The sequence below is a fragment of the Haliotis asinina genome, chromosome 4, assembly GCF_037392515.1.
Source record: "Haliotis asinina isolate JCU_RB_2024 chromosome 4, JCU_Hal_asi_v2, whole genome shotgun sequence".
Taxonomy (NCBI): Eukaryota; Metazoa; Mollusca; class Gastropoda; order Lepetellida; family Haliotidae; genus Haliotis; species Haliotis asinina.
The window spans coordinates 11,320,073-11,774,010 of NC_090283.1; the positions used below are offsets into that span (position 1 = coordinate 11,320,073).

The following is a 453,938-nucleotide window of genomic DNA, read 5'->3' on the forward strand; positions in this document are numbered from 1 at the left end:
GTCCAGAAACAGATAGGAATAAGGAGCCAAGGTGGCATCCTCGTAGGCTTCTCGAAGGAAAGCCGTCTGTCCTGGAAAGATTTGTCGAGTCAAGTGATCCATTTGAGAGGCATCTCTCGGGTTTTTAAACAGCACCAGATAGTGAGCATTTAAACTAATGGTGCGATGATGAGGTGTTGAGGCAAAGAGGTTTTGAGTCAGGTACAACACGGACGTGTTGCGATGATGACTTTTCTTGGTAAACCATCGCAACACGTCTGCCTCTTCCTCTTTGCTATGATCGCCCAGCAAATCGTCAATGATCAACCAGTGGGGTGCAGGCAAACCACCCCCACCCCCAGCCCCAACAGACCCTGCTGCAGGTAACTGCGTGTTGGCTTCGCTCATGGTTTGCACAAAGGTCAGGGGAAGGTATAACTTTGATGTCAACACTTCCAAATCTTCGTGCATGGGTTGCCATTCACTGTACACCCAAACGATCCCCTGAGGGGGTAGATCGAGAATCCCTGGTTGAAACATGTGTTCCAGCAACGCTTTGACGAACGACGTTTTACCCGACCCTGTAGGGCCTGCAATCAACATGGTAAAAGGATGACGTAATGTGAGTGGGGTGACCATGGCATCCACCAGGTCGTCGCCCCTTAACAGTGTCCCTGACATGGTCCCTGACAGTGTCCCTGACAGTGTCCCTGACATACGTCTTATCGCCCTGCAGGTGACACCAGAAATGACCTCAAGGATCGATGAACCTTGAAGATATATACAACACATTCAAACCATTCACGTTGAATTTTATTGGAACAACACCAACAACTTGTGAACCACAACAACAACAACAACAACAGATCACCACCAGTTCAAATGGTCGTGGGGATTACAAGTCGAACAACGTAGAAAGTCCATTTGTCCAGGATGAAAATGATTTTCATCGTTAAACATGGGAATGTCTGGATAGTCCTCGGGAGGCATCATCTCTGATGCAGTCATCTCGGTTGAAGCCATCTCGGATGAAGTCATCTCGGATGCAGTCGTCCCGGATGAAGTCGTCTCTGGAGCCATCACGGATGTCATCATGGGATCCGTCGTCATCAGACCTGAATGAGCAGACGTGTCAGCGGAAGTCTCCCCTGACACTGTTGTTGTTGTTGTCTGCTTTGTATCAGTCATGGGGACAGTCGACGGTGGCATCTCTGGTGACAGCATCGGTAGTAGATCATACAAGTCTTGTAGATCAGGAGGCAACTCATCGTGGGGTGTTGCGTCGGGGCTAGCAGGAGAGGCTAACTTGTCGGGGCTGACATCAACAGTTTGCTGATCATTGTTCCACAGCACATCAGACGTCATCTGTTTCTTGACACTCTGTGGGTCTGCTGCCTTGGTGGTGGTGTGGGTGGTAGGGGCTTCCTTCTTCTTCGTCTTCTTCGTGGTAGGGGTACCTTTGGGAGGGGTACCCTTGAGAGGGGTACCTTTGGGAGGGGTAGCTTTGGGAAGGGTACTCTTGAGACAAGTACTCTTGGGAGAGACACTCTTGGGAGAGGGACCCTTGTGAGAGATACTCTTGGACACCTTCTTAGGGGATGTCTTGACGGGAACCTTCTCCTCCAACTTCTGTTTCTTTTGTTTTGGAGGAGCCGTGGCCGGGGTATCCATAGGATTAACCAGGGTCTTCTTGGTGGGTGTTTTCTTCTTCTTCTTCTTGCTGACCACCACCACCACCTCCTCCTCCTTCTGTGTCTTCCTCGTCATTGTGGCGGCAGGGGTTGTCCCTGGTGGTGGTATCACCACCCATTTAGGAGGGACGGCCTTGGGTGTCTTGACTTTTGTCTCTTTGGAGGATTCCGACTTACGAACGGTATAAGTGACACAGATGAGGTCCTCATGGATGATGAGTACATCCTTCACATGATAATGTTCATCCTGGAGAAGAGCAAAGTACCTCGAAGGGGATTGGATGTATTCAGCCCTCATGATGTGGTCCATGTTGGAAGAAGGGAGCAGTGAACAATCTCTAGTACCTATAACATGAAATGGAAAAAGAATATTAACATCAACGTTTCGACGGTTGCATTGTGCAAGCATGATGCCCTCGGGCCTACAAATGCTCTGTGCGGTCGTGTACTTTGTTGAGTTAAGTAAGTGAAAACCATACTTACTGTGCTGACGTGGAGATGCTGCCATGCTGACTGAACTGGTACGACTGAAGACGTCTCGATGGATCCCGAGTTTTTTATACAGCAGCTGCACGTGCTATGACGTCACGCATTGACGTCACGCATTGACGTCACGCATGGCGTCACGAGCCTGTTGCTTCTGCACCGCCTCTTGCACCGCTTGTCTGATCTGTTCTAAGAAGTGTCTCTCTTCCAGATACGTGGCGATCACAAACAGCAACGTGAACAACATGATGATGAATGACAAGTCTCACACACAAACTCTTCTTTATATATACACACACATGCGATGACGTCATGACCTTGGATGACATCACTCGGTCGTCTCTGTCACTGTGACTGGTTCTGCATCGCTTCTCTGTCCTGTTCTAAGAAGTGACTCCGTGACTCCGTCCCTCCATAAGATCAGCCTTCTACGATCATCCCAAACATCCTGCAGAGTCAGTTGTCGTCTGTCACTGGGTGGAGCCTCTCTGGGAGTCTCTGTGGGAGTCTCTGTGGGAGTCTCTGTGGGAGTCTCTACTCCCAACACTCTCATGGCGTCTGTCTCGCCACATTCTTTCAACGCTTTGCAAAAGAGGGTGTAAGCTTGGGGTCCTCGCCGGGGCAGAACATCTAATAAAGCTCTGATCCAATTGTAAGAGGTTTGTGGTACCTCCATGATGTCAGCCTTCATGAAGAGGGTAAGGAGTTTAAACTCCACCAATTTGTCGACCACAGCTTCGATATCTTTGATGGCTACGACGAGACTGAGGCGAGTGGTCCTGAGCTTATCACAGTGAACGGACTCCATCCTTTTGTGTTTTTTGGCTTGGGGGTGCCGAAACATACCGAAAACCAAGAGGTGAGTGTGTGTGTGCTCTCTCTCTGACGACTAAAGTCGGAATGAGGAGTTGCGTTGAGGAGGTCTTTATGACGCGTGACGTCAGGACACGTGACTTTATGACACGTGACAACAGGGTTTGACCAATGAGGTGTTAGGAGGGTGTGCGACCATGGACTCCACCAGGTCTGTGCTTAACAAGATCATCATAAAAAAGGGTGACCATGGACTCCACCAGGTCTAACCCTGAAGACAAATGACACGACACATGAATATCCATACATCACATGATGTTTTTTATGACTCTTGATAAACATACAAAGAAACAAACCATGTATACAGTATCACCAGTTTTCTTGTCCATGACATGATCAGCAACCACAACAACAGTCCCTTTGTTGAGTCCACAGGCATAGTCACTCGCCCTTATAGCCATAAGGTAGTGTTTCGACGGGCATGCCTTCGGAATCGTAAATCACGCGTCGCTTGGTGTACACCATGTGGTACACTTTGCTGGTGTCCTTGGACAGCAAGGTGTTGTTCTGGCGGAGTCCTGTCCGTATGATCCGACGTGGATAGGGGACTGTGATGCTGACTCGATCCCTCTTACAGATGAGGTTCTTCATGCTGTCAAAGTGAACGTATTGGCTTGCCCTGTGATTGAGAGTAAATCCTCGGACTTTGCTGACAGCTACTACACTGCCGTCGGGTTGAGGATGTCGTAGCTTGTAGGTGTAGTTTTTGGGCCCTGCCGAGGCAAAGATCTGAATGCTATTGCCCCCTCCCAGCTCGTCGGTGAGTTCTCCCAAGGTATCTCCCAGGGGAGGGTTGTACTGTAGGGGACGATGAATGTAAATGATACTGTCTGTATCAAAGTACAGGACGCGGCGATCCAAAGGTTTCAGGTAGGAGTAGAGCTTGAGACGGGCTTGGGCTGTGACTCAGGCTGCAATCACCACGTTGTGAGCAGGATGTGGGTCGTGAAATTCTGGGCGAGGTTCATACGTGACACAGAGGAGGTCTTCGTTGATAATGTTGACATTCTTTACTTGGCACCGTTCATCCCGAAGGAGGGCAAAGTACCTTTGTGGAGAACTGATGTACTCTGTCCTGTCGAACCCGATACGTTGACCAAACTTGCCCCAGTGGTTGTTTAGGCAGGCTTTCGCGAGGGCACGTAGTCCAGGGTTTTTGGGAATGTGAGCACGATCCAACGTGACTCCTTCTTTTTGCTGAATCTCCCTGATGTACTCCTCGGGGTCTGTACAACCTTCAGGGTATCCGCTGGCCTCTTGATTGATCTGGAAGAAATTGTTCACATACTTGGCAAACAATCCTCCCTCTTGCGTGTCAGGGTCGTAGGTGGTGAGACTGTCAAAATGCCAAGCCTCGTAGATGTCAAGGACTTGATAGCCGCACTCTTGAACGGCATACTGCAACTCCTTGCTGACATAGGTGCCCACCCATGCTCGGTCTTCGTCACCGTGGGGACAGGAGCCAACAAACTCTTCTTCAGCACAAGTGCGACACAGAGGAAACAGCAGCTTGCCATGGACGCGGTAAGGAAGCACGGGATGGTAGAGGTCCGTGGGTGGTAAGACCCGACACTGAATGAGTCCATGTAGGTCAAACAAGTCTGACACGGGAGGATGATCCTTGATCTCGGGATGTCCCAAGGGGTACGTACCATACTTGCAGATGTAAGGGTAGAGAGAACACACGTCCACATATTTGATCTCTTCCTCTTCCTTCGCTTCATAGTAGAGTTTGGTGGCGTTGGTGCGTCCTCCAAAGAAAGCCTCTCTGGGATCCAATGGGTCAGGCAGGTAAGCATGAGGTCCTTGCAGGGTGGTCAGGAACGCTCTCAGATCCTCGTTGTCTTTCTGTTCTTTCAAGAAATCACATTCCCACTGGGTCACTACTTGGTCGATGTCAGGATGCTGTCGTAACACACCGAGCCGGTACATGGTGTGATGGAATCGTTCCCAAGGGGCTGTGCCCAGGGTGGCATGGGGTTCACATCGGTCTGTCTTGTAACATCGAGTACAGCCATGCCAGAAACAACCCAGGTATTCGTACACGGTACGCGTGTTGGCATCGTAACCGTCCACCGTGTAGCGACTGCCATCACCACCATCAAAGCCAGCTTCCCCACCATTACGAGCATGTTGAATGTGGAGGCCAGGGTGTTGATGCATGATCCAGTTCAACCAGTGCAGACACTGAAGAGAGTAACGACGCTGTGGACGATAACCTTGAGGAGGTATGATGGCAATGGTACGTGGTTCCAAAAACAGCTTTCTGAAAGTGAGCATGCAAGCCATGGGGAGAGTCACTGCTTCGTAGAAAGGGTCCACGTCATTCTGCTGAATGAAGATGTGACGAAAGGCAGCACAACCTCGACGCAAAATATCCACATCACTCTGACAGTAGGCCAACAGTCCAGATCAAAGGCGGCCCCTTCAGCCACTCGTGCATCGTACCAGGTCAAGAAAGCTTGACGTTCTGCAGGAAACATACTGTCAGGATCATAAGTGGAGGCGGGAGGATAAGGACCCACATAGCCTTGGTTATGGTCAGTGTTGAAAAAGTGTGGAAAGTATCCTTTCTTGCGTTCCGTCAATCCAAACGTTTTTGGAAACTGTTTGAGAGCCATGGTGAGGAAATTGAGGGAATCCTTAAAGACGAGACGCCCCACAGTCATCTGCAAGATGTGATTCCCTCGTAGCGTGACCTGCGGTGCTTTCACGAGATGGCGGTGGAAGTACTGTTGGAGTAAGTGTCCATCATACCCACGGTAATTGTGAGCCATGACCAACACATCGTCATCGTCAATGGCAACGTTTTCTTCTTGTTCTTCGTCATCATCTTCTTCTTGTTCCACATCAACTGGGGAGGATGGTTTGGCGCGTTTCGAGGGTGGGCGGTTTGGTGATGGTGCCTTCCGTTTCTTTGCAGTTTTCTTTTCTGCCAGACTGAGCAACCAGTCGCCCATGTCCTTCAAGGTGGTCGCCCCTCGAAACACTTTCATGCGGCTAGGTCCTTCTCCTTCTTTACGCCAGGGACACTTTTTGCAAAGTTCGCTCGAGGCCTCGGAAATACATTTACCGCATCCCAGATGCACCACACACAAGTTGGTAACGTGCGTGCCTTGATCTTGGGTGCATTCAAAGTCGTAAAAGATAAACTGACGCTGTTGCCGTTCTTTGTCTTCATTCCTTTTCTCGCCATCGTCGTTGCATTTGGGTGGTTCGATGGGTGTCATGTAACACTGATGGTTGGGTTTCAAGGGCTCTTTGCAGATTTTGCAATCACGATTCGTGCCACACTTGTGATTGGTCATCCCCTGGATGTGTCGAACGTTGACTTTGGTATAGCAACGGTGACAAGTGTGGATGGTGGAGCAGGTGCTGGGATGCTTGGGGGAAGCTGCTTGATGGCGCTGAAAACAGGTGGGGTTGCGAAACCATCCTCCACATTGAAGGCAGGAGAGTCCTTCGTTGACCACGTCACCACAGTACCCAGCATGTAGGCACCAATGGCAGCAAAATTCCCGAGTGCAGCGATGATTTTCTGGGTGATCGTATCCTTGGTCACAGGTGTCGCAGTAATACGAATAACCTGTAAAAGCGGCCATGGAGGTGATGACATCGTAGTGGTGATGGTGATGATACAAGTGCAGGATCTTGGTCGGTTGAGACACTTCGCTCTTGTACAGGAGCCGATTCATGACATCCTGAGAGTAAATTTTGAGTTGATAATAAGGAGCCAAACGTTGACTGAACAAGTCCCACGTGGCATGCCCTGTACACGGTCCTTCGGGGATCTTCAGTTGTCGAAATAAGGCCTTGGCTGCTTTCAGTTGAGCGGGTCTACGATGATCGCGGATGTATCTCCATTGCTGGGTCCATTCCTTCGTCACGGGATCCGGTTGGTGGACATGATGGCTGGCCACGACGAGGGCGCGAGCAAAACAGAGTGGATCGTTTTCATTCTTGATTTGGACAATGCATTGTTTCTTTTCCAGGAAAACGTTCAAACCAACAATGTGTTTGAGACGACCGTGTCCCTCGCCAAGACGATCAGGATCATCTACGTGCAGTAAGAAAATGTCCATCGTGTCGTCGATGTTCAAGTCACGGTTACTCTGTTGCACGTTTTCCACTTTGGCCATGATGTGTTCCCCCTGGAGCTTCTCCATACGTCGAAACGTGATTCGAATGGGTGTATCCAAAGCAGGGTGTTCTAGGGTCAGTCCCACTCGATCCCCATCATGACCATTCACTTCGTTTCTGAGATCTTGCAAGATGGCATCAAATTGATCCCTGAGAACGATGGGTAAGTCTTCAGGTTGTTGACGTTGCAGCCATGCTGGGTTAAACCTAAGCTTGTAGCGATGACTGTCAGTACGGAACTTTTTAGTGACTAGTTTGGACGCCGGCTCCAACTGGTAGGGCTCAGAATCCTCTTCAAGGTCTTCTGCTTCAAGTTCATCGCTGTTCGTGGTCGTTGACGGCATGATGAGAACTGACAAGACCCACGCGGAGCCAGCTTTATATAGACGGTTTATGACGTCACGCTATGACGTCATCGTAGGCTGAACAGAGTGAGCCAGTGCTGGCAGTGTTGGTCTTTATCGGCCAGTGTCAGTCAACCAGGAGTTCGTGGAGTGCACCAGGAGTTCGTGGAGTGCACTAGGAGTTCATGGAGTGCACCAGGAGTTGGTGAAGTGCTTTTTTTTGTTTCCGAGGGGCAGGCCCATGACGTCACACATCCCTATGACGTCGCGTCACACGAGGCCGGTGATGCTGATTGGTGGTTCGCATCAGCGTGACGTCATCGACTCTATATATAAACTCGAGGTGTTCCAGCTTTTCCTCATCAGTTGTTGACTGAAGTTTGAAGCATGCAGACGTCTCCCGCCGTCGCCGCCTCCTCTGTGTCCTTTCGTTGCCGCCTGTGCGAAACAGATGACCACAGTTATCTGCACTGCCCCAAGGTGACCTGTACCGAGTGTGGTGTTCAAGGACATCGCCATTACATATGTCCAAAGAAGACCAACAACGGCAGTACCAACAAACACGATAACGACACGTGTTACAACTGTGGTAAAAACGAAGGTCATCGCAGTTACGACTGTCCACATCCCTGTCGTCACTGTGGCCATGAAGAGCACAAGAGCATGAACTGTCCTAACAAGACCTCGAAACGTTCGGCTCCCACCAACCGGTCGAGTGAACCGCCGAAGAAAGTGAGTAAACAGGAAGACAATCGCCTACTGACTCGTCTCCACGACAAGATCACCCTCGTTCAAGAACGCATGGACACCATGTACACTCTCATCCAACGCATCTTGGAGTTTGTTGAACCCATGGACGATGACGTCTCCAGCGACAGCAGCAGTGGACCACAGTCATAAACCAACCCCAAAATAATATCAACGGCCCTTTTCAGGGCCACCCACATGCTCCCTAAAGACTGCTTGAAACACGATGCATCCCATCCCATCGCCGTCGCCGTCGTTCCACTCACTCTTCCCTCCTCCCCCTCTCCTTCCCTTCCCTTCCCTTCCCTCGTCCCGTCCCGTGCCGTCCGTCTGCCGCCATCTTGAAACACGTTTCCTTCTCGCGAGATCACGCGAGATCACGCGAGATCGTGCACAAACCACCGTTGCTTAGCAACACCCCCGTTGCTAACGACCACGTCACACCCCCGTACACACCAACTCATGACGTCATCCTAGAACAATCGCATGACGTCACACCCCCGTACACACCAACTCATGACGTCATCCGAGAACAATCGAATGACGTCACCATGCGGGTCACGTGACCGGACGTGCCGCCATCTTGAAAAAGACCCCAGAGAGACGCTGTTCACTACTCACATTCCCAGGTGGAGAATCGAACCCGGGCCTTCAGTGTGACGTACAGACGCTTTAACCATAAGGCTACTTCACCTCTTTCCATAGTCACAACAGGTTTCATTACAAAAGTATATTAAATAATGCACTGTTTGATTGTTTTAGAAAGTTTATTACATTTATGAAAACAATGACAACGAAACACTACACGTGCCTACAGTTAGTGCTGAGGCCTCACTATGTAGTTGCAGTCATAGAGGCTGGTCTCAGTACAGTACCGGACGAAATTAGGTAACACTTTCAAATATAATACATACAACCAATCACATAAATTACAAGATGTTTGCATGCGCTATTACTTTCCCGTAACGAGCAACACAACTAATAAAACACGTAATGTGCTTTATCGGCTGAATATTTAGTTTTGATTCAGAGCTCTTCAAAACAAATGCCATTGTATGTTTCCGTCTATGCTGTAAAACACGCATGTGCATCGTGTGCACTCCGTTTTACACGTTTACAATTTCAAAAACGCATATTCCCATTCCTCATACAATATATCAACAATAATATTAAACAATAGTCCGAAATCTGGGACATCGACCAGTGCAATAATACAGCACGCGCCCCGCCCATTCTATTTTGAGTCAGAAACGGATGGTCCGTTTGTGGGTGTGGCCTAGATTTTTAGCTTTAGCATATGCATTTGCTTTACATTGCTCGATTGGCCAATCTAATGTCACGGACTTAAATGCTGTTATATAATAAGTATCAATTTTAGTTCCGCCTTGAATTTGATATTTTATGTGAATTTTAGCAACCCAATTTTTTAATGAAGAAAAGGATACATGAAAAGTATACTTCTATTCATACTCGGTATTGTACACTGACTTCCCTCTACAACGACAACCATCCACCTATTTGGAGAACCGTCCATTTTGAAAATCTGATTTGGACGTTCAGAAAATTTGAATCCTAAACAATTTAACCGATCACATTGAATCACTCAACAGTATGTCTTGCCTATACACTCGATACTAGGCTACTCCGGATTGATTATCTCCGCCTATGTCCTAGATATACGGCTGGCACAATTTGAGATATGTCACCTCGACAGTAAGCATATGCTTATCAACTGCACACTCTAGTATAAACAAAAATATTCACAAAATAGCTGTAACGGATTCATATAAATAGATCATATATCTCAATACGAATTTTTACACATCCATTCCGCGAGACATATACACCTACAAAATATATATTATACACCGTCTATATATACAAAAAGTATAAGCACTTTGATAGATGCACGAGCATGAAGTGCATAAGCCACTACAGGCTGTAGGCGTCTTTTAAAGACATGGCGGCTACATCTAAAACTTTTATTTTCGGTTAAAGCGATACGATTCGAGTCTGCACCCCTGGGGTTTTGTCTGACAATCGCCCTGAAAATGATTGGTTCCACTTGTCCAATCACGACACATGAAAACACAAACTGACATCACAACCTGACCTCACTTTCGGTCACGCGACAATGTAACAGAACTCAATATCCACACAGGTGGGGGCCATTCCTGCCAAGTTGTTACCACTTCCTGTCGAACGAAGCAAAATGTCTGCCAGTCACGTGACTGATATGTAAATCCTTCCTGTCACCAGACCAATGTCATTTCATGGATTAAAGTCGCTTGAGCACTCAACTCTTCTCAGTTTTTATCACACTGCTTTCCAAATTTTGCACTTTTGGCTTTCAGTCTCTTCAAACAACTCGTGATAACTTTCCGCCGACATGATGGCGCGCAGCGTTGCATCTTCTTGCGCAACTTCCGCTTGAACTTCTTGAAGTTTCCTGTGAACAGATACCACATTGACAATACTAGTTGTACATACTTAAAAGTAATGAAACTGCATCGTTGATTGTCTTTGAAATGGTTTTTGTTGTTTAATCCGAACTTAACAATATACAAGCTGTATGACCTTGTACTGTGAATACCTACGTACCTGAGATACCATGATAAACGCGCCTGAAGACACGTTCCAGTAAGTCGGTTGTTATGGCAAGCTAATGTTTATAATGCTTTGGTAACTCCCTATTGTAGGTGTATACCTGTTATAGCTCGGCATTTTATATGTTCTTATTTTCTGCTTTAACGTCCTATACCCTCCAATGATATATCGATAATGTCTTCCTTTCAGTAATGTATACACTCCGTCTGACTTAAACAGATGGAAATTCATACTTTGTCTTCACAATTACGAACCGTGGAAAAGGTAAACTTGTTTCACTGTGGGTCTTTGCATTACAGATCGGGTATGTCGGAAAGGAAAATAATGTCCCTCAAGATGACAGAGAGGTACCTACGGAAGCCCATTAGGGCCGTAATTTATAAAGGTTGTATCTACGATAACTTACATTCTGGACCACTAAGCCGTACCACATGAAAGGGACATCATTAGGACACAAGCTACGTTTTCAACACTTACTCTTGTTTGTGGCCCCAAGCACCTGGGATTCGGCTATCGTGGCACGAACCGGTGCTGCAGGTCTGCTGTCTGTCACCATCTCCGACACTCTCCCTGGAAGCAAGAAAACCGTAAAATGTAACACCACGAGTGAATCAGCGTGTAGGGGCTCACCTCTCTCAAAGCCATATCAAGAATGAGTCAATCACAGAATCTATGCCCTTCGATGTCTTTGTAAAACGTGGTTCAGGATCTGCTATGATATACGAGAAAACTAGCGTTACTTGTCAACGCTGGTCATTGTGTTATTGCATACGTTAAGGAAGTAATAACCTTAGTGTGTATACGATATAGCATTAGCGTAACGACCTTCTTAAGTGCATGTGGATGTTAAAAAGACAGGAAAACGTGTGTATAACGACTTTCCTGGGTGTATTTGATAACATGTAACATCTTGTTTCCTGGTTAATGCCATTTCCCAGAGTCTCCATATGTTGGAAGCCAGTGTATGATCGAACCTAGACAAGACAATCCAGTGATTGACATCATGAGCATCAATCTACACAACTGGGATACAATGACATGTGTCAACCAAGTTAGCGAGCCTGACCACCCGATCATTTTAGTGGGCTCTTGTTTACGACAACCATGTTATAGAAGTGCAATGTTTATTTCAAGTATATACCCTCTTTTGCCCTGTGGTTTGATTTAGGCTCTTCTTTAATGCTCTTTTCAATTATATGTACACGAGGTCCCGTATTTCTATTTTTCATGTTATATACTTAAATTAAAAAGTTACCTTTTCTGACGGTCCACTTCAGGACTTCTACTGAGCTCCCTGTCGGAACATCAAACATTAACGTTATTGAATGTTTCTCTTCGATCTGATAAACGTATCTGTCGCCTCGTTTTGGAAGGCACATTGTGGAGAACAAAGATGGTGGTGGCGTTGAGGGCGGAAGTGACGTAGATACGACCGTAGTTGTTGTGGAAGGTGTCGACTGTTTGTGCTTCTTGCGTTTTCTGCCACCCTTTTTATTACAACGCCGCCTCCGTCGCTTGCCTGCAAAATAGAAAAATTGGTGTGAGTGACTATGAAACTGTCAGAAGAGAGCTGAAACATAGCGCTGAATACCCTCTGCCCATGAAGTCTGTGACAAAAATGAATACATTTTAATTGATCAATCGGAGGTCTCTACGCTATCTCCAACTGTCGGATGACCTGTGAGGATCTGGGTTAAAACTGATTTTCAACAAACCATGTTTGCCCAAATAAAAAACTAACGGGATCGGGTGGTCAGACTTGTTCGCTTGGTTGACACATGTCATCATATCCCACACTGATCGATGCTCATGCGGCTGATCACTGTATTATCTGACCCAGACCCGATTATGTACACACCTCCACCATACAGCAGGAATATTGATGAGTGCGGCGTTAAATAACAAACCAGTCAAATATAAACGGAAACCGCCAAATGATACCGAAACGTGAAACGTTAGTTGGTGGTTTACCGTCAACAGCTTTTGTTTAGCCTTTATTAAACTCGATCTAGATCTAGAGCTCTACGACAACCCACCATCCTTTCCCTTCCGCCTCTTGCAGTTCCTGCTTCTGTCTGTGACTCGTGATCGTTTTGGGCAGGATTTGCAGCATTCCCCTTCCTTCTGAACTGGCGAGGAGCATGGCAGTTTGTTGTCTGGGACACACTTCTTCCGCTTGCAACTGACATTCCCCTCCTAGAACAAGCGAGAGCAGTGCCACCCAATACATAGAAATCGAGCTGTCGCAGCAACACTCACTATGAGGGCCACTGCAAGATTGCACCTTGGATTCAATAATAAACCTCTTTTGTCTCGAACTACTTGTTTCGGGTGCGTGTTTAACCAAGTATACTTTGTAGTTTGGGTCAGTTACTATTTTCAATCGCATCAGCAATTTGCCATGAATAGTGGCGAAGGCTGTTTATTACACCCGGAATACAGTATACTACTATTCAGAATAATGTTCCCCTTAGTCGTGATCGTCTTTCGACCGGATCGCGAACACCTATGTAGGCCTTCTCGCTCTCTAGGGAACTTAGTTTTGATCAGCAATGTATACAATCTGACTAGGTCGCCACTGCGTGAACATACTGTACTTGAGATAGGTCTACTTCTTCAAGCTGGTGTCTATACCTTCTGCCATTAGACAGAGTGTCTTCACTCTAAGCACAGTATTATTAACATGGGGAAAACACACGTTTTAGAAAATGTGCATTCAAGTTACTCTATCTTCACGGGATTGTATAATGATTTTGATAAACGTCGGTGTTAATGAGTGAAGTTCGACAGAATTCAACTAGCACCCTATCCCTAGCTGCCGACACATACAGGATACTGGTCTCGGACGTTCGTAATCAGTGTGACCCTTGGTCGATTGAAGGTTGAGAAACGTGACCAGTTAGTCTGTAACGTTTCCATATTTAAAAAAAATATGCTGTCATAAGATATTCTAAAACATTGTGCGTTCTCCCCATGTTAAGAGTATATTCCTGTTGACAGTAAAACGTAATTACATGTAATCGGCGATTGTACACTTTCAAGTCCTAACTTTTACCGACTTTATTAGGCGCTTAATACTGTAATGGACTGTACCTATTACGGGTACATTACGTACCATCACCATTATCTACGTTTCACATTTGATTTCTAAAATAACGCCGACGGAAGAGGGGAGTGGTGAGTGTATTCTACTTCCCGCCTTATTGAACAACTTCACTGTTCTGAACCTTGGCATTCAGCATGGTGGTGGATTTCTTTCAAGGTGTACTGTAGCCATTTCAAGTTTTAAAATTGTAATTTGGACGTTGTATACTTCAGAAAATATGATTGCTGTAACTGTCGCTATGAAAATGGCCTGCAGCAACTGTTGTAGAAGGCTCTACAAAAAGCAACACTTACCTTACACTTACAGAGTACACACTTGTCGGGGCCATACGTTCCAATCAATGGATGCCACGTCTTGCCGTTCGTCTTTCCAGCAGAACAATCTAAAAAGGAGCATCTCAGGGCTGTTAGTTTCTAAAATGCATAGTTGCACCTGACTTCAATACACACATTCGGATTAATGAAGCGTTTCTACCTTTCAGGCATCTCGAATAAAAAAAAAAATGAATCAGCCATTCAGGAAATTTCTCATTTCCATAGAGGGCAACCGTCAGTACAGACGAATGATGTCTTTAAAAACACGTTGAAACATAAATGTAAATATACGATTATTCTTAGGCGTAAATTATTTCCTATCAGTAAAACGGATGCTCGGCCACACTGTAACATGACAAAGGGGTCATCACCTGAACAGATAGTGAGGACGCTTTTGTAATGAACCCTAGGCTGTACGTAATGTAGACACATTAAGCAGCGGGGTTTCGACAGTTTATCGACTCGTAGTGACGTATATCATATCTAGAAATACAATCATGGGATTCCGTTTATCACCCCACATAATCATCACCATTGTCTTAAGTGTAAAGAATACTAAGAAGCAGATTCAGTATTAAATGATGTCATTCGATTGTGACGTCAGACTAACACGTCATTACAATGGTCTACACAGAATTGTGATGCAATTTGGGTGGTGCCGTAGCCTAGGGGTTAAGGCTTTCGCTCGTCACATGGGTACAATGTGTGAAAACCATTTGTGGTGTCCCCCGCCGTGATATTGTAGTAGAATTATATCCTACTAGAGATAATTTTATCTCAACCACAAGTCACTTTTGGGTGAATCTGCTTTCAGCAATGTCTCAGCTTGCGACCAATATATACAATTACACACGTCATCCTGTAGAGTTGTCTTGAAGATAGTATCGTCAAAAGCATGAGAAAAGGATTTTAGTGTATGTTAAGTCCTTTAAATAATTTCGTCTAGAGAGACCTAAAATGAAAACCATGACTAAATGCTTGTAAAATGTAACAATGTAATGATAGATACAGAATGGGAAATTAGTGTCAAATTAGTAGGATAAAATGTTACACAGAGGTCTAAGAAAGGTTGTGTAACCAAGCAGTTGTTTCCCACAGATATCTATACACATTTCAAGCATCCACAACGATGGGGGAACACGATTTGAGTTACACAACCTTAAAGTGGGTTTAATGAGTTCATTGCAGAAGATGATGAAATAATTAACCCAAAGGAGATTTACTTAGAGACATTTCAGAATGTGGGGGTTGTGCATACACATCCTCGTTATCACTGGGAATAATGCTATGCTGCTATACGCCATAATAGCTTCGTTTTGAGACCGAGTTGAAATAAAGGGCGTTAACAGTTGCCCTCAGCTCAAATCACACCTGTGAGCGAGAGAAATTCTGTGCGAGCTTACTGAGACGATGTAAGAGTGACGTCATCTGAAGGAAGCTACAATGGCGAAGGGGCACAGTGAATTAACAGTACTAAAATGGAGATAGAATAGACTGGATAAACGAGGATGTCCAGCTGAACACGACTGGAATACTTCCCTGACAACCTACAGGAAGCTAAATGAGTCAAGGGGTCGGTATGCTTCGTTTTGAGCAGAAGGCCGACTACTCAAATATTTAACCCAATGATAGATGATTGTAGAGCCGCTTCAAGCTAATGATAGTTTTACTTTTGGGACGACACAACCCCAAGAAAATCATTTGCAGAGTTAATATTAGTTTCACAGTCGTGTTCACTTCAGGGGGATGCCAAGTTCTTAAGCGAATGCTGTTGTAAAATTGGAAGAGCTTTGAACTTTAAGTGATGTACACTTTTCAGAAAGACAACGTACATCCTTTGTGTAGGTTTGAATATATACTCCAAGCAGTGGTGGGTATATGTAATTTCAGGAATGACTGAAGTGGCCGAAATATGTCGTAATGCACAATAGATAAGAAGACAGCCCCATCCAAAACACGTCGTTTCCATCCCCGAAGCCAGTGAATGGTAACGGTATGGATGATCGTGAAAATACAGCATAACACAAGAACATGGTTCCAAAGAAGTGTTAGTCTACAAAATATTGCCCAAATAGCCGTCTTACCAGAATCGGAGACATTGTCTGGTCGCTCACCTGAAAGAATTTTGTTTACATAATCTTCGTAATCGTCCTCTTCTGTAAGGGAAGAGCAAAGAAATCGCTACTAGAGTGGTCTCCCTTTTAAGAGAGTTATTTTTAGAACTACTCATCCTCCGAGACTATTGATATTACTCTAAATAGTTAGTGAAAACTAAATTATGATTTAAATTTAATATTACTTTTTGAAATTATTATATGTAAAAATTGAAAGAAAATGTAAAGTGTCAAATATGAAGCAACGGTTTACTTTCGCTTTGCTTTAAGGTTACTATCAAGTAGCTGATGTTTCTCTGCCGCTTCAAATTAGGGACGGTCCATTTCAGTAGTAGTGGTAGTAGGGATGGAAACTTGGGGAATGGGGTGGGTGGATAGCTATGAAGTGTGTTTAGAGAAACATTAAACTTGTTTTCTCATAAAAAAATCCACACACCTTCTCATCCATCACACGATTAATAGTAAATCTTTAAATGGTCGGTCCCATGTTGGCTCTTAACTAAAATTGTTTTGTTGACACACGTTCGATCTGATGAAACAACTGAAAGGGGTTTTAAATTAATGTCATTATGTGCATTGTGACAGCGCAGGGCCTAATCTTATTGACAGGAACAAAGCAGAATTAGACATTAGACCACTTTGGTCACAAATCGTTTTCTTACTTTATGCTTTTGGCTTGTATCAAAAAAAAAAAAGAAAAAAAAAAAGAAAAAGAAAAAATGGTGTATCATTTATGGTTCGTCTATTTGAAGCGGGAGAAATTGTAGCTCAGTGCTTGAAATAATGGCAATCATTTGTCTCAACAGAACGTTGTACCGGAAGTGACACGGTCGCCAACTTACCTTCACAGTGAGGGCAGCAGTCATCGGAAACATTGATGTATTTTTTACAGCTTTCTTTTTTTTCACACGTTTTAAGATGACAGAGGACCTGGGCTGTCTGAAAGAGTCGAAGTAATTTTTTTGTGTACGATGACACTTCCTAACGCAAAAAAGTACTGAAACAAGTTTCCTTCCCGAGTATATTTAACATCATCTCATGGGGAAACTTAGCGTCACGACTTGTATAAAGTAATGAAAACGAGTTGAGTATAAAGCCGCTCAGAATACTATTCCATCTATGCAACGACATGTCAGCTTAATCGGGGAAGAAAGCTTCAGGTGATGCATGTTTCACTAGCGTGGCTATAGCGTGGTCAAACCTGGAAACGTCCGGGATTCGAACCCACGGTCATCGGTTTCCAAGGCGACGCAACTCTGTACTTAGCATCGATTATTGTAAAGAAATTCATTCGCAATAGAATAGAAGAACACTATGTATGTTAACGTCGGCGTTTAGACTAAAGTAACATTAACCATGAACCATTGAGAGAAACATTATCCATTAACCACTAATTTCCTGGAGATTATTTATTGGAATTATCATCGCTTTTCACAACAGGGCTGTGTCTGTGATGCTTCGCGGAAAGCGCATAAGTTGGCCAAATGTCACGTGACATGTGCACCCACCTGACAGAAGCACATGACACACTGATCATTCCTCGTGGGCTTGAGGCCAGTTCGGTTGGATGGAAACATTGTTCCATCTTCATAGACTTCTCCATAAAAGTTACATCCGGGTTTGTCCATGTCCTTCCCACTTCCGTCACTCGTCTGGACTGTAGGAGGAATGTTGTCAAATGGGTCTAAATAGAACAGTGTCCCCTTTTCACACATGAAAAGGCATAAGGCAAACAAAAGCAACATAAGAAACATAAGAAAGCGGTGAGAAACACAGAAGTATTTCATAATTTATGACATTCATGACTTTAGTCTGATTGACATTCCTTTTCGCCTTTTTCAGATCAAAGCATTTGCTGTATTTTGATGATATCTCCAAAATTGGAAACGAATTTTGGACACACTAAGAGCTTCATACTTCTGAGATTCCTCTTTAGAAATTGAATAAGTTGGCGCTGAATTAATAATTATTGTTAATTACATCTGCATTCAAACACTGTGTTGCGTTACCTTTGTTAATGGGTTTAGTTACAAGACAATTTGCAGAAGATAACGACTGAAAATGAAAAAAACAAATTTTGCACTAAGACAACACTTTAAAATTGGCAGCGCATTCACTAGAATGTATATATAAACTTTAATCAAGTAATGACAACAATTAATCACGTGTGCTGTAACACCATTAAGCTGAATAAAGCAGTGGTCAAATATCAACATTGAACATCATCTGGTCAATAAGCCAGTTACATGAAATTTAAACTAAACCTAAATATCAACTAGCGGAATGTACTGTATAGCCACTTGAGTGCATTTGTGTCTGAAGCGAACAAACCATCTATAAGCATCGAACACCCAGCATTCGGATATAGTAACACACGTGGCTGTAGACTGTGAAGTGCGATTGATCGGGAGCAAGCAAACCATTAATGCGAATCGAACACCTAGCATCTGAGTACAATGACAAAAATGGCCGCATTCGAAAACGTGCGTTTGGATCTGGGTCAAGCAAACCAACAGTGAGCGTCGAACACCTGACCTCGGGTGACAATGACAAACAGCAGCAGTGACTGGTTTCAATGCGCATGCGTTCCAAAAGGACGTGAATCACCCATCGAATTTTAGACGCTGCATAGGCCACTCAAAGCGTATTGCTAACATTTTTACGACATATTGTCATGGATTGAGATAGACTACGGCATCACAAATAGTGCGGGGTATAGTTAAATAAATATATTTCGCATAGTAGACCACGATTTCACGACACAACCATGCTCACTGCTCACGCATTCCAAATATACTTAATATAAAACATACGATATTATCAGGTTCGCAGTCGGGGCCAATGGTGTATACTTCATGCCTCTAATCGAGATAAGCTATCACCTCATTCAATTTCTGATCAATGACAGCGACTGACACAAAGTCTTCTTGCCTTCCAAAACAACGTTCTACATTCAAGGTCGAATGAAACAGAGGCGGGTCGTTTTAAGGAAATTGCATTATACAGCGTCAGGGCTTTGGTCACGTGACGTACCTTGGCACGTGGGGCAACATTTCCCGGGGACAATAATCGGTGTTTTACATTTTGGGCGTGGACATTCCTCCGTCACGCAGTTTGTTTTACCCGTCTGTAAAGATAAAAGATGAAATAAGATTTTATTTCACCACAAGAGATAAACAACAAAGATCATTAAAATATAATATTACAATATAATTATTTTTTTCGGTTTTTGGTTGAAATAGCACAATATCGCATTTTCATTTTCTTCCAACATAAATATTTGCATTCCTACATATAAGAACGTACATAAAACTTCTAGTGGTTCATCCATTGTTGGAGCATTTACTGGTTTTCTCCCCTACACGTTTTTTTACTGAATTTCAACACTTTAATGCAATTCTAGAGCCTTTCAAACTGCTTTTCAAGTACATGTATAATTATAATTCAAACTGTTAAGTATTTGTTTCAGTGCGTTTAGGCATACACCTCATTCAGCAATATTCCAGATATATGGTGGCTATTTATACTGAATATACGGGTATGAATAAACCATATATACGGATGTTTCGGGGTTATATTTTATAAAATTGTGACCTCACAAAAACTATTGTACAAGTATTCTTGATCCCTAACTTGTTTGGTTCACCGTGCCTTAAAAAAAGCAAAATCCGACGCCATGTTTATCCTTGCATAAACGTCCTGAAAAATGAAGTTGTCAAACTCAAAGAAGTTGTTTCAGTGGATTTTTTTTGTCTGGCAAAACCAAAGTAAAGTAAAAATTCACACATCACTGTGGTGTTATTTGGCGACGTCCATGCTCGTTGAGGAGCCATGTCCACCTGCCATGAGGCACTACACCTGCCATGAGGCACTACACCTGCTATGAGGTACAACACCTTCTATGAGGTTTTACACCAGCCATGAGGCACTACACCTGCTATGAGGCACTACACCTGCCATGAGGCACTACACCTGCTATGAGGTACAACACCTTCTATGAGGTTTTACACCAGCTATGAGGTACTACACCTGCCATGAGGCACTACACCAGCTATGAGGTACTTCACCTGCGATAAGGTACTACACCAGCTATGAGGTACTACACCTGCCAAGGGTACTACACCAGCTATGAGGTACTACACCTGCCATAAGGTACTACACCAGCTATGAGGTACTACACCTGCGATAAGGTACTACACCAGCTATGAGGTACTACACCTGCGATAAGGTACTACACCAGCTATGAGGTACTACACCTGCCATAAGGTACTACACCAGCTATGAGGTACTACACCTGCGATAAGGTACTACACCAGCTATGAGGTACTACACCTGCGATAAGGTACTACACCAGCTATGAGGTACTACACCTGCCAAGGGTACTACACCAGCTATGAGGTACTACACCTGCGATAAGGTATTACACCAGCTCTGAGGTACTACACCTGCGATAAGGTACTACACCAGCTATGAGGTACTACACCTGCTGAGTTACTATACCTCCTATGAGGTACTACACCAGCGATAAGGTACTACACCTGCGATAAGGTACTACACCTGCGATGAGGTACTGCACCAGGTACGAGGTACTGCACCAGGTACGAGGTACTGCACCAGGTACGAGGTACTACACCAGCCATGAGGTACTACACCTGCTTTGAAGTACTACACCAGGTATGAGGTACTACACCTGCTATGAGGTACAACGCCTGTGACGAGGTACTACACCAGCTATGAGGTGCTACACCTGTCATGAGGTACTACAGCAGCTATGAGGTACTACACCTGCCATGAGATACTACACCTGCCATGAGGTACTACACCTGCCATGAGGTACTACACCTGCTTTAAAGTACTACACCAGGTATGAGACAACACATGTGATGAGGTACTACACCTGCTATGAGGCACTACACCTGCTATGAAGTACTCTCTGATATTATTCACTAAACCGGTGTCATATACAGCGCCATCGAATCATGATATTCTAGCCATGATCAAGCATGGGTGTGGGCTTTCTTCAGCCTGTAAGTTATACCAAATAAGCTCATTCTTCAAACAACCCGTAACTCTGGCCAGTTGCGAGTTCTCTTTGCTAACAATGTCAAAGTGAATGGCGCAAATCTGTCATCACAAAAACGTGAAAAAAATAAATTTGAAACCACAACGTTCTTTGTTATCAATACTGATGAATTCTGATTGAAAGTCCGTCTAACTTCCGACCGATCTGGATTATACCTGGCATTTCCTATAAATCTCCCATGATGGCCAGCCACACTAACCGATAAACACCACCCAATAACTCATCATTTCAATAAATGGCGTCCAGAGGTGACGCAGGTCGTGCAAAGGTGTGTAATCCGATATCGCTAAGATGTTATCCGTGTTTTGTCACCCCTTCAAATAACCCGTGCCGAAAGAAATTGATTAATGGAGTCAAGTGTTGTCGTTGCATCGAGTATTACTGACAAAAAAAAGTGTGTAGAGGTCAGTTTACTATCGTTTTGATCTGACGAAACTGGGTAACGCCCAGCTGTAGGTTTCGAGTAGGTCGAATTCATCGTGTGAAGAAATGCATATAAATACGCCGGCAATTTGTATAGGATACAGAATTGCTGTGGCATTTTAACTTGTGTGTGTGTGTGTGTGTGTGTGTGTGTGTGTGTGTGTGTGTGTGTGTGTGTGTTGTTTGTGTGTGTTTGTGTGCGTGTGTGTGGGTGCGTGCGTGCACGTCTACGTGAGCTTTACGTTGCAACCCCCTCCCCCTTTTTTTCCAAGGTCATGTTCTGATTCTCAATCAACACCACCCACCCAATCCACCCCCACTTAAGATAAAAATGACAAAAGTGCTTCATGCATCAAAAACGGGTCAATTATTCATTAGGAGAACAATAACACATCCTGCACATAAATATGAATCAAAACATCATAAATATGTACGATCTTTTATGTTAATGTGATGTCAGAGGTTGAGAATAAATCAGTTTTTCTTGAAGAGCTAACAAGTCTGACAGGACAGTCAACATGAAAGGAAGCCGCTGTGGTATTCCCGCTTATACTCCATGGGTCAGACAAACGTCTTGTTTTGGACCGGCCAATGAAAAAAATAAGGTATGAAGAAAACAAAAAAGACTGTTTACTTTCGCTTTTGTCATGTGAAAATAACTTTAATTTTTATCACACATATTCTATTAGCCCGACTATTACAAATAATAAGCCAAGGGGGTCGGCTTAAAAAGGGTCTTCATTAGAGACTCGAAGGGTCATCCTTGCTTCAATGGCTGTCTCTGCACAGGAGACGAATAATTCGTTTTGTCGCTTTTGGAAGTGTTCGGGACATTTGTTCGATAATAAACCATTGATAAGCGAAGGTGCGTTTGAAAGGGATTTTGTGAAATTATAATCCAAGGTTCATCAGCAACTTTATGGCAATAAATCAAGCGACTTACACCAGGGACCATATACCGATCGGTATATGGTCCCTGCTTACACATATTTTTGCTATGGTCCGTGAATAGTCAGAGTTCCATTTATTTCAATATTTTGTCTTTAAATTTTCGTTCATCCTTAACTCGAACATTTTTGTTCGTCTATCGTAAACCCCCCCCCCCCCCCCACCTCCGACCAGGCGGGGAATCTTCACATATTATCTGCTCTAGGAACAAAATGCCACCGCAAATACTATTGCTACACTCTGGTCAAGACATAAACAATCATGAATTGTCGTGGAACATCTCACAGCTTTGAAGATACTTATATGCCTTCACCGTGGAACATCTGTGCATGCCGAGTGTCGTGAATCCCAATGCCTGATAATGTCGGTGAATTATTCTATCGACGCAAGAAGATACTAATCAATGAAAAAAAAGTTATTACACTATTAAACGTTAGAACTTTTGAGACGCCCCCAACACCAGGCAGACTTTGGACGCCAAGATGGCGGAGTGGTCGTCTGTCGGGTCACGTGGTAATGTGTTTGTCGCCAGTTTGTATTTACTCACCTGTTCGCACGTGCAGTTAATGCAAGGTCTAGTTCCATGGTCAAAGGGCCTAAGAACCGGGTGCCACGTCTCGCCAACAGCATAACTACGACCGTTGAAAGTGCACCTCGTGTCTGTCGATAAACAATATAACAGTTATGCCTTTGCCTCATAAACAAAGTCAGGTTTCTTCTCAAGGACCAACGCTCACTTCGAGCCTACTCTTAAGAATTTCTACAGAACCTCATCAGAGCCAACAAATTATTCTGTGCCATTTTGACTTCTCTGGAAGCAATTGCCATCGCAAAAGCAAAATAATGTCGTAGGTATTCATTTGTTAAATTCATATATTTTCTCAAAATTTCAATGTATCATATTTTCTGTAACGTAATTACTTGCATTCTTAAAATAACGATGTTTAATTTTCAACTTGCTAACTTCACTATCAAGATATGAGTTTGAATTCTGAAAATACTGAAAAATGATGTTATGCTAATGGGGTTCCGTATATCCAGTGGGGATGTATCACTCAACACATGGATTTCAAGCACCACTAGCAGGTCTTGGCTTAAATATTACAGACATAATATGCCGTAGTTGAGACAAGTATTTCTCCAGAAGATGACGAACACATTCTTTGATATTTCATTTCCTGTACGTATATTCAGCAAGTATGGCTGCCACGTTGTTTTGTGAGTGAAATCCCTGCCAGCGTTGGACTATTTATATCTCCAACAAATTATTCTCTATAGTTTAGTTTCTATATCCGCTTCTATTAATAGCAATATCACGGTGGGGACACCAGAAATGGTCTTCACAAAGTCATATAGTATCCATATGGGGAATGGAACAAGGTTCTTGAAACATAAGGCAACCTCACCGCACTTCTGCAATATGTAAGTTCAAGAACCGTCGAACAATTAAAAGGTCATACTACTACTACTACTGCTGCTGCTGCTACTACTACTACTACTACTACTACTACCACTACTGCTACTACGACTACTACTACTGCCGCCGCTTCTACTACTACTAGTACAGCTGCTTCTTCTACTGCTGCTGCTGCTACTACTACAGCTGCTACTACTACTACAGCTGCCACTTCTTCTACTGCTGCTGCTACTACTACTGCTGCTGCTGCTGCTGCTACAGCTGCCACTTCTACTGCTGCTGCTACTACTACTACAGCTGCTTCAAGAAGCAGGCATACAGTATAACATTTGCATCTATTAACAGTCACGTGTTTCTGGAAAACAGACTCTCATTCAACACGTCAACATGTATATTATATTACACGTCACCACTTGCGAAGAAGACATAAAAAATAACAAATGAATTCAAAGGCGACGTCTCATACAACGTCGACACACCTTTCACCAGGTATTGAGAAAGTAATGCCCCTTGGCAGGCCAGCCCTCCTGAAGTACCTACACCTTCGCAACTCGCCCCTCCCTGGGACACTGTGGAGCCAAGCGTGAACGCTACCTATAAATACATCTCTTCCCGAATCTGTGCTACACAGACATTACATATCAATCAACCAACGCTCCCCACCAAAACCTACTTAATGCACTCGGTGACCTCCGGCATCTGGTCATTATAGATATTAATCTTCTCCTCTGTCGGCGGGGTGCGCGCCATTGCCAACCCATAGCCCCCTTAAGCTTTCACTAAACCAGCGCCATTGCCAACCCATAGCCCCCTTAAGCTTTCACTAAACCAGCGCCATTGCCAACCCATAGCCCCCTTAAGCTTTCACTAAACCAGCGCCATTGCCAACCCATAGCCCCCTTAAGCTTTCACTAAACCAGCGCCATTGTCAACCCATAGCCCCCTTAAGCTTTCACTAAACCAGCGCCATTGCCAACCCATAGCCCCCTTAAGCTTTCACTAAACCAGCGCCATTGCCAACCCATAGCCCCCTTAAGCTTTCACTAAACCAGCGCCATTGCCAACCCATAGCCCCCTTAAGCTTTCACTAAACCAGCGCCATTGCCAACCCATAGCCCCCTTAAGCTTTCACTAAACCAGCGCCATTGCCAACCCATAGCCCCCTTAAGCTTTCACTAAACCAGCGCCATTGCCAACCCATAGCCCCCTTAAGCTTTCACTAAACCAGCGCCATTGCCAACCCATAGCCCCCTTAAGCTTTCACTAAACCAGCGCCATTGCCAACCCATAGCCCCCTTAAGCTTTCACTAAACCAGCGCCATTGCCAACCCATAGCCCCCTTAAGCTTTCACTAAACCAGCGTCATTGCCAACCCATAGCCCCCTTAAGCTTTCACTAAACCAGCGTCATTGCCATCTATTGCCAGTTGCGGGGTATCATGGAAATAGTACAACCAGTCGCTCTGTTTGGGAACAGAGTTTTTAGCACTTAAACGACGGTACCTCGCAGGGGAGATGCGTTGAAAAAGTCTTCCTTGGTTATTTAAGTCAAGATAGACCGTAGGCAAAAACTTTTTCACATACATATCCTTGTATAATAGTTACGTTAAAGATGAGTCACTGGGTTTTCCTAGACGTGGGTTGGTTCGAAACTCTATTCGAGGTTTGCCTGTACCATACTCGAGATCATGGAAGTTTTTCTCAGAGACCAGTTCGGGTGGCACGACATAACTAAATGTTCAAAGCGGCGTCAAACCCAAGCCACTCTGTCACCCATTCAAAAGGAATTTGGGCCTGAACTGTGCAATTAACAGTATCTCAAGGCACGGATAGTCTTCTCAAGAACGTTGAATTTTTCAAGGCGCTGTGGGTTTACTCGTGTGCACACAAACACCTAGCCATAACCTAGACGGGATGGCAGGGTAGTCTAGTGGTCAAATCAATCGCTCGTCACACCGAAAACCCGGGTTCCATTCCCAGTGCTGGTACAGTGGGTGACATTTTTCTGATGTCCCCCGCCGTGATGTTACTGGGATAGTGCTAAAAGCGGTTTAATACCATATTCGCTTACTCATACACCGGACCGTACAACCTAGAAAGCTGGGTTTCGCAACATGCACACAAACAACGAAAGTTATCAGAACCACTCGCCGAAACTCCCCAAACGTAAATTCCAAACTACATGTATGATATCCGCATATCACCATTGAATAACCACATCTTGTTGCCTTATATAGCCAACATCAGAAAGACTGTGTACTTTCCTTTTCTCTAAAGTCTATATCATTTAAATATAAATTATTTCTTCCGTGGTTAGCAATGAAAACAAATACATTAAGCATGCAACAAGACAATGCCTACATACAAGGCATATACAAGTGGAGAAAAGATATCCGTATAATTCGTGAAACGCTCAGTAACGAACCATCAGAATACGTCTTCTCTTCCATACCAAAGATCAAATATACCCAAATATATTTTAATAGATTACATGGTCTCTGCATTCATTGACATGCCCACTGTAACCTGGAACCTGTAGTAAATTGTACAATAAGCATCATCAGTGCGTATGCAAATCAGCAAGGTGAACCTGTTACTGTATTCCTAAAAGCATAGTCAGAATGTTTTCATCTGCAAAAAATGGCATGGGAATTGAGTTATAGACCCAGATATGACGGTGACAAAGCGTCTCGCGGTGTAAGCCCTGCAGACAAAGGGCCACATTTGATCCTAATCTGGCTATGGGGCTAGAAGGCAGATTCAGCGGACAATGGACGCTAAATTACTACGCTGGTTATATTTTTCGACATGGCGTCTAGTTAGCGGGGGTCCAAACAATCCTATTAACGAGCAGGAGATCCCAATCGCAGTTTATATTTCAAACCTGACAAGAAATTTCCAGCGCTATGACAAGGAGATATTCTGAGACCCTCTCTTTTCCAAAAAATGTTGACAAGGTGTAATATTTTCTTTGGCTGAGGACATATATTCAGATGCTATCACGCAACTGTTTCTAGCACAAGAGTAGGTTGTAAAGAGAGATTTAGAAAAGTGTCTAAACGCTGTCGAAAAATACGGCCGCGACGAGACAACAGGGTTTATGTAGACATCGCCGGTGTCTGTCATGGCCGTTCGACGCGATACCAATCTTTTCATTGTTTCAAAATGGCCAGTACCTGGCGAGATTTCTCATAGTCTGCATAGTACGATTGTATCTACTGTCCCTTAGGATCACAGTGATGGGTTGTTTATGTGAACAGCATTATGAAGGGAAAACGAAGGCAAGGCACGGCACGACAGTGGGTCACCGACGTTTAGACGATTGTCTATGAATGCCGACTTTTTATAATAACCAACAATACCCCTGACGCCGTATCTATTCAGTAAATCCCTCCAATCAAGTCGATGAAATTTTGACAAGGATTCGCAAACCGCCAAGGGCGGCTCCTAATCCGATATATATCGTGCAAATAATGACTTGATTTTGACGATAACGTTTCCAACTATTCTGATTCAGTTTCGTTTATTTCCAGTCCCAGGTTTTGTTATTTCCAAAGACGTTGCGAACAATCTGAAACGAATACTGGCTTAGACTGGGAATGTATATTTGTAACGGGTAGTGTATGTCTAACTACGTTGTCTAGTCGAGTGGACTCCTGTTTTTGAAGAGACAGTTAGTCCTATGAACTTATGTTTCTTTTAACAATCTTTGCCTTTTCTCTTTCGCTGCAAACAATCTTCACATGTGCCAATTGACATGAGTTGTTGACAAGCTTGTTTTCTTTAAAATAAATTGTAGGTTTCCTCACCCTGGAACAGTTTATGAGCCACATCAAATGAGATTTCGCTTAGATTTATCAGAAATAAACGCAATATGGGAAGACCATCCCTTAAAAGTAGAAATTGTGATATATGGTATGATTGGCTGTCTCGCTCATGAAGATTCTCACAGATGGGACGGTCTGCAACATTGCTTCAGATAACAATGGTTATGCGACTTTGATTAACATAACAGAGTAATCACAACGGAGGGCATCATTGGCACTACACAGTGTGAGTGAGTTTAGTTTTACGCCGCATTCAGCAATATTCCAGCAATGTGGCGGAGGTCTGTAAATAATCGAGTCTGGACTAGACAATCCAGTGATCAACATCATGAGCATCGATCTGAGCACTACACAGTGTATTCAAAAGGGAAATCGAACCTGGACCTCTGTGTGACAAGCAAACGCTTTAACCACTTGGCTATCGTTATTTGCTTTAAATTTAAATGATAGATACAGTCTGCTGTAGGGTTGTACATATGTAATGTTTCTCACGAATTTTCATAAAACAGATAGACTTTTCATACGCAAGGATATTCAGAGGACAACCGTGGAAAGTCATCGTGAGAGACATACATTTATTGATGGCAAACGTCACCTGCGATGAACTGAGGTTACATTCCCATTCCTATTTATGAGACAGAAATCATGAAAATGAGGGGGATAAGAGCGTATTCACCTATGGCCATACAAGAAATGAAGAGGTTTAGTTCATGAATACAGGCGACATGGCTAATGGCTTTTTCGATGATACGGATATCACAGTTTGTTTTGGACCTTAACTTTGCAGTGTCTCGACGTGTGTTTAAACCCTTGTAACGCTTTGGTAATGTTTTCACTGTTTGGTCGAATCCAGTTTTCGAGTGTTTACTTCCTTTGGTCCGCCAGTATAGCTTTTGGCTGATGGTTGTGGTTGCTTGATGTGTGCGCATACGAACAAGGGTGTAGATTACGACGAAGGTGGGTCAGTGTCTCTATTAATGAACAGGTATGAGTTCAGATCACACGTCCCCCATGGAACCATATTGCAAGCCAACATAGACAGGGAAGGAAACTCAGGAGAGTAAAAGTTTACAGGCCATAAAATATACTACGACACTGCACATCCTATGTTCACTGAAGTCAAACACGGACTGTAGTTCTATCCATTATTCTGAGATCACGCGTTGAAGTATTAGAAATGATACTCAAAGAGATTCTTTTAATCTGTTGACGCTGAGCATATACCAGTGCATCCGAGTCAATCTAAGGGAGATAACTCCGCATCAAAGCGACCACCCTAGTCACAGATATTCACAGGTCAAATAGCCTTCATATCATCTTGTTGACCGCCGTCAGTGGTGTCGTCTGCTCATAATGTCGTCTGCGCTTCCATTCACCTGTCTCCGCTCTGTCCCGTGTGGGTCGGCTCTGTGTGTCTAACTCTACCAGCTTTATTTACACAACAGAGACAGCTTTAACCACAAAGAGAGTGATACCTTTAAATGCCTAGTAGTAATTGTCGGAACAGTATCTCGAATTAGAGACTCGGGCAAGTTAAACGTCAACACTGAGCGCCTGAGCGGGCGGGGGAGGGAACGCTAGTGATCTCTAGCGCGTGGCACGTGCTACTTCAAAGGCACCGATAGAGGTGTATGTAAATGGCGCTACTGCAAGTCGAGATTAGCTGAATGGTTTACGACAATACGTATTCCGACTTTACGACATCTAACCTCGGTGTGGTTTACCACAAATAGGATTATGGTTACTTATCGTTGATAAAGGCCGATTTGATTCAATATTTACCCGTTTCCTCTTTTGTACGATCGTTCTTTAATGTCGCACAAAGCAAAACGTATCCGAAAAAGAGAGAGCAGCTCGCAAACAAGCAATGAATTGTTCAAATCCCTTTCGATCATGTTAGAAAAACGTGCATAGGCCAAAGCCTATCTCAGGCAAATAATACTGTACCAATAATAGATTACTGAATAGACATCCCAAAATATTATATCTGATCTGAAATTATGTATCAAATATAAAAAAATGTTCTAAACATAATGTAACCCGTCATATTGGTGGCTGTTTACGAAGGGGTCAGATTCAAAGTGTCTCTTCATATGAATGGATACACATTCATACTACCGAATATACAAACCAGAATAACCTCAAATACTCGCTACTGTTGAACATATTGGTCAGAACAGTCTCCAGCCCTTGCTACTATTGAAAATACAGACCGGGATAGCATTATCCGCGCGATAACAGACAAGCTCAGATTTTGACTATCGAATAAACGGACATCCTCTTCCAAAAGAGGTTACTCAGTTCCCATCTTCCTACGCGCAACTTCTGTTTACATACATTTCCCGGTTCATGTAAAATCCCCTGGAAAAAGAAAAGAAAAGAAAAGAAAAAATAAAAAAAATAACAGAAAACAGGTGTTGCATCGACTTGGATCCAATATAGTGGATGACTTATGTTGACGTGACACACTAGACATTTAATATGGCTAGCTTGTCCGTTGACAACGAGAGTGACGGAGACGCCACTGATCCGCCATTACATGAGTTCTGTCTAGAAGAAACGTTTGCACATCGCACTTGGGAAGAGGATTTAGTTTTCCCGAATCATACGGAAATTACCGAGGCTTTGCGGACGATCACTTTTGAAACAACGTCGCTGATTGCACAACTAAATCTGACTGCAACCAATCACGAATACTGAACACTTGCATCATGAAAGGACCGTAGTAGAACAGAGGTTACGTGTGAAGATACGACTTGTGCAAACACTGTGGGAAGAGAATGCCAAACGGACTGTCAATCAGGTAAAAAGTTTGGAATTTGCTTTGAAATAATTTCTTCCAACAACTTGGCGAAGACAAACATTTCCAAACTTGTGCTACCACTTTTCCCTAGAACATTGTGCCTTTCATATATCTAAATGCATAACTTCACTTGTGCGCATTAAATTTTTAACCTGCATTAAAACTGGAATGGGTGAACGCGTTAACTGAGATACAGTGCTATTTTCAGACGACACATGCTGAGAGTTCCATGTCAGCATGTGTAGTTTCTTGATATAGTGTAGTTTGCATGCATCTATTGTTTTAACAGCTCAACTTCACTGTAGTAGCCTGTTACATCTGTGGCTGTCATGGACCTGTGAAGGTCCCGGGTAGAATAGGTCTTCAGCAAGCCATGCTTGCCACACAGAGAGACTATGCTTGACGTCAGAGGCGACTAACGGGATCGGAGAACTTGGTTGTACTTGTAACTTACCAGCAAGAACGCTTGAAGGTCCGGATTCGATCACTACAAGGACCAACAGGAAGGCAAATACCATTATCCTGAAAAATAATGAAAGTACAAATTACTACCAATATCGATATGCTATAGCCACTGATGATCTTTAGCTTCAACAAAATGCTGAAAACAAAAGTCTGGAAAAATAAATTACTTTTCTTTGTTGCTGTTTTTATGGTTGTTGCTGATTCCGGTTTACACTATTACTAGGATGAAAACGACGTTCGTTTCCCTGTCATATCTACGATGTATCCTCATGTATTGTACACAATTTCACAAATATACCCGTGACAATCTGGGATAGAATTTATCATCAGCAACATGCTTGTCGTAGGAGGCGGCTATCGGGATTATAGTTCGGCTAAACTGTCTTGGTAGACAGATGTCATCGATTACGTAGATCGATGTATATTACGTTGATCACTGGATTGTCCAGCCCAGATTCGACTATTTACAGACAGCCGGCATATAGCTGGAATATTGCTGAGTGCGGCGTAAAACTAAACACACACAGTATCTAATAAATCTAATCTAATGAAGATCCCGGGGTAGAATAGGCCTTCAGCAACCCATGCTTGCCATAAAAGGTGACTATGCTTGTCGAAAGAGGCGACTAACGGGATCGGGTGGTCAGACTCGCTGACTTGGTTGACACATGTCATCGGTAGCCAATCGCGCAGATCGATGCTCATGTTGTTGATCACTAGATTGTCTGGTCCAGACTCGATTATTTACAGACCGCCGACATAGAGCTGGAATATTGCTGAGTGCGGCGTAAAACTAAACTCACTCACTAAACAATAAACGTCAGTGCGTCTTAACGAACACGCCAGAGAAACCAGGGGAGATAACTCTAATCGCTTGTCTCACATGCTTTCAGTATTTTCTTTCCTCGCGAGACCGCGTGTGAGCCAGTGGGTGTCAGCAAATGGAGACCCACCGGCTATGAGCTCTCCAAACACCGAGGACTGTCTCGATGAAACGACGTGGTATCTAATAGCTCGCGACCAGTCGGCGCTCACGATATGGGGAAATAAATACCTGGAAAATTTTCTTTTAAAAGGTATTGTTTATTTCCCTGATTTGATTACGAGGAACAAATGGTGACTCGAGCGCACATACAGTTAAAGTAAGAGGCTAACAGGTATCTTCCACAAACGATTCTACAAAACTTTCATGGGAGATCCTTCTAATCTGAGGTCAGCTTTGTCATCAGATCAACAGATCAACAAATATGCTTATTCCCCCAGTAGTAACGTCATAATGAATGAATATGATTTTACACCGCTTTGGCAATGTTCCAGAAATATCATAGCGGGGGACACCAGAAATAGGTTTCACACATTATATCCATGTAGGGAATGAAACCCGGACCGTCGGTGCGACGAGCGGGAGCTTTAACCACCAGGCTATCCGCCGTCACAGCTTCGTTGTAAAGAAACAACGTAATTAATTGTGTATCAAGGTCAACTGAATGTAAACAGGATGCCCGAATCACATTGTTTTCCGAAAGTGTGTCAGTAGACAATAAAAGTTACATCAACCCATGGGCCCCGAGGGACCAGTGAACAACGTATTTATCTTACCGAACATCTCAAAGTTAATTTTGAACTGTTTGAAGCATGGGTATCGGATCGTTCACTTTAGCCAACCCCGGTTCATCACGAATCAAACTATTCTTCCATCTTGCTGTTTTCCCGCAGGTATTGTCTTTGTAATTCTCCTTCTGAATATGCACACAGTCTACATTTGAACTTGAACATTTATTTATTAGAATGGAATCTTTTCGTAACCATCGCTAGCTTTTGCAGACGACACAAGAAAAACAAATTTAGAGTTATCTCCCTTCCGTTGATTTGCATTCACAAAACAACGGTAATGTCCGTACATCATACATGATTCAATGTTATTCGAGATAGAGAAATACTACCACGAAGTACCAAATGAGCAGCGAGGTACTTTGCAACGTACCTCGCTTGTAAGTGGGGATACACTGAAAATAATGGATGGGCGCTTAGCCAATCAGAAAACGACGTGTATGTGTAAAGTAAAATAAATGTCGTATGTCAACCAAGTCAGCGCGTCTGACCACCCAATCCGTTAATCGCCAAGCATGAGTTGCTGAAGACCAACTCTAACCCGGATCTTCACGGGTGTCCGGTTTAACCAGTGTCTTGTATACACACCGCTACATTACCTCTCTAAACAGGCACTTAACTTCTGTGTACGGAATTGGAAGCTTAGCTCAGCTAGCCTGTCTACACGTCTCCAGGGCCATTACAATGTTTTGAAATTTTAATCTTGAATGATTGACGTGGCGGTACTAAAATTAACATTAAGACAACCGGAGATCCGCTTCGTTACAGCACACTCACCCACTGAATTAAAATAAGGTATGTCAACAATTTCCTTATGAATTAAAGAAACACAGACAACAGGATAGAAGCCTGTGAATCCCACTGATCATGGCAGACAGACGCGACTATTCATGTCAGTCGTGTGAATGAATGGAAAACATGCAGGAATTTATTTATTGGAAACTCATGTCATAAACAGTTTGGTACACAAAGAGGAATTCAAATTTAAAACTAGAAAATCTGTATCTTAACCCGTGAGGCGGTTGGGCAGCTTAATGGTTAAAATGTCCGTGGGAGACGCTGAAGGTCCCTGTTTGACTCCCTTCATGAATACAATGGTCACTCGCCGTGATATTGCGGCGTAAAACAATACTCCCTCCCTCTGAACTCATGAAATTAAAAAAAACCAGGATTACATATTATTTTTCTTGTACAACAATATCTTAACTACGTGTCCGCGGTGTCTCTATAGGCGAGTCTTATCTAGGTGTTAACACAGTGACCATCTATCTAAGCAGTTGGAATACGATGCTATGCATGAACCAGTGTTAGCGAACCTGACCATCCGATCCACTCAGACTTTTCATCTTAGTAGAAACAGTGAGCGAGTATGGTTTTACGACGCTTTTAGCAATTTTCCAGCAATACCACGCCGAGGGACACGGGAAATGGACTTCTAACACATCATCCATGGGGAGAATCCAGCCCGGGACTTCGACGCTTTATACACTAGGAGTAGTAAGGCCCCCATACTACTACTCGGCTATCCTACCGCCCCTTGCGGGGATAGTGACTATGGAGTTGTAACTTTTATAATTCCATTTTATTCCATGCATTGTTTATTATATTCAACGCAAATAACAAGGGAATATCTTGAAAATAGCACTAGATCTATATTATGGACGAGCAAAGACTTGTTACGTTAAAAACATATTTTATAACAGAATATTTACAGAGATAACATGTGCTGTGCGGACGTCTAAATACGTAAGTCTGATTTCTGTGCCCAGCTGATAAATTATCCGCCATGTCAAACTTGCGAGATAATTAGTCCTGACAACAAGTGAAAATAGGTAGTTGTTCGGGATACACAATTTAATCCCTCCCATTGAGCGTGTCACTCTGTCGTGTGCTTGATGTACATACTTCCAAACAACTGATTACGATATTTCTTTTGCATCTTGGTAAAGGAGATGAAATTATTTTACAGTCAGAATACGACAGATATAAGAGAAAAAATGGTAAAAGAGAAAGATGCCAATGTTGTGATTGTTTATACAGTATACAGTTTTCTGACAGTGAGATAATACTTCTGAGATAATATACGTTCCTGCTGAGCATGCCTACCGGGTGGTACTCCAATAAACAGTCAGGCTGACCGATCCGGGCGACCAGCCCTCCCTCGTATCATCATCTATCACAATCTTAGTTGGAACGTTACGATCCCCTTGCAACAGGTCGTCTCTCTCTCTCTCTCTCTCTCTCTCTCTCTCTCTCTCTCTCTCTCTCTCTCTCACACACACACACACACACACACGCACACACCTCCTCCCAAGGTAACGACCAAATCCGCCTCCCACCCCAAGTCTAGCTAGCCGGACCCCCTCCTTCGTAACAACCAAACCTGTGAGTTTCAATTCACCCACCCATGCCTCTCCTCACAATGAAGGCTGACTTTCTCTCTCAAATCGGTCCCTTCACCCTCCTTCGCAACATTCAAACTAGCCTGACCCCCTTCTTTCGTTCACAGCCATCAATGTTCCTACATCCTCTCCCTCCCTAGCGCAGTACAACTACCATGACCCGACCCCTCACCTTATTTCTCCAACAAATGTCCGTCATGCCTTTCTACAATTACGCCCCCATGAATCCCCTCGTCCACTAAAACGACAATCCCGCACCCGTCGCTCTCTTTCTCTCCAACTTTCAGCTAGGCTGAACGAAACTGTTCACGATCCATCACCCCATCCTACACGGAGGACCCCGATACCAACCAGACGCGCCGTCCCTCTCCCCATCCCCAAAATAACCACACCATGTCTGTGACCCCTCTCCTTTCCCTCAAACACCACACCTTGCCCGTCGCATTCCCACCCTCATCAACCCAGCTACCTGGAACCTATCAAGTTATCATCAAGTCGTTCACCGATGTTTTTGCAACCGCCCTGTCTCTAATCCCTCTTTAGTCCGTCGCTTCCCTTTGAAGACAACAGTATATCTATATATCCCCGTGCAGTTCTCAGAAAATATACCATACTTAGAAAGTACTGTTTGTCGACAATCGAGTTCTCTACCTGACACAAGGCAGTATCATGTAACGGTAAACAAACAAATCTAGGGTATTACCAGTATTAAATAAACATTTTAATCACAAACGTGTTGCATTCAATGGGAAAATCTGCAGTCTGGTCGAAATTGACCAGGTGTCCACTGGACTGTCATGCACACCTGCATGAACAAGACAGAATGGTTCTACTCCACCTGACATCGAGCATGGCCCCATCTCCTATACCATTCCATACACCTCCGTCAAAACTTCAAATTCCGATGCCAAGCGAATTGACGTCTCCGCGCCGTTACTGCTCGCCCAGCGTGCTCGTGTACTCCCCATCGCACCCCATCTTGCCGTACACTATCATCCATCTTGTCTAATCCCAGTCATAGAGCGCCACAATTCCTACAGTCTTGTTTAAACCAGCCTAATTCAACGCATAAAATGCGGACATCGAAAAACATCCGAATCTGTTTATAATTAAGGAGCCCCGACAGGTACTGCTTGTACACTACTGCAAGGTTGGGTGCAGCTATGAATCGTGTGCCCTCGTTACCGTGTAACGATACCCCCGCTTGTTAATATCCGTCAAAAACACTCATCTTCCACTGCCGAACATCCGTTCAGCAGTCTAGTCTGAGAGCTGGCAATTTCTCCGCTCTAAAACTCCATTACCATATTACCGCACGTCTTTTTATCACTGAAGTATTCAAACAGAATTGAAAACAGGCGACTCCTCAGGTGCAAACCCCGATTAACGTAAATCTCAATCTATCGATCGGGTAATCCATTTGTCCGACTGATCTGTCCGGAAATACAAGTTCAAGTATATACATCATCTCAAACAGGGCAGCGTGAGGACAACAGGTTTATTACCAATCAGTCATAGAGATAATTGACGACGCGTACCAGTCAATTCAGACTTCATAAATTTGTATTTTTTGTCATGATCATTACTTTATGTTCCCATAAAATGTTAAGATCATTAACACTGACTGCCGCTGTATTTTTACGTCAAACTAAAAAGATCGATTATGAATCAATGCTTCATTGATTTGAAAACCACCACTCTGATGTAGGTACTTAATGCCTGCCGTGGAACCAGTGGAGATATCTATCAGAACGATAAATGATAAATGTCTAGCACATAAAGTACAAAGAAAAAGTAGGCACTATTTCCTACGAAACTGATCACGTTTTGTGTATTGTCAAAGACCATTCAGTGGCAAAGGTGTCGCAACGCTCAGTCGCTGTCTGCGCTATCAATCACAGTAAGGTTACCGAAGACGCACTGGCGACTTGTCAGTCAGAATACATATCACATATTTCTTCCACATGCCAACTTTGGATTTATTGCAAAAATATCAAATCCCCGAAAAATTAACTCAGTTGAGTTTATGCGTACTTTGGTCATCACGTTAAACTGACCGCTCAATTCAAAAACGGACACCGTGATAAGAACCTATTAGAGACTTGAGGAAATGTCTTGATTGAAACTAAACATCAGCAGTAGAAACTGATATTTTTCGCAAAACAGTTGTCAAAACCGTTTAAAATTAAATTATGGTGATTTCTTTGAACTGAGGATTGTGGAATTATTTCAATATGAAAGTGTTGAAATGAGATAAAAACTTTTTATAAGGTGTCAATATAAATAAATATTGATACATATAGAATATATCAATAAAACAACGTATATGTTTATTACTTACTGATGGATGATGATATAAGAGTTGATATCTAAGTGAGAAAATTCGGCTTGAAAAGGCAGGACTTGTGTAGTAATCCGTTCTCCGTGTGACTGTGCCCCAGCAATAAATCTATGATATCCGTCGATGTGACCTTTTATATCACAGCCAGTACTGGTGCAAACTAAGATCGGATCGGAGTGAAATTGGAAACATCATTCGTTCATTATTCCAGAGTTGTGTTTTGAATCACCAGTACATTTCCACTTATATCGATAGAGCTTCGCCTCCCATCACTGTGCTAATTATCCGCTTGGCGTATTATGCAAATTTAACGTTGAGAAATCGACAAGGGTTGAAGCTAAACAAATGAGTAACTTCAGCGCTTGACTAAACGAATCACGTGAATCTGCTGGAGAATATACCACAAATCCTTTGAGGCACAGCGTTGACAAACTTGATTTCACTTAAAATATTCAGTGAGTGGAACCACGTGGGTGATATTGTCTGTCAAATCCTTTTCCATAGAACGCTGTGTATCACAGCCACGTGAAACTGATTTAGTGAAATGAGTGACTTGAGGGTCGGGCATCACAGGTAGTGTATCCCGCTTGAAATGCAGCCTTCATGAAACTAACACTCGGTCTTGTAGCTGAGGCAAGTCAATGAAGCGCAAATCCTAAACAATCTCTTCAGCTGAAGAAGGCTGTTCGATTGAGCGACGTACTGCCGCGCACGACGCGCGGACGTCGGAGGAGACAGGACGGCAAAGATCAAACAATCCGGACAGCCTGATAAACCGCCTCGTTCACTGCGAGAAACAAGGAATTAGAAATAAGTACTTCACATTATAAATGTTTTAAAAAAATAATCAGTTTCAGCTTTCTCCTCGGAACCGTATATGAAACCATGAAATAGTGGACAGCCTATCTGACGATCCTATCATTACCAAACAGAAACCAATCCTCATTAAACGTTTGGCTTAAAATCGCGAGAAAACGGTACTGTCTCTATCAGGGTCTGGTCAACTTTCATACAAAAACGAAAGATCGGTGGCTTTTTTTTTCGTTCAAAACATCATACACGTGTATCAGACTTTCATAGCTGAGTCATTTCAACAAACCGTGAATAGAATAATTTAAACATCAGAGTCGCGCATTTGCAAGATTTAATGGCTTCACTGACTGAGACCACGCATCTTTAACAAACGCAATTATGTGGAATACATACTGAAGAGGTTTACATTAAGCTAAGTTCTTTATGATGCAGTTATTCTATGCGTATACACAGGTCTTGATGAGAGAATCACCTAATCGGTGTGCTTATGGCATATTAAGGGATTCTGTATATTGCATAGCGTCAATGCTTGGTGTGTTCTTTTTCTCTGATGACGGACACTGCAGTGTACGAGTAAGGGGACGTGAGACGAGATACGATTAACTTATCGCAACATGTCACACTATGCGATAAATTTGATAATACCGTTAACAACTGGCGGCTTATGAGATCTACTGACTACTTCTTTGCTGTTAAACACAGACGAAAACGTAAAAATAAAATTGTCCTCCATAAAACGCACCGAATTAAATGTTAAAAAATAAACTTATTGCCCACCGAAAACCTTTTTCCCTCTCATATCAGGCATCACTCAACAATGTGCAGTATGTGGTTTAATAAATTACTTTCTGCCTCAAACTATTTTTTTCACTCTCGCTCTCCATGTGTCTGTTTTAGACCGTGTATTATGATTTTAAAAAGCCTCACCAAAATGCAAATAGAACTTTACATCTGTAGCAAGCTTACTGATGGTTAACTGTTTCATGAAATGTGTGCAATATAAGTATATTCAGCTGTCTGTCCTTTAATCTCCCATCTCCCCCCCTCTCTCTCTCTCTCGGTTATGTATAATCTAAAATATTATACATTTTAATGTGACATCATCTGGTAATTTTCTGTCTGGTGTTTAATTTTCAAGGTGTCATTAAAATTAGGATTAAAATTAATTTACCTTATCTCCCCGTTAAGCCTTCCCCACATATCCACCGCCAGTACAAATCATCACTGACTTTGTTAGCCCGCTCCCATTGAATCGACTCCACTCGCTCGGCAGTGTTTATTCTCAGTGGAGACGCAAGCAGTGTTCGTCTAGAGCGAGATATTACCACAAGAAGATCGTGCAAAATATTTATTATTTTAGTTGAAAAGCGTCTCAGCTCTCGCGCCACTGGACTGCATCCTAACGGTTTTGTCGTGTATTGTGATACCCAGTGTATCTTGCTGTGGATGGATCTCAGCTCAGGTGCTTCCACGCCGGCATGAGAAAATATCACCACGTTCATTAATACATGGCTTGTTAGGGGAGCGTCTCAAACATTCATAGTGCATTTTCTTGATATTTGCCTCGGTTCTTTGGATGTGTTTTAATCAATGGTCAGCTATGTCAGATCGGCCTGACTGGGGCGTAGACATACATATCTTTAATGGCGACCCGTGTGTGAGAGAAGACTTAAGTGGTCACGCGTTAGAGACTCTAAGGTAAAAACACATATTAAATGATCATTTCTAAAAAATAATAATAACAGACCGGGGTCCCTTGACTAGACTTATCTCTTCGAAGGATAGAAATGCTTTAAATCCATGGGCTCAGCATTCAGACAGCCTTAAGGCTACTAATACGTGTACATGTTTGCCTATGGAAAGGTCTGCGCGCAGACTAACTTTAAAAAAAATATATATTGATATATCTTAGTTTAAAAATATATCTTCCCGACATGAAAGTGCAAATTAAAAAGGAACCCAAAACAATGTTTCATTTCAGCTGATAGTAATCCAGACCTGAGACGAATTCATCTTAGATTCATTCTCTAGCTTCTGGGAGATGGATAAGGTGATAGGACTGCTGAGACCACTGAGAATAGGCACTTGTATATAATACTGGACGTCGGTATATAACACTGGACATTGGTATATAATACTGGACATAGGACATTGGTATATAACACTGGACATTACGAAACATGTAGACATTGTTACATACATGTACCGTGAACACAGACGCTGACAGGTGTTCTCTAAGCCTATACATCGGTATCTGGACCCGAAACCTTGGGACTGAGAGATATTTCCGACGTCTATTCCTCCATATCTTGGTACTAGATATTCTCAAAAACAAGACTGTATTCCGGAAACCTACACAGTAGTATATATTCCCGAAACTCAGACGTGGGTTCGCATTCCCGAACCTTTGTTTGTTCACGGAGTAATATTTCAGCTGTGCGGCAGTCTGTAAATATTCGGCTATGGACCAGACAATCAAATGATAAATAAGATGGGCATCGATCAACACAATTGGGTTACGATGACATATGTCATTTAAAGTCAGCGAGCCTGACCACCTGATCCCGTTAGTCGCCTTCCGAAAAGCATTGGTTGCTGAAGACCTATTCTAACCCCAATCTTAACGAATACTCAGGTATATATGTATATTCCCTTTGCCATAATAAAATACATTTCAGATTCTTTAACTTTAACAATATTGAATCGAACCAAAGATTATCACAGGATTCTGGCACGCAACTGCATACAGAGACAGAGACAAATGCCTCATGCCCAAAACTGCCCATGAAGAAAACACCATTTGAGACGACCCCTAAGACAGAGCCCAGTCTCATTCCGCAGACGCTATATGGGTGAAAGGTTGGGAAAAGATACTCTGAGAGCCGTTGGTCATATGTTGTGTATACAAGTCAGAGGGATAGGATGAACACAGCGAGACACAAGTGAGAAGTGATTGTTTTCTGAGCGAGGCTTTCCGAGACACAGCGAGACACAACAGTATATACTATAGGTATTAGGTTGTTATTGGGGAGATGTAAAGTACGCATCGGGCTCCGAACTTGAGGAGCTGAGAAGACATGTTAAGCTAACACTCAGTGTAAAAACAAACGAACCAGGAACAAACCCGCGAAACTTGTAAACCACACCTTTCCTTGTACATGTTCGTGTGTCCTATCACAAAAGAATCAATCCCCAGTTAATCAAGCTCGGTTTTGAAAAGAATGCAATCTCTGGACTGGGAGGTGGTGGAGTAGCCTAGTGGTTAAAAAGTTCGTTCGTCATGCCGGAGACCCGGGTTTGATTCCCCACGTGGAAACAGTGCATCAATCCCGTCGTGACATTGCTAGAAAACTGCTAAAACTAAACTCACTGTTTAATGTTCATTTCGTCATTTTTTCGTCATTTCGAACTCGTCATTGCGTACATTTTTCAAACATGACTGACATGTTTAAAAGTGTTTCGTAACATACAAGTCCCGGTATAAATTCGTAGTCTTTCAACCATTTTTTCTAAACTGGGTTTTGGAGGCATGAAGACTTGGATTTGAGACTATGGCGGTCACTGCGACTCTGTTACACTTAGTGGAAGGCATAAGCAGTAGAGGCAATAAGTTGCAAAACTGAAAACTGAGCATTTCTTACAGAAATATTGGTTAGTAGCCATGTTTGGTAGCCATGTTTGGTAGCCATGTTTTAGTAGCCATGTTTGGTAGCCATGTTTGGTAGCCATGTTTGGTAGCCATGTTCAGCGCGGAAAAATAATGTATCACGTCTCAACATTAAAGAGTTTACTATTTCGCGTTGATAGAAAACAATACGTTATTGTCCTTAAACAGTGTGTATTCTATTTGCTGATGACATTTATGTTTATTTTGTTTGATCAGGTTTTTATGCACTAGTGTCCAATAGCCTCAATGGAATGAGGTGTGTTGGGGTAGCCAAATGGTTGAAGCATTCGCTCATCACGCCAAAGACCCGGGTTCGATCCCCCATATGGGTCAGATGTGTGAAGCCGATTTCTGGTGTCCCCTGCCGCGATGTTGCTGGGGTATTGCTAGATTTAATTACTCTCTTTAATGGAATGAATGCAACCTATGTTCAGATGACACCCATCGTTACCTGGTAAGAGAGATATATAACTGAAAACGTTCCGTGTTCTGAATTTTAGTCAGGGCCTGACGTCGGCGTTCTTGTCATTGTAGGTCAGCGAAAGATCCGGTTTTCTAAAACAGAAAGTGGACATTATACTCAGATAACAAGGGCGCAGGCATAATGTCAGGAGGCTGGCGGGGTTGCCTAGTGGTTAAAGCGTTCGTTCGTCATGCCGGAGACCCGGGTTCGATTCCAACATGGGTACAATGTGTCATATTTTTGGTGACCTCCACTATTATGTTTTAGAATATAGGTAAAGCTGCTTAAAACTCATTCTCTTACTCGTTGTAATGTAAGTTGTCTGAATGAAGTGGGGCTAGGGCGATATTCTACTTGGACGGGTATGGGAAAGGGGTTGTTGTCTGTCGGTATGGGTAATCACTAACTGAGCCGAGCAAACAAAACGTGAGTGAGGGCTTTTCAAGGAATGCTTGAAGTCATTTCCACAACGTTTCATAACTCAGGACCTTGGTGCTCTGGAATCTGAATCGCCTATTTGATCCCGGTAAGACAAAGGGGCGCCACTCTGCTCAGAGAATAACAGCTCCTCAGGCAAAATGAACACCGGGAAAACTTGAATAGAGTTTGCTTGGACTGCCGTAGTCTGTCTCACAGTCCCTGAACCACATTAGTTTAATTATTTTGCATAATGTCAAGCCTTGTCTGCATTTCTAAACCCATAAATGCAGCAAGTCTAGACTTCCTAAGGTTCTGAATCTCTGGTCTCCCTGGGGCTACTTTTTAGTTAAAATGGGTTTGTTTGTTACTGTCTAAAATATATATATTCAGAGACTAAGCCTTAGTCTAGGACTGCCACTGAGGCGGAGTCTCAGTGATAAAAAGTACTCCTTGTTTCTAAAAGTGAAACCATGTCCGACAAGAGGTCGTCATGGTTACTGATCACCATTGTGCCATAATGAACTATGTACCATCCCTTGAGCCTAGCCCAAACCATTTGAACCCATCCATCGTTTTATCTGCCACGACATTCTTGCACTTTAGTGCAAATAGTTATTTTCTCATTTCGATCAGACTACGAAGGTCGGTTATTCCATATTCGCGTCTCGTGGTATGCCGCGGTTGACCTCCACACTGTGACGCTCACCTTTATTGCTCCGCCACTGCTGCGTGCGAGGCGGCAAATAGGCGGAAGGCGGAAGAATACAATGGAAACAACAAGTGTTGCGCACTCTCAGAAGAAAGGTCCCGCTGAGAGAACAAATATGAACGGGTAGGGGGGAAATTTGACATGGAAAAGAGGATTTGCATTATAGATATTTGACATTTCCCCTGTGAACCGTTGGTATCATATAGTCTGGAGGATGAACCTAAAAGTGGACGTAGCTGGCTAGTTGTTAAATAGACGCAGACAGACAATATTTTGTAAATGTGAATGACCCCTGGATGAAATTAAAGAAGTGTTAGAGCGGCAAGAGGCTGTCTCCTACCGGAATTACAATGGGAGACAAAGAGGCGAAGCGGTAGCGCGCAATTGAGATAAAACCACACGATTGGTCGAACAGGAAAAATGATAATGAAGATAAATTTCTCCAGTTTTCCGCTGTTCCCACGTAGACCGGCGTTTCACAGACCTTTATATCTCCCCCAATTCAGATTTACAGAAGATGGGGAAGACCAGCCATTATTTCAACACATGTTCATGCCTACTCTGGCAACACCCGTCTGTTGGGGTTTCACATTAGAGTATGCAACCATTATCGGGTATTGGAATCGAGTTACCTGTCTGTGCATACTCCTGTCTGCGACGTCTGGTCTGGTACCATCTTTGTCCACCTGTACCATGTCTGCTGGAGTCTGTCTTTTACTATAGAGTCTGTCCTCCTTTACTGCATTTGTTGGCCAGTGCCATGTCTGCTGGAGTTTGTCCTTAACTATAAAGTCTGTCCTCCTTTACTGTATATGTTGGCCTGTACCATGTCTGCTGGAGTCTGTCTTCCTTTACTGCATGTGTTGGCCTGTACCATGTCTGCTGGAGTCTGTTCTCCTTTACTGCATGTGTTGGCCTGTACCATGTCTGCTAGATTCTGTCCTGTGCTGCATTTGTCTGCCTGTACCATTTCTGCTAGAGTCTATCCTGTGCTGCATTTGTCTGCCTGTACCATGTCTGCTAGATTCTGTCCTGTGCTGCATTTGTCTGCCTGTACCATGTCTGCTAGAGTCTATCCTTTACTACGTGTGTTGGCCTGTTCCTTGTCTGCTAAATTCTGTCCTTTACTGCATGTGTCTGTCGGTACCATGTCTGAGTGTAACTTTACCAAGTCTGCTACAGTTTGTGTCTGTCTGTACCACGAGTGTTTGTCTCCAACAAATCTCCTAGATTGTCTCTTGACATCAATATCTGTCAGAACCTTGTCTGCTGACCCGTGAAGATGCGGGGTAGAATAGGTCTTCAGAAACCCATGCTTGCCACAACAGGCGACTATGCTGGTCGTAAAAGGTGACTAACGGGGTCGGTGCTCAGGTTCGCTGACTTAGTTGACACATGTCATAGGTTCCCGACTGCGCAGGTCGATGCTCATGCTGTCGACCACTGGATTGCCTGGTCCAGAATGGATTATTTGCAGACCGCCGCCAAATAGCTGGAATATTGCTGTTTGCGGCGTAAACCTAGACTCACTCACCCTGTCTGCTACAGGTTATGTGCCTGCTAGAATCCGTGTGTGGTCGAGTCTGTGTCAGTCTGAAACTATCTGTCTGTGTCTATCTGCGAGGATCTATGTCTGTGTGTACCAGAACAAGTCAAAACATTGATTACAACAATCTCGCTCCCTACTGACTGGGTTCCGTCCTTTGTCCAGAATTCAGTCCAGAACTTTTAGACTAATTCATATACCTGGATACATAAAAATTAATCAGTAAAATTTGATAATCTGAGCACTTGTATATTGCAACACTACGCTCGTCCTGAGCCTTGTGTAACAGTGTTTTTATCTGTCGTGTAAAACTATCGCAATTCATTTGTTCCATGTTGTCTGATCATGAGTCTTGCCGTTGACTGCCTCCTCTACACATCTTCGCCTTTTTCATCCTGTTTCCTGGGGCCTTGTCAGCAAGGATTTCCCTTAACTTCCTCTCTATTCTAAGCCAGGTAACCCATTCTTTGGGATTTTCCCTTTTCTATTTATAGGTCACATCAAAGACTTCATTTGATGAGTTACCTATTTCCTCATTGCCTATTGTGAGCTTACTTCCTTTGGCCACCTGTTTTCCACCTCACTCCACTAGCTGTTGTTGAGCTTGAAACACCTTTTTTCTTTTCTTTTTTTCTAATCTGTTTCCATCTGCCTCTTTACTTCATAATTCTCTATAAAATGTTCTTGAATAATAACAGTATAACAATAAAAGTAATATTTAATTTGTACTTATATGAATTAAGTTAAATATATTAGTTAAAAAATTGGTGTAACTTTTAAACATGGCGGAATTTGAATTAATACCAAGTCTTAGATAACGTATATAGCATTATTTACTGTGACATTTAAAAGTTTTCAATATTTGTTAAAATTATTTACTTGATTAGCTGTGTTACGACTCCACTTGCTGTTGAGCAGGAAACACCTTTTCCTTTTCTCAGGCGTGGTTCAGCAACAGCCTCATTCCTCACGTCAATCAAAACATCGCACCATCACCATTAATATTGTTTTGTCATCTTGAGCAGCAGCCCTCAGCCCGACCATAAAAACACGGCTACCCTTGCAAACACGTCGTACGGCGTGCTCTGGCCTACAGCGAGCTTTGACAAACGGAACTTGGAAATAATGGAAATCTCGAAAAATCTAGAAAAGTTCATCGTTATGGTTGGAAAGGGCTCATTGAGATGAAATAACTGTGCCTAAAATAGTACATGGAAATATGTGGCTTACTAAACCGAGACGGTGACTCGAACTGGAACACCTTAGTTCGTGCTATCAACCACTGGGTTATTTTGTTGACTGTAAATATTGACGCCAGTTGATGAAGCTATAACATCAATGTCATAGCTATAATATTGATTGTGTAGCTATAATACTGACTGCATAGTGTCCGGTATGAAAATCCCCATATTTACATACCGAAGACGCCGGTTCGATTCCTAACATGGGTACAATGCATGATTCCCATTTGTGGCGATTGCCCGCAGTGATGTTGGTGACATATTTCTGAAAGCTACGGGATACTAAATTCACTCGCTCACGCAAATCAGATATAGATTGGTACACTAGTATAGGTTTGGTATGGAAGATAAGTAATTTATCAGCGTGCACCCACAAACATTACATCGAATCCTTCTCAAGGGGCCAAGACACGCATCCGTACGCGAGTCGTCTCCCCTTCAGACCAATATATCCATTCCGTCACTGACACGACGCATGCGAAATGCCAGAGAATCCGTCAGCGCTACAAACCCTCCTTAAGAATACCATTTGATAATGGATATCCAACAAACTTAATTCAGAGAGGAATGCCAGGCTTAAAAAATCCCCCCGGATACTTTTTCACACGGCAGAATATCCGGTGTAGTCTGCCGTAGTGGCGACAAGAAGCCTGCTTTTATCTACGGAAGATGTTTGTTATATATTTCCAGAGTCTCGTATTGGCATGGATCCTGAGGTGAGTCTCCGGTGAGCACTGGCGGTCTTCTTGGAGCCCCGGGTGTCGATGATCGTCGCCATTTTTGTTTCAGCTGTCAAAATGGCGGCGGCATAGTGCCAGATATCGGCGGCCATTTTGAATTTACGTTGCTTAACTTAACGAAGGGATTTAATTAATGTAGAGATTTATTTGAATTAGTTTATTGAAAATTTATCTTTTTCACGACTCTTGATTAAGAGATGTGCGATAACACGTTGATAAAGATGCTGAAAATAACATTTAAGCTTGTAGCGTTATCTTTGTGTAATGAATCACATTATGTTGATCAAGTTTGTCAATTTGTCACCGTTTATCTTCGTTGTACATCTGCTTGTGTGGGGTCTGTTGGTGGGGATAACCTATACCGTGGTGAGTGATAATGCCGGCATCTCGGCGTCGATTAAGAATCGATTTTGAACCAGTCAAACCAGTGACTGAAAGCATGAGCAAAGAGTAAACCATCTGCATACAATGGATCGCACAGACCCCTGACCCCGATCCGTCTCGTCCACACTTGCAACAGCTTGTTTGCCTCCGCCAGGATCGAACTCACAGACGTTTTCTTGACATTGTCATATACATTATATCTGAAGATTACGTTCAAGGTTTAGTTGGTTGGTTGGGTAGTCTTGACTGTAAAGGGTTTGTTGGGCCGAAGACCTATGTCTTACCCAACATTGGTACAAACTTTGTATCATTATTTTCACTTCCGCCCAGCCCTTTCTGCAATGCTAAAGCCTTAAAGGAAGCAAGTGGAGATTTCCTCATGTTCCGAAAGTCGCTTCCTTTGATGCATATCATCAGTTGCGTAGATCGAATGGACTAGACCGACTGAAATATTTCTGGAGGAGGGCATTAAACAACAAACATATCCTTCAGAAACAGTCTGATGGTGAAGTTATGTAGTGGAAAACATGGGTTATCAAATCTCTTCATGGGTACACATGTGAAGCCCGTTTTGGAGTCCCTTGCTGTGGTACTGGTGAAATATTGATGAAAGAGTCTTATTCGTACAGAGTCTCGTACCCTTGCAGCTGAACGAGCTGCGCAGAAATATACCGACCAAGGCAAACCAGACAGTTTGATACAGGGAAACGCCGGTCATCTGGGCAGTGTCGTCCATATAACGTGTTCCAATATATGAACGTGGCTGTAGTAATCCCCAAGTCTGTACGTACCTCGGGTTACATACTGAACAAATGCTGTCGGCGGAGTCAGTCAACTTCCTGATGTATTACGTCAGTCGTAAAACCTTGGAATCACCATCAGATAAATATGTTAATGAGTTCTTTCAGTAGGAACTACTTTTAAGATCTGTACATCGATTATTGGACTACAAGCCACGGACGGTATTGTGCCGGTAATGACAACTTGCTGGATAAGTTGGAAAGCTACCGGTTTTGACAGTTTCCACTGTACTTTGAAGTCTATGACTGTGTCGGGAATGATCGACGGAGAATGCCAAACAGTGATTGACATTATGAGCACTGATATACTCAGGTGGGGGGCATAACAGACACCGACCGCATCGTCGTGCCAGACGCCATCCTGTTCATCAGTCGCCTCTTATGACAAGCATGAGTTGTAGTAGATCAGTTCTACTCCGCTTTGAACAAACGCCGTATGATGATTTTAATTCGTTCCATTTCTTACTCATTTCAAGTCCTGCTTACTCCCCAGAGAAGGCTAATGTCATCATACGTTTTTGTGTAATGTTTAGCGTCAATGGTCTTTTGGTCTCTATCGAGTAGTGTTAACACTGAGCTCCTCACAAAGCGGTCTTAGCTCTAAGATAATCGTAACTCGTATTTAACATAGGTTTAAGACAGTGGTAGTGCCACGTGACGTTTTAGATCTTCCAGCCTTTGACTGCCGCTCGATGGCTTCCTCCACGGCTCACTGTGTGTATCACAAATGAACCTGGTTGTTTGGGCCAAGATGCCAGACATGTGGTTTCATCTTTTTCGATGGTATGTGGTATTTTTTTCCAATTATTCTGCACATCATCACCGGATCACCCACGGCCTCGGGGAATATTTCTTGTGAGGCGGAAAATGCGCTGAATTTATGCTGCATGTTTTGCCGCAACGGACCAGGTAGACAGAAACAAAGCCAGGCCCCTTAAATCTTACTCGGGGTTAATTCGTGTCTACCTACAAACCTAAACACTGCCCATAAACCAATAACGATTCACGCAAACACAACCGTACCTTTGTCGCGTCGACATCGCTACGGGGGTAAAATGGGATTCAAAACGAGGCTACTTGCGTTTGTCGCCATCATAGGGATTGTCTCATGGTTTTTGGCGTTCTTTTTTTGTAAGAAAAGATTTTTAACATTGAAAATTAAAATAGTTATGGCGTCTCCACCTGAAGAGAGTAATCAGCGACGACAAACGAAGTCGTCAGCTGTGCGAGAGGCGCGACGTTGCGGCCAGACGGTGACGTATTGTTGGCTTGCTTTAATGTTCCGAGCATAAAGCATCTCCAAGTCAGCCGCTCCTTCATGGCTCTTCAGCACATAGCATTGAAAGCTAAGTGTACTGAAGGAGGTCTGTATGATTTAGGCTCATACAGACAAAAGTACCCGTCTTTCATGCAGGAATTATACATCTCCCTAGGCCCACTTCAGTGAGTTCCCACTGCCTGAGGCATTCATGACCTTGAGAACGTCCGATGACTTAATCGGTCACGTGGATGGTCTTGTATTATGATTTGGATTATTGCGCAGTATGGTAATATTGAAATATGTGGTTTCAAATGTTTATTTTGAAAGTGAGCGAGTATGCTTTTAAGCCTCTTTTAGCAATATTCCAGCAATATCACCAGAAATGGGCTATTGGGGTCACCAGAAATGGGCTCCACACACTGTACCCATGTATGGAATCGAACCCATGTCTTCAGCATGACACGCGAACGCCATCCCCAAGCCCCCGTATTTTGAAAGAGTGAGTATAGTCACACCCAATACAATATCGATGACACACATATAAACAGTATATTTTAATCACACCAGTGGGCCTAAATACCTTTTACAAAAATAACCCCGAAAAAAAACCAAACAAACCAAACGTGAATTTTGAGTGAAAAAATCTTATTTTTCTAAAGAAGCAAAATTATTGGGAACATTTTGGGGATAGTGTATTTATTTTGTCTAAAATCTCAAGAAGTCCTACCTCTGCACGGGGGGTGGGTGGGGTGGGCATCATGTGTAAATTTATCAACATGTTAAATTAAGAAGCTAACTGGAGTCGAGTTCCCCAAAAGCATCTTTTGGAAGTTAACTTAATCTGAAACAGATTCAACCGTTGTCCAACTACTCTGTAATTTCATGCTCGATCTCATCGCTTTGAATGGCTTTTAAGAGTTATCTCCCTTTCCCGTCCTTCGATACTAGCCAATCATATCCCTCATCGGTGCCCATCCGGGTTAGAATTCTTCAGCACCCCAACCCTGGTTCCCGGGCCTCTCGGTAATATAGAGCGATATTAATGAAAGGCCCGGGAACCCGGATGCAGCAACCCATGCTCCTTGTAAGAAGCGGCTAAGGGGATCGTGTGGTCGTGCTCGCCGACTTGGTTGATACACGTCATCCGATTACACAGATAAAGTGCTCCAGATATCACTGGATTGCACGGTCCAGACTCGATTATACGTACTGCCATCATAAGCTTGGGTATTGCGGAGTGCGGCGTTAAACCACCCGATCATATAAGTCCCGTTAAGCATACGTTGCTGATGACCCATTCTAACACCAGATTTTCAGGGTCCCTTCGAAGGGCTTGAGTAAAAAATGCCATTGACAAAACAGCTTAGCCTACATCTCACTCAGTTATATCTATGAATGTAACCACTCCATAACAACGGATATCTACAAATGGCTGATAAATGAAAAATGTAAGATTGATGCTTATAGTGCGGAGTTAGAGATGATAGCGCCGTCTCATTCACTCCCAGTTGGTTTGTGCTGGAGATATCTTCAGAGCCTTGTGGTCTAACCGTTCGCTAAGATTAACAGCTATCCTCTGAAATGACCGTATGTTTCAGAAAAGAAGAATGCTCTGTAGGTCATCTGACCAGCGAATTTCTTACTGAGGATAGAAATGAATGATTGAGTCGAACGCCAATGCCTAAGCTACCCCATCCCCCAGAAACGTAACAGAAAGAAAGCAATGTTGCTTTAGACAAGTGTTGCTTACCGTATCAATTCGTATCTTGTGTGAGAAAGATAGTACGTAAAACATAGGATGAAGCAAGGAGAAAATACAACGAAAGCATGTTCTTCAAATACATTGTAACCACCCTTGCCCAACACAGTGTAGACCAATGCAGAATTTAAACTATGACAGCAGCTTTAAAAAGTGAAAAAAGGTGAAACATGTTTCGTTATGAATTTTAAACCATTAAGAAACATCCAACAATAAACAAAGCAAGATAAAATCTAAAATTAAAATTAGTCTCCATTCCATTATGAAATCTTTAACCCCAAGTCCCGAATAAATTTTGTGTCTGTCACGACAAAATGAACAGTCGAAAACAAATTATTAAACGTCTAAACTTTAAGTTGCACCATGCGTTAGTCTAGACGCTGAAACGACGCTTGTAGTGGCCGCGTTTACGTCGGCGTTGTTTTATGATCGTGGTGGATGTTGTTAAACGACATCTCCATGTCTGAAGTCGGTTTGCTGTCAAGAAATTCTACCATGATATGAAATTTAAACTATGCTGCAAATTATTTCCATGTACCAAAGATTTAATAGTTTTATATCTGAGTTCAGCAAGAGCAGAACATCGGTGAAATACGCCCAGTATTTTCATGTGACGCTTTTATGGTCCGCATGTTTTTCAACTTTCAAATTTCGCGCTGACAGTAAAGAACATTGTAAATATGTTTGTTGTTTTTATTTGAAACGAAATCTAAAGAATGGCATATTTCGAGATAAAGGAACTTCTATGCGTAAACATGCGTGTTTAGATTGAAAGATCATTCTTTAGTCTCAATCAAAACAGTTTCAAAATATTTACAACAGGTTTCTGAAAAATATTGCAAAAAGATCAGGTGTATAGTTCGTTTTAAGCATTAGGCTACATACCATGTAAAACCATTCTGTATCTCAAATAAAGTCGTGGTTTTACAACATTTATAATATACTGACAAACACTCGCTCACAACGCAATGTTTATCCAAAAGGAATTATACACGTGTGTTTTGTTTTAAATTTGCGCAGTGCCCTCTATACCACCCCAAAACCCCATCACAAAACCAGTCACATCGCTCTGATATGATACTGGGTTTAGGGACAAAGGTATTCGTGGTTTTCCTAATCACAAATTTAATGCCTGTAAACAAATAAACACCTCGTCAAGATAAGGAGAATTATAAACAGACCCCTTGACGATTAACGGGTTTGCTGTTGCTGTATAAACATTCATAAATGTCAGACATTGATTGACAGTTTGCAAGGTACAAGTTAATGAGAGATGGACGATAATTATATTGTATGGCAAAACAAATAGGTCATATGTGATAATATTTAACTTTTCTAAATTAAATTGGATTTAATATTTTCAATCACAACTTAGTTCTGTCCGGCACAGTTAAATATAATGTCATCATCACATGCTTTATTTCGCTGATTTTGTTTAGCATCCCTGACATGGGAAAAATATTTTGCTATTATTTCCAATGAATTAATTATAATGGCAGTTTTAATTACTATATTACTCTTAAAATACAACAATGTAAAAAAATTATTTTGCAACAAAAATACAAAACACATAATGTTCTCCTAGTGAAGAAATACAGTTTTATTTCATTCCGTCCAATATTCCCGAGAGTCACTATTCTCGCATAGTTTTCGTCTCGATCCACAAAGAGTGCGGTAATTCCATTCGACAAGGAACTTGTCGTGACTTTTAAGAAATTCCGAAATATTTAAGGCATAGTTTTATCGACACTCGTTTGAAATAATTTTGACATTTTGGATATTGCGTGATAGGCATCTGGTGAACAAAAAGGCGTTGTTGTTACTCCTCAAATATTTTGTACTAACTTACAGATACTGCACTGCGCAGTAATCCTTGAGATTGTGCTTTTTTAACCGAAAACATTCTTAATTGTGTGGCAAATTTAAGAATATCTACGAGGCAACAATATCCATCTACCACATCGTTTGCTATTTTGGTCGACACTAACCGAAATCAGATCGCCGTCAGGTTTGTTTACATTGTGTCACGGCTTTTTCGCCCGTCTCATATCAGCTTTATGGCCTACCAGCTCAATGCCCACTATTGACTGAAAACGTTAAGAAAAATCAATATTGTAGTTACAAGAATTATCCATGTGTATTACGTTTGCGAAATCTTAAACTGGTGGTTGTTGTCATCTAATTGGTAATGACTTTGCACATGCAGTTCGTGCAAATTCTCACCTTCGAGCAGACGTAGGTTTCATGAAGGATGGTGTCGACATTTAGGAGGTCGTGAGGCCTATCGCATTTCTTGACCCGCCTCAGTTTGTTTTGTCTTGACCGTATTGGTTTTGTTGAAGGTGCACAACAAATCGTAGCAATATATAGTAGATGAGGCGAGTGTGGATGGCATAATTCCCCCGGAAATAAGTCTGACAAAACCACAAAGCGCGCCCGGACTGCTGATTGACTGAAACTGACGCATGCGCCAGATCTGATTGACAAACTGGATTGGCCTATTGTTGGATTGTTTAAAATCTTTGTGAAGAGATAAATACCAACTCGACGTCATATCAGCACAAATGAATATGACGTCATCAAATTGTTCTAGACGTCATTGCGATTTTGTTGTGATTTCAGTAGTGGAGTAACAGAATTTGAGAAAGTTCCACACAGTATCGTCAGCGCTGAAACACAGACATTACTAAACGGGAGTCTGTCAGATACCATTTGTCTTACAACGAGTTTGAGATAAATGGTATATACTCACTGACACTGATACTGACAGACACGAGTACAGTAATCTTCTTCTAACACATCATAAGATCACAACATTTTATGGTCGAATAGATTGAACTTTTTTTCTCATCATATCTGCGCAATAATACAGAATGCCACGTTTATGAATGAATGACGTCACTTGGCTCCCTAATCACTACTCATCTCCAAGGTGACCCTCCACAAAAAGGGTTCTACCTCGATTATGATAACGCAAATTAGATAACATCACAGAAAATTGCTTAAACACTCTAAAACGATGATGTCACCATGTAAATGTGGATGATTCTTGCAAACATAAAATATTTCAGAGTGTGACGTCATCGTAATAGTTTGGTGGTTGTTGTCATCGGAAGATTGTTGTGGGTATCTCTACATATTGGGGATCTGTACTTCAACTTGCATGCCAGTTTACGTTCAGTGTTATCCCATCTGCCGGAGCCAAAACTGTTGAGTGCGTGTAATTAGGTGTAACCCGTGTGCTTAAACGTGACATTGCTGAGTATACGTTCACTATCAATGGGGGACTACTCGTCTTCGCTGGGGTTAAGCCTTCTCGCTTTGCAGAGCCAAAAACTGCCAGTTGGAATGTTACGGAATTTACGGAGTTGTCAGTAGGAAATATGAGATGATTACATGCTGTATGTATGTAGACATGAACTTTATTATGCGCGGAACGAATATCTTAAAAAAACATTGACTGACGTGCAGATTAACCGTCCCTGTACATTTTCGATTGAACAGAAAGGACGTGTCGACATTTACACTCATGAACCCTTGGTAACGTTCCATGAGTGAATTTTACGAGCGAGTGAGTTTAGTTTTACGCCGAACTCAGCAATATTCCAGCTGTATGACGGCGGTCTGTATATAATTGAGTCTGGGCCAGACAATCCAGTGATCGACAGCAAGAGCATCGATCTGCGCAACTGGGCAGTGATGTCGTGCAAGCCTGACCACCCGATCCTGATAGTCGCCTCTTACGACAAGCATAGTCGCCTTTTGTGGCAAGCATGGGTTTTCTGAACCTGTTCTACCCCGGATGTTCACGGGCATGTGCATTCGATAGCATTGGAATTACACTGCAGCACGGAGCGGGAAATGAATCTTATCGAAAGAATTATTATGTTTATCAGTGAAAAATGTCATATAATCAATTCATCAAAGAAACAGTGGGGCAAATCGATCTCCCAATGGACCAGCACTAAAGTATATCGTGTCAGGTATTTCTGCAAGATAATTCATATGACATTTGTCTCATCTCTTCAGTAAAAGTACCAATGTTGTACATTTTATATATTTGAAGGGAACCGCGGGCATTATCTCAAACGGCGATTTTCACATAATTGTATACACAGATACATGTATCACTGATCGCTAGAGTCATTGAGAATTCACGACTAGAACCCAAAGTTTAAATAAAAGAAATTAGAAAATAACTAGATTCGGTTGTATTTATTATATATGTGTTTCACAATCTCAACAATAACAGGTGTGAAGGGTTTTCTGGGCAGGAGTAACATGTTCCTGTTCGACTGAAGCACGAGTAACTTACTTATCAATGAATTTTAATCAGAAAAGTAGTCCTTCATAACTTGACCTCAGGTCATCACCATGGAGATGCCAATCACGGGATTAGAAATCGATCTCACACATGTGTGATACCAGTTTTCTCACAAAAAACAAACCCATTTCTTCATAACTATCAGTATTATCAGAGACCATATTATATGGTCTCTGGTGTTATAAGCTTAGTCATTTACTGTATTTGTCTAAATTTTCGAAGGAAAATGGTGCTGAGCGTTCATTTTCAAATCTTGCGGTAATTAATTTCCAAATAAGAAATGTCCACTGAAAACACCCTATGTTAACGTTTACTTCCTAATTAATGTTTTGCAAGTTCACATCATGACACAAGTTTTTAATTATTTTATGTAATTCCGTACGTGCGGGTAAAATAGGCGCTCCCCCGACTAAGCACGTAATTCTTCTTTATTGCATTCCAGAAGCATACAGCCGACTCTTCTAAATGCAAAATGTCTGTTTCGTTCAGTTTCGGTACGACTTTGTGACAACGTTGACGCTAGTGACCTCGTCGACAACGAAGGTAATGACAAGGTAGTCCTAAAACGTATCGCCGATGATAACAGCTTTAATTGTGTTGTTTACGACAAAAGTGACCACGTTGACGTCAAAATGATGTCGAGATAAGCAAGCCAACGTCAACGCCAACGCTGATTACGCCGACAAACACGTATGTGACTAAAACTACACATAACCCACCCTGAAGCATCCTCGGCGACGCTAGAGACGACGACGTCACCAATACAACGGGTGGCGTTGGCGATACTAACAGTCTGAGCGTCCTCGACGACGTCGATGTAACAAATCAAACAAGTCAAACGAGGGAATATCTCAACTCAGTTCTCCAACTATCTGCCAGGTTCACTCAGTGTGACATGCAACATAACCACTTTGTTCATAAACTACAAGTTCGAGCAACGTATTTAATATTTTTTAGAACCCTATATAAACTCCCGCCTCCACTTAGGTGCGTTTAGTTGGCATTTCATCTAGGCGGGAACCAGGTAAAACAGTTTTTCAATTATGCAAATATCATTTTAATGATAGTATTGTATAGACGTCTACAAAGACATATTAGAACAAAGCAGGCGTCCCCGAAGTCTAGTCATAATTGTATTAGGTATTTTTTAAACACGGCTGTCATAAATTCCCCTCCGCGTATTGGCCCTTACATCCGAAGTCGGACCGACTGTCTACCGTTAGGTGGCGAGTAGTCTCGAACATCGCCGACATGTCTACCCGACCCACCCTCTCACCCGGCGTGCGCCAACATGAAGGGGCTCCGTCTCGTAAATTCAAACAGCATGTTATTACAAGGAGCTACATCATATAGAGGGGGCGTCTCAAAATTGTTTGGGTTAATTAGTAATAACTTATAGTGAAAGTAGTCATCTGGTTAGTTATTTCAAAAATGATGAATTGTTAACTAATGAATTATAAATAACGGAGCATAGCCGAATGACACTATGAATTGCTGACCGTTTGGGGGGATCGAAACCGAACTGATCTGAGTAGTATGTCTTTGGTTTACATGCAGCACCGGTACCTTTGCATGTGAGTGTAAAGGTATTTCAGTTACTGATATATGTAAGGCTATCATGTAGCTAGTATTCCAAAATCTAGATAATATTTCATGTATTTCACTGTTATTAGCGACGAGGGTTTTCGAACTACTCTTTGTTTTGAAATACGCGTCCAGTGAAAGCAGTGCAGTTATAACGACTGCAGTGTGCAAAGGGGCTGCTGTACCACCGTGATGTTTTGCGGTCAAGTGTTCCTGTTGGTCCCCCGGTCTATCAGCGGCGATTAATGGTTTCCTCGTTACCTCGGAACCGGACACTGTGGGAGGAATGATCACAAATCACGACCCGCTTCTTTCTGGGTCGATTCCTAGATTCGGTCCGATTATGGTGTCTGGTCTGAAGGCGGTATACCTGTGTTTATGGGTTTCATTAAAGGTTGAAAGAACAAATGCAATGTCGAATGGTTGGTAAAATCTGACATGAGACTTACTGAACATCTCTGCAGTGCGGGGCTTGATCCAACTGTCCCTCACTCACTTTGCGATCTCACACAATGCCGATCCAGTTGATAGAAGCTTCTATACGGGCTTCCATGAGGGCGGTGATTTTGTGTCGGCAGCAGCAGGTAGTAGTAGTAGTAGTAGTAGTAGTAGTAGTAGTAGCAGTGGCAGCAGCAATAGTAGTAGCAGTAGTAGTAGCAGCAACAGCAGTAGTAGCAGCAGCAGCAGCAGTAGTAGTAGTAGTAGCAGCAGCAGCAGCAGTAGTAGTAGTAGTAGCAGTAGTAGTAGTAGTAGCAGTAGCAGCAGCAGCAGTAGTAGTAGTAGCAGTAGCAGCAGCAGTAGTAGTAGTAGTAGTAGCAGCAGCAGTAGTAGTAGTAGCAGCAGCAGCAGTAGTAGCAGCAGCAGCAGCAGTAGTAGTAGTAGCAGCAGCAGCAGTAGTAGCAGCAGCAGCAGTAGTAGTAGTAGTAGTAGCAGCAGCAGCAGCAGCAATAGTAGTAGCAGTAGTAGTAGCAGCAACAGCAGTAGTAGCAGCAGCAGCAGTAGTAGTAGTAGCAGTAGCAGCAGCAGCAGCAGTAGTAGTAGTAGCAGTAGCAGCAGCAGTAGTAGTAGTAGTAGTAGCAGCAGCAGTAGTAGTAGTAGCAGCAGCAGCAGTAGTAGCAGCAGCAGCAGCAGTAGTAGTAGTAGCAGCAGCAGCAGTAGTAGCAGCAGCAGCAGTAGTAGTAGTAGTAGTAGTAGCAGTGGCAGCAGCAATAGTAGTAGCAGTAGTAGTAGCAGCAACAGCAGTAGTAGCAGCAGCAGCAGTAGTAGTAGTAGTAGTAGCAGCAGCAGCAGCAGTAGTAGTAGTAGTAGCAGCAGCAGTAGTAGTAGCAGCAGCAGCAGTAGTAGTAGTAGTAGTAGTAGCAGCAGCAGCAGTAGTAGTAGCAGCAGCAGTAGTAGCAGTAGCAGCAGCAGCAGCAGTAGTAGTAGTAGTAGCAGTAGCAGCAGCAGCAGCAGTAGTAGTAGTAGCAGTAGCAGCAGCAGCAGTAGTAGTAGTAGTAGCAGCAGCAGTAGTAGTAGCAGCAGCAGTAGTAGAAGTAGCAGCAGCAGCACCAGTAGTAGTAGTAGTAGTAGTAGTAGCAGCATCAGCAGCATTAGTAGCAGTAGCGGCAGCAGTAGTAGTAGTAGCAGCAGCAGCACCAGTAGTAGTAGTAGTAGTAGCAGTAGCAGCAGCAGCAGTAGTAGTAGTAGCAGCAGCAGTAGTAGTAGTAGTAGCAGTAGCAGTAGCAGCAGCAGCATTAGTAGCAGTAGCGGCAGCAGTAGTAGTAGTAGTAGCAGCAGCACCAGTAGTAGTAGTAGCAGTAGCAGCAGCAGTAGTAGTAGTAGTAGTAGTAGTAGCAGCAGCAGCAGCAGTAGTAGTAGTAGTAGTTGAGTACTTGAGTTTCAAGTTTCTTGTGAGTCATTAAGAGTGAATGAAATGTCTTCAGCTTGTTCATATTTCATATCAACTATACATTTATTTAGGAAATGACTTCAAATGAGACAATTCAGGGCAAAAAACAATTGCAATAATATTTCAATAAATGGTCTAAATAAGAATATCGCCATCGCAATAGTTTGTTGCAATAGACTATTGCATTGGCTGTAGTTCTTTCCCCGTCAATAGTCACCCCTATAGTAGTTGTGGTGGTGGCGGTAGTAGTAGTAGTAGTAGTAGTAGTAGTAGTAGTAGTAGCAGCAGCAGCAGCAGCAGCAGCAGCAGCAGCAGCAGCAGCAGCAGCAGCAGCAGTAGTAAATATAACTGAAGTATCGTGTAATAAACGCAGCAGAAGCAGATGTAAGATTGTTATCAAGAAGATGGACAACGATCAAACCCACTGGTAACATTTTCACGGGACCTGACAACCCACAGCTGCACTTATATTTAAATCAGCATCGTATTTTGATATCAACCCGCAGATAATGAAATATATACTCCGCTAGAAGTAGATATACCCCTGGTCCCAGACCAAGCCCTCGTAACCCCGGCTGATCGTAATGGGAGCGATAATCGTTACACAAAGGCTATGTTTGTTGGTCGTGGTCTATCAACTGCTGGTATTAACCCACCGTCAAGAGGGGCACTTGTATTCCGACAGTAATCGTTTCTGGATAATATACACCGGCTCACGGGGGCCATTGGGATCTATTGCTCAATTTCATTGGTCGTAAATCTGTTTCCGTCTTTTTAATAATCGTAAATATGACTTTCAACCATAAATGATATTTTTTCAAATAAACACTTGTGATGACGATTTTGTTTGAAATTGGAGTACGCGAGTTGTATACAGCAGCTTGTTCGCTGGCTCAAGGCTGTTTGAGATTTGAGAGAGAGAGAAATAGAGAGAGAGAGAGAGAGAAAGAGAGAGAAAGAGAGAGAGAGGTGGGGGAATAACATAGACAGTGAGAGTGACAGACTCCCTAACATAGACAAAAGAGAGTACAAAAAGAGAAAAAGCACATACTGTGAGTTCATGTGCATGGTTTGTCTGAAACAGTTATCCATTTCAACAGGCATGCATCGTGCCATCACGTCTTGGTTTTGTATTTCAAACTTACATCGAACGACCATTGTCATCTCGAGGGTTACAGCAATATTCCATTTGGGCAGACATTGAACATTTGTTGACTCACAGGTCGACATGATTGACACGTGTCACAAGCTCGTAAGATGTTATCAAGCCTTTCCGTGAATGTCCGCGACTTGGCACCGTCTATTGTCTTCCCTACTGTCCCAGACTGTTATTGTACCCGGTGAAGATCTGGATTAGCTCAGGGTGTACATCGACCCCTGCACGGCTGTAGAGAGACGATGAACGTGCTGAAGTGGTCTGCCATGCATGTCATCATGCACTGGTCTATGGTTATGATTTCAGTCACTGGATTGTCCAGTGCAAGATTGTTCAGTGCAGGATTGTCCAGTACAGGATTGTCCAGTCCAGGATTGTCCAGTGCAGGATTGTCCAGTGCAGGATTGTCCAGTCCAGGATTGTCCAGTGCAGGATTGTTCAGTGCAGGGTTGTCCAGTCCAGGATTGTCCAGTGCAGGATTGTTCAGTGCAGGATTGTCCAGTGCAGGATTGTCCAGTGCAGGATTGTTCAGTGCAGGATTGTCCAGTGCAGGATTGTCCAGTACAGGATTGTCCAGCACTGGATTGTCCAGTACAGGATTGTCCACTGCAGGATTGTCCAGTACAGGATTGTCCAGTACAGGATTGTCCAGTGCAGGATTGTCCAGTACAGGATTGTCCAGTCCAGGATTGTCCAGTGCAGGATTGTTCAGTGCAGGATTGTCCAGTGCAGGATTGTCCAGTACAGGATTGTCCAGCACTGGATTGTCCAGTACAGGATTGTCCACTGCAGGATTGTCCAGTACAGGATTGTCCAGTACAGGATTGTCCAGTGCAGGATTGTCCAGTACAGGATTGTCCAGTACAGGATTGTCCAGCACTGGACTGTCCAGCGCAGGATTGTCCAGCGCAGGATTGTCCACTGCAGGATTGTCCAGCACAGGATTGTCCAGCACTGGATTGTCCAGTACAGGATTGTCCAGTGCAAGATTGTCCATGCGGCCTCATTTGCATATTTATCTGATTGTGATTCCAAGTTCATAAGATGGGTTTATCTCATCGAAAACACCATCCACGATGTCCTGAAAGAACATTCGTAACAACTCCTGCCATCCTGAGAATCGTATTTGCCGCTCGTGTAATTCCGGAACAACACGGAATGTCGTGAGTACTGGCGAATACCTTACAAGGGAAGCATAAAGCTCACGACTAGTTGATCTGATTGTGTATGCATACTTTATTTATGATATTAATTAAATAGATTTTTCAGTATTCGGGAAAATGCATTAAAACGCTGAACCTTTTTTTGCCAAACCTGTCTCCAACTAAGGTCCGGTCACACCAGAAATGAGTGACGAGCGAGCGCTTTAACCAGTGGGCTCCTCCTTCACCCCGTGGAGTTCAGGTATGATTCTACCGTGAAAACGATTTTCTTTCATATCAGAGTAAACTGTCGGTTTAATATTTCAGCGCAAATATACTCATTTATTACTACAGCATCAATAATGCGAGTACGTTTGGAGTACGTTTCCCATAATGACCGCATTTGTATTCACTATTAACTATTAATTCTCGATAGCAAGTGAAAATATTTAATTTATTAAATTCATTCCTATAAAGAAAATCAGCAATGTGTGTGCGTGCGTGCATGTAGGGATGGGACGGGGTGGTGAGGTTGGGGTTGCTGATGTTTAATGGCTACATGGGAAGTCAGAAATAGAAAAACAAATTATGTAATGAGGGATGCGTGGAACCAAGATTACTAGATATATTATGCAGAGAAGAACACCAAAGGCACGCGATTACAATTTTTCAAAAAATAACTTATGTAATGAAGACCACCTTGGAAATAACATTAGTTAAGTTTGTTTGTTTGTTTATTTGTTTGTTTGTTTGTTTGTTTGCACTCAGCAATGTTCCATCTAGATGTCGGCGGTCTGTAAATGAGCCTGAACCAGACAATCCAGGGATCAACAACATGAGCATCGATCTACGGACTTGGGACACGATGAGTCAGCGATCCTGACCACTCGCCTGGTACGACATGTATGGGTTGCTGAAGAACAATTTTAACCAGGATATTAAAGATAGCAAGTACGTAAGTAACTTTGCGAAAGGTTAATACATTCAAACTCCTACCTCGAACTGCCGCTGTGTCTTTGTCAAACGGTATCCGTCATTTTCAGATGTGTTTAGGGCAGAGTTTAGGCAACGACTGCCGCAAGCTGTGGACTTTAGTTACATCGATGTGTGCGACCGATTGCTAATAACCGTGTCCATTACTTACAGCCCCCGCTTCCCCACCCTGTGACGGGTCAACCCATACAAACATATAGCCGCCTACAAACATCTGTCCATAAATGATGGGAAGCTCAGCATGGCCATGGGAAACATGAGTATACCCTGTTGAGGTATGTTATGATTACATACATATTTCCCTGTGTGGGTATTGTGTAAATGGGTATAACATGTATATCAACCGGCAGTGAAGCAGAAACACGCCTTTGTCGTGTATAAGTAATAAACATAATGTACTTGATAACTTCTTCGTTTTTTGAAGAGTTCAATGCGGTCATCGTAGTTGAATTGAATATAGCGAGGCGTGACGGGTTGGAAGCGGGGGTGGGATCAGTTATTTATTAGCGTAATAATTAAAGAACTTTGATCCTTTACTTTACTTTAAACACACCATTAGGTTGACAGTGCAATAATAGTTTTAACCCTAAGAATGCTGGATGGCCACACTCTCTGACCCGAGTTCAGGGTCCACTTGCACAAATCTATCTTAGCGCTACGGTGATCGTAACTCCCATACTTTAATATAGACTTACGACAGTCGTAGCGCTAAGGTGATCGTAACTCAAATACTTTACTTAGATTTGCGATCATCGTAGCGCTAAGGTGATCGTAACTCCCATACTGTACATAAGCTTGCGATCATCGTAGCGCTAAGGTGACCACAACTCCCATACTGTACATAAGCTTGCGATCATCGTAGCGCTAAGGTGACCACAACTCCCATACTGTACATAAGCTTGCGATCATCGTAGCGCTAAGGTGACCACAACTCCCATACTGTACATAAGCTTGCGATCATCGTAGCGCTAAGGTGATCGTAACTCCCATACTTTAATATAGACTTCCGACAGTCGTAGCGCTAAGGTGATCGTAACTCCCATACTGTACATAAGCTTGCGATCATCGTAGGGCTAAGGTGACCACAACTCCCATACTGTACATAAGCTTGCGATCATCGTAGCGCTAAGGTGATCGTAACTCCCATACTGTACATAAGCTTGCGATCATCGTAGCGCTAAGGTGACCACAACTCCCATACTGTACATAAGCTTGCGATCATCGTAGCGCTAAGGTGACCACAACTCCCATACTGTACATAAGCTTGCGATCATCGTAGCGCTAAGGTGATCGTATCTCCCATACTTTAATATAGACTTCCGACAGTCGTAGCGCTAAGGTGATCGTAACTCCCTTATTTTACACAGGCTTACGATCGCTAAAGTTTGACAACGCATGTAGTTAAACTTATAACAGTTGTCAAAGTTTGACAACGCCGAAAGTTTTATGGAAAAGTTGGTGAGAATAAAGACCGATCCTGTTTCTCCACAACAGTTTGACAACTCTGGTGTTGGTGGCGAGTAGTTGGAATGTTCATACTCAACGTGTGTTGTCAAACCTTAGCTTACCCTGTGAAGGCCACTTTACAATCGTATTTTTGAGGTTTAAGAGGTACGATTAACTTAACGCAAGGATCACTTTGTGGAATGACCCTTTATCGTTGAACTCTGTGTTATACAGACACGAAGTTTAGAGGCCTAGGTGAAATAGTTGCATTATTACTGTCTGCGACATAAAATAACATTTACTCAACCCGAGTCTTGTTTGTGTGGTATTTCGTATATTTAGCAAGAGATACACTATGACTCGAAGACACCGATACTCTATTAATTCATTTGTTATTATCCAGACTATGGAATCCTCACATGGTTGAGATGCCCTTCCCGGGTGCCCGTGAAGGTCCGCGTTAGAATTGATCTTTGGTAACCCATGCTTGTTCGAGGACACGACTAACGGGATCGGGTGGTCAGGCTCACTGACTTGGTTGGCTCATGTCATCGTAACTCATTTACATAAACTGATGCTCATGCTGTTGATCACTGGGATGTACGGTGCAGCCTCTATTATTTGCGGCCTTTAAACAACAAACTAACAAACCGACCTTCCCAGGCACTGAGCTGAATGTGCATAGGGGTTGCAGGCTAACAGAGTCCTGACTCAAATAGTCTGTATGAACCAGGTTTAATTGTAAACTGTGCTCGATCGGGTGGTACTCGACATCACACCATACATATTAACCCTTGTTAACTCGACCTATCAGATACATCGAGCAAGATTGTTTTCGATATTCCCGTTATATATTACTGCTAGACACATATTAGATGATCTTGCGCACTAAACGCATTTGTGACGAGAGGCGGTACAACGAATTGGGCGAGTAAACTTGGCTGCTACAGGTAGCTTGACGATTATGCACGTGCAATACATGCTAACCGTGACATGAACTCAACACTGCTACTGATTAACACCCGTCTAACACCTGTGTAACACCTGTCTCGCTACTCTTTTACACCTGTCTCAGTACTGTTAAACAGATTTCGATATTTATCAGACAACCTGTCTCCCTCTTGTTTCAAGTGGATCGTTCTGTGGGGCGTTCCCAAGTATGCAAATTGGGGTCATTTGTCAGGTCGTGGATCATCTTATATGGCTTTACCAGTAAGTAAGTTTCAACGTTGTTTAGTCGACTGACGTTTCGAGGCAAATGAATGGTCGATATGTTGCCCTTGGACTTCATGTAACACCGTCGGAAATGATAGAATGCTTTAAGTAAGTTCGAGTTAACGCGTTTTAATTTATATTTACTTATTACTCGTCATCTGAAACCTTACATACTCGAAATGAGGTTCTTTCAGAGGAAGTGGCTTAACAGATTACTTATGAGTATTATGCTAACATGGTGACGAACATACGCCTGTTTGTGTCTGTTTGTCTGGGTGAAAGTCGATTTTGCTATTTTAAACACTGAAATACAATGCTGCAGTTTAGCAATGATATCCAGTTCTGACACTGTGAGCGGACTCGGCCTTATCCCAACGCCAGGCAGGAGAACATCAAGTACCTTTAATCAACGACTTTGGTACCACGCGGTCGGGGGAATCGGACTGCCTCCGCTCTGATCGACTGACGCACTATCAGCTACACCACAGAGACGGTATATTAATGTCTTCTGTACCTCGGATAAAACTTACACATTAAATCAACATCTAGCTCGGCACGCACAAAAGAATAAATCTGCACCAATTCACATGGAAACCCAAACACATACAAAACAATACGGTCTACTACTAAGATAATGTCCCTTTAAATCTACAACTTTTTTACTACGTTGGCTCTCCGTACTTCCGCATACCCCAGTCAATATCAACAGGTGCGTCTTTCCCCTACACCTACAGTCTGGTCGGCGTTACCGCTGCTCCGTGGCGCCCCTAGCGCCAAATAGCTTCCCCCTGACTCCAAGTCTGCTGCCGAAGTCGCGTTATTGTCTACCAAGATGCCATAAACACAGGCAAACCGCGCATCGTGATAGACGGAATGCTCCCGTATAACATACTGGGCGCGTAAAGAGGGGAATAATATTGTAGTCATAGTTTATGGTTTAGTGAGTGCTTTTTTCCTCGTCCCGGTGCGTAGACGTGTTGTGCAGTTTGACTAGAATGAAACTGGGTGGTTATCACCTGAGTGGCCGTATGTCATCTCACCCTTTCGGCATGGCCATGTACTCATGCTGTCCACCTACACTACAGGCTGGGTATAGCCTTTTGAGAAAAGGGGGGTGAACAGTACTGAGAAAAGGTGCGTGTGTGTGTGTGGTCGTGTGTGTGTGTGCGCGCGCGCGTGCGTGCATCTCTCTCTCTCTCTCTCTCTCGCTTTCTCTCTCACTCACACGCACGCACACACACACACACCTCTAGATCCGCCTATGCATTATTCAGCCTGTCCCATTCAATATACAAAGATACAAAATAAAAAGAATTGATACAAACTTAAAACGGAAACTGACACCGAAACATTGCGAAATATAACTTGATAGCTCCCACAGAAACTATCGGAAGCATGTCCTTTTGATTAATATTTTATATCCTAGTCCCTGTTACAAACAAAACCGGACACTCAGGGTAGTGTTTAGTCCATATTAGATGAGAAAAGATGCAAGACAACTTTAGAAAGCACAAGCAAGGTTAATTAAAATATATGTTACTGAGGTTCACGTTAAAGGTATGATATTTACAGGCTCAGGTATTCAGAAAACAATTAACGCCGACTTTGTGGACAGGCATAAACGTAATTCACATTCAGATTCTCTCACATTTGGCACCGAACGAAACAAAGTCGAGGTGCGGTGGGGAAGCCAAGTGGTTAAAGCGTTCGTTCGTCACGACTAAGCCCAGAGTTCGATTCTCTACATGGGTACAATGTGTGAAGCCTATTTCTGGTGTCCTTCAGCAGTTCGTGATAGCTGTAAAATGTGACTAACAACGGATATGGTCAGGCTCTGTGACTTTGTTGATGCATGTTATTGTGTGCCAGTTCGTATGTGGATGCTCATGATGTCAGTCACCGGATTGTCTCGTCCTGACTCCATTATATATACACCACTGTCGTTTAACTGAATATCATCGTTATTATTTGATGTCAAGAATGTACTTCACACAGTGTAAATTCGCATATCAAACAAATTGATACAAAGGGCGGTGTACCGTTAATTTAGCCTAGAGGCATTGTGTTCAAAATATTTGAGCAAAACAAAAGGGTGTTTCTACTACGGATACATTAAAGAACCATTTGACTTTGTGGACAGGGATAATATGTGCTGGTCCAAAGTGGATTACATGGAAAATTACTTATATTACTCAAACGTATGCACGCACCAGTGAAGGCCCGTGTTAAGGTTGGCAATTCAAGAACAGTAGCGTTTGATACCTGTAAGACAAGGATGTATCCTAAGTTATGTACTTTTTTCAAGGAATTTGTCACTGAAATGTATATGTCTTGTAACAGTGGAGTGTCCGTTACTCAGGATATACAAGATCTATTGCTACTAGTGTTTGCCGACGACATCGTTCTTTTTGTGTTTTTGGTCTTCATCGACAACTACGGCTCCTGGAGCCATTCTGATTAAAATGGGGACTGGAGTTGAACTAATGTAAGTCAGATATCACTGAATTTCGAAATGGCTGAATTCCGGCGAAATCGGGGAAATGGTTCTTCAGTAATAAGCATATGGACGTTGTAACTTACTCTAAATATCTGTGTATCGTGTTTTTATCAAGATTAATATGGACAAACACGTGTGAAGCTCCTGCACAACAAGCAAACAAAGCCTCTCCTTCAGTGTTGAAAATCTTCAAGAAAAACCAGGAAATAACATACTCTACGGCACGGATTACTGCTCTTCTGTGCTGAAATTTGGGGACACAATATTCAGATTCAGCTGGAAGGATTCAGATGACGTATTTTTTAAAGTTTCTCAAGATTGGAAAATTTGTCTCTAACAAGGTTGTCCTCGGTGAACTTCGACGTTGTCCAATGCATGTCCTTAGCCACATGAAAGTTATCAAGTTTTTAGTTAAACTGCTGCCTATGAATGAACAACGTTATCCCGTACAGTGTTATGAACTGCTACACATGAATGAACAACGTTTTCCCTTACAGTGTTATAAGATACTTATAACTTTTGACGACATGGGCAAAATTAAATTGGGTGTCAAGTGTGAGATCTAATTTTCACAAAAACCATGGTGTTTGTGATGTGCAGTCATTCATCCTAACCTTCGTACAACGCATAAAAGCGTTTCTCAGACACTATTCGCAATTCGAATATGACGTTCACTTGGAACTGTACACATTAGTGAATACAAAGACCGAAAAACAAACAAACAAACAACCCCCCCAAAAAACAACAAAAAACAAAACAAAACAAAAAACAACAACAACAAAAAACCCTAACAAACAAAAACTTAATATTTCATACATGTGTAGTGCAATGGACCCAGGACGTATTACTTTCAGCAATACAAGCCCCGTGGTTAAACCTGTATCTCCTCTGGCTTCAAGCTAGCGCGCCGTGGAATAACTGATATTATACACCACGCGTTGGCCTCAGACACTCAACTAAAGAGAAGAGATCGTCGTTAAAATCCTATGACGTAGACAGAATATCAGAATATATCTCAAATCAAAACACGGTACGGATAGCTTACAGTTTACTGCAAACTCAGGTTAACTAACTGATGAACACACTTGATAAAGTCTTTTGATCAATGTAATTTTTGTTAATTTATACTCTGTGGGTTTTTTAAGAACGGTTTGCATTTCTTGGGGGAAATGGTCCGCATGTTTGGTGTGAACACTGTCGTGTATGAGTTTTTGCTAATGTATGTTTTTATCCAGATCATGATATCTCTAGAAGGCATCACGTGCCCTTTAAACGTTCCCCCCAAAAATTAGTGTACTTAATTATTTTAAATATTATCAGTTTATTTTCAGCTATCTAGAAAGGTTCTTACCACGGGCGAAATATTCCTGACCTTTTCACACGGTTTTCGGTCTGAGATGAATTAGTAAAATAAACAGTGGTGACAGGCTATGGAACTCACTTGCATGTAAAAATACGAATGAGGCTTAAAATAACACGAATATTGAAGATTTATGCTAGATTATGTCTGTCATACGGAGTTAATGATTTCTGTTTAGGCGAAACACTGTTACATGACTTTGAGAACACGCTAACTGTCACCCGCACATCAAACGTCACCAGTAGGCAGGCATTGATTAACGTGCAGCTATCACGTCCATCTCACGTCCTCAATTATTTGTTATTATAACAATTTTTATCTCAAAAATGAGTTAATCAAAAACACGTTTCAAATGGGCCTTCCGATGTTGGCATGGCAATTACGTGATATTAGGGGAAATATGAAATATTGAGTCGAGATATGGTTACGCTGACACAAGGTTCGTCAACTCTGCAACTAAATATATGTTAACGCTCTAGCAACCCTGATTTTTACCCTTTGAAACGGCCGAGTCACAGGAAGTGATTTATGTCGTAATTTGAATGAAATTGTTTCATTAAATCATATAATATTTTTTATCGCTATAAATGGATTTTATGGGAGGGTTAACACTGATTGGTCTCGGTATGAAGTGGTTGTCAGCATGGTTGTCAGTCAGTCAGGACATGGGTGTCTGTGTTGTTTAATGTCGCACTTGGCAATACTCCATCTATATCGGCGGTCTGGAAATACTGCCATTGACACAATGGTCAGGGAGTAAGGGACTTCGATGTCCTACTTCAACCAAGTCGGCGAACTTGTCCATCCGACCATCCGTCTCTGATTATCACGGGGCATATAAGCAACCTGACTTTTTTTTGACAGTTTGTTGTCACCTACAAAATGAACCATTTCCACATCCACATTCATATGTTCGAATGAGTGAGTTTATTTTTACTCCGCACTCAGCAATATTACTAGTATATGGTCTGTAAATAATCGAGTCTGAGTCAGACAATTCAGTGGTCAACAGCATGAGCATCGATCTGCGCAATTAGGAACCGATGACATGTGTCAACCACGTCAGTTAGCGTGACCACCCGATCCCGTTTGTCGACAAGCATAGCCGTCTTTTGGGGCAAGCATGGGTTGCTGAAGACCTATTCTATCCCGGATCTTCACGGGCCATATGCGCGAGACCACAATGGATTATATGCTATATGCTAATCCCATTTTTTCTGTTCCTTCGCACAGATAAAAGTGTAACTGTGTTACAGGTCAGTGTGACCCGTACAGGAATATTTTGTTTGGGGGCGTGTTTTGGGGGTAAATTGGTCAAAAGCTAAACCTGCCTTTGAAAATAAAGAAGTAATTGCCAACTTTCCATCAAGACAAACGAACATTGTACGTTGTGGGCACAGACTTACTTCTTTCAGTCCCTCATTAATACATGCTGCAGCGTGTTATGAGATAAGTCATAATCACAGAGGCTAGAGAGTGTTCTTGGGTTAGAAGCCAGAGAGAGTGTTTTGGGGAATATTGTGAGCGTTCTTGGGTTAGGGGCTACAGAGTGTTCTTGGATTAAGGGCTAGTGAGTGTTCTTGAGTTAGGGGCTAGTGAGTCTTCTTGGATTAAGGGCTAGTGAGTGTTCTTGGATTAGGGGCTAGAGAGTGTTCTTTGGTTAGGGGCATGTGAGTGTTCTTGGGTTAGGGGCATGTGAGTGTTCTTGGGTTAGGGGCTGGTGAATGTTCTTGGATTAAGGGCTAGTGAGTGTTCTTGGGCTAGGGGCTAGTGAGTGTTCTTGGATTAAGGGCTAGTGAGTGTTCGTGGATTAGGGGTTAGTGAGTGTTCTTGGATTAAGGGCAAGTGAGTGTTCTTGGGTTAAGGGTTAGTGAGTGTTCTTGGGTTCGACACTAGAGAGAGCGTTTTGGGGATAGAGACTATTGTGAGTGTTCTTGTGATTAGGGGCTAGTGAGTGTTCTTGGGTTAGGGCCTATTGGGTGTTCTTGGATTAGGGTCAAGTGAGTGTTCTTGGATTAGGGGCTAGTGAGTGTTCTTGTGATTAGGGGCTAGTGAGTGTTCTTGGATTAGGGTCAAGTGAGTGTTCTTGGGTTAGGGGTTAGTGAGTGTTTTTGGGTTAGGGGCTAGTGAGTGTTCTTGTGATTAGGGGCTAGTGGATGTTCTTGGGTTAGGGGCAAGCGAGTGTGCTTGGATCAGGGGTTAGTGAGTGTTCTTGGGCTATGGGCGAGTGAGTGTTCTTGGATTAGGGGTAAGGGGGTGTTCTTGTGATTAGCGGTTAATGAGTGTTCTTGAGTTAGGGGCTGGTGAGTGTTCTTGGATTGGGGGCTAGTGATTGTTCTTGGATTAGCGGTTAGTGAGTGTTCTTGGGTTAGGGGCTAGTGAGTGTTCTTGGGTTAGGGGCTAGTGAGTGTTATTGGGTAAGGAGCTAGTGTAAGCGTTTTGGGGTTAGAGGCTAGAGGGGTGTTTTAGGGTGAGAGACTATCGTCAATGTTCTTGGGTTAGGAGCTGGTGTGAGTGTACTTGGGTTAGAGGCTAGTGTAAGTGTTCTTGGGTTCGAGACTCGTGTGAGTGTTCATGCGTTAGAGGTTAGTGTGAGGGTTCTTGGACTAGAGGCTAGTGTGGGTGTTTGGGGGTTAGAGGCAAGTGAGTGTTCTTCTGTTAGACGCTTGTGTGGGCGTTCTTGGGTTAGAGGTTAGTGTAGGACTGGCACGGGTGCCGGGTACTCGAGTATGAGTCGGGTAGGAGCACTACTCGAGTACTCGTCCAAGGAGAGTTATGTCCCCTCTCCCTCGACGTGTAGTTGTGTCAGACCCAACATGGCAGAGCAATCACGCTCCAACGTTTAGTCTTATTTCAAGCTCACCGAAGACAAGCTGAAAACAAGATGCCAGTCATGTGCCATAAAACTGTCATTCAAGGGCGGCACGACCTCAGCTATGAGGAACCGTCTCAAAATGAAGCACAAATCTACATTTGATACGCCCCGACATCCACTCAAAAGCAGACTACCCTAGGTAGGTTCGCTAAAAACGTACAGCACAATATTTCCGAATTTAAGATACATTCATATCGAAAACATAAAGCTCTAAGAATTATCAAACATTATGAAATAACTGAAGATCTAAAATGTACCACAAAAATTATGGTTTATATTCAAGCTAGTTCCTTGCCATCAGTACATTAAAGTTTGGAATTGTATTCAACCTTGTGTCAGTAATTCATATATGCAGATTATGCAATTACTATTTTACTCAGTTTAAAAATAAATCACAACATATTACATGGTGTTGATTTCGAAAGGATTGGTCCATTGTCTATTTCCCATGCATAGCATAAGAGCAGTTGGGTTGTCAGATGGGATAATTGGGTTTGAAAATAACGCACAAACAAAAGTCGTACCTCTCGTTCGCCATGCGATCGCAGCTCACCAGTCTCGAAGACAAGTACTCGAATACCCACGTGTACTTTATTGTGAGTACCCGTGTACTTTGCAGTTGTTACCCATATCAACCCTATCCCTGTGTGAGAGGCTACTAATTGTTATTGGATTAGAGGCTAGTGTGGGTATTCTTGGGTTAGAGGTTAGTGTTTTAATTGTACTTGGGTTAGAGGCTAGAGAGTGTTACAGATAATATGCTCGCGCAAAGGTCACTTCTGTCGGTGTGGAAAAGATAATCATTCAACTAAAGATCCGTTTAGATGACAAACCAAGCGAATCTTCCACTACCCACTTAAACTTATAATTACCAGAAGCAAATCTGTAATTCAGTTTGTTCCTTAAGTCTATAATCAATCTTTCTACCATGACTTCAGTAAATACAGGAATGTCATTTGTTGATAACCCATTCAGAGGTATGTAACCTCGTTTTTAATTTTCCAATACAGTGTGTATATTTCTAAAAAGAAATAAATCAATATCACGGTCATGGTAGAATCGCTCAATAGATAGAGATATTGAATAAAAAAATTACCGGTATTATATTTTTGTTGTATACCTCTAACTTTCCATCACAGAATGTTTCTCCTAAATCAACCAACCAACCAATCAATACATCAGATCTGAAATTTCAAGTAAAGAGATCACAACCACATAAAGCGACAAGGCTTCAGTAACTAACAGACAATGACACTGTGTAGATATATATATTCCGAGAAAACTTCTTATCTTGGAAACTCAACGTATGCATTAGCATTTCATTTAAGTAGACTCAGATTTCGGGTCTGTTGTGTGGTTTTTTTTAATCCCACGTGGTGCTACTAGACTTCCGAACTAATTCAAACAACAGGACTGAAAGGGGACGACAAACAGACCATGTTCTATCTACCTAGCCGCTAACAGCCTTAACTCCACATCGTGTTGTACTAGAGTTTCAACCGAGACCTATCAATACAATCACAGTATTCCGCTACCGTTTCTCATCAGATATAATGGGGCGGTCGACGCCAGGCGACTTAAAGAGACATTCTCGTCGCATCAAATGAAAAGATAAAGCCTTCAGTATGTTCGAGGTATAAAATATAAATCTCATACAGAGGCTACTGCGCATGCCATCTACCTTTCATGTCAGATAAGCTCCGTACAGCGACCGTCCCAGTGCCGACACCTTTATCGCTGAAACCACTCGAACACGAAGTTGGTCCAAACTCTCAGACAGGAGCAATAAAGCTTTCATCATTGTTAAAATAAGACTAATGTAGCAAAGACACTGTGCAGAGCTGATGAAAGGGAAATGTGCCTAGGCATTTAAATAAAGATAAAGGTTATCACGAAAATCCGTCGAATCTTGTTCTAATGCATTGTGCACATTCCTGATGATGCTGAACAAGACCCTCACTGGAGTCTTGCGATGGCAGTATTCTTCGTTATCACACTGAAATTGCAAATATTTCCTAGTGGTTGCGGGCGATGGCATAGCTTTCTGGTTAATGCGTTCGCTCCTCGCGCCGACGACTCGGGTTCGATTCCCCACATGTGTGAAGAAATTGATTGTGATTTTACAGAAATATTGCTAAACGCGGGGCAAAATAAATTCACTTTTTGTAATAGTTTCTCATCTCCAGAGGAAACTGGTTCGAATCCAAAAGAAGTTTGTTTTTTTCGATTTAACATTTTCCTTGTGATATTATGATACAGTCCTAGGATAAATAACAGATAATGTTAGGACAAATCGTGTTAATAGGATGTATAACAGATAATTTTAGGATAAATAATGTTAATTTGGATGTTTTTATGTGATTGTTTCCATTCAGAATTGATACCCGTCAATCAAGTAACAAGACCGACCAATCAGAAAGCCCGAAGCAAAAGACTCATTACGTCCCACAGCTTTATCACAGGATGGATATGTTGGACAATGTACATTGAGAAACAATAGCAAGATTCATTTTCAGACGTATTCAAGTCTCTTCAAAATATCTATGCTAAGTCATCCCTGCTGCCGAGGAGTTATTATATAAACTGTGTTTGTCTGAGATGTCGACAAAAAGTGTGAATAATGGCGACATTGTGGTTCAAGGCAACCCAAGTGAACAGATTTTTGTCAGGAAGCAAGGTGCTCGAGACGGAAAACTGTCAAGTTGTGTTTCACCGGATCGCGCTTATGGGCTATAGGACGAATGGTGCAACAAAATATCGCTGTCCTTCTTTTCAAACAACGTTTGCCGTGTCATCTGCACGCATACAATTACTTTTTTTTAATCAACTTCAGGGTGGACAGCTTTCTCATCTAAGACCGGAAGTTGGGAAATAGTATTCCGTGCTTCTCGGTATGGTTGTCCAGTGGGTATTAGCTGGCCATAGACTGGGTATTGCTTGGACGTAAACCAGTAGGTATTGGTTAGCCATAGATCAATGGGTATTGTTTGGACGTAGACCAGTTTGTATTGGTTAGCCACAGACCAGTGGGTATTGTTTGGACGTAGACCAGTTTGTATTGGTTGGTCATAGACTAGTGGGTATTGGTTGGCCATAGACAGGTGGGTATTAGCCAGCCGTAGACCAGTGGGTATTAGTTGCCCATAGGCCAGTGGGTATTGCTTGACCATAGACCAATGGGTATTAGTTGGCTATTGACTTGCTGGCTGGTATGACACTGCAGTGAAGAGGTTGACGGTACTCACGCTTTCACGCAATGTCTTCCACCGCCGCAATCATTAGCTCAGCCAGCATGGAATCAAACTGACTGGTTGTGTGGAATACTGGTAACGACATGTTTTCGTCACGTTTTGATTACCGACATGCATGAGTGAGTGAGTATGGTTTTACGTCGCGTTTAGCAATATTTCAGAATTATCACAAAGGGGGAAACACCAGAAATGGGCTTCACACACTGTACGTATGTGGGGAATCGATTCACCAGTGCTGGATAACCATGTAGTGTATATTCAGTGAGATGTCTACTCCACGTTTGAGTGAGTGAGTTTATTTTACGCCGCTTTTAGCAATATTCCAGCAATATCACGGCGGGGACACCAGAAATGTGGTTCGGGTATCAGAAACTTGTTAAGTCGAAAATCGAAAAATAACTACTGTTCATTCAAACCAGTTACCTCTGGACTTGAGCAGACACGGCAATAAGGTGGGTTTAGTTTTACGCCGCAGTTAGCAATAATTCAGCAATATTACGGTGGGGGACACCTGAAATGGGCTTTAAACTTTGTAACCATGTGGGGAATCGAAACCAGGTCTTCGACGTGACGAGCAGGCTGTAACCAATAGGCTACCACACCACCCCAACATGCACGGAGTTCATAGTAGTGTCCCACGGTATTGTGCTTGAATCTTGCTAACAGCGACGTTAAGCAACCTTAAGCTTGTGGTAGACAGCGTTGGCATCGTGAATGTGCGATGTGGCCAATACAGGAGTGAGTGAGTGAGTGAGTGAGTGAGTGAATGAGTGAGTGAGTGAGTGAGTGAGTGAGTGAGATGGAAAGTAAATGAGAGCGCTGGTTATCGTCTCTGTGATTGTTATGTAAAGGTCACATGCAACCAAAACACCAAATATATCACTTATTCGTGACATATAATGTACGTTGCTGCTTGTAAAAAACAAATAAACAAAATATTAAGCGTACAATCGCGATTCAAAAGTGCAATATTTTATACTTGGGCTTACTTCCCTCGGGACGAAGCCCTTGGGAGACCGAACCCAGTCGTAGCGGGTTGATGTGCGCTGAAGTGTAACGGCGGCTTCCGATTGGCTGGTTCATTGTGTGTACAGAAAGATGATCTGTTTGATGGGCATTTTAGAAGCATGGAGAGTCACAAGAAAGTACGTTTGCACCATTTTCCGTCAGATCCCAGTCATCCGAGAAAATGAATGTGCATGTAGTTTGTTTGCAACCCACAGACTTAAAACATGTCATATCACACCTGCCTAATTACATAATGTGGCAGAGGCAGGACTCGGGTGCACGAATCATCAGTTTATTTTCTTTATGGCGTATAGCCTGATAAGTGTTAAGTTGAAATTGCATGTGGTCAATGATTGAATCTGTGCATTGCATATTGTCATTGGCAGACAGGCAGGCAGACACATAGGTGTCAATAAACCAGACATCGAGCTTTCTTTGTGACAGAGGCTGCTTACCACAATCAACCAGTTTTTTTTATGTAACGAGTAGATTATTTACTTGTTTTTGTACACAACCAAGATTTGACTACTGCTCACGACCTCATACTCCGGTCATGCATACTGTTTTAGGCTCCGCGAACCTATTCACTGCGCATGCGTTATGAGCTCAGCGCAACGCAGCACAGCTGTTGAAACCACTTTTTCCCCCAGCTCTAGGGGAAATTTAGTGAATCGTTTGAACTCTGATTTCGCGGGCTTTTTCTTCATCATGTTTTTTCAACGTTATAGGTTGAATTGGCATTTTTGATGATTTGTTTCGGTAAGTGCATACCGAAAGTTATCAGAAACTGCAAAGTTGTGTTTTACGTTTCATGTGACCTTTAATATATATGGCAGTTAAATATGGAAAATCAGCTGCGTAGATCGACCATCATCATGTCAGTCACTGGATTGTCTGGTCCAGAACCGAATGTTTACAGACTGCCGCCATATACCTGGAATATTGCGGCTTTAAACAACAAACAAGCAAAGCAATACGGAAATTACTGTACACCAGTCTGATTATTTGGACAAGCGGAGGCTCTGACCCAGTCCCAGACAAGTAGGAGCGTCGACCATCCCGTCTTAAAGGTAGTCAGCCGTTTACAAATCAAGATCGGACCCAGTTAGGCTGTAATTAGTTGAACTATGGTCGTCTACTGTAAACTGTTTACCGAGCCAATTCTCAGAAATTCGAAGAGTCCTAAAAAATGTTTGACATTTCAAAGCATCAAACTCCACAACGTTCGATTTAAAGTTCCTCACTGCGCTGTCGACAGAAGTTGATGCGTTTGTCAATAGAGAAAGGCTGCCGCCAAAGCCGATGTCACTGTGGAGAGTCTTGCGTCAATATTTGCCAGGCCTGGGACCCGCCTCTCTGTTTACCTGTTATGTTTGTGTGACGGGAACCCAGTCCGTCCCGACTGGCCGTTGTCGAAATTCGGACGTCCGTCACTGAAAACAAGCTGTCTGATAGGCAGGTCCGCTTGCACGGGAAGAATGCTTTGTACCGGTTCAGTCATAGGCGGGTTGAGGTAAATATATATCTCGCAGACGAACCTTTTAAAGCAAACACAACAAACTAGAAAACATTGAAAAATTCAACATGTTTTTTTATGTAAAATGTTGTCTCAGCTAATTAAGACGTTCGGGATTTGTTTGTCTTGAGTTCGAAGCCCAGTTTCTAACTGCTTACGATCTCTGGTCTGTCATTACAATGTTTGCGCTAAAACATAACGAAGACATAGGCATACGCGCATGCGCAACACAGACAGGGGCATGTGTATAAACATTTGTTCACACACTAGAAGTGGACGTCAAAACAGTTGTTCAGACATAATTCTCAATATTCAATACACAATTCATATTCGTGGTGGGGTGGGGTAGTCTAGTAGTCATATCGTTCGCTAGTCACTCAGAAAACCTGGGTTCGGTTCCCCACATGGGTACAATATGTGAGGCCTGTTTTGTGTTTCCCATTGTGGTATTGCTAGAATATTGCTAAAAGCGGAGTAAACCCATACTCACTCACTCTGTCGTTTGAATATTAGATTTTCTTTTTAAAAAAACCCAAATACATCAAGACAACACGTCAGCGGACCTGACGCCATTCATGGGCCTATTTCTGAATTTGTTCCAAGACGGCTTCTCTTTATGACTTCATGGACAAAAGTCCGACATAAGCTTCACATTGAGAGTATATATATCATTGCGTAGACGCCAGGATCAGACATTACGATCCTCGGTGTAGATTCAGCTGACATTTGGGAGTTTATGCCGTAATCCTTCCAGGAAGTCACAATTACAGCTGATGGACACATTTTGACAAATTATTATTTTCTTGGCATTTGACGTCATTATTTATTACAGGTTTTTACTTCGATGTAAATTATGTAATAATAAGGCGCACGTCGTGTGAAATTCAAGGTAAACCAAACTCATGAAATTTTACCAAAACGTTACCATTTTCAGAATATATTTAAAGAATAAACACAGATTTAAATCAATGTAAAATCCATCATCCAAGCACAATAACATAGAAGGTGATACACACCGACGACACGCTTGTTGAGAGAACAATGCTAGTCATCATTAACGGAAATTTTACAGTTAATCCTCAGACTGATGACATTCTGTATCCATTCCTATAACGGCTGCCACGTGACGACCTGTATCAGTAGGACAACTGTATCCATGTCGCTAGGGAAAAAACCTAGGTTGTACTTGTGGGAATGTCAATTATATATTGTACAAAGAACCGCCATGATGATCAATTTACGCAGTTTTACCTATATGAATATATAACCTATAACTACTATAGCATGGCAATGAGGATCTGACTGCTCGCATAAATCAAAACATTATAACTGTTCAAATATATATTTGCCAATCCAAAAGATTATCTTAATTATTGCAATTGTTCCACAGCTTCCCATCTTCCTGTTCATGTCTGTCCATCTTGCATAATGATTGTAAATACTACGGAGATGGTGTTCTACGTTGTATAGCTTGTAAACGACCCTTTTCTTATGAAGAAAATATGTTTGGAATAAACTGTATGTTATCACTACCCGCGTATAAGTGGAGGAGAGCTTATCAAGGTGATTCCATCCCACATCATTAATGAACCATCTCTGAAACGATCGTTCTGAGAACGTTCTTAAACGTTTAGAGCTTGAGCCACAATGCTCAGTCTTGTTCCAACATGTCGTCTACATGTAGCCGTTCTTAACGTGACAAACGCCGCGTGTAAAAAATGGCTTGACTTTAAAACAATTTCAGAACAGCTCTCAGTGTGGCTTTTAATCATCAAACAACAAGACACTGACACGTCTCAACATAATTTTCGGATTTTGGCCGACCATGTTCACGTTCGCACGAAATTCATATACAATCACAACACTTGATTCCCAATTAATCTCATTCCACAATGGAATATCGCCTATTTGTTTCAATGGTGTAGTTCTAGTGTACTATCACGAACGACATAGTAGAAGATGCGGCAGACGAAATGGTAGTAGTAGTAGTAGTAGTTGTTGTTGTTGTTGTTGTTGTTGTTGTTGTTGTTTTTGCTGTTTTTGTTGTTGATGTTGTAGTGGTTGTAGTAGTAGTGATGGTAATGGTGACCGTCTTACCGTTTTGTTCATATGAAGTCACATGCTGTGAACTTGTAATGTCGCCTTGACCCCCAAACCAGAGAGGTTATGCATTTAAATAATACTCATGAATAGCCGATGGACAGTGGTTAAATATTTGCGGAAACGCCGGCTTTTGCGAGGCAGGAAAACGCTTTAATGAACATTCACTTCAATGAGCAAGGCGCAGACTCAAGTCTGCGGGATCGTCGTGGTTCGTTTTGATGTCCACAATCCGTGTTTTCACGTAGACGTTTTTGAGGTAATGACACCGCCCGGCAGTCTGAGTTATGCAAATATCGAGACAGGAATTCAATAAAACGAATACGGATTTTCATCTTCTGGCGAGGGATACAAAAGCGTAAAATAGTTTGCTTTTATGTACGAATGTGTGTCAAATGTTGACTACACATGAAATGACAGAGAAACTACAACCTTTCTTATTGAAAATCACGCTAGACAACACAACCACTGGGGAACCTTTGACATAATGCGACACTGACCCAGAGTGAAAGGAAATACATTTGAGTCACTGCATAGGTTTGTAAGGGTTTAACATTTGGTCATCGATATACGAACTTTATTTAATGTGTCTGAGCGACTCCCATACCGACAAAACCAACAGTAGGACCCGCATCATGAGTCTGTGTCACTACAAGCGTGTCTGTGTGTTTGATGTGAAGCCCATTTTCTAGTGTTCCCCACCGTGATATTGCTGGAATATTGCTAAAAGCGGCGTAAAACTTAACTCACTCACTCACTGTGTGTTTGAACCGTAATATTTAGGTGTCAACAGAGCAAACGAACTCAAGCAGTTTGGGGATTTTGCTGTCCTCAAACCACCCTTAAAAGCTGCTTAAAAACGGTTTTCCTGCGTTGGGTGAACCAATTGCTTCAGCTGATGGAACAACATTTAATTTTGTCTAAAATATTTCTGGTATTGGCTGAAAAATTTAAAGAGGTATTTGAGGCGTCAGTATACCTGTTTCAAACATATTAGTCAAAGTCTTGCAAATATTTCCTGTGAAAAAAGGTCAACATTATGTTTGCGTCTTGACCTATGCTTACAAGCTTGAAGTCGGGTTGGCAAAAAATCCCGTTCTAGCGAGACTTAGTCGAGACTACAACGAGACTGTCTCCTCCCCTCCTAACGTTCGCCAACCGTTCGTTCTTATGAAGGCATAGTTGTTTCCAGGAACACAGTAGACCACTCTTCTCTAAATGTCACAAAACATGTATTTGAATAAAAGAGTATATTCTGATCAACATGACACGTACACAAAAGGTCATTGTGAAATGAAGAGTTTAAATACATTAAAGGAATTTAAATACATGTAAAGAAGTTATGATGTTAAAAATCACTAAAACGATCATTTTGACAACTATTATTCTAAACATGATAATAGAAAGTCATATGCCGGAACGAGGCGGTTGTTAGATAAGCGTGTTGGGTAATATGCTGTCTTCTTGTCAGAGTTCATGTCAACAAAACAACATGCTGCCTTTTATTGGGAACTAACAAGCAGAAATAGACAGTATATATCTCCGGTTCCTTATTGTACAGCACAATAAACGTCAAAATCTAAACACACATTATTAAGCATATTTTGCTTTTATTGCATTCTCGACTCCGTCAGCGGCGGCTTTGAGACATCCTGAATAAACAGCTGTGACGTGACGCCGAGATTTCACATTGACGGAAACTGAGTGATTTATGAAAGTCGACTCCCTCTAAACCGACACCGTTCGGGACCGGTGCAAATGTCGGTTTGGAGAGATGTCGGTTTAGAGGCAGTTTTTAGAAACTCAATCCAAAATTAAAACACAAACAAAATTAAACAAACACAGTGACATATATCCCTGTATATCAATGTATCTACAAATATCTTCTGTGCAATAACAAATGATGAAAGTTTTAATAGTATTTAATAACCAATGAAGTCAGTCATATTAGTTTGTTCAGAACGTTTTGATTAGGCAAATACATGAAGATATGCGGTAACCTTTCTTTTAGCCTTAAGTGTATAGTGTATGTAACGATGAATATGTTCTGTTAGTACTGAATTCCTGGACTTAGATAAGTGAGTAAGTACGATTTAAAGCCTGTTTAGCAATATTCCAGCTATATCATGGTAGGGGACCCTAGAAATGGACTTCACACTTATTCCGTGTGTGGGGAATGGAGTGAGTGAGCAATGTCACGTCGGGGGAAACCCGACCGGGTTTCACACATTGTACCCATGTGGGGAATCAAAGCCTGGCAGCCGCTATAGAATCCTTTACGACGCCGACTTGCGCCATTACTACAAACTGAAAGACATCATCGACATCCGTCATTTGTGGAATTTAAAGTACTATCACTTACTCCTATTACCTCACCACGTGACAAGAGACTTACGTTCTTAGCCGTTTATGAAGGGGCTTAAAGCCAGTTAACCGCTACGTACCATGTGAATATTCCTTAAAGATATAAAACTGTCATACAATGCATTTTTTCCACAAACCTATTAATACTTTTGCATAATTTATTTTCTGAACTGAACATCGGTATTTTCCACATGTTAGAATTTTAAATCACACATTGAAATAAAGTGAAAACCACGAAAATGTTTTTAAAAGTGTAGACAAGCTGTCGGCAGATGCTGGGTGCAAGAGAGCATATAATGGCTGTTGTCACGGTTTAGTCCGGCGAACTTCCTGTTGGAGTATTAACGACAAGAACTTTCATATAAAAACAATATATAATCTTTAAAGGTTTATAAGATTAGGGTGGATGACATGTGGCACTGATTGACAGGAAACCTGATATCAGTGTCTGTTTTGAAGTTTTATATTGTCGTAAAAAGGAAAACCGAATTAAAATGTTTATGACCTCGAGGTGGGAAATAGAATGAAAATGTATGAATGAACTGATTAACCATAAATACCATAAAGAGAATAACCTTCAAATACTGACATAAAAGATACAGAGACAGTTAAACGTTGAAAAGTAATGAAATTCAGTTAAAACCAGATTGGACGTGAATGCAATGTGGAGAGCAATCACCATTGTCATTTGAAGAGAAAGAAAACCTGGTTTAGTTGGTTTTACACATGGTGGTGGGACAGGTAAACTATTAAGCCACCAACGAGAATTATCCGAGTCGCGAAAGAAATTCTTGAAATCACTGGACCTTTCTAAGCTGACATTTTTGTACGTCTTAGCATTTCACGTGTGATGTTATTTACTCGGAACTCTCTTGGTTTGTTTTCAGAACATTATAAACTTGAATTTTCGGAACAAAAAGAAAAAGTTTAATTTTACACCAAGTAATGAATATTCCCCTCTTTAGGGAAATTACTGAGTCCAGGGAGTAATCCTTATTTGGAAATATATTACTGATAAATAAACTTGTGGTGTCCGGACCAGTCACTCCAGTGGTTGACATCATGAGCATCGCCCAACGCCATTGGGCGTGATGATGTGCATCAAGCATGAGTTGTGGAAGATCAGTTCTAACCCGGAACTTCAAGGGTGGACATGCAAGGGTTTCTGAAGACCATTTTTACCAGGATCTTCACGTTTGACCAGCATGGGCCTGAAAAATTCACAAACCACATAAACTGGTGTCGAGCATCAGTGACACCACCCGTTATGTTCAGTTTGACAGGTGTACTTGTGTGTTTCAGTGTGTCCGTGTATGCGTCCGTGTGTGCGGCCGTATTTCAGTGTGTCTGTGTGTACGTCCGTGTTTCATTCTGTCTGTGTGTTTCAGCCTGTCTGTGTGTGCTTCCGTGTTTCAGTGTGCCTGTGTGTACGTCCGTGTTTCAGCCTGTCTGTGTGCGTCCGTGTTTCAGTGTGTCTGTGCGTCCGTGTTTAAGTGTGCCTGTGTGTGCGTCCGTGTTCTGGTGTATGTCTGTAAGTGTCTGAGTGATAACACGTTCTTAACTGGAATGCAGGATGTTCGTACTAACGAGGTTTAACTGTACAAGTCCTCACTGATATCTTACATTCCTTTAACCTTTTGATAGCTGATTAAACTAACTGTTTAGTTAACTAATGCTTAAGGCAAAATATTTTCGAAACAACTACCATCTATATAGTTACGTGTGAAAGGTATGAACCCCACAGTTATACAGGTTAAATGCTGAAGGAGACGCAGCACGCCCATTGTGATTCATTCATTCACTTATCCTAATGAAGGCAGGTTAATTATTAGTCGTAGTTATTTGGTTACCTGTTGATTGGCGCTGTCTTTGAAGATTTCTACCTGTCTTAATGAGTCATAATGAGGAGTAGCCAGGTGCGGTTGTTGTATCTTAGAGCCCACCGCGCAGTTAGTCGTTGTGCGACGCCTACAGCAACCCTATCATCATAGCGGTGAGACCGTAAGTCGCGTCAGAAATTCTTTCCCGTTCTGCATGTCTGTTGTGAAAGTCAGTAAGTCTCGGCGAATATATATACAACTCGCAATATATTGCAGAGAAGATTGTATGCATTAACCCTTAAAGAGAAAATCCGTATTATTTCGGTTACATTTCGTTTTGATCCAGAAGTCTTTGAATTTAAGCACACAGGTCAATTGCAACACTTAGGCAAAAGGTTTATTTTATGGTTTTACAATTTCACGTTATGTGTATGTTTGAAAGTCACCAACGCGAGTGATATTCATGTGGCAACACTCCAAATCTCCAAAGATAAGAATGTTTTGAAACGATATGAACTGATTTGACCTCAAATACTCCCTGGGACATGTTACAGTCCTTTTCTCATTCTGTATTGTTCTTACGAGTGAGTGAGTTTAATTTTACGCTGCACTTAGCAATATTCCAGCCATATGTCGACGGTCTGTAAATATTCGAGTCTGGACCAGACAATCCAGTGATCAACAGCATTAGCATCAATCTGTGCCATTAGGAACCGATAACATGTGTCCACCAAGTCAGCCTGATCCCGTTAGTCGCCTCTTACGACAGGCACTGTCGGCTTTTATTGCCTGTTCTACCCTAGACCTTCATGGGGCACTGTTGTTATGAGACACATTAGTCAGAGAGTAGAACGGGTCGGCAGAAAATAGATTTTTTTTGACAAGAAATGAAAAGAAAACATCGCGTCAACTCTCGCATAATTCGCAAAAACAGCATTCCAAAAATACATATTCATGAATTTGGTCACAGAGTTCACGGCTGCAGGATCAGGAAATACCAGATCTGGCCCCGATTTCTCGAAACAAACTTAAGTTGTTACTCAAATTTCAAACTGAGTCTGAAAATTTGAAACTGCTTTATTTTTAACTCAAATGCATTTTTTAGAATAGAAAATGCTCACACACCTTCAGCAATATATTCCCAAAACTCAAACTGTCTACTGTTTTTAAGTTTAATATCAATTTCAGTACATTCTGGGAAATTCATTTTCTCAAATTTGAGTAAAAACTCGAACTTTAGTCAAAACACAGACTTAAGTTTGTTTTGAGAAATTGGGGCCCGGGTTGGTAAACAAACTAAATTCTGCATGCTTATAGCATATACACATAACATCAAAAGTAAGTTTTGGATAAGAATTTATTCGTTATAGGCTTAGTTTGAATCAATTTACTTCAAATACCAAACAAAACATGTTCCTATGTATAAAGGTCTGGATAGACCCATCCTTAATGTCACAGTTTATTAATTCTTGGGTGGTATCTCCACATCTAGTCTAGTCTAGTAACCTCTGGTATCTCCACATCTACTCTAGTCTAGTAACCACTGGTATCTCCACATCTACTCTAGTCTAGTAACCACTGGTATCTCCACATCTACTCTAGTCTAGTAACCACTGGTATCACCACATCTACTCTAGTCTAGCAACCACTGGTATCTCCACATCTACTCTAGTCTAGTAACGACTGGTATCACCACATCTAGTCTAGTCTAGTAACCACTGGTATCTCCACATCTACTCTAGTCTAGTAACCACTGGTATCTCCACATCTAGTCTAGTCTAGTAACCACTGGTATCTCCACATCTACTCTAGTCTAGTAACCACTGGCATCACCACATCTACTCTAGTCTAGTAACCACTGGCATCTCCACATCTACTCTAGTCTAGTAACCACTGGTATCTCCACATCTACTCTAGTCTAGTAACGACTGGTATCACCACATCTAGTCTAATCTAGTAACCACTGGTATCTCCACATCTACTCTAGTCTAGTAACCACTGGTATCTCCACATCTTGTCTAGTCTAGTAACCACTGGTATCTCCACATCTACTCTAGTCTAGTAACCACTGGTATCTCCACATCTAGTCTAGTCTAGTAACCACTGGTATCTCCACATCTACTCTAGTCTAGTAACCACTGGTATCTCCACATCTAGTCTAGTCTAGTAACCACTGGTATCTACACATCTAGTCTAGTCTAGTAACCACTGGTATCTCCACATCTAGTCTAGCCTAGTAACCACTGGTATCTCCACATCTACTCTAGTCTAGCAACCACTGGTATCACCACATCTACTCTAGTCTAGTAACCACTGGTATCACCACATCTACTCTAGTCTAGTAACCACTGGTATCTCCACATCTACTCTAGTCTAGTAACCACTGGTATCTCCACATCTACTCTAGTCTAGTAACCTCTGGTATCTCCACATCTACTCTAGTCTAGTAACCACTGGTATCTCCACATCTACTCTAGTCTAGTAACCACTGGTATCTCCACATCTACTCTAGTCTAGCAACCACTGCTATCACCACATCTACTCTAGTCTAGCAACCACTGGTATCACCACATCTACTCTAGTCTAGTAACCACTGGTATCACCACATCTACTCTAGTCTAGTAACCACTGGTATCTCCACATCTAGTCTAGTAACCACTGGTATCTCCACATCTAGTCTAGTCTAGTAACCACTGGTATCTCCACATCTAGTCTAGTCTAGTAACCACTGGTATCTCCACATCTACTCTAGTCTAGTAACCACTGGTATCACCACATCTACTCTAGTCTAGTAACCACTGGTATCTCCACATCTACTCTAGTCTAGTAACCACTGGTATCTCCACATCTACTCTAGTCTAGTAACCTCTGGTATCTCCACATCTACTCTAGTCTAGTAACCACTGGTATCTCCACATCTACTCTAGTCTAGTAACCACTGGTATCTCCACATCTACTCTAGTCTAGCAACCACTGCTATCACCACATCTACTCTAGTCTAGTAACCACTGGTATCTCCACATCTACTCTAGTCTAGTAACCACTGGTATCTCCACATCTACTCTAGTCTAGAAACGACTGGTATCACCACATCTAGTCTAGTCTAGTAACCACTGGTATCTCCACATCTACTCTAGTCTAGTAACCACTGGTATCTCCACATCTAGTCTAGTCTAGTAACCACTGGTATCTCCACATCTACTCTAGTCTAGTAACCACTGGTATCACCACATCTACTCTAGTCTAGTAACCACTGGCATCTCCACATCTACTCTAGTCTAGTAACCACTGGTATCTCCACATCTACTCTAGTCTAGTAACGACTGGTATCACCACATCTAGTCTAGTCTAGTAACCACTGGTATCTCCACATCTACTCTAGTCTAGTAACCACTGGTACCTCCACATCTTGTCTAGTCTAGTAACCATTGGTATCTCCACATCTACTCTAGTCTAGTAACCACTGGTATCTCCACATCTAGTCTAGTCTAGTAACCACTGGTATCTACACATCTAGTCTAGTCTAGTAACCACTGGTATCTCCACATCTAGTCTAGCCTAGTAACCACTGGTATCTCCACATCTACTCTAGTCTAGCAACCACTGGTATCTCCACATCTAGTCTAGTAACCACTGGTATCTCCACATCTAGTCTAGTCTAGTAACCACTGGTATCTCCACATCTAGTCTAGTCTAGTAACCACTGGTATCTCCACATCTACTCTAGTCTAGTAACCACTGGTATCACCACATCTACTCTAGTCTAGAAACCACTGGTATCTACACATCTAGTCTAGTCTAGTAACCACTGGCATCTCCACATCTAGTCTAGCCTAGTAACCCCTGGTATCTCCACATCTACTCTAGTCTAGCAACCACTGGTATCACATCTACTCTAGTCTAGTAACCACTGGTATCTCCACATCTAGTCTAGTAACCACTGGTATCTCCACATCTAGTCTAGTCTAGTAACCACTGGTATCTCCACATCTACTCTAGTCTAGTAACCACTGGTATCTCCACATCTACTCTAGTCTACTAACCACTGGTATCACCACATCTACTCTAGTCTAGTAACCACTGGTATCACCACATCTACTCTAGTCTAGTAACCACTGGTATCTCCACATCTACTCTAGTCTAGTAACCACAGGTATCTCCACATCTAGTCTAGTCTAGTAACTATTGGTATCTAGTCGCTCAAACAGCTTCTTGAGTCTCCCAGGCTTACACTACACTAGAACCCTCCTTGTGTCTCCCAGGCCTACACTACACTAGCACCCTCCTTGTGTCCCCCAGGCTTACACTACACTAGCACTCTCCTTGTGTCCCCCAGGATTACACTACACTAGCAGACCTCCTTGTGTCTCCCAGGCTTACACTACACTAGCACTCTCCTTGTGTCTCCCAGGCTTACACTACACTAGCACCCTCCTTGTGTCCCCCAGGCTTACACTACACTAACACCCTTCTTGTGTCTCCCAGGGTTACACTACACTAGCACCCCCCTTGTGTCTCCCAGGCTTACACTACATTAACACCCTCCCTTGTGCCTCCCAGGCTTACACTACACTAGCCCCCTCCCTTTGTCTCCCAGAGTTACACTACACTAACACCCTCCCTGTGTCCCCCGGGCTTACACTACACTAGCACCCTCATTGTGCCTCCCGGGGTTACACTACACTAACACCCTCCTTGTGTCTCCCAGGCTTACACTACACGAGCACTCTCCTTGTGTCTCCCAGGCTTACACTACACTAGCACTCTCCTTGTCTCTCCCAGGGTTACACTACACTAGCACTCTCATTGTGTCTAACAGGCTTACACTACACTAGCACTCTCCTTGTGTCTCCCAGGCTTACACTACACTAGCAGACCTCTTTGTGTCTCCCAGGCTTACACTACACTAGCAGACCTCCTTGTGTCTCCCAGGCTTACACTACACAAGCACCCTCCTTGTCTCTCCCAGGCTTACACTACACAAGCACCCTCCTTGTCTCTCCCAGGCTTACACTACACTAGCACTCTCCTTGTGTCTCCCAGGCTTACGCTACACTAACACCCTCCATGTGTCTCCCAGGCTTACACTACACTAGCAGACCTCCTTGTGTCTCCCAGGCTTACACTACACTAGCAGACCTCCTTGTGTCTCCCAGGCTTACACTACACAAGCACCCTCCTTGTCTCTCCCAGGCTTACACTACACTAGCACTCTCATTGTGTCTCCCAGGCTTACACTACACTAGCACCCTCCTTGTGTCTCCCAGGCTTACACTACACTAGCAGACCTCCTTGTCTCTCCCAGACTTACACTACACTAGCACCCTCCTTGTGTCTCCCAGGCTTACACTACACTGGCACCATTCTTGTGTCTCCCAGGCTTACACTACACTAGCCCCCTCCTTGTGTCTCCCGGGGTTACACTACACTAACACCCTCCTTGTCTCTCCCAGGCTTACACTACACTAGCACTCTTCCTGGGTCTCTCAGGCTTAGACTACACTAGCGCTCTCCTTGTGTCTCCCAGGGTTACACTACACTAGCACTCTCCTTGTGTCTCCTAGGCTTACACTACACTAGCACCCTCCTTGTGTCTCCCAGGCTTACACTACACTAACACCCTCCCTGTGCCTCCCAGGCTTACACTACACTAGCATCCCCCTTGTGTCTCCCTGACTTACACTACACTAACACCCTCCTGGTGTCTTCCAGGGATACACTACACTAGCACCCTCCCTGTTTCTCCCAGGCTTACACTACACTAGCCCCCTCTCTTTGTCTCCCAGAGTTACACTACACTAGCACCCTCATTGTGCCTCCCGGGGTTACACTACACTAACACCCTCCTTGTGTCTCCCAGGCTTACACTACACTAGCACTCTTCCTGTGCCTCCAAGGGGTTCACTACACTAGCACTCTTCCTGTGTCTCTCAGGCTTACACTACGCTAGCACCCTCCTTGTGTCTCCCAGGCTTACACTACACTAGCACTCTCCTTGTGTCTCCCAGGTTTACACTACACTAGCACCCTCCTTGTCTCTCCCAGGGTTACACTACACTAGCACTCTCATTGTGTCTAACAGGCTTACACTACACTAGCACTCTCCTTGTGTCTCCCAGGCTTACACTACACTAGCACTCTCCTTGTGTCTCCCAGGCTTACACTACACTAGCACCCTCCATGTGTCTCCCAGGCTTACACTACACTAGCAGACCTCCTTGTGTCTCCCAGGCTTACACTACACTAGCAGACCTCCTTGTGTCTCCCAGGCTTACACTACACTAGCAGACCTCCTTGTGTCTCCCAGGCTTACACTACACAAGCACCCTCCTTGTCTCTCCCAGGCTTACACTACACTAGCACTCTCCTTGTGTCTCCCAGGCTTACACTACACTAACACCCTCCATGTGTCTCCCAGGCTTACACTACACTAGCAGACCTCTTTGTGTCTCCCAGGCTTACACTACACTAGCAGACCTCCTTGTGTCTCCCAGGCTTACACTACACAAGCACCCTCCTTGTCTCTCCCAGGCTTACACTACACTAGCACTCTCATTGTGTCTAACAGGCTTACACTACACTAGCACTCTCCTTGTGTCTCCCAGGCTTACACTACACTAGCACCCTCCTTGTCTCTCCCAGGCTTACACTACGCTAGCACCCTCCTTGTGTCTCCCAGGCTTACACTACACTAGCACCCTCCTTGTGTCTCCCATGGATACACTGCACTAGCACCCTCCTTGTGTCTCCCAGGCTTACACTACACTAGCAGACCTCCTTGTGTCTCCCAGACTTACACTACACTAGCACCCTCCTTGTGTCTCCCAGGCTTACACTACACTGGCACCCTTCTTGTGTCTCCCAGGCTTACACTACACTAGCACCCTCCTTGTGTCTCCCAGACTTACACTACACTAGCACCCTCCTTGTGTCTCCCAGGCTTACACTACACTAGCACTCTTCCTGGGTCTCTCAGGCTTACACTACACTAGCACTCTCCTTGTGTCCCCCAGGATTACACTACACTAGCACTCTCCTTGTATCCCCCAGGATTACACTACACTAGCAGACCTCATTGTGTCTCCCAGGCTTACACTACACTAGCACTCTCCTTGTGTCTCCCAGGCTTACACTACACTAGCACCCTCCTTGTGTCCCCCAGGCTTACACTACACTAACACCCTTCTTGTGTCTCCCAGGGTTACACTACACTAGCACCCCCCTTGTGTCTCCCAGGCTTACCTTACACTAGCAGACATCCTTGTGTCTCCCAGGCTTACACTACATTAACACCCTCCCTTGTGCCTCCCAGGCTTACACTACACTAGCCCCCTCCCTTTGTCTCCCAGAGTTGCACTACACTAGCACCCTCCTTGTGTCTCCCAGGCTTACATTACACTAGCACCCTCCTTGTGTCTCCCATGGATACACTGCACTAGCACCATCCTTGTGTCTCCCAGGCTTACACTACACTAGCAGACCTCCTTGTCTCTCCCAGACTTACACTACACTAGCACCCTCCTTGTGTCTCCCAGGCTTACACTACACTGGCACCCTTCTTGTGTCTCCCAGGCTTACACTACACTAGCCCCCTCCTTGTGTCTCCCAGGGTTACACTACACTAACACCCTCCTTGTCTCTCCCAGGCTTACACTACACTAGCACTCTCCTTGTGTCTCCCAGGCTTACACTACACTAGCACTCTCCTTGTGTCTCCTAGGCTTACACTACACTAACACCCTCCTTGTGTCTCCCAGGCTAACACTACACTAACACCCTCCCTGTGCCTCCCAGGCTTACACTACACTAGCATCCCCCTTGTGTCTCCCAGGCTTACACTACACTAACACCCTCCCTTTGTCTCCCAGAGTTACACTACACTAGCACCCTCATTGTGCCTCCCGGGGTTACACTACACTAACACCCTCCTTGTGTCTCCCAGGCTTACACTACACTAGCACTCTTCCTGTGCCTCCAAGGGGTTCACTACACTAGCACTCTTCCTGTGTCTCTCAGGCTTACACTACGCTAGCACCCTCCTTGTGTCTCCCAGGCTTACACCACACTAGCACTCTCCTTGTGTCTCCCAGGTTTACACTACACTAGCACCCTCCTTGTCTCTCCCAGGGTTACACTACACTAGCACTCTCATTGTGTCTAACAGGCTTACACTACACTAGCACTCTCCTTGTGTCTCCCAGGCTTACACTACACTAGCAGACCTCCTTGTGTCTCCCAGGCTTACACTACACTAGCACCCTCCTTGTCTCTCCCAGGCTTACACTACACTAGCACTCTCCTTGTGTCTCCCAGGCTTACACTACACTAGCAGACCTCCTTGTGTCTCCCAGGCTTACACTGCACTAGCAGACCTCCTTGTGTCTCCCAGGCTAACACTACACAAGCACCCTCCTTGTCTCTCCCAGGCTTACACTACACTAGCAGACCTCCTTGTGTCTCCCAGGCTTACACTACACAAGCACCCTCCTTATCTCTCCCAGGCTTACACTACACTAGCACTCTCCTTGTGTCTCCCAGGCTTACACTACACTAGCACCCTCCATGTGTTTCCCAGGCTTACACTACACTAGCAGACCTCTTTGTGTCTCCCAGGCTTACACTACACTAGCAGACCTCCTTGTGTCTCCCAGGCTTACACTACACTAGCATCCCCCTTGTGTCTCCCAGGCTTACACTACACTAACACCCTCCTGGTGTCTTCCAGGGATACACTACACTAGCACCCTCCCTGTTTCTCCCAGGCTTACATTACACTAGCACCCTCCTTGTGTCTCCCAGGCTTACACTACACTAGCATCCTCCTTGTGTCTTCCAGGGATACACTACACTAGCACCCTCCTTGTCTCTCCCAGGGATACACTACACTAGCACTCTTCCTGGGTCTCCCAGGCTTACACTACACAAGCACCCTCCCTGGGTCTCCCATGGATACACTACACTAGCACCCGCCTGGTGTCTTCCAGGGATACACTACACTAGCACCCTCCTTATGTCTCCCAGGGATACACTACACTAACACTCTTCCTGGGTCTCCCAGGCTCACACTACATTAGCACCCTCCCTGGGTCTCCCAGGGATACATAACACTAGCACCCTCCTTGTGTCTCCCAGGGTTACACTGCAATAGCACCCTCCCTATGTCTCCCAGGGTTACAATACACTGAGCTTTCCCCGTGTCACTGAAGGTTACAAACTGGAATGCTTGACCATACATTAATAACCTCTTTGTGCGTCCGAGATTAACTATCTCCCCGCGACGAAATGATCGACCCAATGATACTTGCCTATGCTTGACTTGATAACAAACTTCTCCAATGATCAATCACTAACAAACCTTCCTAGCCAAAGTCAACAGGGCTGAAGCCTCTCCCTGCCTACAAACTCATACTGGTAGTGGTTATCTGTGATCTGGCTGTCGCTTATTGACGTGAAAACGTCGTTGCGATGTTGCTGGCGACAGCATAGTGACCCACGCCGTGCACGAATTGCCAACTTCATTCAGACTAATGAGTATCCAGCAAACGCTTCTCCTACTGACGAAGCTGGTCGAGCGTGGATGTTCCTGAGTCAGTCAGTGTCGTCTGCCCGTTCAGACAGTCCGGCCTGAATAACACATGGCAACAGGTAACACGACATCAAAACCTTAACAACTCAAATATGAAAGTATCAAAGAGAGGTAACTGTAGATGAAAGTGTTTGATCACAATTTCCTTAAGCTGTTAGTGGATATGTCAGACGTAGGGGTAAAACTGACCAATCACGAGTCGACTTTCTCGCCGACTTCATTAACGTGGGGCAGTCGTCACATGTGACACGTCACCGACAGTAAATTATGACTCTCCGAAACCAACGCCACTCTAATGTCGGGCAAAGCCCATTAAGGGTTTTTATCTGACAAACGTAGGTAAACGTTTTGTTTGAAGTCGGGAACAGCGGCGTCCCTGCATCGCCATGTGATCGCTGACGAGATTCGCCGGAGTTGGTCAACGCCACTATACTGTCTGTGGAGAAAAAAATGGCGCGACTATTACTGTACCCGGCAAGAAGAGCCCGTATATCGGGTGTAACGTAATCTTCCTATTGGTCCGATACGTACAACTGTGGCGACTACCCAGGGATATTAGCATGGAAGCCCAGACACGAGGGTTCCCGGATGACAATGAATTTACCTTCGATACAAAAGACTCGGGTTCCGTTACAACGCGTGTCAAGGCTAAGTCTCGGATAGTCTCGTTGAGCCTCTTTCGAGACTCCAACCTGGAGACATAACTCTCTACCTGAGAGACGCCATGTCGGGGTATATGAAGTTATCATAATAAGTTTTATTGAAACCCACGTCCAAACCAGACTCTCGGTTATGCTACTTGCCTCGAGGGACTATACGTCAAATTGCAATATTTAATGTAACGTATTAATTGTGTGGCCATAGCAACCTGTAGGAACGTTCTCAGGTACTAAAACAACTGAAAAGAATGTAGTCGACCTGAAGCTTGACGCCTACTAATAATAAAACATTCCATAGCCGGTGTTTTCTGACTGCATTTTCGCAGTTTTATGTAAAAAGTCAAAATCTCTTAATAAGAACTCTTGTTAACACGACTACCCTTTAGTCGATAAGACGTTCCAGGGAGTTAAGCAGTCGAGGGGCGGAGAGGACTTCGTAATGAAAGGAAACATTGTATTTTGCAACATATTTTGTGTCCAGCAATCAAAATATTTAATCCAAACATTTTCCTGCTTGACCTTTCATTAGAAAATTATATGGTCATCACAAAGACAATGTAATTTTAAATCTCAGCATAATATTCATCAGCGTACCAGACCGGACACTGCCACAGTTTCACTTCCTGGCATAACGCGTCCAAGATCGAACCATCAAAGTCACATAGAAAACCTCTGATCAGTTCCTCCTTTCTCACCGTAGTGCTGCCCATCAGTATAACAAGTGCTGTAATTAAACATCCTGACATCACGCGCCCAAGATCGAATAATCCAGTCCGGACCAAACAGTCCAGTGATCAACAGCATGACCACCGATCAATGCAGCTGAGACACTATGACATGTGTCCAAGTCAACGAACATGACCACCGAAAACAAGTTAGTAAGTGAATATGTTTTTATGCCTTTTCTCAATGTTCAGTAATCGCGGTTTAAGGGGCTTCAAACAAGCTGAAGGCCAGGGTTCCATCCCCAACATGGTGATAATGTTTGATCCCCCTTGCTGGTGTCTCACATGACTTATATTGCCCGGAATATTGGGGAAAGAGTCGTGAGTTTCCACCCATCTACTGTGAAGCATGTCTTTATCTGTAATAGAAATTGAACCGCATAGCTGCTTGTGTTTTTCAGTTGTTCCTCGGGTTCCCAATGAGCTTGTTGAATATCTCAGAATATGCTCAAATGTCGAAAATTCACTGAGTGGCAAAGTCTGTGATGATAATAGTTAGTCTAGAGTATAGTGCTATTGTCCTAAACAAATAAGATATTTGCCCAAAATATTTAAATCATTTGAAAAATGCCTCGGGGTTCATGCTTTCTCGCAGATCACTGATCCTCGTGTAACGGGTCAAAGGTAAATCCGTTTTCCACCTTTTTTAAATGTCATCTGTCGTCTCCAGTCCCACTTTTGGAGCCGACCGGAATTGTTGATAAGATCTGTAGATTGCATTGCCTGTCAACACAATTTAAAAATCATTGTTCGCTGTCAGTTGAAAGAGGCTAACAATTGCTATCAACTACTTAATCTTTCCATTCCACAAGTCTGCAGCTATTCTGTAACATAATCTCTGTAATGGCCATTTTTTCGTTTGTCGTCACGTGGTCAAGCCGCGATGGGCGTATCAGTAGAGACATTCTTGTGGCTGACATTTGATCAGTAAAATGCAGAATTGGGATCTAGAAGTTTAATATCGGGACGTAAAATCAAAGAAAGCCCCAAAACAGATATGTTGAAACGAATGATGTATGACTGTTGTTTTATGCCACAGTTAACTGTGTCCAAGCTGAAAGGGTAATCGAATAAAACATAGGCAAGCCAGTTTGCCTTTTGCCATTATGTAATCGTTATCAGTAAGCTGCTGTCAATAAGCAAGTTTGTACTATACATATTCACTAAACTATAAATATTTTTTACTGAAAAAAACTTATTTAACAAGTGACTGGTCCTCATCAACCTATGCTTGCTTGTCGTAAGAGGCGACTAATGGGGTCAGTTGTTCGGTCCTGCGATCTTTGTTAAAATAGGTCGAAAATAAAATGTTTAAAACTATGAGAATAACTATTTCCGTAGTCATAAATGCTTTGAAGAAACAATGAAGCTAACTAATGAATGAAGAGAATACACTGTTCATGTAACCAAGGTAAACATGATGACGGAATGACGTTGTCGAGATGGAACGACTCTGTCGACATTTCATGACGATGCTTTCGCCTGTGAGCTCAGGTTGCTCGTGCAAACTTTGCATTTCTATTGCATTTCGTGTTCCGATGTTTAAACGTGCCTAAGATTTGTTCATGGAGAAGTGGATGCGATATTCTCATCTCACAATAAAATTACTTGGTACATGAAAGTGATGAGTGAGTGAGTTTGGTTTTACGCCGCTTTTAGCAATATTCCAGCGATATCGCGGCTTGGGACACCAGGAAAAGGCTTCTCATGAGAGTGAACGCTTTAACCACAAGGGTACCCCAACGCCCTCGTATATAAAAAGTATCACGGCGCAATCCGTGATAAAAATGATCTGGTTAAATGCATGTATATATATATATGTATATCTGATGTAAGTATTACCCGCCATGTGTATGAGAAAGAATCACCTTCAAAAAGATGATTTTTCTAGCAAAACCTAACTTGATCAACATTTGTTTAATTTGGTCTGTATATACACGTGAGGATAAAACAGTGACCCCGCCCCTGTTTCTGGTAATGACATTTCATATTTGATCTGAAATTGGTTCGGTCTGTGTAGAGGTAAACAGACACATTTGGCATGTATAACACATAGGACCCACCCCCGCCCACGGGTATTTGGTTTAACTAAACACACCACCAGAATAGCTTAAAGAATCGACTTTATCCACGTCACGTAATGCGTTCTCAGGGGCTGGTACATGACGTCAGATTGACGCTGGGTTCTGGAAACGTAACCTTTCATCATTGATAGATATAACATGGGCACCGAGAACCCTTTACAGTGAGGATCACATTAGGTCCCTCGGTTCCAATTAGTCCCAATAAGTGAGGATTGCGGTTGTTTTAATTCCCGACATGGCTGCCCCAATGGCGTTTGTCATCGGGACCGAGTGGTGTGTGTCGGTGTTCATGCTGTCAATCACTAGTTTGCCTGTCCCGATTGATATCTGTGTCAGCCTGCCTTGGAGAACACACTCATTCACAGATTCCGTCTGTTATTGGATGGAGTATCACTGCATCTCGGAATCCTATCGCACGCCAACTGATAGTCATGACATCACCCACTGGTTGGAATGACGGAATATTATTTTATAACTAGCTTTAAGCCACAAGTATTACAACGGCAGAGGACACGAGGAATGACATGGGAAATCGGAACGTGTGAGAGGAAGGTTTGAAACAGTGGTCTTCCCATCACTGTATCGGTTTGACTTGTCATCGTGGTTGAGTTCTGGATGAATGAGTGAGTAAGTGAGTGAATGAGTGAGCACGACCTTGTGCCGCTTTTAGCAACATTCCAGCAATATCAAGGACACCACGAATAGGCTTTACACATTGCAAACATGTACAGAATCAAACCGGGATCTTCGGCATGACGAGCGGACGCTTTAACCATTGGGCTACCCAACCCAACCGAGCTATGGATAAGGATAAAGTGTAACTTACCAGCAACCGCCGTTACTGTTCATATTTCTCCCGACGGACCTCCTATAACAATACTTCAATCTCTGTCATAATGGACAAGCTGTATTAGATGACTAGAATGACTGCTGTGTATCTTGTAGTGGGTACAGTGAGGCGACATGCGGTTTAAATATTGAGTTCAAGGGCATTGCCTTCTATAGCGACATAGACTGACGGACAAAAGAAAGTACCCATGTGATAGTTTTGGATAACATGAACTTGCACGATGTACGCTAACAGTGTTTGTGACAAAATCTATTTCATGTGTTCTTGAATTCAATCCCAAAGCTGTGTAAGTGTATTTTCTTTTGTGCGTCAGTATGGCCAGCAGGAACGCTGAGACCTGGTGACGTGTTCCCGGGCCGAAAAAAGCTGTGAAATGGCTAGATTTTATGTCTGCTTTACCTGTCCTATTTAGACTTGCGATTATGTTCCATTTGAATACTTGAAGATTGCATTGCCAGTTAGTCTGTCGTACAGACCCTCAAGTATATGTATCCAGGAAAGCCCACGCAAGTCTAGAAAATGTGGCAAGTCTAGACTTCCATAGCTTCAAGAAAGTCTCAGGGCTCCATTTCATTATATTATATTTTTTTCACTATGAACGGTTTTTTTTCAGTAAATTATGTTCATTTCAGAGACTAGCTGTTAGTCTAATTGCCAGTCAACGCGATTTAATATTCATTTCGCTATTAACTGAAAGAAGCTGATTAATTTCTCATGTTTCAGGTGTACACCTGTTTCGTACATTTATCAGTGTAACTGACCGTTTTGTTCGTCGTAGTCATGTGGCAAGATGGAGAATTGTTGTTGAGCAGCGGATGACGTACAGCTTTTGTATGCTCACGGAAACAAGTAGGAAACATGAACATACAAGTGTTCTTTTATATGTGTCATGATTTTCACCCACAATGCTATGTAAAGCGTAACAATTAATCCGGAAATTAATATAGAAATACTTGAACGTTCGCGTGTTCCTTCATCCGTTTCCAAGAGTATGTATGATCGATAAGATGTATTGGAAATTAGAAATTTATTAAAACCTGTTATCAAGGAACAGAGATCATTAAGGAATCGTGTATAGCGACATTACAGGTGTAGATAGATACCTGGGGTACTTGGGGTACATACATGTAGCACCATGACCCCTTCAACTGTAGTAGTTACCCTGTAGGGCTATGATAATAAGTCGTCATCCGAATATGCTGCAGTACTAACAGAATTTATCTTCAGCAAATCGCTTGTCGCATGAGGGGACCATCGGGATCAATCGTCAGACTCGCTGGTTTGGTTTAAACAAGTCATCGTATCTCAGTTGCCAGGATCAATGGCCATGCCGTTGATCGCTGGATTGTCTGGTCCAGACTTGATTTACTACAGGCCACCGCCATATGGGTAAGAGTGACGTTAAACAACAAATTTCCATGTTAAATGTGAACTGTACAGATTTTATATCTGCTTCGCTTAACGCTGTTGGGTATACAGCATTCCTAATGTTTTTAAATACTCGAGTCAAGACTAAAATCTACATCGATCTACGACACTGGGATACGATTATATGCAAGCCTGACCACCAACTTTGTTCAGTTACCTTTAGCACTTGATCCTGTGCATAGAATTCAGGCCACAAATCATGTGAGGTTAAGCAACGCTGGACGCAGAGAGTTTGACTCAGTCCTGCCCCTCAACGAAGATTATATGATACATGTGGTCTCACTCAGGCAAACAGGTTTGTCAAACAATAATGACTCTGGTCAGCCAGCAGAAAATGGGTACTCGGTGGGATAAAGACGTGACTCAGCCTCCAGCGCCTAAAGTGCAGCTTGGCTTATCCGGGGTAACGATTACGGCCCAGATTTTCGTAGTTCTCTTAGCGCTAAGATTGTCGTAAGATCCATACATTAATATAACTTTACGACTATCTTATCACTAACGCTTCGAAAACCCCTAGGCCCTGATTGTTTAGGCGCGTGGAGTATGTATTGTGCGGGGAGTAATGCACATGGTAAATGGGCTGTTAATAACACAATGATATACAAGGATGCTGATGGACCAATTCTAACACGAATCTTCACCTAACGCGCAAACATCTCACGGAACGGCATCATGCTTTCTCATTTTCAGTGGATATCATTAACGCGAGAGGACAAAAGTTTCATATAAGTGAAAAAAGGTCAACACTACATTTTATTTGAGACGGAAACAACGGGGCACGTTGGAATATTTTATGATCGCTTCGGTTAATTTTTCATCCATTGACATCATTCTCTTCCCATGCGGGAAGATGCGACTTGAGTAACCCCTGTGGCTAGAGAATGGGGGTGGCCATTCATAGTGTGGACTGGGACACTGTTTGCAGCACGAGTCCACCAAACAGTGTTCGCCCCGGTGTTGTTGGACAGGTTACACTGCAATACTCCAGCTATATCTTGCCTAACACTGGAAGTGTGGGCCAAACAGTCCAACCTTGTAGTGACAGAGTGAGTTTGTTTTACACCGCTTTCAACTTTATACCAGCAATATCACAGTGGGGAGGCCAGAAATGGGTTTCACACGCTGTACCCATGTGGGGAATATAACTTGGGTCTTGAACAAAATGATGCTTAAACCATTAGGCCATGTCGAGGTCCATTCATGTCAGACACAAGGTATCCTGCAAAGGGCATCAAACTGCTTGATGATTCAGTCTTGTTGACTCTTATAGAACAGGGTAGTAGTCATTAGATCGTCACAACCAACACATATTTAAACAAGGCACATGCTGTTCCAGCTGTTGGTCCATTAGGTAATAGGGCCACTGAAGATCCGTGTTATCACTGATCTTCAGTAGCCCATGTTTGTGATAAGAGGTGACAAATGGGATTGGACCTTTCGACTCCCTGACTTGGTTGACACGTCATCATATCCCAATTATGGTCACACTGTTTACCACTGGATTGCCTGGTCCAGGCTCAGTTAATTTCAGATTGTCACCATATAGCTGGAACATTGCTAAGTGCAGCAAGGCAACCAACCAACCAACCTTAGGTAATAGACTAGTCCAGTCAGTGGTGTCATTAACATACAAGGCTTTTTAGGGTTAGTTGTTAAAAGAAAAACATAACATTTGGATTTCAATACATTTCTTTAATCTATAGAAATGTCAAATAGATAGGAATTATAAATCCTCACTAAGCAATATTCAGCACTATCACTGCTCGGGTGCCCACGGATGAACCTAACACCATGTTCCCATGTTTAGAATCAAACCCATTATGCATCAAGGGCAAACACTGTCACAACAAGGCTACCCAAAACTAACAGTTTGATATGAAACCACTCCTGCAATGTTTGTCAGTTTTCATGTAAATATTGTCTCAGTGCGTCTTTAATTCAAATATGTACAAAATTCAGATAAACAATATCAGATATTTTCAGACATGATGAACAGTTTTATTTCTTCTTGAAGAACGACATGAGCGATGTTTGGTTTTTCGGTCCCTTTGCAGGGGATTTCTTCTGTGGGGAGGCTTTCTTTGCTGGCTGAAACAAAGATGAAAATACTTGAAAACGTACGAACCTAGCAATGCCGCGTGAGTGATTGGAGTGTCCCTTACAACACACATATAGTTACAAAGCCTGAATCAGACAAACCCATGATAAGCATGAGCACCATATCATGATATCAGTGTTGTGGTATATGCTAGAACCAATGGAACTCAGGCTTACAGGGGTTGTGCCCCAGAGAGTGAGAGAGTGAACGTATGACAGTAGCAATGCCTGTGAGCTGTGTGAGTGGGTAACTGCCCAAACCAGTGGTCTACAGCACAAGAACCGAATATGACGAATATGCTGTGGTATTAGCTAAATACTAAATGGGTCCACGCCTTTTATGGGCATCAGTCGCAAGACAGTGTAAGGTTAAGTCTCCCTATCAGCCTGCAGCATACAAGCACATGACACAACCATGACCTCCCTCTTAAATATACTGAACACAGGCAACCTAGCTAATATCAAAATGTAAACATGGACCTTAACACATTCTCAAAAATTGTCCACAAAATGTCACCAAATGGTAATTTTTTTATAAGACCTTTCCCCCAACAAAGTCTGTGATATATTAGGTGACCCTCCCTGATTTCCCATGATCCATCAGCATATATTATTAATGACCACTCCCTTAGAACAAAAGTGAAAAGAGCCAATGGGTTAGATCGCAAGTCAGATAATTCTTGGTTCTAACAAGTCACAGTACAGACGATTATATACAATAACCCTGGATCTGCTAAGTTCACATACCTGTGTTTTGGACTGTTTAGCTGGTGATGGTGCCTTCTTTGTCACTTCTTCCTCCCGTTCTGAAGCATCTGTTGAGTCGCTCTCCCATACCTTCTCAGTCACTGCAAAAGCAATCATCATGAACAATCAGCAACAAAGTGGAATAAAGTCACTCTGGTGATATTCCAGCAACATTCCTGTGGATATTTTTTGTTTGTTGTTTAATGCTGCACTCACAGTATTCCAACTGTGGCAGCGGCTGGTAAACAGTTGAGTGTGGGCCAGATAATCCAGTGATCAACATCATGAGCATCAATCTATGCATTTGTAATACAATGACAGGTGTCAGCCAAGTCAACGAATACAATGACAGGTGTCAGCCAAGTCAACAGCATGATCTACACAACTGAGATGCGATGACAGGTGTCAGCCAAGTCAACAGCATGATCTACACAACTGAGATGCGATGACAGGTGTCAGCCAAGTCAACAGCATGATCTACACAACTGAGATGCGATGACAGGTGTCAGCCAAGTCAACGAATACAATGACAGGTGTCAGCCAAGTCAACAGCATGATCTACACAACTGAGATGCGATGACGTGTCAGCCAAGTCAACAGCATGATCTACACAACTGAGATGCGATGACAGGTGTCAGCCAAGTCAACGAATACAATGACAGGTGTCAGCCAAGTCAACAGCATGATCTACACAACTGAGATGCGATGACAGGTGTCAGCCAAGTCAACGAATACAATGACAGGTGTCAGCCAAGTCAACAGCATGATTTACACAACTGAGATGCGATGACGTGTCAGCCAAGTCAACAGCATGATCTACACAACTGAGATGGAATGACAGGTGTCAGCCAAGTAAACAGCATGATCTACACAACTGAGATGCGATGATGTGTCAACCAAGTCTGCAAACCTGGTCAGCTGATCTTGTTAGTTGCCTGTTACGACAAGCATGGGTTGCTGAATACCAATTCTAACCCAGATCTTCATGAATTATCAAAGAAACTGATCTAAGATTATGCATCAAGTCCATAGATGAACAGACATCAAGTGGAATTGAAGGATTCCTGGTTATATCAGTGAAGCCTGCCACATATTTACCCATAAATCCATCTGCGTCCATGGAGGTCTTGGGCACTAGTTTCCTTGTCCTCTTTCTTCGTTTCTCTCCACCGTTTGTCTGACGAACAACAGCTGGTTCATCATCAGACTCAGGTTTGGATGTTTTCTCCGATATGGGTGACTCCGGTTCTGGGCTGGGCTCTCGGACAGGACTTGGAACCGGACTCTCTTCCAAGATCTCCATCTCTGTAAATTAGAAAGTAATAAATCATCACGACAAAAAGTACTGATCAATGTGTTCCTAAAAATAATCCACTCATTCATGCTACAGTGAACTGAAAACTCTCCTACTGAAATCCTCAGAGAAACTTTTTTTGAAAGATATATTTAGCTGTCTCTGACAAAAGAAAAACAGATTTAGAGTTATCTCCCTTCCATCGATTTCCATTCACAAAACATCAGTAATTCCCGTGCAACATGTGTCATTTAATGTTATTTGAGGCAAAAAAGCAACTACCACGAAGTACCAAATGAGTTGCCATTGGCAGCAGGGTGAATTGTAAGGCACTTCGTTTGTACATGGGGTGCATTGAAAATAATAGAACACTCCGCCAATGAGACAGTGACATTTATGTGTGAGGTAAGATATATTTAGCTATTTCCTACCCACCATCTTCACTACTGCTGCTATCAAACAGATCATTGCGAATTCTTCTCCTTCTCTTTGTGTCTGGTTTGTCCTCGTCTGCACAACACAACAAAACACTGACGTATACAACATCGTCAGCAAATTAAAACATCCAAAAATGGCTTTCCTAACAACAATCAACGTAAGCAACAGTAAGCTGTAAATCCCCACAACTCCACTGAAATTACCTGTAATGACGAACATCTGCATTAAGCGTATGCATGAAACATCACATGAATTACACACAGATGTTTCTAACAAGAACAACACAAATCAACTAGAATTCCATGTGTCCCTCTTAACACTGTTAATGGTTTCACTGATTTCTTAAAGTTTTGTTTTTAAGGTGTTCAGTAAAGTTGTAAACTAATAATTCTCTGGCCAGATGTAAACATAAAAACAGTGGAAGCCCTCTAACGCCCTGCGTGTATTGGGACTGGCAAAATATGTTGCCATCGCGAGCATGCCAGTTTAGCAAACTTTTCCCTTTTCACCCAGAGAGTGATAACAACATACTGATAGTCATCAAAGAATTCATCAGAATTTTCTGTTCAAGAGTTAATTCTAATCTTGCCCGCTTGACTGGTTTAGCCATTTTGACAAGGCGAGCAGCTGTAAAATTGTGACACGTAAATTAATTTAGAGTACAATCAACAAGTTTCACTCACCAGTTTACCTCACCTAGTCAGGTACAATCCTTAACCATATTCCAACGCAATTGACCGTAATCCACTGTGACAGTTTTGAGAGCTTCCACTGTATGTGTGTAATACTACAGCAATATTCTGTAAATAATTGAGTCTGGACCCTGTGGTGAATATCACGAGCACCAAAATCATGCATGCATGATGTGACTCCCTCTCATAGCTCTCGCCGGAATAGCCAGCAGCCGAAATTATCATCAAGGTACATTGACAGGCATTACACACATTTAGCAAGATTACACATACGACGTTGCAAAATATTGTTGTATTGTTATCACCACATTCGGCTACATGCCAGTCTGTAAATTATCCGATCTGGAGTTACATAATATCTGAAACCATCTGCTCTGACCAACAGGGTTCAGCCTTACTCTGTGTCCTACCTGAATCTGAGACTCTTGTAGATTTCTTGCCCTTACTGGGACGACTCCTGAAAGAACAAAATTATCACAATCTAAATATTTTAGATATTGAAATACTTACCTGACAATATGGCACCAGACAAATATTTTCAAATCAGTTGCACCCAAATTTTGTTACAATTACAACTGCTCCATACTAATTTCTCAACCCACCATCAAATTATAGGCCTTCCTTGAAAGTGGATTCATGAAGTACAAATCAACGCCTCTCACAATAATATTTCAGTTGTATGACAGCCATTCAAGTCCGGATTAGACAATTCAGTGATAGATATTGTCAGCAATGAACAACACTCTCAGGGTGTAATGACACACTCTCGTCTCACCATTCAATCGTTCATTAACACTAAAAGAATAAAAAAATCAACCCACTTCTTCATGTCTGTCTTCCTTTCCTTCTGAGGTTCTGGATCGGTTTGATTACTCTTCACAGGTTCACTCTTCACGGTTTCACTCTTTACTGTTTCACTCACGACTGATTTACTGCCTGTGGATTTACTCTCTGCTGGTTTGCTTGGCTTTGCTGAAAAACAGAAACATTCACTTTCATGTCAGGACAATCAAGAAATTACATACCAAAGTGTTGAATAAGCCTCAAAAATATTTATTCATCATTTGCTGCAAACATGGCCTCAGGTGTTTTGGCACACAAGTAAACAAAGTAAGACTAGTAGGAAGGTGGTTGAGCCCATAGCTCTGTGACAATATCCATTTGACATACCTGTCTGATTGGAGAAGAAGGCCATTACACCTCCAGCTTTGCTGCCTTTCCCTACTTTGCCACCTTTAACAGGAACCTGACACAGAAGAGGACATGGTCAGAGTGTTAGCCCTAAGGCATTCATTAAGATGTTTATTGTGCCCTGTGGAACATACGGGTGCCAAAAACAATATCATTCACTCAAGTTTCAAAATAAAAAAAAAGCCATTGAAGTTTGTGACTGACATTGTGGCAAACAAAGTTTCATTTCTGGCAAATTATGCCACACAAGGTGCCAAACTTCACTTTCCATATGATGTTCATTTGTTCGTTGTTTCACACCACACTCTATATATTCCAGCTATATGGTGGCAGTCTGCAAATAATGAAGCCTGGACCAGACAACCCAATGACCAATATCATGAGCAAAAGCTACAACTGGGACAGGATGTCATGTGTCAACCACATCAGCGAGCATGACATTCTAACCCCCTTAGTTACCTAGGCATGGGTTGCTGGTGACCAATCCTAACCAGTATCAAATGAATGAAAATATACAAAGTGCCGACATCCCATCATACAAGCCCCTCACAGCACTGAAATTATACACTGAATCAGAACAGTCCACAGCTCATTTGTGTCAGACTTGTGTCACATATAATAATCAGATCAGGAAACAAAAAGCCCCAGTGGACTTTCATCAGACTCAGTCTGGTGCGACTAGTGACTGCGACTCTCATAATCACTTCCACTTGGCTGAGCATGACTGCAAGAGTTCCACCCATAAACAGCCATGATGGATTTGGCTGCCTTTTGCAGGGCGCTTCATATTTCTCATAGGTTTTCTCTTTATTCAAAGAAAAGTAACAGTTAAGTAAATTTTCAATTACAGCAAGTACCTGCATCTTTTTTGTTCTTCACAAATGATTTTGAAATAGATTAACCACTACTTTCAGTATATCAGCATGTTTGTGAAGATGAAAGATGTCTTACAGATGGTTTCTCTTCATCTTCTTTCTTCTTTCCCCCGGCAGAGAACATGCTGGCGATGCTGCCCTTCGGTTCTGTCTTCACAGGTGCACTGCCATTGGCTGCTGCCTTGGTTGCCGTTGACAAACTTCCCTGAAATGGACACATATTTGCACATCACTGATCCATGGTGGATTGGGGAGAAATGGGATGTTATGTTCTTTTCATGATGAATACATTTACATATATGCATGGGACATATATGCATGTTTGTTTGTATGTCAGTATCGAGCTATGCAATTAGGATACAATTGTTTGCATGTACTTGTGAGGCAGTTTATATTTATCCAGTTTATAGTGAGCATGGTTTTACACCACTTTTAGCAATATTCCAGCAATATCACAGCAGAGGACACCAAAAATGTGTTTCACACATGGCTAACTAAACCCAGGCCCTTTTAGCAATATCACAGTAGGGAAGAATAGAAATAGGCTTCAACTTTGTACCCATGTGGGAAATCAAACCCAGGTCCTCGGCATGATAAGCTGGTGCTTTAACCACTAAGCTACAACACTGCCCCTTATCCATTCTAAAGCCACCACAGAAAAACGGCAGGTGATCTGCTGAGATAATTCACTGAACACTTATCATAAAGTAGCTCAGATTCATTGATGCTTGACTCACGTTTGTCTTGGGCGAGTCTGATGATGGCTGTGACTGTTGAACGCCAAGTCTGGCCAGCTCTTCTTTGGACCTGGCCTTAGCTTGTGGGTAGTTTATAGCACTGTAGCTGGAACAAAAACAGTAAGAACTGAAGATGTCCGCAACAAACTCAAATAAGTAACCAGTTGGGAGTTATCTCCCTTGATGATTGACATACTGACCTCGCAGTCGAATTGTAACAAAATGTTGGCATAGTTATGACCTGAATATTACCGAATCCAAATTTCTCAGAAACGAACGGTACTTTATCGACCACAGATTGTACAACACTGTCCTTTTTATCAGGTCTACAGTCACCTCTTCACGAGCAGGAAAATCTAGACTTACAAAGTTACATCCAGTCTCTGAAATAAACATATTTTACAGAAAAACATGGTTCCTAAATTATGTTCATACATGGCTCCAGATAAATTTCAACATGAGGAGTATGTACACCTTATATTTTCACTATAAGAGTACTGGAAAAAGTTAAGGATACATTTAGAGTACTGAATAGAACTTAATGGTGTGTGTAAGTAGTCTTGTGTTTCATTTCATGCATGCACCACCTTGTGTAAACAGGTCAGTAAACAATAAAACAATACTTTTCTCTGATAAATATGTCCGTAAGCGATTCTAACACTGTACAGAATTGCTGTGGTGCGCATCTGCTACATTTTCTGATTTTTTTCCTACCATATCGTGCATAATTTTTCTCCATACATACACAAAAACGGCCCTTATCTTGAGCCCTGTTCTTAAAATCCAGAGACGTTCATTTTATGAAACAACCTTTCCTGTAAGGCTGTATTTTAGACTTACATACGCTGTATTGGGTATACTTGTTTCAAGGCCTCTATGAGAGGCCTCTATGAGGTTGTATTTTAGACTTACATAGGTTGTATTGAGTATACTTGTTTCAAGGCCTCTATGAGATAACAGTAGGCATCTAGAGTACAGATACGATTATTTACAGACATAAGACATGGGAGATGGACTAATGCATGTGCTGCATTGAACAACTAACAGTACTAACCACCTACCTGCTGCAGGTGTGTAGATTCTCCTTTGTGCTGTCATAGTCGGCCATGTACAACGTGTTAGAATCCTGAAACAACCATCTACTCTATCACACCCGTCCTTCCCATTCTACATGGACATTGAATAAGGAGCAAAATACAGCCAAAGGTTCTGCAGCTCACTTGAGTTATTAAGATCCAAAAAGTTAGTCATTAACATCTCCCATCAAGCTTACAAATCTCAATAAACAATCTTAAGTATCTAACGCTAAGCACTGGTTCTAACAAACCATTTGCAAAGTTTCATGGCAAACTAATAAATTGTTTGGCACTAGAGTATTTGGTTGTTAATTTTAGCAAAATTTCAGCACGCTCCTGCCAGGTTAATCTATAATAAGCAACCACTTCAACCACAGGGCTACTACACTACCAAAATGGGTTTATGAAAACTACCATAGGTTTTGATATAATATGTTACGTCATCCCATTTATCAGGTTAAGATAATACGGAAGTTACAGAGGCACTCATAGGCAAATTGTCCCAGAAATAACACAATGAGGGGGATTGATCCTGTGGGTCCCTTCCCAGTTTGCAGTTAATAAACTGATCATGAGTGGAGTCTGACCTTCAACTTGACTTTCTGGACACTGTAGATGTGGCAGCTGGTCACTGTTGACAGTGTTGACTTGAATGCCCCAAGCTCCTCCTCCGCAACAACACAACATTTGTGACCCTGAAACAGACAGTTTCCCTCGAGAGCCAGGCTTCATACAGTGTCACCATAGTAACACAAAATTCCATTACCCATATTTAACATACGGCTGTTTTTCATACAAGACAATATGGGTATTTATAGAAACTATGGTCCCTCCCATCAATATGCATGGTCAAAGTGCTCTCTCTCAATCGATTATTTGATGTCAATGTCAGCTGCACAATGCATGCAGTATCTCAACTTCCTGGGATCATTCACCTCATGCAGCACTAGGCACACCCAAGTTATTGTGGTTTTCCCATCATCAAAAACTTCTTGTATGTTCATGGACATTGGATGGTACTGACCATTTAAGCGTCAACCTTTAATTTTGTCTTTCCAGCAGAGCACAGCAGGACCAGTGTTGTAACTGTGGTTAAATCATGGTCATTTTATGGTCGCTTCATTCTGATCATGTTTGCAAAGATTGGAAGCAAATGTTCCGAATGCTAAGTTCCGGTTGTACATGCCCCCGGTGCAGGACAGAATGTCTGTTGCTTGTTCCATGCATTTATGACATTTCTCATCAATTAAAGTGCATTGTGAAAGAAGACAGCGATTCTTCCCACTCAGACACCTAAGTGGGTGTCTATCATGTATAAACACTTGATCAACAAGAGTCATCAGAAGATGACATACATATCCCCCAGGCCCCCACATATTTGAAAGGACAAATCATCTGACAGTTACTTTATGTCTTTTTAGAAACGAAGCCCAACCATCTTTACAGGTTTTTGTGATTTATTATTTTCTCAGTTTCCATGGAAACACTTCAGACTTCGTCTCAAAATGGAGAGATGGACTTCGTTTCCGGAGCAAAACTAAAAAAAACGTTCGATATTTTTCTGAGAAACTTGTTACATACATCAGTCAGAACCTAAAGTGGTGCCTATTGCTATTTACAGGTTTTTGTGATTTATTATTTTCTCTGTTTTTGAGTTCTGCTCCGGAAACAAAGCCAATGCCACTATTAGACTAACACCAAAATGTTCCATGGAAAAACAAAAAAAAAGTAAAAATGCCAAAACTCTGTTAATAGCAAAAGGCACAACTTAGGAGACAAACATTAAGTGTGGCCAATTTCCGGGTGTTATTGAGTATTTGAAGCACAGGCATTCATTTGGAACCAACGGCGTCAACTGGAGGTTTCAAATTAAATATTCCCGTGCTTCAAATACTCAATAACACCAGGAAATTGGCCAACACATGATGTCTATCGACATTGTAAACAGAAAAGTAAACCAAAGGGTTTTACTGTCAGCACTCGCGATCGTTTACATCAAGTACCGGTACAGCAGTGAAGTGTCATCAGCTGGCTGCTTCAGCTGGTTCCCTTGTTAGCATCTGGAGTTGCTCATTTGTGACGTCATTCTGACTTTACGTCACAATATGATTTGAATGATGTCACCACTGTTGATGACTCAACAAAACAATTGTTTGCAAGATTTCTATGTGTAAATACACAGTGAATAGTCTTGCAGTTTCCGGGAATCTAATGCCATTTGATCATGTTTTTCAACCAATCAGATTACAGAACACAGTGACTTTAGGTTTACAATATAGGTTGAGATTATTATACATATCAAGTTTGGTTTAAAAATATTGAACACCCCCACCGCATTACATGACATGGCAATAAAATCCAGGGAACAATTATTGAACATTTTTGAAAAACAATTGATACACTACTCAAAGATGTTAAGGAATAACATAACAGATTAAATAGAGTAATATGAAGAAAACATTTTTGAGCAGTATCAGTTCATCAGAATTAACCAAAATGAGTGAATGTTTTTTAGCCCCCAGGCAGCAGCGTTATTGGAATGTCAAGTTAACTATCGGCAGTTAATGACTCATTCTGGACAAAACAAATCACAATCTTGCACATGGTTGTACAGATACACAGGTCACAGATTATAAACTTCACTTTCTCATTACATAAGCTAGATCTGAAAAAAGCAGAAAATAAAACTAGAAATTTTCTTACCATAAAACCATTCTTTGTTTTTGGAGTTCCTGCGACAAAATATGTCACAGTTAGCTTGTCATTGTCCTTTTTATTTCTCTCTTGCTGCACAAATGCATACAGCATTCTGAAAAGAAAACAATAATCTGATGAGGTTATGTGGTTTACTCGCCTTTAGAGGTCTACTTATTCATGTTTTGTTGGGACAGGAGGGGCAAATTTCCGTTTTAACACAGGGCGAATATTAGTAATACACTATGCTTGCCATAATCATTTAAGATAACACAAGTATGTTTGCTCACTGTTTTGCTTGGTTGACATGAACCTTCAGGTTGGTGCTCAACCACTTGAACGTCACCTGTAACAGACAGTGGTCAGCAATCAAGTCTTTTGTAAGAAGCAGCTAAATGGTTCAATAAAACTGGGTGACATGTCGAATTACTTGATTCAAAGCTTCTGATAGTTACTTCAGAGCCAGGAATGGATGAGTGATCACATTGACAGTGGTCATGACTAATGAATGGTTGATATAACCATGATAACAAAGATAAATGCTCTTGATATGCTGTAGATAAGCTATCTGCATTTTTCTGCATCCATTCTCAACATCTGTACATACAGGATGGAGATGTATAAAACCCTGGTATTGTCTGGGTCAGATTCCGCAAAATGAGTGTTATCAACAGACCACAATCATATATCTGAACCTCAGATGAGCACACCAGAAATATCAATTACCTATTTTATACATTAATAGAAATACGAGCACCTTGAGCAAGCACTAGTTGCATGGATATGTACACTAAAGAAATATCCTTTAATAAATAATAATAATAAAGTATAAAGCAATTATTTGGTAGAATTATGATGATAGATGATCTGACATCTATGATGAATAATGTCGTTATCATCATGTTTGTTGGTCCAGTATCAAGCAACATGATGACATCCTGTAACCTGGGCCAAACCAGGGATTAATATTATGAGCAATGCTGTTGGGTTAGGGTAACATACAATCAAACATGTCAGTCAGTCTGACCACATTTCAATAATGATCAAATTCAACAATGATCCTCCCCTGTTGACAAATGAATTGAGAAACACCGGTATAAGGTGTGATTGTGCTGAATGGCACACCTTACAGGTCATACACCTGGACTATCAAAAATATAGTTTACTATACAATATTCTGAATAAGCCTGATGTTTAACAGCACTCAGCAACATTACAGCTATATGATGGCCCACTGTAATTACTGAAATTCAATACCTGATATCATAAGCATCCATCTATGCAAATTAGATACAATGACATGCATCATCCAAGTCAATAACAGTGCAACTTTAACATGTGACACTTCTTCACAGAGCAACTTAAACATGTAACATGTCTGAACAGTTCAACTTAAACATGTTACTTTCAGCCAGATAAGAGATTAACTTGTTGACTAAAACAGTACTACTTGAACACAGTGAATGTTTTTCTTACATCACTTCCTTGTTATGAAATCACTGATGATATTGATAAACAGAAGCTTGCACACGTCAATTGAACAGGTGTTGCCAAAAGAATGGCTGATAATGACTATGGGGAAATATGTGCATGCTCCATTCATACCCATCTACAAACATGCCGTGTCATGATATTGACGTAAGGCTAAGCACGGTGATGTAAGTCATACAAACAAACACAAAGAAGCTTGAAATTTTCATTACAATCCCTCACAATACTACAGAACCGATTGCATTCAATAATGACAACAATGTGCAGTGGTGATGAGCAGTTTGGATACACTCACTACTTTGTTTTCATCGTTCACAAATTCATCCAAATTTTCCATGTAGTATTCGTCTACCGCCATGTTTACTTCACTGGATACAGAAAGTAGAATGGTCAGGTAAGACGGCCCATGCTGTCACAAGATTCGTTGTCAACCAAATGATTAGTTATCGTCCCTTTTTGTTTCTGTCGACTTTCTACAGCTGAATCTCCATCCAAAAGTGGATTTCGCGGGAATTTCCGCGAGGTTGACAGGCGTGAATGTGGAACATGAACTTGTTAGCTGAACCGAACCGGCATGTACTTAATAACTAGAACATGGAAATATTTGTCTTAAATTAACATAATATTTATATTGTGATATCATTTTAAGAATTATGGACATTTCTTTATATTCGCTGGAAGTTATATTGAAAATAAACATTATTGATGAATGGTTTATTTCGGATTTAAATGACGTCCAACTTTGAATAAATCCCAAAACAACATGGCGACGAAGTGTCATTTAGGATTTCCTTGCCAACAGTAAAAGGACTTGAATCAAGTATTTATAGCAATGGCATGCGAAGATGCTGTCATTGCAACAAATGACGATGCAGCCCAGTGTAAAAGATTTGCCGTGGAGAAGGGATACTGGACAGATCCATACATATCACAAATTATTCCGAAAGGATTCAGCACTCATGCTCCAGAAATCAACAGGGGATATTTTGCCCGCGTCAGATCAATCCAGATTTTGATGGAAAAATTCCTTAAAGTATGCTGTCTAAGAAGTATAATTTTGTGTTGTATATGCTCAACACTGTCATGTAACCAGTGGTAGCTTCTGACATGCAGAATGTATCCATTATTTTCCATATTTCGAAAGTGCTAGTTTTAAACCTAACCCTAACCAAACATAAACTTGCTTGCTTTCAAAGATGACAGAAGGTGTCCAGTATTCTGTAATCTTGCAGGTCGCTTTAGATGCAATAATGTGCTTACTTTGGCTTGTGCAATTGCCATATTCACATGTACTGCTCAATGTCAGTTAAAGAAATAATGAAACTTAATGTTTTCTGGTTTATCAAAGCATGTTTGTAGATGACACATTTGAGAATGTTCTGGGTTATCGAGGTAACTGAAATTACTACATTGGTTATAGGAAAAAACAAAATATCTTTGAATGTGAACTTAGATGTTTGTGATATTGTCAGTGCCAATACAGAATCCGAATTGGACTCCCTAAGCATTATGAGGAATGAATTCTGTCATGGTTATCTGACACAATTGCTCATAGGTACACAAGGGCATCTACAGCTTGCAGCATTAACAACATGTCTTCCCAGCCCACAGAATGGAGGCCATTTTGTTAGTATTGCCTGGCCTGTCACATGATTTCCAAGGCTATTTCATGAACCATACTATCAAATATTTCTATCACAATTTGATCTGATCTGATCCAATTTCACTCCAACATTGACAAGTACAAGTTTAAGTATCAAGTAAAGTGATAATTAAGTTGCATTACTTTTTTAGTTTTGCTTAGTGATGTTTTGTCACCTACAAACCCATCACACATTCAAGAGCATGGCAGTTGAAACAGCAACACTTTCCTTGGTTAACATGGTTAAGTGCATGTGCACTTAATGGTTGCACTTAATGCAAAATAGGTGGTGGGGTAGCCTAGTGGTTAAAGCATTTGCTCATCATGCCGAAGACCTGGGTTTGATTCCCACATGGGTACAATGTGTGAAGCCCATTACTGATGTTGCCCGCCATGATGCTGCTGGAATATTGCTAAATGCAGCATAAAACAATACTCACTCACTACTTATGCAAACTATATGGTGACCCACATTTCATACTAGGAATAATGCATCTATGGATCCCAAGTCCAGTGTTATATTGAGGGGCAATAGCACATATTTTACAGATTGTGGTGTCAAGGTTTTCAGATTGTCACATTGACAACTTATATGAGAACATAACACAGTGTATGTGAATGTTGCAGAGCACTCAGTGTAACTGCCAGATCGTCAACCTGGGGGCAGGTTTCGACACCACATACTGGAAGCTGAAGGATGCAGCACTTTCACCAAAGAGTTTCGTGGAAGTTGACTTCCCTCCTGTTACCTCAAGAAAATGTCACTTCATCAAAACAAAGAAAGCCCTTATAGAAAAGATATCATCTGAAGGTTATATGTTGCTTCTGAAAGAAAGCAAAGTTCTTATTCCTGAGACAATTACTAATATTTGTATCTCATCTTTTTCTTTCAAATTGTTTGGACAGTGGGGAAGCCAAGTGGTTAAAGCGTTCGCTCGTCATGCTTAAGACCTGGGTTCAATTCCCCACATGGGTAAAATGTGTGAAGCATTTCTGGTGTCCACCACCATGAATGCTGGAATTTGCTGAAAAACATTGTAAAAGGAAACTTTCAAGCTGTCTCCTAAAATTGCAGAAAAAAGTATATTCATTGTATATTATCCCTCCAGTACTTATTGTCATCTCGGCCCTGATAAATAAAAAAATTATTTATATCCAACTTTATCTAGTCATTGACATTGTTGATACACATAGATAGATGTTCATGTGACTAACTGAATTGTCACTTACAGACTACTGTTGTGTAGATGGAATATTATTATGTGCTACATTAAACAACAAACACAATGTTGATTACTTTCAGATGATGAGATTATGGTGAGCAAGACGGAGATGCATGCAGCAGATTATCACATCGTTGCAGCCAACCTGAAGAATATACCAGAGCTGGAGAAGAAGCTGGTGACAGAGTGCAAGTTAGATAAGGATTTGCCAACTCTCTTCCTGGCTGAGTGTGTCCTGGTGTATATAGAGACAGAACGATCTCAGCAACTTATCCGCTGGATCTCAGACACATTCAATACAGCATTCTTCATCAATTATGAGCAGGTCAGATAGTCATGAATGGAATGTTTTTAGTTCAAATTTAATTTGCCTCTTTAGTGTAAAGTATAGTAAAAGTTTGGTAAGGCCCGCAAAGTATGCTTAAGTTTGACATCATTGAAACAATTCATCGCAGTGTAGTTATTATAGCAAATGTGTATTTATGACGGGGGAGATACTAATGTATTAGTGGAAGAGTTATGGGCAGAGTTGGTGAGAATACCTTTGTATCATGTGGGTACCTTTGTATCATGTGGGTACCATGTGAGTACCCTTATATCATGTAGTTACGTTGGTATTATGTGGATCCCATGGTACCATGTGAGTACCCTTATATCATGTCGGTACCTTAGTATTATATGGACTCCCTTGTACCATGTTGGTACCCTTGTATCATGTGGGTACCTTGGTACCATTTCAGTAACCTTGCATCATCTGTGTAACCTCTACTGTACAGGTGAACATGATGGACAGATTTGGACAGGTGATGATGGACAACCTGAAGACCCGAGACTGCTACCTGCATGGTGTCTCAGCTTGTGCAAGTCTTGACACACAGATGAAGAGGTGCGTAAACACATGTTTTATTGCCTAGAACTTCATATTTCCAACAAACTTGCACAACTTTCATCAGATACATTACATCCAAAGTTGTATACCATCAGGCCTTGGTAAATAAGGAGAAAGAACCACATGCTATATCAAAGTTGTAAACAAACACAGGGAACTGAATCCAAGAAAAGCAAACACTTACACCACCAGACTACCCATCGCCCCTATATCTACAGAGACCAAGTGTCATGGCCTGCTAGCATTAAATGCCACTTTCAGATTGGCACTGTGCTGAAGGACAAAACATTTGTGATTTGCTCAATGTGTTTTTGTGTGTGTGTAGTTTTTGTGTGAGTGAGTGATTTACAGTTGGATGGGAATGTGAATGCTATTTTGGTGGGTGTAAGATAGAGTGAAATGTTTTCTCCACTTCAGTCAATATTCCAACAAAGGAACAAATGTTTTTCTCAAGCAAACACCTTAACCACTTGCCTATCCAACCCTCCAAATCCTACAGAGACCAATCACAATGGTCTGTCAACATTCACTCTCACACGCAGACACACCCAGATAGCCTTTGGTGATACAAGGCCAGGTTTGGACTGAACCCTGGCAGTTGTAAAGATATGACAGCTCATGTTAACACCAGACATCTTGCGATTGAATGACGTGTATTTTAGTGAAATGTGAGATATTTAACTACAGGTTTACTTCTAATGGCTGGACAAGTGCTGATGCCCTTGAGATATCCACTGTGTACAACTGTCTTCCACAGGCCGAGATACAGAGGTGAGATTGTTTATCACATGATCATCACAAAAACAATATATACAGTTCTTGTGTGATTTGCCCTGATGCACAAATTGGTTTTAGTGAAACTCATTTGAGAGTAGCAAACTTCAAACAAAACATGATTGGCTAAATGATAAGCTTTTGGAATCAGGGCATTAATACTGATATGATTAGAGTGTCTGTCTGTCTGTCTGTCTGTCTGTCTGTCTGTCTGTCTGTCTGTCTGCCTGCCTGTCTGTCTGTCTGTCTGTCTGTCTGTCTGCCTGTCTGCCTGTCTGCCTGTCTGCCTGCCTTTCTGTGGATCTCATCATCATATATGATCCCGGTTAGAACTAATCTAAGTAACCCATGCTTATAAAGTAAGACTAATATGATTGGACAGTGAAGCCTGCTGACTTAGTTGACACATGTCATCGTATCCCAATTGTGTAGATCGATGCTGATGATGTTGATCACTGGATTGTCTAGGCCAGACCTGACTGAAAACTTACAGATCACCTCCATTTAGCAGGAATATTGCTGATGGACGGTAAACTAAACCCACTCACTGATCATCGTTGTCCTCAATACTCCTGTCTGTGTTGCATGTGTGTTATCATCATCATCATCATCATCATCCGTATTTGCCTGCAGAATCGAGCGTATCGAGATGATGGATGAGAGGGAGCTGATGCACCAGTTATTCAGTCATTACTGTCTCACCTGGGCCTATCGAGACTTGAAGGACGTGGGCCTGGCACAGATTGGCCTCACCTGAGCACCACCACAAACCATCTGCAGCCAACTCAGTGAAATGAACAATCTCTGTAGAATGTGAACTTTTACTGTAACATGATGTCTCTTGTGTGAAGATCTCAGGTCACCGCTGTAGCAGGTCCCGTCGAACTTTCTAACCAGCCAATCACAGGCATTAAGATTCTTGGTGCGGAGAGGCAGCATATCTAATTTATGTGTCTCAAAAACATTGTTCATTGATGTGTGCCACTTGAAATTGAAATGTTGGTCAAGATATTCTTGTTGATATTTTTACATGTTGTACCTGACTTTTAAACTTTAAAATCCAGATGGGAAAGAAATATCAGGTATCATTGATTTAGATTGGTCAGTCAGAGTTTGCTCAACATCCACCTAAATAGAGCATCTTTGGTGGTGAGCTCAAATGTTGATACAGAGATGTATCATGTCACAGTGAAGTATCCGATTCTTCTGAAATGAAAAAAGAATTATGTGTTCACAACAATACCATGCATAACAATATTTATTTTAAAAATATTTACACTGTACATGTTCACATCAAATCATCTCACCTAGACAAGGGAGTTATCTCCAATAATAGTCCAGTTACCTCCCTTGACACTAGCCTGGAATTGTGGGGCTATATTTTGGCAGATATAACAGTCTGTGCGTTGTCCAATCTAAATTCCCAGTGAAATTGGTATTTGGCTCCTACCATGCTTTGTTTTTTTGTGATTGCAAGATTTTGTTAGCATTTGTACTGTCAACTGTGCATTAATAGTTTTTTTCCAAATCCTTTTCTAGATGCACGCCATGAGGTAGACATGTTTCATTTCAGTCTTGAAATAATGGTAACCATCTTGCTTGAGTAAATTCTAGCATTATGAGAGGTTAAATCTGATTGGTCAATGATAGGTGAAGTCTGATTGGTCAATTAAGGGTTATTACTTGTACTTATCACTAGTGGCTACCTATCGAGATACAAAACTCCAGGCTAGTTAGTGAGGGGTGGAAACTGGACTTAATGGTGAGTTGTCTCCCTTGCCCTGAATGGATGACATCAAACAGACAAGTCACATTCAACACAATTTCAGAGTAATAATTCCACCGTTGGTAATACTTTGTATATCTTTTGATACATGTGAAGAAAATTTTGAACAAATCATATCGGTTATTGAAGGACAATTTCTTGTCTGCCTTCTGAGCATTATGTTGAAACTGCCATTAGGTTTTATGACTTGTATTTCAGTGTTGTGTGAAGTTGTTGACACACTGCGGTGGATGAGGGGCTGGATCCTGCTGCAGGATGGGATTTTAGTGCTAAGTGTTTGTTCCACAATTTAACTTCCTATTTTCGTCACTACAGATACAGTATATATATGGAGCAGTGTGGTAGCCTAGTAGCTATAGCACTTGCTTGTCACACTGATGGCCCAGGTTCGATTCCGCACTTAGGTATGATGTGTGAAGACCTCATCTGGCGTAAAACCCATCTCACTCATGTATTTATATATAGTTGTCAGATGGAGACGTATGTAACAGTCTCTACACTAAGGTTACTTAAGGGGGTCGGGAAAAATGGCAGCTTGTGGGATTTTGTGTTCAAGATTTAGATTTTAAAAAATATTAGTATGGACCTGGAACCAAGGTAATAGCTACATACCAACTACAGTTGTTACACATATATCCGTAAAGTTGGAATCCATTTCAAGAATCAAATTTTTTTCTCATGGCAGAATTTTATCATTGAGAATGAAATTCTCTGTTCTGAAAGAGTCTTTAAGTTACCACAGTCATTAGAAATTCATGATAATCTGAATTCCAGAGAAGTCACTAATTTGCCATTTAATTACATTCTTTTTGACATGAAATTATAGGTATATTTCTTCTATATGTAGAAAAGATAATATTATTCAGAGATGATAAGTATTCAGAATATTGAATATTTTTATACAGATATATATTCCAACCCTTGGAAATTATGCATGTGGCAAACTTAATACTTCATAACTGTGAAATTTGTCAATGAGGGTTTGTGCATCTTAAAGTGTACTTGTGAATACAATGCAAACTTTCAAAATTTCTTTCAAAGAAATTATTACAGTTGGTACCTTGTTTAAATCATGTTTATCATGCTGTACTAGTCACTGAAATATTGTAGCTTTGCCAGTAGAATTCATCCAGTGTAAACGCACAGCTGAGCAGTTAATGTGTTTGCCAGTCTCACCTAATGTGTGTTCATGTCCCTTCATACAGTGTAGGTATGCAGGTACCAAATTCTGTTTGTCCTGGCTGAGATGTGCCTGCATAACTGACAAAGACAATAATATTATACTTATGTTAATCTATGTTTATTGCTTTGTTTATGGATCCACTTATCCAGAAGACCTTGAATGTTTAAAAAAAACAACTTTTGTTTTAATTTTAAATAGCTTTGTGAACACCAAGCGTGATAATCACATTCATGACAAAATTTTACCAAATGTTTTACAATCTGAAAATTGCCAGGCCCATGCTTGTTGGATGATTCTGTAAAGACCACATACTGAGCTCATACCACCGATGTATATAGAGGATACTAAATCATCTTCCATGTAATATCAGTTTTATCATACGAGTTCATGATTTGGTAACAAATGACTGAAAGCGAGCTTGATACTAAATCTTTTGTGAGTTTAATAAAAATGATATTTCAAGGAAGGGCTTTTAGTATTCTGTTGATTACTGTCCAACATAATTTGATAGAAACTTTGATGACTCTCAGCTTTACGCGAGTCAAGCAAGGTCTCATACCATTGCCACAGAGGCATTGTCACTGTGACCTCAAAACTCTAACCTTTATGACGCCATACATCTAGTGTTATTACATTTGTGTAATGTTGCCGGAAAATGTTACAAATCTTCCACGGGTGAGTAATATAAATTGTTTGTTGTATGTTTATTTTTTTGTTTATGCCTCTGCCGACCCTGATAATCTGGAATGTCAAACTGGAACCAAAACCATTTCTGTGTTGAATTTAGTCCTTCTTATATAATAATAAAGAGTGTGTGAGGCAGTCAAGCGGTGAAAGCATTCAGTCATCACACCAAAGTCCTGTGTTTGTTTTTAAGTGTGAATTCTGTGTGTGAAGGCCTTTCTGAATTTGCTGTACAGTGATACAGTTGCTACAAGTTGTTATGAGTATAATTTAGATTCACCACATACCATATTTAAGAGGATATTGTCCAGAATCAGACAGGGCGATGGGGTAGTCTAGTGGTTAAAGAATTCACTCGTCACACCAAAGACCTGGGTTTGATTCCCTACATGAGTACAATGTGTGAAACCCATTTCTGGTGTGTCTGTCGTAATATTGCTGGAATATTGCAAAAAGCAGTGTAAAACTAAAGCTCAATCACTCACTCACCAGACTAATGTTGGTTTGATTTGAAATCATAACTGTTGGTTGTTGCATGTTTCATTGTAGTGATATTCACACTTTACATACCACATGATCAAACAGTGGACTGAGCATTTATACCAATCATGCACAGATGTGAACATACTGATTTCAACTTTGGGAGGACCTTCTTCTATATTATTTACACAATGTCTGTGGGCTATTTCTTGCCCTTTCATCATCCACCTGACGAAGGGCAACAAATAGTCCAGAAACATTGTGTATGTAATAAAGAAGAAGTTGACATCCAGAACATTTTGTCATATATTAGTATACCAGCTTCTAAATGCCTCTCAGGAACCTTAGGGAGGACCATTTCATATTCTTGTGGGTGAAGAGCCTTGTCCAACCAAACACATCGTTTTTTCCCATCACTTTTTAGGATTTATCAGTCCAAGAAGCATTTCTGTTCTACTGACCCTGAGGTGAAAGGCAGAAGTGTTTTCTTAGATATTTCCTAAAACAAGCTTGTATTTCAGACATAATTACCACTGACAAGCTAGAAAAACACAAAGAATAATTGAGCCAGGTAGGCAGCATCATTGTGTTCATACCTGATGTCATCAAGGCCAGATGCTTCACCCAGCTTACTAGACCATAAAGTCGTATATGTTTTAATAAAAATAATTACTATGTTAATAAAAGAATTATTTCTTACTGTGTGGACCAGTGAAGTTACGAGTGAGAATTGGTCGTCATCTACTCATGCTTGTCTCTCCGTGAAGATCCAGGTGGAATTGTTCTTCGTCTACTCATGCTTCTCTCCCCGTAAAGATCCAGGTAGAATTGGAGTGCAGCAACCCATGCTTGTCTGCCCTTGAAGATCCATGTAGAATTGGTCTTCAGCAACCCATGCTTGTCTCCCCTTGAAGATCCTGGTAGAATTGGTCTTCATCTACTCATGCTTGTCTCTCCATGAAGATCCTGGTAGAATTAGCCTTCATCTACTCATGCTTGTCTCTCCATGAAGATCCAGGTGGAATTGGCCTTCGTCTACTCATGCTTGTCTCCCCATGAAGATCCTGATAGAATTCGTCTGCAGCAACCCTTGAAGATCCATGTAGAATTGGTCTTCAGCAACCCATGCTTGTTTCCCCTTGAAGATCCTGGTAGAATTGGTCTTCAGCAACCCATGCTTGTCTCTCCTTCAATGTCTTGGTAGAACTGGTCTTGAGCAACCCATGCTTGTCTCCCCTTGAAGATCCAGGTAGAATTGGTCTTGAACAACCCATGCCTGTCTCCCCCTTGAAGATCCTGGTAGAACTGGTCTTGAGCAACCCATGCTTGTCTCCCCTTGAAGATCCTGGTAGAACTGGTCTTGAGCAACCCATACTTGTCTCCCCTTGAAGATCCTTGTAGAACTGGTCTTGAACAACCCATGCTTGTCATAAGAAGTAAGTAGGGGGATTGGGTGGTGGTGAGGACTGTGAAATAAACAGTTTAGAAGAATTGTGGCCAAAAATAATCAAAATACACTTTTTCAATAACTTGAAGACTCAGAAACTATGTTCTGTGTCTTGAATAATGACTATATGCATTGCCAAGTATTTCAGAAGCCATAATTTTAACCATTTGTGACCATGAAGGTCAGTCAACATTTCTGAATCTATTTTTGAATAAGTAAATTTCAACTTTTTGTTAGTATTTCTGACCTAGCTTGGCTTTATAAACTTAAATTCTAGCAGTTGGGACTATTCAACTTTAAAAAATGTATATTTTAGTAAATCTTTAGAATATTGGAGGTCATCAGAGTCTGTGATATCCAAGACAGATTATTTATTCTTGAATGAGCCATTTATCTTTTAGACGTACGTTGACAGAGAGGTATAATTAAGTCAGCACAGAGGGTTCAACATCCAAGCTGCAAGTTGTCCTAAGCTGTACAGTGAGGATGCACCATATGGGGAAAGCACAAAAGGTTGAACACCTGATTCAGCTAAATCTTTCAGCGTTACGTGCGAGTCAACACAGAGTGTTTAACACCTATGCCATCGGTGTTTCTACAGACTCACATAGAAGATCATCATATTGGATTTGTTACAGGGGGTTAAATTAACTCTAGTGTCAGCAGTTTATCTTTAACTGTGAAAGAATGTATGGGGCACTTTCTGAAGCATCTAGTGTACACAGACTTTTACATTTAACCAGCACTGTATCTTTAGCCAGAGTCATCTTGGTGTTCAAACAGAGGGATTAACACATATGTCAGCAATTTGTCTTTAGCTGCATTTTGACAAGAGTCATATCAGAGTGGGTGAGTGAGTGAGGTTAGTTTTACGCCACACTCAGCGATATTTGAGCTGTATGGCAGCAGTCTGGAAATAGTCGAGTCTGGACAAGACAATCCAATGATCTGCAAAACTGAATCGATGACATGTCAACCAAGTTCACAGGCCTGACCACCTGATCCTGTTAGTTGCCTCTTACGTCAAGTATAGTTGCCTTTTGTAGCAAGCATGGATTGCAGAAGACCTATTCTACACCAGATCTTCACTGGTAGTCATATCAGAAACAGCACAGAGGGTTCAATATACCCAATCAGCAACAGCTGTACAGTGACAGTGCCATAGTGGAAACTACTTTGTTCACATCAAGAAACTGAGTCAGTCATAGAGTAAAGGCGTTTCATATCTGAGCAGGCACAGGTATATATTTGTCCACCACATTCAAAACCATATTAAATTTAACAAAGAGTCTGAATAAATTTATTGCTTAACTCGAATACTTTAAACACTTTCTTGGATCCCAACAAATTTTGATATTCCATGGAACAGCACATCACAATTTTCATATATTTTGGAAAATAACGTATCAAAAATGATTTGAAGAAAACCAGCAACTTACAAATAGTTTTTACACGTTTTAATGATATAATAATGGCTATTTATAAAGCACCTGTTTCCAAACAGTGCATGCTGAAGGTGCTCATATTATTACCCATAGCGGCCTTTGGGGGCTTGAAGGTTAACACACTTGTGACATTTTATTTTAAATCAACGAACATCCAGCAAACATGTAATAGATCATTTACTGATAGACTGATATATGGTACAACGTTTTGAAAGACTGATTGAGTACCTTATGTCCATGTTAGCTGTTTCTTTTCAAGGATAACTTGTGTTGTGTTTTTTATTTTCTTTTAATGAAACTTGTTTTTGAAAAATAATCTAGAATGAGCTGATGGACTCTCAAACAGACTGGAGCGATTATTGAATAAAAAAGGCGAATTTAATGTAAATAATATGTTTTGCCCTTGTATTGGAATCGAACCCGTTCAACATATTGTAAATGGAAAAAATGAAACGACCGTTGGTAAGGAGTTGCTTCCCCTGAACTGCCGTCTGCTAATGTAAACAACATGGCGAAGGCAAAATTTGGGAGAGGCAAATATTCTCTCATTTTTTTAAGGAGAACCAATACGTCTTGGGGAGAATCAGCGGTCGTTTAGTGATCCTAGCATGTTAGGTAAGTACAAAACTTTGTTAATCAGTTTACAGAATATTCTTTTGGAGGGAGAGCCTTTTCGTAAGTAAAGCCTCTCGTTATTGCCTGTGATTATTTGTCAATGTGTATGAAACGATAACAATTGCTGTTTTTGGATCGGATGCGTATGTTGCTATCGCCGATATTGAATTATGGTTATCAATCTATTTTTGTGAAAAATATTAATATAGAAGTTCCGCAACACCATGAGGTTGTTATGAAAACATGAAAAATTGAAATTATGTTAAAGGGGCACTGATGCGGAGCGAATAATGTTTCTCGCCAACGGTCGAATTACGAAACCAAACCGCAAATTGGTCAGCGCCCGCTCCTTCGACCGTGACGGACAAAGGAACTGGGCTCCTGTCCATATTAGCAGAATTTCTTCACCTTAACAGTCAGGAGGCCGGATGCCCATCATATGCCATTTGTTCAAAAATATCCATGGTATTCCTTGTCTGATCGTAACAAAATATCCCAGCAGTGTAGTTCTCTTCGGATGCTTGGATGGTATAGTTACTGATCCAATTTGATCCTATTTCTGTGTTTTTAACCTCGATATTTAATCATGTTACATGAAAATATGATGTCTACAGGCACGTAGCAAGCCATTTGTTTCAGTATGGAAGATTGCAAAGCTTTATATATATAGGTAGTTTTGAGTGTTGGTTCAGCTGTGATAGCAAATATCATACGTAAATTTTGGTAGCTATGGTAGCTACCCTGGTTTATTATTTATGATAATAAAAACACACAGTTGATTTATTTGAATTCGTAAACAAAAAACGATGACTTTGCCTTTGGTAGAGAAATCTGAAAATTTTCTTACGTAAAAAAAACCCCCTTATTTCACCTATTTACCCAAGTACACAGCAAATGCCTGTGTGTATTCCTTATGTAACGAAATTCCGTTGGTATCCTCAAAACAGTTTCGGCCCATAAGTGTTTTCAGGCTGCATGCGACACAGAGATTACATCCTCCTTGCTGTAACTCGCGTTTGATGGTGTAAACCTACACGTGTTATTTGTCATCATTCTCTGGATGGTCAATTAATGAATTTATAACAGGTATAATTAGTAGTAGCACCACTTCGGTTACTCAACAAAGGTTCCCATTTGGCATTTCTCCTGTCTGGAGTAAATACTCAACATTATAAATTAAGGTCTGTAATGGCAAATGTATTGTATGTTATGTAATATGTGCATGTAAGTGATGCAAGAGGGTTTATCAGCTGAGTTACAAAAACAAACATCGATCAAAGGATTAACCGATAACACACTGATTGATTAATTACTGTTATCTTCTAGCGGATTTGTCAAAAGGCAGTGTGTAAAGAGTGAGTGCAAAAACAACATCCTCCCTTCAAAGAATTAACCACCCTTGCGTTGATTGATTGATTGCTCATTATTGGTTAACTAAATTACTTAGAATAGTGGACATCATACAATTAGTTGCCAGGTGTGCTATCTTGGGAGACCAATGAGAGGTTTATCTGGTTTTCACCAACGAAAGACGTGAAACGATGTGTTACTTTTTCGCAAATGAGACAGTTGTAAGACACGCGACACAGAGCAGGATTATTTACCAGCTGCAGATGAATGGAATACGATTTCTTTTACGTGGATATTGATGGATACATTCCTGAACAAGGTAGTAGCCTGACATTGTTGCTATAAAATTAGTCTGTTTTACATTCATTATTTGCATTTTGTTTTAATTTATTTGTTGTAGCATTCAGCAGAATCTGTATGACAGAAAACACACACTAGATCGCGTATGTGTGTGAAATAGGATCCACATTGGCAATCTATACAATGTATAAATGTTGCTGTTATGTTAGAAATTTACTATGGGTATAAGCAGATCGTGTGTTCTTTTATTAATTTTCAGAATCATACAAATATGACAATAAACCAATTAGGGTTATGAGACAAAATATAGAGACGTACATTGGCTTCGTTATTTTTCCGTCCTAATAGTTTTTTACCATTTCTACCACTGGCAGATGATTAACCTTCTAAGTGTTTCATTTGTTTTCAAAATACATTTGTTATGAAGTAAAAATGACTTCACCTAAGTTGATCTGTCTATAATTAAACTATCAATTGCGCTTACGGAATGCGCAGCAGAGGTCACGAACCAGTCACGAATTCTGGGATATCATCCGGGTACGCACGGGAGAAAAACAATAACAAAAGTTTACACCAGTCCACGGAAATTGCTCCGCATCAGTGCCCCTTTAAGTCTTCTACGATGGAAAAACGGTAGATCTATGTTAGATAACACAGAGACATGTAACGGACAACACGTCGACAGTGGTATAACAGTGGTATGTATAACGTAGAGACACTTCTACCATAGCATAACAGTTGTATATATATATATATATATATATACTACAGACAGGGGTTGGGAAAGAAACCTTTGACAGTGGGTTATTTACAGGATTATTAGCCATTTTCTGAATTTAGAATGGACCATTGCCTTTGTGTCTTAAGTAAACTTCAAAATTTTTCATTCAAATGGCCCATGGCCCCTGTCTTTTCTAATAACAGTACAGAGAGAGAGAGATAGGTCTACAATGATGTAACAGTTGCGTATGTTACACAAGATATGTGACAGACAAAATATCAAACATGGTATGACAGTAGTGTATACAAAGCAGAGACATGTGACAATTACATCTACCATGGTATAATGGTATTGTATAGAGACGTGACGATTAGCATTTCTACCATGGTATATAAGAGCTCGATGTATGAATAATGGTACTGGCTATCGAACAATCGTTGCCATATTTTAGCGGTATTTACAAAATTACTCTGTCATTCGTTAAATTAGTGATACAGAATTAATTAGGATACTTAATTAGCCATTCAAAATGTGTCCAGTCCATTCACTGCCATTAATCATAATTTTATATAACAGAAGGGAATCATGGCAGTATAAATGGTCCTCACTACAAACTGTAACAGTTAACACAAACTTTTCATGCCATTCATGTATTTTTATGATGCAGTAACCAAGAATAATTGATTGTGCGACTATTTTAGAGTTTCTTTTAAAGTAGATTGATAGAGAATAAAACAATTAATGACTTGTGAACTTGATTTTATTGGTTGTGAGACATCCCAACTAAGTTATGTGTTTTTTTTTTGGGGGGGGGGTGGTGGTATTTTTAATTTTTCTCATATGTTGCTTACCATGAAGAATTCTCTTTTGCTGTTGCTTGTTGTCAAATACTGTGGGAAAATATACAGGAACTGAGAGGATCTGTGTGTGATACTGATGTACTGGCCATGACTGTTCACTAGCCAGTAATGTAAACAACGCAGAGACATGTGGCAGACAATTATTTCAACCATGCTGTAAGATTTGAAGATTTAAAGTGAACATAATGAACAGACAGCAACCCCGTATTATTCCCTTTTGTCAAATGTATTTTCATTTTGAGAAAAGACAAACATGTCTGTATCAATTTTTATTTTTCCACAGTGCCAGAAACAGCTGTTGAATGAACCATGGTGACTGGACAAGGCAAGGAAAGGCTACACTCCAGGCGAGGCGTCACCATGCAGTGCATGGAATGGCACTTATTGCTGGGCTGGAATCTCAGCCATTGGACCCCACCAATGAACACAATCCTCTATGCACATATAGAAGTCTTTCAGCGATGAAGTCACAGTCATTGATTTATCATTCAGTTTGCTTGTGATTTATGTTCACAAACATTGATCATTAGTTTGATGCTGGACTGAATGGTGGGCAACGACCTTATCATAAAATCGTGGCAACAGACTGGCAACAAACTTTTTATCCTCATTTGACAACCCCTTTTGTTTAAATGTGTTTTTACTTTGCTGAAATGTTGCATCTGTGATGTTATGTGAATCGCACAACAACTGTCATGTTGAAAATACCGCACATCGAGGAGCCGTCCGTTCGGATGAAAACAATTAAATATTTTGTAACTTTATTCTGTGCCTTGTACTTCATCCAAGGCTTTGTCACAGGCATTGTTTCTGTGTGGATCGCGTCACAGAGGATATATTCCTGTAACTACATGGCGATGTACTTCACGCCAAACTATTTATTATTAACTGCTGCAGTGATAACTACTGTTGTCGGACTTGTTGGGATATACAGGACCTCATGTGGAAACAACGAGCAAGTGTTTCGGGCCTTTTTTATTATTTTGACTGTTATACTAGCAATGGAGACAGTATCAGCCATCGTTGCACACATCCATAATTCAATACTTTCTGAAGGGGAACTCAAAACCAAAATGGTACAGACATTTGCCTCATATCCAGATCCATTGGTTCAAGAATGTGTGGCAGAAACTCAAAAGAAATTCCATTGTTGCGGAGTGAACAATTTTACTGATTGGTTAAGTCATAATTTTTCACAAACTCAATTTCCAGAGAGCTGCAACTGTGATAAGAAGCAGAGATGTGTGGATCATCAATCTCTGATCTCCAACTATTCAATCTACAAGTCATCATGTTATGACAGAGTTTTTGACAAAATCGGTTCACAGTTGTCAGTGTTCCAGGTGATAGGCCCGGTACTAGTTGCCCTACAACTGCTTCTGTTCTGTCTTGTAATGTACATCGTCACCAGGATTCAGAACAGCAGTACTGTTGCTGCATACATTGTCAACTATCGTCAGGGATCTCAAAACAATTCTGAATCAAGTCTGTCTGTTTCGCGTTCTTCCATGAGCAAGTCTGGATGTTGTAATATTCTTCAAGAGGAGTCGTCACACATGTAGCACGCTGAGGAAGTTGTTGGGACCCTCATCCCAAGATTCAGACCCATGAAAACAGTTCTTCTTGCTGGCAGGGATTGGGATAGAGAACTTTGACAATGGGCCATTTTCAAGATTTTTAGCCATTTTCTGAATTTAGAAGGGGCCAGTACCCTGGTATCAATAGTAAGCTTCAAAATTTTAATGGGCCATTTTATATTCTAATGTGCAAAATGGCTCCTGCCTTTTCCAATCCCTGTTGCAGGTCACAGGTCCCTTCTATTTTGCCAAAAGACAATGTTTTTCTTGTTTTGTGTTCTTCTTTAGATGGGAGAGCAAATCTGTGCTTTGCAGGTGAAGCATCTGTTTGGAGATGAATGGAGATAGTGAGTATTATAAACTGTATAGATGATACTAAATGTCCTTCCATGTAATGCCAATGTCATTAAACGGGTTGATGATTTGATGTCAAGTGAAAGCGAGGTTGATATTAAATCAAAACATGTTTAGTATTCAGTTTATAACTCTAGAAACATAAATTGATAGAAACTGCTTACAGTGTGCTAACTCTCATATCAAATTTCCACAGGTCAAGCAAGGTGTAATACCACTGCGACAGAGGCATTAGTTTTGTGATGTCATAACTGTAACCATTATGACGTCATATGTATAGTGGTATTATGCAAGTGTAATGTTTGCCATAAAAATATAACGCTGCAGTATCTTCCACAGGCAAGTAATAAAACATTATATTAAATATCATTTCACATCACATTCTTGTCAGTTGAGGGAGTTTGTATGGGTCTAGAGATACACAGAAATCTAACTGTGTAAATTGTGGTTATTGTAGAATAGAAAAGCAATGAGAAGATTGTTATAATAGGCCATATTTTTGCAGTGAGAAGCGTTACCAATGATAGACAATTGTAGAGTTGCATAGACCAATTAAGGTTTTCTTGCCATGTTTGTATTTTGTTTAAATATAGGTGTACTGGCTGACACACTTCTACTTTCACTTGTTGGTAAAGGTCTGCTGAACATGTGTCTCATTTTGCCACCATTAGATTATTTACTTAAAACTTTTATTACAATTCCAGACTTGAAGTAAAATGCAAATGTGTGTATATGATAACAAGAATTTCTTACACCATGTCAACCTGGTCTTTCTTCCGCTGTGGTTGTTAAATGTTTGCAAAAAATAGGAACCAAATGTGTTTAAATTTTTGCCACTCCAAAAACATGTTACTGGGTATCTGTTTATTGAAAAAAATAACCATATTCAAAAACTTGATATGATATATCAAGATCCTCCTTTCCCACCTGTTCTCTTTCTTATTGGGACTGGAGAAGTATGGATGCCCATAGATGGTTAAATATGGGTTTCCTCGGCCATAGTGGTGTATAAGTTAGTTATACACCTTTTGTGCACAGTCAATACACTGACAGTTCACTTGTGTCAGTGTGTAGCGACAGATCATATTGCTAACCTCCCTGTTCACATGATCAAGTTTAGCAGTGTATTGAAGAGAGTTACTTACGTCAGTGAACTCATTGTAAGCATGTTTATAAATAGATTGAACAGTACATACTGTGAAAGTTTAATATGTTTGTGTGAGTTGTTTCTTAGCAGTAAAAACTGTTTTGAGAACCAGATTGATGATAATAAAACACTTTTCAAAACCAATTTAGTACAAGAAATATTTTATTCATTGTTATGTATTTTTTGGAGGGATATGATAGTTGTGTTCTACACTGTGTTTGGAAACATTTGTTAGTCGAGGTACTTTTTTGTACTGATCTTATTATTATGTCTTATTATTCTTTTGTCAAATTCAATTTGCATGTCTAAACTTTCCTTAGTTCATTACAGTATGGGTCTATAAGGTGAGTTTGTTGTATCAATGTGTATAAACATGCTGCATATATATCAGTTTTTGGAATATAGTGAAATGTCTGAAGGTAGATGCAATGTACTATACATGTTATATACCATTCCGAAAAAGTAGGGGATATTGGGTTTACAAGATTGATAAAATGTAAATGATGAAGCCAAGGAGGAAACAGATGATGGAGAGAAATTAAGAGAAAATGTGACAATTTATTCCATTCCTTTGCAAATGTTTCATCTGTATGGATATATATTACTTTTTCTCATATGCATTTGCATTGGCTAGTGGTTTTCTCAAAAAGGAATGTCCCCTACTTTTTGTAATCATAGATTTGCATATTTGAAGATTTTGCCAAAAAGAACCACTGTAGTTTATGTGAATATACTGGGAATGTTTTGATTAAAATCTTTTATTTGACAGTAAGGTGGTGAAGGCCATGTAAGGGTAAAAACAAACATTACATATTTTTTTAACCCACAAATCAAAACTACGCCAAATTTTTTATGGATTACCTTTGTTGTTTGTGATAATGACTGGGAGTAGTCCCAAAACTTTGAAATGGAAAATGTAGACATTGTTATCGGTCAGTAGATTTCTCTCTTCGTGATCTTCCAAGGTCTGAATGCCTGTCTACTAAAGATGTCATAGCAATTATCTGATGTCATGCCAAACTTATCATTTTGTTGGTATACAGACTTTGGCCCTTGAGTTTGGTCGTAGGATTAAAGTGTTTTTTCTTTCAAATTTAAGATATTATTCAAAAAAGGTAGGAGATTTGTATGTAAGTTTGGTTATGTTATCTGAAATAGTTTCAGACACTGAAGATGTCAAATTTCAAAGGAATGATGATGTAATGTAGCCATTAGATACTATTTACCTTCAGTTCAGAGAACTAACAAGTGGCTTGCTTCTGTACTATCAGTTAGAAGTTACTGGCATAACATGCTAGTTAAAGTGTTCGCTCATCACAGACAAGGCTGGGTTCAGTTCTCACTGTGGTTACAGTGTATGAAGCTCATTTTCTGGTGTCCCCCACTTTGGTTTCTTTGGAATATTGTTAAAATTGACGTAAAACCTGACTTACTTATTTTCTGTAACATGTGTCAACAGCTTGGTTCATGTTCTGTTGTGTGAGATCATTTGATATCTCCTAGGAGATATTGTTTTGACAGTAGATTTTGTATAATGTTCTGACAATGCTATGATGTCATGAACTTGATGATGTTACAATGCTATCACATGACTGCACTGCAAGGCTGATGGTAGTACAGTGTTGAGAGATGTACATTTTCACTGAATACTAATGAAGAATGATTTTTGATGATAAATAGAATCTCCCCCTGGTGTCTACTGATATCAACTGTATCAACACTCATTGATAAATACACCTCTATCAACTCAAGTTGACATAGTCAATATCCATAGACACTTTGATGAGAATCTCCATATATACACCAGCACTGAACTCATGCACCCCGCTGCAATATTCTGTACAACTGTTACATAGATGTGTTATTTTTCATTTTGCTTTGTTGTTTTCATTTTTTTGGCTTTGTCTATCTGTGGTATAATTTGTAATCAGTTTTCAATATTTTGTTACAATTCAGTATTGTGTGAGATTAAGTATAAAGGACAAATTATCTCTTGTTTGAGAAATGAATACATCAGCTCCTTTAGACATGATTATGATGTCATCATGCACATTTCTGGCTCACCAATATTTTTTGGTGAATGTAAATATATTTTTGTAGATCAGCAGTTTTTATTATATTTTTGGGCACACTTGTGCTAGTCATACAAGGCGCCACATTTTGCTGTGTGGAGTTATCAGTTATTATGGTTTTTGGCCTGGTGAATAGGGTTGACAGTAGCCAAATGGCTAACCACAGTTTGTTCAAGGGGTTTGACTGTATCACTGACTGCTTTAAGCAGTAAGAGTTACCATATTTTTAGTACTTTCTACTTCTTTTTTGCATTCATACAAATTGTAGTGGTTGGGCAAATGTATTGTCATACATTGAGTATATGATAATTTCCTTTGTTTGAATTGCCAGTATGTTTTGTGACTGTGTTTTGGTGCCAGTCCTCTCAATCTGTAAACTTAAAAACCTGAATATTTTTTTTAAACAGATAGTTTAAGTTATCAGGGTATTGTTCAGTATTTCCCAGTATGTTCTGACTGTGGGTTTAGATGCCAGTCCTCTCAAGCTGTCAACTAAAAAACCTGAAATTGCTTTGACAGGCGTAACTTGTCATCAGCTAAATTGTGATGCATTTCCCACTTTATTTTGTGATTGTGGCTATTAGTGCCATTCCTCTCGATCTTGAACCTAAAAACCTGAAACAGCTCTAACATGTAATTAAAGTTGTCCTCAGGTGAACTGGGTAGAGGCCAATATTTAGTTGCAATACTTTATTTTTCACATTTTAGCATACTGTTTATGGTTTAATGCTTATATAATATACAAAGTTATAGCAATATGAGCATCACTTCATTAAAAGACACCAACTTTAATAAAGTGTTTACCAGTGCTAGAACAGAGGTATAAATGTACAGGTCATTTATATCAGTATGTAGATTTGTATTGTGCTGTTTTTGGCTAGTGAAACCTTGTTTCCCAGATGATTTACTGACGTGTTTACATGACTGAAGTGACTAGGTACTCATTTCTTTTATTCATATATCCAGACAATTGAGATTTCAATGGAAATAGAACAGTCCAGGTTGACAAGGTTTGTGTCTCTGCTGTTCTGCAATCTCAGTATTCAAGACTTCTGCATTGTATGAGGGATTTACCTCATCCAGCTGATTTATACGGACAACCTTGTTACTATTCTTTTTTTTATGTGAAATATTCTTTTCACGGAATAAAGAGTGGAAATCAATGCTTTCAGTATTGTTTTGTCTTAAATTACAGAGGGCAGGGGCGGTAGACGATTGTCATGGTTTCTGACACCAGACTGATTTCCAACAGCAGGTTTTTCAGCAGCAATATTCAGAAGAATATTGGAAAAATTTTGCCCTGTCCTGGGGCTCCTTCCATGAAGAAACCTGTACATAGGTTAATCTTAAATCCCATTTATTAATAGTGCATTACAGTTAACTTTAGTGACTTATGATGACCTTAGTGCCTTATGATGACCTTACTGCTTTGTGAAAGTAATGAGACAGTACCAGCCATGAAAACCATACCTGAATTAAAAGCTAAACAGGTGAGTATTTGAAAAGGTTTTATTCTGCATTAAAACAGTCATACAAATAATAATTCCATTTAAAATAGGCGAGTGCTTATGATCTGCATGAAGTGATTGGTGAATGAATGTCTTTGGCAACGCATGGATGGATTTCTAAAGGCACTTTTACTGTACTTAAATATCAAGTACAGACCATTATTACCTTACAGAGTGGTTTGCACAACAACACTTGGAACATGTACAGACTTTAAGACAAACACAATCTTTGTTACACCCTAAACACAATTAACAATACTCACAATAATTTCTCATTTATATCAAATCTTGTTTTAACAGTTATATCTCATTTGTATGTGTAGGTCAAAATTGAAATTTGCCTTGAGATGAATATGATTTTTAACAGATTTCTAAGCAGGGCACTCTCAAGTGCTATATTATTGAAAAAAAATAATAATGCACATGCACCTAGTGCAGGTAAACAAAAATTTCAATTTATGTCTCAACTAACCCATACCTGTCAACACAAAATCAATCTATCAACACACTCAATACGTCCATGGTCTATTTACCATACCCCTTAACTAATCCCTGTGTCCGATATATATGGTCTTGTTCTTTGCCTTGACGTCATCAACCGAGGATACATAAATACGCTGCAATTAGGTGTCATGGCAATATGTCACTGGTTTGCATGTAAACATGCACATGCCTGTAAGTTAACACAAGCTCCTTAAATCAAGCTCTGCTAAGTGAATCTTGACACACAATAATTTGTTATCAGAGCATTCTTTCACTGAATTGTTTTGTCCACTGATAGAATGGTTTACCTTTACTGGTACTTCAACGAAAGACATGGGAAATATGGTACCTACTTACTATAACTGGATCAGTCCTGCGTTCAAATGTGATATTTATAATGGGGCTCTGACCATAAAAATATATCTACATCTTCAAGAATATCTTTACATACGCCTTGTTATTTTTAATATAAGTCTGTATACAATTTGTTTCAAATCTCATCTGTAAGGATAATTTATCTGAAATAAACCTACTATTTTATTAACATAATGCTGGTAAACTGTGATGCAGTCAACAATGATGATGTCATATCATTGTTTGTCATAATACAATTGTTATCGTTTGACACAAGGGAATGCTAACATATTTTGGCTGTGAACTTAAATATGGACATGACACATACTGGTAACTTGTTGAATACCAACATATAAATCCAACGTCCAATATATCTGATATTCCAGTTATAATATATTTCAGGAAACGCACAAAAGTTACAAAATAGTACATGTATATCATATTAAAACCTTCAGTTACTGCATATATTAATATGAAGATTTGTTAATATCTTTTAGGTTGGCATATTGTTCATTTTGTGCACAAGGATAAACACTACTAAATAACAACTTGTACACAGGTATGACCATATAGAGTGTATTATAAGAGTTTCCATGTCATAATAAATTTACGACATAAGTGCCTAAATGTTGGCATTTCCTGAGTGAGAGCGAGGGATATACCGATATTTAGGCAGGAGTGTTGTACACAAAGTATGTTATGGGGACGAATATAATATTCTGTTTATTACCGAAGATGTTAAATTGAGGAAAATATATCCAAATCTACTTTCAAAGATGGGCTGGCTACCCACCATCACCACATGTAGAATGCAACTTCACAGAAGAACAATGACGTCATGGCATTGTTCATGATGTCACGTCACTATGACAAAGTGATATTTTGCCCTATAGAGTCATTGTATGATAAATATGAACCCCGATATATTCGCCCTCTTAGGTAATAAATAATGCTTTTCTTTTCAAAACTTTCATAAACAAAACTTCTGCCGAAAGTACATAAATTTTAACACTATTCTTGATTGAATGTTATGTACAAGTCTTGAAACATTTACCACACACAAGAAATATGCTATTATCACAAAACTGTACAACAATAATTCAACAGATGATGAAGATCTCTTGCTGATAAACTGTTTTACCAACATTCATCCTGCTTGGACAGCATGCCGTGTTATTAAATATTGGTAATATTTTCTCAAAGACTGGTTAAATGCCTCAGGATTATTGTTTACATCACTGAATACTGTTTTAAGACATTGCAGGGAGTGTGTGAGTGAGTATGATCTCAAATTGCTTATAGCAATATTCCAGTAATATCACGATGATTTGCATCAGCTTCACACATTGTACCCATATGGGAATCAAACTCGCATCAAAGTCTCATGACAAGTAAATGCTTTAACCACTAAGCTAAACCACTGCCTTGGAATTGGAAATGTGTAGAAAATACCTTCACTGACTATATACTGAGAGAAACTAATAAAGGAAAAGAAAAATTCAAGTATTCCTTTACTGTTTACCAGTTTTCATTGCAAGTTTGGAATCGCCCTCTGAGAGGACATATGAGAATAAGCAAAGGAACACTGCCATGGCGTGGTGCCACCTTATTTGTTTCCCTCAGTATAAGACAATAAATGTGCTCTGTTCACATGTGGTTGTAGACTGGAGTTGAACAGAACAGTGGATGTTCATGGTGAAAACAAAGGTCACATAAGTGCTGGACAACAACTCATCAAACAGTATAGCAACAATACTCATAAACTTGTACAGTACTTGCAAGGTGCTTGTACAATACCAGAGGATGTTTACTACCTCATCAAAATGACATTTTTTCTCTCATAAATACCTCTCTGGACAAGGATTTGAGGACACCTCCACGGATTTCTTCGCTGCTTTGGCGTTTCTCAATTCTTGGTATGAATGAACAAGACATTAATTGTTATTTATCTGTATAAAAAATTATCTTAAGTGCAATTTTGAATGCAAAAAGACACAGCCGTGGTTGTCATTTGTAATATCTGAGCTCTATGATATTTTCTTCCATAAGGGCACAGGGGTAGCCTTATGGTTAAAGAATTCATTTGTCATGCCAAAGACCCTGGTTTGATTCCCCACACAGGTACAATGTGTGAAGCCCATTTCTGGTGCCCCCCACTGTGATATTCCTTAAATATTGCTAAAAGCTGTGTAAAACCATACTCACTCACTCACTCCTCCATACGGGTGCAGTAGTATCAGTGGTACATTTCTACTTTGAATCAAGCTGGTAACGAATGAGTGAATGAATGAATGACTAAGGTTTTATCCAACTTTTAACAATATTCCAGAATATCTCAGCAGGGGACACCAGATACCGACATCATACATTGCATCTACGTGAAAATAGAAATGGATCTGGACACGACAAGCAATGCAGTAACCACAAGGCTAGGCTATGCCGATTAGTAAGGAAAACTTACACCTTTCAGTTAAAGGTCAAAGTTCACTCTTTATCACCTAATGTCACTTTGAATGAAGATGTCTTCAGGTGTACATGCAGAGAGTTATCCCACTGCAGTAAAAGATCTTTCACAGCCAGTAATACCACTGAGTTATTACATAAAACCCACCGTAACATACACACACAACATTAGGTTCACCATGCACCATGTGAGATTCATTAAACTGTACAAAGGATATGTGTAAATATATGGTGGGTTTAGACCAATGAAACATTTGTGCAAAAAGTGTGCGACTGAATTATATCCCCTTGAAATAATCACATGACTGGAACTTTTTTCAGTCATACATACCAAAGATATTGTCTGGATACAAAATATCATCTGGATGTTTTAATTATTAATTCTGAAGTAAAAATTGAATCTAAATTTTACACAGCATTACATCGCTTTCAAAAATATATCCAAGGGAAGAGAACTCAATGCCACATGGAATAGTCATGCCTGCTCTCGGCTGATTGAGGTAAGGAAGGCAATGTGCATGTGATCGGGTTTTGATTATCTGATGTAAAATGTTGAAACCATTACATATATAAACAATGACTATACAAAACCAATGTCAGTAAAGTGAAAGCAATAACAGCTACTAGCCTAACTACATAACACAAAAACAAAGTCTTCATCATCATTGTGCTCCAACAAATCAGAATGCAATGTTCATTAAAATAAAAATTAAATATTAAATTAAATATTATTTTTTTACTTTGACATATGCTATTTTGAAATAGCAAAAAGTGAAAATATGTAATTGATGAATATATACTGAATAACGTATTTAGTATACTAGTATTTTTTCATATAGACTTCTCTAAAATTAATCTCAAAAGAACCATTAAAATACTTTTGGACTTGTCCTGTATCATCAATTATGACCAGGAGAATCTAAGTTACAATTCATGATACAAGACTGTTCAAGCCTAAGTTGATGACAATGAATCAAACAGGCTATGCACAACTCTTACTGTAATTAAAAATTCTTCCCAGTTAATCGGATAACTGTTTCAGGGTCACACACAAAAAGTCTCTGATCTACTTCATAATTGGATCTCAACTTTATGATAAAAACAGAAGATAAATAGTAACAAATATATATTAATATCTTCACGGACAGTTTCACTTTTAAACAGATAATGTAATATCATGGCAGCAGGGCTACAGTATCTAGTGTGATTACACAATGCCATTCAGAAAGTGGTCAAATGCAACATATGTCATATTTGGGATTTCACTTTCTTAGTAAAGTACAGTCTAGACTGCACACTGAAAGGAAGTTGTGGTGGCTGAGCGGGCTAGGAAGCTGACTTTGTGTGCTGGCAATTTGGTGCCTGACTCTGAGGGTGTGGGTTCAAATCCCAGATGGGACTCAACCAAAAAAGTACTACAATGTGTACTTTACAAAGAAAGTGAAATCCCAAATATGACATATGTTGTATCTATTGTGGTTGTAATGCTGCACGCAGAAATATTCACAATATAACACTGGGCTCAAAATAATTCAGCTGAATACATACTAAAGTAATGAATTCATGCAAGACCCCATAATACCATCTCGTATTGTTGCACAAAGGATCAAGCACTATCTGGAAATTAGTCTCCATGGTTTTCAGGGTCTTAGAGACACCAGTGTATCACCAATGTGAAACTAATAATATCACAAGAGAAATGCAGCTCCGGAATCTCAGAACAGTACATTTATATACAACTATAAAAATTTAAAGTTTTTTTAGAAATGACTTTAACATTTTTAGAGCTCATTTTCAGATACAATCATGAAAAAAGAATCACACACTTGGCATAAATCTACATAGCTAAGAATGTCTTTTTGGTTTTTAACTCCCCAAAACAAAACATATATACTGACACTTATTTTAATTAGTTTAATAGATAGTCAACAAGTATGCGGACTGCCTATTTGATAATAAACACAAAGAAATGAAGACAAGAATATGAAATCAGTGGCATCGATCTGCATGAAAACATCATACAAGCCCTGCCCATTTCAGTATATACCCATCAGGAAGCAGCGGTATGTTAGTTGGCGTAGTCTTAATTGTTTTTGGTTATTGGAAGCATAAAGGAAATAGACTTGTTAATTATTGAATGACATGGAATCTCTTGCAATTTATTCATAATATAATATTCACTAAAACAATAATAGACAGACCTCAAGCATTCCTAAAAAAGACTGATTAATAATCACCATATAAATAGCACAACCTTTGGAAGACGAGTGACTCAAACAGTACACACAACAACCTGATCAGACCTTGATAATTTCACTCACTCACCCATTGATCTAGAGGAACAATAGTTCTTCTATGTACTACACAACACAAAAATATACACTTTGTAAATCAAAAAGAAATAACACCTCTAATGTTGCTGTATCGACAAACTGTATTGATTTGAAAATGTTCAAACAGATGTTTCTCTGTATGTTTTATGTGAAATGATGAATGACAATTGATAAAATGTTTGAAACAACAGTTTTTTATATCCTCAAGTACAAAACAAGAAATAGGAAACCTTTGGAAACAAATTGCCTTTTTTGTACAGTTCTCATTCTCTTAATCTCAGCTGTACTTTATGACCGCATCACTGCAATAACGGAATCATCTTCTGTCATAATGGCTTGTCAGTTTATGGCAGTCACTGGATTGTCTGGTTCCGCCATCATCAAATATATATTACTGATTAAGCCAACCCACAAAATTAGCTGAAATTAAACATATTTCCACTATAACAAAATTATTATTATTACAAAATAAAGCAGATGCCATCCATTAAAGTATCTTGCTCAAACACTGCTCTTTGGCAGGAATATGTTCTATTCTTTTTTTTAAATTTTGAACACATCAGCACATACAAGTCTGGGCCAAAATACACATACAAACATATATCTCTGCTGTATTACCTTGCACCCTCAGCATGTATTATAATGTTTGATGAACATGGGAAATAGTATTCAAATCTTGAACAAATCTGTCAATGCAGAAGAGTTAGTTTAAATCAACAAACAGATAAAACAACCCATACATATATTCTTAACAAGAAAAAAAATCTATACATCTAGTATATATCTATACTCCAAAACCTCAATATCCATACTTCAAGTTGTTCATATCATCACTGACCTGCTCGTCTGTTCATGAAGTTTGTGATATCCTTCCCTCACCCCTAAAACCCATACTTCTTTTTTTTGATATCACCCACGACCTGCATAATCATACTTCTAGTTCGTGATATGCATCAGTGACTTCAGTCAGAGTGTCTGTTGTAGATCTCACAAACATCAGTTGGGAGGAAAATAGTGGTTATGCCTCAAAAGGCACTCTCTTCTTCGTCAGCTGGACTGGGCCTGCACTTCTGACGACAATAATAGAAATGCTTGTCACCTTCACCAACAGTAATGGAATGGCAGGATTTGTCAAGGATTTGTGTCCTCATGCTTGAAGTCAGTTGATATGGAGAACTCTGGCTTGTGAATACAACCATCAAGTAATTCTACTTATCACACCCCTAATAATGCCAGACATGTAACCATAGCAGTCAGAGACAAAAGTTTCAATGAGGCTACTTGTTGCAGCATATTGTCTAAAAAGTCTCAGAACACACCAAATGTCTAGTGTTTACGTTTCGTTGGAACTGCCAAAATTTGAGAACAACTAATCTTTAAAACAATGGTTAACGCAGTTGGGTAAAATACTGGTCACATGACATTATGTTGTTATCCATGGACAGAATGGTTATCCCACACATTGATCTAACATGAGAAGCAGGACTGCATGGCTCCGGGAAGAGAAAGAGCAGTTATTGTTGTAGTTCCATGTTCAGGTTGACCTGTATTGCATGCCAAACACTGTGAAAGACTGTACTGGAAGATACTAAAAGGCATACCTTCATTTCGTAATATAATGAAATAAAATACCAAACGTCGCTTAAGAAGGTCTTGACAAATGATAATGTTCACATCTGGTGACAACGTTCGACACTTGAGCAAGAGGGGGGGTACTCCTCTAATGAAGGACTAAAAGTCTGCGAAGATGTCCTTCGTTTCTTGATCAACGGCAGGAGCATCCTGCCAGTTGTCATCGGAATAGTCGTCAAAATTTGTTGTATCACCTGAGTAGGCAAGCTTAGGAACGATTGGGGGCTGAAACAGAGAGAAGCACATGTTGAAGGAGTGACACAAATGATGTGAGCAGCTTCTGTTACCAGAAGGGTAGGGCATGATTATCCTCAAGTGAGTGAGGGAGTTGAGTTTTACACCACTTTTTGCAACATTCAAGCAATATCTCTTCAATGGAAAACTATAAATGGGCTTCATGCAATGGACACATGTGGGGAATCGAACCTGGGCCTTCAGTATGATGGCCAAACACTTTAACCATTTCATCACTAGTTCAGTGAACACCTGATGTCATCCCTGAAAATTAGGGGCAGTGGGGTAGCCTACTGGTTAAAGCGCTGGCTTGTCACACCGAAGACCCTGGTTTGATTCCCCACATGGGTATTACATGTGAAGCCCATTTCTGGTGTTTCCCACTGTGATATTGCTGGAATATCTAAAAACAGTGTAAAACCATACTCACTCGCACACTCTGGAAATGATCTATCCCAAAATATAATACTCAGTGGTGTTTTACCTTTTATAACAAATGGAATATGTTCATGAATTAATGACACACAGGGGCCGGAAATGTTATATCTCCCTGCTACTGAATATTTGTATGGCCAGGACACCTGCACTTTACACGTTCCTAACCATAACTTCTGGTGACCTGTAAACTGCAGTTTACCCTTTGTAACTAAATAACCAAATAATCACACATGTTCAGATTGTTGACACTTAGCCTTTGGCTTTCTTACACTTAAAAGTTTGTAACGTCTCCTTGCTGATACTAAGAGTAATTTCACCATCCAACTCTCTGCAGTTCAGTACAAAAGCTGAATGCATGTTTGTGTGAGTATCTAGTCACTGCATCAAAACTCTAAGGTTTTGAAAGGAGGTGCCACACAGGAATATACTTTTCACACTATATAGTTACAAGACATAAGGATGTAAAGATATGCATTTTGGATCGCTAGGGCCTCAATACAATTTTCTTTTTCTCAGTTTGCCGCTCGGTCAGTTTGTGTTTTTTTCTAAAATTGCCTGCCACTCTCCCTTGAATATGGTGGGTTTGTATACTATCCCCATTATTCTTGTTCCAATTTGAGGTCAAGTGTGAAATCTGAATGGGACAATTCCGTCCTTCTGAAAAGCCTCACCTTCAGTTTTCGGTTGAAGACATCGTCCCAGTTGATGCCCTTGAACCATCTGTGTCTCTTCACATCCTCTGCCCCAAACTGGAAGGGACAGTTCACCATAAATACCAAACAACATGCTGATGCCATCACAGTTAATGGTTTGCTAGTTCACTTTGCTAGCATATGGGAATTCTGGCATAAACCAAATCCCCAGCAACCAATCCTTGCATACAACTCCAATTTTGTGAGTACATTTTGTATCTTTCCAAGATACACAAAAATGGTTCCAATAACATGCAAAGTGTATATCTAGATATAAAACTTGCCCATGGAAGATAATGCAGTTTAATATTTTTATGGAAATATTACACTAGTGTAATACTGCTAGACATATGACATCATAATGGTTAGAGTTATGACATCACAATGTTAATACCTCTGCTGCAAAGGTATTAGACCTTGCTTCACATGTGGAAAATTTATACGAGAGTCATCATATTGTAGGCATTTTCTATCAATTTATGTTTCTAGAGTAATAAACAGAATACTAAACTCACTTCCACCATTTTTATTAAACTTCTGAAAGATTTAGTATCAAACAAACTTGATACGAAATCATTATCCCGTTTAAAAAATTTGGTATTACATGGAAGGTCGTCTAGTATCCTCTATGTATCTTACATATCACACACAAAGTAGTACAGTGTGAGGTCAGACCACAAGTGCATTGATACGGGTCGTAATGACAATCACTGGCCTGTCTGCTCCAAATTAAATTATTTATCACAATGTTGGAAAGAGATGATTAAGGGTTCCACAAATAAACTGCAGGGAAAGTTGACTGTTCATTAAAGAATAACGAACAATTAATCCCCAATGGTCTTACATATCTGAGAATATGGCAAATGTTTGTGCCTCTTAACTTAAAAACCTTTAGAAACATCTCCATACAAGAAACTTGCCCTTCCTGCTGAAACTGTTGTATTATTCCATCTACGTAAGCCATGTATATACTTGCTGGTCCCATAATACAGTTATATCCCAGCACTCACTGCTCAACCTAGTGACATATGTGATAATCAGCATATACTCTACGCCAAGTGAACATCAGGGGAAGCAACTCTTGGTGGTCTTACCTTCATATTCCCCAATCTCCTCGTCCTGTCATGAACAAGAAGCTTCTTAATGAGATCTCTGAAACAAGAATAGTGGTAAATAAATACAAGAAATATAAGATAACATTTGCGTATGACACACAGTTTGAGGAATGACATCACAAAACTGAACATTAACCTTACATAAAGAACATTATGGATAACGTGTTATTTTCGTGAAAATAACTTTCAACTACATTTTAGATATCCACGTACAGCAGACTTTAAATCCCAAGAAGTTAACACCTCAGCATTAACAACATACTTACGATTCATCTAAATACGAAATACTTGTACCATAAATAAAATATACAATTGCTCACTTGGCAACAGGATCCAAGGCCTTGGACCACTCTATCTTCCCCGCAAGGATTTTCTGGTAGATTCCAAAAGGATTTTCATCATAGAATGGAGGGAACCTGAAAGGCGAACAGTTCATGAAATTCCTTTCCTCGGCGGATTGGTTGGTTGGGTGGTTGGTTGGTTACACCACACTCCACAATATTCCAGCTACGTGGTGGCAGTTTGAGAGTAGTTGAGTCTGGACCAGATGATCAGGTGATCAACAGCAAGAGCATCTTTCTACACAACCAGGATATGATGACATGTGTCAACCAGGTCAGCGAGTCTGACCACCCGATCCTATTAGTCTTGCGATAAGAATGGGTTACTGAAGACAATACCAACCCAGATTTTTGTGAGTATTCCTCAGTGGAACATGTCAAGTATTCGGTGAATACAAACCTCCAGAGAGGTTGTGCAGGAGATGGTAACACTCCTGTGTGATACTCTAATCCAGCAGATATACACAAAAGCAAAGGGTATTGTGCCATAGTTAAGCACAGATTCCAGACTCACACAGGTTCATATGGTGTTCCCCACACGCTGACTCTCAGGTAGGGAGATAACAAGAACCATCTTCTAATGCCTTTACTAACGAGTGTCCTGGGAATCAAACCACTGACCTCCAGTTCTCTGGGCAGATGCTGTATCTGCTGGACCACTGAAGTGGTCCTACAACTAGAGTGAGTGAGTTAATATTTAACTCCTGTAACCAGAGTAACTGCTACACTGGCATCAATATTAAATATAGATCTGTGATAAAATGTGTGATACAACTCATAACTGCACTCCACTTGTGAAGGACTTGGCATCATAGCGGAAGGTGGCCGGGTTAATTAGGAAAATGATACACTGTCATATATATACATTAAAGTTTGATCTGTGTGATATGACTCATAACTGCACTCAACTTGTGAAGGACTTGGCATCATAGCGGAAGGTGGCCGGGTTAATTAGGAAAATGATACACTGTCATATATATACATTAAAGTTTGATCTGTGTGATACAACTCATAACTGAAGCAAGTGGTACCAAGTTGGAGGTTGGGGTTGAACCAAGGACATACTCACCCAACCAGCATTTCATATATAAGAACACCCAATGACCACCAGTCCACGGCCTTGTTGTGGCCTTTACTCTGTATAATCTCTGGTGCCAGGTACTCTGGAGTGCCACACAGTGTCCACGTTCTGAAACAAGGAACATAAGCAACCTAGTACGTGCAACCATCTTGCTCTCTATTTAACATATTTTCAGCTTATTCAGAGATTTATGATAATCAACAATTGTGAGTCTTTTAATGACATAGTTATGCACATTTTGCAACACTTACTGTCACATCAGTAGATTCACCTGGCCCTGTATATAACACTTAAGAGATTTAGGATAACCAACAGTTGTCAAGTCAGTAGATTCACCTGGCCCTGTATATAACACTTAAGAGATTTAGGATAACCAACAGTTGTCACATCAGTAGATTCACCTGGTCCTGTATATAACACTTAAGAGATTTAGGATAACCAACAGTTGTCACATCAGTAGATTCACCTGGCCCTGTATATAACACTTAAGAGATTTAGGATAACCAACAGTTGTGAGTTTCAATAACTTAATCATACACTTTTTGCAAGTATTAGAGTCGCATCAGTGGATTCAAAGCAGAGATCTAGCCTATCTAGCCATCTGGCTCCATATATAACACATTTAGTCCTATTAGGAGATTTATGGTAATCAACAATTGTGAGTTTTAATGACTCAGTTATAAACTTTTTGCAACAATTAGTGTCAGGTAAGTTTATTGGAAGCCTTGATCTACCCAATCTAGCCATGGGGCTCCATATGTAACATATTTAATCATATTAAGAGATTTACGATTATCAACAATTGTGAATTTCAAAGAGATAGTTACCCATTTTTTGCAACATTCAGTGTCATGGAAGTTTATTCAAAATGGAGATCTAGCCTATCTAGCCTATCTAGCCATCTGGCTCTATATATAACATATCTTCCATGAGACTGAATGAGATTGGCACTTATAATACACAGAACTATAATTACCAACTGTGAGTATTAACAGCTTAATTAAACAGTTTTGCAATTCTTTTGTTAGATGAATGGATTCAAAGCAAAGATCAGTTGCAACAAATGATGTACCTGAAGGGGGCACCACATTGCTACATCAGTTACCAGTGTACTTACCTGTCTATCACCTTCTTAGCGAAACCAAAGTCTGTTATTTTCATGTGTCCTTCTGTGTCTAACAACAAGTTTTCCGGTTTTAAGTCTCTGTACACAATTTGCTGGGAATGAAGGAAGTCCAATGCACAGACAATTTCACATGCATAAAAGTTTGCATCTGAGTTTTTGAAAAACCCATGTGTGCGTAGATAAGAAAACAGTTCTCCTCCAGGAACATACTCCATCAGCATATACAAGAACTTCTCATCATGACATGACCACAACCTGAAAATACAATGTCAGTGTCTTCATTTTACAACATTTATTCAAGCGACACTAGGATAGGGAGAAAAAAGTGTAATCAGTGAATGCTTAAACCATGAAGCTACCCTGTAAGTAAAGAGAAAGCCACACATTTAATGGAAAACACAAGCCAGGTCACAGCTTTGTTCAACATATAGTAAAATAAAAGACACTTTCTTACAAAGAATCAGTGTACAAAACTGCTGATGCAGCTTTAAGCAATACTCACTTGCTTCCTAATGTCACAGCCATAACTTTTAACAGGCTTACAAACTGAATAATAAATACAGACAACAAATGTAATCTGTGACTAAAATCTTTTAATATGAAGCCAAGGTCTTGAGTCTGATGAATCCAGTTTTCAATGAGTGAGTATAATTATTAACTGCCTTTTTCAGCAAAATTCAGAAATATAGTCTGGTTCATAATTATTGAGAATTTTTCTTCTTACTTTGAGTTATCCTAACACCTCAACTGATTCACTGATACTTAAAACTAAGTAATGGTATAAGGGAGGTAACTCATCTTGGCCTACTGAGTATAGTACAATTAGAGTTACCTCCCCTGAATTTGTAGCAGACGTCATTTTCCTCAGCACTGTCAACAATGTCTGCTGAAGATAAAAGAAGGTTGATTTTTGAGTTGTGTAATCAAGGAATTGATGATGTAAATACACTGGCAGAGAGAACAGGAACTCCTCTTTCTACTGTGTATAGGATTAGGAAGAATTTTAAAGAGGGAAAGGATTTTGGGCACCAGAAAGGAGCAGGGAGACCCAGAAAATTGGACTTCTCAGATCGCGTCCGGCTGGGAATTTTAGCGTCTAAAAAGCAAAGGGCAAGCATCTCCAACATCAGGTATGAAATGATAGAAAGGGGATCAACAGTTGCATCAAAATCTACAGTTAGAAGAAATTTGATTGATCTTGGATGGGAGAAAAAGACTGGAATTCTTTCTCCTCTCATGAAACAAGAACATAAAGACAGGCGTGTTGAGTGGTGTTTGGCACATGAAAACTTTGACTGGGAAAATGTGATTTTTACTGATGAAAGCTCAATATGGGTATATCCCAATAATGTGAAAATATGGACAAAGTCTGCGTCAGCACCGTTGTATCGACGACCTAAATACAGCCCAAAGTTTCATGTATGGGGAGGGATATCCTTATTAGGAACGACCCCGCTGTGTGTGTTTGAGGGAAATCTGACAAGTCAACGCTACACTAACATATTAGATAATTTTCTGCTTCCAAGTGCACATGTGTTTTATGGAAATGACTGGATTTTGCAGCAAGATAATGATCCTAAACACACCGCAAAACATGCCAAGCAGTGGTTTCAGGAGAAAAATGTGACTGCATTACCATTTCCTGCATATAGTCCTGACTTAAATCCCATTGAGAACATTTGGGGGATGATGAAGGAATGTGTGAATCAAAAGGGGTTGACAAAAATTGAAGACATGAAGAGAGAAGTGGTCCGATACTGGGACAGCATAACTCACGAGACACTAACCTCTCTGATAGGAAGTATGCCTACCCGTCTTAGACTGTGCCGTGAAGCTCAAGGAGACTTGATAAAATATTAAATTGTTACCTACACAACATGAAAAGGTCAGTTCACTTTCACAATACATTCAATTTTATCTGATTTGTTCTCGTTTAATAATATGAAATGCTTTAGCTATTCTCAATAATTTTGAACCATACTGTATTTTGCCTGGGGACTCAAGAAAGGGCATGTAACATGCACAGTTATTCCCTCCTCCAAGTGTGGTACATAAATAGTATCCAATCACTATGTTGCCGGTGACATTGATAGTATGTATTACAGTAATACACTCTTCAGAATACCAAACCGTGTGTTAAGCATAATATATGCAAATATTGCCTTGATAAACGCCTGTCACCTGTAATTACATGTACCTTTGAGAATGCAGGCACTTGTAAAATCTAACTTGTATTCTTCCGGAAAATAAAGAAACAGCTTAAACAATAGATGAAGCATTTTTGTTTCTAGTGTCATGAATTAACCCTGCTTTTGTCTTTGCAAAAATAATGTTTATATGAATAATGTTATGTTTTTGTCTGAAGAGTGGGGAGATAAGTGTGTATCAATATCACTGTTATTTGGGTTTAATGTTACATCTATATCACACATCAGCTAGGGAGTATAGGCCCGTAATTACCATAGGAGCCATGTTCATGTACCTGTTAACCGTTTTCTAGCCTTATTCATGTACATGTATTGATCAATCAGTGAATGTGGAACAGAAAAATTCAAACAAAAACAACATAAGTCCAACTCATGATTAAAGGATGTTACAAAATACTAGTAGCAACAAATATGGGAACATATGATACCACAAGTGTTCCTTTCTTTTTCCAGGTTTCTTCACAAGGCATGTATTGCATTGTGGGTGAAAATCTGGAAAAACTTAAAGGAACACTTGTACTTTCATATGTTCCCTTATTTGTTTCCATGAGTATATATGTAAACATTTCAATGTCACAAGACTCAATATCATGGTCAAGGAGTGAGTATTGTATTATACCACTTTAAGCAATACATAACAATCTCATGGAAGGGGGCATCACGAAATAACTTCACACATGTGGGGAATAAACCCCTGGCCTGAGGCATGATGAGCGAACCACAAATGCTAGGTTAAGAAAACAAATGCACTCACAGATTCACAATAAATGGATGATGGCTTTTGGACAGTATCTCTTTCTCACTCTTGATGTGATCAGCCTGCTTGAGGCGAATGATTTCGGCCATGGCCATCACTTTGAGAGCCAGGTATTGCTTCGTGCCCTTCTGACGCACCTGGATAACACGTCCAAATGTACCTGTGCCTGAAATAAACAAAAAATCTATGAGAAAACAGTACTAGAATTTCTAGCTCAAACTAAAAATATCAGAGCTGTGCCAAGTCTTGATTACAGGTGTGAACACAATTTGATTACAGGTGTATTATTCAACACATTATACCATGTGGGGAATTGAACGAAGGTCTTTGGCATGACGAGCAAACACTTTAAAAACATGGCTACCCCAGTGCCCTGTTGAGGCATAGCTATGTTATTGCAACCATTTTTTGGCAAGAACACCCAACATGTACAGCAAATGAATATATTTAGTGAGTAAACAAATCAGCAATTCTTTTCCAGTACTTCCTGGAACAAATTAAAAAACATCCAGCTTCCTTTCCCCCAAATTCAACATGTATTACTGAGCATAAATGGAAACACGTTGGAATCATGTTCCCTGAAGCTTGAAGCAGTGCACTCCCATTAGCATTACATATTGACATTGATAACACAAAAACCTCATCAGTTTCATGGGTTTTTACTAAATGTGATTCTCTTAAAATTAACGGTGCACAGTTGTAACACCAACATCAATTTCAGCTTTGATTCGCATCTTCAAAGAACTGTGGGAGGCATCCTAAAGCAAAGAGTGACCTTTTGTGTAGGATGGAGTAATAGGAATACTCTTGTTTAGTTAGAAATAATAAGCATGCTTGTATTTGCCCGGTGCACTAGGTGCTTTAGAGTGCATTGTGGGGCAGGTGCTTGATGCAATAGAACTAGTGTGAACACATTAAATTGTTTAAACTATCTCTCCTGGGCATCGTGACCCTGATATATGAAACAATTTGTTTTCTAGACTGTTTTAAGATAGTGTTTTTACTTGGTACTAGTTTGTTTTAATTCAAGCAAGATGGAAATGGAATATGATTTGTACAAAATATATTTCAAATGTTCGACTCAACCTGATACCCATCATATATGTTATTGTAATTCCTTGATATAAAACATAAAGCATTCATGAATATATATCTTCAATGAAGATCAGTGACCACATGAAGATTCTGCTTAGAACTAGTCTTCAACAACATGTGCTTATCTTCCCCTGAAGATCATGGATAGGTTTGTTCTTTGACAATATATGCCTGTTTCTCCTGAAGATCATGGTTACAATGGGTCTTTGACAAATAATACTAGTCTCCCTTAAAGTTCGTAGTTAGGATTGTTCTTTGACAACATATGATTGTTTCCGTGTGAAGATCATGGTTGGAACTGGTTTTGATAACACATGCTTATCTCTTTGTGAAGATCATGGTGAGACGTGGTCTTCAACAACCCATAAGAACCTAATAGCACAGCATGAGTTATGCGTTTACTGATCCCGATTGTTCAGAAAGTCTCATAGCCATGGTGTCAGTAGTGCTGGAAGACTGACTGAACAATCTTGTGTCCGGAATTATCAATGGTGAAAGAGTGAGTTGAGTTTTACATCATTTTTAGCAATCTCCAACAATTGCACTTGAGAACACCAGATATTAGACTAACAGCTAGTCTCTGAAATGAACATATTTTACAGAAAAAAACGTTCATAGTGAAAAAAAAATAATATAATGAAATGGAGCCCTGAGACTTCCTTCATTTTCAGAAGCTAGGGAAATTTAGACTTGCCACATTTTCTAGACTTGCGTGGGCTTTCTTGGATATATGTACTTCAGGGTCTTTACGACAGACTAACCAGATATGGACTTCACTAGCACTAGATGCCAATTGCTAGATCGTCTGGTCAAGAGTGGGTCATTTACAGACCACCATCACTGCACTGTAATACTGCTGACCATGGCATTAATCAAATAACAGTGAGATGCATCTAACGAAAAAATGGCCCTGACAGGTGTATGTGTGTAGTCTTCAATCCCCTACAGATCCTCTTGCACTAACAACCAGCAACCCATAGAACTCAACATTCAAAACAGGCATGTTCAAGACATTGCTAACATCAACAGATTACTGCATTTTCAACACCCTGAGGATCACACAACTGCAAAGCTTCCATGGTCATGGATCATTTAAACATAATCCCACGGGCAAAGTTTGCATGTCTGACGTGGCAGGGGCAGGTCAGGTAAACACTGGAAGCATGGGTGATGCAACACTTTGATTACCACAAGACAGATGGAACGGGGAAAACATGAGGAGGTACACACTGGAAACAGTTGAACCAGGCGCATACACGACCTTGAGAATTAATGAGCCAAACCCTCCCATAACCATGTGAAGCATTTATGCTGCTGGTCTCAATCTTATCAAAATTCCTATTTAAACCTGAGAAATATCATCAGTGACAAGGAACTTCAGAATGACTGTCTTCAGAATGGTATCATTTTTTAGACAGTTGGGTAGCAACATGGGAGAAGTGTTTCATCACAGACAGCAAAGGTTTGATTCCTATGGAGTGGTGAAGCCTGCTCTGTTTACCAACATAGTGATAATAAATATTCTAACATTCTGCTAATAGTGGCACAGAAAATCATTCTTATCATTGCAATCTATAAGTGGAAATACAGCCCCAAAATACTTTAAAATGCGATTTGGCTAGAATTGATCATTTTATAATTTTCTTCCTCCTCAAACATATAACTCTTCATTCCAGTACATATACATAGACTAGTAAGTAAATATACTATTAAATATGGCAGAACTATCCATGATGATGCTGATGCGATATCTTAACTCAGTCACTGTGATAGCATGATTTATATGTCCCCTTACTTTGCTTAACAAGCAATGTTTATTACATGAAAATTGTCATGAAAATAGTTAATACACAACCTTAGCAAACTGTAAGAAAATCAGCTCCTTTCCACAAAGCCAGACTGACAGAGCAGTGAATATTGCTTTGTTCCCAGAACCCAAGACTGGGACACAAAAAGCAAACAACTACAAAGGTCTGCTGTCACCTGTCTATTCAGGCCACACACAATTCGGTCAGTATGTCCTCGAAAAACCTCTTAACTATGACCAGCAAGCCCTAAGAGTATTCCCCTCTCAAGTGATACAATGATCAGTATGTTAACACCACATGTTATTTCTGTACATCTCTTACCAAAGAGATCCGAATCTGTAGGGCACCTGTCAACCATTAATCATTGCTATATACCGCCATGTCATGCCGGATAGTCCATATCTACCATAAAAACTCGAATCTGAGCATTAACCTACACGTTACCATGGTATATATGTTTCATTTCATGTTTACTGAAAGTTGCCTATCAACACATAAAAACTCAAATCTGAGCATTAACCTACACGTTACCATGGTATATATGTTTCATTTCATGTTTACTGAAAGTTGCCTATCAACACATAAAAACTCAAATCTGAGCATTAACCTACACGTTACCATGGTATATATGTTTCATTTAATGTTTACTGAAAGTTGCCTATCAACACATAAAAACTCGAATCTGAGCATTAACCTACACGTTACCATGGTATATATGTTTCATTTCATGTTTACTGAAAGTTGCCTATCAACACATAAAAACTCGAATCTGAGCATTAACCTACACGTTACCATGGTATATATGTTTCATTTCATGTTTACTGAAAGTTGCCTATCAACACATAAAACTTGTAAGTCAAATGTTTTTTCAGTGGTTATTCTTTTTCTTTGTCATACCGGTAATATTACATGATCATAAACTATACATGGTATAAAACATGTTCCAGCACAGCATATGTTAATACTATTCTGGAATATTAGATTTATACCTTGTTGTATATAAAGTCACAACCCACATGTAGAAGAGGTAAATTTCTTCAGCCTTTTTTATCACAGCACATCCATAATATCTGTTATCAACAAAACCAAAACCAGACCTAAATCTCATACATTTACATGCTCTATCTGTCACATTCCACGCATGGTACAAATGCATACCTGCAATCAACATGTACAAGTGATCATTAAGTCTCCTGATATTTGTTTGACATTCATTTTGCTCTTTCTCCCTCAACACATGTGGAAGCAAGAATCGGGCTGTACCAACACCAAGCAGGCCAATGTGTTGACATTTCCAGGACATGTATCTGTATGCAAGAATAGCCAATAACAGGCTGGTGTTGATGAGTACTTGAGGAGTAGAATATGAAAGTGTCACAGTAATTATTGTGTATGATTGTATTACATTCTTGTGAAATTCCCTGGTAAATATTGTCTTCACATGTCTCACATATTGTTCCAGATCTTGAAGAAGAATAAGGCCACCTGTTGTTGCATGTACAGATCAGGATCCATCGCTTGTGTTACGAGTGTGTATTTTCTATATATTTTTGTTATTAATTAAGTAATTATTATTATTGGGTCACAATGTTTAGTGTTTTGAATATTAAATATGATGGGTCACATTTTGTTTTAATAGCTGGTCAACACTTTTAGCATTCTGGTTTTCCGGAATTTATCTGTTCCTAGTTTTCGATGTTTACTTCAGGGAGACTTATTCTAGGGCATTCTACAGTGTTGACGATGTTCGTTTGTGCCCAAACTTTCGGGAAATAACTTAGTGTATATATAAATAGGCTGGTTGCCGTGTGGAGGGGGACACTCACATTCATTCATATTTTACTGGAGTTACTGCCAACACGCTTGATCGTCAAATCCCTTCAACGCCTGAATCTACGTTATCTGCTGTCGCACCGATCGCTGTGTTGACATTCTGCCATAGTTGATTCTCTCTCACACCAAGACTTTGGTGAGTTTGCTATATTGTATTTTGTGATCCATTGACTTGATTTTGTCTCTCTTGAAATGTATTTGTAATCATCATCGTTATATTGACTAGTGACTTTGTATACCTTGCTCTCGTTGTATAACAATACAGAATTTGAACGTAAACAACTTGTCTTTGTCCTGTTTTGCTGGTTTACAAGGGGATTTCTTAAATTGTGTTGTCACGGTAAATTCTTAACCGTAACACTTGCAATGTCTGACCGGTCTCCCATACTATCGACCCATTATTTGAAGATCACACTATCACGTCTAATACTTATGTGGTGCAAATTTGTAACGGCTTGTCTTGATTCTTGAGCTTGAGTGTGAGGGAGATTAGCTTAAAGCTGTTTTCAGCATTATTCCAGCAAGGAACACCCGAGAACAAAAATGGGCTTTACATATTGTGCCAATGAAGGGACTTAAAAATGTGTCTTCAGCATGACAAGCCCTGATCCTTGAAAGGGTATGGATGACCAAATCATTCAACGTATCTCCACTCCTACCAATCTTCTGGACATCTGCTTCTTTCAATTTTGATGATAACATAACAATCACTAGCAACTGAAAAATCAGCTAAAGGGGCACTGATGCGGAGCGAATAATGTTTCTCACCAACGGTCTAATTACGAGACCAAGCAGCAAATTGGTCAGCACCCGCTGCCTCAACCATGACGGACACGGGGACTGGGTTCCTGTCCACATTAGCAGAATTTCTTCACCCTAAAAAGTGAGTAGGCCAGATGCCCATCACATGCCGTTATTTAAAAATATCCATGGTATTCTTTGCCTGATTGTAACAAAATATCTCAGCAGCGTAGTTTTTTTCTGATGTCTGGATGATATAGTGACTGATCCAATCTGATCCTATTTCTGTGTTTTTACCTCGATATTTAATCATGTCATGTGAAAATATGATGTCTACATACATGTAGCAAACCATTTGTTTCATATATGTCCGAAAGATTGCAAAGCCTTACATTTAGATAGTTTTGAGGGATGGCCTACCTATCATAGCAAACATCATACGTAAATTTTGGTAGCTACGACCCTGGTTTATTATCTATGATAATAAAAACACACAGTTGATTTGTCTGAATTCATAAACTAATAATAACGACGTTGCCATTGGTAGAGAAATCTGAAAATTTTCTTACGTAAATAAAAATGATTTTACCCATTTACCGAAGTACACAGCAAATGCCTATACATATTTCTTATATATGGTATCCTCAAAACAGTTTCGGTCAATAAGTGTTTTCAGACTGCATGCGATACAGAGTCCTTGCTGTAACTAACGTTTGATGGCATAAACCTACACGTGTTATTTGTCATCATTCACTTGATGGTCAGTTACTGAATTTATAATGGGTATAATTAGTGGTAACACCACTAAAATTACTCGACAAAGGCATTTCTCCTGTCTGGAGTAAATACTCAACATTATACATTAATATCTGTAGTGGCAAATGTATTGCATGTTATGTAATATATGCATGTAAGTGATGCAAGAGGGTTTATCAGCTGAGTTACAAAAACAAACATTGATCAAAGGATTAACTGATAACACACTGATTCATTAATTACTTCCACACTTTTACATAATCTATACTAAATAAACCCTGTCGTAAAGTACGTGTAAAAACAACATCCTTCCTACAAAATATTAACCGCCACTACCTTGATTGATTGACTGTTGCTCATTATTGGCTAACTAATGGCGGACATCATACAGTTAGTTGCCGGGGGTGCTGTCCTGGGTGACCAGTGAGATTATGTATACACCAGTGTGAAAATTTCTCAAACGATGTGTCACTTTTGGGCATATTAGACTGTTGAAAGACACAATACATAGAACAGGATTATTTACCAGCTGCTGATGAATGGAATATCGTTCTTTTATGTGGATATTGATGGATACATTCCTGAATGAGGTACAGTGGAAGCTGTCTTACTCGGACCCTAAGTAACTCGGTTTTCTACATAATTAAGACTGAATTGTTGGTCCCGGCAGAAATTAACTTAGTAATCATTACATATGGGCTAACTAATTCGGACTTCATGTAACTCGGATTTCGGACTGAAATCTCAGCCCTTCAAGGTAATTTACTATGAAAACATCGCTAAGTAACTCGGACTTGTAGGAATGCCTGAGGCGGAAGTGCTTTGTAGTTAGCTGATTACCAACTTCAAACGGATTATCAGGTGTGATGATAACCATTTAACAAAGGAATTAACGAAGTTTAGCAAGCTGACACGACTACGTACTCACTCAGCGTCATTTTGATGGTATGCGATTTTGTTATAAAAATACGATACTCCAGTTATTTCTCATCAGTGACAAAATGCCTGAACCATTGATACATTGTATTTGTTGATTTCTGTGGAGAAGATCGAATCACATGCACTTCCGTACAAGGGCGTTACCCCACGAAATAGCGAGTAACACGAAAACATGGTACGTTGCTTCTAGTGCTTGTGCTTACGGACAAGACACGAAATGTTTGTTGCATTGGAAACCACCGGACGACAGAGCATTCTAACAATAAATTATTTATAAAAGATGAGGTGATATTTATTGACAGAATTACAGTTTTGATAATCTACTGAATACGCAATTATGTCCATGATCACCTTTTCCGCTATTAACACGAAAACATGTTACACCATGGTAAAAGTACCATGCATGCGTATCTCAAGGTCATGGGAGCTACCTCTAGACTCTCACCAGTCCAATTCGGACTCCTCGTAATTCGGACACAAAAGTCGGTCCCAGTCGAGTCTGAATTAGACAGCTTCCACTGTAATAGCATGACATTGTTGCTATAACTTTCGTCTGTCTTAAATTCAATATTTGCATTTTGTTTTTATTTATTTCTTGTAGCATTTAGCAGAATCTGTATCACAGAAAACGTGCACTATGTCACGAATAGGAGGTGTGTGAAATATGATTCACGTTGGCAATCTATACAATGTTAAGATACTGATACTAAAATCATGTTAGAAATTCACTGTCTATAAGCAGACCGTGGTATTTTTTTTATCAACTTTCAAAATGCATACAAATGTGATAAGGAACTAATTAGGTTTATAAGAAAAAATATAAAGACGTACACTGACTTCATTATTTTTCAGTCCTAATGTTTCTTATACCACTGGCAGATGAGTAAACTTCAAGGTGTTTGATTTGTTTTCATAGTAGTGAAGTAAAATGACTTCATCTTTGTTGATCAGTCTACACATAAACTATCATATGGGTGGCGCAGCAGAGATCACAAACCAGTCACGAATTCTGGGATATCATCCGGGTATTCACTGGTGAAAAACAATAACGAAAGAAACAACCAGTCCACGGAAACTGATCTGCATCAGTGATCCTTTAAATCTTGATTAAGTCACATGCTAGCAGCTAAGCACTTTTCTACTGGATAGTCTTGTAGTATTCATATATTATTATTTGTTGAACATTTCCTCAATACATTGGGAAAATATAAATGCCATAATCCATTTGTGATACTGTTCTTTGTCGACAGATGATATTTATTCTGTTCACAATGGCAGAAATACTGATGTGATTATAAATATCAGCTCCCTCTCCAACCATTTTTTCTTTTTCCTCAAAGTTGAGAGAATGAAACCAAAAGGCTCTGTATCATACATTATTTCAAACTTACACTAAACAAGCAATATACCACTGTCACCCTTGCTATGTCATGACCATACGTATGATGCTACAGAAGTGTATTTTGTGTAAATTGTAATACTGATTAAGTGATAATTATTATTGTGTCACAACGTTTAGCGTTTTGAGTGATAGTTGATATCGGTCACATTTCGTATCATAAATGTTCAGTGCTATTAGTATTTTATCAACAGGCCTTTGAGGTAGAGTTACCTCCGTTTGAGAATGTTTTTTGAGGAAAAACGAGACTATGAGAAGGTTCCGAGTTAATGGCGATGGTCGCATCGTGCTCAATGTTCAGGAATCAGTGACTTTGTATACAAAGCCTGCTTATTGTATTGGACATGGACACACACGCAGATAACTGGAGTACATCAAACTGCCTACCTCTGTCAGTTCTCGACCTACATGACCGCTGCCTGACCGATCGCTGCATTACATTCATTTGGTGAGTTGATATTATACTTGTGACCCATTACTTTAGTTTTCACTCAGTTGCATTGTACATGAAACCACTATTGTGAATCTTTGTATCTTGCTCCCTGCTCAATACAAAAATATTGGACCCGTGAAGGTCCTGGGTTAGAATAGGCCGTCAGCAACCCATGCTTGCCATAAAAGGCGACTCAGCTTGTCATAAGAGGCGACTAACGGGATCGGGTGGTCAGACTCGCTGACTTGGTTGACACATGTCATCAGTTCCCAATTGCGCAGATTGATGCTCATGTTGTTGATCACTGGATTGTCTGGTCCAGACTCTATTGTTTACAGACCGCCGCCATATAGCTGTAATATTGCTGAGTGCGGCGTAAAACTAAACTCACTCACAAAAATATTGAATATTTAATGACTTGTCTGTGTTACATTTTGCTGGTTCTGATGGGATTTCTTATACCTTTTGTCACAGCAAAATTACGTTAACCATAACAATGACATTCAAGTTCTACAGTTAGCAGCATGTCACTGTGTGATTGTGTGATGGCTAGCGTAAAAAATCTGATTGTCGACCTCTGGTTTACACGCATACATGCACACACGTACGGTCAATAAAAAAAATTATTGAAAGATTATAAAACTTCATTATTAGTTATTAAAAGACTATTGAACTTATTTTTCAGTTATTAGCAGGTTACGTCACTATCTAAACTAGACAGGCTTTTCTTGCTGGCTCTATGTGATACCCCAAACAGCTACTTACACATGTACCATGTCCACTGTTATATTTAGCTGGCATCAAGACTCTACACTCAGATGTTATTCATTTATTCACTTCCATAAATACTGACACGAGACATGTTGTTAGGATAATACTACCCACACCTTTCCTCAGTGATCACAGTTTGTAATAGTATCCTAAGATGCAAGAAAAGTATTCCAGAGATACCACTAAATTAGACTCATCTCCAAAGAAGACTAAGTTTTTCTGGTTGCTAGGTTACCCCATTCTGATCACAGGCAGATGTTCAAGAATTGTGCATGTGTAAATTAAGCTTGTAATTGGGTGTGCGCTCAGCAATATTCCATCTGCATGACAGTCTGGACCAGACAAGTCAGTGATTGACATCATGAACAACAAACAAGTGAGTGAATGCATGAGTTAAGTCTTCCGCCACACTCAGCAATATTCCAGCTATATGGCAGCAGTCTGTAAATAGTCGAGGCTGAACCAGACTATCCCGTGATCAACTGTATTAGCACTTATCCATGCAACTGGGAACCAACGATATGTGTCAACCAATTCAGACCACCCGATCCTGTTAGTCGCCTCTTATGACAAGCATGAAGATCACTTCTGATTTCTGACCCAGATCTTCATGGGTAGCTACAAATGATATCACCTCAAGAAGTAGAAAAGACATCAGCCAAAGGTCAATGAGTCTGACAACCGGACTGTTTTCCTTTACCTTTGACAAAACCCGAACAAACCATACAAATCGTAAAAGATTCCATGACACCAAATGTTCATTAAAGGTCACATGCAACGTAAAACACAACTTTGCAGATTCTGGTACCTTTCGGTATACCGAAACAAATCATAAAAAATGCCAATTCAACCTATAAACTTGAAAAAAACGCAATGAAAAAAAAGCCTGCGAAATCGGAGTTCAAACGTTTCACTAAATTCCACCCAGCGCTGGGGGGAAAACTGGTTTCAACAGCTGTGCTGCGCTGCACCGCGCCCGTGACGCATGCGCAGTGAATAGGTTAGCGGAGCTTGAAACAGTATGCATGCCCAGCGTCTGAGGTTGTGAGCAGTAGTCTAATCTTGGTTGTGTAGACAAACAAGTAAATAATCTACTCGTTACGTAAAAGAAAACTTGTTGATTGTGGCAAGCAGTCTCTGTCACAGAGAAAGCTCAGTGTCTGGTTTATTCACACCTATATGTCTGCCTGCCTGTCTGCTAAAGACAACATGCAATACACAGCTTCGATCATTGACCACGTGCAATTTGAACTTAACACCTATCAGACTATACGACATAAAGAAAATAAGTTGATTTATGACTCGTGCACCCGAGTCCTGTGTCTGCCACATTATGTAATAAGGCACGTGTGATACACATGACATGTTTTTATGTCTGTGGGTTGCAAACATACTACATTCATTTTTTCCGGATGACTGGATCTGACGGAAACTGGTGCAAACTCTTGTCAGTTTCAAGTCCTTCTTTGTACTTGGACGAATGACAGATTCCAGCCACACAGTAGTTTACCATCTCTACTGACATGACTTTTGATTGGATCGAGCGCAAATTTAGAGAACATGTATTTTCCAAACCCAACATCTCTATATACATTCTTCATGGATAACGACTTCTTTTAGTGTATATGATGTTGTTTGACAACAGTATATGAATCCATACTGAAACGACGCATCAAGTACACAAAAAGAAGTTGTTAGAATCTTACTTTCTTGTGACTGGCTATACTTCTAAAATGCCCATCAAACAGATCATCTTTCTGTACACACAATGAACCCTCAGCATATCAGCAAATGAAACAGCCAATCGGAAGCCGTCGTTACACTTGAGTGCATATCCACCCGCTACGACTGGGTTCGGTCTCCCGAGGGCTTCGTTTCGAGGGAAGTAAGCCCAAGTACAAAATATTGCACTTTTGAATCGCGATTGTACGCTTATAATTTTGTTTATTTGTTTTTTTAAAAGCAGCAATGTATATTATATGTCATGAATAAGTGATAAATGTGTTTTAATTATGTTTGGATTTTTGGTTGCCTGTGACCTTTAAGGAACACAAAAAGGAAACATTACATCATAGCACATTTTTATTTTAGGCCAGCTAAAACCTTTTACATGAAGAGAGAGATGAATGAAAATAATCACAAGTTTATTTTGACTGAGCATAATAAACAAACTGTTCCTTACAACTTAAAAACAGTACAGAATCATATCTTTGTTCACTCACAACCCTAACTTACTAACAGCAAATGAAATTTCAATCAAAAACCTTGACAGCCGGTACAAGTACAAAATATTGCACTTTTGAATCGCGATTGTACGCTTATAATTTTGTTTATTTGTTTTTTTAAAAGCAGCAATGTATATTATATGTCATGAATAAGTGATAAATGTGTTTTAATTATGTTTGATATTTTGGTTGCATGTGACCTTTAAGGAATCAAAGTGAATACAGCTTAAGCAGGATCACATGCTAAGCCTAAGTGAGCGAGGGAGTAAATGGAGTGGATGGTGAGTGAGTGAGTGAGGGTGAGTATAATTTTACGCTGTTTTTAGCAACATCCTATCAATATCATGGCAAGGGACGCCAGAAATAGACTTCACACATTGTGTTAATATGGGAAACTGAAGCAGGAGTCTTCAGCATGATGTCATGCAAGCACTACCAGGCTACCTTCATGGAAGACATGCTTGTCATGACCAATGAGTTACCATAGAAACGTTTGCCAGACACTGTGGTTTTCTGACATGCTTATGATGTTAGCAACTGGTTTTCCAGAGCATCATAATTACAGGTTGTGGGACAATCTAGTGGCACATGGAACACATGTACAAAGAAGCTGATGGTGTCCACCTCTCTGATATTGCTGGAATACTGCTAAAATGGCATCAAAACCCAACTCACTCACTCACTCATGTAAGAGGCAACTAATGGGATCAGGTAAGAATTCATTCACTTAACAGGGTGCCATGGCACTATGAATACTGCTTACTTTGCATTAATGTTTTCAATCCACTTCCTCAGTCACTCTTGGCATCAATGTGCACTATGTTGAGGTGAAAAACAGAAAAAAATACTGTTTTCCTTCATCTTCTTCTGCTAGGCTTGTCTGATGAAATGTGTTCATTAAGCTACAACTGAGGAGACTTGTCAAGCACCCCAGTAGTCCCTGCACACTGCACTAAAATAACCGTTATTACACGCTAGATCAGCATTTATTACAGCAAGATGCATGATTTCTGTAGAGTGTTCTGACAATATCGCATGTTCTCCACACCCTCGGAAGGAGCATGCATGTACTACAAACATGACGATAAACCTTGGAATGCTGGATCTTACAATCATGGTGGAATTTCTGAAGAATTTCTTGATTAAGCATAATTCTCAAGCCATATCAAGCCAAACAAATATGAATACTCAAATTGAGTGCATCAAACAGCATTGTTTTGTGACCTTACCATTTTCAGACCTCATTAACAACCATGTAATCACACCAAAAAAAGTAAAGCTATTACATGGCTTGATTTTAAACAAGTATTTTCACTGAATTTTATCTAAAATTTTGACAAAATAAAATAAGTTAAAAAATCCCCAATAAAAATGTAAACATAAATATAACTGATAATTCAAAACACCTATTAGGTGCTGGTATAAAACAAAATATTATGGATGTCAAGTTCATCTTTATTGTATACATAAGTTAAATTATGTTTCTAAAGATTGTTTGGAAAAAAAATTCTTTTTCATAATGTAAACACATTTTCAACAGGAAAATTGTTGCATTTCTTTTCAGTTATTGTGTATGAAACTAAAGCATTATAATAAATATTTTTTTAAGCAGGATGGTGAAAGAAATGAAATTTTAACATTTTGTTCGGCAAATTAAATAGCTGGGTTTTTGTTCACAATAAATTTCACTGAGATGGCAGATTTGCATGCAAACCAGCTTTAAAATGCTGAGGTCTTGCTGAACTTCAAATACTAACCAAGACAGTCTGTGAACATTGATCTTGTCCCATCAGCGTAATGAAAAACCTTCAGATTTCACCATGAAGTTTTCCTGACCAGTCAGTTTCTGCTCATTTCTATGTAACATTTCATCCGAAAGAATTCATGATCAAGAAAACGTAAAATTTATCATCAATGCTAAAACATGTGCCCTTTCACTCATCAAGCTTGTCTAAAACAGTCAAAATGGTGTTTCCCACAATGCACTATTGCTCAAGTACCCTACTTCTCACTCTCACAACTCATTACATCATCGGATGGCATACATCACCAGAAGAGCCCCGTACATACAGGAGCATTTCATAAGTATAAACTGGATGAAATCGGACCCATGCTACCATGGTTACAACATGATGTTTCAGGACCATTAATTACACCATGGAAACGACTACTCAAGTTCCATGAGTTCAGAAGCATTCATAAGTACTGACTGGGTTAACTATCTGATCCATGGGTTCATGTCCTGCCCTTACAGAACCATTTCAAAAGTAATGCCTGAATGAACATAGAACCAGGTTACCGTGGAAACAAACACTACTTGATCCATGAGTTCATGTCCTGCCCTTACAGAACCATTTCAAAAGTAATGCCTGAATGAACATAGAACCAGGTTACCATGGACACACCCACTACTTCATCCATGGGTTCATGGCCCATACCTTCAGAAACATTTCACAAGTATGATTCTATAATGGAAACACCCACTACTTCATCCATGTATGAGAAATTTATCTAACATTATTTCAAAGTCCTCACGTATGTATTTCTATTCCATATAAGGAGAGATCAATTTTGTTTTTTGTTTAATGGACTTTTGTCCTCAGAAAATCTAAAGGCAGGGGAGGGAAAAATATAAAAATGAAATCACTAATCAAAGCAATACTCCTTCTAAATACAGAAGGTATTTTACTATTGGCAAAATGTTTATGAAGTTTATATGGGCCAAGACAGAATCTAAGAAAGATTCTTGAAAGTTTACATTTTTGCAAAATTTAAAAAAAAAAAAAGATTTTAGTTTTTGAAAGGGCAAAGTTATTTTTTAATTTATTTTCTTATTCTTGAAAAAATATAACTGGAGGATCCAAAGAAGAACTTAAACTGGTCTGGCCAACTTGCAGATGTCATGGATTTGAACAATTCCAAGGCAGGGAGGTGAGATTCTGTCGAAGTGATATCAAGGAAATAATTTGTTCTCTCCACATACTTTTGTCCTGAGGAAAATGCTAAGAAAAGGTTTTTATTTTTCTGTGCTTTCTTCCTGAGAAAACCACAAGGTTTTTGAGCATTGATTCCATACATAAATTTTGCCCCATAAATCTAAGATCTTCAACAACAATAGCAGCAATAGCAGCATCACCGCAACAGCTACATCAATATACTGATGGAAAAACAAATAAGCGATCACATTAAAGCACAATCCACTATTTTCCAGGTTTCTTAGCAAGCTTTGTATTGCATAGCTTTTGAAAAAACCTAGAAAAAAATTAAAGGAACACTTGTCATATCACATGATCCTTTATTTTTTCCCCTCAGCATATATTTTACTGAAGATATTGGCTGCTGACTGTGGAAAGATATCACTCCATGATATCTTACATATATCAGACGGTAATGTGCTATACAGAACCTATTTCTGTATCACACCAAACTTCATTTGGGTAGCAGGCAATGTCGCCTCTGTTAATCATTTAATTAACTCTTGGACTATCATAAATTGTGCTACCAGACAATGTACTGAAAGTGTCTGCACGTAAATGTCAAGATGCTTGCGTCCCAGCACCTAGACAACGCACACATCAGCACATGTTTGAGGAAAGTCTATCATGGACCTGTTCACTCCCATCATGCTCATCAGTCATCGCGCGTCTGAAAGTGATCATAAACAACATTTTTTATGTTTACACATAGTGCTTCAACACACACCTTTCGACATGCCATGCTGGCCTGATCCCTTGCATCGTAACAGACTCCATCAAAACTATCATGTTGATAGTGTTTATGTTCATCAACAAGCCATTTTTCTAACCATAATGAGGATTCAAAAGTCCCAGGGGACATGTTTGGGGTCACTGGTTCAGTTTGAGTACATTATACACCTCTTGACAAAACCACACTGCTCCAATCCCCTTGATTTAAAAAGATTATTACCATGTTTCAACAAACTATCATGTTGATCATGTTTATGTTGATCAACAAGACTATATAGAGACCGTTTGTGAAGACTGTAATGAGCATTCAAAGTCTCAGGGGAGATGTTTTGCATGTTTGGTTCACAATTTGAGGAGAATGTGGAGATATACCGCGATATGCTGACCCTTTCCTCACAGCATGTATCTGTTTTTCTCTGTTGCTATCGGTAACCACAACTGATAATTCAGATCCTCTTCTTACATACTCCAAGTTATGTACATTTTCAAAATGTTTAAAAACATTTAAGAAATCGGATACAAAATGTCAGTCTGATTTAGTTACAGTTTCCAGATACAAATATTTTTGAAAACATTAAAAAATATTTAAGATGTAGATTCCTACATTGCTTAAATATTTGTAAGCATAAGTGTGATAATATAGATTTCCAATCTGATTGGTGAATTACGAAAATATCATGTGGAGGTATCAACAATTTAGTATGTTACAGTCTGTATTGTTGCATCACATCAACCTTGAGTTTTCATACATAACTTTTTTCATTTTTTTTTACATTTTACTTTTTCCTCCAGTTATTATCAAATAGTCAAGTCTCTTTAATCCGACCTCCGTTTATCCCACAATCAGCTTTATCTGACAATCTTTTAGTAACAAATTTATTCAATGCTACCTGTATAGTCCAACATCCTCATTAATTCGACAATTTGCTGTGCAACGGACGATGTCGGATTAACGAGACTTAACTATATCTCCATTATATTGTTTTGCTCAAAATGATAAAAATACTTTGAGCATCAGACAATGGATCAAAAAGAGATGAATCATCACCTTTTACTAACATAAAATCTGGGAGTGAGTGAGTGAGTTTAGTTTTATGCCGCACTCAGCATATTCCAACCATATGGTGGCAGTTTGTAAAGAATCGAGTCTGGACCAGACAATCCAGTGATCAACAACATGACCATCGATCTGCGCAGTTGGGAACCGATGACATTCGTCAACCAACTCAGTAAACCTGACCACCCAATCCCATTGGTCACTTCTTACGACAAGCATAGTCGCCTTTTAGTTGGTAAAGAACTATTCTACCCCGGGTCTTCACAGGTCAATAAAATTTGGGACTTGTGAGAAGAACTGGTAAGATTTTCAAGCAAAAAGTGAATAAATTTTCCCTGATAAAAAAAAGTTGAAATCCTAATCTTTTATATTGATTTAGATTGTGTTTTTAACACTTCATAACAGACTAGTAAAATATTTTTACCATATAAAAAGAAATATCACTTTGGCTGGTGTTTATTTGATATTTTTTCCTCTCCCCCCTCTAGTTTTTCTGATGACAAATACACATAAACCATGAAGAAAATGGGTCTGACCTTAATGGAAACATTTAATTTCTAATTGCGATTTTTTATTGACTTTAGCAGGAGACTTAGTGTCAGATATTGACTTATGAGCATGTGTAGTCCAATCTCTGCAATGTATCGAAGACATTCAACACCGGACAACAGTAAAAGCTTGATCAAATATATGTTCCCACTGGATTATGTTCTGCCATGAAAGTACCCTGTATGGCTCAGTGTTCTGTAAGTGTGCCAGTGTCAAACCCTGACAGCCTGAAGAAGAACTGACAATGCGAAAATCCATTACTTGATACAAATCGGCCTATTTCTGTAACTACCAACCAGGCTTCATGTGTGTGAAGAGTTTTATTAGAGGCAAGTAATCCTCTTATTAAATGCCTCGGCACACAGAGAACAATACCACGGTGGTCATGTTAGAGAGGGTTAAACAAAGACGCTTGCCCAACACAAGGTTCAGGTTGTGGAAACAGAATCGGTTAAATATGCAACCACTTAATGTATGTTGTGGCTGTGCTTTGTAAGGTTTTAAGATCCTGGGTCTGTGGGGAGCTTTGAACACTATTGAAGTCACGTCAGAAATGTGTTCAGCGTCTATTCAAGGGGACATCATGTTGACTCAATGGTTCAAACTGTTTGGACGTAGGCAATAAATGGCCTAAAGATGTGGCACATGCAAGTCCCAGAGGTGCTCTCTGTTTGTATACACTTTCCGAGAAGCTTGAGGGAGGTGCCAAACTTACGAACATTTGTTGACAGAAGTCTTATTGAATTATGGTTATTAATCTTGCCGAGCAGACAGGTGAATTTTTAAAAGAGTTTTTTGAGAGCCATGATTGAGAATGAGGTTAAGTGCAACATGAACTCGCTTACACACGAGTGTTTATACTTCAGATACATGAAGGAGCAAAGTGGTTTTAATTACCTGCTGGGTGTGGCCATTTCTACCTAATGAATGAAGATACTTTTCACAATAGTACCTACATAACCTCATTGACAGAAACTTTTTCTAAACTTACAATGTCAAAAGTCGACAGCTTGTGTAGAAAATATGTATTTTAGTAATAATATATTTCGAGCGCCAGTTTTTGAGAAAGTGAGTGAGTGAGTTTTTGGTGCATGCCTGCATGTGTGAGTGAGTTAGTTTAGGTTAGCACTGATTTGAGGGGTCAGTGGGTTTGCCTTGTGGTTAAAGCATTCACTCGTCACATCGAAGATCCAGGTTTGATTCCCCACATGGATGCAATGAGTGAATGCCCTTTCTGTTGTTCCCCGTAGCGTTAATGAGGGAAAGCTATTTCAGTAATATGTCAGTAATAATAAATTTCAGCTTGCCAGTTTAGTAGAGGTGAAATGCAAAATGGTAATACCACATTTTGGTTCTGAGTGTGTGAGTGAGTTCAGTATTGTATTGATTTAAACCGAGGGAACAATAGGGTAGCCTAATGGTTAAAGCATTCACACATCATGTCAAGATCCAGTTCCCAACATGGCTACACTGTCTGAAGCGCATTTCTAGTCACCCAGCTGTGATATTGCTCGAAAATCGCTAAAAGCGATATATCATTTAACCCACTCACTCACTCCTGGAACATCCACACTGGCATCCAAGGTTGACAATAAACTTGTCTTAGTCAATGCGTGAGTATGGTTTAATGCCTCTCTGGGTTCTGAACACAGAATCAGGTGATATTTACTTTTGAGTGAATCCAATCTGCAACAACTAATGTCTAGGTACTGTTGGAAATATAATTTTTTGTAAAAAAGAGGCTTTTATATTGTAAACCAAAAGTCAGTGTGTTCTGCAATCTGATTGGTTGAAAAACATGATCGAATGGCATTCGATTTCCTGAAATTTCAAGACTATTCGCTGCGTATAAATATGTTCAAATAATCGGTACTTTTTTCGCTTCCACCATTTTCAATATGTGTTCCACAGCACCTGAAAATTTGGACATTCCAAATTTCAATGTTGGCACCATTGAGGACGTTTTGGGAGAAATAGACGAGAACATCTTGGAATTAATAATGCAGGATGATTGTAAGTTATTAAATTGAAATGACAATAGATCAAGAAATACATAACATGTTTGGAAGCAGATTACTTGCCAGTTCTTAAAATAAACGTTATTATTTTTTATGATACAATATGATACAATCTTATGGCACACTAATTTGCATAAAGCAATAGTCTGTTCCAAATAAATCGCTCTGGAAAAAGAAATGCATTGCTCATATTTGCAGTTATCTCCCCTCAATAAAGTTTTATTTTGACCTTTCCAATCTCCCTACCAGTGAAACTGTAGTTTAACCAAGCTTAGTATTACAGATATTTCACACTTTCACATATTACCTTCAGAAATTGTAGACATAAAGAGTGAAAACATTATTTTTTTCTATTTCTGGCCATACTTTTTAGGTGAATAAATGTTTTTATTACTCACCTGTGGAAGATACTGCTGTGTAATACCGCTTGACGTATGACATATAAATGGTTAAAAGTTGTGACGTCACGATGCTAATGTTGCTGTCGCAATTTTACTAGACCTTGCTTGATTCGCGGAAAGCTGAGTCCCCATACTGTAGTTTGGTAGGTAGTTCACAATTTGTAAGAATAGATGCCAATGTACTACTATGCCCTATCTGATACATAATTTAATTCTTAGATTCCCATATTCTCCTGTTTGTGTAGATGCATTTTGATTAATTTTGCAGTATCATTAATGGAGCAACAGCCACCTTTTCAAATGTAATGAAATAACTGAAAATAATGCGACATTTTAGTTGACATCATGGCATGTTTTGTGCATTTTGTGACATCAGGAAAAAAAATGACACTGGTTTGCTGATTAGTATATATCGAACCTTATTTCCAATCAATGAATAAAAGGCCTCAGCTTCTGAGTCAGAATTCAACACTTTTTAGACAAAACATAAAATGAATGGTTTTACCACTGAAATAGTGTCCTGAATATATCAACAATTAGATGGTTTTACTACATATCATATTGTGAGCAACACGCGTACCTGTCTGGCATCAATTTAGCATAACTGGAAATTTCACAGCACCTGAATATTCATTGAGTATTCATTTAGGATATAAACTTTTCTTCTCATGAATATATAATTATTTCACTTCATAAGTATGCAATGAAAGATAAAAGAGATCACTTTTTTAAGAATGGTACTATTACAATATGGACGTATGATTGCATTGTATCTATTTTTAATTTGCTATTTCTTGCAATGATACTCTTCCCCTGAATATTCTACACATATTGAGCCATTGTAAGCAATGAGTACATGTCTGGATGTTGGAAAATTTCCCAAATTGCTATGCAGTGTAAAATAGGAATTTATTTGTAGAATTTCTCTTTGTCTATATTTCAAATAAGCACTGGACAGCGTTCGTTTTCATACCCAGTATCTTTCATTTCGTTTTATCTTGACAGTTGGTGTTGGTGACAAAAACCATTTGTAATTTGATTCCAAGATGTGTGGGGACATCATTTGTTGCAGCTGACATTTAAATATACATGATGTCATATGCATCTCAATACTGGCCTTCTTGAAATGTGATTTTGTAAATACTATGCAACATTTCAGAAAGCACACTTCGGCGTTTGTGAATGTGTATTTTCGAAAACATCCCAACTGATTGTGGGTTCATCGGCGACATTTCAGAATTATCATTACTGGTTACATGAAAACGTATCAGATATCAGTGATCATTATTATGTTATTTTTGAAATTCAATACTCCCAGTAATTATCCAATTTTCACATTTCAAAACATACAGCAAACAAAGCTCTGAATCGCGATTTTGTATAGTGTGCAAAATGGTAACATTTACGATGAAGCCTATTTTGAAAGGCAATTTTAAGTACTTTAACTTGGTCTGAGATAATAGAGGATGGTATCAAGAAACAGGGAATTTTCCACAGAATTAAAAACTGTGAAGTATATATATGTGCGTGGTATATTAAGAATTTTAATGGACTTCAAAGTGAGGAGTGAAGAGGAAGGAAATATATGTCCCTGTGGCATCCAGTGGGTTAAAGATTTCGTATCAAACTCGCTTTTGCTCATTTGATACCATATCATAATCTCATTTAATAAAAATGGTATTACACGGAAGGTTGTTTAGTATCCTCTATGACTCAAACACTTGTTCAGGAAAGTGGTATTCAACTGTAGTAGAGGTGCCTCAGTGTCAATGAACTGAGGTGTGCATGGCAGAGTAACCATCCTTCACCAGCTACAGGACAAAAGCAGATAATTGTGGTTACCCCACTACAATAAAATACTACTTAACAACACAGGTCTGCGTTTGTGAGGCAATAAATTTATGACAGATAACACACTGCACTCAGTGTTCGAAATATGTGCCTACCTGTGGGCCTGTGTAAGGTAGATCTTGTGTCAAGCCAGTTTCAAATGGGGTCCAAGATTTTATGTGGCTACCTTTTTGTTACATTATTCTGAAGGGATTTTTTTAGTGAAGGCCTGGGTGCCGTTTTATAAAGCGATTTTAGAGCTAAGGTGACTGTAACTTCCATGCCTTAACATAGACTCACGTAGCCTTAGTACTAAGGTTGTTTTGTACAACAGAACGATGAACAGTTATGTCATATGGATCCTGACAGAACTCTCACAAAATTTACTTTATCTCAAAGACTGACTGTTTGCTTATACTTGTACATGCTGTAGTTCCTTATATTATTACAAGTGAGCTTAACAGGGAATAATGCACCTCAGCTGCTCAGATGCTGACCTCTCATTGGCCCAGAACCTACTGCTGCACCTAAAGCTTAGGGAGATATACAGGGATAACCCTGACTCACCATGCTTACACTAGGCCCTGCACACAGTATACACTAACCTGCTATGATATAACCAGATTACTGCTCTGCAATGCTGGACAAAAGCCCAATGAAGTTGCGAAAGATCAGAATTTGTTTTTCAGCAAACAATGTTAGTTTTAAAAATATGCTTGAATTAGTGAGTGAATGTCATTTTACATCACTGTAAGCAGTAATATATGCGTAACATGGAAATCAGTTTCCTTATTACTACACAGACAAATAAAGGTGTTTGTTTAGATGATACACTAATGCCAACTGTTACTTCTACACATAAAAAAGGGTCAGTTCAGGGCCAGTGATTAATGTGCCAGTTTACATATATCAAGTATCATTTATACTATTCAAGTAAGGCCAGAGCAGTTTTAATTCTTGTTTACAAAGTTTTGTTTTCAAAAAACATAAAAGCAGCGGGTGATTTTTTTTAATTCCCCAGTCAAAGTAGCATTCCATTTAAATATTAAAAGTATTTTACATTTTGCATTTTATGAAGCTTATATGGGATAAAAAAACAATCTTAAAAATTGTGTTTTTTGTAAGCTTACATTTTTGACTAATAAAAATATTTGGATTTTATTTTTTGAGCAACGAAAATTAATTTTAATTTCAATTTTGTTTCCTTATTTTGGAAAAAATATGACTGACGGATTTGTAAAACAAGAAATAAAACTGGTCTGGCCTAGAGAAAAAAAAGCCCTGAATATTTCATATTACTACTGTGAATCTGCCATGTCTTTTGAGCTGTATACCAGGAATACGAAATAAATTATATGATACATTGAGATAATGTCCAACTTCCACAATGGCACTTTAACCAACATATGTATTCCACTTTTTCAGGTGTGAAAATTAAAACTGTGAGAAGAAGATCTGACAACACTTCACAGATTAATATCCCCTTTCACAATACTGTTTCCAAAAATACCCTGAAACACATGCCGCCTCTGGTTTTAGCTTCCTGCTTTAGTGTACACATAAAAAAAACACACTCAAGGTTCCCGATTCTGACAAAAGTGTAAAAGGATGCTATAAATACACAGAACACCTGTCTATCTGTAGCTGATGGTCTCCTCACTGGTAACTATGTCAGGGTTGCAGGAGGACCAGACTTGCTCAAGTCTCTCAGGTAAATAATAACTGTTGAAATGATAACCACTACAAGAATAGAAATAACAAGTTGGCCCTCTAGCAGATGCCATCCATAGAGTGAGTTAGCTTAGATTAATGCTGCACTCAGCAATATTCCAGCTATATGGAGGCGGTCTGTAAATAATCTGATCTGGACCAGACAATCCAGTGATCAACAGTATGAGCATCAATGTGCATAACTGGGAACCGATGACATGTGCCAAACAAATCAGCGAGTCTGACCACCTAATCCTATGAGTCACATCTTACGACAAGCATAGTCACCTTTTATGGCAAGCATGGGTAGCTGAAAGCCTATTCTACCCCTGGTTCTTCATGGGTCGCCATCCAGTGGAAGTTGAGACAATGATCAATAGTACAATAGGTGAAGAAAATGAGTAAAGAAACCACATTTTCCTTTCAACAGACTGGCATCCTTACACTTGCACAAGTCATTAAGGTAATAAATAATTTTCAAAATGATAATTTCCAATCTTCAAAAATAATTTGAGTAAAGTAATTTTCTTTATAAAAGACTAGCTTCACCATCCGCAATCTAGACTTGCCTCTTTAAAGGATCGAAGTACTGTGCATCCACAGGCTTAGCATTCAGTACAGCCTTGAAGCAAGGCTATAACAGGACCATCAGCTTATGCTCCATGTTCATCTCAGTTTCTTACAGTCTATAGTGTGTAGACCATGCACCAGGTTCTATTGTAACAAGTCACCTCCATTGTACACTGGATTCTTGTAATATCTACGCTAGTTTATGTTGTAATATAATCATCTAAGCTCCTCATACGCCGTCCTGACACAGCGCACAGGTTCTTCTTAAAGTTAACCTTAACTCCCATGCTTTAACATTGTACTAAGGTTACCTTAGTGACTTATGATCATACACCAGATGACATAACAAAACAGACGAATGTCTTATCAGCATAATGGTGAAGGTGTTTTTAAATATCGTTTTCTTCAACAAAATGAAAAGGTAAGGATTTGTGCAATGTCCACTAATTTGAGGTACTACATGACAAGCATACGTAGTGTGTTTGCTGTTGAGCATAAATCAGTGTTGATACACTTACTACGGTATGGTGATGTAAACGTTACAATGTTACAGACACAGCACTAAGGATACATTCATCATTCTCTCCCATATCTCTAGATACTTGAACTTAGTCCTTCTGAGGATTTCTGCCCCTGTACGAACAACAAGCCCTTAGTTTAAAGTAACCTTGACATGCTAGATATACTGAACTGAAAGTAGGTTTATTTCAGGTATAAACAGTGCTCAGTGATATTGACGTCAGGTGTGGTTACCTGTAATCCAGGCACAAAGACAAGTCGTTATCAACAGGTAATATGCTTGAACTAACAAATGTTTTAAATATAAACAAAAACATGCTGAGTGACATTCATGCAGTTCAGATTTCCATTCAGGAACATGCAGTCAATTCACTGGATTACTACAGGTGCTGAATACGACTGAGACTATTACAGGTGTTGAATACGACTGAAGAAACAGACTGTAAGTGACGGATTCACACCTTCAGTATGACCCTCAAGAAACATGATATGGTCTGTGCACACAGATACTTTTAATGACTGTCTGGTGGCTGCTCCAGTCAAAAGGAATACACATGTAGCCACTTCTGGAAAAATAGTTCTAAAAATTCCAAAGAAAGTAGTGTTTCTGAAGTATGAATATCACATATTGGCAATAAAAACTGTATCATGGAATCCTGTCATGTTTACAATTCAACAGCATGATGGCAAAATGTTTATCCAATTACGTCATTCTTAAAATAATCACTAGTTAAAACGCAATTTTATTCAATAAAGTTTTTTTTAGAAACTGTTTGCAAGAACCACACTATCTATGATAAACTGTTTACGGACCTGCAGCCATGGTAAACACTCTCAGACATGAAATTCTCAATGTAAATATTTTCGAATGTCTATCAGAGCAGACTGTAATATAAGGTACACCAAACTTTAACATAAGGTACAACAGCCTTAAACATAAAGAACACCAGGCTTTAACATAAAGAACACCAGACTTTAACATAAAGAACACCAGGCTTTAACATAAGAGCTACCAGACTGTAACTAGATTGTTGCTTGCATCTATAGGTGCAAGCAACATAAGAATAATGTCCCTGTTTGGTCTTCTGGACTAGGCTGTTGAACAAACTCAAGTGAAGTTGGGAAAACAGAAAAAGGTAACAAAAACGGAAAAAATGAAGTTAACAGGTATATCCAACATAAAATCTTGGAACAATTTTGATTCCTGTATGCATAGCAGCAAACTTTCTGTTCTTACGACAGTTGTGATAATTACTGATGGACTTCATGGTTAATATTGAGTTCAGTCAAAATATTTCAACAGTTCAGAAAAAAGACACTTCCACTGACAGTGTAGTTCACGTTTTGGTTTTACTATCGGTAGGCAGGTGACTTTTCAGCTTCATAGCCAGTTTTGTCTGAGAGATGGATTATAAAGACAAAAACAGGCAGCAGCCACACGTAAACACTACCAGTCAAAAGGTCTGTTTTAACTGCCAGATGGTTGTAAGAAACCAATTTAGTTTTAAGCATGTTCAAGCTGAAAAACAACCAAAATGAAATGGTTTAAGATCTAATCTTGAATGATTGCTGTTAAACGCAAAATTCAGTAATATTCCAGCTGTATTGCAGTGGTCTGTAAATAATAGTGTCTGGACCACACAATCCAGTGATGAACAGTATGAACAGATATCTGTAATTGTGATACCCTGACATGTGTCAACCAAGTCAGCGAGTATGTCGCGCCGATCCTGTCAGTCTAAACAAGCATGGGTTACCAAAGTCCAAGTTTAACCCAGATTTTCAATGGTGAAAGAACATGTCATATGGAAGGGAACATACATAAAAAAATACAACTAAACTTGTGTCACTACACATCCATTGTTATATTCACATGTGCTGCTGCTTGCGTTCAAATAGTAAATACACCCTTTGTCCACATACTCCCTGACTTACAGATCTCAAGGTCACTGCCTTGAACCATACTCAATATCATGTTTCTAACAAACAGCTTTGATGAAAGTCTCGACAACAAACCAATAAATGTGTCTATCTTGTGTTTGTATGGAAAATAACATATATTTAATGTTAAGATATCCTAAACCTTTTGACCCCTTCATATGTTGATATAGTTTGTATCACCTAGCACCTGCCAGTCAGTGCCATGATGTAGAAGAAACATGGCAGCCACACGTGGGACAGACATCTGCATAAAACCAGTTGAGATATAATTAGTAGCATCAATTGTAGGCACAGAGAAGACACAAAAGTCTAAATGTGGCCTAGCATGTGTAGATATACACTTCTAACAAGCCTGGAGACTATTTATAGATTCTTGTAGTCAGTTATACCATGACCCACCTGACCTTTTACACTCGGCTCTGACAGCTCATCAATGCTCTTCTGTGCAGGTTTTACCAGGGGAATAATGAGAGTTACTGTACTGGTTTAGCCAAAATGAGAACATATTCAGCATTGATGGGGTAAATGAGAAACGTATTTCTAACAGATGGAGGAAATAGGAGATTTATTCATTGGGGAATATGAGAATTTTAGCACCTTTGAGTAAAATCAGGAATTAACACTTCCTGGAGTGTACATGTTTTATGTAATGATAATAAAGATAACATTGCACTTTTTCAACATAGATATACTCTATGTTTAGAACAATGACACATGATCATTTTAGAACAACATTGATACAGACATCATATTGCATGCTGTTAAAGATATGAATGATCACAACCAGACATCTCGGAAGGGCTCTTCAATTAGCTTATTTTTCTATTTTTAACTCTTAACCTTGACCTTTCTTTTAAAGTGTGAAGGTTACAACATGCATGTACAGATACACACCTGCACAATGTCAAACTACCATGACAACAGAACAAACATGTGATAAAAGACCTGTATTCCCAACCATTATCGCTATGGCATAAGGGTTTTTATATCTACTGCTTCAGAAGATGTTGTGGTTATCTGAATAGGTCCCAATACAGGCATGCTCCATGGATAACTGGATAATGATACAAAGTTCTCTGTTTCTCTTGAACAATGTTGCAAAGTAAGTGGATATCAGAAATAGTAAACAGTCATGCACAGAATGTAAAAATACGCCTTTTTAACAGCCATTAATAAGTTGGGTTGTTTTGCACATGAAAACAAGGTCATTCTGCATCTTGCTGTAATTAGGAAAAATGGGGAGATCAACAGTTCAGAGTGGAGTTAAGTGGAAGTGAGAAGTAAAGAGCAGTGGCATGATGATCAAATGCTTAAACCACTAGACTACCCCACCGCTGCCAGTATTGTAGAGCAGAGCTGAGTGGAATAGAGCAGAGCAATAGTGTAGTGTAGTGGAGAAGAGGAGAGGAGAGAAGAGAAGAAAAGAACAGAGCTGAGTGGTTTGGTTCAGAATGGAGTGGAGTGGAGTGGAGTGGAGCGGAGAGGAACAGTGCAGTGCAGTATCGCATGAACCAGTGTGGTGAAAAGCACAACAGACCTGAGTGGAGAGGAATATGTGTTTGTGAATGCATTCAGACACATAACAGTCACTTGGTCACCCTCCTACATCACTTAGACTTGATACTTAAAACTGTAGGTACACTTGATACTTAAAACTGCAGGTACACTTGATACTTGCTGCTGCATGTATACTCGATACTTGCCACTGCATATACATGTGATACTTGCCACTGCCTGTATACTTCGTACTTGCCACTGCATGTACACTTGATCCTTGCTGCTGCATGTGTGCTTCATACTTGCCGCTGCATGTGTACTTCATACTTGCCACAGCCTGCATACTTGATACCTGCCCCTGCATGTATATTTATACTTGCCTCTGCATGTATGCTTTATACTTGCCATTGCATGTATACTTGATACTGCATATATACCTGATACTTGCCACTGCATGTACCCTTAATACTTGCCGCTTTAAATGTGCTTGATACTTGCAGCTGCATGTATACTTGACACTTGCCGCTGCCTGTACACTTGATACTTGCCGCTGCCTGTACACTTAATACTTGCCGCTGTATATATGCTTGGCACTTGCTGATGCGTGTATGCATGATACTTGCCTCTGCATGTATACTTAATACTTGCCTCTGCATGTATACTTGATATTTGCCGCAGCATGTACTCGCAATATTTGCTTCTGCATGTATACTTGATACTTGCTGCTGCATGTATACCCAATAATCCAACTAATGATTACTTTGTCTGGGCAGCGTTAAGCCTGGTCAAATAACAGTGAAGTTATGACAGTATTTATGCTATCAGGGATGACAGACATGAAGCAGCTCTAATAATCCAACTGCAGGGCTAAGAATGTCAAACTGCTAGTACAGCCCTAAATTGAAGGTATTTCAAACATGCCTAGCATCTACCATTACAATGCCATGACAACAATGTGATCTGTTACCGCTTGTACCTCTCTTTACATTGTTGCCTTCTGGTGCACAAAGTAGGCAAGTTGACACAAGTTCAACATGACATCTTTTGCTATTGTTAGGTTATGCAGCCTGTGTTACTTCTACATCATTTCAAAGTGTTATTTCTAAATGTATAATTAATTTTGCAGATAGACCCATCATAAACTTAATGCTAGATATGGCTGCATAAACCCATTCAGCAATATTGGATCAGGTGGGCTCATGAACACTCATGAGTGAGTGAGTGAGAGTGAATGAATGAGTGAGTGAGTGAGAAAGTGAGTTGTTTCGCAGCTTATGGCAATATTCCAGCAGAAATGGGTTTCACACTTTGTATCCATCTGGGGATCAAACATGGGTCTTTTGTATAACGAGGAGATACTTTAACCACTAGGCTACCCTACAACCCCTTAAACACGGGAACTTCACCCAGCTTCTTTAATGGCTAGTATTAAAATTTTGCCAAATTCATTTATTGAAACTATTCACGTTGTTAAAATTATTACACTTGAAATATCTCTTTCAAGAAACTTGTTTTTACATGTTAAGACTTACAAATGAAAATCCTGAAAATATAATGGTAGCCTTCACCAAACAAGTCTGTGCTTCATTACACATGTATTCAGTGTCCACCTGTCTGGGCTTGCCTTCTGCAAGGCTGAAATAAGGGAAGTCACATAAATTCTTTCCTTTAAAGAAGTAAGTCTAGATAATAAAAGTGAGGATGTCTATCCTTCACAGACACTTGTTCTTTTTAGTTATCAAATCTAGAAATGATGATAATTATTGCTTTTTTTTAATTAGTGCCTTAAAGACTTGTGCAAGTCTAGACAGGTGCTTGCCCCCAGAACATGCTCCACACATGTAACCACTTCCCCTAGAATGGATCCTCCATGTTAGCGAGATAAGGCAGGAGTTGAAGTGCATCTGTGTTCTCAAGAACCCTAAATATGCTGTAGATTCTTTTGAAAAGGTCTTTGTACATCACAAGCAAACAATCCTGCCCTGTTTTACTGATAACACATAATGAAACACAGACACCTAGCACTGAGACCTCATGACATGGAAACCACTTGCCATATTTGCAGTGGCCACAGTAAAACTCAGCGAATGGAGACTCAGATCATTGTTGAAATTGCCCTCAGATTCAGTTAGTTTGATCTAACATCCACACGTTGGTCCAAGTGAGTGAGTGAGTGAGTGAGTTTAGTTTTACGCCGCACTCAGCAATATTACAGCTATATGGCGGCGGTCTGTAAATAATCGAGTCTGGACCAGACAATCCAGTGATCAGCAACATGAGCATCGATCTGCGCAATTGGGAACCGATGACATGTGCCAACCAAGTCAGCGAGTCTGACCACCCGAACCCGTTAGTCGCCTCTTACGACAAGCATAGTCGCCTTTTATGGCAAGCATGGGTTGCTGAAGGCCTATTCTACCCCGGGACCTTCACGGGGCCGTTGGTTCAAGTAAACCAGTGGTGTATCAATGTTCTATGCTGTGAATGAAACAGAGGATGACAACTGATCCTCAATTCTGTCTGGTTTTTATCACAGGCATATCACAGCAGAGAGTACCAATGAAGGGTTCTCCAGACAATGGTCAAGGACCAGATATCGATATATTAATTATGAGCAACGTTTAACCCAATGTTCTACCTCGCTTCCTGCAGTTATACGACTTTGCATTATAACACAGACATAATCTGTGTTAACCACTGCACCATAAATCTGATACGATCATCTGCTAGTCCTTTGATTTGTGTCGCCCGTATTTAAGACCAAGTTATTGAAAATTACATTAACCACCAACAAACATAATAGCTCAATAGTAGCCCCCTTAAACTGCAAGTTCCAAATAAGAAACAGTGGAAGGACAAGTACAAAACAACTCTTTTGTTCTTGTCTAAATGTCTCTCCGAGATGACATATTTATCAGGACACATTCTAGCAATGTTGACTGGTGCCATGTTTCTAACAGTGTATAGTGTTTACAGAAACTTTATTTACAATTCAAGAGGAGCCCCTGTGATATTGTGCAGACTTAGGAATCAGAGGGAAATGGAGACTTGGGAAAAACATTAAGTATGACAGAAGCAAGTCAGTGACAGTAGTTTCACACCACACTCGGCAATATTCCAGATATATGGTGGCGGTCTGTAAATAATCAAGTCTGGACCACATCATCCAATGATCAACAGCATCAGCACTGATACGCGCAATAGGGAGCAGATGATACGTGTCAACCAAGTCAGCAAGACTGATCCTGTTAAAGACGTCTTGCGACAAGCAAGGGTTACTGAAGACCAGGTGCTTTTATCATGAAGCAACCTTTACTAAGATCAACCTTAACTCCCATTCTTTAACACTGTGCTAAGGTCACCTTTGTGACTTACAATCAAATTAGCGCTTTGTTAAAGGAGGTCGCGTGAGTTCTAACCCAGACCTTCACAGGTCAGTATGACAGCAAGAGCCAAGAACAGGCCGACATTAAGTAAGTGTACCATTCTGTGTCTGCCTGAGGACACCAGCTGAATGTGTTAACCAGCCTTACAATATTCTGGACAGGTGCCTGTTGCCACGACAACCAGACATACTGTCATCTGGTAATGAGACAAACCTGATAGGCTGCTGGGTGGCGGACAGGTTACTTTTCAACAGAGCATCACTGGTGAAATGTGGAATGTCGTATGTTTCTGTGTTCTTATGACTAAGCAAACATAGTCCCCCAGTTTATGTATTTTTGACTAGATCACAATGTTGATTCGTTATCATTGACTAAAAATAGCATGGATTAGGTGTCTGAATCCTTCTTGTTAGATGAAGTCACTGTTCTTGCACCCATCCTTGGCACTCCAGGGATATTTATTCCTTGCTCTGTTAACAGTAGCTGTAGCGTAAGACAGAGCTTCAGTGATGTGGTGTCCTTTGAAGCAAACATTACATTTGTGTGCCAACATACATAAGTGCTCTACTAAGTGGGCACAGATCGGAGATCTCTAAGGCTGCAATGAATCGATTATTGGATTTTCATCTCCTACAGTCTTGCTACACAAAAACCCACATTACACAAACTCACAATAAAAGTTCAAACTTCAAGCGAATAACATCTGCTGCTTATTACAGTTCACAGCTGCCTTAAATACTGCATCCTGAACAAAATGACTTGAACTTTACTTAAGTTTACAGGTTCACTGGCCTGAGTGCCACATGCTATTATATCCCAATCGCCGATATCAGTGCTCACTGGAGATCACTTGATTGTCTGATTAACTTCTTACAAACTGAAACACTGCTGAAATTGTAATAAAGATGGTGCCATCTACTGTCATCATTCCTCTGGATTGTCCTGTTGTTGATTACTTAGACACCAAAGCCTCATAGCTGGAATATTCGTGAGTGTGGCATTAAACAAATAAATTCAGAAAAAAATCTAAAATCGATTTAAATGGCAATTGCCCGAGTAGCTTTGTAAGTATACTGTTGGGACATACTTGGAAACCACTTAGGTGATGGTATCTTGAGGTTTGATCTCTTGACGGGTAGAAATGTTCATTTTGTCACACCATGGTTATGATAAGGAGTGAGTGAGTGAGTTTAGTTTTACGTCGCACTTAGCAATATTCCAGCTATATGGCGACAGTCTGTAAATAAACGAGTCTGGACCAGACAATCCAGTGATCAACAACATGAGCATCGATCTGCGCAATTGGGAACCGATGACATGTGTCCACCAAGTCAGCTAGTCTGACCACCCGATCCCGTTAGTCGCCTCTTACGACAAGCATAGTCACCTGTTATGGCAAGCATGGGTTGCTGAAGGCCTATTCTACCCCGGGACCTTCACGGGTCGTTATGATAAGGAACAATTCATATTTATGATGAATACTTAACACTGATTAGCAGATTTGTATGTCTTCAAAAGGTTTTCATGATACAGGTCTAATATGTTGTACATGACAACAGCTTGCATTCCTTCACGTTTCCTAAACTACACAAAGAAAGTGTACAGCCGAAATCTGCACAAGAAACAAAATGTGGATAATTACTGATACTTAACGACTGACAAATACCATGAGTGTCTAGATAAGGATGGAATATGATTGATTGCTTGTATGAAACAGACACATTTTCAACTTAACTTTTAACAAAAACACTTAGCAGTATGTCTATCTAACTGTGATTTTAAGATTCTTTTTTAAATGTTGTGTCATTTACTAATCTGTCTGAGATCAGAATTTGGAAATGGTCTGTGCCAAAAACTTTGGGTTTACCATCCCAAACTTGGCTCTCTGCATCCTGATCTGCAGTGGATATATTATTGTTATTGTATAGAGTATTTTCAGCTGAGTTTTCCATGTCTAACTGAATATTTCTACACATATTTTTTCAGCAGCAGTGGCTGAAATTGACTTCTGTCAGACCATTATTAATACAAACATAATCATACATATCTCAGGTATGCTATTGTTGGATCTAGATTACTGGATATGTATATCATGTATATCACACTGGGGCTATGTAACTAATGTTACTTTGTTCCACAATGTACTCATGATTGAGACACATCTTGTGGTATAACAGGAATACATCACACCTTTATGTCCTTTATCAGGTGGGTGTAGTTACACCTGATTCCTAAAATGGACTAATGAGCAGTTACTAATCAGCAACAGGTGTCATGAAAACTAATTAAAGACACGGATTAAGAGTATTTATTACAAACATGATTTTCTAGTTAAGGCTACAATTACTGTAATACTTCTTGTATATTTAACTTTCAGCCAACCATATCTCTTGTAGTGAGGGAGAATATTGGCTTTAAGCCTCAACAAACTAGACAAACATGTTTATGTGAGCCTATTTCTTCCCTGAATTTACAACAACAGTATTTTGGCGGTGCTGTACAAAGGGTCCAATCTGATGGAAATGCAATAACAGTGCAGTACTAGAGCAACTACCAAACTGACATTGCTCAGTACTGTCTATTGGTCAAGGGAACTGCAAACTAACACATAATGCATTCTGTAGGATGTCTCATCATCCCTTCATTTGAGTCCAGTTGACACATAACAAACAGTGTTTGCAGCAGAGGAAATTACACTGAGTAAGTGAATATACTGTTACTTGTATCATTATTCAAGCAATATCATGGTGGAGGTATAGGAAATGGGTTGCGCACACTGGACTCCTGGGGAATCAAACCCGGACTTTAAGATTGATGAGTCGGTGTCTGAACCACTTATATACTCACCCATGCAACAATTCCTGGCACACGGATTCACAAAAACTCTTTCAGTTAGAGGAATGAACAAAATTTTAAAACAAAGTTTTAACAGCTTTTCCAAAACTTCAAGCACAGGTATCAATCAATGATTACTGATCCAAGTAACAGTAATAGTTAAAGTTTTTGGGATGATGTATCACTGATCCAAGTTAAACCCCTATATAGTAATACTTCTCCACATTCTGACGTTTCACTACCAGTTTTTATGGTAATATTATGTTCAACCTCCCCTAAAAATGGTATTTATCATCAAAAATCAGACTTAACGAGCAGACACAGCAAACATAAACAACATACAGACAGGAGATAACCATCTATATCACTTCACCACCAACTGTTTCTCATTGAAGCTCTGAAGATGAAGTATTATTGGTCGAGATTAAGGGACTTTTCTTTCAGTGGCGTATGACCCACTAATCATGTTTTTGTAAACATACCACAAACATAGATTTCACTGGAAATATGATTGGGCGATCAACTTGAGATTAAAGGCACATAATTTTGTCAAAACATTTAGAATCTAGTGGTGCAGAAATAGAAACCATCACCTTGGAAATAAATCTTTATGGGTAATATGAGTAAATCATGAAGCTGCATTCAGCAATATTCCAGCAAATCAAGGCTAGAGACACCAGAAATGGGCTTTATACATCAAATCAAAATTGTGGGGAATCAAACCCAAGTGTTTGATATGATTGGCAAATGCTCTAACTACAGAGCTAACCAACAGCTGCTTTATGGGTAACTAAATAGCCCCTTATGGGTAGCTAAATAGCCCCTTTATGGGTAACTAAATCGCCCCTTCATGGGTAACTAAATCGCCCCTTCATGGGTAACTAAATCTCTGAGTGTAACAAGAGGTTTTAATCAAGATGTACAAATATCAGTTTTCTTCCGGGTTGTACACAAAGGCTTTATAAATACTAGGAACTGAACCAGGATTTCTCATATTTAAGACCTGGGCTTCATAACACATACTGACACCTCTCTTCAACACATATAAACCCCATGTTTAAGCCCAGATCTTACACTCTTGAAATGCTTGTAACTGAAGAAAATGATTCTACGACAGTAAAATGGAATGTACTCTAATATTACAAAACAAAGGGATGTCATTCTAAACAATATTTGATATCTTGATTTATGCCGATGGGCTTGATAATGGAAAAATATCAGGTTTTTAAGCCCTGGATGTAATTTTGAGTGAGCTTGAATATGGGAAATTCTGAGTAGCTGAACTACCCGAGTCATTATCATCCTAAAGCAATGAGTGTTGCAATCCAATTCTGAAGCAGGAACACCAGAAAAAGGAATTGAACCTGGGCCTTTGATGTGACGAGAGAACGCTTTAACAACTTGACTATCATCCTTTTTTTCCTTTGGATATACTTGGGAACAACAAAATGAAATTATGAAGCACATGTGATTGTTAGGCTGGCGAAGATGAAAATCTTATATTTTTTCTATGTTCATTTCTTGTAGAACATCAGTAAATTTTCCAGTTTCCCACACACATAACATCAGCACAGGAGCTACTCCAGCCATGAGGTAAGTGAATCTGTGTCTCTCAAAGAAGCATTCATAGTGTAACCCACTTCAATTGACAAGCTCCTTTAAGATGCTTAGAGCTATCAACAGGGCAGTGAACCGTCTTCCACCTGTGATTGTAGCTGTGAAGAGATTACAACACCGTATGAGCCTGTTCTCTACATCTACCACAGGAGTCCTCCTTACACCCACCAGCAGGGACATGTGAATCCTTAACACACACAGAAATGCACTTCCATTATAATTCATGACTGGGAAATTCGTAGCAGTGGTTTTTGAAATGCTGTGCAGACATTCAGACAAAAAGTAAATCAATCTGAAAAGTTTCAAAGCTGTTCAGATTTGTTTTTGAACTTCTGAAACACCTAACAGCCAAGAGTTTGCATATAAAAGCACCAAAGTTTCTTTGTTTCATGGTGGGTAAACTAAGTTGAACTATGCTTTTATTTGTATGGAAATCTTTGAGAAAAACACCTTTCTGATGATGAAAGAAGTTGTGTTTTGAAGTTGAGTCATGAAAGAATGTCTTAAAATGATGGTATCTTTAAATTTTCTTAAACAAAAAGGAAAAAAATAACAATAACAGAAAACAACATGCTAAAGTTTATACAGTCTAGAGTGTGTTTACACGCTAAGAGAGCATGGGTACTCATCATTTGACAGGCAAGCTGTTATCTTCTTTATACACTTTGGGGACAGTGGTATTCATCAGCTGACAGGCTAGGTGATACAGCACATATACAGCTGAAGGAAATACTAATTTTAACAACTGATTAGTGATTAATTATATAGTAACTCGGGAAACATTAGTATTCATCATTTGGCTGTTCCACTGAAGTCCTGGTGATGATGTCATTTCAACATGGAGAAATCAACTGTTGTGATTTAAATTTGTCAAAATACCTTTGGTTGCAGTATGGTCTTTTATCTGAACTAATAATTTTAGGCTAATTGGGGGATTGATATGAAACACTGCTTTTTCAGTAGAGGAGTAATTGCCTAGATTAAAAATATGAATTAATTACATATTATTAACAGTAAGAAATTTTGAAAATTTATCTTGCTACACTGAAATAATACAGTTGTCAAAAGAGATTATTTGAGCCTACAGGTACTGATGCACCTTGACGGAGGGCAGTTATGTAGAACAGACACTGTTCCTTGTTCTGTCACAGGGCTGAATAACCCAGGTGTACAAAAGCAGTTTGTAACCCTTAATCCAGCTTTTGATACATGGCAGCTGGCCATGACCACATATTTCCTAACAACACATCAATAAAAAGGTCCCCAAATAACTTGTTTTCCTCATTAAGCAGCTAAATTTTCCAGTTGTGTTATCATATCATACCTGTAACGAGTTGCTCTAACAGGTAAATAGCGTTATACCCTACCTATTGCCCTACATGTTATTGCATTGTGAAATATAAAAGCAAGGTCAACACAACAAACATTACCCTTCAGCTAAACAGCTCCAAACCGAAACCATGTCAATAAATTTGATACCAATGTGAGAGAAACGGCTTTAACGAATAACAGGTAGGAAATAAGATCAGTTTATCATGCACAAACACTGGCCACAATAGCCAGGTTCCTTGGTAATGTGTGTATATAATATTTCAGGAACTAAGTGATGTGGCATATCATGGCAGATGTAATTGTAAATAATTAAGTAAATCTGAACCAGACAATCTAGTGATCAACATCATGAGCACCATTTTAGGGTGAATCATATCATCACATCCCAATTACAAAATCAGCAAGTCTGACCATCCACACCTTACAGTTGCCCCTGATAACAAGCATGTGTTTCAGAAAATCAGTTCTTTACATTCTCATGCATGTCCAAGGTAATGGATCACATGATCTATCAGTATTTACACTTTCAAACAACCAACAATAAACCCTACGCAATGCATTAGTATCAATAATTATCAACCCATTGATCACTTCCTTAGGGGGCATTTCCTTGATAACAGTGTTAGTATCTACACTGAAACATCGCAACCACTGCAATAAAGAAGTTGTCTATCCATAAAAAGTGTCCTTCTTCACACTGATCACGGCCATGATCCCACAAACCAGTATGTACTTTGTCATGGCCTATATATATACCATGGTAAAGGATGGCAGCATGCTGACACAGTTTCAGGCTGTTTGATGATCAATCCCTGGGTTGTTTCACCAGACTGCTTCATGTTTATACAGCTAACCCAAGGCCTCCCTTCAGTGAGGACATCACAGAAACAGTGCCATGTTATTACACAAACCAGGGGTTACCTGCACAGGTAGTACACAACACATATTGTTTAAACTAACCCTCGTTAGGAGGTGAACAGAGGCAGACATTGCCATGGATTTCTATGACATCCTGCAGGGCCTCTGGGGAGAATGTCAGTGCCTAGCTGCACTTATTAAACTAACCCTCGTTAGGGACTTAATGAGGTCTAGTCTCTTAGGTCCCTATAAACTACAGCCCACTGAGAATACAAGTGTTCCATAATTTTTTTAAAAACATTATCAGTAGCAGTAAGTGATTTGGGGATATGATATATCTTTTATATTTACTGCCAACTGGGGGTTAATATACCATATATACAATACTTCCTAATGCCAAGGTAACATTACTAACTAACCCAACCAAATCCTGAGGAACAAAGCAGACGACTTCAAGAATCCCCAAATTTGTCTCCAACACTGATGTGTTCAGTTCACAAAACTTTGACATAAAGATGAATACCAATTCTAACCTTCAAAAAAATGTACTAAGTGACTATCAAAACAGACATTGACAAAAACATTCGAAAGTGACCCTAATCCAAAATCAAAACCAGGTAACGATTTTTCCACATTATTCCACAAAACCAACTGTGATATTGTTTCATCTTTATTGCTGAGGGGATATAAATTTTAGACATTTCCATCAAGCTTGTTGACAATTCTACAAAACGTTGCTATAGTTAGACACTTTTTAATTTCCCTCAAAATGTGTTTTGCGAGAAATGAGTTGTGAATATTCCTTCCTACTAGCTCTGTGAATCAGCAAAAAATTGCTTTGCTTTAAGGTTTTAATCATTCTTCAATATTTCCTCAAAGCCAGTTGTACAAACATGTGAGAAGCTAGGTATATATAGATATATATTGCTGCATCACCTTCGGCAATGTTGCTGAATCACCTCGGCAATGATGCTGTATCACAGTGGTGATGTTCGCTGACAGCAGCGCCAAGAACAGATCTTGTCACCTGCTGCTTCAGCACAGGCAGGGGTTGGAAGATTAGATTCACAGTGATATGCAATTCTCAAGTTTGGTTACATGGTCTCAATTTAGTCCACATTACCCTCGATCTTCTATCTTCATACACAAGCACAAGGAAATGTGTGAAAAGATCAAAGCGGCCAACACATGCACTTCTGGATACCACATTTAATAATATCCTATGTTAGAATTATAGGAGCATACTGGCCTGACTTTGTCTACATCATTATTGATACATGTATCTAAGTACTGACAGTCATTGATTTATGAAAGGAAAAAGCAATGTGTAAACTGTATAAAACATGTAGCCTAAGTTTTCACTTTCATTGAGACATAGATGTGACATGTGATCAGATCAGCTGATCAAGAAGCAGGAGGAACAAAGAACAAACAAAAATGTTAGTTATTGTCATAACCATCAGTGAGTGAGTGAGTTTAGTTAAGTTTTATGCCACTCTCAGCAATATGGCGGCGGTCTGTAAACAATTGAGCCCGGACCAGACAATCCAGTGATCAACCACATGAGCATTGATCTGCGCACATGAGAACCGATGACATGTGTCAACCAAGTCAGCAAGCCTGACCATCCGATCCTGTTAGTCGCCTCTTACTACATAGTTGCCTTTTATGGCAAGCATGGGTTGCTGAATGCCTATTCTACCCTGGACCTTTACGTTTGGCCATGCCCATGAAGAGAAATAACCATGGCAACCCACAAACAACTTTCTACTTATCCACCACTGTGTATGATTTCCTATAGCTGCATTCTATACAGTATGTTGGTCACAATTGTTTTACTTTCTATAACAGGAATTAATGGTGAATTTCACAATTTCAATTTAAAGTGCCCATAAGATCAAAATAACACTTTAAAATATATGGGTATTAGAAAACCAAGATTTTCATTAATTGGTAATAATACACACTTCTCAACTCTGAAGAAATTCAAACCTCAGCACTTTCTGATATTTTCTTTATATCTGTATAAAAAACTGTAATTTCTGAAATCAAGGTAGGTAAGTATTCTGTCAACTTCACCCAACCATGTCTGTGAAAGGGTGGCAACTCTTCTATATCAGTGATATGGTCAAAAGGGTTTTATAACTAACCACTTTAAATATAGTGCTTTGAAAAGTTGATTAATTTATTCCAAATGTGACATAAAGTGAGTTTTACCCCATCACACAGTACTGGACCATATATCACACTTGGGGTCCCGAACATTGCAGGCTTACTTCTACACTGTTCATCCTTGTGTGTGGTATATAACATGGGGCCTTTATAACAATATACAACATTGTTGGAACTACAGAAACACCTACTTCAAGACAAGCACCTGTTGAGCAGGACAGTAACCTTTTCCAAGTACATCTTTTTCCTTTGTTGCTTCTAAATATTTAATCCCTGGGCTGCAAAGAGCCCCTGAAGACACAGGTTACAAACACAAGGAAAAAGTTCCATGTTTTTGTCACTGAGGTCAAAGAAAGGTAGTTGTTTTGAGAACGTAAAACATCAGTGTAATTTCACTCCACTAACCATGTTAAATACATCTTTATGAATTATGTATGAAGGTGTTATCAGATTGCTAAAAGCAATGAATACGATACAATATAGCCCACACGCAAAGGTTGATATGAGAGGCCATGTACAAGAGATATCATCTTATATACTCTCTTACCAAGTAAACAAGAATCATGTATATCATATTAGTATCTACTTTGTGTGAAATTAATGGTAATGACATGAGCCTGATATCAATCATATAGAATGTCATACCCATTTCTCTCTTAACATACATGAGAAACAAGGCAAATAAAAACATATTTACTTTAACAAATAGACACTCGATTCTTTAGCTTTCTTGCTAAAAAATAACAGCCGCAATAAAGACATGACAAGTAACTCATTAGTTTCTAACAAGGCATGAGTGAGTGAGTGAGCGAGTGTGTGAGCAAGTGTGTGAGTGAGTGTGGTTTTACACCCCCTTTAGCAATATTCCAGCTATATCATGTCAGGGGACAACAGAAATGGACTTCACAGACTGTATCCTTGTGGGGTATCAAACCCTGGTCTTCGGCATGATGAGCAAATGCTTTAACCACTGGGCTACCCCTAACGATGCATGAAATGAAATACCTGAGTACCATACAATTATAATAACATGAAAGCGATGTGTTGTAACATTTATCCTTCAATCCCGGCAGGAGCACATCAGTATATATTAAGACTTCACATATACTATAGTCACCTAGGTGATATGACGTGATATGACGTGATGTGAGTTAATGAAGAAATATATATTACCTACCTGCTGGTCTGTTTGGTTTTTTTTGTTTTGTTTTTTTAATAAATAATACCTATCTTCTTTTTAGTAATTTGTTTATCAAATACCTTGGACATAACAAAAGATATTCCAGATTAATTTGTATGATTTCATTGCATGCATATTACTGTTTTAGGAAAGGCAAAAGTTGTAAACTTTAAATAATATGCATCAATCTGTCAAAATAACTTACAAATTGTACAAACTCTGTGTTCTCAAAAGAGACCTTTGTTGAGACAAAGTCATAACCTTAATGAAAATGAGAACCACATATGCTTTATTTGTGACAAGTATAAAAGCCAGGAGTCCTTATCTGCAGAAGCTGGAATCAGAGGACTCTCACAATTCTGGGAATTTTCATTTCAGCAATGTACAGTATCTAACAGCTTCCTATCTCAATGAAATATTCAATATGAGATCTACATGAAACTCATATGTTTATGTACACATGTAATTTATGTCGTATTTGTCAACTGTATCACAGGCCATCTGGTCTGAATACTACAGAACAAACTTCTATTTTACGACACAGAGCTGACAAAAAGAAAGAAGCTTGTCTACTGAAGGTATGGAGAGTCACGCACACAAGAAAGCATGATGTGTACACAGTGCTGTTCCTCAGTCTTTTCCACACAAGCCCTGTGTGAGAACACAGTCCTGCACTTTCTGCTTGTTTCCCATCCCCCAGACGCTGTTGAGCACAGCTACAGACGCATAACATTAGCAGCGTGTAATACAATCTCCCACTAATTGACTATAGCATGTTAAGTATTAATTTCATCTTCCTACTGGTGTTTCTGCTTATATACAACGTACTAGAGTTACCAGGTTGCCATATCTTCAGGTCATATATCAATAACAGGAGAATTGTTATTACTGTTAAAACAAATTGCTGTTTCCTGTTCACATCACTACATAATCAGTGATACTGATGTTTAACGAAAGATAGTGAAAAAGAATTTAGCCCTTATGACCTATTGGTGAAATGTGAGGTTTATCAGTTCAGTGAATCCAGACATCTCATTAACATTCTTCTATATAACCTCTGTCATGTGTTTTATCCTTACTGTTATTGAATTTGCAATCCAAACTACCAAAAGAGTGGATGATAGTTTATATCTTCATCCATTAACACACGAAATAAATCATTCAGAATTATATAATTTCATATCAGCAAGTATTCACTTTGGGGGAAATCATCATTGGATAATAAGAACCACCAACCACTATTTATAGTATCTACTTACATGGGTTATACATGATACACCTGTTGAATAAATATCATGTATCACCTACCAAGAATACACTTTGCTAATATGTTCCAAACTACACACATTGGCATGATGACGATGAAGCAACAACGTTTAAAACACTTACAAAATATATGACTGTGATGTAACTATGGTTACACCTTGCTTAATAACAGAAGATAAAACAGTACTATTCTTTCTGGGACTTCATTAATGTCATCAACTATTAATTGTTTTTAAAGAAAGCAATCATTTAAAGATTTCCCAATGTCTTCACGACGCAAATTACCAAATTAACAAAACGTATTTAACCTGTAAAGTACTAGTGAACGCTTCAATAAAAACAAACAAACAGGCATAATAAACATCTATTAGAGTTTCTCTGCAAAAACGAAGCGCCACGATTGTGACACTCATGTATGTTTGTCAATATAACATCTGTATGACAGTTTTACTAAGTATTTCACCACACAAGCAAAATCCAGTGTATCTTACTCGATCAGAATAGTAAAAGAAATGGAGAGACGCTGTTTGACATTGACAGCTGCCGATGGGTGACAGAAACTTTGTAGAAGTTTCCATAACAACCAATATTGTTGACAACCACCACAAACAAATCTTACCTATAGTTTTCAGTAAATCCAAGTCTTCCAACTTCGGTGCAGGTTTGTCATCCTCATTTTCACCCAAGGGGCTGTCTTTTTTCATAGACGACCCATGACGCTTGAGATTAGCAACTTTTGCAGACGCCATTTTGGAGAGGAGCGACGCAAGATGCTAACTCAATTGACTTCAACTCGTGCCAAAGTTTCCAAACCGAGTCTAACTTATGTCATGTCTGCATCCGGCGTCACAAACAATGGTTGTACGATGATTTCATCGTCGTAAGTGTCTAAGTTCAGTCAGTGCTGAGCGGGAAAGTTCTGACACTCCTCACTGTTAGATCACTGTGTTTGCGAACTCTCGTGTTTTGAAGGTAAATCATGCGCCTTTCGTCGTCTGCTCGAACGGCTCCGTAGCCTGAACAATCTACATTAAACGCCCTCCTGTGATGGGTGTTGGTATGTCAAAGGGAGGTAACCAGAATGGTGTACATGCTGACCGATAATCCGAAATCGGGCTATACGCTAGGCAATAAATATCTACAACATTGATAATTGCACAATAGACGTCAATAATAGAACTTGGAAGGTATTTCCACTAATAGTATTGGATAAGATATCGTAACAAGAAATATTGATACCCTTGACGAAACCAGCCAAGTCAAAACTGTGTGAACAAGAAGACTTGATTGGAACCCAGAGGGTCGGAGATGGAAGATATGTCAGGATGAAATGAAACTCAGTGTATTAAGTAACCAATCACACTTCAGTTTGTTACATTAACGAGCTCCGAGTTCTATTTTAGATGTTATGATTCTGATAGGAATGGATGAATTTAAACACTGAGACAAACCAAAACACCAACGCCTGTTTTTTTCCAGTAAACACATAAATTTGAACGTGATTTATTACGCTTCCTATTCCCATATATATATTTATTGGAGCGCATGCATCAAACCTGTAAATGAGTGGGTGGTAGTTGGGAGATCGCCTAAACAGGGAGAAGATGCAACGTTTGTTTTACTACCTTTTCCAAAATGAAGATCAACTTTCGCTGTAATTTCAATACTGTAGTTTCAACATAAGTTCAGTCTACAAGCTTAATCTGTTGATGGTGTATACGGTATATTTGTGTTTCTAGACTGAAGGTGTGAGTGAGAAGTGCATTACGTTATGTAACAAAAAAATACACAAAAAAATCCCATAGAACAAAACAAAACAAGAAAAAAAGCACACATACACACACAAAAACCCAGCAGATCAAACAAAAAGAAACCAAAAAAAAAAAAAAAAAAAACCAAAAAGAAAAAAGAAAACCCCAAATGATGTACTGCTACTCACATGCTGTAATGTATATTCTTTGTATACCATGGGGTTTCTTGGCGGTAGCATGTTTTATGTAATACATTGTTGTTAATTTTTGTAATAATCCATAAAAGAAACAAAAACGTCCTTTCAACAGATGCTCCTCTCAACAGATGCTTTAATCTCAGATGAGAATACACGTTTCAAATCAAGTGAGTTATAACGTAGTCTCGCGTTTCCAACGCACCTGTTGGGAGGCTTTGCTCAGACGTGCATACAGTATGACTGCATGTGTGATTAGATCTCGTTGAAACGCCTTTATGCGTTATTTAGAGGGAGGGAAACGGGCTGCCGGACCAGCACTTCACTTGTTCATTCAAACCCTTGTATGCAAAGAAGTTAACGGGGGTGGGGGTGGGGGGGTGGGGGGGGGGAGGGAAAGAGTGAAACGTCCATAAGGATCGAAATGTAAAGTGTTAGCGAGTTTGGTCTTACGCAGCCGTTAGCAATATTCCAGCAATATCACGGAGGGGGATACCAGAAATGGGCTTCAAGCAGTGTACCCATGTGGGGAAAATAACCGTGTCTTCGGTGTGACGAACGAGTGTTTTAACCACAAGGCCACCCCACCACCCCACCACCCCACCACCCCTAAAGAGTAATAACCGTCCATTAGCTGGGCACATGCTGACCCTCTGATATCTAGTCACCTTGGACCGGTTCTGCATGGTGTCGATATGGGGCGGTAGGGTAGTCCAGTGGTTAACGAGTCACACTGAAGACCCGGGTTCGATTCTCCACATGGGTACAATATGTGAAGCCCGTTTCCGGTGTTCCTCGCCTTGATATTGATTGGATATGGTTATAAACAGCGTAACACCATACTCACTCACTCTGATGTTCTAATCTCAGACGATGTGGTCCGGTTCCCTTGTTTATTGACCAACGGTCTGTATGATGGACTCAGCGATTCACAAACCGTATAATGAAACCTGTTTGTTTTCCGTTTAACGCTGCACTAAGCAACATTCCAGCTATATCACGACGGTCCGTAAATATCGATAAGCGATTCTGGACCAGACAATCCAGTGACTGACAAGAACTTCCATTTACAAAATGGTACGATGACATGTGTCCAGCAAGTCAGCGAGCATGACCACCGGATCCCATATTTGTCAAACATGGGTTGTTGAAGACCAGTTCTTAGCTAGATTTCCATGGGTTAATGATCTGTACTAGTGAGTGAGTGAGTGAGTTTAGTTTTACGTCGCACTCAGCAATATTACAGCTATATGGCGACGGTCTGTAAATAATAGAGTCTGGACCAGACAATCCAGTGATCAACAGCATGAACATCGATCTGCACAACTGGGAACCGATGACAAGTGTCAACCAAGTCAGCTAGTCTGACCACCCGATCCCGTTAGTCGCCTCTTACGACAAGCATAGTCACCTTTTATGGCAAGCATGGGTTGCTGAAGGCCTATTCTACCCCGGGACCTTCACGGGTCTGATCTGTACTATTATCGACTGTTTCATTTTGACAAATTAACCCACGGGGTTGTTGAAGCAACAAACTATTCGTCGGTTAAGGCAACCAGTGTCTGCCGAAGATGCTTGTGAACACAGACGTGCCCCACCCAGGACCCGTCTACGCTCCATGTATATAGTGTCACTTGCCAAGCCTCTACAGCACCAAGCTTCAAATCTATCTATATCCACGACTCCCTGAGGGCCTAATGCCATAAAGGCAAATCCTCTAACAAGGGAAATCAGGCTAGCTTATGTCCATGGCAAATGATATAATCTGACTTGATTACAGACCTGACTGGGAGACCAAAGTAACACGGGGTCTAACTAAATACATCCGCAGGCGGATTCGGGATTTTTTAAAACGGGAGACGTATATAATACCCGAGTCACGAAGAGACCTGACCGAGGAAGGTAATGTTCATATATGGTGTCTAAAACCGCCTGTGGCTGGTAAATAAACACATTATTCCACCACGTGTTTTTCCTCTACTAAGCCTTAACCCCGACCGTGAAAATAAATTAAATTGCCCTACTCAAGTCCATATTGTCTTAGCTCAAGACGTATTGTTCAGAGCATCATTATCATTGTTCCGTAAATATCTATATGTAACCTACATTTTAAGTGAGATAACTATATTTCTGGGAATAAATAAGTGTCTAAGTGACTACGTATTTGGACACTTGTCTAGAGCATTTAGGTGTGTTTCACTGCACAAAACACCAGGTGTATTAAGTATCACCCGTGGACCTTCAAGAAAGGGTCCTGTTGCATACCAGTCGTGCTTTTCGTATGAGCCGAAACGGATATCGGGTTTCCATGCTCTATGGCGGCCTTGGACAATGATGTTTATAGATCACGAGTCTACAGAAGTTGGTTAGTTTCGTACAGACCCTGAAGTATATCCAAGAAAGCCCACGCAAGTCAAGAAAATGTGGCAAGTCTAGATTTCCATAGCTTCTGAAAATGAAGAAAGTCTCTGGGCTCCATATGGCGCCAATGGAGGGGCTCAGGGGGGCCGAACCCCCTTCTTTCTAAACCGATGGATCCACACATGGCATGCATCACCACAAGAGCACATGGATGGCGAACGCCAAACATAATTTTCCTTTGTTCGTTTCGAGGAAAAGACTGATCAGAGACCATGTAATCTATTATATGGTCTCTGGACTGATTAATTAAGATAACGTGTAATCATCATTTATGTTATATTTCTTACATCCTTTATCCTTTATCCATGGAAGTAGAATATTAAACTTGTATTAGTTATATCATATATAAATGGAGTGAGTGAGTGAGTTTAGTTTTACGCCGCACTCAGCAATATTACAGCTATATGGCGGCGGTCTGTAAATAATCGAGTCTGGACCAGACAATCCAGTGATCAACAACATGAGCATCGATCTACGCAATTGGGAACCGATGACATGTGTCAACCAAGTCAGCGAGCCTGACCACCCGATCCCGTTAGTCGCCTCTTACGACAAGCTGAGTCGCCTTTTATGGCAAGCATGGGTTGCTGAAGGCCTATTCTACCCCGGACCTTCACGGGTCCATATATATAAATGGAAATAAAATGCTAAACATGCATATCAGTCTAAGTAAACTTATCGTCAGTACTTTTCGTTACACTCCACTACTGTGGTGGAGTGTAACGAAATTCACTGAAACTAGTTTTACTTAGACTGACATGCATATTGAATTATTATAATAATAATAACATAATAATAGTCCACCTGTATAGCGCCATTCCAGGATGCATATCTTGCTCAAAGCCCGAAGAAGGAAAGGGAATGTCATTGCACCATAATATTTATATTTGCCAGGTAGTATGGGATGGTGCGACTCGGTTGAATCGGTAATGACTTAGGCTTTTAGAATTTTGAGGTGCTTTTTGTATTCCGGTTATCAGTCTCTTCCAGGTAGCCTTGTGGTTAAAGCATTCGCTCGTCACATCCGAATGGTCATGTTTGATTCCCACCTTGAGTACGATGTGTGAAGTCCATTTCCAGCGGTCTCACTCACTCACTCACTCTGCCGCGTCTCGCAATCGTTGTTGTCGCTGATGAATACCATCGAGCGATAATCAAAGGGACATAACCCTAACAAATAGGCTTATATATATAGTAAGTTTGACGGACCTTTATTTTAAAAAACATACCGTTCAGCATTTCTCTTTAGGTTCAACCTATTTCCACTTAATAGATACAAAATGTCAAATTCTAAGAAATGGGCCTAAAGAACTAATAACTAATGATAGCTGAAACTTCTAAGCGAGCTGTATTTCAATGTGAAAGATCGAAAACTGTCGTCCATACTACCGGTTTGAACATGGCTAAGATGGGTTCCTGCCACCGGTGAAACCTTTGAGTAAGGCTTCATATGCACTGGTTATAAGAGTCCTCTAGCTGCTCTGAGGTATAATTGATATACTAACGGAAAAAGTAACATAAAATTGCATAACATTTAAGTTATTTGAACAGTCACAAAAATAACCCTAAATAAAAATGGAGCAGGAATTTGATGACACGTATCGCGCGTGGCACGTGCACTTTCTGCACAATAAACTTATTCACTTTTTGCATGCTTTCAGACACCTGAAGTTCACGCACCTGATGTTGAAAACTGAAGAACGATTGATTATTCTCTATAACCTTTGAATTTTGTGAAAAACACGTTAATTTCAACCTAAACTGCGCGTACAGAAAATTAGCGTCCCCGCACCGTGGGTATGCTGGAGACTGGAATTGGCCTAAAGAGATCTTTGTGTCCATTGAAACACGATCTCATCTCCATGGAGATTTTACAAACATGATGGCAACACGAGAGATTTCCCTCGGACCTGCCATCCACACGTGACGTCACGTCAGCAAGACAACCACATTCGGCTGACCGATTTAATGAATCGATTCCAGTCACAAGTGTGTATGGAATCGAAAACAAGCCTATAGCTCCTGATAAGGGTTTGAACCAACAGGGCACCGTCTGTTAGAGTGATGTTTATATGCTTTAGAAAGCATTTAACGCATCAAATACCAGAGACTTGAGCAAGTCTAATCAAGTACGTGCATTGCACTTAAACTCCTCATTGCAAGTACATGCTGAACCTATCCTACACGGTATACACATATAGGTTAGTGAGTAAGCTTTAAAAAATACTAATACGTTTAGCTAACGTGAGGAAATGCGTTAAATGTTCATTATGCAATACCGAAAGAACGTCCACACACAAGTACAAGCAGCCCATGCCTACATATGCGTCTTTAGAAATCCCCGTGTTTTCCCTCGAGTTCCTGTATATTGTGAAAACGTCATCAGTTTAACGCACATGTGTGAAGCAATAAAACACAAGTCAAAACACATCACATCACACGTGGCCTTCAGAATAGTCTAACAAAAATAGATCTGTGATCCCAACTTCCTATTTTTACCCCCATCTAACAAATATGTCAAGACCTGATTGTATGCCCCTCTGCCGCTTGGCCTCATAGTTCATACACCGAAAATACGGAACTGCATCGAAAATAGACACCCTCTCCTCCCCATGAATATCCGAGCGAGTGATTTGTGATCGGAAATATAGGTCTGCGGACAGGTTGAGTACGATGGGCCTTATTTTTAAACACTCGTGTTTGACGTCCGACGGAGGGTCTATTTGTTATTTGTTGCCTCACGTGTCTTATTATATTTTACGACGGTTGAAATAAGACACGGTATTTATTGGTTGAGTACAGATGTTGGAAACACTTTGTAAGACAACACTGGTTATGTTTCAGTTGTACAATCAAGAGTGAGTGAGTGAGTGAGTTTAGTTTTACGCCGCACTCAGCAATATTACAGCTATTTGGCGGCGGTCTGTAAATAATCGAGTCTGGACCAGACAATCCAGTGATCAACAACATGAGCATCGATCTGCGCAATTGGGAACCGATGACATGCGTCAACCAAGTCAGCGAGCCTGACCACCCGATCCCGTTAGTCGCCTCTTACGACAAGCTGAGTCGCCTTTTATGGCAAGCATGGGTTGCTGAAGGCCTATTCTACCCCGGGACCTTCACGGGTCTGTACAATCAAGACGCGTGGCAGAATTGTTGTTAGTGCGTAACCAGGTGTTAACACTGCTGACAGTTTTTGTTACATCACGGCTCCAGTAAAGATCAGGGTATAGATTTCCGAACCTCTCTTACCGTTAATACGGCAAAGTGGCATGCATTAAGTTTGTGAATTAAATTCTTTTAGCAATATTCCAGCAATATCACGGCGGGGGGACACCAGAAAATGGGCTTCACACATTGTACCCATGTGGGGAATCGAACCCGAGTCGTCGGCGTGACGACCGAACGCTTTAACCACTAGGCTACCCAACCGCCCCCGGCATGTATTAAAAGTAAGTTACGAGTATCATAGAGATAAGAGAGCTTCGAAAATCTAGGTCCTGGGTTTGAACTGGTCTTTGCTTTGCGTAAGAGGCAGCTGTCGGAAGGGGCAGGGATCAGGTGGCCAATCTCGCTGCTCGACTTCGTTGATACATGTCACCCTACTCTGTACGTAGATGATAGTGATAATATCAGGGATGTCTGCATTCAGATCACCGTTTCACCAAACTATTGTAAATTCCATATCTAATACAGACTTCCGATCATGGTAGACTTAGTAGAGTCATATGCATTGGACCGTGAACCTTAACCTTCCAGGTCTAACGTACACTGACAAACAATTCCTCCATGGTTCTGGTATGCGTTAGAGTAAAATACCTTTACCACGAACACGCTTATATCGGAATGACGAGCATGCATAGCGAATGTTTTCGGTTGTGGACAAGTGGTGTGTAATTGGGACGAAAAGTAACATAACCAACCACACATATTGTACGGTTCCATCGAACTAGAATGAGTGGTCCTTGGAATTTGATATAACCATAGTTGACTGCATTACCTATTCTGTCCCAGGGATGATGAACAAAACAAGTTACATTGAGTAATTGACTATAAATGTCGGTAACCGACGCGATTTTTAAAAATGGCGTTATCCATATTACAGTGGTTGCTTATACCAATGCGGGGAATCGGACACGGGTCTTCGGTGACGAACAGGATCTAACAGTTGATCGTTATTTGCGTGCATCGATGCTGAGTGAGTGAGTGAGTTTAGTTTTACGCTGCACTCAGCAATATTACAACTATATGGCGGCGGTCTGTAAATAATCGAGTCTGGACCAGACAATCCAGTGATCAATACATGAGCAACGATCTGCGCAATTGGGAACCGATGACATATGCCAACCACGTCAGCGAGCCTGACCACCCGATCCCGTTAGTCGCCTCTTACGACAAGCATAGTAGCCTTTTATGGCAAGTATGGGTAGTTGAGGGCCTATATATTCTACCCCGAGACCTTCACGGGTAGAATCAATGCTGATGTCAAATAGGCTTTAAGTCGGTTTAGCTGCCAATCATGCTTCGGCCTTTTGTTTAATTGATCAGGACCAGGTTATTTACAGGGAGTCATGGTATAGTTGGAGTTTTACTGTTCTAATACTGAAGGAGAAACAAACCACTTAGGGAAGGCTTCTCGAATCCGGCATTCATATTTTATGACACTTCAATCACAGTAAACTGTTTAAGTAAGTGAGTGAGTTTAGTTTTACGCAATTGGGAACCAGTAAACTGTTTAAAGGCCAATTAAACACTATTTAGTAATGTACTGAACAGCAAAAGAAACGCAAGTTTCGAATAAAATAAAATCTCATAAAAGTAAGTGTTTGTGTTTATGTCTTCTATTTGAAAAAAAAGGGGGGGAAAACCAGTTGCGTTTCTTTTGCTGTCAGTATTCTTGGGCGTGTCAGCCTGATGTTAACAACGGTCGAGCGGGACACAAGAAATGAACTTAACACACTGAAGACATCTTCACGTCAAAGACTCGGATTTTATTCCCCGCATGGGTACAAAGTGTGAAGACCATTTCTGGTGTCCCTCGTGATGGTATTGCAGGAATACTGCTAAATGCGGCATAAAACCATACTCAATACCGAAGTATCTGTTACCAGACAGATAATCGTGTTATGCAACTTCTGTCGGTGTCACTTTGACACGCGGCAATTGTGACGTCATACACATTGTGGGCGGCTGGTTCAGGTCGTCGACTCCACTGACTTAGTCCGCCAGTTGTAACACGTCCTGGTTTCCTTCACCAGGATTCGAGGAGATTGGCAGCGTTTTACAATCGGGCTATTCGTGTAATAACAAATCTGGGGTAAGTGGTCACCTCATTCCGTAACTACTTCTACGACAATGCTCTCACATCGTTGACGTATTTATGCCCGTTCATTACATACGAGGTAAGCACTATTCGCGAAAATCCTTTGTACTGCTAATTCTATCTTGGCATCGATCCACTTTCTTTGTTCGTCAGGGGACAATCCGCCAAGCTATACTAACCTGTGCATTTGGCTGCTTATACAGTTATCTAAAGTGAAGTCATTGGCAATCACCGAGTGGGGTATTTCGTTTATCCTAAACTTACCAAATTACGTACTTCAATTAAATAACAAGAACTTAAACAAACAAATCCGAACAATCTATTTGGTACGTTCATGTAAGAGGTGGGGCGACCCAGTGATTTGACCAGAGTGCGTGTCAATGTTCGCAACGGCGTTGATCGTTTCACGTGTGAGTCACAAGTTTGTCTGGCCCAGAGTAGATTGTACAGGTGGCTGTCATGAAGCAGAGTTATTTCTGGATGATGTGAATGACAAGCAAACAAACATACACGCAATGTAAACCGGCACCAACATGGGCCCGGTGGACAAAGGGTGTCGTTGAAAATACGAGCATGAGAATGTTGACCACGAACAGCCGATGTGTGTCCTGCAGCCTTCGCGAAAAGCCACATGACGGCATGAACCAAAACGCAACCACCTGAAGCGTAATAAAATCATCCGCTGCGACCTGATAAGAGTGTAGCCGTATCATACAACACAGTAGAAGATTTCGGCAAATAAATATCGTTATAGTTATCGACGATGAAAGGTACTAAATCAAATCAGACTTGTTAAGCTATTAAAAACCCTTATACACACGAAAACATTAAGGAGAGAGACACGCCTTCATACCTCAGATGACCGAAGTCATGTATTCCTTAAAACAGGATTCACACAAAACAGTCTTTAGTAACTGTATAGCGTTGAAGCATTGCTAGCAACATTTGCCCATGCTGTTACGAATGTTGAAAGAACTGCCACCCAAACAGTATAGTCGTTGAGCTATTTCATGGAGATTGACGACGGGGACCTGGTGATGCCGATTTGTTTTGTTTTAGGCCGCACTCAGGAATACTCCAGCCGTTTGGCGACTGTCTATACAAAATCGAGCCTAGACCAAAAAATCAAGTGACCAACACTTTGAGAATCTATGTTATTGTGATAAAGCTCAGTTCCCAAGTGTCAAGCTAAGTGAATATGCAGGGTAATCCACACGTTTGAACTTTTTGTTACTGTGAAATAGACGGCCATCGACCGATGTGTCAAGCTGATGAAGAAGCTGCATTTCCAGAGGTCTAATAACCTCACTTACGTAACGCAAATCATTCTAATTTCCGTTGATAATATACACAGTAGTTCGAGCAGTTCACTGAGATCCATGACTCTTCCACCAAGCCACCACACTTCCTCATCTGAAAGGCCAGTGAATGAGTTTAATTTGAATATTCCAGCTATATGGCGGCGGTCTGTAAATAATCGCGTGTGGACCAGACATTCCAGTGATCAATAGCATGAGCATCGATCAGCCCAGCTGGAAACCAAGGACATGTGTCAACCAAGTCAGCGAGCCTGACCACCCTATCCCGGTAGTCGCCTCTTACGACAAGCATAGACGCCATTCTGGTCAAGCATGGGTTGCTGAAGACCTATTGTACATCGGATCCTCATGGGTCGCCTCTGAAAGATAGACGTTGAAGAAAGTCCACGTTTGCATATCCCCCACTTTCACGATGGCGTGACCATCGGAGTAGAACTAGGAATTTCCTGATCTTATTTGGCATTAAAAGACCTACCAAAGTGATAATGTAGAATTTTCACTTGACCGTAACTTCATTTGAGTAGCTTATATTTAAGGGCACGTATCTTGAGATACAACAAGACAGGGCCTGGTAAGTCTATACTAAATCCTATCTCGAGATCACCATTTCAACCTGTAATACCCATCAGTGGCAGGTACTCGCTGAATAACAATGACCTTGCCTCCTGCCAGCGCACTGCTGGCTGTCACCGTTGTCAGAGAGTAGATCGTTAGGCGCAGGGGTCAAAATCCGATGTTACATCACTGTCGAAATAGGAATTAAAAGGTAACTGTTACGTTTTAGCATAAAAAAATGAAAGATTCAGCTGACAAGGATTCGCCATTCAAGATGTGAAAAGATGGTCGGGTAGCCTAGTGGTAAAAGGATTCGCTCGTCACACAAAGACCAGGGTTCGAATGCCTACATGGGTACAATGTGTGAAGCCCATTTATTGTCCCCCGACCCGTGAAGATCCCGGGGTAGAATAAGGCCTTCAGCAATCCAGGCAAAGAAAAAATGTAGAATTAATAGTACATATAACGTGAAATCAGAGAATAAAACACACCGGGGGAAAGAAACATGTATCCTTAGCTTGTGAAGAAACCTGTAAAAAAATACGGGAACACTTGTGAATTCGTGTGATCTCTTAGTTTTTCCCTCATATGATATAAACAGCTAAGGAACAGTCGATTCTAAACAAATATGTAAAAAGGAATTAATCCAAGCTTTAGGTTATATAGTGCTAATATGAACACATGCATATCGACGCTGAGTTAACGGGTGCCGAATGTTTTGAAAAACATAATGATAAAAGCAGTATTACACTTGTATAGAACTTTCATTTTCAAATCACCTATATGTGAATACGTAAGATCGGGCGTCTAGACGACCTCGGCTGACACAAATGCTTTTCTACGGGGGTATCTTTGGGTGTGGACAGCAGCCTCAACTCATTCTTACACTTCACCATGAATGCGGAGGGTTATACTATCCCCGCTACTCGGAACATATTGGCCAGCAAAATACACCCCCTATATCTACTGACCACATTCTTCACAGGGAGAGTCCAGCATAGCATGACTTTCTGGAAATTGAGCCCATGTGACCACGGACAATCGGACAGTCGTAGTAACCGATGTTCAGACATCTCGGCCGTCTAGGGATTTAGTCTACTTTGGTTCACGTTTGTTTATATGTAATTTAGTTTTCTCGGGCTAGGTGAAACCCCGAAAACCTTTTGCTGGGACAATACAGCTATATCATGATAATTAGTATATAAAGGATTTATTTCCCTATTAATACTACTATTTAAAAGGTAAACTTCCAATTTGCTGAAAAGGCCAAATACAGTTATAGCGACCCACTGCAAGAAATGGATACCCGTTCTTCTTCCAGCTCTCCGTGAACCCACCCCAAATCATGACTGAGCGAGAGAACAGTCTTACGTTGACGACTAGACACTACAGAAACTGTGAGTAGAAACGCCATTGACGTTCCGCAGGTAATTTCTGGGTATGTAGGCAGTTACGAAATGATGACGTCATGCTGCATCCAGGAGTTCTGTCTTGTCGCCAGGTGGTGGAGTGAGTTTTACGCCGCACTAAGTAATCGTCCAGCTATTTGACGGCGGTTTGCTGAAGACCAGTTCTAACTCGGCCCTTCTCCGATCGCCATATGGAGGAAATCTGTCGACCATGAATTCCACGACCCATTTGGCTCACACACGTTTGCTACAAAACACAGTTTCTTGCATGTGCCAAATTCTTCTATTGTCAAACGACATCCCATGGGCCCATGGGGCGTAAGTGCCAGCATTTAATGGAGATCTTCCATAGGAATGTTGTGCTCTCTCATAACGACGTGATAACAATTCTGTCAGAATCGGGCATATCGTTCCCCAGATTGCAGTTCGTTTATTGTGAAACTGAGAACCCCTTTGGTTTACCCAAGCACTGTGCATCGGCATATGCCACTTTCTACTTGTGGTATGGTGTTTTTATGCTTACAAAATCCTAGTCGTGTTCTGAATAGTATACATGTATATGACTATATTATGAAGGTGTTGATAAACTGAAGCACTGTTCACAAAGTCACTTCGGTTCTGTGATATCTGGAGTTGGTACACAGACCTGTGGCTGAGTAGGTTGTTTTACGCCGCTTTTAGCAATATCACTACGGCGGGACGCCAGAAATGGGCACATGAGGGAAATCGTACCGGCGTCTTCATCGTGACGAGCGAACGCATTAACTGCTAGGCTACACCATTGCGCCATACACCGACATGTGTCGCCACGTTAGAGGTTTTCAACCTATCAAATGTACGCTAATATACGATTCGTCAGGTAATTCGTGATAAAAAGAACCATACGACATCTAGTTTAGTCTGTTTGGTGAGACATGTTATTACATTTACTCGCAGTCTGTCAGTCAATGGAATCAATTCTGTTCAACTGACTCATTTCATGAGATGAGGAATTCAGAAGATTGTTTCAGAAAGCACATCGTCTTTAATAGGCTGTCATACACACCGTGAAGGAAATATGTCCAAGAAAACCCATGCAAGTCTGGAAAATGTGGCATGTCTATAGATTTCCACAGCTTGAAAATGAAGAAAGTCTCAGGGCTCAATTCATTTTATTTTATTATTTGTTTATACTATGAACTTTATTTTCTGTCAATTCACAGGCTAGTTGTTAGTTTGCGTCTTTACCAATGGATATGAATTTATCCTTTTCCTATTTGAAGTGAGTGAGTGAGTTTTACTCCGCACTCAGCAATATTCCAACTATATGGTGGCGGTCTGTAAATAATCGAGTGTGGACCAGACAATCTAGTGATCTACAACATGAGCATCGATCTGCGCATTTAGGAACCAAGGACATGTATCAACCAAGTCAGCTAGCCTGACCACCCGATCCCGGTAGTCGCCTCTTACGACTAGCATAGTCGCTTTTTATGGCAAGCATGGGTTGCTGAAGGTCTGTTCTACCACGTGTAGACCTTCACTGGTCTAATTTGATATGAAACTGTTCGGGTTAGAAAAATATTATATTCTGATTGAGTTGTTATGGTTCTTGCAGCAAGAATGTTGATTCGTTTTACGTTCAGACAATATATAGACTGTACGGTACATTCATTCGTTACGTTTTTATTGTGCTTCATGTCAAATTCCCACGTATTTCAGTTGCCTGCTGACCATAAAATATCCTACTTACGTATTTTCTGAATCGAAAGAACGGGTGAATCACAGACCTTTAAAGAAAACCATACTTTTTCACTGGTGGATTATTTCACGTGTCAAACTATCAAAACACATTTTAAAAAGCTGAAAACATTTGACCATGAAAACGTGCTAAGTCAGCAGAAAACGTGCTAAGTCAGCGGAAGGTGGGTACGTTCTCTAGAATGTGTTGTTTATACTTCAAGGACTGATGTTTGGGCAAGACACGGCATTGATGAGTGAGTATGGTTCTACGTCGCCTATAGCAATATTTCAGCATTATCATGGCGGGGACACCAGAAATGGGCTTCACACATTGTCTCCATGTGGGGAGTCGAATCCAGGTCTTCAACGTCACCAGCGGACGCTTCAATCATTAGGGTACCCCACCCCACTCCTTTTGATGAATGAAGACCATATTCACTGAGCGTTGCTTCCAATGGGTACAAGAACAGAAATAGAGAAGTGATTTTACATCCGCTTCAGGACATAACTTTTGCATCTCAAGTCAGCATGACAGAAATATATTTATGGGGTAAACCTCGGGCTATGTCAACTTTCCTTCTTCATGCATTAGGCTAAATAAGATTGTTTTTTCTTGGGCATCGGCGCGTCACCATTATTTGTGCGCGTAACAATTTTTTTATTGCCATTTAAAAAAAAAATACATTGCCGCGTCCCGATCATCCATTTGTCCATTGTAGGAATGAGTGTCTGTAAGAATGAATGTGACTGAGCCTACAGCTCGTTAACATCGTGCTGAACCTTCCAAGCTGTATATGTGAGGGAAAAATTAAAATGTGTACCTCTCTCTATAAAAAAAAATATTAAAAAATATATAAAAGTCCTATCGCCCATGTCACTTTTGAAAAAGATTTGCCAGAGAAACAATTATTTTTTATCTCAGTATAGGTATCGAATAAGAGTTTGAATGCGAGAAGCGAAGCTTAAACCACATTTACCTGAAGGACCCCCGCAGCAGCAATATGATTTGAATAAAAATTGAATACACAGTCAATGATTACTGTCATTGTACAAAATCTGTCTCCTGCAGTACACGGTTTTGGATGATAAATTGATTTACGTACCTTATCGTTGTTTCCCCAGTCACAATTCCGATGACCCAGTGCATGTTTATCAGTTAGTACTAGTTCCCACAGAAGCCTAAATGGGAATGGACTGTTGCAGCTGATTTGTTGTAACATATTGTCCAGGGCATGTTTTGTTTACAACATATTGTAGTCTAAATTCAAATTAATCATGACTCAGTTGATAAACCTCGCAAGTCGCAAAAAACACGAAGTGTTCATGATGACTTCAGCTGCATTGGGTACATGACATCTCGATAGGTGTTAAGCCGGACATTAATAAAGCTGCATTGTCTTATGATATGTCACCACGTGGTTAAAGGGTTTAACCAGGAACGTACTTCGTTTAGTTTTCTAATCAGCTTTCTGCTGGAAATGCAACACCTATATACAGATATATCGCTAAGTAGTCAGAATTTGATGGGAACACAGTATGAATTTTAAAATATCCCAACATGTCATATTTGGGATTTCACTTTCTTAGTAAAGTACAAATTCTAGTACTTTTTTCGTTTGAGTCCCATCCGGGATTCGAACCCGCACCCTCAGAGTGAGGCACCTAATCGCCAGCACACAAAGTCAGCCGCCTAGTCCGCTCAGCCACCGCGACTTCGAATCCCGGATGGGACTCAAACGAAAAAAAAAGTACTAGAATTTGTACTTTACTAAGAAAGTGAAATCCCAAATATGACATATGTTGCATTTGACCACTTTCTAAATGGCATCGTGTAATCTTAAAATATCCCAGTCAGACGGGAGGTTTACTACATCCGGGAAATCTAGACATGTCCAGATAAGATACATGTAATACTATGATTTGAGACGCTGCATCCCTATGAATACATAGGCTGTGCTGTGTTTAAAAGGTTGTGTGTTTTTTCTATTTGTGCATTCTTTTTCTTTTGTATAAACGTTTATACTACAACTGCATATCATGAAAAAGGGAAGTAAACTTCTCACTAGTGTAATTCAGCTTGCATTTGTTATACTCTACAAAGCAGTGAAAAGTTCTGTACCATGTTGAACTGCAAGATCGAAAGAGACAAACACGCACATTGACTCTGAAATTCTGCGCGAAGCCGAGAAACCAGCGACGTTGGTCAGTAATATCCTAAAACGTGTGATCAATGGTAGAGGAGCTGCCCTGAATAAACCAGGTGTAAACAACCAACAAAATAACAACAAAGAATATTTAAATATATATTTTCCCACGTTTCTTTACCATTCACGTGTAGTTTTCATTTTTAATATATTGTGATTTGATTCTTGGCATTAACAATAATGTCATGAATTATACGACTAGACTAGACTTGTCAAATAATAAATATGGTCCACGGATGACAGTTTTACACCAAGTTGTCTCATGTGACTTTTTCCATTGTTATCCACATTTCAGTTGTTTATTGATTGGGCGACAGAAGGTCTTAATTATAAGATGCTTTCCGGGGCACCCACGTGCAAATGATATCTATTGCACACACAAACTCTCGACTTACATTTGACAGTGATTGTCGTAGATGGAAAAGTTGCCAAGACATTTTACGGCCGCTTCAGCGTATGTATCGCACTTTCGCGTTTGAATTCGATCGATACACAAGGGCTGACATGTTGAAATGGGGTAAAAAGTGTTACTAGTGATTTTCCAAGTGAACTAAATCAATTCAGGGGAATCACGTACCAAGGAAAATTATAACGTGAGTCCAGTTTTAGTAACTGAGTGAATAGTTTACACCGGTATGTTTATGTCAAATCCTTATGAATCATTGTTTTGCAGTTTTATCAAATGTTTTCACGGGAGGAATTTGTACGCTGTGAATGGCCGCCCTTTCCAGAATGTTTAAACATAGTTTTTAGAGATGTTTTGGTATAAAAACCCACCCACCAATACCTATCCTGAAAAAAAGGGGGAAAGAGTTCTTTCCGTCACCCCATATGCTTTCTGTAGCAGCTTAACTGAGGTAACACTAAGTGGTTCAATCCTATATATTGTACTTAATTTGGCGGGGGAAGGGTCCGTTCTTTTTGTGAGTCCTCCAGTAATTGTGGTGCTGCTTTAATAATTCCAATACACATCAATTTATGAATATTATTTTGGATGGGGGAATGCTAGGAACTCTTGCCTATACGTTAGAATGGCAATTTGGGGTTATGTTGTACAATGTATCTACACAACGATGTTATTTGAATATAGTTACACTGTCGGTATTTTCAACCACACCTCAAAATTCACGTGACTTTCATAATGACGCACGGCCCTGACTACATTTTAAATTTAACGTTAACTGTAGGGTGTAAGTTGTAGGCATATTAATAATAAGTAGCCATAGTAATATATCCTTACCCGTTGGTTGTATCCGATTTGAAATGTACGGGCCAGCGTTCTAATACTCCTCACGTCTGCTTCCTTTCTGAATAAACGCGCATGAAAAACTCGTGCACCGGAAGTGAGTTCCTATTGGTTCATATTCGTAACCATGACATCGCGTGACAGAATTGGCGAACACCAGCTCGAAATGCACACCCATTCAAACCCGATTTCACATTTGTTTGTACAAATAACTTATATTAAAACGACACATTCCTGTTCAGGTGAGGAAGGAATAGTGGTGCTAGCCCATCACACCGAAGACCTGGGTAGGATTTTCAAATGATTGCAGAATGCATGTGCGGATCGAGCCTTTTGAACAAGGGGGTTGCACTCCGATGACTACAGGCCCGCGTTGACATTACAATTGTTAATGTAATGGATATAGTTAATGGAATACATAGGATAATAATACAACTCTGAAATGAATTATTCAATAAACAATGAGCCTACCCTGTGGGTGATACTGGGGTGATGACACAACGCAGCAACAATCTGTATCCCGAATATATCTGAATAAAATATAATGAACTGTTATATGTGCATATTGTATACACATACCTAAGCAACAGAATTAAAATATGACTTTTCTACAACACATTCAGACTTAAATATCTCATGCACGCAAGAGTAAAGATATAGAAAAGTTGTTAGTAGTTACCAAAAAAACCTTACAACTGCTAAGCTTGGTTTTGCATATTTATGTTTATAGATAATAGATGACATTTAGACAATATCAAACGCCTAGTTTACTTTAGCAGAACATATTTAACGTATCACAACATATAGGTGCAATGATATAAATATACAGAGACATATTAAACTAACCTGATTTGTCAAGTGTCTCTGTGAACATGTCTGTGTAGTGACTGTGCAGAGTGCAGGCTGTTAGACAAAGGGTTTAACTTGGAAGGTTAGCTTGGCCAATCAGTTGAGCACGTCATGGCCTGGGTTTGTTATGGGCTTGAGGGACACATGATCTATTAAGTAGTCTACAGATATACATATACAGAACAGAAAACATTAAAATAATAAAATCCCTATGTACATAGCTGTGTCTGACACAAATGCATAAAAGAAAAGACACAAGAATTTTTCCACTCCGTGCGTTCACGCCTGCTAAGCGGCGTCTCCTCATGGACTATCGGAGGCGTGTCAACACATTATTTGGGAGTCGGAGTCATTGTTCCTGCAAAGCAGCACGGAGATCCTGCAAATTCTGGGGTTGGTTTCTGATAGTGTACAGACGTATGCCACGTGCATCCCAGATATGCTCGAGTGGACTGAGATCAGGTGACCTTGATGGCCAGTAAAAACGTCGATTCCTGCTTTCTGCAGGTACTTCCTGGACAAGGAGGACCCGTATGGTGTCTGGCGTTGTCATGTTGGAAGTGCACACCTGGACCATGTGCTGCCAAGAATGGAATAGCTTCGGGGACTAGTACCTGATCGTTTTAACTAACCTGCAGCACTAGGGTTCCCATGGATATGGAGAAATAAGGAATGTACAATCCCACAGAAAGCACCCCAAACCATGACGCTTCCGTCCCATCAACTTTCTGTACGACACTTGGCACAACGTTCCGACGTCGCCAAGAGCCACTCTCATCCTACCATCAGCGATTCTGAGGGTAAATCTAGATTAATCACAACAAAGGAATTGTCGCTTAGTCACTCGGTTCAGTTACTGATGTTCCCACACCCAGCGTGCCAACGGCACGTTCACATATCCACATTTGGGAGGCACGGACATATGTATGTTGACATATTTTCCGCGTATCCTTTTTGACTGATTATTAAATATCTTTTCCATGATCCAGTACATCATGGTCAAGCTGCTGAGCTCCGTACATGCTTCCACCATCAAGATACCCGAATACCCTTGCATGCATTGATTACGGCTATGCTATGGCTTACTTCAGTGCGTTGATATTTTACGACGCTTCTCTGCTCTTGGCTCCTTACATCTTCACCATTGATTGACAAGGTCACTGTTATAATTGTATTATGTTACAGCAAAGCAAGAAAAAAATTGACAGATTCGGATACTTTTCGGTATAGACTTAGAGGAACAAATCATCCAAAATGCAAATTCAGCTTGTAAAGCTGAAAAATAACGCGATGAAAAATACAGAACCCACACAGAGCCAAAGTCAGTTCTTGGCAAAAGCACAGATTTTCTCTTTTGAATATTTTGCAAAAGTTCTGGTGCACCAGTACTTTGTGGTCTTTCTTACTGTGGACAACCCTCCCCACCCCCAGTCGTGCCCGATCGTCCACCATTTGATAACATTCACAACGTTCGATGTTAAGCAAATATTCGGCTTTTAAGCTGGTAGCTGGCCACGCGTGTACTGCCAGCGTGCGTGTGTGTGTGTGTGTGTGTGTGTGTGTGTGTGTGTGTGTGTGTGCGTGCATGTGTGCATGTGTGCGTGCGTGCGCGTCAGTATCTGCCCTGTACTCACTGAGCCTTACCCCCCACACCCAACTGGTCTAGTGTTAGTTACAGACAACATAGCTTCCTCGGGCCATGCAGTTCCAGGGCGGTGGGGGTAGCCTAATGGTTAAAGCGTTCGCTCGTCTCGCCGAACACCCGGGTTCGATTCCCCACATGGGTACAATGTGTGAAACCCATTTTCTGGTGTACCCGCCTTGATATTGCTGGAATATTGCTGAAAAGCGGCGTAAAACTAAACTCACTCACTCATGCAGTTCCAACCCGGAATCACCCCCGATTCCCAATTCTTTTACCTGTAACGCAGAAGTATAGTTGAGGGCTGGGATTTACGACTGTATAGTTAGCCCGAATCTCCTTTCGGTCTCTACTTAAAACATATCGCACTATAATGGAATCTGGCGCAGGAAAAACAGTGAGTATTCTAGTTCAACTGAAGGTGATTGTTACCAGGGACTCAACGTTTGGTCATAATTGTCTTTGTTAAACTATGAAATCTTGCAACATATGTCATATTTGGGATTTATGAAATCTTAATCCGCTAAATTGACCTACACTTGTGCACGTGTCATCGTATCCCAGTTGCGTAGATCGATGCTCATGATATTGATCACTGGATTGTTTCGTCCAGGCTCGATTATTTACAGAACGATAGCTGGGATACAGTAGAGAGAGGCGTAAAACTAACTTACTCAGATAGTACGAGTTTATTTATTTGTCAAACATATAAGTAGGACTAAGTACTTCGACACCACTGCTCCGTTGTCGATTCCAGTGGTAGATCACCGATTACATTATGTGTATTTTGTTGCCTATTCACTCTTTATTTACTCTTGCCAATTTCATATTTGGCGCCATTAGATTCGAAACTACCACAGGCACCTGCTAAGAAACATTAGCTCTGCTTGTCGTTGCGGTAAGTCAGCCATCGTTGTTGTCATTATCATCGCGACCGTTCAATACACACGTGCCCAGTTGACAGCCGAAGCTGGAGAATAGACGCGGGTTTGTATGACATGGTTTTGTCGCATTTTAACACATATTATGAACCAAAACAACCAGAAAGTGCTATTTGTGATGAGTCATACAGCGGGTTTGTTTTTGTGGTTGGTAAACGGTGGAATATTTGGGATTCCTTGGCAGGATTCCGATGCTGAGTATAGGAACTGTTGTCAACAACCGTTCTGTGATGCTGCCCCCGACACAAAGACAGATGTAACATTGTTTGTGTCTCTGATGCTTTAGGATGCCTGGGGTGTTCAGAACATATTGTCACTCACGCTGCGAGCGTGATTGAGAAATACTCGGAACAAGTTCTCATAAAAAACACATGACAAGATAAATGCATATTTTCATGGCGAGCAACCCTGGGGCTGTGAACTGAACCCTTCTTTGTTATAAGTTGTAGGTATTTTTCTGAATAAGTAAATACGTGTATCTATTCGATTTTGGGCTTGTCATTTGTCAGTTTTAGGACAGGTGAATTAAAAGAAATATTTTAAATTGTGGTTGAGGGAAGTGACGTAAAAACGTGAGAATAGTTTTTAATTTCATCAGTTTTTGCATTATTTATTGAGTTGGTATTTATTCTGTTGAGGTGTTGGTATTGAAAAAGTCGGTGGGGTGGGGTGTCAAAATGTGAAACTGTCTTAAGACCAATCAAACAAAATCCCCTCCCCTCAAAAAACAGTCCCTCAGCATGTCAGCCAATTACGTACTACATCTAGCCTCATGTAAGAATGTCGAGTTTTGATTGGTCCACGTGACTCTAATAAAATACGATGTACATCCATCACGATCCGCGAGCAGGAGTATAAAAGTTGTGTACTCCTGCTACAGTCATATCACCCCGCTACGCCTCGGTGACAACGCGAAGTCTCAAAATCCATTGGCATAATTTGTTCATTTATTTTTCATATGTCTTTTGTCGTCTACAAGTTACATGGACATGATTTTTGTGTGTATTAAATACTTTCTCTTTTTATCCTGAATAAACTAAGTGGTATACAATCAGATTTTATCAAAAGATCCATACAATATAAGTTATCACATCATGTCGAGGGAAATACAGGGTTTTATCAGTCCCTCGTAAGGCTGTATTCGCCGAGCCTCTTAGTTTATTTCAGGATAAAAAGGGAAAGTATTTAATACACACTTGTAGATGAAAAATAAATGAATAAATTATGCAAATGGATTTTTGAGACATATACAAATAGGTAACAATATACATTCCCACATCAACAGAAATATGTTGTATAATATGAAGAAATAAAACATGACAGGGAAAGACAAAGAGGCAGTTTTTGAAGAGACTTGTCTCATGATGTCAGTTTGGGGAGAAGTAAGAGCCATCTGCAAGAAGAGGACTACCAACCATGGTGACTTGGCTTAGGTTGGCATGGCCGAATATTGTGTCCCATCATTCATGTTTTCAGTCATTAGTTTCCCTCATCCAGACTTGATTATTTACAGGCTTATGTGATATATCTGAATTGTTGCTGACTACTGGGTTTAATACCAAAAACTCAATATGCATCATTGCCAAGGTGTACAAAGTGTTACAATTGGCTGTGCAGAGTTACCTCCCTTGGCCATGTTGGTTCCAGTTAAGTTGCACAAAAAAATTAAATTTTTTTGGGCACATTGTTTTAGGAAGTGACAAGGGCAGAAGGACTTTTTTATGAAAAATTTTGATTGAAAAAAGTGATGAGTATTTTTCTCTCTCAGAAATACAGCTTGGGAGGTTTAGCACGTGTTAATGAGTTGTAGGTTCAGTCACACCCTTCCTTCCAGACACTCATTCTGATAGTGGACATATGGATGATCGGGATGCAGCCAAAATCATTCTTTTTAAATGTCAATAAAAAATTGTTATGAGCACAAAAAAGTGATGTCCTGATGCCCAAGAAACTTTTTTTATTTAGCCTTATGTTTCTAGGTTTTCATTAGCTTGTGGGTTTCATCAGTGTTGGAACTAAGATATGCCTAGGGCCAAGATAAATGCAGCTACTCAGTGAAAGGTTTACTGGATGCACATTACCCTGAAAAAGCGTTTTATCTCTCCCTGTCATGAAGAACGTCTTTAGTGATGTTTCTGAAAATTGTCTGTGTAATATTTCAATGGCTCTACTTCCAGTTAATACATGTACTCAGAGTCCTTTCATTTAAGTTATTTTTTCAGATTTAGCCACATGGATATACTAGTGGAATACTAACAGGCACTTTTGAGTGAGAATGGCGGAGTTGTATCCATCCCTGGACATGGGTCCACAGCCAGAGCTGGACCAGCCAGACTACCAGCAGATGAGGGACGATAGGATGGGCCGCAACAGACGGGCTATGCAAGTAGGTATCTTGTCCCTTGTCCTTCTATGAGATTTTTGCTGAACATTGTTCCCTGGCTGATCGATGGACATTATGGTTTGAATCGATGGGAGCATTGTATGCATGTCATCAAATCCAAAGGATGTAGATTGATGCTCATGATGTTAATCACTGGGTTATGTCTGTTATGTACATGCTGCCATCATATTGTTGAAAGAGGTGTTTAACAACAAGTGAACAACAATCAGTTTTACGATGTTTGCAGGGTGTTGTTATTTGTTATTTTTGTGTTTGTGGCTTAAATTCAACAAGCCCAAGCGGTCAGTCACCAATTATAAAATACTCATTGTTTATATTTGATTTTGTGATCCTGAAAACCTTTATTTTGTGGATTTGAATAATAACAGAAATGCCAACAAAATTTAATTAATGATTGACTGTGTGTTTCTTTCATTGCATTGAGGTAGGAAACTGAAAACCAATGTGCAAACTGTATGAATCCGTGTAGCGGATTCTTACAAAAGTTTGCACATTGGTTTTTAGTTTCATACCTCAGTGCAATGAAAGAAATACACAGTCAATCCTTATAATTAAATTCAACAACAAATACTACAGGCTTTCAACAATACTTTATTTAAACATAATCAAATTCATCGAAACATTTATCTTTGTTACCACTAATTAACATTTTCGGTGTAAGAATTCGGTAATGGCGTGACATGACTCATTTACATAAAATGACACGCCTACCAAACCATTAGCCAATCACCATACAGCACCCTCAAACAGCTGTCAATCAACCAAGCTAACATCGGGTGGCGAATCAGAGCGGAACATGATGCGTTCCGGTACTGGCAAAGTTTCAAGTTCAAACATTTGAATTATTACCAGCGAATTGAAAGACACAGTTTGAAAAGTTGAAGTTAGATGACATGAAGTTAGTGGAACTGAGATTGTTAGTGGCAGCAGTATTTGCGCAAGTGGAAAGAGGTTGTGATGTGACTGGGATCGCGATGCCATGAAATGATGTGCGCATGCTCTTGTCGAGGCGTTACAACGTTATTACCGTTCACGAAAAAAGTTTGAGTTATTTGTTTATGTTAACCACAATGTATCACTTCAATGTTTGTTCAAAGTTCATTAGGGTACCCGAGTGCAAGGGAATTCCATCTCTGTCTAAAGGAATTCCCCGACATTCCTCAGGTCTGAAAGTAGTCCGGTTCGGTGGGAGTGGCTTATTTTTTTAGATTTAGAAATCAAAAGAAATGTTCCCAGTTTACCAATCAGACTGCCAGAATTTTAATGAACACAATAAAAATTTAATTATGAGAAAATAAGTGTGAAGTGTTTAAATAATAAAGAGAAGATGGACTTTCTGTGTAGTCTCTGGTCTCTGCAAACATGGAGGCCAAATGTTGTTTATGTTGTTGGTACCGTAACATAGATTAATAGATTTCACCAAAGTGGATTCGTCTGATATGTCAGCCTGTCATCCAGTATGAAGCATGCACAGTGTGTAGCATGTGTTATATTTGTGATTACACTTTCTGAGGAAAGTACAGACTGTAGTACTTGATTTAAATGGAGTCACATCCAACATTCAAACACACATTCATTCACCTAATCACCAAGGTGCAATTGTGCAAGGAGATCTTAGCGCTAAGGTGACAGTAATTCTCATACCTTAACATTGACACAAGGTAGTTTTAGCGCTCGGGCTGGTACTGGTAAAAAACTCTCTCTTTTAGCTTCCAAGCTGAAGAATAAATTGCCATTTGTTGTAAATTTGATGTCAGGAATTAAAATATCAGGTATCTGGGTAGTGTAGGGTAATAGGGGTTGTGGTTCACGGGTTGAAAATATGGACCCCACCCAGCCCTATTTAGTGCTGATCTCACTGACTCAGCAACTGTGTCTTCCAGAAACTTGTATTGAAACACCTGGTGGTCCAGGTCATGTATTTCTCATGTGAACCTTCTAACTATACAATGCCAAAAATGACATGTTACATTTGTCCAGTTTTTAAAAGTCATTGTGATTCTTACGCACCAGATCAGTGGTGTAGCCTAGTGGTTGAAACATTTGCTAGCCACACTGAAGACACCGATTCATTTCCCCTCATAGGTGCAATGTGTGAAGCCCTTTCCTGGTGTCCCCCACGCTGATATTGCTGGTATACTGCTGAAAGTGGCTTAAAACCATGGTCACTCACACAGTCTAACATATTGTGATTCACCTTCAATACTGGTAAACCTAATTCATTTAAAGAGGCCACCTATTACAACATGATGTGGACAAAAGCCAGTGTACCTTGCCAACATACTATCATTCATTAGAGTTATGTAATTTACTCATTGAACCACTTGTGCTTAGCTGTAATTGCTTTTTGTTACCTGTAATTAGTTAATTGCTATTAATTAACCTGTACTGGATCATTTGTAATCAGTTTGATTAGATTTGCTTGATTGATTTGTTTGAAATCTATGGTTACCTAATTGATGTTTATTAACTTGTTGGACAGGTTGGACAGCAGGACCAGTGTTTCCTCTAAGAATAGAAACTTTTAATATATTTACTGAGTGGTTATGTGACAATGTGTTCAGCAGAACATAATTAAATATTTGTTTTACAAAGATGATGATACTCCAATTGACAAGTACTGCGTGAGAGAACTTCCTCAGATCCTTGTTAAAATGAGAGTTCTTTGATCAGCATCACTGAATCATTCATCAGATATGGTGAAAGTCGAAAACACTTTCTCATCAAACATCAAGGGACCAGCTCAGTTTCATTATATTTAGGCTCTCTGTTAATTGTTACTCTGCTATACATGTCTAACAAGCCCTTGTAGAAGGTGCAACATTAATTTTACCAGTTAGAACATGACTTACCAAATCACAAAAGTAAACATTTGCATGTACCGTTTGAACTTTTATCTCAAAAAGTTTGTATTTCAACGATTCTGAATGTTTCTTTTCTGCACAATCACTTCTGAGTGATACACATGCGGGACACCATTATTCATAATAGTGAGTAAACAGTCATGGAAAATAGTATTTTTAATGAATATTCCAGGATGATGTATTCCAGCAAGGTGGTAATAGTAAACGGGTCAACGGAAAGCCCTAAGCATATATTGCTTAGGTCAAATGTCTGTATTTTACATGTGTTTTCATTTTTGAGAGTCAGCGACTGGGTAATTTTGTAAGTCCCACCGAACTCTAAATAGTATCACGTCATTGTACCAGAGTAACAAGCGAACAGTGTCAGTTTAGTTTTGTGCAGTGTTTAACAGTATTGAAGCAATATCATGATATTAAGATGCAGGACACTAGAAATGGGCTTTGCATATTATACTCAAGTGGGAATTGAACCTTGGGCCCTGTTTCATGAAACTCTCGTGAGCCTTAGACCTTGTAACTTTTTTCGAAGCATTCGTACCTGCTGTGCTCTAACACAGGATGTAGGAATGCTACAAGAAAAGTTACGAGACCTCAGCCTTACGAGAGTTTTGTGAAACGGGGCCCAGGTCTTCAGCGCCACAAGTGAATGCTTTAACCACTAGACTACCTCACCACCTCTGCTACTATGTAAACGCTAATGACAGTACTCTTGTCTTGCAGGCACTAGACCCAGGGGTGTTGAAGGAAATACTGCCCAAGGTAAGGCAAGGTTTTCAACTACAGGCAGGATTTGCCACACATTTGTACACCTGTCATTGATATTGTTGTTTTGACATTACTCTTTTCTCCATAATAACCTTTTAAGACAGTAAAACCTCACTCTAAGTAATGGGTTGCATATTTTCCAACTAAACAGGTTTTATATTGTCCTACATAGACATTGTATGAACTTTTACATTTTTCTGCGGAGACATTGTATAAAGTTTTACTGTTTCCTTGTGAGTCATGATGGTTTTAGTAACCAATGAACTTTTGACTCAGTGTTCAAAGTGTCAAAGGTTTTTATGTATGGATAAGTTATATGTGCAGACATCGGCCAATACAGGGGCTTGAAATAATGTGTGCTTTAATGGAATATTAATATATTGCCAGAAAGAAATAAGGGTATATCTAACAATATGTGTATTATGATACTGTCATGTGGACTTCAGTAGAAGTTAAGATGAATATTCTCCTCAACATAAATTAGTGAAGATGTTGCAGTCTGTTTTCAATGTGGACTCTAGTGTAGGTTATTTCTTATACTGCTGGAAAGTATTAAGGGAACATGCATATTCTATGATAACATGATAAGATAAATTTATAAATGCTAAAGTTACAAATAAATGTAAAATGGTACATGTATATTCTAGAATAATATTATTACATGACCTATGGTACAAGTTGATAACATAAAGCATAGGTTATCACATATGAGTATGTCTTAATATGAAAGGGCAGTGTTTGTTTGATATGGAACATAAACAAGTGATATTAACAGAAGAGGTACTTGAAAATAATACAAAGTGATGAGTCAGAGCAGTGTCGACTGAATGACCTTCACCTTGCACCCTTTCTCACATGCCCTTATTTCCCACACTGAATATTTGACTGTTGCAGTGTTGATTGTTCCTGTTCCTGTTATCGTCCCACTTAAATATCTGAGTGGTTGTCATTGATTATTGATTTATCCAACATGACATGGAATGCAGTAGAAGGGAATAACAGTAATAGCACCCTGCATGGATTAACTTGATTATATTTCCAATACTCCATCCCACAGCTTCGTACTATAGGATTGACAAGATGTCAAGCCTAGATGAATGTGTGGTAGCGTATTAATATAGCTTGATGTATGGGAGGGGGCAATTTGGGCTAAATTGCTAATATTTTTGTTGCTTGAGGATTTATTGCACGAAGTTCACATTTATCATGTTTATGTATCTTCTTCTGCTGATCAGTGGTATACAGAGCTGACATAGAGTCCATTGTTTGGTTGGGTTGGATGGCATTTTATATATCAATGGTTTAGATAGAGTTTAGGCCTGTTGATTAAATGTGTGTGACTAACTCTCTCCTCTGAATCTGTCTTACATACAAAGGGTAGCCCAGTTGTATGCAGGTTTGGCTGATGGCTGAGTTTGATTCCTGATATTGATGCAGTGCATAGGACTTGTTATTCATCTGGAGCCTTAGAGATTCAAGAAACGTCTTGATAGATCATAGGTGATACTGCAAAAAATGAATGTCGGCTTGCTTTTGGGTCCACTACTCATTTACCTGGTCCAGATTTTATCATGGTATCTGACACTGGTTCACTTGGTCCAGACTTGATCATGGTATCTGACACAGGTTTACCTGGTCAAGATTTGATCATGGTATATGACACATGTTTACTTGGTCCAGACCTGATCATGGTATCTGACACTGGTTCACTTGGTCCAGACTTGATCATGGTATCTGACATATGTTTACTTGGTCCAAAGTTGATCATGGTATGTGACACTGGTTCACTTGGTCCAGACTTGATCATGGTATCTGACACATGTTTACTTGGTCCAGATTTGATCATGGTATCTGACATATGTTTACCTGGTCCAGATTTGATCATGGTATATGACACATGTTTACTTGGTCCAGATTTGATTGTGGTATCTGACACATGTTTACTTGGTCCAGATTTGATCGTGGTATCTGACATTGGTTCACTTGGTCCAGACTTGATCATGGTATCTGACACATGTTCACTTGGTCCAGACTTGATCATGGTATCTGACACAGGTTTACCTGGTCCACATTTGATCATGGTATCCACCACAGGTGTGCCTAGTCAAAACTTGATCTAGTGTTGTTTTACCAAAGGTACATGTAAAGTTAAAATGTTTGCTTGTTGTATAAGACAGTGTCAGATGTAGCTATGACAATGCCATGAATCTTGTGTATCACTTGATCATCGTGCAAGCAATAAAAAAATCATTTTTGGATCACATACAATAACTTTGAAGCCTAGAAATGTATTTTCTGTTTCTTTTAATGACATTCCTGTGCTTCTTGTCTATATTTAAGAGGTCTGGGAAAGTTTTTACAATCTCAGGCCTAAATAGATGATGCTTCATGTCTTTGAACATTAGGAGTCAAGTTAGTTGCCTTTCCATTTCAGTGGAATCCATTTAAAACATGCAGTAAGACCGTATCTCCCACACACAAGAGTTGAATACCCCTGTTAATTCAGACAATAGAGTTCTGTAAGGATAAAAACATGTCTGAATTATTAGGCCATTGATTCTCTGCACGTAGCTCACCTGACAAGAAGCATTACGAACACGGTGTTTCCAGATTAGCAGTTTCCAGTATCAGAGGGTTTCACTGTATTTAACTCAGCATAAATGTCATGGGGACCTGGGTTAGCCTAGTAGTGAAAGCGTTCACTCATCACGCTGAAGACCTGGGTTCAATTCCCCACATGTGTACAATGTGTGAAGCCCATCCCTGGTGTTCCTGGCCGTGATATGCAAGAACATTATTAAAAGTGGTGCAAACCAAAACTCACGCACGCACGCATGCACCCCAATCACGTGCATGCACGCACTCATTCATGTTTCTTTGGAAATCAATGTTGAGTTTTACAGATGGCGTAAAGTAATTCCAATTATTTCACACTTGCCACCTTCTAACCACCTTCCTCAGTTGGCGCCACAAGTGTCCGACGCCAGCATGTGATTCCAGACCTTCACTACTGGAACTATTGTGGGTATTGATTCTGGGGCGCTGATGTACGAGCATTAATTCGGTCTTCACCATCAAGTCCAGCGCTGGTTCACAAGAACACCATGAATTGATGAATATTGTTCACGAAGGCTCACTTAAATACCGAGAAGAGTTGCAGCAATTACATGCATTTGGGGAACTTCTGCTAATGTATTTTAAATGATTAAAGAACTCTGCATCTGCCTTCCATTTCATTTGATCAATACTTGTGATAGTGTCTTTTCCATGTTTGAAAGTGTTTGTCATTTACAGTTTATCAGGTTTAGAGTTTTGTTGACATATTCTGTGTGTTGAGCTTTATCTGTGTGATGTACATTTGACAGTCTCTTAACATCAGCTTTCTCTTGGGAGTCTATGTTTCAAGATTACACTTTAACCTGGTTGTGGTTCGTCATGAATATGTAGGATGTGGCTGAATGTGATGCTCACGTTTCAGCTAAAGTTCTGTGTTTTAAGGAAGTCAATAATTATTGATTGCTCTGATTATTGCAATTTCTAAGAAGTCCTTAGCATCTTGTTCTTGATGCTGTTTATTGTTGTTTGTTTTTGGTCGTTTTTTTTTTGTATTGAATTTAGTTGCCTGTTTCCTTGATGATATGTCTTTCCATACTATATGGCTTATGTGTGGAGCAGTTAAAGGGACGCTCGTTTCTGATATTCAGCTGCCATGTGTGTGTCTTTTTAATTCTGTCTTTTGGTTCTGTTAAAGCATTGGCTTTGTATGTTTTGATGCAGTTAAAGGAACCCTTATATGAGACAGTGTGTACTTCAACACGACTGAAAAAATTCAGTGAGTTTTAGTCACAGCCTTCTTGTTGGTTCCAAGTCCATTGTAATGTCCATCCTCCCAGTGATGACATCCTGTTTGTTCAATAGCTAATATGAAAACTGCAAACGCCATATTGAAACACTGAAACATTGAAACACTAATTTATGGTTTTGTTTCTTTTTGTCATGATCCTTGATATGAGATCCTTAAACTTAAGTAAACCAGCAAAGTGTATTTCCATGTCCTATTTTGATAGATGCTATGAAGATGTTTTCTGTAGAACATTTTGAAAACCGTATTTCACACTTGTTATCTTGGACTGAGACATGAAAATCCTTGCCAACATGTGACAGTTGTTTCTTTAATCAAAACTGCGCGAAAAAAATGAGTTGGATGTTATACAGATATAATTTGGAGCTTTTGAATGTGTCAGCCTTCTGTGTCATACCACTTGGGAATTGTGGGATAGACATTATGGAAACTACCGATTCCTTGATTCCCAGAATCATGGTATAAGTGGCATTGGTAGCACTTGCTCAGTGATGGTGAATAATTCATGGCAGTGTGCAGAGGACTTGGTACAGAGGCCTGCTTCCATAAACTCCTTAATACGAGTGAATCAAATTCAACATTGCTCTTGATTCATGTCTGCTGAATTTAAATGAATATTTGAATTGGGTGAGCATGGATTTTTTGGATACCATTTTGTGGTGTTGATATGTTTGCTTTCAAGATGAATTTTTGAATATTTTCAATGAAAATTATAAAATGATATTTTAATTGAATGTTTGGCATCAGGTCTTTGATAGGAATTTGGAAGATGGTAGAACATGAAATTTTGAACTGTCTGTCGATTGATTTAATGATTGATTGTTTGTTGGAAGCTGAGCTTAGCAATATTCGAGCTATAGGGCTGTCGGTCGATAACTTTCTTTTATCTTAAGTAAGGCTGGACCAATATTATTTCTTGTTTTACAGAACTGCCCGTTGATTTTTCAAAATGATGATAAGAAAATAATACATTGTTTTTCCATGTTTTTTTGTATTTAGAAGGAATATAACTTTGACTGGTGATTTTATTTTTATTTTTCTCCTCCTGTCTTTAGGTTTCTAAGGACAAAAATCCATAAAACTAGAAATAAGATTGGTCTGGCCTAATGTTGTTTTGGTAGTTAGAGGTTTGTGGAGTGAGCGAGTTGGTTTTATGCTGCTTTTAGCAATAATCCAGCAACATCATTTTAGGGGAATACCAGAAATTTAACCGCTCGCTTCCCCACCGCCTCTGATGTTTGTGGAATATCCAACATCAGAATGAATACAATTACACTTTCTTTGCAGACAGAGCTTCCCAGTTCACTTTATCATGACAATGGGTTTCATTGCTTAGTTTTATACATTAAAACATGCATTCTGAAAATATCTGTGAATAGGAAACTGAAGCAATGAGAACTTTATTAATCTTTTTGTTTCTGTATGTGAGTGTGTGAGTATAGTTTTATAATATTTTTGGCAATATTCCAGAAATATCACATATCTGGATGCCAGAAATGGTCATCAGACATTGTACCAACGTGGAGAGTCAAATCTGAGATTCTGTCATTACTGGCAAATGCTCAAACCACAGCACCACTCCTGTTCTAATTTGTGACATGTTTCCTACAGTGACACTTGAATCCTAGTTCGAACCATATTCTGTAAACTGGAACACTGTGTATTCTCAAGATGGATCTGATGATCATCAGCCTTTTACACCATGTGCGAAATGGAAACCGAACATAATGCTGTTTTATCCACTGAGCTAGCTTCCTGTCTGCTGGAAGTTTGTGAAAGCTACACACCAGGGTCCATATTCTCGAAACCTCATAGCCCTAAGAATTCGTAACTTTGATTGTAGCCATTGAGTTAAGAATGGGCTTAAGAAGTTCGTAAGGCTACGAATGTTTCGAGAATAGCTAGACACCAGATGAACATGAGGACATTTTAAGATAGTCAGTGTATTAGTTCTGTCACTGGTTTCAGTGTTAATAGTATGATGTCCAGTGAGTGAGTTGAGTTTTATTCCGCTTTCAATAATATTCCAGCAATATCATGGCACGGGACACCAGAAATGGGTTTCATAGGTGGTACTGTGTCCTGACGTCCTACGTTGACATGCAGCATGGTGGAGTTACATAATGTTATACACCCTGTACGAATAGATCAGTGTGTACAAGCCAGGTTGGTCTGTAAGGTGGTAAAGGGTTTAGAGTCACATTAACCTATCATCCTACCAGGTACCCCTTGACTGCATTTATGAGAAGCACCATTTTAACACAGTCACACAACTGAGGACAATTTTTAAACTTGATCAATCATGATTTGTAGTTACTTGGTGAGTAATATTGTAGTTCACAAACACATTCAGGAGATATTTATATAAGTTTGTGCAAGTTTCCTTTCAGCTGCTCAAATTATGTGAGACCGCCACCATATATGATAAATATAATTATGATAATAATTCACTTATATATCGCCTAGTATCCATCTGACTAGTTGCTCACTCGACGCTCTAATCAGAATCCGATTATTATTACCCCAGATAACCCAAGAAGATTATAGTCACAGGACTCTATCTCACCGGGTACCCATTTTCTGCTGGGTGAACAGAGGCAATATATATAGCTGGAATATATCTGGAATATTGCTGAATGCGACGTAAAACTAAACTCGCTCACTCACAATATGTGGACATCCAGGCTGGGCAGTGAGAGCCTGAGTAGTGCCCCAGTGGATGCAGATCTTGGTAGTGGAAGCAAATATTCAGTGTGAGGCCCTTGTTAATCTCGGCCATGGCTCTCAGATATTGAACTTTCTCCCACTCTGTCTTCTAAGGGAGATTATGAAAATTCTCCCACTCATGGTTTTGGAGTGCTTGAGATTGGGAGTGTAAGTCCAAGACTTCATGTGTAATCCCCAGACGGTAGCCATTCTCTGTGTGTTGGCCGCCTACTAGACAGTATGGTCTCAGCAGTTTGAATTACAGAAAATCTTAGTAAATCTTCAGTCTTGGAAGTACCGCATGAAGTGTCCTTGCAGGGATGGTGTATTTTTTTTTTTGTCAGTAATATGCAAACTGACATTTTGGCAAATGTTGAATTTAAGACAGAATGTTTTGTGTGAACATGGTTCATGCTATTAGAGGGATGGTCTGGTGGCCTAGTGGTTAAAGCATTTTCTTGTCACACCGAAGATCTGGGTTCGAATTGCCACATGTGTGATGTCCATTCCTTGTGCCCATGCCATGATATTTCTGAAATATTGCTAAAATTGGCGTAAAACCAAACTCACTCACTAACTCAGGCTTTTACAACTTGTTCATGCATCTGTGCATTAACTGGGTACATTTATTTGAACGGGTGCAGCTTAGTGTTTTCTGGGTTTTCATGTCATGATTCACCTGGTGCAAGTTTTGTCAAGTTTCTTAAATTAAGGCCAGACCAATTTTATTTCTTCTTTCGTGGATCCGCTTGCTCAAAGTCAAAAAAAAAATTCTGTTTTAATTGGCTAAAAATGTAAACTCACAAGAATATTATTGTTAGCTTCACTTCCTAAATTGCCTAAAGTAAAATACTTTGAGTATTTCAAAGGAATATTATTTTAATAGGAAATTTTATGTTTATTTTTTTCTCACATGCCTTTAGGTTTTCAGATGACAAAAATCCGTAAAACAAGAAATAAAATTGGTCTGGCCTAAGCAGTGGATATAAGTTGCAGATATCCGTAATACTGTCTTTGATTTCACAAAAATACGTAGGTGAGCGTGCCAAAAATATATAGGTGAGCTGCAGTATCTAAACCTGTCTTTAATTCTCTATTGATTTCGATGTGCATTAGAACCAGTTTATCTTTTTACCAACACTAATTATTAGATTTTCTGCTATTTCTTGTAAAAACCATCACCTAGAATGACAACACTGAAGAGACATGAAGTTCACGGCTAGCCTGTTTCCGGAGTCCTACTTTCCTCACACCTCAAACTCACTTGGCCATGTGCCACTACATAATTTTAGCTTAGATGTTATAACTTTCCTGACATCGCAACATTTGTAGAATAAGGATCCGATAATTAGATTTCTTGGACGGAAGTGCAACAGAAAACTTGTCCCAAATAAAGTCCTGGTTCAGTGATCTTTTCTTTTCATGTGTGATGATTCAATACCCTGCCCGTTATGTTGACTTACATCAGTATACCTGCACATCTCAGACACACTGCTTGAAGTCTATAACTAGATGTCAGCATTGAGTGCGGGGCATCGATCTGGCAGATAACACAGATATTGATTATCTGCTTGAAGTTTTTATCTGGTGTTTGTGTATTTGAATGATTGTCAGTGTCTTAATGGACAAAGTGTCAGAATGATTGTTGTTTATTCCACATGTATCTGTGGTATAATTAGCTGGGTGGCCTAGTGGTTAAAGCTCCCACTCCTCGCACTGATGACCTGAGTTCCATTCCCCATATGAGTGTAATGTTTAAAACGCATTTCTGCTGTTCTTGACATGATGTTGTTTCTAATATTGCTAAAAGTGGCATTAAACCACATGAGGTTAAGTAGCCCGGTGGTTAAAGTGTTCATTTGTCACCCCGAAGGTCTGGGTTTGATTCCCTACATGGGTACAATGTGTGAAGAACATTTTTGGTGTCCCCACTGTGATATTGCTAGAATATTGCACCACAAACCACACTCACTCACTCACTCACTCACTCACTCACTCACTCACTCACTCACTCACTCACTCACTCATATGATGAATCATGGGTCAGGAGCTGGTTAAGTGAACTACAATATTTGACATCAGTTCGATTACAGACATACAAATTATACAAAAATAGTTGATAATTAAGTCATTGTTTTCTTTCTGTGGCAGTAACAGTCTGTTCCATTCCTTTGGAATGGTTCATCTGCATGAAGAGGTATTACTTTTTCTCATATGCATTGGCATTGACTAGTGGTATGCTTGCAATGGAGTATTCCCTACATTTTTTTTATGCATTTTTAGAGCACCACAAAGTATATCAGCACACATTTTTAGGTGACATTGATAGAAACTTTCTCACACTTGTATTTTCATGGCACTTAGTAAATGTTGTAATCCACTGAAATCATGCTCAGGGGTGATACAGTCTTGTTTATGCCTGTTTAAACCAAGCTTTGCTTCTTTAAATGTCAGCACACCTTCCATCATGGAAGCTTATGTGGTATATGGTTGGGATCAAGTTTTTCATTTATACTAAAAAGAATCAGGTTGCGTCGTCTGTTGACTGATGAATACAAGTTTAAGTGCTAGACGCAATGCTTGTGGAACTGTCTGGAGGACACTTGCTGGGCTTGTCTTAGACTTACTGCATTGTCAGGAATTAGATTACAGACTCCTGAAAACTCTTGACGAAAGGGTTGAAGTCATGGTCGAACATTGATGGAGCCTGAAGCTGGTGGGGAAGAACGATTGATCATAGGAGGTGAAGTGAATTGAGCGGTGATATGTACATGCTGTTTATGGATTGGTCAGAATATTTTGATGATGGGTATGAGTTGCGTAGGAAAAAAGTTATGTACTATTAATGAATTGGGAAAGAATAACTGGGTGTGAACTGGGCAGAAATAATAGGATGTTTTTGAACTGTGAAAGAATAAGGAGATGTTGTTTAAGAATCAGATGGGAATACTGAGGTATTGTTTATGAATTGGGAAGAAATATGATAATATGTTATTTATGAATCAGGCAAGAATAATTAGATGTTTATTTGTAGCAGTTAATCATTAATTAACAGATTAGCACTTCCAACTTGACTTCCTAGGTGACATTTATCTAATGCCCCTAGTGAGTAGTATGTTTGTATATAGGCTGCTGCTGCTAGACTCTAAATGCAGTGGTAATGGGAGTTTCACAGCTTCGATATGGAACATTGCCAAAGTGGATTATAGGAATAGTCTCCCGGCTACTTGAGTCATGGTAGGCTTTTTCTGAACACAGGTCTGTTTAGGAACTTCACTCATTATGCCATTGTTGTGTTACATTATCCATAATATTATTACTAGAAAAGTCATAATAGTGTTTGTTAAATATTGGGGTTTTTTTATCAGTGGTATGCCGAGGTTATGAAAACTGTTAATTTTCAAATCACCTAATATGAAAGATTCATCAGGTAATGTTGTAAACAGCTGTGATGGTAACGATGTTGCAAGGCTGACGCAGCTGTGGCTGTACATGTTTTCTACATTGCTGTAGGCACCGGCTGTCAAGGTTTTTGATTGAAATTTCATTTGCTGTTAGTAAGTTAGGGTTGTGAGTGAACAAAGATATGATTCTGTACTGTTTTTAAGTTGTAAGGAACAGTTTGTTTATTATGCTCAGTCAAAATAAACTTGTGATTATTTTCTTTGATAACTTGTGAATTCATCTCTCTCTTCATGTAAAAGGTTTTAGCTGGCCTAAAATAAAAATGTGCTATGATGTAATGTTTCCTTTTTGTGTTCCTTAAGGAATACACCAGACCTCACTACTGAGACATTACATAGCAGATCCTACCAAGAGTGTATGGAGAAATATGAATTTTCGTCATGGCCGCCATATCATAAAATATCACTCTTGCCTACTACGTAGTTGAAGCACATTATTTTCTTTTTGACACACAGGAATGCAGGGAAGACCTATTCACAGAGGAATATTTGTCCCTAAGACAATCGAAATACTAAACTGAACTAAGAATATACTGAATCCACTTACTGTAGTGATGTTTGATGTTACAGCAGAACAGGGGCGACTTTTCTTTAATTTACACAGGACTAACAGACGCTGTTTCAGTAATATAGATGTAATAATAGACTTATAGAAATAACGTTATAAATGACTGAACTAAATGAGATGTAAAAATACTGCTGAATTTAAGAAAGTACGAACTTTGTTCAAAATTGAAGAAAATCCCTGGAATATCAAAATTAATCCAGTACAAGTGTTGAAAGACTATGCCCAACTAAACATTTAAAGTGTTTAGGTTAGTGTTAGTAAGACTCTCTTCTATGTTTGCCATTAATCTGTAATTTACAAGTCTCATGGGCTTATCAGGGGTAGGGGGCGTGGTGGTGGTGGTGTGTTTTGTAGGGATGCGTGTACCCCCACTTTTGTCCTGAAATTTTGTGAAATGACCCTTGAAACTTGGGTGAAAATGAAGTGAGCATCATCCGACCTTTTCTCAATAGTGCCTATTAGTGTGCAGCCCTCCCAATCCCCCTCCCCCTCCCCCCATCCACTCTCAAAAAGGTGTATCCGCTCCTGAGTTTAAAAAATGAAAAATGAAAGGGCATAGCTAGCTTACAGTTAAGTAGACATTATGCTGTTACTGTAATTTAAACTTCTGTGTAACTTTATTATCTGACATTTCCAGTTGTACAAGAAGGTTTCTGTTTAATGCTTTGGGTGTTTTCCTTTACTGTGTCATTTGGAAGCCAGCTGATATTATTTCATTCTGAAAAACCTTTGGATTGCTTTGTGAGATGTAACAAAAAAAATCATTTGAGATTTCCTTTTAGTCAGATATTTTGTTGTGAGAATTTTCCAAGAATGAAAGGCAACCCAATCACAGCTACACCTGAATATATTGATATATCCTTATCTCTTTCATTAAGTGGTTATAACAAACCATAATGGTTCCCCAGAGATGCTACTGTCTTTGCAACTATCTACAGGAAAGTACCTAATCAAACGGTCCTCCAGTTGGCATTGACAGTATTACAGAGTGGTTCTCAGTGTGCATACTTACATAACACAACATGAATCTCATAACCGGCTCGGCCAGGCTATTTCCATGATCATTTGACGTAATTGAGGGAAGTCCACCAGGAGACTGTGCTATCAGACTACTAGCCGTGAGTTGGACCAATGATAACAGTGAGGCATGACTGGAAGACTGAGTCACCGAGATCAGTCACATCACCATAGCTGAACACTGGGACATCGATGTGTTGATTCTGTGTGTCTGATTGCCACTGCGGATATAGCACAGGCGTGTTTTCATTCTGATACTGTGGATATTTGGGCATAAAAGCAGGTAGGAACTTGGTGGTAGCAAGCCTGCTCATTTTGACAGTTATATTTACAGATATTTTGTTCTTGAAGGGAAGTGCATGTTTTGATCCATTGGCATGTTTTATGTAAAGGGTATTTTTTGTTAAGTTATCAGTTGTGTAGTCTTCTGATATAAATTTGTAAAATGATGTTGATATTAACTCTGATGATGAAAGATCAGTAGCCACAATGATGAAATATGAAACAATTATGATATATTTATCAGTAATATTCCCATACCACTCAACTTTTGGTAGGGATAGCCAGTTAAATCATTCAATATAAATATTCCCTTTAATTAGTATGATATAATCTGCAGTGATATTATCATACCACTCACCTTTGGGTAGGGATACTCAGATATGCCATTCTGTGTCAATATCCCCTTGATGTAGTATGATATAATGAGAAATGATATTGCCATACCACTCGACTTTCAGTTGGGATGCTCCGCTATGTCATTCTGTGTCAATATCCCCTTGATGTAGTATGATATAATGAGAAATGATATTGCCATACCACTTGACTTTCGGTAGGGATGCTCCGCTATGTCATTCTGTGTCAATATCCCCTTGATGTAGTATGATATAATGAGAAATGATATTGCCATACCACTTGACTTTCAGTTGGGATGCTCAGCTATGTCATTCTGTGTCAATATCCCCTTGATGTAGTATGATATAATGAGAAATGATATTGCCATACCACTTGACTTTCAGTTGGGATGCTCAGCTATGTCATTCTGTGTCAATATCCCCTTGATGTAGTATGATATAATGAGAAATGATATTGCCATACCACTTGACTTTCAGTTGGGATGCTCCGCTATGTCATTCTGTGTCAATATCCCCTTGATGTAGTATGATATAATGAGAAATGATATTGCCATACCACTCGACTTGCAGTTGGGATGCTCAGCTATGTCATTCTGGATGTAGTTTGGGAACCAGTTAGTGTATTATGGAAAGTTAGTGCTGTGCTATAAATCAGTTATGACATTCCCAATCTCTGTACTGATACACAGCACTCCTTGTAAAAATATTAGTTCAACCACAATATGACAAAACTTGATTATCAAGACAGCATATCTGATAACTGTTTGAGAGACATTCTCTTTATATCATTGTTTTAAACCCATTTTATTTGAAAATGAAATGGATTGGGCACAAGTTATCCAACTAAGGAACGCCCTGTTTATATCATTATAGATATATCCCTAAAATAAACCTCATCTTATTTTTCTGTGATTAGTAAGCAGTTGGTCCAAAGCAGGACAAATCTCACTTTTGTACATATGCATATCAGGAACGAGTTTCTAAACATTGTTGTGGATACCATATGCTATTTTTCTCTGGTTAGTAAACAAACTCTTGAATTTTGCTCTTCTTTGAAGCCACCTCTAGAATGGGAGAAATGTTTGTTAAATATTGAGTAGATGTAGTCAGCTGTCGTGTAATTAGTGTACATACGCTGTGTACATTAAGTGGAAAAAAGACACTGTTTCGCAGAGTTGATATGTTTGAAGTTTTCTTTCAAAGAGGTGAACTGTGTGCTCTGGAATGTTATGTATAAGATGACTCGCATGGCCTTGACACTCACTTGAGCATACGTTTAGGAATGAGGTAAAACTGACCATCTACCAAGCTGTCAAACGTCTATTTCTCTCATGTGTTAGTTTTCGTAGAATTTTTTTTTAACATTTCCATGTAGAGAGTGATAACCTTGGCTATTCAAAGAAAGTAACACCCAATTCTTATATATTACTATAGTCAATCAATATCATATTGTGTAAGAAATATGTCTTAAAACCCCCTAAATGCCACAGTGGTCAACCTTTGATATTAAAAAAGCTGACTTTTATTTTGTTGGAGAGATATCGAGATCGCCTATCCATTGATTTGACAGTGGCATGTAGTGTAAAACTTGAGTTCATGTGGGTTAGCTCAAGTGGGCTTATGTGACATCATGGTTGTTCTCTGTGCTACATTTTCACCTCAAGAACCTCTTCACTAGAGAAGGTCAAGCATATTACCATCAATGGTGGCACCTAATGAGAATCTGAACAACCACAGCCTTTGAAAAATAATTTTCTGGCATTAACTCAACCATTTTTGTTGAAGAGGTCATGTTCGCTCTTTGTTTTGTTGAACACTTGGACCATGATTTTAGCAACAAAATATTCAAAAGTAATGACTTTAAACACAAGGCCATTCTTTAACATAAATGTTCTTTCTTTTCTTTCTTTGCGTTGTCAGGGGCACTGGGTGTAGGTTCCTTGATAAATCCCTTGATAATTTTAAGCAATTTTGAAATTTCCTACAAAGAAAACATAACTGTGGAAGAAGAGAAAATCCTTTTAAATAATTATTCTGTTGTTGTATTTTGTGTAAAATCAAATTTGTTATTTTGTTTGCCTTTGAGAAGATGTCTAGTGGTGATGAAAGTGTTTCTGTAATGTTGTACCGATCCAGAATTCTTCAGATGTAAACACCATCAGCTTCTAAAACATCCAATCTAAGCAAAACAGTTGTTAAGCAGATAGTATGCAAAGATTGTTGGTAAGGAGCAAGTGCATTTAATAAATATACAGGTTAGACTGTGTGAGTGATGGTTTTGTAGTCTTGTAACTGGTCCAGGTACTATCTTCCTAGTGACTGCTTCTGTATTGTAAACAATCAAGATCGGCTGTTGGCCTACAACAAGGACTGAATATTGCTGAAGTGTAGTTACAAGGGCTGTGTGATACTGCAAACTAAACCAAGCGTTTGATGGAGAGGGTTTTCTATTTCTATCGGAACGTTTATTGACATTGCTTGCCAGGGAAGTCTAGTTATTTATGCTAATGCTAGTTCATTAGGCCCATTAACTTGAATAATTTTGTTGGTGCACAGGTAGCCTAGTCACCTGACACAGTAATTTGCCATGCAGAGTTGAGCCTCTTTAGTGTGTCAGAACCTGCTTATCGTGGGCATGATGTCTACCTGGGGTCACAGGCATCAGAAGATAGTAGCCCAGTGAAAGTCTGGGTTAGAATATTGGCCTTCAGTAACCCATGCTTGTCGTAAGAAGCAACTAATGGCATCAGGTTGTCAGACTCGCTGTCTTTTTGACACATGTCATTGGTTCCCAGTGGCATAGATTGATGCTTATGCTGTTGATCATTGGATTATCTGGACTGATTGCTTACGGACCATCCCCATATTGCTGGAATAGTGCTGAGTGCAGCGTAAAGCTAAACTCACTCACTCAGTTGGTAACAAATAGAAGCTGCCAGAAATCCCTGTTTCCCTGGATTGATGTTATTTCACCATAGTCTTGACTCATGGTCTAAACACTCCACGGCCTTCAGCTTAATCTTTACATGAAGAATGTAATACAGTTGCAACATTTCATACATAGTGCAGTGATCTACACTCCTATTTATCAACCCTGAAACACAAAAGGGTTTCCTAAGAGATTATATATAAATGAATCAGCAATAATTACTTTGTAGACTGCCCTTAAAATGATTAGACGGCTTCCACACAGCAAACTAAGGTTTGACAACACATGTTGTAAAACATGAGTTTGAGAGTGTGAACATTCCAACAACTTGCCACTAACACCAACCTTAGAGTTGTCCACCTGTTGTCAAGAAATGGGGTCGATCTCTATTCTCACCAACTTTTGATGTTGTCATACACGAGTTGGTGTGTGAAGTCTTGTCAGACTCATGTGTTTCAGAAACAACCAATCACAGTCAACAAACTTGATGTTTTGGTGGCCTGGTCAGCTGCACCAAGAAATGGCATTGCTCACATGACAGGGAAGTTTGACAACATGTTTCACTCGTAAAAACTCGAGTTTGACAACTTTTAAAGTTCTAGCAGCGTGTGAAGGCAGCTTAACACACAGACGACACTACAAAATCATCACTGTAAATATTATTGTCAAACTGTAGTTTGCCGTGTGAAGGCAACCTAACACACAGACGACACTACAAAGTCATCACTGTAAATATTATTGTCAAACTGTAGTTTGCTGGTGAAGGCAGCCTAACAAACAGACGACACTAGAAGGTGATCACTGTAAATATTATTGTCATGCAGTTAAAAGAAACATTAGTCAATTGTGGGATGGAATGGGAAAACAATACTTGTATACAGTAATACAGTACAAATCAAATGTCATGGAATGACGCGTTTTATTTATTCTAATATAATGGAATAACTGCAGCAAAATTTCAGCTTAACCCACCGTAAACATACCTGCTCTTCTTAGTTCGGAATTTCATCATAACTCTTTATACCTGTCCAGTCTTGTAAAATAAAGGGAGGTACCTCAATGTTTTGTGTGGTGTTGTGAATCTATAGATATCAAACACATAAATATATCATCAGACTTTAACAGTTTTCTGAAAAAGAGCAAGTTCACTGTCAGTCTAAGAACAGATCTGATTCATGATTGTCTGGCAACATCAACACATTTGTTGAATTTAATGTGACAGAATATCTATACTGAGTCATGAAAAACCCGATATTTTATTAGCATCTTGTTTATTACCTTCCCTTACATGGCTCTGCGGAGATATATTAATCTCACATCCAATAACTTGTGTGGTAGGTCTGTGACATCTCAAGTTGGCCCATAGATCATATTTTCCTGACAACTCTACTGTATAGGTGTGATGCCTATTCATATCCTCATATCACATTCTCCTTGCAGCTGGTTACATATGCCTTTTAAGTAGTATATATCAGAGTGAAAGGTTAGTGTGTGGTTTGGTTTGTGATTCAATTTCAATATCAGATGAAATAAGATGAATCAGTGTAATTAAAAAAGAAACACGATTAAGTTAATCTGAATACATTTAATTATTAGATGTTAAAAGTTGTGTGGTTTGAGGTCCGAGTAAATTGCAGTAGTTAGATATCAAATGGATCAGACATTAAATTCAGATTCTTTTATTAAAATCAATTGATTGTTATTATTTACCTCAAACCAGAGGGTAAGAATAAGTACCAAAATCCAGTGCTTGTCATATGCTCTTCTCCTTTGTGTGTGTCTCAGGTAAGACAATATAGTGATTGATAGGGTTGTTACAACGATGCATCAGACTGTTAATGGATTGCAATTGTTGAGTCTCCAATAGCAATTAATAGTTGGTGAAAACAAAAAACTGTCGATAGTATGTGTGACTGTCAATAGTTAGGAATTGACTTTCGTTGATAAATGTGAGGCACAAACTACAGGAAGTACAAGATTTGTTCACTTTGATTTAGAGTTATCTGCCCCTGGATTTCAGATTTCTTCTCAGTTATGAAAAGAGACTGTAACTACTTCAACTTGTGTTTATTTCATATGACAAGACATTTATTTGAGAAATGACCTTAAATGACACGATTCAAGAAGAGAAAAACTGTTGCAATGGTATTGCAATAGTTGGTCGCAGTAGACTATCAGTATTGCAAAAGTATGGTGCAATGGCCTAGGTCTATCCCAGTAGTTGCTTCCCCTGAATTGTTACTCCCAGTGATTGGTACTGTTTATTATAAGCAACAATTCAATGTTTGCCTTGCCTTCAACCATACTACAGGGCCTGATCAACCCATTCATTTCGTTGCCCCTTGCCAGTGTACAATTATTTTCAACAGCCATGAAGCAGAGTTTATGTAGCTAACAATCTCATTGTCTTCATTAACCATTTCCAGCTATTTTCTTCTCAACGACATGTCCATGTCTACCGTTACATAAATCAGACGTGATTCAATTAGAAATCTTTCACCAGAGTTTTCGTCTCTTTATTAACCTATTTCCATACATGTTTTTGTCAGATGCGGGAATAAAAAGCTAATTAAACTACAAATGATAGGAAGTTGAAGGGAGATAAACTGGAAAATGAAGGAAGCTTGAAGCAATTGGAATTGATTTCTCATTTTGGCACACATACAGTATTTGTATTAGTGCAGCAGGGAAGGGACGAGTTGGAATTGCTGATCAAAGTCTGCAGGCCAGCATGTCATTGAAGGGATCAGTAGGCAGTAGGCACAAGAAACTTGGGTTTGAGTTTTAAGGATAGGAAACAAATCTTGTCTAATTTTAGACTCAGTTATGTACCACAGCTTAACAGCTTCTGTGTTTCATCAAGATTCCTCATAAAATGCTATCATAAGTGGTTGATGACTGATAACTGATTGATCAGCTTCCATAAATAAATTGCCCAAGAACTTGACAAAGAGAAGAGGCCACATTTAGCCATTTTACATAATTTGTTATCAGTGTTGTAATGTATGTCTTTGGTTTCATGCATGGTTTTGGCAACGACATGAGAATATAGTCCAACATGTCCTCGTAAAATGAGCAAGCGACACTTTATCATTTCCATTTCATTATTGTATTAATATGATAATTGCTTCCCAACAGTGGCACTTGACGTGCTGAGGTAGGCCATTAGTGTGCTGTTACACAGGGGAGTAATTGGCGATAATTTATGGTGCGAATCTGAAGAGATCCACACGTTGTGAAGGGAAATCAAACAGATGTGGTGGTGTGACCATGTACAGGCTTATTTCTTTTTACTGGACCAATTGTGTGGATCAGTGCTGATGCTGTTGATCATTGGATTGTCAGTTTACAAACTGATGCCATATAGCTTTAGTATTGCTGACTGTGGAGTAAAACCATACTCACTCACTTTTTAGTGAAAGATTGTTTCGCACTGATTCAAGAACAAGTGGACAAGTAAGATTTGGGGATATTTTTGATTGAGCCATCATTGACTTGTGATCCAATGCCTGCAGAGTGCGTGAATTGTGATGATGGATTGTAATGATGGATGTTTCTGCTGTTCCTTTTTCCTTGTGCTCAATCTTGTCGCCTGCACTATACCACCTACACTACAACAGTAACAACCACCAGCACAACAGCTACAACTACAACTACAACAGGACCATCACAACCGTTGCAGTTATCACTACCGCCAACAATTCAGACACTACCACCACCACCACCACCACTACCACTACCACTACCACTACCACTACCACTACCACTACCACTACAACTACTTCAACAACGGCCACTACTGCTGCCACTACTGCTTCTGCTGCGACGGCTACTACTAAGGCTACTACTAAGTGAGTGAGTGAGTTTAGTTTTACGCCGCACTCAGCAATATTACAGCTATATGGCGGCGGTCTGTAAATAATCGAGTCTGGACCAGACAATCCAGTGATCAGCAGCATGAGCATCGATCTGCGCAATTGGGAACCGATGACATGTGCCAACCAAGTCAGCGAGCCTGACCACCCGATCCCATTAGTCGCCTCTTACGACAAGCTGAGTCGCCTTTTATGGCGAGCATGGGTTGCTGAAGGCCTATTCTACCCCAAGACCTTCACGGGGCGCTACTACTAAGGCTACTATTGCTAGTAAGAGGCAACTCACAGAATTGGTGGTCTGGTTTGCTGACTTGGTTCATACATCATTATATCCGAATTGTGAAGATGAGTGCTCATGCTGTTGATCCCTGGATTGTCTGGTCAGACTTGAGTATTTGCTGACTGCTGCAACCACATACTACTACTGAGATCAATTAATTGCAGCATTATCATTAGGGGTATGCAGGGGGTTTATGCCTCCTGTGTAGAAAGATCCGGCTACCAATCGAGTAATTCAGGTAAATTCAGGAAAATTTACTCTATTTATGTTTGTCTTGTAATTAATATCTGTACGTTTGAAATTATCTGGATATTTTTTTATAATAATGTTTATTTTTGTATGTAGTATTAATGAGCTGAATATTTTTTCAGTTGTCCCTTATTTAGTGACGCCCTGAGTGTTTGAAATCACCCACCCTCTTATTCAGCGCCTTATGCTGAAATTAATTCAGCAGGCTAAAGGTTAATTGCAGCATTATCATTAGGGGTATGCAGAGGGTTTATGCCTCCTGTGTAGAAATATACAACCAAGAAGTGACAGATAAAACCCAGAATACCCCAAATCACAATGCTACAACTTATGTAAACCCTCCTCAGAATACAGATTTCACTCACTCACTCACTCACTCACGCACGCACGCACGCACGCACGCACGCACGCACGCACTGCATACAAAGCCAAAGTAAAATGCAGTGAAAATGCTTTTGAGTACGTTTGCTTAAAATATACAATTTTACTACTACTACTACTACTACTACTACTACTGCTGCTACTACTACTACTACTACTACTACTGCTGCTGCTACTACTGCTACTGCTGCTGCTGCTGCTGCTGCTACATTCATCTATTCCTAATACAACTGCTGCTGCTGCTGCTACTACTACTACTGCTACTACAGTCATCTATTCTGCAACTGCCACCACTATAACATAACTCTGCAACCACCTGTTGTATTAGCTCTCAATTCAAACCTGAATCCGTGCTCTCTAAGACAACCGAAACCCCTGTCTAGAACCAGGTCATGACAATGATGTTCCTTTAACCCCTTAGCCCTGGCTTAATGAGGCCTTGTCCTGCTGACTGCTACAAGCCTTGTGGCATTTCCTGGTAGCTCTGAAGAGTTTGGTTGATGCTGCAGGGTGGCTGAGGATATTGTTTTCAGAAAAACACTATATGATCACATCTGTCCCTGGTGAAGCAGCAAGGGATATCAGCCTTGAGATTAACACTGTCGTCTGATTGACTTGTACAAGCTGCAGTTTCCTTCAGACTTATAATAGCTGGATTCTATTTGAGTGGAGGATTCCTGCTACCCGACTCCTTCTCTCATGTTTTGTTTGTTGCATGTTATGTCATGTGTTATGGTATGTTTGTTCTGTGTCAGGACTTGAGTCAGTCACCTGTTTTAAAAGGCAGCATAAGGAATTCAGTTGTCAGGCTCCATTACCTTCATGGTCTTATAGGACCCGTGAAGGTCCTGGGGTAGAATAGGTCTTCAGCAACCCATGCTTGCAGTAAAAGGTGACTATGCTTGTCGCAAGACTAACAGGATCGGGTGGTCAGGCTTGCTGACTTGGTTGGCACACTGTCGTGCAGATCGATGCTCATGGTGTTGATCACTGGATTGTCTGGTCCAGACTCGTTTACAGACTGTCGCCATATAGCTGGAATATTGCTGAGTGATGCGTAAAACTAAACTCACTCACTCACTCATGGTGTTACATGTTGTATAAGTAGGAAAGAGTTATTTGTGTTTTTTTTCTCACCCATTTTTTATTGTTGGTTGGAGGTGAAAACACAGAGATTACAGAATCTGGATGTCAAGCTTGCTGACTCAGTTCATGCATGACATTGTAACCAAGGTTCTTTGATGCTCATATTGTCAATCACTTGATTGTCTGGTTGGAATTTACTCTGGAAGAGTGAGTATGCGTTTATGCTGCTTTCAGCGATACCATGGCATAGGGCATACATTGTATCCATATGGGGAGTTGAACTGGGTTTTCAGGTGCCAAGTGAACATTTTAACCATTAGGCTACCCCAGTGCCACAGACAGCAGGAATATTGCTGTACACAGCATTGAACAAAAAAACAGGTTAAAAAAACCCTGACTGGAACTCAATACGTTTTGCTGTGTCTCTTGTGCTGACTCATGTACTGTGTACTTGGTAATTAGAAACCTAAGCAATGCCAAATGAGTATTTTTTCGGGTAATTCTGATATGTTGGTATTGTTTCTGTAATGTACATAAATCAATTACGGTCAGTGCAACCAGGGAAATCTCGAAACTAGGGTCATCGTCCGTTATTGTGATTTTATGCCCGGCAGCTGTATGTTATTGTGGTTAGATAAGCACAATATACATCAGCAAATGTTTCCATGGAAACTAGATACCTGAAGCTATACTTCGAGATGATCTAGCTTAATTGTGTTTAAAAAACTGGAATGTGGAAATGTATAAAATGAGGAATTCCAACTCTAATCAGTTTTGATATTGTCAATCTATAAACAGTTGAGTCTGGATAATACAATCCAGTGACTGACATCTGCAAACAGTTAGGTCTGGATAATACAATCCTGTGATTGACATCTGTAAACAGTTGAGTCTGGATAATGTGATACAGTGACTGACATCTGTAAACAGTTGAGTCTGGATAATGGAATCCAGTGGTTGGCATAATGAGCACCAATACGGATAATGGAATATGTTGTTATGCATCACCATGGTGATTTTAAATCTTATACCTTAACTTAACATGGAATTAAGACTTCATTGCTGAGAAGCAGGTAGAAGCTGGGGCTCTAAAAATGTACTAAAAATGTACTTAAGAGGCCGACCTTGCTGATGACATATATGGGTCAGCTCCAGGTCCTTGGTACTCTTTTTCTTTCCATTGCAGCTCAGTGAACCAAACATTATATGATTTCAGTACATTGATTCAGTTTATACTGCATTTCAAAATATTTTAGGACACAAGTTTTGCAAGTGGCAGACTTATGCCATTTTGGGAAACTATATGACACAGAGTATGACAATTCAGAGATTCCAGCTATATCGCAGTGATCTGTAAATAATTGAGTCTGGATTGGGCAGTCCAGTGATCAACAACATGATCATCAATCTGCACAACTGGGAACCTATGACATGTGTCAAGTAAGTCAGCAAGCCTGACCACTGATCCTGGTAGTCGCCTGTTACAACAGGCATGATGGCTGTTTATGTCAAGCATGGGTTGCTGAAGACCTTTTTTGTTCGTAGCAGGACAATAAGGGTGTTCATATCAGGACAATGTGGGTGTTCACATAAGGACAATGTGGGTGTCCACATCAGGACAGTGTGGGTGTCCACATCAGGACAGTGTGGATGTCCACATCAGGACAGTGTGGGTGTCCACATCAGGACAATGTGGGTGTCCACATCAGGACAATGTGGGTGTTCAATTCAGGACAGTGTGGGTGTCCACATCAGGACAATGTGGGTGTCCACATCAGGACAGTTTGGATGTCCACATCAGGACAGTGTGGGTGTCCACATCAGGACAATGTGGGTGTCCACATCACGACAGTGTGGGTGTTCAATTCAGGACAGTGTGGGTGTCCACATCAGGACAGTGTGGATGTCCACATCAGGACAGTGTGGGTGTCCACATCAGGACAATGTGGGTGTCCACATCACGACAGTGTGGGTGTTCAATTCAGGACAGTGTGGGTGTCCACATCAGGACAATGCATAGGTTGCTGATGACCTGTTCTACCCTGCATCGTTTAATCAAATGAAGCGAGTAGATTTGTGTCTTCTAGAGTAGGTAGTAATAACGTCATGTTTCATTCAGTATTGAATATCAAGAGGTTGATGAAAATCCAATATTCTGGTTGAAATTTTAGTGTAACGTCTCAGATTTTAATTCCAACAACATTTACTGTTCAGATGTTGAGCATAAATGTAATTTGCAACATTTGCTGCCAATTTTATTGTAACCATGGCAACACTATTCTGTCAAATGAGGCTTTCTGTTTCATTACAAGGTTCAATGGAGCTTGTTAGCCCCAAATAAGATTATTTCCCTTTCTGGGTCTGTAGTGTGTCTTGACCCTTTTAGTGCAGTCTGGAGGTTGAAATAAACCTGTGCTCAACTGTGGGAACTTAGATCAGTGGACGTAAATTTGAGGAAGCCCCTCAGAGCATTGGAGGCTCTGTGCTAATTAGATGTAAATAGATGTATGTATGACCAGGTAATGTGTGGGTCATGTTTGTTACTAGATAATATATGGGTAATGTTACACAGCAAGTCAGTGTAAGTTTTCATAGCAGGTCAATAATGGGGTTCACACTGGGCCAACATAGGAGCGACCCGTGAAGGTCCAGGGTAGAAAAGGCCTCCAGCAACCCATGCTTGCCATAAAAGGTGACTATGCTTGTCATAAGAGGTAACTAACAGGATACGTGGTCAGGCTCGCTGACTTGGTTGACAAATGTCATCAGATCGATGCTCATGCTGTTGGTCACTGGATTGTCTGGTCCAGATTGTTGGGTAATCAAAGCAGGATGGTAAGGGTGTTCAAATTAGGACAATATAGATGTTAATATCGGACAATAAGGATGTTCATTGCAAGACGATATGGATGGTCACATCAGGACAATAAGGCTGGTCACTGCAGGACAATATCGATGTTCACATCAGCACAATATGGGTGTTCACACCAGGACTACGTGTGTTCATATCAGGACAAAATGTACATTCACATGAGGACAATGTAGATGTTCACACCAGGACAATATGGTTGCAACAATATGGTCACCCACAGATGAACTTCCTCAAGTAACCGTGTGTTGAATTATTTCTATACAGTAACACAAAGGTCTTGTTTCCTAGTATTTCTAATAATTTATAAATACTTAAGAATCTTAAAAGACTTGAACAGCAAGACAATATGGACTTTCAGGTAAGGACACAAACACCTTTTATGAGCTGAAGCGTATTTAATCTTTTTACAGCCTTTTAAAGTTTTACAGTATTTTTGAGCATCAGTGTGAAACTTTTGAAAGTAAGCATGAAACAAATGCAAGAAAACATATATTTGCTTGTCATCTGATCTTTACTTTGTATATATGAAACACACTCTGGGCTTAATGTAGAAGTACTCCTACAAATAGTAACAGTTGTCTAGAGACTGGTTGTTTATCTTTGCAAGTTGTCAGTACATAATGGAGAAAAATACTTGCTCCAACGAAATCATCTAAAACAAGACTTGTTGCTCAAGAGATAGGCCATAAGTGTCACAGAATCCTGGTGGGAAACATTTGTCTTCTCTTGATGCTTTTCGTAACAGGTTTTCTTGTGTGATATTTATTTTGGCCAGACTTTGACAGGTTGCATAACGATGCTGGTGCTGAGGGCTATCAATAATGTAGCACATTTCACGAAGGTGATCTGAGGGCTGACATTTGCTAGTTGTTGAGCCAGACAGGAACTTGACACCATTATGAATCGGAACACCATTACTGAAGCTCACCTGCATGTCTGATCACTTTACCTCTTATTGCTGGACACTTAGCTCACCTGGATGTCAGATCACTGCGCCTCAGATTGCTGAACTCTTAGCTCAATTGGATGTCCGATCACCTCACCAATGATTCCTGGACTTTTAGCTCGCCTGCTTGTCTGACTGGTGGACTGTTAGCTCACCTGGCTGTCTGATTGCTAGACTCTTAGCTCCACCTGGATATCTGATTACTGGACTAGCTCACCCCGATGTCTGATAGCTGGACACTTCGCTCACCCAGATGTCTGACTGCCAGATTCTTAGCTCACCTGGCTGTCTGATAGCTGGACTCTTAGCTCACCTGGCTGTCTGATTGCTGGACTCTTAGCTCACATGGATGTTTGATTGCAGGACTCATAGTCCATCTGATGAAATGAACCTAACTGTAGGGTTTTTGAGTACTAGGCTTTCCGCACACCTTACAAACATCTTGTGCACCACATGATACTCATGACATTGTAGAATATATTTCCATTATGGCTTCAATTCATGTTTCAAATGTACATTTTCACTATTTCTGACCTTTAACCTTCCTCTCTTCCTAATATATGCCTAATGAGGATACTGGGAACAAGAATCTCCCCAGCACATGCTTGTCAGAAATAATAACTGATAAGGACTAGATGGTTACAATATTTGGTTCTGCCATGTGCCCAGATGGCCGAGATGGATGTGTACAGACCTGAATGATATTGCTGGAACATTGCTGATTGTAGTGAAAGAATATATTTACTAGATCACATGCTAGCACTTGTACATCTGTAATATACCTCCCGGGGCTATCACCTTGTACCAAGGCAAGGTGTCTATGCAGGCCCTACATTTGTATAGCTCCAAAGGGAGATTGCTTTGCAGGCACAGCTAAAAAGGGAGATGACTCTGTAGGGAATAGCTCTAGGACACTGCAGGTGTTTGACATCAGTGTGTCACAAGGCGTTGACTTTGCTGAGGCTTTAGTCACTTACATCCATTACTCTTTGAAACGTGTCTTTTGTCTCTGTGACCAGGCTCTAAGGCAACTGTGTCAGCCCTTGATTCTCAGGAATGGTACCAGTGAATGATGGTGGATATCAACAAGCTCAGTCACTCTAGGCTTGCCTCCCACATGAGGCTATCACCATGTGATATTTCTGAACAATGTTCAAAGCTACTTTGCACCCACTCACTCAGTGACAGTTTTTCATGAAGGATGTTGTTTATTAACCTTATTTAATGTTTTCTCTTAAAGAAGCAGTTGAGAATGTTTTCATAAAGTCATGAAAATGATCTGCTGTTGATATGAGCAATGAGACCATAGCTGGAGATGACAAGCTTGACAGTCATGGACACCCTTACTATTCATTTGACAGGTTAAGAATTCAGAACTTCTTCAAGCAGCCAATTGGTGAATTATCTGTACACAGCAACACAAAAGGTGTTTTTTTTCTGGTATTTCTAATAATTTTCAAATCTTATGAACCTTAAAAGACTTAAAAAAAGCTTTTTGATTATAGTCCAGAATAATTTGGGACCTGAAGGCTGTTTTGGATCATTTTCTTTAGAAATCCTTATGAAAAGTAACCCATACTATCACTTTTGGAATACACATTTGGAATATCACATTGGATCATTTTCTTTAGAAATCCTTATGAAAAGTAACCCATACTATCACTTTTGAGCAGGTAGCAGTTAATATGAAACTTTGAGATTACAGATAAAAAAAGCCAAATTGTAAAGGAAACGTTATGCTCGGTTTTTTTTATGTAAAAAAAGGGTTCAAAACAAGATCATCAGGTAATCAGTATTTCCAGAATAGTAGCATTACAACAAACAGTGTTTAACTGTAATGCCAATAATCTGTAACCATGGTAACCCTTAAGTGATATCAGTGAGTAGATTATGATTCTTGGATGTAACTAGATTATGGAATAAAAGGTTTTTCTGGAGTGAGTATGTATTTGATCCCAACGATGGAGAATATCTTCTTCTTCTAATTTATTCGTGTTACATATTCATGAGATATTTCATTCCTCAAGGTCCACTTGGAATGATGTAGAATTAATTCCTAATGGTTTCAGCTGTCTGTATTGGTGGCCTGGGGAAGCTTTTATCAAGACGTTATAGTTGTTCCTCCGATGCTCCAGATCATCTGATATTGATGACTCAGTATCTGACCACCAGTGTCCACTCACTGACCTGATTTTGTCACCTGTAGGTGTTGTAGTGTCTGGCCAGTCTCAGATGTGTTGTGATGGGTTGACCAACAGCTATCAAGGCCTTAGGCAGTGTGGCAGACTTGCTGGGGAGTTTTCAGATTCAATTTTCAGGGTCAGTTAGAATAATCTGTTTAATACTGCATGAATAGATGATGAATTTTTTGTCAGTGTATCTTTGAAAGATGAGACTGTTCAAAACTGTAAAAACAGATGAATATTGTTTTTTTTTAAGGGCAAGTTAGATAAGCATGCCTAGAGTGCCTAAGGAATGATGAATATGTTTTTCAAGGTCAGATTTTCAAGGTCAGATTTTCCTTGACAGATTAGCTTGTCCAGTACTGTAAAAACAGATGAAGAGGTGATGAATGTAGATGTTTTTCAGGTTGTGTTAGATTAGCATGTCTAATACTGTAACGAGTGGATATATTTGTTTAGGGTTCTGTTAGTTGACTGTTCGTGTGGGGAAGTGAATGAATGAGGCTGTCCTCTTCTACAAGGTGCCACTATTAAAAGCATTCTGAGCTCAGTTTCAAGCAATTTTTCTATTTTGGACAAGAACATGAATCCTAACTGATGGTAATGTAAAGCTGCTTGGCTTTCAGACATAACCCCATCATTCTTGCTTCCATTAGACATAACACTTGAGGTCAGACTGGCAGGCTACTGAATCTGAAGTACTCTGTGACTTAATTGCCTGCAATTCTTGATCAAGAGGATGTGATATTGGAGATAATGTAGAATTGATGTATCATGGAGGTGGCACTACTGTGTGTCTGGTCCACTGTGATGGGAACAGAGATAAGGGGGTCTCCAATGTTTGAGAGGGGAGGGGAGGCTGTAGATTCAAAGGTAGATACTGAATTCCCTGGCAACTTATCTTTTTGTGACAAAACCTGATGTGTCCAGCAATAAACAGACTAGTGAACAAATAAACAAACCAGAATGAGGGACCTGGAAACCATGGACTATGTTTTACCAAAGATTGTCCTCATAGTTTGTCCAACCAATCCTCATTTTATGTTGATGGGCCCTGATGGGTCTGTAGGTGGCAGTTTGATAACTATGCAAAGTTATATATCTTTGTCAGAGAGTTGATTGAGGTGCCAAAAACCCCATTTGATGCGCAACTTGAGCAAGCCAGTTTCTGCTGAACTTTACCATGACTGTACTAGAATACTACTAAGATCAGAAAATCACATTAGCTAACTCATTTGTACAATACACCCCTGCAATATTGCTGGAGTATAGATAGAGGATATTGTATGAGTGCACATGTCATACTATGTTTATGAAACAAGTGCCTAAATGTTCGTATTTCCCAAGAAAGAGCAAGGGATATACTAGTATTTAGGCACAAGTGTCATAAACACAGTATGCTATAGGCATGAGTATAATATTCTGTTTGTTACCAAAGTTGTTAAATTGAGGAAAATAAACCCAAATCTAGTTTCAAACATGGGCTAGCTACCCGAAGTCGACACATGTAGAGCGCAACATCACAGAAGAACCGTCATGCCATGGCATTATTCATGACATCTCGTTACCATGACAAAGTGATATTTTGCCCTAGGTCATTGTATGTAAAATATGAACCCTGATATGTCTGTCCTTTTAGGTGATAATTTTTTTTTTTAATTGCAGTGTTGTTATTGTCCAATAGTCCCTGTTATAGATTTGATGATCACCTTCAGAGTAAGCGTGACAAAAAAAAAAAAATAATAAAAAATATATAAGAAACTCATTGATACTCATACTGTTGCGCGTTTTAAGTAATCTGCTGTCTTTTACCATGTGTCTGGCTTTCACTTACACTTCAGCCAGACTAACTGAAAAGTTGATGATTGAATGCCCATATTGCTGGAATATTGATAAAAGCGGTATATATTAACACTATATACTTGTCATGGATGCTGTTGTACAAAATAACCTTGCCGCTTAGACTACCTTAAGTCTATGCTAAGGTAGAGGAGTTACAGTCACCTTAGCACGAAGACTACCTTAAGTCTATGTTAAGGTAGAGGAGCTACAGTCACCTTAGCACTAAGACTACTTTAAGTCTATGTTAAGGTAGAGGAGCTACAGTCACCTTAGCGCTAAGACTACCTTGAGTCTATGTTAAGGTAGAGGAGCTACAGTCACCTTAGCACTAAGACTACCTTAAGTCTATGTTAAGGTGTGGCAGCTATGGTCACCTTAGTGCTAAGATCACTTTGTACAACAACACCCTGGTGAGTTTGACCAACACTGAAATGTCTTTTATGTGTTTGCCTTTTTTCTGTCGTACTAAGTATTTATCATGTTTCAGGAATACTGTTAAAAGAAGCAGTAAGTCTCTGCTGATTGTTTTTCTTTCACATTCTTTCCCACTTTTTAGTGTCTTCATAACAGTATGTATTGATCTACTGTCAGATTAACGATCCCAGTGTCCGTGTATTGGAAATTGACATCACGTCCATGTGAATTTCATATTTCAGAAAGGAGAGGAGAACAACATAAATTGTCCCTGTTATAAACACCACTACATCCAATCTAGTGTTTGTGTACACTTGTCTGATACAAGCTTGGTATTGATTCATAACATTTTGTACATGAATATGTTTCAGATCTCTCATTTTGAAAATATGTTAGGAGAAGAAGTTGGAAGTCTTTGAAGTCAACATGACTTTATGCTAGAACGGCACAGTAATAATCAAAATTGGGTTATTTTTGTCCTGTTTTCAAAATCAAAATGGCTGCCAAGGCAGTCATATTGAAATCCCATTTGTAGGTCTTAATCTTTAAGAATTGAAAATGAAATTTGTTACCTTGTTGAAAGGAGTATACCAGAGGTTAAAACATCCCATCACCCGATGCTCGGGAGAAATCAGTTTTCATTTCAGGCAATCAAATAATGGTGTGTTACTTGTCTGTTGGCTACTGGATAATTTTCATATTGGTATGGATATTGTGAAATTTAATTAAACTTTTCTTATTGATGTATGTGCTACAGCAAACTCATAGGGACACAATTCTAAAGATGGAAGTGAATTATTTATTTTTTTTTTTGACTGGGCACTTGTTATATCTGTAAGTAAATGGTTATAAGATTTATATAGAAAAGTGTATCTGATAATACCACTGATTGTAAGGTTTGTTGTCGTCATAGGATCTTGATACAAGTAAGGGGTGCAACTCTGTATTAGAAATTGTTGCTCCATAGCAAGCTATTGAAATTTGATATGACTGTGTTGTTAGAGTAGTGCTGTAGCAGTGAATTCTGTGTGGTCTATATATAACACATAGCTGTCATTATCACCATCTATATCTGCCAGTATCAGCCAATGAGAACTTTAATATAATGGCATGGAATAGAAGCATTAATGCCCTCCGTGTTTACCGGTGGATGAGTTATTGCTTCACTAGATCTCATTAGTTTATTCCTATTGCTGGCTCACACAAATAGATATCTTTGTCAAACATGCTGGTTTGTGTTGTACATTATGGAAGACAATATGCTATGAAGTAATTGGGGGGGGGAGTACAGCATTCATTCTGTCCATCCATCTGTCCAACCATCTCTGTCCTTCCGTCCATCTCAAAAGATTGTCAAGGATATGTTTCTTAAAATTTACATGCTAGCTTCACTAAACTTCACACACACATTAATCATTACCCACAGATGTGCCTTTTGCTATTTTGAAGTTTTTCAGAATTTTATTTTTTGCTGTATCCATGGAAACACAACTTAGTGCCAAATGTGTTTGATGGTTTTGTTCAGAGCGTATCTCTTAAAGTTTACATGCAAGGTTCACCAAAATTCAAAATGCAAAATGTGTTTGATGATTACCTGGCCACAGCATATCACTGAAACTATACACGCTGGGTTCACCAAACTTAATGCATAAGTTAATCATGACCCACAGATATGAGATGGGTTGTTTTGTTCATGTCATTAATACATATGTAGTTCTGATTGATTCAAAATAGTTAATTTCTTCAAGTAAAGGTGTACATGGCAAAACTGTTATCTAACATGTATATAAAGTTTAGTAGAATCAAGGAATCAAGAATCAAGCTTTGTGAGCTGCTGATCTTTGTCACATTATATCAATATCAAAGTCGTTTCCATGTCCCAAAGTGGAAAGTGGGGTATGTGAGCTGTGCTTCTTCAACTGTGATACTTTCCAGAAATGGTACAATTTTGCTGGTCAGTTGTTACAACTGTAATAATTATGTTTTGTGGAGGGTTGGTTTGTGTTGGTGTATGTGGTGATTATGGGTTAGAATTGGTCTAAAAAAATTGTTTTGGAAGTTTTTTTAATGGTCATTCATCATGATTTGTGAAAGTCATTCACAGTATGATGTTCTGCTCATATAATTTATGTCTTACTTACTTCAGCCGGTGTAACCTTTCTAATCAATTCTGATGTTGCTAAACAAAGTTAGCATCTTGAACAAACATACAGCAAAATCTGGACATTGTTCTTATATTTTGGAGGACAAACTTGATTCATGCTGTATCATCCTCTAACTTGTGGTTTGGGTTCATTTCAATTGTGTATTGTGAGATTCTTTGAAATCTTTCACTTTTTGGAGAAGGGATGAACAGCTTTGTCAGTTCTCCATAGGATTAAATCAGTTTTGAGTTTATTTGGAGCACAAATAACAGTCACAATATTCACATAGTTTAAAAAATAAAAATGAAGCATATTAAAAAATTGCAGAGACAAACCTGAAAATCAAACAAATAGATTTTGAAAATTAGTCTTCAAGTAAAAAATCTGTCACTGTTTTAGCAACAGATTAATTAATTTTCCAATCCAAATATTTGAAACTGAAAAAAGCATGCAAGAAAATAAATGGATAAATTCATAAGATAAAGAGTAACTGAGCTGCTTGAGTCTTCCACAAACACTTGTAGTGTGGAAGATATCACCTTGTTGATTCACAGGGGAATCTAGTCAGATGTATTCAGTATCACCTATTCATCGTCGTCTTTCCTTCATCCCACTTTCTATTACAAGATTAAGCAATCGTAAACAAAAACATGTCTCTGGTGACAGAGTTTTCAGCTCAAGGCAAGGACATAACCTGATATATATTGATATATTCTGATTGGCTGTCAGCCACACCAGGAAGGCTGTTTTATGTTTCTGTCAGGATATAAGCTGGTTATAGAATGGATGTATTTGACCACTTTAGAGTGTCATATTCCAAATATCAATATGAAATTATTTCCTGCAGGTTTTTAATGAAATCTCTGAACATACATATGTCATGAGTTGCTGACTTTCACCATCCATTGTTTCAGTTATTTCAAAGAAGAATTTGCAGGAATTGTTTTAATTATTTTTCAAGTGCAGTTTGTGTTGAGTTTGATCTTCATTTAGAACATCAAGAAAGCATGATCTGTTGAAAGCATAAAGAGGGCATAGTCTTTGGAGAGCATATTTAGGGCATGGGTTGTAGAGGGCATATAGAGGGAAGGATCTGTGGAGAGAATTAAAAGAGCTCAAAGTCTTCAGGGTGCATAGAGTTGGTATATGGAGAGCATAGAAAAGAAGATATGGTCTGTGGAGGAGGGCGTGGTCTGTGGGGAGCATAAAGAGGGACTGGGGGGCATGGAAAGGGCATGGTCTTTAGGAATTAAAAAGAGTGAGTTGTAGCAGATCATTTTCCAGGAGTTGATCATTGTACCAAGAGAAGTTTCTCACTGTACCAGAAGGGAGTGGATCATCCATCTCACTGACCCTCACTGACTTCTTTTAGTTGTTTATGTTTCAATTTGAGATGAACCACGAAAAAAAAGAATTTATATAAATATAGGTACTTGACAATGTCCACAAAAAGTTGGCCACACATAGGTCCCCATCTGAAAACCAGAACCAGAACCTACAGTTGAGCTTCATCCTTGTTTTAACAAAATTTAGTGTCCCTGTGGTCAGGTGATTACAACTTTATATGTTATCTGCAGGACTTCATGAAGACTTCATTTGTTCATCCTGGTATAGATGATCATAGAAAAGTGCCATGACAACCAGATCAGGAGATGCCCAGATAGTTGGCGCCAGTGTCTCCAATTTCAGCCATGTTTGTGCAAGCATAAAATTCAGTTTCTCTGGCAGTTTAAGCCAGGAGATTATTGACAGCATAAGAAGACTCTCTGAGTGGAATGCAGTATTAAGCTAAATATGCTAGACTATTGCCATGTCAGTGTTGGCCAAGATGGCGTCAACGGTTGAGAAAGCAATGACAGCTGGCTGTGTTATCATGTGGTTATGTCACAGAAAAGAGTCTGTGTTCCAGTAATTATTGGCATTTATAGGATCCAGTTGATATAGTGTATTTATTCTGTCCTATTGGGAATGTTGGTGGAATTGGTACTGTGTGAGCTATTCTTATAAGGCTTTATGACTCAGCTGAGAATCTATTTCACTGTGCATGATTCTGTTGCTCAGCCGATTGTGTGACGTGTCCTGATTGTTTTAATCAGCCGATTATATGTCATTGTTTCCTGATTGTGTTACTCAGCCAATTGTGTGACATGATGTCCTTATTCTGTTGCTCAGCTGATTTTATGTGCTTTTCAGTTGACTGTGCTGTTTTGACCTGATTATGTTGCTTAACTGATTGTATGTTATTCTGTCCCTCAGCTGATTGTGTACAGAGTGTGTAGCATCCTGTTCAGTTAATTGTGTGACATTGCGTTGTGATTGTGTTGCTCAACTGATTGTGTAACATTGTGTCCTAGTTGTGTTGCTCTGCTGATTGTGTAACATTGTGTCCTAGTTGTGTTTCTCTGTTGATTGTGTAACATTGTGTCCTGTGTGACTCCCAAAGGAGTTTAGATTGACAATACCATGTGATGTTGAGACTGGCATCCAATGAGTGGCATTGAGTGAAACAAATAACTGCACCTTGAGCAAGCAACAGTTGCTTTGATATGTGTGTTATATAAATATCCTATAATAATGATAATGACACACCTTGCACATGAGATGTGCATGTGGTCATGTGCACTCATACATGCTCATAATACGGGACAACTGTCAGGTCGATGCTCAACTTATCCTTGTTTGCCAGTAAGTACACTGAAGCTAACTGTCTGGCACTGAAATAAATAGCCCACTAATGCCACTAATACCAAAGTCTATTTTTACAAAATGTCAAGTGAAAAAGAGACCATTAGCACCAACCTTCTTTCATATTTGCTTTCCTTGTTGTCGGTGCTTACTGAAATTGGCGTACATGGTGATTTCTAGTAACTGACTATATAATCCACGAAACAAGGTGACGTCACATTTTGTGTGCAGACGTATGGGTAATGATTGCAAATGGTATCAGTATACACATGTTGCATTTATGACTGGAATATTAGGTAATTTATATTTGCTGAATCAATAAAATAATCATGAGTGTTCAAAGTGAAATCATGGATTAAAAATATGATTTCTGCCACACTTTCCTTGTATCCATGAATAAAGGTTACGTGAGTAAACTGCTGCTGCTGCTGCTACCATGTGTCTAATTTCTGACCTTCACCTTCTGGAAAACAAATCTTTGGAAATATTGACTTCCGTAACGAAATTTCTGACCCCTTCCTCAGATTATAACTTGTCCCAAACTACTGTACTGGTTTGTAGTGTATGTATGAGCTGTCAGTGGGGACAATAGGTTATTGATTAGTACAACCTGAGGCCACAACTTGGAGACCAAGTTTGGGTTTATTGATTAGTCTGTCCTGGGAGAATTGAGTGAGGTTTGTTCCACCCTCAAACATTTTAGACCCTCTCATCAAATCTTCGGTTAAACTTCATCCATATGGATTCCTTTATCAAGAAAAGAGCCATTTCGATCACAAAAGATAAGGTCATTTCGTTCTGAAGAATTAACTTTCCCTCTTCTTCATCATTGGACTTGACTTGAAGTTCCTCCTGGAAAGCCTTCACTTTGAAGTGTTTTTACCATCTGTGGAGTGGATTAGAGTTGGAGTGTCTGTTGATGGCAACTTGAAGGTAATTTCCTGATGTAAATTTATACTTGCTGTTTTAATGGAATATCTTGTCAGTCGTCTTTCAGAAGGAATTAAGGTTTATCGTTGGTGTATTTGCAAATGCTTGTTTTGAAATTGACTTTAAATGGAGTAAGGCAAGCAATTTTAGGATTTTATGGTTTTTTGTTTCCGTGGATTTTTTCATTGTTTGCTTTGAGTTTCATGTTGATTTAACTTGGATGTGTTTAAAATGTTTGAAAGATGCCATTCCATTCTTTCCTGAGTCCTGAATCCTGTCAAATGTTTCACTTAGAACATTTGATTTGATGTTTATTTATTTAGAAAAGTTCGCATCAGAATATGAAGTACAGTTTTATCAGCTTCTCTTGTACAACATTACTTCAACCCCCCAAAAAAGGTTTTATGGAGGTCATGTCGAAAGTTTATAAAGTTTATAACGTGCAGTGAATGTTTCCCCCCTTCATCCTTGATTACTGAGTGCATGAGGCATCTGCAGTGGGGACAGAAATTCTCAGACACTTAAATGACTTACTTAAATGAAACAAGTTTATCCAAGAGATTATTGTCAAAACTGAATTCACTAGTTGATGTCTGACCCAAATTTTGTTTTTCAGAGTTACTACCTTGTTTCCTGTTTTATATTTTTAACGTACAGAGTTACTGCCCTTAATCTATGCTATCATGAATAGCACAAAGTGTCTACAGAAGGGAGTGATATTCTGAGAAATTACTGAAGTTACTTGAATGAATGAATGAATGAATGAATGAATGAATGAACACAAGGTATTCCAAGAGCAATCCTAATAACACCTTTTTTCAAACGGCTGTCCAGGCATTTTGAAGTGTTGACTATAAATGCAGGTGAGCTTCAGTACAAAGGGATGGTGGAGCAGGCTAGTGTTTAAAGCATTCGCTCATCACACCAATGACCAAGGTTCGATTTCCCACTTGTTGTGAATCTCAGTTCTTGCATTCGCCACAGTGATATTGCAGGAATATTGCTTAGAGTGGTAAAACCAAACATATGATGTGAGCAGGCCTGACCACCCCATCATGTCTACTGACTTTTATCAAATCAGGAAATAGTTCAATAGCTCTAGTAACAGCTCCTCTCATTAAATGGTAGAGTTCATAGGTGACGCCAGATGCAGGTGAACTTCAGTATACTGGCATCGCTCTTTAAGGTGAATACAGAAGATGTATTTCAATAGCAATACCAACAGTACTTTTAGATAAATGGCTTTTTTTCTCACCAGCGTAAATGTTTGACTACAAATGCAGGTTATCTGTAGAGCTGTGGTATTTCCTTTCAAGCTTATTACACACTGGGAACATTTGATAAGTGCACTCACTACAAATACAGTAGTGTCAGCGATAGAATAACATGAAGAGGATACCTGACAAGTTACAAACCGAGCAGCCCACAAAACAAGCAGTTGAGAAGCAATGAAGCACTAGCTGGCATTGATGAGCCCTCTGATAATAGGCTGGGGATGTGGACTGTATACTTAGTGTCTGGTGTCTTAGTCTTGGTAAGCCTAATGAATGGGGCAGGGCTGTCTCATCTAGAGAGATTGCTCTGCCGAAAATGTGATCCATGGTATTATAAGATTGCAAGAAACACAGTTCATCAGCAGTTTTGCTTTATGTTTGGGGTTCAGGGACATAGATACACTGGTAGTCGTTGCAACCAGTGTTTACATTACAGAGTTGTGTCCCTCACCTGTGGCAGGATTGGCTGATCGTTGGGTTTGGATATCAGATATGGATCCTGGTCTGTCAATATCTACCAGTGCTTCTGGATTGCAGCAATGTAATGATCATATTTAACTCGAATTTGATGATGATGATGATGATGATGATACCTAGTTCTGTGAAAATTGACATTGTGCAGCATATTCTCTGTATAAACAGAAATACATTCTCTCAACCCCAAAGGTTTTTAATGATCATAGCAACTGCAGGTTGATAATGATTCATTCTTTTGACAGTCATGATTTCTTTAAATGTAATTATTGGTATATCTTATATAAAAAACTATATCTGTGTGAAAGTGAGTGTACAAGCATTGGAAGAGGATGTAGTCTGCTTTGACAGCAGGCGAGGACTTAATGTCTAATGGCTGCCGTAATACAGTAAGTATATAAGGAACTCTGGCAGACAAATGCAGTGATCCCTCTTGAGCTGTACATTTTAGGGATAGTCCCAGCAATATAGGATGGTTTAGTTTCTGTCTCCAATGTTCAAGATGTCCTCAGGCTTTTTTCCTCCGCTCTGGAAGCCAAAGATGTGTCGCTGACTTCATCTCAGAAACCAGCACGCGTTTGTGTTTAACTAGGGCTTTGATTTCTGTGAAGCTGTTCATAAAAGCCTGTTTCTGTCAACAGGTTTGTAGTCATCTCATTTACAGAGTGGTTCCCTTGCATCTGACAAAGTTCATTTTGATTGCTATCCTGTTTTGTTAAATATATTGATGGTTGATTCTTGAGTGAGATCTTTTATTTGAACATGGCTTGTCACTGAAAGGTGCTTCTGTAGTCATTCTTAAAATTAGAAAAAAAACTATTTACTCTTTCGTATATCAAAGAATGACTGAAGAAGAATCATGTTACAAGCAAAGGTCATTGTTTGCCTTGAGTAAATATCATGTTGATGTATTGTTCAACATTGGCCATATGTGATGCTGTTTGTAATCTGGAGTTGAGAATTGATGACTAGGATGTGTTGTGGTACCAGATCTGTTTGTCTTCATCTTCAAATACCAGCCTGGGTTTGTCGGTGTCAAACAGTCCTCTTGAAGAAGAACCATGCCCAACTTGGTACAGGCTAATCAGATGAAGTTGTAAGTGTTGACGTTATCAGGTCAGTGGTGGAATTGATTGACCTTTCTTTGAGGTCTTGACATCCTGACTGGCTACTGAAATGTTCCTTCAGGACTGGCACAGACTTGCAAAGGCCTTGAGGCAATAAGGTCTGTTTTGAAAAGGCTTTGAAAGTCCTTGTTGCTTTTGGTCTGTCTCTAAGGGGGTTTGAATTTTAAGTTCTGTCTGGATATGACTGGAACTTTAAAGTCCATCTTAAAAAGCCATGTTGCTTCAGGTGCCCCTTCCACGAAGCACCCGTTACTAAAGTAAACCTTAATTGCTGTTATTGAACACTGCACAGAACATGATTGCTGTGGTGACTTGTGATAACCTCAGTGCTTAGTGAAAGCAGGCCCAGGTCTGTCTCTAGGAAGTTTTGAGTGATAAGTTCTGTCTTCTGGCTTCAGGGTCTTCTTTCACAAAGCAGCGTTGACTAAGGTTAACTTAAGCCGCCTTTCTTTAACACTGCCCGAAGGTTTGCTTAGTGACTTCGAATACCTCAGTGCATTGTGAGAGGAAGCCTTGGTCTGTCTTTAAGAAGCTTTGAATCATAAGTTCAGACTGGACATGTCCTCAAGTTTAGCCAAAGCTGCAACCAAACATTGTTGTGCCCAACTTTAAACAGGTGGCTGTCGTGAAGTTGTAGCTTGGTGCCCTGGTCGTCCATCTTTGTCCGTATGTATTCCACATCAGGTATGTCAGACTTGCTTTCAGTCTTAAAGTTATATTCCAGTCTGAAACACGTACTTTCCGTGATAATATGGTTGTTGTTTTGCTCATTGGTCATCACAGTTCAATTAAGATGACTTAACTAGAAACGTATAGTCCATTGAGTTAGCCTCTCAAAGGCCAGCTGTCTTGGTAGCTACACTCAGTCACACCTAACTTCATTGAAACATTGAACTGATGTGTCCATCAGAGATTACCCATTAATTGATCCATGCTCAGTGCAGAAGTGAATAGAGTGAGGCCATTGTCATGTGTTAATACTGTAAATACAAATCTTGGAACGTGCCATGGATTATGATTTGCATTGATAGTCTTTTTTGTTTCGCTAGTCTCAGAAGACTGACAAATTGACTTTATTCAGTGCAATACTCCAGTAATGCTTCCTAATTCAGTAATATTAGTCATTTATTTCATTTTCCCTGTCAACTAATATGAAGTAAATATACTGAAGAGCAAAAGTAACGCAAGTTTTTAACAAAAATAAATCTTAAAAAAGTAAACCTTAATTCTTATGTCTGAAAAAAAGGACGAATCAAGAGTTGAGTTGCTTTTGCTGCTCAATATATCATTACATTATGTTGTACAAAGTGAGACTGATGCAAGATAGATGTATCATAAATAAAAGCAAGCATTAAAAATGATTCTACACTTCTTCAGTGTGAATTAACTTTCAATATAATCTCATTTTCCTGGTATATCGTCTTTTTTGATACAACATCATACTATATCTGTCACTCCTAATCATTTTCGTATCAACAGACCCAAGACTGAATGAAAGTCGCCTTCAAATGTCACCCCTCTCCCGTCTACATTAAAGGCCAACTGGTCAGTGAGCTTGTCAAATCAAATTATTTGGTCGAGATGTCGCAGAGTGCACACCCATCAAAGCACTGAAACATATTACTGGATACTTTGAAGCAAAGGTCGTACGACGTGTTTAAACGCGAGGGTGCCCTTTGTTGCAGCAGAGCACCAATGACCTAACCTTGTTTCATTCAGTGATAACGTATATTACACGCTCGTTATCATGGAATTCTTGTGTTCAGTTAGCTGTTAAATATGGAGAAGAATTCTGATATAATTTGATGAGATTGTGTCATATGTTTGATTAAATGTGGGTTCTTTAACCACAGTCCGAAATATTGCTTCTCTGAAACTAAAAGTTCGTTTGAGGGCATGTTTGATGCTGAAACATCAGTGATTGAGATATTTGTGTTCCCATCATTTTAATTTTTTATATATTTTTTATCTTTTTGTAAGATTAGAAATGTAGTTGGGGAAATAAAAAAATGCTCAGAGTTTTCTTTAAAGATTATCCTCAGAAGTCTCAAGTTCCGACACTTTATGACTTTTTATTTAGTATGGAAATGTCATCTCAGAATATTTAAACTTGGTGTCCATCATTTGTGTCATATTTCTATGACAACAGCTATGCCTTAAGGAATGATATGGTCTTGCAGTTTCACTACAGAATTCCTCTGCATACCTTCATCAAACTCAAACCTCATCTCTTGTGTAAAAATCTGTCATGATGTTTCACAAGTACATTTTGTGTTCAAGAATCAATAACCGAAGTCACATTTTGCATTGGATGTTATTGTGGTGAGGAAGTCCAGTGGTAAAAGCGTTCAATCGACACGCCAAAGACCTGGGTTGATCCCTATATGGGTACAATGTGTCATGCCCATTTCTAGTGTCACCTGCCATGATATTGGTGGAATATTGCTAAAAGCAGAATGAAAGCCAACTCATTCACTCTGTTTATACAGATGAGTGTCAGTGAATTCAATTCCATTACTTTACTCAGAAGACATATTCCAGTGGTGTCCTCTGTGGTTCTTGTTGAGACAGAAGGGTAGCCAAGTTGAAGTGTCCACCTGTAGCACCGAAAATACAGGTTCACTTCTCTATATGGCTTTGATTAGTGAAACCGTCTCCTGGTATCCCTGTTGTGATGTTGCAGGAATAAATGAACATGGCATAAAACTATATGCACTCATCTGCTTAGATCTTGTTCTTGGGAGATTTGAAGATGTCTTGCGGTGCTTGATTCTGACGTTCTCCAACAAACATTCACCTCACAGAAATAACATGAACATTAGCTGAGTAGCGATGTTACGAGTTTGTCCAAACGTTGAACTGGCATTACGACTGGTACCTTATGTTTTCAGTAAATATCACCTTCCACCGGATCCATTGTGATCAAATCAACTCTTTCAGAGGTGGTTATCGTGATTTGAAACCTGTGACAGCTCAGAATTGAGCATATTACTAGTTCATGTCAGAAGATGTAAGAGAAATTCATTAATTGTTCACCATATTGTCACAAGGATGGCTGTTAAGTAGACACTAGCTTCACATACCAGCTACTGTCATATCTACTGTGTCAGTGTTACTGGTATTTGAAACCTCTGACCAGTAATAACTGAATATGCTATAAATTTGTTTCAGAAATGGACCAAATATTTCTAGTTCTTTTTGGAAGTCTATGAAATCTTGACAACCATTAATGGATTGTTAACTGATATCGAAGGAGAGGTTTGTTATTGTTTGATGTGTGTTTGTTTGATGTTGGTGTTACAGAACTGTGAGCTGAGTCAAGTAGAGAAGGCGGCTTTGTGTATACAGAGATATTTCCGTGGATACAAGGGGAGACAACTCTACAGAGATCTTCTGTTTGAAAGATTTGAAGAGGTAAGACATGTCAAGCATTCAAACTTCAAACACTTGGAAAAATTGGGAAATTTGTGAAAATGACAGTATAATTCGAATATTGTAAAATCTAAACAAATATACAAAAGACACAGTGATGTATGTGATGAATATATATTTAGCCACTAGGCTACCCCACCGCCTGGAAAAGCATGCTTCGGTGGTTTTGGAAATATTCGGGCTATGTCAGGATGTATGTTTTCGATAAACTTAATGTGTAGATTTTCTCTCTGATTTTTTTAAGAGATACCATTTCTTTCGGAAATGTAGTTTGAATCCTGTCTTAATTATGTGTCATTTCTGTATATCTGTTTTCATGCAAAATACTTTCGGAGACCATCGGTTTAGGGTAAAAACCAGGTCGTACTTGGTTTCTGTTGAATTCAGTTTTTGTCGTGAAACTTTCACCTATACCAGGTAAAAAATATCGCTTAATAATGATTAGATAATAGACACCAGAATCTGTGCTTAAAAAGTACAGCAGAGACCTTTCCTTAGTGTAGACCTTGTGAAGAAATCATTGATGACGTTCAGGATGTCAGTTCTGATGCTTGTGGTTATAGACCAGGGGCATACCTTTTCCTGATTACAAAACACCTACCTATTTTGAGTGCTTTTCGTGGAAGTCATTCTGATGTCAGGTTATATACAAGTCTACCAAATCTGCTCATATTTGCACAATTTTTACTGACAAACCTGATCTGATTAATGTTTCAGCACTTAATGAAACATTTGCTGACCATGTACAATAGGATGTTTAATTGCCCTTGCTAATTTCTATTGAACATCAACAGACCAGTTCATCATGTTGTTTTGTTCTTGCAACTAGAGATTTACAAACAAAACAGAATTACTTTCACAAATAAGATCTGATAATGCACTTACTAATATCATTGAATCAATGGAGGCATGGATTGTTTGGAACAATGGCGATGACATCACAGACAGTGTGGCAAGTCATGTGTGTAACCAGACTGAGGTCATGGTTTACTGAACACAGCACCATAGACAGTTGCTGGTTCAATACAGTGGGGAATAGAAAATGAGTTTGTGATGTTAAAGTGTTACACAGAGCAGTAAGCACCTGTACACAGAGTAAATTGCAGTGAATTGTTTATCAATACCTTTATTGTTGTGGTTTTCTGTTTACATCAATTTTTTAAATGTTAACTCCATTTAATTTTTGTTATGGATTTTCATGGTAAGTGTTGACAGCAGTCTGAGTTTAACTATTTAGCAGGATTAGTTTGGGTCAAATCCCTGAGGAAAGGTAATTCAGTAAACATTTAGGCATACACTTTGTATTTAGAAAGCAACCAATATTTTACAAAATACGCACTTTAAATTAAATTATTGCTTTTGCATTTAAAGATTTATTGATAAGCCAGGAAGTAGTTAAGAACATACAAGTTCCTACTTGTTGCAAGATAGTGAAATAGCAAGTGCTTAAAGTATTTACCTGAAGAATTGAAAATGAATGTTCAGCCTCTTATTTTGACCCTTTGATATAATGTCAATTTGACTTGGTTCTGATGCAGTTTTTCTCTCTTATCAGGAGGAGAGGATGAGACAAGAGAAGACAATGCAGCAAGTGGAAGAAGGACAACTCTTGGTGGACAAGTAAGTCTGTGTGATATTGATGGTAACTTACCAGCTGTGGAGAATCATGGATTGTCTTACTCAATGAGTGGATAATGGATGACATCACTGTGTGTTGTTCTCTTTGATATGTGAACATAATGGCATGAATGATTGAGTGTTCTCTACAATACTACAATAGGAAGACACAAGCAATGAATGAAATTGTTGAGTATTGTTTTCTCAACGTTGTTGCAATATGAAGACAAAACAGTGGATGATGTCTTGTATTGTTCTCTATAATACTGGAATATAATGTCATAAACCATGAGGTGTTATGATTATATTTTCCCCACAATACTGCAGTGTGACAACACAAACAGTGGATGACATCACTTGGTATTGTTCTCTATGGTATTTGAATGTACTTTCATGAACACGTTTTATGATTATGGTTTTTAAGTTTCTTTCAAAGAAGGTACAATAAAGCAATATGACAAAACAAACAAACAAACAAAACAAACAATGGATGACATCATTGTGTTATTGTGCTAATATCAGATTGTGTTTACATCAGATTTGTACCTATCTCTCGAACTCAATGCCTAGCCCACAGCCATGAGAATGGCTACTGCAACAAGTCAAGGTAAATTATGTATGTTTCAGTAGTGTTTATCTGATGTAGAACACGCTACCATACTGTTTTTAGGTACCAAATGATGCTCATGAATGATGTAAATCATGAATGTGGGCTACAGTCTGCAGATATACAGTAGGACAGCAGGCAGACTTAAAATGTTGATCAGTATTTTCAGATAATCATTTGGTCACCAGTTTTAATGTGTCACAATTCGTGAACAGAAGGCAATAATGTGTGTCTGCTTTTTATATGTTTGGATCAAATGTTAGCTTTACTTTCTGGAAATCTTTTGAAAGGTTTTAAAGGAGAAGCTTTTAGTGACAGACTTGGATGGGGTATTTGTACATCTTGGACACGAAACTGTGGATTAGGTGCCTGCAATGGCAGATTACTTGCTTGTTGATTCCTGTGATGAAGTGACTGTTGTCACAGCTGGTGCTTGACTTAGCCATGTGCAAGCATTATAATGGAAGATGATTTTGCACCATCATATCAAAACATGTCATTGAGTACCGTGGCATGAATGGCAACACTGCTTCTGGGAAATTGTGAAGGTTTGCACGTTCTGTACTGATAAAATTTGGTGCGCCTTGTGGGTTGTATGATCTGGGAGTTGAGATTGATAATACGATGTGCCAATGATTTATCTTATATTTGATTGTTTCATTGTAAAACATCTTGGATACCTAAATGACAAGTATTGAATTGCCATTTAAATCCCTTTGTTCTGACACAAGTGAAGGAGTATGATATATTCTCAGTCTGGCTGTTGCAAGGATTTTACAAGTGCTTCTTCCAGCTGTTACAAATCTTGATGAAGACTTTTTTTTTCAAACTTTATTGCTGATATCAAGTTTCTTGGCACTCTTATAAAATAGGGGGAGAAACACCTTACACAGACTATAAAATAATTAATCTTTCATAATTAATGATATTTGTAATAATATTCTAGTTCTGATTAGAATACAAAAAACTTGTATTAATGCTTTGGTGTATGGACAGAGATGTTTAAAGGGGAACAACTCATACAGTCTTCACGGAATGGACACCCTTGAACATATAGTGAGTGAGTGAGTGAGTGAGTGAGTGAGTTTAGGTTTTTGCTGGACTCAGCATTATTGCAGCTACATGGCAGCGGTCTGTAAATAATCAAGTCTGGACCAGACAATCCAGTGATCAACAACATGAGCATCGATCTGCACAATTGAGAACTGATGACATGTGTCAACCAAGTCAGCGAGTCTGACCACCTGATCCTGTTAGTCGCCTTTTATGGCAAGCATGGGTTTCTGAAGGCCTATTCTACCCTGGACCATCACTGGTCCTTGAAAGTATATGACAAGTGTATCGCGTTACTGGTCTCATCTTAAGTTATGTCATTTTTAAGATGTATTTTTGGATGTTTACGTCTATGTTGTTTCAGGTGGAGATGGTTTTATATATTTTTTATCGTGTTGTGCTGATTTATCCAGTCCTCACAATGGGGTCCTCATTGTAGGATTCTTGAAATTTGTCAGATTCTCTTGCAAGTAATCTTGCATCTTTATCTCGACATTGAGATGGAGGGGATCAGTTGCACTGTTGTTGTCCTGACAGACTTTCATCTGCATTAGTTCCTGATGTTGTTTGTTTAATGTCTGACCTAGCAATATTGAAGTGAGCAGACAGCGATCTGTAAATAATTGAGTGTGGACTAGTCTGCCTCACATTCCCTGAAACATTATTTTCCCTTCCACGTTTCTAAATACTAAATTCCTAGAGAAGCAAGACTAGATTTTCCTTTGATTCTGAATCTCCCATCACATTGGGCCATTGGAGTGAGTGAGTTTGGCTACACACTGCACCCATGAGGGGAATCCAAACTAGGCCCTCAGCATGGTAAGGGATGCTAGGCTACCCTACTGCCCCTTGATTACTTTGGAGACAGTAGAGTGGAAATGTGTGTTTTAAGCTTTGTTTAATCAGAAGAGAATATTATGTGTTAGTTTTATATGAAAAGAAAAATTATTTCTCATTCAGACATTTAGCTGTAGTTTCGAGGTTGAGTAGGATGTGAATCAAAATTTGATCAGAACAGAGAAAGGTATTGAAAAGGTAGTCATCATGCTCTCATTCTAGGAACTACCTGTTCCAGCTCAAGGCATACATTATAATATCTTGTTTTACATCACTGTGTGTTGCTACGCAAGTCCTGACAGTTATAACTATGGCGTGTTCTGCAGAAAGGGGAATTCCAGGCTGCATGTACATCACATGTTACTACAGGTCTGCCAGCTTATCAGTCTTGATGTCCTTAAAATGTAGGCGAGTAAGAAAATAGATAAGAAACATGGAGTTGTTATAGATAATTTGTGGTGTCATGCCCATGGCTTGTTGCTGATTCTCTCAACCACTTGTCCCACTGTGCTATTTGCATATTTCAGTTTTTTAACTGGAACACTTTGGAATGTAGAGTGAACCAACACTCACTCACTCACTCATGAAGGTCTGTGTTAGAACTGATCTTCAGTATTAGGCAACTAATCAGGTCCGATGGCTTGGCTGACACGTGTCATCGTATCCAAATTGCTTAGACCAATGCTCATGCTGTTGATCACTGGACTGTGTGGTCCAGGCTGGATTATTTACACACTGCCACCATATAGCAGGAATATTGGTGAGTTCACCACAAAACTAAACTCACTCATCTACTCATACTGAAGATGTGCGTGCTATTAGAGGAGCTCGGTTGATGCAAAATATTTTTGTTATGAATGAAAAAAGAGGTGAAATGTTTGGTAGAGGATGTTTTTCAAGGGTGGTGATATGGAATGATGTGCGCATTTGTATTTTTAATGAAAAGTAGTGAAATGAAGAATTAAGAAAATGATGGAATTGTCTTTTACAGTTTGGAAGGCTTAACTTGCAGGATGCAGTCTTATACTGATGCCCAAAAAATAGTTAACTGGAATTGGATCTTGTTTCATTTATTTCTTTTATCGAAAGGGAGAGAACTCTGCAGTGACATGTGTATGTGAATGGTCTTTTTAGACAATGCATAATTTGACAATGGTTACATGACTAGTGAGAAAATGTGTTAGTTTCTAATGAGGAAGATCACTATTTGATTCCCCTGTGCATATATTTGATTTATGATCAATTCCACTAAACTTTCTTCCAGAAATATGCTTATATTATTAAAAAATGATATCTCCAAAATAGGAAATAAAAAATAATTAGAGCATGAACTATTTCACCGCTGAGGCAATCTTTACTTGTCCGTCCAATCTTGGCTTACGTTTAATGAAATTCTTAATTTATTCTCTTTCATCTAGAAGACAGTGAGTGAGTTCATTTTTTTATGTTGCTTTTAGCACTATTCGAGCAATATCTAGGCAGACGACTCTAGAAGACAGACATCCATTCCACTTCCATTCCATGTAGTTTGTACTGTTCCCCTTTTCTTCTGATTGGTTTATTGTATGTTCCCTAAGATAAATGTATTATCCTCATTAGGTTTGCTATGAATTTTAGGGTAGTTTTTTAAAACTTCTTATGTTCATGATTATTTTATGACAGTTTCTGAAATACATTTGTTGTATTTAGTTTAGATTTTATTTAAGTGTATATTTGATTCTTCATGATTTAATTTGAAATAGAACTGTGAAACTTCAGGTTAGAATTGATCTACATCAACCCATGCTTGTCGTAAGAGGCAACAAATAGGATCTGGTGGTGACTATTTTTTTTGACTTGGTTGACACTTGCAATTAGTTCCCAATTGTGCAGATCAGTATTAATGTTCATGATGTTGAACACTGGATTGTTTGGTCCAGACTTTGTTTACAGACCATGGCCATACAGCTGGAATATTGCGGAGTTCGATGTGAAACTAAATTCACTCACTCACTACGAATAGCTATTATTTTGTTTTGTATTGAAATTAATTTAAATAAGTGATTCGCATGCTCATTTATCTCGGATGACATCCAGGGTCAGGTCTGAAAACAGCAAAAACGTAATCGTAAATTGTTGAGCTAGCTTTTATCAAATCAATGGCCTAGCCATCAAACATTCGGCATGCAATACAGAATATGCTTCTCTGCTTGTTAGAATTGATGACAGGTCAAAAACATGCAAATTTTCCTGTTAAAACTGTGTAATTCACTATTATTAAACTGATGGTAAATCTGTCAAGGATACAATGTAAGAAGTTGTAACATTAAGCCATTTATCAAATCACGTAAGAGATAAGAAATATTCAGACCGCTGTGGGAAACACAGATGATTTACTTTTCATATTTCCTTATTGGAAATGTCGCCCATGTTGGCATATATTGAGTTATCTCTCAATGATGGGGATCCCAAACCTTCATTTACATGACGAGTGATACGAAGCAGTCTTCGCTGTGAGGACCTGGTTCATGTTGCAGCCTAAGGGCATGAAGAAATTCCATTTTTGATAATGGGATCCAATGAATCCTGCCTCGGAACTATTGATGTTATAGCTGTAGTGAACTTGCTGTAACTTTTCATTTAATTGTGTATTGCTTGTGTAGAGTCCATTCAATTGTAGCAGTTCTTGTATCAGGTCAGGGTGGTCTAACTTTGGCGGACTCTTTGATAGGCAGAATGCTTGGCAGTGGTCTGTATCAAGATTTGGCTGTTTTGGTGAAACAGGTCTTTAGAGTTCCTCAGGCTTGTCACTTGTTGTTACTTAACATGAGAAAATTGATTCTCCATCAAGTAACATGGCTCCATGGCTCCATGAGAGTGTGAACCAATAAAAGACTTGCTGAGATGAAGATTGGTTGTTAGTTTCGTGCAGATACGTTTGATGTCAGTTCAATGGCAGTGATTCAGACGTCATGTCGAGCTTTGATCAGTGGTGAAGCTATTAGCACGACTTCATTCCTGTTTGGTTTCTGACTAGAGTTGGTAAACTGTACCTGATGCTTCTCATACAGAAGATCCCTCCATCTTATACTGCTTTTTGAAGTAGGTCCCTAGCAACCAATGCTGGTCCTCAGAGGACCTCATATCCACCTCATTATGGTCCCTAGAGTAGGTCCCTAGCAAACAGTGCTTGACATTAGAGAAGGATCTGATGTCCACCTGATCATAGTCCCTAGAGTAGGTCCCTTGCAAGCACTGCTGTCCATAGAGAAGGACCTGACATCCACCTCTTGATGGTCCCTAGAGTAGCTCCCCTCCACCTCATACTGGTCCCTAGAGTAGGTCCCTTGCAAGCACTGCTGTCCATAGAGAAGGACCTGACATCCACCTCTTGATGGTCCCTAGAGTAGGTCCCTTGCAAGCACTGCTGTCCATAGAGAAGGACCTGACATCCACCTCTTGATGGTCCCTAGAGTAGGTCCCCTCCACCTCATACTGGTCCCTAGAGTAGGTCCCTTGCAAGCACTGCTGTCCATAGAGAAGGACCTGACATCCACCTCTTGATGGTCCCTAGAGTAGGTCCCTTGCAAGCACTGCTGTCCATAGAGAAGGACCTGACATCCACCTCTTGCTGGTCCCTAGAGTAGCTCCCCTCCACCTCATTCTGGTCCCTAGAGTAGGTCTCCTCCATCTCATACTGGTCCCTAGAGTAGGTCCCTTGCAAGCACTGCTGTCCATAGAGAAGGACCTGACATCCACCTCTTGATGGTCCCTAGAGTAGGTCCCTTGCAAGCACTGCTGTCCATAGAGAAGGACCTGACATCCACCTCTTGATGGTCCCTAGAGTAGCTCCCCTCCACCTCATTCCGGTCCCTAGAGTAGGTCTCCTCCATCTCATACTGGTCCCTAGAGTAGGTCCCTTGCAAGCACTGCTGTCCATAGAGAAGGACCTGACATCCACCTCTTGATGGTCCCTAGAGTAGCTCCCCTCCACCTCATACTGGTCCCTAGAGTAGGTCCCTTGCAAGCACTGCTGTCCATAGCGAAGGACCTGACATCCACCTCTTGATGGTCCCTAGAGTAGCTCCCCTCCACCTCATTCTGGTCCCTAGAGTAGGTCTCCTCCACCTCATACTGGTCCCTAGAGTAGGTCCCTTGCAAGCACTGCTGTCCATAGAGAAGGACCTGACATCCACCTCTTGATGGTCCCTAGAGTAGGTCCCTTGCAAGCACTGCTGTCCATAGAGAAGGACCTGACATCCACCTCTTGATGGTCCCTAGAGTAGGTCCCCTCCACCTCATTCTGGTCCCTAGAGTAGGTCTCCTCCATCTCATACTGGTCCCTAGAGTAGGTCCCTTGCAAGCACTGCTGTCCATAGAGAAGGACCTGACATCCACCTCTTGATGGTCCCTAGAGTAGGTCCCCTCCACCTCATACTGGTCCCTAGAGTAGGTCCCTTGCAAGCACTGCTGTCCATAGAGAAGGACCTGACATCCACCTCTTGATGGTCCCTAGAGTAGGTCCCTTGCAAGCACTGCTGTCCATAGAGAAGGACCTGACATCCACCTCTTGATGGTCCCTAGAGTAGGTCCCCTCCACCTCATTCTGGTCCCTAGAGTAGGTCTCCTCCATCTCATACTGGTCCCTAGAGTAGGTCCCTTGCAAGCACTGCTGTCCATAGAGAAGGACCTGACATCCACCTCTTGATGGTCCCTAGAGTAGGTCCCCTCCACCTCATACTGGTCCCTAGAGTAGGTCCCTTGCAAGCACTGCTGTCCATAGAGAAGGACCTGACATCCACCTCTTGATGGTCCCTAGAGTAGCTCCCCTCCACCTCATTCTGGTCCCTAGAGTAGGTCTCCTCCATCTCATACTGGTCCCTAGAGTAGGTCCCCTCCACCTCATACTGGTCCCTAGAGTAGGTCCCTTGCAAGCACTGCTGTCCATAGAGAAGGACCTGACATCCACCTCTTGATGGTCCCTAGAGTAGGTCCCTTGCAAGCACTGCTGTCCATAGAGAAGGACCTGACATCCACCTCTTGATGGTCCCTAGAGTAGGTCCCCTCCACCTCATTCTGGTCCCTAGAGTAGGTCTCCTCCATCTCATACTGGTCCCTAGAGTAGGTCCCTTGCAAGCACTGCTGTCCATAGAGAAGGACCTGACATCCACCTCTTGATGGTCCCTAGAGTAGGTCCCCTCCACCTCATACTGGTCCCTAGAGTAGGTCCCTTGCAAGCACTGCTGTCCATAGAGAAGGACCTGACATCCACCTCTTGATGGTCCCTAGAGTAGCTCCCCTCCACCTCATTCTGGTCCCTAGAGTAGGTCTCCTCCATCTCATACTGGTCCCTAGAGTAGGTCCCCGCCACTTCATACTTGTCCCTAGCAACCAGTGCTAGACCTTAAAGATGGACCTCATATCTGCCTCATGATGGTCTCTAGAGCTGGTCCTTAGAGAAAGACCTGATAACCACCTCACAGTGGTCCCTGGAGTAAGTCCCCTCCATCTCCTACTGGTCCATAGGGTAGGTCCCTTCCACTCATTCTGGTCCCTAGAGTAGGTCTCTTCCACCTCAATCTGGTCCCTAGATTAGGTCTCCTCAATCTTATACTGGTCCCTAGAGTAGGTCCCTAGCAACCACTTCATACTTGTACCTAGAGTAGGTCCCCTCCATCTCATACTGGTCCGTAGAGTAGTCCCCTTCATCTTATCACGGTCCCTAGTGGACCTGTGAAGTTCCGGGGTAGAATAGGCCTTCAGCAACCCATGCTTGCCATAAAGGGTGACTATGCTTGTCGACTAACGTGATCGGGTGGTCAGGCTTGCTGACTTGGTTGACATATGCCATTGGTTCCCATGTGCGCAGATCAATGGTCATATTGTTGATCACTGGCTTGTCTGGTCCAGACTCGATTATTTACAGACAGCCGCCATATAGCTGGAATATTGCTGAGTGCAGCGTAAAACTCAACTCACTCACTCAGTGGTCCCTAATGTAGGTCCCTTCTACCTCATACAAGCCAGTACAGTAGGTCCCCTCCATCTCATACTGGTCCCTAGAGTAGGTCCCCTCCACCTCTTACTGGTCCCTATTGTAGCAACCAGTGCTGGTTCTCAGAGAAGGACCTCATATCCACCTCATTCTGGTCCCTGGCGTTAGTGCCCTCCACTTCATGATGGTCCGTAGAGTAGATCCCCTCTACCTTTCACTGGTCCCCAGAGTAGGTCCCCACCAGCTCATACTGCTCCCTAGAGTAGGTCCCTTCCACTTCATGATGGTCCCTAGAGTAGGTTCCCTCCATCTCATATTGGTCCTCAGAGTAGGTCCCCGTCTTAGCAATATTTACACGAGAAAACATCAGAAACTAGCTTGATGCATTGTACCAACATGGGAAACTGAGCCCAGATCTTTGGCACTCAAGGCTACCCCACTGGCCAGTTTTGAAGACTACTTCTTCACATCTTGAGCATTTCAGTTTATAGCATCTTGGAATCAAACTGGAGCATGTACGTTACAATATTAAGCCAGTTTGATCCTTTCTATCAACAAGTGACTGATTAGGATCTTGTCTGACATCCAAGCTGTGAACAATAGTATGCTGTTTTGTGTTTGTATTTTACTGCTTCTTCTAATATGCATGTCTGCAGTAGACATGTTACAAGCCTTTAACAATACATATTGAAAAAGTAACAGAGAGTACATTTAATCATGCATTGAAACTGTTCAAAGCCCTGAGAGATGAAACATCGAGTGACTGGTAATGACGATAACTCCTTTCATGTTAATTCTTGTGTCAGGAACCCTGTCAACTCTGGCCACTGTGGACGTGGATGCAAGGAGCACAGAAACTTTTTCCTCTTAACTGCTGAGGAGAACGTGCTGAAATTTCAGTTTACGTTAATATTTGTCTATATGATGGCCTTTGATGATATATGTTGCTCAAGGCCTCAAAACAGAACGTTATGGATTTGACGCTCTTGCCAGGATGTTAAAACTTTACTCAGACGAAGTCTGGCTGCGTTCAATGCATACTTCTCTTCAGCAGAATAGATGTTTTTTGTAATCTGTGTCCATATTCGGCAATGGTGGACATTCACTTAACCATGTGTATAATACGTCCCCAGCTATTGGCTTGTTACTTCTACTGGAATCTGTCCGTGTCGAGACTGATGATTCCGTGGTGTTAATGTTTTATATTTTGTAAATAATAGAGTTTGATAGGTGTGAATGTGTTTTGCAGTGTCAGCACGATTCTCCATCAAATTCTCGTGGAAGTGTATAAAGGTTCGACATCAGCTGAAATATTTTTTAAGGCACTTTTACAGCTATCGTTTATTTACATATTTTATTGTGATTTAAATGGAATTTCAGTGTATTATTTGCACAATATGGGAAGATTGAAAGCCCTCAGTTGGAAAGTCATTGACATTTGTCAACTGACCATTAAACATTTTAGTGGGCTGACATAAAAGAATAATGGTTGGTCCAAGAAATACTGTGAAATAAGGTTAATTGTCTTCAGTAAAATTCAGAAATATTCAGAACAATTGCAAATTGTCTGCCTGCTTTGCTACCTCTCACGGAAACTCAGCTGCCTGTGACCACACAGAAATATCATATCCCTCCCAGTTCGTTTCCCCATCAAATGAAGACTTAGTAGTATATCACCACCTAAATGCCGGTATTGGTTGCAAACATGTAGATTATTCTTTCATGGCTAAGGGAGGCAACTCTCTACAACATACTGTGGACTTTTGACTGGTTGTCTGTCCTTGATTACACTTACCGTTATAGCAGGATCACTAGTGGTATATGAGGTCTCATATATCCTGCATCAGGTTTTATATTACCAGCTTTAGAATACAGCCTAAACAGGTACTAATACCCACATATCCCCCAGGTATTACAGCGACATGACTTAATTCAGTCTGCCATTGTGGAAGATTTAAAAGAACTTTAAAAGTGATTAAAAATATTTTTGATTAGCTAAAGTTCACTGGCTCCTGTGGGTTCTTACTTGTGGGGATTTCTGTTCCTCTTCAGACATATGCACAGCCTGTTATCTTCCATGCAAGGTGAAAATGGAGTTATTATCCCACTGTAAATTTTAGATCCTTTCCAGTCAGGATATATAGTACTTTCTCAAGATCAAGTGAACCAATGACAGCCTGATATGGAGGTATGGTAATATATGTTGTACTTGCAACAACAGGCCTTCATTTTGGCCAACATCATTAATTCATGAGTTTTATAATAAAACCTTCTAGACTGATGGCATTGATGAGTCTGAATCAATAATTTACATCCTTGCTTCTGCAGTTGCATGAAGAAGACAAATATATCAGAGAGTCAAGTGGACCTCTAACAGGTCATGATCAATTCTTTAACAGATTTTCAGAAGAACCCTTTTGATGCCCCTGTGAATCCCTTATCAGTGGAAACAGGTTGAAACATGTTGTTAGAGATCAGAGGATGGGGAGTGGGTAGTTAGAATTTAATGTGCTTGGTGCCTCAGGAACTTTATTACTCAGTTTCACTGTGGATGGACACTTTATTGCAGTATTCGCACCCATTGGACATTGGAAATCGGGTGGACGTCTTTGAAATTCATGACAGTTTGGCACGCACAGGTCATGGCTCTGATGTACATTGGCTGTAAACTGCATGTAATGACTGCATGGAAGTGCACATTTGGATGATCCAATTTTAATGATTTTTCATTTTGGTGTTTATGGTGGGAGAATGTTTGGGCTGAGGTTGCAGGACAGGTATGTCTTTGTCATGTTCCTCTTGACGCCTGCGAAAATCAAGGTTAGGTTCACAACCACCTCTCCTGGTTGTGAGAGGTGACCAGTTGAAGGCTTGCTGACTTGTGTCCTTGTGCCCAGAGACTACGGATCATTCTTCAGAATAGAATGTTTCAACTGGGTCGTCTGGGCCAGACTTGGGCCTAGATTTTCGAAGCTCTCTTAGATAGTCTATCTCCAGACTTGGGATAGATTTTCGAAGCTGTCTTAGATAGTCTATCTCTAAGATAGTGGCATGTGCCATACATTAACATAAACCCACGACTGTCTTAGTGCTTAGAATCTAGGCCATGATTTTTTTCAGGTCACTGTTAGGCGGTCATCTATACTGAACAGCAAAAGAAATGCAACACTTACTTTTTGTCAAGTTTTTAAACAAAGATATAAACATGAACACTTACTTTTATGAGATTTCCTTTTTTTTAATTGTGTGTCTTTTGTTGTTCAGTACACCTATAGTGTTGCTGAATGTGATGTAAAAACTCAGAAATGATAGTGATGTTTGTGACTTTAAGAGTGCTTTGTGTAGAGGCAAGTTTGCACTGTTTAATGTTATAGCTTTACTGACCTTTTCACTTTAGTCCATTAATATGTTTTGAAGACATTTGTAATTGAAAAGTGTCAACAGTGTGATAAATTTTGGTGAATTCACAAATTAGTACAAATATGAAACAGTGGAAAGGAATACACTGGGAGACTATGAAAACGCACATTGAACTTTCTACACTGAGCTTGTTCTAAATCTTTAAGGGGCATTGAAAAGTGGAATGCAGAAGAAAAGCAAGATTTATGGATGTCAACTTTCTTACTGTGAATAACACAATGTTTCGTATGTTTTCTGATGAAGGAGCAAGCACACATTCTGAAACGTGTTATTCACAATAAATAAGTTGACATCCATAAATCTTGCTATTTTTAAATTTGTTTTAGAGACATTACTGTTTCCAAAACTACAATATACAATATAATCCTTGTGCTGTAATTATAATACTTCAAGGCAAAACTATACTTTATTGTTCTATACTTTATTACAAAACACACTGGGGTAGAGCGAACTTTATTTCCTAATTCATCTGCACCATCAGCGTCAGTTACCAGTTTGATCATGTCAGGGAGGAACTAGACATCCACTTTTAAAATACCTGGCTTTACCTTATGTTTGTGATCTTGTGGATGGTAGTTGATCACTAGACTGTCTTGTCCAGATTCGATTATTAGATCATACTTTTCACCTGTCCCTTAAACAGAAAAACTTGGTTTCCTAAAAGAAATCTTATACAACAAACAGATTATGCCTTCACATTTTCCCTATTTTATCAAACAGTTGGCTAATATTAGGTTTCCAGCTTATACTCAACAAACAGCCACACTGTTTCAAGATTAGTGTTGTTGTAGCTGGTGTTGAATGGTAAATGACAGCAATGTTTCCATAGAGATCTTGACGTAGAAGCTGGCGCCCAGTATTAAACTACAACATCTCTGTATAATTTGTGTAGCACTTATCATTAACTCTTTGACTCCTAATCTGAAATTTTTGTTAATGTTAATGTAAAATGTAGTTGGGATGACTTGAATCAAATTTGCTCCAAATACCAATTTGTCAGAGCCTAGTTGCCTTCAAGTCAAGTGATAATTGAAAACTCTTTCATTCTTGAGGTGACAATTTCTAAAGGTCAAACTGCATGTTGCTGAGCATGCAGAAGAAACTAATTTCACATGGACATGATCAGATGTGGATATTCATGATAAACACATGCCCTTTACACAGGCCAAGATGACCTCAACATGGTCAAGTACCTTTCAGAGGCCATGATGACCTTCAAGATGGACACTGTGACCTTCATGGCAGTGTAGCCACAGACAGGGTTGATTGTTCTGTCTGGGTGTCTGGAGAGTGTTGAAAACATTCATGGACGTAGGGATGACATTTTGGAACATACTTGCTTGAATATCTCCCATATCTGTATCCTCAGCTGTGTTTTATATTCTGAATATTCCGTAATCTTGCATGCAGGGCTGTTTCTTCACTTTCTTTTTCAATTTTAACTTTGAAGAACTGTTGATGTATTAAAACAGAAGTAAGATGTAAAACCATGTTATGGTTTTTTTTATTTTACAAACCAATTCACCTTTAGAAATGTCAGGTCAGTTTTATGACGAGCTTGAAACTGTTAATTTTGGAGATCTTCAGAGAAAATCAAACAACTGCTGTATTGAAGTGATTGCATTTCATGGATGGTTTGTAATTATGTGATTTTTTTTTTAAAAAGATCTTATGAAGGAAATGTTTTTTCTGTAGACAGAGCTGACGAGTTTCATTTGATGTTTTTGAAGAGGTGTATATGCATGGGACACATCATTTCAAACGGTCCTGAAGGTGATTGCATCAAAGGACATGTTCATTAAAGTAGTTAATCGAACTTGAGTACACAGATTTTTGAAAGACAAAATTGATGGTATTGGCTGAAGGTAAAGAGCTCATAATTTCAGAAAAAAAACCAAATGCAATCATCCAGTTCAGTCAAGTGAAATACCTTTATCCATCCTGCAGTGTTCAGATAAGGCAGAAGTGGTCTAGTAGACAAGAATCTGCTATTCCTGTGTTTGATTCCCAGATTTGCCCTAGTAGTAATTCCTCATTTGTGAACACTGTACAGTTTTTGCTTCGGTTTCTACAGAGTGGTACACGTTTATAACCTGCCAATCTTTGCTTTATTTATTAATTGGGTTGCCTTGGTAGAACAGATGAGTCGCATGTGAATCCAACCCACACATTATGTACCTCTATCATGAAAATCCATTATCACCATGGAAACTAATAAGATCTACTTTCAATGCAATACATCACCACTGTTGTCTGATGTTTGCTACAAAAGAAATTCTGCCGAAACATTGTGGGAGGTTTTGAAATTGTAAATGTTATTGAATGTTTGATGCCTGGAAATATTACAATTTCTTTCAGTGCACTCTTAAATATTGTTCATGAAATGTTTTCCTGAAATGTAAAGGTGGTGATGCACAAGAGCAAGCTTTGATGGTACATTGTTTTAAGACCATTCATGGAGTTCCAGGACATGATGTGGGTGAATACTTCCACCAATGTTGTAAAGTCATGCTAACTCTGTTGGATCACCAGTGTAATGGTCCTGTGATGATATCATCCTCCAGGTCATTGACCTGATGTAAGGGTACTGTGATGATACCATCTCCCAGGTCATTGCCCTTATGTAAGGGTACTATGATGATATCATCCTCCAGGTCATTGACCTGATGTAAGGGTACTGTGATGATATCATCTTCCAGGTCATTGCCCTGACATAAGGGTCCTATGATGATATCATCTTCCAGGTCATTGCCCTGACATAAGGGTCCTATGATGATATCATCTTCCAGGTCATTGACCTGACATAAGGGTACTGTGATGATATCATCTTCCAGGTCATTGCCCTTATGTAAGGGTACTATGATGATATCATCCTCCAGGTCATTGACCTGATGTAAGGGTACTGTGATGATATCATCTTCCAGGTCATTGCCCTGACATAAGGGTCCTATGATGATATCATCTTCCAGGTCATTGACCTGACATAAGGGTACTGTGATGATATCATCTTCCAGGTCATTGACCTTATGTAAGGGTACTGTGATAATATCATCTCCCAGGTCATAGCCCTGATGTAAGGGTGCTGTGATGATATCATCTTCCAGGTCATTGCCCTGACATAAGGGTCCTATGATGATATCATCTCCCAGGTCATAGCCCTGATGTAAGGGTCCTATGATATCATCTTCAAGGTCATAGCCCTGATGTAAGGGTACTGTGATGATACCATGTCCCAGGTCATTGCCCTTATGTAAGGGTACTGTGATGATATCATCTCCCAGGTCATAGCCCTGATGTAAGGGTACTGTGATGATACCATCTCCCAGGTCATTGCCCTGATGTAAGGGTGCTGTGATGATATCATCTCCCAGGTCATAGCCCTGATGTAAGGGTCCTATGATGATATCATCTCCCAGGTCATAGCCCTGATGTAAGGGTCCTATGATATCATCTTCAAGGTCATAGCCCTGATGTAAGGGTACTGTGATGATACCATGTCCCAGGTCATTGCCCTTATGTAAGGGTACTGTGATGATATCATCTCCCAGGTCATAACCCTTATGTAAGGGTACTATGATGATACCATCTCCCAGGTCATTGCCCTGATGTAAGGGTCCTGTGATGATATCATCCACCTGATCATAGCCCTTATGTAAAGGTCCTCTGATGGTATCCTTCAGGTCATTGCCCTGATGTAACAGTATTGTAATGATATCCTCATCCAGGTCATTGCCCTGATGTAACAGTACTGTGATGATATCATCTTCCAGTTTATTGGTGATGTAGAGGGCGATGACCCTGTATGGAAAGCTTAAGGCCGTCAGTGAAAGGTCAGTACAAGCTGTGCCAAAGTACAACGAGGACATGCACCTGCATCTGGTTCAGAATTACAAGTATCATTTCTGAAGTGGCCATAGTGAATGAGTGTCTTAATGTATCCATAGCGGATGGTCTTACCATTCTATGTATTATCAATGAAAGCATCACAAATCTGTAGACACACCACTTCAGTTTGACCCTGTAAGCAATAGGAATTTAATATCTGAGTTTGTTCTGTATATTTTCTGTAGTGACAATTTGTTTTGATCTTCACTTCAAGACAATCCTGTAAAATCCAACCTGTATGCTATGAAAAGCATTATTTACCAGTATTTTCCTTCATAAGGACCAGACACTCCATCACCCCCCCATTCCCTAACAGTCATCTAATATATCTAAAATCATAATATTTCTCAACTTCAGATAACTGACATAATGACAGAAACTCCAACCATACCACTTTAACATGAAATGTTGAAAATCATAAAACATCTTTTACAAATATTGTTTCATCATCGTCATCGTCATCGTCATCGTCATCATCATCTTGTTAAGAGCATATTTCCCAAGGTTGAAAAACAACCATGGCTGATGAAGTAGAATGTCTTTTACAAACCCGCTGCAAAGAAATGTAAGTACCACATCTGTTGGTGAAGAATGTGCAATCAATTTGCTCCCCTGACCAAAGAAAACAGCAGTTATTTGTGCATCCCTATCTTATGACCAGTGACCACAATGGCAATGGTAATAGAACCAGGATTCTCGCTGCCATCTTTGGTGTAAAAACAAGGGTCAATACAGACATTTATTCCCCAGAACACTGATAGGCCATCTGGGAAGAAGCTGATTGGCTGACACGTTACAGATCAAAGTGGATGTCTTTAAGTTGTGCCAGGAATAAACATTACCGGACCACATTTCAATTATGGCTTGAATGGTGGCATAGAAAATCTTTCATCGGATGTTTTGATAATGAGCAGAGCTATTCTAGTAGGATAGATGTTACTAGAAAAGCTTTGTGACATTACTGGAAGAATATTTGACTCATAATTGGAAATTTAGGGACTGAAGATTTTTCCTGAAACTCAAATAGATTTCTTTGCATGACATTTTGTCAGTTTGAAAAGAAACTATTCCATGCAATATTGTATGATAGTGTGATTTCAATCAAAATAAATCTGTGTATATCTTGGTTACAATATGTTCCAGTATACGAGAGGCGATAGTTAAAGCATTCACTCGTCATGCCGAAGACCCAGGTTCGATTCCCCACATGGGTACAATGTGTAAAGCCCATTTCTGCTTTCTCCCTCTGTGATATTGCTGGAATACTGGAATATTGCTGTGTGAAAGCAGCATAAAACCCAACACACTCACTCACTCACTTACTCACTCTTATGACATACAGAGTCTGATCTGTAACCAATGAGCAAGTCAGTCAAAGGTGATATTTGTCTTCTGTTTGAGAATGAATCAACTTAAGTGGACGCATTTAGTGTCCTCATGCCAGTTTGAGAGGCCCACTGATTTTCAGTTCTGTCCATGTGTTAACCAAACTGAGCCATTGCTGGTCTGTCAGTGCTGTGATGTTTGACGTAAGGTCAATTGTTGGAGGTCAGCAATCAAAGTACACTGTGATTCAGGTACTCCTCTGACAATAAGATGCATTAAGGTATCCATAATGGATGTCGTGTGTCCAATTGTCATTATGTCTGCTGACCTTGTTTCACTTCTGCTGTCACGACTGATGCAGAATCCAGAACCTTGTTATGCAGAGCATGTGCCACAGTCCGCATGTCCCTGTAGGAGATTTGATATTAAAACGTACCAGTGCAGTAGATATTAGGTTGTTAATTACTGGACTGTAGGGTATACTTCATAATTTGGTTCTTAAGCATCATAAAAAGAATTCATATGCTGTAAAACAAGTTCAAGGATGGAGTGTCACCTTATGTTTTGTAACCAATGACATTGCAGGGCTGACTGTTTTCGAGCATAAAGTAATTAAAACCATCTGAGCATTTATCTGTTTCACATTATGTCTGTTTGTGTCAAGCACTTATCATTTTAAAAAGTTATTGAAATTATTACAACAGATGAACATTTTAAATGACAGTTTGTTGTTCAGTCAAATCTAGGAGGGTCTAGTCATGTTCTAGTATGTCAGTATGTTTGACCTCCTCTGTCGCCCAGTAGATGGAGTACACAAGATGAGGGACCTAGACAGGTTCTAGTTTGTCAGTATACCATTAAAGTCACACATATGCACGCACACACACGCACGCACGCACGCATGCACACACACACACATGCACACACACACATGCAGTTGCACACAGACACATGCACTCTCACACACACATGTACACTCTTGCGCACACATATGCTTACACTCACACTGACATACATGCTGACAGTGCAAATTAGTGGAGTAAAGATTCATTGATAGTATTGTTTGCATCATCAACTACACGATAATACTACATCAATATAAAACACATTTAGGCAACATATCAGGATATTTGTGTTGTGAGGGTTCGTGATATATTGACAGATGATTTATCACGATACAGCTTAAACACTACTTAAAGTTGTGAGGAATTTCTCTCCTTTATCTTTGTTAAAACTGCTTGGTGTATAAGTGACAGAATGTGAACATTTTACACTCTGTGAACTGAAGGTGTGTGCGTGCGTGCGTGCGTGCGTGTATTTGATCAAGGCATACTGAATATGTATGACTGTACTTTCTTAAGCATATAATGCTGAAACTTTATTAGATGAACAGCTGTGTGTATGAATGTAACACAAGTTCTGCTGTATAACAAATAAAATTTCAATCATTTTATGTATCATATATGTTCTCTTGATAGTATTGTAAAGTACTGGGACATGTATTGGGATATGTATAATATCGCCGCCATGGTATTGTGATGATAATCCTCTTGCAGGTTCCTTGCCAATACTTTCATGATATATCGTCTCGCCTCATTAACTGGTATTTGGATATATTGTCTCGTCACATGGGCTACGGTACATAGCTCTAGTGCACATACTGACACACACACTGTCTATGAAACTGGCATTAATCTGGTATGGTAGAAGCAGCACAGATGCACAAATTATATCTTCTCACAAATACACATGCACGCACACTAACACATGCAAACTCACACTCGCTTGCTTATATGGTGCCGGCAGTCATATACATGCGCACTCACACTCGCTTGCTTATATGGTGCCGGCCGAGATTTAGACGTGAGCTTGATCTGTTTATTATATTTGTCTGACCAATGGACGATGGCCACCAGAGTTTAGCATTCAGGTCTTCTGGCAGTCAAAGGAATGAAAATAAATCGACTGTCTCCTCCTTCACTACAACAGACTGATCCTTCGATGGCTTCAACATCATCAGACCCTGATGCTTCATCATCACTCTCAAATGTGTGGAATCAATTGACATTTTCTTGGTGGACAGACACAAAGCTAAGAGGATGTCCATCTCATGATTTAACTCTTCAGACATGGGAACTAGGTTAGCTCTGAATGGCATATGTGTCGGTTGGTGTTAAGGTGATACTCCGATCAGGTGTTGGTTGTTGGTGAGTGGGTGTCTTGGTGTTATAAATATTTCTCGTGGAATGATTTGTCTTTGTAATTATCAGTGAAGAATACATATACAGTCAAACTCTGTTTACCTGGACCCCTTATACCCACCCCTGCCTTACATAAAATGAAACTTACCTTCAGTAATTGTATCCTGGCGTAATGTGCTTTCGATCAGATAACAATAACATATTTCGTGAATGAAAAATAAATACAATCTTTTAATATTGTTGAACCTACCCTCAGACAAGATAAAGTTTATTCCAGAAACTGTTATATTCCCATGCATGTCAGGCATTTTCTATCATTAATCCACCACTGCTGTTGAAGCAATCTCAAAGTTGCGCTCCACATGACATCATGTGTTTTCGATCCTTTCATTGGCTGAATATTTTTAGCAGTGTTGTGATAGTACAGCATGCCCTGTATCAAAAACTTGCACAGTACAGTCAGACATTTCAAATTTGCAGAGATAATAAAGAATTTCCCTTTCCATTTAGAAGTTGCTCTAAAACAGTTTAAACTGTAGCCGGGAACAAAACACCTGCGGAAGTAGATTTCATATGTCATTTATTGTGGTGAGTATAATGAGATGGAACGTCTGAGCATCCCTGGACCAACTGCAGCCTACCATCATTATCTGAAGCCTCATAATTACACTCTCGGTAACTGGCCTTTTTGGCGTTGATAGCCTTCCATAGACAAAATAATTTTAACGGCTCTAGTGTCTGTTTGGAAATTGATTTTTCAATTCATTGCTGACTTTACATAATCAATTTTGCGATTTTGTTGTGAAGTTAAATCTATCAGCGTAGTCATGTGACTATTTAAGTTAAGTGATCTTGTAAGGTAGAATGCAAACTAAGCAGGTGAAACATTGATGGTATCTTTGGAGTAAACATTTAGGATTTTTATACTTTTGGTCATGAGGTAGATAATGATTCCCAAGTTAAAATTAATCTTTTGTTGATTTATAACTGTTGTTGATGCATGAAAGTTTGATTCGTAGTATATTGAAGTCCCACCAATAGCAGGGATCGTGTTGTTGACATGCAGGTTGCTTTTCATGGATTCTGCATTCTTGCTTGAAAATGGGAATTGTAATGGCTCATCGAAAACATATGATGATCGTAAATGTAAGACATCACAATACTGGCTTAGCCTGACTCCTCGCTTCTGGACGTGGACAGAGAATTTTAAAACCATTCCCTTAGATAACCATTGAAAAATGACCATGTGTCACATTAGTACTGTTTATGACCAAGTGTATTCATTGTTAATCTCTCAGAGTGTGTCACTGATACAATGGTATCATCAGGAACTTTAAGGCAGTTTGCAAGACATCGCTAGTAGAACACTGCATCACGTGCCGAGAGTGGGCGTATCCTGTCTGTGAGGGAACGAGATGTGTAAATGCGCTAATATGACATTCAGATGTCAGTGATATTGTACATGGTGACAATCATATCTTTATTCTTCCCTTCCGGTGGGGAGTCGTGGTTCAGAAAGAAATGGTTTGGGTGGTTATCTATCTGAACATGCAATCACACACATTCACTCATGAATATGCACACACTTGCACACTCATGCATATACATTTGCAGGCATGTGCATGTGCACACACAGCTCACAAATGTATGCACAGACAGATGTTCAGATGCATGCACCTATGCTCAGACACATGCTCAGACACATGCTCAGACACGCAAAGATGAAGTGGTTGGTTTGTTTACCAAAAAAAGTATTTCTCTTTGTGAGAACAGTATTTATCTTAGAAACTTACAGTGTTCATGACTAACTGTTCTATTAACATTGCTGAAGTGCTCATTCACTGATAAGTATTTTAATCTAATGACTACTGCCTTTAATATCAGGGCAAGTTCAGTTAATGCTTGACACTCACATTTCTCAGTAGTACATTAATTTAATTATTTTCTGAGATTTGCAGTCTGTTCTATTTTGAGGACACGTACAAGCTGCATCTCATCATTTTTACAGTTCTAATTTGGTGTTCACGCCCATGGAGTTTGTTTCTGCAGGACGATCAAGTGCAATGACTCAGTGATGATGGCATTTTACATCAACAAACACATACTTTTTCAACGCATGTCGTGTGAATGATGGGTACCACTGCTGGCACAAGACATGCTCACCGTTTTCATTTACACCTCATGTTGGCAGAGACTTTCCAAGATCCATTCATGTAAGTTTCACAACTGTTTTGCCTTTTAACACTCAATGAAGTCTGAGTCTGGCAGATGATCAAGACTGATCCTCCTGTGGTGTTGATGTTTTATATTAAATTAAGAAGGTTTCAGATTATCAACTGTCCAAGTGCTGAGTAAAGTAATTAATTTTGTGAAAATGCCAAATTGATGAAAATTTAATGCCTACAGATTCTGAAAAAAAGAATGTGTATGTCTTAAAGTGACTAGTTATTACCACACTATAATTTAAACGAATACTGGAGATAGCATTATGGGTGATATATGCGTTATAGACTATGACTGGCACCAGCTGTTACCATGACACCATGTGCTTCTCAAGATGGTAATTGGGAAAGAGGCATATGGAAAGTGTCTGAGAGTTACTCGCTCATTCACTGATACACTCACTGATGCATTCAATCACTCAATACCCATGCAAGTCACCTGCTCACTCACCCTGCCACTCATTCACTGACACTCACTTACTGGCACTCACTTCCTCAATAATCTCCTGCTCACCCACTCACTCATTCAATACCCACTTACTCAGTACCCACTCACTCACTCATGCACTCTCTCACTCCCTCACTCCCTCAATAACCTCCTGCTCATTCACTCAGTACCCACTCATGTACTCACTCCCTCCCTGAATAACCTCCTGCTCACTCACTCAATACCCACTCATGCACTCACGCACTCACTCCCTCAATACCCTCTTGCTCGCTCACTCAGTACTCACGCACTCACTCACTCCCTCAATAACCTCCTGCTCACTCACTCAATAACCTGCTCACTCGCTCAATACCCACTCATTCACTCAGTACCCACTCACGCACTCACTCACTCCCTGAATAACCTCTTGCTCACTCACTCAATACCCACTCATGCACTCACGCACTCACTCCCTCAATGCCCTCCTGCTCACTCAGTACTCACGCACTCACTCACTCCCTCAATAACCTCCTGCTCACTCAATAACCTGCTCACTCGCTCAATACCCACTCACTCACTCATTACCCACTCACTCACTTACGCACTCACTCCCTCAATACCCTGCTGCTCACTCACTCAGTACCCACTCACTCAATACCCTCCTGCTCACTCACTCGATACCTACTCACAACTGCAATGATACCCATAGCCCATGAAGATATGGCTTGTTGATGTAAGACGTTCACTGACTTAGTTCACTTTTCATTGTGTCCAAGTTTTGTAGAATGTTGCTCATACTGTAGGTCACTGGATTCTTTTGTCCAGACCTGATTATTTACAGGCTGGCACTTATTGGTTGAGTATTGCTTGGTGCAGTGTTAACACTGGTAATACCTTTTTGTTGCTGTTGGCTTTGTAAGTAAGCTTTGAAAACGACAGATGTGTTTCAGCTAACAAATATTACAGTATACAGTTTTGAAAAGGCTGTTATATAGGAACGTCTAAAGTGAAATGATTAATGTTTCCAAGGTATATATGGATTTATATCTTGATCTGGAGGCTTCAGAATACATCTTTCAAAAGTGATATGGTTGACAAGCTGAATCTGAACACCTGATGGTATTACAGTACTGAAGGTGTTTCAAGATGTAATCTTGGAGTTAAACCACAAATCACACTCCAAATGTTCATGTTCAAACTATGCATGCATTGATACACTTTATTCCTATCAGATGATCCAACCATATCAAATTTCATGTCCAAGATCATCTCATTCATGCATGATACCATAGTTCATGGACGTGACCCTCAAACAACAATCCCAATGTTATCATACTGATCATCGACATAAAGCCAGCATTAATTCATTATACATCAAGCATACGATCTGAATAATTACATGCTGCTGACCTCAGGGTCACAGGTTGTAGGTCATGGGTCACCGTCAGCTGACAGTCTGTTTATAAGGTCTGTATAGTTGACACACATGGTTTACAAGCCCATCACTGTTGGCCATCTGCCAAATCCTCTTCAGCTGGGAGAGAAGGAGGGAGCCGTATCATTCAGTGTGCATTCACTGAACTGTAGGGATAAGGAACTAGGCTCACAGAGAGGATATACCTGTGGTGGAGGCAACTATGCTAAGATACTTCTTCACCTGCATCATCAGGTGTGTTTTGCATTAGAGTGATCTGTAAACATTGATTCCTTGGAATTAGATTTCTGGCATTCAGCTTACTGTGTCAGGGCCCTCATCATCAAGGTAAGCTGGGCTTCTTTGTGTTCTCATTTTTCCTTTCAGTGAAATCTTCAATCATTGAAATTGGATTTCACCAGAGCATTATTAATGTTTTGGGGGGCTGTATTTAAAGAAGTTTTGCAAATCATGACCCAGTATTGGACATATTATATTGGAATGTCCTAAACATTTTGGTTATCCTTTACATTAATCCTTTGAATGGGATTTTCTGTAAGAATTAGTGATAAATTTTGCATACTTCTTCCTATGTTCAAAGATTGTTGGAGCCGTTGGTTTCTATGTTATGCATGTTTTTCCCGATTTTTAAAGATTACAAATCCGTCTGTTTTAATGAGAAGTAAGAAAATTTCACCTTTGAAGCTTAATTTTGTTATTAGTTGAATGAATATATACAATCATTCTCATGGGGAGTTTGTATAATTAAGAATCCTACTGTATAAATATGTTGTGGATATAAGAGAGAAATTGTCAACAAATTCTTAAAAATATTTTTGTATGGATGTCAGATAACTTGAGCCTTTCAGTGTCAGGTTTTTGGGATGATTTGTGGCAATGGTAGCAAATTCTGAACTGTTAAGCTCAAAATAGCCCGATTATTGTTTTGCCCTGGCATGCTCTATTGAAAGTGAAGTGTAATCCTTGCTGCATGCTCATAGGTAGAATAGCAGTGCAGATGTTTGTGGTTTTTACAGCTTGTACCTTGGCTCTGAGTCAGTATTGTTTCAAATACAAGTGTTTTTACACGTAACTGTTGCTTAACACTGATTTGTGTGGAGCTAGGTTTGTTAGGTTTACCGGTGAAGGTTAATTAAGGTAAGTGGTTCTTCTGTGGAAGTGCACAGTGAATGTCAGGTATGTGTAGAAGGTTTGAAGTCAAGTTTACTTTCATCAGGGCTTGTAGTTGTGGATATTTTTATTTCAGAGGCACTTTACCTAACCTTTAAGTGTTTCAAGTGGATCTCAACTCACAGTTTACGGAATTTAAGCTTTTGTCAGTGAGTAAGTGAATGAGTTGGATTTGATACCTCCTTAAATCCAGCTATGGCAAGTTGTACCACAAAATTTTGGTGTGAGTGAGCGAGTTGGATTTGATACGTCCTTAAATCCAGTTATGGCAAGTTGTACCACAAAATGTTGATGTGAGTGAGTGAGTGAATGAGTATGGTTTTACTCCGCTTTTAGCAATATTCCAGCAATATTATTGCCGTTTATATTATGGAACTCGTTCATAAGGTGAATCGTCATCAGTCAACGTAACCTATAGTCAATTGCATGTCATCCGAACAAGTTGAGGGACTTAGTAAATGGGCTTCACACACTGTACTCACATGCAAAATCAAACCCAGATCTTTGGCATGATGAGGAAAGACTAAGACCACTAGGTTACCCGACCACACTTAATGCAGGAAGAAAGCCTGAAATGATGTTGATCTCAAATGCTTACTGATGTATTGAAACCCACAAGCACACTTACTATGAAGGCTATCATTGAAACATTCATGTTCCAAATCATCTTTCATACTGCTGTTTCTGCCCAAAGCTTTGGAGTCGCTATCTAACTTGATTCTGATTATAATTTTCTGTCAATTTATGTATTTTATTATTGATTCATTGTATTTTATTTTATAATTATTAGTCAGAATAGACAAAACAGACTGTAGCCCCTAGCATACTCTCCGACTACTCTCACCTTATTAAGACAAGAGATAGTACAAGGAAAACTTTATTGTACCGTGCAGGAAATATTTTCTTGCATTCAAAGAACCAATATAAAGCAACAAATAATATGCATGATGCACTGACGAGTGATAATCAAAGTATGTACATAATAATGACTCGTGCCACATCATTGATTTCCCAGTTACAGTTTTGGAGGAACACTTAGAAGTTGTATGCTGTATGGGACAAATGATTTTGAAGTTCTATTAGTTTTGTAATGCATGATTGAATGGAGGAAAAAGAGACGGTAGGGATTGTGAACCACATTATATTTCCCTACCGCCTAGCCCTCTCTGCAATACTGCAAAATGTTCTTGAAGCAAGTCTAGATTCCCTGAGATTTCCCATAACACTAGGGCACCTTTTCAGTCTAAATGGGTGTGTTTGTGTCCCTCAGTTATATATATGTTTAGAGACTAAGCAACAGTGAATGATTGCGTTGAAGTATGTTTTCTGTAAGTGTTTAATGTAATGGTTATGTGCCAGGATGTGAAGCTGGTATTGTTGACTTATTTACATGCTGACTTTACTGTTTTGCATTTATTTATTAGAAAACATAAACAACTATAAAATCTGCTCTGAAGAGCTTGTCCATAAGTATGTGCCACCTCATGTTCTTGTTTAAACATTGAAAATCTAAAACAAAAACAAAGTGAGTGTAAAAAATACCCAGAAACACATTTCTACAAGCAAGACATTGCGTACTTGTTTATCCATGATAACAAATATATAAGGTTATGGTTAAATTCTTAAGTAGGAATTAGTCTTGCCTAATGGCAACAATCTACATAACCCTAATTGAACATGTGTTTATTATTCAGGTGTACTGTCAGCATCTGGGATGTGGGCTAAAGACGAATAATATCCCAGGTGTGCATTTCCTTATTGGTTTTTTTTAGAATATTAATTAATTTCTTATTCATGGTATGTTCTTTCAATTGCCTACATATATCTTCATTTAAAAGACAAAGGTTGTAAGCACCAAGTGTTTAGACCAGGAATGTATTTTTGATGACTGTGCCGCCATTGTTTATTTGTGACGTGAGTCAGTGTACAGACAGGAAATCAGATTCTGCAGGAATATCTGCAACATGGCTTAATGTACAAATCATCGGCATTGTGTAGACGCAATAAGAGGAAATATCTCATGCATCATACTGAATATGTCTACGTGGTGTGGATGTTTATATTGATTTGTCGTATGGAAAGCAGTTTCAACAGAACCGATCCTTGAAGCTAAAGACCATGAAGAAAAACATTAAACCGCTTTACTGAATTGGAAATTATTGTTAACATTTGGACAATTCAATAGAATTATAAAGCCATTATAAATAAATAGAACCATCTGCTTGAAATGGAAACCATTATGAAGAATTGGAGTCATTCTGTTGAAGTAGAAACATTTATGAACAGTTTTTACAATTGTATGGGACTGGTGGGTAGCCAGATGGGTAGGAAATTCTCTTGTCTCACCTAGGCTCAGGTTTGATTCCCAACACTGGTACAATGAATAGCAGTCAATCTTAATTTTTAAATAATTGAATCCAATAAACAATTGAATTCCTTTGAATTAGCGAACCATTATACAAACTTGGAATGATTCTGTGGAACAAGGAATCATTATGAAAAGTTTGAACCATTCTGTAGAATTAGGACCAATGGAAACCGTGTACAATAATGAGAGACATTCTGTAGAATTAGGACCAATGGAAACCGTGTACAACAATGAGAGACATTCTGTAGAATTAGGTCTTTGAGAAATAAATAAAGAAAGAAAGAAATTATGTAAACTGTATTAAATTGCAGGGAAAAAAGTTTATCTTTTTCATGTGAACTTTTAGAAATGAATTAGACCTTTTTTGTAAATATTTGTACACATTCACTCACACTTTGATGAACCTTAGGTAAATCTTCATTTTCCAAGGTTCTAACTGCAGTCAAGCATGACATTTATATTTAGAATTAGATAATAGTAATGAGTTTGACGATCTTTTAAAGGAAGCCCTTGCATTAAGCCACCCTTGACTGTTTAATCCCTAGGGAACAGGTTGATGTGGTGTATCTGTCTTCAAAGTGGCTGTGAAACATGAGATTATGTTAGTTTCTCCTAACCCTCCCTGTGGACAGATGCTGCCACTGTACAACATATCAGCAGCCATGGGTGGTCTTGTCAGATAATGCAATCCATTTCACCATTTCTGTGCTTAATTGCATCCCTTAGGCTCCCCCAAATCCTAAATTTCTTGCAAATTATCTGACTATATTATGTCATTGTCCTAGGTAATGTGTTCTTGCTGCAATCTTCAGAATTTTTCAGCAGAAGTCAGCTACACAAAAGTAGGTGTCAAGATAATAGTGTTGCCATTTGCCAATGCTCTTAAACTTGGGAAGGCAAAAAAATCAACTTCTTTCCAAACATCTATCCCCTGGAGACAGAAGACTGGAGAGGAAGATGGGAATACTTCTGATGTCATAAAACTAAAAATTCATCTCAAAACAGGTGAAAAAAAATATCCTTTTGCTGGAATGGCATTTTCAAAGACATACACATATTTTTATGTCTTCGTTTGGGCAGATACCTAAATTGTCTGCTTGTAATTTGTAGCAGATATGATACTGGGAGTGTGATTAAAGGTTACATTGAGTGAAATGTTTCTCCATTGACTTCAATAGCAACATTGTATATTTTTTGAATAATTAACTAAGCACTCAACAGTTATTACGTGTACAAGTGTGCATAGCCTAGCTAAGCCTAAAAGCGACAATAAATGACAAACAGCTCCTTACAGGAAGCTAAACAGACCAATCCTAGTTGTGGACAAAATGTCAACTGTTTGAAAATATTTATGGTCACATTTGTTCTAGGTCATCATTTTAAAATTGTCAGTTTTAAATACTGAATGGACATACATTACAGAAAATAAACATGTTACTCAAAATCATCCAATCACAGCTTTTAGAATATTCAGCCTGCAGTGATATAATATGGATACTGATTTGGTGTTGTCTAGCCCAAAGCACCATTTACTGCAAAGGAGATTGTGCATAGTCATCACAGGGGAGATCACTCTCGTGGTATTTACCCACAGTTTGTATTAATCAAGACAGTATTGTGTAAGTAATTAATTGACATATGTATTGTTGGTTCACAGTTTCATATTGTTTTGATAAACCCGGCGTGTTTGTGTCCACTGATGTCTTATTCTATTCACATTCTCTGTTTCACCCTGAATATACTTGTCTCAACCATGAGTCTCTGATATTGGCATGTCAATCTACATCATTGTTGAGAAATATATTAAGTCAGTCATGGTTCGTGATATCAAAATTGTCTCCATTACATCATGCCTGTGCAATATTTATCTTCGGTAAAGTTTCTCCATAGGGTGGACATTGTGATGCTGTTATTTCCTTTTCTCTATTCAAAGGGAAAATAGTGTAGCCTAGTGGTTAAAGCATTAGCTTGTCATGCCCAAATCTGGGTTTGATTCCCCACATGGACACAATGTGTGGAGCATGTTTATGGTGTTCCATGCCATGATATTGCAGGAATATTGCTAAAAGTGGAGTAAAACTCACTCACTCACTCACTCACTCACTCACTATCACTGAAAACTTGGGATTAGTAACATTCATTCTCTCGTTACTGATTTTCTCAAATTATCAAAGATCATTGGTTGTGTGTTATTCTTCTTTTTTTTAAATTTGTCAGTTTTAGACTAGTAACTCAGATATTGCCTCGGTTTGGACAGGCATCCCATGATGCCTTATGTCCTGAGCCCAGAATTTCGAAGTTGTCTTAGTGCTAAGATAGTCGTAAGTGCCATACGTTAACATAGACTTACGACTGTCTCAGCACTAAGAGAGCTTTGAAAATCTAGGCCCCGGTTTCTAAGTCAGGTAGACACAGGCAGGTATCAACATATTGACAGACCAATCCCTTGAGCCCAGCTAATACACGCTGGACACAACCTAGCTTTGTGGCCTACGATAGTGTGGACACTGGCAGAGCCTGTGTGATTGCTGACATTCTTGTCGGGCAATAAATATTGTGTTACTTACATTGTTGTAGCCTGTTTACCTGGGAAGTTGACATGGTAATTGACAGGTTTGTCTTTGTGTGACGAGTGTCCTTTACCTTCATTGATGGTGTACCTGGATGTAGAATTAATGAGGCAATATTATGTAATGTCTAACAATAGGGTTGGTTACACCTGTTCAGAAGCTGATATTTGACCCCAAAGTGAAAATTCCCAGATTTGAATTTATGTCAGATTAAATTTATCAGTGATCTTGATATAAGTACTGTAGTAGTACAAGGACAAGTGTAGAACAAAGATATTTTAATCTTCAGTATTTTAAGAAAGGTAGATTCATTGATGTTTGGGATTGGGTGGTCAGACTCACCAACTTTGTTGACACGTGTCATCAGTTCCCATTTGTGCAGATCAATGCACATGATCGTATGGTCCAGATTCGATGTTTACAGATGGCCATGCTGTGAGACTAAACTCACTCACTCACTCACTCACTCACTCACCTTCCAATGCGTCCACACACCTAAACCAACAAGTCACTCACTCACATGTATATTGCTGACAAACTTTGACACAGTGCCTGTTAACAATCAGGTAAAGATCTGTTGTGGGTAGTTCACTCATCCATCAGTGGCTGAATTAGAAATAGGATCTCACAGCTGACATGCAACAAGTAGTATTTATGCTGGCTCAGCGTGTGATGAAGCCTGCATGCTTGAACAAGACAATTATTTTGTCAGTGAGCAATTTTCTTGCTCATGGACACTTTTTGAAATTTACTGGGTATTTCATAGATTTCCCCTATCAAAGTTTAGTAAAGGTCTAGAATTGGGAAAATCTTGTCAATATTTCTTTGCAGGAAAACCCAAGACTGTATTGCCTTTGGTCAGCGAGGTGTGATAAAATGTGTTATATCTCTTAGTGGTTCAAGCCACTGCACTTTTGTTCCTTTCAAGATGTTACTTGTTTATTTGCAAATCTGTAGAGGGAATATTTGGCAGGAATGCCTGACATGTTATTTATTTTTTATGTTTCTAAAATCCTAAAGATTTTGAAAAATAGATTTCTTAGTCCTGGATAGTATTCTTAATAACCCTGAGGTATTGAATCCTCAAAAAGGAATAGAAGATAATGACCTGAAAACTTATTCAAGAAAGTCGTATTTCTTGTCCAATAGTGTATCTCTACCAGTGCTATTCTTGTTGCCATGACGCCACTGTTCCTAATAGGTTTTGATCATCCGTTCCATGATCATTGTCTCCTCCTGAGAGAGATTGTCTGGACCGCAGCGTATCCATGGATATAAATAACGTGGCTTTCACGTGTGGTTTTTTTGACATTCGGGATAATGTTTCTTGTAACTTTCATGATGTTCCTTCTAATATGTCTGCTTGTGAATGAGACGTGGGCGCAGACAGGTGGCGCTGTCAGGTTTTGTGCCGATCAAATGCCATGAAATAATTTCTCCCACTTTTAATCATGTATCCATTTCTCCCATGCTTAGGTATGATTTACTTGTTGCACTAAGTTTGATGAATTTCTGATGATCAGTTTGGACATGTTTCTCTATATGTATAACTGTGTATGTAGGGAGCAAACATTGATGACTGTATTAGTACCGATTCATGGAGCTGGGAATGTCTGGACAAAGTTGCTGCAGTCTGTCAGATGGGATACTTTGGCTCATTGCTGCTTTAATCATTGATACTGGGTGCTCTGATGAATTCTGGTGAACGTGATGAATGCTGATTGTTATAAATGATCCCTGATGAATGCTGACAAATGTTAATGAATATGAATGAATCTTGTGAATACTGATGAATTTTTAAGAGTTTCGATGAAAGTTGATGAATGTGGATGAAAGCTGATAAATATTGATGAAAGCTAATGAAAATTGATGAAAGCTGATGAATGTGGATGAAAGCTGATTGGTGTGGATGAACACTGATGAATATTGATGAAAGCTAATGAACATTGATGAAAGCTGATGAATATTTATGAAAACTGATGAATGTGGATGAAAGCTGATGATTGTGGATGAAAACTGATGAATATTGATGAACACTGATGAAAATAGATGAAATCTGATGTATATTGATGAAAGCTGATGAATATTGAAAGCTGATGAATGTGGATGAAATCTGATGTATATTGATGAAAGCTGATGAATATTGAAAGCTGATGAATATTGATGAAAACTGATAATTGTCAATGAAAGTTGATGTGATGAATGATGATGAATACAGGTAAGAATTCTGGAAAATGCTGATGAACATTGATAAATGTGCTGATGAAGCGCTTTTCCCTCTTCTATGTGCGATGTCAAAGGGAAATGCTTTATCTCCATGTCAGTTTAGTCCTTGCAGCTATTCTGATTCTTCTTGTATATTTCTTTTTATTTTTCCCAACATATAACCTTTTGTTTCTTATATTCTCAAAATAGTGAGACATTACAGTTCTAAAAGGTTGAAATTTCACAGACACAGATGGGGGCGTATTTCATGTACGTTGTGAAAGCCTGTGAACAGTATCGTAGACATAGTATGATGGTACTAACATTTTACACAGCTGCAGTCTGAAAGTACTTCCTGTTTCCATTCTTTAGGGGGAAAAACTAAGAACTAGTTTTTGAAGATACACTGGATAAAATTATATTGCTTTGCTTTTCCATGAAAATTCCCCAAATTGGAAGAACTGATATGAAGTGCTGACTTTATTTTTGTCTTTCTTTTGTGGGGGGGGAGGTGGAGATTTCCATGAGAAGATAGACTCATTACAGCTACCTTCAGATCCCACTAATACAATGTACAAAACCGCTTTATGTCTGGTGTTACTTGGCTAGTAGAAAGTGTGAAGTTTGCTGTTGTCATGTCAACTTTCGTGAGTTTTAGTTAATGACTACTACTGATGATGATGATGATGATGATGATGATGATGATGATGATTGTAGGTTTTGTTCCACACTGATGAAACCCTAAATGACTGTTACGTCAATGTTTTCTGCAGTTTTTAGATGTGTAGATGTTAAACAAATTTTTCCATTTTTGCACTAACAATAGAAAAATAAATGAACCTCAAACAAAGGCTTATCTTTTCATACAATACACAGCAAATATGAAATATGTTAGCATATGGCTAGTGGCAAAATAGGTAATTTGTTTTCATCCTGTTGAACATACTGAAAAGATGAAAGTCACTACGATGTCAGTTGTTGAATGAATCCTTTTTTCATGGTTGGATAGGCATTAGTTAATGGTCAATATCCTGCTAAAGCGTATGTAAGCCACATGTTTGCTGTGATAGTACAGAAATGCTTCTGCTGAGGGAGGATTGCTAGGAATGTGAGTTATGTGTTCATTTTGAAATGGCATGTGCAATAAAATTGCCTTGGTTCTTATGTTAACTGGGTGGATTCTTAGAAGTTGTATAGAGTTGTGTTGGATAGTGAGACTTTTGTGAAGTTTGCCTTCATGGGTTTCTAAAGTGCATTTGTGTGTTATTTATTCACACAGATTTATAGAGGTTGTTTATATGACTTTCGTGAGTCTGGTTCATGGCTTCCTGAAGTACATATGTGTGTTGTCCATTTCATGTATAGCTTCCTGTAGTACATATGTGTGTTGTCCATTTCATGTATAGCTTCCTGAAGTACATATGTGTGTTGTCCATTTCATGTATAGCTTTCTGAAGTACATATGTGTGTTGTCCATTTCATGTATAGCTTCCTGAAGTACATATGTGTGTTGTCCATTTCATGTATAGCTTCCTGAAGTACATATGTGTGTTGTCCATTTCATGTATAGCTTTCTGAAGTACATATGTGTGTTGTCCATTTCATGTATAGCTTTCTGAAGTACATATGTGTGTTGTCCATTTCATGTATAGCTTCCTGAAGTACATATGTGTGTTGTCCATTTCATGTATAGCTTCCTGAAGTACATATGTGTGTTGTCCATTTCATGTATAGCTTCCTGAAGTACATATGTGTGTTGTCCATTTCATGTATAGCTTCCTGTAGTACATATGTGTGTTGTCCATTTCATGTATAGCTTCCTGTAGTACATATGTGTGTTGTCCATTTCATGTATAGCTTCCTGAAGTACATATGTGTGTTGTCCATTTCATGTATAGCTTCCTGTAGTACATATGTGTGTTGTCCATTTCATGTATAGCTTCCTGAAGTACATATGTGTGTTGTCCATTTCATGTATAGCTTCCTGAAGTACATATGTGTGTTGTCCATTTCATGTATAGCTTCCTGAAGTACATATGTGTGTTGTCCATTTCATGTATAGCTTCCTGAAGTACATATGTGTGTTGTCCATTTCATGTGTGGAAGTATCATGTAAAAGGACATGTTTATCTCATTAAGTGACCTGTTGTTTTGACACGAGATGAGTTCTCAAGAACAGTGGAGTTATATATGTATCCTTATGTACTTCAGTCATCTTTATTTGATATTGTAAAGGTACGTCCTCAAATACTTGACTTATTTGAGTAAATTGAGTCTGAAAACATAAACAGTTGTCTGTGCCCTATATAGACTTGATGAACAGGCTGTTATCACGTAGTTCTGTTAGTAATATTACTGTGTATGACCTTTGACAACAAACAGAGTGATAAAAAATGTTTATCAAATGGCCAGTCAGTAGCAGGTTGTTTCTGACTCACTGTCTGGAGACTTATGAGACTCGTCATATCTCTGAATGAACACCAACAATGGGCTTTTAGCAACGTTTCAGTAATATCTTCTTGTGAACACCAAAAATGAGCTTTCAGTGACATTTCAAACATGGGCTTACACAAAGTGACCATTTGGAAAATTGACTCTCTGACTTTGACATAGATATCATAACCACTCTGCAAACCCACCTCCCCTGTAGTGAGGGACCAGGTTACAAACTGACTATCAGCCGCTGATTGTTGTCTGTCACAGGTATCGCATGACAATTACACCAGCAACCTGTCATTCACGTAAAACAATGCCACATTCTGCTATCATCACTACAAAGTATATTTGAGATATCCAAACTTGTAAAATGTGCATGTTGTTTATTTTACAAGATCTGATCCATTTTATCAAAGGTGACAAGAAACAGGTGTTGATAGCTCATCCTGCAAATTAAACTTGCACCATATGGGATTGGGACAAGCTTGACCTCACCGGAGCACAGGTACACACAGATCTCACTGAGGATGGTAATTACTGCCTGGATAGAGGGGATATGTCAGAGGTCATTATGTCCTTATATCTAACATCTTTAAGCCTGAGTAATCCCAGACAGACCCCCATTGATGTTGTACTGTGTAGGGTTTATTGCCACAACTGGTATATAAGGGGATTATCTCACAGGGGACCATCTCAAACTGTTTTAGTTTAATTTGGTATAGGGTATTATTGTAGGTGTGCTAACGTATTGACACATTCAAATGATTTTTTGACGGGTTAAAGAATGTCAGTACAAAAGAATATCCAGTCTTGATTATCACAGAAATATATTACGAGTGATGGAAAATGAAAAATAGCTGTGGAAAATGTGTGAATGGGTCGCTTCAAGTGCTCCCTCCATCATTTGCTCACTCACTCACTCACACACTCACCACTCGCCCACGCCACCCCATAAACCTGAGCCATCAAGCAACAATTAGACCAGGTGCCACAGAAAAAACTGAAACATTATTATCCAACTTTCCCTCATGTTGTCTTCAGTCTTCAAGGTGTTTACAAACTAATTATTTCCCCCCAGCATATCCCCCCAGCATATCCCATCCAACATATCCACTCCGGCAACAAAACCTGCAGGAAACAAATTATGTATGTATGAAGCCTACTGGTTGATGTGATTGAATTACTTGCAGGGATGTTTGTTGACAAATTGCTTCATTACTTATCTACTTCAGAAAACCTGTTCTCAGGGCTAAATAGTTTGGAAGGGTCACTGTTGCAGTCAAATGATACATGGCAAGGAAAGTTCAAAGAATACCAATCCCTGGCGTATATGCCAAGAAAAACAGATTCAAGTTATACAACTTACATTAAAGTTAGACAGGAGTTAGTTCTCGAAGTAGAGGAGACTTGTAAATAATGACAAGACTTTCTCGTAAGTTACAAAAATATTTATGATTCCTATGAACAAGAAACTTAGGACAGCTTGTTAATGCTGTTTCCATACAACTGAGGGCTTGTCTTTGAACAACATTATTACAATGAATTCCTAGGTTATTGTGGAATGAATCATTGGAGAGTCCATGTCAGAACTGGTCTATGTATATACTGGTATAGTCTGTATCACAGTCCCTGAACTGCACTTATTTCCCTTACTGCCCATCCATTTCTGCAATGCTAAGTCCAGAATTAAGCAAGTCTAGATTTCTTCAGGTTCAGAATCTCCCGTCTCTCAGGGACTCCTCATCAGCACACAAGGAATTATTGAGAATTATCAAATATATACTTATATGTATTTTCAGAGTCTAAGGGTAATGATGGTAACAACACGTGACTTGATGGATGGTATGGTCAGATTTGATGGTTTGGTTGATTTCATATCACCATAACCAATCATCATGTAACTGTGCTCATTATGTCTATCACTGCATTGCTTGGTCATGCCTTTTATATGGCTGAGTTTGGTATTAAGTTGCAAGTAAACAAATTAACATCAAACAAACCTCACTCACTCCTTTCTTTTTGCAAACCATTCGCACGTAAGTGTTGGTGTCATGTTGGTAGCCAATGGATGAGTATTCAGACAATGATGCTTCTCACCACCCAGATTTTCAAGTCCCTATGAACCCACTCTGACTCTACCCATCCATTGCCTGAGGATCATTTCATTATCTCTACACCTGTATCATTTTACCCCCTACAAACAGAGCATGTGTGTTCCTCCTCATGCTGGCCTTCCTCACCCCTCACCATCTCATTCCACCCCCATGGCAGGTGCTTGTCCTGTTGCCACATCTTCCATTACTGGCAACTCTCCTCCTTCAGCCCGAGGCCCTTACTCCAAACCTAGTTACTGATGATTTGCACCACCTACTGCAGAAACTATTCCAAACCCCTTCAGATCTGCATTCTTCTTTCCCCCTCGCCGCCGTCGCGGTTGCCTTCAATATAACTTTCTCACCTACAGAACTTTTTATTTTCTCCCACCCCCTATCACAGGTGGTTTAGCTGACACATATGATAAAAAGATTCTGTCTCTTTTCAAGCCCTTATCTTTGTAGGTAAAGACCTAATGCTGACGTCTTGAAACTTTCAGAACTTTCACCCACCTTCATCCCAGGTGGTTTACCATACATCCAAGTGCTGTAAAGACCCTGATCCCCCTCAGCCCTCATCCCTGACCCCTACAACAGGTGCCCTACCAAACCCCTGTTGCTACATCAGATTCCAACATGTCTCATCCAGTCATCAAACGAAATAGATGTTGACAACCCTGACTGATCCCTCTTTGAAGGGCAGTGGAGTGTTGGATGGATAGTTTATGGATGGTTGACTTGGTCCAGTGAGATGTTGAGAGGAATGGTCAGGAATGACTGATCCATGAAATCTGTGGTGATGAGTGTATTGATGAAGCTGTGTGATATACAGTTTATACCCTGGTCTGTCAATATTGGTTCTAGGTGGCTACACCTGGTGAAGAGGAGGAGCTTGTTGGTGATATTTCTGTGATAACTGTTTGAGTCTCTACTCATGAATAATACTGTTGGTTTGTCCCTGACATTTTTGTATCTGGGAAAGACTGTAATCAATATAGGCCATCAGAAAATACTCAGTTATACTGCAGTAGTTGTCCAGGGACCAGTTTAGACTAGCAGTCTGTAAAATGGAAATTTTTTAAAATTTGATTTGTCAGATTATCTCATATATCACAAGGAGTCCAGATAACTAAAGAATGTAGCTTTGATTGAATAGACTAGCATTGGATTTTTGAATGTGTATGTCTCAAAGTCTGTATGAGAGACTGTGGATGAACTTGATAAATTGTGTCCCATTGTGTCCCATTGTGTCCCGTTTGACTATGACATCATAGTGCTGAGAATGAGCAGTCATGATCGCAAACTGACTTGTGTTTGTTGTAAGTCTTGTGCTCTAAGATAGACATACACTTGTACTCATAACTCTCAAACATGAACATACATTTATTTGCAGAGAATATACGTAAAAAAAACAAGGAAACAAGATAAAAATGGTCTTTATTTCGGATATTAACAGTTACTTCGGACTAAATGCGAAGTTTTCTTATTAAGTGCCTGGATGACTATCAAATGCCGGTTGACATCATCAGTGGAAAGTGAAACAGCTGGAAAAACGTAAGATCTTATACCCCGTGTATAATGCGACCCCACTTCCTGAACCCCTCATTCCAGGTACAAAAAACTCGCATTATACGCGGGTATACACGATATGACAATTGTAACCCTTACAAAGATACATGACAGTTATAGTGGTGGTGTTGTCAAGAGTAGGGCCATGGTAGTACCTGCTTATTTGAGAATATTCAGTCAACCATCTTAGAATCTGTTCAGCATAAATATGTCTGTCAGTTTAAAGCCTGCTCAATTTCCTGTTTTGTGGAGTTTATTGATCAATTTATCAATTCCAGTGAAGCCGTAACTCATTCCAACTGAAGATATGTGTAACAAAATAACTTTCAATTAGCTGCAGAAAGTTATTTTATTGTAAAAGATATCAGTGAGACGGGAACATGTACTGAGAGCACCTTGTTGAGGGTTGTGGGAAAATGCCAAGGAAGGAAAGTGTTTTAGAAGGTTTATGTTGTGGGTTATGAACGATTATTGACTTGTTGAAAGTTTGATCACATGTGGCATGGTCTTGTTTGTAGCTGTGCTGGATTTTAAAGTTGAATTCACTCAGAATTTCCTAAGTGATTTTATAGTCTGTGGGCAGTGTTCATTGGTTTGTCTCATGGCCTTCATACTGACACAACGAAATGTACCAATGGACACATACACCTTTAGACCTCACTAACGTTTTAATCAGCTGTTGTTTTGGAGTTGTAAATGGCAAAAATAAAGTTGCTTGAATAATCATTACATCACTCTTTCTCACTGACTCTACCACTATCCCTATCACTCGCTCATTCACTCAAGCCTGTTCCTGTTGAACCACAGGTGTCTGTGTGTAGTCTACACAGACTAGATGTCAGCAGCGTGGGTCGCTGTTTGACAGCTATATACACTGTTGTCAGATATACAGGACTATTTTCACACCAGCCTATCTGCTGAAGGTGATCACAGCAGTCACAGGTGCTGAGCTGTTCATGCTTGGTGATATTCCATTTATTTGTTTGCATGCATTTATCATGTACTGAATTAAATGAATGTGATATGAATAGAAAAACATGTCCTGGAGGTAGTGCCAACCACTGGGGTTCAAATCCCTGTTGGGACAATAAATTTGAAAAAATATGAAAATATATGAAAATATGGAGTTTTGCTGTTGTATAGTGTTTCTATTTTATGATTGACATATATACAATTTGAAAGAACTGGCCCAATGAGTGTATGTCATGAGATTTGACTGAATCACCTGTAGTTGTGAAGACAAAATATTGGGGCTTTTGTTGGACATGAAAGTTTCTATTCCAGGAGGTTTATGGTTAAGTCATTCGGGCCTCTGGTCTTTCTCACAGTCTCTGAACTGTATTATTTACTTGTTACTATAAAAATTTATACATAGTCAGGGACTAAGCTTTAGTCTAACTGGGCCCATGTAATGAACAAACAGCCATTTATCCTTGAAAGATTCACTGATGAATTTTAGAATGTCTCTTATACTCTGGAAATTAAAACAAAAACTTTATGTCTTTAGACCTAGTTCAGAATGTTGGTCTGTTTCCTTAAACACTGGAAAAGGATGTGATAACTAATGATAGCCTTTGATGCATGCAATAGCTACCTGACTGGTTAGAGTTGCATTTGGTGTTGTGTCTGTATCAGCCAATGATGGGAAGACTTTCACTCTTGAATTTAATTCTGGTCAAATCATATCACCTGAATATATGCATTCCTTGATAAGTAAGAGTTTTAACATGTTTCTTTAATTTATGCGAATATACTGAAAGACATATCCAGCTTCCGAAAATGCCACTCAAAGAAATATTTCCTCACTGTTAAAATTTAGAGGGAACACAGGGGCAAGTCTTACCCGTGTGACATTGACACACTGCCTCTCTGACTGATATAAAATGACGTTGACAGTTCTGACACCCAACTGTTGAAGCTGTCGCTGGTCACTACGTACATAAGAACCTATAACAGCCAGCCTCACGGCTATAAATATTTATAGGTATTTGGCGTCAACATTGTCCGAGACAGTAATGAAGGGAAGTGTAGGTGGGAGCCCTCCAGGCTGTCTGGTGATGCATGTTGTTGGATGTAGATCACGATTAACCTTTGAAGGAGCAGTTCATAGCAGTCACACTCTTACCCAGATTACACTGTAGCGTTTGCCTAACTACTAGTCTCTGAAATAAACATATTTTACAGAAAAAGAATTATAGTTAAGAAAAAATTGTAATGAAAAGGAGCCCTGAGACTTTCTACATTTTCTGAAGTTGTTAAAATCTAGACCTGCCACATTTTCAAGACTTCCTTGGATACGTTTGATGATAGAGTAAGTTTTGCACAGATTACACTGTAGTATATGAAGGTGCAGTTATTTTGGTGTATTGCTAAGAAAGATAATCTTGATAATAAGTTATTGATTTGTATTTCGCCTTCCTTCCAGCTGCTGAATGCTGCTTAGTCGGAAGTCACTCTGTGGTATTTGATAGCAATATCAAGCTGTTATTTTTGCAATTAAGAATTAACATCTTAAGATCTGTTTGGACCAAAATCAAACAAACAAATCTGTAGTATACAACCCAAGCTGAGATATTGGAGTGAGTTTAGTTTTACGCAGTACTGAGCATTATTCCTGGGAAACAATGAGTGAGTTTATTTTTGCGCCACATTTCAATGCAGTTCAAAGTACAACTCATTAACAAATTGTGTACAGGTGATCTCATTCCCCCATGGACAGATGATGTCAACCAATTGGTTGTATGGTTGGTTGTTTAGTGCTACATGTAGCTATGTGCCAGTAGTCTGTAAATAATTGAGTCTGGACCAGACAATCCAGTGATCAACAGAATGAATATTGACCTATGCAATGGGGACATGATGACAGCAGTATGGTGCCAGCCTGTCAACAGAATGATTATTGAGTCACATAATTGACTTTGGACCAGACAATCCAGTGAACAGCACGAGCATTGATCTCTGCCATTGGGATATAAAGACATGTAATATGCTATAAACATGTGTATACTCCAAATCATATGAAAATTTACCCTTTAATAATTTAGATATTGACACCCACTCTACTTGTGGCCAGTTTTTAAGGTGTTATCACAGGGACTTCTTACATAAATCTGGGGGTCAGTTCGAAGAGGAACATGCAGAGTTAATCCACTATCAGTTGGTGTGAAAAGGAAAACAAATAAATGCTTTGGTAAAGCCTGTGTCAACAAGATGCGAAAGATATGGAGGGTCTAGTGAAGTAACAGGCATTCTTGGAGACTGAAAACAAATACTGCATTGATAAAACACAACACTTTTGATAAGCTTGCCCTACAGAAACAAAGGGAGACAAGGACAGAGAGTGGGATCTTGAGTGAGTCTTTCAGTGTGTTTACCCCAAGGAACACTGCTGCTTGTCATGGAGATTGTCAGTGTGACAGGGTCTTAGACTGTGGGTAAGTAATTCTTTGAGGGGCTCTCAACACTGGTGAAATTCCCCTTGGGTTTGTGTTTTTCACTTCAAGCCGTGTAGATTGTCAGTGTTGTCTGACCCTCAGAAGTGGATGTGTGAACAGGTAGGTGTGTGGCTTTACTGAACATCACTTGTGATTTAGTCTGTCTTACAGACCCTTAACCACATTATGTTCCATTCTCCCGGTCCATTTTGCATTGTTAATATCTGAATGAAACAAGCCGAGATTTCCTCCTTTTCAAATTATATTTAATTAGTTGCTTCTATCCAAATTAAATGAACTCAGAGACTAAGCTTTTAGCATAGTTGTGGTGGACTGTAGTCTTTAGTTTTGGGTCCCCATCAGTGCTTCATGAACATTTTTCAAAACAAGAAAGAGATTATTTGTCATAAATGAATTGTATTAATCTTATGACTTTTCCAATGGAATTCTGATGGTGATTACAAAATTACAGAACTTCCATAATTATAAATTTTTACTAGTTTATTCTATATATGTTACTCAGGACAAGCCGTGAAAGAAATGAAAACACATGTCAGCTCTAAGGAGAAACTTCACTGAAGGGTGCTTGTTGTCCAGATGTCGTCATATAATGACTTTGTGATATCATGAACAATTAATGTTGTCATACCATGTTTTTGTTCACAGTAAACCATTGTGATGTCATATGGCTTCGACTGACCAGTCAGCTGTAGTACTTGAATGTTATCACACACCACTATTCTCCCTGTTTGTGCAGTATTTTGTCAAATTAGTAGCATTAGATCTGTCCTGTTTGTTTGTTTTTTGTTTATTCAAGATCAGTATTCCTCAAATTAAAAGCACTTTTTTAAGCAGGATCGAGTATAACTTCAGTCTAAACCAAAACACCCTACAGGAAAATTCTTGCTCAAATATCTTGACAAAATTGTGGGGCAAAAACGGCATGTTTCCAATCTAACATCATATTTTGAGAGAGATTGGTCGGGAGGGACATTTACAGACATAGATAAGCAGATGTTTCTCAGTAATATACTTAAGCATTTGGGAGATTTATCACGACTGCAATATTAATACACCTCTTGATTGGAAGATCACACGTGTTTACATTGGCAAGGTGGATGTGTTTAGCCATGTTCTGAGATTGTCGAAACTGAAAGTGTAGATGAGGTAAAACCTGTTTATTTTTCGACTGGAAGTAGCAGCACCATGGAGCTGTGATAGGAGATTCTGTTTTTTAATTCCAGGTCTTTGTTGTGATTAAATGTTAATTTTTTTAGGTTTGTAATGTAGACTTCCATATGTAGACTCGCATATTAGATGTTCAGTAATTATGCCCTGCAACTTCATTGTTGCAGGGTATATAGAAACAGGTTCCATCCATCCATCCGCGTGTCTGCAAACTTTTGCGAAGCAGATATCCTTAACTATTTGTGATGTATAGGGGAAAACACAACCCCAATGGTTTTACATTGTCTACCAAAACCAAGGAGAAGTGTTTTCTCAATCATATTTACCATCAATGATGGGTAATTACAATGTAGATGACCATTTTATGAAGCTACATAACACTAACTGAAGCGTGCGTAAAATCAATTTAATGACAGTAACTATAATAGGTCATATAGATAATTGAACCCCTCAGCATTTGTAGGTCCGGTGGCCATGCGGTAGAGTATCTGCTTATGGATGAGAGAATTGAGGTTCCAGTCCCACTTCGGAAAACCTTTGTATTGTGACTTTAATCTTGAACGATATTTTTCAATTGATTTCAAATACTCATGTATCAATTGAATGTTGATGTTCATATAAAGTTAGAAAAGTAAAACCTGGGAAGCGGTCTTACTAATGAAAGTAAAACCTGTCCCTCCAAAACAAAAACCTCAAATGTGGTTATTCTTGGAAAACAAGAGATAACCTAATATATAGTGCGAAGCAACTTAAGGTTTATATCGGTTAACCAAACTGGGTGCACATGGCAGCCATTACCCCGAGATGTGCCTTTTGGCATAAGCATGAGATACATGGCCAGGGCATCAAACCACAAATTTCCTCACTGTATAAGAGACTCCAGATCACCATCTGGAATATTGCTATGACAGACATTAGGCATCAACAAACAATAGACCTGCTTGCTTGAAGTTGTATATTGGTCTGGTATCTGCTTGTTTAAAGGATCCTCAGCCAATGTCAAGCTATGTGATATGAGTCTGTAATACCCACAGGGAATGTCTACTGATTTATAGCTGTATTTATTGTTAGGTTATGTCTGGCTGGTCTGTGTGACCTTGGGTCTTTGTTCATGCTATTATCCATTAGGCACAGGTTTGATTGTATGGCTTAAACTTTGCTGATAACCAGCGTCATGCAGAGATACTGACATTGGACTGGGATCCCAGCCAGTCGTTTGTCAAAAGTGGTGCCAGACATACAACTTTGACTTTGTCTTTCTGTCCATAATGTGAGGATCAGTTGCACCTCGAAATAAGTTGAAGAAGCTACTTGTTTTCATACCATGAAAGGTTAACAATATGATAGTAATGTGAGTGAGGAAGATTAGTTTTACGCTGCTTTTTGGCAATATTCCAACAATATCACTGCAAGATACACCAGAAATGGGTTTTACACGTTGTACCCTTGAAGGGAATCGAACCCAGGTCTTTGGTGTGATGAGCAAATGCTTTAAGCACTATACTACTATACTACCCCACTGCCCCATAGGTACATGAACTTCTGTGTTACAGTGAATGTTGTGAATTGCTATAAAAACAATGTATATCCATAGAATTGTCTTGTGTGTTACTGTACCAACTTGTAAATGTCAGGTAGGAAGGTTCTTTAATTGCTTTAGGTATCGGATGAGGTTGCAATTTATCACTTTGATGTTTTTATTATCAGATTTGTCTGCCATGTACAGTAACAAATGTGACAAAATATGATCTTTTTCTGAATTTCTAAAATCCAAATGCTTCTGCTTATGATGAAGGTCGTTTAACACCAGTTGAAGGTCGCACCTGTTTGTCAGATAAGAAACTGCACTTTGATGGACACAGAGATTTAGCCCAGACTAGGGAGATGACAGATTGTAGATAATTAACCCTGTAATTTCCCAGCCATTATGAGGGTCTTGTAGTGTTGACTCACATTGTCCTCGGAATCGTGAAGAAGAAGCCTGTTAATCTCCCACTGATGCAGAAAGGACGTTTTATCATGCATACTGCATATTAATAGTCATACATACTGACAATTGATCAATGAGTATACTATCAATTTCTAGATAATTGGGTTCTGATCTGACACATATTTCACTAGAGTTTGATGAAGGGGCAAAATTAACTTTATGTCAGTCTGCCATATAGAGTTGTGTTAAGTTAATCAAAAAGATTGATTTTGTGACAAACTTGAAACACAGTGTGCTGCAAGGCTTCTGCTCCACGCAGCAATCATAGTGGTAAAGTGATGATGACTCCCATACTGCAACATAGGCTTGTGGTCATCACTTTGTGAAACAGGATCTTGGTGGTTTGGTATTATTAATATATAAGACATTTTGATATCGCTGATATCCAGTTCGCCAGTTCAACTGCTCATGGGCATTTTGTTTTTCCCCCCGATCATTGGATATCTATCACAACAGCACACATTTTCAATCTCATGCCACTGGTTCCCATTTGCGCAGATCAATGATAATGTTGTTGGTCAATGGATTGTCTGGTCCAGACATGATTATTTACAGACCACTGCCATATAGCTGGAATATTGCTGAGTGAGGCGTAAAACTAATCTCACTCACTCACTGATTCACTCACTCATTAACTCACTCACTCACTCACTCACTCACTTAGGCTTTGCAGTTAATGTACTGGCGCTGTTTAGTTCTATAAAATGCAGTCAAAATTTGGTATAGACTTGTGGGAATGTTTAAAATAAAAGTTCAATGTCTCCTAAGGGTGCAATATGTAAAGGCTGTGTGTGAATGTCTGAAATCCATTTCTGCGGTCCCTGCTGTGATATTGCTGGAATATTGCTAACAGCAGTGTCAAACTAGACTCACTCACTCACTCATCATCTTCAGTGTCTCATCCCACATCAAGCTGACATGTTGTGATGTCACTAGCATACCAATTAAGGGTATGATGATGAAACTGAGTCAATTTTTCTATTCTATCTTGAATACACTGGTTCCATGTTGTACTTGAGCAGCATCACATTTATGATTAGCAGCAAAACATGCTCTGGTGTTCTATTTCATTTGATCATTTGGTATTTTAATATCTTTTTGTATGGCTTGGTACAAATAAAATTCTGTTGTGTTAATTTCCTCCATTTATGAATGAAGTCCAGTGGTTTCAAATGAAACCATTGTGTTAAGTTCATATAAAATGGTAGGAGAAAAGGTTCATATTTTCATATTAAGCTGTATTTTTTATAAGCAATAAGACCTTTCATCTGGAGCTTTGATCATCAAAATAGAGTCAATAACAGTTGTCACCACAGATAAAAATACATGGATTGGGAAATGTTTAATTTTGGTGTCAGATTTTTTTTTTTTTGACTTAAAAGCTCCAGAATTGGTGTCAAATACTTTCGTCTGAAAATGTGGGGGATGAGATTCCAAACAACAGATTTGGATTGAGTGAGTGAGTGAGGTTTTATGCTGCACATCGTCAATATTTCAGCTATATGGAAGGCTCGTCAACTTGTGTTCCAGACCCAGAATGACTGTACTTGATTTTTATGCTACTATTCATGATGCAGTTATTCGTACAAGCCAGAATGTTTTTACATCTAAAGAGATATGTATTTCTGAAAAGATGTCTTTGATATGTTTGATCTGTTTTTGTGAGCAAAATTAATCCCGAAGCTGATTTACCTAGACTGACAGTGTTAATACTTCTGTATCACCACATAACAGGTATTCAGTAACCTTTGTGGGATATCCTAGACCTTAACAGAAAGAATTAATTAACTTCATGATCAGATATGAAGGGAGATAATGACGAGAACAAGTTCCACATGGAGGCTACTTGAAGCTCATTACAGAAGATGAAGAAAAGCGGATCTCCGTCCGGCTAGTGCAGGGGATTAGCTGGATATATCTGGCCATCGACAGACCTGATCCTAAAGCTTCTCATGTCAATCATGATGAAGTCTCATCGGTACCAGCTAATGGTTATACAAACCTGCTTATGTGAGGTTTGTGTTGTAGTGAAAAGAGTGTAACAGTTTTGCTGTTCTAATCTTTTGAGTTACCTTTGTGCAGGGCATTTTTAGAGTGAGTGAGTGAGTTTAGTTTTATGTCGCTTTTGGCAATGTGTTGGCAATATCACAGTGAAGGACACCAGAAATGGGGTAATTTTTTAAGTTGAGGAGTCAGATATGAACAAGTTCTTTATTCAGATGTGATATTTCGATATTTGTGTATCATTATCAATGCCTGCTTGTCAGTGATATGAGAATCTGTACTGAAAAGTTTCATCACCTGAATAAAGAATTTGTTCATCCATAAAGTTTTCCTCATCTGAGTGTTTTGAGGGTTAAAATGAAATCAGAAGATCAAATTTGGGAATTTCTGCATTGCGATTGTGATGGCTGTAGAACTGGTAGTCTGTGAAATACTGGAATGGGGTGGGACAACAGTGTGCAGAGGAGTGGCCTTTGGGGTAGTGTAGAGGTAAACACCACCTGTGTTTGTCTGGGTTGCTACACCCCATTTCTGGTATAGTGTCCTTCTGTGACATACATGTCACTCGCAGACTCACTCACTCATTCACCAAACCCCTTCCAATCATTCATTTCCGCAAACCCTCCCAATCTCTCACTTACCCAAACACATTCATTCATCCAAAAACTTTCTCACTCACTCAACCCCACGTATTCACCCAAACCCTTCCAATCATTCATTCGCTCAAACCCACCTGATCACTCACTAACCCAAACACACTCACTCATTCACTCACTCGCTCTTGTGTCTACCATGCTGTATTACTCATTACTATCACTACCCATGAGTATACCTGCCCGCATCACTTCATTCCCACTCGCAGCTGACACTGTGTTACATCACTGAAATACTGTTCAAAGTGGCATTAAACACAGTCATACACATGGCGGATATTGAAAACTGAGCAAAATTACTTCCACATTTTTCTGTTTGTTCCATCTTGTCAGTTGTAACATTTCCTTATTCCACATCACTGACAGATTTAATCAAAATCTTATTAACTTTTATGTGAAATTGTAATTTCATAAAATAAACTGCCCTTAAACACACCTGATGGAAGATGATCCTGTCAGCAGTGATCGTTCCATCAATGAGAGCTTGTCAGTAGTTGGTGCTATGACTATAAATTTGCTATGTTTTTACCATTTTGCAAATAACTTTCGAAAAGCTAGGTTCTGAAGGAGAGATACTGACAAGCTGCCTGCTTCTTCATAAAAGAATTCCAGATTTCTGCTGTAGTGACAAAATCTGATGATTCCAAAGTCCTGTGGTGAGTGAGTGAGTTAGGTTTAACAGTGGTTTTGACAGTATATTTCTTATATCATGGTGTTCCAAGTAAGAATGGGTCCCCAGCAGCTAAAACATAAGCTTGATTACATGTCTTTCAATATTTCTTCAGCAAACATAGGTAGGTCTAGGAGTGAACTGGTGCCTTTTGGAAGTTTTGGATTTCTGAATTAAATATTTGTTTTATGTTTCCATGGCAACAAGTTAAACTTTTACTAGAATTGGTGTTGGTGCACTTTTCTGGAGCAGAACATAAAAACTCTTCAATATTTCTTCACTAAACTTGGCACATAGATAGGTCTTGTGGTGTACTGGGTTTTTATTTATAGTTTTTGACTTCTGAATAAAATAAATTTTGTTTTTCCATAGCAAGATGTTTTTCCTTTGACTGAAATTGGTAGTTGTGATAATTCTCGGAACAGAACCTTAAAACCTTTTATTCCTCTCTTTCCACTTATATGGGAATCTAGGAACCTAATGGAATAAACCAAGAGCACTACTCTATTTCTGGTATCAGTACTACTGAGGTACATCAAACTGTACATTTGACATAGTCATAACTAGTTGACATGTTCTTAAATAGTGTTTTATCATTGTGTAGGATATTGATGACTTTGTCTCCTTGGTTTGCTTGTCCTTGCTAATTCCACAGATACTTGAGTAATTATATTTAGATTCACAGTTCAGAAATGTGATTATTTGTAAAACCATTTGTGATGTGTAATGACAAAAACCTCTTGAGATTATAGTCAACATCTGTGATTCTTTTACTTATCATTTTTTTTAAGAAACAGATAATAGACCTCAAGATTGCTGATAACAATGAAAGCTTCTAAAGCTTTCAATGTGACATACAGAGGCTGTCGAACCATTCTTTACAGGTTTACCCCAAAAGTGTCGTATATTCTGTTAGGTTGATATTGACATTCCCTGAAGACATGTTTGTCAAGTTTTAAACAGCTGCATAATAAATCTGTCAGATGAACAGACAGGGCCTGAAATCCAAGAATGTAATAACGCTGCTTACCACTTGCATAATGAGGCCTTTTTTCATACATTGTACAGTGATGGTGAAGACCAAGTTGCTACCATCTCTAAAGATGCACATTCTGCCTGCATCTTCATACAGATGTACAAACTCGAGATCTTCTGCTTTAGTTCTGAATCTGGTAATTGAAATGCCCTTTAAGAGCAAATTCAAGCATGATCAAACAATAAAATGTTGATGGCAGGCAAAAGAACTTTTTTTTCCAGTTTTATCTGAAAGTAATTGTATACCTGATAATATGTAAGTAGGACAGCAGTGCAGCTAGTGATGATGCTGATGTTGTTTTTGGACACATGTCAACTGTGGATATTTGATTTGTGTAAACAATCACATACTGCAGTCATATTTTCTGTGATGGAACATGTTGGGTGAACCCGCATTGAATGGATACTGACTTCATGTTAAATGTTGTTGATTTACTGTCACTTGATGCTGGTATATACAATACACATTTTTAACAGTGCACGATCTGCTGCAGGGTCTTGGCTGTATTGGGTATCACAGTAAGAGGACATTTAGCAGGTTCAGTGTTTATGCTGTCAGAAACAAATTGTGCTCTAATTTCCTTGTTTTCTGATAGTTTACTGTGATGAGAGTTGAAGTTATGTTTCTATCTACATGTATGTTTCATGTGCAAAAGATAGTAGTCAAGTATTTTTTCAAATCATTTGATTTCTTTCTCCTTTACTGTAATCAGAAAAGTGGCAAGTTGTATTTGTGTGTTTTGTATTACTTTGATCTTGACCTTGAAATGTAAGAAAATTTACATATCATTTTGTTTAAATTCAAACATTGACAGAGACATTTTTCATACATTTAATTTAATGCTGACACTCCATATAAAAACATTGCTTACAACAAATTAAGTATATTTTTTCTGAGCATACTGAACTAGAAAATTATAGATTTTTTGACACATGGAAACAGTTTGCAAGAATCTATGTGTTTTTTAGAACTGAATCATTTACAGCATGATCAATGACTTTTCTGGAGATAAAGTCATTCTCATTACCAGTGAACAATTTATGGATTTACAAATTTAATAAGACATACTTCTGAACCTGTAACAACAAAAATATGAGTATTTCCAAGATACCTGATGAGAATCAATCAACATCCTATAAAATGAACTGATCCGAAACCTGCCGACTTTGCTCAGCGTATTTGAGTTTTTTACTCTGTGTTTACTAATGAACAAGGACTGTTCTTGTACAACACGGAAGGTGTGAACTACTACGGTGGTCCTTTGTTTGCTGGCAGTCATCAGCGGTTCCAGACCTTTACATTATTGAACATCGTTGGATAGCAGCATTGTGATGCAGTCACTGCAAACATTGCAAACTGTGAGATCATTCCTGTCTGCTAATTAGTGTGTTGCATCTCCCTTGCCAGCTCTTCTGAAATGATGACACTGGGAGGAAAGATGGAAGCCTCAGGTAAGCAAGGGGTGGTTTGGCTGCCTTGTGGATAGTGGTAGTTCATTATTGCAAAGCTAAGGGTTTGATTCCAAATATGGTATCATTTCTGATGACAGACATATTAAGGTTGTTGTGTGATAGTGTAGTGGTTCATGTGTTGACTCATCAGGGTGCCAACCAGTTTGAATCCCATCATGGTCATATTTCTGATGACAGACATATTAAAGTTGTTGTGTGATAGTGTAGCGGTTCAAGTAGTGGGTCATGTTTTGCTGAGTCCCAGTGTTTGATTCTCACCATGGCCTCTTTTTCTGGTATAAGACAAGTGAAGGTGGACATGGGGTTTAATGTGTGAGATTAATGTGGGGGATTATCATGGTGAAGGTCTGGGCTCTTATTCTCGAAACGTTCGTAGCCCTAAGAATTCGTAACTTTGATCGTAGCCAATGTGTTGAATGTTTCGAAATTAGCTAGTCTGGCTTTGGTTCCTGATATGGTCCCTGTCTTGATGTCTACATTTAAAAGCTGCAGTGTTTATGTGGAGTCATTTGATTCCAAACAACGTGTGAGACCTATTTGGGTGTTGGACATAAGTGAGTTGAATGCGGTCACCTTGTATAACATTATCTGTGCTGGTGATTCCCATGATATGTGAGATGCATTACTAGTGTCAGACAAACGAAAGGAACACTTCGGCAGAGTAGTGGTTCAGGAAAAGTGAGAAATAACATTGTGCTGAAGATTATTTGACTCAATGACAGTGCACTGTTTGACCTAGACCAGACGTCTACCAATTTCATAGAGTTAGTTCTGTCCGGCTCCCTGCAATGCAATTTCCTGTTCTTCAAAGTGGCAGAGCTTTAGATGTCTGTAACTGTTCAGTTCAGTGATGTCATCCTCAACACACTGTTCAACACCTCTGAGGTAGTAGTGTAGTGGTTATGGTGTATGCCCGTAACACAGAAGGTCTGAGTTTGACAGCCACATGGGTACATGATATGTCTGCCTATTCTTTTTCTGTGGTACTGGTAGAATATTAATACAGGACAAATTTTATGGATAGCAACTTCTTGAGTTTATTTTCACGACGGTTCAGGGCTTATCCTAGCCCCCTCATCAGGTTGAGCTGAACTGAACAGAGAAACAAACTCAAGAAGTTGCTATCCATAAAATCTGTCCTGTATTACTACGCCAACTTGAACTAAATGCCTTTGAAGAATCACATGCTAGGATATTGCTTGTGAGTGGGTTTAGAATTACACTGCTTTTAGTAGTATTTCAGCAATATCATGGCAGGGAACACCCACCAGATATGAGGTTCACATATTCTACCCATGTGGAGAATGGTACCCTGGGTGTTCTGCATGACAAGCCAATACTTCAACCACTGGGCTACCCCACAGTCTCTTTACTTGATGAAATATGTCCATGCACCCTGTTCATAGTTAAAACAAACAAACCTTCTTCGTTTGAATAACATTTGTTGAATCTTATTTACATACCTGCCAAACAATATTTTATATAAATTTGAATAATTATGTAAATATAAACTCGTTGAGACCTTAAAAACAGAATTTTTAATACGTTTCACATTCTTCAGTTTTTGGTCAAAGGTGAAACATTTGTAGCTTTAACTGTTAGAAATATGAAGTATGTGAAATTGTTTACACGCTGTCTCATTACCAGATGTAAATTCATGGACTAGCTGTAAGAAGCATCAATCATTGAATATATAAAATTTGTATAAAATATCAGGCTTTGGGACCCAGCCTTCAACAGATTACACAACACTAGATGTTTGTCAAGTGTATTGGTTTGAATTCCTGTATAGACCAGAACTCTAAAGGAGAAAAAATGTGTTGACATCCATTTAATATACTTCTTTGTTAAAGTGGCCTATAGGTTCATGATAAAGGTGTCCATTAAGCATATGTACCATGGTTGAGTCAGGAAGGTCACATACCAGTGAAGCATGTTAAATTGATGTAATGTACCGTACCTGTGACGTGTTAATGACTATTGATTGTTAAATCTGCCCATCAATATTTGATACCTCTATTAGTCACACTGAGTTACTCTGCTCTGTTGAGAGGTGTTGACTTGTCACTACTAAGTGACAGCAAGTAACATGCCTGTCACATGTCTTTCACATGTCTCATTGGACAAAATACTGTGACTATGCGTCCCAGTACACCAGCAGCAAATGTACAACTTTGTGAAGAAGAGACTGCACTGGTTTTATAATCCCCAGGGAGTTGAGTTGGTTAAAACAATGCCAGAAAAAAGGGCATCCATTGATCAAGTGAACACTTCAGCATCTTGAGCATGAAGCAGTTGCATCAGTATGTGCACTAAATAAATATCCTGTGTTAAAATAAAATGTCTGTCACATGCCTGTCACATTCACATAGTGTTCACTTTAAACTTGGTTCTTTTCTTAAAACAAATTGTCTTTGGACAACATTAAGTTGTTCCTGTTTGTACTATTTGTACCTTGCCACAAACTTTTGTGATGTCAGATATATATCACTTGAAATAGCCAACAGTAAGATAAATTTGTTATAGCCTTATCTCCTGGGGTATATGGTCTGATGTACCCTCGGTGTCCCCCTTGCCTGGTGGCAACACAGATGGGTATATCAGACCATATACCCCAAGGGATACAACTAGTACTACAGCTTATAATATGTCATATATGTTATATGTTCTTATAGCTATATATATATGAATATATAGTTGTGAAAAGTAAGCACATATATTTATGTGTCATATATGATATATGTACTTACAGCTAACAGGGCGATGGCATAGTCTAATGGTCAAATCGTTTGCTTGTCATGCAGAAGGCACGGGTTCAGTTCCCCACATGGGTACAATGTAGGCAGACCATATCTGGTGCACCCTGATGTGACATTGCTGGAGTATTGCTAAAAGAGACATAACACTACACTCACTCACTTGTAGCTAGATATATGGGTACCGTATATACCCGCATATAATAATACCCGCATAAAGTTTTTCGTACCTAGAATGAGGGGGTCAGGAAGGGGGGTTGTGTTATACACAGGGTAATATGATTTATCCTCGATTTTGAAGGGGTGCAGAGGGGTGTTGCATTATACGTGGGGTCGCCTTATACGCGGGTATACACAGTATGTAGTTTTGAGGACGATGAACATATTTGTCTTTTGCGTAAACAAGTGAGGGAGTGAGTGAGTTTAGTTTTACGCCGCACTCAGCAATATTCCAGCTATATGGCGGCGGTCTGTAAATAATCGAGTCTGGACCAGACAATCCAGTGATCAACAACAGGAGCATCGATCTGCGCAATTGGGAACCGATGACATGCGTCAACCAAGTCAGCGAGCCTGACCACCCGATCCCGTTAGTCGCCTCTTACGACAAGCTGAGTCGCCTTTTATGGCAAGCATGGGTTGCTGAAGGCCTATTCTACCCCGGGACCTTCACGGGTCTCGTAAACAAGTATGAGAAGGGGAAAAGGATGTGACCTAAAGCTATTAGATAGGTAGAAAGAGGAATCATAGCGATGTTCTTATGTGGTGAGACCAGTAAACTACATGTATGAAGTTGTCAGAATTGATTTTCTGTAAACTGAAATGGAAACAGTTTGAAAGTGCTGTTTAAACTGTGTGAACCTCAGAACTGGTGTGCACTTCTGTTATCCCATCCAAACTCATGTTCAGTTCTTAATTATATGGAAGATTTGAACTCACTGATCTACATATCAACAGCATAATAACACTGATTAATTGTTCATCTAGGAAGCATTCTCATGAAGATGAATGTAGCTGTATTTTGTGAAAATTAGAAAAAAAGACAAATAATTGCTGTTGGAGAGTGGGCTTGGGAGAACTCTCCTTTCCTCTTCATACACACACACGATCTCCTCTCACGTAATCAGCCTCCTGTGTGGAGATGTAACATCTATTGATCTGTCACCTCATGTACATATTTAATGATGTAGTATTTCTGTGAATGGATGGGTGTCTGTGGCTTGTTACGGAACTTTGAATATTGTCTGGGACTTAGTAGGGAGAGATGGTCCAGGGTCACCTCAGTTCAAGTTTGATGGAAAGTGTTTAGGGCTTATTACTGGTTTAGCTGTGACTAGTCGGTGTTAGAGTGTAAAAGTTACGATCATTTTAGATATATGACAATGGATAATCTGTGTCAGAGTTTGAGAGTTACGATCATCTTAGATCTCCAACTGTTGTTAGTCTATGTCAGAGTTTGAGAGTTGTGATCACCTTAGATCTCTAACTGTTGTTAGTCTGTGTCAGAGTTTGAGAGTTACGATCATCTTAGATCTCTAACTGTTGTTAGTCTGTGTCAGAGTTTGAGAGTTATGATCATCTTAGATCTCCAACTGTTGTTAGTCTGTGTCAGAGTTTGAGAGTTACGATCATCTTAGATCTCCAACTGTTGTTAGTGTCAGAGTTTGAGAGTTACGATCATCTTAGATTTCCAACTGTTCTTAGTGTCAGAGTTTAAGAGTTATGATCATCTTAGATCTCCAACTGTTGTTAGTCTGTGTCAGAGTTTGAGAGTTACGATCATCTTAGATCTCTAACTGTTGTTAGTCTGTGTCAGAGTTTGAGAGTTATGATCATCTTAGATCTCCAACTGTTCTTAGTGTCAGAGTTTAAGAGTTATGATCATCTTAGATCTCCAACTGTTGTTAGTCTGTGTCAGAGTTTGAGAGTTACGATCATCTTAGATTTCCAACTGTTCTTAGTGTCAGAGTTTAAGAGTTATGATCATCTTAGATCTCCAACTGTTGTTAGTCTGTGTCAGAGTTTGAGAGTTACGATCATCTTAGATCTCTAACTGTTGTTAGTCTGTGTCAGAGTTTGAGAGTTATGATCATCTTAGATCTCCAACTGTTGTTAGTCTGTGTCAGAGTTTGAGAGTTACGATCATCTTAGATTTCCAACTGTTCTTAGTGTCAGAGTTTAAGAGTTATGATCATCTTAGATCTCCAACTGTTGTTAGTCTGTGTCAGAGTTTGAGAGTTACGATCATCTTAGATCTCTAACTGTTGTTAGTCTGTGTCAGAGTTTGAGAGTTATGATCATCTTAGAACTCCCAACTGTTGTTAGTCTGTGTCAGAGTTTGAGAGTTATGATCATCTTAGATCTCTAACTGTTGTTAGTCTGTGTCAGAGTTTGAGAGTTATGATCATCTTAGAACTCCAACTGTTGTTAGTCTGTGTCAGAGTTTGAGAGTTATGATCATCTTAGAACTCCAACTGTTGTTAGTCTGTGTCAGAGTTTAAGAGTTATGATCATCTTAGATCTCCAACTGTTGTTAGTCTGTGTCAGAGTTTGAGAGTTATGATCATCTTAGAACTCTAACTGTTGTTAGTCTGTGTCAGAGTTTAAGAGTTATGATCATCTTAGATCTCCAACTGTTGTTAGTCTGTGTCAGAGTTTGAGAGTTATGATCATCTTAGAACTCCCAACTGTTGTTAGTCTGTGTCAGAGTTTGAGAGTTATGATCATCTTAGATCTCCTGCTATTGTTAGTCTGTGTCAGAGTTTGAGAGTTACGATCATCTTAGATCTCCAACTGTTCTTAGTGTCAGAGTTTGAGAGTTATGATCATATGAATGCTAGAACTATGGTTATTTTGTGTGTGAGTGTGGGAGTTACGATCATCTTAGAATTATAACTACTACTAGTCTGGTTATGTTTGGGAGTTATGATCATATGAATGCTGGAACTTATTATGTGTCAGAGTTTGAGGGTTATGATCATCTTAGAATTAGTGGTTGTGTTTGGGAGTTACAATCATCTGATCACTAGAACTATGGTTATTTTGTGTCAGAGTTTGAGGGTTATGATCATCTTAGAATTAGTGGTTGTGTTTGGGAGTTACAATCATCTGATCACTAGAACTATGGTTATTTTGTGTCAGAGTTTGAGGGTTATGATCGTCTTAGAATTAGTGGTTGTGTTTGGGAGTTACAATCATCTGATCACTAGAACTATGGTTATTTTGTGTCAGAGTTTGAGGGTTATGATCGTCTTAGAATTAGTGGTTGTGTTTGGGAGTTACAATCATCTGATCACTAGAACTATGGTTATTTTGTGTCAGAGTTTGAGGGTTATGATCGTCTTAGAATTAGTGGTTGTGTTTGGGAGTTACAATCATCTGATCACTAGAACTATGGTTATTTTGTGTCAGAGTTTGAGGGTTATGATCATCTTAGAATTAGTGGTTGTGTTTGGGAGTTACAATCATCTGATCACTAGAACTATGGTTATTTTGTGTCAGAGTTTGAGAGTCATGATCGTCTTAGAATTAGTGGTTGTGTTTGGGAGTTACAATCATCTGATCACTAGAACTATGGTTATTTTGTGTCAGAGTTTGAGGGTTATGATCATCTTAGAATTAGTGGTTGTGTTTGGGAGTTACAATCATCTGATCACTAGAACTATGGTTATTTTGTGTCAGAGTTTGAGGGTTATGATCGTCTTAGAATTAGTGGTTGTGTTTGGGAGTTACAATCATCTGATCACTAGAACTATGGTTATTTTGTGTCAGAGTTTGAGGGTTATGATCGTCTTAGAATTAGTGGTTGTGTTTGGGAGTTACAATCATCTGATCACTAGAACTATGGTTATTTTGTGTCAGAGTTTGAGGGTTATGATCGTCTTAGAATTAGTGGTTGTGTTTGGGAGTTACAATCATCTGATCACTAGAACTATGGTTATTTTGTGTCAGAGTTTGAGGGTTATGATCGTCTTAGAATTAGTGGTTGTGTTTGGGAGTTACAATCATCTGATCACTAGAACTATGGTTATTTTGTGTCAGAGTTTGAGGGTTATGATCGTCTTAGAATTAGTGGTTGTGTTTGGGAGTTACAATCATCTGATCACTAGAACTATGGTTATTTTGTGTCAGAGTTTGAGGGTTATGATCGTCTTAGAATTAGTGGTTGTGTTTGGGAGTTACAATCATCTGATCACTAGAACTATGGTTATTTTGTGTCAGAGTTTGAGAGTCATGATCGTCTTAGTGAAAAGATTGCTGAGTTCAAGTGGACCCTAATCTTGTTGTATGTGAAAATGAAACTAGTTTGATTACTTCCTGATAGAAAAGACAGGATTTCCTTAGTACTGCTACTCACAGTCTCACTGACCTGTTTACTTACATGTACCTAACCTTTCAAGCCAACCTACATTGCCATCATTAATGTTTGTCCATTTATTCTGTCTTTGTTGGCAATGTACTCACGACAGATTCGTTTACGATGGACTGATAACATGGACGGATGTATCAACTGGACATAATATCATTGCTTGTGTGCTTATTTGGTCTGGAAGTAAGTCTTTGAAGTCCGAGGAACTGGAGTAGGTTGAGAAATTGGTTTTCAAAGAATTCTTGGAAAACGAGATTGTTACCGTAATGATTATGGACCTCGGACACATTACGAAGAAATTGAAACTTGCACGGTTTCGAAAATCGATAATGAAATATTTTTTGTTGCCTTCTTTGGAGTCTTGACATGTGTTTAGTTTGAAATAAGTGGGAAAGTTTGTGAATTGAATATTGTGGAAGAGCGTGCTTGTGATTAAGTGTTAGGTATTGACATAACGCCTTCCAATTTTAATCATTTGCATGATATTCTCATTTATTTTACTTTTTCATGGTTGAAATTTTTGTATTCATGAGGTAAATTTATATATCAACCTAGATTTTTTATTTGTTCTGACATGGAAGTAGGCAGAATGTTTATTCATGTTACTGTAATCAGGGAATATCATGTAGAATTTAAAACATGCTTTCAGGTAATATTTTCAGAGGCATTAGAAACATGTTCTTCAAAGCGTGCACTCTTGAAGTGTTTCATTGATAGTGCTTCTATACCACTATTGGATAGAATCAATGTTGTTTCAGATTTGACCAGAATAAAACATACCACACACAGTTAAGAACTGAGCTGTAGCAATAATGTACAGTATGTAGAACTTTAGATGCCATGCTTAACTCAGTGCTCTGGCAATATTTTCAAGAGGAACTGGCACATGCATGCATGCACACACACAGCTTTCTGACTTGTCCACGCCTTGAACATTAGATCCAGGTGCAGCATCATCCTTTTATGTGTATTTGATTTCAAACAATTTAATGATGTCATACCATTGTACATGCTCAGGAATAACCTCTTGAAATGGCTTCACAAACAAACTTAAGTTTGCAGATATAATTGTACTACAGAAGACGTGGATGTTCTGTTTGTACGTAAGCTGATGTCACCATCATCTGCCCAGCCTAAGTGTCAAGTAGACAATCATATGTTTCCATGACTTAGCTGTCCTGATAATTTTCTTACCAAGAAGTCAAATCTTCCTTGTACTCTTTGACTTGTACTCTCTAACAATTGTCTAGTGCTCAAACTTATTTTTGATTGTTGACTTTGTAGATGTCACATGACCTGTTTATTTCATCTGCTGCAAAATGTCATCACTGTTAGGAAACAGCCAATATGTTTTGGCACACTTAGGTATGTGAATCTGCCGTCTTACATTTTGTAGAGATTGGAAGTGTAATTCTGAAGTGTAAGAAAGCATGTACAAGAAAGGAAAAGTCAATTGCATGTGAGGTGCAGGTTACTGATATTATTGATTCGTGTCCTGCATGAAGTGCAGTGTCAGTTCTGATTCATGCTCAGTTTGTATGCATGTATGATGCAATATTTTGTGTAATTTAAAATCCAGTTATTCAATATCTAAACAGTAACAATGTTTCAGGAACATTGGAATACTGTATATGAGTCAACATGTGCACCGTAGCAATATTTTCCCTTACATTACTGAGGTAACTTCAATAAACAGCCTGGGGAATTAGTTAAATACAGAATGCTGTGCAAGCATCATTGTTATTGGCCATGATCAGGCATAATACCATGTGATCAGACTGATGTGTATAACTGCAGACTACCACCCCACTCTTCTGGGAGTGTCTCTATTCTGGAGTCATCTAGACTAGTGTTTGGGTGTCGGGCATATTCTCCGGAAAGTTCATGGTGGGTTTGACTAGGCAGTGTTTCCTGGAGAAAGGCCTGTTGGCTTTCTGGGCTGTGTGTAGATGGGGTATTAAGGGCCCCAAACTGGTAATGAGTCTTACTAGTCTGACTGTGCAGGATCACCTGAACCCTCTCTGCTGCCTACAATTTTTAATCTGTTAAACATTATTCATTTGTGTAGCGCCTAGTATCCATCTAACTTATTATAAGTTGCTCACTGGACACTTTGGTTTTGATTAGACCATGATATTGTTATGTTTAGAAACAAACCCACTGTATCTGTAGTCTGTAACACATACCAATCTCATTGATTTTTTTTTCATCATGGTAGAATTAAGAATTAAACAGACAATTTCTTTCCCCTGTATTTGCAAGCAATTTACCAAACAGTTGATGTGTTCATCCTGATAGAATTAAGGAATAAACCCACTGTCTGTACTGTCTAATGACAGATATCATCCAATCGTCTTGATGTTTTTATCATGGTAAGAGTAAGGAAATAAACCCACTTCATCTGTGCTGTGTAATAACAGATATAATCCAATCATCTTTATGTATTCATCATGATAGAGTTAGGAAATAACCTATTGTGTCTGTACTGCGTAGTAACTGATATCATTCAGTCACATTCATATATTCATCATGGTAGAGTTAGGAAATAGACCCACTTCATCTGTGCTGTGTAATAACAGATATAATCCAATCATCTTGATGTATTCATCATGATAGAGTTAGGAAATAACCCACTGTGTCTGTACTGTGTAATAACCGACATCATCCAATCATGTTCATGTATTCATCATGGTAGAGTTAGGAAATAAACCTGCTGTACCTGTACTCAATTGTAGATACTGACCAATCTGAGCCATGCATTCTTCAAGGCTAGTGCAGAGTTCAGGATATTCCCTTCACTCCAGTCATGATTCAGAAGCAGGCTGTTTTCCCAGGAGAAGAGATAACACGTGATGAAGCACCTACTGGAACCAATTCCTATAACTGCAGGAACTTGTCAAAGAGTGATAATTTACAATATCACCTTTCCATTAAATCTCTGCCGATACCAAAGACATATCTGTTACTCCAAGAACTTATTCAAAGGCTGTGAAATGTTTGTTGAGATAATCTTTTTCTCTTGTTAGTTTCTTTGATTTTTAAACCATGTTGCAGTTGCAGTGTTAACTGTCTGTTGTATACATTAATCCTAGAAGGGATCAGTACTTTCAGTTCTGAAGAATTATGTGTCTGTGAGTTTATCTGTTTCTTTAGCAGATCCACTGTAATCAGCATCAAAATCTGTTGGGCCCTGTAGATTTATCATGCAGCTCGCTTTGATGTGGCAGGATCTTGTTTGTGCAATAATTTATCAAGTTACAAACAATTCTATTTAGACTACTTCCTAAGGGGGAATAGTTTTCTGAAAAGGATTCATAATTATGTCTTTGTGATTGCCTTTATGTTTATGGAGACTATTGAATTTAGTGTTGTATGGACTATTTATTCCAGTATTTTGAATTATCCAGAGACTTGATGGCTATAGAAGCTGATAGCATTGATATATCATATGACTGGCCTCAGATGGATCTTTACAAGGTTATTACATCAACTCTGAGGAAAGAGACTCACCCTTGTCACTCCAGTGTCCTTGACCTTTTGCAACAGAACATATAGGCTGAAAGTAGGAACTGGTAGCCTATCTCAATATTTAACGGATAAAAAATCATTTACATCAGCTTTGTCTGTGGTGGGATTGTCATGTTGACAAATCTGTTTTGGCGTCTACTGCAAGTTAACTGTCGTCTGCTAAATGGCTCTGGTGGCTTCTGAGAAATCCCTGTCTTACTCTGAGAGACACTAAGTAGCATTTATGTTTCTCGTACACAATAGTTTATGCTTCTCCAGGAGTTTTGTCACTTGCTTGTCATCTTGAAATGTTTTTCACTTTTGAAGGTTTTGCTTAGCTGGTGTTCTTTATGAGTTTATCTGAAAATTTTAAAGGTGTCCATTGCTCAGGTTAGATTTTGGTTGAAAGTTTTGAATGGGTAATGTTGACATTTACCATCATGGTCAAAACGTGGCACAGGCTTAGTTTCTGAATATATGATTTTGATTGTAACAAATGAATTCATTACGTTGAAAAGGAGCCAGATGGAGACCAGAGATTCAAAACCTGAGGAAATCCTGAATTTGTTTAGGGCTTTAACATTGCAGAGAAGGCTAGGCAGTAGGGAAAATAATGTGGTTCAGGGACTGTGAGACAGACCATATTGCAGGGAAGAGCTAGGCAGTAGAGAAAATGATGTGGTTCAGGGACTGTGAGACAGACCATATTGCAGGGAAGAGCTAGGCAGTAGAGAAAATGATGTGGTTCAGGGACTGTGAGACAGACCATATTGCAGGGAAGAGCTAGGCAGTAGAGAAAATGATGTGGTTCAAGGACTGTGAGATAGACTACTACTAGTCAGTTTTAGAAAGTCCTAAGAGATACCATTTTGCGGTCTGATATGAATACCCCACTCAAACACATTATACTGTTTCCAAACAGACACACCTTGTGTTCCTTCTTTAAACAAGTGCTAGGCAAGTACCATCTTTCTGTTATCTTGTGTACAGTTGCTGGCAACTGAACCACAGATATTTAGCTTTGGGCAGACATTACTTGAACTGTTGTGAAAATGCTTTCATTTCCCATAAGCAGGTTTGATTCTCACATAACATCCTTGAATAAATCCCGTTATCAGTGTCTCCCACAATAGTGTATGTCGTTCATGTTGCTGAATGTGTAAAATATATTTCTAAGACCCTGTTTAAACATCTAGTCATGTATATTTTTTTTATAAAACTCTTCTCTATGTTATCTCTAAGGGATGGTTGGGTAGCTGAAGGGTTAAAGCGTTTGCTTGTCACACACAAGACCTGGATGGATTCCAAACTTTGGTAGAATGCGTGGAGCACGTATCTGGTAACCCTTGCTGGAATATAGTGTGACTTCAAGATAATGTCTAGAGTGACTTCAAGATAATGTCTAGTGTGACTTCAAGATAATGTCTAGAGTGACTTCAAGATAATGTCTAGTGTGAATTCAAGATAATGACTAGAGTGACTTCAAGATAATGACTAGTGTGACTTCAGGATAATGACTAGTGTAACTTCAAGATAATGTCTAATGTGACATGTATTTGCACTTAGATATATTTCAGGCACTTTTAAAGTGCTTTTTTAGTATTTAAATATAATACTTTGTGTATAAATAATTGTAAACCAAAAGTCACTGTGTTCTGTAATCTGATTGGTTGAAAAACATGATCAAATGGTATTAGATTCCCGGAAACTGCAAGACTATTTACTGCGTACTGACATGTAGAAACCTCGCAAACAATTGTTTTGTTGCGTCATCAACAGTGGTGACGTCATTCAAATCATATTGTGACGTAAAGTTAGAATGACGTCACAAATGAGCAACTCCAGATGCTACCATGGGAACCAGCTGAAACGGCCAGCTGATGACACTTCACTGCTGTACTCGTTCTCGATGTAAACGAGTGCAGACAGTAAAACCCTTTGGTTTACTTTTGTGTTTACAATGTCGATAAACATCATGTGTTGGCCAATTTCCGGGTGTTATTGAGTATTTGAAGCACGGGAATATTTCATTTGAAACCTCCGGCTGACGCCGTCGGTTCCAAATGCATTCCCGTGCTTCAAATACTCAATAACACCCGGAAATTGGCCAACACATGATGTTATCTCCTAATTGTGTCTAGTAGCAGTTACTGCTTTGTTCAAATTCAAAACAACAGTGAGCCAGTAACAGGCATTTTCACCAAGCAGTTCATATTATGGTCTGAGGTAGAATAGGCCTTCAACAACCCATTCTCGCCATAAAAGGGGACTATGCTTGTCATGAGAGGCAACTAATGGGATCAGGCTCGCTGACTATTCCATAGTCTGTAAGACTCAATTACTTACAGGCAGACGACATATGGCTAGAATATTGCTGTTGTGGCATAAAACAAAACTCACTCAATCATTCACTATAGTAACACTGGTATTGTTTTGATGTAAGTCAAAAACCCCTTTAAGACAACAGATAGTGTGTGATAAGTTGTCACCAAGAAACACATCTACATGACAATGAAACAGAAACGTTTTGTTGTAACTCTAAGACCCCCTTTAGACAAGGGTAGTGACATGAATTTACGCTGAGGTGCTCATTTGCCTTAACCACCATCTTCATAAACTGCTGTACTGAGGTCTGACTTCTTCCAACATCAGAACTCCATGAAGTCAGGCAACTTGTGCTTGTCTCCACCTTGCTCCTGTGCACACACCACATCATCATGCAACATCTCTGTCATTGCGTACATCGGTGTCTACTCAACCAATAGTATGGAACCAACTTACGTGATCAAAACATTTCCCTGAATGGAAAATCTGATGCATCTCTTCAAGCCAAGAAGCTCCTTGGCTTATTACAAGGCATAGAAATAGATCCATCAGTTACATCAACGATTTGCCAAACATCATTCCATAATAGGTACATAAGAGGTAGATGAGGACAATAGTACGTTCTGCAATGCCACGTACAAGACGCAAGTATTGATTTCTCGGAGGGAGTTCTCATTATGTAATGGCATCGTGTGCTCCCGCCGCCGATCAATGGGGCAGTGCTATCAGTGTAGAATGATGTCCTCGAAACGACAGCACAGCACCAGGGCATCCTGGGTCACAGTTTCTTTCATTCATATGGAGATTGTACGATCAGCAGTTATCACCCTTATTAGGGCAAGCACCTGCAGCTACCTCTGAGGGTTGGAACCAGGTAGGTCTATTTAATCCTTGCTGGAAGCATCTTCATTATGGATTATCTCCGGTAAATATTTCACTAGGTATAGTATGGTTATTGTTCAGTAGGCGATGGTTCTGTGAGGGAGCGGTCATTGTGTTGGGATGTGGCACTTGAGGGTTTATTGATGGGGTGAGATGTACAGGATGTCAATATGAATTGAGGCAATTGATGTAGATAGCAAACACGTGTTGAAGTCACAGGTTGTGTTGTGGCTTGGCATGTAGGAGACATGGTGGGCTGGTTTCAGAGTCACTGTGACATAGGTTATGCTTAGGTTTTTGAGGATATTGGATGGAGACTGACTAGACATTGATACGAGTAATTGATTCTGATTGCTTCTTTTATGTGGGGTATATTGCCCGGACAATTTGGAGATGTATGTGGACATCATTTTGACATGGGTGGCTGGGCATGCTGAGACAGTGTCTTGAGGTATGTGAGCATAAAGATGACATTGGCGTATATATTTATTGGCAGGTGTGTGGACATTACTGTCATAAAGGTGTACAGGTGTCGACAGGCATGTGGACATTTCTGACATACAGGTGTTGATAGTTGTGTGGACTTTACTGACATAAAGATGTACAGATATTGACAGGTGTGTGGACATTCCTGACATGAAGGTGTACAGATGTCGATAGGTGTGTGAACATTACTGACATAGAGGTGTACAGATGTTGACAGGTGTGTGGACATTACTGACATAAAGGTGTGCAGATGTTGACAGGTGTGTGGACATTACTGACATATAGGTCTACAAATGTTGACAGGTGTGCGGACATTACTGACATAAAGGTGTACAGATGTCAACAGGTGTGTGGACATTACTGACATAAAGGTGTAAGGTGTTGACGTGTGTGAACATTACTGACATAAAGGTGTACAGGTGTTGACAGGTGTGCGGACATTGCTGACATAAATTATTGTTTGCTGCTTTAAGCAGTGACGGAAATCATATCTTGTCTCTTACAAAAACCCATGGTTGTTTTGTCTTGGCTAAATCTCAGTTAAGGTTAATCATCTTTTTGTCAAGCCTTTACTTATCCTGGTCCTTCTCTCTATTAACAATATGGATTATTTGGTGAAAGCCGATATCTGGTGTATTTTTGTGTGCATTTGCAGTATTGGCTGTTGTTTGTTTGGTGATAAAGAATATTGAACACTAGTGTGGCAGGTTTGGTGTTGCTGATTATTGTGTTGGTTGTAAGGCTACTGGCCTATGTGTGGGTGGTACATGTGGGAGGGTAGGAATGGCAGGTTGGGTGTTGGGTATCACTATTGTCGACTATGTTTGATGATGCAATATTGGTGATTATATACGTTCAGTCATTCAGTATTGGTGATTATATGTACTAGCAGAATACAGTAACTATGCTTTATATACATGCCTTTATGGTGCAGTGTTGGTGATTATATACATTCTGTTGTAGGTAAGGATTTATTATTTTGTGCTTATTTCTTGTCAACAGTATTTCCGATTATTTATTCATACCATGCTTCATAAGAGCTTGCTGTCTAATACACTTGCTTGCTCAAAGTCATCCTGTTACAGTAGTCTCACTCAAGCCTTGAATTGCAACACCAGCAACCACAACAGTCAGGATATGGGACTGTGGAGTAGACGAGTGGTTAAAGCATTCGCTCTTCACACTGAAAACCGGGGTTTAGATTCCCTGTATGGTACAGGGTGTGAAGCCTATTTCTGGTCTCCCATGTGATGTCCCGGAATATTGGTAAAGTGACATGAACTAACACAATCTTTCACACTAACAAGCACTAACTTACACATTTTCTCACACACCTGCTGGTAACCCTTTCTCACAAACATATACAGTTGCTTGTAATGTGCTACTTCACTCTTATCTTGGCTGTGTTGGAATCACTGCTTCATGCAGTTCACTCCAGGATAAGTCATGACCTGATTGAACGTGGATTGATTATTATCCAGCACCACTGTCCACTGTGGGCCTCAGCTGCTGGTCAGCGATGACCTGACCCAGGACATTCCCAGGAGGAATAACAGTAACTCCTGCCAGGTTGATGGATAGTGTGGAACATACTGCTTGGGGTTGTGGTGGTGGGGGACAGTGTGTTTGATGGTTTATTAACGTGACAGTGCTATCGCCCACTAGAGATATACAGAAGAGTACTGAGTACAGAGGACAGAGTGCAGAGATTCATCCAGTATAGCATGCAAAACATTACTCTGTTGGTATTGATTAAATTATTACAGAAATGCACTAACAATGTAATCATAGTGATGGGGCAGTGGTAGAGTCTTCACTTATCATGGTGAGGTACTGGGTTTGATTCCCACATGGATGCAGTATATGAAGATCATGCTGATGCCTACTGTGTGTTGTGGATGAATTTATGCAAAACATGGTATAAAACAATACTCGTTCACCCAGTTATGGCCAGGAGGAGGAAACTGTACTGGAAAAAATATGGCTTACTATGGAAATTATTATTGAGTAGACCAGTATTTTAGCAATATATGTACAGAAGGTGTAACTTACAAAGACTGAAAATGTACATGGCAGTCAAGTGTGTCACTTAATGTTTTAAGAGAAAACAGCTGCACATAAGTTGCATGTATAATTGCCTTATTATTGTCAACAAGAAGGTTCTGTTTCACCGACGTTTGAACACTCTGTACTCACCACTCAAAAGGGGCAGTGGGGTAGCCTGGTGGTTAAGGTGTTGGCTTGTCATGCCTAAGGCAAGGGTTTGATTCCCCACATGGGTACAATGTGGGAAGCCCATTTCATGGTAACCGTACCATGATATTGCTGGAATATTGCTAAAACCGATGCAAAACTAAACTCACTCACTACTGTAGATTCTCTGAGAATGCATTTGGTAATTGCCAGTGTTTGTTTTAATCACCCAGGGTGTTTATAATGATGATTATGGTACCGGTGATTGTACACATAAGATGCAAGGTACGTTGATAACCATGTTTCTTTGGGCAATGGTTGTCCTTGAACGTTATACCTTGATCCAGTCATAGGAGCTGGGGAAGTCTGCTGGTTAATACACTTGATTGTCACAACGAAGACCTGGGTTAGATTCCTCACCTGAGAACAATGTGTAAAGACTATTTCTGGTGCCCCTTCCCATGATATTGCATTAACCACTGCTCACTCACTCACCCTTGAGTTATAATACTTTTTATGAAATACAACATAATTTATTACCTTGAACCACAGACAGAATGTTTATCTCCCCTCAGAGTCAGGATTATGTGATCTGATTGGTTCCACCCATGAAGGTCCGGGTTAGAATATTGGCCTTCAACCCATGCTTGTCATAAGAGGCATCTAACAGAATAGGGTGGTTATGGCTTGCTGACTTGATTAACATGCCATTGGTTCACAATTGCACAGGTCAATGCTCATGCTGTTGATCACTAGATTGTCAGGTCCAGACTTTATTATGTATAGGCCGCCACCGTATAGCTGGAATATTGGTAAGTGCAGCGTAAAACTTAACTCACCCACTCACTCTGATTGGTCCTATTATGCTGATTGATAAAACACTACATATCATGTTTGGGAGGGGAATAAATGTGGGGGTGGTAGAAGCATTCCTTCTAGCATCCTTTCCTAGCAAAAGGCTTCTGGTTATTAACGAGTCGATGAAAGTCACATGTTACAGTGAAAATTAAGTTGAGCTCAGTCAAACAGCTGTTTTGTATCAATGTACAATTTGTTACAATTCTTTTACATTGGCAGATTGAAATGTCACTGAGACAAATTGCAATAGAACTTGTTTTTGTGGTTTTGTGCATCGCAGCTACACTGTTTTCATGTGTTGACGTGTTTACTTTCAGACTTCAAGGTGAAATGAAAACACATCTGAGAGCACTTGTTATCTGTAATACTACTTATGTTGACCTCTACCCTTGGCTTGTGTGTGTGCTATAGTGCTTCCTTGACTGTTTCGCTTGTACAGTTCTGAAAAACATCTTTGATTGTGTTCTGTTTGATTAGTTTCCATGACAACAATGGAAATTCTTATTTCAGTCATTCGATCTTGAAGGAATTCTTAGCTGGACTTTTTACGTTTCAAAAGAGATTGGTTACACAATATTCATAGCTGGTGTGAACAAAGGCAGGAAGTAGTGATAGCATCCAGACTACTGGAACTGATTCCTTGGTGTTGTTGGCAGATTGTGTGCCTGGAGAGTAGACATCAGTGGTTGGAATACGGAAATCTTAACAACAAAAGTCAGTAAAAGAGATGCTACTCTTTGTTACCTTGCCTGTATCCTGCATTAAGGGGATATAACTGGCATCGGTTGGCTTATGTTTGGTTGTATCCTGTGTGTGAGTGGGTTTCTGTGTTACACTGTGTTACATGGAGTGGTTATCTGCCTGCTCCTCAACAGACTCTGATGCTTCTTTGCATTCTATAACATTCAGTGTTTTTTTACAAACATTCGATGAGATGTATATTTAATTTCAGATTTCTGTAAGGTACATTATAAATCAGGATATGTTATGGTAAGGATTTCTTGCTTAGAGGGTTAGGGAATTGGGTTTAGTGTCACTTTTATCATTGTATATCAGAGGAAGGTCATGCAGGTCTGGTTATATCTTTGGTGAAACCCACAGATATGGTGCTTACAAAACCTGGAAACATCAGACCAAAGCAGTATTCGAACTCATGGTGCTTGGGTGAGTGAGTTTAGTTTTGTACCACCTTTAGCAGTGTTCTAGCATTATCCTGACAGGGGACACCAGAGATTGGCTTCACAAATTGTACCCATGTGGGGAATCAAACCTGAGTCTTTGCCATGACGAGTGAACGCTTTAACCATTAGGCTAACCCCCAGTGTTTGGCATGAATTAGGGACACTGTGGCTAAGTCACTAGTGTCTCTGGGTTGATACTTACATTGTTTTAGGTGTTGGGTGTTGGTGCTATTGCTCATATTTAGATTCAACCCTGGATTTTAGGTTTTTACTAGCCCTGAACCACCCATACTGGTTTTAAGTGAGTGAGTGAGTGAGTTGAGTTTTACACCGCACTCAGCAATATTCCAGCTATATGGCGGCGGTCTGTAAATAATCGAGTCTGGACCAGACAATCCAGTGATCAACAACATGAGCATCAATCTGCGCAATTAGGAACCGATGACATGTGTCAACCAAGTCAGCGAGCCTGACCACCCGATCCCGTTAGTCACCTCTTACGACAATCATAGTCGCCTTTTGTGGCAAGCATGGGTTGCTGAAAGCCTGTTCTACCCCGGGACCTTCACGGGTCTCCTGGTTTTAAGAGCCGACTTTAAGGATGTGGTGGTTGTGCATGTTGGCTGCAGGACAGCTGACCAATGTTTTGGTTTTGGTTTGGTTGTTGATTGACACCCTACTTAGCAATATTCCAGCCATACGGCGAGTGTCTGTAAGTAATTGAATCTGGACCAGACAATCTAGTGATCATCAGCATGAGCATCGATCTACACAATTGGGATATGATGACAACCACTTTAGTAAGCATGACCATTGCGTTAGTTGCCTCTTACCACAACAATGGGTTGCTGAACACCAATTCTAACCCGCATCTTCAGGGGTCACAGATTGATGTATCCGGACAGCATGGATCCTATAATATCTGTGTTACGTACATTCTGCCTTCATATCCCTGGAATACTGATGAGAGTGGCATTATTATATATATTTGTTTCATTTTTTATCAGTTTGTCCTTTTGACCTGCTGACATTAGAACTATTTTATGTATGTAGGCTGAGACTTGCATGATAGTTGAATAATTCATCACTCCATAGAGAATTTACAGCGTGGAGAGATCAGAGATGTGAAACAACTTAGTTTGTGTAGAGTAGTGGTGCATGCTGAGATTTGGGATGTATGTCAGTCATAAAGACACAGGTGATCATACGAAGTCCCTGATCTCCTTCCCGGACATTAATGGACATGCTCAGGTAACATACCTGCTTATAAACATGTTACTTTGTGAGGCTGGTGATTGACGTCAATTGTCTAAACTTAGTACAGGTAATCTTGAACATACTCTTCAGCAACCATGATTGATGCAAATATTGGGCAATTAATTTTGACTCTTGTTAACTTTTGATGCCAAAATATGGAAAACAATTTGTTTGCTAATTATGTCTTCTGGTTTGTTGGTGTTTGAAGCTGTGCTGAGGGATATTCCAGCTTTTGACAGTGGCCTCTTAATAACTGATTCTGGATGAGGCAAAAGGTGATTGATGTCATGAACATCCTCCTTCATCATCCAGGTTCAAACCTGACCTTCTGTCAACTAGTCTGACCACCCAAAAGATTACATAGCTAAGTGTAAGTTTTGCTTATGTAGAAATTGTGGATCTAACCCCCACATGGGTACAAAGTGTGAAGCCCATTTCTGGTATTGCCCGCTGTGATATTGCTGCAATATTGCTTAAATGCAGTGGAAACTTGCTCGCTCACTACATTGAAATGGGTAAGAATCTTTTTTGTTTAAGAGTTTGTGTAACATTAGAAATAATTAAAGCAATACCCCTTTTAACTTTCAGTGCAAATATGCGTGAATTTACTTTGGTCAAATTCTCATGAAGCCCAGGTAACTTGCTATAAGAACTTTGGGCATTCATTTGCTGTGTGAATATGTGCAAGATACGAAAGCCATAGTACGAAACATTGATTTACAACTCACGTGTGTTGATACATGGGTTATATGATGTGTCATGCTGGTGGAAAGACATGAATACTGATGTAATAATACACTATTGAAAAAACCAGCTTATACAGATTCTCTAGTTCCAGTTGACAAAAACTAGTACACTCTCCACACTGCTCTCACGTTTGTATATAGGCCCTGCAATGTCTCATATCTCAGAAATGTAAAAGTCTGTTATGATTTGCTTGCAGAGAAAATTGGGATACAAGGCATCATATTGTTTCATAATGTGTGGAGTATCACAGCTGTTGTGTTAGGACACATAGCGAATCACCTCTGTTGTGTTAGGTTATGTAGCGTATCACCTATGTTGTATTAGGACACATAGCGTATCACCTCTGTTCTGTTAGGTTATGTAGCGTATCACCTCTGTTGTATTAGGACACATAGCGAATCACCTCTGTTCTGTTAGGTTATGTAGCATATGAGAACATCACCATTTGATACCTCGTGTGTTGTGACACTGGAACAACCCAATAATTGGTCTATGTCAAGGTCTGAGCAGCAACCTTCACCGCTCACAAAAAAAGTAAAAAAACAGGACCAAGAATGGCTCTCATTTCTATTTAGAGAGCAAATTTGTCTGATTGACTCAATCTCACCTTTCAAGGCCACTTACAAATGTTTTTTCTCTGTATCTTAGTTCCTCAATATAGGTTGGACACAGCTGATGACTAACACCTCAGTGTTTCAATGACATTTCCAACAGGAAACTGCTGTCTTTGAAATTCATCTTCCTTGTCTGAGAATTATTGACTTCCATAGAACGCCAGAAATAGAAAGCCAGTTGGCAGAATTCTGATAATGTTTGGAAAGATGGATTTTTTTCTCCAAAATGTTGGCTTCATTGAGTGGGTGTATTGAAGCTAGAGCTATGATTACCGTGGAATGTATATAATCTGCTGAAAGAAAGTAGCTGTGTGTTCGTTGGCTGGTGAGAGAGTTAGACTCATACCAGTATTCTTGCGTCACTGGGTATAAGCCCACTCACCTTCATTGATCCAAGGTCTGGATGTGTCTAAATTGGAAACATAATTGTGAATGAAGCTGAATGTGGATTTTGAATTAATGGGCAGCTACTGCTTGTTAATGAAAGGTTTGGCAGGAAATAGATACAGACAGATCATGGAGTTGATTGTGGGTGGGGTTGGGTCAGTACCCCATGCTTTTTCCTAAGTATGGATCCTTGGACCGAAGAAAAGCGTTATTTTATATCTGTGTTACAGGCAGCCCCCACTAGACAGTTATGCTCATGTAGAAACAAGGAAACACTGCATGCCTGAAAATATGGTATTGTCTAGACATTTGTAAGAGGCAACTAACAGCATTGGGTGGTCAGGGTTGCTGCCTTTGATCACTGGGTTGTCTGGTCCAGACTTGATTCTTTACAGACCACCATGCTAAATCTTGAATATTACTAAGTGTGACATATACAAATAAACTTTATAAACATGCACACTTTGACAATTTGGCACTTCAGGGAGACATTTACCAGAACTCATATCCGCATGCCTTGACAATTTCTTCCATATTGACTATATTTTCTCTTTTCTGTTCATCGTACCAAATAACTTGTTTGTATATACGGTTACTTAGTACATGCAAGCATTTCTCTTCCTGTTCTGTTGTCTAGCTACTGGTATAATTTCATGCCTTAGTATGGCAATATAAAAATCACTTTCTGTATGAAATGTCAGTCAGTTTGACTTTAACCCTTTTGCATCTGTGGTTTGACCGACCAATCCCTGCCATGTTTGTTTTGTGCTTCAAAACTGAAATGATGATCTTAACGATGTTGTCTTATGCTGTGTAAAGTAGACAATCAATAAGCCTCCAGGCTTTTCAGGAGAGAATATTGTCTGATACCATCTTGTCCTCTGCTGGGAAGGTACTGTAGCGTTATTTTGTTGCAGACTTGCTTCCTGCTGTCTGGAGGAAAGCTGCATGTCTACACTGACATCTTGATTTGACATTTGTAACTTATAGCTTCAACACAGTGAAGGTCTGGCTGGACAAGATGGTTGAATTTATCATATTACTAGATGCCTATACCTGTGGTAGAGGTTGTCCTCTGTAGGTAGGGGTTGCCTGTGGTAGAGGTTGTCCTCTGTAGGTAGGGGTTGCCTGTGGTAGAAGTCCTCTGTAGGTAGGGGTTGCCTGTGGTAGAGTTTGTCTTCTGTAGGTAGGGTTTGCCTGTGGTAGAGGTTGTCCTCTGTAGGTACAGTTTGCCTGTGGTAGAGGTTGTCCTCTGTAGGTAGGGTTTGCCTGTGGTAGAGGTTGTCCTCTGTAGGTAGGGTTTGCCTGTGGTAGAGGTTGTCCTCTGTAGGTAGGATGTACCTGTGGTAGAGGTTGTCCTCTGTAGGTAGGGTTTGCCTGTGGTAGAGGTTGTCCTCTGTAGGTAGGGTTTGCCTGTGGTAGAGGTTGTCCTCTGTTGGCTGAGATAGTCCTGCAATAGTATGTGTCCTCAGCCATAATACAGTCAGCTTGTTTAAGTTGTCTTGCTTGCCTCAGTTAGATCACTGGCCATTCAGCATTATTCCATTGATGATTATCACTGATTATGTATATATGTAGCTAGCACAACACAACACTTTTTATGACCCTTTCGACTGTAAACAATTCAAAACATGTTGAAACTCAATCAGAAATGTCTTTTCATGGAAACATTTTATGATGTGGAAATTGTCCGTGTCTTATATTGGTATGGAAACAGATACAGATGGAAGGCCTTGTGTTACCTTGTCTTCATGATGCATACAGATGCATATTGGAACACATCAGTTACATGTGATATTATTTATGACAATCCATGATGATTTCTACCGGAATTTGTACAATCTATACTAATGATACATTATGGGACATCTGGGTTTCTTTTCACAAAGCAATCTGAATGCCAAGACAATTATAACTCTCATGCTATGATGCTTACTCATGACAAGGTAATAATAAGATCGCTTGTACAACATTAAGGCCACACATCCCGGTCAGTAATGTGATCTAAGTACTCTGGGCATGTCTCTCACAAGTCCAATAGTTAGGAGTTAAACATAGTGTGTTTGAAAATTAGACACATGCATTACTGAATTGATGGTGATTGAATTTTGGTTGGAATCGTGAGTCTACCTCAAACTCCATAGAGTTGTTGTTATCCGACATTGTGGTCAGATGGAAGTAGATCTCACAGTAACATTTGTTACTGCGCAGTGAATTGGCCTAAGATGAGATGAGCATCAATCCAGAATTGATGCCATCTGATTATTCTGGACAACCAATCAGAATCTAGTATTTTCTTGGCCCTAGAGAGTTTCATGTATTCCTCTAACAGCTGTATCACTATGATGGCTTGATCCATAAGATCAGGGTTTGAACTGGTCTTCAGCAACCCATTCTCGTCGTAAGAGGCAACTAACAGGATCGGGTTGTCCCACTTGCTGACTTGGTTGACTCATGTTATTGTGTCCTAGTTGTATTGATTGATGCTCATGCTATTGATCACTGGATTGTCTTGTTCAGAATCAGAGTCAGAGTCATTTACAGACCGCCACCATATCGCCGGAATATTACTGAGTGTGGTATTAATCAACAAAGAACAAGCCTAAGTTGATGACTTGTTCAACAAAGGCCCCAAAAACCATTCCACAATTCTGTCATAGTGCTATGACAGTGGTAAGTCAGTGTTCAAGCCGTGGAGTTACCATCACCATGATTGCTGTTTGGAACTAGTCTTTGATTCAATCTCATAACCAGAATGTGTGCAGTGCACCTGCACGCATGGTGCGAATGATCTGGAGATCTGTTTTGGATTAATCCAGAATTTGCGATTATTTTTTCTTTCCATTTCATTCAATATCTTTCATGTTATGGAATAATTCAGTTTTGAATGTGTGATGTTTATCTTGATGACATTGTCATGAATGAAGCATCGAATCTGGCTTCATTTTTTGGCTTTGCTGTATCTTTTCATCACTGGATGTAAGTTAATATAGAGTTATTGATGATGTGATGCATCATACACACATTCGTAGTGGGGTAGTCTAGTGGTTAAAGCATTCACTCGTCACACTGAAGACCAGGTTCAGTTCTCTACATGGGTACAATGTGAAAAGCCCATTTGCTGTTAGTATGGAGTTATTGATGTCACACTGAAGACCAGGGACCACTTGCACAAAGCAATCATAGTGCTACATCTATCTTAAGCCCATGTTGGAGAATGGGACTTACAATCATTGTAGCGCTAAGTTTGCTTTGTGCACGTGGGCCCAGGTTCAGTTTTCTACATGGGTACAATGTGAAAAGCCCATTTGTGGTGTCCCCTATTGTGATATTGCTGGAATGTTTCTAAAAGCGGTTTAATAGCGAAACTCAATATTGAGCAAAAAGCAGATGACAATATCTCAACTTGTTATTTTCTGTAAAAAAGATGGGGGGTCGGGCGGAGTAAATTTTATAAGTAAAATGTAATTTAGATAAACTGAAATTAAGTAATTTAAAATGTAAATGAAATATATAAATCATAGATGGGTAGGTGGGTGGATGAGGGATGACTGGATGGGCGGATGGAAGGACTAGTGTATGGATGGGTGGATGGGGGAAAGTGGGGAGATGGGTGGATGGAGGGAAGAGTTGATGGATGGATGGAGGGAGGGAGGGTGAGCAGATGTACTGGGAGGATTGTCTCTTTGAGATGCTTGACTCGTCAAAGCATTTGCTGCTGCTCTCGCTGCTATTGATGACCCTTGTGGTTTTTGTTTCAGGATTATATGACAAGTTGTCATCTTTGATATCAGATCTGCTCTACTGGTGGTGATACTCAGTATGAGGGAATTACGTGCTGACAGACAGACTGTCAACTTCATTCCATAATGATAATCCATGGTTCCCTAGCTGGTCTGTTTCAGTTTTTTGTTTGTCTCCCCTTTGTCTTTGATTGTAATAGTTTGACAAAGTTCTTGATGTAAGTACCCAATATATTGTTTGAATTGATGAATTGTTTGTGAACGGAACCCAAGAGGTAAAAGTAGATACTGGAAAAAACAAATAAACACTTATTGAAATACGGGAATGTGAAAATATTTGAATGAAGGGTGGTGAAAATGTGGAAAGATGATAAAGGTAAGTTGGTAATGTGGAAGTATATGATCGTGGATGCGTTAAGATATGGAGAAAGTGGAAGGTGGATATGTAGGAAGGCAGGTTTATTGAAGTGTGGAAATATAAGCTCCAGAATGTATAGTGACTACCGTTGTGATGATGTTGCCAAATTTACTCACTCATTTAATTGGCATCATGTATGATCTCAGTTCTTGGATCATCAGAGATCTGTTCATCATTGTAGGTTCACACCTGACAGTGTTGTACATAGATTCAAGCTCAAATCAGGATCTTTCCAAATCAAACATGTTCTTAATCATATTTTTCACTCGTCTTCAGTTTTTTCACTGGCATTTTTGACAGCTTGACATCATGACCAACCAGGATTCCAAATACAGGTCATTTGTAGATTTTACTGGTCCTTATCAATGCCACTATTTTTGGCCTTTGGTTTTCCCAAACTGTTATTTTTCATTTGACAACACCTCAATATCATTGTGAAAATTTAGTCTTTTTGGAGGAAAATAAAATTGACAAAATTAATTTGAAAAATTCCAAGAGACTTTGTACCAGTCAAAATCCCGTATATGCTGGGTAACACAAACACTGGCGTGTCAGCATTGTTAGCCTTGTACTGCCAGGAGAGACTGTAGGTTGATCCTGACATTGCTGAGTGTATACAGACTCCCTGGTTGTAGTATGGTCATGGACCCAGTGGTGTTTAGTGCATGGAGGGATGAATCAAGTCAATCTGGTTACTAGGCCCCATTTACCACCCTACTGTCAGTTCCCGGATTAGTTGAAAGGCTGGGGTAGAATACACCTTCATCAATCCATGCTTGATATATCTGATTGTGGTAAGAGGCGACTAACTGGATCAGGAGGTCAGACTCGCTGACATGGTTGCCACATGTGATTGGTTCCCAGTTGTGCAGATTGATGCTCATGTTGTTGATCACTGGATTGTCTGGTCCAGACTTGATTATTTACAGACCGCTGCCTTATAGCTGGAATATTGCCGATTGTGGCATTACATACCAAACCAACCAACTACATGGGGTTTTCCCTTGGAGTCATGTACAGTGAAACCAGCAATTAGAATCCACCAAAATCATATTGCTGAGTTTGGGGTAAAACTAAACTCACTCACTCACCCCATGAGTAGATGCTGAATACCATATCTCACATCATGATGTCTCGACGTTTGTGATGGTGCTGTCACTGACCAGCTGGCTCACACTCACAGTCACCATGCAGGAATACAGTGGTGAAGTGGCATTATACCTTGAAGTGCATATGTGGTTGTGTTGCGCAGGTCAGTGCTCATGCTGTTAATCACTGGATTGTCTGATCAGACTTGATTATTTACAGAAAGCCACCATATAACTGGAATATTGCTGATTGCGGCAACCAACCAACTACGTGGGGTTTTCCCTTGAAGTCATGCATGGTGACACCAGCAATTAAAATCCACCAAAATCCTAAAAATATATTACTACTGGCAAACAAGGATAGGTTGAGTACTTGGTACAACTGGCCCTAATTAACATGAGTTATGCCCACTGGCTTGCCATTGTGAGTGAAGGGGGCAGAGGTTGTCCGCTATCAAATCTAGTAAAGCACAGGAGTCTTATGAGCAAGGTGTGTGCAGCTACTTGCAGAGCAATTTCATTGTCATGCACTGCATGTGCACTACCTTTCACAGACCACATGGGTTAGCCATTCAGCTCCTCCTTTGTGTAAATGTATGTGAGTGCAACTTACCCTTGTTTGCCAGTAATGGTAAAATAATTTCAGATGATATATCTTTTTATTTTTTTCCTTTTTGTCATTTCATCAGAATTCATCAGTGTTATAATATTGGTTATAAATGTACGTCCCAAGTACAATGTTTGACCTGTATGTGTTTCCCATGGTATAGAGAGGGTTGGAGTACACTTTGTTGCTTAAGGATCAGTAGTTACAATTTACAAGCTGGCTGATTGTGTATGCACATGCCCCAACAGGACAATTAACTGCACAATCTATCAAAGTCTGGTTTGCGCGACCAAGCCCTGATTATTTCTGGCTGCCGTGATATTGCTGCGATATTTCTGTCTGTGGGGTAAAACACAATTCACCCATTCATTCCTCATGTGCTTCATGATTGAAATCATTGCCTTCCAATCTTGTTGAGATCAATTTTGGCTTCAGGCTTGTGAAGAAACTGACAGATTTCTGATCCCCTTTCCAAGCAGGGTGAGACTAAATCTGAGCCTGTTTTGTGGAAATGTTTCTGTTGTATCAGTGACATTGTCAAGCAAAGCAGCTTGACTTACCTATTGATAAATTAGACAAATTGTTTGTGGCAATTACATCATTAAAATAATTTCCTGAAAACTATTGTCAACAGGAATTTTTTTCATCACAGTTAATGACCCATGTCGTTGGGATGCATGTAGTTTGTAATGGGGTTGTTTTTTAAATAGCAATTTTTGGTATCTTTATTGTAAATTTTTAACATATGGAGATTTAATTTCTTTAATTAAGATATTCAGAAGTGCTTTCTGAAGACTTACTGTCTGGGTAATATGGAGTAATTTGATTTCTATCTTTGAAAGTATATTTTTATGTTCTGCTTTTTAAAAGCAACCTGAAGGAAGAGCATTTCTTCTTCTTGGAATTAGATTTGTAATGATGTATTGAACAAAGCTGACTTTTATAAACAAAAGAAATGAAGAAAGACGATTTTTGTCTGTTGGCTTAGCGGCATTGTGGCGCCCAATTTGTTTGGGCATGTGTGGCTTCATTATTGTTATGTTTGTGCTGGGGAGTTTTGATTGTTTGGAACTAATGAGATCATCTGGTAATTAACAACTTCACATACGACATGAATGCCCCACCATTCATCTGAAAAGTACTACTTCATGTCTGAGGGAAGCCCAGATTATGATTTTGAAAGTGACAACACACACAGTGAAGGTGTGACATTTGATACCATTCTACAAAGTACAAATATACACCTAGCAAGCTACTAGTATCCCTGTAACAGACATCCCTATACAATATGTGCTGGTAAACCCCAGCAGTTAGCAGAATAAGGCTGCGTTCTGGGAATTAGGATCAAAGTCATGTACTTGAATCTATGAATTCACGGAGCGCCAAAGATCAAAGTCCCCTGATTTCAGGCATAAGTTCACAGAACACAAAGACCTTCAGGTCACATGCCTTTTATTTTGGCATAAGTGTAGTTACAAGGGGCATATTAACCAGATCTCCCGCAATTAATCATCAACTGAAGCAGAGGGCCAATGTTGGCCTATGCTTGATGACAATACATCATTCTTCTCCAGAGCAGGTTGTTGGAAAAGACATGATGTATGCTCTCAATGTCAAAGACAAGGGTTCTAGTACCCTCATGGGTACAATGGCGTTCACGTCACCCAGCGTCATATTTGTAGGATTTGAGGAAATCTGTATTAACTCAGTCACTCACTATGTATTCAGCAGCTAATTCTTGTTAATGCGATATCTCATGAACTGTACCCAATGTGTTCAAAGTGACAGTCAACATTGGGGGATTACTCAGGTACCAGTTGATCTGGGTGACCTTGACCTTATTTTCAAGGTTACCACAACACTTTGAACACTTTTCACCAGATATCTCATGCACTGTTGTACGTAGTGTGTCCCACAGTCCCTGAACCACATTATTTTCCCTACTTCCAAACCTTCTCTGCAGTGCTGAAGCCTTAAATTAAGCAAGTCTAGACTTCCTCAGGTTCAGAATATCTGATCTCACTGGGGCTCCTTTTCAGTTATATATGTTAGTTTGTTACTATCAAAATTAGATATATTCAGAGACTAAGCATTAGTCTATGTAGTTCCCAATATCTTCAAATTTTGTGACAGCCTACTTTGGTGGATTACACAGACATCTGTTGATTTGGCTGACCTTGACCTTATTTTCAAGGTGACCACAGCAGTTTGACCTCTTTTCAAACTTACGTTAACATGATATCTCATAAAACATTGCACCCAATATCCTTGGTTTTATCGACAGCCTACATTGGATGATTATGCAGACACCAGCCATTTCAGGCATCTTGTATGTGACTAAGTAGGGAATGTGCAGTAAATATTTCATTGTTGTATGAGGACAGGGAATGCTGTGATATTAGTGGCAAACACTTGCTATTGTTGTCTTCTTCATTACTGAATGTCAGTTAATGTAGAGTTGTTGATGTTGTGATGTAGAGCACCATACACACAGTTGTAGGGTGGGAAGGGGGTGATGGGGTAGCGTGGTTATAGTGTTCACTCATCACACTGAAGACCCGGGTTCGATTGCCCACATGGGTGAAATGTGTGAAGCCCATTTGTGGTGTGCCCCGCTGTGATACTGCTGGAATATTGCTAAAAGTGGCATAAAACATGAGTGTGTAGGTTAGATATGATTAGAGTGAGCGAAATTGTGTCCAAGCTTTTATTAATGTGTTGTGATCATGAAGAGCAAGTAGCATGATGTTTTCTTGTGGAGGGGCAAGGGAGGACCATCAGGTGCCTGTGGGCATTGTGAGTCAAGTAACCAGAAACTTGAGGTTGTTGTAAGAGACAAGCATTGAATAGTGCTGTCAGTATGACTTAGTTGGGTCTAATTTGACCCTGAGGATATTAATCATTTCTTATGATATCAATCAAAATCTGTCTGACAGTCCCTGAGCCACGTTATTTTTCCTACAGCCTAGCCCTCCCTGTAGTGTTAAAGCCCTAAACGAAGCAAGTCTATATTACCCCAGATTCATGGGCTCCTTATCAGTTTATAACAGCTTTGTTTGTTACTATCAAAATTATATCTGTTCAGAGACAAGGCATTAGTCTATATCAGTCACTGCATTGTCTGGTCTGCACTTCTGTATTTGCTGACTGAAGTGTTTCTAAAAATCTGGAGGAATTGAGATGTTCAGGATGGATTACAGGATATATGGATTTTCTGTTTATTCCGTGCTTTTTATTCCAGTCACAAACTTGAAGTGCTGTTGGATGACGACAGGACTACGAGGCGGAACCGTGATCGACACTATCTCAGCCAAGTCATCACGTGAGTTTGTCATTTGTTCAGTAAAGGTAACACAGATTATGTTTCCACTTTTGTAGAGTATGTGGGCTGTTCTGACGTACTTGATGGATGAGTATTTGATTAATGTGCGAAACATTCTGGAAATAAGTGGAGAACTCAATATTTATCATTGTTCTTAATACCATTCAAAATTTAATTCAGTGTATGCATCCCTTTTTAACATTTTGAATAGCACAACTTATGGGCTGGCCCAACAACCTCAAATTCCTTGATTCCGATCTAACAGGGCTTTGTTGGGCAAGTGAATCAGAACTAACCGTTGAACATAAGTGCAACATGAGTGAAAACAGACTCATCTTCCGTCCTTATTCTCTGGGTTTTAACAAATTATCATTTATATGGTGCACATGTACATGCAACTAGTGCTTGCTCAAGGTGCCCAGTGTTTGTTTCCCTCAATCATTGGATGTCAGTCTCAACGTCACACTGTATTATAAATCTCAACTCCCAGGGGAGTATACACTCTTGCTGTGGTGCACTGTGTTTATTGTGGCTCTCTCATCCTAATGAGGTATCCAATTGACAGCTGGGAGGACAGGAGGTATAATCACTGTACTTTTGTCCAAGTTTACTGCACATTGCTGTACTCGCCACTACTGGCCATCTGGTCATATACAAACGGATTTGAGGGTTCTTTCAAGTGCACAGGTATATGTACTGTTGTGACAACATGGAAAGAGTCTGCACAAAAAGTTGACTCCAAGGATTTTACACCCTTTGATATCACATTAAACAATGTTGTTGTTTTTTAATGCTTATGTTCAAAAATATAACTGTAGTTAATTTCCAAGCAGTCTGTAGCTGTATTGCAAGCAATGCCAAAGGGTTTTTAGTTGTGCAGTTTACAGACAGACATGAATGTATCTTCCCCTATAGTGATGTATCCTCACCAACTTAAAAGTACACCAAAACTTAGTTATATAGGGCACTGGAGTTACCATGAGTATATTCCCAGATGGCATGAGCTGATCCTGGCATAATCAAGGGATGTGACTCTAAACAACAAATTACTCAACCTTAGACAACTGGGTCATCTGTTTCTATAGCATTACTTTGAATGTTGTGAAAGTATTGCTGGAAATGGCGTAAACCCTTTGATAAAAACACTTTTGTTCCGAACGCTGGGTGATTTCACAGCTCAGACAGCTCAGGGGAACACCATAGACACCAAGGTTGAGTGGAATGACTGAAACATATCTCCAGAGATCCTAATGCCACCTAATTTCTGAAAGTTCATCAAATTATTTCTCTGTGAGCACTCTACCACCCACTGAGCTACATGTTTGTAAATTCCATGAAAGTGCAGAACCTTTGTCATGAAGTCTGTTGGGATAGCCAGGATAATTTTGTAATGGAAAAAGTGATTAAGAACATGAAACAATTACGGCTTTGTGATTCTGACTTTATGAGGTATATCTGGGGAGCGCAATCTTGGAATTAATGCAAGTTAAGGCCTTCTGTCTATCTTGGACCATGTTGTATGAAGAATGTCTGGCAGTGTGGATGATATTAAGAGTTATTACCATCTGTGTGTTGTGCTGACATAGGAACTGGTGTGCAAAAGGAGAGTCTGGCAGTGTGGATGATATTAAGAGTTATAACCATCTGTGTGTTGTGCTGACATAGAACTGGGGTGTATGAGGAGAGTCTGGCAGTGTGGATGATATTAAGAGTTATAACCATCTGTGTGTTGTGCTGACATAGAACTGGGGTGTGTGAGGAGAGTCTGGCAGTGTGGATGATATTAAGAGTTATAACCATCTGTGTGTTGTGCTGACATAGGAACTGGTGTGCAAAAGGAGAGTCTGGCAGTGTGGATGATATTAAGAGTTATAACCATCTGTGTGTTGTGCTGACATAGAACTGGGGTGTATGAGGAGAGTCTGGCAGTGTGGATGATATTAAGAGTTATAACCATCTGTGTGTTGTGCTGACATAGAACTGGGGTGTATGAGGAGAGTCTGGCAGTGTGGATGATATTAAGAGTTATAACCATCTGTGTGTTGTGCTGACATAGACAACCCAAAGATCAATAGCATGAGCACATTCTACGCAATTTTGGATACTATGACATGTGTCAACTTAGTCTGACCAACCGATCTTATATCCTCATATGACAAGCATCAGTTTCTCATGACCACTTCTAACCTGCATCTTTATGGCTCCTAATCTCTATGTAGTGTGGTTCCTGTGAAAGCTGTAGCGTTTGTCAACGTTCCCGTTATTAGAAAGCAGCTGGAAATAGAATCTAGACCAGATCAGAATGCTTTGACAGATATCACACCATATCAGTATGATAGGGCGATGGGGTAGCCGAGCAGTTCAAGCATTCGTCCATCATTCTGAAGACCTGTGTTCGATTCCCTACATGGGTACAGTGTGTGAAGACAGATTCTGGTGTCCACCTGCAAATCATATTGCTAAAAGTGGAGTAAAACTAAACTCACTCACTATCTTTATGATAGCACACCTTCAAGTAAACTTGATGGCTTGACCATCAAGTTGTCTGTACCCAACTCGTGAGTGAGTGAGTGAGTTTAGTTTTACGCCGCACTCAGCAATATTCCAGCTATATGGCGGCGGTCTGTAAATAATCGAGTCTGGACCAGACAATCCAGTGATCAACAACATGAGCATCGATCTGCACAATTGGGAACCGATGATATGTCCCAACCAAGTCAGTGAGCCTGACCACCCGATCCCGTTAGTCGCCTCTTACGACAAGCTGAGTCGCCTTTTATGGCAAGCATGGGTTGCTGAAGGCCTATTCTACCCCGGGACCTTCACGGGGCCTGTACCCAACTAACCCAAGAAGAAGGGTTAGTCTGAGTTAACACCTATTATGTGCCACGCATGCATTTCAGGGGTTAAAAAAATCCCATCGACCAGCACCCAGGACTAGTCAGTTTTCATTTCAGGCAATCAAATAATGGTATCTTACTTGTGCATGGGCTGCTACATAATTTCCGCATACAGTTAAAAACTGCAAATAAACCATGGATTTCATTTCATATCTGCTCAAAATGTAGTTATTAAATTTTACAATGAAAATAAAGTAGGGTTATCTGTCTTGGCTATTTATCACTTTTCAATAAATAGGACAGTAAACATTAACACCAAATACCATGTTGATGTATTCTTTCATAATGCCACCATCATGATTATGACATAAAAATCAGGGCCAGTGGTAAATTAGTCAGGACAAGTTACTTTCTCGCACCCTGTGCAAGCGACTTTCAAACAAAAAATTTGAACCCCTGGCATGTTCCAACTACTACGCTTACCCCCTTGTAATACAAACCAATAACAGTGAGTTGAAACTATGATCGTTTGTTAAGCAACTTTTATCCTATGTTGAATAAAATTCTGACATTTAAATGTTCAGTTGATAAGTAAAAATTATGAGGATTCCCAATCTTATTTTTATTTAATTTGATTTACTTTAGTGTTTCAAAGTGAAATTCAGCAGTATGTTTTCACTGCAAATAGACTGTTGCATAAGTCTACCTGCTTACCTGTATACATCACATAGGAGCTGATTACCCACTTATTTCAGAGATAATAACATGAAATAAAACCAAAATGTTATAAGTAAATTTGAGTTTGTAATTAAGAAAATACCTTTTAGCCATGTTGGTCGTCTGTACCAGTAAGTCTTTTTCACATTTCAAGAACCACAGAATTTTGTCTGTTTTGTTTTTTTATCCGTGTAACCTCATTGAATCAATACTGTAGTGTATCAAATCTTTCACATGCTGACAGAAAATACTATTTTATGATCATTCTTTTAATGCATCTTTTATGTTTTGCTTTTATTTGTAATTTTTTTAAAGGCTTTGGGTCATGACCCAATATTGTCTGAATCAGATTGGATCAAATGTTTGATAAACTGCCGTCACACGGACGTCTCTTTCACAAACAGATTCTCTTTCATTAATATAGACAGTGTATTTTCATAGTCGCCAGTTGTTATTCCTCAGAATCTAGGTCAAATGAGGATCGATGCATATCCATTCCTTTCACCTAATACTGAGATATGTTCATTTGTCACTGTGCTGCATGTGTAATTCCTGCTGAGTTGTCCAGCAGGTGGCGCCGTTTGAGGAATTACAGGAGCTTCCCCCTTTTGCCAGCATCAGATGGAATAAGCCTGGCGCCAGACTGTCTTGGGATAATTTGTAAGAACAGATCAAAACCCATAAAAATCAATTTCCAACTTGCTCCGTTAATTTGGGGCGGAAATCACTCCATCTAAAACAATGCTAATGCTGTCTGATAAAAAAAGAGAGTTAATAGTGATGAAATTGCTTTTCTGTGCTTGGTGCGACATTAAATTGGGAATAAATGGCCAGAACGATACAGAACGGTTGAGAATACATGGGTCTGGTAAATTGTTGTATTGATTCGTGGTCTTTAAAATCAGTTCTCAAACTTTGTGTCCCATCTTGACAGCTGGGTATGGAGTTTATAGTAATGGAAGTGATGATATTTGGCTTGGTTTAGTTAAAACTTCAAGATAATTGCTTTAACCAAGTTATGAGGCTCAGGATTTAAGAGGTGATGTTTCTGAGTTGTGCATCAGTTACTCCTGCCAATATTAATAGAAGAGGATAATGAATAATAGTATTGAAATTAAATTTTGTATCAATAGTTGAAAATAAATTCAAGTTTATGTACTGACCATGGAAATATTTTTATTATCCGGTTTTAATGAAACTGAAGAAAATTGATGTTGTGTCTGGCTCAGTTTTGGTTAGACAACTTTCGCACCATTCCTGGAGTCCTTTGCAACACTAATGGTTTTGTAACATGAAATGGGGGCTCAGGATGCCTTTTTCATGAAACCCTCACCATTACTTGACAATTGATGTCAAACAACTGGGTAGATGTTTCTGGTCAGTTATTGACCACAGGGGCTGTTATGGTGTTATTTTGTATGTGTCATTTTTGTGTCATTAACCACATGTGTTGTGTATAATCGTACACAGTGCAGTCTTGTAAACTTTCATCACTCTTTGTTTGGAGATGTTTTTTCAGGTGTTGTTGTTATCTCTAAGTGTGCTTGTAATGCATATGTTTGTTTATTTTTCTCATATAGCAGAGAGGTTGTCTTCTTTCATTGTCTGTGTGTAAATCAAGCTCTGTTTCTTCCATGTGTCAAAGATCTGTGAAGATCTGGGTCATAATTGATCTTCAGTAGCCTATGCTTGCTGTAAGAGATGCCAAATGGAATTGGGTGGTCAGACTTGCTGACTGGATTGACATGTCATTGTATCCCAACTGCATACTAGGCTGTTGATCACTGGATTGTCAGGTCCAGACTTGATTATTTACAGTCTGTCACAATGAAGCTGAAATATTGCTGAGTGTGACACTAAACTAAACTAAACTAAACTAAACTAAACTAAACTAAACTAAACTAAACTAAACTAAACTAAACTCACTGTGTCATCGAGAATTTCTGCTCATTTTGGTGAGGTGGGTAGCCTAATAGTAATGCTGAAGACCCGAGTTTGACTCTTCTCCTATGTACAGTGGGTGGTGTCCTTCCTATCTGCTCACTTTGGGGGCAATGTAGAGCAAACAAGGTGACAAATTGTTTGTCAGTTGGGTTGTAGAGTAGGGCCCTGAAATGGTGTTATTCTCTTGTATCATTCAGATCAGCTCTGATATAAACTCTAACGTCCAAGGGCAGCAGACTGGAAGGTTTGCATGGATCATTACTCGGATAATCTCACTCAACTTCCTGTCAGTTGGATCGGTACAAATGATCAGTTTGTTTCCATAGCAATCAGACACACGAAGCTCAACTTTTGCACACTGGTTCTTGTTGTATGCAATAATTAAATATTGGGTGTGTGGTTAGAGTGGTGTAGGTTGAATGTTAATATAATTTTTGTTATTTGACTCTCACAATTGAGATCAATAAGATCTGATAGAGAAGTGTTTATGTGGCAAAGGAGGGAAGGGAAGGCAGGGAGGAAGGGGATGCTGTTATGGGGTGATGGAAGTTCTTCCTCTTGGCTGTGTCCTTTATTCAGGACCCACTTTGATCCTTTTCACTTTCCAGATTTTGGTCCATCAGCACCATCCCAGTAGTTGATTTCTCATTGTTGAAATGTCTGGGGTCTTCTTCACTTTGGAGGGGGTCGTGTGGTAGCTTAGTGATTAGAGTGTTCACTCATCATGCTGAAAACCCAGGTTCGATTCCCCACATGTGAAGCTCATTTCTTGTGTCCCCAGCTGTGATCTTGCTGGAATGTTGCTGAAAGTGTCATCTAACTAAATTCACTCACTTACTCTTTGGGGCGGTGAGGTAACCTAGTGGTTAAAGCGTTCGCTAGTCACGCCAAAGACCCGGGTTCGATTCCCCACATGGGTACTATGTGTGAAGCCCATTTTCTGGTGTCCCCCGCCATGATATTGCTGGAATATTGCTAAAAGCAGCCTAAAACTAAACTCACTCACTTACTCTTCGCTTTGGTCGATCCTTCAGTATGTGACACACTGTTACTAAACACAATGTTGTGAAACTTACTGACTCCAGTTGGTTGACCATTATGTGGAGACAACACCTCAAGCAGTGACTAACTGATTGCATGTCTTGGCCAAAACTAAAGTTTCATGGCTCCTCTTTATTTAGAAAGAATTTGATAAGACTTAATGCATGGTCAACAGTTTGTTTTCATAAAATAGTTCAGTTTTGAGAATCAGGGCCTATATTTTGGAAGATCTCTTAGCTCTAAGGTAGTCATAAGTGCCATACATTAACATTAACATACGACTTTCTCAGCTTTAAGAAAGCTTTGAAAATCTAGGCCAAGAACTGTTTATGGTCTGAAATTTATTCACTGGCAACATGGTCTTAAAACCATTTTGATGAGCACATGTATAATAATCTAATGCAAGGGAGATAACTCAGTGTAACATTTATGAATTTTTTCTGCAGGCAGTTTAAAGAATGAAATTGATGTTCAAATCCTCATTCCATTGTGTTTTGTGTCTTTTTTGTTTTTGTTTTAATTGAACAACTTGTCAGAAATGATTTAAATTTAAACAAAACTAAAATGCTTTGTCTCACTGAATTAGTTCTAAAAGTAAGAAGGTGAGTAAGTAAGAAGAATTCCCTATTTTAATCTTTCGTTGTGAATCCCTGAACACAGCATATTGCTCAGTATTTAAGAAATACTAAAGATAGTTAATTAAGTTTGAAAAGCAATTGGTTTATGTGAGATTAACTTTTGTGTTAAATGTTAATTCATTATTTCAGAATACAGAGGGCATGGAAGGGACATTTACGTAATAAGCATGAAAACAAGAAGAAGTTAGATCGTAGCTTGCCAGAAGAAGATGTGACATCTAATTCTGAGTCTGACGAAGATGAATATAGTGAGACAGAGAGCGCCATCTGTGGGCAAGTGATGACGCTGTCGACACCCGAAGAAAACCAGCATCAGGAAGATAATGAAAGGGAGACTACTCTCACTGTTGGCAGTTTCTTGGGGAAAAAATCACCAGTGAGACAACTGCGAGATATTGAGTGCGAGTCTGTTTTGTCAGATGTATCAGAAATTGCAGGTCCATTGAAGGATATCGAAAGTGAGGTACAGATTATTGAGCGAGAGGAATTGCAGCGAGGTAATTTCTCATTTCTACCCGGCCATAACCAGAAGGAAATTGATCGTTTACCTGGTGAAACCGATTCCGATTACTGCAAACGAGCTCGCAAAATAAATATTTTGAGTCTTGCTCAAGAATTTGCTGAACTGAAAAAGATTAATGCAGATGCATTGCCATTTGACCTTCACAAGGGGAGAGAATTTGTGAAAGAAAGTAGTCCCGAGAGTGATGCGAGCTCAGGTATTGGGGCAGAGGAATATTTGACAGAATCAGCCATGACAAGTCCAGCTGATGCAAAACGGGATTTAACAGATGGGGAAGGGGGCAAGAGTGGATTGACAGTGAAATCACGGAAGCACCGTGTGAAAGACAGTGGTAGTAATCACAGGGTGAAAGGTGGAAGGTCAAAGCGAGATAGTTCCCCGTCTGTTGGTAGTGATATGGAGAAGAGTGGGGACTTTGATGTGTACAACATGGAGTCGACACTGCCGCAGATGGACTGGGAGACACTAGAGCAGCAACTTCAGCTGGCGGCACAAGAGGAGAAGAATCGGTCACAGGTACGGCAGATAAGCTAATAAAATATGCCACTACATGCAAACATTCATTTCAGAAGCAATACAACAGGGATCAGATTTGCATTCAGAGGTATCTCCCTTTTAAGGCAGGATGCATAAAATTCAAACATTGTGTTGTTTTGTTTGTTTTTTTTCAATTTCAGTTGATGTTAATGTGTCATATTTTATACTGGAGGTAAGTCCGAAAAACTGACCTTTGTGTGTCACACGTTTGGTGCTGACTGACCACTATAGGAGCTGATCCTAGAATTGAACTCACAACCAGTGAATGATGACAGATGAAGGAGGCATTGTTGGGCCAAAAACAGTGGGCCACCTTGCCCCAGCCTTTAATTTGTGTGAAGTCTCTTGACCGATGCCAGGGTAGAATTACCTCCCCTTCTTCTGATGCCCTGGTATAAGTCATATTTATCCAATAAATTATTATGATGCAATGAGGGTCATACAGCTAAAAGAAGCTATTCTTAAATTCGATAATTATGAATCATTGTCATGTAAGGGATAAATATTTTTTTATTAAAATTGAATATAACTAGATCTAATGAAATAAGAAAAACAGTCTATCATTGATTGGTATTTGCACAAATGACAATTTCGACACAGGTTCAAATATCCCATCGCCTGACACCTGGGACAAGTCAGTTTTCATTTCGGGCAATCAGATAATGGTATCTCACTTGTCCAAGGACTACTAGATAATTTCCACTTATGGTTTCAAAAAGCAAATAAACTAGGATTTCATTTCATCTCTGCTCATAATCTTTCTTTGAAATTTATCGCTTTTCAATAAAGAGTTGGGTAAACATTAACATCAAACATTGTGTCATAAAATCAGGGCAAGGGGAAAATTAGAAAGTTACTTTCTTGAAGTCACTTTCCCTGTGGCAAGTGGCTTTTAAAAATATTTTTGAACCCCTGCAGCACAAAACCAGAAACATCACGGTGTCATGCAGTATGCCCATGAATTACTTGACACACCTCACCAATGATGTAAAAGATGGTGCTTGATGCTTTTGGGGGGCATTACTGTGTACAGCAGTTGTATATTCTCTTACATACGGAACATTTTTAATCTTTCCTTAATGGTAGTTTGTCATGAAGTCTAATTTATTAGTGTATTTCCCCTGTAGTCACTAAGTAAGCTCGTTTAATGGCAGGATTATTCACAAGGAATGGGTTTGACCTTGTATCTGGGAAAGGATTTACTGGGTTTATTTTGATTGCCAACCAGCTAGTATTTAAGAGTTGTCTCCCTGTTTATTCATAGTAAATCATGGACTGAAATTTTTCCCTTATTGAATTGTTCTCACTCTTGGCATTACAAATGATGTATATCACTGGATTTTCTGGTCCTGACTCAATTATTGACACATCTTCTTCATGCAGATGGAAAAGTGCTGAGTTAAACAATGAACAAATTTTGAGCATCTAGCTTGGAAACTTGGCTGGAGATATTTGACAGTACAAAGTTGCTAATTGCCTCAGGGTCCATGTCATGCTTCACAGAAATTCTGCAGTGAGTGAAGAGTTTGAAAATCTCTAGTGGTGACCAATAAACTGCATATTGGAAGGGAAGTAACTTTGGGTGTCATTTCCCTGAGTTTAGCTGCAAAGAGGAAGGGAGGTAACTCTGGATGCCATTTTACTCTGCCAGCCCATGAGGCAAGACAAGCGAGAGTTGGTATACTGCTGCCGTTCAATGAAAAAATAAACTGTTAAAAAATAGGAGTAATGTTTGTCTTGGGTGGGATAAGGCACTATAAGGTTCATATTGACTTCATGAAGTGTCACAACTCCACTGATTTTCTAAATATCATGTATTTTTTTAAATGAGCCAAGTGTGGGATTTAGTCAGATTGTTCACCGTTGTAAGGGAGGGAACTCTAAATATCATACCCTACAGTGTCATACACTTCATGCAGTTGTTGTGTTTATTGATTGCCAGAGTTCACAACAAGTTTCCTTCACCATGTCCCGTTACAAAGAAATCGTGCAAAATGATATCTTGTGGGGGTGCACATCAATCTTCATTAAGGTTGAGTGCATTAAACTGACTCAGAACTATCAGGTGCTATTTATCCTCCTTCAAGCACTTAACAGTACAACAGGAATTTGACAACATCACATGAAATTAATTTTGACGTTCAGAAATTTCTTAGCGGTTACTTGGTTTTAATTTTCTGTTGCAGTGTTGTGTACATGATTCACTCTGATTCCAGGTTGTCTCTGACTGTTTACAAGCCAACACTTTCATATCGATTGCTTGTTTTTTGTTAAAGAAAGTTCATGGATGGTTTATTTGAGTTAGAGTTTTAAGCAAATGATATTGATTAGGAGTCCTCTCTTGGATTGGCGGATTAACATTTTCTGGTATTGCCAGAAAAGTAAATATTCACTTGCCGTTTCATTTCTCCGGCGGTAATTGAAGGTTTGTTGGGGATAATAGCATTAGGTCTTGTCCACATGGAATCGTTAACTTTAATCATACCCAGAAAACCTGGAGCAGCTGTAACCTGAACCACAATCAATAGTTTTCTCCCAGTCTTAAGTGTCGTACATGCATATGAGGAAGTGAGGCTTTCAGTTTCATTCAGTTTTTGTAATAGGAGATGAAATGCTGCAGAATCAGAGTGGTCACTTTGTTTATTTTTTCAAGGTTAATTCATTGCAAAGGTTCATTACAGCACTTTGTGTAGATGTTACCAGGGGAATGGAAAGCATTGGAAAGGAAAAGCAATTCTCTTCAGCTCTCAAGTACCTGATGCTTGTCATAGAGTAGGTCCTGAGTACTTGATGCTTGTCAGAGTGGTCCCCAGTACCTGATGCCTGTCAGAGTGGTCCTCAGTACCTGATGCTTGTCAGAGTGGTCCCCAGTACCTGATGCCTGTCAGAGTGATCCCCAGTACCTGATGCCTGTCAGAGTGGTCACCAGTACCTGATGCTTGTCAGAGTGGTCCCCAGTACCTGATGCCTGTCAGAGTGGTCCCCAGTACCTGATGCCTGTCAGAGTGATCCCCAGTACCTGAAGCCTGTCAGAGTGGTCACCAGTACCTGATACTTGTCATAGTGTGGTCCCCAGTACCAGATTCTTGTCATAGAGTGTCCCCAGTACCCGATGCTTGTCATAGTGTGGTCCCCAGTACCTGATGCTTGTCATAGTGTGGTCCGCAGTAACTGATGCTTGTCATAGTGTGGTCCCCAGTACCTGATGCTTGTCATAGTGTGGTCCGCAGTACCTGATGCTTGTCATAGTGTGGTCCCCAGTACCTGATGCTTGTCATAGTGTGGTCCCCAGTAACTGATGCTTGTCATAGTGTGGTCCCCAGTACCTGATGCTTGTCATAGTGTGGTCCCCAATACCTGATACTTGTCATAGTGTGGTCCCCAATACCTGATACTTGTCATAGTGTGGTCCCCAGTACCTGATGCCTGTCAGAGTGATCCCCAGTACCTGAAGCCTGTCAGTGTGGTCCCCAGTACCTGATACTTGTCATAGTGTGGTCCCCAGTACCTGATACTTGTCATAGTGTGGTCCCCAGTACCTGATACTTGTCATAGTGTGGTCCCCAGTACCTGATACTTGTCATAGTGTGGTCCCCAATACCTGATGCTTGTCATAGTGTGGTCCCCAGTACCAGATTCTTGTCATAGAGTGTCCCCAGTACCTGATACTTGTCATAGTGTGGTCCCCAGTACCTGATACTTGTCATAGTGTGGTCCCCAGTACCTGATACTTGTCATAGTGTGGTCCCCAATACCTGATACTTGTCATAGTGTGGTCCCCAGTACCTGATGCCTGTCAGAGTGATCCCCAGTACCTGAAGCCTGTCAGTGTGGTCCCCAGTACCTGATACTTGTCATAGTGTGGTCCCCAGTACCTGATACTTGTCATAGTGTGGTCCCCAATACCTGATACTTGTCATAGTGTGGTCCCCAGTACCTGATGCTTGTCATAGTGTGGTCCCCAGTACCTGATACTTGTCATAGTGTGGTCCCCAGTGCCTGATACTTGTCATAGTGTGGTCTCCAGTAACTGATTCTTGTCATAGTGTGGTCCCCAGTACCTGATGCTTGTCATAGTGTGGTCCCCAGTACCTGATGCTTGTCATAGTGTGGTCCCCAGTACCTGATGCTTGTCATAGTGTGGTCCCCAGTACCTGATGCTTGTCATAGTGTGGTCCCCAGTACCTGATGCTTGTCATAGTGTGGTCCCCAGTACCTGATGCTTGTCATAGTGTGGTCCCCAGTACCTGATGCTTGTCATAGTGTGGTCCCCAGTACCTGATGCTTGTCATAGTGTGGTCCCCAGTACCTGATGCTTGTCATAGTGTGGTCCCCAGTACCTGATGCTTGTCATAGTGTGGTCCCCAGTACCTGATGCTTGTCATAGTGTGGTCCGCAGTAACTGATGCTTGTCATAGTGTGGTCCCCAGTACCTGATGCTTGTCATAGTGTGGTCCCCAGTACCAGATTCTTGTCATAGAGTGTCCCCAGTACCTGATGCTTGTCATAGTGTGGTCCCCAGTACCAGATTCTTGTCATAGAGTGTCCCCAGTGCCTGATACTTGTCATAGTGTGGTCTCCAGTACCTGATGCTTGTCATAGTGTGGTCCCCAGTACCTGATACTTGTCATAGTGTGGTCTCCAGTACCTGATACTTGTCATAGTGTGGTCCCCAGTACCTGATACTTGTCATAGTGTGGTCCCCAGTACCTGATACTTGTCATAGTGTGGTCTCCAGTACCTGATGCTTGTCATAGTGTGGTCCCCAGTACCTGATACTTGTCATAGTGTGGTCCCCAGTACCTGATGCTTGTCATAGTGTGGTTCCTAGTACCTGATACTTGTCATAGTGTGGTCCCCAGTACCTGATGCTTGTCATAGTGTGGTCCCCAGTAACTGATGCTTGTCATAGTGTGGTCCCCAGTACCTGATACTTGTCATAGTGTGGTCCCCAGTACCTGATACTTGTCATAGTGTGGTCCCCAGTACCTGATGCTTGTCATAGTGTGGTCCCCAGTACCTGATACTTGTCATAGTGTGGTCCCCAGTACCTGATGCTTGTCATAGTGTGGTCCCCAGTACCTGATGCTTGTCATAGTGTGGTCACCAGTACCTGATACTTGTCATAGTGTGGTCCCCAGTACCTGATGCTTGTCATAGTGTGGTCCCCAGTACCTGATACTTGTCATAGTGTGGTCTCCAGTAACTGATGCTTGTCATAGTGTGGTCCCCAGTACCTGATGCTTGTCATAGTGTGGTCCCCAGTACCTGATGCTTGTCATAGTGTGGTCCCCAGTAACTGATGCTTGTCATAGTGTGGTCCCCAGTACCTGATGCTTGTCATAGTGTGGTCCCCAGTACCTGATTCTTGTCATAGTGTGGTCCCCAGTACCTGATACTTGTCATAGTGTGGTCCCCAGTACCTGATACTTGTCATAGTGTGGTCCCCAGTACCTGATACTTGTCATAGTGTGGTCCCCAGTACCAGATACTTGTCATAGTGTGGTCCCCAGTACCTGATACTTGTCATAGTGTGGTCCCCAGTACCTGATGCTTGTCATAGTGTGGTCCCCAATACCTGATGCTTGTCATAGTGTGGTCCCCAGTACCAGATTCTTGTCATAGAGTGTCCCCAGTACCTGATACTTGTCATAGTGTGGTCCCCAGTACCAGATTCTTGTCATAGAGTGTCCCCAGTACCTGATGCTTGTCATAGTGTGGTCCCCAGTACCAGATTCTTGTCATAGAGTGTCCCCAGTGCCTGATACTTGTCATAGTGTGGTCTCCAGTACCTGATGCTTGTCATAGTGTGGTCCCCAGTACCTGATGCTTGTCATAGTGTGGTTCCCAGGACCTGATACTTGTCATAGTGTGGTCCCCAGTACCTGATGCTTGTCATAGTGTGGTCCCCAGTACCTGATGCTTGTCATAGTGTGGTCTCCAGTACCTGATGCTTGTCATAGTGTGGTCCCTAGTACCTGATGCTTGTCATAGTGTGGTCCCCAGTACCTGATGCTTGTCATAGTGTGGTCCCCAGTACCTGATGCTTGTCATAGTGTGGTCCCCAGTACCTGATGCTTGTCATAGTGTGGTCCCCAGTACCTGATACTTGTCATAGTGTGGTCCCCAGTACCTGATGCTTGTCATAGTGTGGTCCGCAGTAACTGATGCTTGTCATAGTGTGGTCCCCAGTACCTGATGCTTGTCATAGTGTGGTCCCCAGTACCTGATGCTTGTCATAGTGTGGTTCCCAGTACCTGATGCTTGTCATAGTGTGGTCCCCAGTACCTGATGCTTGTCATAGTGTGGTCCCCAGTACCTGATGCTTGTCATAGTGTGGTCCCCAGTACCTGATGCTTGTCATAGTGTGGTCCCCAGTACCTGATGCTTGTCATAGTGTGGTCCCCAGTACCTGATGCTTGTCATAGTGTGGTCCCCAGTACCTGATGCTTGTCATAGTGTGGTCCCCAGTACCTGATACTTGTCATAGTGTGGTCCCCAGTACCTGATGCTTGTCATAGAGTGGTCCCCAGTACCTGATACTTGTCATCGTGTGGTCCCCAGTACCTGATGCTTGTCATAGTGTGGTCCCCAGTACCTGATACTTGTCATAGTGTGGTCCCCAGTACCTGATGCTTGTCATAGTGTGGTCCCCAGTACCTGATACTTGTCATAGTGTGGTTTCCAGTAACTGATGCTTGTCATAGTGTGGTCCCCAGTACCTGATGCTTGTCATAGTGTGGTCCCCAGTACCTGATACTTGTCATAATGTGGTCCCCAGTAACTGATGCTTGTCATAGTGTGGTCCCCAGTACCTGATGCTTGTCATAGTGTGGTCCCCAGTACCTGATACTTGTCATAGTGTGGTCCCCAGTAACTGATGCTTGTCATAGTGTGGTCCCCAGTAACTGATGCTTGTCATAGTGTGGTCCCCAGTACCTGATGCTTGTCATAGTGTGGTCCCCAGTACCTGATGCTTGTCATAGTGTGGTCCCCAGTACCTGATGCTTGTCATAGTGTGGTCCCCAGTACCTGATACTTGTCATAGTGTGGTCCCCAGTACCTGATGCTTGTCATAGTGTGGTCCCCAGTACCTGATGCTTGTCATAGTGTGGTCCCCAGTACCTGATGCTTGTCATAGTGTGGTCCCCAGTTCCTGATGCTTGTCATAGTGTGGTCCCCAGTACCTGATGCTTGTCATAGTGTGGTCCCCAGTACCTGATACTTGTCATAGTGTGGTCCCCAGTACCTGATGCTTGTCATAGTGTGGTCCCCAGTACCTGATACTTGTCATAGTGTGGTCCCCAGTACCTGATGCTTGTCATAGTGTGGTCCCCAGTACCTGATACTTGTCATAGTGTGGTCCCCAGTAACTGATGCTTGTCATAGTGTGGTCCCCAGTAACTGATGCTTGTCATAGAGTGTCCCCAGTACCTGATGCTTGTCATAGTGTGGTCACCAGTACCTGATGCTTGTCATAGTGTGGTCCCCAGTACCTGATGCTTGTCATAGTGTGGTCCCCAGTACCTGATGCTTGTCATAGTGTGGTCCCCAGTACCTGATACTTGTCATAGTGTGGTCCCCAGTACCTGATGCTTGTCATAGTGTGGTCCCCAGTACCTGATGCTTGTCATAGTGTGGTCCCCAGTACCTGATGCTTGTCATAGTGTGGTCCCCAGTACCTGATACTTGTCATAGTGTGGTCACCAGTACCTGATACTTGTCATAGTGTGGTCACCAGTAACTGATGCTTTTTATACTGAGCTCACCAATTCCTATAAATAAAATGTCCTCCAAATTGCCCCCCCCCCCCCACAAAATGTGATTCTCGTCAGTGTCATGACAGTCCAGGCAATGTCAGTGTATCCATGGCAACATGGTGAGTTGCTCATTCCATTAACTTGGTATTGTCCAGACCTGATTAGATAGTTGGAGACATTAGTGCCTGATACAGATGGAGTAAGTCTGACAGTTATTTAAACAGTTCTACATTTGTATTCACAAAATGAATAATTTTGTAACTTTCTCTTATTTTCAAGAAATATCTCGTCCCCAATGCCCTCAAATGTGTCAGCTGTCTGGGATAGCATATAGTTTCGGGCAAATGTTGTGTAATCAACAGTAATAATAGAACAGCTAACTTTTGACATTTGCTTTTGTCTAAGACGTGAAATGTCAAATGAAATAAGAGACATAAATAACAAATTGCAAATTCTTTTCAGCATATTTCGTCATTTGCAAGTTGAAGAAATGTAAAGCATATACACTGGAACTTTATGTGTCAGAATTATCACACCTGGTTCTATCATTCACTTTTGCTGTCATATGATCCAAGTATTCTTCAATGTGTTCTCCTGTCACATTGAAGGTTCTGGTTTGATTCCATTCATGGATGTTAAGTGTGAATAAAAAATTCTGATCCCCCCTTGTAGTATTGACGATCTTGATAAATACTGTATAAAACAGCTCACTCACTCTCTCTCTCTCTCTCTCACTCACTCACTCACTCATTCATCCACCTGTTTATCACCTCACTCACTGATCCACCCATTTATTTACTCACTCTTCCACCCTCTTATCCCCTCACTCACTGATCCTCGTACCCGTGAAGGTCCCGGGGTAGAATAAGCCTTCAGCAATCCATGCTTGCCATAAAAGGCGACTATGCTTGTCGTAAGAGGCAAGTAACGGGTCAGGCTTGCTGACTTGGTTGGCATATGTCATCGGTTCCCAAATGCGCAGATCGATGATCACCGTTGATCACTGGATTGTCTGGTCCAGACTCGATTATTTACAGACCACCGCCATATAGCTGTAATATTGCTGAGTGTAGCATGAAACTAAACTCATTCACTCACTGATCCACCCACTTATCTACTCACTCACTCTTCCACCCTCTTATCCCCTCACTCACTGATCCACCCACTTATCTACTTACTGATCCACCCACTTATCTACTCAGTCAGTCATCCACCCACTTATCTACTCACTCACTCATCCACCCTCTTATCCCCTCACTTACTGATCCACCCACTTATCTACTCAGTCACTCACCCTCTTATCCCTCACTCACTGATCCACCCACTTATCCACTCACTCACTCACTCAACCACCCTCTTATCCTCTCACTCACTCATCCACCCACTTATCTACTTGCTCACTCGCTCATCCACCCTCTTATCCCTCATGTACTGACCCAACTACTTATCTACTCACTCATTCATCCACCCACTTACCTACCCACTCATCCACCTATTTATTCACTCATTCACACGGCCACTCACCCACTCAGATTTACAAGAAGGACCACACAGTGCTAACTTGATACAGATGGAAATGCTTATACTGTTGAAATCCTCTCCTGATTTTATTATTATGTGTTTTGTAGCAGTTTAATGACTCTTGATTAACAGACCACCTTGGGATAATGATGATAATGATGATATTGATAGTCTCTAACTGTGCTAGGTTCCACACAAAGAATGTTCTCAGCAAATGACATATCATTACCTTACCAGTGGACCATTGAACAGGAGCTAATGGTCCTGGGAGAGTGGACTCTATTGTAACTGTGTGACCTTTGTAGATAATTTATGGTTTAGATGCATCGCTGCCAAGATCAGTTAAACCTTGGCCTTGAAAACTATTCTGTTCAGATTTTTGGAACGAGGGAAAGTAGGTTGCTATGACACACTTACCAAAGTGTGATTTGAGTTGTCAGATTAATGTGTTTAGCTGAGACCTGGGAATTTTTGCGGCGAAGTTTTGAAAGTTTAAATTAGATTGGAATTGATTTTCCAATTTCGTGCCAGCTATTGCAGCCGGAAGAAGTCCTGAGATCAGCAGATTTGGTTGACAGTTGCCTCATGGGATAGCAGAGGCAAAGGTCAGATATATGTAGGCTGTTGGTTCTCATTCAGAAAGAGCTCAGTGAAAATCAATACATTTGCCAGTTTTAAATGAGATGTGTTCCCTGCATTTTTTTCATGTGTAAAAAAAGACAAATTTTAGCTGCAGATGTTCATTTGTCATGGAATGTAGGAGTTTAGCCATTCATTCCTTTGTCATCAGAGAACAAAGAAAAAGACATTAAAACCCTGTATTCGAACATCTGTCCATAACAGCAGCTCCACTTTTTATCAGCTTTTGGGTTTCATGAGATGGCTTTGAATTGATTGGTTACAAATGTTTTGAAAATAGCTTCATTTTCAAATTAGATTTGAAGTTAGGAAGCTGACATTTCAACCTTTTGCAGAGGATTTTTTTCCTTGTTGTGAAGTTTAGTAAAAAGGGGTTGTTGTAACAGAACTGAGTTGGTTCAGAACATGGCAATAAGCTTGAATCAGTGGCATCCACACCACATTTGTTGACACCTCTCACATCAACCTGTCTCAGTCCCATGCCCACTCGCTGGCTTGCTCGCTCACTCACTCACTCAAAATTATAATCTGATTTTGTTTGCTATCACCCACGGTTTCCTTTACAATCTCAGGGGTATGTTGGAGATTGACATGAAACTTGATTACTGCTTACTGAAATGTAAACCAGTTGTATGATGGAAAATGAAGCAGGTATTTGCATTCAGGGGAAATGTAGTTTACTTATACACATGAGGGGACAGCCTTAGTCATCAGATGTCTGTCCAGATCAGTGGTTGTAATGTCATCACTACCATCGTGACTTACCTATGAAGATCAGGGTTAGAATTGGTGTCCAGTAACTGATACTTGTAAGAGGATTGGGTGGTTAGGCTTGCCAACTTGGTTGACATGTGTTGAGCCCTGGATTGTCTTGTCCAGACTCGATTATTTTCAGACCGCCACCATAAAGCTGGAATATTGCTGAATGCAGAGTTAAACAACACTCAGATCAAACCAAACCAAAACAAACTGAAACATAAACCTGTGGAAGGATGGAAACTGGAGGGAACATTTTAATGTTTTGTTGAATGGACATAAACATACGACAAGACAGAAACTAAGGCTTTAACAATTTGTTTGAAATGTTTGGATCTTTAAGGTGGATTAACTACATCTCTGTTTAACATGTCTGTACTGTATTCAACATTTCAAGGACTTGTGACCCACATTGTATCTCTAAGGCCTGACTTATTAAACACTATTAATGTTTGGCTATGCATACAAGTATTTGATTAAGATAACAAAATAATGGATTATAGATGAGGAATTTTAGATGTCTGTAAGTGACAAATGGATAATTAATATGTTGCTTTGCTAGAAAGTTAGAGGTTGGATGTCCTGTTCATATCAGACCAAAAGATAAATAATGGTACTTGTTCTTACCCTGCCTTGTATTTGTTATTTACAGAGTCAGAGTACTGTGGCTTTGTGGGTATGTTCAAAGTGCAGTGTGTTATCCTCAGGCCAATAGTATAGAAATGGTCATTTTTCTGTGCCGGTAGAAGCAGACACCCTCATATTTCATAAAGACACATGTGACATTGAATATATCCAATACAGAAGGTATCAAACAAAAGTCTATGTCATTGCAGGATTTCAAATAAGCCGCTGGTTCACCTAGTGACCTCACCTCAGAATATGTCAAATCCAGAGGTTTCACACTAAAGACAATGTTCCTTTGCATTACAAATAAACCTCTGGTTCACCTAGTGACCTCACCTCAGAATATGTCAAATCCAGAGGTTTCACACTAAAGCCAATGTTCCTTTGCATTACAAATAAACCTCTGGTTCACCTAGTGACCTCACCTCAGAATATGTCAAATCCAGAGGTTTTACACTAAAGCCAATGTTCCTTTGCATTACAAATAAACCTCTGGTTCACCTAGTGACCTCACCTCAGAATATGTCAAATCCAGAGGTTTTACACTAAAGCCAATGTTCCTTTGCATTACAAATAAACCTCTGGTTCACCTAGTGACCTCACCTCAGAATATGTCAAATCCAGAGGTTTCACACTAAAGCCAATGTTCCTTTGCATTACAAATAAGCGTCTGGTCTACCTAGTGACCTCACCTCAGAATATGTCAAATCCAGAGGTTTCACACTAAAGCCAATGTTCCTTTGCATTACAAATAAGTGTCTGGTCTACCTATCCATGCTACCGACTCTTCTAGTATTACGCAATCCAATTACTTAGCAAACAGCTGAAGGTATAACGGCAAAAGCCATATTGAGGACAAATTGAGTTTAGCCTGCAGAAACTTGAGCAGATCCCTATGATTAGGATATTTTCATGATTACAACACATGCCGTGTGTTTGGTCTGTAGGCAATGAATTGGTCACTAGAACTCCTCTGGCCAAACATGCTTGTCCAGCCAGCGCCTAAATTAAACATGTCTTGCTGGCCTCCTTTTGGGCTTGATGAATGGCTCGGAGGGCGAGACATGTGCGGGGTAAAGACGGGGGAATTGTTCAGCGATTAGTCTGTTTGCTGGTCGTGTTGGCTCTGAGTCTGAAAGTAGCAGTACTTTAGGGTTCCTATGAATTTAGTGCGAATGATCGATGGTAGTGAAGATCGCATTCATTTTGTTCACAAATGCATAGGATATATAGTTCATTGTACAAGCAGGAGGAGTATTAGGGTTGTGGATTCAAGACCATGTGTACTTGGTACCAACCAGAATGGGACGAAATGAATGCTGTTTAAAATGCATTTTTTTCAAAGCTGTCATTTTCTTAATTCCAGAGGAGACATTGTAATTTGTAATTAGATCTTATTCAGTCAAGTAAACTTAATTACTGATGAATCTTCCATCAGTATAATTTATTGTCATAAGACCAAAGTTCCACCTTAGTTATGACTGTGGTGACTATACAGTTGAGAGAAATAGTAGTCTTAACTATACTGAACAAAACTAGTTGGGGATATATGTCAATTTTGAAGTTATGAATAATGATCTATTTATTCATTGACATACTAATGAAATATCAATCATAAACATACCAATATCCTTAACTTATTTTGTCCAGTGTATATGGACCATGAAGTCCTTTGTGTAGTCATTAACTCCCAGTACTCAGACCTATCTTCGTGTAGTCGTGAAGTCCCCGTACTCAGCCCAAAATTATTTGATAACTGTACAGAAGTAGAAGCATGGTTCCAAAAACATGTGTGCCGCCCTCATCACCCACAGACTTTAGAAGCTGATGGCCTAGACTAAAGTCTTCAGGATTCATTAAAAACCGAGTTTATTGTGACAAATGAACTGACTTTTAGATTTACTTCAGGCAATTAGGACCTATACAACTCGAGTCCAACACAAGATCCACCCACCACGGGGCTAGTTACAGATGCCTGATTCTCTTCTTGCTGCTATTGAAATAGTATACGTTCGTTAATTCTCTTGTTGCTGTTTGTTGAAACAGTATAGTGTCATTAATGCTGAAAGTTTTTGCTCTGCTGCACGATCTGTAATGTCACAGTAATGTTTACAGTTTGATACAGTGGCCAGACAAACATGGTGCATTTGTCACTTCAGACAAACCCTAAAGCTCCCCATCTCCCCCCCCCCCCCCCCCCATTTCTCTGACCGCAATAGCTCTAATAAGCACCAGGCCTTTAATATATGTTGAATAACAGCCAGTGTACAACATTACTGCTAAGCGTGTACCACAATATGAAAACCGTCAGATCTTTAACAGGCACTTGGTGCCAACTAGTGGAAGTGTTCATGTCAATATATAATATTAATATATATATAATATAACATATATAACATGCATAAAATATTTTGCATGCATGTTTTTGATGCAAAGTACCTTAAAACAGCAACGTATTGAAAATACAATAATTTTTTCAATGATTCAGGATTGTAATGAAAATTTCATGTGCAAAAGATTCAGACTTTATATTTGTAATTAATTTTATGGCAGAACAACACAATAAATGCTGAATATGTACTGAATAAAACACAAAAGGCACTTGGCATGTTATGTTTAGATGACTTGTGGATGATAGAGCGAGTTTAGTTTTATGCTGCACTCAGCAATATTCCAGCTCTACAGAAGCAGGCTGTAAATAATTGAGTTTGGATCAGACAATCAACAGCATCAGCAGCAATATACACATTTTGGATATAATGACGTGTCAACCAAGTCCGAGAGCCTGACTGCCTGATCCCGTTAGTTGCCTGTTACAACCATGTGTTACTGAAGATGAATTGTAACGCAGATCTTCACCGGAAGGTTACCTTTCATTGGCATGAATAAAATAAAACATTTTTGTCAATTTATGTGTGAATATCACATTTTCCACACGGTAATTGAAGTTGAAGGTTTTGTCATCACCCAGATATCTGATAATGTCGTGGTTGGAAGCCTTTTGAAAGACTGAGATCAGGTTGTTTATTAGAAAAAATATGGTACTTACGTGGGTGCTGTTGATGAACCCAGTATGAAAAGAAAGCTTAATCTCGAGCACAGTGCTTTTCTGAATGGAATAATTGCATAAAATCAACATTATTTCTTGTGTAAACTGATTGTGATATTGCATTCCTTGAACAAACAGCCAATGTTTTGATAGAGCGGCCATTCCCATAAATGTGTTTGGTTCTATCACGAGGGATAAGACCATTCACTCATCATATAGAATTTCGCTTTGATCGTATCTATCACCAGGAATGGTTTTATGCTGTGATTTCTGTTTTTCAGGTCACTCTCAGCATTGGTTTGGGATTTGAATCTGTAATTGCTCATAAGTTTCGGGATATATTCCATATCATGGATGTTGTCTTTCATCATGTTATGTCTGTATTGGGCACATGTTTTGGGATTGACGTTGCTTCAGATTAATTCTGTGTTTACTGTGTAAATAATGTTTGATATTTACTGTATCAGGGTTATGTTTTGTTTGCAGTGGAAATAACCTTTTGTTTGAATTGTACATGATGTTTGATTGTATCTGGGCAAGGGGGCATCTCAAAATCATCAGAATATTTTTTGCACTTTTCCTGCTAAAACAGTTTCTCGAAGTAGATGAAAACAATATTATGATCATCATGTTGTTGGTTTTTTTAGTGCATGCTTAATAACCATAGTAACATGTACAGATGTGCAAATGATGGGATGTTAAACCTATGTGACCTCACAGAAGTCAGTCATCCATTGGTTAGATATTGAATGAAGACACAAGAAAGTGTGTTAATACTATTGATTACTTTTGAGATGGCCCCTGAAACTTGGCTTAGATTTCAGCCACATTTCATATGAAAATGCAGTCGTGGTGTGACATACGAAAAGATATCTCCTAAACCTTTTACATCAGTCTTCCTGGAGATGCAGATGCTATTATCCCTGCTTCCAATCTAAATCCCATTAGTCAGGGGGAATTGCATAATTATCCCATAGCGTCATGTGTTTGCAAGACATAAGCCAAATTACAAGCTCATTTCCAATGTAAATACCATTAAAGACTGAACTATTTGAATAAATACATGCAAAACTTTTGACACCATTCCTTGTTATGGCTGTAAGAGTTTATGTGAAACTAGGTTGTGTTTTAAGTGAAGTTAGGGAAAATAAGGTAAAGGGAAAATAATGACTTGATTGAAGACTTATACTTGTATGGTAACATATTCTGACAAATTAACTGAGAAAAACAAAGTTAATTCCGAAATTAAATTGTTTGCTATTCAAAATGTTAAAAAATTACTGTTAGCAGTTGCATGTTTCAAGATACAAACACCAACGATGTTGATGACAAAATAACCCAGAGAGAGACATAATTTCACCCTTTTATTTGGAAAATTGATAGGAAAAAATATTTAAAAAATGTTTTACCTTTAATCATAAGTTCTTTATTGCTCTGTGTGTTATTGTTAATAGGAAATTTTAGAATTTATGAGAAATTCTTAGTTCTTCTTTGAGATGGTTTTGCAGAATTAATGGTCAAGTATGGCACTTTCAAAGCTCAAAGATCTTCTCCTTACAACAATCATTTCAACATGGCTGGCAGAGACAAATACATCTTTATTCTTAAGAGAATTTTATGCTACAAAAAGTTGAGTTGAGAAGCTTGTGGGTTATTGATTTTGGTTCCAAAGTTTTATGACTTAAAACCTCATGAAGACCTATCACGCAACAAATTTTCTCAGTACAGAAAAGGTTAAAGCTTCTATGAACATACAAGGTGCATGTTAGTTTGAATCCACATGGCCTCATGTGTTGTTATACATTCCAATTGTGTTGAAAAGTTAAAGTTTGGACGCCTCTGAAACTGGTGTTTATCCGAAGTTTGTATGTACCGTTCTTATAGCGCCAATGGTAACAGGTGTGGCATATTGGTTCTGTCTGCATGGGATTTACTTATGGAAGAGTTCCTGTCTGGTTATAGAAGAAAACTAAAATGAGTCAGAGTTTGTTTGAATATGCAGCATTATATTTCATATTTCTGTCTAAACGTATATGTTTATGAAACGTTGTTGGTTAATTCAAAGTCACGTAGTGGTTAGACCTGGTGTTCAGTTACCCTGCATTTTGAGAGGATGGAGAAATTAGGCTTTTAAGGGTTGATTTTGTTGTCGTGGGTTGGAGTATCCCAAATATGTGGGTTGATGCTCTTGATATCAATCCCTTTATTGTCTAAACCGTTGTCATGAAGCTTGAATTTTACCAAATATTTCATTAAGCAAATAAATGGTAGATTGTCTGCATGACTTTGATGTGCATTTGGATACTAAGGTAAGTGGGCTCTTGTTAAACCATGTTGGTAAACGTCTAAAACCTGCATCACTTTATAGTTTGCTTCAGCATCAAGCGGACCCATGAAGATCGTCAGCAACCCATGTGTGCCACAAAAGGCGACTATGCTTGTCGTAAGAGGCGACTAATCAGGTGATCAGGCTAGAAGAGTTGGTTGACACATGTCATCGGTTCCCAATTTCACAGATCGATGATCATGCTGTTGATCACTGGATTATCTGGTCCAGACTTGATTATTTACAAACCACTGCCATATAGCTGGAATATTACTGAGTGTGGCATAAAACTAAACTCACTCACTCACTCACTCACCCATTCCATGTCACAATAAGTCCTGATGTGGCCACACTGGGATTCTGGTAATTGCACATCCTTACTGAGACCAATGTTTAGACTCTGAATGTATATAATTTTGATAGAAGCCAGTGGAATTGACCCTTTGAGATGGGAGATTCTTGAATCTGAGGACGATCTGGACTTGCTTCAGTGAAGTCTTGTTATTACAATAGAAGTTAAGAGGAATGGAAAATAATATGGTTTAGGAACTGGAAGACAGACTGCAATTCTTCAGCACAGCATTAAATACAATAATGCCATACTCAAAGGGACCAAGAATTGTTGTTCATTCTAACTATCATTCCATGTACACAGTTTGACTACAATACTCTGAAAGTGTCCAGGATCAGTTTGCCAGATCACAAACAGTTTGGTATATCCATCAGCTGTTGATCACTGGATTGTCTGTCCTGGCTTGATTATTTACAGACTGCCGCCATAGGGCTGGAATATTGCTGAGTGCAGCATTAAACAACAACAACCAACCAACTCTGAACTTGTTAGTTATACCACAGTTACTCATTCTCTGGGTGATACAATACCTTGGGGTGTTTATATCCTTCCTGACAATGGTATAAAACAACATTCAGTTTGGTATCGATTTGTTCATGTTCATATGGTGAAAGAGCTCATTGATTTTTAGTAAATCTTTAACATCAGTTCTGCTTGCAAGTCTAAGGCATCAGGTGCATGTAATGTAGGTTTAGACAGATAAAAATACCTTCATCTGTTTTTGTCTCGGTCACCTAGTTTATGGAGATTAAACTTTCCCTGGATATGTATATCTGTTTGTTATGTGTCATTGAGTCGATGGCGGCCGTTTTTTTTGCACAGTGAGATATTTCATGTGACTTATTTTGGGAATTGTTTTTGTGTTGATATTGACAACCTGATTTTCTTTTGGCAAGATTTTATATAACACATGGAAAATATACATAAATGAGGATCAACACACGTATTGTATTTTATTGATTGTGAGCAGGCATCAAGGACGTGACACTTGATCAATCCCAGTATTGCCGACTCGTTGGGGGAGGGAGGAAGGGAGGGGAGGGTGTCTGTGGAGAAGTGGGGTTGAGGTGTGTCTTTGTTTGCCTTACCTGTAGTAGTGCATTGTGATTGTGATCAATTGCAAGTATGGACAGCCATGATAGACCTGAACTGCCCAGCCTTGGAATTTGAAGCGTTGCATAATGAGTGCAATCAATATGGTTAGATCGCATGATGCTGCTTACTTGTGTATGAATTTTGAATTTCGATTGTCGCTTCGATTTGTCTGAGTTTTGTATGGGTGATGATGTGTTATGAAGATGTTGAAGTATGTTTAGTGTTTGTGGTTGTAAAGTGTGCAAAATGATATGAAAGTTAATGATTATAGTGATACGAATGTCAACCAGGATGAAAGACTGTAGAGTTGAACAAGTGGCAGTGAGGGTGTGAGGGGATTGGGGATTGGCACAGTGGTGATGGGAGTGACAGCAGGGTTGGTGAGTGATGACATGGGTAATGACATGCATGACAATGGGAATGATGACAAGTGTGACAATAGGAATGAAGACAACGGTGATGACATGTTAAAATAGGCATGCAGACAAATGTGATGACATGTGACAGTAGGAATGATGACAAAGGTGGTGACATGTATGACATTACAAATGATGCCAAGTGTGACAAGGACAGTGGGAGTGACCTGTCATTTCCCTCATTGTCTGTGTCACACTTATCATCCTTGTCATCACTCACCATCCCTGAATTATAACAGAATGTCAATGGTAAGACAGTGATGACAAGGTGGTGTCAAGTATGACAAGGACAGCGAGAGTGATGACAAGCCTGACAATGGGAGTGATGACAAGCCTGACAATGGGAGTGATGAAAGGTGTGACAATAGGAGTGGTGACAAGTGTAACAATGGGAGTGATTACAGTTGTGACAATATAAGGGATGACAAGTGTGACAATGGTAGGATGACAAGTGTGATAATGGGAGGGATGGTAAGTGTGACAATGGGGGAGGGATGGCAAGTATGACAATGGGAGGGATGGCAATGATGCCAAGTGTGTTAATAGGAATGATAAAAAGAATGATGAGAAGTCTGACAATGGAAGTAATGACAAGTGTGACAGTGTCGATGATGATGCCAATCAACTTGCGATGAAGCTGTGATCACAAGGAAATGCAACAAATTGGAAAACTTATAACGATCCATTAACCAAATTATTTCTTCAAGTGTCACCCTTGTATAGATTCACATGAGACACAACAGGATATAATGAAGCATAAGAAATCAGGTAAGCAGATAAGAAGATTGTACCAGATGCTCTTCTCTTGTGGCAGGTCACAAGCGCCCGAGTGTCGTGTTTGCACAGAGAAGCATGTCTTGTACCCAGACCAACTGGTGCAGGCCTGGGGTCAATCCATACAATGGAGACTCAAGCGTCAGCTAATGAATATTCTGTCTCTCTCTGCTTCACATTATCAGAGTTTTAGGTGCTGTACAATCATGGGAATTGGTCAACTGAAGTTCACGTATTGTATAGGATATGTTCTTGGTATTAATATTTGGTGCTTGACATTTACTGGGGTAAGGGTAGTGTAGATTAATTTGCAGTAAATAAACTACTTTCAACTAAACATGCTACTAACATATTTTTGGAGTAGGAAAGTTCCTCAGTAGATTGTTGGAATTTCTTTATTCTTTTTATTTTCCATAAAGCATGGTAATTGATTTTCTTGTTTTTCAAGGACTTAATATTCCAAGTAATTAATTCAATTGCTCATGTAGATGTGCATATCCCTGGGAGTTTGGTTAAAATAGTTGACAGGTTGTGGCTGGTTAACCAGTGCTTGCATCTATGTCTCTAATGAAGCTTTGACTCACTTGGGTATTTTTAGTAAGATTTACAGGAATTTGTATTTTTTGGTTTCCTTTGCATCCTACAACGTTTTCTTGCATGAGTCTTTGTACACACAAAGACCAGGTTGTCAACTTGTTTCTGTTGTTATTTTGTGCTTAAAGAATTTGTCAGGGCCCAGGAGTCTGTCATCTTTGGATGATGTCTTGTCATATAGGCTATCATGATATATCTGAAAAATTTATGACAGTGGTATTTTGCAAAAACAAAACCCATTACTACTCTCTGTTATCATTGTAGAGACCCTTGAAGATTGGGGTTAGAATTGATCTTCAGGAACCCATGCTTGCCTTAAGAAGTGATTATGGGATTGGGTGGTCAGGCCTGCTGGCCTGGTTGACACATGTCATCATATCCCAGTTGCTATAATGATGCTCATGCTGTTGATCACTGGATTGTCTGGTCCAGACGCAATTATTTACAGACCATCGCCATATAGCTTGAATGTTGCAGAGTGTGGCATAAAACTAAACTCACTGACTTGCTGCAGTTGTATATTGTGAATTTGTGAGTTGAGTATTTGTGTAGTAGTATGTGACAAGCCAGTGTCCCAGCCTAATTGTAATGATGATGCACTGGACAGCACTGACTCACAATTGTCAAGCCAAGAACTCTTGCCTGTGTCTGAAACTTGACAGTATCACAGATATCATGTGTGGGATATATTTCCTCATCATTCGGTGTTGTATTCATCCCTCAGTTGACGAATCAATTGTAATACAAAGCTTTTATGATCTATTTTGTGCCTGGGGCATAGGAAGTCTGTATCATTTAGCTAAAAGCTTGCATGCTGTGTCAGTGGAAGTATTTGTATGCATCCGATTATGTTGAGGTAATGTTTCCATTTAGCAGGGTATTATTTCGAGCTTTTTGTGGTTTACATGAAGAATATACATTTAATGTTTGGTCTTTTGTTGCTGTTTTGAGTTCTTAGTGGGATTTGAACCCAGATCCTGCATGACAGGATGCAACTGTGCACAATAACATTATTATGAAATCCTTTCAAGAATGATCAAGAATGTGACTTCTATCCAGTGGAAGTGTTCCTTATTTAATCCAATATCTGCAGATCCTAGCATAACAAGGGGAGACAACTCTGCAATGTATAATTATTGTAGAGCAGTTATAATAATGATGAAGACAGCGACTTACATCCAGTGGAAGTGTTCCTTTTATTGACCAGTATCTCCAGATCCAATCGTGCCAAGGGGGCATAACTCTGCTCAATAAAATCATTTTGAAACTGGTTTAATAATGTTGAAGAAATTGCCTCTGATCTCATGGAAGTGTTCGTCTCCAAGAACACACTCCTCGTTTGTTTGAGGTTAATGAAGCAGGAAGCACTGCCTACGTCCTGACAATGATGATGTTTGTAGTTCCTGGGCCAGTGTAAGAACTGGCGGCTACAATGAGGGCAATTGATGAGCTGTTTGTTCATAATTGTGAATGTAGGGGATACTTGTATGGCTGGACATTGATGGAAGATACAATTACCTGATGGTCATTTGTCCATGCAGAGTGAAATGGGGAGGGCATTTTACTTTATTTTCACACTGAACTAAATAGATGCGCTGTGTTGATCAAACAGACGGGGTGTCTTTAACACATAGATGGGGTGTCTTTATCAAATAGATGCACTGTGTTTATCAGTCCACAGAACCAAGCAAATTAGTTTTACAATATTCTAGCCAAGAAACTATATTCAACCAAGCATCTTTTCAGACAGCAAGTTGTTTCTCAAGCAGAAGTGTTATCTTTCACGTAACAATCATTTTGCCACTCTTTTCATTCAATATTTTTGAAAGACCAAATTTTCATCCAGCCATGAATACCCAAATTATTCCCCTAAACCTTCTTCTTAGTTTGCTAATGATGTCAATTTATTTCATGCTTATAATGGCAGTGAAAGCTACTTCTTGTTTCTCTCTTGTCTTTGATTCATGTAAAGCTTCAAATGAGATCTGAACCGTTACAGCATATCTGATGGCATCACATAAGTTCAAGTTGGTTTAGTTGCCGTCTGCTTCAACATGACCACACTGAGAGTTCAAAGGTTGTGCAATCCTTAGCTAGAAAAAGGTTTCCAATCAAAAACTGTCAGTGTTCAATTAACAACAAAGTGACCAAGAGATGGAAAAACTTCAAAGCCATTGGCAACAGATAGATCATAAATGTAATTACATCGGAAGTGAGTTGTAAGCTTGATTAGAACCTGGGACCCAAATGAGCAAATGGAGACCTTGGTTAATTTGAAGTGTCATTCGCAGGACCTGTCCTCCATGATCAATGACATATAAATATTTCACAGAGGAAACCCTGGACTCTCAAAGAGAACTGCTGGTCTGTATTGATCAGGGAATAGTCTAGCTGTGGACCACCTCGCTGAGAAACCCAGTGAGAGTTTCGTGTCAGGCACGACACTTTACACCTCAGATAAGTTAGATATGGTTGCCAGGGGTAACATTTGCTAATATTTATACAATTTATTTTGCTGCATTTGGGTGTGGAACGTGGTAAGCATCCATGTCCATCTGCTCTACTTTGGTAATTGTTGTATAATCCTGAGTTTCTGTGTCACAGAGATGCAGGTATTATGATGGATGAAGGAATGCAGCAGTAGGTAGAGAATAGTAGACAGAAGTATGGCAGAGAGGCAGACAACCACTGAGGACCTAATTGAGAGACCGACTGGTAGTTATGGACTACTCCATTGAGAAGTCTATTTTGCGGAAACTTATCTAATTAGACATGACAGATTAATGGTTCTTACGTCTTAATGACTGAAGTTTGTGAGAATCCATGTGGCATATGTACGATGATTGCATTTGAGTGGAGAAATTTACGAGACACATCTTACGACTAATTGTCAGACCACCTCCTCTTGATTGCTGATGTTGTTTTGATGGAAAAGTCCATCAGCCATTCAGGCAAGATGTGATTTTAAGATCCTGGGGAAATATACCTTCCACTGTGCATTGAACCATTCATTTTTTGTGGATCCATGTATTGAACTGTGACAGCATGAAATTGATTGGCTGATAAGAGAGCAGACGCAAAGTGGAGTTGACTCAAATTGCGGCACGCAATCAAGTTTGATTTGTTGGAAGTTGTCTGACACTTCGTGTGGACGTTCACATGAAAACTGAATCAGCTTGCACCTGCAATGAGCTATAGACCAGACCATGAAAACAACTCACCGATTGATTGACAGACAGACAAAGTCTTATTTCTGGAGCTTGAGTTGAATAAGTGTGGTGAGCACAGTTCAGTGAACACAAGGAATCCCTAGTTCGTTGCTAAATAGAATCAGCTTGTTTGTACAGAGCTGCTGAATCTTGGACAGCTTTGTCTGAAGTTTGGTTTGTTGAGGAATATTTGGCAAATATTCAGTGGATCCTTTCTTAGATGTGTCTGAAACCACTGCATACTGTCCATGTTGGAAAGTTTTCCTCATGTAATCACGGTTGTGATCAGTGCTCAGGGGTCTGCAACATCAATATAGGGTAGACAGAGAGAAAGGAGAAGATATTTCTCATCTTTGTTGGCTGAGACAAAGAAGGATTGCCTGTTTGATTCTGGGTGATTATCGTTAGGATAATAACATACTGTTCAGAATAATGTGTGAGCTTGCGATGCCCTTCATTTCAGTCCCAGACCAGACTGACTAAGAGTATTGAGGATGTAATTCTCCCAGCTGGATCTTCAAATAGTATAATCAAATACTCTGTGTGATTATTGCGTCGGGAACCATCTGAACTCCTAACAGCGTCTCTTGATGTTGAATGTGGTAGCTGTCAAAGAATTCAGCTTCAGTTTGAAGTTTATGACTTGTGATGTACATCATTTGGGTGTGGGGGTGTTTTTCTTGGGAAGATCATCGACAATCATGGATGCTGCTCTGCTCATCCTTGATAGGATGAGGGATCAAGCCAAATGGAAATATTCATGAAGATACTCAGAAGTGGTCTTTTTGTTCAGAGAAGCATGAATACTGATGAGAGAAGATCGTGGATATGACAATTTTTTCATTTTTATGAGAAATACAGACAGGATCAGGAGCTTTTATCTGAATCATTCATCAAGTAATGGGATTGGTATTCAGAGGAAAACTTTCTTCTTTGTTACACATTTCTGTGAAGACTGGAGTAGTGAAGACACAGAGTCACTAGGAGACTGTATGACATTCGGGGCTATTTCTCTTGTTAGTGGATGACACTACTTTGGATTATTTTTTATCATGCTTCTGTGTTTCACAAATATTTCTCTTTAAGAGATATCAGGCTGTTATCAAACGTTATTGTTGAAGATAACAAGGTCAAAGACAAGACTGTTATTTAATTCATAATTTATCAGGCACAGGAGACAATCTCTTACAGTGAATATTGTTTTGAATGTTCAATTACCAAATAGTTTCAAAGACTTCAATCATTTTCACAAAGCGTTACCATTTGTGGCTGTGTAGGACCCAAAGTCTGTAAATTTTCAACTTTCATTTCAGATGTAAATCTATCGTTAATGTTTACTTAAGTTCACAGCAGCTTTTGCTACTCTTTTCTTATTTTCTTTTTTTTTTTTTTGGAAGTATTATCAGTTTCAAAAAGTCTTCTTCATGTCAATTTTTTTGCAAAATATTTTTCAAAGGCTGAAGACATAATATGTGAGAGGAGCACTTTATCGGATAAGTATTGATGAGTCATGTATATTAAAATTTAGTTTTCAGTTGTCTCCTCTTCAGAACAGAGCATGCCTATTTCAATTTTCTGATGTGATTGGTCAGAACTTTCTGTGCATGAACTAGTCCAAGGACTTCAACTTTGAGGATCACATGATCCAAGTCCTCTATGACGCCTCCAGACACAAACTATTGGAGTACAGGTTTCTTCAGGACTATCAGATATCATTATCTAATTGACTGCAAGTAGGACATATCTGATGCATTAATTTGTAAGGAAATCGTATGGTGAAACGCTATATACGAGTCAGGAAAGGGTAAGCGTGGGAGGAGAAGCTCGGGATTCTTCATCACCAGCTTTCTGTTTAACCTTGGGATGCACTTGCGAGCTTACCGAAATGTCACAGATTGTGGTGAAGAAACATTAAGGTGCCTGATCCCAAGAAGACTTGTTCTAAATATCAACACTTTGGTCTGCATGCACACATTTTGAAATACCCACCCACTTCAGGAATGTCAGAATTTTTTTTATTCACATTTGTCATGAAGCAAGCATTCATGTTTGAAAATACGAAACCTGTGAAATCTGTGAGTTTTGCCATCTTGATTCCAACTTTCTCCTTGATGACAGACTGTGTAAATCCCATTTCTGGTGTAATATTGCCAAAAACGGAAAACTAAACTCACTCACTCTATGACAACAGTGTATATACAAGTGTGGTGACTGTCTGCTTGTGTATCAGTTGTGTAACTTCTTATGTGTTATGAATTTGTATACTGTGAATATTTTATGCACTGGAAAATTAGCCCACAAAGGTACCAATATATATCAAAGTGAAATTCCTTTCTTTGAATATTTCATGATTTGCAAAGTTTGATGAATTTGCCTTTTGGAAGACACACAGATGCCTATGGTACTAACAACTTGTTGCTCATGAACAATAATTGTGTTTGGATCACAGAGAGTAACCTCACGAAGCCTAGCACCTGCCACCATACTCCCTGCTGATCCCTGTGTTTCTTGTACATATATACAGGGGTTTATGTGCATGGCAGTCAGACAGGCTATAACTGGAATATTGCCTCACAAGGCGTATGACTAAAACATGAACAACATTTATGACACACGTGGAGGGAAGGAATCTAGCACATAATAATTTGACCTTTGACATCCTGTGTTATTCTCTATCACCATTGTAGAGAACCCGTCAGCTGATATTGGTTACATGACTGATAGAAAATCTATAACGAGACACTATGCGTGCTGGGGAGACGTACAAATTTCAAGTCCCAGGATGAGGGGATTTCTTTTCTGTTTGCCATGGGATCATATTTGACTGTCTTAAGAGCCTGATGTGACCTTGGTGATATGTGAAACGAACAATTTGAATCGAGGCTTGTTGGAGTAAACGATCTTCATTCAGCATCGTCCCTAGAGGATGCTGTGAGATTGCTTACGCATGTGTTTTTGATGCAGTGAGTAGAGTACTGCTATTGGATTTGATCAAGTTGTTCCTCATTGGATGTTATTGTGTATGTGTGTGTGTGTCACACTTGGAACAAGTAAATTTGACATTTGTGTTGGCATGATGAATAGAAATGTGTTGTTAAGTGCTGCTGATTTGTTCAAAGGCCAACACTTAGAGAAGTTTTTTTAATGGTTTCTTTGGGAGAACGTGCAATCTTCAGGAAACTGTAAGTGATGTTTGAGAATTTGAATTTGAATTCACAAGAACATGTTATTTTGCAGACTTAGATGAAATCTTTGAGGTTTTGCTCTGACTCATATTTTTATATTGGCTTTAGTACTTCAAAGATTTTTCAGACTGACTTCAAAACAACGTTTGAAACATCTTAAAAGGTTCTAAGGTCCACCTTTGATTTGTGAGACCTTTTGAATAAACATTGTTGTGTGAGCGATTGTGTATCAATTCCATTTGAGCTGTGAAATGTGACAATTACATACGCAACTGAAGAGAAGCAGACGTATTACTCATGTGTGGTTTGGCAACTATTTAATTGAAATGGCCACAAGAGGGCCATAATCCAACGCAACCATTGGTATTTCAAACATTACCACTTCCATCCGCAGAGGAAGTTTGATCATTGTCAGAACTATCGTCCTGTAATAATTTACTTGTAGAATTGAGACAGCGTGCTCTGTGACTGAATGCAAGTTCCAGTGCAGTTTGCTGATTGGAAATTTGTCTGGATGTAATTCCGTTTGGAATTGTTAAGCCAAAGGAAGCGAGTTGACACTGTTGTCCTACATTGTCTGTGAGTTTACTGCACGGGATACATGTGACAGCGGCGCCACCATGAGGATTCGGATAAATGTCTTTGACTCCTGCATGCAACAGGACTTTTCAGTTCCGGTAAGTAAATTGGAAGCAAATTTTACTTTTTGTCACAATTTGATTCTTTGATAAACCTGATTAAATTGCTGGAATCTTAGATCAGGTCACTGGCATTTAAATGAGGAAGAAACCTGACATTTTGTAGTCTGTACCACTGTTTAACTGTGTAACTTTGTATTTTGATTAGTGGTAATGAATTAAATTTCAGAAAACTTTGACATTTTTGCTTCCGACTTGTGCCACTGTTTTAAACAAAACACTCACAAATCTCATCAAATGTTAATCTTCTATATAAGAAGGTTTTCATGTCAATACAAGATATATACCACTCCTTGGGGTGGTACGATATGTCAAATTATTGGTGTATTGAAGTCGTATGATTTTATCAGAAACTTCTTTTTTTTTTTGTTTGAATTTATTTTATTTGGTGTTGATGTGATCTTCTAGATGTTGATGTAATCTTCCAGGTGTTGATGTGATCTTCTAGATGTTGATGTAATCTTCCAGGTGTTGATGTGATCTTCCAGATGTTGATGTGATGTTCCACATGACAGGTGGTCAGACACTGAGTTATATTAGCTCTATCACTGGATTATTTGGTATGGACATTTTGTACAGGCTACTTTCATACAGCCGAAATATTGACAAGTGTGACTAAAGAGTTGAACATTGAAGGAGTGCCTTACTACAGCTTACTATTCCTGACCGATCATCTGAACATTGTTTGGTAATATTAGTTCACATCAGAGTAAAGCTCTATTTGAGAGTAATTCCACGTATTTCCTGAGTTCCATCACGATAAGTCTTGTAATTTGCCACTTGTGAATTGGTCTGGCAGCAGTGTGATTGGTGTAAGTTTGTTGAAGTGTGAACCATTGTTATTGGTTGAATGGCTTCTTCCAAACTGTTTTCTGTTTTAGACAGAGATCAAAGTCAGTAGTGTAGGTATCTATGCTCATTTAATTATATATTAGGGGAAGCGTGATGGTGCATTGCAAGCTGTATTAAGTCTTCAGACAATTATTTTACTTGGGTTTTGCTTGATTGTTCTATTGTATCTGAATAATGACGTGCTGACATGTTATGTGACGAATGGACAAACCTTACTATCTTTTTGTCCCGAGTAATTATACTGGTCAGGTACTGCTCATCTCGTGGTTTGGATTGATCCCAGTGGGGTTTTCTTATAAGGAGGATAACTTGATCAGGCTTTGTCACGTGATTCGAGTCTGTCAGAGTTTCCATGCAGCATGGGTAGTTGGCCATGATATCAGTCACCAGATTGTGTGTCTTTGAAAACATCTTTTTGAAGCCAACTTCCAAGGTAACATGTTTTTGTTTTTTTTAAATGTATTGATCAAATGAACAAACATGATTTTTCTCCATAGATCAAAATATGTGACAATCTAACACTCTGGTTTTCACGCGGCGTATACAATTGTAACTTGTAGGTCAAGGCTGTTCCACTTGTGGAGCTGCTGGTGCAGATTACTGTAATTTTGCTCTCTCATTTTGATATCATGTTCAAAGATTTGTTTCTTTATGATCAGTCTCAAAGTCTTTCCAGCACTAACTCGCCTCTTGGATTCATGTCAGAGTTTTGCTGATTAGATCTTTTGTCTCATGATGATATAGTAGACACTGTTTGTAGTTCAAGGGAACTACTTCAGAGATCCAGCAGACTTTTCAACATTTGGTTTTGAACTCACCTAATGGAAGTAATGGAATTACCATTGCTTTTGCTTATATTTGAAATGACGTTCAGTTATTTAGATAGACGCTTTGGGGACACAGTGCTTAAAAAATGGGACTATCAAAGGCTTCCATTTAAGTGATATCCTTGTCATTTTGCAAATTCTACACATTAATCTCTATAAAGGTTTTTGTCTGTCAGAATCCAGCTCCTTTGTGTTTTGAGTAAGGTTTTCTTTTTAACCTCAATGTTAATGGAAATGTTTGATGCATCAATTTGATTAAAGCTTGTCCAGTATAAGGCCTACAAGCCTTGATACAAGAGAGGGGTTTGTCTGAAGTGCCACCATCATGAGAGGGAAACATCTCACTTAGGAGGAGGTTGTGCAATAATGAGAAGGAGCTGAGGGAAGGATCATCTCACTTAGGAGGAGGTTGTGTCAAAACCCTTTGAAACATTTTGAAATTTGACTTCACACATTTTCACAACCTAATCCTTTAAGATGGTACTCAAGGAAAATGTCTCCAGATGTTTGTATGTGGATGTTGTGTAACATTAAGATGGTACTCAAGGAAAACGTCTCCAGATGTTTGTATGTGGATGTTGTGTAACATTAAGATGGTACTCAAGGAAAATGTCTCCAGATGTTTGTATGTGGATGTTGTGTAACATTAAGATGGTACTCAAGGAAAATGTCTCCAGATGTTTGTATGTGGATGTTGTGTAACATTTGTTCTGGGATGAAGAAGTTATTAATGTGTGTAGTTATCTGAAGTATACTGATTCTTTTCAAGAGTCTTCTCTGTTGAAAACACACAGGTTGACATTTCTGTTGGGGTTCCTGTAAGATCTGTATGTATGAGAAGTTTCATGACAGCTTTGAAGATCATGATTAGAAGTTGGCGATGGGGTAGCCAAGTGGTTAGAGTGTTTGCCTGCCACGCTGAAGATCCATGTTCGATTCATCACACATTTACAATCTGTGATGCCCATTTCTGTGATGTCAAAACTATACTCACTCACTCACTCACTCACTCATGTACAGGCTATTACCATCTAGCTGGAATGTTAGAATGCAGCTTTAAACAAACTTGTTACAGTTAAATAGCCACTAGAATGTTGAATCTGTGCAATAGATTTTATTAAAAATCAATTCTGGAGGAAATTTGTATTAAATGTAGAATAAGTGTTTGCATCACAGTGAATAATGCTTAAATAGTTAAGACAGAAGACTGCATTAAGTGTGAATGAGTATTCTGACCTTGACAGTGATCTTGACAAAGAATTTTGGTTATTAATGTGTTGGATTTTATATGAATTATTTGATGGCTTTAAGCAAATTTATCTACTTTGTTCTTTCACCAGTACCCAGCCAATAGATGATAGCAATCATATTGCCAGTTCTCAATGTGATCGCAATTCTGAATGAAAACGTATTGATGTCCATTGAGCAAAGTTGCGCCAACAGAGGTCATGTGACTGATCAATCTGTGATGAATAGGCTGTGAGTGAGGCTGAGGGACGTAGATGTGATGACATTCACCACCTACAACAAACATAAAGACTGAATCATGGCTGTGGTGTTTTATAACATTGGATGGGTTGGATGTTTGGACACAATAATTATGTCTAGAAGGTGGTGTGTCTATCTGTGCATTTGTCTATCTGTAACAAGTGTATCTGTCTTGGCGTAATGAGTCTGTGTCTGGATGCAAAGTGTTCATTTGTCAGGAAATGATGGCTTAGTTTGGGGACTCTTGATGCATTTAAGGAGAGCATGCAATCTTTTATTGTGTTCCTAAGGGTCTGTCTTTCTGGAAATGTTGAATCTGTCTGATTCAAAGAATCTGTGTGTCTGATGATGTATCTGGTCGCAAAAGTCTATCTAGGATTGTAAAGAGTCTTTCCCTCTGTCTTCTGAACATAAAGAGTCTATCTGGACATAGTCCATCTTTAAGCGATGACTTGTTATGTTTGTGCACAAACTCATGGAATATTTAGGGAGAGCAAGCAATCTTTTGGCTGGGAGAAGATGACAAAGGCCCAAAGAAATTCATACATTGACATGAACTGAAAGATGTAAGAAAGAAATATCGGGAAATGATCTCTTTCGCGTTTTTCATTTTCTCTCCACATTCTGAAATCAGTGCTGATCATCAAGAATTCCAAATTATGCCACCCACACACAACACTGGTTCTTCTAAATCAGAATAGTTTGCATATCGATTGATCAAGGAATTTGAATATTCATTGTTCCCAATGTTCGGTCTACATCACCAGAACTGTAGCACCAATGATCCAAAGAAGTTACACTTACATGCTTATTGACTCTGTATTACACAGACAGGAATCATGGACACTGGGGAATTTCCTCAGATTTCAGAGCAGAGGGGGTTGGATGAAAGACATTGTTTGACCACAAAGGAAAGATTGATTAGTGAAGGACATGCTATATTTACATGACTACTTAAAATTCATTGAGTTGGAAACCAGAGACTATTGCTGCTGCATAAACGTTCATGCAGTTGTTGTTGCGTTGACGTTCATGCAGCTGTTGCTGCGTTGACTTTCATGCAGTTGTTGTTGCATTAACGTTCATGCAGTTGTTGCTGCATTGATGTTCATGCAGTTGTTTTTGCATTGACGTTCATGCAGTTGTTGTTGCATTGACATTCATGCAGTTGTTGTTGCGTTGATGTTCATGCAGTTGTTGCTGCATTGACGTTCATGCAGTTGTTGCTGCGTTGATGTTCATGCAGTTGTTGCTGCGTTGATGTTCATGCAGTTGTTGTTGCGTTGACGTTCATGCAGTTGTTGCTGCATTGATGTTCATGCAGTTGTTGCATTGACCTTCATGCAGTTGTTGTTGCGTTGATGTTCATGCAGTTGTTGTTGCATTGACCTTCATGCAGTTGTTGCTGCTGCGTTGACGTTCATGCAGTTGTTGCTGCATTGATGTTCATGCAGTTGTTGTTGCATTGACGTTCATGCAGTTGTTGCTGCGTTGATGTTCATGCAGTTGTTGCTACATTGACGTTCATGCAGTTGTTGTTGCGTTGATGTTCATTCAGTTGTTGTCCAGTACTGATGGATCTTATTTCAGGTCACAGGGTCATATGTGGTTCTTCTAAAACAGAACAGTGAAACTGCTGTTTAAATAGTGTATTATTACTATCTTAAAAATGATACAGAGACCTTTATCTTTCATGATCCCTGATTCATGAATTTCTGGGGTAGAATAGGCCTTCAGCAACCCATGCTTGTCATAAAAGGCAACTACGCTTGTCGTAGGAGGCGACTAATGGGATCATGTGATCAGGCTTGCTGATTTTGTTGACACATGTCATCGGTTCCCAATTGTGCAGATGGATGCTCATGCTGTTGACCACTGGGTTGTCTGGTCAAGACTTGGTTATTTACAGAACACCGCCATGTAGCTGGGATATTACTGAGTGCAGCGTAAGACTAAACTCACTCACTCACTCACTCATGATTTGTGACCTAGACCCACTTGAAGTGAAACAATCCATGGAAATTGTGAATCCCTTTGAAAACTGCACTCAGCAATGTTCCAGTTTATTAACTGCAACCTTGAAATGAGTCTTTCCTGTGGCTGACATCATGAGCCCAGATCGATAAGTTCAGGATGTTTTGACAGTTAAGACTCAAGTCTGACAAACAAGTATTTTAAAGCCCTTTGAGACCTGTAAGGTTCCTTTGACACATTCTTACCTGAAGTTCTTGCTTGCCTTCATGTACAGTGTGGAATCATTTTAATCTTGATTCAGATTTAATAAAACACTGACAGGGCTTGTGTTTCTTCTGCGAGAGGCATTTCAGTTTCAGTTTCAGTTGTAAATATGATGGACAACCAAGTTGTACAGATAGTGAAGTTCATCGCTTGCTTGATAGCGATGACCAAAACGTCACACATATTGCAGTAAAGAAGTTGGCTATCCTTAAACCTTCATATTCCTTCAGACTTTGTGTTGCTAGGAAACGTTCAGTTAAAGGTCTCTTGGCAACTCTTGTACAGGAGTGCAATTAGAACCTCATGTGAGTTCGTGTTCCAGTAAGATAAGATATTTCAGTGATACTTTTAATCAGCTTCATTTCATCCAAGTTTGACATCCCACTGAGGCATTTTTAACGCCACAATATCTAATTTGATTTCATCTGTATTGTGCTGCAGTCCTATCATGTCTGTACCCTTGAGGCATCTACTCTCTGATTAGACGTTAATTATTGAACAGAATACATGGGGACTGCCATTTTATGGAACTTATCATTGCATCTTGCGTTGGAATTCAGAAGAAGAGGAAAGTAGTTAGTGACCTTTCCAGTACCTGCTATGAAAAAGACGAGTGAAAGTCTGGCATAGAATAGGCCTTCAGCAGCACATGCTTGCCATGAATGGCGACTATGCTTGTCGTATGAGGTAACAGGCTCAGGTGGTCAGGCTCACTGACTTGATTGACGCATGTCATCGGTTCCCAGTTGCTCAGATTTATGCTCACGCTATTGATCACTGGAAGGTTCTTGTCCAGACTTGATTATTTAGATACTGCCTCCATATAGCTGGAATATTGCTGAGTGCGGCGTAAAACTAAACTCACTCGCTTACTATTCAAAATATCTGTGGCTATTATCGAGTTACTCTTGATAGTCGTGATGTGTCTCATTAGAGGATGTCCTTTGTTTCTTGAGTTTCTTCAGCCCTGGTATTGAACAGAGTGAGGGCTGTTGGGTGTACTGTTGAGTGGGGCCACATAGGTCATGCTGTTGTGGGTTACTGCACTTCAGGCAGATCACACTATTTCAGGTTACTGTACTAAAGGCAGATCACACTTTTGCATGTTACTGTTCTTAAGGCAGATCACACTGTTGCAGATTCCTGTTCTTAATGCAGATCACACTATTGCTGATTACTGTTCTTAAGGCAAATCACACTTTTGCAGATTACTGCACTAAAGGCAGATCACGCTATTGCAGATTACTGTTCTTAAGGCAAATCACGCTTTTGCAGGTTACTGCACTAAAGGCAGATCACACTGTTGCATGCTACCGTTCTTAAGGCAGATCATACTATTGCGTGTTATTGTTCTTAAGGCAGATCTCACTTCCTGCAGGAAATGCGTGTGATCACTGTTCGATACATGGGTCATGCTGTTGCTTGTTAATGAAGTTAGAAGATAGATGCAAGCAGTTGCGTGTTATTGTCATCCTTCCTGATATATTTCAGATACAGTGTTCCAGAGAGGCCTTTTATTTGTTTGACCTCATCATGCAAATTTATGGAGATTGGATAGTTTAGTTTCAGGATTGTGTTACAGGATTAGTACCTTTGTGTCAAAGCTGTTTCCACTTTTTCTGTGATGAGAGTTAAAAACACTATTTAGGGACAACATATTTTCTAATTTACTTCCTCTGAACTTTGTGGTGAAGTCTGAAACAGTCTTAATTCTATGTGAGTACACTGTGCGAAGCCCATTTCTGGTGTTCCCCCGCCACAAATCCCCACCCCCCATCCCCCCTTTCTGTCAAATGTCTATGAACCTATGTATTGTCTAGACAAAGGTCCTGAAATTTGTCAGTAGCATACTGCAAGATCATCTTGTTCCTAGTTGACCTCATGGTGAAGATTATTGTGGTCCATCCTCAGGATATTGACAGAGACATTCCATAACACTGAAAAGAACCTGGGGACATGTTGATGACAGACTCATTTGTTACTGGAACATTCTGCCTATGGCATGTTGAGGTACTGACGGCATGGGGATTTCTGTGTTTTTCCAACATTGTGTTTGGAGGGTAGGATGGGAAGTGATCTGATGGTTGGGGGGGAGATATTGGTGTTGAAGACAGAGGATGAGGGATTATTAGGGATTTAGAGGTGTTTTCAGTGATCCTGAGATACATCTGTGTTTGGCCTCTGGGGACATTTGAGGCAAACAGAACTGATTAACCTAAGATTGACTCGTATGACATGAAGCCAGAACTGTCTGACCTGCCCTGCTGTGTGGTCTCTGGGGCCACCTGTTGACCTGCTGTGTGGTGTGATCTGGAGGCCTGGGGGTGCGTGTTGCCCTGATGTGTGATGTGGTATGGGAGAGAACGCCTGTTGCTGTGTTGTTTGGTTTGGAGGGGCACTTGTTCACCTGATGTGTTGTTTGGTCTGGAGAGGCTTTGGTGTTGTTGTGTAGTCTTGTAGTCTTGACAGGCATCTGTTACCTTCTGTGTTGCACCACATTGTTGGCTGTACAGTATGGTCAGGAGGGATGCCTGTGTGGGATCATGATCTGAGAGGGCATCAGGTGGTTTGGTTAAAGGGGACCACTGCTGACTTTCTTATGGGATCATGATCTGAGAGGGCATCAGGTGGTTTGGTTAAAGGGGACCACTGCTGACTTCCTTATGGGATCATGATCTGAGAGGGCACCAGGTGGTTTGGTTAAAGGGGACCACTGCTGACTTCCTTATGGGATCATGATCTGAGAGGGCATCAGGTGGTTTGGTTAAAGGGGACCACTGCTGACTTCCTTATGGGATCATGATCTGAGAGGGCACCAGGTGGTTTGGTTAAAGGGGACCACTGCTGACTTCCTTATGGGATCATGATCTGAGAGGGCACCAGGTGGTTTGGTTAAAGGGGGACCACTGCTGACTTCCTTATGGGATCATGATCTGAGAGGGCACCAGGTGGTTTGGTTAAAGGGGACCACTGCTGACTTCCCTATGGGATCATGATCTGAGAGGGCATCAGGTGGTTTGGTTAAAGGGGACCACTGCTGACTTCCTTATGGGATCATGATCTGAGAGGGCATCAGGTGGTTTGGTTAAAGGGGACCACTGCTGACTTTCTTATGGGATCATGATCTGAGAGGGCATCAGGTGGTTTGGTTAAAGGGGACCACTGCTGACTTCCCTATGGGATCATGATCTGAGAGGGCATCAGGTGGTTTGGTTAAAGGGGACCACTGCTGACTTCCTTATGGGATCATGATCTGAGAGGGCATCAGGTGGTTTGGTTAAAGGGGACCACTGCTGACTTCCTTATGGGATCATGATCTGAGAGGGCACCAGGTGGTTTGGTTAAAGGGGACCACTGCTGACTTCCTTATGGGATCATGATCTGAGAGGGCATCAGGTGGTTTGGTTAAAGGGGACCACTGCTGACTTCCTTATGGGATCATGATCTGAGAGGGCACCAGGTGGTTTGGTTAAAGGGGACCACTGCTGACTTCCTTATGGGATCATGATCTGAGAGGGCACCAGGTGGTTTGGTTAAAGGGGGACCACTGCTGACTTCCTTATGGGATCATGATCTGAGAGGGCACCAGGTGGTTTGGTTAAAGGGGACCACTGCTGACTTCCCTATGGGATCATGATCTGAGAGGGCATCAGGTGGTTTGGTTAAAGGGGACCACTGCTGACTTTCTTATGGGATCATGATCTGAGAGGGCATCAGGTGGTTTGGTTAAAAGGGGACCACTGCTGACTTCCTTATGGGATCATGATCTGAGAGGGCACCAGGTGGTTTGGTTAAAGGGGGACCACTGCTGACTTCCTTATGGGATCATGATCTGAGAGGGCACCAGGTGGTTTGGTTAAAGGGGACCACTGCTGACTTCCCTATGGGATCATGATCTGAGAGGGCATCAGGTGGTTTGGTTAAAGGGGACCACTGCTGACTTCCTTATGGGATCATGATCTGAGAGGGCACCAGGTGGTTTGGTTAAAGGGGACCACTGCTGACTTCCCTATGGGATCATGATCTGAGAAGGCATCAGGTGGTTTGGTTAAAGGGGACCACTGCTGACTTCCCTATGGGATCATGATCTGAGAAGGCATCAGGTGGTTTGGTTAAAAGGGGACCACTGCTGACTTCCTTATGGGATCATGATCTGAGAGGGCATCAGGTGGTTTGGTTAAAGGGGACCACTGCTGACTTCCTTATGGGATCATGATCTGAGAGGGCACCAGGTGGTTTGGTTAAAGGGGACCACTGCTGACTTCCTTATGGGATCATGATCTAGAATTCCATGACATGAAAAGATAAAGTCAATTACACACCTTGCCCTGTAAAGACTCTTTTTTCGTTGACCTCTACAGGCTAGATCTTTATTTTTTTGACCTTTAAAGGCTAGCTCTTTGTTGACCCCTACAGGTTAGCCCTTTGTTGAGCCCTACAGGCTAGATTTTTGTTGACCTCTACAGGCTAGATCTTTGTTGACCTTTACAGACTAGATCTTTTTGACCTTCAGTGTGACCTCTTCTGTGTAACCACTATTGACAGTTGGCTATTGTTCATGTATAGACACAGGCATCTAACACCGTCATCAACAAATTCCATAACCCAACAGGGAGAAACTGTAGCTTTTGATCAATGGCTGCGAGCAATCAGAGTCAGAAACTGTCAACTAACACCATCATCAACAGACTCCAACTCCCCACTGAATGTGAAGAACCCTTCTCTTTGAGTTTAAATTTGATAATGTCTGATGCTTTTCTTTTCAAAACATTGTGAAGATTCTAGAATGGACCCAGAAACAAGGCAAGTGACTTTTCACAGTGGAGGGATTCTGTATTTTCTTTTTTTCATGATTTGTTTTGATTGTGACAGTCCATTTGTAACATGATTTTATGGTAAAAAGTGGCTTGCCATCTCATTGGGCTGGCTACATAGGAATTAGTCTTAAGCAGTATCAGCATTATTTCTCGCTTTCTTTCTCTCTCTCGCTTTCTCTTTTCTCTGTTTCTGCCTGATTATCTGTGTCTCTCTTTCTCTTTGTCTCTCACTCACATGTTGTCACCAGCTGTCTTTAGTTGTCACCTTCTGTCTCTTCTTGTCTCTTGGAGACACTAAATTGCAACATATCTTTTTACATTCAGCTACCCTCTATTTCAAACAGGTTCTGACACAGGAACCCTTTGACATTTCTATATACTTTGGTGGGCTCCTGTGTCTGTCTTGTGTCCAGTTTCTGTATGCACTGGGCAGTGATTAGCCAGTCAGTATGTGGTCAGGGAATAAGCAGCATGTTGACAGAGCACCCCAGAGCTCTGGTTGTCCTCAGTTCCATGTTGCCGTACTCCAGGAAAGTCGATAACTTCGTCTTAGTGCAGCTGATGTAATCAATATGCTTGATAACCATGTCAATAAGAGGATTTAAAACAAGTTGTGGAGGAAAGCATTTGAACGTCTCTCAGAACAATTGACTTTATAGACTATGAGATTTTTGTTTTCTTAGAAAAGAATACAAACCCTAAATTTGTTGCATAAATGTTGAATATGAGAAAGATTTTTTAAATTTGTGTAATTTGAATAGCTTAACCAAAAGACTGTTCATGTGGGAATTGTATGTCCCTTATGTTTTTAAACTCATGGTATTTAGTTATATCACACCTGTTAAGTAAATATTGGCGGTTTCAATACTCTACACATACTTTGAACTCTTGTAGAAGACAATAGAGATCAGAACCAAATGAAAGTATGCCCCACTGGGAACTAGCTGTTACAATTCTAAATTGTACTGGGCATCTATCCCAACAGATCCTAAATTATTCCACAGTTGCATGTGTCTGGCAGCTAGTCAATGAAGACACTATGTACCTCAATCTGTCCATTGATTCCTGGAACTTGGCGCTGGATCAATGGTACAAATTGATAATCAAGGTTTGCATTTATTCCCTAGTGTTTGCACAGACTACAGATGCACATAGGGAACTGTCTGGTGCTTAGAGGAAGGACACTGACGTTTCTTGAACATGTGAGACCATTTGTCTTTGTAGTATATAATGGTTAGCTTAATTGTTTGCACAAAAATGATTTGTGGTTTGTTAGCGCTGCTTTGGAAATCCCTGTGATGAGTTTCAGTATGGAGAAGGCAGCTAAATATTTAAGCACCTGAGCGTGAAATTTCTTCCTTTGTTGTGAGTTTTGTTTCAGTGCATTAGTCTATCATTGATGAAGGTTTTTAGAATTGGTAGTTGTTAATTGCTGATTTCAAAGTAATGTTTTGACCGGGTAATGTGAAAAGATGGATGATGAAACAGGAATGCGAGTGCAGTAATGCATGATGTGTGTAGCTAATGAGTTCTTTGCATCATTAAGTGATAATGTCACAGTTCACAGTTCCAACTTTGTAGTAATGGTTTTCATATTTGTTTTAGGTTTCACTGCTTCTCTGGCAGTTGGCTCATAGCTTCTCAAAATAGATTTAGTAATTTCTGCAAATTTAGTGACGTTTCGATTAAGGAGTCAGTATATTGTGTACATACTTATATCAGCTATTATTATGTCTCTGTAGAAATAGTATCATTACTTCTGATTGGATGACTTCGTAAAACTTCATTCTGACTTGAAATGGGAGCGTTTTACCAGAAGCCGGAGGCCTCCTCGAATTATCCTGTCTAATCAGTGTAATGGTGATATGTTAGAGGTTTATATTTCTGGTGTAGATTTATTTGATTGGTTGCCTATCAGTACTTGAGTTTGTGCTCCTGTGTATCTTCATTGCAATATATTTCAGTGCAAGTTTTAATTATATGTTATTTAGGATATCTTAAATGTAAACATAATCCATATGTAGTTGATATTGTTGCCACCCAGTACCCCAAACACCCTGAGTGGGTGTAGCGGATGAGTGCATGGGATAGATGAGTGGAGGGTTGAGTGGGTGGGGTTATGTGATAGAATGGGCATGATGGTGGAGTTTGTGGGTGGATGGGGCTATGTGATAGAATGGGCATGATGGTGGAGTGGGTGGGTGGGGTTATGTGATGGAATGGGCATGATGGTGGAGTGGGTGGGTGGGTGGGGTTATGTGATAGTATGGGCATGATGGTGGAATTTGTGGGTGGGTGGGTGGGGTTATGTGATAGAATGGGCATGATGGTGGAGTGGGTGGGTGGGGTTATGTGATAGATTATGCATGATGGTGGAGTGGGTGGATGGGGTTATGTGATAGAATGGGCATGATGGTGGGTGGAGTGGGTGGGGTTTTGAAATGGAATGGGCATGATGTGGAGTGGGTGGGTGGGGTTTTGAAATGGAATTGGCATGATGGTGGGTGGAGTGGGTGGGGTTTTGAAATGGAATTGGCATGATGGTGGGTGGAGTGGGTGGGGTTTTGAAATGGAATTGGCATGGTGGTGGGTGGGTGGAGTGAGTGGTTGAGTATGTGGGTGGCCTGGTGTGTCAGAGTCAGTAATATACCTGTTTTATCATAATGACCTCTGAAATAGACATGTATGAACAAGACAAACCAATGACTGAGAGAAGATTGTCATCATGGGTGCACTGTGACCTTCAGTCCACTAGGTTATTATTGTGACCATTCAGTCCGCTTTAGTCTGATCTGTACCTAGTAATATCATGTTATTGATACTCAAGCCTACTCCATACAACCTTCCTGGCTCCATGTTCTAACGCAGTCACCATGCAATGAGGAAGAACTACTGTCGGACATTGTGACCATTCAGTCCCCAGTTTTGTCACTTTTGGATGTGGTCAGATTTGGTTTAACATCTCATTCAAGGGTATGAAATGAACAGTCTCAGTTATAGATACCATGCTGTAGTTGATGTTTGGTTGTTTTTTAACACTGCACTGAGCCATTTTCCAACTGTAAAGTGGCAGTCTATAAATAATTGTGTTTGGGTTAGTCAGTTCTGTGATCAACAGCATGAGTATCAATCTACACAAGTGGGCTGCAGTGGCATGTCTGATCAACCGAATATGTTGCCATTTTCTAGCATCCTTTTGTATGCCATGGATGGCCAGGGTAGCAAACCAGCAACATTCTCCCTGGTAGACACTCACCCTAAGGGTGTTTTCTTGTTAATAGTTAATAATATTGTGGAAATGTTCCAACATATGAAGAACAAACTTCAGAAACCTTGCATGCATATGACAATGTGTATTGATTCATTTTCAGAAAAATTCTAACCAAACAATGGTAACATGTAAATGTTTCCTCTGCCATGTGGTCATTAGATACAGGGTTTTATCGGCAGACCCTGCTGGTGTTTATTAAACATTGACGGGCAGCCAATACCAGGACTAAGCATTGGACAAAGCTTCTGTTAAAAAATTTGAATTCTGGCAACAGGTGTCAGCTCTGTGTGAATGCAGGCCATAGCTGCTGACCCAAAGTTTCATTGTTATATATATTTGGGATGATGCCGAACCTTAGCACTAGGTTAAGGCTGGAGATAGCAAATATATGCACATAAATTTCTCGGATATGATTTTGTGTGTTCGAAATGTTTGATGTGCTATTTGTGATTCATGATGGACGTGAGAAGATTTTCTTTGTTGGTCATTGAATATGAGGAAAGATGTGAGGTAACAACAGCAATGAATTCTTTGAATTTTAGATTGTTCATGTTTTTCCTGTGTTTGACTGAATCTTGTCATGGCATGGGTTGAATGTTGAAAATATTCTATTGTCCTTCTGTGATGTTTGCAGTGTCACACATATGTAGATTACTGGATCTTTTTCATTCTATGAAGATGTCAAAGGGAAAAATTAATTCTGTTTTAAATTTTTTGGTAGTTCATCACTGCAAAATGTCATAAAGCCAAAAAGTGTTATTGTTATCTATACCATTTAAAGAAGTAGGGGATAGTGCATTTACAAGATTGATAAAATACAAGTGATGAAGCCAAGGAGGAGCCGGACGATGAAGCGAATTTTAGGGAAGATGTGACAATTTATTCCATTCCTTTGCAAATGTTTCATCTGTATGGATATATATTACTTTTTCTCATATGCATTTGCATTGGCTAGTGGTTTTCTCAAAAAGGAATGTCCCCTACTTTTTTAAAAATGGTATATATTGAACCATGATGATTCTTTAAGACAGACATTTTTCTGGATGGCATATAAATGCCATAGTTACCACTTATTAACCGCATCCTCACCAGGAAAGTTAGGTAATCCTCAGGTGTCAGGGTAGGATGTGTTTTCACTTTTTGGCAGCAAGTGATGTTTAAAGTAGTTTTAAAATGTGCTAGCAAACAAGTAAAATATTCTTGCATTCTATGAAAAATGCAAGCTTTTGCCCAAATACATTGGAAGGGCAAGTTGTTGAATAATTTCACTTTCTAAACAGACCAGCCTACTATGCTTCTCGTTAGCATGGTGATCTGATGGAGGAAAGCAACAACTGACACCACCATGCACCTTTCAAGTGTGTCTAATCATTCTTATTCCAAGAACAAATCTCATTATGCAAATTCACAACATCAATTTCCCTGCTAACTAGATGATGACTTCCAGGACTGTCACGCTAGCTCAACAGGGAGCTATGATAAGGAGCTCAGTGGTGGTGATCTGCTAGGACCATATTGCCCTGGGTCATATCATATGCTGCAGAATCATACTAGCATATATATCTGGTAGTGTTGGAATATAGGCACAAACAACAAAGAAGTACAATATTGGGAAATGTGGGATCATTTTCGGTATATTGCCTAGTGTCATTCCTTGGTGCCTCAGGTTGAATTGCTATGGATCGTATCACTATATTTCTGTAGACTAAATTTCTATATTTGTTTCAGGTTGTATTCATGTATTGCCCAACGTTGTCTGACCAGTTTACAATTGTCGATATCAGAGTATCATACTAGTACTAATTCATTACTTATGGTTGTATCAGGTTGTACGTCTTTGCCTTCAGTTGTATCAACATGTTTCATCATTTATTTGGGTTTTGAAGATACCAGCATTTACTTCAAAGAGAAAAATAAACAAATATAACAAAGAAGAACCTGAACCTATTCGAAATAACAGTTTATCTTATTAAAATGGAAATTTGTACACAGGACATTTGTCACCAAGCCACTCATTAAAAGCAGTCTGTTGAAATAAGATTATCTCCATTGGTCCATTAGTGAAGAAAGCCCTCAGAGACAGGAAGGTTTGTGGTTTATGGCACTAAGAGGATGAAGCAAGAAGTGGATGGTTTAAAGCTTTACATGCATGCACACACGCATGCACGTACGTATGAATACATGTTGCCATGCAAGCACAATAATCTTGGATATTTACCCACACTTCATCACTGATTATACTGACTTGGTGACGATCTGAATATACTGGTTTAACTTCAGCAGCTCTGTGTGCAGTGCTGTGTGCAAGTGTCATTGTGATCCAATGCATCAAGTCCAACTCAGGTCATGATCTGGGGGCTGCAGTGGAATTATTCATGGAGTTGGCCATCTGAAAGCTGTGAGATGCTGTGAAGCTCTTCCTCCAGGTGCCATTTGGCTGTTGGAGAGGAAGTAGCCAGCTCAGGGGGTGGCCATGATGTGTGTGGCCATTTGATTTTGACGTCTGCTTCCTCTGGATTGCTATCCTTACGCTGTGAGGATTTCCTCTTTGGTTGTGAAGGTACCGCTTTTTTGTTCTGATGAGTCATGTTGATATCATGAAGGAAATTGCTTTTGAGAAGTCTGGTGCAGACTTTCTCTCATCAGTCAGAATGACCAGATGAATGTCCTTTAAGAAGGTCACATAGGTTACACATGTGTGTAGGTGTCTCAGGCATGGTATCCGATCTCTGATGAGGTAGTATACTTTATGGAGATTAAATTCTTTATTATGTACTATGATGTAATGATGTGACATGGTGGTAGATTCTGAGGTAACACTTTAACCACTGGGCTATCCCACAACCCTTAAGCTTTACAGACTCCTCAAGTATAACTGGATGAATGTGTTTTTGGGTTTTAATTTTTGTCATCATGGTTGCCTGGGTTTGAATGTCTGCTATTGTCTGCTAACATCATAGCTGACTGGGTTTGGATGTCTGCTTCTGTCGCAGATGCCGGGTTTTGAACGTCTGCTACCATAATGGTTGACTGGGTTCAAACATCTGCTACATTCATGGTTGACTGGGTTTGAACTGTTGCTGCCATCATGGTTGATGGCATTGTGTAATCTTGGTTGACTGGGTTTGAATACGGTTGATGGGTTTGGCACAATCCCTGATCATGCAAACATTTGGCATCTGTAGAGACCAGCTTTTCTAATTTGTATTCCAACTGTAAGCTCTACAAAACTGGTGACAACTCAATCTGTAGCTAACAGATTCCATACTTCACTTACATGGTAATCTGTTCTTGCTTCCTAACTGGCTTCAACAATGGCTGCATGCCACAAAATCTCTGTAACCATGCAGCTGTGGGGTTTTAACCAGAATCTGAAGACAAACACGCTACTTTTTTATGTTTTGTTTTGATAATGATTCAGAATGTAACTGCTTTGCAAAAAAAGAATATACTGTTCAGTATTTCTTAGGGAATTTGCCGCTGATGCAGGAGAAAAGTTGTTTATTTCTTCAGGACAACTGTACTGAAGTTTTCCTGTTGGATACTTGTGTTAGAGGTTATTGTGCAATGGTATTCTGTTCTCTGTGATAGTTTCTATGAAACAAGGGTCAAGTTATGGGGTCAAATGTTTGTGAAGTATTTGTCTCAGATTATTGTGTTGATTAATTGTGTCAAGGGGGTTTGTGTCAGATTATAGCCTCTGTCAAGGGTAATTGTTTCAAGGGGTTTTGTGTCCGAGATTATAGCCTCTGTCAGGGGTAATTGTTTCAAGGGGTTTTGTGTCAGAGATTATAGCCTCATAGTTGTTGTGAAAGAAATACCTGAGAAGAGTCAATGGTAAGCATGTGCAACAGTGACTTATGGAGGGGGAGTTTCAAACACTTTGTGGAGTTCTTGTGCCAAGTCACTACACGATACATGTATGTCATAATCAAAAAAATAATGAAAATGTTTCATACTGATAGTCTGGGTGCTGTATCTCCCATGCCCTAACATAGACTTAGCAAGTCATAGCGCTCAGGTTTGCTTTGTTTTGTACAGCAGCACCCAAATCCATGAACATTCCAAAGTGTTCAGATATGAAATGTGGTTTTTAATGGCAAATTAGATTCAAATATGATTTAATATGTCCAAGTGTTCATTTCTTCAGCTATATCCTTATCATTTGTTGGGCAGTATTAAAAATTAAACATAAAGTGAGTCAATCATGTTGTACAGAAAATCAATGTCTGCTAACAGAGCTTGTATTAAATGTGAATTACAAATGAAATATGTCAATGTGAAAGAGGTCTATCATGTTGCAGGGTTTTTTTCCGATGGAATTTGACAAGCAGATTATCCCCTAGATTGCATTTAATGCCATTGCTTAAGTAGAATTGGATTGCTGAACTGCAGGATTGAAATCAGCAGTGACCCAAAATTGGGTTGATAAAGAATGCATTCTGACTTTTTACTAATTGGAAAAAAGTGAGACAACAGGCGAAAAGCAATCTGATTGTGTGATTGGCGATATCCAATTTTTCACTATGTTTGAGACGTGTTTTGCTTGGATGCATGGAGATATTACCAACTGTTGTTGGCAATTTAGTGTGGTCACAACATGCAATGTTGAAACTGTTTGATAACCTGTGTAACTACCCTTGGAGTGATACCAAGCAGACGACATTTTTATTGAATAAGGGAAAAGTTTGTCTGGATTGTATTGATTTTGCAATTCCAGGACGATAAAACATGTCATACAATCCACTGATGGGGCTTGTCGTCTTGTAGGCATGTCACTGATAGATGACTGGGTTTCATTGTTACAGGAGACTTTGTATGGAAAAGGTTTCACTCCATCGGGATGGTTTCACTTACAGGGATGATTTTTGAGAGTGTTGTTAGAGAAGAGGTTTCACTGCTGTATAAGAGAGGGTTTACTCAGTAGGGTGTTGTTTCAGGAATGTTTCACTGTCATGGGATGGCATTAGAAAGTGGTATTGTTAAGAAGGAAAATATGTTGTTTAAGAGAGTTAGATGGTGCTAGGGTACTGTTAAAAAGGGAAAGGTTTTTGAGGACATTTGCACTTTTTCCTGTGCATTAATATATTTTGTTCCACGAAACCACCATTCTTGATACCTCAGCCACAGACTGACTTGACATGGAACACTTCTCTGGGAAATGGTGTCTCTCGTACATTTCAACGGTCCCCATAGCAACATGGACAGCCAGTCTTCCACCTCCTCCTTGCTGCTGTTCTGTGTCATTCAGAAGGAAGTGGTGGCATGTAGCTGTCGATTTGGCAAATTGTGGTTTCTGGTTGTCCTTAGCTGGGAACAGTGATGACCGTTCTGAACTTGTGTGTGTCATCATGAACAGCACACATGACATTCTGTTGTTTAAGGTGGATATGTCTAGAATCTGAAATAACCAGGTCTGTGTTGTGTAGTGGCAGTGATTCCATACTTGTGGAACACCTTCTCTGGCATGGCATATATGAATTATATTTTCCTATTGTCTCTCTCAGCTGTCTCTCAGAGCTGTCTGTTTCATTTTCTCGTATTCTCCCCAATCCCCACCACACTCCAATCTGTCTTCCCAGACTTCCATGCTGTCTGTGATTGGTGTCTGTGATGTGGCAAACCCTTCATCGCCATGACACCAGGCAGACTCAAGTGGTTGAGCAAGACAACATTATTTTGCTTGTGGATGCGGATGGTAGCCTCCTGTCAGATAGCCCCAGACGACTCTGTCAGTGCAGTTAAAGCAGCACTTTCACAGATGCACTTCGTGTCTGCTAGAGAATTGGAAAACTTCTGAAATTTGAAACCATTTAATTGTTGTTTGACTATGTATTCAACAGCATCTGTCCTTATGTATGTCCTGCTCCTTTTTAACATGATATCTCATGAACTGTTGTACCCAGTGTCTTCTAATTTGGTGACAGTTTACATTCGGGGATCATATGGACACTAATCGATTTGGGTGACCATGACCTTATTTTCAAGGTCACCATGACCCGTTGACCATTCTTCAAACCCTTGTTAACGCGATGAACTGTTGTACCCAGTGTCTTCAAATTTGGTGACAACCTACATAGGGGGATTACACGGACATAAGTTTTTTTTTGTTTTTTGCCTTGACCTTATTTTCAAGGTCACCCCGACTTTTTGCTTTTCAAAGTCTTGTATTGCACGATACCTCATGAACTGTTGTATCTAGAGTCTTCAAATTTGGTGACAGCTTAAATTGATGAATTATGCAGACACCAGTAGATTTGGGTAAGTGTGGTGTTATTTTCAATATTACCATGACATTTTGTCCACTTTTTGAACATATGTTAACGCAATATTCTATAAAAACATTGCAACCAATGTCTTCAGTTGTGTTGACAGCCTACTTTGGGTGATTATGCAGACATCAGTCACTTTCATGCAGAAAGTAAAAAGTAGTGAATATGTTAGAAATATTTCATTCTTCTTTAGCAGCAGGTTACATTGCCATGTTAGTGGCAAACACTTGTAAATGTGTTGGGAGAGATTTGAACATTATGAATTGTGAAATGATGCAAAATATTTTATTATGTTTTGTGTCAATGATTTTTTGATGTTCACATGAAGTGATACATTATTTTCTTACACCCTGTAAACAAGTTTGATGAAAGTGTAACCCATAGATAGACCGACCTTTTCAACAGACGGCTATATTTAGCTTTTGAAAATTCAACTTATCTACGGTAATATCTGGTAAATGAGTTTGTTTGTTAGGTTTTACACTGCTTTCAGCAATATCACAGTATTATGTTTGGATTCAAACCTGAGTCTTCAGCATAGTGAGGAAATATTCTACCCACACTGCCACCGCCCTACTTAAACTTGAGGAAACATAGCCATGTTTTGGTGAGGGCTTTAGCATTAGAGGGAGGACTTGGTGGACAGACTGTAGGATGCATATTGTTTTTCAACCCACTCAAACTTTCTAAGAATTTTTTTCTGTGATGAGGAATTAGAAGAGAGATCGTTGGAAGATATTGCTATGTTTCTGCTGCAAATTGATCTGAAGAGGATTGGAAGGTTTGTTTTGATGATTCTTTGCACAGAGTGCAACCTTTGAAATCTTGAGAGAATGTGTTAGAATTTCAAGTTACATCAACCATATTACTTCCATGTCGTGAATAGAACAAGTTTTAATGTGATAACATTGAAATGATGAGCTCAGCTCGAGGTGTTGCCTGTCTTGGAGGAGCATCGACAGATCAGTTGTAATATGTATCTGAGTAATTAACTGTCTGGTGCTGGACAGACATTGAAGAAATGCACAGGTCTTGTCACAGCTAAATTTCTTTGATGTGATTCAATCCCCAGGCTCAGTCTTCGTTTTGACTCCAGTACCTTCCCTTGTAAAGAGTTCTTCAAAGGGAGTTAAGTAGATTGCAGAATGTAATATTGGCTAACAGTCTTATAGCAGGAGATAAATGTATTGTCCATCCATGTTATTACCAGCTTATATCATGTAATTCCTAGTTTTGTAGCCATGGTTTAAAAGTTGCTGGTGTCCATTGTTCCTGGGACTATATCTAATCTAATCAGCCAGGCGGATAATGAAGCTGGCTAGGACTTACAGAGCCTGGACGGATAGAATGACAATTGGAGACAGGACAGTGTATGTGACAGTGTTGTTCAAGGCCTCAGTTGTGAGTGTGTCGTGATTTTTTTGTTTTATCGCTTAGGATGTTATGATTCTCTTATTGAGGTTTTTGTTGGTTTTATTTGTTGAAATATGTCTAGAACATGGTCTTAGACTGAGAGTTTTCTGTTGATTGTTAAATGTGATGTGTCATGGTTTGTAGATTTAAGAAATACTGGTTAGAGTTGTTTCTATATTCTGTGTCTGTAGGTTGGCTCTGTGATTGTTTCTGATTGTCAGCTAGTATAGATTAATGGGCCTGTTAGATGGTTTATGATTGTCAATAAGTATTTTCTTATTTACTTCCATAACTGGTTACAGTGTTCAAGTATTTTCTGATTCATTTTCTTGATTGTTTATGATTATGTTGATTGATTTCCTTTGTATTGGTTTGTGTTTTTTACCAATATTTTATCAATAAACATTATTGTCCTTAGGTTGTTGAAGTCTGTTTCATGCCAGAAATTGAAAGCATGAACCCACTGTCCACCTACAAAACTTATTGAAACATTATTCTTTGTTTTGCCTACAGATGCAGAACTGTTATTATAATAATAATTTCGCTCAATTCTATGTGGTGCTGTTGTGTGTGTTGCTCAGTGAGATAGTCTAATGGCTAAAGTGTTCTCTTGTCTCGTCAATGGTCTAGGTTCAGCTCCTGAAATTTGTCCTATTAATTCTATTTCAACACTACCATTATGTGGAAAATCTGTGGAAAACTTGACTGTGAAATGTCTGTTCGAACTTCTAGTAAGTGACATCTAAAATAATCAACTTCTGGACACAAAATAATTATGGTTCCTTAAACATGGTCACAGCTGGTATATCAAGTGCATTTTATCTTCACTACACCTCTGGAACGTTGCAGTTGACAGTTGACTGCACCACACACTTTATGTGAAGCTTTAGCATGTGTTCTGTGATGGATGTTGTCTTCGTTGTATGTTAAAAGGGTGTGAACGTGATGACATTGCTAAATGAAAGTAACATTTCAACACGTTCTAGTCCTGTGTACATGGTAAATTAGAAGAAAGTGACATTTATGAGCCTGTGTGGGGAATATTTTACTGATGCTTATAAACAAGTAAGTCTAACTAGCACTTGTGTATGTCATTGGAGAACACTGTATGTATTAAAAACCATTAGACCAATTACTTGAGATATTTTAATGTAAAATTTGAGGAAACTTAAGTTTCAATTTTCTTTGAGCTTCAAACAATGTGAGCATATTTTATTAGGTAATGAAACATGCGATCCTGCATTTACAACCATGATAGACTTGCATAAGTTTCTAAGGTAAAAATTAAAATTATAACTTCTTTAACACATAAAAAGTCACTGACTGGGTGTACTGTCTTCTTATCTAGACTTGCCTCATTTAGAGCTTTGCAGCATTGCAGGTAGGGCTGGCCTGTAGGGAAAAAATAATGTAGTTCAGGGACTGTGAGACAGACTAAGATCATCTTATGTGTATAGAGAGAGCTGTAGTCATGCGGTGTGATGTTATCAGTGTTTCAGTGTTGCGGTGTGAGATATATCCTAGCAGGGCTGGTGGTGGTTGTGTGGTTGTCATTGTCTCCATCGCCAGTCATGTCAGTTATCTCTGGGTCTGATATTGTCCTTCAGTGTGTGCCTCACCAGACATGACCCACCTTTGTTGAAAGCAATGACAGCTACCACTGTTTAGAAATATCTGGTGTCTCTGTCAAACATTTCTGAAGGGCAAGATTGTGGCTTGTAACTCTAGAGTTTACCATTTTTTTAAAAAGTCTCTGTGGTTGGTAGCTCTCCACCTGCCTGTCATTCTTCTAACAATCCCTCCTTTGCTCTCTCTCTTATCTTATTGTTTCTCTTTTGCTTCTATCCTATCTGTCACTGCTTCTTTTATGCTTCATTTCTTTCCATCTGTCACCTGTTGTTCCTTTACCCAACATCCTGCTTCCTTCCTTCCTTTTTTCTTTCCATCTGTCACCTGTTCCTTTACCCAACATCCTGCTTCCTCCTTTTTTCTTTCCATCTGTCACCTGTTGTTCCGTTACCCAACATCCTGCTTCCTTCCTTCCTTTTTTCTTTCCATCTGTCACCTGTTCCTTTACCCAACATCCTGCTTCCTTCCTTCCTTTTTTCTTTCCATCTGTCACCTGTTGTTCCGTTACCCAACATCCTGCTTCCTTCCTTTTTTCTTTCCATCTGTGACCTGTTGTTCCTTTACCCAACATCCTGCTTCCTTCCTTCCTTTTTTCTTTCCATCTGTCACCTGTTGTTCCGTTACCCAACATCCTGCTTCCTTCCTTCCTTTTTTCTTTCCATCTGTCACCTGTTGTTCCGTTACCCAACATCCTGCTTCCTTCCTTTTTTCTTCCCATCTTTTTCTTTCTTTCCTTCCTTTTTCCAGCCTTCAATTATTTTCTTCAGTTTGGCCTCTTGTATTGCTTTCTTTTAATTATTGGCCCTCTTTCTCCTTTCTGCCTTATTTTTTTCAAAATTCCATCTGTCTTATGTGTCCCTTCTCTCTTCCTTCCATCCTTTACTCACCTCTCTTTAAACTGTATTTCTTGTTCTCTTCTTTCTTTCCTGCATCCATTCTTCCTTTCCTTTTTCACTCCATCTTTCTCAGCTCCCGTCTTCTCTGCCTCTTACCTCTTCCTCGATCTTCTGTCTGCATCTGTCTTCCTCCAACAACCCCTCCCTATGTACACTGTGCACTCTCAAAACAGTACACAAGAGACACTTTCAATGATTGATGATATTGGTATATCTGCTATCACCCACAACAAGGGCGTATTCCCAAAGAGAAGGAGAAGGTTTCCCTGGCTCAGTTCTCCATTATTGATGTCATTAGTTGCAACAGACTTGTTGAACATATCGCAGCCTGAATCACCAACAGAGACCAGGAACAGCTGCAGCCATTTTGGCTTTGTATGCAAATAGACACAATGTCCTAATGTTATATTTCATGTTTTTGTTATATATTTATGACATACATTATTAATTATTAACTACTGATAATAACAACAGTAGTAAATATGATGCTTCTTTAAGAAGGAGTTCTTGGATTATCATGGGATTTTGTCATGAACTGTAAGTGTGTTCTTAGAAGGGAAAATACTTGTATTGCTAGTTTGAGTTATAGTGAAAGTAGAAAACAGATGGGCAGAAAGCCTTTTGGAGTTTGGTAACATCTCAAACATTATCACAAATTTATTTTTGATATCCATAAGCTTCAGAGGAATTGATTTTAAAGGAAGTGTTTTATACTCCCTATATAAATTGTCATCCATGTTACACTTGTGTTTTTGTGATGCAGCTAAAGTTAAAGTAGGTTGAAGTAGAATAATAAATACCATAATACCATAGCTGCTTGTACTAGCCCAGTATAAATTCCTTGCTGGTTACATGTTACACTGCTTCTCAGCTGATCAGACCTGTATTTTCAATGGTGTGTATAGTGGTTTGTTTATTTGTTGGTTTGTTGGTTAACAACACAACGTGCAGCATTCCAACTATATGGCGGTGGTCTTTAAGTGATCAACTAAGTGACAATCCAGTGATCACCTGCATAATTGACATGTGATGATGTGTCAGCCCACCGTTAAACTGTAGTGCAAACAAAGGTAGGCAACATACTTCTATTGCTTTGGTTCAAAAAATATTTTGAAAATCAAAATGAAATATCACCAGCATCAAAGGTAAATCTGTGAGCACATGGCATGTATGATCAAACATACAGCGAGTCTGACCCGTTTGTCCCCTCTTACAGTAAGCATGGGTTGCTTAAAGACTGATTCTAAATTTGATCTTCAGGGGTCTTATGCCAATTTCCAAGCACACTACCTTTTAGCGTCTTTGGGTTAGGTGCTGCAGGGATCGATCTTTTGTCGTAGGTGTAATTTGTGGGCAAACTCTGTTACTGTGTAAGAATCCATTACAAGCCTGGGGATGGACTGTGAAACATCTGTATGTCAAGTCAAGATTAAGTGGGTAGGTCAATCCCCTTTAAGGAAGGAAATGTAATATGAAGGGTCAGTGCTGAATCAGGTGGCAATCTTGTTGTAAAGCCATTTACTCTCTGACAGTCTCTCAGGCAGTGTGGGATGACCCTGTGTCACCCTCTTACGTTTAGCATTAGATGTCAGTGTAAAATAGGAACTGGCGTGAAATGTGATTGACCCGGGTGTAATATGTTGGACTCAAGATTGTTACCAGATTGGCGCCTCACCAAACCTTATTTACTAAGTAATAATGGACTAGTTAATGTTGGCATCACGGTCAGTATCATGTATGTTTTCTCACTTAATGCTTGGATCGTGTCTGAAAATACATCTTGAAATATAGTTATAAAAAAGCATAATAATTTTTCATTTTTATTTTCACTTTTGGCAAATTTTCTGGCAGTTTCCTTTAAAAATAGAAAGTAAATATGGTTTGTCCACAACATTTGTCTCATATATTTAAACAACATAACTGACCTATCCACGGGTATTTTTCTTTGTATTTGTGACATCACTTTCAATCCTCCTTCACCCTGTGATATCAGCCAGGCAGATAGATTTCTACATGACTGACCAATGAGCTGTCAGAAACCTGCTCATGTTTCATTCATTCATTCATTCATTCATTCATTCATTCATTCATAGGGTAGGGTCTGTGGTAGGATTCTCAGTTATGTTGAAGATGATTTTCTCTTTTTCAACAAGTGTATTGACCTGATTAAAGTGATATTTATAATGGTAGTGTTATTCCTTGCTTATTTATCAGTTGTATTTTGCAGCGACTGTCTAGACTGTTTTCATTTTTTCATTGTTTGTTTGTTGTTTATCGCTCAGCTGTATGTAAACTATATGACAGGAGTCTGAATTGAACAATCCAGTGACTGGCACAGTACGAAATGGTCAGTACCATGTGACTGGTGACATGCTTCATGTATGCCAACACAACATCTTGATTAATAAGTGAGTTGAGTTTTACGCCACACTCAACAACATTCCAGCTATATTGCGGTGGGCTGTAAATAATTTAGTCTGGACCAGACAATCCAGTGATCAACAGCATGAGCATTGATCTGCACAATTGGGAACCGATGCCATCTGTCAACCATGTCAGTGAGCCTGACCACCCAGTCCCATTAGTCACCTCTCACGACAAGAATAGTCATCCTTTTGTGGCAAGCATGGGTTGCTGAAAACAAATACCACCTCGTACCTTCACGAGTCTCAACATCTTGGTGTGAATGTGAGAGTTGTGTTTTCAGTTTGAAAAGTTTAAAATGGTCACCATGGTATCATTTTAAACTATGGCATGGAAATAAACTAATTATGGACACTTTAAGAGCGGTGATAATTTGAAAGCTTTAACAGATCATTTACCCCAATAGGCAAATATTTATGCTATGGCTGAATTATTCTCAGCTGAGCAAGTATTCTGTGAATTAGTTCCTACGTGCACAAATATTGATGTTGAGATCTATGTTCATGTCATTAAACCTCATTAACTGATAGCTGAATCCTGAAATATTCTGCCTTTTCACAAAATGTGATTTGTTTTCAGACCATTTCCATGGCACACATTGTAGGCATGAAGAGACAAGACAATCTAACTCACAATGAGCAGGAAACAGGGGAGGCTACTCTTTATTAAGTACTGTGTAATTATTAACCACTATAAGATATATTGATTTTCTGGGTTTGATAATGGAGGTAGTTAACTTATTGCAGACTGGCGTGTTATGGGACATTGACGCCATAGGTCTGCAGTGTCAGAGACAGAGGACTGGCGCCATCGGTCTGTATAGGAATGCATGGTTATAGACGTTGGGTAATGGAACACGATCTAGGTTTGAGATTTAGATAGTGGTCGGGTGAGTCAATGTTCTTTTATTTTTCTGACTGTGGGCTTCAGTTTTGATGGGGTTTTGGTGTTGATGGATTTTTCCGGACATTATGAAGAGATGGTCTAATGGTCTTGTTTGTGTTTGAAAAAAAGTGTTTTGAAAGTAGGGTAATGGGAATCTTTGGTCGGCAGTCAGGGCTCAGTGATTAGAGATGGAATCAAAATAGTCTCCATCAATTTTAAAATGGAGACTGAACTTTGAGTCTTTGTTCAGGACTACATTTGGATTTAATTGTATTTCTGTGGTAGCTTTGAAAATGTCAGAATGCGAGAGATTTTCTGTTTCTTGTGTATATTTAGTAACTGAGTATAGTGGAATATACCAGCTACATAACGGAAGGTATACTCATCGTATTCACACATGATGTTTTACTTTTATACAACATACATCATGATACACCATTCCTGAGTTGAGATATTACTCTAATTTGACATCAAAGAAAACATATTATTGGCTGTCGGTGTAAAAAATTAGTCTTTGGAGTCTAAATGTCATGATACCATGGGAACAATTAATGAACAAAGATTTATTTGTGCTGTTAGTTTATAGTCCATCTAATATGGAGATGAATACACACAGCATGATGTGGAATGGAACTTACCATGCATGGTAATATCTAAAATTAATAATATTATGTTCTAAAGCATAGAGGGCAGTGGGTAGCCAACTGGTTAAATTGTTTTGCTCGCTACACAGAAGACATGGGTTCGATTCCCTACAAGGGTGCATTATGTAAAGCCATTTCTGGTGTCCCTTACTGTGACAGTGTGGGATGATTGCTTAAAGGACTATAAAACGAATCTCACTCCAGGGCCTCTGAGTAGGCACCATGTAAACCCACGTTTGGTCATGTTTCACTGTGGAATGTTTTGTAGAGTAGGTTAATGAATTTGTTTTCTTGTTTACTTACCTGTAGTGCAACAGCTGTTAGTGAAATGCTTTAAATTGATGATGAATATACAGTATGACAGCTGGTTGGCAACAATTCATTATCAGAACTAGTGAATACAACATTGGGATTGTCTGTCAGTATTTACTTTCAGGGGATTGTATATACAAAGACTTGATTGTATATACCTTTTAAAACTCATGTCAGCTTAACCCAAATGTGTAAATTGATGCTCATATTGTTGAAGACTGGATTATGACGTCATTGCTTACATACAACCACATATGGCCTCATAACAATCTATTAGATGTAATAACAAGGGTGTGATTGGAAGTTGTGTTCATTGCGAACATATTGCATCAGTGTTATGTAGAACTGGACTGTCAATTCCTAGCTGTTGCAGGTCACTGCCTGAACCTTCAGCTCCCTAGTGTTGGATAAAATATTTCATTCTAGAAGTTTTTAGACATACCTTGAAACTTGTTTGCAAAACCGTGGACTTCCATAAAGAGATTTTGTGAAGGAAAACATGGAAACTGGATTTTATGTAGTTTCCAAGATTATTTCTCTCATTTAGGGACTTGCCAAACATGTTCAACTTCTTACATTGAGGGTTTATTGCGCTGTTCCAATCCAATACTTTGCCTCAACAGACCCTTTATTTCACTATTTCATGTTTGATTTCTTGTTATAGTACTAATTCTGGGTTTATTGTGCTGGCTGAATTAGATACAATGACATAATTTAACAAGATGCCTCACTCAGACACATTATACTTACTCTTAGCTGGCAAGTACTGTTTTATCCTCTTAATAACGAACACCAGACAGAATAACAGCAAGTAGCATTGTTTATGTGTGTTTAATATGATGTGGCCCAAGGATTGAACCATTGACCTTCATCTCCCCAGGCGACCACTTCATCCTCTCTACTACAGAGGTGGTACATCATTCAAGCATCAACTGTGTTGCCCTTCAAATAATGGCTCCAGAGATGGGATAGGGGATGTCGGTTTAGGATAACCTTGTCATTTTTATTTGTTACACGTAGCAAGGAAGGGAGATTATATATGACATGTAGCCATAACTGTTATTAATGTGTCTTGGTAGATTTCACAGGAAACGTGTTCATTATCTAATACCCATAAAAACTTGTTATGGGAACTAGAATCACAGCACAATTTACTATGGTGCTACTATGGTAATGAGGTATGACGTTAGCACCGATTCAAGTACCGTTCCGATCATTATGAGCTTGATCCAGAGTCCCCTGACCACTGTATATCTTGGCGCCAAGCAATAATGGTTTGTCATAGGGTCGGGAGATTCCCTAGTTCCTCGGTGGATTACAGGAAATTTTTGGATCCAACCTGTGGAGTGTTCAATGGACGTCCATTGTTTCAAACTTACACAGCAGACTCGAGGGCTGTCTTACATTAATTATTATAATCTATATGATTTGTGTGTTTGTTAGATGTTAAATGACACATTGAGCTATATTCCAGCTGCATGACATCTCTCAGCAAATAATTGAGTCTTTACCAGACAATCCAGTGATTAGCAGAGTGAGCATTGATGTGGGATACAATGACATGTTTCTGCTGGTTGGTGAGACCATCTGTTTATGCTACCTGTGAATGGTTGTGATTCAAATAAAGTATAAACCAGTATTTTGTCAAGCACTGGAGAAGCATGTAAAACTCCAAGAATTACAAGGGACTTAAGGCCAAATTAAGTGGAAATGGAACTTTCAAACCATTCATTCTTCACCAACCTTGGCACAACAATAGGTCTGGTTGTGAACTGGTATGTTTAGGCAGTTTTGTGCATTTCCATGGCAACAAGTTTAACTTAGACTGAAATTGGTGGTAGTGCACTTTTATGGAACAGAACTTAAAAACCTTTCAGTACTCTCCTTCCACTTTGTGTGTATTCAGGACATAAATCAAGAGTACCTCTCCATTTATAGTATCAACATTCATGACAGACGTCAAACTGTTGAAGCACACACAGTCTGTTGTTGATACAAGCATATGAGTATATGAATAAAGTACATAAGTATGTTTTCATCAGATCAGAGTGAAGGACAATTTAACATTTGACAGAGTCATGATTAATTGACATATTCATAATTTTACCATTGTAGGGGATATTGATGACTTTGTCTTCTTGTTTAAATTATGTCGTGTGGTCCCAAGGTCAAACCTATCTTTAAAAAGTGTATTCAAAGTATCTTTCTGCATTACAGCAGAATAGGTAGCTTACAGCAGATGCCAAACTAGTATAACTCATTTCAGACCCAGGTGAGTGAGTGAGTGAGTTTAGTTTTACGCCGCACTCAGCAATATTACAGCTATATGGCGACGGTCTGTAAATAATCGAGTCTGGACCAGACAATCCAGTGATCAACAACATGAGCATCGATCTGCGCAATGGGGAACCAATGACATGTGACAACCAAGTCAGCTAGTCTGACCACCCGATCCCGTTAGTCGCCTCTTACGACAAGCATAGTCACATGTTAGGGCAAGCATGGGTTGCTGAAGGCCTATTCTACCCCGGGATCTTCACGGGTCTTCAGACCCAGGTGATCTTGCAAACTCTGCGTTTCTGGGCCACTACACAAATAAACTTCATCCATTCAGTAACAAGGTTTATTCCAAATGCTTTTGAATATTGATGACCCTAGAGGGTACAGGTATGTATTCACATGAATACCTCATCATGATGATTCATGTCTGTGTGAACGAGTCCGTTATGATGACTAGGCAGGCATCGATCCAGGGTTACTTGGTACAGTGGAGAATGATTGATTTTTTGTTTTTAATGTTATGTTTTACTTTACATAACATAGGTAATTGATATGAGAACATTCAGACTCCACTACTTGTTCTGTTGTTCAGGGTTTTCTAAGAACATACAAAGAAGATGAGAATGACAAAGGTATGAATAATGTTGTCTGTTATGCATGTGTTGCATTATTGAAAGTATTACTTTACTGTTTTGGTACTTGAAAGTTATAGGTTTTTATGTAATTGCTTTGCCAGACATGTGAATTATTCATGGATCTGTAAATTGGAACGGTTATTCCAATACATTAATGTCAAGGTCGAAATGTCTTCTGTGTTCCTACATGTATTACTGATGGCGGTATATGACTTAATCAACTTGTTAGGTTTTCTCTGCAGTGATTATCGTGGTTGTCAGTTGTGTATCATATGATAGATTTATTCCATTTCTTACGTATGTGACCTTGATCTCATTGGTGAATGACTGAAAAAAAGTTCATTAAATCTGAACGCACTCATTCACACTATCCCAGACTGCTGAGTATGTGTTTGATAAAACAGCTGCTGATTCCATCCCCATTCTGGGCAGCGTGGTAGCCTAGTGGTTACAGTGTTGGCTTGTCACACTGAAGACCAGATTTCCATTGCCCACATGAGAAGAATGTGTGAAGCCCAATTCTGGTGTTCCCTGGCGTGATATAGCTGTAATATTGCTAAATCTGGGCAAAAAATAACCTCACTAACCCTTCACATGCTTACCTCTGTCAGTTCTTCTGTAAGTTCTCCATCCTCATCTCAGTTATTGATAAATGGTCTCATATAAGGGTCTCGTTCCACAGAATGATCTTAGCGCTATGACTAAGTCTATGTACGGGTCTCATGATTACCTTAGCCACTAATGTCGAAAGAGTCCGAATTCTTGTCACTGTGTGGGAAGGGCCCAAATTCTTCAAAATACTGAAATGATCCTTCAATTAGGCCATCAAAAGTGAATGATTCAAATTCATTCTCCTCTGGCTCTCATCTTTTTGTTATCCCTGGGTATCTGCAGATGAACAAAATTACCATCTGGTATGTACAACCAAAGGTGCTGGTCTGTTATATACACTGTGGGCTATCATTTTGTGATAGCCATGAGCTATCAGCACTAAAATCACACTTTGTTGTTATTAAAAAGTTTGGGTTTTTCAGTGTCTTATTTTTGACTCCTTGACAGGGTCACAGATATTTCTGTAGATATATTGATATCATAAGGCCATCAAGACATGCAAATAAGATCCAATTTCTAGTTAAGTATCGACTATTCTTCTCATAAAGGTTCAAATGCATGATTAAATCCACGATCCAGACACATATATTTACTAGGTTTCATCTGAAATGACTTGCTTCACTGCGAGTGTAACTTTGAGTTCCATGTCTCAAATCCTAACAAAACACTTATATCTGATATAAGGTGTTTGACTTGTGGTGTTCTTACACAAGTACATATATCAAGTTCTTGATCGGATGCCAAGTGTGTTACTTTCAGAGAAGTTCCAGAAATACCTAAAATAATTAGTAATTGTTGTGTCAGTATCAGCATATGTTGGATCCCACTGGACAATAACTATGGTGAGATGTTTGGTATGTTATGGTGAGATGTTTGGTATGTTATGGTGAGATGTTTGGTATGTTATGGTGAGATGTTTGGTATGTTATGGTGAGATGTTTGGTATGTAATGATTATGCTGGTTGCACCACTCACCAATGGTGAACAACTAACCCTCCAGTTTTGTGTCATTTGTTCCAGAACATGATGACAGGTTGTGATGTAGTGAAAATACAGGCCATGTCTGAATTATAAATAGCTTCTGAATCACCTCATTTCCACAATGCTGTCTCTCCCTTCCTCTCTCCTCTCCTTTCCCTTCCTTTCTCACCTTTCTCTCTTTCACCTCCCCTTCTCTCCTCCCTTTTCTGTCACCTTTTTCCCTTTCTTTTTCTCGTTCTCCTTCTTTCATCTCTGTGTGTATCCCTGTTTCTCTTTCTGTCTCCCCTCCTCCTCCTCCCTCTCTTGCCCTCTCTCACCTTCTCTTTCTCCCTCTCTCTCTCAGCCCCTCTCTCACTTGCTCTCTGTCTCTTAAACACTCCCATTTACTCACACACTCACCCTTTTACCATGCCGAGAAGTGAGAAACCACATCCCTATTTTGCCTCTTCAACTTCAATATTGAACTTGAGTTTCATTTTCCTTACTTGACCGAGTATTTCACATTCAGCTTGAAGTGAGTTGTGGCCGGTTGTCTATAGGGGGCGCTGATATTGCGGGACTTGATCGTTCGTAAGTGCTGGGGGAGTTAATCAAGTATGGCCTGCAGTGGGATTTTTTCGTAGAAATGCATGAAAAAAACATTCTGTGTTGATGAATTACCTAAAGGTATTGGTTGAAATCTGGAGCAGTCTTGCTCTGAAAAACGTCGTGATGAGCTACAGCTGATTAACTTCATAATAGGATTACAGAACTAGGGGCGGTTTCATATTTCATTAATATTGAATGGTATAACTAGTTGGGATCATCTGAATCTCATTGGAGAATCAGTGGGTGGGTGTTGGGAGGAATAGGAGTGGGTATGTCTGCTCTCTTTTTGATCATCTCACAGTTGCTTATCATAACACGTTTATTGGTGTGGCATTAAATAAAATAATGGTTTACATATATCATTTTTGTGATTTGAAGGGAAGGCCTTTTGTGGGTTTCAGTCATTCTCCGGAAGTTACAAATAGTCAGTTTTGTGTTCTAAATCTGTGGATCCATTCCTGAATCCATCTGTGGATCCCCTCCAGGATCTGTAACCAGTAATTTTATAATAAGGAGTTATGGTCAATGTCTTGGAGCACAATGCTTGAGTCCAAGAGGGTAATATTCTTGAAGACAAGGGTGAAATTTTCACAGGGCAAGTTGAATTCTTTAATTTCATTAAAGTTTCTTTCAAGTTTATTTAATTTACGCATTGAACTGAATGTGTGGGGGCATGCATGTGCATGTGTGTGTGTCTGTATACATGTGTGCGTGTTCACTAGTGCAAGCCCGAACTAAACATGGCTATAAAATGCCAACCTACTCCGATACCATGTCACAGTGTGGCCTATTCATCACACATGCAGTCTACTGACTCTTGGCCAACCTGTCCTTGTTTTATTCCTTGATGTCAGCTCCAAGCAGGGTAAAAACAAGTACCATCGCTTAATGACATTTTCAATGGCTCAGCATGTGAATGAAACCTCTGCTCTCATAGCAGAAGTATAAGTTGACTTCTAGCAAAAATTTCAAAGCCCATGAATATTACATGAGATTTTAAGAGCAAAAACTTAAGTTTTGATCTGTTTGTGTATTTTATGACAGTTTAGCTGTAAGAAATTCTAGGGCTGAGATAAACTTTCTGTTATAAAGCGGAACTGTATTTTACATCTTGTATTAGATTAAAGGTCCACCACAGCTTGAAAAAAAAGTAAAGAAAACATTTTTTCCATGATATACTGTAGTAATTTTTATATATATTTTTTATTCCAGAACATTTTTCATACAGTTTTCTTAATTGGTAATAGGTTAGAAATTTGTCTGTTGTCATGGTGATGGGAAAAACAATCCTGTGAACTGAAATGTAAATGATAAAACAAATTGCTTTGAGGGTATTATTACAAGTGAAAGTATTGGAGTAACTCTTGTGTGAGGCTTTTGCCACTGGCGGTGTGATTGATACCACAGGGTTGTGAGAGTGATGCTACAGGGTCGTGTGATAGATGGCAAGATGGGAACTGTGTTTATTTCCACAGTCAGACGGTCACTGTCGAATGGTAAACTGAATTTACTGCCGGTTCATTTGTCTGAAAGTCTGTAAGTAAATAGAATCGTTTTGTGAATGAGACTGAGTTTTAAGTGGCTGTGTAAATCATCGTCTGTTGGCTGAAGTTGGAGCATTTGTCTGAATATATCTCTTAATATTTATATATTAAAGATGGTTTCTCTCTCAGATGCATGAATTCAGCTGATTAATGTGTTCAAGATTAATTCTTGACTTGAAAACTGTTTATTTATGCTGTCCTAAGTATGTTGTATAGAGTGATCTTAGACTTGAAACTAATAAGTCTGTCACGTTTCTGAAAGGAACAGAATTTGAATGAGAAATGATGGTCCTTGAGTAAAACGTAATCAAATCAGGAGATTTATGAGTTGTAATCTGAATATTTGTATGGATTTACAGTTTTGCTTTGAGTACTTCAAAAGTTCCAGCAGACTGTCTTTGTAGAAAAGAAAAGGTTTTAATCATGACAATATTCTAGTTGGACAGGACAAACATAGTGAAATTGAACTTCATCTCCAGTGATGATTTGATGTTTTTACATTTGAAGCCCATTTCAATTTATGACATCGCAATAGATTGCTAAGAGCAACAAAGACTTCTGTCATGACAAAACATTCTTCCATTGTGTGATCATATCGTGAGATTCAAGCAGTCCTGTAGCTTGATGAGGTAAAGGGACTGTCTCCCTTTGAAGTAACTATGCAACATTTTAGAGAGTTTTAAGTGATCTTGATTTCTCATTAGGAAAAATGCAAAACTCATAGGTAATGTGCCAGGATTTTATTACTCCACACAGACTTTTATTCTGTGATAAACAGTGTCCATGAGTTGTATGTTTCGAGAACTTAAGTACTAATTTCAGGTCAGTGTATGGTGTATTTTGTATAAACAGTCCTTGTACTTCATTAACCTGCACCCTCACGAACTCACATTCCTCCACACTAAGAAGTCATGTGCATGCTGTCAGTCATTTGGCTGCTCTTGAAGGACATATATAATGGGAGCACAGAACTTCTGTAGTTGATGTTGGACTTGAAGAAGGGGGAGCCACAAATACATTGATGGACAGTAAACATATACTACTAACCTGCAGACTGTTTCTAGACAAACAAACCTTTCCTGAAACGAAAAACCCAACATACTCATCATAATAAGAAATTGAATGGATATCAAAATAGACGTAAAGTTAAAAATTAAACGGATGTGAAGAGAATATTGTGATAGTAATGAACTGGGTATCAAGAAATAAAAATATGGTGATAAATATCAAACAGATAAACATCAGATAAAGATGATGTATACTCTAGGGGGTTACAAATACATAAATCGGTTATTGGCATCCTGATGTATGAAACCCCCACATTGAAACTACTCGTTTCAACATTTAATTACCTTAAATTTACCTTTTTGACAACAGTGCACAATTCTCTCATGTTAACAAAATTTCAACCAATCAGAGGGGAGCATCTCCATGACGTAATATGAGGTACCTATGTTGGGCACTGTAGAATTCATGTACATTTCTGAGGGTAAATTATCTTGTTCACTTGCTGTCTAAACCTCAAATAGTTACAGTTATTGAGAAAAAATGAGAACTGTATTTTAATATTGTCACCTGCTTGGGCAAATAAGCTTCCAAGTTACATGTTGTTTTCATAGATGATTCTGTCAAAATTGCTTGTTGTCATAAAAGTTATAAATTGTTATGTTATAAGTGGTGTCATGCAAAATCATTTTGGTCGTGCGTCAAATACATATTTAACTACAAGTAGGCCCTATTGCTTCTGGAAGTTAAATAGGAATTAATTGTTTATTTTTTCTTAAATTTAGAGACATCATTTCTGAATTTCATTGGATGTCTTTGAATGTGAAAATACTGTTTCCAACATACTACCTAGAAAATATATAAAAATCCTGTACATAAATACTGAATGTTACAAGTATTACTTATTGTCAGTCTAAGTAAACTTATCCTCAGTACTTTTTGTTACACTTCACCACTGAGTCTAACAAAACCTTATGGGAGGTCGCGTCAGGTTACCTTTTAGATTGACCAATCAGAACACAGCTTACCAAATCGCAAAAGTATATACTGCAGGTCAAATAACTGTGTTATATGCTGATTTTTGTTCGTGGAGAGATCTGTGTCGGTGACCTGATTATTTTGTTAGTCCCTCCGATCCCTAAATAGTAGCCGTTGTTTGATTGGTTGAATCTATTTAACCGTCTCGCATTTCACTGGACTGTCATTGATTGCTCAAAGGTTACCTGATGCGACCTTCTACTAGGTTTTGTTAGACTCAGTGGTGTAGTGTAACGAAATACACTGAGACGAAGTTTACTTAGACTGTACTTATTGTGTTGAACAAAAATTGAACATTTTTAATTGTAGGATATACTATTACCCTGCAACTGTTTAAGGCTATATACAGAACTCATTAGGATTTGCTGAACCAAATAAATGTAACAGTGGACAGGTGCATACCATTCTAGTGAAGAAATGATTGATAATTTGGTATTCCATATTTTGTTAAGTGTTATCTGAAGAAAAGAAAAAAAAATTTTCTATCATTATAACTGATTCAGCCAAAATGATAAAATGAGGACTGATTACAGTGTCTGGAGTAAATTTTGGTTATTACTAAGGAATGTTGTTTTTGTGTAAGAACATGATGAAGAAATGTGGGATTCCATGTTTCCAAACTGTACCAGACTAACATACTATACCATGTATTGTCCGATGAACATCAATAAGTGTTGCTATGATACGGTTCCTTTCTGTCTGAAGCTACATCACAAATATACTTCCACTTTCTGGATATTGTTACTGGAGGACAGTTATATAATTGAGTGTGCAGTACACCGCGTATGACATGGGAGAATGTGATTGCCAAGTTTCCTGTCTGCTGTAGGAAATTGGCTCATGGTATATTGTCTCCTATTGTCGAGGTCTGTGCAGACTTGACTGTTTTTTGTGTGGAGACAATTTCATGTTTTTAGGCTTAGTTCTTTGGAAAGGACTTTTTTGCAAGTTTGTCGATAAAACATTTCCTGTCTGCAAAACTTGGCTCTACGTGATAAGATGAAGCACAATTGAATAAACCCTTTTCTTGAGATACATTGTAGTAAGGGTGTAGTTATGATGTAGTATCATTCTTAAGAATCAGTATCAATGGTGTGCTTAAGACACAGTGTTAATGAAATACTTGAGACAGTATTAATGGTGTACTTAAGACACAGTGTTAATGAAATACTTGAGACAGTATTAATGGTGTACTTAAGACACAGTGTTAATGAAATACTTGAGACAGTATTAATGGCGTACTTAAGACACAGTGTTAATGAAATACTTGAGACAGTATTAATGGCGTACTTAAGACACAGTGCTAATGAAATACTTGAGACAGTATTAATGGCGTACTTAAGACACAGTGCTAATGAAATACTTGAGACAGTATTAATGGTGTACTTAAGACACAGTGTTAATGAAATACTTGAGACAGTATTAATGGTGTACTTAAGACACAGTGTTAATGAAATACTTGAGACAGTATTAATGGCGTACTTAAGACACAGTGTTAATGAAATACTTGAGACAGTATTAATGGTGTGCTTAAGACACAGTGTTAATGAAATACTTGAGACAGTATTAATGGCGTACTTAAGACACAGTGTTAATGAAATACTTGAGACAGTATCAATGGTGTACTTAAGACAAAGTGTTAATGAAATACTTGAGACAGTATTAATGGCGTACTTAAGACACAGTGTTAATGAAATACTTGAGACAGTATTAATGGCGTACTTAAGACACAGTGTTAATGAAATACTTGAGACAGTATTAATGGCGTACTTAAGACACAGTGTTAATGAAATACTTGAGACAGTATTAATGGTGTGCTTAAGACGGTATTAAGGGTGTGCTTAAAACAGAGTATTAATGGCGTACTTTAGACACATTATTAATGGCGTACTTTAGACACATTATTAATGGTATACTTTAGAGACATTATTAATGGCGTACTTTAGACACATTATTACTGGCGTACCTTAGACACATTATTAATGGTATACTTTAGACACACTATTAATGGCGTACTTTAGACACATTATTAATGGCAAGGCATACTTTAGACACATTATCAATGGCATGGCATACTTTAGACACATTATTAATGGTATACTTTAGACACATTAATAATGGTATACTTTAGACACATTATTAATGGTATACTTTAGACACATTATAATGGCGTACTTTAGACACATTATTAATGGCGTACTTTAGACACATTATTAATGGCGTACTTTAGACACATTATTAATGGCGTACTTTAGACACATTATTACTGGCGTACCTTAGACACATTATTAATGGTATACTTTAGACACACTATTAATGGCGTACTTTAGACACATTATAATGGCGTACTTTAGACACATTATTAATGGCAAGGCATACTTTAGACACATTATCAATGGCATGGCATACTTTAGACACATTATTAATGGTATACTTTAGACACATTATTAATGGTATACTTTAGACACATTATTAATGGTATACTTTAGACACATTATAATGGCGTACTTTAGACACATTATTAATGGCGTACTTTAGACAAACAAGTCCTGTTGCATTCCTATTGTAATTCAGGTACCTTTTTTGCTATATGGTTTGCGATATACTTGAGCGTCATACCACAGTGCTGCATACCACAATACAATTGGAATCTTTACATCGATCACTGGATAATCTAATCTTGATTTTCATAGTTTTATATGAAATATTTTTTGTTTTTATTTTATTTTATTTTTGTACGCAAATTCAGTATTATGTTTTGGAAAAAAACAAATCTGATATGTAAGGCTGCTAACCCAAAATGGCCATATCCCTTGTACAAGTTGTTTGTCTTTAAGTGCAGTGAATTTCTTGGTCGTTGGCTCTCAGTGTGTCGTCAATCTTGTCTATCTTACATTAGCCCTATCGATGATGTATGAGATGAGTGTTTGTTTATAGTTAATTGGGACTTTGTCTTCTTTAGTGAAGGATGTTTTTCCTAAATTGTTGGTCTCAGTGGTGTCTGTTCAAGGACTGAGTCATGTAGATTCTTTCAGGCGACAGGCAAACACAAATCTGATTGATGGGGATAATCTGTGTTGTACAGGCCCATGGTTCTGGAATGGGGAGAACTATAGGTTGGGTTGGGTTCTGAGTACATGTGTACCTGATTATCTGAGGCAGTAGCTCATTAACAGGTGTCGAGAGAGCAGGTGACAGTGATGACGGACAATGACGGAAAGTGGACGTGAGGTGGAAGATTTAGATCTGGATTTCTCAGTACGAGAATTTAGGATACATGATGGCTGGTTGGAGCATGCTAGTAGCCAGGTAGGTGGTGATGATGCTGGTGATGATGATGATGATGATGATGATGATGATGATGATGATGATGATGATGATAATGATGATGATAATGGCTTTTTCCTCTGCTGTTACTGAAACTTATAACATGGCAAAATGTTTCATTATAAAACTCTGATGTCTTTTGCACAAAAATCATTCCATAATATCTTCAATTTTTCATGTAATTTTTAATTTCCTTGATAATTCTTTCATCTCATCTAAAATTCGTCTCATTGACATTCATGTAAGGACATCATTACTTCAGTTATGACCATTTTAGTTTTAGTTACACTTAGTTTTCATATAAATTTAATATGTGTTTCATTTTGATGAATGGCAGAGAGTCATGTTATTGAAGTATAAATATCTTGTAATAGGAAGCTGTCCAAGGACTTTCTTCCTTATAGCCCCTTTTGACATTAACCCTTTCAGGCAGGAGAACTATATCAATTTGTCTTTTTCAAGTTTAACCCATACGGTCAAAAACAATGTGTTTCGAAATGTTTCGAATATTTATGAGGGCAGATTGACATGTAGTCTTTGAGTGAGTGAGTGAGTGAGTGAGTGAGTGAGTGAGTTTAGTTTTACACCGCACTCAGCAATATTCTAGCTATATGATGGCGGTCTGTAAATAATCGAGTCTGGACCAGACAATCCAGTGATCAACAACATGAGCATCGATCTGCGCAATTGGGAACCGATGACATATGCCAACCAAGTCGGCGAGTCTTACCGCCCGATCCTGTTAGTCGCCTCTTACGACAAGCTGAGTCGCCTTTTATGGTAAGGTATGGGTTGCTGAAGACCTATTCTACCCCGGGACCTTCACGGGTCTAGTCTTTGAAATTAAAATATTCAAATTGACTTGAAATTCCTGAGAACTTAATCTAAACAAATCTGAATTGCATCAATGTATGTTGACTTGCATGGGGTTTTTTATATATGTTTCTGTATGCGAGTTTACATGAGAGAGTCAGAAGGGGTTTTATTTACCTTATATGTCCTCATGGCAGAGGGACACCAGAACAGGCAGAAATAATGTTCTGTTGGGAAGTAAAACCAGGTCATTGATGCGACAAGGCAACCACTTGACTCCAGTTCCACCCCCATGCAATGTTTAGATGAACATGGCCTTTTAACAAGTAAAAGATTCTCATTATGTTGATTGTCATATCCGGATATAGTGCTGTCCAAATTAAGTCTTATCTATTTATCACTGAGGAATTTTATGTTTTTTCTTGTAAATTTTGAAGTGTTATTATTTTTTAACTCTAAATCAACTACAGCATGTCTGTTGTTAGTTCCATAACAATATTACTATGAATGGTATTTTAAATGCATGTAATTCTTCAAACATATGTAGAGTTAATCATCATGAATGTTTGACAGGAAATGTGCAAATAGATTGGGAGTTGACGTATTACATGTCCTGATTTAAATTTTTGTGTTGGAGTCCACTGGACATATTTTACATCAACATGTCACTGCAGATGGATATATACAAGCATATGGACACTAACAGCATGAAGCTATGGCCGGTATTGTAGCTCAACCTTTCTAAAACTGTCAACCTTTCTAAAACTGTTACCTTCCAACTTCCATGTTGCTCTAAGGTTATGTGTAACACTATCCATTGAAATGATACATAGAATCCTGTTCAGTTGCCATAGTTACCTGATTGGAAACAGATGTAATATTGTTCTTAGAATCACTAAACAGCAATTATGGAACCAATCACAACCCATTAGTTTACAGTTGTATTTGATAATATGTTGCTTTAACTGTATGGTAAATTGTAAGAAAATGTTTGCCGGGTCATGCCCAATGGTCAAGCCTGGTGACACATGGTGATCCTGTTCACAGAGTGCCAGATCTGCAGCAGCATTCTTTGACTAATACTACAGTTCCATTTTGTTGTTGTTGCAAAAACATAACTCTATCTACGTCTGCTACTTTTGATACATAGAATTCCAAGTAGTTGCCATGGTTACCTGAAAGGCTACAGGTGTAATGCTATGTTCTTTGAATCGCTAATGAAGGTCATAAATATTCAAATCAACATGTATTACCCTCAGGAAATATTTGAACGGAACTATTCATCACAGGCTTGTTAGTCATCTAAACAGAATTAGTTATATATGCAGATTCAGAGTTTGTCAATGAATATTTATGTATTTGCTACGGGGACAGGATAAGAGGAGATCCTAGGGCCTTCATTTGACATTCAAGTTCTTGTTGAAAGATGCTGATTGCTGAATGTCTCTGAGTTTATCTGTATGTGCCATTACCAGGATCTTCAAAGAAGCATGTTTTCACAAAAAGTTCGACTCAACTTTTACAAAACCTTACGGTCTTTTAATTCAAAATGCAAGAAGTTCAAATTACAAATCCACACAGCTTACTAAGAGAATTTTGGTCAGAATCAAAGATGGCCCAGCCTTGAAATGTACCAGAATTTCTATTAAGAGAGAAAATTAAATCCCAATAATTATGTATGGTACTTAATATGACTAATTTCTAAAAGGTATTGTCTCGTAAAGTTGGGGTTTTTAGGCAATGAGATCAGTGCCATTTTACACTTGTAACAGTGGTACATTGCTGAGTGTGGTGTAAAACTAACTCACTCACTCACTGTAATGAATAGGGCTTCCCCTTAACACTACGAGAGAAAGTTGAAACTAGAACTAGAATTTTATCCTCAAGAATGTATTTCCAGCTATAACATAGCTAAATATTACATTTTACCAGTTTTTTTCAAAGAGAATGTGTTTAGTGTACACAGTATAAATGGATAATGGTTTTTAGTTTGTCTAATATTGATAGAATTTCTTGACTATGTATCCAGTGTACAAGTAGTCTGGTATCCTATGAATATGGAAAATTTTCATTGTTCAGTGAAGCATTTTGAAAAGTCTAAATTTTATTTCATTTTGAAATGTCAAGTGCTTAAATTTGCCAACAAGTACACACTTTACGCATGCAAGACTTTAACTGTGTCTGAGAAGCAAGGGTATTCTCTTCTTATTTACATTAAGGGATCTTTAGGATGGCAAACAAAAGTAGTGTTTGAAGACATGGTGTTTCAGTAGGATGTGTAAATACCTGGAAAACATTCTGCTTCATAATGCTGTTCGAGTTATTGGTTTAGCGTCATAAAGTGACACATGACATTTATTTCATGTTTAGTCTGGTTGGAATCGGTCCTTGGGAAGCTGGTACTCTTCTTCAAATAGCAGTCATGTTGACAGTGGCTCGGTCATGTACTGTTAAAGACTCTTAGACATTTGATAAAAAATGATATTACGGTTTTAAAGGGAGACTGATTTATTTTATTGATCACAGGAAAGTGATTATGGATTATTACTGTTTGTTAATGCTCAGTTACTGAGACACTTGTATTTGATTTAGGGGTGGTGAGGTTAAAGTGTTTGCCATTCACGTCCAAGATTTAATGTTCAATTCCCCACATGGGCACAATGTGTGAGGCTCAATCACTCACATGATTCACATGCCTGTATCACTCACTCACTCAAATTATTCACATGCCTGTATCACTCACATGATTCACATGCCTGTATCACTCACTCACTCAAATTATTCACATGCCTGTATCACTCACATGTATCACATGCCTGTATCACTCACTCACTCAAATGGTACACATGCCTGTATCACTCATTCACTCACTCACTCACTCACTCAGATGGTTCACATGCCAGTATTATATACTCACTCACATGGTTCACGTGCCTGTATCACTCATTCACTCACTCACTCACTCACTCACTCACTCACTCACTTGCTCGTTCAGTCGATCTTCCAAGCAGCTTAAAGCTAAACTTACAACCTATGCATACACAAGTGTGAATTAAGTTTAGAAGTTACTGAATCTAGTTTAACAGAGGCAAATATCTCCAAAAGAGGTGATCTTAATGTAACTATATGGTATTCTTTGGAACATTTTGGATATTTTTGTTTTGATGGGTATGAGAATGAAATAACTGTCAAGACAGTCTCCATACTTAGAAACTGTGAAGATTTTCAAGTGTAGCAGTCGAGATCAATTTGAGGGCAAAAAACTTCCAATGACCACAATTGTGTCCCGAATCAATATGCTGTGACGCAAGTGTTTGATGCTTGAGAAGCATGAGTATTGACTGTGGAGCATGTCCCTGCCTTGTAGCCACCCAGGACCAACACTGACGAAGTTGTTCACAACTAAAGCCTTCCAAAGTTGGCCATCTTTGACTTGTTAAATTGCTTCCTTTCAGCGTGTGGACACAGCCCCTGTGTGCTTGGACAAGCAATTTGCTTTTAATGGCTGCACAGCGTACATTTTGTAACCACCAACTTTTTTATGTGTCAGCTCAGTTTGATAGAGATCATCAACCAAGAGTCTTTCATGGATTTTGTGGGCAATCAAGCATGCACACATTGAACTCAAGGGGAAATGTTATTAGACGTTCTTCTGTGACGTTGAGGATGTCAGAAAGGACTGAAGATAGTTTCATGAGGGACTTTTGGGACCATTTTCCCTGATTGTAAAGGGACAGATAAAATGGGGACTTGATGGTTGGGTGTTATGCGTTCATGAATGCATGAAGACGCAGCAGACGCATTATGATAAGGCAGTCTAAGTTTGACATGATCTTGAAATAGATGAACTGCACCATGGGAAAAGTGTTAAGTCAATTATGAGGCCTTGCACTTCATATTGGCCAGTCAGTGGGCATGTACTGGAAACATTTTGTTTGTCATTGAGAGTGCTTGAGGTTGACAGAAGTCAATGATCCAGATAGTGTATGGTAGAGTGAGTAAATAATGATTAAGACAGTCTTATTTCTGGAAGTCTTCTGGAAGTCCTCTGGTAACATGCAAGCCATTACCAGGGGAACTAATAAGACCCAACTAAAGAGAAGGATTTGATCACTTCTGTAGAATATTTGCTGTATTAAGGGACTGTTCCTAAGTTGTGGCTAGGAGTGGTGATGATGTTTTTTTTATTTCATGTTAAAGCATGTACCATGTCTCTTTCACACGCACACATATACATACTTGCCCCTGCATGTCATGTACAAAAGCAATGGACCTCCTTTCCCATAATTTTTAAGCATAAGTTTTAATATTTAAATATACTTAAATATTAAGCTTGGAGTTTTAGACTGTTATGACTCTTTTGGAAGCAAGTTTGGGATGATAAAATTAGTTAGTTCGGGTGAAAAGTGTGTCCAGTATACATTAGAAATGTGATGCCACTCAAAGCCTTCCAGCAGCCAGTCTGTGTATGAAAGGCTCTTTGCAGGGGATGACAGTTCTATGATTTGTGCAGCGAAGTTATTACAAGGCTGTCATCTTAATCAGTTCACTGAATGCTGGTTGTTGTGAAACATGCTAAAAAATCAAAGGGACAAAAATTGTTTTTATATAAAAAATTCACTGTTACGAATGCTATCTTCTTCATCAGTGTTGAAAGGAAGACATTTGTAAGTGGAATTTGTTTTATCACGGATGGAGACGTGACAACAATTTTTTATGTGGAAATGTCTTATGATAAAACCTGCTCGATAATGTTTAAAAGATAATGTTATTTGTTTCAATTTGTCAAGTGTCCTTGACCTTGGTAGATAACAGGATCTGGCGACTGCCCGATCTTGATTAGTTGGTTAAGGCCTTGATTAATTGCATGTAGGATCATAAGATTGTAGAGGGAGTTACTGTCTTATTAATCAGTCCAGATACTAATCAGAAAAGTCAGAATTTTATGGCAGTTTCTCATTGAAACAGAAAATGACAAATACAGGTTGGCACATTTTTTACACGGGATGTCTTAGTTCATCTTATACACCATTTTGCAGCAGTCTTTTTTAAGATATGTAGGCAGTATCTGTTTGGTTGGAATCCACCAAAATGTGTTTGAAAAGACTAAAGTGTCTTGAATGCAGACCAATTATATTTTTTGCCAAAAGTTCATCAAATAGAATTGTGACAGTTTTCACTATGCTGGCACATACAAACCTTTGTCTGTGTAGATATTTAGAAAGCTGGTTTGTGATATATCTATCAAACAAAGTACATTACAACTGTTGAAATGTGAGGATATGTAGTCAGTCAGTCAGTGAGTTTAGTGTTACACCACACTCGGCAATATTCCAGCTATATGGTGGCGGTCTGTAAATAGTCAAGTCTCAACCATACATTCCAGTCATCGACAGCATGAGCATTGGTCTGCACAATTGGAAACCGATGACATGTGTAATCCAAGTCAGCAAGCCTGACCACCTGATCCTGTTAGTCACCTCGTACGACATGTATGCCATGAAAGACTTCAAGAACTTAAGGCATGAGGAACATTTGGGGGATAGTTGAAATTTGTCTTTGTCTTTATTCTATAAAACACTCCCCCAAATTTTTATGACTTTATCTATTTCCATTCCATTGATATTATATTATTTTTACAGAATATGTTTCTTGGTTATTAATGCTTTTTTTTTTTCATTTCAATGCAGCGGTAGATTTCAGTGTTAAATGTTCTCGTCATGATATGGCTGGGATATTGCCACTGTGATGTTAAGTATACAGTAATATGCACTGTAGTTTATATATTTATATTTAGCAGTGGTTCAGTGTTAATTGTCTGCTGCTTGTGCTTTTGTCAACCTATCCATTTCATAGTTCCTTTTGTTTCTGAAGTTTCAGAACTACATTGTTGTGTTTCAGACCCGCCTCAATGATCGCGAAGAAATCCGTCGGAAGCTGGCAATGGGCACAGATGAAGAATACTATTATAATGAAAGGACTTTCAAAAAGCCAAACTTACAAACCCGGTTACAGAGTGGTATGAACTTACAAATATGTTTCATGAATGAGGCAGTAGGAGAGCAACAAGATTCAGGGGAAGCAACTGTGGAGAAGAACAGCAGCATACCACAAGTGAAAAATGCACAAGAGGTAGGTACAGGAAATATTTCTTTAAAGTGGTGAGCAATGTCTTTATGGGAATGAGTAGGGTTTTTAGATGTTTTTAGTTTAATCACAGCCTTAATGTATAATGATGTATTGATTGTGGTGTTTTTGTTATGAGATCATATTCTCCACTGTGGTAAGAGTGTGTCTGCTGTGTGTGGTCAGTTTGTGATTTGATCACCAGGAAATGTCTTGCAGTACCATTTCAAAACGGTGCTTGCTGTTACCATGGCTGTCACTCAGCATTAAAAGAATGAATCAATGACCGGTTGGCTTGGCATCGGTATGCTGAGAAAGGTGTCCATCCTAAACTTGGGATGGTATTTCCATGAGCTAGCTCTTTCAATCGAGACAATTACAAGCAGCGCCATATGCCAGAATACACATTGCTGTATAAGTGCAGTAGTCTCTGACATAGTGTTATGCCCATTTTACCACACCTTGAGATGGTTTAATGATTTAATTTTTTAACGATTTAATGGTTTAATGTTTTAATGGTTTAATGCCTTGGTATTGCTGCATTAATGAACTTTCTCAGACATTTTTCTGCTGATAACAACACATCATGAGTATGGTGGTTCCTGAGTTGGTTGTAATAGCTACTTATCTCAAGGTGATTCTGGTAAAGATTGTATTTTACTGAAATAATTACCTCTATTATTTCCCTCACCATGTCCTTATACAACTTCCTGAAAACTAAACTGCAAAAGTGCTTTATATTTTGTCCTAAAATGACCATTGTTTTTTCTAAACCTCCCAAATACAGAACAGGAAACTATGTGTTCAGCTGCATGTGTGCGTCCATATGTACATCCCGATTCTTGTTAACTCAATATCTCATAAACTGTTGTACCCAATGTCTGCAAATTTTGTGACAGCCTATATTTGGGGATTATACAGGCATTATTGGATTTGGGTGACACTGACCTTATCTTCAGTCACCATAACACTTTGACCACTTTTCAAAACTTATGTGATATCTCATAAAACATTGTGTCCAGTGTCTTGAGTTATGTCGACAGTATACATTGGATGATGATGCAGACACCAGTCATTTCAGGCATCTTGTATGTGACCAAAAATAAAAAGTAGTACATGTATTATAAATATTTCATTCTTTTTCAGTGACAGGGAACATTGCCATATCAGTGGCAAACCCTTGTATTTTAATATGACCCTCCCTCCCATATTGAAAATGAAGACAGATGGTTACAGTGTTTGTCCCACGTCACTCCCAGTCAGCATGGGCTCTTTCTTACTGCCACTGGATTGATGATTCTGATAACTAGACTCATTTGTCCTACCTTAAAACAACATTCACTAACACATGAGTCCCAGTCCCCTGAACTATGAAGAAAGTTATCAGAGACAATTTACAAAGGATTATAATTCTGACTATGTACAGAGGGCCTAGTTGAAAAGGACCTTGATCCTTTGATTCTCCAGTGTATCATGCCTGCATTCTATTGCAATGTGTCCCATGTACCATGTATCATGTATCATGTATCATGTATCACGTACCATTCCCCCTAATGCTATGTTATAGTTTTGTTTTGAGTGTCACACACTAACCATTGTCTTTCTTTCATATTTCTCTGCTTCTGTTAAATACTCGACAAGAGGTTGTGGGGTAGCCTAAAAGTTAGAGCATTCGGGGTTTTTTTAAGCTAAAGACCTGGGTCCGCTTGCACAAAGCGATCTTAGGGCTACGACTATCTTAAGCCTATATTGGAGAATGGGAGTTACAATCATTGCAGCGCTAAGATCGCTTTGTGCAAGTGGGCTCTGGTATTGACTTAATTGGTTGTGGAATTCATGCTTATTAGCCTGAGAAATTGTATGCCATGTTGGTGAAAAGAGGGCTTGAAGTGGATGGTGATGTCACCTGTAGTTGTGAAGAGGTACCATGCAATTTGTTATACATACAGAACTGTTCAGTGGTGGCGTGTGGCCCTGTGCGTAAAGCTCAGGTGAAACTAAGCAGCGTTGGGTGCAGACAGTGCTCAGATGGGTTACTGGCAGCGTAACTCTTGAGAGTTTCTAGGACTTCAGTCCTGTCCTACAACATAGCACATGACACGTGTGGTCTCACCTTGGGCAAGTGCATTTGTTCAAAATTGCCTCTGTCCACCGAGCAGAAAATGGGTAGCTGGTGGAATAAGTCATGTGACTATAGTCATGTGAGTACTAGTGCTATGAGCATTCACCTCATGGAGTGAGTGAGTGGAGTTTGACGCTATATTAATGCACATATTATTATTACTATTATAAGTTACTTGAAAACAAACTTGAAATATGAGATGTTGATGATGCTCATAATGGTGGCATGGAGGTATACTAAACACGATGGATAACACAAACTCTGTTTAGTTCTGGTTTGTGCTTGAAACAAACCCCGGTAGACTGGTTGCATTCTGCAGCTCCATCTTCTTTTGATAAAGATTCAGAGAATGTAGGAGTATAGATTTGTGGCTTTTATTCTCATTCCACCAGAAGGGTTGCTAATTTGTTCTTTGTGGTGTCCCATAGGACCGACCAGTTGGCATCTACAAAAAATAGACAATCGAACATGCCTGCGATTTATTTGAATTCAATTCATCGTAGATCTTAGTTCAAAGAGTTTAGTGGTTACGTTGGAATTAATTCTCTGCAGAAAATGAGCCCTTCCTTTGATGCCATTAATGGTGATTAAAAGCTATTCTGAAGTTGGGTTTAGCCTGCTAATCAAATTGTAACTTATTCACTTACTGCTGGCATGAATGTGTATATCTTGTAATGAATAGGGAAACAGAAGGTGTATCCTGACCCCCAGACTGGAAAATTCAATTATTTTGGCCAAGTATTGAATATATGTGCTTCCAGATCTCCCATGGGAGAGTTTAATCCATGCATTTATGCCTTAGTCCTGACTTTCTGTTTTGTATAAATATTTAGAATTACTCCCTTCAAAACCCATAGGAAATAAATTTATTTTCTGAAAAACGACATAACTAATATTTTTCAAGTTGTAATGACAAAATTATTCTGGCTGATTAGTTTTTTGTATTCTGGAGTGAAAACAAATCTTAGATTCTGATTGCATGGTCAGTTTGTTGTATTTTATCATTTAGCAGTGCAAAACGAATAGAGCTTATATGCTTTTCTCTCAACATGTTATTATGTTAATAAATTAGGTTTGGTACAGAAATCAGCTAATATTGAGTGTAACATGCTTGCTTAATCTTGATAGAAGCTAACCTCAACAGTGAATGCATGGCATATCTGTCACAGCATACACAATATGATGTGTAAGGTCTCCAAAATATCCTTCAGTGGACAGTTTCTGGCAAAGAAACAAGAAGCCATTGTCTCCTTTGTTGCAGTCAGGAGATGATTGCTCCATCTGGCTATTTTTCCCACATGTGAAATTACAAAATTAAAGAGACTTACCTGTAAGTTGAAGTATTAGTGTAATTCCATGAAACATCTTCCTGACTTAGTGGTTACGTGAGAGATGTGCATGTGCACTAGTCAGTCTTGAGCAAAAATGTTTCATCTTACCAATTTTTACAACAGGGTAAGGGAGGGTGGGCACGTGACCCCTAAGTCAGGAAGATGGTTCATGCAATTACACTCAAACTTCAACTTACAGGTAAGTCTCGTTTAATTTTGTAATTCCATATCACCATCCTTCCTTAAGGGTCATGTGAGAGTTTTAGAGAAGAGGAAATATTTTTCATCCCATGACAAAGAATATTAGACAATATAGATGACTTGAGAATTGGTTTATAAAAACGTATAAAATAAAAAAGATATAATGCATAAATGATGACATAGCAGTTAGTGTTTAACTGCTGCTAACACAGAATCACACACTCTTGTGTCTATGGTTAGAGGGAGATTGTAATGTTTCCGGAATGTCGACTCTTGAGTCCATCCTGCTGTGCGGAGAATCGTATGGAGCGGCACCTTTGATCTGCACGCTGAGCTGCTCACGGCAGCACATATACTGTGGGGTTTGAAAATACCCACATCTACACTGGCTCCAGCAAGTGTCAATTTCACCCACCAACTAATAGTGTCTTTAGTCACTGGTTTGTGGGGTCTCTGCAGTCCTAGGAACAGTTTGTTCTCATTTTCTCTTATCGTTCTAGTGCAATTTAGATATGCAGAGGCTGTTTCCACAATGCACAGTTTGTCATCATGTGGCGAGGCTGAGAACACTAGTTCCCCGACATGAAAACCTCTTCTTGATTGTTTTACAAGATCTCGTATTCTAATAACAAGATGATGATCTCTAAATTCTACATTGTCTACATGTAACAAGTGGACTGACTGGATTCTCTGCCCAGATAGCAAATGCAATAAGACTGCAAATTTGAAAGTAAGCTTTTTAACAGATAAAGTTTCAGTATCTCCATAGTCTGCTAGGGAGGTGATTACTTTACTGACATCCCATGTAATAGAATATTTAGCAGCGCTGGATGTAAATGAAACGCCCCTTTCATGAATCTCTTAACTAAAGAGTGGTTCCCTATCGGCATATTATCAATAGTTATAATGGCAGAGAGAGCTGATCTGGCTGTGTTCTGTGCACTATAACCTACTCCACTATTATACAGTTCTCCAAGGAATTCCAGTACTTGATTCAGAGATGGTAGAAGGGGATCAACAATCCCCCTGACACAAAATGACAACCACTTTTTGTGATAACTCCGAAACTGTTTTTTTGTGTTGTCTCTCCATGATGCGAGCGAAACATTTGTAACTGTCTCTGAAAAATTGTTTGTTTTGTTGCATTCCCTGATAATCTGAAAAATTGTTTGTTTTGTTGCATTCCCTGATAATCTGAAAAGAGTAAGTTTCAATTTCCTCCTTAACGGATGCAGCAGTGTTGGTTCTGTTGGTAGATGTCGAAGTCGATTCCGCACTGGAACCGTTAGTCTCAGTAGCTTGGTAAACCACGCTTGTGTTGGCCACATTGGAGCGATGAGTGTCACATCTTCTTTGTCCTGCTCGATGTTTCTCAAAACAAGTGGGATGATGCTGAAAGGAGGGAAACAATAATTGTTGTGAGACCTCCAGTCAGTAAAACAATCAACTGCTGAGGGACCGGGGTCAGGGTGCCATGAAACATAGTTTTCAAGTTTATGATTAAGTTGAGAAGCACACAAGTCACGGGGTGGTGGGGGGGGGGGGAACTTCTTTCTAATCTCAATAAACACATCATCAGTGTGACCATTCTTTATCTTGCCAATTAGTATCATGTGACTCTGTGACTCGTGATCAGCAACTGTATTTTCAGCTCCCAGGATATACGCAGTAGAAACCCGAAGGTTTCTTTCAATACACCAATCCAAAAGCAACCTGACCTCCAAATAACAGTCCAGTTTGTTGTCCCCTTGTTTACTGATTTAGGCTACGGTGCTAGTGTTGTAGGCTACGGTGGTAGTGTTGTCTGTTAACACCCTTACAAGTGCATCTCGTAATGAGGCACAATAACACTGGATAGTCAGCTTGGCTGCCCGAATCTCAAGGCAATTAATGTGTGACTTTTTCTCCAGCACTGACCATCCTCCTCCCATGGACTGTGCCCCCCAGGTACCACCCCAGCCTGCCACGTCTGGGTCGGGAGTGTACACGGGTTTAGGCATTTTACCTAAATTTATTATCCACGACAGCAGACAGAGTGACAGTGGAAACCGTCACAACTGCATTGAAATTGCCCTTGTTCAGCGATAATTAGGTGTTCTTTTCTATCTCTAACCTTTTGTAGTTCAGCACAGCAAACTTCATACCTGGTTCCGAGGCAACCAATTTACCAATCAAGGAGGCCAATTCTCTAATAGAGACAGTCCTCTTTTCAGTCAGTTCCACACAGCATTTTCTGATTTTCCCAGTTTTTCTTCAGTCAAACCAATTGTCATATCTCGAACGTTAAGAACGTATCCGAGGTACGTGATAGCTTGCGTTGGAACAAAGCTCGACTTGCAAGGATGTATGGTAAAACCAAGAGAGTCAAAAAGCTGAATTGTAGCTGTGATATTAGATTGACACAAAGAATAGTTGTCCCCTTCGAGAATGCTGTCATCAGTATATCCTGATATCGTGTGCCCTTGTTTGTGCAGTTCTCCGAACGGAACTTTCAACACTTTGGTAAAAGTCCTTGGGACAGAAGTTATCCCTTTACCTAAGCATGTAAATTGAAAGAGCTGTCCGTAGCAATAAAACCTCATGAATTTCCTGTAATCTTTATGCACTGGGATCGTGTGATAAGCGTCTTTTAGATCCACGCTAGCAAAGAAACAAGCTGGCTTCATTAAATTTCTGGCTTTTTTTATTGTGTCCATTTTAAATTTAACTTTGTCCACTTTCTTATTTAGCACTGTTAGGTCCAAAACGATATGGATACTTCCATCTTTTTTATCTCTGCTTAAAGTGTTCAAGATGAATTTACCTGCACACAGTTCCGCATGTTCAATAACACCTGTCATGGTCATACAGAGAACTTGTTGGGTAATTGCCACAAGTTCATTTTCACTGAACTGAATCGGCCTTGGGGTTTGATCTTGTGAAGGTAGTTGGTCAAATTCAATTTTATCGCCCTCACTCACAGTCTCCAAAATAAATGTATCAGAAGTTAGTTTTTACCACTGATAGTAACAGGAAGCTTTATTGCCAGCTTTAAAGTTATCTGGTGTATGCATTAAGGTGTCACATAGATCTCTCACCTCTTCAGTTGGGACACATAGAGTGCACTCTACTGCTTTTTCTGCTGTTGGTAGCAGCCTCTCCTTTTGAAGTTGTTCAGGTGGTTCTGGGCTAAAAAACTCCAGTTGCTGAGGCCCTGATGCTGGTGAGTGTCATGTCTTATGTAACCCGACTTTGCACCTTAGGCTTGTTTCCATGGTGACTGGCCTGGCTTGTCCCCACCACCGCTTAATTTGGCAGAGAGGGTTTGTGCTTCCGAAATGTCCTTTATTTGTTTCTCAAGATCATCCCTGAAAAGCTTGTCAGTCACAGGATTGCTATGTGCACATAGCTGTTTGTAGGCTCCTTTGAGCTCCGGCTCAAATGTGTCCTTCCTGTGATTTGTTAGCTCCACGAAGACAGCTGACAAAAAGGCGTAGAGAATCACAAGACTTCTTTGCCAAGGTTTTCAAATTGATCTGTTGTTTCTTGTCTTTAGAGACATTCATCACTTCATCTGTGACTTCCAGAATAGGACAGAAAGCTTTCGCAAAGAGGTTTTGAACATTTTGAAGCTTGGAGTCTATGCATCTGGTTTGGGGTTTGACCTGATTCCACACTTGATAGTTCACTCTCGGAACAGTCAAATTAGGACAGGTTTCTGGCTTCTTGTAGTTATCCTTTGTCTGGTTTAGTGCTTCGAGATTCAGCTGGCATTTCAGTCCTTCATTTATTGTCCTGCCAAGAACTTCGGTCACTTTGGGACCAAATTTGTCTTCATTGTTGAAGTAAGCATTTAACTCGAAGATGACTGCATCAACTTCATTCTCACTTTCTGATACATGATCACCATGCAACGTGTCAACTACTGTAAACTGTCTTATTTCCGCGCCTTTACATTTTCGTGAGTGATGGTCACTAAACCTTTTCGCACCTTCTTATTTTCACAAGCTGATCTTGTTACAGGGGTGTCTCTAAATGTTTTTACATGACACGTAGGTGCGTGACCATTGAGCTGTTATAAAGTAAACAAATTTGTGAAGTGATTTAACAACAAATTAATGTAATTGATTTCAGAATTGATCCTTTTTAATTTGGTGTTAGAGCAATGAAAATAGAATGTGATTGAGCCGTGTTAATCCAGATTAGCCCAACGGTGACATTGAGCAATGACACCTGTATTGTTTTCGTGTTGTTGACTTACCTGAATAGAGTGTATGATATATATCTGTGAACAATGTAGAGAACAATTGCACAATATATATCCGCTTGTGACAAATAATCCGAAATTGGAAGAATCTTCTGTAGAAACTTGTCAAGACAACTAGGAACACATTTGCTAGTGACTAGTACGCATGCGCGTCTATCTCGCTTGACCCCTATGAGAGCATGGTGATATGCAATTATAAGTCTTAGGATACCCCTGATGTAGCTACAAGATAACTGATGGAACAAATTCTGTTACTTTCATAACACGGTTATACTCTTGGTAGTCAATCAGTGTGTTCAAGATATTTTTTATGAGGGGATAAATAATAACTGATTGTAAAGAAATTAATCTGCTTCATTTTGTCATTGTGAACTCTTGTAAGAATTCATGTGTTACAGTTATTACCTATTAACATTCTGACATAGTTTCATATATGGGTATTATATACATGTTCTGATAATGGTCTGTATGACTTCATGACCTCAATTGCTGACAGCAGCAACCTTGATGCTAATTTTAAATTGTTGGCCACTCATATAGGTGAGCTACAGTACTATGGTTCTCTTTTTGGAGTGCTTGGAACAAACTGTTATTTATCAAAAAGGGCTGATAACATCTAAAACTCACTTTGGTTTAAACTGAAATTAAGAAAATAACACAAATAGAAAATACAAGCCTCGTTTGCGTGAGCTGCATTTAACTTTGAATTCTGAAAGGACTTTTTCCTTAACCTGATCTTTTCAGTGAGAGAAATGTTCTATTTAAGGTATTTTGACACGTCTAAACTACTAGAGCCCAGTGAAACAAGTTGTCAAGTTTGTTCAATGATTGTGTGCGAAAGCTGTCACTAATATTTAAGCATTTGATGTTTGGAAAAATCTCAGGATTTGGATATTGATCTGTTGGACTCAGGAGGCAGCAGGAGCCAATCAAGTCAAGAAAAGCTGAATTTTTAATAAAGTTTGTCAGATTGATCGCTAATTTGCGTTAAAGTGTCGCCAACACAACCTGAAGGATTCATATGCAGAAGAATGATCGCGTGTATTAGACGTTGAAACTTTAGAGTGGTTAAGGACTGGATAGGAACCAGCATGCTGTGTGTGAATTTGAAGACTGAGGGATCAGATTCATGTTTACTTTGTTAACAATCGGTTAATGTATTTTGTTGGATATAGATCCCACTTGTTGCGACCATTACTACAATTATCTGGGTTTATGTTTAAATCTTACAGATGCTACTTTATACATCCGACCCACATCTAATAAAGTTTATGCTTAATATTGTTGTCATGGCAACACCAGCTGTAGGAACAGTATCAGATTGCTGGAATGTGTTTAGCTAGTTGTTGTCTTGGTAACAGAAAGCTGTAGTATGGGTACCAGAGGGGTTAAATATATTGACCCAGTTGCCATGGTAACACTAGCTGTAATATGGGTTCCAGGTAGGTGAAATATGTTGAGCCACTTGTCATAGTAACACTGGCTGTAGTCACAGTATCAGACTGGCAGAATGGTCATGTTGTTGTTGTCATGGTAACAACAGTTTCTAGTATTTCTACCAGATTGGTGAAATATTTTGATTCGATTGTCATGGTAACACACTAACAGTAATATGGGTACAAGATGGGTGGAAGATGTTCAGTGAGTAGCTGCAACTGTAACTCACCAGCTTGTTTACATTGTTCAATGACATCCCATTGTTCAAGGACATCCCCCGCTTGTGGATGCCACAAGTCATAATCCCCATAAGACCTCCATCAGTTGGCCCAAGTTCCTCCATCAAGTTATCACACAAGGATATCACCTGAATACTGTTCAAAGCCATGTTAAACCAAACTCAGTCTGTGAGCTATACAGACGCTGACCAGATCACACTGTCAGGTGTTCTTGATCAGGCTTCACTCTACAGTGGTGAAGAGAGTTCAGCATTACCATAATGTCTGCAAAGAGGAGTGAGTGAGTGAGTTTACTTAACACCGCACTCAGCAATATCTATATGGGGGCAGTCTGTATATAATTGAGTTTGGACTGGACAATCCAGTGATCAGCAGCATGAGCATCGATCTGTGCAGTTGGGAAGCAATGACGTGTCAACCAAGTCAGCGAGTCTGACCACCCGATCCCTGGACATTCATGGGTCAATAAACAGAGGTACTTAAACTATCCAAATGGCTTCCAACATAGTTGTATTCCATTTCTGTAGTCCCTACTCTATGATATTTTGGGGAAGGAAGCTGATGGTTGGGTAACAGCTCGCTCGCTCATTCGCTCACTCACTCACTCACTCACTCACTCACTCACTCACTCACTCACTCACTCACTCACCCTTGTATGTTACAGCCAAAACCTGTCACCAGTGGTTGTCAGTCGCTGGAGCATGGCTCCAAGTCCGGCTCCAAGTCCAAGTCTAAGTCAAGCTCCAAGTCCAGTCATCAGCTTCCCTCAATACTTGTGGAGGATGATGAAGACTTCTTCAAGAAACAGGCTCGACTCCAGGATGAAGCCAAGCTGGCGCTAGCCCAGGTAGGTCTGACTAGCACAGTAGATCATACTATCAGACTGGGTCATTCTGGCATAGGGTTTCTCTTATAAATATATATATCTAAGTTTCTATTCTTTTAGTCATTAGTCTGTTGTCAATAAAATGAAAGAGAAACAATGTTTTGCAAAAACAATATTTGTTTATTGCACCTGTTGAGTTTCATGGCAAATGTACATTGTGGAAAACAATTAAATGGTTTGGGTGTTTCTGTTATTGACAAAAGTTAGTGTACTGGAAAAAAATATGTTGTTCTGAGGAAAATCCCTTCCCCTGTTGACTAACACCCCCTGCACTTTCCCTTCCCTGTGTATCTCAGTTGTGGAAATTGGTGCTCGTGATGTTAATCACTAAATCGTCTGGGCGAGACTTGATTTTTTAGAGACTGTCATCTTAGAGCTGAGTCTGTCATCAAACAACAAACACGTAAACACCAAATAGTGGGGCCCTAACACATGTGACCATCCACAGTGTTTCCACACCGAAACACTCAAACCTAGATAGAGAATAAACTCCCCATCAGTTGAGATCTAATTGGTTGTATTTTTTTGTGTAAAGTTACTGGTACAAAAAAAATCTGTTGCTTCTTTTTTGGTGTGTAAGCAGAATCAATTGGAATAAGTGTTTCTTTAACATTTTACCCATAATGCAATTTAGGTTGACTCGTAACCATGCTGTGTTCTGATGGAGAAGTACCAGGCATGCTTTGAAATATGAGTGGGCGGAAGAGTTGAAGAAATGTTTTTTCCTTGAAACTGCTTATTTCCAGTCTAGTGTTTGGAATGGAGCCAGTGAGGGTGTTGTGTGTCTAGGATACTGGTCCCTGCGTTCCTATATATGCTAGGTACGCACTCTGTGTATTGGGGCCATAAGGTAACCTAGTGGTCAAAGGCCCCAGTATGAATCGTCACTTGGGTACAATGTGTAAAGCTCCTTTCTGGTGTTCTTTGCCATTATGTTGCTGGAATATTGCTAAAAGTGGGGTAAAACTAAACTTGCTTACTGACTGTATGTGTGTTGGTGGGTGGGTGTGGATGGTAGGGATTTTGGTATGTGCAGATTGTGGGGATACTTGTCATTGTGGCCAGGTGGCATTGTATCACCTCACTGTTTACATCAGTTTTGTGTTTGTTTGTTTGTTTTTTTGTTTTTTTATAAATTTATTGCTTAGGTACTGGTTTGTTTGGTCCAGACTTGATTATTTACCGGGTGCTGTGAGAAAACTGGAACTGCCGACTACAGCATTCACTTAGTAATAGTATCACCCTGTATAAATTTTGCTATCTTTTCTGTGTGTGGTGTGAATTTATTGTGGGTGTTCTGTCAGGCCACCATGTAGCTGCTGGTGCTGTTGTTGATGATGTTGCTATACTTGAACTTGTTTATTTCAGGCTTGTACGATGGCCCACATGCAGCTTGAAGTAGAAAAACAGCTTAAAAAGAAATCTCCTATAGCAGACATGGTGAGTTTTGACATATGGTGAAAAGGCTTAACATATAGTGAGTTGTGACATATGGTGAGTTGTGACATAGTGAGTTTGGATATAGTGAGGTGTGACATTGTGAAAAGGGTGAACATATGGTTAGTTTTGACATACTGAGATTAGATATGGTGAGTTGTGACAGATGGTTACAAGGCTTGACATGTGGTAAGTTGATTTGTGACATATGGTGAGTTGTGACATAGGTTGAAAAGGCTTACCATATGTAAGGTGTGACATGGTGAATCATGACGTGTGTTGTTACATGGTGAAACAAATTAACATATGGTGAGTTGTAATACGATGATTTATGACATGGTGAGTTGTGACACATGGTGAGTTGTGACATGATGAATCATGATATGTTGAGTTGTGACATTTTAAATTGTGATGTATGGTGAGCTGTGACATATGGTGAATTGTGATGTATGGTGAGCTTTGACGTGAGCTGTGACGTATGGTGAGCTGTGATGTGTGGTGAGCTGTGATGTATGGTGAATTGTGATGTATGGTGAGCCGTGACGTGAGCTGTGACATATGGTGAATTGTGATGTATGGTGAGCTTTGACGTGAGCTGTGACGTATGGTGAGCTGTGATGTGTGGTGAGCTGTGATGTATGGTGAATTGTGATGTATGGTGAGCTGTGACGTGAGCTGTGATGTATGGTGAATTGTGATGTATGGTGAGCTGTGACATGAGCTGCGACGTATGGTGAATTGTGATGTATGGTGAGCTGTGACGTATGGTGAATTGTGATGTATGGTGAGCTGTGACGTATGGTGAATTGTGACATATGGTGAGCTGTGACATATGGTGAGCTGTGACATATGGTGAGCTGTGACATGATGTATGGTGAGCTGTGAGACATATGGTGAGCTGTGACGTATGGTGAGCTGTAAGCGGTTCCTGAATTTTACTTCATAATAATAATTTTACTGATAATTTGTGTAATCATTTACCTTTTGAAACTAACTTTTCATGCCAGGTATATCAAATCACATGTATTTGATTAGGAGTTCAGCGACTTTGATTATCATGTGTTCTGTGAAAGCATAAGGGATGATCCTAAATCATATGTCACAAATAGAGATTGTTGCCAAATTTGTTGTTTTTTAAATTAGGGACAATATCCACGGTGTGTTATATAGTTATTGTATTTGAATCACTATTGTGTAACTAATGGTTGGTATGTCAAGGCTTCTATTGATGTTGTCAGGTTGGTATTCCCAGCCTTGGAGATGGGCGTCGCCGCAAAATCAACAAGAAGGTGCTACACGACATGAACTTAGCTCAATTACAAGTCCTTGTCAATGATCTTCATACCCAGATAGAGGGTGAGATACCAACTTGGGTGTATATACTGTTTATACCTACTTCAAGAGCCTAGCACAGAGGTGCTCCTGTTGTCTAGGCTGGTCTTATCAGTTTACGGCCCGTGAAGGTCCAGGTTCTTGCCATAAAAGGGGACTATGCTTGTTGTAAGAAGCAGCTAACAGGATCAGGTGGTCAGCAAGACCTGGTTGACACATGTCATCGGTTCCCAATTGCGCGGATTGATGCTCATGCTGTTGATCACTGGATTGCCTGGTCCAGACTCGATTATTTACTGACCACCGCCATATGGCTGGAATATTGCTGAGTGCAGCTTAAAACTCAACTCACTCACTCATCAGTTTACTCTGCAGAGTTGTGTCCCTAGAGCAGACCAGGGGTGTGTGACCATGGGGTTGAATACATGTTCTAAGCCAGTCTGCACCATGCTGATACTGATAGCTTTCAACTGACTGAGACTACTTTTTAAATAATTGGAGTTATACCCCACTTACTCATCTACTTACCTTCCTTCACCAAGAGTTCATCTTCATCAGACGTGTGAAGGTCCCGGGGTAGAATAGGCCTTCAGCAACCCATGCTTGCCACAAAAGGTGACTATGCTTGTCGTAAGAGGCGACTAACAGGATTGGGTAGTCAGACTCGCTGACTTGGTTGACACATGTCATCGGTTCCCAATTTCGTAGATGGAATCTCATGTTGTTGATCACTGGATTGTCTGGTCCAGACTCGATTATATACAAACCGCCGCCAAATACATGTAGCTGGAATATTGCTGAGTGTGGCTTAAAACTAAACTCACTCACTCAAACATCTTCATCAAGTGTTCATGTTGTGTATATGTGTTCATGTATTTGTAAGGTGTACATATTGTGTTCATCAAATGTTCATTGAGGGTATTCCAGTTTTCATCTGGTGGTTGTCATGAGTTTATAATGCATTTATCACATGATCATCTTGCATTCTTCTTTGTGTTGGCAGGTCTGAACGAGGAGTTGGTTCAGATGTTGATGGAGCGGGACGACCTGCACATGGAGCAGGACTCCATGCTGGTGGACATAGAGGACCTCAGCAGGTAGACCACGGTACTTTGCAACACAGTTTTTCTTTTTTGCATCAGCAACACACAACATAATGGTGAAAGGTGGTAGAAACCTCCATCAAAGTTATTTCCTCATCTTATGTATTAATCACCTATTTTCAGGGAATGTAATTAAAGTTTAGAGAACTGTATCTATCAGATGTTAATATAATCATTTTTCAAATCAACATAAACATCTTCAGTAGACATATACTGAACAGAAAAAGAAGTGCAACTGTTTTTCTGTCAAGATTGTAAATAGAAGACATAAACATGAACACTTACTTTTATGAGGTTTGTTCAAAACTTGCATTTCTTTTGCTGTTTAGTATATTTTCTGTATCAGAAATGACATGAAATGGCTATGCTATCTTTTAATTGTTTAATCCATTATTGATAAGATAGGAAAGGGAATTCTTTTCGTAATATTTGATGTTATTAGACTGTGACAAATTGTACAGAATGTGACAGATCATTTCTTGAATCCCAAGCAATTTCTATCAATAGCCTTGAATTTTCTGTTTCAAAGAAATATTTCGACTGTTGTCCATGAATGTTATATCCCAGTCTGACAAATTTATCGAACACCATTATGCTGTGTATAACTTTAAATTTAGTTTGTAGTATATGTTCTGTTATCATGTATTCATCCGTTTGCCATTTTTAATGCTACTTTCTGTGTTAAATCATCACCTAGCTTCCTTTATCGCCTAGCTTTATGCTGAGACTCGTCTTTGCTACAGTACAGTTCTTACAATGTAGTGACGTTGTTTTACAAATATTTTTATTATTATCTCCTGAGTTCTGTATTTGTTTTGATGATTAGTTTCAAGTATTGGCTTATAAGATCAGTTGAAAAAATTATCCACATAATTTGAGCTTCTGTAGCTGTCATTCCCTGGTGAGAACATGGGGCTAAGAAGTTAATATTTTGAGCAAAATCTATGAGCTGTTTGTGAGATGATTCTGTACCAACCAAGGCATACAATTCCACTGAGTCAGAATTGTTTGATGTATATCTTCATATCTCAAATGAGTAGATGAATTCTCTTGAGATCAGTCACTGGATTGTCTGGTCCAGACAAGAATTATTACTGATCGCCTTTTTTACTGCTGGAATATTGCTGAGTGTGGTGTTAAGCAGAAATCAAACATGCAGTATCTTTCTCTGTAAACCCAGACCAATAGTAATTCTTTTTTTCTCATTTTTTGCTCAGAAAACCTAAAGAGTGGAGGGAAAAGATATCTAAAAATGACCTGTTGAAGTAATATTCCTTTTAGATACTAAAAGTCTTTTACATTTGGCAATTTGTGGCTTGTATGAGGTGACAACCAATCTAAAACAAATTGTTTTCTTAACTTACATTTTTGGCCAATTGATAAACATTACAAGTTTGTTTATTTGAGCTGGGATAATTAATTGTTATTTTGTTTTCTTATTCTTACAAAAATTTTACTGGCAGATCTATAGAACAATCTCTGAACTTTCAGCATATTCAAGGAAAAATAATTGTTTGAGATCCTTGGTAAACCTGAGTCTAAACTCAGGACCCAGAATGTTATAATGTCATTTGTTAACATTTCATGCTACGTTTTCAGTTGACAAATCAATATTGTCATGATTATTTTATTTCCAGACGAGCAAAAGAGGTAGCACAACAGGCCACAAACAACAACTCACCAAGCTCCAATAACCATAACCGACCCCGGAAAAAATGAAGACTACTTGTGCCTTGTTCAAGGCCCACTGTGTTTTAGTTTCTCAGTTTGATGACAGTTTGTACAAGACGAATGTGGCAAATATCAGAGACATTGCGTGAAAGACAGGACCGTGATAAGAAGTGAAGTGTTATGAAGTGTTATACTGAAGGGGATGTGAAAGCTGCAGTGATGCAGTTTAAGAAATGTGAAAGTGTTATATTGTAACAGATGTTAAAGAGTTAACACATTATGTTGTAACAGATGTTGCAATTGTTACAGCAGTGTTAGATGTTACTATGTAACAGAAGCATGTTGTAACATGTTACAGTGTTTGTTGTAACAGATGTTATAATTATGCAGCAGTGAAACATGTTACAGTGTTACAACAGTTAAACATATTACAATCCTACAGCAGTGAAACATGTAACAATGTTTCATTGAGTGTTTAACACATTCTACAATGTTATAGCAGTGAAACATGTTACATTGTTTCAGTGTGTGTTTAACACATGCTACAATGTTACAGCAGTGAAACATATGTTACAATGTTACAGCTGGTGTTATAACAGACGTCAGTGTGTTCAAACTCTGAAAGAGATGTGAAAGTTGTACAATAATGTTTTATAACACATATTGTGATTGTCATGAAAGCTTTATTTCAAGGTATACATATTTGATATTGTTTGTATAAACTGGGAGTGGACTGAATGCTGTCAGATTGAAATGTTTGAGTGTTAAGGGTTCAAGCCTGGCCTTGTATCAGTATGTCTCTCAACATCACATGTCCTTGTGGCTGTTATTTATTTTCTGATGTCAGATGCTCGTCAGAATCAGAACAGAATAAGTTGTCTAACGTAAGTTTATAAAGCAACTTTATATTTCTTTGACAAATGTAGCATCAATGTAATGTCTGGATAACCATTTGCAGTTTGAAGTTTGCCAAGAATTTAGATTTGATGAGAAATGCATTCTACACAAACAGGGTTCGAAATACCTTATGTTCAAATGATTTAAGATCATCTAGCATGACTTCCTTATTGAACACAGCCTTCCCCTTGTGAGTGTAGTTTATCTTATATGGATTTGTGAGGTAAACTGAAAATGTGTAACTTGTACAGTTTGCATATTTGATATTTTTTTGATACAATATTTCTGTTTCATTGGAGATGTGAATATAGGACTTGTGACTGCCAAGAATGAGATTTATGACACAGGTTTGAGAACAGCACAGGTTATGTTGTTCAGGAGAAAGTATAGAAAGTAGGTATTTATTGAGAATGTTGAAGTATTCCTTGGTCATGGGAGGTTTTCTGAAAGATGCATGGAACATGTTTGTTATGATTGAATCTGAAGTTGGAAATGATTTTTGACATTTTTCATTTAATCAGTGAATCTCCAATTACGTGTTGCCATGGATACTCTTGATATGTGCCATGGTTACTCATTGCCATGGTTACAGTCAGGCAACATGTGTTATTACAATGGATAATGTAACCATAAAACAGTGGTTTCTCATTGCCATGGTTGCTATCAAGGAAGTGTTGCCATGGTTACAATGGCCATTTCAAATGGTTACTATATTTTCTATTAAGTAATGAATACTATTGTCATGGATGATGTTATTGTGTTTTCATGGTTACTCATTGCTATGGTTACATTGGTTTGTAAATATGCAATGCTGATATGAAATGATACACAACTTCTTTAGCAATGTAACTGACTTGTTTGGCAAGTGTTCTTCTGGCAAGATGAGACTGTGTACATGTTTTAGATGTAGAGCATAATGGACCCCCTCTCTGTGGTAGCAGGGACACCGGTTTTCTCAAAGCCCTGAGCACGGCCAACTGTATACTCTTGTCAGCATCTCAGATCTCTAAATCGTGGATTGCTTCAGTTGGTGTAATTACATTGACGTCAAGGTTACCAGGTGGCTTTGCAATGAACATATGTATATAAATATAGTAGTATGAAAGAATCTAGCGGCCATTCCCCATGAATTGTAAATAACAAAAAATGCTGGTTCAATAAGTTAGGTGTATTCACCATAAAACTGACCAATAGGGCCTCTCCTGGCATAAAAGCTTGACAGAATCAGCCCCAGACTAGCCAATACACAAGGATAAGGACAATCGAGTCTGCCAGGACACAGCTTCGTTATCATCAGACCATTATATTATCCTCTTTGAAGTGGTTTCTGTATTTGCTAGCTTCAAAATGATGTACCTTGCCTATCCCTTTTTTCGTTGTGATAAAGAGTGTGTAAACATCCGAGGAGATGAAAGAAGAATGCATTTAGATGATGCCAGTCATCACTGATGAGTCTGTCAGGTTTCTGGACAAAGGTCAAGCTAAATGTTAAGTGTGTCTAAAATTCATACAAGTAGCCCAAACTAACATATCTTGCCCAGATTAATTATAGTCATTGTGTCGAGAGTTAAATGATGGGTGTCATTTGAGGGTTACAATTTCAATTTTTGTATAAAACTGACAAAACAAATATAGTCATAACATGTCTCTCATGCAGGTATATTTATGCTTTTTTAAGCAGGATTAAAAAATTTCTAAAGTTAGTGTATTTGGATTATGTACTTTTGTAAATGATTGTTAAAATATAGTACAGCACTGACTTGAATTTCTCTTTCAGTTGTGTTCTGATTGTAATACAATATCATACAAGTTTTAATTGATTTTCTACATAATTGTCTCTAATTTTTTATCTTATCTACGATTGTCATAAAAAAACTGTCACACTGAGTTATTTCCATAGGAAGTATGAGCAATCTAAATTGATTCCGAAGAATGATTGCAATCATGACTTTTTACTTCATCTAGCCTGATCAGGTCTCAGATTCCTCTGGTCTTACTGTGTTAGTTGAGAATCTAATAATCAAAACGCATGAATCAATTCTTGATGGTTGTCAGTTATACATGAGACTTGCTTTTAAAACAGTCAAGACATGGTGCCATAGAATGCTTAAACCTGTTTAAGCAAACTGTTAAATAGTCAGCTTTGGAGTAAATGGTGTTTGAAAACTTTTTATACCGTTTACTTCCTGTGTGTATATATATTGCCTTGTAAAATGGTTGGTAAACGGTGATTGTAAGTTATGAAGTGTACGTTACTATGGAAGTGGTTCCTGCAACTTGTTTGTACAGACGAAAAGATGTTGTTGATTATTGTACGCTGGTATGCATTTGTCCTGCTCACAGATAAGCATGGAATCGTTATACTTTTCATTTGTCCAAAGGTTGTGATTTGTTCATTGAGCTGTTCTTTGAATTTTCATTGTTTTCGTCAAGCCAAGCATTGATTTTTAGAAAAAGCAAAACTGTATACTCTTTGTATTTTATTTAAAATGTGTCTCCATTTATAGGTTGGTACATTGATCCATGGTGATACCATTTTGTTATGCAAACCTCAAACCTTCATTTTGACATTCGTAGAATTTTAACTTTTAGTTTCTGCTGTTACTCATGTTGTTTTTTTTCCTGCAAATGCATCAAGCTTGAAATATTTGCCTTCATCAAAGTTGAATCAAGGAAATTTATAGGTGAATTAGTAGAGAGGAGAAACAAAATCTACTGGGAGACAACAGTTGTCTCCCTTGGTTACACCATTTTTATAGTGCATTATGGGTGTATGCCAGTGTCTCTGTATTTATTTGGGAATGTTGATGATGTTTCATGGTGTCATTTAACTTGGAGTGATAGCATTAGGTTGGTTGAGGATTTCACTCACCATAGAGTTATCAGGTTCTACGGCTAATTAATTAATTAATTAATTGCCTTACATGCTCATATCTAATTGCATCAGTATTTTTGTGTCTATCTGGTCATGATGTCATTGCATTATTAAGTCTACCTGCATGTTTGTATGTTCAGATTCACCATCGAACAAACTTATTTTGCCAAATGTTGATCTTATAGATGTCTCGTAAGTCTAATTGTCTTTATGATGGGCTCTGAGAGGTTCTTTGACTGAGAAGTCATTGTAGCTTTCATGAGGCCCTTGTGAGAAGGTGCATCAAGAAAGCATGACTGACTGGTGTGAGATTTAAGATCTGTATCTGTTGCTAGGATACCATTATACTTATCAGTCATGGATCTTTGAGTCAAGTGTTCATGTTAATACATATCTCAGAGCTCACTCTAACGATGAAGCATTTCGATCATTGTGTATGTATGAGCTAGAACAATCAAAATATTTATTTTAACTTTTAAATTCCTTACTTCGTAATGTTGAATTTCACAGAGACCTGTATATGGTCTCTGAATTTCACAGAGACCTGTATATGGTCTCTGAATTACAATAGATCTTTGATTTTAATACTCAGTGGTGATAACTGACATTTTTTTAATGGATGAGTCATGTGTTTATTCAGGTTTGTTTTTCCTTGTTTTTAAAACCAGTCCCCTTGCGGAGGTTGATATTAACGATATTGCCTATGCATTGTTGAATTTTTTAATACGAGGCTTGTATTTTTTCTCTTCGCTTCAAGTGTAAGCATAGTGAGTATTTAATGAATGCATACCGCAAATGCTTAAGAATGTAGAAAGATGGCTGGTAGATAGATATACTGGTACCTTCATCACTCCATGTGACTATCTTGCAAGACATGGAGAATTATTTTTTAAGAAGATATTTTTGGTGTATATGTTGAATTTGTTTGATGTTTGTTTTACCCATTCTATTTTTTTAAGTTTGTGTAATTCTCATCTTAGGTAGGCAACCATGTGTACAAATGGAGATGCAGCGTCAGACAAATACTCTGGCCCGCAAGACAAGCAACCACTAATAAGGACTGGTGACGTCAGAATCAATCTGCTTGACTCCTAGAAACTTTATAATCACAGTAAAAGGACTGGCAGAACATACATGTGATATTGTTGTGTGAAAACTTATTCTGATGTTGGTAGTTGCATAGCAACATGTATTTGGGACCATGATTTTTCAGTAATATAGGTCCTAATGGGTACAGCAAAAAAGATAATTGTTATACCTAAAGACATACAGCACCTCCCACATGAAAAATATGAGTAAGTTTCGAGTAAGATGTAATTAAGATGATATCTTGAGACAGAGTTATTTGTCTGTTTTACTGACTTCTCAAATCATCATCACGTTTTTCCATATCTTTTGCTTAAAACCTTTTTCTTCAAACCTTTGCTGTAGCTGTTTGAAGCATTGTTATTTCAGCTGTGAAAACCTTAATAAATGCTTTTTTGCTTTTTAACTGTTCATCAACTTTTCTTGATAGAAGTTCGACTAGTATCTTGAGACTTCATCGTACAGTGGATGGCTTATTCGTGACCACTCGCATTGTTCTAGCATGTCAACCCAAGACCTTCTTGTGGCTATTTTTTCAACATTTTTTTAACATTGCAAAACAGCGGTAGAGGATACTAAACAACCTTCCATGTAATACCATTTTGGTTAAATTGCCTACAGTGCAAGGACTCTCTGCTTTCAGAGCGTCAAGCAAGGTCTAGTAAAATTGCAACAGTGACATTAGCATTGTGATGTAACAACTTTGAACCATTTTGACATCATACGTCACGCACCATTACACAAGTGTAATATTGCCGTAAAAAATATTACGCTGCAGTATCTTCAACGGATGAGTAATAAAGTAACATATACAATCAACATTATCCATCCCTGTTTAAAGTATATGGATCCTCTTACTATGACATAAAATTTGCCCATTTGAAAGTTCTTTAATTACAGGGAGAAAAAAGTTATACTTATTTTTAGATAGAAACTATACCTATAAATAACGAAAATGTGTGATTCTTTGCCCCAGATACTTAGTGATATATCTTTTGGTCTCTTGGTCTGTCGTGTTTTTTCACATAAACAATTTTGTCTTATTTAGGCTATGGAAATGGGCGAGTGGTGACGAATGTCATTTGACTTTGCATGATGGATGGTGTTTTTCAAGCTGCTGGTCAACTCAAGCTTTAGTGAAAATGGAAGTTAGAGGTAGTTTTCCTGTAAAGAGTAGCTGCTTGTAGCAGAAAGCTAACTTGGTCAGCTTCTTTGTACAGAGTTATGGCACAATGTTGTGTACATAACCTTGCACCTATATTGCAATATAATTTTAAGAATAAAAGGTTAAATTATTTCAGTTTGTCTTGTGGTGTTGTTGAACAAATATGTGTATTTATCAGTTTGTAGGACAGTAGTATCCAGACTCACAACATGATGGGCATCTGTTATGTTACTTAAGTCCAACTTCATGTTACTGCATGTGGCTAAAAAAAAAGATCAATCTGACCCTCTATACTATCAGATCAGCCCTGGGACAACAGCCGGAGGACATCAGTCAGGGGGCTCTTGTTTAAAACAACCTTAGCACTAAGATTACCTTAAGTGTATGTTAAGGTACAGGAGCTACAGTTACAGCACTAACATCCCCTTGTATAACAGCAACCGGGGCCTGGGTGTTCGCAGCTCTCTTAGTACTCAGATACTCGTAAGAGCCATACATTAACACTGACTTACGTCTCTCTTAGCGCTATGAGGTCTTCGAAAATCGGGGCCCAAATCAGTGGTTTGACCCCTGGCAATTTCATGTTAAAAGGTTAGTACTTGTTGATGCCCTACCTGGCACTGAGCATTAAGGGCTAAAAAATTTGTTTGGCTTGGATTTGTGGTAGTGTTTAGAATCATTTACCTATTGACATCAGTAGGAACATATCAGCAAATGGCATTAACAAGAAGGTGATAACAGCCAGATTTGAAATGTGACCGGATCTGAACAACCCAGCACAACCACTGGGCTACCTTGTCCCGACCTTAAACAATAACAAGGAATGGAACTGGTTTCAGCAGCAATTTTTATTAAAACTAGGTAAAAATATATGCTATATATACAGATGATAACTTTGCATTCATATGTACATGCTTCAGGCAACAATGCACTCGGCAACACATCCCTGATTGAAGAGGAGTCAATCTAATTACCTTGTGCAATCACAGAATGCATTCTAAGCAAAAAATTACAACTGATACACAACACTTAACATGACAATTAGTGGTCACAATACACTTCTCACATTTATCAATACCTATCAAGATACAATATGAATTGCCATTGTAATATTGCTGGATTTTCTCTACTTGGTTTGGTAAACAATGTCATGAATTGTGACACAAATTTATTCATTTTTTTTAAAATAAATAAAATAATTCAAACAGGCTATTCGCAGTGTACAGTAAAGCATTGCCAAAGTGTGACACACCTGTACCTGCCAAGTATCCCTGATGCTGACGACACAAGAGGAAGATGATATGAGTACAGCTGTCCGCGAAAGCAACACGTCCCACGACAGACCATACAGAGTCCGAGGATCAAAGCACATAATTAATTCGTAAAATGACTCAAGAAGTCAAATCAAAGATAATAACCATCTAATCCACAGTCACTGTGGCCAATCAGTCACCAACAGCGCCTTTGTCAACCTGCTGATCTACATTTTCACGAAGAGATACAAAAAAACTGGTGGTATATTCTAATATATACAATGTTACTAGCGCCACAAGCAACCACTGTGATTAGATATAGGGCGCTACACAAATGGACTTTTTATTATTACCAATCTTGAAAACATGTTTTTTTTTCATTAGAAACATTCAGTAAAAAATGACAGGAACTGAAAAATATAAACTGGTTCTGATGCCAAAAATGATAATAGTATAAGTCATTTGTAGTGTAATATGTTATTTGCAGTGCATGAAACTCCTGAAATACCCAGCAAGCCCACAGGGCTGATAACTGAAAAATGTTGCTGGCCCTGTTAAGATGTAACTAGCCCTGTATTTCAAATAGGAAACTGAGATCAGGTGTTAAAACAATGTAATAGATGAATTAATGTGTGATTGTTCCATGCTATCAGAAAAGAACACTACTGTTCATTGGCTGAAAGCATTCTCTAGACCAATCTCATTTGGTGTTAGATACATGGGTAGGCTGACCTGTGAAGTTATGGTTTGATTGATCATGAACCAGACAGACACTGTCTAGCTACCACACTTGTAAATTATTTCCAAAATATTTCCCATAGTCAATGACATGGTCAAATGCACACCCTTGGAAAATGTACTGGCCCACAGGGTTGGCTGTTAAATAAAGTTGTAAGCCTGCCATGTAACTAGCAAGCAGCAGGCAGCCGGGCAGACGTTATTTCATACACTGTTATTTGGGGTTTTTTGTTGGACATAATATTTTTGTTTTATAGATGCGGCTTACCTTAATTGCAAAATTCCATAATGAAATTATGGATTTCTAATACATTTTGTATTATCAAACCATACACCCACCCATCTGACACTAGATTTCCATTTTTGCGCAAAGAACCAACGAATATCATTTAGTTTTACAAGTGGGTGTGTTTTGGGCTTAAAGGCTACTTTTTCTAAATATTGTTGCCAAGTAGCATCAAGAACATTTTTTTGCGTTAGCCAAAAGGTAGAATATATGTCTAAGTGGTGAACATCTATCTTCAAATTAAATTCAAGACCATTAAGACCCTTCATCTTGTAATTATGTAGTGTGCACCAACAAGCTTCATAATTTATTCAAGTACTGAAGCCTTTCTTTTTGCCATTTGGACTAGCAAATGCATAACTGCTTGCATATTCGCTGATGAATGAGTGTTAGTTTCTGTTAGTTAGTAGCCATAGCTTGGACCGTCATGTACCGCAGACAACTAACAATACATACATAAACATAAGTATCAACATAAGCAGAAACTGTTGTCACATTAGGGAATAAACAGAAAACAGATTCTGTTGGCACTGAAAGTTAGTGTGGCAATTTAGCATAGATATTCAGCATCTTAATTTAAAATAAAAATCATAATAGCAATTTAGCATAAGAATATGGTAACTTAACTCAATTATTTTGCAAAGTAATTAAACATTCAATTTAGCACAGTAATATTGCATGGAAGACAAGCAAAAATATACTAATCTGTGTATGACCTAGGCATTACTATGTGGTAATTTATCATAGATATTTAGCATTTTAATGTGGCAAATTAAAATTCTAAAACAAATTTAGCATAGGAATATAGAAATTGATCATATTAATTTATCAAATTAATACTGCATAGCAACCTAACATACATCCTCGATATCTCCAGGTAGGTAATAAGGTAATAAATTTATCGGGCGGAGCCGTAGATGCGTCCAGGGAATAGTGGAGACTTATCGGAACGTATACCCTGGAGATATTGAGGATGCCTAACATAGCAAACAAACTAAAGCATATCAAACAATGTATGTCCAAGATGCCACCAGCCTCACTGATCCTGGGTCATTTATCTATTTGTCACTACCATGTTCGCTACATTATCATATATCGGGAAATTTTCAAGGTTTTCAAGGTTAGAAATGCAACACTGAAAATATGTTATCCACGAATTTTTCCAAACTTCAAACCATTGGTTTAGATTTCCTGTCGAATAACATTTCTGACATGCTGGCAACCAATGACTTCCTGACATGTGCATCAACTCTGTAATACCTGTCTACAACTAATCTTACTGATCAGTGACATTGAACGGCCTGAATAAAAAAGTAACAGAGATGTCGTGTCAAGACTGTTTAATTGTAATTGTGTTGCTGGTCCAGTAAGTGATCTTTCCCACAACTTTCTTCTTACATCAAAATTAATATTGTCTAAAATATTTACAAATTTTAGGTCTCCAAACATCGACAATTACCTCGAAAGCCCAAGGGGTCTCAAACCTTGGAATTTTAGTGCCTTGAAAATTTCCCAGTATACATTATATACATTTGGCCTTGGGGATCACTGTTTAGTCATTGTGTTGTGACATTCTAATTTGGTGTAGAGATTATGTGCACACTGTAATTGTAATTCATAATTATAAATCATAATTCATAATCAACATTATTAAACAGACAAGCCTTTACTAATACAGTAGTCCATGTTCTCAGGTCAGTCGTAATTACATGGTATATAAATCAGGAAAACACCAAGTCAAGTTTTTACATATGTACAAGTAAATTAAGTAACATATATAGTAAAATCATGTACTAAATTTAACCAAAATTGTCTAAGAAATGATACAAAAGTTGATATAACCCTTTTAAATTCGATGGAACCATTCCTAGGAAAGCTGTCGTTGATGTCTTAATGATCAAAGAGTTATGTCCCTTTGTCAATCATTACGTAACCTCGTACCACAATACAAAAGGGATTGTCTTAAAGATGAGATTTTTAAAACTTCTTAGGCAAGGCTCAACTAAAGCTTGTCTTTCTAGAGATTTCTACCTGAAGTATTTGAAGCAAAGAAAAAAGAATCACCTGTTTTAGAAACATTAATGACCAAATTCATCACTGACACTTATCTTCTATTGTTGATATCTTCAGGAAGAAGCTGCTGTTAAATATCGAAGTAAGAAGATGGCAATTTACATACAAATGTTAACATACTAAACATAAGTACATTCAGTGTCACCAGCTGGTATGTATATGTATGGTAAGTACCGTATTTTCTCTATTCGATGCCTTGAGTGTACGAATTGGGAGCCATGAACCTGGATTGTTGTAAGGGCTTGGTAATTCAATAGCAACTTTCCATCTCTAATTCCAGACTACAAAATGAACATTTGTAGGAAACAGTCATTATTGAAAAAAGGGAGTAATTTTGAATGACGAGACGTTTAAAAGACATGTCACCAAACAGAGGCCAACTCCTGCTTTGAGGACAGAGAGACTGATTTAGAGACAGACGTGCATTTGATTTTCAGTGAAATATGTTAAGGCTGTGGGCTTGTTTAATGAACACAGATTTTATCCTACACAAAATCCTGCAACTGAATGCAATATCATTTTATAATTTTTAATGCCTTTGGTGCAATATCTGAATCTGACTGGGCTTGTTTTATGAACACAGATTTTATCCTACACAAAATCCTGCAACTGAATGCAATATCATTTTATAATTTTTAATGCCTTTGGTGCAATATCTGAATCTGACTGGGCTTGTTTTATGAACACAGATTTTATCCTACACAAAATCCTGCAACTGAATGCAATATCATTTTATATTTTTTAATGCCTTTGGTGCAATATCTGAATCTGATTAGTCGATCAGAGGTTATTATAAATTAACAATAACACTGCCAAATCCATCGATTGGTGTTTCACCTGTTTCAAGTGCTTGTAATTAGCACCGAGACTCACCATGAAATAAGAATTGCACTGTTGAACTAGAACGGTGATGACCTATCAATGCCCATGTCAACATTTTAAACTTCAAGCTAACAGTAACTTTCAAACAATACAAATCGTACCTCCACAAAACGGAATCACAATGAACCTACCAATGCTCAAATTAACATTTCAAACTTCATGCTGATGTTTCATTTCTAACAGTACAGTGCCCCATCTGTCAAGACAGAATGCAGTAATGCCACAAACGCTGTAATCAACAATTATAATGTCATGCTAATATTAACTTTCAAACAGTACAATTCAATTTCGATCTCCAATTAACATAGCTCTAACTTGCGATGAATATCCGGCAAATCTTGTTCTGTGTCGTGTCCTGGGTGCCCTCACAGGTTATACAGAACTATGTCAAATAAAATTCTGCACAAGTAAACATTTAAAGATTGATAGTCATTTTACATATAAGTA

General features: G+C 39.6%; 7 protein-coding genes across 11 annotated transcripts; 2 read left to right on the plus strand and 5 right to left on the minus strand.

The window, feature by feature from the left end:
• Positions 1-846: 846 nt before the first annotated feature.
• Positions 847-1,980, minus strand: LOC137280766 (uncharacterized). Its single transcript, XM_067811980.1, has one exon. The coding sequence runs from the start codon at positions 1,978-1,980 to the stop codon at positions 847-849; it is 1,134 nt and encodes a 377-aa protein (XP_067668081.1).
• Positions 1,981-3,410: 1,430 nt separating this feature from the next.
• On the minus strand, positions 3,411-5,318 carry LOC137280767 (uncharacterized). Its single transcript, XM_067811981.1, has 2 exons — positions 3,951-5,318; positions 3,411-3,827 (listed from the first exon to the last, which is right to left on the minus strand). The coding sequence occupies exons 1-2, from the start codon at positions 5,316-5,318 to the stop codon at positions 3,411-3,413; spliced, it is 1,785 nt and encodes a 594-aa protein (XP_067668082.1).
• A 3,698-nt stretch (positions 5,319-9,016) lies between these two features.
• On the minus strand, positions 9,017-38,270 carry LOC137282268 (chordin-like protein 2). 4 transcript variants are annotated; one of them, XM_067814001.1, is made up of 12 exons: positions 37,721-38,270; positions 31,356-31,423; positions 23,403-23,515; positions 19,435-19,528; positions 17,910-18,085; positions 17,244-17,340; positions 16,372-16,401; positions 14,267-14,355; positions 12,904-13,063; positions 12,123-12,386; positions 11,345-11,437; positions 9,017-10,709 (listed from the first exon to the last, which is right to left on the minus strand). In XM_067814001.1, the coding sequence occupies exons 2-12, from the start codon at positions 31,417-31,419 to the stop codon at positions 10,567-10,569; spliced, it is 1,323 nt and encodes a 440-aa protein (XP_067670102.1). In that variant the 5' UTR covers positions 31,420-31,423; positions 37,721-38,270; the 3' UTR covers positions 9,017-10,566. The 4 variants fall into 4 exon arrangements, with proteins under 4 accessions (XP_067670102.1, XP_067670100.1, XP_067670101.1 ...); XM_067813999.1 differs by having other exon boundaries at positions 16,372-16,443; positions 17,910-18,058; positions 37,721-37,942; XM_067814000.1 differs by lacking the exon at positions 16,372-16,401 and adding an exon at positions 16,402-16,443 and having other exon boundaries at positions 37,721-37,808.
• Positions 38,271-101,065: 62,795 nt separating this feature from the next.
• LOC137281268 (DNA polymerase delta subunit 3-like) lies at positions 101,066-113,308 on the minus strand. The gene is made up of 14 exons (XM_067812421.1): positions 113,022-113,308; positions 111,526-111,581; positions 111,245-111,350; positions 109,129-109,236; positions 108,527-108,591; positions 107,466-107,571; positions 106,805-106,933; positions 105,833-105,908; positions 105,484-105,634; positions 105,073-105,119; positions 103,968-104,042; positions 103,337-103,543; positions 102,239-102,339; positions 101,066-101,482 (listed from the first exon to the last, which is right to left on the minus strand). The coding sequence occupies exons 1-14, from the start codon at positions 113,082-113,084 to the stop codon at positions 101,393-101,395; spliced, it is 1,380 nt and encodes a 459-aa protein (XP_067668522.1). The 5' UTR covers positions 113,085-113,308; the 3' UTR covers positions 101,066-101,392.
• Positions 113,309-113,467: 159 nt separating this feature from the next.
• Positions 113,468-120,685, plus strand: LOC137282270 (leucine carboxyl methyltransferase 1-like). Its single transcript, XM_067814002.1, has 6 exons — positions 113,468-113,759; positions 114,996-115,179; positions 115,672-115,916; positions 116,368-116,477; positions 117,168-117,251; positions 117,888-120,685. Exons 1-6 carry the CDS (start codon positions 113,559-113,561, stop codon positions 118,009-118,011), a joined length of 948 nt encoding a protein of 315 aa, XP_067670103.1. The 5' UTR covers positions 113,468-113,558; the 3' UTR covers positions 118,012-120,685.
• Positions 120,686-141,313: 20,628 nt separating this feature from the next.
• On the minus strand, positions 141,314-193,502 carry LOC137282271 (cAMP-dependent protein kinase catalytic subunit PRKX-like). Its single transcript, XM_067814003.1, has 8 exons — positions 193,104-193,502; positions 150,037-150,205; positions 147,067-147,330; positions 145,938-146,057; positions 144,848-144,943; positions 144,507-144,564; positions 143,392-143,469; positions 141,314-142,273 (listed from the first exon to the last, which is right to left on the minus strand). Exons 1-8 carry the CDS (start codon positions 193,231-193,233, stop codon positions 142,148-142,150), a joined length of 1,041 nt encoding a protein of 346 aa, XP_067670104.1. The 5' UTR covers positions 193,234-193,502; the 3' UTR covers positions 141,314-142,147.
• Positions 193,503-214,034: 20,532 nt separating this feature from the next.
• LOC137281273 (IQCJ-SCHIP1 readthrough transcript protein-like) lies at positions 214,035-448,391 on the plus strand. 2 transcript variants are annotated; one of them, XM_067812433.1, is made up of 13 exons: positions 214,035-214,109; positions 216,286-216,449; positions 220,052-220,090; positions 261,343-261,453; positions 263,027-263,091; positions 343,993-344,073; positions 351,383-352,292; positions 426,007-426,237; positions 436,472-436,654; positions 438,062-438,133; positions 439,369-439,486; positions 440,466-440,569; positions 442,203-448,391. In XM_067812433.1, the coding sequence occupies exons 2-12, from the start codon at positions 216,339-216,341 to the stop codon at positions 440,561-440,563; spliced, it is 2,019 nt and encodes a 672-aa protein (XP_067668534.1). In that variant the 5' UTR covers positions 214,035-214,109; positions 216,286-216,338; the 3' UTR covers positions 440,564-440,569; positions 442,203-448,391. The 2 variants fall into 2 exon arrangements, with proteins under 2 accessions (XP_067668534.1, XP_067668533.1); XM_067812432.1 differs by having other exon boundaries at positions 440,466-440,559; positions 442,203-442,387.
• The last annotated feature ends 5,547 nt before the right edge of the window (positions 448,392-453,938 follow it).

Coding starts and splice junctions, on each gene's coding strand:
- LOC137280767 (XM_067811981.1), bottom strand. CDS start 5,318: ATGGCTTGCATGCTCACTTTCAGAAAGCTGTTTTTGGAACCACGTACC. Junction 3,828..3,950: donor CACATCCTGCTCACAACGTG/GTGATTGCAGCC, acceptor CGTCCCCTACAG/TACAACCCTCCCCTGGGAGA.
- LOC137281268 (XM_067812421.1), bottom strand. CDS start 113,084: ATGGCGGTAGACGAATACTACATGGAAAATTTGGATGAATTTGTGAAC. Junction 111,351..111,525: donor CATGTCAACCAAGCAAAACA/GTGAGCAAACAT, acceptor TTTTCTTTTCAG/AATGCTGTATGCATTTGTGC. Junction 106,934..107,465: donor CAGACTCGCCCAAGACAAAC/GTGAGTCAAGCA, acceptor TGTCCATTTCAG/GGAAGTTTGTCAACGGCAAC.
- LOC137282270 (XM_067814002.1), top strand. CDS start 113,559: ATGGCATGCGAAGATGCTGTCATTGCAACAAATGACGATGCAGCCCAG. Junction 113,760..114,995: donor TGATGGAAAAATTCCTTAAA/GTATGCTGTCTA, acceptor TGAATGTTGCAG/AGCACTCAGTGTAACTGCCA. Junction 117,252..117,887: donor CCACAGGCCGAGATACAGAG/GTGAGATTGTTT, acceptor ATTTGCCTGCAG/AATCGAGCGTATCGAGATGA.
- LOC137282268 (XM_067813998.1), bottom strand. CDS start 31,419: ATGGTATTTGCCTTCCTGTTGGTCCTTGTAGTGATCGAATCCGGACCT. Junction 14,356..16,371: donor AGACAATGTCTCCGATTCTG/GTAAGACGGCTA, acceptor GCTCCTTTTTAG/ATTGTTCTGCTGGAAAGACG. Junction 11,438..12,122: donor GAAGTGGACCGTCAGAAAAG/GTAACTTTTTAA, acceptor TCTTGCTTCCAG/GGAGAGTGTCGGAGATGGTG.
- LOC137282271 (XM_067814003.1), bottom strand. CDS start 193,233: ATGGCGTCTGCAAAAGTTGCTAATCTCAAGCGTCATGGGTCGTCTATG. Junction 147,331..150,036: donor CATCCATTTATTGTGAATCT/GTGAGTGCATTT, acceptor TTGTATTTTCAG/GTTGTGGTCATGTCATGATG. Junction 146,058..147,066: donor GCTAAGAAGGTGATAGACAG/GTAAGTACACTG, acceptor TCCTTGTTTCAG/AACGTGGACACTGTGTGGCA.
- LOC137280766 (XM_067811980.1), bottom strand. CDS start 1,980: ATGGACCACATCATGAGGGCTGAATACATCCAATCCCCTTCGAGGTAC.
- LOC137281273 (XM_067812432.1), top strand. CDS start 216,339: ATGGCGGAGTTGTATCCATCCCTGGACATGGGTCCACAGCCAGAGCTG. Junction 344,074..351,382: donor TATCTCAGCCAAGTCATCAC/GTGAGTTTGTCA, acceptor TCATTATTTCAG/AATACAGAGGGCATGGAAGG. Junction 440,560..442,202: donor GACATAGAGGACCTCAGCAG/GTAGACCACGGT, acceptor TTTTATTTCCAG/ACGAGCAAAAGAGGTAGCAC.